We start from the raw sequence: 496,987 nt of genomic DNA, 5'->3' as shown, positions 1-496,987 counted from the left end.
ATATTAAGTTAGTAGTATGTAAGTTATAGGTGTAAGTGACACATAATGAATAATAGATATTAAGTTGAAACTGAATATTAAGCCGTAGTTAAGCTAAGTTCCGAACCCGAGTGGCAACGCCAGCAGGTATTTAGTGAGTACAGAAAATACTAGAAATTAAGAAATATACTAGAAATCCCGAAAGCGGGAAAAAGGGAGCGTGGGGAAGGTGGTCACACACCGATCGGGCAGGAGGTCTCTTGTGTCGGAATGGTAAGACGGGGCGGACGTGTCTCCCGCAGTAATTTTCCGTGTAATTCGAGTAACGCCTCGACCGCGCGCGAACGAATAAAGGGCTCTCGTGCCGGAAAAGTAGAACGGAGCGGACGCGCCTCCCTGAACTCGCTTGACGGATAATTCGAGTAACGCCTCGACCGCGCGAAGGCACGCGGTTAATGAAGAAGTGGACTAGTGAGTGTGTTTGAGGTTAGTGTATGCAAAATTCCTATCCGTCAGGCAAGGACGGTGTAGCGGACTCATAGGAAGACAGTAGATAAATGGAAAGATAATAATAATAATAATAAAAATATAATAATAAAACAAAGTAAATTCCATGATCGTGATTCTTTTTATTTATAGTAGCCTAGCTCCCTTCCTCGTAGTGCATGTGACCTGTACGTGGACATCCGTCCCGTCCGGTCTAGTATTCTAACCTCACTCCCCGTAGTATTTGGGACCTGTACGTGGACACCCGGCCCGTCTGGTCCAGTATCTTGGTTCCCCACATCGTAGCATTTGGGACCCGACGTGGACACCCATCCCGTTCGGTCTAGTATCTTAGATTCCCCCCTCCCTCGTAGTGCATGGGGCCTGTACGTGGACATCCGTCCCGTCCGGTCTAGTATCTTAACCTCACTCCCCGTAGTATTTGGGACCTGTACGTGGACACCCGGCCCGTCTGGTCCAGTATCTTGGTTCCCCATATCGTAGCATTTGAGACCCGACGTGGACACCCATCCCGTTCGGTCTAGTACCTTAGATCCCCCTCCTCGTAGTGCACGTGACCTGTACGTGGACACCCGGCCCGTCTGGTCTAGTACCCTAGTTTTCCTCCTCGTAGCGCATGCGACCGGCACGTGGACACCCGGTCCGTCTGGTCTAGTACAATAGCTTTCCTCTTCATGGTGCATGTGACCTGCGCGCGGACATCATTCCCGGCTGGTCAATCGTACCGCCATCCTTTCTCCTCCAATCCCCCCTCGTATCCGACAAATCCTATCCGGCTTGGCCTCGCCCGAAGGTCCAGCCCGGTGGATTTTTGGCATCCGATACATCGAGAACGACTTGCGCGCGACGCGACCCCACCCGGCATCCCCATACTCGCGAAACCGTTCGTCTGGCTTGGCCTCGCCCCAAGGTCCAGCCCGGTGAATTTTTGGCCACGACACGCGGAAAGCGACTTACGTGTCCCAATCGCGGAAGTGACTACCCGGCATCCCCATACTCGTGAAACCGTTCGTCTGGCTTGGCCTCGCCCCAAGGTCCAGCCCGGTAAATTTTTGGCCTGCGACACGCGGAAAGCGACTTACGTGTCCCAATCGCGGAAGTGATCAGCGGGACCATCCGGCGTCCCCATACTCGCGAAAACTGTTCGCCTGGCTTGGCCTCGCCCTAAGGTCCAGCCCGTGGAATTTTTAACCCAGGAGCAAGGTACGGCGTGACCAACTCCGGCACCAACTCTCTCTCTCCTGGCGTCTATGAGAACCTTCGGTGTGACTCCCCAAACGACTCATTCACTCGTTGAATGATACTCTCTAGTCCGGTGTTTCGGTGATTTACAAATTTCTTGTAAAGGACTCCTGGATCTGACTGAGATCTGTACCCCGGCCAGAGAGCATCCTTACAAGTGGCGCCCGAGCAGGGACACCGAGACTAGCTAGAGAATCACCCAAGTGGCTTAAAGACCCACTGAAGAAAAGGAAGGGTAGAGTCACCCGAACCGATCTCCGGAAGGATCTAGAAGACTTGAGAAGGAAGTTCACGCCAAACTAAATCGAAGAGGATAACCAATGATGAGTAACCCTAAGGAATCTGACGGTGAGTACGAAGAAGCCGATTTTGTTAAGAATCCAGGTATAGGAGTCCGCTGGATATACGCTCGTCGAAAAGACGAACTCAGCGCTCTCGCCCTGGAGTTTGGTTTTAAAGCCGACGGAACCGTCGAGGAGACCAGGAAGGCATTCGCCAACCTCGTCAACACAGGGTCGTTCCCACAAAGTGTGTGGGACCGACTGGCTCAGTTGCAGGTGCAATATAGTAGCCGGGCCCCAAGTCCGAACCCTCCAGGCAGGAACGGTGAGACGGGACAGTTCGCAGAATCCCTCACCATTCCCATGACGGCCGGAGCCACATCGATCGGGACACCAGCCCGCCATCGAGGGATCCACCCAGGATCGACGCACGGTAGCTGGATGCCACCGGTAGACGCCCGCTTACCCGCCGATCTACAAGGACAAGACACACGGAGCAGCACGGCTCCAACTCAACATCTGCTCCCCGAGAAGATGCACAAATGGAATCTACGGTTCGATGGGAGTTCGGATCCGTTGACTCTCATCGCCGCGCTCGAGGAAAAGATGACGACTTACAGGATAAATCCAGAGGAGGTACCCCGCGTTATGTCCGAGATCTTGGAGGGCCCAGCGGCACGATGGTTTCGCACGAGCCACCTACAGTCGGCCTCATGGGGAACTTTCAGGAGGGAATTCCTCGACTTCTTCCTACCACCTCGATATTTCGAGCGGTTGGAAGATGAGATACGGACCCATGTGCAGCGGAGAGGAGAGCCTTTCAAGACCTACTTGATCGAGCTCAGAACCAAGATGCAGCAAGCCGGTTATCGAGAAGAGGAAGAATTGTACCGGGCATATGAAAACATGGCTCCGGAATACCGACTGTATATTAAACGCAGTGAATTCGCGACTTTGACACAATTGACTCATATGGCCACAGAATATGAGAGTGTCAAACAACTCGAGACGACTCGACGCGAACCAAAAGTAACCACGGACCGGAACCAAGAAGAACCTCAACTTCGCCGATCGCCGAACCCATTCCGGAATCCGGTGAATTCAACGCAGACAGGACATGTGACCCATCAGATGATCGGTCAAGGAACCTCTCGACTAGATATAAGACGGGCTTGTAATCGCTGTGGAGAGAACGGACATCTCCAAAGGAACTGCCCCAACCCACGTCGGGATTTTTGTTGGGACTGTGGGCGACCAGGAGTTTTGACTATAGGGTGTTGCCGTCGAAATGCGTCGGGAAACGGAGAACGTCTCCGCCGGAACCCGGGTGCGGCGGAGACGAACGGAGCAGCAACCCGACCCCAGTAAAACCCCCGTTGAGATTACACGGCGGGCTCATCACAGCAGCGATAGAAGTCGGAGGACAACGTGTGGACGCCACCATTGATACAGGGGCATCGAGGAGTTTCGTCAGTGAAAGTTTTACTCGACTGGCCGCGCGTGCAGACGAGTTACAGGATGTTGTCACTAGAATAGCGTTGGCCGATCGGTCATGTCTGGATGTGACAAAGCTCTGGCGAACCTCGGTTACGTTAGCCGGCACTACGGTGCTCTTACCCATGTTAGTAATGCCCACCATGTTAGATCGTGTAATACTTGGAATGGACTTCCTCAAAGTAGCGGGAACTCAGGTGCGATGTGGTCGAGCTACACTCGACTTGCAAAACGAAGCCCAAGCGGCTGGAGACCCTTTCTTACAGCCAGTACTTATAAAGGCGCGGGGCAACCAGGAGAAAGCGGTACACCCTGTTGCGGTTGGTGCCCATTTGGGAACTGCCAGGCCAGAAGAAGCAGAGATACCCAGTCCTATTCCCACGCGAACTATAACCCCGAACATCAATGCCGGTGCGCCCACTAGGACGGAGACGGTAGAAGACGAAGAACAGCGACAGAGCACATTATTGAGTCCGGCGCAACAAAGCTTCATCGATCGGGAACTGGCCCTATTCGAGAAACTGCACGGGGTGTCTCACGTCGCCGAGCACACCATCGTCATGCGCGACGACAAGCCCGTAAAACAAAGATATTATCCCCGGAACCCCGCGATGCAACATGTCATCGATGCCCAAGTAGACGAACTGCTCCGTGACGGGGCCATCGAACCCTCCAGAAGCCCACACAGCGCTCCCATCGTATTGGTCAAGAAGAAAACTGGCGATTGGCGCATGTGTATAGATTACCGTCAGCTAAACGCACACTCAGTGCCCGACGCCTACCCAGTCCCGAGAATCAATCACATTCTGGAGAAATTACGCCACGCCCGATATATCTCCACGCTGGACTTGAAGCATGGCTATTGGCAAATTCCCATGGCTAGGGATAGTCGCCAATATACAGCGTTCACGGTCCCTGGGAGAGGATTGTATCAATGGAAGGTCATGCCCTTCGGGTTGCATTCTGCCAGCGCCACGTTTCAACGCGCTCTGGATAGTGTAATCGGCGTGGAAATGGAACCGGTCGCCTTCGCTTACCTAGATGATATTATTATCATAAGCGCGACAGAAGACCAGCACTTTACTCATCTCTCGGAAGTTTTCCGCAGATTGCGGGCCGCGAATTTAAGAATAAATCCGAAGAAGTGTTGCTTCTTCAAGCAGAAACTCGTCTACCTCGGCCACGTCATCAGCAGTGACGGAATTCAGACTGATCCCGAGAAGGTGTCTGCGATCAACGGGTTGAAGGCCCCCTCCAACTTAAAGGAATTCCGCCAATGGATCGGGATGGCCTCGTGGTATCGGCGATTTGTCCCTAGCTTCGCGACTATCGTGCAACCGATGACCGCGCTACTAAAGAAAGGACGGAAGTGGACCTGGGGACCAGAACAGCAAGCCGCCTTGGAAGAAATTAAAAGATGTCTGACTACTGCTCCCGTATTAGGCTGTCCGGATTTCGACCAGAAGTTCATTTTGCAAACAGACGCGAGTGACGTCGGCTTGGGCGTAGTTTTATCACAGGGCTCCGAAAGTCAAGAGAAGGTCATCGCATACGCTAGCCGCCGATTAACCCCCGCGGAACAAAATTACACTACCACGGAGAAAGAGTGTCTGGCCATAATCTGGGCAATCAGGAAGATGCGGTGCTACCTGGAAGGGTACCGATTCGAGGTCGTCACTGACCATCTAGCTCTCAAGTGGCTAAATTCTATTGAGAGCCCTTCTGGCCGAATAGCGCGTTGGGCGCTAGAATTGCAGCAATTCCAATTCGACGTACGCTATCGACGAGGTAAATTGAACGTCGTGGCCGACGCACTTTCGCGACAGCCTTGTGAGATACTGCAGGGTGCTGTCGAACTCGAGGACCACTGCGACTGGATCAAAAAGATGAAGAAGCAAATACAGGAGGAACCCGAGAAATTCGCTGACTACATGATCGAAAACGACCAGCTCTACAGGAACATGGGTTACCGAGCTGACGATGAGGACTACTTCCCGTGGAAGCTTTGCGTGCCAACTTCCCGTAGAAACCGCGTCTTACGTGAATGTCACGATTCCCCGACCGCAGGACACTTGGGAGTCCGAAAAACAATTACGCGTCTGACCCAGAGGTATTTCTGGCCCGGTATGTATCGCGACGCGAAACGCCATGTTCGCCATTGTGAATCTTGTCAAAAGTTCAAGACGGAACAAACCAAAGCGGCAGGCAAGATGCTAACCCGGGTTGTCAGCGAACCTTTCGACATTCTCTGCGCGGATTTTGTAGGCCCGCTACCCCGGTCAAAACAAGGTAACACCATGCTTCTGGTGTTTCACGACGTATTTTCGAAATGGGTAGAACTGATACCACTCCGGAAAGCCACCGCAGCTCAAGTGCAGAAAGCGTTTCGGGAACGTATACTTGCGCGAGTGGGCATTCCCCGGAAGTTCGTGTGCGACAATGGAACCCAGTTCACAAGCCGGGTCCTGAAAGACTATTTCACCAAGCTCGGCGTAGAAGTCCAGTACACGGCTCCATATTGTCCACAAGAGAATCCCACAGAAAGGACCAACCGCACTGTGAAGACGCTGATATCCCAGCTGTCGGAAGGCGACCAGAGTTCGTGGGATAGTATGCTGCCAGAGATATCCCTCGCGATCAATAGCAGTGTATCGGATTCGACGGGGTATAGTCCCGCGTTCCTAACTCAAGGACGGGAACCACGCTTGCCTGCGATGCTGTATGATGAACTGACCCCCGGATCGGCGGTCGTGCATACAGGTCCTGAAGACAAGGCGTCTCACCTCAAAGGCATCTTCGACATCGTACGAGCGAATCTTCAGCGAGCGTCTCAAGACCAGGCGAGACACTATAACCTACGAAGGCGAGAATGGAGACCCACACTCGGCGGTCAAGTTTGGCTGCGTCAGCATCCCTTATCGAAAGCAGCCGAGGGATTCGCCGCCAAACTTGCTCCCAAGTATGACGGCCCTTATACCGTTACAAAATTCACATCTCCGAACTTGGTACGCCTGCAACGTCCCGGAGATCGACGGCGACGCATCGCTAACATATCCCAGCTCAAACCGTACTACGCAGAAGCCCCTCCGGATAGGATCGACGATAGTATTGTCGGATCGAACGACCCGATGCAGTAAGCAGCATGCAGCCGCAATAAATTTAATATTTATTGTTTAACCACCGTATAACCATTGTATAAACACTGTATAAGCCGCGTATAACCATTGTAATAGATTAAGACCGAGTCCTTAGCTACGCCGTCACGTAGGGAATTCGAAGGTTAGTTTACCGACGACGGGCGCCTTTTTATCGCGCCACGGGAAGAAAGGGGGGGGTGTAACGTACACACTTAGGTGTACGATACAATTTTTGAATAATAATATGTTAGGTTATAGGTATAAGCGTCTGATCGTGAATATTAAATATTAAGTTAGTAGTATGTAAGTTATAGGTGTAAGTGACACATAATGAATAATAGATATTAAGTTGAAACTGAATATTAAGCCGTAGTTAAGCTAAGTTCCGAACCCGAGTGGCAACGCCAGCAGGTATTTAGTGAGTACAGAAAATACTAGAAATTAAGAAATATACTAGAAATCCCGAAAGCGGGAAAAAGGGAGCGTGGGGAAGGTGGTCACACACCGATCGGGCAGGAGGTCTCTTGTGTCGGAATGGTAAGACGGGGCGGACGTGTCTCCCGCAGTAATTTTCCGTGTAATTCGAGTAACGCCTCGACCGCGCGCGAACGAATAAAGGGCTCTCGTGCCGGAAAAGTAGAACGGAGCGGACGCGCCTCCCTGAACTCGCTTGACGGATAATTCGAGTAACGCCTCGACCGCGCGAAGGCACGCGGTTAATGAAGAAGTGGACTAGTGAGTGTGTTTGAGGTTAGTGTATGCAAAATTCCTATCCGTCAGGCAAGGACGGTGTAGCGGACTCATAGGAAGACAGTAGATAAATGGAAAGATAATAATAATAATAATAAAAATATAATAATAAAACAAAGTAAATTCCATGATCGTGATTCTTTTTATTTATAGTAGCCTAGCTCCCTTCCTCGTAGTGCATGTGACCTGTACGTGGACATCCGTCCCGTCCGGTCTAGTATTCTAACCTCACTCCCCGTAGTATTTGGGACCTGTACGTGGACACCCGGCCCGTCTGGTCCAGTATCTTGGTTCCCCACATCGTAGCATTTGGGACCCGACGTGGACACCCATCCCGTTCGGTCTAGTATCTTAGATTCCCCCCTCCCTCGTAGTGCATGGGGCCTGTACGTGGACATCCGTCCCGTCCGGTCTAGTATCTTAACCTCACTCCCCGTAGTATTTGGGACCTGTACGTGGACACCCGGCCCGTCTGGTCCAGTATCTTGGTTCCCCATATCGTAGCATTTGAGACCCGACGTGGACACCCATCCCGTTCGGTCTAGTACCTTAGATCCCCCTCCTCGTAGTGCACGTGACCTGTACGTGGACACCCGGCCCGTCTGGTCTAGTACCCTAGTTTTCCTCCTCGTAGCGCATGCGACCGGCACGTGGACACCCGGTCCGTCTGGTCTAGTACAATAGCTTTCCTCTTCATGGTGCATGTGACCTGCGCGCGGACATCATTCCCGGCTGGTCAATCGTACCGCCATCCTTTCTCCTCCAATCCCCCCTCGTATCCGACAAATCCTATCCGGCTTGGCCTCGCCCGAAGGTCCAGCCCGGTGGATTTTTGGCATCCGATACATCGAGAACGATTTGCGCGCGACGCAACCCCACCCGGCATCCCCATACTCGCGAAACCGTTCGTCTGGCTTGGCCTCGCCCCAAGGTCCAGCCCGGTGAATTTTTGGCCTGCGACACGCGGAAAGCGACTTACGTGTCCCAGTCGCGGAAGTGATCAGCGGGACCATCCGGCGTCCCCATACTCGCGAAAACTGTTCGCCTGGCTTGGCCTCGCCCTAAGGTCCAGCCCGTGGAATTTTTAACCCAGGAGCAAGGTACGGCGTGACCAACTCCGACACCAACTCTCTCTCTCCTGGCGTCTATGAGAACCTTCGGTGTGACTCCCCAAACGACTCATTCACTCGTTGAATGATACTCTCTAGTCCGGTGTTTCGGTGATTTACAAATTTCTTGTAAAGGACTCCTGGATCTGACTGAGATCTGTACCCCGGCCAGAGAGCATCCTTACAATGCATACGACAAATTTAATTATTGGTTTAACTAATTGGAAACGCCAAATTTTTTGATAGACTATGACAAAACTATGAACGAATAATGAAGAATGATGATTGTTTAAACTTGGTTCCTGTTGAGTAACGAGAATTGTAATATATAGTGGCATATATTTTTTTTTAAAATAATTTCAATGCCTAGCGGTGTATTTTTGACTTTCAGATTGCTAAACTTATTTACTTTCATATGCCGCTATATATAATGAAACAAATATTGTAGACTGCTTTCGATAAACTGAACAAATTAAATAAATGTTTTGCATATACTTACTATGGCATAATCATACGTACATGAATATATTTTTATATATCCCTGTGTTATGTGTGCGGCAACCAGCAACAATAAATTACAGCACTCGCTCTACCCAAAACACTCATTTTGCCAAATTGCAACCAATTAGCAAGCAACAATAATAGTTGATAGTGATCAAAACTGAATTATATATAATATTAGCTGGCATTATAGGCTTCCCCCTCCACTTCCACTTGCACGACACGAAAACACATAACGATTGTAGCTGAATTATTACAAATTACGTTTACAATATTCATAAGTCGTTGGGACAACTCAAAACTTAATCGAAATCAAAAATGAACAACAAATATGCGTGTATTGTGTGTATAAGCTTAATAAATATTTCAAGTATTTGAAATTAATATTTGTTTGATTTTTTATTTTTAAAACTTTTTTTTTTAATAATTTAGAGAACAATTTTAAAATAGTTTTAAATGGATAAGTAAACTGATTTCTAACAGAGCACTCTTGAAATTGGGCTCCAGATATTTCTATATACTTCAGAAAATATAGTATTTTGGGAACGATTATTGAAAGTTAATTAAATAAATATATACAAAATTACCAGAGCTTATATAATGGCTGATGAATAAAATATTTGAATCATCATTGCTATTGATAAACAAGGCAGAAAGCTAACTATTAGAATATTGCAGTTTTTATAAACTGACTATAAATCGATTTATATATTTCAAAACAATGAACTCATGTCGATTTTCCATTCAATTTTAAGATCGCTCGTAAAGCACATATATTACTTGATTTTTATAAATTTAAATATATATTTTTATATATATTTGAAATCAATAGACACATCTATATCTGTATTCGTTTAAAAGCAAAGAAGGTTTACCGATTTTCCTATTAGTTTTCGAATTTTTTTTTCCTAAGACAGCTATATGTCAACGCAAGCCATTGGACAACTGCGATTATACTCTTATATATAATATATCCATTTTGTATGTTTTCCAAAATAAGATTTAAGTTTTATATAATATATAGCTGTAATAGGAAAAAAGGAAATCAACTTGATGTAGATTAGTTTTTACCCGTTACTCGTTAAGTAAAAGGGTAAATTGTGTTCGTAGAAAAGAATGTAACTGATCGAGATCGCGAATCCTATAAAAGATAGAGATTTTGGATTTGACATTCAGATTCTAATAGTACAGCGCAAGTTTATTTCAAAACGCCTTATCTATCGGTAGAAAAAAATTTTTAAATCGAGCTATTTTTTTTTAGAAGTTATTGAGCTATTAAGTTGTCTGCCGCCGCTCTGCCGCTGCTCTGCCGGCAAAACACTATCCTTTGCTCGTTAGAGAAACAGAACGAAATAATTGTTAGCGGGGGGTATTGTATCGTGCGGGAATATTAAGTTTAAAGTTTGTTAGCTGAGTAAAGAGTATCAAATAGTTTGGAAACTAAAGCGTTCTTTCTTTTTAAGCAAGGGTATGTAAAATAAGCTTGCCATAGCTACCTTTTTTTTATTCAATTTCAAAATTTAATTTTAATTTAATTAATTGAAATTTAATTTTATTGAAAAAATTAATATCCGAAATTCTTCTTGGAGCAAACTTATATAAAGACAAAAAACGCAATCCGTATTAAAAGCGATGGTGATCCCGACTTGCAGCCTTGAGATCCGCTGGAGGCCGAGGCCGAGGCCCAGAGGAATCGACGAAACCAGGTGAGACCTTCGGGTTCCTCCCTGATGTAGTAGTACATGTAGTTGAAGGGCAGCTGGTTGCCATTGGCGTCCGTATTATCCAACCCAAGGACGGTGTGGCTCATAACGAATCCATAGCGCTCGCTGGAGGAGCTATTCGCCTCCAAGGTGGGCGATTCGTTCACCAAATCCACATTGAACTCGGCCAGATTTGTGGCCGTATCCCTGGCATTGCGGATGCGAATCTGCGACTTCTTGTACTGATTCCGTATCAGATACTTCATCATCTCGGGCATCTGAGGCAGATACATCCAAATGAAGGTTTCGCCCATTTCCAGGTGCAGATTATGTTTGAGGAGCGAGTTCCGATGCGATGCCATGAGGTTGAGCGGTTGGCGCAGGTGCTGCATGCGCTGTCTGCCAAGATTGCGATTGAACCGGCCATCCTTTTGGTGCTGCACCTTCTCCGCCAGCGACGACAAGGCACCCATGTGCTGGAACTGCGACTGTGCGGCTCGAATTAGCCGGAATTCGTAGTCCCTCTGGCAGTCCGGATGGGCAAGACTGTCCCAGCGACAGCTCTGCAGGGTCACAAAGCTCTGGAGCAGCCAGTCGATGGGCTGGTCATTGCTGAACAACCGGACGTAGGCCACAAACGATTGCAGAACGGCGGCGGGGAAGAGCTTTCCTATGAATCCCAAGTCGCTGAAACTCATCACCAGCCAGTCGGGCTGGTGGGCAAGCCGAAAGTGGCCATGCAGCAGGACAAACTTCTGGATGTAGTCCATGAAGCCCCTGTTGGCCATCACGTCGTCCTCCAGCTGCAGGTAGTACGCACCCTTCGTTCGGGCATAGGACATGAGGTATATGTAGTCCAGGTTCTGTTTGGTCCGCCATCGAACTCGCAGCGGATCATCGTGCAGTGTGATATGAAGTCTCGAGAAGTTCGGATAGTAATTCAGGGGCGGGGCAATCACGTCGATGAGACCGGCTCGCAAATGCAGCGAATGATTAGCCTGCAGTTCCTTAACTATATGCCTGGCAAACTGCAGCCTGGTCTCGCCCACAAAGATCACAATCAAGGCGTGTTCGCGATCATCGGGTTTCATCCGCCGGATCAAATAGTCCACCGTTTGGAGCACATAATTCCTTTTGGCTCGCAGCACAGTGGGCACTCCGATCACGAACTTGACCCCTGTTCTACCGCCGCTAAATCGATAACGTGGTTTTAGTTCCGGACTGGTGATCACTTGATCCCTGGATTTGTAGTCTGGATTGCGGATGCTTTTCACAAGGGGGCGAGTTGTACGCGCTACTTTGGTCTGGTTTCTTACAGCTCGCGGTTCCAACGGCTGTATATTGGTCATATCCTTTCCAAAATACAGCAGGGCACACAGCAAATAGGTAATCGCAATGAGACCAGAAAGGCAAGATCCCCAACGAATGTTAATCAGCTTCATGATTGGATATCAAGTTGTCTATGCCGACTTTTGGCACAAGGAGTGCTTTGATTTTTAAGATATTTATTATTATTAGGTGATATAAATGTTTGACAATATCCAGTTATGGTTCTTTGATAAATAATGTACTCGTATAGATTAGTTTGAAACGCTTGACAATATCCCATTAACACATCACGGTTCGCTTTGCAATACACTTCTTATAACAGTTGAAAAAGACAATTACGATATAGATTAGAAATACTTTTGTCTTGTCTTAAATTGTTTGCAACAATATCAGATCGTTAGAAATAGGTTTGATTACACATATAGCTTTAGTTTTGTTAGTTTTGTTGCCGCTATTGATTGTTTCGTTCAGTCGTTCATTTCAGCTTCCAGAGTGCATCCAATTCGTTGAGCGGATCCTTGGTCTCCTGCTGATCCTTCGCAGTCACCTGCGGCGCATTTTTCATTTGATATGATGTCATTATGCCACCTGCATGGTCACCAAAGTAAACATAAATTAAAAATAAATGTTTAATGTATATAAAAGTAATATTAGTTTTGAATTGCTTACGTTTGTTAAGCACATTGTGGGCATTGCAAAGTAAAATCTGCATGGACTGTTCCAGAATGGCCGAATCACGCAGAGAATTTTGACGCTGTGCGCAAATGCGCGACCAAACATCAACGATATCTATTATATAAAAGTAAATATTTCATGGTTATTACAGAAATGAATAAAGAATCTTGAAATCAGTCACATTAAATGGGATTGGATTGCATAAATCTCAAATGGCAACATAGCAGTGTAACCCATTAAAAACTGTTTTTTTTAGAAATGTATATTTTCAGATATATTTTACGGTTATTTTTTTTCGAAAATATTAAAAACAAAAATTTACCCAACTGCTGGTATGATTACGGACAATTGAGTATCCGAATTGAATCAAGAATGTTAAAGGTAACTTCTTATACAATGATGTACAAATTTTAAAAACTAAAAAAAATTAACAAATTTCTATACTTCTGAAAAGAAGTCGATTTTTTGGGTGTCCAAAATCGTTCTTTTTTTAATGCCAAATACATCAATGGTATAGTAAATATAATCAACACTTATTTTCAATTTGAGTCGATCTGTAAATTTCTTGCTAATGAATTTAAAGTTTCAAGGTAGCGATTTATTTCTGCTGATATTAGAAAGCTGCCGCTATCACAGGATTTTTTTAATAGTATAAATCGTATGACCATAAAAATAGATTTTTTTAAAGTGTCTCACTGTTACCAGCCCCTAAAATGGTAAAAACTTCTGTGTAAGCTAAGGACTTGTTTCGTATACTCACTGATTAAAATTGGCTGCTTGCTCTGAGTGGCTATAATGGCGCATACACCAATGGCCAACAGTTCGGAGCGCTCTGAGCCCGTTAAACAGTTCATGATGAGCGGCGAGTCGGGGGCGTTAGCTGCCTGGCAGCGCTGTCGATGGGTCTCCAGCGCATTTTGGGCCACTCCCAAAAGTTGAGCGGGTGCCCTATAAAATGTGTATGCCAATTAAATAGGTTAACAATCCTCAGATGATTTAATTTTAGGCACTTACCCCTTGGTCCACTGCTTCAGTTGAAGAAGGGACAAATCCAGGACGGCATCTGCACCATGCATGGATAATTTTAGTTGATACTCGGAGCAGTGACTAAGTGGCTGCACCCTCACACAGGTCACCGTGTAGTCGTCATAGTGAGTGGGCTGGTCCAAGGCCTGCGGCCAGTAGGGATCGAAAAGCTAACAAAAAATGCAGAACAACTTGATTTACAAAGTTGACACACTTCATATAACATCTTTACCTCATTTGTGGTATGCAGACAGACCACAGTACGTGACTTTTCCGACCAGATCATGGACCAGAAATCGTTTATGGTATTCGGCTGCGGTGTCTGAGCGACGATGAAGTTGGGACAGCCGGCACTTAAGTTCTGATTATAATGAAAAATAAAATTGTTAGTAAAGTTGATTAATGAAAGTGATGTGGAAGGAGAACCTCTTTTTGAACAGTATCTTTGGGATCATATACTCCTGAGCAGTGTTGGGAAAGTTACTAGTTTTTTGGATCTAGGTAAGGTACAAGGTATTTGTGAAAATAGGTACTTAGGTAAGGTAAAAGGTACACAAATTGTTATGTATCTAGGTAAGGTAAAAGGTACAAAAAAGGTAAAAAAATACATTTTTTTAATACAATACCATTTTTTTTTAATTTAATCGTTTTGTCCTTGACAAAGTTTCGAAGGAATTGTGATATTGTGTATATGTTGAAACAGTTTTTTTGATCTAGGTTAGGTACAAGATATTTGCGAAAATAAGTACTTGGGTAAGTTAAAGTTACACAATTGGTTATGTATCTAGGTAAGGTAAATGGTACAAAAAAGATAAAAAAAATACATTTTTTTTTACCATTTTTTTTTTTAATTTAATCGTTTTGTTCTTCACGAAGTTGCGGAGAAATTGTGATATTGTGATTATGTTGTAGCAGAAACATGTAACAAGAAACATCTTTTATCTTACATTAAAAATGTTGTGGAATTAATTTTTCCTTAACTTGCTGTGAAATTATTTTTTATTTACATATTGGGGAAAAGAATACGAAATTCAATTTATCAAGCTAATTTGAAAACAAAATTGAATAAAAATATTTTAGTACCTAAATACATATTATATCAAATTTTTAAGATAAATAAAAATCTTTACCTAGGTAAGGTAAAAGGTAGACTCATATTTGTGAAGCTAGGTAAGGTATACGGTATCAAAAAAGAGTACCTAGGTACATATATAGGTACAAGTATTTAGGTACACCCCAACAATGCTCCTGTGGAAATATCTTATTGAATGTTCTAGTGGGTATCAAGCTAATTTGAAAACAAAATTGAATAACATTTTTTCAGTACCTAAATACATATTATAGAAAATTTGTAATATAATTTATTTAATTAATTTAAATTCCTAGGTAAGGTAAAAGGTAGCCTCATATTTATTAACCTAGGTAAGGTATCAAAAAAGTGTACCTAGGTACAAGTATCTAGGTACACCCCAACACTGCTCCTGTGGCATTATCTTTTTAAATGATCTTTTTGGACATATCTCACCTTCATGTAGGCTGCATTGATGTAATCATCTGTCTGCTTGTCCAGCTTAACTCTAGCATGATCGTAGGGCAGACAATCGAGGGATCTGTTTTTCTCCGGGAACAGTTTCGCAATTGTGGTAAATCGCTTGCTGGCACTCGGGTCTTTGTCCAGTTTCTGCTGCAACTCCTGCCACTTGGCACCCAGTTGGGTCTTCCCGTTCAGCATTTTCACGTGCAGATTCTCCAGCAACTTCTCGTAGCTCTCGACCTCCTTTTGGAAATATTTCGTGGTCTTTTCGTCGGTGAATGTTTCGGCTTGGAATGCAAAACTGTTCGAATGCCCATTGGCTGCCGAGGCCTTGGACTGTTTCTCATTGGCGGAATGTGTTAGGGACACCGAGTCCCAGTCGAAATTCTCCAGGGAGCTTAAATCAGAGCAGTTGGAGAGATTGTCCAGACTGGTGCATCTTGGAGCTTGGATCTTGGGTTCAGTTGCAGCTGGAGCGATTTCCTCGGCGGTTGCTGGTGGAATCTCCGGAGATGTGGGAGCAGCGGTCTGAAAGGAATCAACATAACGAATATAATTTACATGTGTAGAGTGATTTTTCTTTTTAACATTTACCTCGACCACACTTTCGGGCTTAACGGGAGCCGACACCTGACTTCCTGGTGGAGTGGGTGTGGCCACCACCTGGGGCTGCAAAACGGGCTGCGGCAACATGGGCGGCGGTACAGCCACGGAGCAGTCAATGTCCAAATCACTCAGCAGATCCACATTGCTGGACACCTTGGGGGCCACGGCCACCACCTCTGCCTTGGGTTCCACTTTAACCGACGCTGTGGAGGAGGCGTACGGCGGTCCACTGGTTGTAGTTTGCGTGTGGGCCGTGCTGGTGGCACCGCTCTGCATGTAAATGGAGCTCGTGGGAGGCTTAGGAGTGGGCTGCTGCGGCTGGGGTGTCTGGCTGCCATGGTAGCCATAAGGAGTTGTATAGTAGTTGGTCGACTCCTTGTCCCCTTCCGCCGCATTGGAGTCCTTAGCTGGCAGACTAGCCTTGGTGTGGGATACGATGGGTGACTGAAAGTAGTACATTGTTATTAAATGCTTGAAAATCGTGTATAAGTGTACTGCTCACATCGAATCCGGTGGCCGTATTGCTGCGTTTGGCGTGCTCCGAGTCTGTGGTGCCCACCGACTGCTGTTTGCCGCTCTGGCTGAACTGGTAGCCCTGAGATCCCTGCGATCCCTTCAGGGAGCTGCTATCCTGCTGATAGCCACTGTTGTACTCGAATACTCCCGTCTGCGGATTGAAACTGTAGCCGGGATGGTTGGAGTAGCTGCTGTAGTTGGCTGAGTGATAGGTAGAGGCGGGAACTGTGGCCTGAGCTGGTGTGGATGCAGGCGTTTGAGCTGGAGCTGGAGCTGGACTCGGCACGGGAGACACTCCAGGAGCTGGAGCTGGAGGTGCATGGGTATCACCGAACTGCTGTGGATACTGCATGGATGGCACAGAGTTCTGTGGCAAAGGCTGGTGCCCTGGAATGGTTTGAGGCGATCCCTGGACGGCCTGCGAGGGATAGAGTGAAGGTTGTTGCGGAGCTGGCTGCTGCTGCTGCTGAGGTGTATAACCCGTCGATTGCTGCTGATATTGCAGGGGTTGTTGTGGTGCCTGGAATTGGCCATATCCTGTGGCCTGCTGCGGTGGCGTCTGTGTGTAACCTGCATTTGGCTGCTGCGGTGTCTGTGGCTGGGTAAATCCAGCAGGTGGTTGGCTTTGAGAGTAACCTGTGACCTGTTGTTGCGGTGTCTGTGACTGGGGATATCCAGTGGACTGCTGTGGCGTATGAGATTGGGAATATCCTGCTGATGGCTGCTGGGGATAAGCCGCAGTCTGAGCTTGGAGATATCCTCCTGGTTGCTGCTGCACCGACTGATTGGGAGCATATGCCATGGCCTGTCCTGTCGGATATCCAGTAGATGCCGGCGGGTAAGACACCTGTTGCGTTTGGTAGCCCTGTCCGGGATAGCCTGCCGTTCCCTGGTACTGATTGGCCATCTGATTGACCACAAACGGGGCCTGGAGGGAGGAGGGCAGCTCGCTGGCATTTGAAACCGGATGGGGATTGCCCGAAGTGGCCACATACAAGGGCTGCTGGATGTTGAATCCCTGAGCAGCTGAACTGGCCGGAGCAGTTCCAGCTGCGGGTGGAGCATAGGTCAGCGGAGGCACTGCTCCACTGGCATACCCGTACTGGCTGTAGCCCGAGTCCGCCGGGTTGTTATCCGGCGCCTGTGCCTGCAGATTCATCTGGGCCATTGCTGCGTGGAGCGTCTGGGAATTGGGCGACGCTTGGGCCTTGTAGGCCGGTGGAGCGATGTGCTGCTGCTGCTGTTGGTACATGGGATTCGTGTAGCCGGCGGCACTGGGATCAAAGTACTGCTGCTGGGTGAGACTGTACGGTGGCGGCGGCTCATTTGGCGGTGCAGTGGCATAGGAGCATGCGGCCTGGGTGGGATTCTCCGAGCCCACCGGCACCGGACGCACTGTGGGCACATAGCCCGGAGTGGCGGGATTCGAGGCATCCGCCATTGCCGCCTTGGCCTTGAGGTAATCCCTCAATTTGGGCGTGCTACTGACCGCTGGCGAAGGTACTGCTTCCGGGATTACTTTACTGACCACCGGCGTGGTGGCCGCCTTGACGCTCTGCATCCTTTGCTGTCGCTCCTCGGACTGCACATCCCTGGCGGATCGAAATCGGGTGAGTAGCTTCTGCACATTGCCGGCCAGCTTCTTGTAGAATTCCAGACCCTTGGCCGACTTGGCCAGCAGATCCTCATACACGTCATAGGAGGCAGCCAAGGAGCTGTAGAAGTGCTCCCGTTTCTGCTTCACATCCTGCAGCGTCTTCAGAACCGGTGCCGCCTTGGCATAGTTTTCAGTTAGAGCTTGCAAAATGTTGGCCTGAGCCACCATGTTTTGGTCCAGGAGTTCGGTTATCTTGTCGTGCTTGCCCAGCTCGGTGGCAAATAGAGCTTGGAGACCCTCCTGACCACCATGGGCAATCACTTTGCCCGTAATATCGTCCTCGTTGATGGCTATCCTTAGATCCGCATGGAATTGGGCTCGCTGGGCCTTCATTTCGTTGACCTTGTTGAGGATGAGCTTCACATCTCTGAAGATTTCGGTGGTATTCAATTCGGAACTTAGTTTGGGCATCAGTTGTTGGATTTCGGGCAACGGTCGGGCCAGGATTTTCAGGTTATTCACATGCAGGCTCATGGCCTTTCTTAGGGTGTTATTGGACTCGCCTGCTCGGGCATGAGCTTCACTGTACTTCTGGAACTCTCGAGTTAACTCCGTAATGTGAGCATTTGGAGTTCGCTGGACGCCGCTCACCGACTGGAATTCCCGCTCCGCCTTGGATTCCGCTTCCAGTATTTGAGAAATCTCGCCGAGATTGGTCTCCACATCGGCCGTAATCTCGGCCAGCTGAGACATGGCCTCCACCAGATCGCTAATGGCAGTCTTGTTGGCATTCAAGGCAGCACAGCGATCGACAATGCCCTGTGGCAACTTGTTGGCCTGTTCCTCGTTGATATTAAGGTTGTCCAGGGTGAGCGAGCTCATGTAGGCCTCCAGTTGGGTGTCCTTCTCCTCCAGCAGGGCTCCATACTTTCGCAGCAGTTTGGCCTTCTCCTCGCTGTACAAAGAACTCGCTTCGTGGGCCTTCATCGGCACCAATCGAGCAAAGATATCTGGTCCCGAGTGCTCCTCGTCGGTCACTTGAAACCCGATGCCGTTGACCAGATTGGCACCTTGGACCGCTGCAATGGTGGAGAGTTCCGGCACCGCTTCGTGGTAAATGAATTCGTTCTCGTTTTTGGCATTCTTGCGCTTGGCCTCCACCACATCAGCGGTGAAGCTCAGGGATTCATTGATCTCCCGCTGATCGGGCAAACCCTTGGACTCTTTGCGCGCCTCCTCCAGTTTGTCCCATGAGGCCTGCAACAGGATTATGGTCAAAATGAGCGCTCTCTTCTATGGTTTATGGATTTTGAGTACCCACCTGATAGAGCGTCACCCGCTCGCCCATCTGACGTTTCTCCTCGGAGTGCTGCCCCTGATAGAGGTACAAGATGCAGGTCAGATAGTTGATCTTGAAGCGCACGTACTTCTTCCACAGCTTGTACACCGAGCTATCGATGACCTGGGCCACCGGACCATCATCTCCTCCGGTTAGCAGGGCAGCCAGGGCGGCTCCATAGTAGACCACAATCTGGGCGGTCACCTTGGCCACGATGTGTGGCTTCCGGTTGTCGATCAGTGACTTCTCCAGTATGCATTCCTGGGCCTGGGCAAAGCACACTTGCTGCTGGAACACCAACAGCTCGTGGGTCATGAAGTCTCCGCCACTGTTCACGTTGGCATAGCGCTCCCTCAGCTCTCCGTAGGCCCAAGCCGCCGCCTGAAAGTGGGTGCAGGCCATCTTCATGCCATCGACATCACCGCGGGTCACCGAAGCTCCGGATTGCGTGTGCGATGCCGCAATGTTGAACAGCACGGCGGCCCGCTCGAATCTCAAGTCGCTGACCTCGTGCACGGCACTGTGATAGAGATCCTTCCACGTGAACGTGAAGATCCCGCGATCGGCCAGCTGGGGAAATCGGTTCTGGAGGGCGTGCAGCTGGCAGTAGTAGCGCTTCATCACCGGTGCCCCATCCTTGGTGGTGTTCATTGCCTGGTTTCGCAGGGTCTCCAGGGCATGCACCTCCTTGGAATAGGCCTCGGGGTCCTCATGATAGAATTCCGCAATGTACTAGAAGCAAATTAAAAGGGTTAAAGTTAGTCGATTTCATTAACAATAAGGTAACGTTTGTACTCCCAAGTTTTGCTCTATATTTGTTTAGAAAATATAAATTATAATTTATAAACTTAAAATTCAACAAATATTTATGCTATTGGCTTTTGCTCTTATTGATTGGCTTAAACATTTCTGTGTTGCTTGCAGTATACAATTTGGAAATACTAGAATTGTATCAATCAATAAAAATTACCTAAGATAGCTTAGTCTTGAGAATTGGATAACCATTAAGAAACGGCAACCAACTTAATAAGCTTTTATTGAAGCGGTAAAATGATAGAATATTTAATAAAAAAATATCTTCTTAAAATTTTAAATCGAATAAAATTTACTCGGCTAAAGTTCCCAATTCAAGTTGAAAATACATGGTTGCAATTGCCTACGAAAGTTTGTTTATAACTCATTGTTTGGCGAGTTGATCAGATGACGGCGATGACTCAGCGACAGACAAAGAGGGCTTAAACGGTGGGGAAAATGGGAAAATGCAGGCAAGCATTGAAAATGCACCTGCTTCGGAGGAGCATTGCAAATTTAACCGAATATTTCTAGAAACAACGCATTTTACACAGATGCCCGATAAGTACAGAAGTTCAACTAATTGGGGCTCCTCTTTGTTTTGCCGACTCTCTTAATTTTCACTCCCCATTTCCCCTCTCTCTTTTTCGTCTTTACCTTTTTCAAAGCCGCAAAGGAGGTTCCTTCGGGACTCGATTTAAGAGCGAACCAGAGCATGTGCAATCGCGGCACCGCCTCCATTTTGTTGCCTTTCTATTTAACAGACAATTTAAGCTAATTACTTGCAATTAATTAACACAAATCAAAACAAAATAACTCGGCTGCAAGAAAAATAATAGAGATGGGGAAACATCAATAGCAACATCGATATCTTGAAACTTGAAGAGTTATCGATGTTTGGCATTAATACTTTGGCATCGGTAACGTGTTGGGGAGATATCGATATATTGGAACTTTTTTTTAAAACCTTGGTAATAACAAAATTTAAAAACAGATAATCTTAAAACAAAGAAAGAAATTAATAAATAAACAAATTGAAATAATAATATTATAACACATACATATTTTACTTTGGAGTCTTGAGCTAAAAATTCAATTATAAACTAATTTTTCAATTTAAATCTCTTGAAATTATAACACTGTCATAATTTACAAAATGAATTTTAAAAATCGAATTTAAAAATTCTAGATTTAATCATTAAACCGCAAATAGCATATAATATTAAATAGAATTCACGGGATTTAATTTTGTGTTCTTAATTCATTTATGACTTCCTCTTTTAGTAGTTTGTAATTTTAATATTGTCAATAACTGAAATCTTATTATTTTTAGCCGCTTACTTTCTCTCCTTCTCAAATAAAAAATAAAAATATTGCACAGAAAAATGTCCATTGTTTCTCTGAACAATACAGGAATTCCCATAAGTCACCACAAAATTGAAGTCATCCACATTGTATTTAAATATTGTTGGCTGTTTTATTGTTTATACATTATCAACTTAGGCTAAACACAGATGGGATTTGGATGTAATACAAGTCGTGTGAGGGTGACTAATAACAAGAATGCAATTATTTGCTAATTGCCGCTTACAAACTGGCGATGATACAATGGCAGCATACGGCTAAGTTAATTTAGGTACATACGTTGTCGTAATAAGACTAATTAGGCTAATGGAAACGCTACTAGGCTTTTCGCTTTGCTACGAGCCGCTTTGGAGATGTTTCGTTACAGTTTCTAAGTTAATTCTTTCCCTCCTCAATCAATTTCTATATACATATCGGTGCTGTGCGCGGAGGTGCTATAACTCTGATCCACCTCAGTATCACTGAGGACGCTAGCATCTGATTCGGGCTCCACATCCAGGCGGGAAAATTGTGGCGCCGATGTTTTACTATCCTCCACATTCGGTGTCTGGGCATCGATGAAAAAGTCTGTAGCGGTTAAGATCGAAAATTACCCATTAGTTTGACTATTCAATATATTGTATTTGGTGAAATGAAACTTTGTAATGGGAGTTAAGGGGAATTGAAGGAAATTTCGATAATTTACCTGCCAATTAAAATATGGACTTAATGCTTGAGTGAATTAAAGATAATGGAGGTGCATTTTACAGTCGTTTAATTTTTGGATAGCTGTGTGATAGTGCTTTAAAAGGCTACGTCGTGTAGTTCAGGAGTCGTGGGCATAATTTGTACTGCAAAAAATGTTCGGTTTGATTCAATTTGCAAATGATACGTTTTCTCTGGATAATGATGTGAATTTCTGACTTGAAAGACTCGTTTTTCTTCGAATACCAACCTGATTCGACGCCATTCCACTCGCTGACCACCGCGTTGTGACTGTGCTGGTGGGGATTGGGGTGATCCTCGACTGAGCCTTCGTATATCTGCAGGTCGGTGGCCAGTTCGTCGTGCTCCGTCATATCGTCAAAGTCGAATATCTCGGTTACTTTCACCTTGTTCGTATTATTGTCGGTGTAGTAATAGGCATAGAGAGCGTCGTTGTGCGTGGTCATCTTGAGGACGTGCTCAAAGTTATCGACATCATCCTCCAGCGGCGTGGCTCCACTAGAACAATTAGTAATAGAACAATTAATTAAACCTTTTCTCTGGTAAGAAATATTTGTTTCTAGCTTACCATTCATCCACAAGAATGGATACACGAGGTCCATATAGACGATTGGAATGCAGAAGTCCAGTGGCATCAAAGTGGGGTTGGTCATAAAGCTGTAATAAAAAGGAATCCCTTAGTACTTTTGGTTTATTTAAATGTGCTTTGACTTTGTTCAACAGACAACTAAAAAAAACGTTGTCATTTGACCGTCTAGCTCTTAACTTTCAATGCACTTTAATTGCATACTTTAGCAAAAGGTAAACATTTAATTAACATACCGTGAATTTATTTAGCAGGCGCATATGCATGGCGTTATTCAACTGAAGAATAAAGTCCTCCACCATTATTCTTGCTTGTTTGGTAAGTTTGGGCGTCAATGCTGATATTCTAAAAAAAAAAGTATAAGTCAAATATTTCAAATTAGGGCTTAAAAAAGGAAATATGAAAACCTACTTTGAAATGGTAGCCAGAAGAAAGTCCATAGGCACTGTGGCGGGCAGGGAAAGTAGCTTAATACCACGATGTTTGAAGATCCAGTTGGCCAGACCCTTATTTGCTTGCTCTATATAGTCCTGGATTACATCCAGCACTGTTTGAGGCATGTTTGAGCTTAAAGCGTCCTGGAACAGCAAAAAATATGTTGTTAACTGTAGCCATAGTTATAGTTTTAGTTTTCATTCTTTACCTTTCTATGCTTTTTGCACTCCCGGCACTCGGGATCGAACTCTTCGGGCTGGGCCACCGTTTCAGAAACGACAAACGTGGACTGGACCGCCACACAACGGCGGCAATTGATTAGATTATTGCGATGCAGGAACTGCAGGGCATCGTCGAATCCCTGCTGGCAAAACTTGGACAGGAACTCGGGACGAGGCGGGAACAGGATCCGCACGAACCGATTGATGTTCTGTCTGGAGATCTCGATGCTGGTGTTGGCCCAATTCAGATGGAACAGCTGCGAGCTCTGATCCCTCGGGCAAATATCACTCTCTCCGCAAAACGGGCTCACCGTAATGGTGTTCTCGTCCAGAATGGGCAGGTTATCCGAGAAGGCTCCGTCCATATAGCGAACTCCACGGAATCGGGGTGGCAGGATGCCAGAGAATCCTGGGATAAAGCAGGCGCAGAGCAGCGCCTGAAGCACCTCTTCCCGCGACTCAAACTCCGAGATGATGACGTTCTTGCCATCGTACACCCGGGTCAGCGATATGTGAAGGCGTCCATTCACCCGCTTGTGGGCATCGTCGGGAAGGTGCTTCTGTAGACCCTCCAGCAAACAGGTCTGGATATTAAAAGAGGGACTGAAGGGACCCAGAGAATACCGACGGGCTTCGTTCACCACCCTGAAGAAATCTGAGGTCATGCTGCCTGTAAAATGTCAAAGAAATTAGGAAAGCTGTTAGTAAAAATTCTAGTTAAACATTAAGTTTAGCTAGTGCTTAACTTTTGATCCCCATTAAGTGTTTAACTTTTGACAGCGATATATTTTAAGAATGACATCAAGAATTATGAGAAGCGTAAACTTGTAGTAATCTAATAGTTGCACTCAGAGTAGATTGACTATATATGTATATATTTATTACCCTTGCTAATCGAGCTTATACAATATTGATATTTTCGGGTTCAGTGGGCTATCTCATCTCGCGTTTCCCCGAGTGCTGATCTACGTCTGATGATGTCCGCGGGTTTTGCGTCATTGTGTCATCCAAAGGGTCAAGTGGTGCTCTTGGCAGTGTTATCGTTGTTGACCATTTCCCGCCCGTTTGTGAGGGAAAATGACGTACGAACCTTGTGTGGTTTGGAATTGTTTGTTTTGTTCTATTTGCTACTCGACCCCCAACGCAGTTTATGGTGCTGATAAGGAACTACGGATCCCACCATATGGTTCAACATGAGTTTATCAATGGAGCAAAAATATGGTGTATTTCATAACAGGTTTCTATCGTACGATTCGAAAACCTTTACTAGTTGATTAGAAAATTAATTGATAAGAAACACAATTTTCACAATTTTATAAATGTAATGAGTTTGCAAAAGATAATGTACAGATGTACAGATGACCACTAAAACTATTTTTTTTTTGTACTGGAATTAAACGTAGATAAGTAAATGTAGATAATTTATGGCTTTATGTACTGATAAAGTTTTTATTGAACCTATGCTCTCATATTGCACCCATAAAAAAATAGTTTCGCATGTACCCTGAGCCATATTGATAAGAAATCAAGCTTCCCATAGTGCCACACGCAAGTACTTTCCAAATATTTTGATTAGATGGAAGCGGAAAGACCAACAGCTATGAAAATGATAAGGTTAAAATATATATACATAAATGAAAGCAAGTACATTTGTGATTTATTCCAAAAACTGACGTAAAACAAAATCAGGCCATCAGACAAGACAAAACGCGGAATAGCGAAAGCCGGGGTTAAGACCCATCTTAAGTTGTTCTATTATGTCACACGATCGATTCCCTTTAATCGTAAATAACGATAGTTGAAAAACAAGTCACATAACGTCCGCGTATCAGCTTAACTATTTAAAGCTACTACGACATTGAGCACTATTGTTATGGATGGAGTTTTGTACCATGGCACTCGAGGGGGTCCCGATTCCAGATAGTTGGAAAACAAGCCATATATATAACGTCCGTTAAAGCTGCTACGACATTATGGATGGAATTTGGAACCGCGCAGAAGAACCCACAAAACTCGTGGGGGTCCCAATTCCCGGTTCTATATCAAATTTGTTTTCGCTTTCCGCTTTCGATTGTCAACAACAATAATAAACTAGGGAGGAAAATGCAAATAAACAACGCTATCGCGTTACGTGTGCAGCTCTCTTAGTTATTTTTGTTTTTGTTTTTCATAGGTAAATAACAAAACCTTGTAAGAAAAGCTCGACAAAAGTGGGCGTTACTTTTCGGGGTTAAATCAATACGCTGAACACCCTTTAACCTTGAATTCTGTGTAATAAAAATATTTTTATATTCGTTACTTTTAGAATAAAAGTAGTAGTTAGTAGTTAAGTGAAGTTTACTATATTTCAACATCAATATATTTTTATATTCGTTACTCTTAGTATAAAGAAGACCCGATAAAGCTGTAAGTCAACTGAAACTATTATCAACGATCTGAGCAACATAAAAAATTAAATAAATAATTTCGGTAATCTGAATCCGAATTTGGCCATTAAAAAAAACCCATTAAATTCTATTAACTTTTACACTGAATGCATGTATTTCAAAATTAAAATTAGTTTGGCTTAAATTGTATGACCCCCACTGCAATTTAAACGAACAGTTGGCCGCTGACGTTACATCAAACTTAACCGCAAGTCAAGTGCAACTAACGCCCACTTTTGGAGGCCGGGAGCATAACGGCAAATGGAAAACAAAACGAAACGAAATTGTAAACAACATAAAGAGGAAAACAAACGAGTATGATACATACATACATATATACAAACAGCTGCACCAAAAATACATTTCTTTGGGGGCTCGACTTCAATGGATAAATAAACATGTTTCCGGGGCATTTCGGAGAGGGAGAGGGAGAAGGGGGAATGGCATACGTATGCAGTTGTTGCTTTCCGAGGAAAAAGAAAAGGCAACAAACTTTCAACATAAAAAAGAGAGATGAAGAGAGGGAGAGCGGCACACACACACCCCCATTTCCGTGGTCTGACCCCCAAAACTCAAGCGATACGCTCTCACTTTAGCGGTCTTGTTCGCTCTACTTAGCCCTATCTCGCTCGCACCGCCCTGGATTAGGGCACCCAAAAACAAAATAAAAGGCCTCATCACGTGATATTGTGGTTGTATTTGAAGAGCACAAAAACCAGAATATCACAATTTTCTGCTTCTTCCGCTTGCGCATAGTTTACCCACTTACACATATTCTACATGAATGTGTGTGCCTACAGTGGGCAAAGTAATTATGTTTACAACATTTCTCTGTATGTTTTATGACTTGTAAGACTTCTTTGTTTCGAGTTTTGTTTGATGGAATCTGTCAATATTTGGAAGCCTTTTCTAACAAGGTTCTTCTTAATGGTGAAAACTTATAGTTTTTATGTTTTTGTCCCATTTTATCAGTACAAGGATTTTAATTCAATCCATTGATCTCAAAATTTATTTTACTTTTTTTGTAAGCGTCAAATTAAACATTTTTAAATCAGTCAATTTTCGATGTTTTCTTGACCTTTTGACTTCGAAAATGTAGTAATTTTCAGGTGCTTTCAATGGAACAAGTTTAATGGTTTCATGCTTGGGAGCTTATTTTAAGTAACATTATCAACCTAACGAACTTTTGCTTAAGACCTCGAAATAATTTGAAAAAAATATTCATTTAAACTTTAATGTATATTTGAGCCCTTAATGTCCATTGCCACAAACTTGTTTTTTTAATATTTTTAAACATCCAAATTATTCAAATAAACGTTACCCCATTGGACATATTTACCACCTTGACTGTACAAGATTACTGTGGGCACCCGTAACACAAATACATTTATTTATATAGGTCACATTGCAATGCCATGAATTCTCTGCACTTGGCAACGGATTTCAGGAAACGTTCGGATATTTTGCTTTCATTTTTTTCAGGGTGGGTTTGGGAGGTCGAAGAGGAAAGAAGAAAGGTAAAATGAATTTTATGCATAGGTTGTGGCAGCTGCTATTTTGGATTTGATTCGAAAAGTATCGTTTAGATTAAAAATGATCTTTTGAAATAATCTTACCCTATCAGGGAATTTTAAAAATAAGTTAACAAATTGAAATTGTCATTAAAATAGTTATTTAAATAAGGTAATATTTTTTATAGTGAACACAAACTTGAAATATTTTAAGAATAAGAATGGGTTACCTACAAAATTATACCTATACCGAGCTTAAGAACTCATAGAAAGCCTTCCTATTTTATTTAAATTGATTCGAAACACGGCTCGTGACCAAGTGTTATCGTGGATTAGTTTTGTGGGCCGCGGAAAGTGTGTCAATCAACAATAATGCTTTCGATAATGATGAACAGCCCCATTTGCATTGGCGATTGATTGTGGGGAGGGGAAGATACTGCACATATAGAGGACCCCGCAGAGCTGATTGTATGATGTATAGGGTGTAAAACGCAGCTGCGAGCCACATGTAAATATGCAGATAGTGTTTGCTTTGTGCTCTAATCATCATCTGGGAATAGGAAACTAAGCCCAATGCAAAATACGTCAAGCGAATGCACCATATAGGCAGTACGGCCATAAAGATAGCGATCAACCAGAATCAAACAAAGAGCTCAATGTGCGACTTAAATCGCGAAACTGCACTTGACTCATATTTTTGTATTACCAGCTGCAACGAAATCGAACCACCACCATTCAAAAACCTATATACTACGTAAGCGAATATCTGATACACCCGCAAATTGGACTTTAAGCGGCGGAAATTGGCAACAAAACATGACTCCCCCATGATAACGTGCCCATAAAGGTAAATCAAACCGATAAGCAATAATATATATATATATATGTAAGTATATTCGTGCCCGCATGCGAACAATGAATTGCAGTTGAGATTTCTAAAATTTCCAGATAGGCGACGGAGGGAACTCAACTGAAGGTCGGCCGTTGGCTTTCCCACTAAAAATAAACGCAGACTAGGTATATACATATTCGTATTTACAGATTTGCATTTAGAAATTGAGCTTATTTGCCTTTTGAACCCGAAAAAAGGGAGAATCCGGAATCGATCAAAACACGGCAATTTTAACCAACTGATAACAACTTGTTTACAAGTGTTCTGTAACTAAGTCATTATTTCAACGTAATCAAAAACAAAATCGCGATTGTCTGAGAGGGAAAACTTTTCACAATAAGAGGGGAAAATTAGAGATATATAGGTAATATGTACATATGTAGTTTGCGGTTCTATCACCCGATACGGTGACAAGTTCGCGTGGCGATCGCCAACTCGTGTTAAAGTGTTTCGAGTGCCAACAACAAAGGGGAAGTGCGGTGAACAGCTGATAATAAATAGGGCCATAAAAGAGCGGTCATGAATGAATAGGTTTATAAAGAGCCAAATGAGGTGGTTTTCCAAACGCCTATCTGAATAACCCTTGGTTTGAAGCAGACTCGACAAAGGAAATGGATAACAATAGTAATAGAATTTATTAGTAAGTATAGCAATAACAATAGTAGTTGAAGTATTAAAATAAACTGGAGCATCCTTACCACTACTTATACAACAATGAAACATTTCGAGCTGAAATTGAACTGGAAAGGTGTTTCTCTTCCATATATCTAATTTAAGTCCATTACACCTTGTCTGGTCGTTTTCTTTTGCACTGTTGGCAAACCCGAAACCATGTAACAACTTTCACAAACCTTATCTGCCGGCGGAACAAATGGTCTTTTGTCTGTGCAACGCTTCTGTACATACATATATATGTACCTGCACTTAGGACCCGAATCCCCCCTTCAAGGCAATTAAACTGCATAAAGTCCAAATTAGACACGCTCTAGACTGAGTAATCAAATAGACTTTGATCAAAATGCAACCGACAAAATTTAATAGTGGCAATTAAAGTGGAAACTGAAATTACAGGAAAACTCTAGTTACCTGCAACAGATGGGCAGACTGAAAAACTTTCTAGCAGCTGAGGGTAAAGATCAGGTAGGTAAAATATCCTACGTGAAAAGCGGAAAATCGGAAGAAGGAATAATCCAGAGTAAGAGTTGTAGAAGTTGTACACTAAAAAGTACAGACACCTAAATAATATTATGAAATGCTTCTATAGAAGATATTAATTATTCAATGATGATGTCACCGCTAAAGTTTATTTGGACATTGGTTTTTTAACAAAGTATTGGAAGATTTGGAGGTGAAAACTAAGTATTCCTCGTGTGGCAACTTCAATGGAATCAAAATCAGGGGAAATCGAGCATATTAAGCCCCGGGGGTGATGATCATCCCATTGGCATAAAAGCAAAAAAAAATCGATTGATTATTTTAATGATCGAACGCTGCCGCCCCTGCTGACGTTATTCCAGATTATAGCTCTCGATTACCCTGGTCAAACGATAAGCCATATGATCTGTACTTTGTTACATAGTAACCATGAGTAATACAGCTGACATTTGTTTTTCCCGCTCGCTAGTTTTGTGTTCGCCCAGTGATTGACATGTTTATACCCACGATACAAACGAAGCGTTGCACAGAAAAAATCGAAAACAAGAACTCGTGTTACAGGCCCACATATATTTCACAGTTATATATAGACCCGATTCCACAATAGCACAGCTTTTGCCTCGAATTCCTAGGCGGCTTTCGATGAACGCGCCTCCAAAGCGTAAACAAAATATATGAATAAACACTCGACCTTCAAGCATCTCGATCAAAATAGGTTTATGTGTGTACAGCTGGGGTCGAAATAATAGTATCTTTTTGTTACAGATGTCAGATTTATTGTTTTTTGAGGGATCGTAAAAATAATTTAAGCAACTCAAAGGATATCTCCAAATCTATTTAATCAATACCTGTTTTTGGCATATTTTTAATAAAACAAAAATACATACAAAATTAAATGAAATAAATTTAGACAAAGACTCTATTGTTTTGCCCACCGCTGTGTTTTTGTGTAGCCCGGCCATTTGGTTACATATTCGGGTGCCGCTTTACAAAGTGCGTTGTCCCGAACTACGAAACTTGTTTTTCTGTTTTCGTGAGGTTTTTCAACTGCGCCGCAGTTTTCTTTCGACAGACGAGCCCCCTTCGAAATTGAACAAACACGCCCAAAAACACACTATCACACACAATTATGACAGACCCCCATTGACTTCCTAGCGACCTACAAACGCAAACAATCTTATCAATTCAATTCAATGCGTTTTATATTGAGCTCCGCAGCATCCCTCTCTCTCTTTCTTGTTCTCTTACTCTTTCTCTCTTCCACTAACAGAGTCACTGAACTGACCAGTGGTTGTTTTTGCATCAGCTGTTTTGCGTTTGTATGTATGTGTAAGTATTTTAAGTGAAAAGGGGAGAGAAACAGCGCAAACAGCAGAGGGGGTGCAGAAAATATTCAAGGGGGATTTTTAGCTAACATAATTGTAGAAAGGCCAAGTTCAGGTTACGCAAAATATTTTTTGCACAAACATAAAGAAATTGATATTGCCAAAGATCGTGGGCCTATCGAAATTTTCGGTTGTCAACGTTTTCTTAACTATTTTTTACAGTACAAATGAATATATATTTTTAAAGTTATTTTTGATTTAAAATTGCAGAATTTTTTCCGCAACCCCTTTGAACCCGCCCATGAAACAAGGGGGCAGAGACTCACCCAATGGCAAATCGCAGAGGAGACAGCAGGCGGCCAAGGAACCGGCCGATGCGCCTCCAATCTTCTCCAGCAACAGATGCGGGGCATACTTCTTGAAGCAGACGGCAACTCCGACGTGGTAAATGCCCAGGAATCCGCAGCCAGCGAATGATAGATTCATGCTTTGGACTCTGCGTTAGACTCTATAAATCGTCTGATGACTGTTTGTTGCTCGCGTCACAGTTTTTTTGTTTCTTTTGTTTTCTAGCACTTTCCACAGAAATTGTTCCACGGAATTGATGCAGCTCCTTCGAAATGGCAATAAATGTGGGCGCGTTTCGTATATATCTCGCTTTGGTGTTTAACACTTTTCGTTGACTTAGAAAATGTACTCCGTACTCGAAACCGAAACGTTGTTGCTCGCGAACCGTTATTCACTCGCTCTGCCGACGGCCGCCCCTTTTATATTTTCTGCTGGCAGTGTGGCCGCGTTCGATGTGGTTATAAAGCCAAAATATGCGTTCCATAACACTGAGTGCGAAATAAGGGGTACTCGATTTTTTGCTGCACTGCAGAATTCCATTAAAATTAACTGTGCAAAAAAAAAAGGGGTGATTTACAAAAACTGTCAATTGTCAAACATTTTGAAGTTATGGAAAAGCTGCAAAATATGAATGTATTACAACATATATATGTTTTTTTTTAAAATACAAAATTGTTAATAGATAAACATGTATTTATACAAAATTTGTTCTCGGATCAATTATAACTTGAAGCTCGGTCAGAAATTGCAAACATAATAAAAATAAGGCCCCAATGATAAAGACCAGAAAAACTTGTTTTTATCGAAACGAGTATGAATAATAAAGTGCTGCTGAGCATCTTCTTTTTAATTGTTTTTCTAAAGTAAGTTATCTTTTAATTAATCCCACTTAACAGGGAGCCAGAGTCCTGTAAGTGTTAACTGTCTCATGGACAAACCAATATTTTTAAACAGGAGCTTTATCTGGCCGAGAAACCGGCCATAAATAATTTAATGGCCGAACGATACTTTCAACCACCCGCAGCCGATATTTCTAATTGCCGCCTTGCGCATCACTAGCGAGTACACATCTAGTACTTTTGTCATCGCTAGTGTCCGGGCTGCAAAAAGACGTATTCATGAAAAAATGGAATTAGCCAAGAAACTACAAGAAGTCGGGTGGTAAGTAGATCATAACAATGTTGGGAGTACTGAGGACTAACGTTTAATGCAGGCACCTGACGGAGGAGGGCCTTAAAGTTCTGACAACAGCGGTTGGCAGCGAAGATACCCGGAAAATTATTGATGAAGCACTGAATGTGAGTTGCAGGCAAACCGGCTGCCTCAAATGTGTATAATTATTAATAATAACCCATTACTCATTTTTTTTAGCGGGATTTGCGTGATATAGGAGGTGGCGCTTTGCCGACAAAACGCGAAGATGCCACTTTGCCCGGAAAAATTGTGTTGCAGGTGCAGAGAGTGAGGAATATAGCCGCCCCCAAGGCGAATGAGGAATCGAAGGCGGCGCCACGCCTAATACAACTCGATCTGAGCGACGGACAGAATTCCATACAGGCCCTGGAGCTGGAGCCAGTGCCCCAGCTGAATCTCAATGTGGCACCAGGGAGTAAGATCTTTTTCAAGGCCGAGAAACTGCAACTGATGCAGGGATTCATGCTGCTGAGATCCACGGAGCTTCAGCTCCTCGGAGGACGTGTGGACGCTCTCTACGAGAAGTGGGATCTTGCCCGAACCATGTTGAGGTATGCGCGAAGTGGTCGTCCTCTAAGTGGCACCTCAGTGCCGCCACCGTGGGTGGCATTTGGACGGAAAATCGATATCACCGCCGAGAGGGAGAGGAACTTCAAGAGCCTGGGTTCCTCGGGCGATAAGGATAAGCCGGTGAAGGAGAACGATGAGTTCAATGCCATGCGCACCGAGGCCATTGCCGTGGCCACCAAGGCAGGCGGCAAAAAGGTATTCGGTGGAGGCGGTCAGAACATCGTCGATCACAACATAAAGAAGATCCTGGACAAGGGCTTCACCGAGGAGGAGGCCCGCAGTGCCTTGCATGCCACCCGAAACAACCTGGAGCGTGCTCTTTTCAACCTAAAACGACGCAAGGAAACCGGAGGCTTGGCTCCCATCGAAACAATGGGTCGTCCGGGACGCGGAGATCGGCCGCCCAGAGAGGGAAAGCGTGGCGCCAGTGCCAAGGACGAAGCTGAGGCAGCCAAGCCAGCTGCCAATGCCACCCTGTTTGATTTCCTCACTAACAAGCTGCCAGCTACGGAGACACCGGCGCCTAGCATCGTAGATTCCTTTGCCGTTGCTCCAGCCGCCCCACCCACTGCCAATCACTTCAATCCTTTCAAGCAATATGGAAACTCGAGGTTCGGCGAGGCGGACAGCCGATCTTCAGCGCTAGGCGGAGGCGGGAAGTTTGGTGATCGTTCGAGGTTTGAGAACAATGTGTCGAGCAGCTTTGCCGCGCATCGTGGTGGACATGCGGGTTCCTCCAGAGGCGGTGGACGCAACCGAGGTGGCGGCAGGGATGAGAGGCCGTCGCGAGACGAAAGACCCCCCAGGGAAGACAGACCACCGAGGGAAGAAAAACCGCCCAGGGAAGAGAGGCCACCCAGGGAGCGAGGAGGAGGACGTAACAAACCCGAGTCCGCGGCCTTAAAAACCTCTAACCGCAATGGGCCAGACAACCCGATGCCCAAAACCAACTCCGAGGTTAAAACAGAACAGGAAACAACCAATGGTAAGGAACACGCCGGCAATCGACGTGGCAGCGATCGAGGCAGCAATCGTGGAGGCTCAAACAGAGGCGAGAATGGCAACGCCAATGGCAGCCGGCGTAAGCAGCAGGCAGTCAGCTCTGGATCGAATTCAGGTAGTGCAACTGCTAAGCCGCCGAACAATTCAGGAGAAGATTTCAATGCCCGTTTGAGCAAGGTAACCGAAGAGACGGCCAATCTTAAGGTGAGCAGTGCTCCCAAGCGAGAGAATCGACGCAAACAGGGTCAAGGACAAGCCAAGGATCGTCAGGCGGGAACGGGAACGGCAACAGGAACCGAAAGCCAGCAGCAGCAATCAACACAGTTGCCTTCGCAGAAGCCAGAAAAGGCTCCAAACAGCCAGAAACATCAGAATCAACACCATCAACAACACCATCACAATCCCCGACACCATTCGCATGCAAACTACAGTCAATTGGCGAATGGCTATACGTACGATCCCAGCAAGATCATGGGTTTCCAGAGCAAGGAGGCGAACGAGTTTGCCATGAGCCTTCTAAAAAGTCAAGGAGTGACGATGCCCCATCAACAGCAGCAGCAGCAGCAGGAGCAGCAGCCACCGACGACTTTTGGTCCCGTTTCAGCCCCAATTCATGGAAATCCTTATGCTCCGCCTGCCCCTGTGTCTGCGCCACAGGCTGCACCAAGGGAGCATTTCGGGATGACGCCTGGAGACGCTTGGATGTGGCAGAAGGGCGACTTGTGCATGGCCAAGTACTGGGACGATGGCAGGGTGAGTTTAAGGTCGCTGAACTTAGATTTAAATTTAAACTGAACTTATAAAACTTAAAATGTTTCTAACCATATTCATGGCATATGGCAGCTGCTGTACCGATTTATTTAAAAAAACTCTTGCAAATAATACAAGAATATAAATAGAATAGAATAGAATAGGTACAAATATAGTATTTCATTTAAATTTATTTCCCTACAAATTAAAATTGATAATTCAAATAATGTTATATTTTAGTATTATGAGGCTGAGATCACGGGAGTGTCGGAGAAAACTTGCGTGGTCTTTTTTATGGGCTATGGCAACCACGAGGAGGTGCTCAAGGTGGACATTCTGCCCATTACAGATGCACAAAATAGGCCACTGAGCAATGCGCCCCAGCAGCAGCAACATCAACAGCAGCAACATCAACATCAACAGCAGCAACAACAGTCACGCTACCGCGGAGATCGCCAGGCGCAGCAGCAGCAAGTCTACGTACCGCCCCACAAACGAGAGCATTGAGACAGCCTGTTTACAAACGTATTTAAATTAATTGAAATGTTTCGAATAAACAACTTTACAGTGTATTCAAACTTAAAGCCATGGATTTTATTAAGGAGAAACGGATTTGACAATTGTTTCAAATTTTAACAATTTTCTAAAAGGACTTGATCTTCTTTAGCTCTAAAATAATTGCAAGCTATTTTTTTAGTTTTAAAACTACGGATTAAAGGAGTTGAAAAAATGAGAATATTCCATTATACGTTTCTAAATCTTTAAAAATAATGCACAAGCATTTATTTCAATCATTTAGATCAAAATATATCTATAAATGGACGCAAACACAAAAAATCATTGTTTTTGACTATAATTTGTAAAATTTTATTTTTATTTAAAAAACGAGTTTGACGAAAGTTTATATACCCTCTTTAAATCAACAATTTTCCGATTTATATGCCCAAATGTTTAACTACAGAGAGGCTATTTCCGCTAAATTATTCGATCGTTGCTATGGCAGCTATATGACACCGTTTTCTGATTTTAATAAAGTGAAAACCGTAATTCTGAAAAAAAAATTATTACCATTTTTCGAAGTATATTTAAATTAATTAATAAACAGCGAATCTATTTTGTTCCCATAAGAGCTATATGAAGATATATAGTCGTTCGATTTAATTGAAACTAAAACCGTAAGTCTAATATTTTTAACAATTAATATATATCAAATAATATTTTTAAAAAAATGAAAACCAGCGAAGGGATAATATTTTTTTTATTCATTAAAAAAAATGAAAACCAGCGAAGGGGTAATATTTTTTTTTATTTTTTTTTTTTACTATTTTTTTTTTGATATTTATAAATGCTTTAAATGGAGTTACTTTTTATGGTCGCCAGATTTTAACAAAGTTGGCTCGTTCCAACCTATATACTATCTGCATAAAAAAGACAATTTTGTGGAAAGTCTAAGTCTAGATAACTTTGAATCTAAGAGAGACTAATTTGCACAGAACAATGGACATGACTAGATCGATTCGCCTAGTGATGTTCATCAATAATATATATACCACCTGCAAAAGAAAGACCCAAAATTGAAAGTTGTATCTAGATAGCTCTTAAACTAAGAGAGACTAGTGATGCTCATCAAACATTTATAGAAACCTAATAGGTTCTGAAATGTCTTCTTCACTGCGTTGCAAACTTCCGACTGATTTTATAATATCCTCGGCAAGGGTATAATAGTAAACCAAAAATTTATGTTCCATCCATGTTTTTGAACTCGATTATTTGCCAGCCCCATTTGTTATCGACCGTCCCTGGTTTCTGTAAGCGCTTTTCAGCACTGGTGCATTTCGCGAAATTTTCCTCACTACATACATAACTTATTTTTAATTTCGACGTTGTGCATTTTCTCTCATGTGCTTAGCCATGTAAAATTGAATTAGTGTATAAACAATAAGAATTAGTGCAAAGGTAATTGAAAAGTGTGGATGCAAATGGAAAACCGAAATGGACAATAAATTGAACAGCAAAGTTGCAGCTGGCTGGCTGACTTGCGATAATCGCGCTGGAAAAACTAAACCGCTGCCTTTGCTGAGCATGCAAAATGATTAACGAGCTTTATAAAAAACTGACTAATCATATAAAAGTGCAATGCGGTCATTTGCATGTATTGTGTTCATATAAGTTGCCGTTTTTATATGGCAAAATCATCCTGTAGTGTATGCGACAGTGTTGTCAAATGGGCGTTTGGTGTTGCAAAGGACTGCAGCCGATACTCGTCATTTGTTTTGTGGCATTTTTGGGATATATACGGCGAAAAAAGGCCAAAATGTCTTAAATATACAATGCCAATTAAAATGTGTAATAATAATAATATCAGGAGAAAATTAAATATAATTTAAGCCACCATTAATTGCCACATGCGATATTCGGCGGAGAGTGTATGCGCCCTTAACCAACACTGGCGACTGTCTGCTGTTTTCAGCACGTAAAAAGAAAAATGGTAAAAGAAATCCTTCTCATTTCTCGGAAATTATGCTAAATAACATTAAAACACGCTTAATCGATAGCCAGTCTTATAAACTATGGAAAAACCAAAGAAAAAATTATGAAATGTGCTTTTGTTACGTCTGCAAGCAAATGAAAAGGCAACGCCAGGCCATGAAAATCCGCCCGTGTATATAAAAAAAGAAAGAAAAAACAATATTAAATAATAGTGCGAATAAATTTAATGCAATTGCATTTGCTAACAAATCAGCCGTCGCCATTTGTTGTAAATAATACCCATTTACCGCCGCATATAAATAAAAACCGCACAACAACAAAACGCACACACACACGCAACAACAAAAAAAGCAGAAAAAAAAGAGCAAGCACCTACAAATAAAAAAAAGAAAAGAAAAAGAAGCAACTCGAAAATTACTTTTAATTATGCTTGCAAATTTTCTCGTTCTCAGCAAGTGTTTTCCCCATTTCCCCCCTCTGAGTTTTCCACCCCCCTTTTGTGCCGGTGCGAGAGTGAAAATGGCTCTTATGAAATTTTGCGTAACCGAATTAGAATGAAAATTGTGTAAATCGAAAAATAAAGACGGCAAAAGGAGCACTTTGGATTGGATTGTTTATCACACACACTGGCTGTAGGCGGCTCTATAAATCCGTCTGCATATACTATACACACACACAATTGTTTGGGATCCGATAAGACCCGAGCAGAAGCTATTGCCCAGATATAAACAATTTCTGTTTTGGTCCACACAACTCGGCTTCAGCAGACAATTGGAATTGCATTTAATCAAACTGGGAAATATTATTTACTAGTAAATTTCTTGAGTCAACGATGCTAAATAAATAAAGTCCACGTGGATAAATGGAGATCCTAAATTTAATAATAACTGAACCATGTTAATCATGGCCAAGAACACCTTTAATAATAATAATAATAATAAAAATAAAAAAAAATAAAAGAATATCCATGAAAAAAATGTAAAAATATAAAACAAATTATAAGATATTAATTTCTCAAAAATATATAAACCAAAAACTGACAAGTAAATTGTGTAAAAAATACTTTAAAAATATATTTGCAACTTTATAAACTAATATGTCCCAATAAAATATATTTTTGTTATATGATAAATAAATATAAATCAAGTAAAGTAATAAAAACCTTCAACATTGGAAGGAGGACAAAATCACAGTATCACAACTATACTAATCGTTATAAAGAACCATATAAGATACAAATTTTAAAGATCGAAAAAGTCACAAACCAAATAAAAATTGTATGAAATAATTCAAATATCTTTATTTGCAGTAAACATAATGCCCACAAAGTATCTAAACCATTAATGTAAAAACGATAATCGATTTCTTAATATTAACCACCCAAAATTGTTATATTATGTAAGTAATAATTAAAAAAAAAAAAAACTAACATTTTATTAATGATTTTAACACTTACCCAACAGAATCACCCTAGAAATTAGACGAGCGATCAAGACAAGGACCTAAAACAGCGACACATGCATGAGTGACCACCCGGAGGATTACCCAAAAACCAGCCAGTAAACGATGGCCGCCGAGAAGGAGATGCAGGCCCACGACATGGTCCGCCGGCGCAGTTGGGCCCGTGCCGTGGCGCTCTACGACCAGCTGATTGCCCCCAATCCCGGCGCCTTGGGTTCGAGGGCCCAAAAGGACCAGCAGATCGCCTGCCTCCTGGGCCGCTGCGAGTGCCTCCTCGAGTTGGGCAAGTTCGAGGGCTGCCTGGCGGATGCCTACAAGGTGCTCACGCTACTATCCGAGCAGACCGAGTGCCTGGCCAGCGTGTCAAGAGCACGAAGATGGCTCGTCCACGCCCTGTTCAAAATGCACAAGTACGGGGTAAGTACGGATCGGGATTACTCCCTCATTTTGATTGATTTTATCCCCATAAATAACTTGTAACCCTTGAGTTTATCTCTAAAAACAATAACATTCTTATGAAAAAGATAATTTTGGCAACATTTTACAAAGCTAACTAAAACAAATCTAATTTGTTTTTAGTAAATTGAGTAAATATTTCTCGATTTCTAAAAAAGCATTTTCGAAACTTACATTGTATTCACTTTAAACATTCTAAAAAAAATATATTCAAATTTCAAATAATACACACTATTAAATTTTTACATTAATAAATTATACTTATCTTTCGTTTAGGATGCTGAGATCTTCCTGAGCAAGTGGATCAATGAGCTGAGCGGCCAGCAGATATACTCGGACATATCCAAGACCCTCGAACGTTACAAGTCCATCATTCAGATGATCATGAACGGGCAGCACAAGGCGCAGGCCTTGAAGATACCGCACGCCCGTCTCGAGGACGAGATGGCCATACTGGACACCAAGCTGGATCACTGGGCAACCAACAACCTGCCGCTGGACAAGTACAGCAAGCTGCTCAGCAACAAGGGTTTAAAGAAGCGGGAGCAACAGCAACAGCAGCAGCAACAACACCAGCAGCAGCAACAGCAGCAGCAAAATGGCAATGGAATCGGTAGCTACGCAAGTAGCAGCAGTAGCTCCTCCACGGGCAGCAGCAGCACCATGTCCAGCTCCAGCACAAGTCTCCACAAGACCAACGACCTGCTGGCGGCCATGAAGCTTACGGCCGGCAAACACCAAACGGGATCCGGTGACGGATCGGGCTCCGATCAGGGCGATCAGGCGGCCCCATCGACCACCTGTAGCTACTGCACCATCACCTTCCAGACGAGGATCGAGCTGCGACAGCACTGCCAGACCGAGGCCCACCAGAAGGTGATCATGAGCGATGAGGGTGAGTACCGAAGGGGATTTACAATAGTACTTCTATATGATACTATCTTCCCAAGGAGCCATGGAAAATCAATGTTCATTTACTGCATTAAATCAAATTAGCTTAATAATAGAAGTTTACTTTAAGACTAAACCAATTTTGTTGGAAAAATATGAGCAAATTGGATCTTTCTGGTTACGGTCAGATTTATGATGCATTATAAGTGCTAAAATTAGAAAGCCAAATTACAATTGTGAAGGTCTTTTTTGTTATTTTATGGGGTGCATTTTTTTTTTTTTTCAAAAGATAAATGTCATGTTTATACGCATATTTTGCCAAGTTTTTGAAGCAATATATTTATTTCGAATTGTGACGACAACTAAATGATATTACACCTTAAACTTACTTTTTTGTATATTTTCAAAAAAAACTTCACTGAAAACATGAATTTCCAATCACTCAAAATATATTATGTATTACCTTTCCGATCAGGCCGCGACTGGAAGTGGCGTCCACCGCCCCGTGGCTACACGCTGGACACCTATTCCCTGTGCGAGACGTTCAGCGAGGCGCACACCTGCCACTACGGCGCCCAATGCGTGGAGGCTCATGGCCAGGATGAGTTGAACGAGTGGAAGGAGCGTTTCGAGTATCGACGGATGCGGATGCAGAAGGCCTGCGAGAAGGAGCTCTATGGCAAGTCGTACACGGAGCAAGTGCTGGAGCGATGGATCCAGGCCACGGCACCGGAGCGAGTGATGTGCGAACGGGTGCCGGATATGGAGGCGCGTTGTGAGCAGCAGCTGGTCACCAGCATCAGTTCGAAGACATCCAAGCGGGAGTGGCTCTTCCAACTGGAGACGCAGAAGCCTCTAAAGGCGGTGGCCCTCCTCCAGGATGCCCATCGCAATCACTTTGCCCTCAAGTCCATCAAAATGTGCAAGCCAACGGAGTCCAGCATGGAGCTCAAATCCGATCAAGAGTGGGTGGCAGTCGGCTCCGCTCAATCGGAATCTTCCGGCGACGACTCGTCCAGCATTGTGACCCATGAAATCACCATAGAGTTTCACACAGAGATCTATGGAACCTTTCGCCAGGCCATCTGCTTCGATGTGGGCCAGGAACCATTGCTCGTTCGGCATTTGTGCGTGGATGTGTTGCCCGTAAACGATGCGGAGAAAATCGAGGAGATCAAGCGGGACATCATCAACAGCTCGGCCACCCGATGGGATGTGGCCAATACGCAACTCACACGTTTCGAGACCACAATTGGAACACATCTGAAGACCGAGGCGTATCTCAGCGATCTGGAGCATGAGCGGGAACTGCTGGAGAGGTATCCCTGTCCCAGGGCAGCTACCTTCACACTGACCCAATCGACCATTGTGGAGAAGCGGTTGACGCAGAACAACTACCGCTCCCGCATCCACGAGTTGTTGTCCGTGGAGGAGATTGCCCGCTATGAGCAGATAGCCAGGTATAATGTGAGGACCCGTCTAACCGTCGCCTCCAATTACATCCTCACGCCGGCGGGAATGGCGACCAGCACAGCGAAGTATTCGCTGGCCGGCGAATTGTTTGCTCTCATGCGTTTGGGCAAGGACATCTCCGAGGATACGTCGCCTGGCCGATTGATTCTGTCCAACTGCAGCAGCGTGTACATCTCAAAGCCGGAGGAACCGGATGCCAAAACGGATCCAAACCAGCGTGCAGTTTACGAGGCTCTGATCGAGGATAAAGGAAAGAATGTGATTTACTTGAAACTATCCGCCAAGTGTGTGGAGGCGATGGCTCTGCAGGCGGACACCGAACTGGATGTGGACATACAATTCCAACTGAACCGTATGCCCTACTGCGAGTGGCACAATGCAGTGGACAAGATCACCGATTTCCGGCTAATCTTTCCGGCCACCGAACTGGAACCGAGCATACCGTGGACCCCGAAGAAGCAGTGGGCCGATGCCTGCGAACCGAAGTTGAATGCCAAGCAACGGGAAGCGGTGAATGCCATCACCACGGCGCTGAGCATCAAGTTGCCGCCAATCCTGCTTATCGGACCCTTTGGAACGGGCAAAACATACACACTGGCCCAGGCCATCAAGCAGCTTCTGGCCCAACCGGAGGCCAAGATCCTGATCTGCACGCACTCCAATTCGGCAGCTGATTTGTACATCAAGGAGTACCTGCATCCGTGGATCGAGGAGGGTTTGGAGGAGGCCACGCCGCTGAGGGTTTACTACCACAAGAGATGGTCGGCCACCGTTAATAGTGTGGTGCAGAAGTACTGCATCACCGATGGCGTGGGCAACTTCAAGCGACCCACGGTGGAGGACATAATGCGGCACCGGATTGTCGTGGTTACGCTGAGCATTAGCATGGAGTTGGCCACGCTGGGACTGCCCAAGGGTCTCTTCACACACATCTTCCTGGACGAAGCTGCCCAGGCCATGGAATGCGAGGCCATTATGCCGCTGGCCTTGGCCAATGACTCGACGCGAATCGTTCTGGCCGGAGATCACATGCAGATGAGTCCCGAACTCTTCTCCGCCTTTGCCAAGGAACGCAAGCTGCACATTTCGCTGTTGGAGCGACTGTATGATCACTATCCCTCCAATTTCCCGTGCAAGATACTGCTGTGCGAGAACTATCGGGCGCACGAGGCCATCATCCGTTTCACCTCGGAGCTCTTCTACGAACAGAAGCTGGTGGCCTCCGGCAAGCAGCCAAGGCACGAACGCTTCTATCCTTTGACCTTCTTTACGACTCGAGGCGAGGATGTTCAGGATAAGAACTCAACGGCTTTCTATAACAACGCCGAGGTGTACGAGGTGGTGGAAAGGGTGTCCGAGCTGCGAAAGCGTTGGCCCAGTGCTTGGGGCAAGCTCAATGACACCAGCATCGGCATTATGACTCCCTACGCCGATCAGGTGTTCCGCATTCGTTCGGAGCTGCGTAAGCGACGCATGGGTGGCATATCCGTGGAACGTGTGCTCAATGTCCAGGGTAAACAGTTCCGAGCCGTCTTCCTGTCCACCGTACGCACCCGACGCACCTGCATGCCACAGGGAAGTGCGTCCGGAGCAGCGTCCACGGCCAGCATTGGCGATGCCGACACGGACTACGGTTTCCTCAGCAACTCCAAGCTCTTGAACACGGCCATCACTCGTGCCCAATCGCTGGTCGCGGTGGTCGGTGATCCCGTGGCTCTGTGCTCCATTGGACGCTGCCGCAAAGTGTGGGAACGCTTCATCGAGATCTGTGACGAGCACAAGTCACTGTTCGGTCTGACCTGGTCGAATCTGCGTTCCCAACTGGATGGCGTGGAGCTGAAACGTGGCTATGTCCTCAATCCTCTGGCGCCGGAGTTTGTCCCACGTGCCCTGCAACCGGAGGCATATCTGCGCGAGCAGGCCGCCCTCTATCTGAACGGACCGCAGCATGGACACGGTGGTGGTGGTGGCCATGGGCCACCAGGTCCGCCGGCTCATTTCGCAACGGCAGCTGGGATGCTGGGTCCCGGACCGGCGGCCACCGCCCATCAGATGAATCAAATGGCCGCGGCCATGGCCAATCAGCAGCTCTCCCACATGTACTCCACACACATGGCAGCCATGATGGCCGCCGTCGTTGGAGGAAAGTCCGGGAATGGACCTGGCCCGGGAGCCGGAGGAGGTCCAGGTCCTGGTCCAGGTCCACCACCACATTACGGCGGTGGCGGAGGAGGAGGCGGCGTCGTCGGTGGAGGAGGAGGAGGACACATGGGAATGCGTGGACCACCGCCGCAGGCACCACACTTACGTGGCATGCCACCCGGTGGACCGCCACCCACTCAGCCGCCAGGAGGCGGAGGAGGAGTAGGAGGAGGAGGAGTAGGAGTAGGAGTAGGGGGCGGACCACCACCACCATATGGACAATACCCGGCCATGCAGCACTGGCGGCCACCGCAGCAGGGACCAAATGGGCCGGGACCAGGACAGCAGCAGCAGCAGCAGCAGCCACCGCAGAATCCCAATGCCAGCCTGTGGGGTCCACCGCCGCAGACGAATCCGTGGAGTGTGCTGCCGCCCAGCAGCAAGCAGCCACAGCAGCCCCAGCCGCCGCCAGTGAGTGCACCGGGACGTGGACCGGGACCAGGACCAGGACCAGGTCCTTTGCCACCGCCACTTAATGCCAATCCATCGCTGCCCTTGCGCGGAGGCAGTGTACCACCGCCGCCGCCAAACGCTTCGGCGGCCGCCCAGCTGCTGAGGAATCCGAGTGAACTGGGCTATCTGGCCAAGAAGACGCTGTACAATCATGGCCAGGCGCCGCCACATCATCAGCTGTATGGACCCGGGCCAGGACCCGGTGGTCCGCCTCCGTCGCAACAACAACAACAGCAGCAGGCGCCGCCGATGGGCATGCAGCGGGGTAGCAGTGTGCCCAACGGACCCATGTCGCCCATGGAGAACGGACCGCCGCCACCGCCGCCCTATTTGCGGCACAACGGAAGCGGCTACAATCCAGGAGCACCGCCACCGCCGCCACAGCAGCAACAGCAACAGCAGCCGCAGCCACCACCACCCAATCCGTTTATGTATGCCGGCAAGCAGCCGTCGCCGAGCTCCATGAGATTCGGTCCGCTGACGCACGAGCTACTGCCCCCCAATGTGAGCATCTACGAAATGGCTTTAAATCCCAAGGAGGAGCAGTACAAGTGGTATCTCAAACTGCTCGAAACTGTGGGTCAGGAGGGTGCCAATAAGTTTGCGGACATGTTGCGCCAGGTGATGGCCACACTGCAGCAACAGCAGCAGCAGCATAAGCCACCGCAGCAACAGATGGTCAACAATCCGATGCTGAACAATCCACATGTGCAGCGGCCACAATATCCCATGCTGTATCCACAGGGCCAACAGCAGCAGCAACAGCAGCAGCAGCCACCTCAGCAATCCGTGGACGCTTCACCGCCGCTGGAGAATTTCAACCAGCAGATCGATCTGGTCTTCAACTCCATCATGAACGGGGCCAATGACATTGCCCAGCCCATACTGCGGGATGTTCTTGGCATGGTGGCTGGCACGGGCAATGCCCCCGGTCCTCCGCTCAGCAATGGTTTAAATGGAGCCGATCTCCAGCAGCAACAGCAGCAAAGTCGCCTGTTCGCCATGATGCAACAGCAGCAGCAACAACAGCAGCAACAGCAGCAGCAACAAGCGAAGCCTCCACCAGGACCTGGTCAACCGCTGTATCCCAATCACTTTTGTGGACCTGGGCTGCACCAGGCTCAGCTCAACGGTGGCGGCAACAATCTTGGCGGCGTCGCTACCACCAACTTTATGGCGAACGGTAAGCAGAGAATTTGGATTTGGAGGAGCGGATCACCTCTTTTGGCCTGAGATTTATCGTGTGTTAATTTTACGTTGTTAAAATGCAGTTTATATTGTTTTGGCAGCTTTTCAAGTGTTTTTCCGGTTAGAAAGTATTTTGAAATATATAATATTCTTGTTAAGAAGGGATATTGTGGGGTACTGTGCAATTGGGGGTATCAAAATTAGAAATTTTGTTGTGAGAAAGGCAAGATTAATAGATATATTTATATAGATGTTTACATTATAAAGATTACATAGATTATTAGATTATAAAGGTTAGATTATACAGATTATTACATTATATAGATTATTAGATTATATAGATTATAAGATTATTACATTATATATTATTATAAAGTCGAGGCAACTTTAATCAGATCCTATTTGTTTCCTAATGCTATTGAATGCCAGTGATCTTAATGATTATTTATATGTATATCCAATTTACTTATGAAGTCATTCTGAACCATTACTAGGGTATCCTAAATTTTATTTAATTTTAGAATTTATGTTTTATTTTTTTTATTTACTTTTTCGTGTTTTTTTTTTTTTTTTTTTTTTTGCCTTAGAAGAAATTGAAGAAGTGACAGTTTTGAGGAAAACGATTAGGAATCCATTTCCTGTTAAACGGTTTGGGAAATGTAAGAATTAAATTAAGAAATTAAAGTTCTGATTCTTTCAATGTTAATCCTTATATTTCTCTATCGTCTAGCTGGCAATGCTCTGCTGAACGACAAGCCCTACAACAACCTGAACATGCACAACAACGTGGGCGTGAACAATGCCGGAGTTGGCGGTGTCGGAATGGGAATCGCCGGCGGACACAACAATAACAACAGCAACAACAACGGAATGCTGAGCAATGGCAACAACTCGGTGCCGCTGTACCGCCGCCAGGCGCTGGCCGGAAATGGGATTGGAGGCGGAGGCGGAAACGGAAACGGGGGCTTCAACAACATGCACGGACTGGACACGGGAGCCAATCTGATCGAGGCACTCTTCCAGGCCAACAACTCGGTGGTGGATCACTCGGTGAAGTCGTCGGATCACATGCACGGCCTGCTGTACAACAACTTTAATACGCTGAAGGGGGGCGGTCACGACGTGGACCTGTTCCAGGCCATGGCGCCCAGTATGCCCCACTCGGAGGCGGCCAATCATCACCAGCAGTCCTCCGGCTCGTCGGCAACCACCTATGCGGCTGTGCTGAGCCAGGGGCCCCAGGCGGTGGTTGGTGGTGGCGGTGGCGTTGGCGGTGGGGCAGGACCATCGGCGGGACAGGGGCAGGCGCAGGCGGGCGTGGCAGGAGCCGGGGCGGGCGGCAAAGGCTCGCAGGCGGGGGGCGGAAGTGATCTCCTAGAGAAGGATCCGTTTGCGGCCATCCGGGAGTTGGGACAGGCCACGACCGGATTCTACAACTACTTTCAGTGAGAGGCGGCGACGGCAGCACATCTCCTGCTGTGGCATCAAAGGGTCTTAATCTAAAAAAAAACAAAAACGAAAAACAAAAGAAAAAACAAAACAAAAAAAAAACAGAAAATTAACAACCAAAAAAAAAAAATTGCAAAATTCTTAGCTGAACAAAACAAAAAAAAACGTAAAAAATGCCCCAGACAATGGGAAAAAAACGGAAGAGAAAACAAAAAAGAACTGCTTCTTAATTATAGTTGCCCCTATCCTTATTTTTTTGCTTTCTTTTAAATTGCAAATTATTTAATTACGGTAGCCTTAAGTTGAAAGTGTGAATTATTATAATTAATTAATAATATACATACATACCTATTTAGTTAATGTTTAGTGGTTACTAAAGCTCGCCCAAATGCCGCAGCAGGGATTTGTTGACGTTGACCTTTGGCCATCCACCATGTTACCCACTCCCCCCTGCCACGCCTCAATGCCCAAGGTCGCCGCAGGCGCCTCCATCGGTTCGCAGCATCCAACGGGTTGCTCTGAGCAGCCCACAAAAATAATAATAATAAACGTCTACACAAGAAAACCTTATCGATTAGACTCTTGAAGCAAACAAAAAAAAAATTAAAAAAAAAAAGTTACAAAAAAAAAAACAAACAAACAAAGATAAAACCACAAAAAAATGAAATAATTATGTAATAACTATAAACTGCAAGATGCATAGTTAGCTTTAGATGTAAGATTATTCAAGAGAACATTTGTATTGTACATTTTTTCTATTTTTAGAGCGTAGCATATTTGCTACGTAATCCTTCTCCGTTCGTTTTCTACCTTTAGTTTATCAGTTATAAATTTCAATTTTGTACAGAAGTTGACTATTCAAAAACAAACACAAAAAAAAAAAAACAAAAAAAAAACTATTAACAAAAAACATTAAAACTGAAAATTTGTCACGCACTCAAATATATAAATTATTATCCTTATTAACTGTAACTTCAGATTATATACCTATTATATATATTTAATGGCTATAAGGGATATGAACATTTTTGTGTACGAATTAAACATACTTACCTACATACGAACATATATATATATATAATACGCATATAAATATTTAAATTTGTGCACGAGTTATTTGTTCCTCTCCCCATCCGAAATTGTCGATGCGTGTGTAAATTATATTACGATTGTTGAACACCCCAAATTTGCAGCCATCGCCCCTGAATCCCCAACAAAAAAAAAAAAAAAAAAAAACCCACCCACTCATCGTTTAGTCCGATCTGACGACTGGTAAATGTAAAACATACGAATGATAAATGCAAATGCAGAAATATAAGAATTTTTCGATAAGAGTATTTAACCGATCTTTGAGTTTTATCGTAGTATTTTGGCTAGCGACTTGGATAGCATAAACATATTAACTTTATATAACTGTAATTATTTAACCATTGTAACGCATAACAAACTAAAAAGCGAAAAACAAAAAAGAACGAAAATCACACAATTTAATAAACAAGAAATTGTACTTTTAATAATACCACCCCCGCCCCTCCTCCTCTCATGTCATTTGTTAAACGATTCTTCTAGGAAATCCATTGCATACACGAACACATTTAGTGTTAAATTATATGTAAATTTAGACACCACACATACAGCAACTAACTAAAAACAAAATAGCAGACACCACACATCATCGAGCACGACAAGAGAACAGAACCCAGAAGCCTAACGAAATTCCTCCATTTCAACTGTATTGTATATGTAAAACAATTTATATGAAACCAGCTACGCTGAAAATACTTATAAAAAAAAATTCACAAAAAAAAAGAAAACAAAAAAGATCCCCAAGGGACAACAAAAAAAAACAAAACAAAAAAATTTGCAATTTTGGATTTTTTTGCCGGCAACTAGTTTTCTTATTTTTCAAATATTTTTCACTAGCCCATACTTGATACTTGAGTTAATCAAGAGTTTAAAACTGATTTATGTTGGAAAACTTAGTTCAGCATACTTGTTTAAAGTAGGACTGCTTACAAATAGGTTTATTAGATTCAGTTATTAAAATTATTCTGGTGCTTCTGATTTTAATAAGATGTTTGTAAATCAGTGAAGAACAAGTATACGATTTTGTAAAGCATCGTCAGGCCTATAGATATTGAAGTCTATTATTTTTTAAATTTACATATCCTCTATCTATTTTTTTTTGCTGGAAAACCAGGTTTAATAAGTTTTGTTGATCAAATTTGAAGAATCGTTTTCCATTTTTAGTAAAAATTCAATTACATTTACATTTTGCTTAAATGTCGCCAATACTGAGGACCTCGTAAAACCCTTAAGCATATAAAGCAATTACAAACAAAGACGAAACCTTTTTTGTTGGTGCCTAAAAAATGGCCACTCCTGGCGTTTATTAGTAGGATTCCTTTACACTTAACTAGGTACTTAATTAGCAGAAGAAACTAGGGCTACAGGTCTAGACAGGAATATACAGCCCGGAGAGCTCCTCCTTGACCTCGTCGTACAGATCCTTGTACTCCTCGTTCTGGCGGATCAGCAGGGCGACTGTACCGCGCTTCACGCCCATGGCAGCACCCAAATCCGCCCGACTTGGTGTGTAGGCATATGGAATGCCCTTCTCCTCGCAAACGGCGGGCAAATGGCACAGGATGTCAATGGGAGTCACATCGCCAGCGAAGATGCAAATGCTGTGGGCCACGGAGGGTCATTAGTTTGTGCACTTCTGGCGGGGATTGGCCACTACTCACCCGGTTTCTCCTTTGCGCAGGCGAGTCTGGACATCCTTTAATCCGTTTCGCAGATAGGTCTTGTGCTTCATCGCCTTTTTCACCAGTTTGTAGCACTTTTTAGCCAGTTTCTTACCTGCCATCGGTTTGGCAATGGCGTTGACGAAGAGCATCTTGTCGTCGTAGGACTCCTCCTCCTTGATGGAGACATCGCCGCTGACCACTACGGAGTCATCGGCATCCTCGGAACGCTCTACTTTAACTTTCACCATTGTGTTTTAGTTAAAACGTGGATATTTTGTTTAAACTGCAGGTCTTCTGGACAAACACGTGTTCAGAGTGACCGCAGCTTGGATTTTGGAAAATACCATCCGACTCGAGAAAAAAAATGCCGAAAAAATACCATATTTACTTAGAAGGCCCGTGGTCAGCAAAGATCATCACCATGGTTGGTGCCTATGCTAATGTCCTACACTGAAACAAAACAAAAGAAGTATATATGGTATTCGTTGAACAGTGTGTAACAACTGGTAGAAGGATGGGTCTCTGACCTTGTTATCTATATAGATTCTTGATCAGTTTTAAAATAACGAATTTCATATTTTGTTTAAGAATCATAGAACATCTTATAGATATTAAGTTCAGCAAGAGTTACAGACTTAAATAAGTATTCCGAATGGTAATTGTGAAAAGAATAAAGCCATATATTTAGGCTTTTTGTGAGCATGGCATTTCTGTTATCAATTTCAGGGAGTTTCTTTGTCCTGTCTTTTAATTAAAACACATCATTTCAAGCTGAACTTCTATTCTTACATTAAACATTTATTAAAACTGACATACAAATTGACACCCATAAGACATAAAACATTTAAAATGCGCATAAAATTACAATTAAAAGAATTGCTTGGCCAACTGGATAATGTTCAAGGCCAATCGGATCTCTCGGGCGCCGCGAACGCCCAGCGCAGCCAAATCCTCCAAGGTCATTTGAATAAGCACCTCGATGTCGATCTCCTGGCGAGTGAATAGTTCGGATAGATGTTCGTTTCCGGTGCGGTTCAGCAGGGATTTGACACGGGGACTCAAAGTGGGATGCTCCACCGGGGAGCCGGGCTTGTAGCGTGGCGGATGCCTAGTACTCGGCTTAGGGCTCTTGAAGTCCTCTTTTTTCACTCTGGATGCCTCGCTTTTTAACTTGGATGCCTCCTGCTTTAGCCGCGTCTCCTGCTGCAGCCTGACATCCAACTTCTCCCTCTTTGTCCGTAATTTCGAATCTATCGAAATGCAGGATTGGCCTGCTGGTGTGGATTCCCCAGCAAGAGTACTTTGACTCGTTGGCGAAAAAACCGATCGCGTGCGCATAAATTCTTTGGAGAAACGAGTGGGAAAACTACTATTTGATAAGCCCTTTTTTGATGGTTGTGGGTGTCGGCGTGATGGAACCGTAAGATTATTGGCCTTCGGGATCCCAAAAATTCCATATCTCGCGTTATGCTTCCTACCACCGCCAGTAGGCGTGACTTCGTCAAATGTAAAAGCTTCTTCGGTGGCAATTGGTGTTAATGGCGCCAGTGGAGACCCGGGATCTGTTAAAATTATAATACTTGCATATTTGCATTTAGTTTTGTAAACAATTTAAGCGCAATTACCTCTAAAGACACGATTGTATCGATCCATTTTGTAAATTTTATAATTAGTTTTTCACGAGCACAAAGACGACAAAAAAGTGAAGAAGTTATTGGAAAAAAGAAGTTACTGTAATTTAAAGCTTTGTTAATGTGACCGCTTTAAAATTGGTTGAAATTCCTAAATACAAATCGATCTGGTAACTTTTCTTAAGTCTAGTACTCAGATCGACGAAATCCGTTAGACAGCAATGAGGAAGCGAGATGCAAATAACTTGCAAACACTTTTGGTGGGAAAAAAATTATAGAACATTGCATAGCGTTGCCATGCGTCAGAAATTAACATTGGGCCGTTTGGTCGTTTGTCAGTTGGGAGTTAGCAGAGTATTTCTGGGATCTAAAAAATAAGGATAAAATAAAAAACTCAGAAAAAAATTTTTCCGATTTTTCAGGATATATCTATAAAGATTTTAAATTTTAATTATATTAAAAATAATGTTTAAATAACAGTTGCAGACTTAACTTAATTTTAATTGTATTCTGTTTGTCAACAAACCTAACTGGTTGACAGTACGCAATAAACTCTCAAAACTTCAGTCACTTTATAAAGAATAAAGAAAGATTAATATTAAAAAGCTCAATTCTGAATTATTAAACCATAAATAAATATGTCAAAAGAATTAAAAAATAAAAATTTAAATTAACTAATTAATAAATTTAATAAGTTAACGTATTTTAAACATTTATTTTTGTAATTTTCCGATTGTTCCTAAAAGAGACTTACGATAAGTATAAATAAAATATAGTCGTTTAAATTTTATCAAATTTAAACATCAAAAAAAAAAAAAAACAGCAAAGTTATACACTTAAAAATTTTTTTTGCTGGCATACAGCTATACTATATAATCGTCCGGCTCCTTCCGACTTATGTATTTATGTTACTTACTACCTGTACAAGAAAGACAACAAAGTTGCATGCAAAAAGCTTAAAAACTGATCATATATATGTATATATAGGAATTTACAACGTAAATAATGTATAATAAGCAGACAATGGAATATTCATAACACAGCCCAGCCCAGAAGACGATACTTAAACGGACATTTAACGGACAAAACATCTGAAGTTAAATCCTAAAACGACAAAAAAAACGAAATATCTGGCGTTCAGTTTTTGGCAGAAACTGTTTCGCTGACGATAGCTAGACAGAAATAAAATTAACAAATATTTTGCAAGACTTTATAAATATATTTTACTAGTTAAGGCTCGAAATGTTGGTTGTTGTTGTTTAAATGTTGGTTCGTTTTTAAAAGGTATTTTGTACTATAAGAATCTCACCTTTTGTGCTGCTGAGAGACCTAATCTTACACTAAATCTCTGATGTTAACCATTTGACTTGGTTGAAATAAATAAATTAAAATGAGAGTTCAAAGAACTCGCTACGCATTAATATTTAGAGTTTGACATGTCTAAGTACCAAATTTCGGTTTTGTCTTTATAATATTATTTTGCTTCTAATTAAAGCGAGTTTGGCCAGTTTTTGTTAACGTTGCTTTTGCGATGCGGTTCGATTTGATTTGATTTTTGCGACGAAGTTTTTGCGACGAACTTTTTGGTGAATTAGCAATAAACAGAAAAACCGATAAAAGGTAAACAATTGTTTCAAAATCGACACACAACGTGCAAATAAGGTTAACAAAAATAATCAATTAAATTAATTTAATGACTGCAGAAAATTCACAATTTGTGTGTGCACAATAATGATAATATCCATAAAGTCCAATAAACACACTGAAAAAAATGTGGTTTTAGATGTGAGTATTTAAACTATAAATGTGGAAACTAGGTTAAATAAATACTTAATATATGTATATTACATGCTTATTTAAATACACAGATAATTAATTCAAGGAATCGTGCGATTTATAGTTAAATATTTATAAATAATCTTAAAAAAAGTTAGAAGGGCACAAACATGAAACACGAAACATATGATGAGTATTCTTTAAGAAAATATTTTATGCCACAAAAATTATTTTTTTTGTTGCTGTAAAAACCTGTTATCGGGTTCCTATTAAATGTATAAATATATGTTACATAAAAAACCTAATAATTATATTAAAAATGGTTCTATCTTTGTAGCGAACTTATTTCTAAGAAACTAAACCTATATAATATTTTTTTTTTATTTTTCTTTAAAATTTATATATATATTTTTTATATATATATTTTTTATTTATATATATATATATTTTTTTATATATATATTTTGTGTACGTATAGGTCGACCATAATTATGTTTTCTCTGCTGCAAAATCATGACATTGCCACCTGTTAAAGCCTCACAGATATTGTTGCTCTTGCTTCTGTTTGTGTTTTATGCGCTTTACCTTGCTTTATTTGGTTTTTCGTGGGCAAGAACAACATACAATTATTGTCTTTGCGCACTCGGCATTGCCGAAGCTTTGGCCTGCTCTTTCTCCCGACCAAGTCCCCCCCCCTAATAGAGCCACATGTGAGGCTTGTTGTTGCCGGCTTTTGGCCAAAAATCAGCTGAGCTCGGCCAGCTGCTTTGTGTTTATATTTTTTCCACGAGCGTAGCGCCTGCGCTTGAAATGTTGAGCTCCCCCCTGGTCACCAAATCAATCGAGCAAAAAGCCGAAGCGGAAAGCCGAGCTTTTTCGACTGGAGAACGGACGTATAAAATAGCGATGCCTCGCCACCAAACGATTCAGTCGTCTAACGGAGTTCAAACCAAGCTGAGTTGGAAAAGTTCTGGTGCTAAGGCCGTGGAAAATCCATCGAAGAGTCTGTCGTAAAATTTATAAAAAATTCCAAAGTCATAAACAAGTGCGTTTGAATACAAAAAAAAAAAAATACAAGAAAAAAAAAATCCATTTACGAGTGCTGTGCTGTGGGCGCATAATTGTGTATGCAAGTGCATAAAATATCCAACAGAGTATCAAAATCGATTGGGGAGACCCGAATAAATCCCCCATCAATTGTTTAACCACTTGGGCAGTGTTCTTGAGACATGCAAAAGTAGCCAGTGGAGTGTTAAATATAAAATCACAGCAACTACAACTACAACTACAAATACAAATACAAATAAAACGACAACTTGCGAAACGTATTTTTTCGAGTGTTTTTTTTTTGTTTGCTTGCCGCCGACGACGACGCCGATTCAACAAAAGAACTTTGGTAGGTTTTTCGGTTTTCCACCGGAGCTTTGCTTTGTTTGCCTTGCTGGATTTCATGCAAATTAAATTAAGCAATTAAACGAAACTCACAAAAATTGTATTTGCCAAGCTCGATTCTTAGACTTTTTGTTTTGTTTTGCGATTGGATTACCTCATGTTTGGGTCTATAAGACCTCCCTAGGTGATTGCAAAAGTTTCGTTATTAATTTTTTTCTCGCCTTTTTTTTTTTTTTTTTTTTTTTGCCTTTCTGGGTATTGGCAATAATTACAAAATTTACCCAATCGGTCAGTTATTATCGCTTTGTCGGGTTATGCCTGTTTTTTTTTTTTTTTTGCTGCACTAGTTTTCGCAAGGAGTATGAATACTATACATTTGAACACAGTGTTTTATTTTTCCACTTTTACCCGGTACGGTGCTGCTTTCATGGAAATTCAAATAAAAACTCAAACTTTTTTAATAACAACAAACGGTGGCGAGGAACGTCGAGGGGTGGTGTGGTGATGCGGGCGCTGCTGCACTGGAATATATTTAATTGAACAACAAAAAGAAAGCCAAACAATCATAGGCAGCTCAGGAAAGTGGATTGTTGTTGCTCTTTTGGCGCTCAAACGATACACAATGGATTGAGAGTACAGCTGCCACCTAGAACAAGTGGCATAATAAATATTTTTTAAAATATATAATGGCAGAAAAGCGTAGAACGGAATTAAATATTCGGAAGTCTACTCAACACATATATTGGGGAAAAACATGGTCACTAAACATAAATAAAAAACCAGAAAAATATTTGGTTAGTCTATGAACTCATATTATCAAAAAATACGAAAAGTCGGTTATTATTAAAACAATAAAATCCGTAACCAAATGTGCTTAAGCAAATATGTATAAACTAATAAAATCCCAGAATAAAAATTTTATATATTTAGGTTTCAAATTTTATCAAGGAAAAGAGCTTATTATTATAATATCTGGGTGGTCGAATTTGAAATACTACCTCTTAGATATTTATAAGAAATTTATTTTTTAAGGCAACAACGGTTTTACAACGTTTTTAATGAGCAAAACGCGCATTTTTTTTTGGTAACAGATGAATGGTAAGCAAATGTTTTCTTTAGTAAATATGAGCATTTTTTGAAGCTGGCTAGTCTTTCATCAAAAATAAATAAAATGTTGTTACAAATTTATAATGAAGCCGAAAGTCTATGAACCCCATTTAAATTATATGTATATGCAAGAGGACCTTAATTCCTTTTTGAAAAAAAAATACAAAGGCATAAGAGCAAATGTACAAACAAAAATTCGCTTTGGCAAACAGATTTGAAAAAAGACCAAAACAAACCAAAAGCAATAAAAGAGCAGGGCAAAGTACGAGGCAAATTGTTGAAAAATGTAACAAGTCAAAGGAATTTTTTCTACGTCCTCCCTCCCTCGCCATCGCCTGTCAAAATTTTTGCGATAATTTAAATAGAAAAGTAAAAAAAATGAAAACCAAATTTTGTTTGCTCTTGCTGCAAACGTAAATAAAACGTGAATATTTGAAAAAAGAGTTTGGCTGTGATATAGAGGCATGCACGCTATAAAGTTTTGTGGATTTTGTGAATTTAAGCTTAATGGAGAAGAATGTTAGGGAAACAGTTAAAGCACTTAAGATTCTTCGGTTTGATTGATAAACCAAATTTGAAATAGGAGCGAAGTGTTTTGTGAAAATCATAAATTCCGTTTAAATTCAAGAAACGGAACTTTCTGCTCAAAGTTCACAGAGTCGAAAAGATTAAAACGAATGCCAAGGAACTTTCAGGTTTTTTGATTTGGCTGATTTTCAACTTATCTTTTAATGGCCCCCCCCCCCCACCAGTTCCCAAACACTTAACTTAGTCAAATATGCGAATGGAATGCGTTCAAGTATTTGTTGAAAATTAAACGGAAATAATTGAATTATGGTAAAATCAAATGAGAAGCATTCAATTCAATTCCAACAAAAGGCAACAATCGCATTGAATAAATAAATATCTGAGCGGAGAAAAAAGTAACCTATGGCGAGGAAAATAATGTAAATATTTGCGTAATCCAACATCATTTACATAAAGCACCAAGGAAAAACTGTTGAAACGAAAAACTCAACTCTCTCTAAGAATTTTTTGTTGGACTTTGGTTTTATCTGCAAGGATGTTTGACAGGCCGCCGGAAGTCTGCCAATTAGAGCAGGATTTCCAGGCCAGGATTTTGTCACATGCTGGCAAAAAAGAAAATCTTTTAAATAAATTAAAAACTATACTCTGCACAACAAGAGCAGAGCAAATAAAGTACATTTAACGTTTTAGAAACACAAAATCCATAATTAATGGCCCACATAAAACAACTAAATCGAAAGAAATGTTGCAGAAATGTGTTAAATCTTAAATTTAAGGATAAGCCCACTTGTATGTGTAAGTGAGTTTGTACTCTCGTAATTCCCAAAGGATCTGTTTCCACCCAAGAACGAGAATGAATATGAATGTGCATCGTATGTTTTTGGTAGCTTGAGTCGCCTGCATTGGGGATTTACAAAAAAATGAAACAAAATTGTCCAACCAAAATTTATTCTGTTGTCGCTTTAGAATAGAGCAGCCACCAAGGACCTACCAAAAAAAAAAAAAAACGGTGTCTAAAACACATAAAAATACAGATTCAGTTTGGCAGGAAAAAATGTTAGTTGAAGCATTGCAGTCACTATGGGCATCAACGAAAAGATTTTGTAGTCTGATACTCTATTAATTTGGATGGCACTAAATGTTGTACATTCATTATTTGTCTTTCGACTAAAAACTTCATGTTTTTATACTCAATACGACTTCTACTTATTGAAAATTATTCCCACAATTCACCTTATTTAAGAAGTTAAGCCAAATATTAACTTTACCCCTTTGAAATAGTATTAAATGAGGCATGGAAGACCTTCCTTTTGACAGTTTCCAGCTCATTGTGTGCCCATTGTATGGGCGGATGGAGACGAGCGTCGAGTGGCTGAGCCAAAGTCACATGAGTGCAATTTTAAAACAGTGAAAGATATATAAAGCGAAAGCAAACAACTGATCAAATCTCGGCACTATTGCAATGGGCGTCGTTTTCCGAAATGACGGCTTAGATGTACGCCCATAAAAAAATATAGACGAGAACCTGAAAGTTGAGAAAGAGCTGGGGCAAGCACCAAGATGGCAAACAACTGAGGTTGCAATAAATCCCCGGCAAGACAAGCAAAAGGAGCTGCAATTGAACCGCCTGCTCCTTGGTTCTTCAACCTTCGTCCTCCATCCTCCGTCCATCGTCCATCGTCCTGGGTTCGAATAGCGCAACAGAATGTCAATTACTTGAATGTGAGGTTGGGTCAAAGCCATATAGCCGAAGCTTGATTTTCATTTGAAAATTCCCTGCGCCGGCAAAAAGGGAAAAACTATTGGGACCTCTGATTGCCTTTCGGTTACTTTGACTAATTTCGGCAAATCGCCTTGCGAAAGCAATAAATTTTTGGTCAGAATCAGGAAATCTAATGGATTAAGGGATGTGAGAAATTTTCCCTTGATTTGGGGTTTGATTTTTCATATTCCAGTTGCATTTATTACCTTTTCACCGCATTGCATTTGAGCATTACACTGAACAAAATATGCACCATTTATATTTACCTGTACTGCTCAAATATAGTTATTATTAAGTGCTCAAAAAAGGAATGTTTATTTGCCCTTAGATCTTTTAATGTGGTAAACTTAATAAAATGTAAAATTTTGTTACAGCTTTTGCCAGAATATTTGTAATATTTAGAACAACTTTTTTTCTTTCTTATGCATCTCTTTAGCATGATTGAAAATGTAAATTGTACAATTCATGAACCACTTTTTTACAAGTGTGTCATCGAAAAGTGAGCAGAATTTGAGCTCGAGAGTCTTGGGCCAAGTCCAAGCGTTTTTTGTGGGTTTCCATTTATCGATGGTCGCTTGCATGTTTGTCTGTCAATTGGATTTCGTCCTGGAAGTGAGCTTTGAGTTTTGGTTTCCTTTTGCCATCCAGATCCAGAGTCTGGCACTTGGCCGCCTTTGAGCTTTGAACATGCGAGGGGCTGTCCTGGTCAAATGCCTGGCTCATTTGCAGGTTTCCTTTGTGGCTCTGGGCTTGGAATTCCGGTTAAGAGTTGGAGTTTGAAAATTGCTTGCATGCCTTCAATCGTTTTACTCCGTTGAATCGCTGAATCGCTATCATTGGAAAAAACCCCCTTAACAATAGGGCGCATAATATTTATTTGCTAGCTAGTGAGATCAGTAAAAAAAGGTACTTAATCTGTAAATTAAATCAGCAAAGGGCCACGATTATAAAAAATTACAAAAGGCGAATGTGACAGTCTCGCTAATTGGTGTTAATGGCTTTAACCGATCTCTCTTTTAATAAATATTATTTCATTAAGTTGGAATTTCCCTTAATTGGTTCGGTAAATATTTATTGCCGATTTGTAATTACGCATTGGCGCTATTTTAAATATCACAAATATTAGTATGCAAGAAAAAAACATATTTAAATTCTCATTTAATTTATTTTAAGACACACTTACTTACTTTGTGATTTTCCCTAGACAACAGTTAAAAAAGTTTTTACTCTTGTAAATCTGTGCTCAAGTTGATAAACAACATCAAAGAGACATAAACACAAAAAGAGAAAAACTGAGACACAGACTATGACTGTAACAGGATTTATATCGCGAAAGCGCTCTATATAATACACTTAAATAAAGTTTTTATTTAACACGTGATTAAAAATATTAAAAATACAGTATTTTAGAATTTATTGGCAGACTCTAAAATACTTAAATCTAAAAAAATCAGCAAGAGTTTGGATGTATGAGATATTCAACAAATTATTCTAAAATATAAAGTAAAATTCATTTAAATTCAATTTGTTTAATTTAAAAAACTAATTTTTAATTAAATAAGATAATAATTTAATTTAACTTATTGATTTGTTTTATTTTAGCATATTATAGTGATTGTTTTATAAATTCCAGATTTGTTTTATTTTGCTCTTCTTGCTAGTAGTTTTTAAACATTTTGTCTGAGTGATAAGCGAGGGGAGATAAATCGAGTGACGAACGCGTTGACGTCTTCTGACTGCGATGGAAGTACTCGTAGAAGCCGTCGCATCGAAATAAATGGATATAGTTTGAGTGTATGAAAAACATGGCCGAAACGGAAGAACTAATGGATGGATGTATGGCTGGCTGGTTGGCTAAAAGATGGGCTGTGACAGGGGGCCGAGATGTAGCCAGAACTGTCAGATCTGATGCCGTTGTTGCTGTTTTATTCTATGAACTCAGAACGCGTCGCGTCATTCGCAATTTTTCTATTGTTTGCGCAGTTTTTTTTTCCTCATTTTTCTGCCATGTTTTGTTCCTTTTTGCACGTTACGTCTGTTTGTCTGACAGCTGAGCACTGTTTATATGCCAGACATATAGCTATCCCCGTACACATATCCGGATATATATATATATATATAACTGTGTGTGCCCAGACGACTGCCTGTCGACGGAGTTCGCTCGTATTACCCTGTCAATCTTTACTTTCATGTGCTCGTTTGTAACGTTTTCACGCAGCAAGTGAGAGGGAAATTGCGGAGGTGTTTTTTCGGCCATTCCGATATGGAGTGGCGTTTCGATGAATTGGTTTGGCATTGATTTCGTCCCAAACCGGGAAATGCGCATTGATCATTTTTTGGGGTATTGCAGTATAACAATTTATTTTGAAGTTTTGCTTTGATCAATATTTATTGTTTTTATACTGGTATAAATTAACTTAATTAATTAAAAAAAAACATTGCAAATTTTAATTAAATTATTCGAACTGTTTAGTTGGCAAATTTAGTTGGGCAAATTTTTCATTGGATTTACGAAAGTTAATTTTTTAAACATTTCTTGAGAAACATAAATAATTGCGTTAAGTCTTAGCAGATTTTCCTAAGTAAGTCCAAAAAAAGTTAATTTTTGTTTAAACTCTTAATATCCTCAACAACAAACTAATGCGAATTTTCCAAAGAAGACTGCAGGATTTGCAACACAGTGATGCAGTGAGAAATGGAATAAAACCCCTTAATAGTTTTCATCCATATGGACGTATTAAAATCTTAAAAAAAAAGAGCAGCCCACCAGAAAAAAAGAGAAAAACAAGGGCGGTAGGGGGAAAATGGTATGAAGGCTTTGTCCATGTTTGCTGCTGGAGAAATGAGCAAAAATTCCACCAAAATGGGAAAAGCAGCGGGAAAGCGGAGGGGGGAAAGTAAAAGGGGAGTGGAAGTGTCTGCCTTGTGTGACACAAGTGACACTATTTTCTGGCGCTGCCAGTGCCACAAGTAGAAATTCGCTAATGCCCGCTGTTGCAGGCGGCAACTACAACAACAGGCGCACTGGGGATGCAGCGCCATGTTGCAATTATTATTTCCGGCTGGAAGCGAAAAATAAAGTTGGATATGCAATGAGCAGGAAGCAGCACACGCCAAAAGCACAGGCGTGGCGTGCGAAAAAATGAGGCCTCCATCCTGCAGAATAACACTCAGCCGCACCGTGGCCCAACCTCAGATCCTGTTTGAGATGAGAGCGTGAAAAGGTGTTTGAAGTAGTTAATTTTGTTTAAATAGAAATTATCGCATTAATATTTAAAATATAAAATCTCTAGTATGTTATATATGCAGTTCATCATTTTTCTACATTAAAATTTTATTCATTTTTATGCTGTAAAAAATATGATTTTAATAAACATATCAGAGGCTTAATAATATGGCCCTCGCCCAACTATTAATACTTTTTTTGCATTGTGTAATTTATACATTTTCAAACTTTTTATTGAACTTATGTTATTACTCTCCACTTTTGAGTTTTAGTTTGCTCTTTGCTTCCTATGAATCATATTATTAAGCCTTAACAGCTTATTTCAGCGAATCAGTTTATGAGCACACTTTGGAAATAAAAAATCTTTTATTTATTGGCTATAAACTGCACGTTTTCCTTGTGGTGGTGTTTCTGCCTACTGATCATGCAGATACCCCTTAATACCGAGCCTGCACTGTCTTTTTTCTCGGCCCGCTAAATTCCAGCCCATCATTAGCGGCAGTGAAAAAAATAGCCGTGGAAAGCAGAGCCTGCGACGCCGACGTTTCCTCTTTTGTTTGTGTGCAGCGCATAATTTGCGAGACAAACATGCAAAAATGGCCCAGAAGTGAAAAAAATATTCCAACCTACATCCAGATCCATGCATATACATATATGCAACCGTACATACGGGGCCGAAAAGGGAGAACAATTCCCCAGCAAGTTGAAGTGCAAAATGGCGGGAGCAAAGGACCCCAAACGGGATGTACAGGGGGGGCGGGGGGCTCTAAAAGGGGGTTTTGAGGGGGTCCAAAGGGGATCTGAGAGGGGGCTGTGCGGTTGCGGGTTGGAGATTTTGAAGTTTTTGCGGTGGCCGCTGTTCGTTTCGTTTCGCTTCAAGACGCAAAGTTTATCTTGCGCTTAGGCGCAACGGCCGCGAGTTGCAACCAATGGCTTCATCTCAAAGGCTCTCTACATCTTTATATTTGTGAGTGTACCACACTGCAAAAAAAAAGCCTTGTTCGTTTTCCTAAAACGGAATAATATTTATTTAATAGCACCTGTCTAGGTGACAGCTTATATGTTACGTTATTTTTATTTTTGACAAGAAAACATGAAGCAAGAATTTTATTATCATGTCTAACCAACCAACTTTTTATATAAACTTAAACACAAATATTTCATGGACTTAAAAAGGTTTATTTTTTTCAATTTTTTTTTTTATTTTTTATTTTAAATTAGTACGTAGTAATTACAAATTTTGGCTTCAATTTTCGATTCATTGATTTTTGTTGTAGTTTACTTCATTTTTTTTAAGTGTGCTTTGGTGTGGCAGCTTTTGTGGGCTTTTTGACTTGTTTATGGCCATAAGTTGATTTCCGAAATGGAATTCTCGAAAAGGGATTTGGCTGCCGGGTCGGCCCTAAACCTCATTATTGGACTTCAAAGCGAATGGTAAATCCCGCGGCCAAAAACACGGTCAAAAATGGCCTCCGTTTATTAAAAGGAAATGTACCGCCAGCAGCACCACTATCCACCCACCACCCACCATTATCTGCACACACAACCAGAGCAAAAAAAAAAAAAAATTAATCAATTTTTTTATGTGCGCCCCACTTCATTGTCTCGGATCCAAAATGGAGGAAGGATATTATTGACTAATGGCTGCAGTCGAGGGAAATTTATGGTGCTCAAAAAGGATGTGTGTGTGTGTATAAGTTAATGAACATTTTTGATGGTAATTGAATGAGACGCCTGGGTTTGCCACTGTAGTTATGACTGATGTGTTGCCCGCCCCCGGGGGAAAAATATATAATTTATACACACGATTGATAAGCGAAATGAATTTGTCATTTCTCAGATTCTGATTCTGATTCTCAGATGCTGATTGCCGGTTAAACAAAATAAAAGTTAGTGGGCTAATAAATAGTTATGGTTTTTTGCCGAGGAGCGTTTCGTGCCTGTCACCGCAAATTTGTAAAACTTTCAATTTGACTAGCAAACAATAAATGCGTGCTGCACTGTGTTTCTGGAAAATACAAACGAAATGGAATCGTAAAAATGGAAACAAGTTGCAAATAAACAAAAAGCCAAATCCCTTGTAGCCACAAACAACAACAAAAAAAAAAGGGGAAAAGGGTTTAAGCAGAAACTGAAGGAAAACAAAAAAAAAACATTTGTTTAGCACTTGAAAAATGTGCTCCACTGCACATGCCAACATCGAAAATTCTGCGGCCCCTGATCATGTGGCTCCCCGCTTTTCCGCTTTTCCGAAACCCCCTTTCTCTTTATACTTGTCAACCTTTATATGGAAATGTTTGAGCTCTTTTTTCCTAGTTAGACTTTGTGAACCCAAAAGGCTTGCGTGTGCCTGCGTTTGTCGCTTTTCTATGTGGGTTGAACAGTGGTTGTGATATATATAGGTACCACATAAATAGGATCGTTATCGTTGCTTTATATACATATGGTATTTTTTATATGATTAAGTTATTTGCAGAAAACTTTTCCAAAAGTTGTCTTTCTATTGCATGTAGTATTGTATAAGTCGGAACGAGCCAGATCGAACGTCTATATCATATAGAGCCTATATGAACAGATAAAAAAATAATGACAAAAGGATTATAACTTCACTGTTCTTCAGTTTATTCCGTTATTCTGAAATATTTATCCATTATTTAATATTTTAATTCAGTTAAAATCAATAGAATAGTCATAAAAATAAAAACCAAATGAGAAAATTATAATTTTTATGTTTTTCCATTATATTTAAATATTCCTTGAGATCTTTAAGTTATATTTCAGAATTCAGGTTTTGATTTTCATTTAAATCAAACGATTATCATATAGCTACCATGCATGGCAATTTTTGTATAAATATATGAAAAAAGTTGTTTTGAATGCCTACACTTTAGTATAGTAAGTAATGGTTTAATATTTCTGAACTGCGGCTTTTTTTTTATAAATTCGGGCAACAATGTCAATGTGTTATGCTGCCATCGAAACAGCATAAATACCAAACTATTGTTGCTTTAATGAATATTTATTTTTTGGAATAGCTGCAAGCGTATATGCTTCCTTTCTGGTTTTTATTTATTAAATGAAATGGAGTAGAAACCGATTACTTTTTAAATAGATTTAAAAAAAAAACAATAAAATAAGCAAGTAAATAAAAGTGTGTAAGAATAACTGGAAAAACTGTGAGTGTTAAGATTTCTTGTACACTGTCTCCGAGAAGCCACTGTGGCAGTATTTTTTTGTTTTGTTTTTGTAACTGTGGTCACGCCGCTGTCATCAAGCCAGATGCTCCCCCGTCTGAAAACTGCCCCCCGCTCTCCGTTCATCGGGTAAATACTGAGGCAAAAAAGGGGAGGAAAAGTAGGAAACTGGGAAAAACTTTGGGGAAAACCGAGGAATACAACATAATTGCAATTTGCGTAATTGTGCCCCTAAAGCTGAATGAGAAATGAGCGGCAACGAGTCGTGCTTTGAGTTACTGAGTTTTGCTTAGCGGGCGCGGATGACAACACGGACGGGCACTACGGACAACGGACAACCGACAACGGACTACGGACTGCGGACTATGGACAGACTGAAGCACGGCTAAAATATGAATATCCGAATGTACTTAATAAACAAAAACACAAAGGAAAAGCAGCCAGAGTAAACAGCATGTAGTATGCATGGAAAGCGATCACAATGGCACAGTCCCTCCTTCCCGGAAAAATTACCCGCCCACAATTTTTTAGAGTCCCCCCCTCCCCCCAACGATTTTCACCCAGGGGTTTTCCGGAAGTTGGAGTTTGGGCAAGTTTGGTGGCTTCGGTGTCACACCCATGGAAAAGTGCACTGAAGTTTGCTTTGTTTTTCGGGGGTTTTGTCGGTTGGGAATATTTTTAATTTCAATATGCATGCTGGACGCTGCCGAAGGGCGGATTCTGTGCAGGGGGCGTGGTTTCGACTTGGGGTGCATCAGCTGGAATTTTCATGGCTCTTGTATCTACCGATAGTATGCGTTTATTTTCAGTTTTTATTGTTTCACATACAAATATAAACTTTGCTAGAGGATTTGTATTTGGATTGAACTTCTAATTGAAAAATATTCCATCAGGTTGCAATAGGTAAAAGTGAATTAAAAAATCATGAGTTATTTAATTGTTAAATTCGTTTTTTATACCGGGTAACAGAGCTTCTATGGACTGGTTGCCATGATGATTTAAACGGAGTGGAAGCTGTTGGATTTTAGTCAGATTCAAAATATAAAAATATTTCGTTTTGCAAGACAGGCATGTTTAATTTTATTTATCTTGCATATGGTTTTGTGCTGTCATTTCTCAATCATTTTAGGATTGAGTAATCTATGAGACCTTCCGCATTTTAACTTCTTTAATGATTGATGTTCAATTTTGCATATTACTTAAATAGTTTGACACATTTTTCAACTGGGTAATTATTGGGTAGGGCAACAAGAAACGCGTCATGGGGTAAACAAAAACATAACTCGCCTCTTAATAATTGAATATGAGTTTTCCCACATTTTTCACATTTAATGTGACAGTTCATAACTTGTCCGCAAACAATGTTTGGAGCCATTACACCTGCCGCATGAACCAGCCTTGATTTGGGGCCCTCTTAGCCGTCAATTTGCCGCTTCGCCAAAGTGGTTGCCTTCCCCTTTTTTGTTGCAGTCATGTGTTTATTTGTCGGCCAGCACTTTGTAAGCCACTTCTTGGCAAAAGCCAACTTGAGACTAGCGGGAAAAAGTCAGCAAAAAAGTGGGGGGAAAAATAAAATTACTCAACGCCCCCACAGCAGCTGGCCAAAAACTCGTTGGCAAGCTTATTGTCAACTATTTAAATGCTGCAATTTCGGTCTTTTGTGCAGCCGGAATGTGTGAGGCCCGAGCAGCCATTACACTTGTGGCCATTGTTTGCCTTTATAGCCTTTTGTTGCATAAATCGTTTACTACAATAAAAAAGTTACTGCCGCTATCGCTGCCCGTACTTCTTGTTCTTGTTCTTGTTCTGCTGGTTGCCGTGTGTAATTTGTCATTCACACCACGTGCTCAACTGAGAATTCAGCGGCGGCAGGAAGAGCCACTGCAGACTGCAGTTCTTCACCCACTCTCGCCCACCATTTCCTCCGCTTTTCCGAACCCATTTTTCCAACCCACTTTTCCGCAATCCGGCCCCACCATCCAGCATTTTTAATGGCAGCGAATACACGCGTAAGACGCGACCATTTCCATAATGCAGCGCAAGAGCCACCAGCATCTTCAGCTCGGATTGGTTGCACGTTGCGACGCACAGTGGTTTTACATTGGTCATAAATTCTAAATTAAACCAAATCCGAAAAATAAATTGGGTTTTTAAAAACAGATGAATTTAATATAGAAATAAATAATTAAATCAAGACGCTATTTATCGAGTGAATAATTTATTTTGTTACCAATTAAAATTTTTTTTTTTAATATTTGCAAATTTTTAATTTGAAGGTTTATTTAAAAATGCTATCACATTTGTTTATGTATTAAATTGTTCTGAATTTTATTGTTATACATTTTAAGGTAAATTCCATTTCTTGTGATCTACTGTGCTCTGCACAAAAAGCGCAAAACTGTATGCACTCGAGCTGTATTTAAATGGTGTGTGAGCATTCGGAACCCTTCTCCTCTTGTCGCAGCATCTTAGTGCTCATTTTTTTTCCTTCTGTTTGGCGCACTTTTGTTCTTAAAATTCTGCGTACGTGATCGAAATGTTTGGCAATGTAATACATTCAGTACTTTCAGTGCTTATATCCCCTGCATTGCTTGAATATAAATTTAGCTTAATTTTTTGCTTTATTTTTTTTTGTTTGAACATGTTTGGAAATTTATGTGAACTCTTGTAAATTATTCAGAGCATTTGGTAAATTTGATGGTGTGGAAATGGCCGCTCGGGGATACTATGCGAATACGGAATTTATTTTCACTATGCTAATTTAAATATAAGTCCATTTATTTTCATTCACAATCGGAAATGGCTTAAAGGTACAATTAAAAGCCAATTTAAAATTTTTAAAAATATTAATTTAAACACGTTTTTTGTTTGTCTAACCGAATTACTTCCGAGAGTTTGTGCCTGATAATATTTATGTTTTTGTTTAATTAAAGTTTCAATTGATTGTGACAAACAATGATAACAACAACTCCTTCTTGACATTACGTGTACGACACCGCGGTGTACCAACATTTATTTATTTAAATGTTTATGTTGAGCCCGTGTTAAAGATGATTAATATGCTTAATGGGTATTGTTTGGGCATAGGTCTCCAAACGGGCACCAAGTGGAAGGCCCCCGATCCCCATCGAAAAACGTTGGGCTCTCTCGGTGACCTTTTGTCTTAATTACACACACATAGACCCATAGCCCAGACGACCCATTTCAAGGTGAAACGCCACCGAAAGCGTCTCCCATGCAAAGAAATATTAATGAGCTGCTGCCGACTTGGAGTGTTGTCTAAACAAAACAACAACGGCAACGGCAAACAACATTTTGTCTGCTCATAGATTTTTGATTCAAATTTAATTACTTAAAGGAAATTATACTTAAATTGGCTTTCAGCTTTGGCGCACGCAACTGGAAAATATTTTCATCTTCATCAAGATATTTTTGTGTGTGCTTGAGTGGGGATAAAGTAAAGTGGAGTTGGGACGATTGTTTGGGGTGCCCTTTTTGTGTGTTTAATGCTATTAAAAAGGCTTTCAGCATACTATTTTTGGGTTGTTTTAGAATCAATTAATCTATTAAATTGTATATATTTAATAGCACAAAATGGTTGTGGCTCCCCTGCTGACCGTTTTGAGTGTCTTTTCAGCAATTTGGGGTTATCCGGGGCAAATTAAAATTGATTCTTTTTAAAGATCATAATTTGGCAGAAACTTTGATGTCATTTTATACTTACTTTAATGAGAATGATAAATGGATTTAGTTTTTTCCTTGATTCATTTTTATACCCTTGCAGAGGGTATTATAATTTCAGTCAGAAGTTTGCAACGCAGTGAAGGAGACATCTCCGACCCTATAAAGTATATATATTCTTGATCAGCATCACTAGTAGAGTCGATCTAGCCATGTCCGTCTGTCCGTCCGTCTGTCCGTCTGTCCGTCTGTCAGTCTGTCCGTCTGTCCGTCTGTCCGTCCGTTTATATGCAAACTAGTCTCTCAGTTTTAAAGCTAGCTGCATGAAACTTTCCCAAAAGTTGTCTTTCTATTGCAGGTAGTATATAAGTCGGAACGAGCCGGATCGGACGACTATAGAATATAGCTCCCATAGGAACAATCGGAAAATAAATGAAAAAAAATTATAACTTTGCTGTTTTTTAATTTTTTGTTTTGTTCTTCGACGTATTGTAATGGTTAAATATTTCCGATTTACGGTTTAAATTTCATCAAAATCGGACGACTATAGCATATAGCTCCCATAGGAACAATCGGAAAAATAAATGAAAAAAATTATAACTTTGCTGTTTTTTAATTTTTTGTTTAGTCCTTCGACACTTAGTAATGGTTAAATATTTTCGATTAACGGTTTAAATTATATCAAAATCGGACGACTATAGCATATAGCTCCCATAGGAACAATCGGAAAAATAAATGAAAAAAATTATAACTTTTCTGTTTTTTAATTTTTTGTTCAGTTCTTCGACATATAGCAATGGTTAAATTTTTCAAAATTATGGTTTAGATTTTATCAAAATCGGACGTCTATATCATATAGCTCCCATAGAAATAATAAAAATATATAAATAATCTTCATTTAAACTAGTTCGGCCAAGCTCTGTACGCAAAACGCATCTCCTCCTACTTTTTCCTTTACGTAAACATCTATTCAGATGCATCGCCCGCTTAAAGATCTCGTATTTTGGCTTGGTTTGGGTTTTATTTTCTCTTTGGTATGCCCCGATCGCACGCAGCAATAATTGAAACCACTTTAATAATAATATTTGAAACCACTTGAAACCAAAAACTTGTATAATATTGCGCTCCCGTTTGGAGTACCCAATATCAAGTGCACATTGATCGTATTGAGTCGGTACAAAAAAAATTTCTTCTTTTTGCCCGTTGTGGTTTGAATTGGGATCAGCAAGAGTAAGGTTGTATTCTTACTCAAGTAGATTACTATTGCACAATCATGTGGAAGGTGATATTGACTCCATAGAATTGGTAAGCCGCTTAACTTTTAATGTGCCTTTTGGACCAACCCGCAACTACCATATTCTTAACTTGCCAACATGTACCTTAAATTTTGGCCTGCATGAGCCTTTTCGTGTTCTTTGTAACAATTATAAAAATCTATATAATCAAATTTGCATTTCAACCACTATCCCTGCACCGTACTTAGTTTTAGTTTTAATACCCTTGCAGAGGGTATAATAAATTCAGTCAGAAGTTTGCAACGCAGTGAAGGAGACATCTCCGACCCTATAAAGTATATATACTCTTGATCAGCATCACTAGGCGAGTCGATCTAGCCATGTCCCTCTGTCCGTCCGTTTCTACGCAAACTAGTCTCTCAGTTTTAAAGTTATCTGCATGAAACTTTCCCAAAAGTTGTCTTTCTATTGCAGGTAGTATATAAGTCGGAACGAGCCGGATCGGTAAAGTTATAATTTTTATACCGTTGCAGAGGGCATTATAATTTCAGTCAGAAGTTTGCAACGCAGTGAAGGAGACATCTCCGACCCTATAAAGTATATATATTCTTGATCAGCATCACTAGCAGAGTCGATCTAGCCATGTCCGTCTGTCCGTCCGTCTGTCCGTCTGTCCGTCAGTCTGTCCGTCCGTTTCTACGCAAACTAGTCTCTCAGTTTTAAAGCTATCTGCATGAAACTTTCCCAAAAGTTGTCTTTCTTTTTTATTGCAGGTAGTATATAAGTCGGAACGAGCCTGATCGGACGACTATAGCATATAGCTCCCATAGGAACAATCGGAAAAATAAATGAAAAAATTATAACTTTGCTTTCTTTTAAGTTTTTGTTTAGTTCTTCGACATTTAGTAATGGTTAAATATTTCAGAATTACGGTTTAAATTTCATCAAAATCGGACGACTATAGCATTCCTATGGGAGCAATCGGAAAAATAAATGAAAACAAGAAAGAAAGCAAACTTCGGCAAGCCGAAGTTCATATACCCTTGCAGCTATTGCAAGAATTTAACATTTTTGAAAACATTGAAATTATGATTTACTGCGTATATGTTTAAAAACATTGAAGCTATGATGATTAGCAGCTCAATTATTTGATAGTTATTTTATATATTTTTATTATTTCTTTGGGAGCTATATGATATAGACGTCCGATTTTGATAAAATCTAAACCATAATTTTGAAAAATTTAACCATTGCTATATGTCGAAGAACTGAACAAAAAATTAAAAAACAGAAAAGTTATAATTTTTTTCATTTATTTTTCCGATTGTTCCTATGGGAGCTATATGCTAAAGTCGTCCGATTTTGATATAATTTAAACCGTTAATCGAAAATATTTAACCATTACTAAGTGTCGATGGGAGCTATATGCTATAGTCGTCCGATTTTGATGAAATTTAAACCGTAAATCGGAAATATTTAACCATTACAATACGTCGAAGAACAAAACAAAAAATTAAAAAACAGCAAAGTTATAATTTTTTATACCCTTGCAGAGGGTATTATAATTTCAGTCAGAAGTTTGCAACGCAGTGAAGGAGACATCTCCGACCCTATAAAGTATATATATTCTTGATCAGCATCACTAGTAGAGTCGATCTAGCCATGTCCGTCTGTCCGTCCGTCTGTCCGTCCGTCTGTCCGTCTGTCAGTCTGTCCGTCTGTCCGTCTGTCCGTCCGTTTATATGCAAACTAGTCTCTCAGTTTTAAAGCTAGCTGCATTAAACTTTCCCAAAAGTTGTCTTTCTATTGCAGGTAGTATATAAGTCGGAACGAGCCGGATCGGACGACTATAGCATACAGCTCCCATAGGAACAATCGGAAAATAAATGAAAAAAAATTATAACTTTGCTGTTTTTTAATTTTTTGTTTTGTTCTTCGACGTATTGTAATGGTTAAATATTTCCGATTTACGGTTTAAATTTCATCAAAATCGGACGACTATAGCATATAGCTCCCATAGGAACAATCGGAAAAATAAATGAAAACAAGAAAGAAAGCAAACTTCGGCAAGCCGAAGTTCATATACCCTTGCAGCTATTGCAAGAATTTAACATTTTTGAAAACATTGAAATTATGATTTACTGCGTATATGTTTAAAAACATTGAAGCTATGATGATTAGCAGCTCAATTATTTGATAGTTATTTTATATATTTTTATTATTTCTTTGGGAGCTATATGATATAGACGTCCGATTTTGATAAAATCTAAACCATAATTTTGAAAAATTTAACCATTGCTATATGTCGAAGAACTGAACAAAAAATTAAAAAACAGAAAAGTTATAATTTTTATACCCTTGCAGAGGGTATTATAATTTCAGTCAGAAGTTTGCAACGCAGTGAAGGAGACATCTCCGACCCTATAAAGTATATATATTCTTGATCAGCATCACTAGTAGAGTCGATCTAGCCATGTCCGTCTGTCCGTCCGTCTGTCCGTCTGTCAGTCTGTCAGTCTGTCCGTCTGTCCGTCCGTTTATATGCAAACTAGTCTCTCAGTTTTAAAGCTAGCTGCATTAAACTTTCCCAAAAGTTGTCTTTCTATTGCAGGTAGTATATAAGTCGGAACGAGCCGGATCGGACGACTATAGCATACAGCTCCCATAGGAACAATCGGAAAATAAATGAAAAAAAATTATAACTTTGCTGTTTTTTAATTTTTTGTTTTGTTCTTCGACGTATTGTAATGGTTAAATATTTCCGATTTACGGTTTAAATTTCATCAAAATCGGACGACTATAGCATATAGCTCCCATCGACACTTAGTAATGGTTAAATATTTTCGATTAACGGTTTAAATTATATCAAAATCGGACGACTTTAGCATATAGCTCCCATAGGAACAATCGGAAAAATAAATGAAAAAAATTATAACTTTTCTGTTTTTTAATTTTTTGTTCAGTTCTTCGACATATAGCAATGGTTAATTTTTCAAAATTATGGTTTAGATTTTATCAAAATCGGACGTCTATATCATATAGCTCCCAAAGAAATAATAAAAATATATAAAATAACTATCAAATAATTGAGCTGCTAATCATCATAGCTTCAATGTTTTTAAACATATACGCAGTAAATCATAATTTCAATGTTTTCAAAAATGTTAAATTCTTGCAATAGCTGCAAGGGTATATGAACTTCGGCTTGCCGAAGTTTGCTTTCTTTCTTGTTTGTTATAAATGCTATATGCAGTATATATGGTATATGGATTTACCTACTTATAACCCAAAAAAATGAGAATAATAATATATAAAATTTCTTACAATTTCCAGTTTGGAAGTATTTTCAGTTTATTTAATTTTATTTTGTATTGTATATCGTTTTATCTTCAGCATTTTGCTATGATGGCCAGTTGCATTTGAATATACATATGTATTTTATACTTTTTCGATGTTATCAATATAAACTATTGAAGTATTGACAGGATTATTGTAGCAAGCCAAGGTAACCGAAAAGCCAATTTAGCAAACCGAAATTAAATAAAAGATTTCAATCAGAAAAAAAGTGTCAACTGTAGAGAGAATTTGCCAAATTATAATAGTGCCAAGAAATATCAAATAAAAAGAAACCATACTCGATGTATTTTCCATATGTTTGTGTGTAAAGTAAACCATAGTTCAAGGCTGGATTTAATGCATTTGCAGCCTGAGATGGCTTAGCACAAGGGCGAAAACCACTTGCGCCTGCCAGAACTGGAATAAAAATGCAATTTTGTATATATATATATATATATGTATAAGTGCACATAAGTGCATCCACAAACAAAGGTATATAAAATGCGCATATATAACACATAGAGGACCGCAGCCCGCATTTAATACAAATATAAATAAAACAGAACTGGGCTGCCACCAGCTTAGTGAGAGAAAAGGCGGGGAGGGTTGGTGCCAAGTGTTACATCAGTAAAAAAGTGCTTTGCCTGACCTTGACTTATAAACACTTTTATAACAATTATTTTTTTTTTTGCATTTTCTCGCCGCTGCTTATTATTCCAACTCGCAGGCATAGAACAGAAATCATTAGAAATAAGAAAAAACGTAATAATAAAGAGTCGAAACCCACTAGACTTGATGCAAATAAGCCAAGCAGCAGCAGCTGAAGCTTTTTGAGTGATGCTTATGAAGCTGAGCTAGTTGAGTGGGTCAGTTGAGCTAGGCACATGCAATCACAGTATTCACTGCCTATATGATCTAAGTGCAGAAATATAGGGGCGGAAAAAATATTAATTAATTTATTTTATTTTATTCGAAAACAAAATTGTTTGTCAATACGTAATTCTGTTCAATTTGCAATTTTTTTTTTAAATTTGAGTGCATACTGATTTTCTCAGTTTTAGTGTTTATAATCGTTAACAATGGTTGGTGAATATCAACAAAAAACTATTCTCAATTCCTAATATTTAATGCGTATTTTTGACATAAAAATATTTTGTAGAAACTTCTGTTCAATTTTTAATTTCCTAAATTTGTATAAAAACTATAATAATTATATACAATTACAATAATTATATATTGTAAGTGACAATATCTAATTTTGCTACAAAAAAAAAAAATGGTTTCGTCTATATGAATATAATACAAATTTTCTAAAGCCCATGATTATTTGCATACTTTCTATAGCCCCTGATTGAATAGATTAAAATGCTAAGATTGTTTGCTAACAGCTGTAATATTAACAAATGGTTTTACAACTTATATTTAGTTAGGAAACACATTTTCCGAAAACAGTTAGTACCCCCCGTACTAGACCCCTTATAATTACATACAATCAGGTGATTCTCTGCCAGTCAAAGATTTGCCCATGTGGGTAGGGCCCCCGTCTTCTAGCACCTCCCCTCTGACCCACAACCCCACCCCTCAAGTCGGAATCCACAATAACAATAACTATGCATGAGCTGTACGAAAGTCAAATAATAATGATTGGAACGAACCACAAAAACCGACTGCGCCACAAAATCAATAATTAAAATCGCTGCAAGGTGCTTCTCTTGATTACACGAAAAGATACAAAAATCATTTTTAACTTGAATCGAGCAAAGGTAAATGTTAAATCAAAAGCAAAAAGGCAGCAACAAAAGTCAGCAATTTAAGTAAGAAATAGAAAACGAAGACAGATAGGCAGAGGCAACAGCAGTAAAGCGATGAGTAGTAAGCAATAGAAAAAAAATAAGAGAATAACGATATAGCACCATAGTTAGAACAGCAACAAAAAAAAAACTCAAACCGCAAAAAAAAAAATAGCATCGTTAGATGCGCCTCAAGGTCAGGCAAGCATTTTAATCGTATCGAATTCACGGCGTTGAAAATGAGATAAAAAATATAAAGACTAATCAAAATAATAACTCGAAGCAATTAAAGTCGGTTAGGAACGAAAGAGGTAAGGCCCCGACATTGTGGTACCCTACAAAACCAACTTTACATTTTATTATTCTAATTAATATGCTTTGAACTACCATCATAGTAACACAATGTTTTATTCAAACTACTCGCAACGTCTTAATATTCACAAATAAATTAAACAACTTTTGCAACGTTTTCCCAACGGAATTTTATAGTTTTTTTTTATTTAAATAAATTGTCTCAACATTTTGAGAAATGCAGTTTAATGCGATGCATGAATAATGCAGTGTGACAATTAAAAATCAAATTATAATCTAACATATAAAAAATATTGTAAAGGATTTTTTAAAATCTGGTAGAATTAAGATGCAATTGCTTTAACTCGGATTAATTGGTTTAATTTAAACCTATATGCAGTTCTCTTCATTGCATGTTGAAGTGCCTTAAAGTGACTTTAATCTGACCTAGTAATAAAATGAAATGATAAGTGAATGACTGTCATGTAACAGAAATGTCTCTGGGCGGTGTAGACAGAGATTAAATGCCGAATTACTTGGGTATTTGAAAGAAGAACTTTAGCCGTTTTGTAATAAAGCGACCTTGGTATTACAATTATTGAAAATAAAAATCTAACTTGGCTTACGCCTATTAATAATAAATGGTTGTTTTAGGTCTTAGAAACACCTGTAGGCGATACAAATACAGCTTTTGACTTTAATACACTTAAACAAGAGGGATAATTGCATCGTTTTATGGCTCCGACATGTGTAAGCCAAAGGGCTTACAAACTTGTCGGTTGGTTTCGACCCAGGCTTTATGTTCACACTTCTTGCTCTAGAAGTTATAACTCCTTAATCTGTTGTGGTTCTGTTCTCGGTCGGTTTTTGTTTATCTGCCAACTTTGACAAACATCAAATATGGATGCCAGGCAAAGGGTGACAAAAAATGTGTGACAGCATCAGCATCCTCAAAACTATTTGGCTGGGCAAAACCCCAGGGGCGTTCTCGACTCTGTCAGAGTGCCAAGTGAAGATATTGCAAAATTTTTCGCACTCCGAGCGAAAGAAGCACAAACGCTATTGACACAAACTGGATAAGCTGACAAAGGTGCTAAAAAATGTGAGAAGATTGAACGCTTCACTGACTCACCTGCCTAACTGGCTGACTGGCTGACTGGGTGACTGACAGACAGTTTATCAAATGATGGACGGGTGTGTATCCCTCGACACTTCTCTCGATTTCCAGTCACTTGTGAAGCTAAGCTGCTAAGTAACTGAGACTGGAATTAACTGAAGCCATATTTAGTGACAATTAGTGAGACAACAGCAGCAGCCGAGCCAAACAATTTTGAATCTGAAAATGTGTAATGCGACACAGTTTGCGAAATGCGAAACTCGGCGAAAAGTTGACAACTTTAGCTAGGGGGAATGTGCCATGACACTTGGCACTCAGTAATGCAAATTTTATTGCGAACTCCCCTGAAATGATGGGATAAATGTCAAGCTAAAACAAACAGTTTGACCCATGCTAATATGGTTTTAAGGGACTCCTCTTAACCCTATTTTTTGGCGAAATATTAAATAACAATTTTTGAAATAATTGAGGGGTGGAAAAAAGCCATAATATTAGCATGACTGGTTTTTGGTAAAGCTAAAACCATAAAACCGTAGCCATAAAATTAGAGAAACATAAAATACGCTTGTGATTTAAGGTTTACTTGATTGATTGTAGGAACAAAAATCTTTGGCAATTTAAAAGCAGCATATGATGAACTTGCGCTAAATTTAAATGCATGCATCAATTCTGAACAGCACGAACATAAAATGTTTAAATTTTCTTGAAACAATTATATTTTAGGCTAAGATACCTATACACCGGTTTCAATACTTTTTCATAGCAACCTTAACCTTATTAAGCTTTTATCGAGTACCGACAAATTTTGTTTCTTTTTAAAATTGTTAAATAAATTTATTTTTAGGTGACATTTCATACACAATGGTAGATTTACGCGGTTGAGGTTAGGGACCGATTTTCGGATCGGCCACGACCTGATTTCATATTGGTGTCTCTCAACTTCGGTTTTGGATGGGTTCTAGGCAAAAAAATTCAGAAGTTAATATTGCAAGCAATTATTAAGCTACAGCTAAAATAACACGGTTTATCAACACCATTCTGTGAGGACGTGGTACGCACTATGATCAAAAATTCAGTACAGTTTTTAAACTACAAATCAGTTCTCTGCGGACATGATTATAGGATAGGATTATGTATTCTCGAGCAATATCTTTTAACTCTTAATGCAGCCTAGGCGTTGGTATTGATTAAACCTGGTTATCGATCTTTTTGCAGAATCACAGAGTACTTACGCCTGTCTTATAAGTTTTAGCGTGCTGCGTTTTAAAATAAAAACAATGAACACGATGGTACCCTGGGACCAATTAAAGTAGTCAGTCACTCGAAAAACCTTGGCCCAAACATCTTTGTCTTGCACCAAGTATGAGATTATCTCAAAGCTCCACGAGAGACCCATGATGATAAAGAGCCGCAGAAAGAAGGTGTAACTACAAGAGATATAGTAAGGAATCATATCAAAATATATATGCAATTTGAATTACGATTGTTTATCCGAGTTGAGCTTTTTGTTCTTGTCTTGCTTGTGAGTAAAGTTGTTTATGCTCCTTTTAACTGAAATTATAATTCTGGCCGTCAGGACAAACGTGGTTATGTTGAACGCAATTAGCAACAGTATCGGCCCGTATAAGTAGATCATGGCAGACCAATCTCGAGCTGTGGATAAAAAGGGAAACTATGTATGTATACCGAATAAATTTGGAAATCGGAACCCACTATAAATCCAACATTCGTTTTCGTTGCCCATTCGAGGGGCCCAATTTTCGTGATCTGCAACCTTATCAACCAGATAGGTAATTCCGGTCAGGAAAAATGACAAGCCCCAGGCGCATATGCTATAGGCCAAAAATTGATCATCTCCCAAGAAGCCACTGATGACTACAGAGCCCTTGAACGTCATCCAGAGGTGCAGGCTGATGACGGAAAGCCACAAGAACGCGGCCATAACGAAAAAATAGCCTATGAAGCCTGAGAAAAATATACAAAATTATGATGATATACGAAATTATAATATTATTTTGATAAGCAAGAGACATGGCCGCCCAATTAACGTCCTGGGGGTTATTGTCTAAAAAAAACTAACCTGCTGTTATGCAGAAATCGTTGGTCAAATCCCACAAATTTAGCAGAAAAAAGAGGTAGGCCATGAACAGGCTTACCATGTAACAGATGAAGCATTGGCCATGCAAGTTTCTTAGCTTCTTGAAGAAGAGGTACACGCTGATCGTAAGAAGCATACATATCAGCGATATCACCATTACTTAGGTATGAGAGAATTGGGAAAGTTAGGGATTCCTTAAGCTCTTTGACCGTTTTTGCTTACCAACGGTATGCCACGTTTTAGAAATATCCTGCGCCTGTGTCTGTGGGTGGCAGTTGTATGGTGCAATTTGGATGAATTCTGTATCAGTAGTTTCGTCGAACACTAAATGCTGAAGGCAGTATTTCTGTTTGTTCAGGGTGACTTTGCCATGGTGCCGTAGAAAGGTTCCATTCTAGGGTGGAGCGAAACCGATTAGACTGGGCACAATTTGGTAGCTTAATAAGAAAATTAACCTCGAACAGAGTATACTCATCGATTTTATCCCGGTTGTCTAGGTAGAACATTGAGTCACAAGGCCTGGGCAAGTCCCTTTGTACGAACATTTCGTTTTTGAAGTGCCTTTTGACCACCGAACCGTCTTTAAGGGTAATGTTCAGAAAGGGATCCATTGCGTCCAGCTCCTCCTTCGACGTGTCATTAAAACAGTTGCCTTCAGACATAATGTCATAGAGATCGCAGCAAAACCTAACACAGGTCTTCAATTGACAGACACATCCCCTCAAGTGGCTCGCAACATGCTCCTTCGAGTTGTTGGACTGAAGCTTGAAGTCATATTCGCCAGTCAAATGGGCGGGAATAACTAGGTCCTCGAATAGATATGAACCATTCGAGAGCCATTGGCCTGCTGAAACATCCACAGTGTCAAAGAAATCGCAATCTGGAATCTCTCCATTAGTTTTTTGTATGAACACACAAAGAACGGTGCCAAACAATCCCAGAAGTATCCGCATTTTTCCGCAGAGGATCTGAAAATAAAAAATGTATTGTAATTATCAAAAGGTTTGCCGATAGTCTAGTTTAGTTAAGTTTAAATAACTGTGGGGGTAAAGAACTGGGATCTTGAGCTCTATGAGTAGCACTAAAAGAATTTATTTTTTGTCACATTACTCACATAAAACACTGATAAGAAAACATAGTGTTAGACCTAAGCGAAGAAAAAAAATGTAATCCGCATCCAAAACCCCAATTCATTACTCATGGAATACCACAGTCAGACTTCTCTTATTTAAGGGGTTTAGCGTATTATTTAATTTAAACTCTGATTTCTTTTTATAAATTTGGTACAAGAAGTTTGCAACGCGGTGAAGAAGATATTTCCGACCCTGTTAAAATAGTATATTTATTCTCACTAGAGAGTCGATATAGCCATGTCCGTCCGTCCGTCCGACTTTATATTTATATACTAAAGCTCCCATTAAAGAAAAAAAAATCGAAAAAAAAAAATTAATTGAATATTTAATTTTTGCAATAGCTGGAAGGGTATATAAACTTTGGTTTGCCGGAGCTCGTTTCCATTCTTTTGTATTTGCAAAATTGCAAAACAATATTAATGCTTACCGATTCAAATGTTGTAGTAATAAAGGCTTTTCACGAAATTTTATAATGATTTTTCAGAATTCTTTCTTTCGGACTGTGTTTTAAGTCAACTCAAAACAAACAAAACCTTTTTAATAAAAGCTGAATCGTGCTATTCAACTCGAGACTTCAAACTGAGCTGGCAGAGAACATGCTCGACAGCGAATTTTTATTCTGCAAATATAATTTTAAATATTTTTGATAAGAAAGAAGTGAACATGTTTGATGTTAGATGACTAAATATACATTTTTTTAATAATTATTTAAAAATATTTTGCCAGCACTTGCTATCAGTCTTCCGAAAGAGCAACTTGTGACTCACTACTATCTAAGAAAATCGTAAAACAACCATAACTGAACGTTTATAGCAAAACCGCCCAGCTGGCTTTATGATTTATTAGCCAAGCAATTAGTATTCCGTTGTTGGCAGGCCGCAAACCAGAAAAAAATCTGTTCCACGTCCATCTCTAATGACAACTGACAACTCTAAGCGAGTGGCATTGAAACATTTAACGCGTTTATATTTAAAATGTATGACTACGCATATGGTGTCTGGCTAAGTACATAAATGTACGACTATGGCTAAATGTGTGTGCATATGTGGGTCTTGAATCGACGAGGCTTTGCTTCTGCTTTTGGCCAACAGTACACACACAGTGCATACATAATTAATTTATAAATTGTTAAGACAACGAACGATACAACACTCGGTCGTACATTTCTTTTGATGCTTTATCAACTGACTGGAATTTGGGCAGGGTGTGCGGGATGGTGGGTGGTGGGAGGGGTGGTTTTGGGGTGGGTCTGGGTGGCAGGCTGGCAGTCAGCGTAACGCTTCGTTTGGGTTTGCCTTGACAGCTGCCTATTGGGGCGGGATTCTGGGGTGGGGATCCGTTGGGCTGGGCTGTACAGTCAGCCTGTCTCAATTAAGCGCAAATTGAATTAAATACTTTCACATGCGAAAACAAAGCTGGCCAAACACGCACTCCAGAGGCAGGAGACTGAAGACGTGTTTTTTCTATTAAAAAGAAAAATGTGAATGGAGCAGAGGACTTGAAAGGCAACCGACCATGAATCTGTGCGAGATGAAACAATAGGCTGGGAAAGCCTGGCATACAATGATAACAAATTGAACGTGTGCTGGAAAAATACACAAGGCTTATGATCTATCACTTCCAACGGACTGCAAGGAATTCGTTTATCAAATTGACATTCCGTTGGTCGAACTAATATCGTTTATATTTAAGCCTTGTTTAAAATAATTCAATCACTTCACTTTGACCATTCAAAAAACGTAAAATGTATAGGAAAAAAATGTTCTTGTATCAATTCAATTTTTTTGTGTTTTAAAAAATATATACAAAATATTTGTATATATAATAATGATATTAATAATATATAGATATAATAATGAATTTAATAAAAATACATACTAGCTTAGCTTTATTTTAAGACTTTGAATTAAAAGTTTAAATAAAAATAGGACGGTTTTTTCCTATTTCCATAAGGCAAAAAACAAGTAAATTGTTCACCATAAATAATTTGTTATTAATATTACGAGTATACAAAATTCCTAAAGACTTTAAGACTTTCAGAGGCTTAACAGCTGAATTATAAAACTCTCGTTAGCAGCTTGAAAAGCTATTATTGTGTGCTCTTACTTAAATTGCCTTGCTTTTAACTAATTGATGTTTTCAAGAAAGTTATCTATTCTAAATTTGTAAAATACTTCTAGAAAATTGGCAGTTAGAAACTGGATTTAAGAGGCTTATAATCTCAGCTGAGACACTCGTTAGGAGCCTGGTCATACCTTTATTCCCCACTCGAGCTCAAATTGGTTTAATTATAGGGATACGTAAGACCCTCGGGTTCGCTCTGGGCCCACTGTGCTAAGCCCTCTGACTGCTGCCGTAAATCCGCAGAGCCGCCGAGACTATTACGTGGTTAAACGCACCATGTCCACATAGGTCTCAGATGGCAGATCTGCTCGGCCAGTTATTCGCCCAGGCACACACAATCAGTCGACTTACTCGTGGGAATGGCGGTTGGAGGGGAAGGGGCAATGGCTGGTGGCCAGATACATGGACATAGATACAAATTCAATCTTTTACTGCCTGTGTTTTTTTTTTTTTCAATGGCATCGCTTCACTTTTGTTCCTACAATTTTGCACTTGCTTTTCCCAGCACCATGATGTCCTTTTGCCGGGTTTGTTTCTCTTGTTTTCCTTTCCCTGGCTTTGCTTTGCTTTGGCTTTGTGTTTTTGGTGTGACACACGTTTTGCTACAATCTTCTGGCTCCCAGTTCCCACAAAGAAAAAATACACCATTTTCTTATGCTTTGGGAATAATTTGAAAAGTTGAACTGGTGTCCTCGAACTAGTCTTAGGAAATATTGAAAAAAAAAGAAAAAAAAGAGTCTCGTATAACAAAAACCAGTTAAATATCACGATGTTTCTCTGAAATCTAATTTAGTACATCGCAAAGCGTTCAAGAAATTTAACTTAGTTAGGAAATGTAGGAGTTTTGGTTCCTTAAACTAATATAGTCTACAGCTAAACAGTCAAAATCTCAAATCATGCAGAAAAACAATAAAATACCATTTATTTTATTAAAACATAAACGTAATTTCTTTTTTATGAAAAAAGCAAGTTCATCTAAAAAGTTTACTTCACATTATTTAGCTTTTCGAGTTTTAAATCTAAATCCTATTTTTATATCTATGTTATATAAACATTTTTCGAACAGTGCAAGAAACGCAAACACCGTTCCCCATCAGATTTTTTTGCGTTGATTTGTCTTGGATTTCTCCGTTCGTGTGTGTTGGTTCAGCCTTTAATTCATTAGACCACAATCGTATTAAGTCTGTAGTTGGGGCTCTGGGCCTGCAATTTCATTTCATTTCGGTTTGGGGCTCAGTCCAGTCCAGGTTTTTTCTCTCCTTTCGCTCGTGACTCTTTTTTCCCAGGGCATCGCTTACAATATCCACATACACTCTCTCAAACACACACACACACTCGGATTGCTGTGGGACATGACAGCTTTTGGCTGTCATGTTTAGTCCGCGCGTTGTGTTGTGATTTCCGTTTCCGCTGGCAATCCGGCAAATGCATGCGGTTGTCTCTTTCACGCTTTTTACGCACCGCACGTTACGTGTCGCCGCCAATAAAAAGTACAAGCAAAAAACAGACAGCCGGAAAAAAATAAACGGAATTACAAGTTATCCCCCACTCACAACACACATACTGTTCGCACGCACTGAAGCCATAGCGAAGCTATAAAAGTCAATAATGTCGTTAGCAAAAAATACAAAAATCAAATTGAAAATATAGTAAGGCAGCTGAGAGGAATGTGAAAATAAAATAAAAACTTCAGGCATCGCCTCGCTAATAAATTCGTCAGCGGAATAATTTGGGGGGAAAAACAAAAAAGAAGATTTAGGGATGCTGAACAGAGTTTCGACATCGGTGTACTTAGCAGGAATTTCACAATGCCAATTATTTTGTAAGTTGTGATTATACACAAATAAAAAAATTCATTGTTGCATATTTACTTCATTTTAGTATGTTATTTGGAATTGATCAGGTTTTTATTAACTGGCTTATAAATTTGTTTGATTATTTTTGGGAAATAAAACACTGCCTTAACCAGAGAATTAAATATTACTTTGTTCTTTTGTTTATAGATTTGAATTTTGTTTAATGAAGCTATAAATAACTTCTTGGCTCCATTACATTTAGTTGTTGAGAACCCGTCAGACATCTTATCTAACGATGTCGTGCATTAGCTCGTACTAGTATCATAACTTTAATTAATTACTTGAATATGCTGTTTGTATCCGAAAATGCAATTCCCTATATTTTTATTAAGTGTTGCATTTATATGGCTTCAAAATAATGATCTTAATAATTTAGTTTGTATGAGAAAAAATTATTAATAGGACTAGAAATCTTAAAAATAAACAAAAAGCACAAAAATTTGTTAATATTTTAGAAGCTATAATACTTTTAGTGCTTTAAATGAGCTTAAGAGAAGGTTGTAAGACTCAATACCCATTTGTTTGTCTTATACGGCTCCATTAATTGTTATCTTGTGCTTAGCAATTTATTTACAAGGTCTGAAATTGGTCCCGCGAGTATAATCGCAACTCCCAGCTACATTTGCCGACCAAAAGCTGTGCATACCCCATCGGATAAACTCTTGGTTATTGGGTATTAAAAATGTAGAGTCTCTAAGCGGATTTCAACATGCTTCATCCGCCCACGTTCTTTGAGATTGCTATTGGAACTGCTATTGCTATTGGGCCTTGCATGAGGCGCCGTGTGTGTGAGTATGTGTGAGTCGATTTCCGTGCGGGTGTGTGCGTGCGTATCTGTGTGAGAGAGGCGACGACTTTGTCGACGCCATAGCTGCCTGTTACAGGAAATCAAAGCTTATCAGCGACTACAAGGACGACTGTCGTTGCGCTGATTTCGTTTGCGACGAGTCCTCAGCCAACAGAACCCCCAATCCACAGTCAAACACCCCCGAAAAGCCCCTCTTTAGGCCTTGTAGAGCTATTTCAATGCTACTCGAACTGCCACCCAGATTTGGTGGATTCCCTCCCATTAAATTACATGACGATGGCATTTCGAGCATTTGCCTTTCTTTTTTTTTGGAGGAGATGCACACACACTCACTTGTGTGGTAATCGCAATGTGTGTGGAAATTGATGTCACCAGGTTAATAAGATCTATATTTATGGCGCATTTATATATGTGTTTTCCTCTTCGTCTCTTCCGACCTCCTGACGCCGTCTCTTTCGCTGCGTGTGTACCAAGCAGATAAAAGATTATAGAGCTCCGCTCGTAGAGGCTTGAATGTATAATATAATGCCGCACATGAGGTAAGTGGGCGGTTAATTAAGGAATGTTTTTAAATACGTGAGCTGGAATTCTTTTGAAATGTATATTCGGGTGTATTTCGGTTCGCATGATGATCTGTTGAGGGTGTCGCTTTCCTTAAAGCAGTGGGTGGGACATATTTTGTGGCTTATGGCATGCGTTAAATGGATTAAAGGGAATTACACGAATTATTTCAAAAATGCACATGGTATCATATTACAATGTTTTATTTCTGTCGTCCTTTGTTATTTGATTAAATTGTAAAATTAATTATACCTTTTATTCAAATAACATAAAAAATAAAAATACCTCTTCATATCTTAATAAATGTCAACATTTTCTTACATTCTTTCAGTCAAGAGCCTTAATCTAAAATATTTTAATTAAGCACATTCAATCATTGTAATACCTTAAAGGATTATTTTGTCCAAATAAATATTTCATACCGGTGTGGTAAATGGGATGTTAAATTAAATGTAATTTGATTTCCTGCACACTGCGAATTCGTGTTAAATTACTTTATACCTTGTCAGAATGAGATTTTAAGCAGCATTTATGGTCATTTTTACAATAATCCCTCTTAGTATATGCACACAACGAACGCATGATTTAATCATGTTTATGTCGTTCAACAAATATAAAATCAACTATTTAAAGTCGTTTAATGGATTACAGTATTTTACAAAGTAATCCTTAAAAAAGACTTTGATACGCATTACAGCAAGCCACATCATAAAAAACATTTTTAATTACATCCCCCCAATCGAATTTTCTCGCTTCCTTTGGCTGGCTTTTATTACTAGTGCTCATCGGAAAACTTTAATATTAATACTTTGTTGAAAAGAAGCTGACAGAATATAAGGGAGAGAGCGGATAATATTGAGCAAGAATTTTTCACAGTCCATTTAATTTAATTAATTTTCATTCGTAATAAATTTTGTTTTTCTGCTGTGGCGGGCATTCTTTCAGAAAACCCCTGGCAAAGATGTCGACAAAGAAGATTGTTAAATTTAAATATATATATAGAGCCACGATGACTTCGATATGACTGCTTACACACGCAGCTATGATTGACTTTTCCACTTAGTGGGAGGTGGTGGGGCGTTTCTGGTAGCCGGGCATAGAAACCGGGCTATCTATAATCAATTTACACAATTTCCTCGTCATTTCCGCGATGCCGGCTCACTGCCTGGGCAAAGCGGGCTTTTAGAGAAGTAACTTGAATTAGTCTCTACTGATTGCTTTCAGCTTTTAGTCCTTCCCGTTTCCCCGATCTATCTCTGTCATTTGGTGCCTTTGAGCCAGCTAAACAATGTTCCCTGTCAGCAGAACCCGTAGTAGTGGGGCTTCTTCCATACAGCAGCTCCTACGACAGGCAGAAGTTTTTGTTAGCCGCCGCTCAAAATAGATTAACATCTTCACGCAGCAGCAATTAAACATGTAGCAGACACATAGATTTTCCTTAGCACAAATGCTCAGCTCCACTCAACTAAAAAAGTTCCTTGACAGCGGGCCAAACCGAACAAAGGATTCGCTTTTTATGTTTTACGAAAGGAAGGAAGAAAAATTGTAGCTAATTGGATTTTAAATTGAGAATTGAGAAATTGAGAAAAGGTTTCGATTTCCAATCGATCTTTTAAGAAAATTTTCAACTTTGGATCGAATATAAACGAAATTGAAAACTAGTTTTAACTAATAAGCAATTTTCTCTCATAAAATATTAATATCTTTAAGACGCGGTTCTAGTTTCTGTCAGAATAATTTTGTAACATTAAAAAAGTTTTTAAGCCTACTTTTTAATTGACATTCTGACTTTGAAAAAGTTTAATATGGTTAAAATTTTGTGACGATCGCACCTTCAACATATAAATGAGCTGATAACAAATTTTGAGACGAAAAATGAAAAAGCATTCAACTAAAAAAATACACTTTTGCCTACACATGCATTTTTATCTCAACGTGGCGAATGGGAACATTTAAAGAGTGTATTTATTTAGTATATTTTGTATTTGAGCTATTTTTAGTTCAAGTTTTTCAAAAAGTCGTTGAAAAAACATTTTTTGTAACGAACTGTTCAACACAAAAATAAATGTTTCCAGAATTCTAAAACAAGTCCTTAAAATTTTAGAAACGGACAAATGACGAGGAAAACTTTTGTATTTTTTAAATATAACAAAAACGAAGTATTTTTTAAACAATTTTTGAATAAAATTTACACAGAGCTAAAAAAAGTATTATTTTACTTAAAAAAACTAGTAGTATGCCACTTGCAAACGCCCTTTCTCCTGAACCAATTAAGTGGTAAATATTATTTTCAAGAGTAGTATTTTAGTTTTTTGGTCTATTTATTCGGGTTTCAGTTATGATTTACAGAAAACCTTAACCAAAAATACCCCGAAATAATTGTTCTGGAAAAAGGAGTTCGTCATTTTGAGTGCTTCCTTCGAAAAGGCCATTTCCGGTACTGCTGCTACCCCAAGTGAGGGTATTTAAATACTGACCCCGCATATTGATACACAGACGACTACGACGTAAAGTCGACTTAAAGGACAAGAACTCCGCCCCGTCCGGAAGTTGCAGAAATCGAAGAAAAAAAAGGCATAAGAAGGCAGCTTTTTGCCAGTTCTTGTAGTGGTTGGCCCTCCTTTATTTCCGCTTTTTCCCTGCTGTTCGGTACGGTTTAGTTGTGTTTTGTGGGCTGCGCACATGACTGGAAATTATTTAAGCAGCTGTCAGCTTTGCACCGTCGCGCTTTGGCAGGACCGAAATGAGGAATCGGAGGATATGTGCTGCGATGAGTATGGGGCCGAGGGTTAGCAAAAGACAGTCACAAATTGGCAGGCTGCCTTGGTAGTTTGCTCCGTTGACTTTTAAGCGCCAAGTGCGCACCCTGAACGCATGAAGATAAAAAGTACGGAAATAATCTCACCCTCCAGCGTGTGCGAGTGTTTGTGGGCAATTCAACCTAACTACCCGTATATGTCTGCATAAAAGTGGAATTTAGGGATGCGAAATGGGAGGCCAAGACGACTTTCTGCCAAGTTCAAGTTGCACAGCTAACCCGAAAGCCAAAAAAGCATGGCTTGGAATTCAATCAGCCAAGAGTTCGAAGGGTTAATTGAAACTTGATTGCCTCGCCAGTGCTTACATACTTTAATTGAAATTCTGAGTACTTAAGAAACTCGGGAAACTTTAGATCTATCGACTTGAGATTTTTGGAGTATATTGAGTTGTGAACAAGCCTGTTTTTAAAGAGGGAGCTAACTTAAAATTGTAAAATTATATTATTTATCAATTCTTAAATGTTTAATAAAGTTGAGAACTGGTAAGCCTTTTCCCATTTTACCTTTCCTACATATAACGCAAAAAAAGAAACTGTTTGCCGTAGGTAAAACTCCATTACAGTAATAAAGATAGATTGTTCATTGATACAGCTTCATCACCTGTTCAATTCCATTACCGTACGTTGGTAATTGAAACCTTGTATCTCGCCAAGATAAACGCCAAAAAACTATTTGGCCCTCTTTTAAGGTAAAGAACATTTAATCAAATAAAAGCTCCCCACCACCAGCCCCCCCGAAAAGTTGGTCTTAAGGACTTACCATATGCATATTGCTAACACGCCACATCGTAGATGGGGAAAAGGGCGAAAAAATGTCAACCCAAAGGAGCCAGAAAAAATAGATGGGATAACTTGGTGCAGTGTGGTTAAAGTCAAAGTTGGCATCCAGTTTCCACTGTTGCTGCTGCGCTGCTCCTGTTTGTTTTGGGGTGTTTGCGAATTTATTTATTGGCGCAGACTGGCGTCGTTTTTACCCGGCTGGCAGCTTCGGGTGGCTTTGGCGGCAGCCGTTGGGCAACATTTTAGTGCCGGCTTTATTTACCTGCAGCCAGAGTAATGGGTTAAATAAAAAGCTAACTGCTACCGGCTAACTGCACGGCACTGTGCAGGTGGCACGAGACACTCGCCGATACAATGTTTTAGCCATGGCCTTAAATGCTTAATTGTAAAATAGTTTGGCCGCTAAGCGAGTCTGGGCTCCACGAGCCCTCTGTTGTTTATTCCTGTCCCGGGGTCTCTTTTCTGTAGTCCAACTAATAGGGTTTTAATGTAATTTGTGGACTTTGCAGGACGAACTCTGAGTCAGGAGGTGTTGCATTTTATCGATTTATTCTCCGATTAACTAAGTTTTAATCTCGGTATTCTATGATTTTTAGGCAACGAGAAAAATTATCATCCCCAGTTTTCCCCAGACTTACTTATATGTTGTATGTTATTAATTTGTTTTCCATTATTTAAACATAAATAAAATAAAAAAACGTAGTTTATTTTTAGAAAACAAATTTAGATTTTAACCGATAAGAAAATGCATGTGAACTTCTCGAATTGAATTCTCCATGAGTCGATCTAGTTTTACTATTTATTTAGTATTACAAGTAAAATTAATTCTGTAACTATAAGCACGGAGGCTCGATTTATTTATAATTTTAATCTTCTCTTAAAAGCTTAAATATAGATATTATTATATTTTTGTTTTGTATTTTTTTTTTCACTTCAATGGTGTTAGCCTTGTGTTGTCGAAAAATTAAATTATCTCCGTTTAAGCCACAATAATAATCAAAAATTAGCTTAAATTATTTAAATGTTAAGTGTCTTAAACCACATAGGAAATTCGTAAGCCACATAGGTAGACTCTGCCCAGATATCCGCCACCTTATTTGGCGGGGATTTTTTTTGTCGTTCCCACCAGCAACAAACTGAGATCTTGGTAATTAAAGCGAAATAAAGTGTGGATGGGTGGCGGCATCCTGCTGGCAATCCTTTAAATGTTTGTCTAGCTGTTTGGAAGTCATCCTTATCCTTGGTATCCCGCTCTGCCCCACTCCGTTGAAAATACCGCCCCTCTAGCTAAAGGCCCATTCTCATGTAGATGTTGGAGTTATGGGCGTGCCCTGCATAGTTCTTGTTGTTGTTTGCTATTCATCGTCCTCGCTGTGAGGTTCTGTTAAGCACTGAAAACAAAAGATTTTTGAATAAATACTTTCCATTTTGTATGAACCAATTGATCAGTAAATAAAAACAAAAAAAAAATTGTATATTCTAGCAAATTTTTTAAATAATTTTTTTGATTAGAATGCACATATATGCAATATAATTTTTGTTGGTTTTTAGGTCTTATTTTAATTTAGTGTATATTAAGTAGATTGTTAGGACTGAGTTTAACTGCATTGAAACATTTTTGTTTAATTGTTCATGGATTTTAATAAAAGCTTTTCCTTCAGTGTTGTCACAAACGCAGTTACTTTTGTTGTTTCTGTTACTGTTTCCATAGTTGTTGCTGTTCGTACAACGTAAAATTAATTTGCACAGCCGTTTTTCATTTCGTTTGTCGCTTCAATGTTTAATGTCTGAGTGTGTGTGTGTGTGTGTGTGTGTGAGTGGGTGTGTCTGTGTGTGAGCGTTCCTTGCATATTTTAGCAAGATTGCATTCATTCCAAATTCATCGCTCTTATACCCATCCATCCACCGTCCCACCCCTTTTTTCCGCCCTGCCGACACACCTTTCGCTTCACCACCTCTATTTTGCTGGAAAAGGAGCTACAATCACTTACTACCTTACCTGGCCCGAAGGAACAGGACGAGTTGGTTCCGTTTCGATAGGGTCTAAGGGTAGATTTATATGTGCTTAGTTGCCTTTGGAACGTTTACCAGCGAATTTATAACATTTTTAATGCAAATTGGGACATGAAAAGAGTTAATTTCCTTTATGAACAAAGGCAGTCAACATTTCGAGCACTAGGAGTCTTCTGCTTTTCAGCCATGTTGGATGAGTAGATCCTTGGTTTTCTGTTGTTGGATTTGATAGCATTCCGTAACGGGAAGTGGCCTATTAAGGTAAAGGGTTAAAATTTGTAGTTTCGAATGAAAGAGGGGGTACAATGAAAAACAATAATAATGCAATAAGATTATATTTTTATAATAAAAAGGTTGGAATAATACAATACATCATTTATAAAGAAAAATATTTATTTAGTAATAAAATGTTTGAGAATAATTTTCTTCAATATTAATTTTGAGACATAAAAAAATCAACTATTTAAGTAAGACATATATATTTTAATTTCCTTTTACATTTTTTTTAACCAAAGATGTACTATTCAAATAGAAGTCAACTTTACAACAACTTTAGCAATTTTGTTGACTCGAATTTTATGGCGCGGGCTAATAGAAACTAAATAAAAATATTTATAATTAAAATGGTGACTTTCGTCTGTTTCAATTAAAAACTAATAAACATTTCAAATCTATATTTTGCAGATTCTACACGATTGTAACGAATGATTTGTATGAATTTGAAGGCAACCTTGGAGCTGAAAGGATTAAGCAGTCGCATTCTTTACGAGCCCAGTAAGTGCTGCAAACTCATTAACATCGAATCCCCATCGAGATATAGAGCAGTCGATATATCATTTTACGGGGCTGCCATCAAAATAAACAACTTGACCAAAATTATGCCCTTAAGCGGGCTGCAATAGCTGGCAATTTACCTCCTTTTTTTTGGGGGCGGGAACCGTAAATTCCGGCCAGACTGGTGGGAAGCGCAAAAAATTTATAGACAAACTTGTGCTATTGCAGTGGGTCGGGTTTTTGGATGGCAGAACTTTTGCTTGAATATAATATTCATAAATTTAATCCGAGCAAACACTTTTCGCGTATTTCGTGCGCTTTATTTTTGGTTTTTCTCTTCGGGCCCGTTTTTGTTTTTATTTGGCCTCCCACGTTTATCACTGAGACGACGTCAAGTATTCCACTTTTGCAACATTTTCCGGGTTCGGCTTGCTTTTGCCCCCGCTCCCCACCCCTCTGTCTAACTCTCTGTATCTGTGTTTTCGTGGCAAAGAAGAAATAAACAAAATAAATAATTCATAATGCAAATAGGCCAAAACACACAGAGACAAGCCGAATGCCAAGGCAACAGGAAAATAAGAGCCCGAGGCCCGATTGCAACCCAGCTAGGAATCAGATGCCGACTCGGACTCGGACATCGACTTGGACTTCTCCACTTTGGTCCCCTTCACTCCGATCCTTGGACGATTCACAGGCAATCTAGTCTGTGTGCATAAGCACTTCCCAGGCAAAAGGATTATCAAACGAATCAGGTATTCCGTCCATTGTTGGCATTGCCCAAATGAGGGATCTGCTTGGCACATAAAACGCTGAAACAAACACCAAAAAAATGTCAAGTTAGGGGCAAACTGAGTACTGAAAAAAATGAATTAATACATTTTTTATAGTGACTTGATAAATCAAGATTTATTTCTTAGATAAAAATTTGTAAATATTTTCCCCAAGGATCAATATTACACTTTTTAATTGATGCCTCAAACAAAAAATTAAATAATGGTGATTTTGGTGATAGCATCTTAATTTGTATATTCTTGCCGAAAATTCCGTGAACTGTTTATAAAAAAAAAAATTATTCTAAGAACAAAATTATTAAATTTAGCACATACCATTTTTAAAACTTTTAATCACGTTGAAATGTTAAGGCCAAAATAGGCCAACTTACTAAATCATAAGGCTTGAAACTAAAGTAAATATATAGTTTGTCCCAAAGAATTTTCTTTGAACTTACCACCTTTGTTATCAGAGGCTAGTAGGTCTACCCCTATTTACTCATTCACCCCCTCTGAAAACAATGTCAAGTTCGATGAACTGTTTCTCTCTGTGCACTCTCATTCCGGGTAAACTTATGGCCCGTGTAGCTTAGCCACGGTTAAGGGTTTTACGGCTTTAAATAGTCAACCAAGGCTAAGCAGGGGCCGCAACATCAACATCGGAGAGGTGAAACCGGGGGGAAAAGGGCAACACCGCATATATTAAATAAAAAATGCAAAATCGTTAGGGCCGTCTAAGGGTGACGAGGGTGACTTTTGGCCAGGGCGTGTGCAACTAAAATAATCAAAAAAAAAAAAACAAAAAAAAAGGGAAAAGTAGGTGGAAAAGCACAGAATAAGAAGAAGCGGCAAGCGTAATCGCCAGCAACACACTCAGACACACACACACTTAACATGGTAAAAAATGCAACAAAATCGGATTAAAAAGTGCTCACGGGTTGAGCAACCGACCAAAAGACCAAAGCCAAAGGCAAAAGCGGCTGCCAGAACCCCAGAAACAGAACTAAAAATACAAAAAAACACAAGAAGGCGCTTCTAAGCCAAATGTTCCAACTAGAAGATACCTAGTGCTTACTGTTTTGTTGCTTAAAAAAGAAGAATAACTTTATCCCATTTAGACCAGAAAGTCACAAATTTGATTTCCTAACAGCCTGAACATTCTGAGATCCTAAAGCTTGAAGTTTCTGATATTTCCTCAATTCCTATGGTGAAATAGTGCGTAATAAATATTTAGATTTATGGTAGAATCAAAAATTTTAACTTAAGTATTCTATGTCCGATTCTTTACATACATTTTCTGCAATATACTCGTGTAATCTAGCTGTGCCGGGTATTATAAACCTCCGCCAAACCCTTTTGCCAGCCACCCAGCAAAAGAGATACAAATTGCAGTAAGACGGTTTTTTATAGTTCAACGATGGATTTACGATGTTGCACGACTTTGAACTACATTTGTGGGGGTTTGGGCTGCAATGCCACCAAATCCCCGCGGACTGCTTAAGTTTGTTGTGGGGTTCATCTGCGACGGGTGCTGAATAAAACTATCTTTCTATCTATCCAGCTAGTTTGTTAACAGCTAACCAGTCGGGTGTGTTGTTCCACCGGGTGTAACTGTACTTGCCAGCCCGTTCGACCGTTGCGGCTCGTAAAAGTTGCAACTTTTTCTCCAATGCCCCCCCCATTTTTTTCACCCACTCCTTCCGAACACTCGATGAACTACAAGTAGATGCAAAAAGGCTGAGGCCAGGCAGTAAGGAGCACATAATACGGCCGTAAACTGGATTGCTACGTCCGCTGCAAGTTGCAACAAAATTGCAGCCATGTTCTAAGCCGGTTTACGGTCGCACCCACTGGGTAAATATTGTGAAAAGTGGGTGGTGGAGGAGGATCCAGGGTTCGGGGTACGGGGTTCGAGGTTCAGGGGGCGTGGTACACGCCTGCCAAGGAAATTACGGATTCAAATTAGCGGCACTCAATCTCAATCTGGGGAGAGTTCAGGCCGCCCACTCAACCACCGGCTAATGCGTTTTATGATCCCCACTTTATAGAGCCAACTCGCCCAGTGCCTGCACTTAAGAAAATCATTTACATCATTTTACATAGGAGTATATCCTTGAAATATTCTACACCAAGTTCGGCATATTTTATCATTTATCTTTTTCTAACCTAGATATTGATATTTTTAATAAAAATGATTTTCAATGCAGTTTCACAAATATTACCCATGTTTTTCAAGTAACTCGTATCAATATCCTGCATACCCAATATAACAAACAACATATTATTGAAGCAGTTAACATCAATCAATCTTAACATGATACAAATTGACGGTATTTTGAACGGTATAATCCGATGTCTAATAATAGTGTCTTTGCTTTCAGTTCCACATTTTTTTTAACAGTGTAGCCTCCCTATATCCCACACACACTTCGATCCGTGCGGCCCACTTTTATGCAATTTAATCAACTTATCGCGTAAAATGCACAAAACGTTTTTCTTTTAGTTCGCCAAGTGCAGCGCCCTACTCCCCGCCAAAAAACCCCGGTCAAAGTAATCAATGATTTTTCAGTTTGTGCATTAAAATGCAAAGCCCTGAGAACCCATAGCCACCCAGCGAAACCCTACCCATTTCGGCCACATTTTACTCATTGGCTCTGTTGCTTATTTAGGGCTAATTAAGTTTCATTTAATGGTTGCCATTGGGAGTCGCCGGATGGAGGTCCAGAGGTCAGTGGGTGGCTGGTGGTACTCTACAGTTTAGCAGTTAGTTGTTGTTGATGGCTTGATGATGTAAAAAAAAAAAAACTGAAAACAAAAAGAAAATGGAAAATTTCCGCGTGCCGCTTTTTAACTTTTCCCGGAGTTGGCAATTGAAAGTTTCTTGCGGCTGTGGAAAGAGGATTGTGGATGGAGGGGATAAAGTGGGGAACGGGGTGGCATCGGAATATATCCCCCTTATGCAATTTAGGGATTTTAACCGAACTATGGCTAACTTTTGTATGAATGATCCGACTCTTATTTAGACAGAGTTTTGTTTTCCATTTCTAACTGACTTTTTTATCTTTTAAGCTGGCTATCGCTTTGAGCTTTCATTTGGTGATTAAAGATATTTTTCATTTGAACTGAATCTATATATTGCAATTTCTATCGATTGATTTAAACTTAATAAACAATGTCTGTATTTTAGTAGTGGTTTAAACCTTTAAATTAAATAACCAAGCTTTAAATTTATTAATTTAATTAATTAACTTTTTGGCATCACATGCTTAATGGTTTTTTAAATCTACAGACTTGCGAAACGGAAAGTATATTTCTAGCCTCATAAGTTTATACTCCATTAGCTCTTAGATTATTTCTGACATTCCCACACCATATATTTAATTCTAACAAATCCACAGAGAATACAAATCAAACCAAATCAAAGAACAAAGTAAAACATTTGCTAATTAAATGAATTAGCTAACCACAAGCCAACCTTGTTGTTTCCTCTTTGGGTGTCATTAGTTTGTGGCTGTAATTCCATAGAACGAGATTGACAGAAATAGGTGGTAATTTTCGATGGGCATTTAATGTCTGCCTTCAGTACGAGATACTAATGACGACCTTCTAGGGTCAGATCGTACCTGTCCGTTTCAGCAATTATGGTCGTCTAATGATGGATATCAGCTAGAGTGAAGTGAAAACTGCTACAGAGAGGATTCTTGGTCTCAGGTCTCGAGCGTTTTCCCTTCGTGATTTGAATCATTCATGGCTGCATACAATCAGCGATGATCTGCCGTATAACTGGGCGAGTTTAATGATTTATAATTGACAGAAAACACTTTGTTCTGTTCGTCTCTGGTTGAAATTGAACTGAGACCGAGTCGAGCCACTTGTAACGCCAACAAGCTGCCTCTATCCAGCCAGTCGGGTGGTCATTATTCATAGCCAGTCGGCTAATATATAGATTTGTGTGTGGGGCAGGTAAACCGGTTGGTTCGTGCAAGGCATTTCTTTCAAGTGCACATACTGTAGGTTCTCACTCACCCTTTACTGCGCGAAACCAAATCAAAGCCACACTCGTACGAAACAAGTTTTCAAACAAACTGGCTCACCCGGCCATTTGAATATTTATGAATTCTAGTGCAAAAAGATAAACAAAAAAATATTAAATTAGCCAAAACGAAGATTTTAATACCCTTGCTGTTCAAATATACATAGCATATGAAATTGTACATTTTAATGGACTGTTCGATTTATCCTTTTATGGTTTTCCTGTTTGCAAAGGCTGTAAATAAATTTCACAACAAAGAAACTATTTTATTTAGTTTTTTTAAACTATCTTTATAAAGTTAATTTTTAATTTTATACTAATTTTAAATCAAAAAAACCTATCCAACCATCACAATGCCCCTAGTAGAAATAAGGGCACAGAACTTTAAGCTCTTGCATTTTCCATCTAGCAAACAAAGGTTCGTTTCTATATCAGCTCTGTTGTTGACCTGTTCAATAAAGTATATGTTCTTTATAGTTACTGCGAATATTTTAAGTACCCACTGCCAGTGTATAAGAAACACATATTGTAGGCTGACCCAACCAAAATCGACAATTGTAAGTCGTGTACATCTTTATTGGTTTTTAGTGGTTTTTGTTTGACTTCTTCATTCACACCTCCGATGGAGACCGAAACCATAAGTAATGGAGGTACTTAAAAATGCTCACAATAAATGCCTGGTAAATACCGCGAAACAATTAACCGAGACAAAGTACTTTGAAAACAGTTACAAGGTCAAGGCGACCGCAAAGCCAGTCACCCACCGAACCACTTGGCAAATTCAACAACAATTCGAGTACAACAATTCAAACATTAAAAGCTGAAACAGCTGTTCCATCCAATTGACGCGGTACGCCTGCGTACAAAATATGCAAATTTCTGAATCAAAACTGTGCGAAATTACAGAAACTTGAACAAAAGACAAACTGCAACAGCTGACTAACGAAGAATTTATATTTGAGGCAAACTTCTATAATTTTAATGCAAATTTTCTGTGATTATGATTAATTTGAGTCCTTTTAAGGTTAGGCAGATAAAGTGAAAATAAAATTAAAGAAATATTGAATTTGTTTGCAAATTTAATAATTATTAGAATGTCAGCAGCTCCTTGCAAGCAATCTTGGAAACACCGACAATTTCCATGACATTCTTGCTCCAAACTAATTATAAAATTCCAAGACAAAATGATTGAGTTTCTCGATAAATATAATTCAATTAGTAAATGTCTACAATCTGTGCTGAATCAAACTCTGACAGACATATCAAAATGTATCCGATGACAAACTAATTGAATCTTTGTGTCCCAGACAAAGTAAAACATTTTGGCAACATTGTGGGCAAGGTGAAAACGTTGTTATTTTACACTTGAATTACATATGCTAGCCGATACAAGTGTATCTGTCCAACTGCAGGCATGGACAACGGTGCGTATTAGTAATTTATGTGCTTTACTTCACCCAAAGACTGGGCTTGTTCACTTGTACAAAGATATGTGTATATGTGGTGCCGAATTATCTAGCACATGGTGAACATCTGGATGGCAAGAGGCACGACTATGGGTTCTGGCAAAATATTTGAACTCATGCGGGAATTATTTAAATTGTTCATCTTTAATGCTGTTAATTGTCTGCAATCAAGCGGTTATTTGTTGTTCTTCTTGTTGATGTCCTGGCATGATTCTGCTCCCTCTCACCGCCCTTGCATATTAATGCAATTTATGAGGAGGAACTGGCAAAGCGTTGCTTCATTTCCCTAAGCTGAGGACTTCTTGGACTCCGACGTCTCTGTTGTCCTGGGAACTGATGTTCTTTGGTCGTGTCCTCGGTGTACCTAGATAATTCTGCATTTATAATGCTGTCAAATGCATTCAGCGTTGTTTTTGGCTTTCACACAATTTAGTTAGCAGACGTGAAAGCGCTCAGGTGAATGGCCGATAAGTGACAAGATTTGTGAGCCAAAGACAGCTGTGGGAATTGGTTTTGAATGTTGGCTTTGCATTTGAAAAGTGCTGGATTTGATAGTGTGGCTTCCTTTAAATATAGTCATATTTTAAAGAAAATACACTTGCAATAACCAAAAGCTTATTTGCTTTACAAAATAATAAAAATATTTTCAAATTTTTAACGGTCTGTAAAACCAGTTGCTACAATATATTTTAGTTCACTATTTCTGAATGGAATCTTTTACTTCGTTGTATATTGTCTCCCACAAGTTAGTGCACAAATTGCAATTTGCTATCGAACTTTAATTCAGCTATTTAAGCTGTAATTTTGTGCAGAATCATTTGACACTTGTGCAAATTTAATTGCATTTTCGTTACTTGAGATCTGTAATTGCCTTCTTTTGTATTCAGGCAATTGTTGACGGCTATTGGAGAGAATAAATAAGATAAACAAAACCGGTTTTAAATACGTTTCGGACCAAAACAGTATACACATATCCAGCTGTCTATCTGGACAGATGTACACACATATAAATAACTTAATTTGTACTCATTTATTTGTCAGCTAATTAGGAAAAAATTAGTCCCGCAGTTGCCATCGCATTATGCATAGCCATAACACATCTAAAAGCTTATTATTATTACTCATCAATTATGGTGACTATGTCCAATTCGATTTGATGCTATTGAATTTAACGTCTTATTCAGAACCCTTTTGGCAGTACCATAAATTCCTGAAGATATCTGCAGTAACCATGTCTCAGGCTCAAAAGGGGTTAACAAAATGTCTGTGTGTAATAAACATTTATGGCTGCTAATATTGAGTACATTGAACCGGCGGAACGAGATGGTGGCTCCTAAAGGGGCAAGTTCAAGACACATAAATTACATTTGATTATCAAAAACAGTTACCAAAACTACTTACAGCCATTCTCATACTTACTGGCATAACTTTGGGCCCAGCCCACAACGCAGGGCAAAAAAAAGTTGAATAGATGAGAATACAAAAGACGCCCACAAAACTATGTCAGTCAGTATCTTGGCTTTATCCCCTTCATTTTCCACCCCCCGCCGGTTTGATGTCAAGTTGCCTTGTCAACGGCAAAGTTTTCCCCACATATCGGGGGTGGCTGGCGATTTTCTTGGGCTTTTCCGTCGGGTTAGTGAAGTGTGGCGTCGGCATAATACGTATTTAGGTTTCAGGCGGACGGGTATAAATTTCACTTTGTATTTCGCTGGCCCCATATTTATTTCGCCCCCCCCTGCCCACTGCTTTTGCGGATTTGTGTGCGAGTATTTTCAATTATACATATACATACATCGGTACACATATCCACGCATGCATAAACAAAGTAACAACAAAGTCGACAGGTTGAAACAGAGCGCAAAAAGCCAAATCGGAAGGAGAAAGAGAAAGGCAGCCTGGCAGACAAAAGTTAACAAAACACAAAACCAATTTAACTTCTTGATTTTTGGTTCATTTTCATAAATAAGTGAAAAAGCGGCAACAGCAGCAGACGGAACACAAGTCCCCGGCATACGGATATATCCCTTGAACAGGACCCATTCCAGCTAACCTTAATGCTTTTGCACGCTCTTACGCCTTGACACAGGAAAATCCCCGTTACCCCCTCCCAAATCCCTACCCGAAATCCCCCAACCTATTCGTCCTTGTTGTGCACAGAAAAACAGAATACCTTACCTTACCTTACTTTAAAAATGAATGCATTTTCATAATTTGTATATTATATGGATAGTTTGACTTCACATACAACAAATTTAAAAATAATTGTTGTAAGAAAAATATTTCTGTGCTTTAACATTTTATATTTAAATCATATATATAGTTTCTTAAAGTATTATGTAGCTTATTTAAAATTAAACCCAATTAGGCTTGTGATTTTAGTAAAATTAGATGGAAAGTAGAAATGGTTCAATTAGGTTTTCTTTAAAATAATAAATAATTATATTAATTTATTGATTTAAAAAAACTTTGTTTAATTTGATATTAAAGTTGGACATTATAATAAGATGTATATTCTTTTCAGTGTAACTTTTCCAAGCATCATCAGCTGCTTTTTGTGTGCTCATTACGGCAACTTGACATTAATAGGCAGCAAACAGCAACACAAACACCCAACCATACAGATAGGAATATATATATTACATGTGTGTTTTTGCACACACCCACAAATAAAGTGAACAAATAAGCCCTACTGGGCTTTCCTTTCCATTGAAAATAATTAAATTTTCAATTATAATCAGGAGTAAATGCGGGAATTTCTTTATTTTGTGTGGACTTTTTCTGGCTTTGTTCTCTGTTTTGGTTCGTGTTGGGATTGGAATGTAGAGTGATACATATACATAGCTCGTGAATATGGTATATTAACGATGTCGATATGTTGGGACACCATTAAGTTTAATTGTCATTTTAACATAAATGAACATTCAGTTTCATTGGAACGCAGTTTTAATGGTTATAGTTTGTCCAAATAGCGCAAAGTCATAATTTATTTATTTTATAAAGTTCTGATACTAATACCTATCATTAAAAAAATGTATATAGCTAATAATTGTAAAACAGATATTTTTAATAATAATTAAATGTTTTTTAATTGTTTAACTGTAGCCTTATACTTATAAAAGGTAAAATGAAAACATGTCCAAACTAAGGCATATTATAAAATTGTCTACTAATTATCTTTAAAATATTCAAAATCACTTTTTTATTTCCAATTGGGCAAAGCTAATCAATTACCAAATATAAAATACAAATATTGTGAAGAATGTAAATTAGATTTTGAAACTAAGTAAACTGAACATTTTAGCTGAAAAAAATTACCATAATTTTTTGACACATTTGCTCTGTATATTTGAACTATCATTTCTATTTGGTTACTTTTTGTATTTACATGTGTAGTAGACACATGTGGATAGGAAAAAATATAATTTCCATTTGTGTTTCGTTTGAGCTGGCATAATGTTGAAACTTTTTGCTAAACCGATTTCCATTTGCAAACAAAAACCTAGGTTTCCGTCTGTTCTCTGAAATATTATTTGCATTTTGTGCGTTCGGTGCGGGCCAAAGTTTCTACCGATTCAGCATATTTCCCACATAGAGTGGAAAATCTAATTTTCTATTAATTATTATTCGCACTTTTATGTGTGTGTGGGCAGGCTGGCTTGTGTTTGTGTTCTTTGCTCCCGTCTGCTGAAGTGGTCAAAGTTTTATTGGCTTCTCTTCGGTTTTTGTTTAATTGCTAAATACCAGGATGCTGTGGACCAACTTTAACTGCAGACCAGTGACCAACGTCATCTGCTTGGTTTGGCCTGGCTGCTGGTTCAAGACAAGGAGAGTTGTTTATGGCGCAGGTTGAGTGAGGCAAAAACTTTTCTTATTTACCTGTTGGAGCAGACAATACTTTATGGCCTGATGATGATTATAAAGCTGCTCCCCGACCTCGGATTTATGAGTCCTCTTTGAGAGTTGGTGAGTTGGAGTTGATCCGGATTGGTCCAGCTGGTCTTTGCTAAATATCCTTTTTTATGGAGATGGGGGAAATTGGCTAAGTTCCCTGTTAGTTTGCTGTGGTCTTAATAAAGTGATTGTGGTTTAGGGAGGAACTTTATAAGTATATGTTTATAGTTAAGTGAAGTCAATAGCGGAACACTCAATTTTCTTTGAAATCAGATATTTTATTTGTAAAGTTTTCATTAATTCAATCTTAAATTAAATAATAATATTTTTTTGTTATTAAATTGCTATCTTGCCAGGGCTTACATTATAGTATATAGCTGTTTACTCAAAATCGTTTATTGTTATGCTCCACATGAACTTTCTCTGATTGGACACTGTAAATTATTATTTTCCCTCTCGTAGCCATTAATCGTGGGACGAAAAGCTTAGTACGCCCCGAGTAAATACTGTCTATCTGCACAAGAATGATTTCCCATCGATTATGGCTAAGCCCCAAGATGTCCGAATGGCTTATCAGTAAATATTCCGCACAAACAACAGAACGAAAAGATGAACAAGGACACAAAACAATCGAAAACCATTTCGTCAACGTTCATTTGCGATAAGTACTTGTTGTACGGATAAGTTTTGGGCTATGTCCAAAACTATCAATATCGCAATATCATTTAGCGCTAATCCCCGATACAATTTGGCCATGTTAATGCCCCGACAGCTGACCCGAAAGACCATTTCAACACTTTCAATCAAGCAGGGCCAAAAAGGTTTCCCATTCATTTTCATTTTAAGACGCCAGACATCAGCTGCTCCCTTCGGAACTTTTCTTCTGGCTTCATCTCTTGCCAAATTGTTCGTTGTTCGTTGGTTTTGTAGGCTTAAAGCTGCTTTTCAAGTGGCTTTTAGGGGGTTGCCGTTTCCCACTTCGCTTCTCGCCATCGGTTTTCCTGGCCGTTTTGAAGATATTCGCTTATAAGTTGGAAAATTACAAAAATTTTTGCGTATTTGCCTCGGTTGTTGCTGTCGGTTGCTGGCTGCTTTGACTCGGTGTCTGTGGTACACATGCTCTTGTCTCTGGCGCTGTGTTGGTGCAACAAAAGCCAGCGGGAAAATCAAATAAGCAACAGCCAAAACATCTTTTCAGCAGACTCCGAAAGAATAAAACTTGGAGCAGAGGAAGGCTAGAGAAGCATGCAGCCCAGCCATCAAAAGCCGGAAACTAAAATTTTGTGGCAGAAGTTAAGGCAACGCGCACAACTTGTCGATTCTGCGTTGCGTTGGTTGCCCACCGCCTTTTCTGCACAGTGAATAAATATTTGGAAAGCAGTTTATTTATTTGATTACCCCAAATAAAAGATTGGCAAACGCAATAATTTTGAACTATTTAACTCTTAACATATGTTATTATCGTATTTGGACTCTTGTAGATTAGTTTGATTAGGAAATATATAAAGTTATCACATAAATTTTAATAAATATGCAATATGCAATAAATATACGCTCAACCTTGTCGCACTAGAAATACAAATAAAAATAATACAAATTAGCTACTTAAAAAAACACAGCGTTGAGAGCATATTTCTTATTCATAAATGTACCGGTATTGTTTGAAACACAACTACAAACTTTCAATGGATTTATAAAGAAAAAACGTTAATTGTTATGATAAATTTCTCTGTGTGATTTATACTCTTCTTGGTGGTGGCGGCATAAAAACTTTGTTTTTGCTTTTTCATAGAGTTTTTCTTTTGGTTTTTTTTCGATTTATTTTTGCTTCCGAAAATCGTGCCAACAACTGATTTGACTGAGGACTTCTACCGCACTCGCTGAGGCGGTGAGTGGAAATTGGGGATCGGAGAGTGGGTGGCTGTCTGTTCTGATTTGGTGGGTGTTGTGGACGGCAATGTGTGTGTGGAGATGGGTGGCGGGAGGTGGGCAAGGCTGGTTCTTATTTAGTTCTTTGCAGCTACTTTGGCAGTGGGCGAAATAACTGTATCGCATTTTTAGTGAAGGAAGTGTGATGGGTCAGTGCCAACTCAGCAATTTAAGTACTCAAAGTTTTGACACTTTTGCAATTCTTGACGTAGTTTAACTAAATTTGACGTGAACTATTTCGTGAGGTTAGTTTAAATAAAGCAACTTTGTTTACACCTTATTAAAATGCAATTACCATTTTTGGGAGTTTTACTTTAAATAATCAAAGGCTAAAAAACGAAAAATTTTTGTAACAATTTAAAACTTCCAAAGTCAAAGGCAACAGAATAATAAAATGTTCATGGTATTTTTACAAATACTTAATATCTATAACTTTTAAACTAATGATTTCATTTTTAAGTTTGGAACCTGCAATTAAATATCTGAATATTTTTATACCCTTGTTATAATTTCAGTCAGAAGTTTGCAACGCAGTGAAGGAGACATCTCCGACCCTATAAAGTATATATATTCTTGATCAGCATCACTAGGCGAGTCGATCTAGCCATGTCCGTCTGTCCGTCCGTCTGTCCGTCTGTCCGTCCGTTTATATGCAAACTAGTCTCTCAGTTTTAAAGCTATCTGCATGAAACTTTCCCAAAAGTTGTCTTTCTATTGCAGGTAGTATATAAGTCGGAACGAGCCGGATCGGACGACTATAGCATATAGCTCCCATAGGAACAATCGGAAAAATAATTGAAGAAAAATTATAACTTTGCTGTTTTTTAATTTTTTGTTTAGTTCTTCGACATATAGCAATGGTTAAATATTTCAGAATTATGGTTTAAATTTCATCAAAATCGGACGACTATAGCATATAGCTCCCATAGGAACAATCGGAAAAATAAATGAAAAAAAATTATAACTTTGCTGTTTTTTAATTTTTTGTTTAGTTCTTCGACATTTAGTAATGGTTACATATTTCCGATTTACGGTTTAAATTTCATCAAAGTCGGACGACTATATCATATAGCTCCTATAGGAACAATCGGAAAAATAAATGAAAAAAAATTATAACTTTTCTGTTTTTTAATTTTTTGTTTAGTTCTTCGACATATAGCAATGGTTAAATATTTCAGAATTATGGTTTAAATTTTATCAAAATCGGACGTCTATATCATATAGCTCCCTTAGAAATAATAAAAATATATAAAATAACTATCAAATAATTGAGCTGCAAATCATCATAGCTTCAATGTTTTTAAACATATACGAAAGTAAATCATAATTTTAATGTTTTCAAAAATGTTTAATTCTTGCAATAGCTGCAAGGGTATATGAACTTCGGCTTGCCGAAGTTTGCTTTCTTTCTTGTTTTATCTAAGTTTAGTTCAACGACAAATTATGGTATTTTGAGCAAACTTACACCACAACATCATTTTAATTTCTCCAAAAACCCACTAACTTCTTACAGTGATCACCCTACTCTATTTTCTGTGCATACTGGAGTCATTTATCCAGACACCAACTCCATGACGACGGGAATGGATGAGGGGTGCTTGGCACTCAACTCAACTACTTTATTTGTGCTTTTGTATCTGGTCGCGTTATTATTTAACTTCTGAATGCTCTCAATGATGTGTTTTTCTCTGCGTACTTTATGCTGATTTCGTCTCAACTCTTGGGGCCATCTATTGTGTATTTGGATTTGCACATTTTCAGTTGGCGCAACATACAAGAACACCCCGATATTGAGGGTAGCACGCGCCACAGACGGCATCTGGTCGAATGGTTTTGGTTTGGAGTACTTTTAACTTTCGTCGGCCATTTGCTGAGCATGTTTTTCTTTTCCATTTGTTGACGGTCCGAACACAACTTTGTGCCGCAAAAGTTTGTTTATAAATCAACTTTTTTGTTGCTTCACAGTGGGAAGTTTCCTTTGACTCTAGCTGCTTGGTTCCCTACTTCCATCCATCCATCTCCCAGTTGGATAGTTTGCATACAACGCTGCGTATGCGCAACGTCAGCGAGTCCAGCAGAATGCACTCGGCGTTTGGGGAATTTCTGTACGAAATTTACATTCATTTTGGTGCAAATTATTGAGTAAACAGATTGCACCTCAGACCCTAAGTGGGTGAGAGCTCGTTTTGGAAATATTCGCGCATTTGCAGGAGCTAAGCAGCAACATCCTTAGTCCTTAGTCCTTAGTCCTTTTCCTATTTCACCGCTCCCTCTATAAGCAACAGTTTTCAGTAGTGCGCTGCATTGTTTTCCGTTTTTAGTTTGCAGTTTTCAGTTTTCAGCTTTGTGCAAAAGTTCTTGTTCAAGGCGATTATGATCTTTGCTTAATGTAGTGGAGTCCCCAAAGTGGTTTATCCTCTTAAAATGTCCTTGCGCCATGAATGAATGGCCCGACCGCATTCAGCATTTCGCAACATTTTCTTTTGGAATTAAAATCTAATTTAATCCCTCAATCCTGTCTGTATAAATAAACCATTAGTTTGCCACTTTGACTGATGGCCTGTCCCTCCGGTTTCGTGATTAAACCTCACCAAAAAAAAATGTGAAACGAAATAAAACCCTTTTCTCATTAAAAATCGACGAGCAACGAAATGTTTTGGCAAACAGAAACAGTAAAACGTGTTAAAACCAAATGCTATTGGCTTTGCCCGTCCGACAAGTCTGACAACGCTGACAACTGACTGAAGATGGCCCGAAGCGGAATGGGTTTTCAGTTCAGTTGGGTTCAGTTCAGTTCAGAAACGGAATGGAGTATCTACTTCCTGCATTTCAAACTGGCCAACTGACGTATCATGATTAATTATTTGCAGGGTTGAAGTGTTTTTGAATCAACAATTTCGATAGGCTGACATTTGAATATACTTCTCGGGGGCTTTAGATTGGGTATTAATGTTTTGCGATACGGTTGTCAATACTAAAGAAATTTATTTATTGGCAGGCTTAAAAGAGCACTGAAAGTTAAATGTAAAATGGTCTATAAAGTTACTCATTAATGTCGGACTGGGCGTATCAAAATGATTCCTAAATGTACTACTTACTAAGTGTCCCTTTTATTTATTAATTGATAGTCTTTCAATAGTTACCATTTTTTATTAGTTCCAAAAACTTTTTTTTGCTGACTTCAGAAAGTCTGTAAACTTTGTTCTGTGCTAGCTCTTATTTTTGCCTTAATTAAAAACATTTTTTATAGTCCAAACAAACTTAATGCTCAACAACTTGTATTTACATTTTTCATTCTGTTGTCCACCGTTTGGTGCTGCTGTTGTTGTTTCACTCACTCATGTCTTTATTTGTTAATTTTCTGAAATGGCTTTTTGCAACTGATTTCAGGCAAGATGCCTCATTTTGTTTAATGTCCATTTTTTGCCCTCGCTGAATATATAGAAGGCACAATTGTTGCTGACAGAGAATTAATTGCATTTAATCAGTACAAGCCAAGTTCAGGGTGAGCCAGCGACAGAGCCAGTAACTCGAATATCGTTAATGGGTTTTTGATTAATTGTGCAGACGGTTGGACAATGGACTTTGATTTGCATTATACAAATTTAATTAATAACCCAAGAATAGGCCTATGGAGTCAGGGCTAAATGTAACAAATATATTTATTATTCAATTCATTCAAATATATTTATGATACCAGCAGGAAAAAACTATAATTGAAAAACAGTTGTACTATTGCAAAAATTAAATATTCCTTTGTTTGTACAAGAGCATTGCACCGTCGACTTTACGGTGCAATTTTTTTGCGTCTGAATTTTACCATAAACCATTAAAATGATTTTAATTAATTTGATTAAGGACTGCAATGAGTTTGTTTCTTTATTTTTATTTCGCGTCTGTAAAGAATTTTAAAATAATTTTTCATCACTCTGAGGTTTGTTTATTTAACAATTGTTTCGTGTCAACAATTGGGACAGAATAAACAGCTGCAGGGATTACATTATTAAAGCGCATACATCGAATGTTTATAATTATAAAATAAAGACCTGAGCAAACACCGTGCGACGGCAAAGTGAACAAAGTAATGGCCGCCATTGAATTGACAATAAATTAAATGTTTCTTCGGGCCTTTTAATTGCTTGCGCAGATGAAACATATCAAATATGAATAAGGTTTGCTCACATATAAACTATGCATGAACATTATTGAATTGAAATGTTTACAGAGCATACTAAAATCTGTAGCGATGCCCTGTGATATATAATGGCTCTCAATGTTGGATAAAGCGATAATCCGCACTGTCTGAGACATCAGCAGCGTCAAAACGCATAAAAGCCGATCAACGAATTTCCCGCTGTTTTCAGGGAAATCATCGTCAAAACGTGTAAAACTTTTCCATTTTCCGTTTTTTAATTGACGCGCATCATGTCAGCGGAACAAAAACCTGAGGACACAACACGGAATCGAGTGGGTGCTGGATATGAAAGTGGGTCTGCCAGTGGGAGTCGAGGGTGCTGATCCGATGACAGGGTGCCTGCCATAGTTTCGCAGTTAGCGAAATCATCGATAGATGACGCGTCGGCTGATGCTTGGACTTGATAGATTGGCAACAGGAAAAACTAAAAAAAAGTCCAACAAAATCCGATGGCAAGGGGCGAGTAGATCGAGCAAAGCCCGTTATTTCACAGTTGCCAGCACAAAATGCAGTTGACAGCCACCCATCCGACGGGAAAACGACGACAGCACATTGAAAAAATAATAAAATCCATGCAAAAGATCCGACTATATCACACCCACTACTATTATTCGTGTTTTGAGACCATCTTCTGAAATTAATTGCAGCGTGAACGTGGTTACAGCCCACCTACTGATTTTAATTAGAAGTCTACCCAATTAAAACAATGGTGCAATAGGTGTTTATTCAATTTAATGCTGCAACCGCGGAAGTTACAGTTTGCTTTTCCGTGAGAAATTAAAACTAACAAACAAAAGCAATAATATATTTATTTATGAGATATATAAGCAGGTTTAATTTAGTTAACTATTTTATGGTCTTGCTTTTAAAGGAAATAAAAATAAGACATTATTTGCCTTTCGTAGAAATCATGAGAATTTAAATAATATTTTTAGTTAGATATTTGGTTGCGAAAATTTTGTTTTGAAGTATTATTTTTTGTAATTGTATTTATTTAACAATCGGGCAATACAATTTTTTAAAATTTTTAACAGAGATAAATCATATATAGCAAATAAATTTTATCAAGAAAACAGCAGCTCATATTTTCGCCATTGTTAATTTTGTAAATTATGATTCTTTCAACATTTTTGCACAGATCAACCATATTCAGATTTTCCTTCTGCCCAATGGCAATATACCTTTAAAATTCATGAGTGTGGGGTGAAATAAGAAGGAAAACATTGAGCGGATGCTCGTTGGCTGAGGAAATGAGAAACTCATTCATTTGGCAGCGGCGGCGGTGGCAATCCACCTACGCACACAATCACCTTCGAAAAATCGTTGACATGTGAAATTTTAATTAAAACAAAAATGAAAATAATGCAGGGAAAAGAAACAAAGAGTCTTGTATAAAGTGCAGTCACAATAACAAAAATGCCAAACGAAAATGTCAAAAATATCAACAGCATAAACACACGTCACCTAACAGGAGACGGGTAAATATGGGGGTAAATGAGAATACACGAAGAAAAATCAACTATTTTTTGGATAATACGCAGCAGTTGTCATACATTTTATATTAAAACATTTGAAATAGATAAGTCATAATTTAAGAATAATTAAATACTCACTTTGGCATTGTTTTAAACTTTTTTTTTCTTCTTTTTCTGAATCAAAAATATGTTGAGAGTTTTCTGTACAAATTTCGAGTTAATCCCAAACGTATGAAAAACTTTCAATCGATTTTTCCGAAAACGTATTTTTTTAAGTTCGTGAGCATCAGAACTCAAAATCTACTGAACCGATCCTTTCGAAAAATTAAACATTACTTTATCACATAATTTAGAAGGTAATGACGAAGTGTTTTTTTTTGTTTTTTAATATTTTTTAATATCAAATTAACCGCGATTTTCACTTTAAAGTGCTCAAAAAATAGGGAGAATCAAACTTTTTCGTGATTACTTCGAAGAATTCATAAGCTTTAAAATGCATATACATTTTGTAGGTACCTATTAGGTACCTATTTCAAAATTATTTTACAAAAACTACGCACGTTAATTTTTTTTGTCTGACTCCAAAAGGACTATCTAATTTATTTTGCTGTAACTATAAACTTATGTAACTTATTATTTATTTAATGCCTTACCAACTCTGGCTTTAAGCCGCCAATACTTTTAGTTGAATTTTTAAAATAAAGGAGCCACTCTTTTCGAGTGTATGTGTGTGGCACAAAGCTTTTAAGTGCTGTCAGCACGGGAAAGAGCCAAAGTTGGTAACAGCAAAATGGCTGCCTGCTAACATCTTCAGTCACTGCAAACTGCAGCTCATTAGCACCTCGTGGCGCTTACACAGATACACACGAGCACTGAGACACGAACTTGGCACTTTTGGTCGCGGTTGACTTTCCTCGATGGCTGCACTGCCTCCAGGCCTCACTTCAAGCTTTATCCTCATCCCCAGTCTCGGTTTCGGATGCACCTTCTCCACTTTGGCATTACTGCCGCAGAACTCTTTGCACATTGGTGCGGAAATTTTGTTGCAATGAAGTTTAGCGTTGAGTGCATGTTGCTCTTGAGTAAAATTAATGTAATTGCTCTTTGAAATCAGGTACGTACTTTTTTCTTTGCCTCCTCAGGCACGTGCTAAAATTTCCACGGTGGCTCATAATTAGATTTTCCGCCAGCATTTCAGAATATTACTCGTATATTATCTATATTTAGATGGGTTTTGTGTTTTTATTTATATATCATTTTGGATATAGCTTCTAGGTGTTCAGCTTTTAAAAGATGGATATACAAAAACAAAGTCTCAGTTTTCTTCATATTTATTATTTTATATTTAAACAATTAATGATGATTAAAGTCCGAGGCAACTTACAAATACAATAAAAACCATAAAAAATATTAAATTATTATACTTGAATTAAAGTATAAAAAATGTACCAACACAAAACTACTGACTAAACTTTTTCTTCATCTAGGTCGTTTCTCTGTTTTTAATTTTATTTTAAATGACGTTTGGATCAATTTTATAATCCGTATAATCTTTTGCCACATGCTCAAGAAAATAGTTTATCTATTTTGGTGTTTAAATTCTTAATATCTCAGTTGATTTTCAATGGCGAAATTAAGCCATAAAAGTTTTGAGAAAACTAACACCGCATTGCGACCCGAGCTGACCAGTCCAATTGAACCACTTAGAAGTTGCTGTTCTGTCACAAATGTCCGTAATAAAAGTTTTCGTTTCGTTCAACTTTTTTCCTTAACTCCCTCTTGCTGACGTCCATAAACTTGTAACACTTTAGTAAGAGCCACAGCCACCCATATAGTCAGCTGGTCTCTGATATTTCCAAGTGATTAAGTCGTTCACAAACATAGATATGATGGGAAAAAGAGCAATATTTTTTATTGATATCCACAGTTGCTGGGTTTGTGCAACCAATTTACTGCGCAGAACAACAAAAGTGTTGAAAACTGCCCTGAAAAGCCAAAAAGTCAACATTCCCATGGGTAAATTTAATAGTACAACGGGGTATACGAGCTCTAAAGTGCCGCAAGCATTTGTTTTACTTCGTATCTTTTTTATGATTTTTTGTTTTTATTTTTGGGCTAAAAGTTGCCTTGGCTTAGATGAAGTTTTTGGTACTTTTCAGACGGGGTAGCAGAGTGCAGACTTTTGGGGTTTGTCGGGAAACTAGTAAATCTAATTTCCAACCACACACACACACATACACACAGGCAGGCAGGCAGCCATGTAACTGCAACCGAGGTCCTTCGAGGATGTCTGAGCAAGTTCGTCAGCGTTCGTCAACTGCAGGAGTTCCTTGGTGCGCCGCTTGTTGGCATTTTTCGAGCTTACCGACTTAGCCAACTTGTAGCTGTTGGCCTGGTAAGCACTTCAGTTAACCCAAGCACCCGTCGCCCACATATGTTTGTGGCTCGTTTGGGGTGGAGTTATACCATGTTTTATTTGTTGCCAACTACTAGAAACAACTGCCAAAGCCAAAGCCAAAGCTAAAGGCAAGTGCAACTGCAACTGCCACTGCCACTGCAGTTTGCTCTACCATGCTCTTTACAACTTGTTTCAAGTTGTTTCGCCGCTTTTTAGCTGTGTGCCAGCAACATGTTGGAAGTCTGAAGTGGCCACATCTCTGCTATCAGCAATGAATGCACATACGCATATGGAAATTGATATGTTTTACCTGCTCGCGGTAACAGCAAATGGCCTGAAAATAACTGAAAAAGTGCAAGCTCCCTTTGGCATTACTAATGGTGTGATTTTGATCGTCAGTTGAGTGAACCCTTTTGGCAATCACTTTATTAATCGCTGTTTGTCTGACGGAATACTCAAAGCAAAGTTACAGAGTTCTGAGCGCAAATAAAAATTGAATAATGTATTTTAAAAGAAGGCTCGCAGACATACTTAACGGCAACAAAACGAAGTTGTTGAGATTTAGTTTATTGCTTAAAATTTAAAATTATTTAAAATTGCTTAAAACATTATATTAATTAGTAAACTAAATAGCTTACTATGATTAATAGTTGAATATTGTAGTAGCTTTATATAATTTCAGTTTGCTTGGGTCGCGAAAATCTCCTGGTGCACAAATTCTTCGGAATATTTATTTATTCTGCATATGCTGGCATTTTAAACAAGTTCAAAATTGGCTTGGCATGCTTAGGTTCACAACGCAGTGCACATACATTTACAATATATACAAATAGCACGAGTTGACTTAATTTAATATTTGATTTTTTGTATATTTTTATAAATATTAAAATCTAGAAAAGATTATTGAAATGTTAGCATTCTTCTGAACTTATTTACCCTGATGATTAAATATGTCTTAAAAAGTATAATAATGCATTTATTCTTAAGGAAAACCCTTTTATATGCGACCGGCTTGCATAAATTCGCAGTTTGCTTGGCTACGAGGACTTCTTTAGTTGCACATTGCTGGCTGCCATTGAAGTGCATCTGTCGCACATTTGTTCTGCTGTCTGCAATCACAGCCCGAAAAGACCCACACCAGCGCAGCTTTGTTGTGCGTCCTTTGCGTGTGTGTGACCATTCGTGAGCGTGTGTGGAGGCAAAACAAAAATTCTGTGATGCCAAGTTCAGTGTGTGTAGTGGTAGTGCTGGTGGAAATGGCGGCGGCGGAAGTTAGCAGGCAAAGCGGCGGAAATGTAAAATCAATGTTGTTGCTGTCGCCGTAGAACTGCTGCTAGCAGTTCTTCGGTTGCACTATGGGCTGAACGACTACTTTTTGTGGCATTAATTTATAACTTAAGAACAAAATTATATATTTCGGTTTTATTTTTTGACTTGATATTATATTAATAAAATTAAGAAAAATTTGCGAAAAATGGCCGTGGTCCAGCACTTTTTCAAAGGATATAATTTTCTATTTTTTAAAACAAATATATGTTGTTGTTTTTATACCCTTGCAGAGGGTATTATAATTTCAGTCAGAAGTTTGCAACGCAGTGAAGGAGACGTTTCCGACCCTATAAAGTATATATATTCTTGATCAGCATCACTAGTAGAGTCGATCTAGCCATGTCCGTCTGTCCGTCCGTCTGTCCGTCCGTCTGTCCGTCTGTCCGTCTGTTCGTCTGTCCGTCTGTCCGTCTGTCCGTCCGTTTATATGCAAACTAGTCTCTCAGTTTTAAAGCTATCTGCATGAAACTTTCCCAAAAGTTGCAGGTAGTATATAAGTCGGAACGAGCCGGATCGGACGACTATAGCATATAGCTCCCATAGGAACAATCGGAAAAATAATTGAAAAAAAATTATAATTTTGCTGTTTTTTAATTTTTTGTTTTGTTCTTCGACATAAAGCAATGGTTAAATATTTCAGAATTATGGTTAAAATTTCATCAAAATCGGAAGACTATAGCATATAGCTCCCATAGGAACAATCGGAAAAATAATTGAAAAAAAATTATAACTTTGCTGTTTTTTAATTTTTTGTTTAGTTCTTCGACATATAGCAATGGTTAAATAATTCAGAATTATGGTTTAAATTTCATCAAAACCGGACGACTATAGCATATAGCTCCCATAGGAACAATCGGAAAAATAATTGAAAAAAAATTATAACTTTGCTGTTTTTTAATTTTTTGTTTAGTTCTTCGACATATAGCAATGGTTAAATATTTCAGAATTATGGTTTAAATACGCAAGTAAATAATAATTTTAATGTTTTCAAAAATATTTAATTCTTGCGATAGCTGCAAGGGTATATGAACTTCGGCTTGCCGAAGTTTGCTTTCTTTCTTGTTTTTTCTTAAAATTAATGTGCGAAGGCGAAATAATATAGCGTTGACCAAAAGTATCGTGGTCGTATCCTTCTAAGCGCAGTTATTCTTTCGAAAAGAGGACTTGACATAATATTTATATAATTGTATTGTTCTTACAAGGATTATTGCATAACATTTTTTATGCGTTCTATCGAGACTGGCTTACACAAGACAAAAATAGTCTGAATTTTACAACTTCAAGATGTGATCTAAAAATGTAATTTTCGAAAGAAAGTGCTTAAAAGTACACTTTAAAATTACATTCATTTGAACAAGAATTGAATTATCTACAACACAAAACAAATTTTAAGTTGAAACTAGCTAAAATTTGTGTTATTTCTTTATTCAAAGATGAATTTTTGTTACACATTTTTTTATGTTAGACGACTACTTAAAACATACAACTACAAGAACACCACGAGTATTTTAAGCAGTTGGCAATCACAAGCACATAGCACAAAAAATGTTCCTTTAAATGTTCTTAATTTCTTATTGTTCTTATTGTTTTGTTATAAAGCTGCTAATTGCGCATGTCACTTACAACAGCCATAAGATCTTAGTATTAACGGTTTTTAAAAAATGGGTTTTGGCCAGAAAAACTGGTTGCATGGCCCATAGTGGGTTGGATCTGGGTGAATATAGTTGGGTTTTGGGGCTCTGTTCTCCGGCATTGTTGAGGCATTGTTGTCACTGCTCAGATCCCAATGCTGCTGTGCATTTTCGTTGTGATTGTTATGGCTGTTTGTGCTGTTTTGTTGCTGCTGGTATTATTATTATTATTATTGTGCATTTGCTTATGTGTATGAAAAATGCATAAACAGTTTTTGCTCCTTTGCCCAACGAAATGTGCAAACAAAATAAACAATCCGAAAAACAAACTCATGCACACACACATGGGCATGCAATTATGTCAGATTTACAAATACTCTCATGCTTGCTTAGACACAACCCACTCCTCTGATCCCAAGTCTTCCCTTTGGCATTTGCATATGTAAATATATTTTAAAGTAAATCTTGCGTCTACCCCTACTCCTCAACTTCTGCAGAATTATTTTTTATTATCTTTTTGGTTTTTGTTTTGCCGCGGAATATTTGTTTAATGTGCCGCTTCTTTTATTGTTATGCTCGAGCACTTATTTCTGCTCTTTTTTTACCAATCTTATCCAGGGGTATTTAAAAAGACGTTGGGTATATTTAAAGTAATGTAACTGAATAATAATAATAAGGGATAAATATGTTTTTTATTACGCTTTTTAATTTTTAAACATGTTTAAATCTTAATAATGAGTAAATAAAACTAAAGCATGTCATGTTAGCTTTGCCTTATTAAATTGTAACTATATTTAATTGGTAGGAATGTCAGCATTGTTTTGCTCACTAAGTGAGCTACAATCGTAAATGGTTGCTAACCAACGAATGCACGAATAGTTTCGTAATAAACAGTGAAGCACTGGGAATCTCTGTGTCGAGCAACTAATATAAACAGCCTTTGGAATTATGCGGCTCTCATTGTTATTGTTCATTATGTTTTGGTCCTTTGTTGTAACATGTTTTGCTTATTCGCCGCTCCCAACTGGGTTCTTTCAGGCATCTGTGCAACACGGGGCTGATGTCCCATCTTTTTTATGCCTCTTTGGGGAGATTTTTACATTGAGGTGTGTTGATTTTGTTTTAATGCTAAAATAAATTTGTTTTTTTGTTGCCGCCAACTCTTCCTTTTTTCCGGCTTAATGCCAAAAGCCGATTTCCGTGGTTGTTTCTGGTATTTGTGGTTTTTTCTTTCTGTATTGCGCATTAATTTTAATTACAAACTTCGACTGAGGGTTGCTGAATAATTTGACACTTTCTTTCGCATTTTTGTAGACCCTAGAAATCACTGAATTAACTCTTTAATCAAGGTGTGTTGTCGCTATAAACCAACATTTCCATTTCCCCTCTAGCTGGACCCCTAACAAAAACAAACAAAACTTTTGCCTTGTTGTTTTTAGTTGGGCTTTTGTCGCCTTATCGCATTGCCTAAAAGTTTTGCAAAACTTCTGCCCAACCGGCGTATGAGTAATTTTTTCTGTTTGATTATCATATTTCTCACTCAGTCCGCCCGCCGCAAAGAGAGAAGCAGGAAAAGCCAAACAAAAGGCCTAAACACACTTTTACCTTCCCTTGGCCAGCAAATGAATGGAAAAAGGTTGACAATGTTCTTTCTCTGTTTATTTTTTGCACTCAAGTTCAAGTTTTCTGGGCAAGCCCAAGAACAGAAATATGCACAGCTATGAACATTAGTTTCAATTTGGAAGGAAAAAAGTGTGTGTTTTGTAGGTCTCTCTGGCTTACCTTGCAGCCCAACATTCACCTTGCCCCATGTCCGCCCCCTTTTTTGTGTGTGAGTGTGTTTGTAAGAGCTTGTCGCCTCTGGTAAGTATGCAACACCTTTACTTTTTCCCCGTACTCCAGGGCGTGTGAAAACAAGAATCGAAGAAAAGCTGCTTAAAAACACCAAACCATAACAATGTAAAGTGTTGTAGGAGCTGTCGAAAATATTGTATACCTTTTCCGCTGCGGCTCACAATCTATGGGATGTTTTGAGGGATGCGGACCTTATCTGGGGCTACCCGAAAAGTATACACCAAAGCCAGGGCACAAGCAACAAGGTAAACATTTTGCGGTAATTAAGAAAAATTACCTTGCCCCAGCAAGGTAAAAAAAAAATCGAAAAAAAAAAACCAAAAACCAAAAAGAAAAACAAGAAAAGCACAACAATAAAGCCCATAAAGTAGTCCTGGCCAAAAACCGAACACACTTACACACAGAGACAGAGACAGAGACAGACAAAGTTGGCCAGAACGAAAAGACAGTTGGAGCGTCAGCTGTGGGAAACCCTCGTTCAGTTTTTACAGCCCCCACCGTCCTCCGCATTTTCACCCCTGTTCTTGGGTCTTTTACCATTTTCTAGTGGCTGCGACTTTTTGGTGTTAACTTTAAATTAGCAGCAAAGTGGAAAGTGTTGTCGGTTGGCTTTTAAAATGTTTTGCGGTGTATTTTATTTATCATGAAGTAGATCTGGTGTGGCAATTGCCAGCCCCGCCTCCTTTTCGCTGCCCACCTTGTCTCAACTGTCATTTGTCTGTCTTGGCCATGTTATAAAATAATGTGTAAATGTCCCTTGCCTTTTTTTCATTTATTCCGCCACTCTTCTTTTTTGTTGCCCGTTTGTTTTTTTGGTTTAATTTACTTAATGTCCTGCCCGGGTCCTTTTATGACGCCTTCTTGGGGACTATTTTTCCGTTTTTTTTTTGTCTTTTGTTGTTCATCTTATTTTGTTGTTGTTGTTCGGGGCTCATTTACCTTGAGAGTTGGCCTCAGTTTTATCATTAATGTGTGTGCTCAGTTCCTTAATTAGTGACGGGGACCATCCGAAAAATATTGAGTATTAAAATACAAAAGTTTTGAAAAAACAAAAGGTGGAGATATGCTAATTTATGCACTTGATAAATAGTTTATGGAATTTCAAGAGGAATTGTCTTACGGGGGAAATTGGTAGAATACGAAAATTAGTACGAAGATTTTAAAGTTTTCATAGCCAATTTAATGGTAGGCAAGTCAATTAATGATGAACTTGGTCCACAAATTTAATAAAATGTTTGCAATAAATGTATTGATGCTTTAAATTATTTTTCCCTATTGAAAATACAATTATTCCCAGAGATCATATAAAATAATCTAAATGCGAATAATAGTTTAAGATTGTCTTCTATCCTTTACCTATAAATAGCAATTATCCTAAAATGCTGGCAAATTAAATTAATTAGGGTCTTACACATTTCGCTTAAGAGTTAAATTTGTATTTTGAATTTGAATCCGGCTTTCGGTTTTGCACTCCGCACCATTGTCTCCCAGCAAAATTTAATTAAGGCAAGCCCAACTAAGCGCACCACTTTACCGCTCCAGTCAAAAACGTAAACGTAATTTCATTAACAATTATGACCCAAGCGTTAGGGTTGCGCATCTTACATCATAACCCATGTGTGGAGAGGGGGGTTGGGGAAAGATTGGATTGATGTGTGCCACTTGACATGCCAAGAAGTTGAAGGAGCAACACATATAAGTTGGATGGAAAGACATCGTAAAAAAAGATTCAAGGCGCTTACCGCTCATTTTTGGGGTGGCACACAGCTAACTGTCTGTGGCAGCTCCTTCGCTGTTGTGCTAATAAAATCAAAACTGATTACCACATCATCTTCAACGAGCTGAGCGGAACGGAGCATCCCAGCACGGAGGAGAACACAGTGTAACGCTCGGAATCGAAGCATGCATATCATATTACTCATACGCCACGTTATACAATTTACTTATAACGTCAACGAGCAGAACGTTGACAGCGAACCAAGACGAGACGAGATGAGATGAAATGGGAAGCGAGCAGCTTTGGTAGTTGTGGCCCAGATGAAGACAAATAGATGGCAACATCGGGGAGAACACGCAAACATTCTCATACACTAAAGGAAAATATTGCAAAAATTGAATACATCTGGAATTAGTAAATTTATTGAAGCCATATATCATTAAAATATAGGTTTAAATAAGAACCTGACTTACTTGTATTTGTTAAGTTAGCAATTTTTAATGAACTTGATAGTACAATTATGCTTCTGGTATATATTTATTTTTTTTTTTTATATATTTTATATCTTAAGGAACTTTTTTTAAACTGAATTGAATTATTGGGCTAGGAAACCTACTGTGTGCCAAAATAAGTCAAATTATTTTGTATTGAACAACTAAAATATATAAAAATGGTTAGTAAACACAATTTCCGGAATTATTAAAAGCTTTTCCACTCTCTTTTATTAAAAGCTTATTCATTTCTAAAATATTGCACAAAATCTTAATGACAGCTGCATTTTTTTTTGAACGTTTGACTGCTTTCTCTTCAAAATATAATAAAATTGTAGTACTTTCAATGTAGCATATGATGGGAAATGCAAAGTCATTTTATCCGTGTACCCCACATTTGCGTACGTGTGTGTGGGTGCAGAATGTGCGTGCCTGGATGAGTGCGCAAAAATGGCAACGGCAAAGAGCAAAAGCCAAGAGCCAAGAGCAAAAACAATTAATTGAGTGGGTGGCAAGCGACACCAGAGTGCAGCGAAAGATAAATCGGTTTGCAATAGCACTATAATTTAATCAAATTTGTCACTTTTGCAATTGAGCAACTCGCAAGCGAAGAGACTCCAGTTGCCGCCCTTTCGGAATTTATGAATGGCATTTCAGGCGCATCTAGACAAAAGGTGAGCTTTGGCGCTTGCCCCCATAACTCCACTACCACCTTTCACCAGAGGTAACTCAATCTTCGCTCCATGGGTGGCAAGTGCGTGCTCGGGCATCGCGTTCGCACTTTGTAAATTCAATTTGAAATGCGCTTGATGCGCACAAAGGCAGGAACAAACCCACCTTGTGCTCACATAGAAACGACCCCCCCCCTAGATACCCTACAAGTGCCGCCCGCTGGAAAATGGGAGGGGGGAGGGGTTGGAAAAGGTATGGGTGCTTTTCCCTGTCGCTGATGGCCAAACAAATGCCAGCTAGCTAAGCGGTTTGTCAGCGCAATGGGGGTCAGAAAATGGGGAGGCGAACGAAAAACGTCATTGATGACGACCCAGCCAGCAGGTGACCCCTAACCCTTACCGCTAGCACCTCTCTCCCTCCACGCCCACCTTCGGCGATTAGGTGAATCGATTAACCGTTCTCGTAATTGAATACAAGCGCCCCAGCCACACGCACTTCTTTTGCTGCAGTGTACGCAATTTGTTGTTGCCATTACCCATGGAATGGTCGCTAAAACTGCCAACAAATTCTCAGTTACGCGTTCACGTTCGCATACAGCCACAAATGCAAACACGGGTAGAAGTACACTCTCCTCACACACACCCACGCACACAGTACAATCAGCCCGAGCACCTTTCACAGAATGCACAAACCAATTTCAACAAATCCGAACCCTCTCTACACTGAGCAAAACGCCGCCTAGGCTAAGTTAATCTTTAAAGGGCTAATAAAAACATACAATTATTTAAATAAAGTTTTTCTCTTTGTCTTTATTTGCACAAATAAAACCTTTAAATATTAATAGTTTTAAGCAATTAAATTATATACCAAAAGAATTAACTTGCAGTCTTAAAATAATACCACATTGGTTAAAAATATTTGATTAAGAGTTTGAACATCAAGCTCAAATGCAAAAAGTAATTCGTTTTAATTTCATTAACATTTGATTTGATTTGCCTTTAAGGACAATAAGTATAAAAAATGATTGAATAAAAAGGACACTTCCATATCATGCACCTTTCGTCAAAAATTAAAAAAATTTACAAAAGTATATTTTGCTTTGTTCTTATTAAAAAACTGCGCATTTGATGGAAAAAAAACATATTAGATTAACAAATGCGTCACAAAGGTAAATCATTGTTTAAACCATCAAGAATACCACTTTTTTCTGCGTGAAACCAACCAATGCAATGTTAAACATTTTATCAACGCAAAAAAAGAAGGGAAGAGCAAAAACTCGTTCGAATTTTTAAACAAAAATCCAAAATCGTTGGCCATAAACGAACAGGTATAGGTAACCAAACCAGGCATCCAGCCTGCGGGATTGCGAGGCGGGGAAAGTCGAGTGAAAGGTGAAAAGTGGGGAAGGCGAAAGTAGTTCGAGGGGTTGTGAATGTTATTTTTCAAACATCAAATGTTCTGGCAACGTTGACGTCAACACGGGGTCCAAAGCAAAAGTGACGCTACTTTCAGCTGTTTGTGCCAGCTTCCTTCCTCTCGTCCAATGGTTCCCAATTGGCTGCATTTCCCAGGTCAGCCATCTGCCACTCCCCCTCTTTCCGCCCCCTCACTTTGCCCGACTCGATAGTTGCCACTGGCGTTTCGCCTGACCCGGCCATTTATTGCAATATCAAAATGTTTCCTTTCCGCCGTTGAAAATGATGAAAAAATATTCACTGCTCCGTGGTTCCGCTCTTTAAAGTTTTGTTTGCTTTCAACGTTACAGGTGATCCGATAAATTTTAATAATCACTCTTCTTTTATTTTCTGTTTTGCAGGTTATCCTACAAGGAATAATGCTCAGGCTTTTGCTGGTTCATATAATAACGATATGTGTGCTAATAACTTATGTTAAGTCTGGTGTGCCAATTGGTAAGTAGAGCTTTTGTATTTCATATTTGATTTAACTTACTCTGTAAAATTTAATGTTTATTTTAATTTAATGTTTAACTGAATTAATATTTTCCGTACAACTTTTAGGAACCGGCGGACCTTCAATTATATTGGAGAGCAAAGATGCTTTATTGACCTGCGTAGTCTCAGATAATTCCGCGAACAACACAGTAATATGGAAAAAGAGTGACGAGATCCTGACCGCCGGCACAGTCCGGGTGACCAAGGATCATCGGGTGCGAATCCTGCACGATGAGAGTAAGTTCTATAAATCCTTTCGTGTGTTAAAATTATTTGACCAAATGTTTGATTTGTTATTAGATCCCAAGGGAAAGAACCTGGAAACAGGTGGGGAGGTTTGGGTGCTTTTGATTAAGAGTCTTAAGCCTAGCGATTCGGGGGCATATATATGCGAACTCAACTCCGATCCTGTGCTTCGCAGCATTCACATACTGACGGGTGAGTGGCAAGCCAAAGTCAATACACAAAATTATCATTTATTTAATGCAAAGAATTGAGAACTTAAAATAATAGTTAAACAAAAAAAACCAAGCAAATATTTCGATTTTAATTAACAAACAAATTAAGGTAACATTTTCTTTTTAAATAGACATCACATATAATTTGTTCAACTTTAAGTAACTTGTTTTTTTTTTATGTGACCATATTATGTGCAAGAAATTTAAGAAATTTTTTAGCCAAGATCTTGTTTCCTGGTCTGCTTAATTTTATATTTAAAGAAATAGCCCTCAGATTGTTAACAACAATACATATTTGAGATATATATGAGATTCTAGAAAATTGTGATAAATAATTTATTTCTTTCATAAATTCCAAATTTATTAATATTATTCATATCACAGTGTTAATGAATAATCAGATTCTAAAGTACCTTTTTCTTGGGAAATCATTAAAAAGAATAATATATTTTTTTGTTAGTTATTTTTAATTTTGTCTTGGTTTTTAAAACTGTTACTTTTCTTTCCGTGCATGGCAAATTAATTTCACGCTTAAACCCCTGACAGTCAAGGAGCTGCATTCGTCGACTGGTGGCCCCGGAAATTCCACGGACACGGCGACCGCGGAGTCGAGTGATGTGTTCCTGCTGCCGCCGCCGCTGGACGCGCAGGATAATCGCAGCTTCTGGCGGCCCAGCCAAGTGCCACCGCTGGTGACGCACGACTTCACCGAGTGCTGCGAGCGGGCCAATGTCTCCACCCAGTGCATGGGGTTCTGCAATGTGCACAACATCCTTGACGGCACCACGGGCATCGACCCGGAGGCCTGCGAACGGGACTTTCCCGGCATTGTGCGGTGCATGGCCGATGGGCGCAACCATGTGCCCTGCTGCGTGGACAAGCAGATTCCGGACTTGTGCCAGGACATGTGCCGCGGCGAGTACACTCCCTTCACGGACAAGCTGAAGACCCGGGTTTCCTGCGTCCAGCACACACTCAGTGGCCTGCAGTGTATCTTGAAGGGAGTGCAGCTGATACCGAGTTCGCCCACCTTTGTGACCATCGAAAATGTTAGTGAGACGAGTGTGAGCGTGGGCTGGACAGCGCCGGATAAGCTGGCGGAGCGGGTTTCCGGGTACACTGTGAACCTGACCACTCTGCACAGCTTCGATGAGGATGAGTTGAGTGGCGAAATTGTTCACCGGACGGCCGCCGACTCTCCGGAATCCATAAGCCTTTATACCGTGCCCGCGAATCAGACGCAGATGATGCTGAATAATCTCAGCCCGCTGACCATGTACGCCGTGATGATCACGGCCACTAATGAATTCGGTTCGAGTTTGCCCAGCGAGCGGCTGAGGTTCTTCACTCACACCAGCGCCTCGGCGGCGGAATCGAGAGCGGGAACCACGGACAAACAGGCGATGCCCCAACTGCCGGACACGAGGCAGTGCTGCGAGGACAACGGCATGACCCATCGCATGTGTCTGGACAAGATGTGCGATCCGCAGAAGACCGACCAGGCCACCTTGCCCGATTTCATGGTGTGTGCCCCGTGGTCGAACATCACCTTCACCTGTCTGGCCAACAACATTGATCATACGCCCTGTTGTCGGGCCAGGGGAATACCCTCTGCGTGCTTTCCCCTATGCGCTGGAAAGCTGACGTCACTGGACTTCAGTCTGTTCAAGTAAGTTGGGATTGGATTTAAATATATTGAAAATATAAAAACCATTTTTGGTGTTGAAAAATATTGGACAATAAGAGTCAAACTTTATTTTAAATTCAAGGTTTTTTGTTTCAACATTTTGTTTTAGCAATTATTAATGGTTAATGACAAATAATTAAATCTCTTCACGCATGAAAAAGCTTAACATTTAGATTAAAGCTAGTTTAATTTTTTACGGAAATAATTTAGCATTTAAAAAAATACTATGTATAATTTTGTAAAGTCAATCATCATTGTGCATCTTTTTCTTAAATTTTTGTAACATAAAAAGACTATCTTCTGGTACTATTGTATAAAATTGATAGTTCAAAATAATGTTTGTGTCTTGTCGTCCCAGACTTACTACAGAAAAACATTGTGATTATTTCTTTAGGAACATAAGCGTTACCAGTCATAACTTAATTTTATTTTATTTAACCTCTCGTGCTCTGTAATTCCTTGTCCTTATTCGCCTTTGTTTCATACATTTCCCTTTTCGTTGCTTCTACTCATAAAGACGCTCGAAATTGAATCGATAATCATCAATGAGCTGCTCCTTCCGCTACTAATCGCTTACCCAGCCCATCCCTACCCATCATCCTTGTCTGCGGAACCCATAGGCCGTTAAGCCCTAATATCAATCCCTTACTCATTCCCATTTTCCATTGCCATACCCACAATTCCGCACTCCTATCCCGCGCCAAACACAATGCTACTTGCTAATGACTCCGCAGGATGAGTTTTTATGCTGACTGCCAATTACGGAGCTCTGCTCCTTTCCGCTCTTCGCCTATTTGCAGATGCCTGCGCTTCATGTCCGAGTACAACAGCTGTCTGTTCCAGGGCTACGGCGTACTGGCCGATCCACCGTCAAAGCTCCGGACGGTGGCCAAGACGGACAGCTTCGTGATTTTGGACTGGAACAAGCCGAAGCGCCTGGCCGACACCGTCAGCACATATCACGTCAAGTTCCGACGGCTGGGAGTGGGTGATGACTATCTGACCGTCCAAAAGGTATTACACAGGGAAAAATTATGCAAATCACGTTTCAAGAATATGAAATAATGAAAATAATGATGGGATGAAATGATCATGAAATTGGCGAACTTTGATTTTTTCAAGTTTTATAATGGTTCTATAGTGATGGTCCTTGAACAGAAATTATATTTTGAACAAATATGTAAAAGCATTTATACATTGATTCTTACAGAGGATTTAATATAATAAATCTGCGAAAAATTTTGAGTTTTAAAAAGAGTTTTTCATGTTTTATATTTTCTTACTGTTTTCAAAATCTAAAAATTATATAAGATTTTCTTAAAAGTTTAAGTCAAATATAAACTCTGACGTTACTCTCAGCAGTACCTTTATGCATGTCTTACACAACAGATGGCGCTTTGGCAGTATGGTTTGCCGAACAAAAAGACTGGCTGGCGCTATCTGTCGGAGGCATAACTATTTAACTACTGGTTATTAGAGTAAAGGATACTCTTCACTAGTTATTTTTTTTTTAAATTATGCTTAACAAAAATGTCATTAGAGGAAATAGCTTACTTATAATTTTAATAATTTAAAATATCCATTTGATTTCTTTCGAATGAAAAGAATCCCTTTCATATTTATCTTAAGTTGTAAATTGAAGAACTAAGTTATTATTCTTGGAACGTGATTTTCCTTCGAGTGGAAATAGCTGCTGCCCCCCAGTAGCCATTCCCCAAATTGTTTGGCTAATTCATTAAGCTTTGCAGCGCCAGCCGCCGCTGATTCTCGAGGGTCTCGAGTCGGACATCTACTACGAGTTCTATGTGGTCTCGATAAACGCATACGGTAAGAGCGAGGCCTCCCCGCGCCTGATCACCCGGACTCTGGCGGCGGAGCCGGTCCAGCCAACAGTCACCAGATACAACATGACGACCTGCTGCCTGGCTTCAGGACTATTGCCCCAGTGCGCCCCCCCTGTGCTCCTACAACATCCGACTGTCCGATATCGAGCGACTGGGCCCTGCGTGCCGAGCCCAAATGCGTAAGTAACAGCTGGATTTTCGGGGTTTCCCATCCGGCCAAATACGCTCCCAGCCTGCGAGAATACTAATTAGCGGCAGGATAGACCAGCCATTGTCCTGTGGACTTTTGTTAATTTAATGAGCTCATTTTGCATTTTTAGTTCCGTCTGCCGCTGCAATTTCGAATATTAAGTGACGCCCTGCCCACTTAAGCATAACGAATTCTCATACTTATGCAAATCAATTTTAAGTTAATTAGACGAGCTCGATTCCCGCAAACAGCGGACAGGGATGTTTGATGTTGCTAAATGCATGGGAAATTTGTGAAATTGTTATGCCATCCAAGTCAGTTGGCAGAAGAACGATTTTTGTTTCACTGGGCTTATGTAATTTTAGAGGAGCTACTGCGTAACGTAGCTGAGCACCCCTTCAGTCAGAGTAAACAAAGCTTTTCATAACTGATCCAAGAGCTTTGTTTGTTTCCCATTACATGTAATGGTTAATTCCAATGGCTCAACTTACTTGGGTACTAAAATGTCTGAAAGATTCTTAGTTAATTAGTAAATGAAAATTTTAAACTGGGCAATTAAATTTTTATAGCTTGTTAGTTACATGGGCCAGTTAGAAGCTTAATTTATTTTTTTGTAAAATATGTTATAGTTGAAAATACTCTTAAAATCTTAAATTGTCTTGAAATCACGACCTTTAAGACACTTCGACATATCGGATTAAAAGTAAAATTTTAAATGTAATTTGTCAATTCTTAAGAACTTAAATCAGAAGTCAATTCTTAAGAACTTAATTCAGAAAGAAGAATGATTTATTAGGAAACTATTTATTTTTTCTCCTTTTGTTTCATAATATTATTTTGAGATTCGCAATTAAAATTATTTTTTTTTTGGATTAATCTGTTCATTGATGGCCAATCTGGCATTAGAATCTCAAATTTTCAAATTTTTCATTAAACATTTTATTAAAACATAAAGGAAAGTTTATCGTCTTAATTGGCTCAAGCTATTTTCTTGAAATACTTGTTTAAAAAGTTCTTAACCAAAATTCTTGATACTTAAAAAAATAGATTTAACAAAAAAAATAAATTATAAATAATAATCATCTTTAAGGGCCTTTAATCAAAAGGCATAGACACTGTTTTACCCAAAAACATTACTGAACGCATTAACCATTAGAGCGCATTCAATAGCAAATAATTATTGATTTTCTAGCAATCAAAGCTCGTCCTAAAATTGTGATTTCTCAGAATTTCTACATAGTCTTCCTTTTATGTTTCTTCAAAAAACACTCGGTGCCAAAAATATCCCAGTCACCCCCAATAAAAACAAAATTGAATCTGCTTCAGTGCCAGCGATGACTGGGCAGAGTTTCGACCCAATTTAGCCGTCACCTAGTCAATGATAGGAAATCTTTCGGTTAATTTCCTGTAAATTGCTGCCAAGTTGCCGACTCACGCCAGATCCTTTAAATTATCATCTCAACTGGAGTGGCAAGCGGGGCAGAATTGATGAGTTCATGTCACAAATTGTTCCATAACAGAGCACAATGAGCCGTATCTGGCCGGGCAGTTTATGCAAATTTCGCCACAATATTACCCGAGCAGCCATCTCATTTGTGCCCATCTGGTCGTTCTAATCCGCAGCTATCCTGGCGCGCTGTGCAGCCGGTGGACGTGATCACAGTCCGTGCTGCAGTCGCCGCGGCGTCATTAACGCCTGCATGCCCCTTTGCCGTGGCGTCATGCCGCTCGCTCTGACCACCAAATCGGCGGCTGTAGCGGCAACATCATCGTCCTCCTCATCGTCGGCAGCAGCAGCAACATCTGCAGCTGCCACCAGCAACAGCAATGCGGCGGGAGCAACATCATCATCTTCTTCGTCATCGTCAGCGTCGGGAGCGTCAAGCAATGTGCCGGATTGTTTATCATATGCCGGCAACATTCTGCAGTGTTTCGAGGAAGGTGAGTACTTACCACGGCCGTCTGTCCACATCCTGGTATTTGTCTCCTTGAGTGCCTAGTGTTGAGATTGCATACCGAGTTGTGACTGCCTGTGAATGAAATGAGCTCATTTGATTCTATCCCATGCAATTCGCTTTTAATTGGGAAAGTTGCATTCGACTACCCAGTGATTTAAAGCCAAGTATAGGTCAAATTAATAGTTGGAGTATCTTGGAGTAATTATTATGAGAACAAAATGTTAGTAATCTCTGATAAAATCAATTAAATAACATAACCATTTAAAAAATGAATCTAAAATTAAATTGGAAACAAAAAAAAATTTAAAATTAAAATAAGTTAAACATACATTTTAATTTCGTTCTAAAGTTGGTTATTTTGTGACAAATATGTCATTTGTCATGGCCATTTGTTATGTTCAGTTCTTTGACAATTTATCTGACATGCTAATATACGCATAACGTATTTGAACTACAATGTGTGTAAAGTTAAATTTGACATAAGATGATTGTTATAAAAAGCGATCAAGTGTGTTGCACTTAAAGTAAATCAGTGATTTCATACCTTGTCGCATTTATTTTAAATATTTTTAGCTCTTAAGGGGAGAGTCTCACGATTTCAATGAGTTCCCTCAGTCACTGGAAGTCACAGATATCCGCCAGGCAGATGTCTACACCACTGGTCACACCCTGTGGTGCATCCATCTGTGTGGCCTTGTCGATGGGCTGCCGTTGGGCTTGTGTTTGCAGCTAATTCTGTTTGTTTAATGGCGTGTCTGTGCACGTCGAGTATACGCACTGTTGCACGGCATTGTGCGCTAAATTATTTGGTCAATGCTTTGGGGCAACGGCATCGGCATAGGCAACAGAAACGGCAACCAACCACAGCCAGGCAGACAAAACCAATATTGGCCAATTAAAGTTGCATTATAAAACAAAACAAAGCCGCTTGCTCACTCTGCTCTCGAATATTCCTCCATCAAACAGGCACACAGAATATCCCTGGACCGCCGGAAGATGTGCATGCGACATTTGTGAACCAGAGCAGCGTTAGTTTGGCCTGGGCCCAACCTGATGTGGATAATGCGAACAACAGGAGCGGTGGCAACATAAACGCATCGCCAGGTGACATGATAACCGGCGATGAACTGGCAGCCGGTGCCGTGGATTCTGCCAACGGGAATCCGGCTGCTGCTGATGCTGCTGCTGGAAAGGATGCGCCGGCTGCCGGCGATGCCACAAGTGGGACAACTGGAACGGAGGATATTGAATTCGTCGTGCAGTATGGCAAAGTCAATAACATGACCATGTACGAGACAGTTGCCAAATTGGAAAATGTGAGTATATATCGGGTTGGACAATAGAGCGTCTCTATCTGCACAAACTTTTCCGGCGCAGAACTATTCCCCACTTTCCTCCTTTTTTCCGCACCTGTAAGTTGGCTCGGAAAAGTTTTTGAATTTTTTTTTTTTTGGCCGGGCAGGCTCAGAGTCTGAGTCAGATTCACACACACAATGGAGCACTTCATTTGCATTGGGGCCTGCGGGCGGTCGCCTTATTACGATTTGCCTTTTGGGCCAAAATGCTGACATTATATATATTCGAGTGCCAATGGAATTGAAAAGAGCTTACAAATTGCCTTGTCTGAGCGCCAGAGGCCGGGGAGTCAGGACAATAACCGTTTCAACAACTTTCCGACGAGGGAGAACTTAAATTGGTTGCAGAGTTAATGAAGAAGTTCGGGGACAGGAAATTGCTTCCATAACAAGCAGTCATATCAGCAGATATAGTGGTCCCTGACACATACATGGCGTATGAGCAACGTGAGAGGTTATACTAATTGTTCAATTATGAAATGTGGCAGCTCTGCTGGATAGCAATCATCATTGGCACATTGAAATTTTGAATTTTGGTTAGGTTAAGTTAAGTTTGCGTATCATTCAACTCAAATAATTGTTAGGAAATGTGACAGAATTGAAATATAAAACTTAATTAAAAGCATTTGTATAATTTAAAAAAAAGGTACTAGTTATTACGACTAGTTTTTGATGAGAATGTACACATAAAAGATAAAAAAACGAAGTTTAAATTGGCCATGATGCTTAAAATTTATTTAAAATTTATTTTGTGTTGGTTTCTATGACATAAATATACTATGTTTATGATATGAATTTTAAGAATTCTTGAATATTCCCTCCTTATGCGACACAGACGAATGCATACAATAATATATCCAGCAATACCAGACGTTTACCTTCAGACCTTTAAAATTAAATTATTATATTAGCTAATTGTTAGTACTTTTACAAACGCCAAAGCAAAAAGAAAAACTAATTAACAATAAAGCCGAGCGAAGACCACAATAACAAATGACCTTCAAGGGGAGAGAAGAATTTACTTTCAATTGCTTACTTTTACGACCGGCGTTGCCACCTTTTTTATAGCGAGTTAAGTTGGTTGCGGTTTAACTTTCACTCATGAAACACTATTTTCTCATTTCATGAAATTGCATGAAATGGCCATCGTATAAGCACAATTAAAGTCCCCCGATGAATCCAAATTTAATGCCTGTTACACAAATCACAAATCAAAAAAAAATATGCTCTTCAACTGGGTAATTGAAAACTTAAAATTTATACCCGTTTTAATTTCTGCCCAGCCTAGCAGACTAAGTTAAATATGACCAAACACACGGCGTATGGGTAATGTTTGCAGTTAAGCCAATTATTCAATTATTTATTTAATTCCTAGGCCATCGGGTAAATCTCACTAAATTTACATATCGATGGCCATTGTTTATCCAGCGAATAAAATCAAATGGATTTTGACCGAACCCCAAATGAATTTCAAGTGCAATCCTCTCAAACCAGAATATTCAGCTTAAATATATTTTAAAATAAATATGCAAACTCTGCCAGATAGTTTTGGTTGGCCAACGCTAATCCAATTCAGTGTAATAATCTTTGAACCCTGTCCAAAACATCGATTGAAGGGGGGTTGCCAGGTCTGGATGGTTGTAGAGCCACGGGAAAAGTTTTTGACGCCTTTTCAACTGCGATACGGAGTTGGGGGACTTATGGTCGCCATATGTATTGGCAACGTGCAAAACGTGACTATAAACTGGTAAAAATTGCAGCCGATCCGCAAAAAAAAAAATGGATGGAGAAAAAACGAAAAGAGTAGCCAAAACCAAACAACGGGCCAAAGTTGGCTCTGCCATTGGTATTGTTGTAATTGTTGGTGCTGCAATTTTATTATTGTTGTTGCCATTTTGTTGTTGTAGTTATTGGCCGTTGTTGTCACACATCAACGCGCTTTGCTAGCAGCTGGGCCTGGTTGATGTTGCTGTTGCTGCAGTTGCTGTTGCTGCTTTGGCTACTGCAGCATCAGCCATGGCCATCAACAGAGTTATTGGCCTCGAAAAACTAGCAAATGCTAAAAAATACAGCAATACGGCAACAACAAAAGCCTGGCAAGAGTTTGTCGCGTGTTGATGCGCACAGAAATGTATTTAAAGTGGGTTCGGTGTTGGCGATGTTGCTGTTGGCATTGCTGTTGCTGTTGCAGCCATTGCAACCTGTCGACGACGACCTACCAATGATGCTCCAGAATCAGTGAATCGATGGGAGCTGAAACCGTGTGATTTGCTAAGGAACCTTAATAAAAACTTTAAATTTAAACATGTAATAATCAAGTTCAACATACATTTTAAGATATTTGTAAACTTTAAATCTTTACTTATATCTACTCTTAATTATTGATACCACGAAAAACTAATTTTATTTTTTTATGCTAACAGTAGTTTGAAATTATTAATTACATTTTTCTAATTTATTTATATTATTAATAATATAGGGTATTTCATTAACTACTTCTCTGTAAAAAGTATTTTGCTATCTTTCGATAATTTTGAAATACTCCAACATTAATCTAATTTGTTTAAAAAAATTCTATATTTTTTGCTCTAAATTTATATGTAACCTTTCTCAAATTTTCTAAACTTTGCGAACACCGTGCATTCGTTTCTTTTTTTCTTGCTTAGACTTTGTTTTGATAAATTGCGGTAAGCTCCAACACTGCTTGCTTATACTTCTCTTCAAGATTCATTGGCATTCGTCCGATTAAATATAAATGATTGATCATGAGAGGTGGGAATCACAGATTCTATTGACAGCTCAAAAACAAAAACCCCGCCTCACAATCGTGACAGAATCTTTCGTCACGTGAGCAACTCTACACCCGAAAACCAATCGATATGGAAGATACTGTGCGGTGTCAGCTTTAGCTCGAATTTTTTTCTTTTACTCTGAGCTGTTTTTTGTTGATTGTGTTGTGGAAAATTCATTCGCCCTGTTGGTTGCTTATTTTTTGTTTCCAGCTTTTGCTTCTGCTTACTTTGGTCAGCAGTGCACGCAGCTGTTGCGGTTCATGTTGTTGCTGTTGGCTTAACTCGGGGCTGGCTTCGGCTTGGCTTAAATGCTTTTCAGTTTGCCGTTTTTGCGGTGCCACCACCAGCGCTGCTCGTTGGTGTCAAATGGTTTAAACGCGCCTCGCGACCCCTACTGAATGGGTTATTGTATCGCATACTATACATCTATAAGTTCATGGCTATCGGCACAGTTTCGCAGCAGCCTGCAATGCGTTGACTCAGTGTGACACTTTTATGGACAAACTTAATTGCTTTTGGACGTGTCAGAAATGCAGAGGCTGGGGCAACGAACCGCCGGGCCAAGACTAATGGCTGGCGAAAAGTTGTGCTTAAACTACCAATCCCAGCCAATATTAAAGGTAATTTCGCCGGCAGCTCGCTGTGTTTTTGCAACCCTTCCTGATTGAATCAGTGCCAATAATTTGGCAATTTCTATTCGTCGCCAATGCACGGCCGGCATTGTGTCACCAGCAGCATCAGCAACAAACAGCCGCACAAAAACATTATTCGAATCTACAGGATATTACATACCATCAGGGGGGGTGTGGGGGATGGGAATGGCCAAAGGGGCGGCGGTCCGGGGGGCGGGAAAACGGAAATAAAAGGTTTTTCCTCCACAGTCGCAGCTTTCGAATGATTCTCTGTTGACTCTGGTCGAAAACGAACGTAACTTTTGTGATGATTTTTAGTGCCGCCGCTCTGCGTTAGTTGGAGTTGAACTTTTATTCCTATTTGTGTTTGTGTTTGCCAAACACACGGCCATAAAAAACTTTTTAATATAGCCGGCAATGCTGGAATGTAGCAAAAAAAAAAGCAGGGAAGGGACTGACCACGATGCCAGAAATTAGACACATTAAATATTCTGATACAGCTGTGAAGGAGCCAAAGGGGTTCAGGCCACGGCGATTATGTGCTTTGTCACTGCAGTCGACTTCGGACCAAGACAACTGCTAAATGAGCGACCAGGGACCTAGTTTTATGGCCGAAGAGTGACTCCCGTTTGGGGGGAAGGACTTCAGATATAGCAGATATACACTCGAAAACAAATCCCTTCACGGACTATGTTTTCTATTCCCTTATATAAAATGATAGTGCAATCTTAAATTTATTTTCTTTTTAAGCAAATACACTAAGCTGAGTTTTTTATGTGTTCTTATCTTAAAGGTTTTCTTTTTTTATTACAAAATGTAATAAAATAAAATTGTTGAAAAATGGTTTCTAATTTAAGAATACATTTTTTTAAGTGAAGGAGCTAAGTAGCGAAGGACATCGCGCTATGCATTTTGAGCAGCTATTGGCTCAAGTAGTTGCTGGGGACTTACCTCGATTTTTGGGAGGTAACCCTATTAATTATTCAGTTAGGACCAGCCCGTCATGCCAATTGTGGCACATTTAAGTTGCGGTTAATGTAATTACGAAAGGGGACTGAAAAAGCAAAGCAAAAGCGACACACAGGACGACCAACTAAAAGTCCTCTGGCTGCTATTAGTGTTGCCCTTTTTTTTTATTTCTGTAGGGGCTGTCGAGAGCATAATAAATCGTTTTCCCTTTTTGCCTTGACAATCTTTTTCGGCTTTGAATTTAATGCGTTTTAGATAAGTTTCTAATGGAAGGAAATTAGTATTGAGCCGGGCAATTTATTCTCTTGGGCAGTGGCCACTAAATTCTAGTTAGTTTATCGGAGAGTACCTGTGTCAAGTGGAAGCCTCTATCTCTGTCCTTAACCCCTACTCACCGGCTCCGTTTCGGACGGATTCTGAGGTTAAAATGGGTCCATTGCTCGGCATCATATTTGACACAAGTTGTCACAAGCAGGGCCAAGCGAACGCCTCGCAAATTGAGATTTACGACTCGACCCGGGCATGCCAAAAAACAAAACAAAAGTCAACTTCTAACCAAAAGCGAGATGAACCTCTATACATATTTAGAGATGTTGGCCAAACTGGCTCCATGAACAGATGTCCAACATAGCTCTGACATTGGCTTACATACTCAAAATGACTCGTTACGCCGGATAAGCTCGTCGTGTGCCGCCGGGGGAGGGCGGCGTTCGGGGGCGTGGCACTCAAATCAAATAATTTTAGCGCATTGCCAACACTAAGTAGCTAAAATAACAAATGCCGGTCCCCGCTTTTGATGATGCTGCCACTGACTACTATGCTGCTGCCACTGCCACTCTGCTGATAAAAACAAGTTAATGTTGGCTGCCCCCAGAACTGACTTTGCTTTAAAAAACAAACAACGCTTGGCCATAAAACGAAATAAATTACTTAACGCGCCGCATTTTTTCGCACTGGCCACGCAGCCAAAAATGCAATTAAAGGCCAAAAACCGCACCGCGACTGCGACATCTGCAAGAGATTAAAAAACGAAAGAGAACGAAACAACACAGCACAGCAGCAACATCAGCACAGCAGCAACATCAGCACAGCAGCAACATCATCACAGCAGCAACATCAGGCAGTCAAGCGATTCAATGTGTAAATGATTGAGATGGGTTTTGAGATTGTAGGGTGTATGAGGCTCGGGCTTTAAAGATTGCCTACAAAATTACAAAATTAGCAACAAAATTTTGCAAAAAGTTCACGGAAAATGCAATAATTCTTGTTACAATAAAGTTTTGTAAAACAATTTAGCATTACCATAATAATTGGGTTCCAATTACACACCCTTAAAAAAATATTTGAGTAAACCGTTGTTCTGTGTTTTACTCTTTCCAAAATAGATTCCATCATGCCAAAGAATGGTCTTTAAATTTAAAAATATATATATATATTTACGTTTTAGCTTATTATCTATTGTTAGACATGCTTTTATAATTAAAAGTTATAGAGTATTCCAAAAGACAAAATTAAAACAGCAATTCATTAGACCTCTGCAAAATACTGCAAGACAGTCATATTTATATGCCATTGTTTGTTTTTTCTATGTAGAGTTTTTGTGTTTTTGTTACTAACCCATAAGCCGCACAATTCCCACAGGGCAGCGGATCTATCTGCCCCCGAAGCTGTAACACCAACAGATTACGCTAACGATTTTTAATGTGGACTCGCAGCAAGTGGGGCGTGGAGTGGGATCACATGGGGTGTTTGGGTTGTCCGTCCGCTGTCCGCGGCAAAACTCCATGCATAGACCAGCGGCCGAGATATAGCTGTCAATTTCGAGGATGGCTTTTGAAACAAAATAACGCCACTGGGGACATGGGGCTGGATCTGAATCAGAGACAGAGACAGTGAAAACGACAGGGACCAACAGCAAAACCCCGATGAGTTGAATGACTGCGACAATGGCACACTGCGAATGACTCTGATGACGATGCAGATGGTTGGATGATGTAGAAGACAGGGTGTGGTGTCATTCGGCGGACTAAATACCACAAATTGCACTGCGTGTCAGCAATTACAAAAAGTACTAATCATGGCGACATGTCTTTCAGCGAAATCAAGCCAAACCACAGCAGCGAGCAGACGGCAGCAAAACAGAATGGACCATAGAACGGAATGGCAATGTTGACCATTTTTTATTCGGTTAAAGGGAACTTAAACTCTCTCAGTAGGGGTGTAACAAATTGGTGTTAATCGGAAAATTAAAGGATATACAAAATTTAAGTTTAAATTGCAAAACATTGAAATATTAGCTCTAAGAGTTTACAGACTTATATAATATATAAAAGTTATTGTTTGATTTTCAATACAATTTAATAACACATTTAATATCCGACTTAAAACATACACATGTAAATTGTTACTTCTTATTTATCTGCTTTACAAAGTTAATCGACTTAAATACTGTTACATCGGCATCCAAATAAGGGTATCTACAATGCCGACCCCTTCATGTTTAATCTGTTTTGATTCCCCTTTATTCATAGCAATTTTCCCACATTTTTTCTCGTTCTCGTTAACGTTGCGTCTGGCATTCGCATGCAATTATACACTTAGGAATTGACCACCAATGAGACGAGTATCGATTTGACGAATTTGGAGGCGAATGCCTTGTACCGCATTACGGTTGTGACGCGCGGAAAATTTGGAACATCGCTGCCGGCATCCATGCTACTGCTGAATACGACGGACCAACAACGGGTCAGCGAAGGTGAGTTGGCCAACTCCACTCCAAAATTATTTGATTTAATTGTTGTGCGCTATGTGTGTGTGTGTGTGTGTGTGCGTGTTGTTGCAGCTCGGGGAGAAGGCGTGGCCTGGGGCGCCCCCTCACCGCCCCACTCGCTGACAGTCGTGGCCCACAGTGCCACCTGGATGCAGCTCACCTGGCAGCCGCCCGAGTACGCCCATCCGCACGAGAGGATTACCTACAGGTGAGTCAGGGCAATATTTCAAAACAAAGGTATTTTTTTGTGCTATACAGAATTAAAACACTATCGATTAAATTATTAACAAAATAACTTTGCTTAAAATAAATATTGAAACAGGTATTTAAATTATATTTTTTATGTCATAACTTTATTTAAACAGGTATTTCAATTATTTAGCGTACACTTAAAAAAAACAATTTGTTGTTTTAAAAAGTTATAAAAGGAAATGTTTCTTATTAGAAAAGATGTTTTTGAGAAAAGGTGTTTCTATGTGTGTGTTCCTACTGTTCGATTAACAAGGCTATAGTGACAAATAATAAACATAAATTGTATTTTCAATACCAAGAAAAATATATTGTTTTAAGCCATGTTTTTATTAATTTATATATTAATTTTTAAAAAAGGGCGTTTTAAAGATAAACAGATAAGATCCCTTAAGCTTACTTGTATGTTAATGTTACAATTTTTAGACACATATTTTTGTGTTTCGGTGTCTGTGAGTAAACCCCCTTTCCCAATATTTCTCACCTGCAGAGTCTACCACAAGGCCATGAGGGCCGAGCAATTCATAAAGATTGAAACGAAGCTGGCCTGGCTGCGGATGAACAACCTGAAGCCGAGCTCGCAGCATGTGCTCTACGTGGAGGCGGTGGGCGAGCGGGGAGATTCGCTGCCCTCCGAGACTCTGGTGGCCTGGACCGATCCCGCCCTGCCCGCCTTTGTGGATGTGAGTGCTCCCAGAGCCGGCAGCGTACTTGTTTTCGGGGTAACTGAGGTGTACTCTACTTGCAGCCCCCCACTGTGCATCCGGCGGACAACATTCCGGAGGGCGGGTCCATGACCATTCTCTGCCTGGCCTTGGGCAACCCGGCACCCACCATCTCGCTCTACGTGGGAGGACATCTGGTGCGGCAGGACACCTCACGGCACATGGTCACGGTCATTCACAACGTGTCGGCCGACATGGAGCACGTCTCCTGCTACGCGGACAACGGCTACGGAGTGCCCATGCAGGCCACAAGGAGGGTTAACATATGCTGTGAGTAATGCAATTCAGGCTAATTCGCTTAGCTGCCTTATGGTGTCAAGGGTTTACCCTTACTTTCCTAAAGAGAAGTGCTGAATACTAGGAAAAACATTTAGGTTCTGAAAATGTATAATTTTAATACTTAATTAAAATCTAAAATAAGCTCTAAATACTAAATGAAATTTAAGGAAGCATTATTTTTTAAAATTAAACTGTACAACAGAGTAACCTCTACAGCAACAACGCAACAACGCGATTGAAAAAAGCTAAAAAATCTTTTAAAAATAACATTGGTGATCGTTGACTAAAAAGAGTGGTCGATATAACCTTTGAGCATTTTTATTAAAGATGCATATTATTTTAATATCCCAAAGCCAAGACTGCGTTTTAGTATATCAACTTCTTGAAACAAATTTATATTATTGTTTTTATACTAAAGCTAATGTAATGGCTAGGTAAAATACAATTTTTTTTTTCAAATTAATTGCATAAAATTTTATAACAAAAACTTTTGAAAGATACTTTACCGAGTAAGTAAGTGTTTAAGATTTTTAAGACTTGTTAATGAGCAGCTGAACGAATTTGTACTGTTTATATAAGTTGCCTTACTATATCTTTTATCAATTTTTTCCACAGATCCTCCCAAGATCCAGGCAGCCGGAATCACCGTGGCCAACATTGGCGATGAGATCGAGCTGCGATGCACTGTGGACTCCAAGCCAGCACCCAAGACAATTTTCTGGAGAGAAAAGGATGGAAGGGTGCCCGTCATAAATGGCGGCAACTACTTTATATCCGTGAAGGCCAATGAATCACGGCCCTCGATATACACGATGTCGCTAAGGATCAGCAAGCTGCAGGCCAACGATGTGGGTGACTATTTCTGCCATGCGGATAATCCCTTTGGGGCCACCACCACGCCGGTTTCGGTGCGTATACGCAATACGCCGGCGCTCAATCACAACGTTTCCCAGTGCTGTGCCGACCAAAATGTAACGATGGGCTGTCGCAGTGCCTGCAGTTATTATGTTGACTTTGATGCCATTGCGGATCGACCTGAGTGCATTGTGGACTTTGACAAGCTGATGAGGTGTGCCGCCGATGGATCGGATCATCGATCCTGTTGTGCGGATGAGCATGTTCCCCGAAAGTGTCTGAATTGGTGTCGCGGAGAATCAGTCCGCTCCAAAGAGATTTGCAGTCTGCAGTACGCTCGAACCATTGTGGGTTGCTTCGAGAAGAATCGCGATCGATTGCCCGGACCGCCGGAGAATATTGTGGTCAGCGTGGTTTCCGATAGCGAAGTCAGCATAAGGTAAGTCGACTATTTGCTAATTTTTTATTAGAAAATCATATAATAACTTGTCAAAAAGTAATAAACAATATTTTAGAAATATATTTCTGGAAGAATATTTCAAAACAAATATTTTGTAAAAATTTTTTTATTAAAGGTTTTTTTGTTGTTATTTAAACTTTAAACGTTTTTGCAGCAGATAATTTTAACTAGTAGAAATAATAAAATGTGTTTTTATTTCTTATATATGTACACATTTTTTCACGTAAAATTTTTGTCCTAGTGACTCAGATTTCATAAAAATCTATTTTTGTCGAGTGTCCTACCTAAACAAAGTTTAACCGAGCAGAAGCCATTTGGCTTTAAGCCCCCAAACTATGTGGGACACGTAACAACCCCCGGCTAAGCTCTTAAACACTTTTGTCCGAAGCGGAAGTAGACTCATCCATTTAGCGCACCAAACCCAATACATTCATTATCCTTCTCTGCGTCACACACACACATCCTCTCATGTGGGTTAGTATATGTGTGTGAGTGTGTACGGGCTGCGCCACTAATAGACCGCAAATCCATTAAAGCTGAGATTTTTTATCTCACTTTAATACACTCGGTCAACGTCAAAGGTTGATGAGGGGACTCCAGACTCCTGACCCCTGCACCCCTGCACCCTGAACCCGGTGCCGCATTAGATTTTATTAAAATTCCAGACTAGTTGTGCGCCTGCAACAATATTACCGAGCACTCATAATGCGGCGCCATCGCTCTACGAAAACTATTTCATTACAGATGGGATGCGCCGACAAAGAATCCAAGTGCCGTTGACGGCTACAGAATATTTTACCACGAGGCCGCCGTACTGCCGCCAACGTCGAGTTCGAACCCGCGTTCCCCGGGCTCCTCGGATGCCAGTTCCTCGATGGAGAACCCAGGAATGGATACCCTGGCCGCCATGAATAATGCAACAAGTATGGGCGGTGGCAACAACGCGATGGCTGCTCTCGAGATACGACGCATCGACGTAAAGGACACAACAATAAGCATTAATGGCCTCAAGAAGGATGTGCTCTACGAGCTGGTGGTGAAGGCTGGCAATAGCTACGGTGAGTTAACTTCGAGGGATACTGCGGAGTGGGAGAGGCCGGGCTTTAATTTGCCGACTTGTCTTGCAGGTGCCAGTGTGCTCACAGATCCGATTAGGTTTACGCTCGGCGAGCACCATGTGACCTCGGCCACGAGCAGCTACTCGAGTGCCGTGGGCACCATCAGCGGCATTGTGGCCAGCATTTTGGCCATTCTCCTGGCGGCGGCGGCCATTGTGTTCTATCGCCGGCAGCGCTCCAGCTACGGAAAGTCGGCCAACGGCAACGTGGCCTTCGAGAATCCCACCTACACCAGGGGCCTCGAACAGGTGCAGGTGTGTACAACGATCGATTGCCATTTTTTATATCATCCTGTATTATTAAAGGGGTATCTAGACAGAATAAGGGTTTATAAGATACACGGTAAGGGTAGAAAAAGGATATTTTTCTTATCTGCGCAAGTTTGCTTAACGGAGAAGGAGATAAAAAGTTTACATGCACTCTCTACAAAAGGGCAATCAAACTGGGTCACTTGAAAAACTATATTTATATTATATTTACCTTCGACTCGGATTTTTTCACAGTCAGCTCTCTATAGATTTGTCCTTTATATCAAAATAACGATGATTTAGTAAATCATTTGTAAATATAATTAAAAAAAAAAACTGTAATAATAACCAAACTCAAAATTAAAATGTGAATAAATAAAATATAGGTACATTTTGTACAAGGTTTCGGATAAATACAGTTTTTTGTAGCCATTATCTTTAAAATTTTGCACCATTTATTAACTTAGAGCTCTGATTAAAACAACAACAGACTCCACAGAATATTCTAAGCCCCTAAAGGTTAAAACCTTAAATCAGTACTGGATATCATATTGTCGGCTCCGTATTGTTTTGCTTGTATTCCTAACTCCGTGTGTTGGCCAAAGTTTGTTTAGTGATATGATAGCTGTATGTTTTTGTGTATTTTTCGTAGGCGTGTATTTACTTATTTTTTATGTTATAACTGTCAATGTGTTTCTCTACCCCCCTCTAACCGACACGTCAACACCCCCACCCCGGACATAAACGTGTATGAACGGCCATAGCTACCCACTGTCACATCGGCCATCACGACGCAAAATGGCAGTCACCATGGGATGAGCAGCAGCAACAACAACGGCGGCAACAGTCACAGTCATGGTCGTAATGGCATTGCCGCCACAATGACGACATCCACAACGACAACGGCGCCGACGGCAGCGGCTTCGGCCACCTCGCCAGGTGTCACACTCGCGGGGAACAGGCAGCACCACCAGCAGCAGCAACAGCATCAGCAGCAGCAGCAACAACAGCAGCAGCAGCAGCAACATCAGCAACACAAAAGTGCGGCAGATGCGGCGCATCACTTCCACAACCCGCTCAGCAATACGCAGTGCAATGAAGTAAATCCCACAATTTATGAAGAGCTCAAACTTGGCCAAGAAGGTGCTGGATTTAAGAAACTTGTGCCATAAACGTAGCACAATAACAATAACAACAACAACAACAACAACCACAGAGACAGACAACAAAACCATGAACGAAAACAAACCAAGTATAGCTAGCGAACTTATATATATATATATATACTATATATATATAGAAATATATACGCTAAATGTAGACATAGGCCGTGTAAACAGCGCGAAGCGCAACCTCAAACAACTACACTTACACACACAAATGAAAACAAAAACAAAAACAAAAACACAGACACTGACAAATACAAGCACACACACTCACGCACACGTAGACAGTGTGCACTGTGACATCTTTACAGAATGCATTGCGAGAAAAAACGTTGGGTAACAGTAAATTTTTGCTTGCAAAAATCTTTTGGGTAGCCTGTAATAAGTAATAAATTTTTAGTATGTAACTGTGATTCAACCAGAAAAAAACAAACATAACAAAACAAAAACGATGTAAAATAATTAACTAATTGGTAATGAATTAAGCAAAACTGATTGAGAAAAAAATACCAATGATTAGTAAAAACTATATATGCTAAATGTGTTTTCATCTTGGCTTTAGTTGGGGCTAATTTGCTTGAAATGCTCTGAAGTTGTGCTAAAATAAACGCTATCTATTATCTTTTTATTACTGCTGTCTTGCTTAATGGCTTTTAGTTCTGTTTACTGTTAATTTTGAAGTAGAGCTTCTTTGTTTTTTTTTTGTTAATATTGACATTTTATAAACAAGTTTGCAAAAGATTTTCACATAAATATATTAAACAAACAATTTTTTTTGTGAGTTTAGCTCAGAAACATTCATAAAAGTTCTAGTCATTGAACAATTCTTAAATAGTAGGGCTGACAAAACATCAATAGTGTGCACTATCGATAGTTGTTGATTATCGGTTGTGGAAAATATCGAGACTATCGATAGTATCGAATTTTTCTCCCTCCAAAAAAATAAAACGAAATATCAATAAAAACCAATCCAAATTCTTAATTTATTCTATTTGATGCTGATTAACACAGCAATTATTCTGTCCCACTACGTTTTTTTTTAACTTCTTAGCCTACCCTAATAATTCTCGAACTTTTTGGAAATGCTGTATGACACAAGGCGGTCACTCCAAGTATTCTTTTAATATACCATAAATAAAAATTATTTTTCTACAGCGATAGTATCAATGGTGAGCCCAAACCATCGATGTTTTCTAAATTGTTTGGCCATCGACAGTAGCACTATTGTTTTATCAACCCTATTAAATATATAATTACGTAAATGAACTCCACAAATTTCTTAAGTGCCTTCAATAATGAATGCGACAGTATTAATTGTTTTTTTTTATTAACTAAACACTACCAGAATCCAAATTGTTATTTAAATACCATATTGTTTAGATGTGATTTTTGTTAAAGGTTTTTTTTTGCTATTTGAGAATTTGCATTTGTTACGAGTGTTTGATTTCCTTAAGTGTATGTAAACAACGGTAGAGGACAATATTAAAAGATGCCTGTGTGCGTCGCCTGCTTCTGCCTGAACCTCAACGTCCTGCGTCCTGCGTCCTGCGCCGCATCGTCCTCATGTTTACGCATTCCTCGGTGCTTCTCATTTTGATGAGGACGAAGATGGAAGCTCCACTCGCCTCATGCCGTCAGATGTTTGCTCGTGTAATGTTGCATACGTTATGGCGACTAGTACACACACACACACACACTCAGCCGTACCTCTTCAAACACACGCTCACACTGGCATTATTAGCAAAAGGACGCATCCGATGGAGGAGAAAACAGCCAGCGATATGCGCACAAAGTTTAACTTTCATATGTAAATTCCTTTTTATTACGAGTACAATATCCGAAAGAGATAGAGAGGCGCCCGATGGAGGAGTTTTGCTGCCGCTCGACATGATACACTCATAATCCGTTATGATCTGATACTGATACGGATGATGCCATCATAGTGACAGCCTGCGCCACCAGAGATTATTATAATTTAGTTACCAGCGCAGTCCCAGCGACGACACTTGTGCTCCATTCTTTATGCAAAATAAGCAAAAGCGAGCGGAAAGTGAAATCTGGCAGATTTTTCGAATGATTGAAGCAAGGCGTGTAAACAGCGATAGAGTAAGCTTCATAAATGTCAAACAACGGAAGGCTTAAAATCCTTAAGCATTATGGCATATAAGCGACCTTCCATCCATTCCCATTCCACACAGAGAAAAAGTTTTTTCACATTGAAATCACTTTACTGGTTTGCAACACTCAAGATAATCAGAATGTCAGAATGTCAATCAAAAATGTATCCACATAAGAATAATATATAGAATTTATTTACATAATTCGCTGTCATATACACTTTTTAATCCCAATTAAGATGTAATTTTTATTTATTTCATTTACTTGCAAATTTTCAGTTGAAATTTCATTATGAAAATTTTCGTGGTGTTTTTTCTCTGTGTGGGCATCCTTTGCCTTACAAATTCCACTTTAATAAGTAAGCAGGAGCTGAGAGTTCAGTCGAGCTCATCAAAATGTTGCTGCAGCTCTTGAGCAACTTCCGTTTTTTGATCTGCTGATGGTTTGCTGAAAACGCTGGCAGAGTGCAATGGCTCTGAATAAACGGCGTCTGAATTATGCAACACGTTTAAGTGCCTGTATTCTTTGTGCCCAAACACACACGTGCACCGAAACCCCGGAATCTTTTGTGCATTTTGTTTACTCTACTGCAGCAGGGTCGGGTGCCTGGCTGCTGCAGTAGATGCTGATAAAACTGTTGACAGTCGCCAGATAAAACCGAAAATTTACAAGTAAATGATATTGTCTGGCAGCCAGCTGCCCACTTTGTGGCTGATTGGAGTCGGAGAGTGTCCCTGTCTAAAGGGAACACCTGCTTACCTTCGTCCTGCGATGGTTATAATGAGTTTTTCGCTGTTCTGGAACTTTGCTGTAATGCATAAATTATATAAATATATTGATGAACATAGTTGTCGAGAAAGTTGCATGATGTCGTCAAAAGGAAGTGAAGTAGAGGATACAAAAGGTTAAGGAACAAATATGGAAAGGATGTAAATGTAATGAACTTAATATGAATTTGCTTATCAACGAATTAAAAAATAGTTATGGTAGAGGAATACATATTTTCCATCTTGGTAAATTTCAAAAAAAATCCTTAACAAACCTCTGGATTCGATAAAAGTTACCAAGTATATCTATCTTGATCAATCAAGCATGAATCAAACATTATAAAATATTAAATCACATTCCATTTGTTAGCTCCTAGTTATTTCACATGGCTCTCAATATTGGTTGTCAGGCAATAACTTCAAACAGATATGACATAATAGATTTAGATAGAAAAGCTATTTTAAAATTTAGATCCATTCGAGAATCACAAATGAAATGAAAGCAATGCCAATGGATGGGGACATAAAAGCCAATTTCACAGTATGCCAAGTGATTTATTGAGACAGAGAGCTCACCTCCTCGCTGGTCCTCGGCCCCTCTGAATCCCTCATCCGCCGCTATGCTATGTAGAGCGGCAGCTTTTATTTATCGCTAAACTAATAAATCTTGGCATAAAAATGGAAAATATTGTATACGCCATGTTGTGCCGAGACCTGAATCGACAGCTAGGAAAAAATAGAGGCCATAGTCAGAGCAAAAACTCATAAGTGGCAGTGGTTTAAGCAATGGCCACAAAAAACTTATACACATATAAATTTCATATTAAATAATGGTTTAATGATTTTATTTGTTTATTTGTTTCCGGTTTCCCAACAATTAACTCTAACGAACTGCAAACTTCACAAAATACAAAAAAAAACGCAAACGAAAACAACAATAATCATAAAAAATATTCACAGACACGCTGCGTGTCAAAGTACAATGGGTGAGTGCCGGCGATATTAATTTTTTAATGTCCTTGTCCTACAAAATTTTATTAGGGATTGCTTCCCATTTCGGCTTTATTCTTTGCTCGTTTTCTTTACGATTATTACTTGAATGGTTGCCGAGGCCGAATTATATTTTATTAATTTTTACAGCTTCCGAGGCAATCACAAATCAGTTTTCTTACACTTATATATTTTTGCATATTCTACTGCCTACTTTGTCGGGGTCGTGCGTTGCGAAGGCCTTCGAGTTTTAATTGCCTCAGCGTGGATAGGCAGGTTGCCGCCTTCGTCCTGCCACAGGAGCTGTGCGGAAACCAGCGACAGGAGGAGCAGCACAAAATTTGGGTTTAGTGGCGTTGCGTGAGTTTAGCGCATTAGGGAAGAAATGCAGAACAAAAAAGAGCAGATCGCACACGTAAGTACTGCTCTAAAATAATACTTATATTTATGTCTGCCTGTTTGTTCGGCATTTTTTACACAACATAAACACTATTGTACTTGTAATAACAATTAACAATTAACTTTTTATGGGGTCATGCATGTTGTTGGACATATAATAAATGTTTGTTAATGCCACCTATCGATTATGTTATTTTTTATCCCACTCCTTGCGTGCTAATTAAATAATTTACAGACGCATATGGCTCCCGTTTATATTGTTGTAAATATGAGGCATTAATGTTAATAAATGTTGCTGTCGGTGGGTGGTCACAGACTTAAACAGCTCGTAAGGCATAATCGTACATCTGGAATAACGTATGAATCGATGGTTCTGTGAGTGCGGTAAGTATGCATCAACATACAATACATTCTTGTTGATTTTATTGCCCTGGCTCCAGTAATTCCCCGCCCATATGTGAGAGTGTGTGAGCTCGAGAGATGCTTCACTCTGTCCGCGTTATGTTAATTGAGCCTGATTGACCCGTAAGAGCATCTGATGGAATCGTTAATCCAAAATGTTGTGTAATGAAAGAGAAATATTGCCGTGTGTTTGCACATACGTTTTTTGGATAACAATCACTTTTAGATTGCTATTGAAATTTGTTCTACAGCTTTAGACGTCTCGAAGATATTTAATTTTTAGTGCATCGAAATTTTTGTGAAATTGAAATCTCGCTTATCATAAGACATTTTATAATAACAAGGTATATACTTAATACTTTAAGCGGTTTTAAACTGCAATTTTGACTCCAGATTTTAAGATTACTCAACGAAAATACACTCAAAATATGTTATTTCTTAAAAATGTGGAGTTATCTTAACTTAAAGGCGTTTTTCATTATTTAAGAAGAGGCAAGGGCGATTTTACCTATAAATATAGAAAATTAGGAAGAGGCAGCTTAGCAAAAAACACCTTAATATTAAAAAAATTTGTTTTAGTGTATTTTGTGTTTTTCTATCTTACGACTGCATTTTAAAAATAGAAATATATATACATTAATACAAAATGTTATTAACTTAAGTGATGTAGGTGTTATATAAAAAATTTAGCTTCAAGTCTTGAAATCGTTGTAATAACCAACTGGAAGCTAGGACAAAAATCATACCTAGGGTCCTCAATAAGTAATTTTTGAGTTCGAAGTCAAAGCTCTTATTTCTGCTTGTATAAAATTGAATGTCCATTACCGCAATATTGCAGAACACATAATACTATGGTTATTTGTTAAAGCATTTCATAATTAAAACAAACAACTGAATATTTCAAGAAAATTCAGTTTGCAATTAAGAGCTGCCAAAGAAATTCCTTAATTTAATGAAGACATTTTGGCACACCATCAGAACATAAACAGATGGCCAGACCAGAAGCATTTAAGCTCAACCACCTAATGAAAGACATCTGGCTGGTGACCACAAATGGCCAGGCCCCAAGATGCATTAACCAAGGATGTACCGAGCCATTTCCAAATGAACGCCACGCGGCGTATGCTTAATGTTACACTCAACACTCGGCCGAGAACATCTGCCTTTTACCCTTTTGGCAGTGCGATGTGTCAAAAGACAGAACAAGAACCGCAGGTGCGGTATTCCCTGCTCTCTGGCTTTTGTGTTCATGTTTTTCAGGAGGTGGAGGGGGGCCACTCAAGCGCTTTTGCATACTGTAACTGTACGAGTAACAACATGCACACGGGGCAAACATTTTTGTAAACACAGTTTACAGTGCGGTTAACAAATATTCATGGCGCACATGGCGTATGAGTGTTGCCCTCGTGGCACTTGATAAAACGCGAACACTTTGGTCCACGGGGAGGCGGTTCGTGGTGGAAAACAGCAAAAAGCCAACAGAGGGCTGGTGGTTGATGAGACAAACAAAATATAAAGGAAATCCTGAAACACTTCATTATACTAATACTAATTTCCCCTTTAACGTTGCTGGCTTGCATCTTTCGGTCACATATATTGACATTGTTGGAAATAAAGGTAACAAGTTCTTACCAGAATCTTCCGTTATTAATAGAACAAAAAACATTTTAAAAGCCCTAAAATGTGTACAGCACATTTTAAGCGGAATACTGCCGCCATCGCCCAAAGTGTGGTTTTGTTTATGGCTTATACTATTTGTTTTTTTTTTTAATTAGGTAAAATAAACTCCATTAAAAAAACGCTGGGTAATTTTAAAAACCAAATTCGAACAATTAATAAAATCATTAACACAGCAAAAGCAAGCTCTTTTTGTTTTTTTTCTCGACTTCCGAGCAGAATAAACATCTATAAACTCAGCAACTATAGTATGTCATCCACATTAATGGAAAAATTTAAACCATGAATAAGGATACTTTGCCAACTGTTGGGTTGGAAAAAAAAAATTAGGAATAAACAACTTTAAAGATAAGGAACATCTTAATTTGTTTAAAAAGAATATTTGTGATTATTACAATTAGAAATAATGTAATAATATAACAGTAACGTGCAAACCAATTAAATGCTATAATGCATTGGTTGTCAGAAAATCCAACCTCTATCCCAAAAGCCAGGTCCACACAGTGCCAACCAAAATTAATTGCACAAGTGTGAATGTTGTGAAGTTACGGAGCGATGCTGAACTCGCTTAAGCCGGGTAATGAGATATCATTCCGATGTCATGAGCAGGTCTCTTTCTGGCCGGATATATGCGCCATACAGAAAGCACAGGGTTGAAATGCTTAAGCACGAGTGGAGCTTAACGCATTTTTACAACGCACACACATACCAACCAAACAGTCGCATTCATACACACAGCGAAGGCCAGGACATTCGGGCAGACAGTGAAAAATATGACACCCTATTTCCGTTTCCCGTACGCTGACAATAATGGCAGACAATATGGCGCAGCTTACGCTCAAAAGTGATTGCCGCACCAGCCGACAGCTAACCAAAGTTTCGTTGAATGCAAAAACAAAAAAGCCGCTCTCGCACACACACACACACACACACATATACAGCGGCAGGAAAGCTGGCAAAAGATTATATGTCTGGGATTTTTGGGGTAATTTAAGCGGCTTTTTGCCAGAAACAAAAAAGAAAATCCCGAAAAAATTATGTATGTATATGTAAGGGCGCTGCCTAACCCTGTGCAAGTTTTAAATTAATTTTCATTAAATGTGGCGCACACGAAATTGTTTTAAAGTGATTATGGCCGTGGAAAATTATGCTCCTAATAGAGGAGCAAAGGGGATGAAAATGGGGATTTTCAAGAGGATGGAGGCCCCTAAAAGCAGGCCACGGCTGTTGACAATGATGGCGCATTTAACGGTATTAGACAGGATGTCGTTGTGTGCCTGTGTGTGTGTGTGTGGAAAACTGGGGAAAATAGAGTGAGAGAGGGAGACAGAGAGAGAGGGGATAGAAAACGAAAAGATAGACTCCCTCTGGTTTCCCCAATCAATATGCGTTGCATTATTGTCATCCCTTTTTTAATAAATATCTTTTTAATTATGCATAAATTATAATTAACTACTCGGTGCTGCTGCTGGCGGCCACAAGTGCCAGATCGGCAGCAGTCGAATCGCAGTCACTGCATAATAAATGCCCGGCGCACATAACTAGTGTTAATTATTGAATTAATGCACTCGCCATTGTAATTTCACATCCATGAGATGCACTCGGCCTTCCCTTTTTCTCTGTTTTGTCGGCATATTTCAGTTTACTTTTTTAATTGCCTGTTATAAACTATAACACATTTTACATGGGAATATTTTTTAATTATGCCTTTAAGTGATTTACATTGATATTTTCCGATAAAAGTGGCTTTCGCGAATGAAAAAAAAAAAACGCAAAGACTAATGAGCTGCACTTCAGGCTGAATGGGATTGCGCCAAATGAATTGATTATTCGCGTAAGTACTTCAGATGCGTTAATTATTGTGCTTGCATATGTAGAGACATAAATTTGAACATTTTACCGTGCAAATTAATAAGGATTGAAATTTATGTTTTTTTGTTTATTTGAGTTAAAGCTAAGTATATGTTTGTGTTTGCTCCATATGGATAAGTATGCATTAAAATTTATCAAGCATTTGATAAATGTAGAGGCTCAAAACCAAATTAATTTGATTGAAAAATAAACTCAGGTTTCTTTCCTTTTCCAATATTGAGTTGTACAACAAATGAATATAATTTGAATTATCTTTGCATAATTTGATTCACCCATGTTCAAATATCTTAAGACAGCACATGTCAGCTCTAATTTTCACAAATGCAAAGATTAGAGTGCTGTTTGAAGACTTAGAATAAAAAAATATGTCTAATTAATTTTAAATGAAATTTTGTTTTAAATATTTAGCTTTCTTATTTTACCGAAATTTGCCATATTGTTTAGTCAAGGACTAACTAGAATATGCCTGTTATTATAATTTAATTTTAACTTACGTCCAAACCGATTAAACTGAATAGAATAAAATTACTGCTAACCCAAATGTCTGTTGACAATTACTGATTGTCGATAATGATGATTTATAAAAGTTGATCCCTTACATGTACATATAAATAGCTGTCCAATTAAACTGATGGACTATTGATCTAAAATTCAACAACACCCTTATTGAGCTTTACAATTTACCCGATTATCCAGCCAGAATGTCAATTCCAATTTTATTTCTTTCAAAATTACCTGCAGTAGAAATATAATAACCCTAACCATTAGAAGACAAACAAGTTCCCAAGCACCGCAATTGTCGTGAGATATCTGTCTCTGTCTGGGCGTGTTTGTGTTGGCTGCTGTCGCCCTCACACACCCAAGCAACCTTTCAACTTTATTTATTAAAAGTGCTTATTACTTTAACACTTGAGCGCGATTTAACACGATTTGCTCAAGTATTTTCGTACGACAACGAGGACACATTCCGGGGTTCTCGTTCGCCAAAGAGCAAGCGAGTGTCAAGGTATGTCTCTGTCTGGGCCAATTGTCTGTCCGTCTGTCTGTCTGTCTGTCTCTGCTCGAGTGTCCTGTGCCGGGTCCCCGTCCGCCCCCCAGGATCCTTGAGTATTTAGCTTACCTACCGAACACCGAAAGCAGTTTCATCTTTTTCATGTGCAGCGAGCAGCTCTCCCAAGGAAGCAGCTTCATCATTTTTACTCTTTTTCCACACTCACACTGAGAAAAACAAATTTAGTTCGGATAAAATACAAAAACCAATAAATAACCATATTTCATATGCGGTGAAATAACACAGCAGTATACACTTGCTTGTTTACTGACATTATCAAGGATAATTCATAACTTACTAAAATTGGTTTCGTAATTAAAAACATTAAACTATCTTATTTTAAAGAAATTTTCCAAATTGTTTTGTCAAGGCCTAACTAAAATATGTCTGTAAATAATTTAATTAAAAACATAAATAAGCTAAATCTTAAACAAATATTTAAATGTGCTTTACTGCTTTTATTAATAATTCTCGTAAATATATTAATGCAGGTGTAAAAATTATTTATGACTTCATTAAATTATAAATTTATTGAGTACACCTACTTCTAAACAATAGTTTGAAATCGTTACAAATTTAAACAGTTAAATAATCAAAGTGTGGTTTTGTGAAATTTATAAAAAAGATTTGAGACCTAAAGCCATTTTAAATTTACCAAGTAATACTGACTAATAAAAAATGATTTAAAGTAGTTGAATGTCGAGCCACAAAAAAGACCACCGAATTAAATGATACTTCTCTCTGTGCACCGACAGTTGTCCTTGGCTCCTGGCTCGGTGTGTGTGTGAGGTAGGTCCTTGCTTGCTCTTCAACGCCTGACTGTTGGCTGTAGATCGACTTGACTGCCTTTATCTTCAGCTCCAGCCCCTTGCCGCTGCCACGCCCCATTCCGAGTTGCTATCATTGCCAGCACTTTGCTGGGGTTTGCCAGTGGTTTTTTCTGGGGTTCTGGGGCCTGCCCCTAATATTGCCCTTGACTGTTGTCAACATGTTCAGCGTATTTGTTGTTCGAGTTGTTCCTGCCGCTCCAGTTGTCGTTGCTGCTGTTGTTGTTGACTTTAAGTGTGTTGATTTCATACAATTAACTTTTTGTCTGTTTGTTTTGTGCGACTTCTGCTGGCGTTCGCTCTAATTTCCTGCTTCGTTTTCTGGGGGTACGTCGAGAAAGTCACTGACATCGTTTGACAGCCACGTGAGCTTTAACAAGCTGGGGCAAAAACGGCAGAAATGAATCCGACCGCAACGTGGCGGATACGCAACGTGGATTGTTTTTTTTTTCTGGCCGCGCTGCAGCCAAAGCAATCCGGAAAATTTAATATTTATTTTTATGTTTTTGATTTAATTTTCCTCTTTTTCAACTTTACGGTCATGTGAGAGTGTGTGCGGTGGCCGCGGTCATGAGGTTTTGCGCTGTTGCTGCTTTGGGGATTTATGAAAAATTTAGTTTTTCTTGTTATTTTTACTGCTCTGAGGTGATTTTTATTTTTATTCTCATCGCGGGGCGCGCGTTAAGTTGCCTTTTTATACCTTTATTATTTCTCTTTCACTTTTTACGATTGTGTGTGTGCGAGTGACTGTGTGAAATGTCGTTTATTTTAATTTGCCCGACGTTCGTGGAGCGGAGTATTTTAATTTATTTTAAACCCATACACGTACTTAACTTTCATCCATTCTTCGAACGCATTAAAGTTCTGACGTTTTCCATAAATGCCTAAAAACTCTCCGCGTCAAGGCTATATTAAAATTAGCATTTTGACCAGGCCCACAAATCTCTGCTAATTTATAGCATTTCCTTTATATATTTTGGGCCATAAAAAGCAGATATATAAACTTGCTCCTCGGTGATTAATGCGTCATAATTAGAATTGCGGGCTGGGTACATGCATAATTCCACGTGGCAACCCTATAAATCATGCCCCGGTGAGTGTGTGCCGGAATCTAGCCACCAAATTCGGGGCTGTCTGTCAGAGACACTTAACTTTCGTGTTGGCAGGTTCATCGCCAAAGTGTCAGCACGCAGATAGCCACCCACAGGCACACCCAACCTGCACCCTCTCAGCCAAAATAAATGCGTTATGCGTGCGCTTAAGTGCTCATTAATTTGGAATGTCAAACTATGTTGACTAAGGCAAACGTTCCACGTTTAATCGCTTTGAAGGGGGCCTGGCCTGCTCTATGCCGCATCCCAGTCAAATTGATTTAGAAGAGCCTCATAAAAGCAGCCCGGTCAACATTTAGTCCTACAGGCATACACCCTCTCCCAAAAATACAGGACGACATCAGGTGGAGGACTTCACGTAGCAAGGCCTCTTCAATTGAGATATTTGCAAATGTTGCTGCTGCTTTAAAGCAGAGAAAAAAACCTTTTTTTTGCCAATAAAATTAAATTGGTTTTTAGTGTAGCCAAAGTACTATTATTATATTATATACGTCTCGTTATTTGGTCAACATGTAAAAATTGAAAGAAACACAAAAAAGACAACAGTTTATTATAAGTACGATTTTATCTTAATCTTAAAATCCTAATCTTATCTTAAATTAAAATATTTATAACTATACTGATTCAAGCGCATTAAGATAGGTATTTTATTATATCTTTATATTATTTTTATTATTATTTATTGTTAAATTTATATTGAATTCTAATGTAATATTTACTCATTTAACATTTTATGATATTTTCTCCAAGTGCTTTGAATTCCAGCCATTTTGCCCAGTGATCTCCTGACTAAAGTCTGAAAAAATCCGGGCAGTCCAAAAGCGATGCGGGCCGACTGGCCAACATGCAACTGAAGGCTGTCGACGTGCCTTCTTTGCGGTCAGTTGTTGCACGTTGCAGGGTCCGAAGTCATTCAGCCTCTATTAGGCTGCTAATTGAAATACCAGTACGAGGATTGGAGCATCCAGTCCAAAGGTTAAATGTTGCCGGAGATCTCGATTTTCCGGCAAAGCGAAGTGAAAGATACGGGAAGTATAAACTAATTAAGAGTTGCAAGCGCTGCAAAGGCAATTGAACGATAATTAATTAAATAGTGTTCGATTTGGGACACAGATTTCTACTCCTCGGAGTTTTTTTAAATGGAGTTCATTTTTGTAGTCTGTCATTTGCCTTTATATAGAAAAAGCTGATTGGTATCTCTAGCCAATATTAAAAAGGTAAAGCATTAACATGGTTATTTTCCTTTTTATTTGAATTATTTTAAAGTATTCTTCAATTCGTGCTATAACGTGCTATTTATATAAAAAACGTATTTTCAGTTATGTGAAGCAGTTTTTAACATCAACAAGCGTTGCGCGTGGTGGTAAAAAAAAGATTTTTTTTAGTAATGTGTTCGTGACTTGGTTATTTGTTAATAAAAAAACATGCTTTTATACAGAATTATTTGATAAATTTTCATTTTCAAATATGTTGTGCGTAAAAATATAATATAATATGAGTGTTTTTCCAGCCCAACAAGTTGTATCTAATTAAAAAGGATCTATTAAAACGAGAAAAAAAGAGGCATTACATAGGAAGTCGGGCTGGCATGCTTAAATAATAAAATAAAAAATGTATAACGTTTTCCCCAAACCCAATTTGGATCTCATCGTGCCAGCAGCATAATTATCTCACGTTTATGACACAAGCCTTTGGCAGCGATGTTTTATTTTTTTCACTTCTGTTTACGTGCTATGCAGTTGGGATTCCATCATTAGGAATTAAGCAAAAGTCAGTGGCGGAAGCTAAGTACTTGTCAAGTGATGATGATGCCGGAGTTCTTTACAAGGCCAAAAGTTTTTAGAGTATGCGGGTTATTTTGCAACTTCCCGACCCCGTCGACTCCATTCAACTTCGGTTCGCTTCGTTTCGCTCTTTTTTTATTTATTCTTCCTGTCGGTACTGCTGTTGCTACTGCTACTGCTACTGCTGCTGCATCCTTAAATATTTTCTCTTTAATTAAAATTTCAACAAGCCAGACTCCCGGCGAAAGAGACAGAAATTGTGGGGCGGAAAGAGAGGGGTGATGCAGACATGCCCGCATAAATTAACTTTTGCGTAGGTGACTGTGCGCACGGTTTGTATGGAGTTACCCGGGTCTTTGGAATACGGAATACGGAGCGTGGTAAGCTGGGCGTAAGTGCCTTATCTTAATGCCCCGCCATATCTGGGGCCTAATGCATATAATAGGCCAGGCCTGCTATTTAAAGTCTAACAACCCTTTTTATATGCAAATTGTTGCGCCACACGTACACGCCCCAACGCCTACCGCCACCCCCTTTTTTTTTTTTTTTTTTGCGCCCCTCCCGGTTGACTTTCCCATCCATGCCCGGCAACTTGACATTTTTTTAGATACTCCACGGTGAGCCCTCCACCCCCTTTTAATTTCCCTCATTTAAACATTTTGTGAAAAGTCATATATACACTCGTACGGGTGAGCATGAGCTTTTCTTTTGGTGGGCGGTATGCGTGAATTACGTTTGAACTTTTTACAGAGCTCCAGCTCACCCGGTGTGTGGGTGTGTGAAAAACGTTAAAATAATTTGCAATTTAAATAGTTTTAATTAACTTTCACTAATTTGCTGTCGCTCAACTTCCACAAGTTGGCAAACTAATTTTAAAGTGATTTATTATTTAAACAGCTTGATGATTGGCAAGAGCCAAAAAGAGCCAAACTGCCAACGGCCTAATTAGGTAGAGATATAAGGGTTTACTCTTTTTTGGCTGTGTGGTCGTCTCTTTGACAATGGAAAATTGGTGCAAATAGGCTTTGGCAGTTGGCCCAAAATAGGAGGTTCAGGTATTGGAGGGCACTTTATTCGCCACAATCAAATAAACAGCGTAAAAAAATGAAATGATTTGTCCTAGGTCACTATAATACATTCTTCGTATGTCCAAAAAATCGTCGATAGGCACCCGCCTGATCCGTAGGCAAAGGTATGATTATACCTTCTGACCAGGTAAAGTCCCAGCAACAACATAAGCAGGATCATCAGCAAAAGAAAGCCAGTTGCAATCTCTTCGCAGCCAATGCTTTTACGTAATCTAAAAAAAATTTATCAGATTTACTTTTACAACAGTTTATGACAAAAAGTATAACTTGAATTTTAGATGCTAAATAGTTAATCTGGCTGAGCTAGCGTTTCGTCATTAAAGTATCCTTAGCCGTTTCAAATTTTAGGATCAAGTCCTTAACATTATTACAATTATTATTACAACATTATTATAACATTTAGTATTTTCCCACGACATGTTCACGTTTTCAATAATGCTAAGGACAATAGAGTTAAATTAACTTTAAAGATGAAACAATTTTTTTTTTAATCTTTACATTGCTGTAATAATTAATCGCGAGCTAAGCCATAAAAACACAAATGGATTTTGCCTGCTTTCGATGAGAACATTCAGTATCCGCGGCACAGTTTGCGATTTAAATTCGAAACCAACAGAGTAAATAAAAGAGCATAACTAAAAATTATATCTGACTCACATACCGGTATTCTTCGATCATACATTGCGACCTGGGTTGCATGATTAGGTTATCGCGGTGTCGACTTCTGGCCCTTTCCACCGCTTGACGGGCCCCATCGCCCAGCTTCCGGCGGTACTTAGTGAAGATATCAGTCACACTATCCCGGGTTCGTCCCACAATCACCCGAACTGGCGTACGTTTTTCGGAGCAAATGCTGTTACATGTTGAAATACCCATTTCTTTTGATTTTAGGCTGTTGTTGGAGGTAACAATTAATATTATTTCAATTAAAGACAATTTATAGTTCCAAATTGTAAACAAAAAATAATGAAAGGCTTGTGACAAGATATTCACATATATTGGTTTTTGAGTAACCTGACATTATAGAAACTCATACCTTGATAAGTAATAACTGTATACGAGGTTGTAGAAAGTATATGCATTTTATTTATCACACAATTTATGTTATATTTTTAATAAAAAAGCTATAATTCCCATTGCACCTGCGAAGAAGTGCAGCCGTAAGTAAATTATGATTGTCCACTTAGATCGCGGGCAGGACATCTTAAGCCATTCGTTGTCTGACCCAAATTAATAACATTATGCAAATTTAAATGCGAACCCATAAATCAACGCATCGAATTGCCACGAAATAAATGCGCGCCCCAGAAAGCAAATAATGGCAGAGTCATTAGATAAATTTATTTCGAATTCCACACAAACAGTGGCAAATTGAAAAAAGACAGCGGCAAATGGCAACAACATCGGCTAAAAAGATAAGGGGGAAATCGATAGCAACGGGCAAATTGAAACCGAAAATTTACAGTAATCAGCATAATATAGAAAACCGCCATTAAAATCATTATGTACCAAGTTTAATGCCTATTTATGGCTGATTTCAATTTAAGTAGGGCCAACCCCCACCCCCACCCCCTTTGCAAATCAAACAAATAGGAATATACACAGAGAAATACGGAAAACCTGCTGGCGTTAATTTCCAATAAAAAGCCGCTCTGCAAAAAGTAATTAACAACAAATTACGAAACCGTAGCAAACAACAACCGGCTGAACAACCGCCGCAACCAACACACTTAAAGCTAATTAAATTTTACGCTATTCCCCCAACAAAAGTTCCCCCTCTCGCCACATTCCATAACTGATTGTTGGCAATAACGACAACCACAAAGAACCGAGGACCACAACATCTGGCATGAGTAGAGCCAAAAATAATATGTATAGTATAAAAATGATCAAAACTTTTGGCATTCATTTAAAAGAACGCTCGCCAGTCGTTCAATGAAATCAAATAAATTAAGCGCTGACCACCAGCCAAACACAATTTGAAGCCACCTAATTGATTTGCCAATAAAGTTCACAAAGCTCCAGCGACCACCGCAAAAAGGACTCTCCGCATGAAAGGCGAGGCCCCACAGCCTGTAATTTGTAACCGGCCAACTGCAGGAGCCAAAGTAATTGACGCCCCGCTCGTGCACACACGTTCAGGCGAACCCATACATATGTACATTAATTACCGCAAAGTAAAGGAAGCCGAAAGGTGGAAGGACTCTGGTCCAATGCCAGCAGCTCTATGACGACTCTGACGGCTGGCCAAAAGCCATTTGGGCCCAGCCGAGCGAAACTAATGTGCAGCGGCCAGTTGAAATGTCATTCCTGTGCAATTGTTTCTGTCGCCGTAATTTCCTTTTGCAATTCTTCTCGATTAAAGACACAGCATCGCATCTAAGCGAAATGTCAGGTATCTGCCAACTAAAATATAAAGACCAATATTGGTTTTTATGATTATTTTTTGGAGGTAATGGCATAAAGAAATTTAAGAAAATGTATACAGAAATTAATAATTTCCACTGAGAATTAGACCAGAAAAGGCAGATTGTTAGTAGCAATGTTATAAAACTAAATTGAACTGACCTTGCAAAATGTTTACACAAGTTGTTAAAATTGTTTATGCTGCAAGCGCACTTCTACGAAAACAATCCAGTCGGAAATACGTTCTCTATTGAGTACTCCTTTTAATAAGACATCAAAATGGCTGCAAAAATGAACAACCATTGGTGAATTGCCGCAGTGGCGGCAAAAGTTGACCATCCCGCCGTTAGAAATCGAGTGCTTCGTTGGCGCCCCGCAGCTCGAATTGCAATCATATTAAAGGCCGAGCCCCAGTGCAAAACATTTGATGCCAAAACAGCGCGAACATGTGGCCTGTTGTATGCGGCATGTGGCGCGAACAGGCGGATTGGCTGCGATCCTCCGAGCTAAACTAATCATGGCTACCCATCAACTGCGCGGTGGCCAAAGCGAGAAAAAATCCAGAGAAACCGTAACACTTTGCCCGGGATTTGCATTTCCCCAGGAAAATGAGGGAGCATTGTGGCCAGAAAGAAGGCAGTCTGGCTGAAAGCGAATGCTGCCAAATGCTAATTTCCTGGCTGAAAACTTTTTGGTCATTTGCTTTATTAACGACAAAAGATGCAGAGAAAGGCAAACCAAGTCTTAACCCATTTAAAGCGGGTCGTCTTAATACATTTAATTTTTTAATAAATTTGTGAGGCTTTATAAGTTACTGATTTTAATTAAATTTTGACATTTCCCCAGTATTGGCTTTGTTTTTAGTTTGTAGTATATCTGTTTCAGCTTATTGTATACCATATCTCTTAAGTTATAAAATATTTATTTGTTTCACATTCGCCTTTCCGAACATTGAAACAAATATTGTCTGAGAGGGTTAATCGAAATACCAAGGTTTGAATTAAATTTCTAAGATGCTGGATGTGGCTCGAAGTGCACACCCGCCTCCATTCGGGCTTTGCATAACTCATTAATGGCAAAAGTTTCTGGTGCTGACACTATCTGTGATGGAGATATGCCCCCCAATGGCCACAAAAGACGGGGCTCGAAATCCAAATCCGAACGGATAGAGAAACGAGTTGGAAATGGCTTAACTAAGGCAAGGGTCAAGTGGGGCATTTATCAGGCCAGGGATTGCACAATATGGCCGCATAAGGCATGACCATCATCATCAGCATGAGCATCAGCATCAGCATCTGCATCAGCATTATGCTTACGATCATGTGCTGCATGTACGCAACAAGAATTAATTGTGCCCACATGCAACAGGAAACGAGACCGAAACGGATCCAAGCCCTTGCCGCAAATGAGAAACTTGGACAATCGCATTCACACATTCTCGGCCATAGACAATTGAAACTTTTTGCTTTTTGTTCGAGGACGAGTCCGAGAACGAAAATGAGAACGGCAACGACTACAATTCTGGTCGCATTCACATTCGAGCACATGAGCTTTTCTTCTTGGCCGACCAGCTTGACATGCGTTCGCAGGACCCCTCATCTTCACTTTTCCACTTTTCCACTTCTCCATTCCTATGTGCCAAAGCATGCGTTTGAGCACTGAAAAGAATTGAATAACTTTGGCACTACGATTGCTTTTCTGGCAACAGCTGAATCAAAGAAATAAAAAAATCCAAAGAGAATAGTAATGTATACTTAAGTCACATTGAACAGTTCCCTAAAGCTAAGAATAGAGAATATTTAAAACAAAATTTTAAAAATTGGAATTCCTTAAGAAAATTTATTTATATGTAATGAAGACAATTTTTAATTGCTTTAGTTTATTAATAATGATCTATAGTAAAGCCCATGATTATTTTGTTAATTACGCAAATGCTTATAACATTCTAAAGCCAAAGAACCATTTTTTCCGACTGCATATACGTACATATAAGTTAGCCAAGCTGTTGGCCTGCTTGTGGTTGGTTTGCCTTCCAGCCATATATCCATCCATTCATTCAGCTTGACATGGCAGCTGCCTGGTCAGCCACCCGCACCCCCTAGATTGCACCTCTCCCTCAACTCGATTCCTTTCCGTTCAAAGAACTCTTGTTATGCTCGCCCTGCTTGCGGTTTTGTCCATGGCCAAATGCAACAGCGTCTCTGGGAGGTTGTGGGTGGTGGTTGCTACTACAGCTGAGTGGCAAGACAAAGCTCGCGTTGCAGTCGTAGACGTACACTGTAGAAATAATAAACAAAACTGGTTTTCAATTAGTTACTATTTCTTAAGGCATCAGGGAATCGGTAGTTTTAGACTTCTTTGGATAGTTAAGTCGTGTTCTAACTTTTGTCAAATTAAGGATAAGATTTTATGTTATGCAACCTAGGTGTTAATATGGGTTTCAAGAAACAATTAATCTTAAAAATACAAAATTTTCAATACATTTATCAAGTAATTAAGCTTATTTTGTATGTATAAACGTGTTTTGACAGTTTTTAAAATTTTTAATATAATTCAGGTAAAAACAAAAACATTTATATTTATACAAGTTAAAATGTTTGTTAATTATTCTTATGTTTTTTTTTTGTATGTACAGTCTTTGACGAAGTCTCGTAGTCACAATCGGAGTCAGTTGAGTGCCTTTGTTGCGGTTCATTCAGTTGTATATATGGCTCGGCCAAATGTCCTTACCGTGGCTCGTGGCTTGCTGCTCGGCTTATGGCTCTTGGCCTGGTGCTGGTCCGGGTCCTGGGCCCTCTGCTCCTCTGTTCTGTCGCCTCATCGGGGCTGTCGCATTCTTCAATGTCTCCTTTTAGTAGCGTCATGGGCATCATACTTTGTATTGAAAAGTTTTCGCGCGCTACTGACAGCAGCTGAATGCAGCTGAATGCGAAGTCTGCCTTTTCTTTCCGCACATATACATATATTTAACGTCTTGGGAAACTTCGGCTTGTTTCGGATACCCCAATGAGCCAGTTAAGTGTGTTTCCGGGATCCTAGGTTGCCAATTAAAACGGTATTTGGCAATTTAAATTTTAAATATAATTTTTTGACTAAACTAAAAGGTTTTAAGCTGGTCATACTTTGACATTTTAAATAATTCTAGCTATATAGGTACATAAGATATATTTATATATTTATTAAATATAATTTTATATATATCCATGAACTTATATTAAATGTTATCAAGCCTTTACAGTTGTCAATGGGTTTACTAACGAAAATTAATTTGGTTTTAAATATTTTATTTTTATTTTTGACCCAAAAACTCATTTTAGTTCAAAGAACTTAGCTTGTTGGGTAAACTTTTTGTTGCCGCCGTCCACTGCAGTCAATGTGTTTCCTTACCTCTCTTTTTCTTGAATGTGTGTGTGTGCATTGTCCTCGTTGCCATTGTTTAATGGTCACATTAAAAATGCCTCATTGTTGGTTGTTCTGTTGTCGTTGTCAACTTCTGACCGCGCCCTTTGCACAATATTTTCCACTGCATTTTTCCCAGCCCCCTCCCATTTTCAGCCCTCCCCTTTTCCATTTCCATTTCCCTGCCATTTTCCTTTTCTTTCGGCCATGGCGCAGAAAAGTATGCAATACAAAATGCATGCCGGCAGCATTGGACTTTTTAGTGGCTTGCATTGCACTTTCTGTTTGCTCGTACCCTGTATGTGAGTGGATGTGTGGGTGTGTGGATGTGTGGGTGCTTGCACGTGAGTACATTAGCTGGAAATTTAAGGTGAGCACGTGTGTGTGCATGCTGCCGCACAGTGGGCATTTACAGCAAACAAAACATCCTTTGTGGCCATCGACTTTTCGTGGATTCTGGCGCAGCTGCCGCAGCAGCAGAGTCCTTCATGTGGACACAATGCCATATGGCAACAAGGTGCTGCAGCCTGCACTTTGCCACCACCCTCTTCTCGACCCGCTCTTTGGGGCATTGAAGGAGCTTATTATGGCATATGCCTTTCCACCCAGTGATGCTAAAAGCTAATCCAAAAACAGGACAAGACGTCTGCGAAAAAATGAACAAAAAGGTGAAATTCCTCATAAAATATTCTGCAAGCCAAACAGTAATTATTAATGTGTAACAAGAACAAAATCAAAATATAGAATGCGGAAGAAAAATAAAAAGTTTAAGTTATAGATTTGTAGCTCGTATTGTTACCCTAATAACAACATACTTTATGCTTTAAGTACATCTATAGGGGTTTTTTTATAGATCATTTATTAGCCCGTATTTTAATTCGTTTTAAACGGGTTTGTTTAAGATCAAGACTTTGATCCGTTTTTATTTGAAAGTAGTCTGTGTCAACATTGTCTACTATTTATTTCTAGAAACTGCAAGGCTTTCCCGAAATTGTCCAAGCTGCCATCACAGTTTGCTAAGTACACTCATGTTGGTATGTACTTTGATTGGTGGCTAAAAGGGGGAGGGAAAGGGGAGTCGTATTGGCAGAAGAAAGGAAGCTTATTTGAGTTGTTAACTGATGTGGGTGTGGCTCTGTTGGCTCCAGTAATAGTTTGTTGTTTGCCAGCCTCAGTGTGTGTGAGTTTGGGTCTGCAGGGAGAAATTAGATAATTGAAAATGAAACTGGAAATAATGAAGTTGCTGATCGAAGCTAAGTAAGCTTAAAAGTTTACCCCTGTCAGGCAAGAGAAAATTACTTCGAAATTGCCAATACGAAAGAATTACGAATTTTCGGACCATAGATAATCCTCAGCGACTTGGCACTGATGATTCAATTGTGAAAGCATTTCGGTAAGTTGCTGAAATAATTAAACAGAAATATGGATAAAAATCCACAAATCACGCAGCCAGCCGGATATGGCATTAAAATAATACATTAACTTCACCAAACGTTGCGTCGCCCACACAAAAATGTGATTAATTTAAAGGAAGGCATTTCGGTGGTGTAGGAAACTCACAAAGTTATTAACGGAGAGTCCCCGCCTAATACAATTCACGAGTAATAGCATTGTAATAAAAACAAATTTCCACAAACGTTTGGCCTAATTGTACGATGGAAAAAAAATGAAAGAATTACCCCCGAACGACCCCCGAACGGCAGCCGCCAAAAGAATTTTCCTGCGGCTTGGTGGGTGCTGACTTTTTGCGGGTACTGTTGCTCGTGCGACCAGCGTGACACAGAAAATTTCACAGCACTGCCAAAAGCAGCGAAAATCCCACACAAATTGTTTTGGCCAAGTAGTTGCATGTGAGTGGCGCATAAGGAGCCCCCTTGCCACCCTTTCCCCCCACTTCGCTAGCACCTTCTCCATAAGGTGCTGCTGGATCGTGAGGTTGACGTTGACGTTGCTGACTAAGGCGACGACAAAACACACGAACACAAGCCCCAGGCACACACAACTGCGACAATATAAACACGATAAGCAAAAAACTGCGATTTCCCCTTAGGGAAACGGGCCCCGTTTCACTATTTCAAAGCGGAGTGGGGGAGCTAATGGCGGTGAAAGCGGCGGAAAGCCAAGCACTGTGGTGCAGTGTTTGGAAATTTAGAAAATATAGCTATAAAGTTTAAATTACTTACAATAAATCCAGCTGCCATATGCAGTCACTCGATTATAAAAGTTGCTCTTAGAAAGGGACTGCAGCAAGCTAAACGAATAACAATAAAACACAATTACGTATTGAAAGGCCAACAGAGTTTTGATAGCAAGTAAGCTTAAAATTAAGAATTCGTATATTAACAATATTTAAATAAAACATTTAAATAATAGTAGTTGCTAATGCATATTACTTTCAAACATAAAAAATTAAACTTTAAAATATCAATTACGTATTGAAAGGCCAACAAAGTTTAATAACTAGTAAGCTTTCAAATAAAATTTCTTGTTATAACCATTTTAGGACATAATTTATATTATATTATACTTCGTGATAGAAAAAAGAAAGCAGAAGAAGTTTTTCAATAAAAAGAAAGTTTCAAATAAGTCCAAATAACACAAAATACTTTCTTTGAAACTTCTCTTAAATAAGTTATTATACAATAACTTTAACTCTTTTAGGTGTAATGGCGAAAATGTAGTATTTTTATGATAAGCATTTTATTAAGGTGATATTAAAAGCCAAAGACCTTAAAGATCTTTGGCAGAGCAAGGATAAGTTAATTAAAATAATATTTAACTTAAATCAACTTTATAAAACCCCATTAAGTCATTGAAAATATAGAAATTTGACAAACAATTATTTTGTGAGATTTTTCCTACAGTTGTGTTTTATAAAAAAAGGTTGTAAAGGTACTCAAATTCACCTAAGCCAAGTCCTTAGTGGCTTATTAAAGCCACGAGGGCCTGACCACAGTGCCATGAAGCCACTCCGCAGCAGGGGGCAAAAGGACTTCCTGTAGCTCGGGCTGCGATGTCTTAGTAACCATTTCCCCGGCCTGCAGCTCCCGCTTGAAAATGAGTTTAAGGGCCGAGACTCCAACGCGGGCCAAGACAAAATCCCACAATCAATCGGTCAGAGCCAGGAATCTCCTGGATCCTGGTTCCTGGATACCGTATCCCATGCGAACGTAATAATTAGAGAGGATAAGGAATCCCCTGGCGACGCCACTGGTCGACAGGCAATAGTGCAATGAGAAAGGTGAAAAAGCCAAACGGCTAAGAGAACCCAGCAAGTGGCCCCGTTGGTGTGCTTGTGTATGTGTGTGTGTGTGTGTGTGTGTGTGTGTGCTTGCGGTTTTCCTAAGCAGGGCACAATTAGTGGTGAAGCAGGGGGCAGGGAGTTGGGCAGTTAGCCCCATAAGTCAGTCACTCACACAGGCGAACCTGTAATTCGATTCGCGGCGAATGCGGGAGAAAGAGAAAGGCACTCTCTAAGAAAATTGGCTGCGTCGCCGAGGAAATTTAGAGTGGACAAAAGGTAGCAGTAGCAGCACCAACAGCAGCAGCAGAAGGAATGGCAGCGGGAAAGCCAGCTGAAAAGCCAGCAGGCAGCGCAGCTCGAAACACAATTCAAAAACACTTTGACCGGCAAAGTTGCCACACGGAATTTCTTCTTGTGCATCGGTAGACGCCGGAAAGTAAGCAAAAGTTTCGCACTTTTGTTTGGGCCAACTTTCTTGCCAGCGAGATGTTTTAATAAACTCGCCATCGAGTTCATTAAATTTGATTCAAGTAAATGTGTTTGTGCCACCGATAAGTGAGTGTTTTTCCCCGTTTTGCCGGAACACAAGTGGAGACAATTGCGGCTGATTGATAGACAATTAGCGAAAGTGGATGCTGCTGATGCTGCAAGCGGAGAGCAACAACTGTTTGTGCATAAATAACCCAAAGCAACAACCGCCGGCCCAAGTGTCATTAACCTAATTGCCGCGAAAGAAGCCACCACACCACATTGGCCCAACCGAAAAAACCCACGGCCATAAATACGAGGAGCAAAGGAAGCAACGTGCAACGTGTTGCAATAAAAACAAATTTGCATAAAACAGGTAAAACCCAAGCCGCCACCCCAAAAAGGTGAAAAAACCATTAAAAAAATCAAGAAAAAGGGCTCACGAGTGAAAATTCTCCCCTGGCCAAGAAATATTTATTTTTTGTTGCAATTGTAAAATACACGAAATTCCAATGCAGTGGAAAGGACTTGGATCCCGGGCTGTGTGTGTGTGTGCGAATGAATGGTTGTAACCTAGCTGTGTGTGCCTGTGTGAGTGCCGGGTGGTCAAAGACACAAAACACCGATGCCACTTAAGCCAGGAGTCGTCGGCTTGTTTCCTGCCGTCTGCAATTTTTCGGTGCTTACCACTCGTTGCACTGCTGAAAATGCTAGAAAACTAGGCACAAAAATGTTTTTTTTTAATAAAAACTTAAGCATAAATTCATAAACTTAGACTTTTTAATTTGGCGGTTACATAAGCTGTTAAAAAAAATCCAATATTCTTAGTGAAACATACAACATTTTTTACCTTATAGGGAATATTCAAGTAAGGAATAGATGTTAAATACCTTTATCCTACACGGTTATTTAAATCACAAATCACAGTTGCCTTATGTGTCAACGATTTTAAGCCAGAAAAGCCTGCCTAAATTGCTTAAATGCTTAATACATATATTCATACAAGATATATAATATTTGAATCAATGCAATAGTTGACATATACTTTTTAAATCTTACTTGATTAAAGGGAAAAATACATTGATTTTATGATTTTAAGCTTTAGACCATGTTTACCGCTCACTTTCAAGTGTATTTTTTTCCAAATTGCGAGGCAAGGCAGGGCAAATAATACGCGATATTTTGGGCCTCTCCAGCGGACGAGGAGCAGCCTGAACTGTGAGCTCGGGACTCTGTCCATATCCCCTGTCCCCCGACCCGCAGAAGTGTGAATGTTTGTAGTGCCCACGCCGAATGGTTGAGTGGGGCTCTTTGGCCTGTTTACTGGGACAAAGGCAGTGGCAAGTGCTCGCCGGACATCCCATTGAATCGTCCTGTGGAGTGCCGGAGTTGTGAGGGAATGAGGGGGAGTCCTGCACGAGGAGGGACTCTCAAGTGCCCTGGGCAATGGGAGCATTGGACACATTGCATCGAGAGCTCGTTTCATATCGATTGAACAGAGGGCGAGGACATGGTTAACAGTTGATATTTCTAAGTGCAGTGCTTGAGAAGAACAAGGAGCGGAACATATGTATGCAATGTTACTTGATTATGGTGACATAAGATAGAGAATTTGCACCCAAAATTTGTTCACTAATTTGACATATTTATCAATTAAATATTTTGGTATTTTGTTTTAACATAATAAAATAAAAACAATAAGAAAAGAAAAATAAAATGTTAACGTTTTTAATTTTACAAAGCTCAGACTCAGTCCCTCTGTTTTTTTTTTTAATCTTGAATACATAAAAATTTGTAAGCAACTTAAATTTTTTTTAAATTTATTTTAAAAGATTAATTGAATTAATATTGTCCTAAATTACCGTAGTAAAATCACATTAATACTCAGTTCAAAATACACTTCAAAATACAATGCAAGATTACAGCTTTTGAGTGGCTCTTAACTCCCCTTATATTTGTGTTGCGATTTCTTAAGCATTGTTCATATTACTAAAGACTTGAAAATTTTCAAATAAATTATTTTGCATTTCAGCTAGCAACTTAGCACCTCGCTGGACAACCAGCGACTGCGGAGTCTAACAAAAACTTAAAGAAGTGGCCAACCTCCTGGAGCTCTAAGTTTTGCATTGCGTCGACGCGACGCTGCCCTTAACGATTCCTTTTGACCACAACAAACCGAGCACGCAAGGTGCCAGTGAAAGCGCCTTAAGAGAACGCTGACGTGACTGGCTGCGCAGCAGGACACACACCAACACCAGGACAATGTCCCACGAAGAGAACGACGACTACTTGGCCAGCTTGAGTCAGGCCCAGACCGCCGAGGAGGAGGTCGATGGTGGAGGCGCTTTAGCGGCTGGCAGTAACGAGTCCGTTCTGAACGGCCAAACAATGCCACAAATTAGTCCGAACGCACCGCTCGAGGGAAACGTTTCGCCGCCACCGACGCAGCCCCATTTGGACGATAATCTGCACAACGGCAACACCAGCGCCAGCAGCAACATCAACAAGCACGCCAGCAACAGCAACATCAACAGCAACAGCAACATCAACGGCAACGGTCACGACAGCAACCGCAGCAGTCCAGCCAAGAGTCCCAAGCGGCCTGTGTCCTCCAGCTTCCGGATTCAGAACGCCCAGTACGATGACGAGACGGAGGATTTAGCAGCCGGCGAGCAGGTGGCAGGCGGAGATCGGTGCCAGTTGCCGGACTACTGGCAGCAGCGGAACGGAGGCGCAGGAGCAACCAGTGGGCGGCAGAGTCGCGCCCTCAGCCCCCCCGGCTATCTGGACAACATGAGCGAGAACTCGGAGCAGCCGCCGGTGGTGCCGCTGGTGCGGTCCAAGTCCCGACCGGAAATCTCCAGTGCTGCGGCCGCGCGATACAACAACCTTTCGTACTGGAAGGCCCGCCGGGTGGTGTTCTACCGCAACGGCGATCCCTTCTTTCCCGGCGTGGAGCTGCGCTACCGCCCGGGGCGGGATGTCACCTCGCTGGACAACCTGCTCGACAAGATCTCGCCCAAGATGGACCTGCCACGCGGCGCCCGCTACGTGTTCTCCATGGACGGGGACCGAAAGTACCACCTGGACGAGCTGGAAGACGGAGCCTTCTATGTCGTATCCTCGTTCAAGGCCTTCAAGGTGAGTTCCCAGATTGGCATGCATTTCTGCATTTCGCGTTTTCCATAATTTTGAAGTTTAAGTGAAAGTTTTCACGTCAGGCGCAAAATCAATATAAATTTGAATATTTTGGTATAATTTTACTGAGTGTGGTGTGTGTGTATAACATACATAAAACTATATACGAGGTTTTGGCGTTTTTTTTTTGCGGTCAGCGTCCCACTCCAAAATGGGTGAGAAAACTTGGTCACTTGGCCTAAAAATCAAAGGCGGCGCTCGCCTTTTGGCTTCTTTGTTTTGCTCCCTCTTCCTTGGCAGCGGGCGTCCTTGGGGGTGGACTGCTGGGTTGGTTGGGCGGTGGTACCGCATATTTGCATGTAATCACTCTCGTTTTCTCTCGCTCTCATTCACCCACTCTCGAAGTTGTGGGAGTCTAGGCCTGCAAAACAATACCAACAATTAGCACGCCATTTTCGCCTGGGGCGAGGGCAAGTCGGGAATTAGGTCTTAGCTTTTATGGTCGACTGCGAGTGGGCTTGGGCTTACTTGAAAGTCGAGAGGGCTAAGAGAACAGATGGTCTTAAGAGCAACTTGGCTAGAACGAAGGAATTTCAACTCTTTAAGGAAAAAGGCTCAGCTGGCAGCCTATCGATATGCAAAACGAGCTATCGAAAGCTGTCAAGGGGATCAAAATTGTACTGTTAGCAAGGATATTCTGAACATAAAGTAAATTAAAGTACAATATGCCAAAGTTTGTTTTTGTATCAACAATTATTTTGTCATCTTTAATCTTCGCTTATGAAAATACACATTAGGATTTTGTGTATTTAAGTCGAATATAATGTTGATAACGCTTTAAAGAATTGAAATAAAGCAAAAGCTGACTTTGAAACTGAGTTAATTATTCGATCGTCCACATGGCAGCTATATGATATCGTTTTTCGATATGAATTAAATTAAAATCGTAAATATGGACTATCAAATTGTTACTATTTCCAAAAGAATTTTTTAAAGAAATACAAAAATAGAGAAGTTATTTTTTTTTTTTTTGCTAATTTTTTTGTTTTTAGTTTTTGGATTTTTCACATGGGAGCTATATGATATAGTCGTTCGATTTTCATAAAATTTAAGCCGTAGTGCTAAAATACTTAACCATTACTACATCTCGAAGAATTAACAAAAAAATAAGAAACCGCAAAAATATAATTTTTTGTCATTTGATTTTTCAATTGTTCCAATGGGAGCTATATTCTATAGTATAATTTCAGACTGAAATTATAATACCCTCTGCGATGGGTATTTATTTTTATTTTTATCTTTGTATGTTAACAAAATGAAAACTTATCCTTTTAAGATAAGATTATTAGATACATGCAATTATACAGAATAGTTAATTGTTCTAATCAGTTGAGTATTGATTATTCTCTTTGCAAGTCTTGAGTCATAAACAATAGAAAATGTTCGAAACTGTTGTGGGTCTTCATTCTTTTTTTAGTAAAACAAAACTGGAAAGAAAACTCAATCTTTTTAGATGATGCCATAAAATCTACAGAATACAAAAATAACTGACCTAACCATGTATTTGTTGAAGGTCTTCTTTCTTTTCGAGAAGTCCGTTTGTGTGTTGACTTTTGCATAAATTTCAATCAAATGCTATCCAAATAGTTGACTTTAAAGCACATTTTTCGACATCTGGCCCAGGCAGTTGGCCAAAAAGAAATCCACAAAAATCCACATCATGCGGGCACAGCAATCAAGCGTCCGCACATCCTACATGTCCCGGAACAACTATTGAAAAAGTTTCCACCTTCCGTTTGACAAACGTTGTGGGCGGTTGATGATGTGGCGGCGTGGGAGTGGCTGAAGAGGCTGCTGGAAGCCTTAATCGATAACAACCAAGTCAAAAGCCAGCTCAGGCAATGCGTCTATTGCAGTCGGAGAGTGAACCAAAGTCGGGGTTTGTCAGTGCTCAAGACAAAGAGTGGGGGCACCTAAAAAAAAAACCATCATTCCATGCGGCAATGATGCCCCCGAGTACTCTTCGTCTCCCAAGTTGCGGCTTCTCCGCCGGGCTCCACTGCGGGATACCCAGCTCCGACTCCGACTCCGGCCTCAACTTCAACTGCAACTCGCTACGGCAAAGGCAATTGCGCCCATAGCCCGGGGCTAGCAAACAAAAGCACAGCATGGAGCATACAGAGTGCACTTGCGAAAATGCTGCTCAAAATAAAATATATTTCGCAGTCTGGGGTGACATTCCCATTAAAAATACTGGATATTTGAAGGTTTTTGTTTGTTTGGGGTTTTAGCATATTCAATTAGTAAATAACTTCTTTGGCCAGTTTCTATGGAAGGTAAACGAAATATTTTAGAGATTTTAGAGAAGTAAATATGTGTGTATACACTAGCAAGTGTTGGCCTGGCCACAGACAATAATTGTAAAATTTAATCAAATGCTTGAATAACAGAAAAGGAGACCCTATTAATTGTTTATATTGAATAATAACAAGGCAACCATAAATTTCCTTGTACTAGACAATGTTTGCTTATTTCTTGTTAGATTGGTGCTTAATATTTTGAGCACAGTCATTGAATTTTATCAACATTTCTCATTGCTGCCAAAATCAGGCAAAAAATGTTTATTAACGGAGAATAATAACAATATCAACACAACAATAAATCAAGACGTTAGATCTGTAAACCTGTACTTAAAACCATTAATTTTATACACACAAAAAGAAAAAATCCTTAGCAGATCTGCATATGATTTTCATAAATGGTATCTAACTACTTAAAATAAAAAAATGCCACTATAATCATGCAGATGTGAATAGAAGATCAGTATAAGTCGGAAATGTATTTTAATTAAAAACTTTTTAAACAAAGTTGATAGGTACTAGGTGGTTTATTTTTCTTCAAGTGATATGCATCGCTCGATTCGCTGCCCGCCTGAAATCAAAACTTACGATGGCACTCTCTTCGGCAACCAAAGGGGATCCGCCTTGTGTGTTCGCGGGCTGCTCTACGCCGTGGTACAAAAGGCTACAAGGAACAATGGAGCGGCGGGCACATATATACTCATCAAATGGGAAAATGCATAGAAAATCAGCCGGCACTTCGGGCGCTCTCACGCGAAAAAGGCCAACTTGAAAACTTGTGGCGTTTCACTTAGGGAAATTAAAAATGCATGCAAAGTATGCAGAGCGGGAGGGCCGAGAAATCGGAGCAGACCAGGCGCAAAGTGCAGTCGGGCTGGCTAATAATATAAATTCATTTTGCGGCCGAGCAGAGCGGGCGCAAACTGTTTACAAAATCATTTATGATAATTTATTCAACCAGGCATGCGTGACGACAGTCTCGACGAGCCGCGAAATTTGAATGATTTTGGGTGCAGCAAATTGCATTAACCTTGTCAAGCTCGCCAAATAATTGCTCCGCTGGCCGCTAGGAACACGGAGTGGGTGGCTCGCGCTCACAGCTTGTAATCAAAATTTAAATTTCTAACCAGGCTGCGAAGGTCGGGAAAACAGTGGGATGGGATAGAAGAATTTTTAGACAATGGAGCGGACGTCTTCTGTTGTTCCACGAAGCCGAGGGAAAATAATGGGGATGGGATTAACGAGCATTAATGGAATTTGTTAGCTTTCTCTGAAAGGAATTCAAGTTTGCTGTCGCCTTAACAATTTTTCATTTCCATATTCTTATAATTTTCTCGGGGTCTACATCTTCTCTGCCAAATTGAAATATAATAATGTCTAAGTAAATTTAATAAGATTCTAAAGAATGCACAACAAATTTCTAAGAACCCTTTTTTTCTTATTTTATATTTACCATTTCATTTAAGCCGATGGCTATACAAATATATTTTATTTAAAACTGTATAAAAGACCCGTACAGCAGAAATTTAAATGAATATAAAATGTTACATATTTTATCCTTAACCGCATCCATAAAACAGAAATCCATGCAATTAAGAAATATCTGTCTTGACCCAAATAACAAATTTTATTCAACTTCGAGAGCTGACCAATTTTCTGTGAAAGTTAAAATGTATCGTGCCATTTACTTATTAAGGAAAGGGAAAACCAATGCTCAAAAACGAATAACAAAATTGTTGGCTTTCTAGAAAATGAACAAGGGCTTTGAAAATCTCTGCACCTTGTGTTCTTATTTAATTTGTTTTGTTCATCTAAAGCACCACACCCTCGAAAATAGTTGCAATGCCATTTATAAATTTCTCTCTTGACCCCAATATGAAATTCCATTTAAATTGCACTTGCTGACCAATTTGGGTGTTAAATTAGATATACATCGTGCAATTTAGCAGCAAGCCCCAGAATTCTGCTGACCGATAATGCCACTGTGCCATAAATACGCCTTAAAGGTGCAGCACGCCAATTATGAATGATGGCCAGGACTTTCGCTTTGTTTTCCGCTGCACCCCGAAAAACTGTTGGCCAAGAAAATGGACACGCAGAGCCGCAAAGAAATTAAGATTTTTGGCACAAACGTGAGCGGCATGGCAAGAGAACAAAAGCCAAATGCGGGGCATGCAGCACGCAAGGTCAGCGCTGTTGTAATTAACTGCATATAAAGTGGGCAGTGGGTGGCAATCGGCGGACAAAGCGGGTGAAAGGCGAAAGGCGAAAGGCGAAAGGCAAAAGGCGGGCGACCAGATTTCACGTCAATTATTTCTTCTTGCTTTTTTTCTACGAGCAGCAGGAGAGGCGGCCAACTTATGACCAAACAAGCTGCAGTGACATGTGAACAAGATTAAGCCCAACAGCCACGAATACCGCACCTCTGTCTCCGGTTTTTCCGTATTCCCCAGTTTTTGCGCCCTCGCCTCCTCCTCACTTTTCCACACCGCAGCAATCCAAAAACTTCGGAACTTGCCTTTGGGCTATAAAGCGTTTGATAAATTTCGCTGCCATTTACGTGTTGCACGCGCCGGGGATGTGAAATGTGGATGAACCAGCTGGAGGAGCAGTGGAGTGGGCTCAGATAGTTGACTATGGCTAACAGGGGAGGCAAATAAGCGGCGAAAGGGGGTTAAATGGCGAAGGCGGGCAGAGGGACAGCTGTGTCCGTTGACTGCACCTGACGACATAAATTGCGCATTTGCGTGGTCGTGATCCTTTTCACTTACAATGAAACGACAAAATCTCAGTTGCCTCCAGAGCTGCCTTTTGCCCGCCCGAACCCTTCCCCTTTTTCCGCCCCTTTGATTTCCCCTATCCAATCCCTCCCCGCTACACGACAGTTTTAACAAAAGGTGCAGGCCACCAGGGCGTATGAGTAATGCGCGTTTGTGTGTGTATGATGCGACTGCTTCACAATTACAAGAGCATTTCATACTCAATACCCATTGAACGAGTGGAGCATGGGGGAATATTTATTTGGAAAATAATTTATATCCCATTAAAGCCCATACTTCAAAAACAAACCATAAATTACTGATTTATTAAGCTTTTAAATTAAAGCTCGGTACTAGCTTATGGTCTGACCATATACTATGCAACATTAGTTGGCCAGCACAATTTAAAATATATATTTGTTTAGTACAAACTAATTGTAAATATTTTAACTCATTAAATAAAATAATTGATCCTAGAGACCACAATTATTTTTGAGTGTTTGCGAGGTATTTTCAGTTAGTTTGTGAAAGGCCTTTCATTAACACAATATACGAAACAAAACTTTAAAGTTTATTTTAATGATTTTTCAATTTTAAAAAAATGTAAATATTTTTTTTGAAAATATTTTAATATTAAAGAGAATTAGCTTCTCTTAAACATCACTCCCTAGTCCATTACTCCCCGAACTCCTCAACTTATCCCGCTTGTTTGCTGCTGCTGCAATGATTTTTTAATTGCTCGACACAAATATAAACACAGACTTTTCTTTTTTTTTTTTGCTATCTGCTGTCCCGTGTTGTTGACCGCTGCTGACTCTTCTCGGGCGGATCTACTGGTGCCGTTGTGGGCTCATTTTAATGATTTTCTGACTACGTCATCAGAGCGATGCTTGATTTACATTTTTGAGTTGTCCGCCCGGTGCAGCATTACGGCTACTGATTGCATTGACAGTTGGCACACGTACCTGCTGCAGCACCGGGATATTCAGGGGTTTCTGAAGCAGCAGGCAACTGGATTTTTACCGTTTAATTGCCGCCTTTCATCGGATTCTTAATTTGTTGTTGGGTGTCATTTTTTTCGCTGTGCGTTGCTGCTGCACTTTTTCATTTAAATTGTTTGCCAATCAGGTCGACTGAAAAGGCCCCGAAATAATTGCTTCGGTCTGTGGATAGATTCGATTATTGAAAAATTACATTACTATTATTAAATGGCTTTCAGGCCATGAACAATAACAAACAATTTGTGTCACGCCTTCGAAACTAATTGGAGTCAAGTTCAAATTGAGTCGCCAAACTGTTGAACAATTTGCGTGCATGTATGTACGTATACGTGTTTATTTTGGTGCGCACATAATGAAGGTGCATTAGGCGGAAATGTTGTCTCTAAGAAAGGGAGGGAAGTTATTGTACTTATCTGAAGGTATAAGAAATAACTTTTCTCTAAAATTTTTAAAACTTTCTGAAAATTAGTCGAACAATTAATATTAATACATAAGCTTTTGCCAGCAATTTATTCAAGAACTTAAAAACACAATTCCTAACAATTCCTTGAAAGAGTAATTTGACATAAAAGGCTTATAACATTTAATTGACCCGTAATTAAACTATTTACAAATGCAATTTAATTACTTCAAACTTGTGTACACACAATTTTAATATTTATATTTGCATAGCTTGAATAACATATCTAGCAGTTAAATTTAAATTTTAATTGTCTAAGCCTTTTTTATTAAAACGTAACAATCTTTTATAAATAAAAAAAAGTATTTCAAACAGTTAATTTATCATTATTGAATGTCAATAGCTGACAATCTTCAGACAATGACTTTGAAGAATTAGTGCCTTTTTATTAAGGATCATTAGGTCCGTAAGAGTATTCAGTCAACCCTCTGAGGTCATAATTATGTGTTTACATATGTATGGACATATGTACTGGCTCGAACGCGTCTATAGCCTTAAGGCGTTTTGCAATTATGGCAAAAGCTACAGCAACACCAGCGGCAACAACAACCATGGAAACTTGGAGCGGGAGCCATGAGATTTTGCTTACGTAGACGCCTATTAATATTACGCATTCGCCGAGTTGCAGGCGCATTGGCTTGGAAAATGTGACCCAGACCGCCATTGTTGTTGGCCTGCCGTTGTTTTCCTTCGGGCAGGACCCACAATTAGGAACATCCAGATGCCTCGACGCAATTGGGGCTGGGATTTCGTAAGGGCATTAATAAAGCACTTTAATAAATTAGTCCATCCAAAGCACTTAAGCGTCTTATCAAATCAGAACAGTTGCATGCCGTGGCTTAACGCACACATATGCACAGATGTGGTGCATTAATATGTGAATATTCATATATATTCATATATGTTCACTCGATCCTCATTGTGGTTGACATTTAAATGGCTAGTTGCTGTAGTTTGCGGCCATTGGAATTGCATTAGCGATTCGGGTGGCGGGTGGCTGCGACCGCATGTGCGAATTCCTATGAAAATATGTAGGTGTTGAAATCGAAAAACAGCCCCGGACAATAATAACAATTATTAAAAACAATGAAACACAAATGAAAAACAATATTACCGCCAGCCTTCCTCCGGTCCATAAACATCCTCCTGCGAATAAATGGCCTACAATGGGATGATTTGGATAGTATGTTATTAAATGTGGCTATAAATTGGCACTGGACTGCAATTGTCATAAATTTGCAGATGGCTAAATAAATAGTTGATTCAATTTTGTTTAAAAATATTGCATTAATTGGGACTAAAAAGAGAAACACATATTTATAATAAAAATAAAGTTAAAACCAAATTAAGTTTCCATTAACAAAATAAGTCACAAACATATATGAGTTTCTCTTACTTTTTTGGTAATTTAAAAATTTATTTTCTCTGTTGAATAATGCGAAATCCATGTTAAAATGTTTATAAAACGGAATGTATTTTTATTGAAATTTTTTTTAGTAATCAAAAACACGGAAAATATAATGATGTTGCTTTATTACTCGTATTTTCTGCCATTGTTCCACAATCAGGCATTAAGCCACCCACACACTGGCAATAAAAGTACAACTTGTCCCTCCACTCGCCCACAAACAGAAAGGACATGCTGGACCAATACAGAGGGCCTCGCAGTATTTTTCTGTATAAACATGACAATTTAAAACGCATTACAGTGCGGCAATTAATTAAACTGTCATTGGTTTGCAAGATTCTGAATCGTTTCGCCGCGCCACAGAGTCAAAATAAAATACAAAAAGCGCGCACAGGCGAACACAAATATTGCATTAAAAGCCAGGAGGAGGTTCGCCGGGTTGACTGGCAACTGTAAAGCATTGCGTAAATTTATTGAATTGTAAAAAGAACATATATCAGCGTTTTTAATTGCAACGGCAGCAACAACAAGGACCTGGGTTGAATAAATAGCCGAGGACAGTTTAAACTGCGGAAGGCTTCAGAGTGCCATCGGCGGCAGTAACAGAAACTATAAAAGTTTATCGAGTGAGCTACATAAAAAGGGTTGAACTTATTTGGCTTCTCATCCCGTAAAAGCGGAATTAGAATCGGCAATTTAAATCATCGGAGATACATTCTCATTTTCCCATTTTCCCTCATTGAAATGTCTGCTAAAATGGTCCACTTTAACTGGTCCATAAATGGCAAACGACTTTTGTTTTTGTTTGAGATGAGCTGCAATAATTCCACTCGTTTTTACTACTTCCCCTTGCCATAAAACAAAATTAAAATATATTAACTTAATCAAAAATAAGACAGAGAGAGAGAGAGAGTTCAGCAGTTTTTGGCTGCTCTGAAGCCAATTTATGCTGGGCCAGAGCACTTATTGCCAAGACCCAAACCGCAGCCTCCGAGAAAAACTTAGACCAGAGCCAAATGACAGTAATTAGAATTTGTTGGGGGTTTTTTTTTTTTGGGTTATTTGGCTATTTGTTTATTCGTTCTACGTTTGGCAACACGGACTTGGGTGTTGCCAAAAAAGCAAGTGGCCAACTGGCAGCAACTGTAATAAATGACAACGAATTCCCCGCAGCCAGGGGAAGTCGTCTAAACGGCTTTGGCCGAGAGGCGGCAGAATAAATAAATTATTTACAGACGCACACCCCCGAATTTTCCGGGGTTGGGTTGGGGGTGCTGCCCACATGCCCCCTAAAACAGTTTTCATAATTCTGCGACTGACGTCACTCACTTTAAACTATGCAAAGCAACTCAATCTGCCGGACCGTGGTGCTGTAAAGCACTCGGCAAACATTCTTGTCGCCCTCAAAGCGCACAGAGCAATAAAACACAGGCCTCCAGAAAGTTGGTTGGGTTTTGAGGGTGAGGGGGACTGGAAAAGCTGGAAAAGCGGCTGGGTAATGTCTTCAACTCGAATTGATGGCGCTGACTACAAATTCGACTTGTGTGCCATATTGTGAGTGAGTGTGTTGGTGCTTGTCCGTTGTTCCGCTAATGGTGAAAGTTGTCAAGCGGCCCAAGTGGTAAAGTGGAAGTACCAGGATAGTGGCGGGGTTACGAGCTGCGGGTCGAGGAGAAAACTTCCGTTGTTTTTCCCTTAGACAACAACTTTCACTCGAGAGAGCTGGACGGCTGCACTAGGGAACTAAATTGTAGTAAGTCCGATAAAAACACTGTAGCATTGCTTTGAAACTTTTTATAGCGCACTTTTTGGGTAGTAAAACATTGGTTAAAAAAAGGTGCTTAAAATGTGTATATCTTATGTTTAAAGTTACGTTTTTGTACTTAGTTTGGACTTCTATTTAGTCAGTAAAGCTTTTGGAAAAATGGATAAGAACATTAAAACTGGCGCCTTGAAATATTGTTAAATATCGAGTTAAATAATTTACTTTTATTTGTGGTGAAACTTAAACTTTTTTTCTTAGAAACCAAAAATTTCATATTTATATTCTGATTTGAATACGAGTCATATCTTTTTTATTCTAATATTCAAATTTAATTAAATTTAGTATTTTAAGCTTTAACTTATTTGTTTTGTTTATGTCCATGAATTCATGAAAATTCATGTATTTTTTAATACATTTTTAATTAACAAAATGTTCTTCATTTCCTAAATGGTTTTATTATAAGCCAAAAGTGAGATAAAACTAAACTTCTAAAAAGTACTTAACATTTTATTGCAGAATACTGTTTAAACTATGATACTTCCTTATAAATACATGCATAGTGCGTGCTTTTGCATAATCGTTGTCCTTATCCATCCATTATTTCCGAAAGAAAACTTTCTCGTTCACCTGCAGATAATCCTGCACCATTTTCCACCTTCGCTTAAATAAGCAAAAAGTGTTTTCCACCCATTGTGTGTGGCACACGTCGTCAAACATATTGAAAAGTTTTTAGAATTTGCAAACAGTTGTCCCGCGCTGCCAACCACAGCGTCTCCCCTTGGATACACTGTAAATAATTTTTATATAAAGAATTAAATTTGCACACTTGAGTGCCATTAAATGAGTAATTAGATAGCCAACGATAATTAACTGTACATGTTATTCAATATTACAAAATATATGCTTCACTTAAAAATATATATTTATTCGACGTATATGTTATTGATACCTTGTTAAATAAATTTTGTTCACACCATAAATATATTTTAAAATTGAAAAATTTGACCGTCAAAATAAAAAAAAAATATATATGTTCATTAAATTTCTTCCTGTGTAAGAAGAAGAAGTGCTAGCTAGAAGAAGAGGAGTCCGCTGGTCACGTCGTCGTCGTTGATGTCGTCTGAAACTTATGAGTTTTGAAATGAAAACTGGTACAAACGGAAATGCAATTGAAACGTCGCCATTGTTGTTGGCCTTGTTGTTGTAACTGTTATATTTGTTGTTGTTGTTGTTGTTGTTGTCGTTGTTGATGGCCTGACAAGTTGAGAGAGTGTTAGTGAGTCTTTGAGAGTGTGCTTTGTGTGAGTGTGCCTGTCGTATGAAGTTTTTCGCCAAGCTATTTGGAAATGCCATTAGACCATGTCACACATACAGGCTCAATGTGACAAGACGGTCCTTCTTCTTCGTCAGCAACCTTCTTGCCTCTTTCCCACCATTTCCCCGCCCCCATTTCCCCCCCGAATTCCACCCCGATGTGCCCCCTCGGTTTATGTTTATGTATGCGGTGCAATATTTTGCGTCATATTGTGTGCTGGCCTGCGGTTTGGAAAACGCGCCTGACCAAACTTTTCAGCACGACTGTAGGCACAGTTTGGTGTCTAGCAGCGGCTAATGCGGTTACATGGAAAACTCTCCGACCAAAGGACATTCGAAAGGACTCTTCCCACGCACCAGAAATCGGCGAGGCAGCAATTTAATTTCCGAAAATATTTCCTTGAGTCTGCTGACGCATTCGTACGAATTCATATTAAACATTTGTTGTGCAAGTGACATTAATTATATCAACTGTGATAAATGCTTTTTTATACGGACGTATTATTCAAATTACGTCCGAAAATAAACATAGCATAAATAAGCGACGAGAAAACCTTGGCGCATAAATCAAGGCGCAAATTGTCACGTGCTCTAAATTCATTTATTTCCAAATCCGAGTCAAGGCGTGTGGTGGCAGCAAAACCGCCGAAACAAAGACCAAAACTAGGCTAAGTAGTCTGAGAAAAAGTGTGGGTCCGGTGTGCCTGTGCGTGTGCGCGAATCGGTGTAATTGGCATTATAATAACAACCGCAATCGATGTACGCCGAATCGACCACAACGGAGATGACCGCTTATCCGCACAGAGAGCCGCCGGAGAAGGCGACTCTGCGCGATTTTTGGGCCAAGGAGTCGGCTGTGAATGCATTTCTGCAGACCTCACATGTAAATATACATTTCGAATCAATTTCCTCGCAAATCGATTGTTGATCGAGGGGAAAACTGCGAGTGTGGGGTTGCGGGTGGAGAAACTATTATACTGCGTAATCAAAAGTGTCAACATTTTCTCTCGGTTCCCCAAAAGCAATCTAAAATCAAATGGCGTACACGCAATCCAGGCAATACACTGGGCAACAAATTAGAGAAAGCCATTCCATTTATGAAATAAAAACTATGTTAGTCCACTATAAATTAGAACATTTAAATGTGAACTAAAATTTAAGATTTACATTTGTATTGATTACAAAATGTAAAATTTATGAATTCAAAAACAAATCAATACAAATAAAATAAGGACATTAAGAAAATATTAAGTAAATTCAAATATTAAAATGTTATTCAAACTGATTTGATAGATTTGTTTAAGTTTCTTTGATATGGTTGCCCAGCATCCCGTTTATAACTCGGAAAACTCTTATACTTCACATTGCTCAAAAAGTGATTGCTAAAAAAAAAGTATTTTCTAAACCATATAAATTTAACCTCTTGAAGCGGGCTTAAGTAAATTTCTGGTAATTTTTGTAGATTGCTGCTTAAAGCTGTTTAAAATTTGCGTTTTTGACAAGTTTGTGTAAGTTCTTTAAACAAATTTTGCCGTTTAAATTCCAGGTCCGTCACCATAATATTGTTAACAAGTGCCTGCGAAATGATTGTGAATTTCTTGCCATGGCTACTGTCAGAGTGTCTCTGCAGTGGCACATCTCTTGCATTTTAAGTGCACTGATTAAGTGCATAAGTGATTTAAATGCTGGGGGAATTTTCATCTAGAGTCATAAATTGAATATGTTTCAACTTTTGGCTTTGCCTGGGATTCAGTTACAGTTTCAGTTGGAACGAGACGATTGCCTTTCCTGCCCTGCTGGGCGTGGCTGGAATTGCGTAAAATTTTGCTGGCGCACTCAAAAAACTTTTCAGTTATAATTTATCAGATTTTCGAGCTCAGACATTTTACAACAATTATGCATAGTTATGCGCATTGCTACAGATAGTTTCCTTTTCCCATTCCGATTGTGTGAGTGTGTGTGTGCGTATACGTAATATTTGAAGTGAAGGCCATCACAGTTCACAGTTTCACAGAGTCATGTGTGCATTTTCCATCGACTGACAACGTTTTAGTTTAAATATTGCTCAAACTATTCTTTGTCATAAATGATTCCAAGAAATCCGGATTTTTCTGCTCTGTGAGTTGACAAGTTCCGTTTACATCACGGCCCAGGTGATCCGGGTGAATCCTGTGAGCAACAGGAGTCCTTTGTACGGTTCGGTTAACAAATTTGCATTTACAACTTTTGCCAGCTAATAAAAATTTCATATTCATCTTGTGCCCAAGCCGAAAATGAAACTGAAGCCGAAAAGAGGCAAAACGGAAAACGAAAAACGAAAAACGGAAGTCAAATAATTCCGACACGTATGTCCACGCCACTTTCAAAGAGTGGAGCGCATACAAAGCGAAAGAAAGAAATATGACTCCGTACGGAATATTTATGCGAGAACTCCCCCACACACACACACATAATACACACCTACACCCACTTGGAGCCCTCATAGATACGCACTCACACTGTGACACATTCACAAGGCAAAATATTCGAAACTTTGCATATGCATGAGGGCGTAAAGGAGGCGGGGTGCCGAGCGGTGCCGAGCGGTGCGGTGCGGTGCGGTGCCATAGTGTGGCGCATTACATTTGTAAAATCTGGCACACGAATGCAATAAATCACAACACAGCACAAAATACCCCACCAATACCATCGCACACACACGTTCACACAGATACGCATGCATACAATGGCATTATTATTAGTAATGCAGGCTGCTCTCGGAACCTAAGAACTCGGGAAATTATTAGGGTCACATGTGTAAAAGGATATTTCCTTATTAACTCACACACACGCTGGCATCAAATGGAATATGCTGGCATTCTGCCCGGCCCAGAATTATTATTATGGCGTCAAATAATGAGGCAAAAAGTGTCAAATTTGCATGCAAAATGTGTCTAGATGGCATTTACAATATTCCATCTCTGTATATTATTTTCGATGGCATGCAGTTGCGCTAAATTAATTGCATGGCAAGTGGTAGAGAAAAAACGCCATGCCAAGCCCAACGAAACTCCCAAAATGCACAAGGACAAATGGCCCTCGAACAGTGAAAATTGCCAATAGGTGAAAGAGTTTAATAAGAAAACGAAATACATATAAAGAACTGTTTGTTATTTTGTACAGACCAACTAAGAGGAAGTTGATAAATTATATTAAACTATTAAATATATTATTAAATATAAGTTTTCTTTAAAATGTATAAAAGCTATTTTTCTTTTTACCTTTAAGGTTTCTAATACAAATGTTACAAATTATGATTTAAACAAAAGAGATCGATCTCTGGTCAAATTACCATTTAATTTGGTTGCATTGATCGGATACCATGAAATATTTTTCTTTTCGCAAAAAGACATTTACCCTTTCATGTACTTGTACTTCACTGTCTCCCGTTCACTCTCAGTCAAGTTTTCCATTCCGAAATCGGACAGTCAGGGCAACCTTCATGGGCACACACATAAAACTCAACGTAAGTAGGGTATAAATATTTGCAATGCAAAATGCTGACTCGACCTAAGCGAATGAGATGGGCTGCAATCGTAAGAAGGAGTCAAAAGTACGAAGAGGGTGTGCATAGGTACTAGTAAGGGTATCTGGCACCCCACACACATGCAAAGCACATGCAACAGGGAACTGCCACTTACGCTCACACAGATACACACTTACCGCAGACAGACACCCGCGCACGCACACCATGACAATGGCATAATATATTGGTGTCCAAAGCAGACACGACGAAATGGCCGACTTGAGCAGAAGGAGAAAGGGTGCGGGAAGACAACTTGGCAGCACTTTGCAGATGCAGTGCACTTAGAAAAACTATGGGTCATGATTTGGTTTTATTTTTAAAGATTCTAAGGTTGAAAAACAAAAAGGGATAGTCTATAAGCCCATATTGCATATTAAACTGCACATTTTTCGGGCCACAACTTCTCAATTTTATGGCAAATGGTTTTGTTATATTTTATAACAAACTGTGAGAATTGAAATAATTTCTGTTATTTTGCCATAAACGTGAAGGCTTTCTTACTTATTTATTAGATTTATATAAAAAACAAGAAAGACAGTAAACTTATTTGCGCTTATTGTTAAAAACATTGAAACTATGATGATTTTAAGCTAAACTTTGTAATTGTTCCTATGGCAGATACATAATTTCGTTTGCCGATTTGAATAAAATTAAAAGCGTACTTCTGAATTATTAATCCATTACTATAACCAAAAAAACAAAATAGTGCAAAACAGAAAAGTTTAAATTTTTTTAAAATTTTTTTATGTAATACTCCGATTGTTCCCATACCAGCTATATGATATAGTCGTCCGATTTAAGCCAAATAAAAAGCCATGACTAAATTTTGAAGGACTCAGAAAAAAATAATTAAAAAACAACAAAGTTAAAATTTTTGTTTTTTTTCCCGATTGTTTGTGTGTTTTCCCGACTATTTTTCGTAGAAACGGATGGACGGAAAGACGGACATCGTCTCTCGTATTGATGCTGATTAAGAATGTATCTACTTTATAGTATCGGAAATGTCTTCTTCACTGAGGTGAAAATTTCTGACTGAAATTATAAAACCCTCTCCAAGGGTATTAAAATATAAGTTAATTAAATTGCATCCAAGCAGTTCAGTACTTTAAATTATAAGTAGCAAAAAATAATGAACAAATTTGTTTATCCCCATTCCTTTACGTTTACAGTTCACGTGATAACTTATACCAAAATTGAATTTTTTTTCTGGGTGTGCAGTTTGCAGTTCGAGTTACACTTGCCATACGTGTTACTGTTGGTTTAGGCTAGGGGAATATGGGAAATGGGAAATGCGAGATGGAAAGGCGGGCAGTGTTAGCTGCCCCCGTTAGTTGCTAGTTGCATGTTGAAATGTCGTCTGTCAGACATGATGAAAATAATGGAGCAGAAAATGTCACTGGCTATGCTAAGGACACATGTGATATGCATGTGAGTGTGAGGACCACGCCCTGCCCAGCCCACGCGTACAGCCTCGCCATATCTGGTACCGTGTCCGATCCACACACCAACAGCCACCAACCACCCACCACCCACCACCCAACACCCAACACCCCATCAACCATCACCTTCCTCAGCAAAACGTCAAGGCTGGCCGTTGCTTTTGGCATGATGATTTAGTAAGGCTGACATTCCAGCGCGTTTCGGTAGCGCTCATTAACGTCTCCCGCTCCTCGGCACGCAAATGCAATTACGGATTCCACACACCTCCCACGCCGCCCACACTGCCCACACCTCCAGTTGGCACCACAAGAAAAGAAAATATATATTCAACGTTCATCAACAATTTGTCAGCGAGTGGCAACAGAAAAGAAACATTTTCTTGTATTGTAAGTCGAAGCAATTTGCATAACGTTTAACGGTCTACGGAAAAATAACAAAATATGCCAAGCAAGTAATTAAATTCAAATCAGTTTTGTGCTCCTGTAACGGTAATTCCACCGGGATCCATCCCCCCCCCCCACACCATATTAGGTGGGCGTGGCTAGGGCGGAAAAACTGCTGTGTTGCCGAAATGATTGAAAAATTTATGGGATGCAGTCTGGCAAGTGACATTTATATTAATTTATTGACACTGCGTGACTTCGATGGCCAAGGACACACATGTCTCAGGATATTGAATATTAAGCTGATAAAATAAGACAACCCCCCATCTTCTTCAATGCACAAAAAAAAATAACAGTTAAATGAGTCATGTACTTTGTACTAATGGCTTTCTTCTAACAAATAATAAAATTGAAAATTAAATAAAGTTGACCGTTAACTTGTGATACTGCCTGCTATTTAATCAAAAATCGTACTATTGTTTCACTTCTCACAATTGAAATTAAAATTGTTTTATGATTTTAGTTTTACTTCCAGCCTTAAAAAGAATATTTATAAAATCTGATTTATATTAACATATCAAACATGTTTAAACACTGCAAAAAGTATGATATAGCTTACAAAAGGATTTTTAAATGTTAAAAACTTCCTGCAAGCCTTAAATACAATACTATATATTTTTTTAAGCCGAAATAAAAATGTGCTTACATCAAGTTTGCCCTATCGACGATATTATCACAACATAAAAATAATACCAAGTATTATACAATACTTTAACTTAAAAACATATGATATAGCAGCAACCCCTTTTTCTCGGTGCAAGCACACAAACTAGATCCTTGAAAGGTTATAGCCTCCCTTGAAGGGGATAGTAAATTTAAGTAGAAAAAGGGGTCGCCAAACCTTGGCAAAAACAGCGACCATAGCACGTGCCATAATCATTAACAAAAACTTGTCAAATGCAATAAATCTTTATGCAATTTTTTGTCCAACTAACGTTGACCTCCATTAAAAAGCGAGAGGAGACGGTAAGCCAAGCCAGGGAAGTGTTAGCCGGGCTGAGCTGACGTGGCCATTAATAAACCACGCACATGTAGGAAATAATTAAAATTATACCCAGCCCTCTCTTCCCGGCAGGCGCACAAACAAACATTTTATAAATCATAAAAAATTATGTATTGTATGCGTGTGCCGGGGAGAAATAAAAAGACCCATGACCGTACAAAAGGGGTTACCGAACAATGCCTGGAAGACGGAAAATAAGAAGAAGGAAGGAAGCGGATTCAAAGGAGGCTCGTTTCATGCATGGGAATAATTAAGCTATAAACCTCGACCTCTTTTCTACAGCCCGCTTCACTTGTGAGCTTGAAATATTTACACCTAAAACAAATAATAAATGCCCAACAAATTATTTATGCACGAAGACTCGTCGCTGAAAATGGCGACGATAAGTCAGCCCCAGTCCCGGCCGCCCAACTTCCGCTGGGGGGAGCGAAGGAATGGGGCGGCGACCCCATATATATCATGACCTTACCTTGTCCATAATGTTTACTAATAATAATCCGCCCATGGCAGCCAAGGAATCCGAACGGGAAAACACAATAAAAATAATAAGGACTTGTAGCAGTCGATGGCAGCTAAAAAATGCCAGCCAAGCAGTAAAATGCCAGGCGAAACTATTTAAATCAACAACTTCTCAACGTCCAGCATCGGGAAAAGAGCTATGGAATTTCCATACAGCCACGGAAAAGCCGGGCCAGCGAAAGAATATATATATAAAATAAAAAAATTTATGCAAAAGGCAAAGGAAACAAAGGCGAAGGAAAATGTGCGATGGCGGGGCGGCGCTAAAAGGAAATTGCGAGTATTATTACGACTTTTATTAATTTTACCGCGGACCACCCCGCCGCAACCGTCGTGGCACACTTTGTACCATTTTGCGTTTCGGCCAAGTTTAGTTTCGGCCGTGTCCAGTTGAAGTTTCTCACTAAACAACTTTGCACGCATCGAAGCGGGCAACTTTTGCGGACAATATTTTTTGTCGTGCGGTTCTTTCGGAGCTCTCGAGGAGGATTTTCCTTTCGCTGATTTATGTATGAGCGGGAAAAACTTTAAATTGTGTGCAGTGTGGCAGTAATCATTCTTGCGACGTCCAAAAATCGGTAAACTTTTATTAACAAGTTGAGCTTCGAAGAGGAGTTGCAGCACAGTGCAGTGCAGACATGACAGCCACAATAGAAATTGAAAATATGGCCCCCAGTCGTGAACCAACAATTCCCAATAACCAGACAACAAGCATAGAAATACACACTTATGGAAAATTCGGGTTGGGAGAAGTGCAAGCATTGTTATCGCTGGCCGAAATGTGAATTATTCGGGCCGATTTCGTGGCTTTTATGAAAATATTTCGAATTCCCATAAACTGAACGGCAATGAAAAAGGCAGCGCCGCAGGTGCTTATTATTTTTACCTCCTTTTTGAATACAGTGAAGCAAATAGATCAACGAGTTTGACAGGTTTACAGAGCTCACTGAAAAGAAGTGGAGTGCAATGAACAATAATTTAAATATACAATAATTTAATAATTGAACGTCAAATATAAATTAGTTTTATGTAGTTTTAAAAGTATTATTAAACACGCACATCAATCAATAAAAATTTTCATCCAAAATTCGCAGAAAATTACAAAAGTAACATTCAATTTAACACACACTTTGAAACAATTGGGGTCAAACTTAGAACCTTTCAAATTTTTTTAAAATTTGTTTTTTTTTCTTGTACTACTGTGAACATTGTACAGTGATCCGAGTATCGAGCACCGAGCATTGTCCGCAAATATGGCAATCGTTAAACTTGAACAAACTTTTCCCACCGTGACCGCAAGACAAATAAAGTGAGCAGTCGAGTTTCCACTTAAAAATTGTGTGGGCAGTCAATCACATTTGTGCCACCGTCCAAACAATCACTGACCGACCGTCGCACAATGGCTGTAAATTGCAGTTTCATATGTTATGGATCCTACTATCCCACTATCCGACCATCCAAACTTGTATCTATGTATCTATCAATTTTGGCGAGTTTTCATTTTCATTTTCGGTTCATTGTCCACGCTGAACACGCTTTTGTTATTGTTTTATGTCAGAGAATGGCCATCAAATGTATCTCTATCTGAGCTTTTGTGTGCGTGTGCCAGTGTTTATCCGTTCGAGCACAACAGTAACAGAATGTCCTGGGCGTAAGTGGGTGTGTGGGTGTGTGTGTGTGTGGGGGTGTATTTATTTTCATAGCCATGTTTGTGACACAATTGATTGGAAAAACATAAACATTGGGTTCCAGTGCGGGTGTGTGCGTCTAATACGTGTCCAAGTTGAGTTGATTGTCATGTCAAATTTGCGGTGCGAGGGGCCAGATTAGAAAATTCTATTTATAAACATCAAGTGCGACGGCAACAGGAGCTGCTCATTCTCACCTGGAGCCGCAATTGATGACTGCCGGCTGGCAAGTGGAGCAAAATCAATTTAATTCAATTAAAGTCAAAGCAAGCCAACAGAACTAAGACGATTTATTTCGACACGCTCTGAGAAACGAGAGGCAACAAGCACAAATGGCCAGAAAGGTCGGGCTAACAAAATTAATCTTGACTCTAACCTTCAAGATAAATGTGAGGTAAACTGGGCTGGCATTAAGTCCTGAGTTTATGCTAGGAATATCATTGAAACCTTAAATTTGCAAATTGAAGTATCCTTAAAGAATAAAAAATATATCAGATAATTTTTAAAATAATGTACTTGACTATCAAACAATCTATTACAAAAACTAAAAAAAATCCATGGTAACTTTATATTTCAGTATGCACTACAAGTCTATAGGAATGGTTTTAAAATATTTTTTTTAGCTGAACTAGAACAAAACTTAATTATTTTTTTATAAACAAGACAATTATATAAATAAAATGAAATTAAATTGAACAGATTTCCACAGATTTTAAAAACTAAGCTTGATTCCTTTTTCAATTTTTCGCTTAAATTAATTTAAGAAATTATATATTCCCGCTTTGGACAATATTTCGTTAATGAATTTCACAAAAACTGCTTCACATAAACACAGTATTGAAGCAACAGCATGACACGCATACGCCCTGTGGGCCATCGCCATAAGTAGGCAACACATAATTGCGGTGTCGCATATTCATCATTTTCCGTGCTGGGCCGATTCGACTTTTCCGCCCAAGCTTGTTTGAACAACCGCATTAAATGCCTGACCAAGTGACAATGCCAGACAAACACCAACAAAGCAAACAAAAGAGCCTGAAACATTTAATAAGCAGTTCCAAATCAGCATCACCAGGCTCGTTTTTGGGCGATTCATTTGTGCAGCTGTGCAAATATGGAAACGAACTTGACCGCAGGCAGCAATCGGAATATGCAAGCTAATAACAAGGACATTTTTCTCCCGGTGCCTGCTAATTATTTCCATAATTTCCCAACTGAAAACCGAACAAGTGGGCCAAACAATGGGCAATAACTGGTCTGAAAGAAAGCCACGTATTTCATGCAGTTTCATTCACAAACCAAACAGAGAGGAGAAGGCTAGGCAAAATTGAAAAAGGCAGAGTAGACGTTGAAGTAAAGCCCGTAGGCCACCATATCAAAGGCAAATACTATTGCAAAAAGGCACCATAAGAAACTGGGATAAAAATGTAAGGCTCAGAGCACTGGCGGGTGCTTCGTGCTGTGTGCTTGGTAAATTCAAATACAACCGGCATGGTAATAAATATCCATATAAGCCACTTCAAAGTGAAATGCAATAAGCTAAACTACCACATCAACTTGCCCAAGAACGGACCTGATTTCCCCTTTCCCCCTCAAACCGCCCCCTAGCCGCACCTGCCGCAAAACTATACATCAACACAAAGCCAAAAGCGGGCCAACACCAATACCAACACCAGTACCAATGCAAACACAAAACACCAATGTCCTGGCCAACGGGAGTGCGAGTGCGAGTGTGAGTGTGAGAGCCGAAGGCGGAGAGCGAAAGTGGCCGTCTCAGAGGGAAAGGCAACACAAAACAAAGCAACTACAAAAGCAATGCCAGGAAAAGCGGGGAAAACCCAAGCGCTCTCCACTTCCTCCTATTCCAGCGCTTTCCTTTGAGACTCTTTCGCAAGTGAAAGTTATACGGCTCTTTTGGCACGCACACAAACACTCCGCTAGGACTATATACATGTGGGCATGCATACTTCATTTTGTGATTTGCCCATCAGAGTTGACCGATTCGTTGAGCTAAAGGTCCAATGGGATTGGATTTGTCTACTCTTAGGCACTCCGTGTATATTATCTTCTGATTTAACAGCACGTTCCGGGCATTTTGTACCCAAACGAACCTTAATTATTTTAAGATCTTCATATTTAGACGTCGGATTATATATAAAAATATATTCTGAACTTAAAAAAAAACAGAATTTGTGCCATAAGATCGTAACTAAAATTATTCTTTAAATTTGTTATTATAAATTATCTGAAAATAAATGTTTGGAATTAGTGTTAAACCTAAATAAGATATTATACAAATGGGTGTTCAATCCAAGACCGAAAATTCACATGTTCAACAAATGGTTTTTCATATAATCCGAAGTATATTGATAGCCAACTTGCAAAACCAAGGCAATTTTTAATAGTTAGCACTCTTTTTAAGTCGTAAAAAACCCTAATGGCCGCAGAAATGAAAATTTGATGTGATGGTCTGATTATAACGAGTATTACACCAATCGAAACTCCAGGAGAAAGGGCGGTGAAAGTGAAAACGAAAATTGTAGAAAAGTTGAGCTTTTTTAGTCTAGTTGCATTCTTGTTGAAATACGCGTTAAAAGAAGTACGTTTTTTTTTTAATGAAAAATGGCTTTACTTTTTTAACAGTTAAAAAAAATGGTAAAATGGTCGGCAAGTCTATTAGCCACCAAGCTATTTCTGAACTAGTTCCCAAGCGCGGTAATAGGCCTCATCTCTGCTCGGCAAGGTGTGGATTCCTTCGACGATGCATAACCAATATGGGCTGGGCTGTTACTCGAATATTGGCCCACATGCTAAGCGTTGGCCAATAGCTCATGCAGCAAATGTTTCTCTTAAGGCAAACAAATCAGCAGTACACGGGGAACAGGACTCGCAAACAAACTCAAATACCCGGGCAGATGCATATGTGTGCCTCCGAGAGGATTTTTGGCGCGCAATTTTAGCGACGCCTTGTTGATTCACACACAGCAGCGCCCCCAGGCGGCGAGTGGCGAAAGCAGCGGCACACATACACTGCAAAAAGGGAAGGGGGTCAGAGAAAAAGCGATGGTGGCAGCTAATGGCCGCGAAGTTTTCGAGATTGACGGCCCTGATTTAGCCAAACAATAAATAAATACAAGTATACGAGAAATATGAGCACAGGTGGGCCCGAGAGTGTGTGAGTGTGACGAGTACATGGAGTACACTTCATGCCTGACTGAATGCGCCAAAAGTGGAAGCTCAGGTGCTGAGTTGCCAATTTGAATATTCTTTATGTACACGCTACATAGGAGTTTTATGGCTGTGTGCGTGGTCATTCCGCCGACTGAGGACAGCGTAACGTAACGTATACGAAGCGTTGCCGCCGCCTTTTTTCATTCTTTGATTCAGTTGCTCAGCGAACGCCAACGAAACCAAAACGCAATGTGAACCCGGTGCCGCCAATAATTATAGCAATAGAACCTCCAGGACGCCCGCCCCGCATAAATCAACCTTAGCGAATTAACTAATTTAAAGTGCAATTAAATGTAAATGATTTCAATTAACTCATTTGCGCGCAGAAAATTACATTTATTTTGCACTCTCCACGCGGCGCTTCATCCACGTTCATACGGACTTAATGCTGTGCGGCGGATAAAACTGCAACTGAATTAAAAGTGCCTCGAACACTCTGTACTCGCACACACGGCAAACGGGAAAGAAACTTTCGCTTAAATGTACATCGACGAGGATAGCGAGGAAAGTTCGCCCTTTGTGATGCTCACATCGCCAACGAAGTCTTGGGTCAGTCCGCACAATGTAAACAAAGAGTCCGCAGACCGGACTCCGGACTCCGGTCTCCGGGCAGCGGAGTCCAGAGTCCGTCCGGCACATCACATCACATCACACATCCCCCGGTTCCGATCCCAGTCCCAGTCCACTGTCCTTTGATCCCCTTTCCCTTCGCACACATCTCTTAATTTCACATTTCATTTTTTTTGCCTCCGAGAGAAATTCAGGAGCCGCAGTGTGCGGGCGGGAAAAAGTTGGCAAAAAGTTTAAATGACTTTTGTTGTTTTTCTAAGTGTTTTTTAATGGTCTACGTGTGCTGGCCGCCGAGTCCTGTCCGGCTGCCCTTCGTTGATGTATGCTCAATTTTAAATATTTCTCTTCGACTTCGAAATTCTGGTTGAGGGCAGACACTGAGATACGAATTCAGGAATTTTAGGCTTCTGAAGCATACCTCGTGAATCATGTTCAAATAAACTCTTAATACACTTTCAAGTCTAAATAAACTTTTATAATCAAATTAATAGATTGATAATAGACAATAGTCGTGTTTCATTTTTGAAATTCAATAAGAGAGTAAAAATAAAATTGCTTTAATATTAATTTATTTATTTAAAATTTCTTTAAATTATACTTTATTATGTTCTTATAAATTAGTCATCATTCATTATCAAGTAATTATATATGATTATGTTATATTTAATATAATTAATATATATATATATAGAAATAAAAGCAATGGTCTTTTTAAAGTCACTAAATATTTTGAAGTTCTAAAGAATTTAAATTTTTTTTCAGTCGCACTTTCTTGATGAATTCTATATCCTATTACATAAAATGCTAGATTTCATTGATTTTTCTCCGTGTCCGTATGTGTGCACGTCATGTGCCATGTCAGCGCAAATTTATGCTATGCCCAAAAAGTTCACACAACGTTGAGTAGATGATATTTACATTAGCCACTAACTTGCTCTAAACTGCTGATTAAGTGAAATGCGTGTGCGCCAGAGTATTCACTATAAAATTGGCAAGCGAGACCAAAATAAATGGAAATCAAAACAAATAAGAGGAGGGCAGGGGGGGCATTTGTTGTTTGATAGGAAAAATGAGACATGTAAATACGCAATTTTGGTTGAGTTTCATAATACTAATGACATTAATATAAATTTATTTGCATCCATCTCATAAATTCAAAAAAGTTATCCCTTTTAAGCCACATTCATCATTTTCGCTGGGATTTTTCAAATAATTTTTCATTATTTCCAAAGCCCAGTCTAATCCAAACAAAGCCACCAAAGGTGTGAAACAGTAAATATTACGTGTACGCCTGGCATAACACATAAAATTGACCGTAAATTCTAAAGCCCATTTAGCATTAGCCGGTTTCGAGAATCTCTGGGGTTCCAGGCAGGCATAAATGTCAATATGTATTTATATGTTTACCAGTTTATTGAGCAAACTATTTTATTTGTTTACACCAAAACAAAAACCAATCTTACCCCGCTTTCCTCCGCCGACAGCCGATAATAATCATAAAGATTATGGAGAGTGGGACCGTGGATTAAATATGCGTAAAATGCGGCATCTTAAGCTGCCACTTAGAAGCTGGCACGCCCCTCGAAAGTGGGCTGCGTCCTTCGCCCCCTTTGGGTCCTGGCTTTGGCTTCACCGAATTTTCTGCGAGGCTGCACGTCAAACGTAGAAAGGTCTTTGAAGTTGCGCTTAGATTTTGCTGGTCCCTTTGTATCGAATTGGTGGCCCTTCAAACTTGCTTAAAGTTTAATTGAGCGGGTAATTTAAGCTTTTGCCGAGCAGCCCCCCACTTAGTTGCTAAGTGGCAGGACCAACTCCGTAGCATCCACTCCCCAAGTCCAAAGGGAATCAGCTTTTCCCACTGGTCTAGGGCAATTTAAATGCTTGATCTGCCCGCAACTAAAAATGTAAAACATGCTGAAATAAATAAAACATTATTGTTATGGTCAATCCGGTTTTTTTATTTAACGATTTTTTTGATGTGTGCCAAGACTAACAAATTGATGAGCTCACAAATTTATGCCGCAGCAAAAAACAATTTTTAATTAAAAGCGAGATAAGTAATTCACATTTGCCAAGCCGACTCTTTTAGTACCCTAACGTATTGTTCAACTAATTAATTTTAATATTTAAAAAATCCAATCTTATCTATATTTGTCCTCAAATACAGTGTAGTTATAGTTAAGAAAAACATTTGTTATGCCGACAAAATAAATTCAAACTATATGTTGAATTCATTTTCAACAAACGCTACGAAATCGAGCGAAAAATAAAATGCTGATCAAAAAGACTCCAACCAAAACTTATTCAATTGGAAAGCTTTAAATAATTTAAATTTAGTGGCCAAATTCTGAAAGCGATAATCGCATTACCATGAATAATTATAAAATTTTATTAAATAAATAGCATTAGCAACAAAGCCATTGCCGAATATTGTGGATAAATGTGGGGATAGGCAGTACTTGTTATTTATTCGCTCTTATTTTACTTAAACCACTACAGGAGACTTTTTGCACGCAATAAATATGTATTCATTCGCGATTTTAATGGGCGGCAAAAACGGATTTTATTTATTATTATGTTTTGGCGGAATTTTAATTGATTTTGACCAAGAGAGGAAGTGTCTGCCCCGCCAGCAACAACAATCATTGACACGTGCACTCAGTTTTCCGGCTTTCCATTTGCACGATAGCCAAATCTCGACAAACACACAGATACGCACCAACACATGTCGTGTGGGCATATTTGAATTTCTGCATTTTTGTTGAATTTCAATTAAAAGCCTTGATTTTGATGGCAACCTTGTGCACACGCTGGGTCCGTGCCCACAGTACTACATGTTCCAAGTGTGTAGACCCCGAAAACAATTTTGGGGTCAGTCGGGGGTTCGGTCTGATCCTCCCACAAAGCAAATGTGAAATTGCTAGCTGAGGAATTGTGTTAAAATCGAATTTACATTAATTTCATTCGCCACTTTTTGTTTCGTCCTTTGGCCCCTCATTCGGTCCACAATAATTGTATATCCCATCCACCTTTGCACAGCAAAGAAAAGGAACCAATCGAACCGGGCCCAAAAGGAAGAGCAGTGCGGAGAAAAGGAAAATTAAATTGAAAATCCATCGAAGCCGAATGTGGAATTAAAATTGAATTTTCACCTACGGATCAAACGAAACGAACCGAGACGCTGCAGGAAGACGAAAAACAATTAAAATTAAACAATTTATTTATTTTGAATTATGGCCCCGGCTTCTGTTTGTGGCAGAAAGCTGAAATATACGGCAGACCGAAAAATAGGAAAAATGCATTTGTCAAATTGAATGTGAGTGAGAGAACTCTCAATTTAAAGGCTCCTAAAATGGCACAAATATTTGTCAAAGCACTGCAAGCCTTGAATGGAAGTAGTGTTTTCGCCCGGGGCGACTGTGATGATTAGGCAAATGGAGAGCTTAGGGAAACTATATATACCCGAAATTCCTCCTCGAGCATTAACCTCGTTGAACTCTGCAAGCCACGAGACTTGGCAAGAGATTAGGCCGATAATTTATTCAGGCTGTGGGCCAACTAATCTCGCACTGTCAGTGACTCTAATCATTCAATGAGATAAAAGCAAATGCCAATACATACGCAGGCTGCGGCGGACTTCTTTCCAATTTGCGGCTTGGCTCACAGAGCCAGTGAAATAGAGATGAGATCGTGTCCATAAGCTGAACTGACAAACAGGAATAGGGCAAGAAATTGGAGGCCAAGAATCGGATTGGATAGCGAATCGAAAGAAACTTCTTTGCTTAGGCAGATATAAAATGCATTTCTAAATGTATTGCAATTGACAAACATTGCAAAGGTTTCTTTTTAGTATAAAAAATATATATTTTGTTTTATAGGTCAATAAATTTTTATTTATTTGCTTAAACGTTGTGGAGTTGTTGTTCATAATGCCCCTAGCTAAATTAAATCCCTCAGCCTGTCGTCTGCCTTTTTACACGTCTTATCCCAGCTCATCTCATCCATCATCCGTTCTAATATCATCTTCAAAGTTCCTCACGCTGCCATCCAAAAGTCAAGCGCTTTTGATGCCCTTAAGCGATGCAAGGATGGGGGTCTTACTTCACAAACAGAAAGATGAAACCAAATTCCCACCGCACAGACAAGTTTCGGATGGGATGGCTGACTGTGGCAGTGCGTGTGTTCTGGTGGGTGGATTGAGATTTGCTTGATTTGGGCAGTCGGCTGTGACGTGTGTGGATGCGTGTCCATGTCCATGTCCATGTCCACAACCACGTCCTTATCCACATTCACATCCACCCCCACATCTACATCCATTTCCATGGTCAAGCCAGGTCGGTGCGTGCTGCAAAACAATTTAATTAATTCCAGATTTGCGCGGAATTTTTCACGAAAGCCGCGATGCCAGCAATCTGTAAATGGCATATACATATATTGAGGGCAGTGTTGTTAACTATCTTGGTAGTTTTACCTTTGGACTTTACTTACTTGATTTCCATTTAACAGGGACCCAAAAATATATATTTATTCGCTTAGGGCTACATAATTACACTACCTTACATTGATTGCAGGTCTTGATGTTTCTTAAGATTATTTAAGATATTCTTTAAAAATATACAAGACATTCTCTAAGATATGTTTTATATAACTCTTAAAATGTAATTATTAAACACCACAATTTGTTGGTCCTACTTTTACCATTTGCAAACACTGAGATTAAGGATATTTTTGTACTTTTTTTATAGGGGAGTTACCTTCCCATCTCCGATGATGGGTTACTAGTCGATGCCGAAAATTCATCCATTCGCACGTACTTTTACTATTTATATGTTTCTCACTTCCACCTTCCCACTCTTTGTGTATTTTCCGGACAGCCTGCCAGCTACGGCAAGAAGAACGGGATGTGGTATGCGTCGCCTGGAAACCAGGGATGGGGCTCCAAGCCCGCCAGTCGGAAGCCCTCAATAATGGAAGCGGATTTGGGCACATTATCGACCACATCAGGCTCGATAAAGCGCAGCGCCGGCCGTGTGATACGCATCATCAATAATTTGGATCATTCGGTGCAGGTGAGTCCCGAAGTTGGGGGCATTTGGCGCCGACTCCCGGCCGTATTTATTGTTTCGTCCAGCCCACGTCATCAACAATGCACAAAAATATTTCTGGTCGAGGTGGTGGTGGTGGTGGTGTTGGTGAAGGGGTTTGCGGGAAAATTGCTCCTCATGCCTTGCATTTTCCCAGCGATTGCGGGCATTTTCGCTATTTTCGCAATTTCGTTTGTATTTGTGCCTGGGCAGCGATGCGTTGTGCAAATGTTTTAATTGCCGCGATTAAAGCGCGCATCGGCCTGCAATATTTATGTAAATTTATGTTTGACTATTGCATTAGAGCGCCGCACGAGCGGCCTATAAAGTATATTGAAATTTATGCAAAGTGCTCGACAGAATACGCCAAAGCCGGGCAAATATTTTGAGTAGGTAAATATAAAAAAATGGGCTTAAATATTTAAGGCAGAAATGCGGAGTAAATATACGTTTCCATGTGGATGCAGCACCTGTCCTCGCGAATGGCGAAATGCATTTTGTGAAACGTTGGCATTTGCACTTCTCTTGTGGGCGCAAAAAATGCAGGCCAACTCGGAGTCGGGACCCAAAGAGGTTCGCTTTTATTTGTATAAATATTTGCCATCAATATTTTATGGTCAGCGGAGTGTATTTATATTTTATTTTTTCAGCAGCCCATGACCCAACTGACTTAACTGTCATTAAAGGATTCTGCTCATAAATAATATGACATTTTATTTTACCCAATCCACGGCGGAGGAAACCACTTTGACGTGTTTTTCAGCGCTCGAATTCTTGGATTGCCCTCGGGGGCCGTCATTAGTTGCGGTTGCCATTTTTCAAATGCGATTCCTCATTTTTTCATTCGGCTTTTGACTGCGCTATTATAATTTACATTTTATTTATGCATTTCCTATTAAAGTGTCCCGAGTGCAAATGATTAAATTTTTATGGCTACTCTAAAAAATACGCCCGTTTCGACATTCTGAATTCGGGGCTGTGGCTTTTGTCCGCCAGAAGCCTGCAATTAACCTTTGCCTACTTTCGGGGACTCCACTCCATGCGGCAATCATATGGAAAATCAATTGTCTGTAATTTGTATTTTATTGTAGGCAGCCAGAGAGTCGGGCCATCAGCCAACAAAAACAAAATTGAAGCCACGGTCAATTTGGTAATTTCCGCTGACATACAAAAAACAAGAAGCAGAAAAAAATTCGCGAAAGGAAAAATTCGAAAGAAAAAATAAATTTGGAAGTCTACATACTCTGGCTGGCATACACAACGTTTTAAAGTAAACTTTCTAACTGTCACTCGACCCAAAACAAATCAATTATCACGTTAAAAATTATTAAACAATTTTTAGTTCAAAAAGATTTTTTAAGGGAACTTTATGTAACAGAATTTGCCATTATGTTTAAACCATTTGATGATTAAACTTTTGATATTATGTTTGGGCCATGGAAATCGTTCAATTGCAAATGACGAATAAAATATCTTGAAATTTATCTACCAATATAATAATGTTAATGTATCAACTTATGGCTCTGAACCATAGTACCCGTTGAGAGGGAATAACGAGGAAAAGCCAGGCAAAAACTTTGCAGTCAGGTGTTCGGCCCCATAACTCTTTCACTCTCGCTCCGCCACTCCCGTGCTCGTAATTTATGTTATTATTACGAAAATGCCTTTAAAATATGAATTGGCTTTGGCACTACAGAGGTGGCCGTAGCTTGGCCCATCTCCCCTGACCGTTGTCGTAGTAACGTTTTATGGTAATTTTCCTAAGTGCAAGTAACATTTCTGTAGCTCCTTGTTTTTCTGCCGGTCGAGGTGGGGCCATTCGTGCAGTTTTATGAATCAAAGTACATTTTACGCCGTGGGCGTTTCGGCACCTTTCAGCACGTGGCCTGCAACCTTGGCGAAGGCCGCACCTGATCGGGCCAATTAAGTGGGGGGGAGGATGAGGGGGAGGGGGATTCCGTGACAGGTACTTTGGGGCTTCGCCTGTCTGCTGGAGATGTTGGCCAGACCCAAATCGAATCTCATTAATGGCCGAGACAACGGGAAAGAGGGCGAGAGGAATCGCCGCAAAACAAAGGCAGTCGCTTTTCGATATTCCCCGCCACTTACGAGACACCCCTAATGGAGTTTGCAATGCAAATTTGACCAAAGTACAACCGACCACAAAAGCGAAAGAGGAAATTGTACTAGTCATAGTGGTTGTTGCTGCTGTTGAACCCAACTCTGCACGCGCCCATTGACCAAGGCCAAGGACATGTCGCTCGTCGTTTGCCAAGACCAACGACGAAGTCCTGACTAAAATATACACAAATATACGCTTGGCTGTTCTGTACTCCACGGCAAAACACCAAAAGCACGGAGTGCTGGCGCCGATTGCATTACACGTACATTACCCGCAGCTCCGGTTCCAAGTCACTAAGCCCAATGAACCGTAGAGTGAAATACGTTGAGAATGTGAATATCTCATTACATTCTACTACTTTTCATCACCATCAGCAAATGCAATAGTTTTTTCTTTATATCAAAATCGGTTTTCGTTTTGTCAAATGAGCTTCCATTTTCATTGTAATATTTCGCTATAAGCCATAATCTCTTAGTATTCGTATTTAAATAAACCGATCTAGGCTCTGTTTCTTAATAACACGGTAAGTATTGACTCAGTTAGTTTGCTGTTTTGAAAACATTCACTTTCTCAGCATAATTCTGTAGTATATCTGACTAAATTCTCTTATTCTCCATGTTCTAGTAATATTTCTATTAATCTTTAACTTAAGAGCTTTCTTAATGTCAGGTTAGGTTTTCACAATGACTTACTAGAGGTAATTCAAATTGTTTGTTTGGGCATAACGAAAATGACTAGGAACTTTGCCTACTTTTCTTTTTCAGGTCTGGCAGTACAATTTTCATATCGATTCGTGACCCTATAAAGTGGGCTTTGAAAAAAACAGATTTTGTGTTTCCAAGCCAACTTAACTTCTCCTCATTTTACTAATAAAACCCTTAACACAACTTTTATATATCGTCCTTAAGAAAATTAAACTTTTAAAAATAATTATCAAATTCAATGAGAAACAGTGTAAATCAGCTATATTCACCTTATTACACTATTAGACCTTTAATCTCAAAAATGCCATATCAAAATATATAATATACTGTGTATATTTTTTCGGTTAAGTTATTGTTGTTCTCAAAGTTTCCATATATTTTTCCCCAACCTTTTGTCACTGTTCAGAGTTCCCAACGCCCACATTTTGTTTAAGACTATGTCTGTATTTTGTGTCCCAGTCTGCAAGTTCTCCCATGATTGTGTTTATTTGTTTTGTTTGTGTCTGGGTTACACAGCTACATCAGCATCGACATCTATATGTGTAGCTACATCAAGTGTTCGTCGGGGTAATGCAATCGAAAGCCGCAATAAATGGCTATGCATAATGGCAGGCTACTCAATATTGGCGGTCCCTCGGCTGCACAATATATACATATATCACCCGATAGTATAGTGAAGTGCTCGGGTATTTGGCAAGCTAAAGTGCAACGTGTCGCAATGCACTTTGTTGTTTGACTTTTTCAACTTGCAGCTTACGTGTTTGAACGAATAGAAAAACTTGTGAAATTTGGTATTATGTGTTTATAAAGTCATATGAATTCAATGTCCTGTACGCGAAAAAAGGGACTTTAATCTTAACATTTCAAACAAAAAACAAGAATTAAATGCAGCGAAAGATTTAAAGAAGAATAAAAGTTTAATGTATAATTATTTTAAGATCAGTGAATGTAGTATTACAGTTCGAGGTGTGATTTTAAGATCTATGAGCTCCCTGTCAAGCAGCTTTTATCCCTCTGTACGGATATTGAACATGCATAGGCGCTCAACTTTTTATAAAGTATACGCCATGAGGGAATTGAACAGCGAAGAGGAGAACAAAGACAACAGACTCTTACGACGTTTCCCCTTTCATGTGTGCTTTTGTTGAAGGCAAACAGAAAAAGGCAGGGAATATGTAAGTAAGCCCGAAGCGCAAAAACAGCACACAGAATGATTTCAGTTCTCACATCCCAGGAATACGCTCTACGAACCAAATTCTTGGAGTCGAATTGCCAGGCCTGCACTGGAATTTTCAATAAAGAGGCAAAAGCCACTTGGCGATATCTTAAAACTGACTAAGAAGCCACAATGCGATGGCTCTTTCTTAATTTTATTAACAGGGCTTCATTGTCATTAAAAATAACTATTTTTAAAGACGTTTATGTATAATTTCAATGTTTCCCCCACATTGAAGTTTTCTTCTTTATTAACATTTTTTGTAATGTGCTAGTTACATTTTGTTTTTCATTTAAATTACTTGTATTCGTGTATGCAACTATACGAACGTTGACAACAATAAGGACGACAGCAGCACTGCAGTTTAACGTCTTTTGTTTTATGCATGTTTGTATTTTATTGGAATTCCTTTGTGTGTATGCGGACGGAAATAAAAGGAAGGAGAAGTTGCCGCAAACGAAAATATTTGGAAAATTTGCATGGTTTTGACGTCACCAAGATTAAATCAACCGTGCAACGGCCGAGCGATTGAATGCCTGAAAAACCAGCACAATTTTCCAGACGACGAGAAATGCTGACAATTTAAATCACACACACTCGGTCACACACAGGATGAAGGGAAAATGGAGGTCCTGGCCATTTCCTTCCGGCAGCTGTTTGCCAGCTTCTCCTCAACCGATTTCCACCAGGTTCCACCTGCTCCCGCATACGAAAAGTGCACGTAATTGGCTTAACAAACGCCATTTGTTTGGGGTCACGTGATTGCAGCTGGCAACGTTGCCGATAATGTAATTATTTGCTCACATAATTATATTTGTTTATAGTCCATGTCGGAGCCCATGTGCCTCATCAAGGCGTCTTCAGAATGGCTCCCCAGTGCACATGTGTGGGCGTTGGCAAAAAGGGAGCTCGGAGACACAATCATGCATAATTTATGGCATAGATATCGACAGCTTGCTGCCGTTCGGGCCCGAAACGCATTGCACTAAATTATTTAAGGCATCTTTTCAGCTTCTGCCCTGTCAATTAATTTTCCAGTAAATTAAGTGACACTCGATTCGGCTGACGAATAGAAAAGTTTAGCAAAACTTTGCCCATATGCAGCAGACATTTAATGCAAATGGGCTAATAATTTGCCTAATGGACATCGGCTTTATCGCACTCAATATCGAGCAAATTTAAGATGACAACTTAAACATTCTTTGGGTCGTTGCCTGCTAAACTACTACTAACCAAAAATAAGCTTTGAAAGCTCTGGTAGTCTTGAATATTCCTCATTTATTTGATGAAAAGCGTAGCTCTTCCATCTCCATTTGAATTTCAAAAACATTTTTGCCGGACAATTGTGTCGCAGGTGCTACGCTTTGATAAACCATAAATAAATTGTGATAAATAGAGGCACAATCCATGGGGTCCGGTGCGGTCCGTCTCGAATTGGTCGGCACCTGAACCAGTCCATCTAACGACCCATAAAGGACATGCGTTTCGGTAGTCGAAATGGTCGTCATTGTAAATCAAATGGCTAACCATAAAAAAGGGCTAGAAGGGCGCAAAAAAATAAAAACACTTTCGATTAAGGTGAAAGCGTAAAGGTTTCGAAAAATTGATGCTTGCTCATGCTTAAGTTGTTTAGAGATGTTGGCTTGGAAAGTTGCTCTTATTTTAATACAAATAAAAGCATGAAACAATTACCAACACACTGCGTCTATTCATTCAAAGAAACAACCGGGCGTTTTGAAAATTAAATAACAAGAACTAAAATTATTTTAATATTTATTTTAATTAATTATATGTTCTAAATACATTGAAGCTATGAAGATTTTCATGTGAATTCTTCCTATGGCAACTATATGATATCGTTGTGATATCGTTATAGTAATTGAAAAATTCAGAATTCCTTTATCCCAAAGAATTTAAGAAATAGATGTTATATGTTTTTTCAATTATTTTTTTTTTATGTTCCAATTTTTCCCATATAAATGGAGATATATGATAAAGTCGTCCGATTTTAATCATAAGATTTACTCTGATAAGATGTTGATAATATGTTACTCCACCTCGAAGAACCAATAACATTTAAATTTTAAAAACAGTAGATATTTATGTTACAGTAGATGCTGACCAAGAATATATATATATATATATCCCCTTCACTGCGTTGCAACCCACTGACTAAAATTATAACACCCTCTGCAAAGGTATAAAAATATTGTAGAAAGATAAACGAACTGAGTATAACCGCAAAAATAAACCAAAAACAAAATACGAAGCTGTCATCAAAACTTTTTCTGTAACTGATAGTTCTCGGCCTACTTCGATGATAATTATAATTGATTCACAAATTTAGCGAAAAAGTTGTAATATTCGGTCATGCCGAGCAAAAAGTCAAATTTCAAACTTTTTCGCCCAAAACTTCAAAATGAGCTGGATAAATGCGTGACTTTCGGGGAGGAGAAAAAAGTTGGAAGCTGGGTTTTATTTTTTTTTTTTTTGTTTTTTCTGGCGGCCGGCAATCAGTGCGACCTGGGTTGGAAATTAAGTGGCAGCGATGTGCGGGGAAAACCACTCAACGCGGACATAAAACCATTAAACGGACGCCTTTTTCGAAGCCAAACTAAATACATAAATTAAACCAAGCTTGGCCAGACAACGGCCAAAGTTTATCGTTGTGTCTGGCCAAGGTCTTCCTTTTCTGTGCCCGAATAGAACTTCCCTGGCAGCTGCTTTAATTCTGCGAGTCATATAATAGGGAAATGATGATGGAGATGCTGGCAGAAGTGGAGAGACAAATTCTTCTTCAGCACGCGTGAATAACTGTTATCAAGGCCCTGAAGGTGATTAAAACTCAAGTATTCCACTTGAAAAATAAGCAGCGAGAGCAAAAAATCCAAAGTCAAGCGCCAGCCAACAAATGCAACAAAGCGTGGCCTCCATTGTGGGTGTTCTGGGTGGTTATTGCGGGTGCCTCGGTGGGTGGCTTAGTTTGTGCGTGGGGTGTACCCAATTATGAGCGCTAAAGCTCAAGTGCAGCAACAATAACCGAATACACAATGGGGGAAGTCAAACAATGCTGCTGCACTGAGGAAAAATCATTCAATTCGGTAAATTACTTATTTAGTAGTAGTAGCTTTTATATATAAATATTATTTATAATAATAACACATGCATTTAAGCCACACTTACATTATTTAGAACTAGTGATAGCTTTAGTACAAAAAATATTTTTCTTTTAAATGTAAAAACATTTTTTAAATATATATTAAATGTCATGGTTGAGAACAGCCTTTACCAGAGTTTAAAATCCATTCTAGCCACCTTTATTTCTGTAAGTGCACAAATAAAATAAATTAAGCATTAAAAGAAAACGCAAACTGGGTCACAGACTCGATTTGTGGGACGCGAGTCGAAGAAAAGTGGCCGTGGATGTGGGTGAGGATGCGACGAGGACGCGAGTCGACGACAACATATAATTATAAGCATTACTAAAACCGAGGGCTACTTTGGGAAGTCGGGGCTATAAGCTGCCAAACGGAAGTTGCGTGCCATGACTAAATTTTTGACCGCAGGTCAAGTAAAGTGTGTTGAAAGGCCCCTGCTATATACATACATATGTAGTTACTTGCCAGACTAATTACCCGTCCAGATTTAACACGTGATTTTGCACATATACAAATCTATATACTCATGCCAAATCCCCGTTCTTTTCCCCATTGCAGTGCCGCGTTTTGCTGAACCTACGCACCTCGCAGCCGTTTGAGGAAGTGCTCGAGGATTTGGGTCAAGTGCTGAAAATTAACGGAGCAAAGAAAATGTACACAGGCACTGGCCAGGAGGTATGTGAATTTCCGGGGGTTGCTTGCTAGCCACACGACCTTGACACGGCCTAATAACTTAATGAAGACCCTAACCTAGCCGACTTGCAAAATGATTTGACAAATTGCTCTCTACGTCCTCAAGCTTAGCAAAAAACCCAAATTTTATCGCCAGAATAGCACCTGTGTCGAATCAAGGTGCAACTTTGAAAGAAATAAACTCCTATACATAAATATATTAAATAATTATTTGTTGTATTCAATTGACGCCGCTATAATACTTTAATCTGTTTATTGTATAAAGTAGAAAAAATTGATATGTATATTATTATGGCTTCGTAATTTTCAAGAACCAGAGCCATTTTATATTTTATTACAAGTTTTTTTTGAAACAATTAGTTGTTCATTTTAATTATACTGAAATCAATAGAAAGATGCCAGCATTTAATGGTTCATTATATAGTTAAAATTTAAGTCGATAGCCACCCACTGATTTTTGTTTATTTTATTTACATTATTTATTTTTTTTTTTTAATTTATTTATTTTTTAATTCACAATCATTCCTTTGTAGGTTCGCAGCTTCTCCCAACTGCGGAACGAGTTCGCTGACGTGGACACCTTCTACCTGGCCACGGGCACAGCCTTGATAGCCGGCTCTCCCATCCGGCGCTCCCGATCCCGCCCCTCGGTGGTGGCCGCCGCCCCCATTCTGCCCACGGACGAGCTGCCCAAGGTGCCGCTGCGAGGAGCCCGTCCACGGAGCAAGAGCCGGCCGCGAATCCTTTACGCTCCGGAGAGCGAGATCCTGCGGCCGAATGGCGAGTACACGATGCTGGACATTATGAAGGAGGAGCCCACCAAAGTCACAATTCGGGGGCTGCGACGCACCTTCTATCCACCCGTCCACCATGCGCCGGCGGACAACTCCCCGCCGGACAAAAAGCTACAGCTCCAATGGGTGTAAGTTAAAAAAAAATTATTGAAAATAAGCCACTACCAAAATGTAACACTTTCCAGCCATGGCTATCGCGGCATTGATGCGCGGCGAAACCTCTGGGTCCTGCCCTCCGGAGAACTACTCTACTACGTGGCCGCCGTGGCCGTGCTCTTCGATCGCGACGAGGATGCCCAGAGACACTACACTGGACACACCGAGGATATCATGTGGTAATTATTAAAACTATTGCTATTTCCATAAAATATGGAAAACATTTAGTATTCATCAAAACATCTAATTTATTAGCTAGTGATAAATTTAAGTATATATTGTTTAAATCTACTCAGGCTTCTTTAAATATACCATTCTTATTAAAAAAAATGTAGCACTCAGGTTATTATTATCCAAATATCAAGAATTTCAAATAATTGGATGCCTTGTGTTTTTATAAACTTTTTAAAACTGATTTAAATTATGATTGAGAAATTATTTATAAAAGGAAATATTTAATATAATAATAATTTAGGGATCTGAAAATGTAAACTTAGTAAGAATTTTATATATAATATTTTTTGTGATTAGAGCTAAATTTTAAAAATAAGAACGATATGGTTTAACATGGAAATTTTGAGTTCCTAAAAATGCGTTACTCCTTTTTCCAGCATGGATGTTCATCCCTCCAGAGAGCTGGTGGCGTCCGGTCAGAAGGCTGGACGAGATCGAAAGTCGCAGGCGCACGTTCGCATCTGGAGCACTGAGTCCCTGCAGACGCTCTACGTCTTTGGCATGGGTGAACTGGACAGCGGGGTAACCGCCGTGGCTTTCTCACAGCTGGTAATTCCTGTCCCTCCATGAAATAAACCAAATTAGGTGCTTATTCAAGTCAATCCTTCGCAGAATGGTGGAAGCTACATACTGGCGGTGGACAGCGGACGTGAGAGCATCCTGTCCGTGTGGCAGTGGCAGTGGGGTCACCTGCTGGGCAAAGTGGCCGTAAGTCCGCCTAAGCCTGCCCACTTAAGACGCCCCCTAATCGACACTCTCCACTCAATTACAGACCCTGCAGGAGGGACTGTCGGGGGCGGCCTTCCACCCACTGGACGATAATCTCATCATCACCCACGGACGGGGTCACCTGGCCTTCTGGCACCGGCGCAAGGATGGCTTTTTCGAGCGCACGGACATCGTGAAGCAGCCATCGCGCTCCCATGTCACCAGTGTGCAATTCGAGCCGGATGGCGATGTGATCACGGCGGACTCGGACGGCTTCATCACCATCTATTCGGTGGACTCGGATGGCGCATACTTTGTCCGCACGGAGTTTGAGGCCCACAACAAGGGCATCGGCTGCCTGATCATGTTGGGCGAGGGCACTCTTCTCTCCGGCGGCGAGAAGGATCGAAAGATCGCCGCCTGGGACTCCCTGCAGAACTACAAGAAGATCGCCGATACCAAGGTGAAATTTATCAGCTATTTGTAACCTTTGAAATTATTTGCAATACTTTGTTTTAGTACCAGCTTAGTTCCTGCCCTGAAATATCTAGAATCTAAATAAGCCCTATGCAAAAACTTATGAATCAACTCTTAAACTCTTATTGTTACCAATATTTACTAATGGAAGTATTACTTTAAACTTCATTTAAAGAAATCAAATTAAAACTAATTTATTTGTATTATTGGTAATGTTTAAAAACAGTTCACTACTTTCAATTTGCTAAAAAGATATACAAAAAACAGTTTCAGGCTTTAAATTCATATAAATATTTTGTACCCAATTTAAATATAATCCCTTTGATTTTCATCGATTGCGGCTTTGAGTTATTTTAAATACGAAAATATAAAAAAGTTGTTTAATATTTTCATTTGACTATTATCGTATTTAAATGATTTAAATATCTGAAAATGTAATATATATTTAAAACTTAATTAAAACGCATTTAAATCAAGTAGAATCTATTATAAATCTAATTTTTTCCACATTATTTTAAATTCTTAATATTAAATCATGTAGTTTATAATGCATTGTATTTGATATTATAATTTCATTTCATTTTAAATTCATTAGTCAGATATTTTTTTTAATATTCCAATTTTTTTATCAGTAAAGCATGATATATACTACTTTTTCTTTTAAAAATTTTATTCAACATTATAATGAAAAGGAGAATTCTTTTTCTTTATCCATTTAACCGTACATATTATCCAAGTACAAAAAAATGTATTTTACAAACAGCAGTTTTTAAGACCATGCTTTCCCAAAAGGCACATTTATTTATTTGACCTTATTGGATTCGCAGCTTCCCGAGGCCGCCGGAGGCGTGCGCACCATCTATCCGCAGCGCCCCGGGCGAAACGACGGGAACATCTACGTGGGCACCACCCGGAACAACATCCTGGAGGGCTCGCTGCAGCGCCGCTTCACCCAGGTGGTGTTCGGCCACGGGCGGCAGCTGTGGGGCCTGGCCGCCCACCCGGACGACGAGCTGTACGCCACCGCCGGCCACGACAAACACGTGGCCCTCTGGCGCAAAAACAAGCTCATCTGGACCATCCAGACGGGCTACGAGTGCGTAGCGCTGGCCTTCCACCCCTTCGGTACCCTGGCCGCAGGCAGCACCGAAGGTCACCTGCTGGTCATCAACTGCGAGAACGGGGCGGTCATGCTGACGCTTAGGGTCTGCGGGTCTCCACTCAACTGCGTGGCTTACAACCAGGGTAAGTAACAGGAAACAATTACTAAAATGACCATTTTTTAATATTAAAAATAAACTATGTTTAAAAACTTTTAAAATAATTAATTAGTTAAGTAGTTTAGACCATAGATGGTACTGAAAATATATACAACATTTTACTGACCTAGTATTTCTTTTAAAATTTAAATTATGTTTTAAAGCTGAATTAACAAAATACCAACTGCTTAAAATCGGATATGGTATTAATAATATTCTAACGACTTTTTATAAAAAATAAATTTACATTTAAAAGCTCTAGTATTTTATAATCTTAAAAATTCCTTTTAAGTACAACTAAAGGAATTTTAAGATTTTTTAAGTTTGATCACCTCTTCTAATAATGGTTTTCCACATTTCAAGTGCACATTTAAACTAAAATTGTTTGGTAATATCAACAACTCTCCCTATTAGTTGGTGACATGATAGCCATGGGCTCGCAAAATGGCAGCATTTACCTCTTCCGGGTGTCGCGCGACGGCTTCTCCTACAAGAAGGTGAACAAGATCCGGGGATCGCAGCCGCTGACCCACCTGGACTGGAGCATGGACGGCAACTTCGTGCAGACGGTGACCATCGACTTCGACCTGCTCTTCTGGGACGCCAAGTCGCTGTCCCCGGAGCGCAGTCCCATCGCCATGAAGGACGTCAAGTGGCTGACCAACAACTGCACCGTGGGCTTCCTTGTGGCGGGTCAGTGGAGCAACCGCTACTACAGCACCACCAACACCATCGTGGCCACCTGCAGTCGATCCGCCGCCCACGACATGCTCGCTTCCGGCGACGCCGAGGGCTATCTGCGATTGTTCAGGTGAGAAGAGGACTAATTGCGATCCAAATAATATTTATTACTCATTATTCATACCTATTTTATATGTATGTGCGTATTCTTCTCAAATCAACTTGCTCATTAATACAAATTAATGCAATTAAACCTAATAGTGATTCACTTCGAATCAGGATTAGTTTATAGTTTCTAATTTCGTTATTAATGCAAGCAAATGCATTTAAATTACATTTAAAAAGCTACCTCGAGTTGAAACAATGTGTGTTTGCATTTTTACCATTTTCCTCTTTATTTTAATTAGAGAGAACTAAAAAAATTAACATTTTTAATACCAGTTTAACATTATTGGCTGTCAATAAAAAAAATTTGCAAATATTTATTTTAAATATTTTTTTTGTACAACAAAAGTTCCTTTTTAATATATTTTATTTTTAATCACATGGTAGGGTTCATTTAAATAGTATTAAATTTTACAAATATAACATGTTTATACGATTGATACAGAAAATTTTTTTTTCTGTGTAAGAAAAGTATTTGTTAAATATATTTTATTTTGATCTCGAGGTAGCGTTCATTCTTATTGTTTTAAGTCTTATATTAGTTTGGCTTTCTACGATTATGGGTGTATTTACGCACAACTTATGCCTTAAACTTAATTGGAAACTATTTAAAATGATCTAACCAGTCCTTGACCACTTTAATAGGTACCCCTGCATAACGCCGCGCGCCGAGTTCCACGAGTCCAAGGTGTACTCCGGCATGCTGGCCTGCGTCCGCTTCCTGTGCGGCGACCACACGCTCATCACCGTGGGCGGCACAGACGCGTCGCTGATGGTGTGGGACATCGTCGAGGAATAGCTGAAATGGCCACCGTGGCACCGCACCGCCGCCCAGTACGAGGCCAGCTACACGGACTACTGGCACCGCCGCGCCTCGAGGGTCTCCTCCACGGTCCTCGACAGCGACTCGGTGGAGTACCAGTAGTCCGGGCCGAAGGAACTCGGGATGGACGGCGAACTGCTTGCTAGACCCTGACGAACTACAATTGGCCAGCGTTCCGTTTTTGGTTTTAGACGAAAGAATATCGACATTAGATAAATGCACGTAATACGAGAGAAATTCGACATTTTCGAGACGTTTTTGAAAAGTGAAATGCGCACCAGCAACGAGCACCAGCAGTCCAGCAATCCAACAATCCAGCATCCAAAAGTCGGCTTCCACTCAGAAATTGAATCTTCCGTTCCGGTCTTGCCATCTGCATTTTTCCCCTGCGCTCCACATTTGTTTGAGCCCCTCGAACTACTCTCCATGCCACTGGTGGATCTAAACTATAACCCTAAGCGACAAAACCGCATATAAATACTTCATCTTCCAGAAAGTTGTCAGAACTCTTCCGAACAAATGCAGCAAACCAGACAGCAAGTGACAAACAGACATACATATCACCCGAATCACCTACACGGATAACGAAACCCAAGTGCACTTCCAACATATATACTTATATATACAGATATCGATTGTGTATTGTTATAGCATCTTTTATTATAAGCGTTGAAATAAATAAACAGTTTGAAACGGAGCCAAAAAGTGCGGGCAACTGTCCGTTTATCGATAGTTTTCCAAGGTGGCGGGTCGCAGGTCAAGGTTCTGGCTGCAAACACGATACATTTTAAATAGCGGCGCCACTGAGCGGCTGCAAAATAACTACTTTTTAAAAATAGTGGGAAGTACAGCAGTTCACTTATATTAAGGCGTGTTGGCCTTCATTTTTCCCTTTAATTTAAATTTATTTTCGTTTTATCCCAGTGCTACCAGTAAATTTGGGTACAATCAATGTTAATCATTTTACCTTACATAGTAACATTATAAAATCTTAAACATAAAACGGTCTATCAATTAAAAATTATAAAGAGAAAACATTTGAAAACAAAAAAGTACAAAATATTATATTTTGACCGAAATTATCACATTAATATTTAATTTAAATTTAAAGTTAAAGAGTGCATTGTTTTAAAATGAATTTCATTTTTAATTTGAATTTGAGAAATAAAAATCGTTTCAAGCTATAAGATATGTAAATAAACACCCCAGTTTGAATGGGAATATTAAATCAATTTTAAGAACAGTTACTAAAATTTAAATTGTTTTTTTAATTATAGTGGAGCTGAAAGATTCAGCAAATCGTGAAATACGGAGATTTTAACCTCGAGGTATAATTTTTAAGCAATGGTTGATGCTGGGGAATTTTTTATATGCGATGGTGTACTAAAATTGGGTAATTAATATATAATATAATTATAACTATTATAACTGAAAATGTTGTCAAACATCAAATTTTCGTGTTCTCAGCTATACTTTAGCTGATGGACCCTAAAATATCATGGAAAAGAACAAATGGAAATTTTGGGGAAAGTTTTGAAAAAGTTTGATTATGTTTTTTTTCAACAATTTTTTTATTTATGTATGACATATGTTAAATAGCCAGACAAGTTTTTGCTATTAATTTAGGTGCAAATTTCGACAATGTCATTTCCTACGAATATCCTATTAATGAGGTTTTTTCAGATAAGGTAATATAAATAACACAACAGTATTCTTTTTTTTTTCTTTGAGGGAATTTTATTCTTATTCTAATTTTGACCCTAAACAAACAAACATGGAAGACAATGATTCGCTTAAGACTAATGGAAGACAATGATTACAGCTAAGTTAAAGCATTATTGAAGACGTTTTAGCAGCTAGTTGATATGTACAGTTGGCGGAAGCGACGAAGTTTGGCGCTTCCGAGGCACACAAGTCAGTCAGTCTCGTGTTCTCATCATCACAGTTGGAGTTTAAAGCCGACGTGCCGATTTATAGACCCTTAAGCTGGGTCACATCACAGATACTCGATGGAGGAGATTGTCCCAGAAGAACTCAGTGAAGGAGGTGGATTGCCTTGGCCTCCAGTTGTTCGTTGAGCCAGTTCTGGTGCTCCTCCTCGGTGTGGCAGGAGTGAAAAACGTTGAAGATCGGGGTCTCCTTTCCAGGCTTTGAGCTCCTGAAGATCTTCTTGATGGTCTTTAGCAGCTTCTTCATGTTGGTGGAGGCACCGGTGAGAGACTGCTTCTCGGGCACTCCGTTGAAGTTGGAAATAAGAACGGTTTCGGCAAACATTTTTAAGGATGGTTGTTAATGATCTGCTCGGACAGAGAACTGTAGTTCGAATGATACTGTTGCTCTGGCTGCTCGGTCTTTTATACCCGCAAATTTTGCAACCACTCACTGGGTTCCCCCTACCTGCTCTGTAAGATTCCAACCGACTAGGGGATGAAATTCATTGTGCAGGTAAGTTACGCAGCATTTTAAAAATTGTTAACAAATAAAATGGCTAAAATGAAAACAATTGAAGAAGAAAGAGAGTTATTGAAAGGGTCTTGACTGCTCAACACAGAAGGTTTTACCGAAACCAACCAAATCGAAAAAAGTTGCAAGTAATTTAGTAATCTAGTTCGATAATGTACAAAGGAATTTATGGCGGGGTCAAACTTAAAAACCAACTTCTACTAGTCATCAAAAACGACAATTTTTGAACCGTTATAGTTGCCGATATCTCAACACATAAAACGAATGTAGGAATTAGAAACCTTAGAACATGTATTTTCTAAAAGATCGCAAAAAGTCTTATTATTCTGCGGGTTTTTAAATAGTATACCTTTCTTAATTAATTGACAAGCAAGTTGTGAGCGTTCGAGTGATATTTTAACAAACATCTTTTTGAATTTATTATAAGGTTTCGGTTTAGAAACTTGGGTTTTAAAAGTTTCAGGTCTAGGGTTCGTTCCTTATCGGCTTTTATTTTAAAAAATTATTTTGTTTGTATTAGTAATAATCTAAATTTTGAAAACAAAACTATTTTTTTCTTATACTTTTTGTAGAATAAAACGTTCACAGGTTTTTTCTTGTATTATTTCTATACTGTCTCATTTCCATGCAACAAAAGACATTAACTTTCTAGCTATGTTAAAGAAGTAGTAAACATTTATCCTGAAATCGAGTTTCCAAAAAAAAGTTGACTAGAGTTCGTTGGATTTTTTCACTTCCAATTAATAAAATTAATATTAATATACCAGGTGAATTATGTTTCCTTTTAAACGTATGATCTATACGATATACCACGCCCCTATGTGTCACTATATTTTGATGCAACAAGTTTTAAAACATTGTCCATAATAAAAATACAAAATCACAAAAGTATCTTTTTGTTTTGGCGTTTACCCTTTCCCCCATAATGCATTGTGATAAGCGGTAAACATAATTAGCTAAACAGCACTTTTTTGCCTTACACAAAATAAACAAATTTAAGAACATACTCCCGGAATAACAGGAATTTAGACTGCAGTTGGCCAATTATTTATATTAAAATTATAAGACGCCCATGAACCTGCATCAAAAATATTTTTGTGCGGAGTAATTACTACAAAGCTAAAAGGTGATAGCTTACCTCTCATTGTGTTGTGTTTTCAATTTTAAACCACATTTCAATTTAAAACACCAAAAAGCCTAATCGTGATATTGCACTATAAAAACTAATACAATAATGCAATAATATTTTGTTTTTTTTCCTCGAGGGATTTTTATTCTTATTCTAATTTTGACCCTAAACAAACAAACATGGAAGACAATGATTCGCTTAAGACTAATGGAAGACAATGATTACAGCTAAGTTAAAGCATTATTGAAGACGTTTTAGCAGCTAGTTGATATGTACAGTTGGCGGAAGCGACGAAGTTTGGCGCTTCCGAGGCACACAAGTCAGTCAGTCTCGTGTTCTCATCATCACAGTTGGAGTTTAAAGCCGACGTGCCGATTTATAGACCCTTAAGCTGGGTCACATCACAGATACTCGATGGAGGAGATTGTCCCAGAAGAACTCAGTGAAGGAGGTGGATTGCCTTGGCCTCCAGTTGTTCGTTGAGCCAGTTCTGGTGCTCCTCCTCGGTGTGGCAGGAGTGAAAAACGTTGAAGATCGGGGTCTCCTTTCCAGGCTTTGAGCTCCTGAAGATCTTCTTGATGGTCTTTAGCAGCTTCTTCATGTTGGTGGAGGCACCGGTGAGAGACTGCTTCTCGGGCACTCCGTTGAAGTTGGAAATAAGAACGGTTTCGGCAAACATTTTTAAGGATGGTTGTTAATGATCTGCTCGGACAGAGAACTGTAGTTCGAATGATACTGTTGCTCTGGCTACTCGGTCTTTTATACCCGTAAATTTTGCAACTCCTCCCTACCTGCTCTGTAAGATTCCAATCGTCGAGGGGTTGAAGTTCGTTGTGCAGGTAGGTTTTGCAGCAGTTTAGACATTGTTAATCATTGAAATTGCAATTGAACAATAAAGTGAGCTATTAAAAAGCGCATTGACTGTTCAACTTAAAAAGCTTACAAGAACAAAACCAAACCAAAGAAGTTTTGCAAATAATAAAGAAGAATAGAAAGATATTTTACAACGGAATTTATAGCGTGGTCAAACTTAACAATTTCGAACCCTTGTAGTTGCCGATATCTCAACACTAAAAAGCATTTCGGAATCGGTTATCTTGGAAGATGTATTTTCTAAAAGTCGCAATTAGATTCCCTCTGCTTCCGATTTTTAAAAAAATTAACATTCATATTTTACGTGCTATGGACAATCAAATTGACATGCAGTCGCTTGTGATTGGGTGATAATTTAACAAACACCTTTTCAAATTTATTGTAATGTGGGTCTAAAATAAACTGCTTTCATTATCAACACAGGGCAACAAAAAGAGACTTTGTGAAGGCGCAGGCTTCACTTTCAAACCTATACATTTTTTAAAGGGGCGCCAAAGACTGGCTGCCACTTTCTATGTGTTTGTTTGATGCTATTTTTTAAGATCTTAAGTTACAAAACATTGTTCATATTCGCAAATCACAAAAGTATCCTTTTTGGCCTTTACCCTTCCCAACACACTGTCTTGGGATCACTTCTTTTTGTTTGTCGCTCTCGAGGGACGATTTAATTGTGTTATATTTTTTTAAAGCGGGATAACGGGAATTTAGAATGCAGTTGGGCCTAAAATTATTTATATTACCATAATAAGACGACCATAAGCCTGCATCAAAAACACTTTTTTCCAGAGTAATAAATATAACGAAAAGGGTATAGTCTACCTTTCATTATGTTGTGTATTCAATTTCAAATCACATTTATAATTTCATGCACCAACCTATGCGTGATATTGCGCTCTAAAAAGTGGAAGAAATAACACAATAATATTTTGTTTTTTTTCCTCGAGGGATTTTTATTCTTATTCTAATTTTGACCCTAAACAAACAAACATGGAAGACAATGATTCGCTTAAGACTAATGGAAGACAATGTTATAGCTAAGTTAAAGCATTATTGAAGACGTTTTAGCAGCTAGTTGATATGTACAGTTGGCGGAAGCGACGAAGTTTGGCGCTTCCGAGGCACACAAGTCAGTCAGTCTCGTGTTCTCATCATCACAGTTGGAGTTTAAAGCCGACGTGCCGATTTATAGACCCCTAAGTTGGGTCACATCACAGATACTCGATGGAGGAGATTGTCCCAGAAGAACTCAGTGGAGGAGGTGGATTGCCTTGGCCTCCAGTTGTTCGTTGAGCCAGTTCTGGTGCTCCTCCTCGGTGTGGCAGGAGTGAAGAACGTTCGAGATCGAAGGCTCCTTTGCAGGCTTTGAGCTCCTGAAGATCTTCTTGATGGTCTTTAGCAGCTTCTTCATGTTGGTGGAGGCACCGGTGAGAGACTGCTTCTCGGGCACTCCGTTGAAGTTGGAAATAAGAGCGGTTTCGGCGAACATTTTGAAGGATGGTTGTTGATGATCTGCTCGGATAGAGAACTGTAGTTCGAATGATGTGGTTGGTCTAGCTGCTTGGTCTTTTATACCCGATGGTGGTGCAGCACTTGGAGGGTCCTTCCCTACCTGCTCTCTGAAATCACAAGAGATGAGGGGATGAAATGCGTCATCGGTTTTGCCGGCAGGTAGGGACACTTTACCTACTGGGTTAGAGATCGCAACGGATTTTCTCACATGAACTGTTTTTTGACTGGCGCATTTATCAGGGAGTACTCTAAATTAATTGCAATTACTGCGGATATATCTTCGGTTGGTTAGGACTGATTATTTTGAAACCAAACAAGATCTGTAATGAAAATAAGAAGACGACATGAGACGGCCCAGATCAATAAGGGATTAGTATCCCCTATTACAAATTAAGATTACACATGTTAGCGTTCAGTAGTTCTTTATAAGTGTGGCGAGTTTAAGTCATTGTTGGGCTTGAACGGTAAATTTTTACTCAAATGATAATTCTTAGAACATTTTTGTTAGTATTTTGCAATAAAAATAGACAAAAATTAACCTAAGCCATTGACCAAAGTTAAATGCTTTTGCTTAAAAATATATTTATTTGAACAATAAGTACAACAAAACATTAAATTCACAATATAAGTAATTTTATGAATATTAACCAACATTTAAAAGGAAAAACTGGATACAAAAAATCGTTTCATCTAAAAAATGTACAGCACTAGCAGAAAATTCTTCAGTTAGGAATAACCAAGTATCATTTATACAAGCTGGTGTACCGATTTCGCTGAAATCATAGCTAGTGAAAGTCTAAATTTTAAATGAAATACAATTTATTTTGTTATTTTATTTTATCTTACAATTAATTAAAAATTAAAATTAAAATTAAAAATTTGACAATAACAAAGGCTAAATACAAAATAAAAATAAAATGATCAGCGTGTACCAAGAACATTAATACCTTTTAATTTAAAACAGAGTTCGTAAAACAAAACACACTTGTATTTAACATGCTAAGTTAAAACAGAAAAAGTAAAATATAATTATTGTCATGTGTGTCTTTTTTGCTACACACAACTTATTTGTGTTATCAACTTTCGAGTGTCAGAAATGAAATAATATTTTATACATAAGCAACATAAATGGTGACGAGTAAGAGATATTCCCATTTTCCGCGATTAAGAATCAATTTAATTCAATTTGTGAAATTAGTACATTTTTCAGAGCAAGAGGAAATAACACTAACAATTTACACAGTTTTAATTATTTACTGCATTTAAACCGTTCTTGAAAAAGAAATAAGACCGCGAATTGTTATTGTACCTGAATAAAGATCTAAGGTAATACCACCCGGGAATGATTTAGAACAAGAAATTTAATGTAATTGATATATTATAATCAGTAACTCAATTGTTTTAAACACTCAATTGTCAAGAACAATTTTGTTAATATGTCACACACACAGAAAATTAATCAGACAAGAGAGCTGTGTGTGTCAAATTCGTTACGAATTAATGTATTTATTTATTAAAGGCACACATGTCAATAATTATAATTGACACTGTTCCATGCTTTTTGAGTTATTTATTACAAAATTAAAAAAAAAAAAACGTTTTGCGGAACCAATTATATATATTATAATATATAATTTGCTGCTGACAAAACAGAATCTTGCTATTTTATAAAGTCTATACAAAGAAGTACAAATCAATCTTTAACAAAATAATATAACAGAAAAATTAGAAATGACAGACTTAAATAAAATAGTTTTAAAATAATTAAAATTAATAAAAGCATATCATTGTTAAATACATTAAATGGCTTTTCAATAAAATTGCAATATTTTTATAATTGATAAAATCAATTTACTTAAGTTTCTCAAAATTTCTTCTGAGCCGTCCGCTGATAGGTCCCTTTATTATGCCATACTCACAGAAAAGGTCAATTTCTTATCGACCTCTTATCTAGCGCATGGAGCAATCAAACCTTCTAAAAATAATTAAATACAAAAGCCGATCATGAATATAACCCACCACATATCTAATCCTGTTTTCATTAAGATACCCACCCAGAAGAACCGATAACGAAATTGAATTCGTTCTAGCAATCCATAATATACACCTTCAGTTCTGCCTTAGCGACATACCACACTCGAATAGTCTTCTAATTAAGCAATTAAGTTCAAAGGATAATTAGGATTAACGTGAAAATTGCGATTTCCACCGTATTATTTTGTAGGAGTATTTCGATTTACTTCGATTTACGCATAACCAAAACTCTCCACATTCCGAGGTTAAAACTTTGTTCAGGACGAAATGAGCGTAAAACACCAAATAGATCGTGTCGAACAGCTGAAACGAAATGGTAACAGGATGCTAAAAAGCCAAAAGGCAACTCGCAATTGAATTGCAACGATTTGGAACCAATCGATTCGGAGCGATGCGTCCGAGGTTTATTTCTAAGAAATAAAACGAAAAATGAATAATTGTCAAATGTCAAATGGGTTCCGTCGGTAAAAACCGTGACGTGACCCGAACAACAAGTACGGATCGCTGGAGAACAGAAGAAGTGTGCAGGATATTTTTTGTGCCCCGAAAAGGGCTCAGCATGGGTATTGTCTACAAGGAGTTTTGAGGGATGTAGAGCCACACTAAACGTTGCATGTCCACAAATACACCCCCGATCCTTTTGCATCCTATAGTACATATTCCAATTTGCAACGCCTGAACATTCCTGTTCACAATTACTTCACTGCCGAATGTTCTTTATTTTTCTTTCTCTATTATTTTTGGGTGAAAAGTCAGTTACGTGCCCGATGAATAATTGTATTTTGGCGACATTGTCGCCAACTTCTAAGGCGAATCAATTCGTTCCAAACGTTTGCCGAAATCTAACCGAAGCAAAAGTTCTATACAAAATAAAACAAAATAAGAGTTCTTAGAACCAAGCACGTTCTCTGTGCAAATTGAAATTATTACGCCAATCTAAATTTGTCCTCAAACACTTCGGAATTACTTAACGAATTAATAACAAGGATTCGACTCTTTCTGACTGAATGACAACATTTTAGAAATAAAAAATGGACATGTCTAGATCGACTCTCCTAGTGATGCTGATCAAGAACATATATACTGTATAGGGTCAGAGCTGTCTCTCTCACTCCGTTGCAAACTTCTGACTAAAATAAAATAAGGAACACCAAAACCAACTTTATAAATAAATAAATACAATAAACTAAATAATATATAAATAGAATAAAAGTATAACATGTTTGTTGATTTAAACTGACAGCTTTTAAAATAAAATTATATCAATATTATAATTTTAATGCTTAAAATGTAATGATTGGAGGTTCTTAGTCCTAGCAAATAAATTTCAAGCATTAAATATAATACATTGAGGTAGAACCTACAAGCTACAAAACCTACATTTTCAATGGACTTACGAATGAATTTCACATTTTGTCATTTAAGGATTTTCAATTTTAATTATTTTTGGTGCTTTTGTGTTTTTCAACAGTACAATGAGCAGTCCCGTGAAAAGGTTTTCCCTTAGGCTAAGTAGGGAACAATACTTTAGTAATTATTCCAAATAAGCAAACGGTAGGGATTATGCTCTTTTCAGTCCGGGCACCCAAGTCAAATGCAGATTTTTGGTAAAAGAGACATTATTGTTAAAATTATTGTTATAATGAGAGATCATAAATATCAAGTCATATAGTAAAGTGATTTACATATGTATGAACATATGAGAAAACCAGTCATTTTTGTATTTTGTTCTCCGACTTAGGATAAATATCTTTTAGGATCATATTTAAATCTTACAAATGTTAATACCATATAGAAATGGTAGTAAGACTTTTTAGCTGATAAATTTGAACATTAAATTAAATTAAATTTTGTTATACCAATACACGATGAGTTATTTAATTGTTTTTAGCAACACTACACTGAGGATAAAACTTGATACAACCTGATGATGAAACAAAACCAAATTGTGTGTCTTGAAGAAATTCTACTTGAAAAAGGAACTTTGTATTTGATTTTAGAATTTAAAAGCAGTGGCATATCTGGAAGAGACACAAGTCGGAACGAGCCGGATCTGAAGACTAAAAAATATAGCGCCCATATTAACAATTGGAAAAATAAATGAAACAAATAAAAACTTTTCTCTTTTATTTTTAATTTTTTGTTTAGTTCTTCGGGAAAAGTAACGGTTAAAACTTTCAGAAATATGGAAACAATCAAAATATTAAAAACATTTATAAAGAAATACAAACTTCTCTATTTATTCATTTTTTTTAAACATATTTTTTAACATAGTAATAATTTGAAAGCTTAGAATTACGCTTTTAATTTTATTAAAATCGGAAAAAGATATCATATATGTTAGTTGCCATAGAAAGAGTCGAATAATTGATCAGAAAATCATTATAGCTTCAATTTTTTTAAACATATATTTTATTTTAATATTTCATTTTTTAAAAAGCTGCAAGGCTTGTTGAATTTTGCTTCCGTTCTTGTTTTAAATTAAAACATATTTTTTACTAGAACCAGTTTTTGGTCCATTGGTTTAATTAAATGAAGTCTCAAAAACTAATCAAATAAGCAGAATAATATTTTAGTACAATATGTACAATTTCATAAGACGTGCATAGATTAAAACACCTAGTTTTTAACTATTTAACTGCAAACCATTTCCAAATATTGGTACTGCTTTCCTTTGAAACTCGCAGCTTAGTCCAAAAATCGCTATCATGAGGAAGGCCAATTACCAATTAATGTCCTAAATAAACATGGAAGCGAAAAAAATACCAGCGAAGAAATTGAAATTTCCTGGCTGGATTACCTGGAACATTGGCAAATGAAAACAAACGTTTTCGATCGCAGAGATGAGCTCATTATTGAATTTCAACCGACTGCAACGAATCAATTCGAAACAAGAAAGATGCAGGCAGGACATAAGTCCTATTTGAAACCCAATCAACCATTTCAAATGGGATACATGTTCCTATCCTCGTTTCATATTCTTTCAATTTCGGGTCAAAGAATGCGAGAAGCGTTGCAAATTGGCTTTGGTACCCATATGCTCAGGGGATTCGAGTGTGGTGGATAGTTTTACTTACTAAAACTAGAACGAACTCTAGTGAGATCTTTTAAATAGGCGAAAATCACAGCCTGAAATCGATGTTGGTGGCCCACGCTAAACCCAATTTGTCGGCAATTTAAAAGCAAATTGAAAGTGTCTATGTAACAATTTTCGTAGCCCATCGAGAGAAAGGATCCCGGCCAACACGTAGGACTACCCACATAGTTAACAAAAGGCGGTCCAAAGCGAGAAGCGGAGAAGTGGAAACTGCTACTTTTCGCACAATGCCCGGGCGCATGAAAAGAGACACCTCCGAACTATTCCCTTGTCACTGCTATGTAGCCCTGATCCTGGGTGCCCGACAAGCCGACGCATCCGTCACCTGGTGCGATTAGCAGCTACAATGGCGAGCGGCTACGGCAGGATCAAAGCGGAAAATTCATTTGGCTTGGTGGTCTTCGTCTCGGTTTCGCTTTTGATCTCCACACAAGCGATCTTTTATATCGCTCAACACGAATTTACTAAAACACCCTCAATCGCCCAGTTTATTAGACACATAATTGTATTGGATGGCAGTGCGAAGGTTGGCTAGGACTCTTCACCAGATCCTTTAATTGGGTTAACAAGAGCTTGTTTGCGCGAGCTATGCCGAGAGCGACCTTTCAAGTTCCAATAAGCTTTGAGTAGAAAAATGCTAATCAAACTTCTTGTGTTTCTTGCATACATTCTTTCTTTTAAAACTCTTTAGTCTTTGTTTTTGGCCAATTTAGTCATATTACCGTTACTACTATATTAAGTATGTATTCTAATTCAGGATCAGCAGCTGAGTCGAATAATTAAACTGAAACTTTCCCAAAAGTTATTTGTCTTTTCTGGAACTTTAAAAAAAGGTGAACGAAATTCAAAAACAACATTCTTAAAATTATAATCTTTTTTTTAACTAATACAAAAGCGTTGCCAAGCACGTAAGGGTTTTAGTTAGAGCCAATTTTTCCATGATTCAAAAGAAATCAGTCTAGTCTCACGTTGTCTTGAATTAAAACCACATTTTTGATTTCAAACCATTTTTTCTTAGTGAGTTGTATATAAAGGTCGAAAGTTTTATAGAAAATCATTTATAAAACCTATGTAATAGGTTTAAAATACTCGCCTAAGAACTTATACTAAATTTATTTTTAATCTTATAAAGTTGTTTCCTAGCCCCTTTTTTAAATTTTATCGAGGAAATATATTCGTAAACCAATCAGGACAGTCGATCCCCACACCGCATCCCGCTCTGATTCCAAAATTTACGAGCTTCACCCCGCACTTTATTACTTTTTTTTTGGAAAAGTTAGGATAAAAATGAGAACATCATAATTTTTTGATTATTTGGTGCTCCTTAAATCCGAACACCAAAAATTTTATGCTCCACGGTAATAACATATTTTTATACCCTTGCAGAGAGTGTTATAATTTCAGTCAGAAGTTTGCAACGCAATGAAGGAGACATCTCCGACCCTATAAAGTATATATATTCTTGATCAGCATCACTAGGCGAGTCGATCTAGCCATGTCCGTCTGTCCGTCCGTTTCTACGCAAACTAGTCTCTCAGTTTTAAAGCTATCTGCATGAAACTTTCCCAAAAGTTGTCTTTCTATTGCAGGTAGTATATAAGTCGGAACGAGCCGGATCGGACGACTATAGCATATTGCTCCCATAGGAACAATCGGAAAAATAAATTTAAAAAAATTATAACTTTGGTGCTTTTTAATTTTTTTGTTAGTACTTCGATATATAGTAATGGTTAAATATTTCAGAATTACGGTTAAATTTCATCAAAATCGGAATTTGAAATATTTAACCATTACTATATGTCGAAAAACAAAAAAAATAAATTAGATTACAGCAAAGTTATAATTTTTTCATTTATTTTTCCGATTGTTCCTATGGGAGCTATATGCTACAGTCGTCTGATCCGGCGCACTCCGACTTATATACTACCTGAAATAGAAAGACAACTTTTGGGAAAGTTTCATGCAGAAAGCTTTAAAAGTGAGGGACTAGTCTGCGTAGAAACGGACCGACAGACGGACGTACAGACGGACAGACGGACATGGCTAGATCGACTCGCCTAGTGATGCTGATCAAGAATATATATACTTTACAGGGTCGGAAATGTCTCCTTCACTGCGTTGCAAACTTCTGACTGAAATTATAATAACCTCTGCAAGGGTATAAATATTGCAAAAATATTTAAAAATCTGATTTGCCAAGAGCACGAAATTTTATTTAAGCCACAGATTACAATATTATTAATAGACAGTTAGTGTACATTTTTATATTACACGACAATCGAGTTGCGTTAAAAAAAGGCACTGACAAAGGTATGACCGAAATAAAATATCTATTATGTATTGAATTACTTTCCCATTCTGTTGTTATTAGAATCGTTTATAAGTATTCTTCGAAAACAAAGTGCTTCAATTGATACCAAATTGTCATACACTTTTTTTTCAAATAGTGCATCTGGATTGATCCTACTGATGGCTTTAAGGTACAGTTTATGCCACAATAGATGATTTTTGGAGGGATATGGTTATATACAAAGTCCTTTTGAAATTTACTCGAAACTTATGGCTGTCCATTATACGATTATTAACAATAATTTGCCTTTTACCAGGTATCCGCAGCTAATTCAAAAGATCAGCTCTTGAAAAAGAGTGTGTTATACGATTGATAATTGCCAAACTATTGTTTGCTACTTAGCGACCGAAATTGCTTTCAAAGGACGGCTCTTTGTCACTTTAATGGCAGCAGCACCTATGAGTAATTGAAGGTGGAAAGCAGCAAAGTGAACAACAAAAAGCAAACTAAACAATTAATTGCCTGGAAAATTCCGAGGATATTGCACCAAAATGGTGGACACTCTTTTTAGGAGGCAATGACGAAGGCGAAACTTCGGAAAGCCTGTGGAGCCATTGTCCAATTGAAAGCAGAAAGAATATTTTCAAACCAGGAACGAAACGTTTCAACATTTGAAAAGAATAGCTGATTATACACAGAAAAAAATAATGAGTTTCAACGACAAATTTAAATTTCAACTGATACAAACGAATATGTTTTAATAATCTTATTTGAGATTTGGGATATAATAAATATTTTTTCATTTTGTCGTTCCAAGAAGTATTCAAATCTAGTCAAGAAGAAAAAAAGCTGAAATTGCCTTAACAAAATATTCTAAATTATATTGTAACATAAATACATTTTGTTAATTAATGCAAATGTGACTTGAAAATTAACAAAATAACATAAAAACAAATTCTTCTTGTTAATTAATGTAAATGCAATTTGGAAATCTTAAAACTGTTTTCTCTAAGTGTAGATTTATGAACGCTAGATCTTGGTGAGCGATCGTTGGGACTTATGGCAAACAGCAAGCAGAGACATGTTCGAGGCATGTTAGCCAGATCCAGAGACCCCTAGGAAAAACAATATAAGTAGACAATAAATGTATGTATAATTGGGAATGGATTTCGTTCAATGGACCAGCGGAGCATTCGTTGCGCATGTGCAGATAAATGTTGCATTGTCTGCGGGGAAACGAGTGCTGAATGAGTGCTGGCCTCTCAAAGGACAATACTTTCTCACTCGACCGTCGAGTGTGAATGCCGGCGAGAGGTCCTGCCGGCGAAGATTGTCCGCATTGTCCTCTCCATTGAGAGGCACTCGTGCGTAGCTCCGCAGGACATCACTGGCCCATTCAGACCATTAGAATTTGGAACCACACTACAAAATCGTCGCACTAAAATTGGTCACAATTGCACGCAAACACGGCGAGTGCATTTTACATGCCAATTCAATTCAGAAGAATGCAATTCAATGAATCCTCTCAAAGGACAGCCAGGATGTTCAAGGCATGGCCTTGAGCAATTTCTGAGTCCTTTATAGCCTTTTAGCATTGAAATTGCCGGACAAGGCTAATAAAATGAGGACGCGTTGCTAATACAATTTACATGCAATTGTTATGTATCGGGGCAACCGGAAGCCGATATTTAGTCACAACTTGCGATTGAAAACAAAAACACCATTTCTCAAGGGAGTGCTAATGTCGCACAAAAGAAGCGGAGCGAAACTTACTTCGATATGCTATACTTGCTATATCATGGTGGTCCTTTATATTTTACTCTTGAAATGACTGTACGTTACCCAATGCTCTTATTCAAAATGTGATCATATACATATATTAAGTTTTAATATTTTATAGGTGAAGTAAAAAATTATAAGTATAATTTATCAAACAAAAACCCCTCTATACGAGGTAAAAAGAAGTCTTGACGATTGCACTTTTGACATACCAATTTTCTGATATCAAGTTTGATGGAGAACAAGAAAGGAAGCAAACGCACGACAATCGAAAAATAACTTACAAAATATAAATCCCCTTGCTCGCAGATTATTTTGAGCTATATTAGACCAATACTTTGAATGCGGAAACCCAATTTCATGTTATAAAAAAAATAAGCATCATAAAAGCCGATTTTTATTATAATTTAATCAATTAGGCTTTCAACTTTATTGTACATATATTGCCAGTAGAAAATCAAAATGAACGACAGTACATGTATTGTATAGACTACTATATACAGCCGTAGAATTGAAAATCTGATGTGATGGCCTGATCGTAACGAGTAATACACCAATCGAAAGCTAAATAAGGATTGCTTATGAAAATGAAAATAAACTTCTAAACTAGTAAAGCTACCGAAAAGTGATATATGTCATTAAAAAGCTAAAATAATTAAATATTTAATATTTTTACAAATTTTTAAAAATTGATATAGCCGATTTTTGTTTAACTTTTTACGTTTATAGCTCTTAAGGTTACTCAACTTTTGATATATAACAAGTTTTCCTGCATGAGTGTTTTTTAAAAGTCATTAAGCAACAAAAACGGAAACTTTTTTCAGATCAGTTAACGCTGCCTTGGCAAGAAGTTCCTCCTAAAAGTTTTAAAAAAATGGTTTCAGGTTAAAGGAAGAAACATTTTCACTAAATATTTAAAGAATATTAATTATTTAAAAAAATAAATTTAAAACGTGTCCTAATTAAATCAAACTTATATAAAATCAGGTACTTTGCAAAAAAGTGAGCAAGGTGTAAGCAAATGTCTGTAAAAAATTGAATGTTCTATTGGGAGCCGGTAAACTTTCTCGATAATTTTTATATCCTTACAAATGGTATTATAATTTCAGTCAGAAGAAAACATTCCCGACCCTACCAGCATCACTACGGAAGTCGATCTAGCCATATCCGTCTGTTTGTCCAATCGTTTCTTTGCAAACTAGCCTATCAGTTATAAAGCTATTAGCAGTAGCTTAAAAAAGCCCGATCGGTCGACTTAAATATATACTAGCATGAGAACATTCGGGAAAATATAAACTAAAACTTTGCTGTTTTTAAATATACTCCGATACAAATGAATGCTTTTTAAACCCTTGCAGAGGGTATTATAATTTCAGTCAGAAGTTTGCAACGCAGTGAAGGAGACATCTCCGACCCTATAAAGTATATATATTCTTGATCAGCATCACTAGGCGAGTCGATCTAGCCATGTCCGTCTGTCCGTCCGTCTGTCCGTCTGTCCGTCCGTTTATATGCAAACTAGTCTCTCAGTTTTAAAGCTATCTGCATGAAACTTTCCCAAAAGCTGTCTTTCTATTGCAGGTAGTATATAAGTCGGAACGAGCCGGATCGGACGACTATAGCATATAGCTCCCATAGGAACAATCGGAAAAATAAATGAAAAAAAATTATAACTTTGCTGTTTTTTAATTTTTTGTTTAGTTCTTCGACATTTAGTAATGGTTAAATATTTCCGATTTACGGTTTAAATTTCATCAAAATCGGACGACTATAGCATATAGCTCCCATAGGAACAATCGGAAAAATAAATGAAAAAAAATTATAACTTTGCTGTTTTTTAATTTTTCGTTTAGTTCTTCGACATTTAGTAATGGTTAAATATTTCCGATTTACGTTTTAAATTTCATCAAAATCGGACGACTATAGCATATAGCTCCCATAGGAACAATCGGAAAAATAAATGAAAAAAAATTATTACTTTTCTGTTTTTTAATTTTTTGTTTAGTTCTTCGACATTTAGTAATGGTTAAATATTTTCGATTTACGGTTTAAATTTCATCAAAGTCGGACGACTATATCATATAGGTCCCATAGGAACAATCGGAGAAATAAATGAAAAAAAATTATAACTTTTCTGTTTTTTAATTTTTTGTTTAGTTCTTCGACATATGGCAATGTTTAATTATTTCAGAATTATGGTTTAAATTTTATCAAAATCGGACGTCTATATCATATAGCTCCCATAGAACTAATATAAATATATAAAATAACTATCTAATAATTGAGCTGCAAATCATCATAGCTTCAATGTTTTTCAGTATATACTCAAGTAAATCATAATTTAAATGTTTTCAAAAGTATTTAATTCATGCAATAGCTGCAAGGGTATATGAACTTCGGCTTGCCGAAGTTTGCTTTCTTTCTTGTTTGTTTTTGATTTACTGTTTATACCCTTGCAGAGGGTATTATAATTTCAGTCAGAAGTTTGCAACGCAGTGAAGGAGACGCTTCCGACCCTATAAAGTATATATATTCTTGATCAGCATCACTAGTAGAGTCGATCTAGCCATGTCCGTCTGTCCGTCCGTCTGTCCGTCTGTCCGTCCGTTTATATGCAAACTAGTCTCTCAGTTTTAAAGCTATCTGCATGAAACTTTCCCAAAAGTTGTCTTTCTATTGCAGGTAGTATATAAGTCGGAACGAGCCGGATCGGACGACTATAGCATATAGCTCCCATAGGAACAATCGGAAAAATGATTGAAAAAAAATTATAACTTTGCTGTTTTTTAATTTGTTGTTTAGTTCTTCGACATATAGCAATGGTTCAATAATTCAGAATTATGGTTTAAATTTCATCAAAATCGGACGACTATAGCATATAGCTCCCATAGGAACTATCGGAAAAATAATTGAAAAAAATTATAACTTTGCTGTTTTTTAATTTTTTGTTTTGTTCTTCGACATAAAGCAATGGTTAAATATTTCAGAATTATGGTTAAAATTTCATCAAAATCGGAAGACTATAGCATATAGCTCCCATAGGAACAATCGGAAAAATAATTGGAAAAAATTTTAACTTTGCTGTTTTTTAATTTTTTGTTTAGTTCTTCGACATATAGCAATGGTTAAATATTTCAGAATTATGGTTAAAATTTCATCAAAATCGGACGACTATAGCATATAGCTCCCATGGGAACAATCGGAAAAATAATTGAAAAAAATTATAACTTTGCTGTTTTTTAATTTTTTTTTTAGTTCTTCGACATATAGCAATGGTTAAATATTTCAGAATTATGGTTTAAATTTCGTCAAAATCGGACGACTATATCATATAGCTCCCATACAAATAATAAAAATATATAAAAGAACAATCCAATAATTAAGCTGCAAATCGTCATAGCTTCAATGTTTTTAAACATATACGCAAGTAAATCATAATTTTAATGTTTTGCGATAGCTGCAAGGGTATATGAACTTCGGCTTGCCGAAGTTTGCTTTATTTCTAGTTTTTTATTAAAGTCGGACAACAATACTATATAGATGCTTGTAAAACACGAAAGCATAAAAATCGGAATATGCTAATTCGTTTTTCGTCACGACTATTTTACCTCGTTAAGAAGTAATTTTGTTTGATAAATATTCAGGTACGAAAAATGAAAAAATCTATTAAGTTTGCTGGGCAATTACATCTTAAAAGAATTTTTTAAGTACTTTTAAATTTGGTAGCAGTTTAGAATATAAATTTAGCTTTGATCTAAAATATGTCAAAATTAAAAAACCCAATTATTAGATATATGACTAAAAGATTCTCGTACTCAAGATTCCTAAACATCAAAATAAGCTCAGGATAACGTTTTTAATCTACTGCATCCAACAAAGAAATCGCTGAGACAGATAGATGTGATTATTGCTTTTGCCGTTGATTCAAAGATCGAGACGGGAAAATTGTAGGTCCCCTTCCATTAGACACGTCGTGACTTTGAAAAATAGCCTCAGACTCAGGGTCATCAAGTGTTCAAAAAGGTATCTAATGAGCTCTCTGTCAATATAGCTGCCATCGTCGATTAACACAAAAGTTTCTCGCTGGGCAAATAGACGTTTTCTTTGCACTTGTACGGCAAATATTGACAAAGGACTAAGCAAACCCACTTGGTCGTAGAAGAAGACAAACAGAAAGCATTATTTTCGGGACGATAGCAAGTGTCTGCAGGTCCGCCAAGTTGTTTGGAATAATATTTGACGTTCCTACTTAGTTGTATATATATTTTCTTAATTTTTGGCGGCACTGTCCCGAGACATTCTAAATCATTGGCAGCGACGCGTCGGCAGACAAGGAAATATTTATTGAAAAAATACCTATGCATGAAATTTGAGGCTCCGACAGGAGGTTCCTATTGTTGATCTTATCGCTGGCAATGGATCTTGAAGTGCAGTGAAAACAGAAGAAAATATTTTGTAAACCAAGTACCCAAACAAAATAAAACCTAGCTAGTTGGGTGCCTTATCTACATCTCGGCTGGAGTTGGGATCGCTGCTCAGCATAATCTCGGATTGAAGTGCAGTACTTCTAGATTGCACATCACAGATAAACATTAATCCCCAGCATGCATGTACTTACGGAACAATGAATAGAGCATAACGAATGTGTGTGATTGAGATACTTTTGGGTGCCCTCACACTTCACTCTGGGATATCTGGGCTAGATATAGCCACTCCGATTAGTATCTCCTGTCAAGTAGATGTGGCTATCTCTGCCAGATCCCAGCCAGCCTGCTAATTGAACCTCTAAGATAGAAATTGTAACCAGGAATTGGTTAACCAGATTCCACTATCCTGGATCATGTGTGAACTTTGGTCTTAGGAGATGCCAGCCAAGATTGGCCTAATCATTTGGGAGCGATTGGTTTCTTGAGCAATAATAATATCTTAGGCTATCCCATTTCCTCATGTGATAAATGATCTCAGTTTAAAACAGAGATCTTTTCGAAGTAATTGTACCTCAAAGATAAGTGTTCATTCATATGTGACTACAGTGTTGAACCTTTTTTGGGCATGAGCTGTTCGTGTGCTATGCAAATCTTTTAATGTATTCATATTTTATTTCATGAACAGATTATAGGATAATCCAATCATCAATTATTAATTACGTCCAATCTGCAAAGAGTTAACTTCAATTTACTACGACATTATATTAGAATAAGAAAAATTTACTTCGATAAAGATAAAGGATAGTTGGAAATGTTTGAATAGTTATAGTACCTATATTGGAATGGTATCCGGAGTAATGTAATTAGAAAGCCTGTTGATTTGGCTAATTTTCGAGAAAATTTCGACAAATTTGCAAACAAAAAACAGAAGGCAGATTAGAGTAAGAAATCTTTAAAATCACTTATCAAACCTGTAAATTAGCTTGCAAATATTTCCTAAATAAATTATTTATTTAGTCTGAAATAGTTTTTACTTTTTATGTTGTTTAAATCGTATTTTCATGAAGTATATTAAATTGGTTTTGCAATATTAAAGAGGTTTTGTTGATTTTTAAATTCTACTCTTAGGCTAGATACTCCAAACTATTCAATTATAATAGTTAAAAACAAGAAAGAAAGCAAACTTCGGCAAGCCGAAGTTCATATACCCTTGCAGCTATTGCATGAATTAAATACTTTTGAAAACATTTAAATTATGATTTACTTCAGTATATACTGAAAAACAGTGAAACTATGATGATTTGCAGCTCAATTATTAGATAGTTATTTTATATATTTTTATTAGTTCTATGGGAGCTATATGATATAGACGTCCGATTTTGATAAAATTTAAACCATAATTCTGAAATAATTAAACATTGCCATATGTCGAAGAACTAAACAAAAAATTAAAAAACAGAAAAGTTATAATTTTTTTCATTTATTTCTCCGATTGTTCCTATGGGAGCTATATGATATAGTCGTCCGACTTTGATGAAATTTAAACCGTAAATCGAAAATATTTAACCATTACTAAATGTCGAAGAACTAAACAAAACATTAAAAAACAGAAAAGTTATAATTTTTTTCATTTATTTTTCCGATTGTTCCTATGGGAGCTATATGCTATAGTCGTCCGATCCGGCTCGTTCCGACTTATATACTACCTGCAATAGAAAGACAACTTTTGGGAAAGTTTCATGCAGATAGCTTTAAAACTGAGAGACTAGTTTGCATATAAACGGACGGACAGACGGACAGACGGACAGACGGACAGACGGACGGACAGACGGACATGGCTAGATCGACTCGCCTAGTGATGCTGATCAAGAATATATATACTTTATAGGGTCGGAGATGTCTCCTTCACTGCGTTGCAAACTTCTGACTGAAATTATAATACCCTCTGCAAGGGTATAAAAAGTTCAACAAAGAGACATTCCCAGACAAAAAAGAAATAACAATAATAAAAATTAAAAGGGAATTATTAATTTTTACAATTTAAAAATCTCTTATAAGATTTCAGATTTGTCCATTAACACTATTAGTTATAATTTGAAATTATTAGCTGTATAAGATAAGAAAAAAGATTTTCATGTAATATTTGATATATTTCCAAGAAAATAGAGAAATGTCTTTAGCATTTGTTTAAGTAAGACACAAACTTCCTCTTCACTTCAGCGGCATTAAATATTTACAACTGTTACAAATATCCGTAAAGGTAGAGCATAGGGGACAATTCAGCAAGAATATTGAAAGATATACGTTCTTGTTTGAATTCAATTGCTACTAGAGAAGGCAAGTATCTCGAAGGAACACTGTGTTCTTTTGTACCTCCATATAGACATCAACAAAGCGGCGGAGGCAGAAGAGGTAGTATCGAAGGCGAGGTGGAAGAAAATCCCAACAAAAGAGCTAATCACCGATGCCAAGAAGCCTTCGAGAAGATATCATCCCTGCATACATATATGTCCTTGTTTACCTACATGTCGCCTACCGAACGCCAAGAGGCCAGAAAGGGAACAAAATGAAAGGAATAAGTCGCTCCCTCGCACACCCTCGTATAGAATCCGAACCGATCCTTATAGATCCCATACATTGCGATCCGACTACCGTGGCAAGCCAGCATAGCGGTTGACCATCGAAACCCAAGACCCACACAATATTTGTGGTCCAATGCATTGCCTCGCATGCACTTCCATTTCCATTCCTTTTCCTATTGATCCGTCCCATTGTCATTTATAGGTTTTTGTGCCGAATGATTTTTCAAAGAAACAGGAAACATAATCCTACAATAACATTTTTACGCACTGAGCTCCTTTTAAGTAATCTTTACGTATGAAATTTGTTATCAATGGCACTCCATCTACATGTGCATGTTTTTTTAGGCAAAATTGAAATAACAGAGACGACATGCGAGTATTCAACAAATTCCCGATATTATCCTTAGATAAGGTACATGGAAAGAGTAATTTGCCAAGGATCAAGATGAAATATATTATTCTATGCATATATGGATATGTAGATACTTATATGCATTTTAAAATGAATATTCTATTTTTCCAAGAAAATAATGGTAAGGGGCAACGAAATTATGCGGGGGAATGTTTCCAAAAGTATAATGGCCGACATAGATCTTGATTTAATTATTTTGCAGGATACCTTTAAAGTTGCATGTAATGGTTTGTTTTATTATTTATATTTAAGTTTTTGGCTAAATGTAATTCATTTAAAATTTAAAAAATAAAAGCGTTGCCAATTAAATTTAATAATCAACAAGAAAGTAGTAAAGCTTTGGCAAGCAAAAGTTTATATACCATTGCAGCTATTGCAAAAATTAAATATTTCTTAAGACGTCTTACTTTTTATTAATATGGCTATGTATTTAAAAACTTTGCGATTATAATAATTTTCAGCTCAATTATTCGATTGTTTTGCGATTTGTATTTTTTTTTTTGCGTTGAAAGAGACATTTCAGACCTTACAATGTGTATATTCCTGATCAGCATCACTAGAAGAGTCGATCTAGCCATGTCCGTCTGTCTTTCCGATTCTACTCAAACTAGTGTCTCAGGTTTATAGCTAAATGCATGAAACTTTCCAAAAGTTGTGTTCCTATTGCAGGTAGTATATTGGCGAAACGAGGCAGATCGGACGACTATATAATAAGCTCCCATAGGAAAAATTGGAAAAAACATTCAAAAAAGTATAAATTTGCTGCATTTTATACATTTTTCTTCGATACATAGTAGTATTTTAAATTACAACTTAAATTTGATTTGATTGATCGAATAATTAAGGCGAAAGTCATCATCCATTTTTTTTGCATATACTCATATAATTGGAAATGCAAGGATATATAAACTTTGGCTTGCCGAAGTGTGCTTCGCTTCGGGAGCTATATCCTATAGTCACCCGATCCGGCTCGTTTCGACTTATATCCTACCTGCAACAGGAAGACAAATTTTGGAAAAGTTTCATGCAGTTAGATTAAAAACTGAGAGACAAGTTTGAGTAGAAACGAACATGGCTAAATCGACTATCTTAGTGATGCTGATCAAGAGTATATATATTTTTTAAGCTCAGGAATGCCACCTTCACTGCAGTGCAATTTTCTGACTAATACGATAACACCCAGTGCAAGGGTATAAAAATGCTAATAAGCTAAATTACCAAATGTTTTAATCGCTCTAAGAAGTAGTAGTCTAAATTGTAATAGGAGGATTGTGTCGAAAATGGTTTTGATTTTTGTGTCAAAAGATAATAAATTATTTTATTAACTTATACTATTTTGAAATTATACGAAATTACGTATACGAATCAATCCTGTAATACACAGCTCCTTAATTTTGAATACAATTTTAGTTCTGCACACAGTTTAAAGCATGGATTTAGTATTAAGTATTAGTTACTATTAAAAATATTTAAAATATTAATTTACAGTTATATACATAGTTTTTTGTTTTACATAGTTTTTGTTTTACTATTGTTTTTATAATCTGTTAAATTGATAAATTTATTTTTTCTTGTGATATATTTATTTTCATGTCAATATTTACGTGATACTTTTGCGAACAATAAGCATTATTTTCAACCAAACAAATCAATTCTGGGTTTATTCAACAACCGACATTTGTGTTGCCCTCCAAGAACCTACATGCGAGACCATCAATAGAGAAATCTATAAGAACATACCAATTTATAGATATTGCAACTGCTCAATCATGAAGAAGAATAATGAGCGGAAAAAAAGTGAAGCGAGAAAACCAAGGCAGCATATAGACGCTTTGATGAGGATATATGGTACAGCAACAGATATCTGAAAAGAAGCAACAATTTAAAAAAGAACAACAGCCAGCGAGGAGGGAATAGATAGATATTCATGGGATGGTTAAAGCAAAAGTCATGCAAAATGCACACAATAGGGCCACAGAGTCCCCCCGAGGCTGTCGCATTGTTTGGGCCGCTTTTGAAAATATTTGTAAACACGTTTTTGGGAAATTTGCCGTGTTTGCCAAGGCTAACCATTGTCCCTGCGGAGGAGGGTTGGAGGTAGGTTGGCCCAACATCACAGTGAGACGTCATGGAGTTTCACGTGTTGTCACCAGCCACCAACCGCCAGGCTTATTAATAGCCCCGACAACGGACCCGGGATGTTCAGCCCCTGCAGTAGAATCTGTTGAAACGTGATCTCTGCCCGACTCGCACTCAGGCGGGGGTAATCCCCTGTCTCGACTCCGGGCTTGAATCCGTCTCCTCTGATCCCGGGCCATACAAAAGTGTGCCTTTTAACGAGCTCTAATTTGGTGCTGGACCATTTCAAATAGAAGACAGCGGAGATTGGAGGAAGCGAGCAGCAAAAAAAGGTTCCCATTCTTCCCAACTTATTTCCAGAGAATAGCACAAATAATGATCGGTTGTCTACTCGACCGAATCCGAATCCCGATTCAGATGCGAATCCAGGACTAAACATGTAGCCAATCACACTGAAAATAAATGTGCGTAAAATGTGTAAGGCGTTTTGGAATAATACACATTTTTGTTAAAACTTATTTGAATAAATAAAAATTTAGAAAATGTATTACTCCTCAAACTATTATTGCAAAATTATTTAATAGTTCCTAAAAAGAAGTAAACGTCATAACTCTATTTCAAAAAAAAAAATGTAATATAAAATTTAAACCTCTTTTAGCCAAAAACAACTATATTCATTTTTACAATAAGAGTGTTCAAATGTGTAATTCATTTTGGAACAATATACATTTTTATTAATGGGCATTACTAGTAACTTAAAACTTATTTGCCTAAAATATAAATGTAGAAAATGTATTACTTCTTAAATTATTTTTGTATTGTTAATTAAATAATAATAATTTTCACAAGAAGCTAAAAAACCAAAATAAAAATATACAGATTAATTATAAATATTTTTAAGATTAACTAGAAATATAGATATTAAAAATACGGTAAGGCTTTAATGATATCATGTAAGGTAAATGAGGGGAAAAAAATATTTCAGTGTATGTTTACTCAGTGCCAGTCAAACAAAGTTCTGTTTTTGTTCCATTTTCGGGACAGATCCCTAACGTGATAATCTTTTAAATTGCTCAAATTTTCCCTATGACTCGACCTTTTGCTCTCTCTTCTTGTTGCTCACAGCCCTATTAGTTCGCTTCCCTTTTGGGAAATTGGAAAATGAGATCTTGTCGCTTATGTTATTTGGTATTTTGACAAAACAATGAGCAAATTTGAAGCGTTTTCTGTTTGATGTGTGTTTTGTGTCTTACCTCTAGTTGTTGGCCAGTAATGCGCGGCTTGCCAGCCAAACTCTCTTCTTTTGTTCTCATATGTGTACAGTTTTTTGTTCAAACACGATTTTCCTTACTAGCATCTTAAGTGAAAGATGCTCTGCTGTAATTTTGAGCTGATTTGATGTTCATATGATGTTTACAGGGGCTTTTGTCTGGGAATTTAGGTGTGTTCTCCACAGGTATTGATTCTTTGGTGGGATCTTAACAAGCTGCAGCTTGGAATAAAGTCCTAAGTATGTGGATCAATAAATATAAAAATATTTATTTAACAATGTATTATTGCCGAATTAGCAATTATTATTAATAAATCTTTTCTTCAATTTCAGTCCAACTAATATAAAATCATGCATAGCTTAATTTCCATTGAATTTCCATTAAAAATAATTTGTTCGCTAAAAATGAAAGCCAAAATAAATATATTATCTTTAATTAAATTTTTGATTTCAGTCATTTACAAAAGGCGGAAGAATTGCCATGTTTCACGCGAAGCAACGGCTTTATTTTTTTTTTATTTATTTCATTTTTTTAATAATAAACAAATACAATGATCAATTTCATTGCCTTACAAAAAATACAAACTTCAAACTATCTCTTGCCCAAATCCAGAGGTGCGTCCCCTTTACCATTTTTCAATTCTTCTAAAAATTTATTAAAAACATTCTGGAGAACTATAAGAACCATATTTTAAACCCAAAATTGGCCATATTCTAAGCCGAAAAAATAATACAATGGATATATATTTACGGCATAACAAAAAAAAATGTTCTACAAAAGAAGTGTATTTCGAATTTTACGCATATACGTTAAATAACATTAAATCTTTGTCGACATTCATAAGAAAAACAAAAAACTTTTATCCATATTGCTTAAGAGAGGTTGAAGGATATAAAGAATTTATGGGGTCGGAAATGTCTCGTACACTGATTTACAAGTTTTTGATTGAAATTATAAAATCCCTTGCAAAAAAAAAGTAACTAATGTGTGTTACATATTTCAGTAAGTAATTCAAACTTATGTGGGAGGATAAAGAATGTTTCATCCTTTGAGCTAGTAGGCGGGCTGTTTTTATTTTAAACACATCTGAGAATCTAATTAAATTAAAATTTAGTTCTTAATTTATACAAAACTATTTTCTTGATATATTTAAAGAGTTTTTTTTATAAAATTTACCAGCCATTTTGATCTGGGTTTCTTCAAGCAAAGTTGAACACATTAATAAATAGTTCAAAAAATATTGACTCCTTAATATAATCCCAATAAAAAAAGGTAATTTATAACCCGATATCATATCTTATGGGTAGGTCCTTTAATCAGCTCCAACTACGGACACTCCTATTCATCTCAAAAGTCCCGACTCACTTCCTATCTGCCATCTCCAGGTTCATTAGTAAATTGCAGGGTTAAAAAGGCTGCTTAGGCATGATCATCTTAAGTATACATACTCAGACCATAAAGTGATGTTTTAGGACTCACTAGCAAACACTTTTTCAGTGGAACACAGAGAGGGGCGGAAAGGGGCGATAACCACGCCCAGACCGCCCTAGGCTGCCATGCAAAGACCTCCAAAGTCAAAGGGAAAACAGTGTTAACAATTTACACTAGAAAGTCTCCCATCAATCTTCTAACAATATCGTTTGTAGCTGATTGTTGGGCTGCACTCCCAAAACGCCCCCCCAAAAAAATTGTTAAAAAATTTCTAATCTTCATATATGGACTTCCTATGTACAGCTTCTACATGGACAATACCCAAAAAACGCCCCTAAAAAGCAAAAGACAAGAGAAGAAGAGATTGGAAACCCAAAATCAATAAAATGCAACGCCGCAGGGGACACAGGCAAGTCATGGCGAGGGGCAGGGGCAGGGCCAAGGGCACTAAAGTAAAAAAGAAAATAAAATTTAACAAAAGAGACCCTTGCACACGTGTTCACAAAGGAAAACTGACCGCCACAACGACCGATCAACATTAGCCCGAAAATGTTCCACTAAAATTCGGTTTAAATTTGTATCTTTTTCTATCCCCTTTTTTAACGATGCTAGACCGCTTTTTGGCCTTAGATTGGCTACCCATTTTAACAAATAGGTGTGTAAAATATTTCTAATCGTAGAATTTGTCTCAAGGGATAAGTCGAACGAAAGCAAATACTGTGAAATTGGTAATCGTAGGAGACCATTATGATTTTCAAAATGAATACATAAATTAAATTAAAATAACCCAAAAGAAAAGTTAAACAAAAAACGAAGAATCCTCTTAATAAAAAAGTAGGGTATAATGTTAATTTAAAGCGGTAATACATGATTTTATTGAATTTATTGTTTTTTGTCTGAAATGCTCTCAGATGAACGTTTGGAATGGATGCGGTTTGATGAGTTCTTAAACTGGGAAAGATCTGCAAAAACTAGTTTTCCGATTGAAAACTCTAAGTTGATTTTCTCTCAATCTAAATGAAAATGTTGTTTTTTATTTATATATTGTTTTGACCATCTTTATGACTTTACAACTTTTTCAATTTTCGATTCAACATAATCATTCTTAAAAATATTTTTAAAATCTTTCAACATGAAAATTCATTTAAAAGGTTAAAATCAAAAACTTTAATAATCCTCTATAAAAATAAAAAATAAAAGTGGAAATAAAAATTAATTAATTTTAACATAGATATAAACAAAGAGCCCTTTGAAGACGCCATATGGCTTTAGATTGGTATTCGATTTTAACAAATAGGTGTCTAAAATATTTCACAAATTGTCGGCTGCATATGGAAATCCATTAGTCCCAATGGAGCATGAATCGTAAATAATGATCCTCAACCCCGAAACACTCGAGACTCCACAGAGCGACTTTCGGGCGACGAGGGATTGAATTTCAACGAGGGTCCTGGCACCAAATCCCTGTCCTGATCCCTGTTATATTTGACGACACGGATTTCATCTGTTTTTTCTGTGAGTTTAATTGTCAAGTGCAGTTTCTGACACGAACCCGGTTGAGCTCCTGAAATTTAATGCCTCGATGTGCAAGCCGATCTCGTGTTCGAAAACGCATTTTGGACGTCACAACCACTATCGATATGGAAACCCGCCCAAATCAGGTCCTTTAAGATTCTGTGAGTCGTTTCAAGTGCCGCTTTCTGGGCGAGGAGGCGCAAGTGTTTACCATGCCACAATAATCTTTACTAATCAGCTATGAAAACTACCCCAATGGAATGTTTTCTGCTGTAAATTGATATTTGTGTCTGGCAGTGAATCAAACTCAACCATGACCAAACCAACCAAACAAATGTGTTCGAGTGCGGAAAATTTTAATTTAATTTTTTGTGGGGGTGGACCAAAGCCACTTGAGTGGTTCGTCCATAAAAGTAAACGATAACTAACGATCCCTAAACTGCTGATTGAGGCAAGCCGAATTGTCGACAAGATAATGCACTTTCCTTTCTGAATTTGAATTTGAATATTTTTTGGTCCACTAATGACTTTGGCCTTGTCTCTGAAGTAATTGAAGCGGTGACGCCATTTAAAATTATCAAAAAAATAAATGGTTTTCTTTAGCGACAGTTCTGTCGATAAGGTTTTAGGGGTACAGGTAACACTTTGGTTTTGGCTAAGGTACAGGTAAGAATCCGCAAGGCGTCTCGACTCGTTAGGAGGACAATGAACGACAGGACGCCGGCGCCAGGAAAATTATCCACTGTCTGGCATTTTTGTCATTCGACTTGACATTCCTGGAATTGGCAGAACCTTTCGAGAATTTATATGGATTTTTCTTTGTCTCAAAGAGCGCGATTTTTCACACTTGACAGGACGCAGAACAACTAAGGCAAACAACAGGTTGATGTCAACCATCTTAAAGATTGTGAAAGTTGCTAAAACCTATAAACTCTGACAGTTTCTCAGCAGCAGTTCGTCTTTAAAAATGATTCTTTTATCCTAAAAACTAAACAATAATATATGTAACTAAGACTTTGTATTAAATTTTGTAAAAACAGGTCAAGACTTTGCAACTTAATGTTTAGTAAAGTAAGTCACAAATCAAACTTAAGGGAGAGTAAAACAAATAAGATATTAAATTTGGATAGTCAAAGCAATCACGTTTAATATAATTTTAATAATAAATATGGTGCCATTATAAGGAATATTTATTTGCCTATAACTTTGACAAGTAATATGTTGTTGTACATGTATACGAAAACATCTAATGTTTAAAAAAAAAGGCCGTTGAGGATTACCCTTAAAATTTTACTAAATGCATCTCGTGTTAAGAAAGAGTTTAAAATAATTATCTTCCTGCCCAGCTTCCCCTTCAAATTAAAAACGTTTTAAAATATACTAGTCAATTTCAAGTACCTATATAGGTAACGAATTTAATTTCTTTTCTACAAAAAAAATATCTAAAACCACGGCCAGACACATTTAAATTTATAATTTTGAATAGAAACCCCACACCTCATAAATGAAACCAATGAAGGACAAACTCAATTGCTCATCCCCAAAAACAATCTTTTTAGGGATCGTCTCATTTGATTTTATAATTCGAACCCAAACCATCAATCAATCAACGGAGTTCACAAAAACATAACCCTCAAGTTCAAATTCTATTCAAAAGATTATTTGGGGAAACTTCTTTTCGCTCCGAATGATTTTCTTACAATTTTAAAATATTTACATTTTGGGTAAATTTTTTGTAGGATTGAAGTGAAACCAAAGAACTCTTTGCATTTGATAGGACCCTTTTACTATTATGTGGAAAGAAGCGTTTCTGATTTCAGGGCAAAAAACCAATGTTGGACAATGGCGGCATTTAATCCCTTTTTCCGGAAGGTCACAATTACGCTGGATTGGATGGGCATTCGCCGGTCATATATGGTACCCTTCCACCCCCACCTCCGTGGATTGTATATTGTTGCACTTTGGAAAAGGGTCCATCATTGCACACGTGCAAGGGTCAGAACGCACAGCATCGGCAGGTAGGAATTGGAAACACAAAGAGAAACCCCAAACACATCAGAAATGCAAGATAAAAGAGGATTAAACGAGACGAAAACGAAACGAGCCGAACCCTAAAATGACCCAAAACTAATGCACCTCGACTCACGAAGGTTGTGTTAACGGTCTACTTGCCGGCCATCAACAGCCATGAAAAAGCAATCATCGTCGCGAAGATCGCTGAGATCGGCTGATGATGTTTGCAGATAAGATTCTACAAACCTTTACTCCAAAAACCCTAAAACACTGAGCTCTTTGGCAAATAAGAGACCTAATTTTTATAGAATGGTGGATAAGTTGTACAAAGTGATCATGTCTAGACTTGTTCGATTTTTTCAGGACTGAACTGTTGCACGTGTGTAAACACTGGAACTGTGGGATCGCTTGTCTTTCGATACTCTTTTGTTTTCACTTTTTTCTTTGCTTCTCTAACAATAAAACATTTTTGTAAATGTTCCTATTTGTTAACGACAAAAAAGCAAGTACAGTATAAAGAAAGGGAAGCAACCAAAACAATCGATTCTTGAAAGTCTAACAATAATGTTTAATTTTTTAATTCTATCAACGAATGCTGAATTCTATACCTTAAATAATATTGACCTTAAAGTTATAAATTAGGCCTTTATTTCTCACAAAAAATGTTTTCAATAAAAATTAAATATGTTCTTAAGTAACACTTGCTGAAATAATAAATTAATAATAATTAATAAATAAATTTGATTACACATTTTGAAAGTTTAGTAAAGTTTATTAAGATTGAGTTCACCAAAAATGGTTAAAGTCGGTCAGTAACAAACCTGATTTTAAGATCATATTTATTAACCCCCTTGACAATTTGGAATAAATTTTAAATTTGTTTTATAATTTAGCGCGATTCTTAAATATAAAAAAAATTAATTATTAACAATTTCGAATTTTTTGTAAAAATAATACGTTGCTAATAATATAATTTATAGTATTTAAAAAACACTTAGCACTGAGTATATTTAAAATATTACAACATTTCTATATCTCAAAATTGTTTTTTATTTTTACTTCCGATTGTTCGAATGGGAACTATAGTCGTCCGATCTGTCTTATATTAAACTTTTATATTATACCTGCAATAGAGATGCAAATTTTGGGAAAGTTTCATGCAGATAGCTTTAAAACTGAGCGACTGAGGACAGGCGGCTAGATCGAATCGTCTATTGTTAAGAATATATAATTTTTATGGGGTCAAAAATTATTAACTAAAATAATAATACCTTCTGCAAGTGTATAAAAATTGGCGTTTGCTGATAGTGCGCAATATAACCTCATAAATAACATTAGTTTGTCCACTTAAATCGAAGCAGATTTAAGAATGTTGCAAAGGGATAATATGATATATTTTTTAATATAGACGCTTAGGCCAGACCAAATTTGAAAAATATAATTTTAAATAATACACAAATAATCTATATAAACTATGGCTAATAATAGATACTAACTACTAACATTAAAAGCATTTTAAATTAAATAAATTTGAAAGTTTTGTAATCAGATTAATTGTAATTTTGTTATGTTGTATACTGTTATGATATTTAGGAATAAATAATCAGCCATAATAATATAATAATATTTTTTAATATAGACGCTTAGACCAGACCAAATTTGAAAAATATAATTTTAAATAATACACAAATATTCTATATAAACTATGGCTAGTAATAGATACTAACTACTAACTTTAAAAGCATTTTAAATTAAATAAATTTGAAAGTTTTGTAATCAGATTAATTGTAATTTTGTTATGTTGTATACTGTTATGATTTTTAGGAATAAATAATCAGCCATAATAATATAAAAATAATTTTTTAATATAGACGCTTAGACCAGACCAAATTTGAAAAATATAATTTTAAATAATACACAAATATTCTATATAAACTATGGCTAGTAATAGATACTAACTACTAACTTTAAAAGCATTTTAAATTAAATAAATTTGAAAGTTTTGTAATCAGATTAATTGTAATTTTGTTATGTTGTATACTGTTATGATTTTTAGGAATAAATAATCAGCCATAATAAAATAGCCTGAAAACACACACTCCCGATTTCCATATTTCCCCCATTATTAATTAATGCACCTGAGCAATGTCATCTTTCTGTTGAAGAACAGAAACATTTACATAAATTTAACCTGATGGGTTTTTCATTAATAAAGAAAGTAGGGGAATAAAGGGTAAATTATATGTGAAACGTGTGGAGAGGGTCAAATCAGGTCACGACTTCACGATTGACAGCCATAAAAGTATCGACTTCAGAATAACCCCTTTGCTACACAGCGAATGAAATTAATATAAAGGGACCCCACCAAATTGCAGAATAAGTAAACTGGTTTCTCGTAAAAAAAAGGGGGAACCTTACACCAAAGAAGCTCTGCGTAATCAGGAGCAGAAATATCAGACAGGGGGCCAATTAGGGACCCTCTTAATGATCGTCAGGATATCCAAGGGCCGAAACGACCGTTACAAGAAACTCGAGTCCTCGGAGCCGTTACAAAATTATGAAAGTAACCTTCGGGGCAAGGAAAAAGGGCAAATAACAATTAGGAAGGCGACTCATAAACGAAGTGCCGACGAAATTCCAGTAAAATGCGTAAACCGAGCCAAAAACCAAAACTCAAAAGATTGTATCTGTACGTGCTTCTCCCGCGTCGTAAATTTTTCACGCATCAACAGAGCAGGTCCCTCGGACCGGGAAAGAACAACAATGACAAACAAATGCGATCGGAAGGAGCTGAAAAGGACCTGCCAAGATTTCCCAAAATGCGGCATTAATGCATATTGACTAACCTTGAGAGTCCGATCCCATCCCATTCCATCGCAATGCAAGTACCCGAAAAATACGTTACTTTGCTTAACTACCTACAGGTTGGGAAATGGGAAAAGGACGATCGAACGGAAGGACGGACAGAAAGGCACTTTCTGGGCTGTCTCAATGAAATAACGGACAAGTCCCTTGCTCGCTCGGGTATTTCCAGCGGCGAGATTGTATCTTCCAGATATGCCAAATCTATTCTTTGTCCATATCCTCCGTCTTTTTTCGGGACAGTGTGTCGAATTTTAAAATCTCTCTCCCCTCACACTCGGGGTTGGAATTTTTTCAACAAGTTGCGACTTGTCCGCTCGGTTCTCTCCAGGAATTTTAGTCCTGGGATTTAGGGATTTTTGTTTTTTTTTGCGCCAGAGTCGAGCAGGTAGAGAGAGACTGTGAGAATGGTAGGGTCTCAGGGGGGAGAAGGGTCGAGAGCAGAGCGAGATCCGTGAGACCAGCCGAAAAGTCCGTTAAAAACCTGCAGGAATTGAGCAACTCGAGTGGGTAATACCCAGCATCCAAAACATGTGGGATAAATATGCTATATTCTGCGAGTTTCTTTTCAATTGTTAAAAAAAACAAAAATTTTAAAATGAAGATTAATATATATGTATCTATTGCTAAAATATAAAAAAAATATTAAAAATAAACAAAACAAATTTAGATACAAATAAACTCTCAACCAACACCATTTATAATATATAAAAACAAAATGTCCAAACTTTGTGATATATTACTAACATATTTAAAAGTACCTTAAATTACTTCCAATATAAATTTAAATACATGAAATGTTTTTTATGCAATATATTTTTTTATAATTTTTCACTGCTATCCCTTTTTTTAATCCCTTCTTTTCTTGTTTTAATTGGGAACCTGTCGTTTCTTACACTATATTAATGACCAAAATTAATTCGAGCTGTTTCATTAGTTAGCTTTTGATATTAATATTAAAAATATTTTTAATTTTAAACTTTATTATGCCCAGTTATTCATGTAATACAATGATTTTTTTAATACCTCGTTTTTAGTAGAAGAAACATTTTTCCCTTCAACTCAAATCAAAACCCATCATACCCAGCATTGTCAAGGGTAAGGATATTCTCCTGATCACAATGCGACTTTCTCCTTCCTCTCTTTTGTTCGTTGCTCTCTGGGTTTGTGCAACCACCTGCCTGAAGTCTGCTTTCCCATTGGCTGAGCTCACCGATCGAGAGAGTCGCCGCTCTTTGGCAGAATTCTCCTCCACTGAAGGAAATTCGGAGAGCGGATCGTATAAAAGGAGAGGCTCGCGAGCAGGGAAACCAGAACACTACCAACTCTCAGCCGAGTGCAACCAACTCAAGATCCCAAGTTTTACTACAAATTCCAAATCCCAGCACAATGTCGTTTATCACACGGGAATACAAGTTTGAGAGCAGCAAGGTGATGCAGCAGAAATCAGATCAACACACGATGGCCATGCGGAGTCTGAGGAAACTGGTCAAACCCCTTCTGCGGCTGGTCAAGAAGAAGCAGCTACTCCGGAAGACGCTGGCCGAAATCCAGAACCAAAATGCAGTCAACGCCTCGCTGGAGGACATGCGCAAAGATCCGGCGGCCAGTTGCGATAACATGGCCAACGAGGAGCTGGAGCAGCGACTGTACAGCGATCTCCGCCAGTGCCCCACCAACGTAGCCATGATCGTGCAGCAGGGTCAGCAGCGCAGCATCGTGCCGGTCCACCCGGAGCAGACCTTCATCCCGGTGCACTTTGCCCGCACCAGCAGCGGCACCTTCTTCTGGACCTCGGCCGAGGGTGCTCGCCAGCACCAGGAGCAGCAGTTGCGCCAGCAGTTCGACCGATGGGTCCAGGCCTAGAAATCCCCACCATCCTCGATCCAGCAGAAAAATCTCCAACTGGCAGCTTTAAGTGCAAGTGTCTCCGTCCATTGGTCGTCGGATGGATGCGGGTACAGCTTCGCATGTTCGTAATCTCAGGGTGATATTAGGCATAGATTGGATTCTTTGGGCGCTCGACCCAAGGGAAACACAACTCTAATTGATATTCAATTGTCACAATCAAGCGTTACTATCGTAAACTCATTGTGATTCCTCGTGTCTTATTAGCCTTAAGTTAGTCTTAGCCGAATCATTGTCTTCCATGTTTGTTTGTTAGGGTCTTCTGATAAGTTCTAGGCTAAGAATCATTGTCTTCCATGTAAAATTTTAGCTATAAAACCTACACTCTTATAAGAAATAAAAAATGAAAAAAACAAAATTTTATGTGTCTTTATATTTTAAAACTTCTTCCTTTAGATTCTTCCCAATTTTATTTTCAAATGGATAGTAAAGAAAAAAAACTCTAGTGTTGATTGCTTGTTGGAAGTCAACTTAAATCTCTGAATTAGATCTATTCTGGTTTGAAAAATGGATATTAAATTGGACTCGCTATGCTGGTAACCGCATTCCAATCAGCGACTGCATTTATTCTTATTTGGGTACCAATTTAGGTTTTTCGATGCTGCTGGTATGCAATTTAAATTGGCCATAAAAAAATGATCTTTTCTTTTTTTAGATTATTCAGTAAAGTTAATGTTGATATTTGTTAGGCAAATATTGAGCATTTTGTAACACTTTACATAATACACCCAAAAAAATGGTCATAAAAACTTAACAATTTTTACTTGAATTTTAAACTATTTAGTATGAAAATTTTCTCAATAAGATTAGCATTAAATTAAAACCACGACAATATCAAAATAAAAATGTTGTGGTTCAAAAATAAGACTACAGTTTTAGACTTTTCGGTATACAAATGAAACAAAAAAATATAGGCCTTTTATTATATACATACTTTAATACTGACTGCAGTTTTTTCTTGTTGTTAAGCTTTCAGTGTTTTTTTTTGGGTGTAGATATATGAAACCTAGAACTTAGAATGTAAAGTTTTAAGTTTTATTTTAAAAGATAAAAATAAAGTAAGTATGTAATAATTATTTACAAAATTACAGCTCTCTTTAAATGTGATAATAGTCCAAAGGCACCAAAAATGTAAAAACATTTTCAATTGTGAAATTGAATTTTTATTTCTTAATTTCACTATACATTTTTAAGCGAAATAATATGTTAAAACCTCTTCAGAATATATAATTTTTTCATATTTAAAATACAAAATAAATCAGTATTTTCAAAATCAGACAAAGTGTTTTATTTCATTTTTACCACAAACTAATTATGCAGGCTTCATTCAGGCGCTTGAATTTCGGGAAACCTGACACTGACAACTAAACTTGAAACGCCACGAAAATAAAATTTGTAAGTGTTTATAAGGAATTATGCCTGTGGAATAGTTAAGCGAGCCACAAACATGCAAGGCCCCCGGCTCTTCACCCCCCAAGTGGATGGGACAAGATCCTATCCCACTCCACCTAAAACGTTTCGATCCTACCCGAGTGGAATAAGAATCATTACCAAAATTACAAGTGCCAAGTATTTCAACAGGAGACGAAATCTGAATTTCGACACAAAACGAAATTATACGTTTTTGTTGTAAGGAAGGGGAGTAAAAGATGGAACCAGCCACAGAAGTTGTTCCAGCAACCGAGCAATCCAGAAAAATCTGTGTAGTCTTGTTTTGGCATAAGGGTAGGAAATCTTTTCTGAATAAACAGTAAACTCTGAATTTCAATACGAACTGAAATACCACCACCGACAATCTAAATGAACAAGTGTGAAGACAGTGAAGCCTGCCACAGGAAAACCTTTAAGTCCTTCTCAACTTCTTCGTAACCATCGAAAGATCTAGAAAAATCCTCGGCTGCTCAAACTGATTTTTCACTGTATTGAAAACGACCACAGTCTACCTGTACTGATCAAAAATGAAATGTTGACGTGTAAATATTTTTCGTTTGCCGACAACATGTGTTTAACGAGGGTCTGTCACTTTTATCCTCCACTGTCAGCCTATTAACAATTAATAGCCAAAAACTAATCAAGGCATAAATTCGAGCCGAATCCTCCGCAAACAAACCGCTCAAATTACTAACCCGAACGCATGAAAAAGGGATGGTTTTGGTTTTTTTTTTTTATGTTTTTGTGCATGCTTGCCGCATCGTCCCATAAGTATTCGACTGAAATTATACTCTCCCACGACGAAACCGAGGGAGAGATTTATTTAGGCCTTTAAAATTCTGGTCTTACTTTGCACACGTGCAAGGGTCGCTCGAAAAAGGGACCCAATTCGATCCGAACCGAGGCTACCTGCAGAGAGTTGAGGAATGCGTGACTCTCATATCGGGAGAAACCGAAAAACACCTGCGCCAGGACTCTTCCTGATTGGCCGACGCTTAGGGGTTGATTTCGCAAGGATCGGGTATAAAAACGGAGCGACATTCCGAGTAGGACATCAATTTCAATCTCAGCGTTGAACAGTCAAGATCACAAGACCACAAATCGCAAGACCTAAGTGCAAAAATGGCCTACGAAACTCTGCTGAACACCACCTACAGCCCGACAGTCTGCCCCAAGAAGACCTACACCCCCGCCAAGGCCATGAAGAAGATCTTCAAAGTGGCCCGCAAAATCTTCAAGGCTTCGGGTCACCAGCCGCTCAAGAACCACACCATCCCGAAGGAACTCCCACTGCCAATCTCGGATGAGGAGTTCCAGAACTCCCAGAACGAGAAACTGGAAGCCGAGCTCGCCTAACTGTGATCGAGGAAAATGGGAAATCCTGAAAAGCCAACTTCCCAAACAGCTTTAAGACTGCATCGGAATCGGTCTCTAAACATCCGCACCAGCTTTAACTCCCCACTCTGCAAGTGGACACTTAAAAATGCATAACTATCCAGCTTTAATCATTGTCTTCCATCTATGTTTAAGCGTATGAATAAATACATAATATTAATATTCAAACTTGTTTACGTTTCTGATTTCTTATTCGAACTTTCCCTTTGTCATTGTAATTTCCTTGAAGGTTTTCCAAGAATTTGTAAACCAAAAACCGTTCTTACCCCTTCCCCATTCACGGAACAACAAGACCCTAAGAACCTTAACACGAAAAAAAAATCTTTACCTGTTCCCTTTCGACCAAAACCTGTTGTGGATTCGAAAAACTTGAAAAATCAAGCGGTGTGAGCTTAACTGAAACCTGTTACCTCGAGGCGATTTCTGATTTTCGTTTTCTGCGCTCCTTCTTAGGGTTGGGCCCTCGACAAAATAAATCTCGAATTGCATCGGAACAGGTAGTGAGGGACCCGACCCAGGTCCCTAAGATAATAAACAAAAACAAGGGCCCTACGAGCGGCAACAAAGCCAATCCTATCTCAATAATAAATGCAAAAAGGCGGCACGGATCAGTTCGATCTTTCCAGCGTTTCCAAAAGGGGGAATATTCGTACATAAGGCAGTGTGTGCCTTATGTAAATAGTGTTTACATGAAGTTGATGCAGATTCAATATTGAAAGCATACATCTAGGTACAGTTTGGCATAATAACATATAATGGACAATCAGTATTCAAAATGTATGCTAATTAAAGATACGAATTTTAAATAAATAATAAACAGACAAAACTTTTACCGGTTCGACATTTATACTCGTTAAATTTAACAAATAAATAAAAATGATAAATTAATAAAATAATAATAATTAAAATCTAGCAATAATAAGAGCAGCAAAAACTTGATAACATTTTAATTACTTTTACTTACTTTTTTTCAAAATTTAATAAATAAAATAGAAAACCAAAAATGTGCGTAAAGTATTAAGTTTAAAATTCTTGAATGTCAAGGATTAGTTATATAACTATTTGTTATATTTTTACCAGTACGTTATTTTAATAAACTAGTATGAAAATACTTTTAGACACCTGGAATATACCATGATTATAAATTTAAAATTAAACAAGGTGCTCATAGGTAGCACATAAAAAATTACTTTAGTGCCCTTAGATATTTATATCTAAAAACGTGTTCGATTAAAAAAAAAAAACTATGGACTACCATGGCCAAACTCCATTCACACAAAAAATCTGAAAATATGAACCAATAGAGTATAAAATCAAGTGATAACAAGTGGTGTAATCAGAAACAGTCTGTTAAAAAGGTGGCTTGGTAGAACTACTGTTTAAAGAGGGGGCATACTTTTTGTATTATTTACTCACATAAGTTATTTTATGTATTAAAAAATACAACAGTCCTGATATTCATTTATAAGTGCACCCCAATATCAAAACAAGCCTCCCCTGCAGTCTGAAATTTTTCAATGGTCGGGTGCTACGAAAACACGAGTTACAGATTCCCAAAAGCTGAAATATAAATGTGTGACGAACAATCATCTGGTCTCACAATAAATGAGTTATAATACGATACTTTCATAAAGAAGAAACCCCCATTCAATTAATTGGAGGGCAGAGCCAAAAAAAATGAGGACTAGAGATGTTAAAAAAATGGAACCCCTGTCGTGACACGAAATTCGTTTGGAAACCCATAGCTCAAATAAACCAAAAACCAAGAGCTCCCCAACCGAACGTGAGAATTTCCAAGATCGTGTTTTAAAGGATTTTTGGCGATGCCATCCCTAATCGGGCAAACAATAAGCATAAGAATGAAAGTGCACTATTTGTGTAAATTTGGCTAAGAATGTAGCTGGTTTTCGGTTACAGGATCGACATATTTCTGACGAACTGGAACAACAAACCCTGCCGAAATCCAAAACAATAAATGAGTCTACGTGAGAGAGGGCCAGAAATGTGCTGTTCCCACGCCAAGGATTCCTCCGGGGGATAATTGTCTTGGAAGGAGAGATGGGCCCACGAGATTCCCACGCTTCGCACAAGATTTCGGGTCTCAGGTCCTGCAGGACCTACCTGCAGCCACCGGCTAACGTGTGAAATTTCGGATCCTTGCACCTGCCTGCCTTTCGAGCGATTTGATTGGCCGAGATGCTGTAGGATCAGCTCCTGAGACCGAGAAGGTATAAATAGCGCCTCTGGTCTTAGAGACAGCATCACACAGCATCCGAACGTCGCAGCGAGAACATCTCAGCACGCATTCTTCTATTCAACGCACACACACAAAACTATCTACGAAAAACCATCTCAAATGTCGGCCATCAGCAAGCAGAAGAACTTCACCACCATGTACAAGTCGAAAGTGTCGCCCTCCAGGCGCCTGAAGAACCTGCTCAAGCCGCTGCTCGGCCACGTCTTTAACCTGAAGAAGGAGCAGCCCAAGAGGAGCTCCTACATTGCCTCCGAGGAGAAGGAGGCCGAGTTCGAGTGGCTCAGCAACGACATGGACAACATGGCCAACGAGCATCTGGAGAACCGCCTGATCGAAGAGATCCGCCAGTGCGCCAAGGAAGACGCGGTCATCGTTTACAATGAGAACGGCTCCGGCGAACTGCAGACCATTGACCAGGAGGACTACTACGTGCCCGTCCACTTCGCCCGCACCAATGCCGGCACCTTCTTCTGGACCTCGGTGCAACCCAAGGCCTGCGAGCCCTACGCCATCGAGTGGAACTTCCTGGATCGCTGGGCTCAGGCTTGAAGCAATCTCCTGGAGCTGAAACATTCAACCTTGATCAGCAATGGGGGTTTTCAACTTTCAATTGGGACAACTTCAACTGGACTGAAGCTCGGCTCTCCAGCGGGATGGGTACTCCAGAGTTTGGGCACTTCGACTCGGGGTTCATCTTTGGTCTTTGGCAGCGCTTTTGGGATTTTTCGACTCACTGAAAATTCCAAAAAAGCGATTGGGTAACCACATTTATTGGTGGCGGGAGGTATTCCAACAATTATCATATTTTTTGCTGTGCAAAAATGGGTTTCAATTGTTCGGGGTTTTTAAAAACAAATGTTAACAAAAACAAAAAATAAACAATGAAAACATATTTGAATTTCTTTTTATTTACGACTCATAAAAACGGTTATTTACATTATTTATTTAGCATGTTCAAAATGTGGTCCTGCCTTGGGTAAACAGGCGAGAAATTCTGTCTGCAGATCCTTTCAAGATGTGGGACATTCCCATGGCACCAAACATGTGTTGGGTTTTTGTTTACTGTTACCCAAAGATCTAGCTGAGATTTCGGAAAATGTGTGGAAATGGTGAGGAAAACTACCATCAGCATAGCATATGAGAGTTTAGATAACAGCTCAATGGTCTCGTGTTATGGTTTTTAAACAAACTTCTTATACACATTTGAAGATATTGTCAATTACGATAAGAAGCGGCAGTTCAAAATAAGCATGTTATATTATTACTTTGTTTTATTTGTATTTACGAAATAAAAGACAAACATGACCATTTATTTAAATGACGGAATTACCTAATTAATATCATGGTACCAAAAGAATATTATAATAAAGAAAAAATAAATTCTAAGCAATATGTTTTTCTTTTTCAAGGTCAACGAAAAAATGAAAACAAAGTTTATCTTAGTTTTTCGAAAAAACCCTTTTCAGAATTAATGCATTTAAAAAGAAAATGATAAAGATTCATTTAATTTTCATGATATATTTAGATTTAATTTTATTATTAAACTCCGGTTTTTGTACGTGTAATTTTCATTAAAAAAAACTGTCTGTTTGATAAGATAGATTTGATGGTCAACAATCAATCCCTTCATTGACTTTTAAGCTAGGTATTTAAACAAATTGAATCCTTTGAAGACCATGCCCAACAAAATTTGTTTATTTCGACCACCTTCCGTTTAAAACTGTTGCTGAAAATCAGAATTATAATTTTGTTTTTCTACAGCCTTGATGACCGAGATACAAGTCTTTGGCCAGTTTTAAAAGGAAATGCAAATAAGAAACACAAATAAATTTTTTGTTAGCTTTCCCATGAAGAGCTGTTTTATTTCATCAAAGGAAAAACTAATTTTCTTATAAACTAAATTGCACTTAACGGTAATGGAAGACGTGAGCGACACTGTTGTTTTCTTAAACGTAATGCAGTCTACAGTTTTTACGATAACAAAATCTGGATTTTCAAACATAACAAAGGCATAACAATTAACAATTATTAACAATCACAGCTAACGTTCCAGGAACGTGAAACCAACAACAAATCAGTTAATAACAAATCAGTTAATAACAAACCAGCTAATAACAAATCAGCTAATATTGCACATGATATTGTGGGGGTGTTGACCTTGGGGGAAACGTCGTCAAACGGAATCATCAGCTCGAGTTTGTGTCCCGCCAAGTCACCATTGCACTTTCCTCCAGCCCGGTCCTGTTTGGTCCTCCGTCTCCTCGATCACCATGTCCTTTTCCAATATCCACGTTCCCTTGTCCAGTGGGTGGGGTGGGTGGTGGATTGCTGGCTGGGTGATGGGAGTTGTGGGGGGAGCCAAGCGGTCTTTAAAGCTTCTGTACCAACCAAGGTTACGTAGGATTACGTAGGGGGTTGCGCTTGGAGCGCGTTTAAAGCTGCGACAATCCTCTCTCGCCGCCCTCTCCCTTTCCCGCTGGGAGAAAGAGAGAGTATGGGTGGAATCCCCGAGATGAGGAGATGTGATCGTTAACGGTTTTGCTTGAGCACTGACTCTCCGATCGGCGGATCGCCGGATTTTATACAACTCGCGGTACGACGACGTTGACGTTGACGCCGCTGCCGCGTAAATAGAGATAAACAAAGCGCACTCACACTCACACTTAGGCACCGTCCCTTACACACACACACAAACACGGCTCTCGTTTTCTGTGTCTGTGTTTGCCTTTCGTTATCAACCATTTATTGTGGGCCCTTTTCGGTTATCTGCAGTCGACGGGCTACTACCCGTTTTTATGTTTTATCACTTTTTACCCTCCCCTCGCACGATCTTCTGTTTACTTCAGGTCATTCGTTTCATCTGCACTCGAACAAAATGTGTACGTCTTCAGTTTCTTACTTGAGGTAAAACCAATTCTGGTAACAGAAAATCTTAAGAAATTAGCGTTAGGCCTCTTCTTCTTGTATAAATTTAAATTATGTTGCCTTCTTTCAGGCAGTTGCTGGCGTTAATCACAGTACTTCATTAAATGATTTTGGGGTTCAAGTTCGAACACTCGGTAGACAGTTTAGAAAACAATTTATTTTCATAAGAATATGTTTGAAAAATATATATGTATACATATATTTATATTTAAAATTCAACGAAATTCAATTACTGAAACTAGCGAAATGACATTGTAATTCCCAAATAGATCCGATTTAGTTAACAATGCTTAAGGGCTAACAATAACTTATAACATATATTGTATATGCCTACAAAATTTAAGATCTCTACAAAGAAACAATAACACTTTTAAAAGAGAATTCTCCATATATCTTGCTTCGGGTAGTCGCCATAAAGTAGGCAATACAATTTGACCGAAGCAATCTACTTATCGTTTCTAATTTTGTGCACTCCAAAATAAATTAGTAAAATAAGTCGGTTCCAGAAAATAATATTTATAATAGGTTATTTACATTCCGACATTTTAATCAAAATAAATAAAGTTTTTTCCAACTTTATTATATTTATAATTGGTTGTAAGTCTTTATAAATCCATTAATTTAAAAATCACATTCAATAAATATTAAATTATAGTTTTTAGTATAAATAATATTTATAAATATGCATAAAATAAATTTGTTACTTTTGAAATGTTTAAAAAAACATATATTCTAAGGAAAGTTTTGCCGATTCATATTGTGTCCGATACATTTGCTTATTAAAACTGCGAATACTCGGTATTTTTTTTGACTGTACTGCACGTTGAAAAGTCTTTTAACTTTGCTGTTTCCTTTCTGTTGTTGGTGTGATTTGTTTTCGTTTAATCTTCTTCCACACGCACGTTCGGCAGCATCGGCATCTCTAGGGTCCGTCGCAGTCGCAGTCGCTGTCTCACTCCATTCCACTCCATCCAATTCAAAATCGCCCTTCCCTTTCCTTTGCGTTGACTCGTTTTTAACGATCTCGCGGACCCCAAAACGAGAATCGTCCCTCGCCAGTGGGGCTTATGTGCATTCCTCACATAAAGCACGGGTACTCACATGTGGATGCAGATACAGATACAGATACATATGGTGCATACATATACATATCTACATATACACGAACACTTTACGCCCCTCTGGAAATGCAGTTTAATGACCGTTCATGACCAAGTCAATCAGATGCGGGACTATTTACGCATAGCAAAATCAGAGAGAACGATTCAACTACGAAATTTGTAGACACCCTGGAGTGGGGGACCCTTCCAAGCAAATTTGATAAGCCTTATAGGGATCGGAACAGGGGTATTTAAATAACTATTAACAAAACAACAAATACTAGCCTTACAAAATTATGCTGGTTAATTTGATATTTTTTCAAACACAAATCTTTCTTTTCATTAAGCATCTTAATGTATATTTCAAGAAAACTAATGTATATGCCTGTATATCTAAAATCCAGATTTTTAGTTTTAAAATTTTAAGTTTTATAGTGTTAGAAAAAATAAATAATACATTTTTTTATTTCCGTTAAGAGATAGTTATCAAAATTAATTATTATTATCTTCAAACACAACAAAAAGGACTGAAGAAAATAAAAATAGGTAACATCTAGACAAAGAGTATCATATCTACCCCATTTGGCATAAATCTTTTTTCCTGTTAATGTTTACCCTACGTCTTATCAATAAAAACCTCTACAATTACCAAGGGCAGCAGGTAGGAGGATTGCTAGAATTGCTTCCCCTAATCATTTCCTTTTCCAGTGACTCCTTTCGAGAACCCTCCATACAAGATCATGGGAACGTACGTTATGCGTGCGCTCCTCACGCGCAGGACACGTACGGAAGAAACCGTGGGAATCGAAACGAAATGCACCTAAACCAAAATAAATGCACCAGACCCTAGAAGAGGGTAACAATAGACAGGTCCCTCCGCAAGCGGGCCATTTCGAATTGAATTAGAAAAGGTTGCCCAGGTGGAGTTGGGGGTAGACCTTAATGGGTCCCAAAGAATGAAAGCAATCAGATGTAAATCAAGCAGCCAAGTTAGCAGTCGAGTCATGGTAAATAGCCAACCCCTCAACGTAGTGAAAAGAAATCATCCCCGGGACACACAAAAAATATAACCAATCATTTTAGACAATTATAAATTTGGGTTTTCTTCAAATCAAAATCTTGAATGCTATAGAAATCTTTTCCGTTCGAAAATCAAAGCAAGTTGCCACAGAAACATCATCAACGAAATTTTTACTCAATTTTGAGTGATTGTATTAATCTTCTGGTAATATTAGATTTTAGAACAATCATTTTAACTGTTTGTCGATTTATTGCCAAGGAAGACAAAACATTAAAGCGTACAAAATATTTTAATTTCCCTACTCGTATATAGGGTATATTGGATTCGTAGAAAAGTATGTAATAGGTAGAAGGACTCGTATATATTCTTGATCAGGATCAATAGCCGAGTCGATATAGCCATGTTCGTCTGTACGCCCGTATAAACGTCAAGTTTTGGAAAACTATAAACTACAGAGTTTCTTCTTGTTAATATTTACTTCAGTTAAAATAAAAATATAAATGATCTCATGTCTCTTAATGAAAATTCATAAATAGTTATATACATTTTTTTTTATCCCTTGCCCGTTTCTCTTAATAATTTATTAGCAATCAAAATAATACATTTCTGTGTGTCCAGTTTGACCATCAAACTAAGAGATTACAAAAATATTAATGTTGTAAAACATAAATCTTGTTCGTCATTGCCATTTTCCAGTAAGCGCCAGCCGTCTATTATTTTGGTAAATCTAGTTATGTTTCCTAAAATTTCTAATGCAGATTCGGCTTGGACTTCTACTAGCATTTCTGCTTGTGGTGGCATCCCTAGAAAGCCCAGGTATTTCCAAGCCTGAAACTAAATCCACGAAAAAGGATGATGCAGCCTTTCAAATATTTCACGGCAATATCGAAAAGTACGAGCTTTGTGTAAAACTTTTAAGGGTTTGCCGCAAACTGAGGGACAAGGCGCCCGATTACTCCGATCTTGACGAAGAAGAGCCGGTTGGCGATAACGAGGTGAATGCTGAGGACAAAGACGAGTACCGAAAGTCGGATTGCTTGCCCTATGGCCTCTCGGCAGCCGGCGAAAAGCACTTCTGGCAGATTGCAGCCAAATGGCAAAAGGAAATCGACGACAGGTTCTTAATTCAAAACCTATTCGTGGTGATAAAGACGACCGACAATGGGCGGAACACGAATTTGGCTTTTGGCAAATGGCAAGGCTGGTGCAACAGAACCGATCTTCCCGACGAAACGACAGAATCAAGTGAAGAGGACGATCGCAGTGTATCGGGTTCTACCAGTACACCAATTTTACCAACAAGTACCTTACCTCCTTCGAAAAACTGTGATAGGAACAGCCAACAAGGCAAATGGATATTTAACACGATCAACGACACCCGAAAGTTGGATAAAGTTATCAGGGGATTTTCCAACTTTCTGATAACCCTCGGAAAGTACGCCAGAATAAAATGTTGTCCCTATGAGTCAGTCAGAGACCGTTTGGAAATCATTCACGATGGCATTGATTTCTTACAAGAACTAAAGGGCACGGAATCCTCCCCGAAACCAGAATACACTGATATAAACTCCGATCTTTCTTATCTCAGAAACAGATTAGTGCATTTCAATGACGAAACAAAAAAATATGGTAGTGCCAATTACTCGTCGGGTAAATGTTGTCCCAATATTTTAAGTGAGCTGATTAAATTCGAAAATGATTTTGTAAGTAAACTTCAATCTTTAGGCCCACAGAAAAAAATCATTGACTACACGCCATTTATAAAAAAGGGAACGAGCTTGCAAGATATGTATTTGAGTCTACTAAATGTCATCCGCTCACTAGAAACTTCTTCCGAGAGTAACAGTAATACAACCATTTGTTGTGCCGAGGAAAAATCAAATATTAACGATGTAGATCAACTCTTGAAAGATCTAAAGCACATCAGCTCCCTTGACGAATTATCCAAATTAATAGACCCACTAAAAGAAAGGCTAGCCTATGCCAATGAATCACTTTCGGATGCGGAAAATCAGCTGATCTTTGAAGAAGGAAATCTCCAGAAACTGACTTTATTATGCGGAAAAGAGTGTCGACAAGAAAAAACAAAGGGTGCACTTTTTCAAGGTCTCATTTCGAAGTTGGGCAACTTAAAAAACAAAGTCAACAACATGAGTAGTTTAGGGTCCGTGAATTGGACTGTTCTCACCCAATCTGTAAACAATGTGAACAACATGATCGAAAAAAATTCATCGTTATTCATTAATATCACAATTATAAAAAAGCAATTAATAAAAATTCAATTTAGAAACATGCCAAAAAAGTACAATTCTTGTTGCTCAGAAGATTTAGTTGAAATAAGTAATCTTTTTGAAAAAATCGACAGGGCAAAAACCGATCTTAGCATTTATCACGAAGTACAAGAAAATATTTTCAAACAGCAATTTCAAGAAATTGAGGATAAGCAAAAGGATTTGGAAGGATTAGACCCTAGGCCACCAAATGATATACAACTAATGCTCAATCAATTAGAAACTGATTTGGAAAACCTAACAGAGAATGGCATTAACAAATTGGACAGGGAAATGCAGCACACCCAACTAAAATTTGAAATGGAAAAGGAAAAGTTCGATAGGGAAGTTGAGGAACAGCTAAAATATATTAACCTGTTCAGAGAAGAGATGAAAAACGAACAAGATCTAATTGACATTCGCATTGCCAAAATAAAATCGTTGCAAACGCCAAAAGATTATGACGACAAGCTAATTAAACTTGAGGCCACAGCCCTTGGGTTTTCCAAGCAGATTTTGAGTTACGAAAAGGAACTTTTGAGCCGCATCGATATAATGCAACAGCAACTGAAGGACCTGGACAAGGAGATCGAAAATACGGAGCACCGGGCAAACATTTGCGACGGTGAGTGTGACTTAGGTGATCTTGATTCAGTGGACAAACTGATTGGCAGGGTACAGGCTGTCAAGGATAAGCTAAGTTCAAAGTCAACGCTTGTCAAGAGTAAACGCAAATCACAGATTATGGTTGTCAAAACCAGGAGAAAAGGTTAAAGATATTTGACAAGAACGTAATTTATTGAGAAATTTACGAATCATTACTAAATATAAATGATTGTATATTGCGATAAGCCTTGGCTTTACCTGAATTAAGAAGTTGAAAAATTGCAAATTTGAATAATAGAAACATAAAGCACACATTTACAATATCTGTTTCAATTGTTATTATTTCTTTTTTAAATAAATTAGTTAAATAACCAATTCGATAAGTATTGTTTTTATTATTGCTTAGAATAAATTATAACAAATATAAAAGGTTGAGCAATCCGTTTTTAATGAATTTAAAAAACCCGCTCTATTTCGTGCACTGTTTAACACTAAAAAGTAGTTACGTTACGGCCACTTAACGTTTTGTTACGTTTGAATAGGTGGTACGTTACGAGTTACAGCGTTGCCAGAAGATTACATTTTTTTTAATTTGAACTTGAACGATGGTTGTGGGAAATCATTTAATATTTCAACTTGTACTTATAACTATTATTTTTAAAATACATATTGTGAAACAAAGCTGACATAATTAAAGAAAAAAACAGAAAATAAAGAAGGAAATTTGTAATAATTTTTGTGGTTCCGCTATTTTATTATATATTTATCCTTTAATATCTATAATGTAAATATAAAAAGCTTCAAATCTCGCTGTCTTAAAAAATAACGGATTTCACGGGAAAAGGCGAAACTTTGACTACCAGGGCTGGCACCAATGCATATTTACCGGTAATTAATAGTTACACAGTGGTTTTCCTTACGTTTTATTCTTATTAACAGTTAAAAAAAAACCTAAATTTCTATGACAATGTTCAAAGTATAAAAACCTATAATATAAATTTAGCATTCTTTATTTTTTTCATTTGCAATTACGTTTAGATGTAGTTCACATAATTAGGTAGATCCCAATTTGAACTAGTTCCCCTTGCTGATGTTGCCCATCCCTGGCTCTATCCCTACGCACGTGTGAAGCTGTTCGTTGTTATTTTTATTTTACCCGATTTTTGAGAAATAAAAAGGGAAGGAATGCGGGACAACACGCCGCCGCACCGTCCGGACTTCGAGGACGGAGAGGACGAGCTGCTGGAGATGATCGATCTGGAGGGGCAGCCGCTGGACGAGGATGACGACGACTTGGAGGAGGTGACACTGGAGCAACTGGAGGCCCGACTGGCCGGTGCCGGTGGCGGTGGCGACGACGACGACGACGAGGAGGAGGATGAGGAGGAGCTGCGCGACCGCGAGAGGATAGCCAACATCCGGGACGATGCTGAGATCACCTTCCGGCGGCACAAGGCGCCGGTATTCGCCTGCAGCCTGCATCCTTCGCACGACTGGGCGGTAACCGGCAGCGAGGACGACAGCGCCCTCGTGTGGGACACCGCCACGGGCGAGGTCCTCTTCGAGATCACCGAGCACAAGGACACCGTCACGGAAACGCACTTCAGCCACGATGGCCTTTACTTGGCCACCGGCGACCTGTCCGGCGAACTGTTCGCCTTCAAGGTCAGCGAACAGCGCGAGGAGCGACCGATCCTGGCCAAGGTGTGGGAGTACTCGATGAGTGACATGTCCTGGCTCTTCTGGCACCGGGCCGCCAATGTCCTGCTGGCGGGCAGCGACAGCGGCGAGGTCTTCGTGTGGCGCATCCCCAGCGGCGACTGCAAGATCCTGCCGGGACAGTCGTCGCGCTGCGAGTCCGGAGAGCTCAGTGGCGACGGCAAGAAGTTGTTCACCGCCTACATGAACGGATCCGTGAAGCTGTGGGACCTCAAGAGCTGTCAGGTGCTCATGGAGGTCAACGACCAGCATCCCATGGGATTCGGCGAGATCACGCACGCGGTGGTGGCCTGCGAGAGGGAATCTCCATTCTACATCTGCGCGGAGGCGTCAGGTAAGCCCCGATTCAACAAACATAAAAGCATTTTAATAGCCTATGAAGAAAACGCCATCCATTCACAGTTGCAATAATTTATAATGCGTAATTTAAGTTCCAATAACTTTAGATTTAGTTTACACTTTTGTATTTTGGTAATCGAATTCGATCTGGATATGGTCAATACTTAATTATCCAGAAATCTTGTTCTACCAAACTTCAATAGCAGATAACACGGTTCAATATGTTGATGAGGGTTAAATACTATTGTTTTCTGAGATCATATAAATGTTGTCATATTAAAACTCAGTTTGATCATTGCATTCATTAGATTTGTATTACCATTAATTGAGCCATTATTTACCCTTTAAAACGTAAAAACCGATTAATAAAACTCTTTCCTTTTAGGCAAAATGTTGTTTTGCACCAACAACGGACCTGTGAGCACGATTCAGTCGGAACACGGCATTGAGTGCCTGGCCTTCGCTCCTCCGGCGTCGGATCTCAAGCTCTTCGCCTGTGGCTCACTGGACGGCAGAATATCCATCTGGGACTACGGCAAGTCATCGCTCCGTACGATATGCGAGAACCCAGTGCCAAACGATGGTGTCATAAGGTATGCATGAACTAGCACTTAAACTTCAACTAAAATATTTTTTTTATATCAATCCATTAATACTTTTAAATTACCAGTACAAATAACATAATTCAAAAAGTGGTTCACAGCTTTGTTGAACCAAATTGCAAAAAACTTTTCAAAATAATAATGTTATAATGTAATTATTTTGTATTAATTCAAAGATTGTTTTGTTTCGGTGTAAACCTTTATTTATAACCGAAAAAAAAAAACCAAAAATGGAACAGCTTTTTTGAACCAAGTAAAAAAATTTAAAAAAAAAGTACTAAATTTAAAGTAAAGTATTACCATCTTTCAATTTAACATGAATTTTGATTACTTTTTAAATTCCACCAATTCTTTTGTTGTTTCTGGGCTTAGACCACCCAACTCCTATCTCAGTGCTATTTTTCGGTTATTTTGATTGTACATTTACATGTTTAAAACTTGAAGTTATAAATACGAAAAAACGTTATTATATAACATTCTCAATAGAAATAACCGATTAATGGCTTTAAAAAAGGAGTGGGGTGCCGACCAACCAATTGGTGGTATCTAAACCAAATCTTATCAAAATTCTGGTGGAATAGAAGGATGACTGAACTATATAATTCGATTTTTTTAATGAACATAAACCTTATCTAGGAGCTGAATATTACATAATTTTTAAGATTACAAATTTATAAAGTATTTCAAATATTTTGAAAAGTTTTTTAATTCCGTTTTTATAGACTGTTAAAGCTTTGGGTGGTGTTTGAATGAAATAAGCTATGAGCCACTGTATTATATTTTTAAACAACGATAACAGTATTTTTTAGTTTTAAATTATTTTGTGTAAACGCCCAACTTAAGCTTTTTGCACTGATGGAATACCTGGAATTATTTTATTTTATTTACTAATTTATTATTGGATTTCGTATCGGATAGTTTAACAATTTTGTACAATTTTTTCAGGATCAAGTGGCTGAGCGACCACACCATCCTGGCGGCCACTTCGCAGGGCAATCTGAATGCTTTTGACGCCCGTACGGGATCGTTGAAATTTACTCTGACGGGTCACTTCTATCACATCTACGAGTTCGTCTACAAGGCGCATGAAAATCTGCTTTTGACGGTGTCCGAGGACAACACGGCCAAGATATTCAAGGTGCCACCGCTGGGCGATTAGTTAGGATATAGAAATTTTGTACCGTGCTGTATATGTAAATAGTAAATACATATAAAAAAAAGTGTAATTTTTTGTTCATCTTGGCAGTCAGGTGCAATGAACCCACAAGTCGGTCCTTTTTCACTTGTTCTATATATACATACCAAATAATAGGGGGAGGCAAAAGCTGACTAAAGATAGAACAAACAAAGCGGATACAGTACGGGCTAAAAAAGTAGCACCGCCCAATTAACATTTTCTTTGTGTATCTTGTCAGTAATTTTTACGAACTGAAAGGAATAGGTAAATATGAAATGTAAACATGACAAAAATATAGGTGTAGAATTCGATTCAGAACAAAACTTATATTTCAGATATTATGGAACATTAAATTAACAAAAAAATTTAAAATTAAGTTTTCCTTGTAACTGAGCCAGCTTATTGCATATTATATAGATCAACTTACAAATTTGAATGATGTTTTGTGGCATGTCCAGGCAGTGCTATCATTTTGACCGCAGTTGCAAGTGAGAACTGAACTAAATGCATGCTAAAATGCAACTGCAACGAACTCTCTTTAATCCCTAGCTCTCTTAGAAAGTATGAACCATGCGTATTGGAGACCATTTCAAAAGAGACAAACACTTGTTTATGTTTTTGTTTGTCCGTTGCCGTTCACACACACAATCGCAAACAATTGTCTCTGAAAACGAAAACAATTCTTCGGATTTACATATTTATCTTGTTGCTGCATTATTATATTAAAGCTTTTTCGGAAGAGCGTGCCCGCGGATGGAAATCTCGGTTTCAGTCTGTTTCGGGTTATCGGTGCGAATGGGTTACGGTTTTTCCTCAAACGGGTAAAAACTTGACACGGATTAAATCGTAATTTCAAAGGCAAATCAAATGCCCAAAAATAAGTAGAATAAATATAATGTAAGCCCAGTGAATTTGAGACATTCTAACAAATAATAACCGAAGTCCGAATTAATGTTTTTCAACTTAAAAGTACCTACATTTATGTTACTCTTTGAATGGTGATCATAAAAACTCATGACTCGTGGCATGATATGATGGAAGCGACACCGAAATATTAACGAAAATTGCATATGGAAGTGATCCATCATATTTCTCCTTCCAAACGAATATATAATGTGTGGCGCGCCAAACTTAAAAATAAAAAACCAAAAGGGAAGGGTTAGACCTGAGTTCGAAGAATAAAATACCCTAAAGTATTAAGTGAAATCATATTTGATAATATTTGAAAGATTTCACGATACACTACTTATTTTATAAACTTTGTAAGAAAAAAATAAAGTGGTCTGGTTAAAAATATGATGTAGTCGATAAAGGCAAAAAAAATAGTTAAACAAAGAAAAAGGCGAATTAATGAAAAAAAACTTCAATACAAGTTTAACCGGACATGTTGAGCTAACTAACTTAAAAATCTGCCAGTATTTATTTAGTAAAACGAGTGTTAAAAAAAAGCATTTTTGCTAACCTCAGCCGATATCTACTATACCCTCCAGAGAGGCATAAAAACTGATATCCCGCAGCTACGAGGCGACAATAAAAGTCACACGAAATCACAGTTAATCAACCGCAAACGGGGGCTATGGACACTACGACACTATGACACTACGACACCACCACACCGGCAAACCACCAGCGCCCTGTGTGTGTCTTTTACAATTAGATTACCAGAGGAGCTCCACGGACCCAAAATGAACAGATCGCGCGAGGCGAGCTACTAAAATGTGTGGAGGCGCTACACTTGTTTTGTTTATTATTTGTAGTATTTTTTTATGGTGGGCGCGAGTGAGATGGGTAGCTAATCCATATAGTCAGTCGGGTACTAAAGGTTCACGATTCACAATTGAATTATCACAGTTTGAAATGTCAAATGCACGCGCCTGGGCGATGTCCCCCTTCCTTCCCATCAAACTATGTATGTACATTTCATGATAATTCACTCAAGTGTGTAACAAAAGTTCTATTAATATTTTCTCGCATTAATGAGTATAAAAGCATACAAAAGACCGCCAAATCTATTGGAGTAATCGGTGTCAAATGAACAACAAAAGGTGATGGAACAGAGAAGCCTTACTGGGAACTCTACGGATTACCATCACCTAAGAGATCATTACACTTCAATCATAAGTCCGTAAACTACTTTAGTTGCGGCTGGCTCATAAATCCGATCGTATTGGGTTTTATGAGCCGGCTGTAAAGTTAATTGACATTTGATTCACTGATATGTCGTAGCAGTTTTATAAACCGTATTAGATTAGCTCTAGCATGACTGTGGCTTCTTATCACACATTTCCTCTCACTCAAAATTTAAATTTTACCGGAAGTCAGCCACGTATTCAGTAGTAATTTTTACTTGGAATGACCTTTTTAAATTTATTAATTAAAAAAATTGTTTTGCAAGCTTTCAAATCTGGGAAAATCAAAAAAAGTGTTTTGAAGATTTTAAAAAATGTTATATAAAAATACAGCATAGATACAAATTAACTTCGAAAGTTCATCACTTTAAAAAATATTTTTTATTTACAAAACATTTTCTAAATTCACTTTGTTGCTTAATTATATAATATATGTACAACTGTCTATACCTAATAAAAACAATACAAGTTTTTTGCTTAATTTTTTTCCAAATCAATAATTATTAAAATTTAGTATTTGTCTTTAAATATTTGAATTTTTGAAATTTAGAAAACAATACCATATAATATATTCTGCCATTAGCCAGCCATTTACATTGTGACTTTTGTAGATCACTCGTTTGCATTAATAGTTTGCGGCAAGTTTCCCTTGCAATATTTGCCCCCAATGCCTATAAATCAGGTACAATTATAGATCCCTACAAATCATTTAGCTAATATCTTTTGGCACCTGGCATACCCACTGCCTGAACAACAACTGACAACAAAGTGGCTAGAAGATTATGGCCAAAAATCATCATTCCGTTTATGACCAACGTAAAGGTCAATGACTAAGACGGAAGAGAATGCAGCTTAAGAGACATTGTGGGGAGTTTCTCTTAGGCGAATACACGTGCTTTATTTTTGGCACTCAAACTTCGTCTAGCGAAATGTTTGCGGTTCTTGCATCATGCGTTTGATAAACGCAGCCGGTAGGCGGATGAATGCCTCCGTGGAAAGTGCTGGCTCCTTTTACAGGTAACAGGTAAGACGTTTATGGCCCAATGGCCGAAAAGAGCGCGAGAGAGCAGCTGCTGCTCGTTAAAGTTAAAGACCACCTAAAACAAAAAACGGAAAGCAGAAGCAGAAGCAGAAAAAAAAAGGCAATGCAAAGCCCAAGTTGAAGCGGCAGCGCAGCCGGCGCAGAGCGGCAGAAATCGCTCATAAAGGGGGGTAACATTTATATTCCAAACTTAGTTTGAACTCAGAGCGTGCGGCGAGCGGTCTAACCGGCATTTGTAGTTTTTTTCGGTTCGGTTCGGTTTGCTTCAATTCGATTCGTTTCTAAGGCAGACGACACAGACACCTTTTTCGGTTTCCTCGAATTGACGAAAGATGCAAGGGAACATAATGGAACCACGTGTGTGTTAATATAGCCTATCTGTTTTACAATATACTACAGCCCCATGCGACAAATGTGTCTGTGTTTGTGTGTACTGAAGAGCACTGTAAAAGTTGAAGAGCCGAACAAAACAGAACTGAAAACGGAAAACAACAGAGAAAACCATGTGGACTGAAACGAACTGAACTGTTTTCGAAGCTCCACATCACCACAAAGAGTGCGCTGATAAAAAACAAAAAAAAAAAAAAAAAAAAAAAAAAAACGCGAGAAAATTACAAGAAAACCCCGATAAAAGCAATGGACTTATGTACATAGAAACCAACCACAGTAAATCGGAAAAGTTACCTTAAACAAAAATTATAAATCATAAAGGGTTTTTTTTGCTTGCCCATACAACTCATCACATATATCCTGAAAAAATGGCGCGCGTTCAGGCCAGCGACACATTGATTCCCCGCCAGGTGTTCGAGGTTCCTCCGGCGGAACCGAACAACTCCACGGCGGACAGCGGCAGCCAGGGCTCCGGGGTGAGGATGAAGAAACAGATCGGCCTGCTCGACGGAGTGGCTATCATCGTGGGCGTGATCGTGGGCTCCGGCATCTTCGTCAGCCCCAAAGGAGTGCTCATGTACTCCGGCTCCATCGGACAGTCCCTCATCGTCTGGGTCCTCTGCGGCGTGCTCAGCATGGTGGGAGCCCTATGCTACGCGGAACTGGGTGAGTAACCGCCTGTGGAGAGGCTTGTCGCCACCTATTCGATAACAAGCACCCACGCCCAGTCAACAATGTTGTGCGGTGCTGGCAGTTATTGCTTCTGGCTGATGACAGCACTCCATGGGTCAGCATATGGCACATGGCAGTGGAAGGGCGGGAGTGGGGGAGTGGGGGGAGGTTGTTTACATAGGTGTAAGACAAGCACCTGTTGTGGCAAGCACAGCACAATCGACAAACTGGAGCAAGAGCTCTTCTCGCTGATAATGCAAAAGAAAATGCTTCAGTCAGGGAAATCTGCTTATGAGGTTAAGGCCACAGATTATACGCAAATCTAGTAATGCACAAAAAAATATTTACTGGTTGTACGTTTACAGATCTTTTTGCTTAGCAAATATATTTACGATTTTAAACTATAAATAACTACTTTCCTATAACCATTTGCAATGTCCTAACTTACATAATTACACATTTAACAACTAAAGATTTGTAGCCACTCTAAGTGAATTCTAAGTTCTTATAAAATAAAGTACTTACATAATATAATATTTACAAACCTTGTATTAAAATTTAAAAAAAAATACATTTTTTTTTTGCAATAACAGCCTTAATTAATTAGTTTATGAACTGTTAATATAAGCAATTTAAATGTCTCTCTTTAAAAAAATGATTTAAGAGATCGTTCTTTTTGAGTTTGAACTGTTAGAAGAAAAGTTGAAGCGACATGTGGTACTTAAAAATTCTATAAATAAACAGCAAGCATTTCGTTGGCATCTTGAATTAAACATTTAGAGGGGAGACAGGAATGTTCAGATTAGTTCCAATTTAAACGAATAAGGTCCAAAGAAACAAAAACGGAAATTCACTATGACCTTTGACGTAGCTCTCCCGCTGAGAGAATCTGTTGAGATAATCTACTCCAACCAATTAACATGGAGACACATTGGCATGGAAACTAGATCGGACCCATCAAGATGCCCTCTTCAAGGGGCAAATCAGTTCCATTTACCCCAACAAAATGATTAATAAAATTAAAAAGAAAAATGTGAACACAAAATGAGCCAGCAAAAAAACTTTCAATTATCAAAAAATTAATTTTTAAAAATATTTCGACGGCACTAGAAATGAATCGGAAATTATCTAATATTTCATAAGGAAATTATCATACAAGTTAAACCTTTTTTTCAACCCCTATTTTTCCAAGAAATCATAAATTTACCTTTCCAAGATCAGCGAATATATTGAGTAATTGAATTTTTCTCTTTAAAACCCTAAATTAACCCTTAACAGATTTAACAAATTTAAGAGAGCCAATACGTCTGACTGTTTTTTCTCTTTTTTTACGTCATCTTCACTTATGTATTCTTTATCATTGAGAACACGTTTTCTATAAACCTGGCAGATACAAACTTCCATTAATTTTTTTCGGCAGACGCAAATTAGCTTTTATTTTGAGTTTACCTTGAGTGCTTGGGTCCAAAAAAAAGAGTTGAAATGATAAAAAGAAGGTAAATAACCAAATACTTGCGCCTTATCACAAATAATTAATTTTCAAACAAATTTATTAGATCCTATGTACATAGTTGTCTTGTTCGCCAAAGCAGCGGCTTTAAACGACTTAAATTACCTGATTCTGAAAAGTTAGCACCTTAGATGATAAATGGCTTGAAAAGATTTATTGACATATTAAATAGTTAACATATTCTACTTTAAATGTACATCATGATCACTAATTTTTTGAACAGCCCTCGTAAGGTAGACAAATATTTCTAAGCATTAGCGGAACTATGTCGCGCTTATCAGTTTGTCAATGTTTGCACCTTATGAAGGAAAACTCTCTTAAAATATGGTTCTCTTCTAAAGCTCTTCATATGCATTATGATAAAGTTAATAAGCAAATATTATTCTTAACAAAAAGTAGATACATACTTGTGCCAGGATTAATAATATTTACAAAAGGTATTAAAAAAAATTTAATATTAATAAATATTAATTATTATATAAAAAAATACATTTTAAATCAATCAGATTAACACCTTTTAAATAGTTTACTAAACTAATCTATAATTTTTTGCAGGCACGATGATACCCAAGTCGGGCGGAGATTACGCCTATATAGGCACTGCATTTGGCCCCCTGCCTGCGTTTCTTTATCTATGGGTGGCCCTGCTGATTCTGGTGCCCACGGGTAACGCCATCACGGCACTGACCTTCGCCCAGTATCTGCTGAAACCTTTCTGGCCCTCCTGCGAGGCGCCCATCGAAGCGGTGCAGCTGCTGGCGGCTGCCATGATATGTAAGATCCGCTGATAGGCGCGATTAATCAGTTGTGTTACTACGGCTCCGACTAATTGCTTGCCCTCTGACCTTAGGTGTGCTGACGCTTATCAACTGCTACAACGTTAAGTGGGTGACACGTGTGACGGACATCTTCACGGGCACCAAGGTGGTGGCTCTGCTGGTGATTGTCGGCGCCGGAGTCTGGTGGCTGTTGAATGGCAACACGGAGCACTGGGAGCAGCCGTTCGCTGGAGGCGTTAAGGACGCCGGCTTCATAGCTCTGGCCTTCTATAGCGGCCTCTTTTCGTACTCCGGATGGAACTATCTGAACTTCGTTACCGAGGAGCTCAAGGATCCGTACCGCAATCTTCCAAAGGCCATTTGCATCTCCATGCCGGTGGTCACCATCATCTATATGATCACGAACATTGCATACTTTTCGGTGCTCTCTCCGGACGAGATTCTATCGTCGGATGCAGTGGCCGTCACCTTTGGCGACAAGATGCTGGGCTTTCTGTCCTGGATAATGCCATTCGCGGTGGCCTGCTCCACTTTCGGATCCCTTAATGGAGCCATCTTCGCCTCCTCGCGACTCTTCTTCGTGGGTGCCAGAAATGGTCACCTGCCAGCAGCCATTTCGCTGATCAACGTCAATTGCCTGACGCCTGTGCCGTCGCTGATATTCCTGGTGAGCTATAAGTAAATCCTACAATCAGGAACAGTCCAAAGCCTGGAGCTATAAGTAAATCCTACAATCAGGAACAATCCGAAGCTGGAAAAAATAGGCTACGTGATCAGGAAACTAAAAGGCTTTCACTATGATTTATCAAATTCGGTTTCTTCCGTTTTGTTCCCCTCTCATTTGAGTGAAGCTTAATTTAATATAAAAACATTTTTACGATATCTTAAAAGTATAAATATTCCCTGTAATGTAATTTCTTTGAACATAAAGTGCAACTCGGCATAACACTCAAGGGTAAACTGAATTAAATCGATTAATTAATCTATCAAAATTGTATTTACACATTCAATAAAAAATACCACAAATTTATATATACATATACAACTACTAGAATTAAAAACATTTTATAAAATTGCTTATTTTTTGCTCTTGCAAGTGGTAAAAATTAACGGATTTAATTTAGAATATCAGGTTTTATTTTTATAAGATAAATTAATTTAAAATGTTCAGCCAGCGAACACTTAAGAACTATACTTTATGTTCTTTTAATAATCGTTACTTTTCTCTTTCTCAGGGCGTACTTACCCTGCTGCTGCTGTTTATCAAGGACACCTATGTCCTGATCAACTACGTCAGCTACGTGGAGGCGCTGTTTACACTGATCTCGGTATCCGGACTACTGTGGCTGCGCTACAAGCAGCCCAAGACGGAGCGACCCATCAGAGTCAGTTTGGCACTGCCCATAATTTATCTGATCGTCTGCTTGTTCCTGGTGATCTCCTCGTGCTCGCAGTCGCCTTACGAAGTGGGAATTGGCACGATCATCATACTGTCTGGTATTCCTGTCTACTATCTGACCATTCACAATCCAGTTAAATGGCTGGCGGACACTTCGCAGACCATCAACCTGTGGTGCTCCAAGTTCTTCATCTGTATGCCAAACCAGGAGAAGTTCGACTAGGATTGGAGGACTCTGCGATTTAGTTGGGGGAGTGCCTTTTGTAGATGTATGGATTAACACAGCTATCGAAGGAAATATCTTGTAGTTAGCCTAAGTCTCAGTTTACGAATAAGATAGTTAGCTACGCGAAATTTGGAAACCTACGCACAACATTACAAAAGTGTTATTGTAAATAACTCAAATGCATTCTGGTGGGGAAGTCCCCTGCTCAATTTATTATTATGATTATTTGCTAATATTATTACTATTGTATATTTCACCCAAAAAAATAGTTCCTCGTCAAAAGCAGAAATTGAGACACACGAAGCATGTCTATCATACAAAATGCGAACCAATTTTTATATATTATACAAGTAATTAAGAGCTTATTTAGTAATTAATAATTATTATTGAGCATATATTGCGACATGTATAAAATCGAATTTGTTTTGTATAAGAAAGTTAATAATAAAACAATATTATCTTAAAATCAAAAATTGGTCTTAAATGGTCTTTGGCTTTTAAAGAGAAAGTTAATTACACCAGTGTCATCATTAATTGAAGGGAAAAATTAATTACAACCTGATACCGATTTTCAACTAGTTAAACTTACAATAGTACAATCAAGTTTTAAACGAATTTTTGGTAGAAGTAAAAAATTTAAAATTTAAAATACCTATTCCTCAATTCCTTAAAGTACATATTCCTATACCTATTGTACCTATATTTAGATTTTATCGGGAACTTGTGTTCATTTGAGCCGATGTGGTTTCTGTGTCACAACATATATTATCTTCTATTAGAGTTGTTTCGAAAACTGTTTAATGTTAATTCTAAAATCCTCTCTCATTCGATTGATCAGCAGGGACCCCAAGAAAACTCCAAACAGGAAACGCTTTTGTTTGAAGGATGAGATGAGATATTTGTGGTCGAGTATTTCGCACGAGGTGTTTGCCGACCATCAGCAATGAATGAACAACATTCGGCTAGTCTGGTACAAACTACAAAGTTATAAACGAAGTTAAATTTTAACACATTTAAGCGTCAAGAATACACAAAATTCCGAGAAATACAAAGAAAACATTTACTAAAGCTTACTTAACTAGCAATTAAAAACAAGCAAATATGATAAGGCACTGCCCGTGGTACAATTCAAATAAAGGCCCGAAAATGTCGCCTCTACGTGGAATATAGTCTACGACAGTAAAAAAAAATTAACTTACATTTAAATGATAAAATATAATAAATAAAATTTGTATGCAGTTAATTATATGCCAGATTTTAAGCGATAGCACGTTTTAGACGTAGTAACGGCCAGACGATTGAAACCGTTTTAGTTGTCAAATTTAGTGGCCCAGCGAAAGCTTTTCCAAAGCTTAGCCCGAATGGCAGTTAAGTTTGCAGCGAGTGCGCAGAGTGATGAGAAGCCCCGAGAGAGAGAGAGGGAGAAAGGAGAACCCGCCACTCGCCGAAAGTCGTATAAAAACGTTGCGTGGGCGAAACTGTCATTTCAAAAGACCGTTGAACGGATCGGTAGCTGGCCGCAGCGGTACGGATCGCACGCGTCTGTGAAAACTCGAGAAAATCCCGCCGAAGCGCCGTGAAATGCCGAGCGTCCAGTAGAGCGCGAGTTCGTTAAAAAAAAAAAATAATACAATAACAACAATTTACCACTCGAGTGTTCAGTTCATTAAGATGGCCGAAAAGCAGGTGCTGGTCTTAACCCTCCTGTGCCTGGGTTCGCTTTTTTTCGGAACCGTACGGACTTCCACAGAATATAATCGCTACCTGGCCCAGATATTCCAAAAATACGGCAACGGCGGGACAATCAACTTTGAGGTAATAACCAATAAACCATCGAACTAGCCTTGTAAACACACACAAGAGTAATTTGAGCACAGGTAAACAGGGGTAAACAAAGTCGGACACGGACAAAGCTTTTGCGGTTAATGTTATGGCAAAAAATTAGTGAGTTTGTGTCTTTTTTTATTTTTTTTATTTTGGGACAGCAACAAAAACAAAGGGAGTTGGGGGGAAAGGGGTTTATATAAATTAGAGTTCATCAAATATTTGGTCATTGTGAAAGCCAAGCAGTTATATTCTGGCCAAGTTGGCAAACAGGCAAACAAAACACTCTCGACAGTTATAAACTCGCGTCACTCTTAAAAGGTTGTAATCTTTATAATACGCGGAGCCATTTTATAAAACGGTGGGGGCGCTGAGGAGCAGTCGTCGTCTCGTTGGCAATGTATGATACAAAACGTAGACTTTATTGCGGGCATTATCATAAATTTAATCAAAATCCAGACAAACGAACAACACACAGTGTGATATATAGTGCGAGACTTGAGCATCCACACGAGTGTCGTAGTAGCGTCCAACATCCTCCGTTATCCAAATCAGAGATTAGGAAATTACCCCGATAAGACTGTTTTGTTTCCTCTAATGAGGATGAGGGATAGCTGACGAAATAGAAGACCAGCCATCTACAATGACTTTCGCAAACCGATCGTTATGCTTATGGACTCCAAAGTTATGGACAGACCGCCCGAGTCCATACAATCCGAGCCAATTGACATTACTCATGCGTATAGTCTACGCAATACGCTCTGTCCATTTAAATGGCACGTTACTAAAGTGTTTCTACTTTTTACGCACTCTGCATGCTAACATTAAAGGTCCCCACCCCCCTGGCCACCCACTACATTTTCTATTATCATTCTAATATTCCAATTTCGATTACATAGTATACTTGGCACACAAACAAATATTCGCTGAATGAAAGTAAAACTGCCATTTGGTGGCTTCATGAGCTCCATAATAAATACGTTTTTATTTTTCGGTTTTTTATGCCAGCGCGTGTTTGGCTTAATGTTTGTTGATATGCAAATTCTGAAGTCCTGATCTTGGTTAAGAAATTCTTTGGAGCCACTCATCGTTCACCTGACACACGCCCCAATCCCCGGCGACAGGTAGCTGTCAAGGCAATTAGATGAATTTCCCCCCACCCACAAGCCTCCTCCCACTTTTCCGACAGCAAAAATGCGGCAGACAACAGATATAACAATAGACAAATGAATTCAGATGTAAATATAATTGCCTGGCACGTTGACAAGTAAATCAAGTAATTAACTGTGATAGATCGGAGCCAATGCAAATACACACTTTGACAAATTAGCGTAAAGTTTGCAAGTGCGATTTGTGGGCGGGAAAATTTATGAAGTACAAATTTATTCTACAAACAAATTGGCTTGTTTTTAACGGAGATTTTAGGGCGGTCACTTAATCGAAACAGCTGACAGTTGTTTTGTTCTCATATATCTAGTAATTCTAAAAATAATGTTTTAAATAGGCTTTAAAAGTTCAAGGTTGATCTTAATATTAAATATGAATAGTTGAGGGAAATAACACATTCCAAGTCCTCTCTGAGTCATAAACATTTTCCGAACTTTGGAAAAAAATCGATAATTTCAGGAACATTTTATTTTAATTTAATTTAGAATTAGTTAAAGTCTAATCATTTGTTCGCTTAAATCTTGTAAAACCTATTAAATATTGTATTATCTGTAGAACAAAATCGTAGGCCTCTAATAAATTACAGAAATTAACAGTTTATCTTATCTTTTAAAAATTCGCTGGTGTTTATGTTTAGCAAGTGCCACCTGTTTGTACTCAAGCACTATATTTATAAGAATGCAATCTTAATATTTTAATGCTTAACATTTTTAGTTTGTGCTTCGCTATTACCATTTATTATATTTAATTTAATTTACAAATGTTGTAAATCAATTTCCAGGGTCTTGAGCATTTGATGTTCAGCTTGAACTTGGGTCAAATCCAATTTGACCCCTCACACACGATCGATCAGCATCGACCCAAAGGATACTCCGACGGGACAGCTCACAGGATCAATGTCAGTAGTTACTTTGAGCCAGTGCGAGGCTTGAACACCAACGATGAGGAAGCTCTGGAGGTGCAAATCTCAACGCCTTCTGGTAATCTCTCAAGGTCAGAGACTGCCCCAGAGGTGCCGGAATTCCTGGAAATGCATGACCCCAAGCACAGACATCCAAGGGAGAGCTCTGGTGAGTAGTGTAGCCGTGTTGTGTTTGTTTCACAACTGCCCCAGGGCTATCTTTATGGTGGGGATTTCGCACTTCACTTCTAGCAGGCTGTTTGCCGACCATCAGCAATGACTGATAATACTTCAGATAGGATAGTGCAGACAACAAAGTCGTAAACAGTAGGCTAGATTTTCTCACATTTAGCTCGCGTCCCATGAATCCACAAAAGCCGAGAGATTGAAAGAATACTCGAATTGAAGCTTACTTGACTAGCAATTATAAACAAGCAAATAGGATAAAGAACCACCTGTGACACAATACAAATTGAGGCCGGGTAAATGTCGCATCAGAATGAAAGTACGTGTATATATAGATGAAGCCGGGGCCTCGACTCTTTCCATCAATTGGCCGATTTCCAAGTGCAAGGCGACCGGCGACCGGCGACTGCGGTCTATCATCAATTCAATTATGCCATCCCATCCTCCCATCTCATTTGGTTGATAGGAAGTTCCGTCTGTGATCGTGGCCTTGTCGCATAAATTATCAGATATACATATACATACGTATTCAAATTATCAGATGCGTATATCTCTCTCCTTTTGGGCAGTAAATGTAGCCGTAAATCAGCAGGTAGGAAAGATCATTGTCAGCAGGCGGCGAAAACAGGGCAATAACAAGATTAACGAACGCATTATGGATGCGGAAATCCAAAACAAAACAACAATTGAAACAGCTACAGATGCAGATACAGAACGAGAAACAAACAGGCCTCAATCGCTTCGTTTGTTATTTTTGTTGGTTAGGCTTTACAGTTAATTGAAGTGCACACAGTCATTACAACGTTGTCCCATATAAATTTAACACTAAACCGGCGACTAAATGAATGGCAAGTTCGCACATGCGAATTGGATAACAATCAACCGATGAGAAAGCAACGCGTCGGGATCGGAGAAATGTAATTGTTGGGATTTCCACAGAAAAACAGTGACAAAGCTTGAGAAGTAAACATGATTTCTTAGGGAAAGTGAAAATTCTCCATGCCTAGCTCTATAAATAAAACACTTAATAGTCTTGAAATAGAACTAAAAGGTTACATACCATACACTTAAAGAAGCTCTAAATTTTACATCTTTGGTCATGATTTAAATTCAAATTACAAGTGATATTTGTTAAGATTTAACATTATATTATTACAGTGCATACTGGGGTTTCACTAGGAAATGATTATAAACACAAACATATAAATCGTAATCAGATCCGAAATTGTATTATTTTTTTTTCGGTCTAAATTCGATTGAAAAAAAAGCTTAACAAATGATGTTTCCCCATTTCAGAACCTGTGGCCGCTTGTTTATCCCCAAAATCTCTGCTTTCTCTGCTCGTGGACCACAATGATCTCCACAAAAACATTGCCTACACAAAATTGATCAGGAAGGATGGTTCTACTGATTCCATGCACAACTCGGAGGAGGAGTACAATGAGTTCATCAACTCGGTGAGGATAACACCGAGAGCCTTTATGAAACTATGTCCAGCCTTACTGGCTCAAATCGACAATGGAGTTTGCAAGCAACCAGCTCCACAATTGGAAAATCTCCACGATAAGAACCAAAAGATTTGGTACGGTAAGTGTCACAAATTATATTCGTGGTTACAAAATAACTTACAGATCTTTTTCAGCATGGATTTATGCCAGCATCTCCATGCTGATTCTCTCTGCGTGCGGTTTGCTGGGCATTCTGCTGGTTCCTCTGATGAAGACAGCCGCCTACCAGGAAGTCCTCAAGTTTCTGGTGTCCATTGCCGTGGGCACTTTAGCCGGCGATGCCCTGATGCACTTGCTCCCCCATGCTCTCTTCAAGGAGGAGAAACACGAGGTGGAGGTGACTGGCGTTAATCCCCTGGAATCGGATCACAAACATAGCAACGAGGCTGCCCTGCTCTGTGGTTGCTCCTTCTTGGCGGCCCTCTTCATGTATATGCTGGAGAATCTGATACCTTTGCTGAAGGGAGGCAAACCAGGTCACGGACATAGCCACGGACATGGTCATAGCCATGGTCACGGTCACGGTCACGGTCACGGTCACGGTCACGGTCACGGCCATAGTCACAGTCAAGCGGAGAAGCCAGCTTCACAGGATGGTCCTGATTTTCCAGCTCCTCGAGAACTTAATGTAATGCTGCAGGAGGCCAAGTTGGATGAGAAGACCCCCGATCGTCCACTCACCCCAGTTGCCTTTATGGTTATCATCGGCGATGGGTTGCACAATCTCACGGATGGCCTGGCCATTGGTGCAGCTTTTGCCAGCGATCCGGTCACTGGATTTGCCACCGCCTTTGCAGTCCTCTGCCACGAACTGCCGCATGAGCTAGGTGATTTCGCTCTGCTCCTCCAAACTGGTGTGTCCATGCGGAGAGCCGTTTACATGAACATTGTGAGCTCCGTTCTCAGCTTTGTGGGCATGTCCGTGGGTCTTTTCATTGCCGGAATCGGCGATGATATGACCCAATGGATTTATGCAGCTACGGCTGGTTCCTTCCTTTACATCGCCTTTGCCGATCTGGTGCCCACAATGAGTGTGGCCCACAATCCGGAGATGGCCAAAGATCCCAAAGGTATTATTATACAAATCATTGGTATCCTCCTGGGTGGACTGATAATGTTGGTAATTGCCCTGAAAGAGCACGATTTGGAGGGTCTGTTCAAGAGCTTTTAAAAACTGTTGGGAATCTCAAGCAGATACAAGTGTTGTTTCCGTTTTCTTATTGTAGATATTAGCATATAAGCCTGTTTCCTCGAAATCTCCGATTCTATGCCTTCTCTCAAGCATGCCTTAAATGTTAAAGATGAAATCGTTACCAAATGTTAAAGTCTGTGGCCACAAAGTGTAAACTTGATTTAAACAGCACTTTCCCTAGTGTTATAGAAATCTCTAGATTTTAAAATATGTTGTTAGGGTGTTTTAAAGACCAAATTAAAATAGAGAACTGCTTTTGCCCAAGTAAGATAAAACTTTAAAGGAAAAAAATCAATTTTTAAAATGACCACAAGTGTTCCATAGAATAAATTCATTTTACTTTTGAACGCTGAATTCATTACTTTAAAAGTAAAATTTTCCTGAAATGTATTCCCCAAAATAATTTAAGAAGTGAAAATTGTAAAAAATCCAATATTTGTTATAAAATACTTTTTAAAAAGGTTTATGTTTTTGTAACAAACAATGACGCTCTTTATTGATTTACCTTTAAACACTTATTGTATAGTTCTAAATATTAAAGAACGTTTTAAGATAATTGCAGTTGTTGTTGTTGTTCCTCAAAAGGTTCGTTGGGCAGACGTGCGGGGCTCTTAAATAAAATACAAAATATTGCTTAAAAACTGTCACAGAAATGCTTAATTTGAAACTTAAAACTTTTGAGTCAAAAGGAATACTCACAGGTTTCTTCGATCGCTCCTCCAGTATGCCAAAAGCCACGTGGTTCAGCTGGAAGCCAGCGGGCAGAGCTACACCCTGAATGCGATAGAAGGCACTTGCTGGGCCTTCCTCTGCAACTTTGAGGGCCGCCGAGATGGTGCATTTGCCGAGGAAGCCAGTGGAGCCAACCATCGGACCACGTGAGATGTCAATGTGATCACCCATTCGATATAAGGTCACTCTTCCTTGGGTCTGCTGTGCAATGCTGGGTAACTGCTCGCTCTTGTACTTGGAATCCTTGAACATCTCCTGAGCGAGATCCTGCTGCACGTCCAAGCGCTCTATGCGCAGATCCTGTGCGGCCAGTTTAACCATCTCCGCCGAAATGGCGCGCATCTCCTCCTTCGAGGGCTGCCATGTCTGGGTCTGCAGCACAATATCATGGACAAAGCTGCCCGATTTAACTATGATAGGAACAAGAAAAAAGATTAATTTAAGTACTACAGCTTATTCGTACATAAATTTTTTATATGAATGTGTTAAGTACATTTTAGCAAAGAGTATTATAATTTCAGTAAAAAGTTTTGCAACGCAGTGAAGCACTATATATACATATATTCTTGAGCAGCATCACTAGGACAATTGATCTTTTCGTTTATACTCAATCCTAATATTTAAAGGTATCTGAATGAAACTTGCCAAGAAATCTCTTCTCTATTGCAGTTAATATGTGACTCGGGCGACTTTTACGAATTCAGAACTTCGATTTTAATATGACAAAATTTAAATTATTCTTTAAACTTTTGTTCATTAAAGCTTTAATACAAAAACACTCGCCTTGTTGTTAAAATGTATTTTACTTAGATAGAGTTCAAAATATGGTGTGTAAAGGTATTATGAAAATTAAAAATATATCAATAATCTTTGAAAGCAGACTAAAAACACAAATCCAAAAGTAACACAGTAAAAGCTTTTCAACTAATATTTAAGTTAAAGTATCACTTGAACTAAATTCCAGCTCTGAGTGTTTAGTTGTAATTAGGAATTTAAATTTATTATTTGATTACTTAACCACTTTTCTCTTAAAAACTGGGAAGTGATGGAAAGTTTACAATTCTGAATTAAAAAAATATGCAGAAAAATCCTTTCAGAATCAATGACGATTAGTCTTGTCTTTTTTTTTTTGTGTACCAGTGTTTTCAAATCTCTCCAAAAATATTCTGAGGTGCTTCATCAGTGCTTCTCCTGAACTACTCATAAAGCTTATAAATCTTTATATTTTTACTTACTGTTGGGTCCAGGGAAGCTATGCAGCTGCAGATTGGCTTCCGGTTTAAAAGCCCGGTTTAGGGCGGCTCCCAACATGAAACTGCAAGTGCGCCAAAACGCTCTGCAAGAAAGGTATTGGAGTTAGAATAATATACACTTATGACAAAGTAAGGCAGCACACCCACTTGTTGACCACGTGCGGCTCGGAAACATGGAAGTTGAGCAGCTGCAGGGTGCAGGATTCCTGCAAGGGTCTGTGCATATCCCAGGGCACACTGCCGTCAATCAGGGCCAGCGCCGAGCGCTTGCAGTGTCCCTCACTCAGGTGCTGGGCACAATTGAAGGGCGTGGAGATGTTGCTGTTCATCACCAGAGTGACATCTTCGGGAAGTCCGAGATACCGAACCTCGATCTTATCAATACGGCCCACTGCATCTCTTTGACGGCGCTGCTCCTGGTTGAACAAGTCGTTCCGCTTGGCTATCGAAGCGCTGAAGTTGGCTGTAAATAAATTGGAAATTTTTCTAAATTTGTTCGTGGTTTGATAAAAGTAAAAATAATTCGGTAAATGTTGGACACAGAAAATAAAAAGATAATTATTATTAGCAACTATAAATAATAAGCCATTACTACATATCGATTGGTTTTTAAATTATTTTTTCTATGGTTCCTATGGGAGCAATATTATAGTCTTCCGATGTACCGAACATTAAAGAAATTGTAATGTTTCGTTTTCTTTTTTTTTTGTTTAGGTATGTTTTTACTCTTAATTTAAAACAAGTCCTAAATAAATTTACCACTGTGAATATAAATCTTAAATATCTCTTTAAGTTTTTTAAATTTTAATTGCTTTTGAAGTTAAAAAATGAACTAATAAAATAATTTAATCCACTCTGTATATGGGCTTTGATTTATATGTTCCTGATTTCAAAAGATATTTAAATAATAAAATTTATATTGAAATCTAGCTATCTAGCAACAAGACACCGCCAAGCATGCCATCACTGGCTTAGCGCTCCACTAAACGTGAGGAACCACCGGCATTATGTAAACCACTTCATCGGCCTTTGATCAATAAAAGGACTTCTAAATAGCGTTACTTACTCTTGGTTCTGTATTGTTGGAGCTGCCGAAGGGCGCACCAGCTCGTTTTATGTAATTTTGTGGCCGCAGACATGGTAATTTACCAAAATACTTTCCAGGGATGCGATGGCAAAACGATAGAGATGGCACAACGGCAGTGGCCCTATACGAGGGCTACCAATAAAGTAATATATATCGATACTTGTGTAAATACAAAATTTTTTTGCATTTGTTTTATTTATCTTATATATATATTTTATAAGAGTGTTTTTTTTTTAACTATGTAAAAAAGAACAATTACCTTAAAAATTAATCTTACATATGTTAACTTATAATTTATTAAAAAAACAACCGCGATAGTTAGGAAATAATCGACAGTGACTGTAAAACTTTACTATCGATGTTGTATCGATGTCACTTCCAGCTCTATCACGCCTTCAACAATTTTGTTTGTCATCCCGCTCGGCAAAAAACAAGGCAATTTAACTTCTTCGTGTGAATATAATTGAAATAAAAAGCACAAACTATGGATTTGGATATGGCACGCGATCTGCCACGCGCTGGCTTCAATTTCGACAACTGCAAGCGGTGAGAATCATCTGAGTTGTCTAGAAATCTCTCAGCGGCTTTTATTAAATACTCCATGTTTGCTTTCAGCAATGCGACTCTTTTAACCAAGGGCTTCAAGCCACCGACCACCACCAAAACGGGAACCACCATCGTGGGCATTATCTTCAAGGATGGTGTTATCCTGGGCGCCGATACCCGTGCCACCGAGGGACCCATCGTCTCGGACAAGAACTGCGCCAAGATCCACTACTTGGCCAAGAATATATAGTAAGTCTATAGATCGTCCAAAGTGTGTCCACAAGGGTTATTGCTCTGACTTCACTTCAAAGTTTCGGTAGATAAAATGCCACATTTAAATGCCTTAATAATGGCCACAGGCTTAAAACCTGAGCCAGGTGCATTTTTTTTATACAAGGGAGCTTAGCTTATTTTATTGACAATAGAGGGTACTCTTTGTTCTATAATTGGTATACAAAATTTGCAATTTTGACTGCAGTTTATTTGGCTTCTAAATTACAGATTCCAATTTGAGGAATCGGTAGTTTCTTTAAAGCCAACTTATTTCCTCCGATCAAGATCTACACACATAACAAAAAAACTTATTAATGCAGCTGCTGTGGAGCTGGAACCGCTGCGGACACCGAGATGACCACAGATCTGATCTCCTCCCAGCTGGAACTGCACCGCCTGCAAACAGAGCGCGAGGTGCGCGTGGTGGCCGCCAATGTGATGCTGAAGCAGATCCTCTTCCGCTACCAGGGTCACATCAGTGCCGCCCTGGTGCTCGGCGGAGTGGATAAGACCGGACCCCACATTTACTCCATCCATCCACATGGAAGCTCGGATAAACTGCCCTATGCCACCATGGGATCGGGCTCCCTGGCCGCCATGACCGTGTTCGAAAGCCGCTGGAGACCCGATATGACCGAAGAGGAGGGCAAGAGACTGGTGCGCGATGCCATCGCCTCTGGAGTGTTCAACGATCTGGGATCCGGATCCAACATCGATCTGTGTGTGATCCGCAAGGGCAGCGTGGAATATCTGCGCAACTATGAGCTGGCCAACAAGAAGGGCGAGCGCCAGTTGGACTACCGCTTCAAGCACGGAACCACTCCCATTCTGCACACCACCGTCAAGGATCTGCTGGTCACCGAACGCGTCCAGGTGGTGCCCATGGAAACGGCTTAGATGGATTCCCTCTTCTACCTTTTCGTACATTTATTATAAAAGAGCTTTGGCTCGGTGGATCTGCTTGGAGTGGTTCAATAAAAGAAGCCATGCTTCACCTTAAGTCAGTTTTTTATTCAGGCATTTTATTAGACTAGCGATACTCCTACAAGGTCGATGCTTTGGTCATAAACGAACACTAGCCAGGGACCGATTAAGTTTTTGAATTACACCCTGTTAAAACTATAATTAATAACTAAATTTGTCTTGAATAGTATAATAGTATATAGAATAACGTAGTCGACTTTAACTAAAACCTCAAAGTATTATTGGCTGACGGTCCCTGGCATAAACTTATTAATAACTATCAAAAGATATTTCCCATTTGGGATCTGTCACTAAAAGCTTAACGAGTAATTTAGCTAATATCACATGGTAAAGAGGGTCAATTCCTAACAGTTGAAGGCACTTTCCATCTCCTTAGACTAACAGATTAATTGGCACCAAGAATTCACTTGATTGAGTCAGATGATACACACTCCTCCTAGGACTAACTTAAACTATGATTAACCTAAAAGCTAACAGAAGTAGGGGGAGTATCCAAATGGTGTGGGAACCATAAGATTTTGCTCCATTTGGTGTGGGTTCTAGTAGATGTGACACCGTCAAACAGGAAAGCGCCAGATTGGTGGTGATCCTCGGCGATTGGGCGTTGATCAGGGAGGATATCTTCTCTGCCTCGCGGGTGCAGGCCTCCAATTGAAGGCGAGTGGGTCTCTTGATCCTACTAGAGGGCACTACGGCCACAAAGATGCCCACTTCCATGGTGAGGAATCCTGTCAGCTGGCATTCGCTGACCTGCACCAGTCCATCGAGTTGTTGGAGCACCCCATGCAGGGTCAAAAGGTTGCTGCCCTGAGCCCTCAGTCCGTACATGGCCCGATCGAACTGCTTCCTGGAGTAAATGATCCTGAAGGCGCCACCAGCGCACAAGGGGCAACATGCTCCTGGCGGGACAATCAAGCGACAGTGCTTGGATGCGGGAGCTGGACACTGGACAGTTCGACAGCGTCGACCCATATCGCTGGCTAGCAGTCCCACCTCCCGACATCGACCTATATAATCGACCATCACGTATTCAGCTCTGGCCGCATGACTACTCTTGTAGGTCACTCCATTGATTCCACAGACTGGTGAGGGTGAGGCAGCATAGCGATTCGATTGACACGCGGACCAATAGGCCACTTGGCCCTGAGGATTGGCCTTCAGCAGGGCACAGGCATTGGGATGAGTGCGCCCTTGGATATCACATACCTCACCCTGATGAAACGAGGAACAGTTCGAAGCGGTGGCGTTCACTGCAAAAATGAAACCATTAATAAGATGCCAATGCAGGACAATCATTTTTATTTATGCCTCTATTTTGCTGTGGAGCTCCCATTTACCCTACATTAATACATTAAAATTTAAAAAATGTAATATTAATGAACAAAATTAAAATATGATCAAAAAATCCTCTACTATTTAATACCCGTTACTCAGCTTATAAATTTTAGAAAATAATCGGGTTTTAGGTGACGCCATCTGCCGAACTGCAGGGTCACTACAACAAGCTATGAGCAAGCAATCGGTATTTTGGTGGCGCCATCTGCCAAACATGAATTCTAACTAAAATAATGATTCGCTTTGGAAAATTCTATGAATATCGACTCATTTACGTTATTGTCTATTGCTTCTCAGTGTTACATGGTAAACTTTCTCGATTTGTGGCGTTAGAATTTATAAATTTAAAATTTCTGGCTTTCATTGTTTCTGAGACGGACAAGCAGACGGGAATGGCTAGATCGGCTCAGTTCCTGATCCTGATCAAAAATATATTTACTTTATAAAATGTTATATACTTTTTTTTTTGATCAAATTATTTTTGTAATTTTTGGGTGAAGATTAAAGAATCTTCTAATACTTTCGCACAAATGATTTTCTATTATTTTATATAAAACATTTCCTCAGCTTTTATATTCATAGATATTGGATGAGTCTGGAATGGTGTCCTGACCAAGCTAGACAAGACCTTAGCAGGCAAGTAAACTTTAGTGTTTGTTTTAATACAAAATAGAAAGAAGTCCCCTGCAACGTACCACAAACATACTGCAGACATGGCCGCTGCATGCTAGCCAGGCACACCTTCCTGTTGTCCAGACACTGCGTTCCAAGGGGGCAACTATTCGGGGGAGCTGCCTGGCAGGCGTTCCGGGCATTGCAGGCTCCGTAGACGTAGTCGCCCTCCGGCAAATGGCACTTGGCCACGCAGGCCGAGGGATAGGTGTTCCCGTTGGAGCCGCAAACGGGAACATAGTGTGCTGGACAGTTGCAGGGGAGACTAGTGTAGCCCGAGTCTGCGAATCCCGGCAGGCGACACTGCTGCTTGGTGCAAGTGATCTCCCCGGCGAAGCAACTGCAAAGGTTACATTCCAGGTAGAAAGAGGAGCCATGCGGGTAACTTCTGGCTCCGGGAAGGATGCAGTTGGCATGCATGTAGCTCGGCAGGGGCTGACACTGCTCCAGGCGACCCTGCAGTCCACACGAGCAGACTATGTGCTCGGCCAGAGGAAGCTGACCCACTTCCACCTTCCTGTGGAGATTGCTCTTTCCCAGTCGCACATACGACCCAAAGGGCACAAACAGCTTGGAGTCCTGTCCCAAATTGCAGCCTGGAATGCAGGAGTAGCCTTGATTGCCTCCCCGCTGCAGGATGCAAACCTCGCTGCCATTGCAGGGTTTCTTGGAGCAGGGCGAGGTGATGCCTTGGGATTCCTCTGGATTGGCAGCCCCGGGATTCAGATAGCTTCCTAGGGAAATGCATGGCAGAGGAGCATCCTCATCCTTTTCCTTTAGCCCAGAGCATATGTCCTTCGGTCGCTGATGCTGCCGCGTCCAGTCCAGACACTCGTCCAGGATCTGGTGGCAATCCTCACTGCAAATGCCATTGAAGAGACCCACTCGCGTACAGGGCTTCAATTGCAGGGCGCACACCAATGCCTGCCACTTTTCCGGAGCACACCGACTGGTGTTCTTGATGAAGAGCTCCTGGCCCAGCACCCTTACGGTTCCCCTCTGCTGCAGCAGCTGCAAATCCTCTCGAGCAGCTGCATCATGCTCTGGCGTACAGCTGCGGAACAGTTCCGTGGGTCGATTATTAAAGTTGGTGCAGAAACTTAGACCCTGACAGCCCAGTTCACAGGGTGCATCCACACTTTCGATGCACCGTCGCAGCTCCCTTTCTCCTGGCTGATCCATGCACTCGTTTTCGAAACTCGTTCGTGCATCCCACCAGTTGCTGGCGAAGATCTGGTTGCAAAGTCTTCGGCACTTGTGGCTGCCAGCTTGTTCGCAGCACTGTCTTTTGGCCGCATCCATTCCCAGATGATTGGGTTCCCCCAGCGATCCTCCTTTGCCAGACAAGTGGCCTTGGGACAGCGATCCTCCCGGTCCTCCCGTTCCACCCGGAACATATAGTTTTCCCGTCACCGTAAGGAAGCACTGCCAAAAGGGAAGTTGGGGCAGAGGAGAGCCACATCCTGCTGCCTCTAGGCGCGAGAAGATCACCTCACTCCGTTCCATTAAAGTGGCATTCTGGTGAAGGATGTTGCGACAGGTATGACGACAATGCTCCTTGTTGCTGTACTCGCAGCAGGGGATATCTACGGAAACATATTTTAAAAGCACTTAACTATGGAAAATGTTTGACTTTCTTACATTGCTCCGCATTCGCCAGTGGAGTCATGTCCGTGTTGTTGTTTATGCACTGAATCACATCCGAATTGCGATCTCCACAGGCTCCGTTGATGTCCACATGGTCATGGTTATCATTCGCAGGCTCAAAAACGGCTCGACACGCCTAAATAAATTATTTAATAGTTAACACTTATTTATCAAAATATTTTAATAATTTAAGAAAAATTATCCCTAACTAAATTAATTGGTCAGAAAAGTATTTACCAATTAGTTTCTCCTTTTTTTAATGCCTTTAAGAAAACCTTACAAACTTGATATTTTGAGTTTGCACACAATACCGATTCCGATTCATTTGCCTTTCAAAAATAATCATATGTCAAATAAGTCTATCATGAAAAATAGTGCAATATGTCACGAACAATAACCAATTAGCATACATATCTGCCAATATTAGCAACAAGTTTGCTTTTCTATTTAACGTTTTGTAGGTGCCAAAAGTACCATAGTCATTTTCAAAAACTTGAACACTTAATGTGTGAAGTAAAAATAAAATTATGAATTCACTGGGTTTTTTTTAAATACTTTTAACAATCTATAGATGTCTAAAATTGAGTTACGGCAAACGAAACTATCGTTGTAGGGAGTGCAATGTGTGATGAAAAATTAAAAACGTTGTGGTTGCGCTAAAAATGAGTCTGACCAAAACTTCAATTAAGCCACTAAATAATACAATAAATATATATAATAATAATTTTTGAGTTTTGGTGAACATTAGTTAACTACTATTATTTTATTACAAAGTGGAGTTTTAGACGAAGGCTTTGGTTTTTGAATTTAGATGGTACAAATACCTTGTTGCATGATAGTGAAGGTTTATGACATTGTGACTTGATTTTTTTTTCTTATTAAAATTTTTAAAATGTCTATATAGATTCCGATTACAACGGGCGATGGCTCTACTTACCTCCAGACACTCGGAGGTGCGAGCTTGGCCGCAGCACTGGTCCGCTGCCTCTTGGCGCTCCAGGCAGTCGTAGAGCGTCTGTTCGTCGCTGCGGCGACAGTTTTGCACAGGCGAGCGATTCGATGTGGCGCAGACGTTGCGGCAATGTGGCAGGACTCCAAATTGGCAGCAACGCCTGCCCGACCAGTCCGCTCCGCGGGTGACCGCTGCGAATGAGAATGGATGTTGTTGAAGGGATTTGACGACTTCGATGCCCAATTCCCCGTTCCCCATTCCCAACTCACCATCGAAAGTCTGGTTGACGCAGGTCCAGAATTCCACCTGGTGCAGTTGACAATATTTGCGCAGTTCCTCGCGATTATCGCCGCCAGCGCCAGTGGCAAACTCTACCAGCGATAACTGGAAAAAATATGCATAAATTGCAATATACAACAAGTTATTAATCGCAATCAAACTTAATCATCGAGCAAGCGCTTAACCCGCTCCTGACCCGCAACCTGTTGGGTTTCCAGTTCTCTACGCGCAGTCTAACAGCTTTAACACTCGAGAAAAACGATAGTATCTGGGCTAACAAAAATAATAAATAAATATATTTTTTAAAAAATAAAATAATTAAAACGAAATAGACATTGAAAAGGAGCAAAATAAAACACCTTCAAAAGAAGACGAATTTTTACTGAGAACTAAGTTATAGGTAATTTTTATCATACGTTTACTTGAGTGAATGGTTTTAGTAACTATCACCTGTCGTATTCTATTATCTTTAATTTGGAACCAAATTTTATAAGAATAATATTATTCTAAGCAATTTCTTCACTTCGTCAATAAAAAAATACTTCTCTTAATTTCTTGAAAACTAGGACTTAGCGAAGATAAACTTATCATTTGTTGAGTGCATGGGGTTATAATCAGACAGGGTTCAAGACATGCAGGTTGCAGTTTGGTCCTGCTCTTGATGTTGTATTTTTTTTGGCGTATTATGTTACATTTGGGAATGCTGTTCTCTTCCTGACACCATCATAAATAACATTTGCTGCTCCTTCTCTTTCTATTGATAAAGAACTGGCCCAGGGAACTTCAATAACCAATTTTCTGGCTCATTCCAGTCTGAGACTCACGTATCTGCCACAGTAATCTGAGTAAAGCGATGTCTATTCAAGATACTTCGTGTGCTTGTCCTCGGAACTTGTCTGGATCTTGAGCCTGGTGGCATTCCCATAAATACAAATTAACATAAACAGGGGTGTAGATGCTGTGGGATAAAGGGGGGTCTGATTTTGTGAGGTGGTTTGGTTGTAAGAATAAATCAATGTAAACATATTTATGGTAAATATGTATAAACATAGCTTTATTATTATAAATAAATGTATCTTTATGTTGGTGAAAGTCGACTGGTTATTTTTCCTTTCAACAATTTTTAATGACACACCCATTTAATTTTTAAAAAACATCCCCCTTTTGGATGGGTGTCTTAAATTGAAAATGGGTAAATTTAAGTGGAACAATTATCAACGCTCATCGTAGTAATTACAAGTTTGTGTTACAAATTGTATGGTACCTTTTGTCAACTACGCCCCTGAATGGTACGCACTTCTTCCATGTGAGTTCCTGTGTTGTTTCCCCTCTTTGAGGCAAGAGCCACGAGCATGTCTGTTGCAGTTTTGTTAATGAAGTGTCCGTGGCCATGTCTCGCACTCCCACACACTCGGATAGCGACATGGCATCCCATCGAGGACAACCTGCCCACCTGGGCATGAAATCCCATCTGATAGAGCCCACAGAGTAGTCCGTTGCAATTATCAGACCTCAGCCACAAAAGAGCATTTTGTCAATAATAAAATGCGTGTAGATTCTCGTCTCGGGTTCGACTTTTCACACATTCAGGGCACCGAACAGAACTATTTGTGAGTGGCGAGTCGGATATCAAGGGGTCTACGTCTCCTATTTCCCGAACACCCACTTGTAAGATCTTGCTCTCTAATCTTTCGCACGAGAGAGAAAAGCAATTGAAAAGTGGATTTGGGGAACGCCTATGGGTACCGAACCGGTCCCATTATCCTGTTTGTCAGTTTCAATTTGGCCAAAAGATTTAATGCCTTCATTTGCATTTCTAAATGAAAAGATTGGCAAAGCCACAGCCCACTTTCGGCTGGGAAAACTAATTGGTTTTGGGGTGGAAAATGGTTATGATTACAAAGTTAAATGATGTCAGTGATTTGATTGCCGGCATTGCCTCCAACTAAATCGATGCTGGGAGCAGACTACCGACAACTGCACACACGACACTCACTCTCAAAGACAACAAATTGATTTTCAGCCGGCTCGGCTTTTATGAATGACTTTGAGTGGCAAACTGGTTGGTCTGGCTCTCAGTCTGCAGACAGAAAAAATGTGATCACCAATAAAATATCACTTCAATGTCTCGTAAAAGTTAAACACTAACTTGATATGTCGTAAAATGAAATTAATACAATTTAATATATATTTTTAGCACATTATACAAGTATTATGAAGTAAATATTAAATATGCATTTAATATAAGTAGAGATATTGTAGGAGAACATTTAAATAACATGGATAAAAAATACATTTAAAAAAGATTTTTACTTTTAAAATGGCATTTTAAAAATTTTATCCCTATATAAAAGGTAAATATAAGCTCGATCTTAGGTGACACTTATGTTTTATTTATCACTGTACCAGTTTTTGCTCTGTACGAGTCTGAGTGTTTAGTCTGGGTTCGGTCTTTGAGTTGCAATTACCTGTTTCGCAGTTTATGCTAATTAACAATGCAATTTGTGCGGATTTTTCTATCCTTTTTGGCACAAGGCTCTACAATCGGCAGCCAGCGGATGTGAGCATGGGTATACAAAGTTCAACCGAAATCGAACGATCATTAAAACCTGTCATAATAATTTTCAATGGACTTTCTGCGTGTGACAGTCTGACGGATCAACGTTTATTGAATTCTAAATTTATATCGCTTAGTATGCACGAGATGTGCACACTATTCATAAAGAGGGAAAGAGGATTCATGGGCACATAAAAATACCAGGAAATGCATTGTGGTGCGATCAGTAGTTTTTCCATCTTATCGGCTTGTTCAATCTGTATCTGATCTGCTGTCCGAGGTGTTCATACTTATGGCAGCTGGCCTGTGGCTGGCGTTTAATATTTATGACAGACACATCATTTCCCTTCGAGTTTTGACTCCATCTTAGGCGCCCGCCTCACACACCGCATTTGGGTAAAATAGTTATAATAGTTATGATGAAAATATTTGGACATCAAATTTATGCGAAGGCCGTACGCAAACTAACAAAAAGGAAACATTTTTAAATGTCTATTAAATTCTTGGTTAAGCCACGATATTTTTTTGATATTTGTAGATTTTTATGTATGTTCTTTTTTAATATATTTTAATATATTCTAGAAGTTGGACATATAAAACATTGGTATGAATTGATGCTTATATCGTTTTTAGATCCATGTATTTAAGACTTTATTTATTTATCTATTAATATAGCTTTATATTATAAATATCCTTTAGAGATGGATAGTTGTAGATTTGTATTTATGTTCTTTTTAATATATTTTAATATATACTAGAAGTCGTATATATAAAACTTTTGTATGAATTGATGTTCATATCCTATTTTGACCCGTGTATTTAAGACTTAATTTATTCATTAATATAGCTTCATAATAAAAATATACCTTAGAGAAGCTTAATAAATAAGTAAATGTTTTTTTTTTAACTTTATTTGCATGCCACGTTTAAACCGAACTTTAGTGCTATTAAATGTTTGCCCCTGGCTGTGCTGTTCATACGTATTTTTGATATATGATCAATCCAACCCACAATGACCCCTTTTCCCCGATCTGGATACTTACGTTTTCGCATGCTGTGCGACAAGAGCCGAAGACCTGATTGCAACATGTGAAGATATCTGCAAGAGAAGCAAACAAACAAAAAATAAGCATGTTGCGAGGGGAAAACAAGAAGTTAAGTAAGCAAAGTGCAGCATATCAGGGTTTAATGGCTTGGCTCACGCATTTTGACACCACTCAGTAAATTAAATTCAAAATAAATGCCACGGCAAACAGCAAGCGATCTGCCAGAGGATCGTTAAAGGAGCAAGCTGCGTAGGATTTACTTGATGCCCGATTCCCGATCGTGGTCATGATCGTGATCATGATCGCCACATGTTGCTCTGCATCTGAATCAGTTCCAAGATACACTTCCTCCTCTGACACAAATCACACTGCGACTTAATGGGGGCGGCATTTCACTTTTCGCACTAATTAGGTGGCTGGTATGTTATCCTGCTTATCTACGCGAACTTCTGGTGACTGATTACTTATTAAGCACTTACCGCTTGTTTTTCTTTTTCCCCCCCTTTTTTTCTGGCTGCGGTTCATTTGGAACATTGCTCATTGGGTGTTGAACTTTTCTTGCGAAAAGAAATGGGGGAGCATTTTGAGATGTTCGGGTTGGGGATCAGAGATGAGAACGTGATATGATGGGTAATATTTTAAAAGTTAGAAGCCAAATGCCCTCATGGCATGATAAGTAAACGATTAAAAACATAAGTCAAACCTCTTATGATTAATCTTCACACAACCCTAAATATGTAAACTTGTCAATTAATTTGTGGCTGGAATTATTGGCTCTTTACAGTTTGGACAACTTTTAAAATTTTCATTGGAAATATGTTAATGACAAATGTACGTTCAATATTTTTGAAAAATTATTTTCCAATATAGGTTCGATAATAAATTAAAGAGCATCAGGCTAGTTTAAATTTAAAGACTTTTAAATGAATGGTTATGTGTACTTATAAAAATTCAATTATGGAGCTTTATATCTAAATGTACAAGTTTAGATTGGTCATTTTAAATAATATTAGGTTAGACTACCCTCATGGAAAATATTTGTTTTTTTTTTATATATTAACTAAAATAAAACTCAACCATATTGATTTCTCAAGATACATAAGATTTTTAAGATCTATTACCTGTCAATTACAACTTGTACGACCTACCTATTGTTGATATCATTCTGATGGCCTTACAGATTGAACAACAAGATAGGCTGCTGTTTATCACAACCAGATGAATATGAATGAGTTTGTTCGAAGAGATCTGGCAATCGTGATGCGAATACTTGAGTATATCATTGAAGCACCCTTAAGACTTGATCACTTTCCTGTGATCACGTCACACCACGCATCACTGGTTGAAAGCGCTTCCCATGTCAGACATCTGCGACACATGTCCCCGATCTCCGGACTCGAAACTCCGGATCCGGGGACGTGGACGTGGATGCGAACGCGGACGTGTGACAGTTGGCTGGGCGTAAAGGGCGGGTTCAAAGAGTTTCGCTGAGTGCGTGAAAAATTTCAGTTTTTCAGTTTTTGTCACCAGCGGCAGGAATTGGGGGGCTACTGAACTTCACAGAAGATCAAAAGCAGTGCCCATTAATTAAGTGTGCAATTGCCAAAAGGAGGGCAAGAACTATGGTCCGCAGGAGGAGTGAAAGATTTCCCCCATTTCTTGTTCGAAAACTCACGTATTTTTGGCTCAGCCATTTCATTTCGGCCAAGCGAGTCCGGACAGTCGGGTTGAGTGACTAATTTTAGCAGAAATTTACTTTGAAGTCCACCGAAATAAATTTGGCCGCGGCCTATGAACATTGATTTTGGGGAGGGAATCAAATGTGCAAATGCGAAACTGTGACAAATCGCTTAGAAAATGCCTTTTTGATTTGCCAGGCGTTGTCATTTATTTACCCCATTTGATTCTCCCCTGATTCTGAATCTGATTCAGTTTTTATATGACATTTATTTTTAAAACTGTTAATGTTTTCATTTGTGTTTGCTACTCTGCGTATTGTGTGTCGTTGAGTGCTATTTTTGTTATGTATCTTAGTTTCAGTTTTAGTTGCAAAGTTGCGCAGCCTTCTAATGCTGCTGGTTCTTTTTTACTCTGGCCAATGATCTAAGTTGCCTGTCAACGCACCACACAGAAAAAAATCCGTTTAAATAATTTATCCAAATATCGCAAAAGTTATACATATTTTTGGAATAAGATAATTTTAAAATATGTATTTATGATAATTAAATTCTATTTTTTCAAAAATGCAGTTTTTTTTTATATAAACATGTTTTATATTTTCCTGTGATTATTCATTTTAAGAAAAGGAAAAATTCTGGAGGTTGTTTTAGTGATACGTTGAGAAATACTTCATTTAAAATAATGTTAAGAGAACCTCAGATTTTGGTGAGTTCAAATGATTCTACAGTGCAAAAATATACTCCATCGGATATGTTAACCCAGGTTAATTTTGAAAATTTTGTCTGTGTGCAATACTTTTCCTGTGCACATAAAATCTGTGGAATGGGGTGTCTTCTATAAATAAAGAAATCCACTCAATGGCAGTCACCGATTCGCTGCCGCATGTCAAGTGTCACAGCTGATTTGTCGCCAAGTTCTCCGGCATTCGCAGAGATAACTCGGATCAAAAGAAGTGGACACATCCGACCACCCGTTTGATTAACGTGTGTGCAACAGAAATGATTGTTTAATAGCTTTTTTACGACCGCAGCGCATCGAAGGAAAATCAACGCCACTTGCGGTGGCTATTTGTATGCAAAACACTTCAAATGCCGCACAATCAAATCATTTCGGATGCACAACGTCACGCAGCCAACTTGAGGAATTTCCTTTTGCAAAAAGAGCCACAATCAGTTAAGCTCAAGGCGGCGACATATACGAGCAGGCCATAAAATTTCATTGGAAATCTAACACATTTATCATACACTGACACCCCCATCTCCAACCATAATTCACTCGAGCTGCGAGTTAATAAAACAGGCGGTGCAGGCGGTGGAAAAACAAGCAAACTGAAGAGTATCTTGAGCTCGTACATATGTATATGCTGGCGCCATCAGGCAACCCAGCTTTGCAGCAATTTAAACTAATTTTTAACACAGTTTCAATTGAGATTCGAGCACAAACACGCATTCGCGCGGATACAGATAGACCCTACATATCTGAAAACAGTGGCATCGTCATCGTCATCCTCATCATCATCATCAGCACTTTCAATTAAAACATTTCGTTCGCGCTCAAAAGAAAATTATTGCTTTTGATTAAGTGGCTGGATGCGGAGTGTGGTTCCATTTGCATGCAAATCAAAGTGGGAGGGGCCGTAAAAAGTTTATATTTGTCGATTGCTCTATCTCCACCGAACTGACCAGCCCTAAAAATGCGGGCCGGCGAAAGAGGAGCGAATGAAAGTGACAACGCTAAAATAAATGAATGAACCAGTTTGCGAAAATAGCAATAAAATCGAAAAACATGGAATTTCAAGTGGATGTGGCTTAGATATGCACATTTGTTTTGTGCATGGTCCTCAACCCAAAACATTATCAAGTTTTTGTTATTATTTTTGTATGCATATTTTTTTCATCTCTAAATATTTAATGTTAGAAAGTACTTTTTACCTGTAATAAAATGGATATCTAGGATTTTTATGGCCTTTACGGCCAATTCCGACAAAATTATTTAGTTCATTTTTACGTTAAAGACTTATTTTCCTAACTTCAGGTATATATTGATACTAAAATTTAGCTTGACGAGATTGAGACTATTTTAAGTTCTTTAAATTTATTTACATTTAGTATCATCTTATTTAATTTTTTAAAAAATACAATGCCAAAAAGAAGTACCTTAATTTTTTATATAAACATAAAAAACGGGTTTTAATAGTTTTTTAACCGCGCCAACGATTCGAAATTTTCCTGCAACTGCGATTTTTTTTTGCCGGGTTAACACTACAACATAACAACATGTGCAACTTCTTAGATTTTAAATATTTGAATGGATTCAAATTTAGCACACTGAATTCTATAAAAAAAAAGTAGTCCTTTATCAAAGTACTATTACTTCATCTATTATTTTAATACATCCTGAAAAAGTTATTTTGAATATTACAAAATATTTTGATAACCCCAGAGCCTCTTAGCCATTTGTCACTCATAAGATTACTGCTTTCGAACTGATAGCGGCTGCTTTTGATGTTCTAGTTAAATGTCACTGGGCTTAGGTCCCTTATCAACTCACCATGTGATTCTCCGGACGATTTCACAGATTCCGGAGCAGTGGTTTCGGAGCTATCGATCGCCTCACTGGTATCCGCATCCAGCCAGTCGTAGTCATCAGACTCCAAACTCACGGAAGATGGCCTTCGACTGTTTTTCTTGGGTCCCCCGGTCAAATGACGATGATGATCTGCGGAGGCATTGCTCTTGTTGTTACGTCGTCGCACCTGTCGCTCCCCGGAATGCAGGTGAGCGTTCTTGGTGCTCTGGTTTTCCTCCAACTGGCGGACGGCACTCACCACACCAAGAGGCAGAAGGAGCAGCAGAATTCCATAGCCACTCGGGCGCATTTTTATAGTTGTTTTGACTGGGTTTTTGCTCACTGATTTATGCACTTTTCTGCTTGTATTTTATTCTGATTATGTCGAGTGCATTTTGTGCACACTGATAAGACGTTGCGGCCAAAGGAAATGAGTGTGTCACAAGTCAAAAGTTTCACTGGGTCTGGGTTCATCTACATGGCCAATGGGCATCCGTTCGATAAGCATTCGCGTACGCACCACTTTACACTATATATAAACTGATTTTTCCTGCACAGAAAAAAAAATATTGATGTTCTAGGGTTAATTCAAAAGCACGAGAATCCAATGTCTTACGGCTAAATTTATTTAATTAATTAAAGTGTTTAATAACCTAATAAGTTGCTTTTTTCGAAAAATGGAACATAACATATTAATAAACAAACTTATATTAGGAAGTAAATGATTCAAAATATTAAAGTAAGAGTTCCAATTAAGTAAAGTTCCAATTAAATTCTTAATATTATTTTCACATTATATGAATAAGAAAGTTTTTAAGCTAATTTCTTAGAAATATCATACTAATAAAAACACTTTTTCAACAGTAAATATTAATGAAAAAATAGCATATATTTATTTTGCTTAGTGTAAATGTTTTTAGACAGTGTTGCTGCGATGCTCGTTACTAGATAGTGATTGAAAAAACACAGACAAAAAATGAAAAACGATTAAATTTAATGGTCTCCCGCACAAGGGACTCTATTGATAGGGAGTTGAGCTATCTGTTGAAATATACATAAATAAATGTAAGACTGTTTACGCAGTGGCGAGTGTGGAAGCATTCGGAAAACGCCTCCGCCCTTGCCACTTGTCCACGCGATGTCACACAGTAATTAAGCCAATTGACCTCGCTTGGCCGCCAGTTTGGCAAAGCGTTCCAAACTCTGCACCGCGTGCTCCTCCTTTGCCACAAAGGCAAAGTAGCGAAGGCAATGGCAGGCGGCAACGGCGACGGCATTTTATTAAAAGTGAAAAATATAAATAAATAATATCAAAAAGCGCCAGTCGTAGCGGCCGACAAAGTGACACAAACGATGAGGGACGCACTAATGATGAGACTCGTTTCGGGTTGGGTACTCAAGAGCCTTCTTTTCCACCCTTTCTCAATTTTATCGCCAAGTGTCCTTGCACTTTGCACTCGAAAAAGGGAAACCTAATTTAAAATTTATTCAATACTTGATTTCTTAATAGGAAAATGAGTGGACTGTATTTAAATAAAATTATTAAATTAGACAAATTTGTAGAGTACCTACAATAAATAATTGCAAAAATTAGTTTCAAAGCGTTTTTCAAGGATTTGTTAAGAAAAAAAAAACACAACAAGATTAAGTGAAAGAAATTTATAATTTTAAAATATAAACTCCATTTTTGTTTATTTTTTATTATGAATTAATTCAACTTTCTAATATCGGAGATAAAATCTGGACCAAATGCTTTTATTTAGTTAACGATTTAAATACGAAGAGCCTGTTGGATTCTGAGCTCCCCAATTTTTCCTTCCGATGATAAAATATTTAATATTTAAATATTATTTAATATTTAAATAAATATTTGAAAGTCCCAAAAAGCCAGACAATTGTTTTGAGTGTGCGTCTGTGCTTGTGTCAAAGCGCATAGCAAAGCAAGCTGGCGACAGAGAAAGGGGGAGTGGCACTGGGAGGGGGCGGGAAAGTAAGTGGCGGGCAGAGGGCGGCGGGTGGTGCCAGGCTATCAGCGTTGAGTTGAGCGGTGACTGTGCTTTGATGTCTTTCTAATTGCATATTTTACAGCGCCAGGGAGTCGTCCTCGCACACCCGCGCATCCACAGCCAGTGCAGCAGCTGTAGCCATCCTGCAAAAGGATAGCACTTTCAGCGAGAGTGGAAAGTAGAGCTATTTGCTCTGATGTGGATGCCCCTATGGCCCGCGCCTCCCCTCGGCCTCACCCTCAAAGACGCCGTCACCCAAAGTGGACCAGGACCTGGTTGGTTTGTCAACTTCAGCGTCAACGTCAGACGAACACGAGTAGGAGGAACACAAAGGCTGAGACAAAAGGCGGCATGTTCAAAAACTAGACAAATATTAACTCATATGCAGCTTGAGGTTGAGCGGAGAAGAAAAAGCCTTTGTCTCTAGCATTACAGTCTTACCTCCACAGGTCAATTTGCATAGAATCTCTTCTAAGGTTTACTTAAAAAGAACTCTCCTTAAAATGAGCTGATAAATGTTTTCAAGTCAAAATATTCGATAACTTGAAATTGAGTTCACTTTAAACTTAATATTAGATTCATAGATCATACCATTTTAATCAATTTGTTTATTAAATTAAAAACCAATTAGAAATTATTCAGTTTTACAAACTATTCTTCAAAATAACAATGTCTTTTGAAGAGTGAATTTAAGTGATAGTACACTTTTGAAAATCTTTTAATTTTCCATTTGTTTCTTAATATGAGAATCTCCACTGTACATGCATGATTGTGGCTTCAACTCCGTTTTGATTGCAATGGGAGAACAATATGCATCACACAGAAAATAGCGCCACTTTGTAAAAGGGATGCAAAAGGAGCCGCAGAAGGACCTACACAAACACATTCATCCCAATATCAACACACACACACTCACACACACACACACACTGCGCCCAAATGCATCCCATAATCACATGCCGTTTGATTTGTTTACCGGGTTCACTGAGCTTTGACGTAAAGTTTAACACTTTGGTTTGGATTTTCTTTATATATGTAATTCACTTTATTTAAGCAGATTGTCATTTATATTTGAATAAACACTTTCGGTTTCATTTAGTCTATTTTGTTTGGTTCGCGATCAAACGACTTGACGCGCGACATCTTTTACGTCCGCACGATCCGACAGTTGGAAACAGTGTGAGCGCCGATGAGAACGTACATTGTGTTATAAGCGACTCTGTCACGTATACTGAGAGAATTTATATAAAACTTAACAATCTATTTTGAATTAAGGAAACGGGAATTAATTTACTTCTTAAATAAACTTAAGGCAAAATTAAAATTATTTTGTATATATTTTGGAATTTAAAAGGTTATGGGTATAAAGAATGTCGGACGTGACAAAATGGGTACAAAAGAGAGCACTGAGTCTTCAAACTGCAATGATAGTACCGTTTAAAAAACAAACCTTTTTTAAACAATTTAATATATAAGTGGTGTCATTTAAAAAAAATTATATTAATTATTTTTATTATAAGAGATAATATTTAAAAATTCACGGTACTAAACACTTTCACAAAATATTTGTAAGGGAATGTTAAAATGAATTTAAAAGGTAATGTAGATTGCTTACATTAGCAAAACTTAAACGATCTCAGAAATAGCAGTAAGCTACGGTCAACATTAGATTTAGTTAAATTACATTTTTTTTGTCCCCGTTTGGATAAAATATGTGTGACTAACAAAATAATATGTAAATTTATTTATTTAATAATTAAATTTAATTAATTTAATTTAAAAATGTAAGTGTAGGTAATAGAAATGTTTTCAAAAAAAATATACTACAAATATAATATATACAAAACAACAAAAATATATTTTTTAGCTAAAAAATACCATGAAATTTGTCTTTGCTAATGTTAAGCGGAGACTCAAACCTGACCATTCCACTCTCGCATTGCCAAATAGTATTGACTGCTTTACAAACCGATTTGCAAGCAGTTTATTGACTGCTTGATTATCAATGGCTCAAAATTTTAAAACTAAAAATGAGGAATAATAATTTTGTATGTTTATTTAAAATCTATTGCTTTATTAACATAAAAATAGAAAACGAATCAAATCATTAGTTTAAATGAAGAACAAGAAAATGTTTCCACCATTTTTGTTTAGTTATTTATTTACTGAATAATTTAAGTTCACATACATTTAAGTTTACATATACATTTTCATTCATATGAATATAGGTTGTTATGTAGTTTGTATGTGTTTTAGGTTTAGTTTTTAACAGTGTTCCCTTTAGGCTACAATAAATAAACACTATTTGTAGGAAATATATTTGTATATGCAGTTTTGTACATTTCACTTGCTTTTCTGTTTTTTCTTTCTTTTATTTGCATTCCGAGTGCTTATTTCAAGATCTTCGTTTAGTTGTAAAGTAAGAATGTTTTGATTTAATCGGAGGTATTTCAGCATTTAACCTGTTGTTCTGTTGTTTTGGTATATTTGCGTAATGTCAGCAATGTTGTTCTTGAATTTCGTCTGGCATAGGACAAATCGAAACAGTTGTGTAGAAGGATTCATTTAGAAAAACTTGTATAAGTATAAGTATAGTGTATAATATATATATATTTATATGCTGGCTCCTTAGAGTATGTATTTTGTTTGTCTAGTTAACACGTGCAGTGCTATGTATTTCTCAAGTCTTTATTTAAGTTTAAATTACACACATTCAGTTTTAGTATTCTGCAATATTTTTATTGGGATTAAGTAGCATATTTTACACACATTTGAAGGTCCGACTTCCCGAATTTCATGCGACAACACCAAAATTACGCTCATAGAGTTATGTGAAAGAAATCGGCAAGCCCTCTTCGATTTGCCCCTCTCCCGTTTCAAATATTCTTATTATTCAGATGCCCCGCAATACTCGTTGTAAGTACATATAAAATAGGTTAAATAGGTGCTCGAGAAATGCTCTTTGGTGTTTTCTTGATAGACGTACTCGGCTGGAAGGAATTTATGTATTTAACTTAACAATTAGCATAAGTTCTCGCCACTTCTCGCTCTTTTTCTGCGGGCGAAACTGTCAAACAGTTGACGACAAACGCACACAGGATCGAATGGCAAAAGGACAACAGGACGATGGCAATTTGTCAACTGTCGGTGGCACAAAAGGGGAAGTTTGGGTTTGGGTTTGGGTTTGGGTTTGGGTTCGGGTTAGAGCTCCCTGCATGATTGACGACCATTCACCTATACGAATTATTATTCCCGGTGCGGTGTATTCATAATTATTTAAGAAACGCACACTTGAATGCCCTCCTTGGGGAGCAAAAGGAGGCGGCAGGCTCCTCAAGTGTCTGCTGAAGTCGATGGAAATGTCAACAAGTCTGGCTGACAGTTTGGTGGATGTGCGATTACCGATTTCCTATTGTACTTGTACCCTTCCCGGTTTTTCCCGACTGTGTGTGTGTGTGTGTGTGTGGTTGATATTTTTCTCGAGAGGTTGCACAAAATGCACAACAAAAACTACAAAAAAGCGAACCGTTAAACCAATTACCCACAGAAAGGCGAACCATTTTCGTGGGCATTTTTTCGAAGTTTCTGTCGTTGCGTAGGAACTTTTGATTGAGCTTCTTGGAGGGCTAGTTAGCTGCAGCGTGTACATTCATTCGTATATATTATATATAGATGAGATTTTGATTTCGTAGAACATTATAAGCTTCGGACGGTTGGCCGCCAAAAATGCAATTGGAAAATTCACACAGACACGGTTACAGTAGTAGTAGTAGTACACCTATATAGACGCAATGTGGGAGCAATTGGATGTTTTTTTTTTTTTTTTTTGTTGGAAATCATAGCTAACGTATCCGGCCTAGCGGATGTAGTGCCACATGGCCGTGGGCTTGCGGGCATTGTTAATCATGTCGTGCCAGTGCTGGCACCCGGTTCCACTCTCCTGGGGACCCAATCCGCAGCACCCGATTTCCGTGGCCTCGCTACCGGCACCCACCACATAGATCTGCGGAAATATTACATACAAAAAATGTAGGTTGGGTCGGCAGGGAATTTCAATTAAAACACGGACGGGCATTAAACCAGGTCTATTGCGCGGAATTAGCAGTCGAGCTGTTAAAAACGGCGGAGGCCAACGGTTTATGGCCCAGTCCGGCCAAAAGCTAAAGGCTAAAGGTTACCTCGATGGCTGCATTGTGGAGATAATTTGATTGCAAATTAAACGTGAACGCCTCGTTCCAAATGGGATTGGTGGGATCGTCGGACTTCGTTATGCTAGTCTTCTTTTTCTTAATACGTTTACCGTTTTGAATCAGGTAAATCTAGAAAAAAACCAAAGGATATTTAGATATTTAGCAAAAATATCTTTATGGAAAGCAAAGAGTTGTGTTTTCAAAAATTCCTTTTAAATTGTGAAAATATTTCTGTAGCAACAATTAAACAATAAATTTCAATTTCAGTAAAGTTAATAAGTTTATGATGTTTAAGAAAATGTGTGTAATGTATTACTCATACCAAACGTTTTAAAATTTTCAAATTTAATGTTTTAATAATTTCTTTTTTGCGTCTTCAAATTTAAAATATATTTTTTTTCATAACGCATAACAATATTGTTAGGTTCCGAGCACGCTTCCCAATAATTATTTCTTTCTCAATAGTATGTTAAACGGATGAATTACAAACAAGAAACTAGACATGGCAAACTCAACAGTGCCTCACAAAGTTGAAGCAAAAAACAAACAAAAAACAAGTAAAATAAGTAAAAATAAAATTATCACTAATTTTATGATTTACTGATAAGTTATTATTTAATAATAATTTTAAGTCAATTTTGATTAATACTATTTTCAAGTTATGCATTTCTAGAGGACGTGACATTTCGGTACCCACCTTGACGTATGGTTCTTGAAGAGTGTCCAAATTTCTAGCCTTCATTATGACAACCGTCAATCGCTCAGCCTGTGGTAAATAGTTGAGGGAGCAAAGGAGCTCCGGTCGATCTTCCTTTGGTTTCTTGGTACGCAGTAAGTCTCCCCAGATCTGTAAAGGCATTATTTTCAAGTCTGTCCAATAGCTTCTTATAAACAACTACTAACCTCCACTGACTTGGAAAGATCCAGACCATCCACTGAGATGCGAACCTCTCCGATTATATCGTTGTGCGAATAGCGATCGTAGTCGAGCACCTGGAGGATCAGCTCTTTTCCTTGGAGCTGGTCGCGGGAAACCGGGAACTTAAAGTGTTGGTCAAAGTAGGGGTTCGATTCACCCCGGTGGATGTGCGTCTGTCGCTTCCGGCTGTCGACTTCCGGCTGTAGCATTAACCGGACGTAAGGATCTCGAAAGCCACCCTCCTCAATGGGACTGAGATTGTGAGCTTAGATGGAGTGATTAAAATGGGGTCAGTGGCAGTTCTCGACTTTAGTGTAATCTTTAAACAACGAGTTAATAAACAAAACAATGCAGCAACCCTCTATACCTAAAGTTATAATTAATTGTTAATTGCCACGTAGCAATCGAATCCAAGAACATTGTACGTTAAATCTTCGTCTTCGCGATGGCGATGTTATACACCCAAAGAAAAATCATGGTAAGTCCGAACATTTTTTACTTTGAATTAAATGTTTTCGGTACTGATTTAGCCCCGAGAGTGTTTGTGTTTAAATCATAGTGTGTTACATTTCATATTTATTTTTAGGTATGGAAAACATTAGTTTTAAATTTTAAAAAAAATGTTAGCCTTTAATTTAATTGTTGGATAAACCAATTTAATTTGTTAATAATTACATTGTTTTTAGTTCACTTTAAGTAATGTTCAATGTTTAATTTTACCATGCGGTTTAGAACCAACTTTCAAATTAATAATAACAGCACCAAAACAAAACCAAACAAATATCTGACAAAATTATTCAGGTTTATAACTATAAACTATAAATTATACTACATTTTTTCGATTACATATAGTTTTATTGAAAAAAAAATCTGCAAGCAATCAAGAAATGTAAAGTACAATACCTTCAATCAGATGCACCGTCAGATCGAACAGGTGATAGTCGTACTTCACGCGCAGGTGTAGTCGACCCACGGCGTGGCTGGATTCCGGAGCTGTTAGATAAACGGGTCCGTCCGGCAAACGGTATAAATCCGGTTGGAGGGCGCCCAATGGGGAGGCGGGACCCATAGCGGGATCTACGCCGGGCTGCGATCGTGGCGGTATCAGCAGCGGCGACAGGCAACGCCCGCCGGCCACGCTTTTGCCCGAGCTACCGCCCCCCATTCCAGATCCCCCGGCCAAGGATGCCAGGCTGCTCTGCGAAGGACTGGGTGTCCTGAGGTCACCCGGATCCACCGAATGGGCAGGGCTGCCGCAACGGGCGTCCAAGGAAATGGTGCGCATGGGACTGGGCGATCTGGCCAAGTGGTGCGGAAAGGCCGGCTCACTCGGAAGAGAGCTGCGTCCGTCCGGTCCAAAGGTCCGTATCTGTGGTGAGGAGCCGCGATGACCCTGTGACAATAGCAAATAGAGTTAAAAAGGCTCTTTCAAATAGAATAACTAATCAAAAAAGGGCATACATTTATCTTCAAGATAAACAAACAATCAAACTTATTAACCTTAAGATTTAGTTTTATTAAATCAGGGTATTTTCTTTCTAAGAACAAATAAAGCAAACATATTTTCCTTAACAATATATTTCAAAACATTAGAACATATTTAGTTTCTTAATTTAAACAAATCTGGTATTTCATTTTCATTTTCAAGAATAATGGGGGAAATATATTTTGAATTTTTACCACCAACCAGATTAACTTTCCTTTTAACTTCGAATTTGAGTTTAAAAAATAAGTTAATTCCAATACAGAAACATAAAAAACAAATACAGATATAAAACATGAGAGAACGCTGTACGCATATAAAATAATATTTACTCTTAACCAATTCTAAAATAAATGTTCCGCCGGCAGATGGCGCCAGCAATTCTATTACCGCGCCAATCCACCAAGTCGAAAGCGTCATCTGATGTGGAAAACATTCATGATCGTATATAAGAAAATATAAAACAATTGTTCGATCTGGAAAATTTAACGACTAGTCTTTATTATATGTCTCTACAGAGTTCCGAGAATTGTGGGCGTGGCCAAAATGTAAAATAAAGAATTTTTATATATGTACGGTTTACCTATCACATAACTTCTAACAAATACAATGTAGTCTTTCAATGGGTATGAAAAGTAAATTTTATAGTGAGTTTATAGTTTAAGAGAAACTTATAGATAAACAATAAATTTTTTCTTGATTAAACGGTGATCTATATTTGAGAACAATATTTTAATTGAATTATTTTATGAAAAAGTTTTAAAATATATAGAAGAGTTTTCAGGAGTGTGATTTTAGAAATATATACAAGAGTTTTAATTTGACTCACCGAATGTCTGGATGGGGCGCTGTCCACGCTGCTCTGACTGGAGATGGACGGCGTGCGCTGGAGGCGCGGCGGGAAGGAGCGGCTCTGGTGGTGCAAGTGCAGCGGACTGTGGAACACTTCGGCGGGTCCGCGCAGGATGTCCGTTCCGGTGGCCGAAACCGTGCCCATGTGGTGATGGTTGAGGCCCATGCCGCCGTGCATGCCGTGCAACTGGCTGGCCGGCTGGATGGGCTGGCACTCCTTGGCAATGGCCACCTCCTGGGGGTTTTCCATTAGAATTGAAACATTAATAAGTGAACATATGTAAGTAACCCCCAATAACAATATAAACCTCCGAGTCCGTGGGCAAATCACAGCTGTCGCTGACACTACCGGCCGAAACGCTGCCAATTCCGCTGGTGGTCGAGGTGACCGACGAAGCCGATGGCGGCGGGGTCATGGGCTGCGGTGGTGGGGTCGTGGAGCCCTCCCCAGTGGGCAGGATGTGCACCAGCGACGCCCCGTTTCCCCCAGCAGCGTTGGAGCCACCACTCCCACTCGGCGATCCCTCGTCCGCCGAATTCCGATCGAGGGTAACGCGACGCACCGCTCCCACTCGCTCCTTGGCCATTCGCGACCAGGACTCGATGCGCTTGTGGGCCAGCCAACAGGCTGCCGGACCCAGACCGCTCATCTTCCCAATTACCAAGAGACTGCGGCTAAGGGAGCTGCCCTGCGAAAAATAATGGGTTTTGTTGCTTGGCTGCCTTGAATATTTGCGGGAAAAGGAACCGCTGTTTCACTGCTTTCGCCCTCTGCCACTTTACACTCACAAAAAAAAAATAAAAAGGTTTCAAGCTTTTTTTAATAAACATGTTTGCTGTAAAGGCAACTCTCCACAGATTTGCAAAGTACCTAACACTAAACTTATTAAATTGTTAAAACAAAAGTAGTTTTCCTTTAAGTTACAAGTTCATAAACTAAAAAATTAGCACAAAAAATATGGGTCCCTAAAAAATTCATTAGGTGTATTTATTAGTTGAATAGGTAAATTCTCTATTTAAAAAAAAATATATATGTTTGTCAAGTAAATCAAAAAGTTAAAAAAAAAATTTTTGCTTCCATTGCATACTAATTAAAATTTAGCAAACCCATAGCAAATTATTGCGAGTGCAGTCACACATTTGCCCGCTGTTAATCCGCTTAGACAAATACACTCACATGCCATTAGAGTGGACCAACCACCAAAGAGGAAATGAAACAGGATGAGATGCCGGGCACAAGTGCGGTTTAGGTTGGAAGCCATGAGTTGGCATTAAATATGCCCATGTAGGTCATGGTGCAACATTTTAGCATTCCCACCCATCGATGTTAACAATCCGCTTATCAGAAACCTTGAGTATGACCTTTATAGATGACTTGGAGTAGATTTAACAGAGAAGCGATCGATGAATATTTTTAACTATATTCAACTTGAAACGAGAAACCCGAGTGCAGCCGCAGATGACGCCTTACCTTCCAATTTCTGACAACCAAACACTTGCAACCTCCGCGCAAAATCATTTTTGTAAAACGCTTTGCGGGTGAATAGCAGTCAGGATAGTCAAAAGTTCTCCAATCTCTGCGCACCCATCTCTTCTATTGGTAAGTTGAATGGCAGGTGGCAAATGGAGATTCTTAGGGGAAAACCATGGAAACTGCACTAACGAACAATGTGCGTCAGAGTGGTGGCAGCTCCGCTAACCAGCCAGTTAACTAGTTCTGCCCTGCATCACAATGTGTCCAAAGCAGATAATGCCCAATTATCCGAAAGAAAAGATGGCATAAAACGAATAAAGGAAGAACGCATGGGTACAGTCAAAGCTGACTAATAAGCTTCTAAAACAATCCTTCAGCACTTTATTTTTTACTATTTAGAATGGTGGTACTAAAGTGATATAAAAAGGCCAAATTGGCGTCAAAGAAACAAAGAAATTGTACCGTTTTACTACCTTTTTATTCGTTTTTGTTTTAAAAATTGTGAATTATTCAGAACAACAAGAACCAGTATGAATCACAATGATATTTGTTTAGTTTTAACTATTTAAAGCCCTACATAAATTATTCAACAAAGCATTCAAAAAGTAATTATACATGAAATCAACGACAAAGTAGGACCACGAATTTTTCAATACAACGCTAATCAATATTTACTTTACCCATTACTTATTGACTAAAAGGCTATTGTAATTGTATTAAAAAGTGTCTAACGGGTAAAAGTATATATATTCTTGATTAGGATCAACAACAGACACGAGCCATGTCCGCTGTTTGTCCGTCTGTCTTTTCGTCTTTCTGTCCGTCTGTTTGTCCGTTTAATATTTAGGGTCATATTTGTTTTGAAATTGCTAAGCTTAGTTACATGTATCTAATATTCGGGGCTCTTGTTTAGTTTCAATCGCTTTATGTTCCAAGAGAATTCTTAAGAACGTGCCAATTCTTTAGAATAAGAAGATTGAAAAAGGAATAATTTATAGCGTTTTGATCCACCTCATAGCTAAGTTTAATAGTTTAAATAAGAAACAAAATGTGTCACCACTCTTCAAAATAAAATTATTGAATAGAGTGACACTTTCGTTGTCCTCAAAAAAAACCACAACTTATTTTACTCGCTTAATCTTTATAAGCCCAATTAATGACAATGAAATGTGAACCGTTTAAATAGTAAATTTCCTGAAAAAAAATGCCAGGAGACATAAGACTAGACATAAAGACCAGTCCATAATATCGGCATCTGCTGATGCTAATGAAAGTTGTATTTTAACTGCTTAATGCTGTTTCTGCAAATTTCTGGTTAATATTAGACAGCCTTCTACAAGCACATAAATATGCAGAGGACGCTCGATATCATGAATATGCAGACGAGGCATTCTCCGGCAAACCTCACAATTCCCCAGCGGTCGATTTATCTTGCAGTCCGCATTTCGATTTCGCCTTTTGCATTCCATTCCACTCCCAGAATTTTCACGTTTTTCGTTACGCAGCGTGACGAATGGCGAAATGCGAATTCATTGGCATTTGTACACGCCCAAGTGCCGTTAAATAGTTGGGAAAAACAGGGAGAGAGTACCCAAAGTCGGGGAACTCGGACCGGGAAGATCCGTCGACGAGGGGTTGCTCAATACAAAAGTAAACAAAAAACTTATTTTTCAAGTATTAAATAAATTAAATGAAATTAAGCACGTGTAGCGAATGACATCAAAACATGGCAACGACCCTAGAGAAAGGGAGAGGGCTGCAGAGTGCGACAGAGAAGGGACGAAATCAAGGACCAACCCTCAAATTAGTTTGGGATAATAAAAATGTGCTGCTCGGTCAAAGAAAAATGTTGTCCAAGTCTTTAACGCACACTGACAGCCCGAGCCCTAATGTGCTTGTGTGCGGTGTGTCCTAGATCTTCTAAAAGGATTTTTATTGATTTCGTAACATTACTCTGAGTTATTCATCACTTTCATTGCTCTGGCTGTCGCCAATTTGGCTGCTGATTTTTCAGGGAAAGTAGCACACATATTGTACAGCTGTTGGAAAAAACACGACCTTAGTTTCAATTGTAAGAAGGTTTTGGTTTGGACAAAATATTATCTTTTAAGTAAAATAACAGTAAATAATTGAATAAACCAATAGCTTCTAGACAAAGATATAGCTAATTTGGCAAACAAACTATAAAATTTAAATTATGCTCCGAACAAAAAGGTTTATATAATTAATACTAAATTACTTGCGTCTCTTCTCCTTCGTTTCCAAAAAAATGTTTTCCTAAAAAGACTTTCGAAAAACTGATTGAAGAAGAGTAATTATAATTATGAATTATGAAGTACAATTTTATACACATTTTTGTTTCTGTTAAACTTCAATTAAAATAAGTTCTGTTGAAAGCTCCATCCTACAAATTAATACTAATTATCGGTTAGAGCTCAGACCAAAAAGAAAAATATTAAGAAAACTTATATTTTGGGGTATCATATAAGTCGTAGGGGTTGGGGTTGCTTACCGAGAACTGAGCTATTATTAAAACCTCCCTTTAAGGTATGTTGGTTACAAATATATACAATTTTCCTTTAACGTATCCTATTATTAGAGAACTGAGTAGGGTTCTTGTGAAATTAATATTTTTGATTAAAACTTGTCACACGGACTCCCATTGATGTACTTCCTCTACTAATAAGAGAGGATTTCGAATAATAAAATAAACAACTATTTTCACCCAAAAGCGACAACATAAGCTAGTAATTTGGGCGTCAAATTCGGAGCTCTAAAGTGTGCTCACTAATCCCCCATTGATACCCTTGAGTGTCAACCAAGTGTATTGCACAACGTCGGGAATTTAAGGGCGAGAACTGCAAAAACATCAACGATAATTCCATTGAAATGCAGCCAACCGCACCGTTGCTAATTGACACCTATGTAAACTGCAATCAAAGCGACAAACAGCCAAGCCCACACTTTTCAAATTTCTCACCCCATACCAATTGAAAATGAGCGAAAAATCCCAGCGAAAATACCCCAAAAAAAAAGGGAAAATTTAAACGGGGGGTGGCTGGAATCTCAAACTCAAAGGCAGCCGCATTCAGGACCAAAAAAAGGTGCTGCATGTGGCAAATGCAACACATCATCAGCGCATCAATGAGCTGGGTTCCAACCCTCAGGACACTCGAGTAGATAAATATGAAATTGAAATTTTCCGGTTTGTTTGATATTGCTGAAGGATTGATTAATGGGATTTACTCGCCCACTTCTTTGTAATATACTGCCCTTAGCTTTCAACTTTTCTCTTTCGCATTTCCTCTTCTGGTTGATATTTTTCCTAGAAGCTCTTGCTGGATTTCTCTGCTCTTCACTGTCAGTTATGAGCTAAAACCTTTGGCTTCAAACGTTAAAGAAACGTATGTACATATGGGAACATGGGCACTTGAGTATATATAAACACGATAATGCTTTCATCCAGCTCAGCTCAGACCATTCTGACACACTTCAAAGATGTTTCTTTTAACTAAAGATTGCACATAACGTCCTTGAAATACTTATGGATTTATAACGATGAGCTCATATAAGGCAGAAGCAAAAATGAATTGAATGTTGGACGTGTTAAGTAAAACCAGATTCAAGGGAGCCGCAATTGATTTCTTGAGTTTAGAAAAAAACTACTTAATTAACGGACTGAAACTGTATCATAAAGCTGCCTTGATTTCTTGAGTTTAGAAAAAAACTACTTAATTAACGGACTGAAACTGTATCATAAAGCTGCCTTAGAAAAATATCTAAGAATACTACACTAAGAAAAGTAGAAAATTTCGGCAAGCCGACGTTTTTATACCCTTGCAGAGGGTATTATAATTTCAGTCAGAAGTTTGCAACGCAGTGAAGGAGACGTCTCCGACCCTATAAAGTATATATATTCTTGATCAGCATCACTAGGCGAGTCGATCTAGCCATGTCCGTCTGTCCGTCCGTCTGTCCGTCTGTCCGTCCGTTTATATGCAAACTAGTCTCTCAGTTTTAAAGCTATCTGCATGAAACTTTCCCAAAAGCTGTCTTTCTATTGCAGGTAGTATATAACGAACGGAACGAGCCAGATCGGACGACTATAGCATATAGCTCCCATAGGAACAATCGGAAAAATAAATGAAAAAAAATTATAACTTTGCTGTTTTTTAATTTTTTGTTTAGTTCTTCGACATTTAGTAATGGTTAAATATTTCCGATTTACGGTTTAAATTTCATCAAAATCGGACGACTATAGCATATAGCTCCCATAGGAACAATCGGAAAAATAAATGAAAAAAAATTATAACTTTGCTGTTTTTTAATTTTTCGTTTAGTTCTTCGACATTTAGTAATGGTTAAATATTTCCGATTTACGGTTTAAATTTCATCAAAGTCGGACGACTATATCATATAGGTCCTATAGGAACAATCGGAGAAATAAATGAAAAAAAATTATAACTTTTCTGTTTTTTAATTTTTTGTTTAGTTCTTCGACATATGGCAATGTTTAATTATTTCAGAATTATGGTTTAAATTTTATCAAAATCGGACGTCTATATCATATAGCTCCCATAGAACTAATAAAAATATATAAAATAACTATCTAATAATTGAGCTGCAAATCATCATAGCTTCACTGTTTTTCAGTATATACTCAAGTAAATCATAATTTAAATGTTTTCAAAAGTATTTAATTCATGCAATAGCTGCAAGGGTATATGAACTTCGGCTTGCCGAAGTTTGCTTTCTTTCTTGTTTATAAAAAATTTGGATCGGACGACACTTTATCAAGCTGTTAAAGGAAATAGTTATTTAATTTGCAAAATCATAATTAAATCCAATTAAGCATAAAATTGTATTGCAAGTCGACACGACTACATTCGGTGGAAAGCCATTTAATAGAATATTCGTTTTTTGTTATAGCTACAGGGGTAACTAAGCTTTGGCCTTCAAATTTTTGCTTTTCTTAGAATTGCTTATTTTCGCAGGAACATTTTCTGCACAAAGTATTTTTTTACAAGGTCTTCCGTCAAATTGGATAATGACTTGCCTTTTGCTTCCAAGAAATGTCATTAAATACTTTCATATAGGGTTTTGTCTTTAATTTTCTCTTGTTTTACAAAGATTTTTGTATAGAAATATGAGGAAAAAATTATTTTGAATCCGGTGGAAGTTTTTCGATTAAAAGTGTTTGTATTTTGGTGAGCGCGTGCATCGTAGTTCTGCTGCATTCTAATTAGTTGCTCAAAGTCATTAGAAACTTGTTGCCGCATGAAGGCAAAGGGGGAAAGTTTAATGGAAAACTTTCGATAAGTAGGCTGCGATAGTTTTGCACAATCTTTTAATGTCTGATTCTATCAGTTTCTTTCCCGTTCGTCAGCATTTTTCGTTCGCAATCAGTTACAAAATTGTGTTGTTTCCAAATTGTTGGTTAATTCCTTCAGAAATATAGTGTAATGGCTGCTCGTCTACTCAGTATCCTCCAATTGGGCGGGCACATCCTGCCCAAACGAAAGTTTGCCCATCAATCACTGTTTTTTGCAAGGGGAATGTCTAGGAGGAAGCACCAAAGTCAGAACACTGAGAAAGGCAAAAAAACTTGTCCGAAAAATCAGTTTTTCGGTGGATGCTTTAAGAGTGGGTCAAAACTTTTAAAAGCACTTTTAGTTGTTACAGCTTAGCGATCTTTTTCTTAGACTCTGAACCTTTTAGGAGGGAAAACAAGAAGGAAAAAGCCAAACGCTGTCGGGATCCTTGCAAAGACGGACCATGCCGCCCAGAGAAGTAGATGACTGACCTCTAAAAAAGCTGGAAATAACCAAAGTTCTTAGCCTTATAGCTTTCATTTCCAAATGATTACTACAGTTACTTTTGAACAGAATAAAACAGGTCGCCCAAAAATCGTCTTAGCCATGAAATAACCAATACATGTATTTTACTTGGAAAGATTGGCTTGTATTGGCGATATTTCTATAAGTGAAGAACGATTTGTTTAATTTGAAATATAATCTGTTAGTTTAAAGCAAAGAAAAAGACGTTCCAATCCGAAATGGATCGTAATTACATTCTTAATATTATTTTGTGTTCGTCAGCATATATTTTTTTAAGTTTTCAAAAAAAACAAGCTTAAATTTTAAGGTTTTTGTAAATTTATAAGATTAAATTTAGCGCAATTAAACCCCATTTTAATCCCATTATACCAACATGCTTGTTAAGCACTAACTGTTAAAGCTTAAAGTTAAATTTACACATAATCTTTTTGCCCGCACTCCGAGCACACAAATAACACTTTACATATGTGCGGTTTCCCATCTGCATTTGAAATGTATGTAAGGAGACGTGTGTGTCATAGTCGCAAACAAAGGATACGTGAGGTTGTCCGGTGAAAAATGCTCAGCATCTGTTGACACCTGAATAGGAGGAGGTGTCTCTGGCCCCAGCCCGCCCCCTATGATTTCATGAACCCCCCCCTTTTTGGCTGTCAACGGCAGACAGCGCTCGTGACCGTGCCCCCTTCCCCCACCCCCCCAGAGCTCCTGTTGTGGTGCATACATTTTAATCCTATTAGCACAATAGTTACTGTTATTCCATATTGCAGTAATTTTTCTAGATTGCTCTCCCTGCCACGGACACGCCAGCAACAACGCATGCCACTCCACCCTGACGACGTCCTTGAGCTTGACCACCAGCACCACCGCCCCCTAAAAACCAAGGCTAAGCCCAGCCCACATCTCTGGGGGAAATGGAAAACGGGGAATGGGGAAATGGGGAAATGGAGAAATGGGGAAATGGAAATTGTCATCGCCGTTTTTGTTGTTTCAGTTTCTGTTTAAGCTGGTGCTGCTCCTGCTTTTTTATTGTATGCACAAATATCCTGCGGTGTTGTCTGCTTGGGATTCCTGGCCAGGACACTAAGGTGTGGTCCTGCAGTCTTCGAATTGCTGAGCGCTGAAAGCTATTTTGCGTGGTTCGTGCAGGTGCCAAAGGCTTCAGCTGCTTAAATGTGGCCCAAGTCGGGGCAAAAGTGGCTACACTTGGTCAGTGAAAGGCGGTGACGAGATGGCAAAGGCTTTGGCTCGCAATGGAAAAGGTTTTCGCATTCCTGAGTAGAGATTTACTGAGGCTCATTTGAATTCCAAAGAGAGTGAAGAAGGAGCAGGTTAAGTGCTTCCACAAAGTTGAAATAAACCAAGGAGGATATGAGTTTTGTTTAGAAGTAGAATTTCTACAATACCCATAAAAATTATCTCTGGCTTTAAGCGCTTTTAAATCAGAGACTTTTATAGTGACTAAATTATTCCTATGCAATCCAAACTATAAAAACGGAAGTAAAATATTTTGATAGGATAATTAAGCCGCACAAAATGTTAATCATTAAAAAACAAAATTGTATTAATAATGCCACACCCAAACAAATTGTCATAGAAAATACACTGTTATCACATGAGTCTTAAACTATTGGGTATGAAAAATTTCTCAAAAAATGTGTATTAAATTATTACCACAAAAATATCTTAAAAAAATTTATGCGGTTTAAAAACAAGGCCTTAGAGTACAGTTTAAGACTATTTGGTATCGAAATTAAACCAACAAATAAAGAGGTTATTTTATTTAGTGTTCAACTAATAGATATAATTTGTTTTTTGGGTGCAATTAAATTTAATTTTAAGTTTTCCGAACTAAATGAAATACTAATTAAAACTAATTCTTTTTTTTTAAGCAAAACAAACTTTTTTTAACATGAAATTTATTTTAGAGATCTAAGCTTCAGGAACTAGTTAGCTGGCAAACTCTTTCAATTTAATATTAGCCTTTTACAAGCCATCACTCCATTTAAATGCTAATTTATTTAGTTTCAACTTTCCCAACTGTGATATGTGTTTAGAGAAAACTTTATAAACTGACATGTGTCCGTTTGTGGAAACCACTGACAAACTCATTAGGACCTTAGAGCCAGCCCAACGGCAGGCTAGTCTTTGGGCCAAAAAAAAGGACAATTAACAATCAAATTAGGTATGCACATCGCCGTTATTGTAGTTTGGACAAAAGCCAAACAATTGGCCGGGATAACTTTTGACACACGTCGTCTAAGCCGTAATCTGAGCCGGGCCAAAAGGAGGAGTCGGGAATCCGGAATCGGGTATCAGGAACAAGGATTCCGGAACACGGAACAAGGAACCAGCGGCAGACAAATGAACGGCAAACAAACACACAATAAGATTTCCGCTGCATAAGTCTTTTGTAATCCCATTTAAATAATTGCGACCAACAACAGTGGAAAAGCGGACGAAATGGCACAAAAACCAAATCCGCAAATCTCTGCCTCTAGCCGGACGGACAGACATTTGAGCGTGGCCGGAAATTAAAATGTAAAACAGCAGCTCATTATACGCTCACCTACACATACACACACAGACACACAAAATGGACATAGTGGGCGGTAGGAATGGAAAGATGGAAATGGGAAGGAAGGACTCTCTGCCAGGACTCACTTACACTGCAAAACGGTAATTCATCTTGCACTTTTTGTGGCTTAAAAGAAATTGGGTTGCTCGGTTTTACTCCTTCCGTGCGTGCACTTTATGATCCTGCCACACAATTTTTGCTGCCTGTTATTGCCCGACATTTATGGGGGTTATATTGCGGAAAGAACCTAGCGTGCCAACTTTGTACTCCGACCTTGATGCACTTTACTGGCCACCCAGCCCTCAGTATAAAACTATATTTTATTGCAACCGCTAAAAAGCGGATGGCACGATATTGATAGGGACTTTGATTTAAATCCGGGTGACGCAGTTTTCCAAAATGTTCAAATATTATAAAAATAATCTTTCCTCAAATTTATTGGCTTTGCTGACTATTCTTGATTCACACTTTTTAGCAACATTTTTCAATTTTTTGACATTGTATATTATTGTGTGATACGAAAAATTGTAGTGTTAAAGTTTGAAAACAACCCATAAAGTATTTGTTACAATAATCATAAAATTATTATTTTTGACAACAATGATTTTTATAATAATAATATTCTAAATATTTTTAATCAAGTTGAAATTAATTGTATATTTAATGGCTTGTGTATAAATTACAAAAGACAAATAGAATTTTTTATTCAAATAATCCGGAATTCTACAAATTGTAGTAACTGACATAGTACTTTATCCAATCCTTATTTTTTACTGCCACTTAAAAACTTTTTCGACGCTAACACAAATCGCCGTTAAAAACTTAAAGTTATGCATTACCAGCAGGCACACAAACCGATATAGTAAGCCATAAAAGCTAAACGGAGAATAAAATAGTTTAGCAATAGCCGCCGGTTGCAACAAGTTCTGCAAGCATTAAAGAACAAATGTGCTGGGGGATTTTCAACAGTTTTGAGCACATATTGTTCAGGAAAGGCGGTGGGAAATGGCGCAGTTATTGTGTGGCGAGAAAAACCCCGATGCAACACTTGTCCTGGCCGGGGAAACTGCCGATGATAATCCGCTCATCAAACGTCAATACAGCTCTCATCGCTTCTGGAGGAAGGGAGTGCTCAGAGCCCGGATGCCTGTCTGTCAACTTGTTTACAAAGGCGAGATGCGAACGAGTCCTGCCGCAGTCCTTGTGGGGATACCCGGGCGTAGAGACAGGACCTCATCATCCGTAGCCACCCGGAGGCAAGAAATTAATCACCAATACAATGGAAATTGTGCGGCTGCAGTGCATCGATTGCATTTAGCGGTGGCAGCTTTTCCTGGTCTCTTTTCCTTAAACCATTCTACTCGAATCTCTGGTAAATAACCCTGCGGCCACACACAGTGGCTTATTGGGTGACTGGGTTTGCCGGAATGTGTTTAATGCTATTTGCCCTATTCTCAACAAAGTTTTTGTGTAAAGCTATAATCTGGTTGGAATCGTAATTATGGGATATTTCCCACAAACATGTTTTTGTATGAACGATAAGTTCATTGAGATTTGGATTATATATTTTGGGAATTGTGCCACTTAATGGGTTACCAGTAAAAAGGGGTTTCTAAGACAGGATTTGTGATTAAATTTTACTAATTTTCATCGTCCATACACAACTTTATAGCAAAAAGCACGAAAATGCAATAAGGGACTTTTTACTTGAAAAATAATATGTACACTTAAATATGAACTAAATCATATAATAAGTATAAATCTATTAAATGTGTTTTATGAATGAAATATAATAATATATTTTCATAAAAACGGATGGGATAAAGGCTTAACATGTGGAAGTTGATAACCTGGTTACTTTTTTTCAGAATATTTTTTTAAAGCTTGAACTGGAATAGTTTTAAATCTATAATAATTTCAAATAACATATTCGAAATTTGATGCCTTAAAAATTGAATATTTAATTCACACATTTGCACTTTTCAATAATAACTGGGTGCTCCTGAGTATGTTTTTCCCACTTTAATGTTATTAAAAAGATTTCTTTTAAACCAATTATGGTAAATGGAATTAATTTTACCCATCCACACTCATGAATGGCACATTTTTTAACCCAGTTACTTGTCAAAATCTGTTAGCAAACTTCCTTTATTGACGACTCACATGTGCTATCTCGACTAGTCGACAATGGCAGCCTTCTCTGCGGTTTAAATCAAAACAATATCAGATTCAATATTGCCATAAATAAATACAATGCAAGCCGGGATATGGGGAAATGTATCTGGCGAATGTCTTGCAAATCGCTGTGCGAAAGGAGCCAGGAAGGGATCAAAGCGAACCAGCCGCCTTTCGACAATTTGGCCATTTAACCCTTCGCAAATCAAAGGACTATTGTTTGGGGGCCCGGCAGTAGAAATACAGAAATTGCACGGCGATGCATTGACATGATCCGATTTGCCATCTTTACCCATTCAGGGAGATGGATGCTGATGGCGACGGAAAATGTGTGTTGCATGCAGCTAGTTATTTGCCACCAATCTTGTTAGGGACTAAGAAAAGATTTGCCCGAAGAGCATTCGTCTGTGACTCAAATCAAGGACATTCAGCGCCTTGAATCCAATCTCTTTCTCTAAGGACCTCCACTCACACTACGAAAATTCCCTCGTGGCACAAACTTTTCCAAGCCCCTTAAATGCTGTGACGTCAATGGCCTCGGTGTCTCGGTTCAGCTGTTTATATGTTGACTTTGCCCAAAAGAGTTTCAATTAGGCGCACATTTTCTGTTCCAAAGTTTTAAATATAAACAAAGCCCATCTAAAATTCGGATGTGTTTTTTCTCCCATCGCAGGGATAATTTCATTTGGCTGAGCCAACTTCAATTTTGTTGGACAGTTGATTTTTGACAAGGGAATGACGAAAATTAGTTAGACGATAATAAAGCAGAGTGTAAATTCATTCTTGCAAAATTGTAATTTACGAAAAACTTTGATGTATTTCGATAGGACATGTTTGGGTATTTTATGAAACCGCTAACGCTGCCAATAATGAGTTTATTAAGGCCGAAATAAAATCTCCTCATAAGCCGAAATTTTCATAAGAAAGGAGAGTTTATGGTATTCATACTATTTACTATAAAGAGATTTAAAACTCAATTAAAATGAAAAACCGTTTTTATTAGGCGGTAAAACCACTTGATATAAATAAGATAAACTATTCAGAGAACACACATTAATTTGGAAATAACCACAATGCAAATTGTTTTGGGATAATTTTGTCCAAAATTGGCGCAAATATATTCTTTTTAATTAAAATAGTTGCTCTATAATATGCAGGTAGTTTAATGTGCCAGTAATAATAATTTTAATGCAAAGTTTGGCAATCAGTTTTTGATGTTTCCCTGAACCTGATGGACATTTCAATTGTCATCTTCTGAAGGACAAATTAATTATTTGCTGAAATTTGGTTGCCATTTGCTGGGGCAACAGAGCAAAAACTTTTAGCCCCACCATGACAAAACCACCTCCAATTCGAGTTCTCATCCTCCCCATTAATTCTCCTGCTCAAAAAGAACCTGACAAATCGATGAGTTGGGTTGTGTGAGTGCTCGGCGTGTTCGTGTGAGCCCAGAATCGTTATGAGGGCATCATTTTTGGCTTTCATCTCTCTGTCGCTGGGTTTTCGCCTTCCCCTCATTTCCACTCACCGCCATTTCCCTGGGTTTTCCTCGCCGTCAACTGGATATAAAAAATATTTTGAAAACTTTTTGCTTGCATAAGGCTGAGTGCTTGATGTGTGCGGTTATATGGATTGCGGCCGTCGGCCATGGCTCAAGTCAGGAATCAGGTTTCAATATCTCGAAAGGCGCTGCAAATTGCCTGCGAAAATCTATTGCGAATTTTACGTGATTTCTCCTTCCCAGATCTCACGGACGTTTTATGGAAATCCGTTTGTGGAAATATACAGAAAATGCCTGGCTCTTTTATTGCATTCGAACTTTTTTGTTATTCTTTAATTTGATTTCGTTTCTTCTTTGTTAATGAAAACGATGGTGTGTTTCCATTTATTTCACCAGGAAAATGGAAATATTTTAACATTTGTTGGAAAAGTTGTTTAAAAGAAATTTTAAATATTAAATATAGAAAGCAGAGGAAAAGTTTTATATGTATATTTCTTTCTTTGATTGACAACCACTATTGATTTTGGTCGACTGCAATTCCCGCCTGAAGCCCAATAGCCAGCTGTACGTGACTTTATTTTCGATTTAGTGGGCGGCTGGTGGCTTTCACTACGCGCCGTCATGCATCTTAATTGCATTTGCATATTGCACCGACCATAAGTGCATTAAGCCCGGCCAGAACTCCCATCTGATGCTGCCTCATATCCGCACTCACACACATCCGCTGGCTCGTCACGGCCATTGTTTATTGTTTATTTATTGCGCTTTTAATTAACTGCACTCTGTATCTGTGTCAGTTTTTTGCCCATTCGAAGGCCACCCACTTCAATTTTCCCCTGCCTGTGTGTTTGACCTTTTTTATGGATGACTTGAGGTTTGGTTAACAACAAAAGCATATTGACAGAGTGAGTGAAGAAAGTTCCTGTCCAGATGTTAACTAGTCAATTGAAAAATGAATCTTTTCATGGGCAAATTGCATTGAAAAACATTTTTAAAATATGTTTAATCTTAAGTATTTCCAATAACTGTTAAATATATAATTATTTATTGTTAATAAAACCAAAATTAAATATAATTATCAATATATCCCTTTTAAATGTAATTCACAGGCTTAAAACGATCAAAAATTATAGTTTAAAAAAATCAACTACCTTATTAATATTTATTTAAGCCTGAACAAACTGATTTTGCATCAGTGAAAGCCCTGAATAAGCTGGTTGTGACACAGTTCACTTTAAAAGTTTTTTTTTTGAAACGTTTTTATACCCAGTTACTGTTCACATTTGTATCTCCATTTATTTCATATTTTTTACGGGTGAAGGCAATCAAATAAAAACCAGCAGACCAATGTCCAACGGAAATCAAGTAAACTAATTTAACTGCCGGACACATCACACTTTCGAGATTGAATACATGCAAACTGTTCATTTGTACGTGCAATCATTTGAATACATCATATTACAAGTCCACTTCTTCACCTGAAAGCCGTTTGTGCACTCTGAAAACTATACCTCTATCGACTAAGATCCAAAAATGTTATTTATTTCGATTTATTTGTTCATATGAGAGCTATAAAACTTTATTTTTAAGCACATTACAGATCAGGTTATTCCGGTGAGAAATATACAAAAATTATGTAATATTAATGATACTTATCAAAGTGTTTTTTAAAAAATTTTACATTTTTAAATGATTTACATAAGTATTGTATTGAATTGAAAAAAGAACTATATTTAAAAGAGCAAGCATTGATCTATTTTTATTTGGGTATTGCGGCTATAGGGAAAATATGATTTACCCAAATGAAAGTAAAACAACGCTTGATTAGCTTTTTTAAATATCGTAAGTAAATAAAAGAAAATGTGGCAATAGTATTGCGACATTTTCTTTTCATTTACTATGATAAACCTTCAGTTTTTCCTGGTGTAACTATGACCAGTTACAGCTTGTTGAGCTTTTCGACGGAAATGCATTGGCTAACCAAGAGGGAAATGGGGACGAATGGCATGGGATGAATATACTGGGGGCGGGGATAACGCAATCAGCTCATACATATGCAATTTGCATGCATGAGTACTCCCTTCAATGGGGGCGTATGTGTGTGTGTGTGTGTGTGTGTGTGTGTGTATCTGGGCAACTGCCAGGGCTGAAAGATATTTGGCTTAGATGCAGCCAGAATGCAGCTCGCTTGCCAAATTAAGATTTACGACTTGCATGCGAGCAGTCAACTGGAAAGATAGAGAAGAAGTAAAGTCGGAAAAATAGGGAAAAGAGGGAAATCCAAATGCAACTGTCTCCTACACGCGCAGCTGAATATCCCACTTGAATCTACTCATCCCCAGTTTTTTTTTTGTTTGGCCATATCCTCTTGTTTTCTTGGCCCGTGACTCGTTGCAGCCATTTTCGTCCTTCTAATTGTGACAAATTGTGTGGCATATGCAACATGTTCTACGTGCGTGTGTGTGTGTGTGCCAACGCGTGTCACAAGGTCTCTCACTCACACACACTCCCTATCTCTGTCCCCCGAGCTGCCATTTATTGTTATCCACAAAATGCTGACATATTTTTCTATTATACGCCGCTTCATTGATATAATTTATGGAGTCCCTTCTAGGCAACCGTATATACAGAGACTGCGAAGTATAGCTCCCAGAAGCCTTTCGTGTGCGTTTTTAATAGGCGATGAAGGGGGATAAGGTTGCTGCTCAAGCACGTGAGCAACAGCAGGGGCAACAATAACATTTATTAGGCGCCCGGGAGCAGAGATGACTGCCTAAACATGTCCTGATTTCAATTCACATTTTACACGAAAAAAAGAATTTACAAAAAAAAATCTATAACAAGAACATGACTAGTATAAAAACTATTCAAATCCACAAGGGATAAATAAAAAAATCAAACTCAAACTTAAAACAATAAAGTTTATATGAAAAAGGATTTTAATAATATATAACCTTCGTTCAAAACTTAAAAGACTGATAATGGAAACGAAATGGTGTTTTCTCTCTCCTCTCTTTAAAAGACTTTCTGATAAAAAAACACCAATTTAACTTTCATGATTTTTTATGGTGTAGGAGCTTGCCATCATCTCTGGTTAACAGCGAAATTCCCCTGCCACAAAACCAGGCAGATGCTCCATTAACGCTCCCTGGCAGGGAAGGGACTGCCACCCAACGAATTTGTGCACTCGCCTCATTCGTTATCTATAAATAATTATATTAACTTTGCTTTTTGCTCTTGACTAGGCCTAAGCACAAGAGGGCGGATGGAAGGACGGCCTACAAGGACTCATCAGTCAACGCGCTGCAGTTTGGGGCTGGGTTTGGGATTGGGATCGGGATTGGAACTGAGTTCTTGAGACCGCGCCTAGAATTCAACGCGTGGCACAGGGCGCATACGAAATTTTTGCGGCAATCCCTCGAAGAACAGAAAAACAGCGAAGACACACACAAAAAGAGACCAAGGGGAAAGGGCCAAAAAGCATTTGGTAATATTCAACAAGAGCACACTGACCGAATAATATAAGGAAACAAAGCTACTTATGTATTATCATCAAACAAAGGATTTGTTTCAATTTGATTTAAATTTATTGATGGTAGAGTGTTAAACATGAAAAACAATTAAATAATTGTATTGCAAAAAAATAAGTATCATTTAGCAGTTGAAGTGTAATAAACTGAAAAGTACAATAGTCTTTACAATTTATGGAATAAAGCAATGCTTACTATTGATTATAAATGATTTAATGATTAACGGCATTTTAATTTTGAATAAAACAAGAAGTAGAGATCATCGTAAAAAGTACTTTAAAAAAGTACACCGTAAAGTCTAATTTATTAAACAACTTGAATGGAAAAAAGGTTGCAAAATATATTATTTCTAAGCGACTACAGCCCTTCATTTTAAAGTTCCAATACCGTTTGGTTTTTGCAAGGTGTCTTGTAAAATAAATTGCTCTATTCATGAAATACTTTTTTCTTTGTGCACGGACTTGCCACTTACTTTCTCGTTGGAACACAATTTTCAAGTTTGGTTTTTTCTTAGCTTTGACGTGGGGAATTTAATCGAAATTCCAAAGATATTCCAATTGCAATTTTGCCATTAGATAAGACCCCTACCTTGGGCGATGATAACAGTTTCCCTCCCATTAAAAACCGAACTAATTAATGTAAAATTAACTTTCCATCGCTGTTGGTTCAATTAACTTTCCAATTAGCTTAAAGCAAACAAGAAACACGAACCTCATGAATATGTAGAAATATATCTAGGATAAAGCCTTGCCCAGCTGCTGACACATTTGATTTGCTATGAAAATGAACTGGTAAATAAAAGATGAGACGGGATAAGTTTTCGCTTAGCGAAAGTTGGTGAAATTGGGGGCCAGAGAGCGCAAGCAGCGAAGCAACAGTTCCAAAGGTTCCTTTACCTACTTGATATTTCTCTTTTTTATTTTTTTGGGGCAAAGCAACAAGCCCAACAGAAGGGATTAGAGAGCTCTCGACCTAAACGTGGTTAACATTTTTCAGCACAAAACACTTGGCCATATTGCAGAGTCACACAAGCACACAAACACCGCCGCAAAAATATCAGGAGCAATAGCAAGAACAACGACTGTGACACGAAACTCAATTGAAAGTTGGCTCTTGCCGTCCATTAATTGGTGTTCAGCGATTTCAGTTGTTGCCTTTAGCTTCGACCCGAGTGGCATCCGGTCCGCAAAATGTTCTTCACTTGGGAGATGTACGCGTGCTACTGATTTTCCATTTTCACCCAGAGCCAACAAGTTGCAAAAAAAGGGAACTTCATTCGAAAGCGCTTCGTCTTCGGCCTTGCCACTGCCGACACTAAAGGCAACAGCGAGTGTTCTACTGCCCGAAATTAATGAAAAAACACTTGAAAAAATTTTGGAAATTTCATATCAAATTTTAAAGGAAGTATAAATTTGAAGCAGTCAAAATACCATAAACTTTGTTGACAATGTGAAAATTCAAACACAGTTTATAAAAGGGTTATGAGAAAAGATTTTGAAAATCAAAACAACTGTAACTTAATATTATTCTTCCATTTATTCTGTGCTACTTTAATCAACTTTTGACAATTTTATAATTCAATAGTTAAAAGATTAATCACCAATCTTCTTAATTAAAAGCAACTGTGAAAATATACATATATATATATACATATATATACATATATATACATATATATACATATATATATACATATATATATAAATATATTTTAAACTGAAAATTTGTCGATAGATTTTAATCCCCTTTAAAAAGTAGGTTTTCTTGTGCACTGTAGTTGTTATTATTTTAATTAAATGGGTGAGAAACTTAAAAAAAAGTTGTATACAATTTGTAAAACCCTTTTTTTTGCAGTGCTGCTCCAACAACAAAGCACGCACACAGAGGCAAAAACACAGAGAGAAAGTATCAATCGTGTAAAGCTCTTCTGGCATTGAATTCCTTTATTGCGAACTTCGAAAGCTTTTTCGCAACTTGTTGCCTTGTGCGTTGCTAAATCAGCTGTTGCTCTCTCTCTTTCCCTTTCTCTTCTAGATTCCAAGGATTTTGTTATCTACGGAGTGGTAATTACAACCGATTAAGTAGACTATAGTTTTGGAGACAGAACTTGGGAGTAGCAAATATCGTATTCCTGACATTTTCTAGAACATTGAACACTAGGGACAAAGGCAACTCCTGGACCAAAGTGATATGTTCGAAAAAGCTCTGGCCAGCTTTTAATGGTGTACGTGTGTATGCGACTTCACCTTGAAAGCTTAGAGAAGTGAATTTAGAGAGCCAGAGATAAGAAATGTATATATCTTTATATCGGTGTGAGTGTTTGTGTGTGTCAGTGATTCAATTTGTTGAATACTTTTCGGCGTTTTTTCGTCTTAATGACCGACCATAACTGCGGCTCAAGTTACCCATAAGCGACCTTAATTGACGCACACAAGTGCGCCAGCAACTGTTCTTTGCTTTCTGCCATTGCACAGTACACTCTCCCCTCCCCACCCATCATCACCACTCCCCCTTCCCCCTTTACCAGCCCTATTTACCTGTTGTCATCTTTGCCCCTGAAAAAAAGGACACACAAACACGAAGCTATGGCGAACGCAAGTCCAACAACGACGCGGCTGACATTGAGCAAGCTGCAAAGCAAGTTTACCCATGGCAATGGCATCGTGCTGCTTCTTCCTCTCAGTTCTTTCCTCCCAAAAGGTATATTCGAATTTGAAATACCAAATATTCTGGTCATAATAGCACGGTACAGATCAGTTTAGTGTATGGGTAAAAATGACAGCAAGAAGCTATTTATTTTATAAGCAGAACATTAACAATTTACCTAAGGTCCGTTCCTCGTCGTCATTATATAAAAATTCTCTTTAAATTACAAAACTCCTTCCATTTTTGTTTTTATTTTAAAACTGCAATACCGTAAAATGAGAAAACGGTCCTTGGAAGTACCGACAATTTTCTTCGATTCTTACAGTCTTAATTTTTCAGAGATAAAAAAATGTTTGAAATTGTGCATGTTTAAAAAACGTGTTTAGACTTTGATGGCGAAGCCTTTTTAATTTTGAAGCATATTCACACATTTCTGTTATACTCCTATTGTAATTACAAGATGTACAAACACGTTTAATAGCAATTGAAGTTCCTTGCCATTAAATAATGAGTGATTTGAGTATGGAAACGTATTTTGCTTGCATATCAATGAAACTAATTTTCTAATTACGTTCTTTAAAGTATTTGTAATCTGAACATAGATTTATTTAAAAGAACCTATGCATCTTAGTGTTTCAACTAGGAGGGTATTAATATATCCGGTCTGCACATCCACCACTGTAGTTTTGCATTGTGTTTGCAGCAGACAAACAGACCGCATGGAATAGTGCAGGGGCACCCCCGAATGGCGTAGCTATGTGTCTGTCCATAACCTAAATGTGTGCATATATTTATGTTTGTAAGTCGATGTGCCTGTGGATACTTTATGTGGACAGGAAACTTTTGAGGCAGACAACTTCAAGTTAAGCAGGGCGGGAGTGACAAAGGGAAGGACACCGGACTCAGACGTGTGCAGACGACTCATCGTAGGCTTCTCTTGAACGCAGGATATTCACATAGACAGACAAACAGGGGCGTGGCGAAAAGAGGATTGCTTTGAAGAGCGATGAGGCGAATATATGGAAGCGATTACCAAACTTTTAAAGATATTTATAAGTGGCTCCTATTGCTCGCAGCTTGGAAGTTAAAGTTACTTCATTTAAGTTAATTTCCAATATTTGTTTTGTCAGGAAATTTATCAAAAGAAAAATTATAACAAGTTTTCAAGTTTTCAAGTTTAACTTTAAATTTACTTCTTACTTAATTACTTATTTCATAATTAGTAAATATACCTTCAAAATTGACATAGTTCAAAATGCTAGCCGCAGCTTGTAAATAAAAGTTTTCTATTTACAGATCATTATAAATATTTGTTTAGCCAGGAAATTTGTCAAAAGAAAAATTATGAAAAGTTTTCTTTCATGGTTTAACTTTAAATTACCTTCTTACTTAATTTCTTACCTTATCATTATTAAATATACCTTCAAAACTGACCTACTTCAAAATACTAACCGCAGCTTGAAAATAAAAGTTTTCTATTTAAATATCATTATGAGTATTTGTTTAGTCAGGAAATTTATTAAAAGATATATTACAAAAAGTTTTCAATCAAGATTTAACTTAAAATTAACTTCTTAACTAATGCCAATTAAATGTTACAAACCTAATTATTTTCTATTTGGCACTTTGAGCTTTAGAAAAAATTAACATTAGTTCAGAACTGTGAGAGTATCAAGTATAATAAATATACTAAAAATGTTACCCTAATATTTGGTAAATTTCAAATCACGCTTAATTTTAAAAAGCAATCAGAAGATTATTTACAAAGCGTTTAAGAAAGTTAGCTTGATTTACTTTTTATGCTATAATATGATAATTTTTTGATGGTAATTTGTATTTAATATTAGTCCGGTATTAGAAATAATTTTAAGCTTTGGCTCATTGACACCAAACTCGACACATGCCGTGTTTTGCGATCAAATTATTACCAGAGCCCACAGATTTTTAAAGAATTTTATTCAAGGCCTAAACTGATACTTCTACCGTTCCCTTATGTAGCATTTATGTGGTTCTTTGATAAGAAACTTCAATTCGATACACACTTTAGTTTATTATTTGTAGAAGATGTTGAAATATGTCTTTGGATCCAACTGATGAAAATATCAACAGCGGAGATATATAAAATGTACGTTCTTACGCTGTTTTAGGTTTATTAAATTCATCGATTGAGTATACCAAATAAAATGAAACTGCATTCATGCGTAAATAGGCCAATCACAAGCAAAAACAATAAAAAAGTTTATTGGCCATTTCGCATGACGAGCTCATTTCGTAGTTGTTTGTTGTTTTGGTTCAGGTATTAAATTGCTGTTGACTTTAAGGGGAAAAACTGTTAATTTATGAAAAACATTTAATATTAATTTAAATGACACGTCACACTTGTCACTTCACATAAATGCAGTAAAATCTTGATATCTGGCCATAACTTTTTCAGAGTGTAGCGTAAGTATACCTTTTAGAAATTATTCTAAACCCCTTTTCCAGCCCCCATGCACAGTGAAAGTTTTGGCACAGGCCATCGTAAGGGATCTTAGCTTGTTGCACATTGGCCTCTATCTGCTTTTTCCTCTCTTTTTCTCACTTTCTCCGATTTTCCCACTTTCCCGAGGCTTTGGTTTCGTTTGCTCCTCATTTTTTTTTGCCGTATCTGTAATTCTGTTTCAGCAACAAGTTGCTTACATTTCGTAAGCCCGCCAGGCCACCTGTGCCAACGAGTATAACCCATTTGGAGTGGAAGTGGGTGGCAAAGTGGGTTGTATAGTGGGTGGTATAGTGGGGCACTAGGCATTGGCGAAAATTGTCAACGTAGTCGTCGTCTTTGCCCTGCAGATATGCTGGCATATTTATTTATGTGCTCTGCCAGTTCGCTGTTCTCGACTTGATTTCATTTCATCTCTGGCAGCTTTCTTCTTTTCTTTTTTTTGTATTTTGGCTCTTTTAATAACAAAGCCATGGCTGTTGTTTTCTCATCTTCGTTATTTTTGTCGTATTTTTTGACTGAATTTAGGCTTTTCGGTGTACATCGGCAGATGTTTTTCTCCAAGGGTTTCGCATTCATTCCCCATAAATGCTACCTCTCCTTCTGCAAATATCCACTTATCCTGACTTTAATCTTAAAGATTAGCTAGCAAAGAAAGGTGTTTTAGCTTTAGCACCTCGTTTTTAGCGCGCTAGGCTTAGACAGCCCATTTTCCACTTTCATCCAGAAGTTCATTCACTTTTAGGCTATTTTCATTGCGGGTGTGTGAACTTTCGTCTTTGTTTTGATTTTGATGGGGCAAAAGTTTTGTCTAGATGGCTCTTCCATTTAAATTTCAAACGCTTTAATGTTCATTCCCAGTCTTTTTCTTCCCATATAAATATATTTACATCTGCGTGCTGTGTGTGTTTTAAGCTCTTTATATAATTGAAATCCGGACACGTGCCACTCAATGTGTATGTTGGCAATAAATTCAGTTTCACTTGTAATCTATACGCACATAAACAGATCCACATATATTTCTGTTGATTCCACGCCATATGTAAATTCACTTGGCCATCGGATTCCTTTGGGACAGGCCGAGAGACAGGACAATGTCCTCACAGTGTGTAGGCGCCTCCTGGCATATGCTCCAATCATAATTACATCGTCTTGAGCAGATAGTCCTCTGCGTATGTTTATCTTATTCTTCGTTCTTGGCTGTCATCGTCACTGAGAAAACGGCTTTTATATTCCTAAACATACTTATTAGATATTTAACAAATTAAATGATATCTCGCTTTATAAAATATTTTCTTTGCAAATTTTTTTGTTGTTTCAAATTATTTTTCAAAGGGGAATTTAAAAAACTTTTTATTTGAGATCCTATTTAACCATCAAGTAGAATGTGAAGGTCTTCGATATTTCATACAAGCACATTCAAAACATAATATTATTGTATGTAAAACTCCTATTCTGTCAAGTTAAATTATAGACTAAGCTCCTTTTTTGTTTTTATTTGAAATACTTAAAACATTAATGCAGAATTAATAACCCGTTGCTCAGAAAAATGGCTTAAAATTTGGTTTTTAAAGAGAAATTCAAAAATTATAATATAATTGAATTTTCAGCCTAATTTACAAAGTATTTCCGCTCTGTGTATTCTCCGTTAATGCCTAGAATGTCGTCAGTTGCATAACGAAGCGACAAAACTAATTTTAAACAGGCGCCACTCGACGACTGTGGGGCGCCACAGAAATTGCTCCATCGTGCCGCTCTAGAACCCCGGATCCCAGGTCGTATTCTCGGCCAAGTCAACGTGCTGATGATGAGCCCAGTACCGTTACCAGCAAGTTCATTAAATACAATGCACAATGTGACCAAGGACGATGACGTCCTGGCTCCAGATTTCCTTCTAGGGCAACCGATTACGGGGAGGTGAAAAACTGCCCTGATAGGAAACTGGTGGGCGAAGGAAGCTGCGGGATGCTTAGCAAATTAAAATCTATTATGAAGGTTTAATTATTCGAACCTGACGTTTATAGGAGTTATTGAAAGCAAACCCACACGTTTCACAAACAATTGAAAAACTTTAGTAAAATTCGAGAAAGAAAGCTGTAGCATTGTTTTCCATGAGAAGTATTTTTTTGTTTATTCCATTTCTCAAGGGCACATGAATTGTCCTTAAAAACAGTTGTGGTCAAACGAATTAATTTTCTTGGGCCATACAGACTTCATTAGTCTAAAAGAACCAGTGTTTTCGCCGTTTACTTGAAGAAATCCAAAAAACTGCTAAGAAAACCCCCAAAAATTAATTGCTTTAAGTGCGGACAACTTTATGGTTTCACACATCCTGCGACCTAAAAAGCACTCCAAGGAGCAACAATGTTTGGAGGCCGCTTTAATGGGTCAATTAGCTGGTTACACATATCGCGCATAGGGGCGAAATCCCCGATTGCGTGACCCAGGAACATCGACAATTTCCACTAGGATTTTAAGGGTAAATTTGACATAAATATGTGCTTAATCTAGGTCAAAGCAGGGATACCGGAAGTAGTTTCGCTGGAACTAATTATTAAAAACAAGTAAATAAAAAACTGAAGTTTTGTGGAAAAGTGAAAACTCATTTTGACCATGTTTACCTTTGCTTGACCAGCACAAAAACCCCCAGACTACGTACAAACACGTAAGCATATACAGTTAATTTATTTATTTTGTGTGCACGCTTTTATTTGCATAAGCTTAAAGGATTTGGAATTGCGAGCTTAGATTTACCTCAGTCTGCAGTTGTTTTATTGCTCAGCGCATGATAGCCCATTGGCCCCCAAATACTTAAAGTTTAACCCTGAAATCGAGCAGAAAGGAGTCCCCCAAAAAGCTCCCAAAGCTTTGAAGCTCTTAAAGAAAATAGAGGAAACACAAAAATGTATGTCCTGAAAGCTTAGTAGAGAAAGTGCTAAAAGTTACACCGGGGAAGTCTAAAAAGCTTTTTAGGATTTTCCCTGGTTTGGAATTTGGAAATTCTCAACTCAGAATTCCCTCACGGTTAAAATTGGAAAATATTTAAATTAAACACTTGAGACCACAACCGTTGCACCACAGGGAATTTAAGGACCTTCTATGCCTTGGCGACAGACTGTCTAGGCAAGAATCCAGAACTGAACACCTGACAAATTCCTTTTGCTTTCAGGTAAACGGGCAATTTTCAACGGAATTTCATTTGTTCTAGCCAGAAGCGTTGGCCTAATGATCTTTTAACAGGCCCGAAGTGCCTGGGGGAATTTCCCAGCCTTGACACAGGCAGTGCAGCCCATTCATTCATGAGAGCGATTCAAAAAGAAAGATTCCACTTTAAACTGAAGAGGTTCTGCACTTGAGGCTGTATTCATTCATGAAGTGTCTGCGAGGCGGGAGATCGACACAGCTAGGAATTTTAGAATCAGCGGGGCATTCGAAAGTTGGCAGAACATCTGGCTAAGGAATTTTTAAATGTGGAAACTACAGAGAAGAGGAGTATGCAAATTTGTTTACGGAAACAATTTTAGAATACCTTTAAAATAAGGCATAGTTTGTGACAGAGGTTAAAACACAGCTTGTGAGTAACTTCAACAGAACTAAACAACAATTTTAATATATAAACAACAAGCCATAGCAATATATAAAATATTTTAATGTGCTACTCCAGTTAATAAGCTAAATTTGTTATCCCTAATAAACCATATCAATATCTAATATATATATTTAAATCTTGCTCAAATGGTGAGCAACACAGTTATCACAATTAATTTTTTTATGAGCTATAACAGTTGAAATTCTTAGATGTTAGTATAGGTATGAAAAATATAATTTTAGAAGGACAAAACACCTTTAAAAAGAAACCATTTTAAGTATGTCCAACTCTTTTAAATTTGTCTTAAAATATAATCTATAACTGTAACTTCCTTTGATATTGAAGATATGTATTAATTTACCTTTCACATAAAATTACTACCAATAAATTTAGATCCCATGCAATTTTCCCAAATGTAGTCCTAAAATTCACTTGACTAATTTTAAATGTTATCTGTGATTTTCTAAAAATCAATTTAAATCCCTTTGATAAGAATCGCCGTCTACGCAACACATTTTGGCACAACAATTTTCGCTACGCTCCTTGAATGAATTGGCGAAAAATAGAAGATATTGAAGATACTGAAAGGAGTCAAGGAGTCCTACCTGCTGATGCAGCACTTGAATTTCAAGAGCCGAGCTCTTCAGCTCAAGTGGAAGAGGCGCACACTTGAGCAAAGACACACCGAGAACTCGAGTAGATCACTATCGAGGACTTCGATCAGGTAAAAAGAAGTCGAAATTTAAGGGAATAGCGAAGAGAATGGAATACCGAAATTCCGTTTAAAACCGCCGACTGGGCTATTTTGCCCATTGGCATTCCGATTTCCATTTTCGGACCGAAGGCCCAGAGGGGCGTAGGTGCAATTGCGTTTATTAGCACCGCACCCCTTGGGATCGGACAAAAGGACGAGTTAGTCCTCGTTTCGGTTCCAAGTTAGAGGACCCATTGAGGAATTGTCCGCCGTTCAATGAATGCTGAATGAGTCGGCTCGGGCAGGTTTTGTTGCGCTTGATTCGTTTTGGGTTTGTCACTCATCTCGATTTTGGACAAATCGCTGCCATATCTATGATGATAAGCATCTCCCTAGTTGGCATCATCAATTTGTGCAATCTGTGCAATTTGAAGTGTCGTGGGAAATGCTCCTCCTCTGCAAATTGTGTCCTTGATTAATTAAAATTTTCAATGATTCGACAAAAATAATTCGGTGTCACCATTTGCGGTTGAATCTAGGTGGCAGACCACACATTTCGCCTAGGGACTTTTTCTTTGGCTATGCGGAACAAATTTACAAACGGATCTTTAAAATATCAATTCAAAAATAAGTTCAAACAGTCATGAGCATAAAATGTCTTGCTGCATGCAACCAAAAATATTTAATCAAAATAACAAGAAAAGGAATCAAAGTTTACAAGCCGAAGTTTATTTACCCTTGCAGCTATTCGAAAAACTAAGTATTCGATTGGTTTGGGGATCCAGGAAGGATGTGCTAAGGCAATTGCTTAGGGAATATTTTTTAAAAACTATTTAGTCTTAAAGTTAAGTTAGCTGATAGCCAGATAAGGACTTATCCATAAAATTAAAATTAAAAAAAATATATATTCTTCATAACAACTACATTCCGATTTTTATGCTCATATGATTAGCAATAGTGAAGCTATGATGGTTTTATATTAAAACTGTAATTCTAAAATAAAAAAACCCTAACGATGCATCGAAATATGTTGAAATCAATTAAAATACAGCGAAGTTATAATTTTTTTTTCATTTATTTTTCCGATTGTTTCCATGGTAGCCATATGAAAAAAAAAACTGTTATTCTAAATAATTAAACTATTACTATATCTTTAGTATAGTTTGCGTGACCTGAATAGATCTACTCTACTTATGATGCTGATCAAGTATATATAAACATTATAGGGTTGGAAATGTATCATTCACTGCGTTTCAAACTTCTGACTGCAGGGGAATAAAATTATCGCCTCAATGAGATAGTAGACTCCTAAAACATTTTTTTTTAATTCTGACAATTTTCTATATAATCCCCAATAATTTCCGTAACAAATAAGATTCAAATCCAAATTAAACCAAAAACTAATTCATGTTGCCCTGGAAATAATTTTCCAAAAATCGTGGCAACTCTTTTTCAACAGAAAACAAGGAACTCCATAAAGACCTATCTCTTTCAAGACTAACAACGTTCCTATGGAATTCATATCCCATTCCTAACAACCATCATATAGAACAGCCTCTCACTAAGCCCTCTAACAATCATCCTATGACAGATTTGCAAACGAGATTTGCGCAGAAAACATTTCCTATCCGACAATTTGTCAAGCCTGTCGGCTTATCGGCCCTCTGAGCAACTTAATTTTTGCACATTTTATGCCAAAAAAAAACGAAAGACCGCTGAGATGTGTGAAAAATTAAATCTGACAAATTTCCGGATCGGTATTTACTGATTTCTAGATGAATGTGTAAATTCTAGACATTATTTTATGGTTGAAGGGATTAGAAAGAGATAAGAATGAAAAATATCAAACAATTTTCTCCAGCTCCTGTGCGTAGGTGAGATTATGGGTGGCAATGTCCTTGGCAGGCACCTTCTCCAGTGGTCTGGTATGAAGTGCGGCGAAGTCGTAGTTCCCCTCCTCGTCCAGATCCCAACGACGTCTAGTGGCCAGATCCAATAGCTCCTTGGAGCCGGGACGAAGTCCCAAGCGCTGAGCAGCCTGTTTGGGTGCCATCTTGAGGTATGACTTCTCCATACAGGATGCAATCTCCTCGCGAGCCGTGTTCACCAGCATGTCCATGAAATTCGAATAGATCTCCGATGGCATGGACTTTTTGGCCTGCAATATCTTGTTGTACCTGCCCTCCATGTAGTAGTTCTCCAAAGCCAAAACGGGGTTGATAAAGTTGTCGTGGAGCAGCAAAGCCGACGGCAAACGCTCCAGCTCGATGTGAAAGTCAGCAATGCGATTGGTGGCCAGCATATAGAGCAGATTCAGGCCCATAAACTTGTGCATATGCTTGGATGATTCCAGATACTTGTCGTAGTCGTAATAGTAGGTATTCAGTTGAGCCATGTATCTCTCAAATGCACCATAATCCCTAATGGTGATGCTGTGCTCCACGGCAATCTCAAGCATCTCTCGGGATTTGATCAGTTGGTCCTTTTGCTTCGAACTGGATGCCACTTGGATTGTGCCAAAGTTGGACCTAACCAGCTCCAGTTTGAAACCGTCCAGGAGATGGGAGCAGTGGGCCAGATTTGGGGCATGCTTGCTCCACTCGTTCTTTAGTTCAGTGTACAAGTTCGACATGATCTCATCAAAGGCTCAGCGACGACTAAATTTTCAGCCCGAAAAAATTTAGCAAGTTGTAAATTGTCAGAACAATTTTTGAAGAAAATATCAAGGCTTGCTTTGCTAAAGGCAAAAATCTTAGTGTTGATAGAATTCTAAGGTTGCTATGTGATTCTGTATTTAGTTCGTATTTTGGGATTTTTGGTTTAACGGCCTAGGTTTTATAGCTTTCACATTTAAATTGCAGTATTAAGAGTCCTAAAACAATTTTTATATGAAATTCTAGTGGGGAAATCGTTTTTACTACTCAAAATTTGTACCTTAAATTTAAAAATATTTTTTAATTTAGCGAATTCAATAAATTTCAAATAAATCCAAAATATTGATATTTTTATATTATATGAAATACCATCGTATTGTATTCTTTCAATTAAAGTTTGATACAATGCCAATGCAATATTTGTTTTTTTTCTATATAAAGAAATAAGATTTTAATTTTGCTGTCCTTTTGATTTACCCACTTCGCTGAGAAATTTAGTATTGTAAGCAACAGTATTTTTCATTTTGATTTGATTTTATTTACTTTAACATACTTAGGGCTAAAAACAGACTAAAATCTACTGTACAATCGGTGAATTCTTTACGAAGATTTTTCTACGCTTCCACTTTCAGTTCGTGAACGTTGATTTTGGGAGAAACTGGAGAGGCCTGAGGACTGCCGTTAGAGTTGGTGGACAGATTGAATGTGGGACTCTCGGAACCGCCCTTCTTCTGCTTGACTCGACGGTTCTGGAACCAGATCTTGACCTGCTTCTCGGAGAGGCGCAGGCGGTTGGCGATCTCGATGCGACGAAGTCGCGATAGGTAGGCGTTGTGCGAGAATTCCCGCTCGAGTTCCAGCAACTGAGTGCTGGTGAAGGCGGTGCGAATCCTTTTGCTGGAGTCGGCATAGTCGCTGATCAGAGGTGTGATTTCCGTGGGCACTACCGCGGACTGAACCTTGAGCGGTGAGCTGCTGGGCGAGCAGGAGGACTCGTGCTTGAACCGCTTGTTTTGAGGCTCATCAAAGTGGCTGGTGTAATCCAGGGAGGCCGACGAGGAGGCCGAAGGTGAAGTGCAGAAGCTGCCGGGTTCAGGTAGAGGTAGACCACCACCCACACCCACTGGAGATCCGTAGAGATTGTGCAGCGGCAACTGCTGGGCGTTGCTGTTAGGATTGGCCGACAGCGGGGGCGAAGGATAGCAGCCTTCGTAGCTGCTGAAGCCGCTGGATTTCCTTTTGGTGGCGAACAACTGGGCGTATGGGTGATACAGGGAACCGGGACTCGAGCTGACATGCGGATGTTGCTGCAAGGCAGCTGCTGCTGCTGCTGCTGCTGCGGCTGCTGCTGCAGCTGCATGTTGCTGCTGCTGCTGTTGCTGTTGCTGCTGCTGCTGCTGGATGCCCAGGGAGAAGAGATAGCTGCCCACATAGCTGGCCGGATAGGGCAGCATGGGTATTGATGGCAACATTGCTGCTGCGGCCACTGCAGCGGCTGCCGAGGAACTGGCTCCTGGTGATCCCAGCTTCTCCTTCGTCTGGCTCAAATTGGGCCTATCGCTGAGCAGGGAATCCATCAAGAAAGAGCGTGACATTTTCGTAAATTTCGTTTTCCAACTGACTTCGGAATGGGCTACTGAACACGATCGCTGGCTGTTCGAGACTGTCTGGCTGCTGGGCCCGCACCCGGCTCTTATATACCTCGAGACCCTGTTCTGGGGGTTGGTTTTCCATTTAGCCACCCCTGAGGACCAATTCGAGGGTTGTTTGGCCCGAGTCTGTTCGGCCATTTAGTCACCATTTAGCGGCAACTGTTGCCATTTACGCTCCGCCCTTGTTCGATCACTCACAATGGCTCACAAATGGCAGGTAAGCGATGCGTCACTGTATCTGTGTGAGGGAACAATGGCGAATCCCCTGGCACGCTGCATGTGTGAGTGGGCTTGGATGTGAGCGTGGTAGTGTCCTTGCGGAACGAATCTTCCTTTTCCATTTCGTATTATCACTCGAGTTTAATTGAAAGTTGAAGAGAGTGCGTAAAAGCTTTTTAAACGAAACCAAATTAGTTCAGCATAAGAAATATCTAATTACTCAAGTCAGATTGGAATTAAACCAATTTTAAATGTGAAGAATTTACATAACGGGGAGAAGAAACTTGCTGATAAAAGCAATAAAAAGTATTTTAAATATCAATATAATAAATATGAAAGCGCTTACATTAAGGATAATAAATACATTCAATTTACATTATTCTGTTGAAAGTTTTGAAACATTTTTTTAATGCTAGAGGATTTACTTTTAATTTAATTATTATTAGCTTTAGTTTTTACAGAAGTTTTAAATGTACTTCGCCCACAAAAATATGAAATGCTTTCTTCTAAGCATTTTTTTTTACAACATATTTTCCAATAATGGGTTTCTTAATTTTTAATAACGTTGACTGTTCTTTATATTTATTAAATACCGACAGGGAACCTTTTTTTACATTTTGCAATTAAAGCTGTTGACTGCCATCTGTTCATATTTATTTGATTATAAATTGACAATGAGAGTTATAAAAATTAACCTATAAGTTTAAATAAACACGTCATATCTTTTAGTTTATAATAATTATTTGAGATTTTAATTATTATTAAAAATTTCCCTTCGACAGGGAACCTTTTTTACATTTTACAATTAAAGTTGTTGACTGCCATCTGTTCATATTTATTTAATTATAAATTGATAATTAAAAGATATGAAGTGTTTATTTAAACTTATAGGTTAAAAAGCTAAAAGTTATTTGAGATTTTAATTTTTAGATCGTCGCAATAATGCATTTGCGAGATCATCTCAAGAATCCATATTATACCACCACAATTATATTCTTTTGATCATGGAATGCATTTTAACATTCTTTAATTGCAATTTGCTAATATTTATTTTTAAATTCTTTTACAATTCATAACATTAAGGTTAAGATAATTATTGAAGACTTTTCTATTAAGATTATCAATATGATTTTTATTCGTGAAAATCATTTGAGAGATCATCTTAAAAGACGTTTTGCACCAATTCTTGCTTGTAATTTATGGCTTACAAAGAGAACCTCTTCAGTGACCCTCCACAATCGAATCGATTAATTTTACAACCATTGAAAAATGCAAGCCCTCCAACCGTTTAATGCCAATTTCATGGCAACTTATGGCCCAAGTGGTCGCTGCCGAAATCCCGCTTCTTACCTCTACTTCTACTTCTACTTCTCCAACTGCCGATTCCTTGTCCCTCCGGCACATTCATAATATCTCTCCTTTTAGTCCCTGTCTTGGCGTAATTTTATTGATGCTTTCTTCGGGTTGTGCAACTACGAGGAACAATGCGGCAAGGATCATCCATTCAGGACGACCCGACCCATTCATGGATGCAGTCCTTTGACAAATCCCAGACACGACGCACGTTGCGCCTTTGTTTGTGTGTGTGTGTTTTGGGCCAGGTCAGGCCATCTGAGCCAGACAGTCCGTCGCCGAGTGTTGTTTTTGGGCTACATTACACAGAATTATGGCGGCAGTTTTATCATTTGTTAACTGACTTTAAGGATTTACCTATAATTGTCCTTTTCATGGCTTTGTGCCGAGGTGCGGCTTTGTCAATGTCCTGCCAGTTGATCGTATGTTAAGTGGCTATAAAACGGATCACAATTGCTGACGTTAATTGTTGATTGTCCACAGACTTCTTCGTAGGCGATCCGAATGTTCGCCTCCTACTTTTTAAGGTTTTGGCTTCTGCTTAATTGGCGGGCCGTGCAAAAAAAAAAAAAAACTAGGAAAAAGGAGCAGGACCCTGGTCAATAAATCGCAATCGAGAGCAGCTGCTGTTGTGTTAATATTTTTGCTAGAATTTCTTCTCTTTGGGCGTTGCGTTGGTCTCGTGCGAGAGGTCCTTTTGACCGCCTTTTACCAATTGTTTGGGCCACTTGAGATTTTCTCCATTGACCACTTCCGTTTTTTGTCTGCGATTATTTTACGCTCGATTGAGTCGGCTTCCTCTTCACAATTGGATCGTGCTATTGACTTAGACTTTGTCTTTGGCTTATAGAGCAAAACAAATGTTACTCATCTCGAAATATGGAAATTTTTTTTGTACAGAATTAGGTATCTCCAAGATAGCATCGGTTTCATTCAAGCGAACAATTTCAATTTAATTGTGAACAAAACTCGCCTAAACGCTGAACAAATGAAAGCATATCGAAATGTTTACTTCCCCTTGTTTTTTGATATGGATACAACGCAAAACTAACTGAGCCGGGGAAAACTTCAAACCGGATTTGTCCATTAAAGGGGTGTTTCGAAAAGAATACGAACAGTGAACCACCACCAAAGAGGGTATTTGAAACCCTTATGACTGGGCATTGGGTTAATCATTTATTGACATTAATTGGTTGTGACATTTGCATTTTGACTGATTGTTGTAGTTGCCATTGTTGCTACTTAGCCAAGGGTTTGTTTATCCACTCTCTCGTTTTGTATGTTTGTTGATTTAACAAATATGACTTCATTATTTCCCAAGCACTTTCATATAGGCAAATGCATGTGCTCGTCCAAATTATTATTTACCCCTGCATAATTTACGAATAAGCTTTGAGGTTGAGTCTGGCTTCTCTGCGTGTTACTGAGTCAATAGGCCTCGGGGATTGCTTTGGGATACCTGATATAGGATGGGTTTTTGAGCTGTTTAATGGCGGAGAATTCGATATTTCAATGGTTATTATTTCCGTACTGTGAGAAATTAAATTCTATATTATGTTCATGTAAACTTGTTTTTGAAACAGAACTACAACAAACTTTTTATATTTAAAAATCAATAATATTATTATTGAAAACTTAAATTTGCAGTAAACTTTGAAATGTTTAAGGTCGCTTAATAATAATATAACACCGTAACTCATGACACCCGGAAAGAACGAATTTTCTGGTTAAAAAACTTTCAAACTCATTTCATAAACTATTAAAGGTTAAAGCTCAAATCCGACTTCTATTTGAAAGTGTTCTAAAATTAAAAAGGAATTCATTTTAACTTCAAATATTAATTCACAAAACAATGAACATCTAAAACTAAGTGATTCAGATTGATGTTTAATTCTTATAAATAAACAACAAAAATATATGTGACAACTGAAAATCAGAAAAAAAGTTGGTTTTTCTTATTCGTTCTTCAACTACAATAAACAAAAATATCAAAGTATCGCACCGCCAAATGTAAAAAATACAAACCAAAACAAAGGGAACTTTTTCATTCTATTTTTCGAGTATTATTTTCATGAATGAAAAGTCAATGGCTGGACAAAGGACACTAGACAAAGGACCCACACACGATACGCACTTGCAGTGATCTGCAGTTTAGTTTCGACCTTTGTCCCAGAAGAGCGATCCTCGCAAGGTAAAAATGCAGGTAAGGCGAAATACATTTCAGTTCACTCTAAAAAAGAAGGACAAGGACCGCCATTTAGATGGAGGTTTATAGGTTTCTTTTTTAGCCGTGGTCAAGGCTGCCGGACAATGCTATTAATCAGGACTCCGTCGAGAGTCCTTTTTTTTGTGGTCAATGTTGTGGCTAGTTTGAAGGGCCTGTTTTGGGTGTGGAGTGTAAACCGTTAAGTGGAGAATGGTGACAGAGCCACCCCAATAAACCAAAAAAACAAGAAATCACTTAAACACTTAACGTCTAATCAAATTATATAATAAATAGCAAACAAAACGAAACCAGAAACGCTTAGCACCCTTAAGTCCACCACTTACCCCGCTGTCGACGACCGAAGCCAGTTAGTTAATAAAAACAGCATTTGCAATCATAAAACGCTTCACTGATCCTCCCCTTCCGCCAGCACGCGTTGGAATAGGTCGCCATCCATGGAAACAAGCTAAGACTTCGAATCGGAACAACCCTCCAGATCCGGCGGATGGTCGGGGTATATCAAATGCATAATGAAACGGATTTTGATACGGCCTCAGAGACATCGCTTCGTTATTCATTCGATTGCAGCCGCTCGCACAAACACCAGATACATTTGTATCTTTGTGGTTGTCGGCGATCCTTTTGATTTCACACGGGTTCAAGATGGCTACGTTGTGATGAATAGATATCACAAGCTAGCTACCCATTCAAGATGACCACCATAATTACTAATATAGTATTTAACAAGATTTATTTATTAAAAAAAATTAATTGCATCTTTAGAAAATAAAATTTCTTGACCATTAAAAAAAAAAAGGACCTGAATCTTATATGTACTAAAGATACATTTTTGTAGATATCGACAAATCAATGGATTTAAGATAATAATTCTTTTCAGATAGAAATATGATAAATGACGAATTAGGGATTAGAAATTTTATAATTTTATAGTATGTATATTTTCTTAATTTAATCATTTTTTTCACTTATCATGAAAACCCAAAACCTTTTAAAATTGTAAAACCATTTAATTAACCAATGCATTAGCAAACTGATATTTTTAATCAGTCAACTAGTTTATAGAAGTATTTACATAAATGTAAAATAAGGGTAGAGCACGGTAGTTCTAAAAATGACCGTAGTATAGTGGCGCCTATGTAATGTAAATGTAGAATACGTTCTACTTCCGTATTTCTGTCTTCTTGAATTGTTTAGATGTTACATTCAAAATTGATTTATATATAATCCGAAAAGAACATTGGGATTTGTTTTTGCAACATAGTAAGTAAAATGTGTTCAAAATACATTTGACCTATGTTATTTTCTTCGCTTGGTCCCCCCACGTCAGCCTTTGCTTAGGCCTGGTAGTGTCAGCTTTGAATTTGCATCCCCACGGGGTGTCCTTCGCCGTCCTAGCCGCAGTCACATCAACGTCAACGTACTGCGTCACCCACCAGCCACCTACCTTCATCTGCAGCTTTCGCATTATGCGGGTCTCCTCCCAGCGGTCTAGTTCGTCCCATTCCTTGCCGCGCTTACGCAGAAGGTAGTAGCGGTACATGACGATTGTCACGGCCAGGATCAGGGCCAGACCAGTACCGGCGGCGGCTCCCAGGACCGCAGAACTAACCATAACCATGTTGGCGGTGGCCTGATTTCACTGAAAATAAATATTTACAAATATTAATCGAAGTGAGAAGGAAACTTAAGCTCATAAATAAATTTGCTGAAATTCTAATACAAATTTTTTTGAAAAAATTTAAAAAATGGTTTTTTTATAAATATAAAAATCTTGTTTTTATTTTGTCAAGATTTTCACAAATATTTTTAAGCATTAAATTTTAAGCTATTTCCAAATATGTTAACGTTTTAAAAAAAATGCTTAAAGATCAGAGAAGTGATTGTGCCTTAATTGTTTCGTAGACAATTGTTCACCCTCAGAAATAATATGCTTAAGTTCAACTGGAAAATCAGTTTGAAAAGTGTATAATAATTTCTTTATTATAATTAAAACGTAAGACAAACTTTTTTATGTAAACAAGCAATTAGTTTAATTTTTTGTTATATAGAAATTTATTAAAATAAATTTTATAAAAATAGTTTATTAATTCTAAATTGCGAATCGAAAAGTTTTCCGCTTGTGATGTTTGGTTTCACTATGTCTGCAGCTATTCTCTTCCGCACTCTCTGCTCTTTCACATGAGGCAATGATCTCGTCACTCTGTTTACTTTCAACGCTCTCGTTCTCCAGATCAAAACGATCTTCTCGGTTTCGGGATTTTCCAGATGATTCGGCACTAGTGATTAACGCAAGCATTAAAACAAGCGACAAAAAAAATCTCATTGTTAGACGCATATCTAAAAGTTTATAAAACTACTCAAATGCGTGGTTCGAAGCAAACTGCTTAGAGGTATAAGTACAGAATAACAAACTCGTACAGAGGTAGCCCGTTTCTAACTTTTGTCTAGAGTGACAGCTGTGTAAACCTAACTGCCGCCGGAATTTCCCCATCTAGCAAAATAAGCTACAATTGTGCTTGAGAACACGTCATTATCATTTATTTTGGGATTCAATGCGTACACTAAAAATCCAAATTCATGTGATGAACATAGCCATTTCGGAGGATGGCAAAACGTGGATAAGCCTTGAAGTCGGGCTCATGTTTGGGATATCGGAGAAAATTCAAATTTTGTGATTCAGTGGGTCTGTCCACAGTGGCTTCATCTTCCTCTTCATCGTCCTCCACCATAAAGAACTCTCCATCTTCTCCAGTCTCAACATTTGCCTTTTTTGTTTCCTCTCCAGTTGGATCTATAGTTTCATCTGCTTCTGGATCTTTGCTTAAATATGTCTCCTTAGTAGTGGGATCTGATGAATAATATGTTTCATTGGCTAATTTTTCCAGTAACTGTAGTTCTTCAATCATTTTAGCTATTTCAGTTTTATTGAGCGGTTTAACTTCTTCCCGATCAGCTGATTCGTTAATTGGCTTTGTGGAGATTAGGGCTATACTCCAACATGCGATCAAACTTAGAACACACAAGTCACGCATTTCCTCAACGTTTCGAACAACACTGTTCAGCGCGATATTAGAAACAACTGTTTTAAACACAATTATGTTTTGAAAGTGAAATTTATTTATTTAGAGAAGATTGAGAAATATGGAAAACAGGTTTATATAGAAGCTTTTTAGGGCTTAGACCTTGACGAGGCCGTGATGACGCCTGATCACAACTGGTCCATGACCTCCGAACCTGGGCCAGAAGGGACGAACGTGCTTCTTCACTGGCTTGGCAGTGGTCGTAGCTTCGTCATCTTCGTTATCATCATTATTACTGGATTCTCCAGTGGAATCTACAGCGGATTCTCCAGTGGAATCTACAGCGGTTTCTCCAGTGGAATCTACAGCGGATTCTCCATCGGATTCTCCAGCGGAATCTTCGTCAGCGGATGACTCGCTTTCATCTTCATTGGTTCCACTGTTCTCCACATCATTGCTGCTTGAATCCCCATCGGTATTCTCCGACACAGAGGACGAGGATTCGTCATCCTCAGCAGGACGGGCAGCCACAAAGCCAACAGCCAGGAAGGCCAAAAGGGCAACGACAATCAGGGAACGCATTTTGATCTTGAGTCTAAGAGGTTATTACGAAAACTGCTTTCCAATCTCAAAGAGCCTCCAGCTTTTTATAGGAAAAGTCTGGCAAATTTTGGCCGATTCATAGATATTACCAGAAATTTTTATTTACGCTCTTGGTATTTGAACAATTGCTCAGTGGAAAGTTTTACAAGCCGAGTAATTCTGGTGACTTTTTTATTAGACAATAAAAAAGGTTTTTGGAAAGTTTTGGAACGGGCTTATGTCACAGCCTTGGTAGGGGCTGTGCTTAAAACAACAGGGCGGAAGCCAAACCGATTAGGCCACGGCCAACAGGGAAATGGACGAATAACCGGTTGATCAATAGAGCTTCCTTGATCACTTCCACTGTCTGTAGATGGAAATGCCCTCACAGCGGAAATGGCAAGAAAAGCCAACAGGGCGAAAACTACTACGAAGCGCATCTTTAACCTCTGGAAATTCTTTGGTCACTACGTTTATCAGCTATAAAGTTATCTTCTTATACACAAAAAAAAAATGAAACAATGTTTATATTTGTTTAGACAAGTTTTACCTGCCAAGCTGCGCAATCTTTAATTTGCGATATTGGCAAATAAGTATTGCAGTTTTCATTTATAAGCATATGTTTACATCGTCACCTGACTTCACTAATGGGCTATTACTCAAGAGCGATATAAGCTACATTTAACTTAAATATTATGCATAACTTAAAAGTTTAATCAGTTTTTAAAAATACTAGCTCAGGGTAGAAAGTATTATGATCACTGGGAGGATAATTTTAATTCTAAGTTTTCGATTATTACCAAACATTACAATCCAGAACTACGTGCCTAAGCAAACAAATATATGTTTCCTGGAAAGAAACAGAGTCAGTTTGCTTTAATTAATTGTACTATTAATTTCCAATTATGCCTCAATTAATGTATAAGGGGTGAAAGGAAAATGCAGCAGGTAGCAATGGTAGTACAATAGGTATCTATGAAAAACAAATAGACTCCAATTTGAAATTTGAATTGAATTTCAGAGACTCCAACTAAAACTTAATGGCTTAAGTTGTGATAAAAAATGTTCATTTCTTGTACTATTTATATGAGGAACCAGAGAAATTGGTTCCTTAAAGTCAAAAATTTACTAATGTCTGTTTTTTCAGAGACAAACAATATAAATTTAAAAACACAAGACAAACACAATAAAATAACTAAAAATGAGAAAAAAGCAACAAAAAAAACAGCTCTACTTAAACTGGTTATTAAAAATAACGTATACTTTAAGGCGTTTTTATTATACATTATCAAAAACAATCAGTATTAAAATATTATTTTGAATTTTGTAATATGTACATATATCACAAGATTAGTTGATATAGCCATGTCCTTCTGACTGACTCAGTTTGTTTTTTATTGAAAAAAGCGCGGATCGGGCGACATTTTTCTGGCAGTAAGGCCAAGGACCTAAAATAAAATTTGTTTTTTGGCTTTTTTCGAAAACTCATCTCTTGAGTTCATTATTTCCTATAGCCCTATGTAAATATGTGCTGTGCACCCTTTCATCAATTTTCGGTATGACTGTAAGGGTATTACAATTTCGGCTACTCTTGTTGTTTCTTGTATTTTTGTTACTTTCTGAATCTTTGGGCTATCATTAAAGTTCATAGAGTTTACATTTTAAAATTTTGTATTTATAATATTTGCATTTTTATAAAACTTATTTCATAAGGCTTAGTCAAGGAAAAGGGGTTTGGCATAGATATGAACTGGTCCCTTAACTCCGAATCGAGGAATAAATGGACGAGTCTGCTTTTTGGGTGGCTTATTCTCCTCCTGACCGCCTTCCGATCCATTGTTATCTTCCGACTGATTGTCATCATCGGATTGATTGTTATCTTCCGACTGATTGTTATCTTCCTCCTGTTCATTATCTTCCTCCTGATCATCATCTTCCGACTCGATGTTATCTTCATTGATCTCCTCATTATCCTCACCATTGGGCTCTTGCTCTTGCTCTTGCTCTTGGTCTTCCTCATTTGCAGAATCCTGACTTTGTTCAACATTTGTTTCTTCGGCGGCGTTGTTGGACGAATCCTCATCGGTGCTTTCCTGGACGGAGTTCTCCTCGTCCTCAGCTGGACGGGCAGCCACAAGACCAACAGCCAGGAAGGCCAGAAGAGCAACGACAATTAGAGAACGCATTTTTAATGTTTAGGCTTTAAGATGTTCAAAACAACTCTTCAGTTTCACGCAATCAGTCGCTATTTATACGGAAAGTCTGTAGAATTTTGGCAGAATCATTTGTTATTCGATTCGTCATTTACGTATTTATATTTGAACAATTGCTTATGATATTATTATTTTATGACGCATTTTATTCTAAGAATCAGCTTGATGATGATACATATGTTTTGCAATAACCAATGCTTTGTTGCCCATTAACAAATAAATAAAACTTCGAAAAGTTATGCTTATATTATTTTATGACGCATTTTATTCCTTTGATAGTATTCCAAAAATCAGCTTGATGATGATAAATATGTTTTGCAATAAACAATGTTTTGTTGCCCATTAACAAATAAATAAAACTTCAAAAATATATGCTTTTAAACTTGAAATGCTTTCGTCAGAGACCATTAACCTTTTTTAGTTTTAGTTTTAGATTTTTACGTACTCTGCATTGATATCACCAATATCATCCTTTGGTATTCGGGTTGTCACCGAAGACATTTAGGGAATAGCAATCAAGCAGAAAACCCATATAAAGCATATCCTTAATAAGGTAAATTCACGAGCTATTTTTTTATTGGAAAACCTTGTGCCTAATTGCAAGCTATACAATTATTAAGTTACAATGTAAGTAATTACATATCCGGGTTGTAAATTGCATTGCATATATGTTAATCAGGCTTAAGAAGGTATATTTGCAAATTAACAACTACAAAGAAAATACGTTTTCCATATAAAACACTAGTTCCTTGGAAAAAAATAATGCTAAAAACAATTTAAGTACATAAACATATTTAAAATTGTTCCTTCTCACAGATCATTTAGTCATGGCCTTTATAAAAGCGAGCTCAAGTGTATCGTCATTTTCATACCACAAAATCGCACAAATTAGTTGTATTATTTTCGAGTTAACCCAATCATAATCATGCGTAAACAAATGCGTTGTATTTTACAAATATGAAATGCGCAATAAAAATTTACATAATCACAACGATTCTGAAGAAATTCGATAGAATTTTCGTATATAAAGCAAATGATTGGGTAAAATTTAAAGCAGTTATCGTCTTAACTTCTTGAAATGTAAACCTGAAAATGCGTTTCACAATTGCCACCGTTCTTTTGGCTTTTCTGGCCGTTGATCTCGTGATTTGCCGTCCAGCTGGTGAAATCCTTGATGATAATTCGTCTAACAACGATGGAGAAGAAAACACTGCTCAAGAAGGATCTGCCAATGAACAACAACAGGAATTTGTAAATGAAGATAGCCAGGAATCTGCTAGTAGTGAAAATAATGAGGAAAGCAGTGGAGAAGATTCCGATACGCTAAAAAGAGGGGATAACAACAATGAAGAAAGAAACAACGAATCGCAAAGAGTGGAGAATTTACCAGTTCAACTCTTTTAGGCCATAACTACAATTTTTAAAACCAAATGACCTGCTACAATCAAATTAAGCAATCGTCAAAATGTTTGTTACCATGGAAATGTTAAGCTTTTCCACTTAATTAAAAATAAAATACAAAAAAACTTTGTATAATTAAGATAGTAAAGAAGTTTTTCTAACCATGTTATATGATTGTTTTGATTTGCTAAGGATATGATATAATAAATAAATTAATTTGTAACGGAGCGGCATTTTGTTTGTGAGCCAGCCGTTTTACATGTAAGTACAAGAAAAACTTAAGGTACAAAAGACTTTATAAAATCAAATGACTTTTGAAACGTACCGGGTGTAGCTAATTAGCATATATATGCATGTGTCGTTAACCTCATAAACAAAACCGAAATAAGTCATGACATCTAAACTGTAGCTATACAACCATTCCTATCATCATCAAAAGCGAAGTCACAATAGCTTTTTTGGGCAGAATCGCTTGTTGTTAGTCAAATCGTTAAGCATGCTTTTTATATTTGAACAATTGCCTCAGTGGGAGGGGTTTTTACAATAATGACGCACTTTTGTTGTCAAACGGGAAAGTCCAGGAGTTGGGTGGGAAGCTTATGTGGTACCAAGTTACCACACAGCTGTTGTACTGTAACAGTCCTCTGGCCTTGGAATTCGTGGGTTGACGATTACGATCACTTCTCCATTCGGCGCTGGAAATGGGTTTGCAGCCACAAAAGCCATGACCACAAGGGCAATCAGGACGAGTACCATGTAAAAGTGCATGTTTATCAACTTTAGTTATACAAATTTGTTTAAAAGTTTCCAAAGGCGCTAGCCTTTTATATGCAAAATTTGTTTGCTTTAAAATTTTCTATTTGCCAACTGTGCAATGATTGCACTTTACTTTTTAAGCCAATATTTAAATTATATCTAGCAAATGTTTGATCTATACTGTGCAATGACTGCACTTTACTTAGTTAGCCAATATTTAAATTAGAACTAGTAAATGTTTGATCTATGCAACACGAAATAGTCTATACTATTTTGTACTTCCTATTTAAAAATTAAAATTTATTTTTAAACTTCAAATCTAATAATAATTAGTTTCTACGGATAATAAAAAATGTTTTTAACTTCCAAGCAACGGGAGTAAACAAAAAAGTGGTCAATTAAATATATATATACACACCAATTAATATAATTATTAATTTTCAGGATTAAATATATTTGGTAGGAAAATATAGAATCGTAGGTTATCGGTCGGTGATAAATTGTGTTTCTATGTGTGAACAGTTGTATAAACTTCTAACAAAAGGTAAAAACGGGTAAATTAAATCAACTAATGGGTGGATAATCGTCGGTATATATTCCCATTACGTTTACTCTTCATCTTGCTTTTTTGGGCTGCTCTCGTTGCTTTCTTCTTCAGTGTCGTTTTGTGATTTGTCTTCCGATTCATCATCCTGTGATCCAGAGTCATCTAAATCATCCTGGAACTCGGAATTATCTTCTTCCTCATCATCTTGCTCGTGCTCCTCAAATTTTTCTTTCTCATCTGCAATTTCTTTGTCCTCCCCGGAGTCATCCAATTCTTCAATATCGACGAAATTGGCGGAAACTGTGGCCAAAAGCACACATCCAAACAGCGCAAGCAACAGACAGGCACGCATTGTTTTATTTAGTTTTTAACTAAGTTTCAATTTCCTTCCAAAAATTCGCTTTTATAGCAATTCCCTGGTTGCCAAAAAATTATAACCTGGCATGGGTAACAATTGATATCGCCCATTTCATGTTTACTCAGTAACAGCTGTTGCCTTGGTTTGTTGCCCAAAAACGAGGCGAACTCGTGCGTAAACATTGGACTAACGATACAATGGGACCTTCTAAGAATACAGTGAAACTTGATTTTTCAGCATGCTTTTTAAACATATTTATATATTCCATATTTATTATTATTATATTTTTTCTTTTTTTAATCACTTTTTGGATTTTAAAATTAGTTGTTAGTTTTTTCATAGCTTTTATGGAAACATTGGAGAGATTAAAAAGTAATGCAAAAAACAAAGAATTGTTGGATGTGTTAATTCAATTTCAAATTCTCTTTTCGAATTAACAGTTTTTAACACTCTATAAACAAAGCCACTAAATCATTTTAAAAATTATTTATCGTTTTATGATTTATCAAAACACAAGCTCAAGTGTTTCAAGTTAAGGCCATTTTAAACCTTATAAAAAAAAGTAAGCAAAATTGTTTTTCTTCATATGCCTACTACAATCTTAGTGTATGACTCATAACAAATTTTAAGTGCACTTAGTTCCTATTCCTCCAATTATGTTTAATATTTGCACATGTGTTCGGCTTCATTTTTGGGGTAAACGAAAAACAAAACAAAAATTTCAACCAGTAAACTTGAAAATTATCATAGATTTGAAGAACCTTGATGGTTGTTAGCATAGTGTAATCATGTCACAATAAATTGATCGCTTGGAACCAGTTTTCAAAGATATAAAAACAAAGGGAGGCGAATTGAAAATCATAATCACAGTTGCACTCAGCCAGTCTAGATTTAAAAATCATGCGCTCCATAGCTTTTGCCGTTCTGATATTTACCGGAATCCTGGCCCACAGCAATGCAGCTCCTCAGCTGAATTTGGCTTGGCTGCAGGCGATATTGGAGGAGGCTGCTCAAAGTAACTCGACGGTTCGACTTGGAAACAACACGGTTATCATTTCGGGAGTGTCCAATGCCGTTGCCAACAGCAACGATGGAACCATCCGTCCATCTCCCCCATCAAACCAATTGAACAATCAAGGATATAACCCATGGACTAACCAAGGATACCCTTACTACTATAACGGATACTATCGCATTGAACCCACGGTCAACGGAGAGATCGTCGAGGAGTCACAGAGTCATGAGGAATCCCAAGAGATTTCTAATGAGACTTCCCATGATCTCAGTGACGAGGAGTCTGGCGAAGACCAATTCCACCAGGATGATCAAACCGAGGAAGAAGCTGAGGACGAGGCCGATCTTTCAGAGAATCAGCTCGATGAGGATGATGAAGACCAGGGGGAAGATGAACCCCATGACCAATACGAGGAGGCTGCCGACGAGGATATCGAGATTGAGGATGAACAGCTCGATCCCGAGGAAGACGCTGCTGACCAAGAATTGGAAGAACTCGAAAATGAGCTACTCGCCGAAGAATCCAAATAAGCCATATGAATCGAACTCAACCAAAACAGCAAAATAATTTCCATAGAAAAATAGCAAAATTGAAAAACAATTCATACGGAAAAAACTTGTTACTTGCATTTCATTACATATTTTTGGGGTCAATCATAAATAAAAAAACGTTTATAGAAAAAAAAAACTATTTTTGTTTACAGAATATCTTTAGATGACAAGATTAAGTCATAGAAATAAAAGTTCAGAAAAATCAATTTTTCTACAATTCTTTTTATAATAATTTTTTCAAAAGTTAAAAAGATTTAGGAAAATGATAAAATGTTTTCTGATTATTATTCTTTTCTATTTTTTTATCTGGTTTAAATAATATTTTCCATTATTAATATTTTTTTAGATGACAAGATGAAATAAAAATAAATAAGGTAATCAAAATTTAGTTAAATCAATTTTTATTAATTCAACAACTAATAATTTCTTTAAAAGTTCAACAAACGTAGGAAAAATGCTGAATGCTTTCGGAAACATATTGAATTAATCTTTTCTAACAAGTCACTAATATAAACAATTTTTAACCAATTAAAAATGCACTGCATTTTTCCAGACTACTTTTTCTTTAAAGCTTCGTTAAGATTAGGAAACTGGAAACGTCAACGTAAGTTACTTGTTTGCGTGCGATACAAAGAAAATGTAATGATGTTTATTTGAATGCACAATCTGTGGAAAATCAGAGAAAAGTGAAAGCAGTAACTGCTGTGTCCCTCAGATTCCATTTGGGAAACCCAAGGACGGGGACAGACATTGACAACTTGTGCGCAATTGTAAACAGTTCGTGCAGGTGGCTAAAAAGAAAGAACTGTTGCCATCGAAGGAGTCAACAGGATGGCGGTGGTAGCAACGGCAGTCAGGTGCTCGTCGAACAAAAGCGAATTGCATTATAATGCGGCGCGTGTTTGTAATTTTTAATGCCGACAATGAGATTAGTTGGTTGGCGGTTGGACATGGCGTTGGCTTAAACGGCATTCACACGCGCTTAACTCGATTGCCGTCGATGGTCGAGAGTGTTTCGGTCATGTTTCCCCGTCGCCCATTTGCCTATGCCCCCCATCACCCACCACCCACCACCCAAAACTCAATGCCAATCAATGTCACGCCCATAGATACTCACTCACACTCACACCCGCAATCCCCACCCACTCACCAACTCGAAAGGACATTCACGCACGCATTCCCCTGACAGGCGTCCGTAAGGACTTAATCATAATTTGATTCAAGTTCGACTTGGCCTCGTGCCACTGAAAGGAAATTGTAGCATACATTTCAGCGCTCTATAAATAGGTTGTCAAAGAATTTGGCCCCCTGAGGTAGCTTAGGAATTTAGGGCTAACCTCACATAATTGGCATTCTTTTTCAATTATGTGGCATCATACTTGCTTAATTGAAGAATTTTTATTGGCCTAATGAGATTAAGGGTCCACCTTTAAATTTAAAATGCATAAAAGCAGTTCATATGTACCAAATTAATTTGGCGGTCAGGGCACTTCAAGTTGTTTGGAAATGGTTTCATTTTGTTCTTTAAATTTGTTGTTGATTATATAACTTAATCAAAAATCTTGTTCTTGTTTATATGAGTTGTCTTTAATAAAAATTAATTTAAATACTTGCTATATATTGACAGAGAAACTAGTTAATTGATAAAAAAAAAGTTTATAACTAAGCACATTTTGAATCTTAGAGTTGGTATTAATATAAAATGAATTAATTATTAATCATTATTGTTAAAACCAAAATTTTGTATCCCTTTAACTTTTAAATATTTTAAGCAAACTTTATAAGGCCTTTTTTTCAAAGATATTTATAATTATTTCATTTCATGCACTAAATTTCAAAGAAATATATTCAGTCATGAATTTTTAGTTAGCATTTTGTACAAAAGATTTATCTGAATTAACAAAAAGCTTATAACACATTTATTTAAATATTTGTAACATCTCTTGTAATATATACCACTATTACTGACTACCTTTGTGTGATTTCCATTACAATTGTCTTTGGTAATGATAAATCTGACTCAATTCAAAAGACACGTCTTATGAAATGTCACCCTTAATTGAATTTCAATTGAATACAGCAAAACACCATCGAAAGGAATTCAATATAGTGGCGGTAATTTCGCCCGGACGATATTTAATTAAAATGGAAACCTTTTAGTGATCAACGGCAGAGCTTAAGCCACAATATGAATCGGAGACAAAGGGAAACAAGCCACGGGAAGCGCTCATTTCCTTTCCTTTGCTGACTCAGTGACCCAACCTAGGAGACAATTGCTCCATTTCTATATGGCTTGGTCAACAGTCCGTGCATCACATGTTCACGTCCATTACACTTGACCCCATGGCAGTCCCTTTAACCCGCCCATAACCCCAGTTACCCCTGTTACCCCTGTTACCCTGTTAACCCCCAAGTGAACCGATGGCATTCTTGCAGCCTGTACGTTTCGGGTTCAAAGTAATTCGCTTTATGACTGTGATTGCAATCGATTCCTTAGCCCAGTTAATGTTAGCATGGGCCATATCGACTGACCCCGTTCGATTGTCGGCGACCTTGCCCCGGCTGCTGCCAATTAAAGTAATTCTCTTGGCGGTCCCACAATTTCATCCAATTATCCGAAATCGAGCAAACGTTCTGTTTTATTTTTCATTCACAATAAAAGAGTTGGTGAACTGGTTGTGCCCAGAATTTAATTATCTATTGATTAAAACTGAATTAGAAAATGAAAAATCAAAATATGTTTTTGAAACTGCAAAGGAAACTTAAATTTATGAATTTGCAAACTTTCTTGCCTCCAAAAATGTATAAATATAAAATTTCTTTAAATTGGTAATGACGTTCATTTTCCAAACAAATGAAAACATGATTTTATTTACAAAATAAAACAACCAATTATTCACAACTTTGGAGAATTTTCTTTTTATTTTACAAGTTGTATTATTTTATAGGTTCTAGAAATAAATATTTAGTTACAAAGAAATAATTTCGCAAAAAATAAACTACTTTTTAGATGACTATGCTGTTTTCCGCATAGTTCCAGGAATATTTTGTTGTGACCTTTGCCAGGTCATATTATTGAAATCGTCGCACAATTGCTATAATTCTTGTTGACACGCTTGACATGTTTTGGTCAATTTGCCACGCCGAGGACCCCCATGCGCGGTAATTTGCATACAAAAAATTACGAAACTTTGTCTAGTCCCATGGGGAGTCGGGACCCCTCTGTGTCGCAGTATCTGGCATGTGTTGGCTTTAAATTATTGTTTGTTGATTTTGCGGGCTCACAAAATATGACAAGTTGAATACGAAGAGGGACTGTCATTGCGGTTAGTTCGGGATTATAGCTTAGTATATTAATTTAAAAATAACTGACCTTAATCAACATCTTTCAGCTTTAAATAAAATAAAACCATCATTCCTAAATTCTATATTTAAGGCCACAACTAAAAATGTTTCTGACCAGCAAAGAATACAAGCTTAACAAATTCCATAGTGTTTACCTACGAAGTACCTCCTATAACTCTTACTTAGCCTTCGTTTCAACAAACAGACATCCCATAACTGCGTTCATCTCCTGGGCAATCATTTCCTTCGACGTTGGGCGCTAATTTCTGTTTGCTTATAGGCCACATTTTTCCACTGATCCCACTGGACTTCCAGCCACCTCCCACAAATAAATACAGCCCGTGGCTGCCCATGTGGAAACGGAAGTGTTTCCAATTGTTATGTCAGCGATGGTGATGGCTGAGCTCTCATCAAGTCAGCTGAATGTCAGGACATCATTTGATAGCAGGATGCGGATAGAGATAGAGAGCAATAAACCATTTCGACCAGTGTACACATATGCAGTCATGTGTAGGGGATTATTAGGGGCCAGCTCTCATATCTGATGTTTATTCATTACATTCAGCTTATTAAGCCCGCCATTGTGATTAGAATATAGAAATAACACTTAACCGGGTTCAGTGCTCCTTCATTTATCCATATTGTTGGCTAAAACATATATATTTCTTAATTTAACAATGTGTTATTATTTAAGAAAAAAAGATTATATAATTTATTTGACTATTTAATAAAAAAAACTTTTTTTTTAAATTCTAAAAATTCATGTTTAAATATTTACTGATTAATAGTCTTTAAAAAATATAAATTTTAAATCTAGCCTAAATGAATATAAAATATTATTTAAAATAATATTGAAAATAATGTTTAAGCTATAAGTAAAACCTAAAAGAAATCGTGAAACTCTTAGTATGTTTCTAAGTTGACAATTCACATGATACTTATATTTCTTATGATTTGAACCCTTTAAAGTTGTAAGTGATAAAAAATATTTGATTTTTAAATAAACATTTGGCTAAGAAGAAAATACAAACGTGTGTCGACAATACTGACCATGGCTTTAGTTTAATTTAAAATATAGAGATCTTTAGTTGCTTGGTAGTATAGCTATTGACATTTACATGGCTAATTGATGCAATTAGGGAAACTGCACAAGAAAGTACTCATTTCATTCGGCGCAAACTTTCATGGGCATTCATTCATTTGCATAGCCCAAAGCTCCTGGTGTGAAAGCGCTCATGAAAATAGGGGCTGGGATTTAGGGGAGGTTTTCTGGGGGCCGGAGAGGGAGTGGTCCGCTGGCGCCATACCCTAAGTCCCGGCCAAAACCCTAAAAATAAACATGGAGAAGAAAGCACGTCACCGCCATCCCAACTCCCACTTTTCCGGCGAGCATAGAAAGTACCTCAATATGCTCCGATTACATAGGCGAAAACAAAATACATTTTTGTATACAAACAAACTGAGAGCAAAAATAACAATAAACCCCTCTTTTTATGTATTTGCCCAGAGGTTCCGCCGTTTAATGATCCAACAAGTGTGAAAAGGGTTTTTTTTTTCTAAAATCCATCTCTGGCTGAACGTAAATGTACATAAAAACCCATCAAATTTCGATGAAAATTCCACCTGAAGTGAGACGATCCTTGGCCAGGATCCGTTCAAAAATACAATGCCTGTCCGTAAACGAAAACTGGTCCTTTGATTTTCACTTTTCCTCTCTTCTTCTATCCTCGAATTAACATTTTGATTGGATATTTCAATATTGCGCCATATGGAAGGCTGTTTGCCGGCTGCTTTTGTCCGTGTTTGGGGCTGGTCAGAACTGGTTGCCAGCCATGTCCATGCCAGTGGATTTTGCACCTTTAATGCCCCACTGAGCTCTGTGTTTGCACTCTACTCAAAGCCTCAAAAAGCGTTTGCGATATACAAAGCGTTTGTGATAAGATAGCGGACTGCCCCGTTCTGGTTTGGCCACTAAATTGGCCATAAATGGACATTAAACTTTGGCACGAGTGCTGGATCACAAAGGTTATATTCAAACTCTAAAGTCAAAAACAAATATGCAATTTGTTTACTTGTCTCAAAACTGGCATCTATTTAACTTCAGTTTTTAAATAAACTTTAAGTGCTGAATTTTTAAACAAACTAAAGTAACTTTATGACTTGTTAAATAATAATTAAACTAATAAAGACAATTTGCTGTCTAAAAATGCAACCATTATCTTATTAAAATGTTTAATGCAACCACTAAAAATAAAATTCTATGTAAAAAAGGAGTAAACTTGTTGTTTATGTTAATAAATTTAATAATTATACACTTTATTTATATTTACAATTCTCTCTTCCTTCCAGCTGTGCCAATTGTTTAAATAATAATATTGCCAATGTACAAAAACCACGAAATTTGAACAAATTTATAATATTCTTGTTAGATCCATCAATAGGATTAATTAAGACTGAAATGTAACTTTTGAATATTACTATATTTCTATATTTTGTATATTTAACGATATATCCAAATTGCGGTGGTTTATTAAGATCTGAAAAAAAAAATGATGTAGCTCCCATTATATCGGGGAGCAATTAAAAAAGTTGAGAAACATCGGATTTTCGTATTCTTAACTGTACCGCGAAACCCTAAGCTGTTGAAACATACGTTTGTTTGCGACTTTTACTCAAGATTACCCAATTATTATGGAAAAGTACAATTGGTTCGTAAAAATTTCAAAAAATTTGATTTTTGCTCCTGTGTTACCCCTAGATCTCTGCTAAAACTTATAAATGGTTCAAATATTGAAAAATTGTCAATACAGTCAAAAAGCAAAGAAAGTTTAGGAAGATTTCAAAACTTTCGTTAAGAGCTAAGTTAAGGTTGAGTTAACTAAATACCCCTTTTCCCCAATCCTTTTAAAAGATATAGTATTTGCTCAATATGTACATAACTTTATTTTAACTTGATCCCATTTGCTCCTTAGATCACCTGGGTGGTGAACACGGGCTCGACGGGATCGGCAACCACTTCGGGGTCAACGGCGGCATCCACAGTGGATGAAGAGTCCTCAGAATTGTCACCGGAGACAGTGGTGGTGGTTGTGGTGGTGGAGGAGGAGGAGGAGGAGGACGAGGCTGCGGGATCTTCAACGGGTGTCACAACGGGTGTCACAACGGGTGTCACAACAGGTGTAACAACGGGCTTGACGAAACGACGTCTGGGCAGAAAGGGTGCTCCGTAGCCGTAGAAGTTGTTGTTGTTCCAGTAGCGGGGACTGTTCCAGCCTCGGGGATACCAGCCGCCAGTGGATGCTCCATAGTCGGGCCAGTAGCGGGGATAATAGGGCAAAGTGGACACTTGCGGCAGGATGCTGGGCGATTCTACATCAGCGGCCACATCGACAGCGGGAACAATTCCGGCATTCTTCACCAGCACGGATGGCACGATTCCGGCATTCTTCACCAGCAGAGTTGGTGGCTCCACCGCCAGTTTTATCTGAGCGGAGCGACCCAATCTTCCGCGCCGGGACAACTGGCCGGAGGACACTGCCACCAAACTGACACAAAGCAGAGCAACGAACAGACGCATTTTGCCAAACGAACAACCTCAACTTCAACTGGCCTTTGCTGTCCCATGATCCCACTCTTATAGAGCTCCTCTTTTCGTGGAATTATTTACTTTTCATTCTATTATAATCAGTCCAAATATTGATTCAACTAAATTTCGTTTTAGAGAATCCGTGCAAATTATTTAACCACGTTTGCGTAGTTTCATATTTACTTAGTTGGGTTTTCGCTGCGGTCGGGGAATTGAAAACACATTTTGTTGAATAGTTGTCATTAGCGGTTTGCCAGCATTTTGGTTGTTTGACGTCCCCATCTGTTCTATTGTTTCACACAATTCGGCAATTAAAATGTCTCTCATGTGAGCTTCGATTCCGGGTTTAAATTTCGATAGGAGTGGCGATGAACATTTGAATAACAAAAAGCTTTTGCGAAAGATGTTGTCAAAACTCCAATTTTGCTGTTCACATTAGAAGATCAAAATGTCTGCATACTTTTAATACTTTTTAATTGTAATATATCTTATAGTCCTTTACAGAGGTTTATATATAAAATTCATTTTGTTTTAGTAAACAGCTTCAATTATAACTAACACAACAAATCAACTATTTATTTAGTGTTACAATTTTATCCTAATTTGTTGAAGCTTAAAAGTGTGCTACACAACAGAGTAGGTGACATTTTAAAAGTTAAATTTCCAACTAAACTCACTTTTACTGAGCGTGCAAAATATCCAAAATTTTAACAAAATTTAATTAATTTTATTTAAATAAATTTTTACATAAATCTTGTTGCAATTAACTTTTAAATATTTTATAAAGCTTTTTAGTTGGCATTTTTAATACATTTTTTCACTTCGTAACTAGTTTAAATCTAAAACAGATGGATCCTCATAACTACCGAATTGCAGTGTGTTCTCGATCTGAAGCAAAAAGTCCTTTTCAGGAATATTATTTGCTTTAATCGATGCAAATAGAGCCGCCCAGAAAAACACAACCAAAATTAAGAAATGCATCTTGTTGAAAGTCAATACTAAACTGAACTGAAGTTGCAAAGTCACTTATATATGAAAAGCCCTCGATAAATAATGCCAACTTAAAGCCAACTAATTGGCTATTTTAAAAAGCCAGACCAGCTGGCCATAAGATGGTTGGCCATAAACTGGCTAATTATAAATAAATGAGAACTGTGGGCAAAGCGGATTACGAATGGTTGAGTATAGAGCATTTCCATATGCTCAATTTCCAAGCAGAGATGCAATCAGGCTAATTGCATGTGCCCCACAAAACAGTCAAAAGGTAAAATTACATACAAAGAATCGTGGAACACTGAGTGCCTACAGTCTGCGGCAAAGGAAAAAAACAGCCACATACAAAAATAGGATCATTATTAACTTCAATTTACATAAGAATGTTGGAAAATGTTGTTTTGAACGACTTCGGGAAGCGTTGTTCACTATCAAATAATAAAACTTCGCAGAAAACGTATGTATGTATACTTAAGTAATAAAGGTTAAATAATTAAAGCTATTTCGATAAGGGTTACGGTTTCGGTACAAATATATGTTATTTTGGTTGCGATAACGGTACCAAAACCGAAGCCAAATCCGGTTTCCAGTATTGTACCGGCTTAGATAAAATAATATTAAATTTTTCTTTTTTCTAACATTACAACTTTCTAAGCATTCAAAAAAAAATGATTAAAGCGAATAAAATTTTTGCACTTTTGCATGTGTAAAATTTCTAGAGGCTTCGAGTTTATTTACTTGTACAAAATATTATTATTTACCCATCGACACTTCTTTTTCACACAAAGTAAATTTACTTAAATTTTTGACTTAGTCGAACGTGTAAACATAAATAAACGTTAATATTTCTTCATATTTCTTTTGTTTGCATTGATTTTTGTTGTGAAAAAGAAACATTAAAAGGAAAGCACTTGCATGATCTGTCATATTCAATTGTTAAGAAGTTTTACGAGTTATGTATTTTTAAGAAATACATTTTTGGAGAACCGGTACAAATGTTTCGGTATCGGTTACGATTCCAGTTAGTAATAAAAAAATTATTTTGTTTCGGTTACGGTTTTAATTCGGGTTTACCGGAAAACAGTTGGATACCCCGTTATGTATCTTTAATTTTGATATCAATCTTAATCATTACATAAAAATAAATGTTTTCTTAAACTAAATTATTTCACTTCATTCATTGAAATACAATGTAAGATCCTTAAATATTTTAATGGGCAGGCGCGAAATAACTCAAACACTATTAAGCATACGCAACGTGGGCTTACCTTTCAAAGGAGCTGAGATTTTGTTAGTCTTTTGCAATCAAAGCAGTTTTGATAAGAACAATATCGATTTAAAACATGCTATTGCCGTCTCTTTACCAGACAGCAAATAAATCTCAACTTTCCTCATCGCGCATACGCCATGCATGCCCGTCTTTAAAACGGATTAACCCGAGGATTTAACCAGGCAGCATAATTAAAAAACTTAAAGCGAGTGCACCAGCACCAAGGGAGTGGGAAATAACAATAATGAACTTGTGCGCTGGCGGGGAAGCATGAAGGCTGAAATTTAAGCCCTGGACATGTCAGTGACAAGCTGTCTCGCCATCGACTGGCTGTCTTCGCTCCTGCTTCTGCTCCTGCTCCTGTTCCTGCTCCTTCTGTTCACAGCTCCTTGCCATCGCTTTTCATCGCTGCTCCGCCTGGTGACAGTGAAGCCATCCAAGCATGCCACCCCAACCCGAAACAGGCATCGGCAAAAGTTTATTGCCTTGGTCAAGTTTTGGGCCCCTAAGTTGGACAGAAATGAACAACTTATAAATTCCAAAATTGACACAACGCAACTTTGACCAGTTTGCAGATAACCCTTACCTGTTGGTCATATACAAAACTCATTCACACACACACACACACACACACACCCAAACAGGGTATGCCAATGTTTGACGTCATTAGATAGACAGAAAAATAAAAGGAGCAGACCAACAATTAGGTCTACAATCCCATGTAACGCCTACTAACTGGCCATGAACGAAAAAAAAAAAAAAAACTGCAGAGGCGTAACGAATATGGTTCGAAATTGTACATTGAATACTCGTATATTGTTGGCAGATAAGGGACCACAATCTTATCAACAAATAGATACACATGTGCGATAGGGAAGCGAAGCGAAAGGCAAACTTTCGCTCTCAGGAAATGCAAAAAAAATAAAAATGCGGAGGACCCAAATCAAAGAGCTCTTAAACTACTTTGGCCTTTGACCTGGCCAACTTTGCGGTGCTTGCGACCCACCACTGCGAACAATCACAGATTTAATAAGCCAAGTCCCAGACCGATGCCAAAAAAAAAGAGAGAAATATCAACTTGAATGGTAGGTATTCAACAGGCAGACGAGGGCCTTTTGCAAGCCATAAAAAAATTCTGTCTTCGGCTGCTTTAGTGTTTAAATGGCTGGGATTAGGGGGCCCAAAGACGCTTTAAGTGCGAAATTCAAGGCTTTTGCCTGATGCGATTACTTATCAAATTGGATTTCTTCATCGCCTTCCCGCACCTTTCTTTTGATTTGTTCCGAGTTTGTCGATGGCTTAAAGTGACGAAAACATCTCCCACTTGAAACATTTTCAATTGGAGAGCTAAAGCTTAGATATGAATCGACGAATTTGTTTTTGAACTTTTTATTTGGTAAAAACAAATCTTTTAAATTAAAACTTTGAAATTGTAATTATCTGCAATTCACTATATGCGAAAGTCTAAAAATCAAGTGCGCAAAATTTTAAACATTATATTGTACTCCGTTAATTTGTTGCTTTCAAGTGCTAAAACCAATTTTCAACGTTTTAATTTGAGCTAAGTAATTCATCAACAGATTTTAATGTTAGGCTTTGCCCAACTCTTTAAATCCAGTTTCTTGTACTATGCAATAATTTCAATTACAACCCCCGCTTTATAATTTTACGTCTGAAGATTGAAATTTAATTACCATCTTGTTTAAAAAATTATGCACTCGCACTTTAACATTTTGTTATATCAAACATACGATTGGACCCAATATATAATTTTAATTTACGAATTGTTTCTTACCTTTTTATCCGTGATTCTTTTAAATCCTGCCCTTTTTTTTTTGCAAAAACTAATTGTTTTGAAATGATTTTAGTTGTTTGTTTTACCCAAAATCGGGATAATTAATCATCTCCTTTGACGCAGCTCATTTATATTCAAAAGAAACTTTGAAAAACACTCTTGGCATATGCAAATTAAGCGAAAATTTAACACCGCAGCCGCAATAATCGAATTCACTGAGTTTCTTTCTGAATATTTTTGATATTTATGCAAAAAGCAATCCATTCAAGTGACGGACGACTGAGTCTCAATTTTCTACTGGCACACGCACCGTTCGACGGGAAAACCAAAATAAAACCCGGATCCGAACCCGAATCGAAACCGCTCGCAACACAGGTTAGAGGCAACAGGCAACAGGATGTTGGAAGGACAAGGACCGCTTGCCACAACGACAGGATAGCCAATGCTAGACGATGCGCCATTCAACGCTACCATATGCTAGCGATTTCTGCCTGTCCACCGCCGACTCTACGGTTGCTGCAGGGAAAGCTCTGCTTTTCCGGCCGTAAGTCCTCGGCCAACTTCGGCTCCGGCCGACAGAAAGCTCCGCGACTTCTTATCAGTGGGCGTTGTGCTGATAACGAGCTGGCCAGCAATTATAAAGGGTATGCCGAAGGATGCGTTCGCTAGTTCAGCGGTTTGAAGAGTATTCTACCGAATTAAATCGAAGGCATTTCCACATGTGTAACAACATTAATGTAGCTTTGTACATTGAAATGAATTTACCTATTTATATTTGGCTTAAAACTTATAGCTCTTGGCCATATCGCATACCTAACGCTTTTTGAGCTGTTAAAAAGAAAATAAAACAAATTTGTTTTTGCAATAATTGAAAACCATTTTTTATTACCGTTTTTTTTTTTGGGATTAAAATGTTGTATTTTTGAACTGGAAAAGGAAAATATATTTTATTTTTTCTTTTACCTTTTTTGTAGTTTAATCCAAAATATATAGTAATTTTTTAACTTTTCTAAAACACAAGAGTGGAAAATATTTACATTTATTTTTATTTTATATCTGAAAGACAAGAGTTTTTAAGTGGACTTAAAACAAAATATTTGTTATAATTTTATCTACTATTCAATTATATATTCTTTAAATTTCTTTCTTTAAAATCATTTTCTTTAAAATTTAAATCCAGACCTAATTACAATTACCATAAATTAAAAGACACTTGCACAAGATGAAAACGAACTTGCTCAACGTTTTTCTTAATAAAATTAAAGAGTATTTTTCATTTTGCAGCTTACACTGGCCGTGGCCTAAAGAGGGTTAAGGGCGGGTGGTTTTTGGTAGGAATCCCTGCTGGACGTGCAAAAACATTGCAGCTTTTGCGTTCATTTGACGAAGAGCCGCCCTGAGGCAAGGTACTTTACTTTATGTCCGGCTTAGTTGGCCTTGCAGCACTTGACATTTGACCGTTCAACCCCGCAACCTGTTGAGCTAAGCCGGCATTGCGAAATTGAAACAGCTGCATCCATTTTGCCCCTTGGCATATTGCTGAAAAACAAATACGTTTGGGTTCTTATGCTGTTGTAAGTGCTTATTTACCTTATTCATAATTTGGGCATATCAAGTATACGCAGTGGCTTTTCACTTCATTATTGTGATTATTTTATGACTTAATTACTTGAATTCTATTTTGGGCATTGTTTCTATAAATAAAGGTTTCCTTATTATGTGAATTTTCATTGGTCCTTCATTCTGCTTAATTAAGGAAAAGTGCCATTGAAATTTAAATCAAACGATTTTTACCTTCTTAAATTTAATATAAATCCCACATAAGAAACTTTAATACTCACTTTCTCATTTTAATTTCCACATTAATATTTTGTTTCTTCATTAACATGTTTACTTTTATTTGAATGACTTGATGAATTGAATTCTTAATTGTCCAGTGAATCCTCACCCGTAAGGCACATTCCATAAATATGTACAGAAAAACTTCCAATTTAGTTCAGTAAAATAGTAACAAACAGAAAAGTTTTCAATATGAAATCAATTTTGTTTTAATCAACTTATCAGGGAACTTATGCAGTCAAAACACAAATAAAAATAAACTAAATATCGAACCAATCAAAATACTGGGACACGGATTTGGTTTATGCTTATGACTACACTTGGGCGGTAAATACAAATAACACTTACAGATGACTGTTACATGCCTAAGTTTGGTTGTGTTTGCGCGCACGCTTAAATTAGGTTACAACAGCTTAAGACTTAGTTTTGGGGGGGGGAAATGGTACAGGTAATTAACACTAAAATGGATCGTCTGTCCTACATCCACGATGCTTGCATGCTACAAAGTGTCTTCGTTATGGCTTCACTTAAAGTTAGGGCCTTCAGTTGATTTGTGCAATTTGCTTAATGATGCCGCGCATGCGCTCTCTTCGGTTTCTGCATTGTTGGCCAGTCCAATCTCGCCAGCGATGGCAGGTTGTTGTCACTGTTGTTGTTACTGTTGTTGTTGTTGTTGTTGTTGTTATTGGCGATGGTGCTCTGCAACGAAGATGTTGGCGCTTGGAGGGTAAAATCCGATGGCAGCATTATCGGCTGCACGGTGCTGTAATTAACCATCGGCGGTGAGAGGGGCGCATAGCTAAGGCGTCCCATGAGGTTGTTGTTACTGGTGGGTGGATTCGAGTTGGGTCCAGGCAGTGGGGATTGGGGAGGCGCCACATTCAGGTTTAGTCCAGGACTTCTAAAAAGATAACTCAGTTTAGTTTCTGTACATATTGTAATTGTTTCAAAGTTATTGGGTGAAATTTATCCAGATTTTATGTGAATTTAAAAGCAGTATTGTAAAGAGTTTGAAAAAGAATAATTATAATTATATATTTGGTGTTTGTAAAACCGCAGAATAATTTGAAACCATTATAAGGATTGGTAAGGATAACAATACATTTAACATCTACAAAAAGGTTTGGAAATGTTTAGAGATTTAGGTGCAGTGTAAACATTATTTTCCTTTAAAAGCCTTCAATAAATTAATTATATTAAACCAAGTTCCCTGTGATCAAAAGTGGCTTGCATGCCTGAATTAAAAATTTAAATTAAATCTAGCTATTCTAGTAACTTGGTTAAAATACTATATATTAATTTTTCTATAATTTAAATTAAGAGAACCAAAACGGAGTGTTGTTACTTAGAAACCCAGACCTTGTGGCCGCTATTTCTTGGCTGAATCGCCCTGTTTTAGCTTAACTTTCATATTGACAGTCACAAGGGGCATCTTAGAGCTTAGAGGGACGAGAGAATGAGGGTTATGACAAGGCATTTTTGTACAGCAAATAACAGGCGAACCCAGATCAAGCTCACCTCTGCTGGGTGATTGTGAAGACCGACTTGCTCACAATCCGCTTGCCCGTGTGCCAGATGCGTCCAATGTATTTGATGCGCTGGATGGCAATGATGGCCAGGGCCACAGTCCTGCAAAAAGTAAGAATTTTGTAAATTTAGATTAATATTAATCAGAGGCTGTTACGGTAGCAACCAGTATAACTGTTTCGTTTACGGTTTCGGTTTTGGTAATCATTTTTTATTTCGACGGTACGGTAACGCAACCAAAACAACCAAATTTAAACCGGTACAATACCGCTTTGGTACCGGTTTAAATTTTAAATAATATATCTAACATTATTAATTTCTAATATTTTGGAAAAAATTAATGATAAGAGCGAATAAGATTTTTGCATGTATAATGTGAAAAGTTTATAGTTTTTTTACTTGTACTTATATAAATATGACTGCTCAGAAATTTCGTTTTAACAAATGAATATTATTTACTCATCGAAATTTTTTTTGTTTGTCTTCTTTTTTTTTTCAATGATGTATGATGTATTGTGAAAAAATTCTCTAAAAGAAAAGCATTTGAGGGATCTAACATATTAAATGGTTAATACGTTTTACGACTTATGTAGATTATTTAAAGAACAGATTTTTTCAGAACCGGAACTAATGTAATCGGTATCGGTAACGGTTCCTGTTAGGCAAAAACTTAATATATCGGTTCCGGTTTCGGTTTCAGTTACGGATTTGATTCGTTTTTACCGGTTAAGGATAACGGCTACGAAACCGGTTGGATACCGTGATATTATTTTAATTACGAAGCGAAATACAAACTTACTTGAACTTCTTTTTGATATTCCGCTGGGTGGGCTGGGCAGTGCCACCTCGCAGATTCTGCAGAGCCAGCTGCTCACTGGCCTGGTAGCCTTCCAAGGTGAGCTTTAGATACCTCTTCTGGTAGACCAGCGCCTTGCGATGCGACTCCACGCGCAAATAGCGACCGATCAACTGGCGGCAGCGCTCCTCCAACTCCGTGACATTGGTGTTACTGGAGCCACCCAGCTCCTCGCACTTCTTCTGCAGGGCAATGCGTTCGCCCACCAGAAACTGCACTGTTTCGGCCATCTGCCGATTCTCCTGCGTGTTCTCCGCCAGCAGTGTGTTGATCTCCTTCATCTTCTGCAGGAACTGGGCCGGCACATTGTCATCGGTGCTGTGGGCCAGTCGGTCGTTGGCCTGAGCCAGGGCCTCGGCCAGTTTGGCTTCCCTTTGACCGGATCGACTGACATCGAAGCGCAGCTGGTTAATCTTTTGCTCCTGGCAATCTCGTGCTGCCTCGGCTGCCAGAAGCTTGGACTTGAGCTCATGGATCTCGGCCTGCAGTCTCACATTCTCCTGGTGCTGGCGCGTGCGAGTGTTGGCTCTTCGCGTTTCCGCCTCCTGGAGCGTGACCAGCCTCGCCTCCAGGCTCTGGATCTCGCTGGCCTGCAGGGTCAAGCGCTCGTTGAAGTGCTCCAACTCTGACTCGGCAGAGTCCTTGTCCCGGGACAGCTTCTCCATCTCCTGCTTGAGACGCTCACAGTAGGCAACTCGCTCTTGGAGCTCCTTTTCGTACCGCTGACGTTCTCGTTCGCTGCTTCGCTGGGCATCCGCCGATCGCTCCCGTTCCCTCTCATTCTGGGCGGCCAGTAGTTTGATCTCACTGCGCAGACGATCTCCGAGCTCGGATTCGAAATCGGCTCGCGGGGATTTCCTGGGTGAGTCGCCCGGCGATTTGAGGAGCAGCGAACTGTTCCGGCGACTTTCCGCTCGCTGCAGCGAAGTCAACTGCGTCTGAAGACGCTCGCAACGTTCCCGTTCCTGATCCAACTGCTTGTGTAGTTCGTCCTCCGCGTCCAGAGCGGTTTCCAGGCGTTTACGCATGGCCTCGATGATGACCACGTCCTGCTCTTGAATGTCCTGCGAGTGTTGTTTCTCACCCAGCAGCTCCTTGCTCATTGCCTCGCATTGTTCGCGCTCCACGGCGAGCTGAGCTCGAAGGGCTTCCAGTTGATTGAGGAGCTCACGTTCGCCAAGGAAATTCTCATCATCCGTTCCATTGCCAGTGCCCGGCATGACCTCCTCCTCCTCCGTTTGCACTCCCTTCTGCCGCTTCTTGTCCAGATTGTTCTCCTCCTCGCTTTCGATGGCTTTGAGTATATTGGAGTCCAGCTGGGCGGAGTAGTTTAGTTCCTTCTCCACCTGCTGGGCAATCTCGTCCACCGAGTACTGCTTCGAGCTGTTCTCACTGTTCTTCAGACGCTCCAATTCTCGTTCCAGCGTGAGGACCTGCAGTTCCAGGTCGCCGCATCGCCGCAAGGCAGCTTGCAACTGATCAGCCTTGATCTTGACTTCGCTATTGAGGATTTCCAGCTCTCGTTTGCGAGCAGCTGCTGCATCTTCGCACTGCTCATGGGCAGCACTAACGCAATTGAGTTCCCTGCGGAGATTTTCCCGATCGGCGGCCTCCTGGGCGGCCGTCTCCAGGATCTTCGACTCTAGGGACTCAATGCGTAGTCTGTATTTTATCTCACTCTCCTCGTGACTTTGCAAAGTTTGCTTTTGGCGACTTAGCTTCTCCTTCTCCTGCTCCAGTTGCTTCTGCAGTTCCTGCACCTTGTTATCCAATTCACTTTGCTCCCGCTGCTTTTCCATCTGCAAGTTGGTTAGCTTTTGTCGCAATTGCTGGACTTCCGTTGGCGACAAAGGCCTGGGCATTTCTGGTGTGCGCATCAACAGACTGGGTGTTTTCAGTTTGGAGTCCTCTGTGAGATTGGAGAAGTTGATCTGCCGCGGCACCAGGCCAGGTGTCAGGCCATCGCTGCTCTGGGCAGTCACACCCAGGGCCTGGAAATAGTGCGGATGCTCGAAAGTATTAACCGGATAGGGGGCTATAAAACCGCTTAGGTCATCGGTACGCTTGAGGGTTAAATTGGCCACCGCCTCTTTGGAGGTTTCCTATAACGAAAGGATTATAAGAAGGGTTTCTTAAATACTTAATCACACTTATAAGGACTCAAACCCTTGTAAGTACTTACCATTGTCTGGTGCAGGAAGACGCCCGCACCGTCGCTCATCTGGAGGGGAGCGTTGAGACTCCGCATGGCCGCTCGTCGCTCCACATCCGGCTCGGGGAACTCGGTAATCGATCCGATGTCGCTGAGAGTGCGGCCACTCAGCTTGCCGCCACTCGCTTCCTGCTTTCCACCGACTGCACCAGCTGCCGGCGATGAAATCTGGCTGCCGTCCTGCTGAGCCACCTGCAGTTCCTTCTCCTTGGCCTCCAGTTGGTCGCGCAGGTGATCGATCTCATCGTTCTTGTCCGCCAGCATTGTCTCCATCAGATCCGGCAGTGCCAGTCGATTAATCATCTCCGTGCGTATCTTCTCCTTGAGCTTGCCAATCTCTGCTGCCTTCTGCTGCACTTCAGCCTCCAGTTTGTACACCAGACTGCGATCTGGTTGGGTGCGCACTGTGACCTCCGCCTCCAGTCGCATGATCTCCTCCTGGCTGCGCTGCAGTTGCAGTCGCATGGTGGCCATCTGTTTATCCCGCGCAGCCAATTGCTCGCCGAGATTCTGCACTTCACCCTGCAGTTCATGCACCCGGGTATTCAAGTCCGAGGTGCCAGCTCGATGCAGTTGCTCCGCCCGCTGGCGCTGCTCCTCCAGTCGGTTTTGAAGTGTGGATATCCGCTGGGTCTGCTCATCCATTCGACCCTGCAGCGAATCCCGCTCATGTTGCAACTCCTGCACAATAAAATAGTTTGAAATATTTAATTAAAAATGTATTTAAATATTTACGTAATTTTTTTAAGCTATTTAAATAGTTATATTATTTAAAGAATTGATTTTTCCTTTAATTTTATATATGTTTATTATAATCTAATTATTATAACCTAATCTGCATCACTAAAAGAGTCGATCTAGCCATATCCGTATTATTATTTATTTTATTTTTGTAATAGCTGCATCATGCATCTTTTCACAAATTTTCTATTTAATAAAAAAATCATTTTTGATTTCCAGCCGTTCGAGGTTTTTGTTTTTAATAAAAGTGAACTGTAAAACATTGCTTCAATGGGACTTTCTTTCTTTTTAGGTGTTTTAATTTTTTTCGAAATATGTTTTTTTATTATTGTTTAAAGTTGTATCGCTTAAGACCTCAATCTAAAATAACCAAAATGGTTGTAGGATTCAACTTGATCAAGTGGTTATTTCTGGTTGTCAGTTTATTTTCTCCGGTTTGAGTGGGTGAGTCAATGGCCGACCGTTTGACCGTTGACTTCATCTGCATTTAACCCTTTCCAACTTCAATTACAGTGGATATTTGTATCGTATCTCTGCACAGTGGTTGTGGGTGGGAAAAACTTCTGCTATAATGAATCACAATAAAACACTCAGTTTGTATTTAAACCACTTTGATATAATACACCATTCAAGTTCAAGAAATCGTTTTTTAAACTATCAATATAATTTTAATTTGAAAATGGAATTTAAATACTATTTTAAACACAACCCATGGCATTAAAAACCCATTTTAAATTGCATCTGGCTGTTCACAAATTCCCCCACTGTTCTCTGTATCTTTGCATCTCTTTGCTGTTGTTTACTCGGTTTTGATCCATTTATATTCATGCGGGTATGAATGCAGCTTCGCCAACAAACTGCTGCCCCTTTTTCAAGCATTCAGTCTCCCCTTTCTCCAAACAACTCAGCGGGATGCGTGCCATAGCATAAAGAAATTTATAGAGGCATTACCGCATATTAGTGTTTCAATTGGGCTTCAGTGCGAGAATGCATTTTGTAAACAAGCTGGGTTACTCTCTTTTTTTGGATTCGTGTCCCGAGTGACAAAAGGTGCTTCAATCAGTTAGTGATGGAAATGTGGCAGGTGCTAAGGCGCCAAGTGATTTGTTTTTTTCATTCAATTTTCAAGTGGAACGAAATTAGGGGCATGAAGGATAGGCGGGGCATCCATATGCATCTATTTTTGAAGTGGAACAAACCGGGCATATGAAAAGGGAACAGGGAGCGATTTATTTATATGACAGCGTGTGCCAAATTCCCAAAGACTTTCTGCCATAAATCACATATCTCAACCAGAGAAACAGCGCAATGTCCACAGCGAATGCATAAACAGCACAATATGGCAGTTGGCGGCACATTAAATTAAATTTTATATTTATTTATATTATGATTGCCTTCAGCGGAATTCATCAAAATAAATAAACATTCTCTGCCGCACAACAAGTGTCGCAGAGAAAAACCTTGATCGGATATTAAAAGCTCAATTTGAAAACTCACTCGCAGCGGAATTTTTGGACCGTGAAACATTTCGGCAACTTCCGCAACTTGCAACCGAATTATGAGATTATTTTTCACAAAATTATATGTCAAATATATCTGGGGTATATTCGAAAACGTTTAGTTAGCGATCCAAAATGATGTGTATAATGGCGAACATTTCTCCCGATTCAACCGTTCACAGTGCCATTCTGAAGGCAACTAAGAGATGCTCGATCGAGAAAACCAAGATGGTTTATCACAAAATTATTCTGTTGGATGCTCAGTTGCGTTAGAATGGAAAATAAAGAGAGAAAGCAGAGCGCAGCATCATCATCATCAACCAACCTTTGAATTTGATTGAACAATTTAGCAAAGACACAAACATACCCGTTTCGAGTTCGAATATGTAGAGGTTTGTGAAAAGGAATTATCGTTATTTAGCGGGCACACAAACCATTTCGGTTCAATTTGATGCTTTTAATTTTTAAGTCAAGATAATAATTAAATTACGTATTGCAACTATTTTCCATATAACAAAAGATAAGTTTATATACATTATTAATAACTTATTTATAGAAAAACATAAATTAATACAGTTATTTTTTTCGAAAAAACTAAGCAGAAGAAAAAAATTAGAAAGCAAGCTTCATTTTAAAACTTATGTAGACAAACTATATTCAATATTAATTTCATTCTTATATATTTATAGCTAAGATTCGGTGAAATTGTTTGATGACCTTGCCAAACATAATAATTTGTGGAATTCTACAGTGACGGACACCAAGATCATAGGCGCTAGGAACATTTTGGAAAAAAAAATAAAAGTCTGAACTTCGAAAAGATCAATCGAATCATAACTTTTGTGGATTCCCAGCCAAACGAATTTGGTGCTGTGCCAACAAAAACGTGCCCAGAAACGGTGAAACACATTTTCAAGTAAAAGGGCGGATAATATATAAAATTGTTTTTCATACAACACTTTTTATACAAATGGAAAAGCCCCTTGAATTGTTATTTAAATTAAATAAGGCAATTATAGAAAAAAATTAAAGGAATATAGAATAACATTTAATATGATACAAGATTTTACCCAAATTTAATTTGAAGGTAAGTGTTTTAATTTTTTCATTGGTTTAATTATTCGATCCCAGAATAAAAACAAGAGAAAACGCTTTAGTCTGGTTTCCCGGTACTCAGTCAACAAACTTCAAGTATTCCCTACAAAACAATCGAAGTTAAGCCAACACCAGAAGTTAAGAGCGTCGACGTTCATACGACGGACACTCGGACGGACATGGCTAGATCGACTCGGCTATTGATCCTGATCAAGCATATATATACTTTATATGGTCGGAATCTTTTTCGAACAAAAAACTACATTTGATGTACTTTTATTTAAAATAAGGCAAAAAAAATTGTTTGTGGCACACTGGATTTTGTTTTAATTAGCAACCTTGAAAACCTAAAATGCTTAAAAATCTGTAACAGTATAACCGCAGTAGTTTCTTTTATGATACCCATAAATCTTTTTTTAATTGTGAGTAAAAAAGAGGTGCTGATATCTAAAAGGCTAAGTCAAACTATGTTTTTAAAAACTTAAAAAAAAAATGAATTAAATTAAAAAAATTAATAGGTTTTTTTAGTTTTATTTTGTATTTACTCACCATGCAAGCGGCGCGCATTTGATGGACCTGCATCTCCAGGTCGCGAATCCGCTTGATGGCCGCCTCCTCGACGCGGGTGTGCCGGTCCAGCTTCTCGGTGACCCGCTGCACACCCTCCACGGTGAGCGAGGGATGCGAGGGTGAACCCACTGCCGTGGGATCCTTGCTGCCATGGATGGAGACGTCTTCGGTGACGCTTAGGCTGGCCGAATTGGAGGCGTTGTTCGAGTTGTGCAGGGATTCCAGGACCTTGGTCTTCTGATCCAGTGTGGTTTCAATGTCTCTCAGCTTTTCCGCCACTTGACTCAACACCGAGCCTTGTTCGGCAGTGGGTCTGCCCTGCTGCAGCTTCTCCTCCAGCGATCTTATTCGGGATTGATAGCTCTCTCCGATGTCCGTCTTCAAACTGTGCACCTCTTGCTGCAGTGCATCGTTATCCCTCATCTGCAAACTCACATATTCCTCCAGTTGTTTGGCCTTCTCGCCCAGAACTTGTTCGTTGAGTGCCTTGGTTTGGACTTGAGTTTCCAGTTCCGAGATGATCTCCCGCAGCACAAAGATCTTGTCGATGGAAGCCTTCAGTTCCACCTCGAATTTATCCCGTTTGGCATTTGCCTCGTTGAGCTGGTAATTAACCTCTCGAAACTGCGCCTCCAATTGGGCATACTGTGTAAAAGTAATATATTAATAATGTATTTCAAAACAGGTTGAATTATGGAGGAATGTGATGAAAAGTGTGCGGGTGCGGACTTCCAGATTAGTGACAAACTTACATGCTTTCTTTGCGATACCTTCAACTATTATTTTTAAAGGTTGCACGCAGTGGGAAATGGGATACAGGTGCATTAAATTTTAGTTTAAGTTGCAGTTTTGTTTATTGAGTGCATGCAAAGAGTTACAAGTACATTAATTAGTTTGATTAACACAAATAACATGTAAGGTGATTGGGAGACCTTAAGAAAAATAAATAAAATATTAGACTTTGTGAAGTTTAATAAACGCGGGATTGCAGCAGAAAATAATAAAATATATTGATAATAACAAATGTGGAAATACCTCTTAAAAAATGTGACAAGCCCAAAAAAAAATGTAATGCCACTTTCAGTACTTTTACATAATTGTAGACTATTAATTTTCATGCCATTAAATCATACTAAACATTTGGAAATAATCCAAACCAGAACAAAGACATCAATCTTTATCAATGATTTTTACAACAACGCATAGATCATTTCGAAACAAAGTGCATATATCAGGGCGACATTGAAATTATTCCCAACCCGCCAGAGATTTTCAACTTGAGGTAGCTTGGATAAACGGAAACTGATTGAAAGGCTCCGACTCGCACACTCTTAAGTGGCTATATCTTCGGGTCTATAAATATGTCGGCACATGCTTACAAAAGCCCTGGCATATACACACATGTATCGATGCTGCCCTTGACTCCGTTGAGTATAGCCCCCAAGGGGGATTTCCAATTGAATTATGCCCAACAGGTGCCGATTTGGTAAACTCTTCGTGGAAATGACTTTCAGAATTCATATATTTTCAAGCTGATCGGTGTTAATATTTCGAAAATGTGCGCAATTGTGTCAGTTAATAAAAAAGGAAGGCCACATGCTGGGGTAACTTAAAATAGTAATATGCCTATAACCAAACTTATAACCAAAACTAAAGCTATGGAATAGGAATATTCAAAAGATGGAAAGTATACAAGTAAAGAAATATGAAAAGACAGAGGAAAAGACTTTGTGAACCCAGGCAAAAACGCAAAACGAAAGTCAAACCAAGCCCAAAATCAAGACCAGGATCCGTGGACAGGACTCACCTCCTCGGAGGCATTGGCATAGGAGCTGTGCTCCTTCTCCTTGTCGCGCAACTGAGACTTCAGCTGCTCTATTTCGCGCTGGAACTCATCGCGCTCTTGTTCGCGCTCGGCGGCCTGATCCTCCAGGAATCGCCGTGTGTCCTTCAGCTGCTTGTCAGCGGTATCGATCTGTGTTTTTATGTGTGGTTATTGGTCGAAAGGAGAGGGTATCGAAGGGTGATAATTGAATTGAACTTTAAAAACCTGCCTTACAGTCTATTCGATTTAATTGGGATCATGCGTTTAGCACTCGAAAGAGAGAGGTGTGGATAAACTCAAAAGGGGGCAACTGAGATCCTGATCCTGAGATCGATCCCAAACTCACCTGAGATTGCAGATCCTCGCGATCCTTCTTGCCGCACTCCACCACTTTGTCGCCCTCGCGGCAAAAGTCTTCGATCATTTGCAGCAAGGTGACGGTGGAGTTGGCCATATCCCTTGATGGTTGCTCCTTGACAGGAGAGGATGAGAGCAGATGGCGAGCCCGCTCCTGGAGGGCCACAAAACTGGCCGACGATTGATCCAATCCCTGATCCTGCAGGCTCTTCATTGGCCCCAGGCCATAGCCCTCATTGTAGTCGGTGTGGTTCAGTGAATTCAACTGCGAGAACTGATCCCGCAGAGCCTGCAACTGCTGACCCAGCTCGGCATTGCGATCGATGGTGTGGCTCAGCTGCTGTTGCAAGTTCTGGCGATCTGCCTCCGATTTAATCAGACGATTCTTCAGCTGAACCAGTTGGAAGGACAGCTCCGAGGCATTGCCCACATGCTGCTGAAGATCGGGAGGCAACGAGGTGTGTGTTTTCGCCGCCTCCGGATTGCTGTTCTTCCGCTGATTGGCCACGCCCATTTGCTGGTCATTCAGTGAGTTTGTGCGCAGGAATTTGGACAGCTGAACTTGTTGCTGGGTCGCCGCTGTGGTCTTCAGACCATCCTCTGCCTCGCAGCAAAGCTCGTGCTCCTGTTTCTCCGGCTCATCCAAATGCTCGGAGGACTCATCCAGTGGCCGTTGCTTGTGCAAATCCTCTGACAAATGCAATAGATAAGAAGCTTCCGACTTAAGCCGCTCCAGGCAATCATTCAAATCGAAATCCTCGCTTGGCTCTTCGTTGCTCTTGCTGTCGATGAACTGCACCAAACTGGGATCCTCGACAACTTCCAGCAGACTGTGCACATCGGGCACTCGAAGCATTTGCTTTGTGTTGTTTAGGGAGCTGCTGAGAGTGACCTCCAGGTCATCGCCCGCATCCTGACTGCGACTGTGGAATAGAAGGCGTTGCACTTCCTCGGACAGCGTGGCATTCAAGTCCTCCTCACAGTTGGCCACACACTTGGCCAGACGACACAGAACGCTCCGGAAACTCTTGGACAGCTCCCGCAATCCATCCCGTTCGCAGATCACCTGCTCCAGATCACGGGCCGCATCGAAGGTTAGGTGGCGCTTGTTCTTTCGATTCAGCTGCTTCTCATATTCCAATTTTATGCGCGACATCTGCGGGAGATTTAAGAAAGAGCTAGAGTTATTACAATTTTAATTACAAGTAATCAAATAAAATGGAAAAACTAGATTTATCAAAGAAATTATCTTAAAACAAAAAGCTTTCTTTGAAATTTTTAGATTGTTGAATAATCAGTCCACTTTTTATACGCTTTTAATAAAAACAATAAATAAAAAAAAAATCCTGATATACTCTGCGTGAGATATACAAATTTAAAGAAAAAAATTATCAAGTTGAATAGAAAAACACATTTATTAAATAAATGATCTTAACAAAATTATTTTTTTAATTTTATATTACTAGTAGCTTTTATAATTTTAAATTTGCGAAAAGTTTTTACGATTTTAATGAGAAATACAGAAAAAGCCGGATAAACTCTGCGAGAGATTTAAAAAGTCCAATATCTAAAAAATGTAATGGAAAGTTATCAAATTTATCAAAGCTAATCTAACAAAACCGGTTTTAAAATTCATGTTTTCATGCACTATTAAATTTTTAAATAAACGAAAAATGGAACCAGATCATTTACTATAGATTTTTTAAATTAACAAAAAATGGAACCAGCATACTTTTTAAAAAGTAGTATACAAAATTCCGGATATACTCCCCATTAAAACGTGTTTTCTTAGTTACTTTATAGAACCAAATTTTGTAAAAGGTAAAAAGTGTAAATTTCTTTCCAATAGTTTCCATATTTGTACTCACCTCGTCGGCATGTTTAATATTCAGCTGAGTGATCTCCAGTTGACTCTTGGCCGTAAACTTCTCGCGCAGCAAGATCAGCTCCTTGGGCCAATGCTGGTCGTCCACGGTATTTTCCGACAATAAGTTCTGAAAATGGCAATTGTTTACATGGTTTTTAAAGTTTTGTTTATGGACAATGTGTGAAAAGCTGTTGCAACATTCAGCTGCATATTGAATGGAAATTCTCGGAGACAGATCAAGCTTTCAGACAAAACTTTTCCCGCCTTTCACCAAAGCATAAATATTTATGGTTTCAACTCAAAATATTTACATGTTATAGATGGGAAATGATCTGTGTGCTTTTTTTTTGTATTTTTGATCTTCACTTTGGTTCATCCAAAGTCGGAGATACATCCGAGTGTGTCGGGTGCGTTGAGGGTGGCAAAGACGGAAACAGAACCAGATACATAAATCTTAATAAAAATCGTCCCCACCCAAACGGAGAAAAATAAGAGAAAAAGGGAGTGGGTGGAGTTGGGGTTTATTTTTGGATGGAACTACACACCCTCGCTCATGAATTAAACGTAAAGCTGTATTTAATACAATTAAATATAGCTTAAACATAACGATTTAAAAGCAATTCCATAACCTTATCATCACAAAGTTCTCTTATCTCTGTGATATTTAGCTCTCTCGCTGATTCTCTGAATTGCTCACTAAGGGGTCGTGATCCCGGCAGATTGTGAGTTTTCTTTGTTTTCAATATTTTCCAATATTTACTTAAGGCTTTTACGTAGGCAAACCGTGGGGTACACATTTATATGGTGTGAATTAAATTGGAAAAATAATATAAAAGCATTTTTGGCTAGTACTTTACTGAAAGATTTGGGGGCGAAATAATTTGTTTATATTTCTAAAAATCTAAATCAAACTTTGCGATTTTCTATGTATTAATTTAACAAATACAATTTAGTACATTGCGATTTAAAAAGATGTAACTTAACAGTGCCTTGTTTATTCTGAAACAACACGTTTTGCCATGGCTAAAGATTTTCCTTCAAATCTGTGTGTAAGTAAAATTTGAATTTTATTTCCGTCACTTGCAATTCTACATTTCATGTGCACTCAACATATAGACGTGTATTTCGCGTGCAATGCTACAATATATTTATAGATCTTTGCATAACAAGACGCGGCAATAAATCTCCAAACGAGCTGCGAAATCTTTCGGCTAATCCAAAATAGAAAGCGTTGGGTTTTTGTAGAGTACAACTCCGTTTCTACTCGTTCATGTTGAGCAGCAAGGCCAGTAGGCTGTAGGATTGATTAATGGTCTGAAATAAAAGTGTCTTATAAAAGGAATCTCCAAAAGCCAGTTCGAATTGAAACAACCTTGGTGAACAGCATTAAACCGACACGAAAAAAGCCACCGGCTTTTAAGGACATGGGACGATTTAAGTAGACCATAAACATCAAGACGAGGCGACGCATTTCAGCATTCATATCCGGCCAATCGGAATTATACATAGATTGGGTCAAAACACTCGCCGAATCAATAACACCATTGCCATAGATGCTGGGCAGCATGATTTGCATGATCATTGACAACAAATACTGAATCATTCCAGCAAACTTTCCCAGATCCTGCATGATGGGACTCTATAGGGATTAACAGAGTTATATCTATTACTTGCAGCCACAATTTCACATCACTCACCATCTGCACGCTGTAAATGGTAAAGCATATGGTCAAGGAACTGACCAGAATTTGGGTGAAAGTGCTCTTCGAAATGAAGGTCTCAATGTCCAAAGCCTGTTGCTTGAGTCTCTTGTGGATATGCACCAATTCTACAAACTTCTCCCTAAGCTTCTCATCATCATGCCGAAGGCTACTCAATCGTTTACCCAACATTCGCAGACAGAGCGATAGATGCAGCATCATATACCAATTTACAGCATCCATGGTAATGTTGCAAATACAGATCACCGGAATGGTTATAGCCTGATAGATAAATGGCAACCAAAAGAGACCCGGTTGCTGAAAATCGAATGGCATCCACATCCAGAAGGGCAATTGATTGGGAATGTCGAACAAGCATTTGATCACAACAAACGGGATTACACCTACGCTGCACATGGCATAGCAAATGAAGACGCGACTGAAGCGTCGATGCTCGAATTTCCACACATCCACTTCCTGTTTGCACCGGAGCTCAAATAGATCTGAAGTACTCCATTCGGTCAATATGGCTTGAGCCACATGGGCATACTTCCAGTTGTTGACTGTCTTGGCCCCCAAGGCAGTTGTGGTCAAGCAGATTAGCAGGACATCGGCGGTGTGTTCTATATCCCTGCTCATCAAGGCCTCCACCCACAAGAGGACCACGAAAAGCAGGGTAAAGGGAACATGCAGAAGGTATCCCTGCCAGCTATTCCAATTCGGTCTGGCAACCGATCCTGCTTTTGGCCAAAGGCTCCACCACGACAGAATTCCCGTCAAGCGTCGCACTGGTTCAATTCGGTCGTAATCCATTTCACAAGTCTAAACTCTGATTAATGAAATTCCTTTGCCGATTTACTTTTTATAGGGCTGGCCTTATTGATTAGCCTAATTGCTTAATTTTGGGGGCGGTTCTGGTTCTGCGACATTTTCAATTAAAATTCACTTAGCCAAGACAGTTGGCTGATTTTACATGAAGCTCTTGGCTCATTTGAATATCCTGCAACTTTTTTTTTTATAATTTTTTTCCGAATAAAAAAAAATGTTCCAGCGGTGAGCAAAGACTCAAATACTCTCTCCAAACAATTTCAATAGCAATTTACTTTTATGAAATAGGTTGGATTGAAGTAGAATGGTTTCGTCAGAAAAATTAGAAAATGTCCTGACTTTTTGAGTAATAACACCAGTCATTTTAAGTCTGTAGTATTTTATTGATAACCTTTGTATGTGAATTTATAATTTTTTGTTGTCACAAACCATAAATTAACAAATATTTCAAGCAAATATTTTGCCGATGCTCATTAAAAATAATGAACCAACCCACCAACCATTTGTTATCACAGCTCAAATCCCCTTAAGCTGTGCCCTTGCGATTAAAAATTATACAAAACTGAGTTTGGGCATATAACCCAAAGTGAAAATCGATATTACCACTCCTCAGCAAGCGCTTCTTAGTACTTGTCCCGGGCCCCGGGAAGTTGACTAAATATATCCCAAATAAAGATTCCAAGAGAAACCGAAAATTTGCGCCTGGAACAAAAATAAACTCCTCATGGACCGATTGCGGCTGGAAATGGGAATTCTTCGGTTTTAATTTCTTTTTTTTTTTGGTGGGAGAAAGAGCAACGACTTTTCAAGTCAATTGGGAGGAAAGACAAATCTTTGACAAAGTGCAGACTGTTTGTTTATTTAGTCTGTGTTTTTTCGAAGTTTTTTGAGTGATGAACTCTTAAGAAGTTTAGTTTGTTTAGTCATTTCCTTTTGCTTACTTTTGAAGTTCCTTTTTTTAGATCCGTAGTCTCCCTTTATTTTCATCAATGTTTTAGCACACAAAATCCGTTAGATTTGAATCCAAGCATTCGCACAATTTTTTTTAATTAATGGACACAATAATTATCTATAATTATATAGAAATATAACCATTTCGGTTTGCTTACTTTTGAAGTTCCTTTTTAAGATCCGTAATTTTCTATTATTTTGAACAATGTTTGAGCTCACAAAAACCGTTAGATTTGAATCAAAGCATTCGCACAAAATTTCCAACTAATGGATACAATAAACCATTTAATATATTTGTTTGTATACAGAATTATTTTCTGCTACTTGGCAATGATTTGCCTATTTTGCTATTCCCAGGAACCACTTGAAGATCGCGAAGATTTGTAGCATCTATAGCGCGAAATCTCTTCCACTCTCACAGAAAGTCTGTTTGTATTTTAATTTAGATGAATGAATTACTTGACACAGACGTACGCACGCATTGAAGTAACGGTAAAGACTAAACGCCACCCAAAGCAGGAAGACCCTTATAATGTAGATTGGCGGAGAGAACGCCAGAGAACGGCGGAGAGAGCGCCAGAGATCGACGGAGAGAGCGCCAGAGATCGACGGAGAGAGCGCAAGAAAGCAAGCACTGCTTGCTTTACATCTCTTTCGCTGTGCGTATTGGAATTAATTCAAATTTATGAGCGTTAATTTTGAAAAGTTATGTAGACATAACGTACTCTTTTTATCTCCTTTTGTGGGGGTGTTTCTGCTCCACTTTTCCCCTTTATTAATCCCCATTTGAGCCACACTTCCTGCTTTGACTTTATTAGCTCCGTTTCATGACTCGATTAGAGAAGTGTGAAGTCAATAATATATAGTACTGTGACAACAGGACGAGCACATGTTTGTCTTTCAGCGATTATTTGGCGCGCTCTTTTTACATATATCTTTGCATTGTCATATATTCCGCAGAATGTCTGCTAAATTTGCTGTTGGCAAACAAACCGATCGCCAGATAGCCCCCATATGATACATATAAAAAACTATTTTCTGACAGCATAAGTGGGACGGGACAAATTTTGTGAACAGAGGTAGGTTTTTGTACCAGAATGATTTGAGTTTTTCGTATTTGAAAAGTGCGTAAACATACAGTGGATATTATTTAAATAAAATCTTTGAGATTAAAAAAAAATGTTACAAATGATTTGATATGAGGATAATTTAGCATTTTGTTCAAAAATCACAAGTTTGAATGAAAGTCTTAAGGGGTTACATGGGTTTCACGGTTTCAAAAATTTGTTTATTACTTTTATAACTTCTCTAGAGTATTGTCCTAAATTTTCAAGTTGATCCGACTGATAGTTTTGCAGATACAGCTTGTACGTGACACTTAAAACGCGTTTTTCTCGAAACTGTGTTTTTAAATTCGGTTGTCAAAAATTTTTGCGAACTACTCAACCGATCTTAATGAAATTTGCACAGAGATTATAATTTACAAGGTTTGAACAAATTTCTAATATTTTTTTTTGGAAAATTTTACAAAATGTGTATCTTTAAAATAAAAAAAGGTTTAAATAAAATGTTTCATTTTTTATATGAAAATTAGGCCGTTTTTTGTACGCTAAAAATCATGTAAACCCTTAAATCATTATGATTTATGTGTAATTGACTGCAATTCTTTAGTTCTATCTTAACCACATTCTGGTTCTTTTGTAAACCCTCTAAGTATTTGAAACCCATTGTTCGACAAATTAGTGTTTTTAATCGAAGTGACCTTTAACCATAAACTACTGTAAACACAAAGGCATATCCAGCAGTCTTTGACCTTCGATGGATTTATTTTGGTGTCGCACAAAAGAACACATAATGTGTCTCTGACAAGCGCCATCCAAAGGGAGGTCTATTCTAGTTTATTTCGTATCCCGTGGCTGCTGACACGTGGTCACCATATTTGGTGAGATAGTGAGGATTGATGCGGCTGCTGGAAAGGATTGAGGCATCTGTCATGTCAACGATTCTAGGGGATCATTGACTGACGGATATAAATAGAGGCATGCCCAGGTATCAAAGTGCGCACTGATTTAATGCTACATAATTCGAAGTGAGTTGAAAGTTCTTTTGGCACACGTTTGTGGCAGCATGATTTTCATGTTGCTCTGTTTTTGGCACTCTTTACTTTTTCTCTTGCTTTCATTTGTGTTTTGGCTACTTGACAAATTTCGCACGCTTTTTTCATGTGAGCTGCGTGCAGTGCGTTTAAAAATAATTTATGCTCGCAGTGAGATTTTTGCAAAGGGAGATACTTTAAGATAAGACCAATCGGTAAAGTGAATCACACTTACTACGTTAACGTTGGGCACGGAATGAATTCCTTATTTTGTAAGAAATCTATTAAACCAGTCTGTGTAATATTAAAAAAAAAATCAGTAAATGAAAGTAATCTGTGTATTTATGGAACTGGTAAAGTCTGTCAAATATAATTATGTAACATAATTAAATTGAAATTAAATAAAGAAGTCTTTAAATAAAACCCTCACAGCTTTTATAACAGAATAAAAACAAATTAAATCACATAATTGAAGGGTTTGAAAATAATGTTTTAATAAGAAAATATAATTAGTTCAACTATTTTTGAAGTTTCATAGTTCTTTTTGAAATAAGAATCTTTTCAATGAGAATAATTAGAAATTAAAAAGTTTTCAATGAAAATGTTCAGTTAAAGTTCGGTTAATTCGTTTGAAACAAGTAAAGTCTCCAGTTAAAACGAGTAGTTTTCAAAGAAACATGTTTAAATAATTTCTCTTGATAATAAATTTAATAAATAAATAATTTTAAAAATGTTTTGCGAGTAACAGAAAACGTGCAATGAGTTAAAATATTAAGGCCATGCCACATGCCATGATGCACCTGATTGCCCGTTCCGCTCACCTGAATCTGCTGCTCCAACTCGTTGGCGATGTCCTGTCGAGCCAAGGCCAGTTGCTCCTGCAACCTCCTTTCGTACTCCTCGATGATACGCTGGATAACCTGGGATTCGTTATTAAGGTTCAGCTCGTCCTCATCGATGATGATCAGGGAGGTATTCGTGGGTCCATCTCCGGAATCCTTTTCCGCGCAGGTACGAGCGGGTGATTCGGTTGCAGGCTGGGTTAGTTTTTGCATTTGGGTGTTGATTGCAGGTAGTTACAATTGGTTTAGTTCGTTTTATTGGGTTATAAAGTTCGAGGAGAAAAACAAGAATGGACATGCATTTAGTTAAGTTAGTCAAAACAAGCTTGGATATGAAACATTAAAAGGGATTTAAAGAGTGGTATGCAAACCTTATAGTCATCGTCACCCTGGCGGCGCTCGTAGAATTTAATCCGATCGCTCAGCTTGCGCACCTGATCCTCATGGGCCCGTTTTAACTCCTTAATATGAGTTTGGTAGAAGATCTTCAGGTCGGCTACATCTATTGAAATCTGAAAAAAAAATATTTTTTTTAATTGTTTAATAGAAACTAATATATTTGCAATGAGCTAAGAGGATTTTGTAGGAATAGATTTTTCTTTATGCTAAACTTTGGTTAGTTAAGCATTTCCTATATCCTATAGCAAGATATAATTTGTTATTAAATGATTGAACGAATTTCTAACCAACTTAAAAAAAATTCTTTAACAAAATTTATTAAAAAGTCTTGAAAGTCTTTTTTCATACAATTCTCAATATGTTTAATAATATATATTTAATATTTATTAGCATATTAAAACCCAGAATAATACTCCATATTAAGTGGATTTACCTATTATTATACTATATTATAAAGTTAATTAAGGGAACTGACTTAATAATAGGAATAACAATTTATATTGAGTATTATTATACATTATAAGATTTTGTTTAATTAATTAACCAATTAAAAAAAAAAAAAACAATTAACAATATTCAAGCCATAAACCTCTGTTTTCACATACTTTTAATGTTTTAATTTGAGAATCATCTCACAATAAGCAACAAAAATCAAAGTTTTTCTCATATTTTGCGAAATCTGTTTAAATCTTAATAACTAAACCACTCACATCTTTGCCAGCTTGTCCAGTCGTCTCCCCCAGGGAGTCCAGGCCACAAGGAGTCATCTGCCTGTGACTGGGGCTGAGCAGCAGCACAGCTCGCTTCCGTTTACGCGGAGAAGGTTCCTTGGAGGACGCAGCGGTCGCCAACTCGTCGGGCAACTGATCCATTTCGGAGCACTCCGAGGAGCTGTCCCCGGCCAGGTGCTGTGACTTGTGCGAGAAGACATCGTCGGAGAACTGTTTCTCCAGATCGGCACACTTGTGCTCGAAGTACTTGCGCAGCTCCTCCATCTGCTTGGCATGTTCCGCCTGTTGGCTCAGTTCGCTACTCTGTTTCTCGCTCTCCCACTGATCGCGGGCAATCTTCAGCTCCTGGGCGCCCAGCTCGCGACACTGAGCCATCTGTTGGTTCAAATAGTCGTCGAACTTGCGCTGGACCATCAGAAAGATTCGCTGTTCCGCCGGCAGCAGGTAGGTGTGGAACTGTTCGATCTGTTTGCTAAACGCCGGTGTCCACTCTGGATTTATGACCTGCTGACCCAAATCATCGTTGGTCTGGAACTGCGGCAACTGTCTTTCCTTGGAGCTGCGCGATCCGCGCTCCTCATTGTCCGTAAGGAAATGACGATCCAAATCATCGTCGCTTTCGCTGATCAAATCCATGGAGATCTCCGAGAGTCGCTGCCCAGGATTGCATTCCTGATCCGCCCAGCCCACACTGGAACGTTTCACCGCCTCGATGGCCTCTTGGAGTTGCCGACGCAAGTTCTGCACTTCGCCGCCCAGACGTTCGGCATCCGTCTGTAGCTTGTCACGCACCTTGAGCGATTGTTCAAGGGAATCGGCTAGTTTGGCAATCGTCTCATCCCTTCGCGTCATCTCCACATAAATGTCTATGGTCTGTGGAGAAAGAATGTTATTTAGAAATCGCTACAGGTATGCATACAATATCCACTTACTGGTTCCAGTTCGTCCTGAAGAGTGCGATACTCCGTGGAGTTCGTCATTAGGGAACTGGAATCCCTGGCTGAAGCTGGACCCGCACTGGATTCCCTTCTGCCCGCCTCAAGCTGCATGTTCAACGAGGCCAGACAGTTGTCCTTAGTCTCGAGTTGGGTATGCAGTTCCTGCACTTTGGCCTCCAGTTGCTTCAGCATGTTTAGGCTCACCAAACTGGAGCTGCTTCCTTCGGCCTTTTGTGTGCCTGCCTGCAGTAGGGTTTTCGACTCATCCAGTGACAAAGAAGTTGGATCCTGCTCCTCTTCGATGGTGGTGCTCATGGAAAGCATTCTCTCGCTCTCTTCGGTGATGTCCTCCAGGACGTCCTTGGAGAACTCCGTGAGTGGCACACGTTCCATTTGCTTGAGTTCCGTACCGCTGGTACTGCTGGCTACTTGGGTTTGCTCCGCTTCCGTGGGCGAAAGTTTGGGGGCATTGTCGAAATTCATCTGTTGATTCATGGCCATCAATCGCAGCTTCATCAGTTGCAGGGAACTCTCTTCATCATCGTCGTCGTCCTCGTCCTCGTCGTCATCTTCATCCATTTCTAGAATAGTTAGTTCCAAGGGTTCCAGTGCTTCCGGTTGCAGTCGTAAAGTGGCCTTGCGTTCCATGATCTGAGGCTCCTGAAGCGGAGGTAACTTCAGGGTTTCCAATGTAGACTTGGGCCGGATAACCTCTTGAACCGGATCATCCTGCTCCTCATCCAAGTCCGTGATCAAGTCCACTTTCTGTGAAGTGTTGAGCGTTTCTTCGGCTTCGTAGGTCACTTCAATGGATTCATTCGTGGCCACAATCTCTTCCATTGAGTGATCCTGCTCTTCGGTTAATTGGCTTTCATCGACATGCGTTTCTTGAGGAGCACTGGCACTTGCTGGAGCCTCACTACCTTCAGTTTTGTCTTCCCTTTCCAGAACGGGTTCCTCAACCAATTCGGATACATCATCCGTGGTGCTTTGGTTACTCAGACTCTGATCCACGGACTCCTCATCCTCATGCAGAGAATGCACCGGTTTTCTCTGTTCCAAAGGCAAACTGATGTCAAAGTCATCGTCATTGGAGGAGAGACTAACCTCCTTTTTGGATGCAGCTGGAAGATCCGAGTCCTCTTCGCTTTCGACCAGGAAATGCTGAGCCAACTGGCCACCAGATAGCTGGGCATCGTCAATGCGAAACTCTTCCGCCTCCTCATTCTCATCCTCATCCTCATCCGGATCCGGATTACTGCTCAAGCTTTTGGCACTTAATTCCTGCCCCTTTGGTCGGGCATAGGCTGCTGCCTCCGAAAGAGATTCCAGTGCGGAGTTGAGCTGCTCCTCCACCTCACTGATCTCGATGGCTTCCTCGATCTCCTCCTCAATGCTACTGCTAGTTGTGGTTGTTGTCGTAGCGGTTGTTGCCACAACATCGGCACTGCTCGTCGTTGCGGTGGTTGTTGTTGTCTGCTGCTCGGCCATGTCAATGGTCATAGAACTGGTGGGCTGTTCAATGCTGTACGACGTCACCGATCGATCCTCCTCCTCCTCCGAGAGACTGAGATTGTTCTGTCGCCTCAGTAGTTCGTCGGTGTCCGTGGAGGTAACCGCATATGGGGTGCTACTCGATGTGACCTCCGTCCAACTGCTTCTCGAGATTATGTAAGTGTGTGTGGAATCATTGTCGGAGTCGCAATCAGCCGCAAGTTCCTTATCGAGCTCTGTTGTAGCCACATGCTTCAAACTCTCGGGAGACTGTTGCTCACTCGATGAAGTCGGTTTCTCAAATATAACATTTAGCGTGGGTATGAACTCAACTTCCACACAAGTTGCTTGGGCTCCAGTGGCACGAGATGTTGCTGCTGCTGGGCCTGATGTTGCTGCTGTGGATGTTGCTGTTGTTGCTACTGATGTTGCTGTTGTTGCTACTGATGTTGCTGTTGTTGCTACTGATGTTGCTGGCAACTCTTCCACTGCCGCCGCTTCGATCGCCTTGTAGCTGACACTGGCACTGTGCGGCCGGAGCAATGATGTGATCTGTAATGTAAATAATGGAATATTAATGGTCATCCAATGTGTGTTCCTACAAACGTATTTCTTTGATGAATTACACTTTAAAAATTTGCCATAAAATCATATCAGTTTTTAGTTTGCTTAAGGGGGGTAGGGTTTTAAAGACGAAAAAACGCATATTTTTATATTATTTATATTATATTATTTATTTTTTTTTTGCGGCGACGTCTATAATATTGTTCTTTTTAAATTTAATTGCATATTACAATACAACTTTTAAAGAATGTAAGAAAAAATTTCCAAGAAAAATAATGAAAAATAGGCCGAATAAATCAGAAAAAAAAGCTTATATGCATTTTAAAGCTGTTATATTTTTCAAGGTAATCACAAAAAGTTTTTTTTTTGTTTTTTTATATATATTTCTTTCTTTTTTGAGCACTTTGAAGTAATCAACACGATTTAAGCTTGAATATATCGCGGTTAATTTGTTGTTAAAAAATATAAACAAAAAAAACTTTTCGTGATTACCTTCTGGTCTATGTGAAAAAGTAATGATCAAATTTTATTCGAATTTTTGATGTAATAGCAATCAATCCAAGCAAATTGCATAACAATGTTATTAAAGTAAAATTGATTTTATTTACCACAGGAAACATTGGCACTATTATGATCAAATAGATTGACGGAAAATATAATTTATTGCCTAAGAAATGATACCATTTAAGTTGAACATTCGTTGGATTACATTCTTCCACCCTAAAAATCAGAGAACATTCGGATTTGTTTGAACAACAAATGAAAACAAGAGAAGAGCAAGTTTTAATTTTTCGTTGGCCCACTTGTTGTGCCACCAGGCCGTGCCACTTGAATTTGAGGCAACACGCGTCTGCCGCCATAAATTTATTTTTTAGATTTTGATTCGATTTAATGATGTCACCCAGTTGTCAACGTTTGAAACGCATTGTGAGGATTCTTTTCGGGGAGCCCAGTCTATGTGGCCCACTAAACTTGGGCGAAAGGTGTTAAGAAGCGGCTTTATTACGTAAACAAATGCGATTGAAAACTACGAAAAAGATATGGATATCTGTTTGGCAACATCCAATTTCAATTTGACCTGCATCTCAAGTGTGGATCTCTGTGGCTATCTTTTGGAGAAGGGAAGACTACTGCCCACATTCATTCCTTGATGGATTGCAGCTGTGTTGGTCGTAGGTTTCCCTTTAAATTATAATTAGAAACATTTGAGGCATCTTTATGTTTGGTAATAAAGTTCGCTCCGCGGAGGAGTTGCATATGCTTGAATTATTTATTTTTGGACTTGCCCACATTAATTAAGAAAGACGACTCTGTCCACTCGAGTGATCTATATGTTGGAAGGTGTTCGAAACGTGTGCCACACATGCATCCGTTCCCCAAATGAGTGAGGAAATATTTAGACATTTTCCAATTACATTTCTCACAGCTGGAGATCTAATTAGATTGCGTGCATTCTTTTAAACATATATAGGCATGTGCCAAGGCGATGCATTTGACGGTAGAATAAATAATAATATTTTTTGAGCTTATTGCGTGGATTATACAGTAATTTGTACCCATTTCACATGTATGGATTTTTTTGTGATATTGCTGATTTGATCATTAATCATATGTAAAATTAAAAAAAATTATTAAAACACAAAAAGATTTTAACTGAGCTATGATAATATATACATATAGAGAAAACGGCATAGTATGATAAAACATTAAAATGTTTGTTTATAATCGTACTTAAAATTTAATAAAAATATAAAACTGGTTCATGTAACAGGAAAATTGTAGATTTCAATACTTTTTCATTTTAAATCCAAATTGGTTCAAACTAAAAATTCAAAATGAATGTGTAACACACTGTGATTTAAAGAAAACACCTCTTGAGCTTAAATCAGTATTGAAATTATTTATTTCATTGTGAAAATATTTGGATTTGCCATTGTATTTCTTTGTGTGTATACTTATTATGGGCTATTTAGTCAAAATGCCTTAATATTTTGCAGATTTGACTTTTTATATAGGCCTAGTAACTACTGTAATTGAACATCTGCGAAAGACAACATTTTGCACATTACACATACGACATGTGGGTCAGGCCGTAACGCTTGACAAAGTTTTCAAATTTTAGCGGAAAATATTTGTGCCAAAGTTTTGCAATTGCAATTCTCAGCCACATGTTAATTTGAACGTCCTTGAACTTGTCAGGGCAAAGACAATCGAAGCAGGAAGTCGCAGGCCAGCGTTATCCTTAAACGCGTATCGGGATAACAAGTTTGCCATCATAACCATGACAACCGCTTTTCTTTGAGTGTGCGTGCCTCGTTGAAGGGGAAACGGGGAAAAGCGAAAACGAAAGTTTTTCCCACCTCCTTGCAATGTTTTCAATTTGTTGCTATAGTTTAGTCCTCTTTTTGGGGCCGTTGTTTGGGTGTGACACACATTTCAGCTGGATCGTCTGAGGTTTTTGCACTTCGGCGACTAATAACAACAATGCCACTCCCCCAGAAGGAAGAAGGGCACAGGACCTAACCCAACGTCTCCTTTAATGGCGCCACTGCCTTTCCTTTGATTTTTCATAAGATATTGTCGATAAACCTTCAATATTGGCACGCATATTGGCGAAAATGATTAAATTAATGACTTCGCCAGGCGAAAAGTTGACAATGAAATATGTTGGACTAAAATAAACTGAGATTAGGTAAAGGAGTAGATTTTCTTTTGCGTTTTAAAGAAAGCGTGTTATATCATTTTACAAACTTAACCAAATTATATGGTAGTTTTGGAAATATCCTGTCATAGAGTTGTTTAAAAAACTTGTTGCTATTATGTAAACTTGGTTTATTTTTGATTTGACTAAATATTATTTTTAGAAGAACTAAGCATTTCGTAAGAAAATAATAGTTATGACAGCCGAAAGATTTACCAATTGCCATAACTTTGCTCAATATTATATAACATTAATTAAATTTATAAATATTTTTTTATTTAATTAATAACAAAACAATTGATATTACTTTAGGCCATTGCTTGTAGGAACAGTTTTAAATTTATTTGAGCAATTAAGTTCAACAGTGTAAAAACTAATATTATAAAATTAAGATTCTGTAAAGCTCATTCTACTATTTTATTAAGACTTTGTGTGTTTAATGTACTATGTTCATGATTTCTATGTATATAACTAGAGCTATTTTTTATATTCACTGCTATATAATAACGCGCTCTAATGTGGCTCATTACCAAGCGTTTTCAAATGATATTAACACACTTTGGGTGTCGAGTGATGCAAATGTCACTGGGAGATGTTAAAGATCACGTTGCCGACAATAACTCACATGCAATTTCCCCATTTCGCTGCTCGCCGCCCATTCGATTCAATTCAGCGGCAAAGTTATCTCAATTAAATGCAATTTACAGTCACTTAAAAAAAGTCCATATATCGACAATGCCTATATTATGAGTTACATTGTGCCAAGTTCTGCGTATATGCAAATTTCTTAAGCAACTTTAACGGCAAAGGAAGGCACTGACTGCACTTTTATCTTTTTAGAGCTATAAATGTGCGGGAAACCGAATGACGAGCGACGCGACCGCCTGCAGTGCAAGTTCTTTTATAAATAAAACGCCAGAAGAGCCATTCAATTGAAATCAGTCACTCAATCCGAGGAAAATCAAAAGAAAAGCGTTGCAAAAGAGCAGCCACGGAGAGCTCGAGCGAACGAGTGAGAGCGCGGTGCCGTGGAAATTTGCAACGCGGTTCCAAGCGGTTCCGTGCACCGAATGTTCGCTCCCATTTTTTATTTATAAACAAAATTTATATGTGGAACATAAACGCTGCCGTGCGTCCGTCTGTGCGGGCAACATTTGTTGCCACAATGTTGATGGCGCAATGTTGATAAGACTACGAAATATTCCCAAACAGTTGATAAGGCTAGCATTTTCTAAAAGTGTTGAGATTAAACTTGGACCAAAAACAAAAAAAAAATTGTACTTAAAAGGCTTAATACAATGTGACCTTTACCTCTACGTTCGAAAAGACATTCGGAACATGAATAGATATATACTTGTGGATGTACCATGTATTGGATCAAATAATTATGTATCTCGGACAATAACTTTCTGATTTTAATTCCCAAAGTCAATTTAAGATAATAAGATTTTAACGTTTAAAAATAATCAAGAAAAAAAAGCAAACTTTGTCTGTCCTAAGCCTCTTAACTTTTTAAGCTATAACAATATTTATATTACTATATTATAATATATTATATTATACAATGAAGTCTATATACAATTACATCGTTCCTTTGACAACTATAATATATACTCGTTTGGTTTTTTTAATAATTTAAAATTTTTTTAATTTTTAAAATCCTAACAAATTTCAAAAATTTGAACTATATAATTAATTTTTCGAGTGTTCCAATTGGCCGATCAATACCTGTAATATGGCTAGCACTTTAAAACTGAAAAAGACTAATACACAGAGAAAAAATAGTTTTAAAACTAAGCATTTTGAAACGTTTTAAAAATTTTCAACCCTGTTTGTGCATCTAAAACTTCTGTAAATTTTTTCTGTGTACGGACATGGCTTGATCAATTCACCTGGTGATGTTAATCATGCATATTTGTATATATTTTATAGAATCATATTTGTCATCTTCACTCGTGTTTACGTCGTTTTTTCACTTCCAACTGAAATTATAATACCATCTCCAAGGTTACAAAAAAAACACTATTCCAATAGCGGTTTTGAAAATATCAAGAACGTTATGGATAACAGTATGGGTAGTACAAAGTAAAAAAAATTGTATTTAAATTATAGTTTAAAACGAATTAATATTAAGACTTTGATTAAAAAGAAAACAAACTTCTCAATAAATTAATATTAATTATTTAAAATTGTAAATTTTAGTGGTCTGTCCACAATTTGTTACCACTGTACTTGGTTTAAAATGTTCTGAAGGGCCTTGTGGCAATTTAATCGAAAGTTCAAAGGCGCATTCAATTTCGATTTCATTTGTAAACACACTTGAAAACCAAAACGTTCTGTTTGTGGATTGTATATTTAGAAAAAAAAATGTTCACTTGCACACTTCTAATATTTTTTGTGGATCGTATGAGGCACATTCCGTGAGTGAAAATGATGGATGTTCCGGGCTCGTAAATGGGTTAATACTTTAATGGATTCCCGAGCTTGTCTGGCTTACCCAATCGTATATGGTGTACAGATTCATGTTGACTGCACTTGAACCAAATAATTTATGGCCTATTCCCTGACTTCTTGGCCGCCTTTGTTGACACTTGCGCCTGTCAGTTGTGCATATTTCTATACGTTCTAGATGCGGGCCATATGCGATCCATTTTCTTGTTGATGTTTACGTTCGGATTTTGGATGACACGATATATCTTAATTTTCTCAGACGCACACACAACACCGAACAATTTTGTAGGTTATGTTGGAAAATTTACGTAAAATTTTAAAACTTTTCGAATTATACTAAGACGACACAATGAGGGGAAAACTATCTACTTAAAACGTGACCTTTAACCGAACATGATAAAATTATTTTTAATACTCCTCGAGGGAGAAAATTAATGTAGAATCCGGAACGAAAAAAAAGGAAACCGAAAAACAATAGTGCAACGGATCGGAAACAGTTGCACGTAATCGCGAACGCGATGCAACTGAGAACCAAATCCATTGCGAAGAGTCTTTTATTTTTGGGTCTCGGGGGATAAACCCTCTCTTTTTCTCCCCTCCCAAATATTGTAACGCTCAGTGAAGCACAACACGAGATTGTTTAAAAATAATCAATCGTAAACAAATTTTGTTGCATTGGAATCGAAATAGGGAGAGTCAAACAGAGAAAAAGAGAATTCATTATGGTAGTTCCCATATCGAGAGAAACAAAGAGAAATCTGAGAGAAGCAACAGGAGGAAGTAATTAAGTTTTATCGCCCATTCTATAAATAAGTTTTAAGAAGAGATTTTGAATTTAAAAACATTATTTGATAAGCAGTGATTTAAGGAAGTGTGAGCATATTTATGAGCATTAATGGGACATTAATTTATAAGCAATGGAAACTTGAAACATTATTTTCATGTTAACTTGTCACGGATTTATCCATTTTTAATAAAAACGACTTCATGTACATTTAAATATAAAATATTTATTTACATCTATGTTATTGCTTGTCAATAGTTAGTCTTAAAGAACTCAGTGAATATATCAAAATCCAATCTGTATATTCATACAAAAATTATTATTCTATTAGTGTAAATATAAATCTTCATACACTGTTTAACAATTGCTAGTCAGTTATTCTTTTGTAAATGCTTATATTTTATAAAATATTTTCATATTTTCTAGGCGTCCTGTCTTAAGGCGATTTCTCTTCCCCTCGGGGATAATATTGTCCTTTTTTTTTTTTTTGTTTTTGTGTATCCAAAAAAAAATGTAATACAAAATGTAAATGTCACTCGTTAAATTGCTTTTCATAAGTCTGTGTTCAATTTGGCTGATTTTCTGAGCATTTTTGTGTTCAATTAATTTTCAGTTAGTCCTTGGTCCTAATTAATTTTTCTAACGAACTTGAAATTCGATGGGTTTCTAATAATTTGAGCTGCTTTCGCTTTGTAGTTTCTCTGTGCTACAAAATTAATTTAGTTAATCACATAAAAAGGGGGTAGAAATTGATGTTAACCCCGTAGAACCTTTAAGGTCAATTGGGATTGGCGCCCTCTTTTTGTTTAAACTTGGTGGAGTATTTGTAGAAATCGGACATCTCGAAGGGTTTGGTCACTTCTTTGTACGGCTGGAATGTGGCCTGCTGCACCACGGTCATGTTCTTTGGCGACTCGATGCGAATTTCCGGCGACAGGCTGGCCGTGGCCACCGTCAATGGTGGAGAAACCAAAGCTGTTTGAATGGCGCTGCCATGGCCAAGTCCGCTTGTAATACAACTCCCACTGTGATTCAGATTCTGGTTTTGACCCTGATGTGCCGGCGGCGGTCTGGGCGGCGGTGTTGGCTGCTGCATTTGACTGGGTTTAGGTGGTAAGTTGCGTAGCGCTGGTATGTCGAGAGGTTCTAGCGGGTACGAGACGGAAATCCCCAACGTTTGCTCCATGGCATTGAGGTACGATGTCGATTGACTGAGCAAAGCTTTCGAACTAGTGTTCACGGCATAGCTGGCACTAGGATAGTTTTGTGTGGGGCGCTGATTGGACATGGAGTAGTGACGACCGGATACCGACATGGACTGGGAGGAGAGCTTGGCTCGGGGTTTACTCGAAATCATGGCAGCTGCTCCGGGATTACTACTACCATTGCTGCTGCCAGCTGGACTGTGCGGCTGTGAATCCATCTGCCTTATAACAGCCGGTCCATCGAGCGATGATTCCAGCCACTGTTTGGACTTGGGTTTCTTTTCAATGGTCGTGGAGGAGGATGACAGAGAGATCTCATCGTGCGGCGGATAGCGACTGGGTGGCATGGGAACGGCCAGCATATCGCTAGAGTGCGATTTCACCTCTATTATGCCCAATTGTGGCGGCGTTAATGGTGCTATATGCGACTGAGAACGCCAGCGATATTGCTGCTGATGCTGGGCAGCTTCCATGTCCACAGAGACATAACTGGGAGCCAGGGATATAGCATCTAGTTGCCGCTGATGCAGTAAAGGATTTCGCTGCTGCTGCTGCTGCTGCTGTTCGTAGCTGAGATTGCTAGGCGAAGCCAATGGAGAAACATACTTTTTGATGTTCTGACTTGATTTAATGAATCCGCCCTCATTGTAACTTTGATGTGTGGGCGATAAGTAATATTTATCGCACTGCACTATAATTGGCTGCTGCTGTGGAGCCGCTTGTGGTGGTTGCCGCAATGTAGCCACATTCGAGGAGTTCGCTGAGTACATGGATATGACGTCCGGCTGTGTTCGCTGGTAGTTCATGTTCATCACTAGTTGCGCCTGCTGATGATGCTGCTGGCGCATATATTGCATTTGGCTGGGCGTGGGTGTGGGTCGCTTCTTCAAGGCACTCTTCACCAGCGGCGGTTGCTGTAGCGCCTGCTGCTGGGCCACGCCTATCACCAGCATATCACCCGCCCCCGCCGATGAGGATGGCTGGTAATTGTCATATTCCGAACTGCGATTTGATAGCGTTTCCGACTGACGATTGTTATTGCTGTTGGTCATCTGGCTCTCTCGACTCTCCCGACTCGTTGTGCTTTGTTTCCGCCGCAAAATGGAGTTGTTTTCCCTGGCCAAAGCCTGGAGCTGCTGTTCATGCTTGTACTGTTGGGCCAGTTGGACGAAAAATTCATTGACTGTCATTTGTTCGTAGTTTCCATTTATAATGGCCGTCTCCTGTTTCTGGATTTGCTGCAATAGCCAACTCTTTTCGCTCAGACGCTGCTCCAAAGCCTGTTTCCTGGCCTCCAGATTTTCCTTCCTAACCTTAGGATCATCCTCGTTTTTGTTATTGTTGTTGTTGTTGCTACTGCTGCTGTGGTTATTGTTTATATTATTTGTATTGTTGTTGTTGTTGTTGTTGTTGTTGTTGAGGTTGTTCGTTGAGTTGCTTGTGGTTGCCGCTTGCTCCTCATCTTTAAGACTGGCCATATTTCTGCTCTTGGGCGCTTTCAATTGCATCGCCAGTTGCTTGGGTTCGTCGGCTTCGTTGGTGGGTTGTTGGTGCGGGTTTTGATTATTCGGAGGATCCTAGAAAAGACAAGATGTCTTTAATCAGTCGCCTCCTAAGCTGGTTTAGTTCTTATGCAATTTATGGGTTTATTTCGGGGTATTCAATAGCTCCAATAAAAGGTTAACTCTCAACTTTCAACTATTTAGAATACTAAATTGTACTCTCTCTCCAAATATTTTTAAAGGCAAATTTTAAAATGTAATATGTATTATTAATATATATGTATGTACAATAATTTTCTTAAATTTCTTCACTATGATCAAGATGATATGCTGTATTTAAGACTCTAAAAAATTTCAGATTCTGCATCCACATATTAATTGTTTTACAATTATCACTGTATCAGAGCTGTTAAATATCCGAAAATATAACTTTTAATCAGAGTTAGCTTTCTGTATTAGAGACGTGCAATAGTTTATTAGGTTTTTTATGCTTTGTTGTTGTAATGTACAGAGATAGTTTTTGTTTGTTTCCGATATGCACCCGTTTTATCACGCACCACAACCACTGTAAACCATGAAGCGAACCCTCTCCAAAAAATGGCCAGAACATTAACCCAAACATAGAGAAGCTCGATGAGGTGTTATTTGTATTTTCTGTGTGTTTTATAGTATAACCTTTTTTTTTTTTTTTTTTGTACAGTCTTGAGCTTGGCCTTCATAGCCGGCGATGACTTAATATCATACGTGCAAAAGTCGTTGAGTTAAGTGCGCCTACAGTGGATGCTCGCTGAGAGGAACCAAACTGGTTTCTCGGCATATTGAATAATTTTCACTGTGGGGGTTGGTTTCTAATTAAAGAACCTCCACTGTGCATGTTTAATGGTAAAATAGTGAACACACGCAAGAGCGTACAATACAACTACAGTTATGACTAACAAATAAATTATAATGCATTATTTAGACAGATCGATTAAAATTGTGGCCCACACATTAAAAACAACAGTAAAAACAGGTCAAGAACGGAAAACGGTTTAACAAAAACAACTTTTAACTCACCAACGAAGGCCTTTGTTGCTGTTGCTGCTTTTATGCGTGTGACGTCGTAAAAACAAACAAGAACCGTTATTGTATGGCAGCGCCTGTGAATGGGTTAATTTTTAATTGTTTGCAATTAAGATTTCAGTAAATTGGCAGACAAACAAAATAAATACTAATTACTCAGATGAGAGAAATAGGTGAGAGGAGCCCACCTTTTCGTTTTATCGCTCAAAATGCGGTCGCATAGCGTCGCTGTTGTTGTTGCAACGCCGCGTCCTCTCACAGAAAAACAACAAAACTAGTCTTATTTTCCACTTAAACTGTGTGTTTTTGCAATTTGTGTGCTACGCGTTTGAGCAGTTTGGGTGTGCAGCACTTGAGCTTGGCTTAACAAAACCAAAAATTGAGCAAATTATACGGAAAACTCGCAAGAAAACAGACTGCAATGCTGCGCCTACATAATTAAAACAAAAAGTAGCACGCACACAAGCGCAACGGGCGGTGTTGGAAAACGTGCGGGCACCGAAAGTGCTGTTAAGGGCAAGTGATCGGCATGTTAAAGAAGTAACGAATAATGTCACGGTAACGGGAATAAAAAAGTAGGTCTACACAATTTTTTGCAAGGCATATAGATTATTTTATAAATTTCAAACACAAGAAGCAACTTTTTTTAATCTCAGAATACTGTTGGCTAAAATTATTTTCTTCAAAGGAAATGTTCCTTGTCACATTTTTGAATCACTGCCATGAGCCACAACAGTGCTCATCACTAGACCGCGCTGTTAACCGCAAACAGTGTTGGGCACCTTCTGCAAATGCAGTGTTGCACGCCGGCCGCTGAACACTCATCAACCAACGAAATTGCAGCCGCAAGTGAAGGTATTTCAACAGTGGCCAATTGGACGGTTTATTACATAAATTCGCGTTGTCCGGCTAGAAAAATTAAATCGTCTTTATGTCATTGCAGTTGTTGAAAGCGCTACCCCACCTGCGCAGCGCCACATTAACCCTGAGAACTTCGATTGCGAGAACAACGTGGAGCAGCGAGCACATTGCCACGAAAGTGTTTTTTGGCACCACCACAAAGACAGCCGCCGCCGCCGCAGCACCGCCACCGCCACCCACTCAATCGCAGCCTTCACCACCCAGTTGGGGCGCCAAGAAGCAGAATAGAAAGGTCAAACTAAGATCCGCAGCTGCCGAGTTCATCATGTCGAATCCAGAGATCGAGGCCCAACTGGCTCCTTTGAGGGAGCGGGTGCAGGAGCAGGGCAACCTGGTGCGGGATCTGAAGGCCAAGGGAGCCCCCGAACTGGATGTTAAGAAAGCAGTTGCCGAGCTGAAGGCCCGCAAGAAGTTGCTGGAGGACAAGGAGCTCGCTCTGACCCCCAGTGTCGTTAGCTTCGATCGCGCCAAGATGGAGGATCTCTTGAAGCGCCGATTCTTTTACGATCAGAGTTTTGCCATTTATGGCGGCATCACCGGACAATACGATTTTGGACCCATGGGCTGTGCCCTTAAGTCCAACATCCTGGCCCTGTGGCGTCAGTATTTCGCCCTCGAAGAGCAAATGCTGGAGGTGGATTGCTCTATCCTGACCCCAGAGCCTGTGCTGAAGGCCTCGGGGCATGTGGAGCGCTTTGCCGACCTGATGGTAAAGGATGTGAAAACGGGCGAATGCTTCCGCCTGGATCATCTCATCAAGCAGGCCCTGGAGAAGCTGTCCAAGGCCAAGGAGGCCACTCCGGCCCTGCAGGCCGAGTGCGAGGACATCATCATCAAGCTTGATGGCCTGAGCAAACAGGAATTGGCCGATGTCCTGGCCAAATACAACATCAAATCTCCCCTAACCGGCAACGATTTGACGGAACCCATTGAATTCAACCTGATGTTTGCCACCCAAATCGGACCCACTGGCTTGGTCAAGGGTTTCCTGCGACCAGAAACAGCTCAGGGCATCTTTGTGAACTTCAAGAGGCTGCTGGAATTCAATCAGGGCAAGCTGCCCTTCGCCGTCGCCCAAATTGGCAACTCGTTCCGCAATGAAATCTCGCCCAGATCGGGTTTGATACGTGTGCGAGAGTTTACCATGGCGGAGATTGAGCACTTTTGCGATCCCGTGCTGAAGGATCATCCCAAATTTGGCAATATCAAATCGGAGAAGATGACCCTTTACTCGGCCTGCAATCAGATGGACGGAAAGTCTGCCGCTCAGGTGGAAATCGGCGAAGCAGTGGCCACCAAGCTGGTGGCCAACGAAACCCTTGGCTATTACATGGCCCGCATCCAGCAGTTCCTGTTGGCCATTGGCATTAAGGCAGAGTGCTTGCGATTCCGCCAGCACATGTCCAACGAGATGGCTCACTACGCCTGCGATTGCTGGGATGCCGAGATCCTCACCTCCTATGGCTGGGTGGAGTGCGTGGGATGCGCGGACCGCAGTGCCTACGATTTGGGACAGCATACGGCGGCCACGGGTGTGCGTTTGGTGGCAGAGAAGCGTCTGCCGGCTCCCAAGACCGTCGAGGTCAGCGAAATTGTGCCCAACAAGCAGGCCTTGGGCAAGACCTTCAAAAAGGAGGCCAAGAATATCACTGATGCCTTGGCCAAACTATCGCTGGAGGAGATTACGAAGGTGGAGCAACAGCTTGCTGGCGATGGTCAGTACAAACTGACAACGGCCGATGGCCAAAGCCATGAACTCGGCAAGGACACTATTAGCGTAAAGCACTCCTCGAAAACGGTCCACGTGGAGGAGTTCATCCCGAGTGTGGTGGAGCCGTCGTTCGGCATTGGACGCATCATGTACTCGTTGCTGGAGCACAGTTTCCAGTGCCGCGACGGCGACGAGCAGAGATGCTACTTCACCCTGCCTCCCCTGGTGGCGCCCATCAAGTGCTCCATCCTCCCGCTGTCCAACAACACCGACTTCCAACCTTACACTCAGAAACTTTCATCGGCCCTTACCAAGGCGGAACTTTCTCACAAGGTCGACGACTCCAGCGGCTCCATTGGCAGGCGGTATGCCCGCACGGACGAGATTGCCATCCCCTATGGCATCACCGTGGACTTTGACACTCTGAAGGAACCGCATACGGTTACTCTGAGGGATCGGAACACCATGAAGCAGGTGCGCGTCGGTCTGGAGGAGGTTGTGGGCGTGGTCAAGGACTTGTCAACGGCGAGAACCTCCTGGGAGAAGGTCACCGAGCAGTATCCTCTATTCGAGCAGCAGGAGGCCAGCAAGTAACCGGATGATCAAAGCATTTCTCACGCTTGTCACGCATTTACAGAGCTACAGAGTTTTCTATTTCTTTTATACATACGCTTAAAATTGAATAAACATGTAACATTTAATGCTTCGCAAACTGGAATTGATTAACGCAATTTATTGACTTATTGGAAATATTCCGTTTTGAAAATATATCAGCTTACGCATATTTTCTACTATTAACCGCTGATAAATGAACACCTTAAATGACTCAATTGATAAACATTAGTTAAATCGTTTACTTAATGTCTGAAATCAAAAAATTTAATTTTTTTATATTTTATTAAAAGTCTTAATCAACCAATTGAAGTTTATTTTCAAACAGAAAATTATTATAACAGCTTATAAAGAAAAAATATGTAATAAAAAAATATAGTTATATAAATTATGTTAACAAGATGTATATTGATTAAATTATTGATCACATGAAGTGAACGTAAATAGAGGGATAATTTGTCGCTATTGGTATTTTTAACTACTCTATACAATATGAATGTTTTTACAAACATAAGACTTGATGATTGTTTAAGTAATGATGTTATTTTTCTTTATTTTGTTTTTTTGTATACTCAAACGTCATTTAAAGTTAGCGGCCTGCATGGACTTTGTCTCTCGGTCGTTTACCAACACACACACACAAGTCCCGGGTATTTGGCGAATAATAAGAGGCGGTCATACCGCCGGCGCCTGGTCGCAGACACGATACGTATTAAATAAACTAATCTCGAGAATTCGAGGCACCACGTGTAGCAAAAGGCAAATAAACGGCGCAATTGTTGCTCGGAGTGGTTTAGAAAACGGTAGATTGAGTAGCACCCGCGAATCGAACCGGGTAATACGATAATCAGGGCGAATTTGTGACCTCAAAGTTGGTGATTCGAGACGAAAAGATGAAATACATCCTGGTCACTGGCGGCGTCATCAGCGGCGTGGGAAAAGGTGTGATAGCCTCCTCGTTCGGAACTCTCCTAAAATCCTGTGGTCTCGATGTCACCTCGATTAAAATTGATCCCTATATTAATATAGATGCTGGAACCTTTTCGCCTTATGAGCATGGTGAGTTTTCAAGTTCTTTTTATTATATGGTGTATATAATATACGCCTGCGACATTAGGGAAATGTCTGTCTACTTTGTTTTGGCAAATTTTCAATATTTCGCGCATCTGTTTCAGAGTGTGTGTGTGTGTGTGTTGACGAGTGTCTGCAAGTATGTGAATTTTTATTGTTGTACGGTGTAAGCTGTTGTTGTTGTCAAAGGTCACGCGGCTTGTTGCAACCACATGGCGTGAGCGAGAGAGTGGCAGTGTTACCAAGTAGGGAACAGTGCTCTCCCGCCAAAAAATAAACACAAGCAAGAACAAAGTATCGGTACAATAACAAATATTTATAATGAATATAAACAACAATATGTTTGTCTGAACACAAAATAAACAAAATTTTATTATCGATATACTTCAATTAAGATTAAATGTACGTTTGTTAAGATTAATACAAATAAATTTGAATAGTATTTATCTAGAAATATAATTTGTTTAACGTTTTTCCCACTGTGTATTTAAATGAAAGACAGTGTGGCGTGTTTACCGATTCTTGGGTGGGAGTGTGAAAGAGATAACCAGACAAACGGCCGCCTGTCAGCTGTTTTTCTTGCTCTCTCTCTCAGAGAACCAACAACAAGTAAATTGCACGTGTTTCGGAATGTCGGTCTCTAAGTAATAAGTTTTGTTTTATAAACAAATAAACACTGAAGGACCCAATAAAATATTTAAAATCGTTTAATGATGTTTTGAAAAAACGGAGAGCAACAAATAGCTTGCACAGTTTGCTTTCTTTCGTGTTAGAAAAGGCGAGTAAAAATATCTCTCTCTTTTCTTAATTTTGCTCTCTGTTTGTAGCTCTCTTCTTATAAAAAAGCCTCCCTCAACCGGCAGACATTGTTATTGTTGTTGCTTGACATTGAAACTGAAAGTTCTTTTTCCCCCATTTCACTTGTTTTGCTTTGCTCGTTACATTCTTATTTTTGTTTTGATACTTTTCTTGTTGTCTGTTGGTTTAGTGTTTTTATTTGTTTGATTGATGAAAAGGGAAACTGTTCTCGTACGTACATATGTACACACATACGTACTTAAAATAAATTTATTCAAAAGAAGCGGCGATTCAATTGAAACTGAACACCCAAAATCGGGAAATTGAATGTCAGAGCATAAGATTAGCAAAAACATTTATTATCTATCGCGAAGAAGTATTTTTGCTCTAGTAATTTTTGTCTCATTCAGTTAATAATTTGTCGGCTCGAACAGTTTACTGTACTTTTGCGCCCGATTGCTGATCCATATTTTCACTCACTTTTCACTCTCACGTACACACTCCTACTGTCTCTGCTTTAAACTCTCCCACTGCCGCCCCTCGTGTCCCCAAAAAGAACTTCCACCAAAATGGCGCCAGCAAGAACAAAAACAACAATAATACAAACTGCAGCAACGACACACAAATTTATTTATGCAACGTGCCAATGCAATTACGGTGCGTTTGTTTGCTTTGGTGTGTGTGCTTTCGGGTGGTGGGTGTCAGTTTGTGTGTGACATGTGACGTAGCGTTGACCTGCGCGATTTGCGAGGCCGCTCTACACGTGTGAATAAATACATATGTACATATATAAATTACGTTAAAAGCTAAGACGTGCGTTCGGTGAGAAAAATATAACGTTTTTATTGTTCATCGATAATTGAGTAAAAAACATTGCTTTTTCAACTTTTTATATTTAGCTAGGTAATAAAATGGCCAAGAACTTACACAATAAATAAATTATAAATCAAATATTTTCAGTAAATTACCAATCGTAGGACAAAATGTTTTATCACAAAATGCTTGATTTTTTAATGGTAATTTGATGCAGAGATTGCATATTTCCTATTTATAACCTCACTATGTTAAACTATTTATTTAAATTTGTGCATTTTATTGGTATTATTTTATTACCTGTTTCATTGTGACTCATATAAATTGGTGTAAATAGGCCCATGCAACTTCGTTGAGTTAAAAGAGTGGATAGCCTTTCGTCCATCTGCCTCCCTCAAGCTACCACCCCCGCTGACCACTCATTTCACAGGGGATTACTGTCTGCCGCCTGTCATTTGCACTTTTGCGCCCAGCTTCACTTTTTGGGGGTCGAATTGCAGAAAATGCAATTCTGCTCATTTGTTATTGTGTTGTTGTTTCCTCGTTGCTGTTGTTGTTGTTGTGAATTTGAGTGCGCAGTCGACGTCGACGAAAGCGTCGACTGCGGCACATGCGTGTGCTTCATTTGTTTTGCGTTTATTTCGGTAGTGTGAGTGTGAGTGGGAGTAAAAGTGGTGGAGAGGGGGAGATTGGAGTTGGAAATGGTAAGGGTCGCCATATTGGCCGCTGTAACGTTCCATCTTTTGAGGGTGTCTTCTTCTAGCTGTTTTGTTGTTGTTTGGGCTTTTTGCGTGCTTTGCGCTCCGTCATGGTCCCCCCTCCCCCGCCCACCACACCATCGGTCACATTAGCGTTTTTAGCCATAAAAGAGCCAAGCTCCTCTGCTCTTTGCTCTCTCTTTCGCTCTTTCTGTCTGCCCATTTGGTTGTGTGGCCGTCATCGGCGCGTCAACATCGTTAGCAGCTGTTGCTCTTTGCCTGTGCGCCATTAACTGCCGCTCCTGCCGCCCCTCCCTCGTTTCCTACTTCCTTCGGCCTGCATTTGCTTTGTTGCTGTATTTCTGCTTGCGCATTCGTTACGCTCACGTTTCGCGACGACAATAATGCTTTGGGCCTTTGCTGCTGCTGCCTTGTTGTTGCTGTAGCTGCTGCCACCTCTGCCTGGCCTCCTCTTCCTCTCTTTTTTACTCACGCTCCTGCTCCGCCTTGTGCGTGAGCCGCCATATACTGTGAGACTTCAATAACTAAAACCATCGGATATGACGCACTGAATTCAAAGGAATTCTTAATTTTTTTCTGTTTCTGTCAAAAGGCCACAAATTGACTTTGAAAAAACGATTGACTTCCATTCAATTATTCCTTGACCAATAGCTTTAAATTGTAGGATAAATTATTTATTCAGATGTGTTTAAGTTTTTTTTGTTGGTAGCCTAAAGACTGCTGTCCAAAGACTGTAATTCATTTTAATTAATTAATTTTGTTTTGGAAGCTGCTGGTAAATCCAATAATATCCTCTAAATCGAGTTTTAAAGTTGTTTACCTTTAAAAGCTTGTGGCTTAATTTTCTATTTACCTTGTTTTTTATTATTTTATTGGTTTTATTGTGGCATAAAATTGATCTCAGTAAGCAGAATTACGAAAAGTAAAATATATTTCAAAGCAAAGATTTCCAATATTTATTATTAAAATATAAAATGAAGCGTAGCTAAGAAAGCTCGAAATAAAGTGGACAACAATGGTTAGGAAAATGAAATTAAGTAGAAATCAAAATGTGTAAGCTCCACTGTACTCATATACATATGGCCCGCGTGTGCGAGCTTATGTCTGTGTGTGAGTGTGCAAAAATTAAATGGAAAATACCATTTGGTGGCGACTCTCCAACTCTCCAGCTCACCAGCTCGCCAGCAGGATGTGACCGTTGCTACGCGTTGCTGGCGTCTGAGGTTGAGTTGCTACCACCCATCTCCGCCCCCTTTGTCCCGCCCTCCACCGTACCGCCCCCTCATTTGCTGCCACACGCACACACACACACAATACAGTTTACTGATGGACCCGCACGAGTCGGTGTGTGCGTGTGTGTGTTCTATGGCTTCATAAGCTTCAATCTTGCGTCTGGTCAAAAGTTTGCCTAGTTGCCATAACTTTAAGCATAGCTTACGAATCGCGTTAAGTAATTACACCCAGCAGCAAGGAAATAGCTGAATACAGTAGCAGTTTGATAAATTAGCCTTCTCTCCACGTCCAACAATCTTGGTTGTATCTTAAATAAAAAACATATGTATGCAAAGGTACATTTTTCCTGCCATTTGTCTTTAAACAGAGCTTTTTTCTTTGTTAAATTACTAAACAAATTTCATTTGTTGGTGATAAAAAGGATAACAAATTAAAACCACTTAAATATAAAATTAGTAAAGTTTATTGTGTTTAACTAACTAAAGTCAACAATTTAATAAGAAAACACAATTTTGGTTTTTTGCCCGATAAAAAGGTGCGATCTTGGATAGTTTAAGGAAAGCCATCTGTTTAAGTAGGAAACCATCTAAGATCTTATGAAGAAGCTAACGGTAATTGTGTAACTAAGGGCCCAAGTCTTTTGCTTAATTGTAAGAAATTAAATTCGGAGCGGCTGCCCAATCGCACTTGCCCCTTATTATATAGTGTTATATTACGACCTCGCCATCCGGCACCCCCTTTTCAATCGCCCGCCGCCACCCACCTCACACTTACGGTGTCTGAGCGACAGGCGCCAAAAGAAGAGGAAGTGAGAAGCGCAGTGGAGAGCGCGGAGCGAAGAGGAGGAGCGGTAGTCGTGGAGCCACAGCCAAATTCACATCGATTTGCCTTGCCCGGCGTTTGTTGCACCGCCCCCGTTGGTTCTTCCTCTTCTGCTTCTGCCGCTTTTGCTGCCTCCTGTCGCGTGATTTTAACGAGCCTCCTCTCTCCGGCCCCTCCTTCCCCTTACCTCTCTTCATGGTTTATGCTTTTCGCTCGCTCGCTTCCGCGCGTTGATTGTTGTTGGCTGCGCATGCAGTAGGCAGGAGGAAATAAGAAGCAAGAGCGGGGGAAGAGATTGGGAGAGAACAGGAGGAAAGAAGGACGTAAAGAAGGGGGAAGAGGAGCCAGAGAAGAGCAGGCCACCGGCTCCACCTCACACAGACAGCACGGCTGGCTCTCACTCGCATGTATTTGTGTGGCCATGGGTGTGTGTGTGTGTGTGTGTGAGTGTGCGTGTGCTGGATAGCCGGCAATAATATGTCCAAAAGCAGCAACAACAACGGGGAGCAGCGAGCAGAGCGAAGCAAATGGCGGCGGCCGTTTTTAGCGTTTGTGCGCGCTTCTCCATCTCCCCCTCCTCCTTCTCCTCCTGCTGCACACATACATTTAACTTATATGTATGCATGTATGTATGTATGTATGTCTGTGTCGCGCCGGCAAAAGCAAAAGCAAAAGCTTGTGGCGTGGCTTTGGCTCTCGCCTGAAACTGAACTGAACTGCCAGCCTGCTGACTGCTCTGCTCCCTGCTCTTCTTCCCATCCCCCACCACTGGATGGCCTGCGCCTCCTCGCTGGCGTTTTTTGCGTTTCAGTGTGCGCTTCTCATGCCCTCTCTTTTCCAAGGGTATTTCGAATTGGAAAAGAGGTTGCATATTCTAACTTGGAGCTTGGAAGCCGTTTTAATTCAGGATCCCAGCGGAATATTGGCTGTTCTTTCTTTTGCACAAGGTAAAAAATGTGGAAAGACTTACCTTCTTTACCAACAACAAAGCACATTAACATATTTCCGAACAATACTTATTATAAAACACTACTTACACATGTGTACAAAAAAAAATGTTAGTAAATAAGAATTTAAGATTCTGTAGGACCAGGAGAGATACTATCTGAACAGTAGTTAAAGTTTGTTATAAATCCTAGTACTTCATCGCCATTTCTTTCTTTAATTCAAGGGATAGAGAAAAACTAAAGTTCCTTTAATAATTTCTTTAATTGAATAAAAACTGACTTGATTTTAAAACAATATTGACCCAGCTAATTCGTTTCGGTTCGGGTTTAAAAATATTGACTAAATTGTATTGAAATACATGGTACTAGTATAGTGTAAATGTTCAATATTATTAGCTTGGCCTAAAAATTAGTACGGGGTATTGTTTGTCTTGATTCACCATCATCTATTCCATATCCTGTTGTCCATGCTGCATATAATTTTAAAGCAGACAAAATCTACATACTTAACTAGAGATAAGCATCGATATATTTAAAAATCGTTGATAGTGTATAACCATATTCGTTCTCTTTTAGCAGGCCTTTAGTACTTTTTTTTATACATATTATTTTGCCTGCCTGCTGCTGCTTCTGGTGGCTGTTGGCTGTTTGGCTGGCGTCGTTTCAGCTGCCGCCGCTAGTTGGCACGTTTTGTTGGCTGGCTCGCTTGGCTTTTGGGGGCTTGTGGACCTGGCCGGGGATTCGGATTCGGAGTGGGAATGGGAATGGGAATGGGTCTACGACTGCGACTGGGCCTGGGTCTGAACACGGCCTGCTGGCTCATGGCTCATGGCTCACGGCTCTCGGCTGATGGCGGATGGCTGCAGCCTGTCGCAGTGGCAAATAGCAGCGGGTGAGAATAAGGGGGAGTTGGGAGGGGGGAGGGGCAGAGCGGTCTGTGTGCGGCAGCGGTGGCGGCGCGTCAACGGCAGCAACAACAGCTACAACAGCTACAACGCCGCGACAGCAGCAGCAGCGGCGCTTCGCACTTTGCTCTGCTGAATTTTCAATTTCAGTTGTAAGCTGACTGCAATCAGCAGTGGTTCGCATTTTGGTTCGGGAATTCGCAATACCGCAATTTCGGTTTCGGTTTCGGCATTTCTCGCTCGTGAAAACGCTCTCGGGACATAACGGAAAATATATACGGGCCGGCGCTGTCCGAGCGCACAAAAACTTTTCGATTATTATAAAGTTTGGCGGTAACACACAAGCGACCACCCACTGAACCACTCAGCCATTGTACCACCCACCGAAACCTCCCAGAAATCCCGTTAGTTGCGACTCCTGGCGCGCTAATTTTGCATATGTGTGTGAGCGAGTGCGTGCGTGTGTTTTATTGATTTTATGGAGCAACTATATAGTTTATTCCCTCACCCCTCCGATCAGCCTATTTGGACTCTTTCTTTGCTCTTCATTCCTGAGCTAATTTCAATGACACTTGAAGCGGGATGAGGGCAGTGATAAAAAGTTAAAATTATTTGGTGGGAATGGGGGGAAACATTAGTTTGGAGCTAAGTTGAGTGGGAGTAAATTTATTTGGGAATGGGATGAGCAATAGGATTAACAGTTGAGCGGTGATAGAGTTTAAAGCTATGAAAGATGGAGCTGATACATATGTATGTAAATCCAAAGGAGAGGGTAAATGGAAATAGTTTAAGCTGAGTGGAGTGCGAAGAAGACAAAGAGCTAAAGGTGCGTGAGAGGATATACATAGGTAGAACTGTTAACCCATTAGGGATCCTTTGTCGACACAGATTCTTGTGTCTCTACTTAAACAACAGTTACATATTTAACACCTATAAAATATATGTAAAATGATTAGACATAATAATGACAGAAAGTAAGTCATGATGTTTAAAAACTAACGACTTCAAATCACATTTAATTTGTATTTCTTTAAATATTAAAAGTTGATTATTAATCATTTAATTATTAAAGTAATGAAATTACTTATATGAATTTAGGTTCTGAACCTTCATGGGTTAAGTGCCAAAGAGAGATAGAGATGGAGTATCCAGAAGATTTGCAGACTTCTCTATTCGCACACGATCAATACATCGCCTTTATGCAAGATCTGACCTATAAATAGTTGTAAAGCTAGCTGAAGCCATGCTTCTTATCTCGATTGCCCCTCACGCTGATAAGCAGCGGGAAATCAAAGTTGAGGAAATGATTGCCAAATCCCCAGTGTTAGTCCACTTTAGTTGCCAATTTCCTAGCCACACAGCTTCCAGTCTGAATGAGAGTGTGTGTGTGTGTGTGTATGTGTGTGTAAGTGTGTGAGGCCTCATAACTTTCCACGGCGGGTCGAAACTTGTGAAATTCTTGGCTACCAGCAGAGGAGCTAGCAAAGCACCTCGACAGCAGCTGGGCCAGCTTTTCAGTCCGCTTTTCACCCCCTCTTATGGCCCTACCCTCACCTAACACAACAACACACTGTCGCCGGCAGTTTTTGCCCATAAAAACGGCAACGGCAACGGCAACGACGAAAACGAAAATTTAACGACTGCGCAACGTGACGCATTATTTGTCTGGCCTGGCTTGGCTTGGCTTGGTTGGTCCCTGGTCTTCTGGTCTTCTGGTCTCTTGTCTGCCTGCCGACTGCTGCCTGCAGCAAAGCTATAGCTGCCGCCAGAAATTGCTTTTGCTCGCTGGAATATATATATACATACATATGTATGTATGTGTATGTGTTTTTGCGGCCTGTGCCTCTGCATCCGCTCCCCGCACTACGTCCCTCCCCCTGCGCCTCCCCCAATCTGAAGTCTCCACACTCCACGCTGCCGTTTTTAGTATTTCGCACTCTGTGCACGGCAAACATTTTTGCATGACTGACTGAATGCCGCCGCCTGCGCCTGCGACTCACTCACACACTCGCAAACTCGCAAGCCACACCGATGCACTGGGGCCAGACGATGCACTCGCCGAATACGGGTGTACTAGTTGGGTGTACTAGTCAGGTGGACTTACTAGAAATTGGAATAGATTTAGGATCAATTTTCATACAGATTTTTTTTTTAATTGGAATACGAACCTTGGAATACACTGTTCCTTCAGTTCAGCGAGATCTTTTCTTTAAATAGGTTTAAAGGCAAATAAACTTTAAAATCAGTCAATTAAATGTATTTAACTCGAAATATTGCATTGCTCTATCAGCATACTTTTGGGAAATCTGTTTCTGTAGTGCAATAAATTTTAAAAGTACCAAGGTAATCTAACCCACGTTTTTTCCAAGTGTATCCAGCGCAGTGCGATAGGAAGGGGGACGAGAAAAGTCAGAGGCAGCGGAACCGGGAGCGTGAGTGGAAAAGAGGGAGCGGGAGCAGCAGGCTCGTGGAGTAACTGTTGGCTGGTCTCTCGGTCGTCGCTCGTCCGTCTCTGTCTCGCTGTCTTTCTGTCTCTGCGTCGCTGGCCTGGCGTGTTTATAATTTGATTTCGCTGCTTCTTTCCTGCCCCGACTTCTTTTTGCTTAGTGGGCAAAGGGGGAGTGAGAAGGAGATGGGCAATTGGGGAGCAGAGCAGAGCAGAGCGAGCAGCGCATTTCCTGTCGCTCGCAGCTCGTTTTTGGGCCTAGGCCTAAGGATGGAATCTTAATGAAGTTATTGCGTTAACAGTTTGGAGAGCACTGGCTGCTCATTGATGGTCATGGATCGCAACTAACTCGTGGGAAAGAGAGAAGGGAGATATCTCCCGCCCTGACGAATTCCAGCGTACGCCATTGGGCTGACCAAAGCCTAATAATTGCTCTTTTTCTCTCAGTCATTTAGTGGTGGTGTGTGTGTGTGTGTGTGTTTCCCATTTGAGCATGCATTTGGCATTCACCGTTAGCCGGCGGACAAGTGAAACAGCAGGAGCTGCCCATTGAAAAAAGTGCCCGCGCGAAACAAGGACAAAAAAAGAACGTGGTGACCCAACTTTGAGCGCTTAAGATGGCGCCAAAAAAGTCCACCATTGTGCTCAATGTGGAGCAGTTTATTCACGACATCGAGGAGCGTCCGGCCATCTGGAACCGAAATTTCCACTGCAACAAGGCCTTCCTTGAGCAGATGTGGGACGAGCTGAGCGGAGCGCACAAGCTGCCGAGTAAGTTTAGCATATGGCCAACAGGAGTTCATCAGTGTTGCCAATCCTTGTCCAAAAGTTGAGCCTCGAAAATGTAAAGCCTTGAAAATGTGAAATCTTAATATTAATTAAAAAAAAAATATACAAATTTACAAAGTTTGCTTAAAAGTTCAATAGACTATGGTAGCTTATCTCTAAGCATACAGCAAATATAATTTAAAGTAACTAATCTGACTAGTTTTGCTTGCTTCATAATAAAATAATTTATATGTATAATTAATTTAAATCATTAAAAAAATGTTTGAGCGTAATCAAAACATTTTTAATATTTTTTTGGAAATCATATATTTTAGTATTTAAAAAGTTTAATACGATTTAAAAGCTTACAGTTCAAGTTAGACTGATTTGAAAAATTACTAGTTTAAAAAATAAATAGCAGCTTAAACTAAAAAAAAAAAGAAATTAAATAGTTTCCTGCTCTAATAAGATTTGTCGAATAAAAAGCCAAGTTGGCAACACTGACAATGACTCCAAGCATGAGCAAATAGGTTTCTATCGTTATCCCACTCTCTCTCGCAGAGATCGTGCTCAAGGCCAAGTGGAAGGGACTTCGAGACAATTTTCGAGTGGAGTACAAAAGGATACCTCGGGCGGATAACGGTGATTTTATGGTAGATCCTGCCACTTTCGAGTCCAAGTGGCTGCACTACTACGCATTGTTGTTTCTAAGTGAGTTTTATGGGGTTTTTCATAAAACAATTACCTTTATTTATTTTCATTACGTTTCAAAGCTGATCACATGCGACATCGTTTGCCCAAAAACGAGCAGGATCAGTCCTTCTATTTCAACCAGCAGAGTGAGGATTGCGAAAAGACGGTTGTGGAACCGGATTTGACCAATGGGTTAATACGTCGCCTGCAGGACAGCGACGAGGATTACGACGAGGAGGACATGGAAGCGGATGCGGACGGGGAAGCTAGCGAAGCCACCATGGAGGAAGCAATGCCAACGCCGCCGGCTGCCCATCAGATGAACCAAGTGAGCACCACACCACTGGCCACAGGAGCTTTGCGCGCCCAAGAGGAGGCCCATCAGCACGCCTTAATCAAGGCAGGATTACTGCGTGCCCAATTGCTGGAGCTGGAAAAGGAGGCCGAGGACCTGAGCAAAAAACCACCACCGCCACCACAACAGCAGATGTCTCCAGCGGCTCCTTTATTGCAAATGCTGGTCGAACCACCAGCCGCACACTGTTCACCACCGCCAATGGTGACCACCACATCCGCACAAGTACAACAACCCGGATCAGCGGCTGTTTTGGCGCCGGCAACGACTACATCTGCATCATCGGTGTCCTCCAATGGAGCGTCAATGGGTAGCAAGAGATCGGTGTCGCCACCGCCACTTTACAACAAGGCTCATCATCCGCTGGCCACTCTGGCAGCTGCTCATCATGCGGCCAAAGAACGAAATGAAGATTTCGGAGCGTCCTCCGCTGTGGGAGGAAACGGAGATCATCTCAGCTTCACCCAACACTCCTATGCCAATGGACTGATACCTGCCCTCAAGCTGAAGCGACCACGTCTCTCCGAGGATAGCAATTTCAATGGATCCTCCACGATGGATGCTTCACTCGTGCCGGAGGACGATGACTACCACTACTTGCTGAGCCTGCATCCGTACATGAAGCAGCTGACGGCTGCTCAGAAGCTACGCATACGCACCAAGATACAAAAGCTCATCTTCAAGGAGCTCTACAAGGAGGATCTCGAGGAGTCCAAGTAGTGGAACCCCCCCGAAGATCTAGATTAAGCCGAAGACTGTACATACGCCCTGTAGTCTAGACCATAAGCATTATATTTAGTTTGTGTCCATGCCATGCTACTTGATTGATTTCTAGTTGAGCGCCACTCCAAGGAAAGCTGGGAGTGCGCCATTTACGCCTAAGCACAAATACCTTGGAAATAAAAAATGTAACATTTAAAGGTTTCCGGTTTCTTTTATTTTTACCAGGAAGGGATCCCTGAAATTGTTGAAACGCATTTTAATTGCTTAACTTTTTGTTCACAGGTGAGGTGTACGTTTTGGATGATGGCGCCGAGGTGGATCTCGATCTGGGTAACTATGAACGATTTCTGGATATCACCTTGCATCGGGACAATAACATAACCACGGGCAAGATTTACCAGTTGGTCATTGAGAAGGAGCGCACTGGCGAGTACTTGGGCAAAACCGTACAAGGTAAGTGATTGACTTTGAATTCCACTTTCTTATAAGTGACTAAGCCGTCTTTATATCTTGCATACATTTTATATCTTTATTATATTCTTATCTTACTCTTTTTTAATTTTATTCCCTCAGTTGTCCCACACATCACGGATGCCATCCAGGAATGGGTTGAGCGCGTGGCCCAGACTCCTGTCCAGGGCTCCTCGAAGCCACAGGTGTGCATTGTGGAACTGGGAGGCACCATTGGCGATATCGAGGGTATGCCTTTCGTGGAGGCCTTCCGTCAGTTTCAGTTCCGTGTGAAGCGGGAGAATTTCTGTTTGGCCCATGTGTCATTGGTTCCGCTGCCCAAGGCCACCGGAGAGCCAAAGACGAAGCCCACCCAGAGTTCGGTGCGTGAACTTAGGGGTTGTGGCCTGAGTCCCGATTTGATTGTCTGCCGTTCGGAGAAACCCATCGGACTGGAGGTCAAGGAGAAAATCAGCAACTTTTGTCACGTGGGTCCGGATCAGGTTATATGCATCCATGATTTGAGCTCCATTTATCATGTTCCGCTGCTAATGGAGCAGAATGGAGTCATTGAGTACCTTAACGAGCGACTGCAGCTCAATATTGACATGAGCAAGAGGACCAAGTAAGTTGAAATGGATCTCCATAACTATATAGTTGTAGTTCCTAAGTTCCTTTGCTGATTTCAGATGTCTGCAGCAGTGGCGTGATTTGGCCCGTCGCACGGAGACGGTTCGCCGCGAAGTAACCATCGCCATCGTGGGCAAGTATACCAAATTCACGGACTCGTATGCCTCCGTGGTGAAGGCCCTGCAACATGCCGCCCTGGCTGCGAATCGCAAACTGGAACTGGTCTTCATCGAATCGTGCCTGCTGGAGGAGGAAACCCAGTTGTCGGAGCCGAGCAAGTACCACAAGGAGTGGCAGAAGCTATGCGAAAGCGATGGCATCCTTGTGCCCGGTGGCTTCGGCTCTCGCGGCATGGAAGGCAAAATCCGAGCTTGCCAGTGGGCACGAGAGAATCGAAAGCCCTTCTTGGGCATCTGTTTGGGTCTGCAAGCGGCAGTTATTGAATTTGCCCGCAGTAAATTGGGTCTAAAGGATGCGAACACCACGGAAATCGATCCGAAAACGGCCAATGCGTTGGTCATTGATATGCCAGAACATCACACGGGTCAATTGGGTGGCACTATGCGTTTGGGCAAACGAACTACGGTGTTCGCCGAAGGTCCCAGCATCCTCCGTCAGTTGTATGGCAATCCCAAGACCGTGGAGGAGCGTCATCGACATCGTTACGAGGTTAATCCCAAGTATGTACCCCGGCTCGAGGAGCATGGCATGCGATTTGTGGGCACCGACGTGGACAAAACCCGGATGGAGATCATAGAGCTTAGTGCTCATCCGTACTTTGTGGCCACGCAATACCATCCTGAGTACCTGTCGCGGCCCCTGAATCCCTCGCCTCCGTTCCTCGGCCTGATCCTGGCCTCCGTGGATCGGTTGTTCCACTATATTCAGCGCGGTTGCCGTCTGTCGCCCCGCCAGTTATCGGATGCCTCTTCCGATGAGGAGGACAGTGTTGTGGGCTTGGCCGGCGCAACAAAGTCGCTGAGGGTTTTGAAGATCCCAAACACACCGAAGACCACCAAGAATGGAATTTCGAATGGCTGCAATGGTAGCTCCAGCACTTCCGAAGGAGAAGGAGCCTGCGGAGGCGTTGACATCACCAATGGTCACCAGTGAACCAAGGAACGGATCCCCAAGCCTGGTAGTGTTTGACATCCGCTTTTCAGCTATGCTCCACTTATCTCTGTATGCAAAAGTTTGCGATATCGGGAGCATGTCTTGGTGTGTATAATAGGGTGGTGTCGATTTAAACATTTTTTTAATGTTTTATTGAAGTGGCATAAAGTAAACCCACTTTTAAATCTTTACAAATTTTCTTTAGTTTGTACAAGTTAAATATTTAATAAATCTCGTACAAGGGTACACGTTTTTCGTATATTTTACAATATTATATTTTTCTTCAAAAATTGAAAAGATTGTATATTATTCGAGTGATTTGTTATTTAAACAATGTTTAAATATGTTAATATATGGGCATAGTCGTGGACTTATATATATATAGAACATCAAAATATATAGATTGTCCTTAAGATCCTTAAAAATCGACACACCCTAATTTGTCTTCTTGATCGAAAACAAAAATAGTTTATAATCTCCTTGAATTACGACTAAAGTTACATGCTATAATAAGTTAAAAATGTCTTTAATTTCATCAATATTTAAAGCAAAAAAAAAAAAAACGAATTGTAAGCAATTACTTTATTCAAATATATTTTTAGATAAACAATGAAATAATTCAATATTCTTTGTGTATTATTTTGAATTTTGTGCGCAGCTGAAACAGTGTTGGTAATGGATGGTGGGAAATCTAAATAGTATTATAACTATCCCTTTTCCTCTCACGGGGAAAGAGTTTACTATGGCGCGCAGTTTTTAAATTTGAACTCAAGGGTATTTTGAAAAGGTTCTGATTAAAAAAAAAACTTCCTAAATAAAAGACATGTTTTTAATGTTTATAACCAGCTTTTACAAATAGTTTAATGGTTTGAATATGTTTTTTTTAGTTTCCGTCAGTGATTGATGGCCCCAACTTTTGTGTGTTTTAAAATTGTTTTTGCATTGACGAATTTCTTCAAACTAAAATTTGTGCTCTTGTGGTCGCTAGACAATTGTTTTAAAAATAACTAAAGCTTTTTGTCACCACAGGAAGTGTCAACTGAATTTTGGAAAATTTAAGTCATCTAAACAAGTGTTTTCTATTTTTAATGACAGGAGGTAATGCTTTTAAGTTCTGAGATCGTAAACTGGTAACCGATTATAAAGGGTTAAAGTTTTCAAGCACGTGACTTTATTAATAATAAAATAATAAAATATTATTTATATTTTTAATTTTAACAAAAATGTTTGAGAAATAGGTTTGACTTAAATTACAGCAATTCCTCAAATTGGTATGATTTTTTTAAGGTCAAAAATTAACATTAGTAATGTATGAATGTATTTTAAAACAATTTTAAAAAATCAAACTTCTCCTTTTTATAAAAAACAAGAAAGAAAGCAAACTTCGGCAAGCCGAAGTTCATATACCCTTGCAGCTATTGCAAGAATTAAACATTTTTGAAAACATTAAAATTATAATTTACTTGCGTATATGTTTAAAAACATTGAAGCTATGATGATTTCCAGCTCAATTATTTGATAGGTCTTTTATATATTTTTATTGTTCCTATGGGAGCTATATGATATAGTCGTCCGACTTTGATGAAACTTAAACCGTAAATTGGAAATATTTAACCATTACTAAATGTCGAAGAACTAAACAAAAAATTAAAAAACAGAAAAATTATAATTTTTTTTCATTTATTTCTCCGATTGTTCCTATTGAAGCTATATGATATAGTCGTCCGACTTTGATGAAATTTAAACCGTTAATCGAAAATATTTAACTATTACTAAATGTCGAAGAACTAAACAAAAAACTAAAAAACAGAAAAGTTATAATTTTTTTCATTTATTTTTCCGATTGTTCCTATGGGAGCTATATGCTATAGTCGTCCGATTTTGATGAAATTTAAACCGTAAATCGGAAATATTTAACCATTACTAAATGTCGAAGAACTAAACAAAAAATTAAAAAACAGCGAAGTTATAATTTATTTTCATTTATTTTTCCGATTGTTCCTATGGGAGCTATATGCTATAGTCGTCCGATTTTGATGAAATTTAAACCATAATTCTGAAATATTTAACCATTGCTATATGTCGAAGAACTAAACAAAAAATTAAAAAACAGCAAAGTTATAATTTTTTTCAATTATTTTTCCGATTGTTCCTATGGGAGCTATATGCTATAGTCGTCCGATCCGGCTCGTTCCGACTTATATACTACCTGCAATAGAAAGACAACTTTTGGGAAAGTTTCATGCAGATAGCTTTAAAACTGAGAGACTAGTTTGCATATAAGCGGACGGACAGACGGACAGACGGACGGACAGACGGACATGGCTAGATCGACTCGCCTAGTGATGCTGATCAAGAATATATATACTTTATAGGGTCGGAGATGTCTCCTTCACTGCGTTGCAAACTTCTGACTGAAATTATAATACCCTCTGCAAGGGTATAAAAATTTGAACAATTATTTATTTGAATCTAAACAGGAGATACATAAATAAATAAGTTTCATATTGAAAACTAAATTTCGAAAGAGCACCAGAGAATGAGCTTTTTGTGTAATTTTCTGCTTGTTGACGCAATTAGTAAGGCAGAGAATTAATCAAAGGCTGGTACTCGAGAATAATAATGGACGCTAACCCGTACGGAATCAGACGCGGATTCAGATACCGCCTGGCGTTGTCAGACATCGGCCCGTGCTCAACAAAAATAGATGGGCATACATTTGGGCTTGTGTCCGCTGCGGTGAGCAGCGATGGCTGGTGGCCAATTGAATCGAGGCAGATCGCGAATCGCAGACCAAGAACAATGCGCATTCTTCATTGTTCGTTCGTTCAATTGAGTAACATGCTCTAGCTAATTTTGCACTAGAAATATCGTCCACCAAGAAAAAAACATGAACCAGTCGGGGGTCCACAAAAAGAAGCCAAGGATTCGGAATCGCCAGAGGAACAAAATCAACCAGTTGCAACAAGACCAAGAAGAAAATTCTACCAAAAGTGATGTAGTTCAGGTGGAAATCGCTCCCAAAAGCGGTGTTGCTGAAGTAATCCTTCAATCCGGTTTATCGGAGTCTAATAGTCCTCCAAAAAGTGAAAATTCCCTGGGAGAAAATCCTCAAGAAAACGAGACCATTAGGCTAATACAGCTACTGTTGCGTAGGAAATTATTGGCCAAAAATAATGCATCCCCAACGGGTGAAGCAGCCCTGGTTAATAATCAAGCCAAAATAGTAAACCAACCGAAGGAAATAAAACCCGAAGAAAGGAAACCAAAGGTTCTCAGTGCTCCGGAAATACAAAAAATCCCATCAGAATCCAAGACACCTGGAAAACAATTAAAGGATGTGAAAACCGATGAAATGGATGAGCTGCTCAAATGTTTGGGTAGCAAACTGCAAAAGGGTTAGTGGAGTTTATTCTACCAAAAGTGTGTTGGCTAAATTAAATAGATTAAAATCAAAATAGGAGGTGGAGAATCCCCAGCAGCGGCACTGTTCAGCAATCTCGGAAAGCTTTTCAGCCAAGCACCGCCCAGCGATGTTGAATCCTCGGATGACGAGGCGGAGGAGTATGTGGAGTACATCTACAAGCCAAGGCAATATTTTATGGCCTCATTGTGCAACGTATGTAGTATTATTAAAAACTTAAAACAAAAATAACTAAGGTTTTGTAGGTAGCTTTTTTTTTACCCAAACACTAGTTTACAAAAGAGTGAAAAACTGCCAATTGACCCGGTTTTGAGAATTTTGAAGTTTTACGGAAACATACATACTCTTTATTAAATAATTTGTAATTGGTACGAGCTAGCTTGATGATTTATTTAGCATTTACTGCTTAAATATATTTCCTTGATATAAAAAACTAATAAAAAATTCAAATTTATTTTGGCGCTTTTTTATAAAATCACCAAGATAGCTCCTTCCAATTATAAATTATTAAACAAAGAGTAAGTGCTATTTTTTAAAAAAAGTGACCAATGTTGTCTATTTGAAACCCTGTTACAAGACTTTAAACCTTTAAACTTAAAAAAAAATTCTTAATCAGGGAGTTTTATGCTCCGAAAACCAAACTTTCATCTCAGGAGAAAATTGTCGACTTTGATTTTCAAACTTGCATTATTCATAAAAGTTTCTAAGTAAAATCATTCATTAATTAATCATAAATGTAAAAATATTTATATATTTTATTCATTGAGTAATACTTAAATACATCAGCTAGTATATTGTATAGTTTTAATAAAGTGTTTTAAAGATGTCAAAAGTTATAAAATTAGTGTTTTTTTAATTAAAGAAACGATCTTTATTTGTAAATTTGTAATTGTATTCATATTTCGATAACTTGGTAGCATAAACACTCAAAAGATCATGCACAAAAACTGAACCCTTCTTTCAAAATTTGTTTCTCAGATTCTTGAAACTATTTCATGTACCTAATTTTAAAGTTAATTGATAGGTAATATTTTGTCTTATTAAATTTTTAAATCGCTCTACTAAACAGTTCTGCAAAGCTGACTTGTGCGGCCAGAATCGGATACCCTGTTCCCGATGCGGACTGAGCTACTACTGCAGTGGCGGCCACATGAAAGACGACCAGGAGCACCGCCAGCTGTGCTACGCCCTGCGCCAAACGGTGGACCGCAACGGTGAGGCCATTCTGTCAACGAACCATAAATCACACTAATTGCAAATTATCGGGTGGCGGATGCAGGTCACGAGATGTTCTACAAGTGCGGCGACTTCAGCGGTGAGCAGTTCCGCTCCTACCGGATCGTGTGCATCCGCCAGGTGGAGAAGGAGATGAACCGTCCGCTCTCGGCAACGGAACGGGAGCTCCTCCTGTTCCCAATGATCTGCAGTGAGTCCAAGTGCCGGGAGCACCAATTCAAGCGACTGGCCATCTGCGGCGGTTGCGGCGAATATGCCTTCTGCAAGGACAAACCGGGTCATCGCAGCAAGGAACATGCCAAGTGGTGTGGCGCCTTTCAGCTGTTCAAGGCCTTCATCATGTTTCAGGCCAACTTCGGACGGATGGAGCCATCGCTGCCCAACAAGGTTCTCCGGGAACTGCCCATGGCTTGCTCCAGCACCAAACACATAATGAAGAAGCTTAATTTTAGTAAGTATTTGCCCTAACGACAATAAATAGATTTATCACGCGAGAATCTGGAAAGAGTGGAATTTTATAAATCACAACATCCAATCAATATTTGAAGTTCATTATTCAAATTTTAAATAAAACATTTTTATCATTTTTCAAATTTTAATTTTGTTGATAAAATTAAAAACAAAAAAAATTAGTCAAAGTTTGTTGTCAGCTTTTTTTGATTTAAACAAATCCAACGGGCTTGCAAATGTTATTAACGCATTTTCATTAATTAGTTTATAACAGATTAAAAAACAACCGTGTTCTGAAACTTGCATTAATTTGGAAAAATCTAAAAAATTCTTCTGTTCATTCCGAAAAAAATAAAAAATAATTACAAAAATCTTTGATTGTCCATATCATACAAAAAAAATTTGTATTTTAAAATACCTTTAATGCACATGTTTTAAATCTAAAATACTATTAAAAAAGGATGTTTTTAATCGAGCGACAAATTGTGAACGTTTTTGGGTGGTGTGCTTGAGAAATTCTCACTTAATATTTAGATAAGAGAGTGTAATTAAATTAAATGTTACTACTGTATTGCTTAGTTTAGTTTACTGAACCAGTAAACAGAAGCTCCACGTTTTATATTTAAAAAATATTTTAAAAAAAATGGTGCCATAAAATAAATTTGGAGTGTTTTTTTAATCAGGGAGTCGAACTGTACAGGAAAACAAAAGATTGATCTCTGTAGGATTTTGTCGATTTAAATTTATATACCAGTGTAAAAAGTCTGGTTTTTGTTGCTTGTTGGTTACAGCGAAAAATTAACCAATTTATTTTTGTATATTTATTTAAATTTAAAACAAAAAATTTATTTTAAATTTAAGCATACGTAACATGTGTCTGAAAATTTAGCTAACACACGACTTACATGATGAGCTTTTTACCATGCTGTGTTTTATATATGTAAATGTTTACTGTAAAGATTTAATTTTTTGTTTGTTTCCCATAGATGTTACTAATGAGTGCGAATATGCAGCGCTAACTCAGGTCTCTACAGGACCTCTTACTGCCTGGTTCGCCTTGAAGCTCTGCGAGCGACTAAGAAACTGTGAGGAGCTGACTCTTCATTTAATTGGAGCCGAGATCGAATTCGAGGTGGATATGTTACAGAAGTGGGAACTCTTCCTTCTCCACATAATGCCTACGGTGAAAACTCTGAATGTGGTTTTCATTGGGCCCGAACTCAATCCCAATAATATATCCTTTGAGCAGCTAAAGAAAATCAAGTGAGCCAGAGAAATGTTACTATTTTTGAGATATATTATTAAAAGTTAATCATCCATTTTAGATGCTGTCGTTTGTGCCGGAAAGCGCAGAGGACTGTAAACTATCACTTTGAGAATGGCTTGTACCACGATTACTGCAAGGAATCGCATTTTCTTCAACCGAATTTGGGTAGGTTTTTCCTTTTTTTACATTAATTAAAGTTTAAATCAACAATTCCTCTCAACAGTTTGCTTTTTCAACTCTGGTCTATACCGATCGACTGGATTCGCCCTTGAGGATACTTGGCCTGACACCATACAAGCAGCACTTAATATCAAATGCCCTATTGTAGTAACCTCATACACAAAGTATGAGGCTCCTTTGGACATGGTGCACTTTATCAATCAATCAAATCGTCATTTAAATGTCGTATTACCACCGACAACAAATCCGTTTTCTTCGGAGAAGCCTGAACGTAATTTTATATCAGACGATGAAACGCCTTTTATGTTTAAGAACTTTTATTGTTTTGTTGTTGAGTGAATGGTTGAAAAGAAATATACATTTGTTATACACATCTTTGGCGTATACAAAAATTTGGAAAACTTTTTCGGCTTAAGATTATAAAAGTGTGTGGATGGGTTAGCTTTTAATCGATTATCGATCCTTGGCCAAAATCTACACTTCAAAAAGAATAATTGGTTAATACTTAAAAAATATGTTTCTTGAAAAAAGAGTAAAACATATTTCAGCAAAATAAAAGTTTGCGAAAAATATAGCACAAATTTGAAAATTCTATTCCAAGAAAACTTTGGATATTAAGATTCTTATTAAATCAAAATTATTGTAAACTAGACATGCTCCATGAAAAATATTTTGTTAAGTTGGAATTAGCTTGCAATATAATATTTAGAATCTGTTTTTGCTTAGAATCCTATTATTTTTTGATCATATAATCTACGTTATAATTCATTTGAATTTCCGTTACGAATAATTTAAAATTAATTCTAATTTAAATTATTCAACAACCCAACGTACAACGTTAGCCAAGACTTGAACCAAATGACATGCATTTTTTTTAGAACATTATTCTTGGCAAAATATATTATTTCCCAGATAGAAGACGGTCACACTGATTAGATTTGTTTGACTCTTGGCGCATTACATTTTCTTTATTTATTGCGTTTTAGAAAGTTTATTGTCTACTACTATTGTTTACCCATGAATATAAACGATGGCGACTTCAAGGATCTGCGCTGCAAGCTGGACATCATGGGTTTCACCCAGACATTGCCCGTTTTGGCCATTCCATTGGTTCAGGTGACATTGGCATACCCTGTTTTATTTTCTATTGTTTGGCATAACGCGTTCTTCGTTCATTTTGCAGGCGGTTTTTGGTGACTTAATTAAGACGACAGAATGTCTGAGGGACACGAAAAAGAAGGTCGCCGAGTTGCTGGAGGTGGTTAAGTAAAGTCTACATAGTTTATACCCTACCAAATGAAGGGTACTATAATTTCGACACCAACTTGGCGTCGCGGTCGCTCCAACCTTAAAGCATATATTTTCATGATCTTTGAAAACTATAACATTAATTTAAATTAATTTAATTTAATTTATTTGACACAAAGAGGATCGGACCGTGTACCAAAGTGATTTAAAAGAAAAATGATCTGGCCAATTTAAATTAAATTTAGATAAGATCCAAGTAATATATCATAAATCCTAAAGGTAAAATTTAGCTAAATTTGCATAAGTAAGCTGTCAATCAATATGAAGGCATAATTTAATTTTATATAATATAATATAATTTTTTTTTTTAATGGTTCGTTTGAAAGAAATGTCTTATGAAACTTATGATCGTTTAAATTGGGCAAAATCGAAAGACTTATGTTGCAACTTAACTGCAAGGATATAAAAACTTTGGCTTACTGAAGCCAACTACCTTTCCCATTTGTTGTGCTTTAATTGGTTGCTAAGCAAACCCTCTGTTGTGGCTTTCGTTTCGGCAGGAGAAGACCTGTTGGGAGCTGGGCGTCGAACCGTACAAGTGCGACAACTCTCGCCTGCTGGCCGAGTGTAATGAACTTCATTTGCAGTTCTTGAGGGACAGGGAGGACTACGAGCTGCGCCTGTGCGGTAAGTGCCAATCGATTCAATCAGCTTTCATTTTTAAACTAACTTTATAATATCTATTTGCAGAATCCGAACGCAAGATTCGAAATCTGGAGACGGACAAGCAGCACTTGCAGAGCCACAACGATGGACTTCAAAGCCAACTGGATGCTCTGCTCACCAAGCAAATGGTTTCATCCACCGCGGTGAAAAAGGTGCCATCTGGCATTGGTCGGCAAAGTAGGTTAAAGTCATAGCCATCATTAAAATTCTTTTGTATGAAAAGTCTTAGCTGTAATAGCTACTTTTCTAGACAACCTCTAATACGAATCATCTACTTTTTGTAGCCAAGAAGCCCTTTATAAGCACAGTGCGCTCTGGCAATGTGCTGCCCACTGTGCTGGGCACCGGCATCTCGAACCTTAAGTGCACAAAATGCAATGCTGGGGTATTCCAAAGGACCACCACAACCACCAAGGATGGTGTGACGGTCACACAGACGAGTGGCCAGGAGGAGCTGGACAAGATGCAGAACGATCTGACGGCGGCGGGAGAACAACTGGAGTTCTACAAGCGCAAAGTGGAGGCCAGGAATCGGGAGATAAGTCGACTTAATGATATGCTAGCAGGGGGACGACCGCCGGCAGCTTTGGCCAAAGACTGCTGCTACAAGGAGGTGGGCGCCCTGTCCCAGGACATTGATCTGTTGCAGCGCGAAAAGAGCGATCTGATGTTGCAGGTGCGCGACTTTCAGGACAAGATGCACGATGCCATGCAGCGGGCTCTGGGCTCCGAGGAGGATAAGCGGAAGCTGCAATCGCAGCTGGAGGAACTCAAGGAGGCGGCACTGCAGGTGGAACAGCAGGCCAATGCGGAGATTGATGCCAAGGAGCTGGAACTACGACATCTGCACTTGGAACTTAAAAAAAAGGGCAGGGATCACCGACTGGCCGGTGGATTTGTAACCACTCAAAGTGACAAGCAAAATCTTAACGAACGCCTAAAGCATCTAACACGCCGCGAAGAGGAACTGGAGGCCAGCAATGAGAAGCACAAGAGGAAACTGCTCAAAATGCAGGCCAAGATCTTGGAGCTGCAAAAGGAGCTCAAGGATCAGAATAAACACACCACTGTCACTCTGGACGAGGACAAGATACGCCTGACATCGGAGCGCGACTTCTTCCAGAAGGAGTATCTGCGTCTGATGAGCAAGTCCGGCTCGGAATCGGAGATAGCCTTTCTGCATGCCCAAATCAAATCCAAGGATGATGAGCTACGAGCTCTTCGAAACGAATTGTTTCCCGGTGCAAAGCTGCAATTCTCGCCACAGAAAAGCGTACAGTATGAGACACTTCCGCCACCGACCACCGCTTCCTCCTGTACGTCCACCGCGAACAGCAATCGGAGTGACTGCGTCCAGGCGGCCATCGGAAGGGTGGAGCGCGAACGGGACTGTGCTCGGTCCGAACTGGAGCGCGTTCGCTGCGAGCGGGACACGCTGAGGGAGAAACAGCTGTGCAGCGTGCAACTTCACGCCGAGGAGCTGCAAGCTCTACGCATGCGCAACGATGAGCTCAACGATCGACTGCGTCAGCTTGAAAGGGACAATAGGGATCTGAACTCGGCTCGCCTGCCGGCGGAAACCAATCTAGTGCTGCTCAAGGAGGATTTGGTTCAGATGCGAAACCGCATGGCCACTATGCAAACCGAAATTGATCAGTTGAAAACGGAAAACAGTCAAATAACGTAAGTTTGTTGTCTCTGTAAAATTGTTATTTATTAACTCGTGTTAAATTTATTTTATAGCATGCTCAACGATCAAAATGAGCGCATTATAGCGGACTATAAGAGTAAACTTCTGGTGGCCGAGCGTCACCGACAGACGGCTGATGTTCGAGCTAGCACCTTGGATTCCAGTCGAGAGTCCAATCGCAACGAAGTCACCCAGCTCCGCACGGACATTGGAGCTCTGCGGCAGACATACATTGCATTGGAACACGAGAAGGACACGCTACTGGTACTTAAAGTTGATTGTATTTTTCTTTAGATTTTAATACTGATTAATCTCTTTAAACAGCATCAACTGGATAGCAAAACGGAACGCGCTTATAAACTGGAGTATGAACTAAAGGATTGCAAGGAGAAACGGAATGCTCTGGAGCAAAGCGTTAAGGAATTGGAGGAACAAGTGCGGTGAGTTGGAAAAGATCATACTTTAGCTGTATAAAATCGGCAATTATTAAAAGTAGTTTTATTTTGTATACAAATTTCAAATTACCTTTTATCAAAACATCCTTCTTGTTGCCCCTCAAATCCAAGCCCCTCTTAAAACGTTGAAATATGTTTTTTTTTGTTAAATATCTAATGGTCTTTCACATTGTTTTATTTGCCTTATCGGGAGTTCCCTTAAATACAACTCGTACACAAGTCGATGTAATACATTCATGGCACAATCTCATCTTATCGAACACGTTAACCGAATATTTCTAAAAACCACCTAAAAGAGAACAAAATGGTTAATTGAATAACAAGTGATCGTAGCGATCAAATAACACTCAGCATGCAAACAGAAAACACAAAACAGAGAAGAGGGGATAGAATAGATTGGAGTAGGGAGTCATGCCAAGTGGGTGTGTGGGAGTATAGGAGTCATCACAACCAGATAGAGGATAGCTTGAAGATTTGGGGGGTGTTTAGATGGCCCCACCAAGGTGCAGATCATTGAGGAACTTTGAGTTGAGTCGCTCGTTGGTTAAATACCTCGCCAAACTGACACTCGGCGCGCTGCAGTTGCTCATGCCGCGCTGATCCGCCTCCGTGGGCGTGTAGCCCGGCCGGCAGACGCACTTGGCCCGGCTGGCATGGGCCACAATCGAAGTGGTGCCATCCGATGATTGCGTTTTCAGCGGCTCCAGCCACTGACCCGCACCGCAGGGTCCTCGACTGTACAGTTTGTGGCACCGCCCATTGATCTCCACCATTCCGGGCGTGGACTCGCATATATTCTGCTCCCTATTCGCTCCCTCACCCGAGCACTGCTGGTCCAGATTGGTGAGCACCCCCGAACAGCCACACATCCCGTTGTAGGAGATGCCATCGATGGACGGCCGGGCGGTGAAGTCAAAGATCACCACTTGGTGCAACGCACAGGGGCCTTGAGATCCAATCCTGTAGCAAGAGTCCTCTGCCGGAAAGTACAGACGATTCTTGCCGCAAATGTTGCGCACACAACTGGTCCCGTTGACCAGGAACTCGTTGGAGCCACAGGGACCCCGTGTGTACAGGCGATAGCAGATGCCATCGCTCCAGGGCACATAGCCCTCCTTGCACTGGCACTGCGCACGGGGCAACAGCTGCAACAGGGGAGTGCCGGTCGTCTCCTGGACATCGTCTGGTATGCGGAAGATGTGGCCAGGTGGACAGGGTCCAGGGGTATCTGGAAAGGGGAACAGGGAACAATATTACAAATGACAAGAAAATAAATTGAGCGGGAAATGTAATACAACACTTCAGAGGCAGTCATTACTTTATGAATTTGGTTTATCCCTGCATGGAAAAGAATTAGGGAATTTATAAAGGCTGCAACGACTAAGTTGGTCTGTGCATTTAATAAGTATAAGTAAGAGTATTGGATTTTTAGCTACCTATAAATTAACACAATTAATCAAAGTGTTTTTATCACACTTTCACTTCCTGGGGAGTGAAATCGACTATAATAGGACAACTTAGTTTCTTCTGAACTTCAAATCAGATTCACCAACTATCCAACTGATCTTAATATAGAGGAGTTCCAACGCACTGCTTCAATATGTTGAAAGCTGACTTGTCTTAATAAATCCATTATTTTAACTAATGAAATCTAATTACACTCAGCAAACGAAATTCTTTGAATTTAGAAAAAAAATTCCCTCAATTTAAAGAATAACTGCCTTAAATTTGAGACTTTAATACAAAATTTATAAAAAAAACATGACCTAAAACGATTCTTAAGAAAATTATTGCCTTGTTTGTTTTTTGTTTTTTGAGTGAATAATATCAATGTTCAGGGTCAACTCTCCATAAAAGCTCCGCTTTTGTATTTCGTGTTCTACAATGTGTATGTAGTTTTTAAGTAATCATTGCCTTAACTAACTGCCTTTGAAGTGTGGTATCACACTAAGAATTGCCGCAACCCAAACCCAATCCTACCCAGCTCGTAGCACATTTGCTGCGGAGGATGATAGTGCGGCAAGTGCCGCTGGCAATCGCATCGGCCGCCGGGCAAGAAGATGTGACCCGGCGTCGAGCAGGGTCCTTTGGTGTAGTGCTCGTAGCAGGACTCCTCCGCCGGATAGTAGAACGAGGACAGCTCGCCCTCATTCTCGCAGCGGCACTCAGCTAGTCCGTCCTCGTTCCGAACCAGCAGTTTTCCACGACTGCATGGACCTTTGGTGTGCCTCGCATAGCACTTGTTGTCCTTCGGCCAGAAGATCATGTCCTCCGGGCAGTGCAGTGGTCGCTTGCAGGTGCCCCAACGATTGCCTGATCTGGAAAGGATTGGGCAGAATTTTTGCATACACAATTAGTTAATTTGTTCAAAATTCATGGGTCTTTGGTGGAGTACAAGACTCAAGGATCAAGGATTTTTTCGGGTTCAATGGATTTATATATGTTTTATTGGTCCAATATCAAGACGTTGACTAAACTTAATGCTTATACGATTTAACGTAAGTGCGAGCAAGACAAACGTATAACGATTCCAATGAGCAATGAATGAAGAAAATTGATATAACCCGATACCAGATGGTAAAATACTAGACGCAAATGGGTAAAAAAAAATAAAAAATACGATAAAATACCACCAGGGCCGATACAGCATAGAGCAAAATTGTATTTTTTAAATATAATTTTACTCATTCATTTGGGTTGACGACAAAACGAAATAAAAAAGCTAGGCTTAAATGTATACGAAATATTTTTTAACATTTAAAGATAACAACTGAAAACATTTAAACGTTAAAATTAGCGGGATAAACACAATATAAGAAAAAAAACCAATAAAGTTTAAATTTAAAGTTAAAAAGGCAGAAATCTCAAAAAGTATCCACTATAGTTGTCTCTGTCTCTGAGCTTCAATGAATCCCTCAATGAATGAGGCGAACAACGTAATGTTATACCCGTATAATCGAGTGATAAATAAAATTAAAAATACAAAAGAGTAACACTTTTGTTACCCCAACCCAATCAAAACATCATACACTTTTTTGAGCCATATAGGCCATGACAAAATTGCCTGGATTAGACACACAACAAAAACAATGGAGGAGGAGTCTTTATCAAAAGAATTATGTGAGCAGGGACCTTTGATGTCAGAAACTAATGGGCCAAAGACCAATGACGAGGACAGAGAACAGGGGGATGCATCGTCCTTCGATTGCAACATATGCCTGAGCGCGGTACAGGATCCCGTGGTGACCATGTGTGGTCATCTATTCTGCTGGCCGTGTCTGCATCAGTGGCTTCTGACTCAACCCAATCGGAAACTCTGCCCCATTTGCAAATCAGCCGTCGATAGGGACAGAGTGGTACCGCTGTACGGTCGAAATAATCCACGTCAAGCGGATCCTCGCGATAAAATACCACCTCGTCCCACTGGACACCGTTCCGAACCAGAAGTGGCACCAGCCCACGCCTACAGATTTGGTGGGCGTTTTCAGATGTCTATTGGTCTTGGATTTCCTTTTGGGTTCATAACTTCTTCTCTGAATTTTGGCGAACCTCGTCCTGCAGCTCGTAATCGTGGCACCCAGCAATTCCAGGATGAACAAAACCTCTCCAAATTATTTCTCTTTGTGGCCTTTGTGTTTATCTGCTGGCTGCTTTTTGTGTAGCAAGATGTGACCACTTCGAAATCATTCCCCAGGTGAAACATTCAAATTGGTGGTTTTTCAAAATACGTTGAGTGAAGTTTCTTTTAAAGTATATTCGGGGAATAAACGTTAAACGATATACGTTAAATTAAACAACCAAAAATGGCTTATTGATTTGATTATTATTAAATTATATAAAATAGGAAATTTGTAACTGGAAAAGTAAACACTGAAAACGTAATTTATAAAAATTATCTTTTGAGGAAGATTCACCACTAGTTGTTTGTTGTTTAATTTTTTTTTCTTTAATTTTTTTGTATATGATATAAATCAAAATTTAAAACTGGAAAAATTGAGTATAAAACACTGAAAACGTAATTTATAAATAAATTTTTTTGAGGTAGGTTCACCACTAGTTGACATATAAACTGCATTTAAAAATGACCGTGGCTCAGTTCTATAAACAAAATAAAAGTCAAGAACTTTAGTGAAAGTAACCTGGATCTGGCAATATTTAATTGCTTCAATTATTGTTTAAGTGCATTATAACTTTCTCCAGAACTATGGAAAGCGTTTGGAAGTGTAATTCACAGATGAAATCAAAAGTTGAGAACTTAAACCTTTGGCAAGTGAAAATGAGAGCAAGGCAGTCCACGTTTTAGTTTATTTTCCGGAGGGGGTGGAGAACTCACCTCTTGGCCTGATCCGGCATGGGCTGGAAGTACTCCTCGGGTTGGCAGGGTCCCCGTTCGTAGAGATTGTAGCAGACATTGTTGGTCAGCGGACTGAGTGCTGTGCCCGGTGGACATCGGCACTCGGCCGCCGGAAGATCCTTCCGCTTGGCACTCACCGCCGTTGGGCTCAGCTCCATGGTTTCCGGACACGGATAGCCCAGTGTGAAGATCTTGAAGCACTTCTTCAGTGGCGCCCAGTACAGAAGCTGCCAGCCACCTGACATGCTGGCGCATGGATTCTTGGTGGGATCACTCCACGGCGGTGGCACAATGCCGGCCGCCACCTGAGGCGCCCGCTGCCCGGTGGTCAGCAGGAGGAGCAGGCAGGTGAGGATGGAGCTGCCCGCCTGCAGAGCAGCCCAGCAGATGAGCACTTTGCGACGTCTCATGCTGGCACTGAAGTCGAAAGTGATTGATTATTGATTATCTGTCTGATACTGTTGTTTATCTAACTACAGTGAAGCTTCTGCAGCTTTTCCTTCGAGAAAAATATTAGTTTATATTTGTTTTAAGTAATTTACTACATGTCTGTCATTAAACATAATAGCGTAGACATAAATATAAATCTATTTATTTTTAATATCTATACTTACAAAATTAATGAGTTTAGTAAAAAAAAAATCTAATAATAATAATAAACCCATTTTCTCATCTTCATTGGTGAACATTTTTAAGATTCTATAGGCTACATTAACCTTACTATAAAGTCATGATGGTCAAGGTCGAAAGTTCTAAAGCGGTATCTATAGCATTTTTGTATTGACTAATCGAAATAGATAAAAGCAAAGGTGAAAAAACATCATAAAGCTGCTTATATTGTGTTTTACGATTATTAACCGTTTGTATAATCAATAAGTTATGCCATTTTTGAGGGTCATTTATTTTGCATTTTCTAACCAAAAACTAAGCATTGACGTTTCGTGTTAAACAAATAAAATAACGATATTAAATTTAATTAAGTTTAAGTTGGAGAAGTTGGACTGTAATTATTTTCCCTCTGCTTTACAAACACATCGGGGGTGGAAGCTCTCATTAAACCGGATGATGGATGACTTTTCCATTGTCGCCCGGTGCTGTTTAAAAATCAATTCACCGCTGCAGCGGAGGGCTTTAAAGCGGGTCCAATTGGAATTAGCCAACCCTTTGGGGCAACTGATTATCATGTTGGCCGGACACCACCGCAAAAACGGCCAAACGGCCAAAAAAAGGCAAAACCAAAACACTGAAAACCAGTAAACGGTTCGCGCGCGGTTAACCATGACCCAAATACCCATTTATCTTGACTTCTTTTCGCCTCAGCCGCCGCTGTCGGCTGGTCAGAAATCTTCTGCTCTTTTCCACCTGGTGGTCATAATCGAGGGGCCTGCTTATGTAACCGCCAGCGGATGATGAAACATGTGGCAGCAGCAGCAACTGCAGCCAGCGAAGCGATCACGCCGCCGGACACGAAAGGTGCCACACTCTTGGGCGGTACGAGTTGCGTGATTTAAGGCCCGTTTGGACCGCTGCCACTAGACGCTGCATTGGCAACTGGTTTTTTTTTTTTTTTTTCTGCGGCTTACTGATGTAAGCCGGTCTGCTCCAGCGTTTGATTCTGGCTTTCCCGGGATTCTTCGCTTTCGGCCCATTTACTTCACTCGATTTGCGCACCTTTCGTAAGCGCTTTGTTAACATACAAACTGGATTTAATTTGATTGCATTTATATAAATCAATTAGGCCGTTCAGTGGGATCAGCTTTTTGTGGCTTTGCTATTTTTCTGGCACTTTTTTGGTTATTTTTTTTAGATCTTATCCTTTTTTGGCATTCAAACACATACTTTAAGTAATTGTTTTTGGCTAATCATTTCATGTATAGTGTAAGCCAAGTAAGGGTTTTAAATTGTTTAAGGTATTTTATTTAGTTTTGATTACATCATTTAATTTTCTAATTTATGGGTAGACTTGTTTTATATTTTGTTCAGATTTTATTATATTTTTTGCGACCATTTACTTTTTGTTAGCACAAACTGGATGTAATTCAGATACCTTTTTTAGTAGAAAATAAATATTGGTTTGATACACGTCATAAAAATAATTTATATATTTAGTCATGGCTTTTTTCTAAATATATTCTGCATAATGGAAACTTCCTTAGTTTTAATTCTGGTTTTACCGCTCCATTTACTTTATTTAGTAATTGCCACACCTTTGTTAGCACATAAACTTGATTTATTTAGTCGGCCTTATAAACCTAATTAAGCAAATTAATGAGGGCATGATTGGATGTGAAACCCCTTATCAATTATGACCCAAAATTTCAGTTTAAATTTTGACATTTCCTTTTTTCATGTTTTATTCACTCTTTCACTTTTATATTTTTCTACTTTAGGTTTATTTTACTTCATTTTTATGCCGGTTTTTCTTCTATTGTAGGGCCTTTTTGTTTAGCTCAAATGAATGAAATTAATTTTAAATTTTACAGCTCCACATTTTATTGGTGTCCCCACCTTTTATATGATGTTCATTAATTAATTTACGAACTTCATTCAGCTTATTGAGCTATATAGTCTTAACAGCATGAGCAATAAATGCTGTTTGACAAAAATATTTTAAGTCTGTTTACTATGTTTATTGCAACAAATAGTGAAATATTAAGCAGTCTGATTAATCTTAAATAATGTTTGAGCTATTCTTCAAATTATATAATTGTAGGTGTCGTAACCCTCAATTAAATATTTTTGACTACCTATTAATGTTCAACTTTATAAAAAATATGCTTTATGCTTAAGTAATACAATTTGTTATGTTTTACATTGTTTGAATTAGGATTATATTTTTAGATTTTTAGTTAAATGAAAAACACATTTTGTAAAATCTAAAAGTCTTCTAAAATCGCTTTTACTTATGATCATTTGAATTATTTTACTTATTTAAATTACTTACAATCCTCTAAGTGAACTTTATCTCAGCAAGACTTGTGTTCTTTTAAATTACTTGTATTTATTTTCCTCTCAGTGGATTTTTATTCAACAGTCAAAAAAAAAAATAAACTAGAATAGATGGGCTAACAATGGATTACTCAGAATTATCTCGAGTAAATTTGCTTGGCTTCCTCTTTCACGTTGTGTTTATTCTGGCTTTCTTGGGATTATCCCGCCCCTCATTTGTGATCGCACCTTTTGCAACTCGGTTGTTATAATATCCAAACTGGTTGGCGAGGGCTCAATTTGTTTTGATTTGGTTTCGGCAATCACGCACAATAACAAAATCACCGAGATATTCGCTTCACTTTGCTTCGAATTGAGACGGTTCCCTATAGGGCAGAACCGACCGACAACTGACCAGCGGACCGACTACTGAGCCAAGCGATCGCGTCGTCCGTTCGCTTGGGCAGGTAACAAACGTCTGGGTCGCGGGTTTGAGCCATGGTTTCGAGCCAACTCCAACTCTTGCCGCTCTTGGCTGGCATATCCGCTCTTACACACAGAGCCGTCACAAAGGTGAGGCGCTGACTGAGCCCAGTTTTGTGTGTAAATGTGTTAACCACTTTGGCCAAAAAGGTAACAACGAAATGTCAGTGCTTGTCTCGGCACCACTCTCTTAGCCATCTGAGCTCTGCGTCAGCGCCACTGACGGGTATTTGAACTTTGCTTAGCCTTAATGACTGACGGACGGACGATGGATATAGCTGTGGCTGTGACTGTGGCTATGCCGACGGCGACTTTGACTGCCTCTGTTGACTGCCGTGTGTTCTTGAGCTTCTGGCCAAGTGCGGATGTGTGTGACTACGTGCCTGGCATCTGTAGTTAATACTAGATACCCCTAGCCACTTCTGCACTGCGATTCGTGATCTTGATTTATAATGGTTTTAATCTTGAAATATGAAATATGTCTATGAAAATGGACAAACGACCATAATTTTATATAAAACCATTTACTATTCCCCAACTTAAATTAGATATTCATTAATAGGAATACATATTTCCTATAATTATTTTTCATAATTAATTCTAAATTATAAAATTCTAACAAATATTAGTTTAAAAAAAAAAGACTCAAATATTATTGTGAAAAGGTTTTTTAATTTTAAATCAAGGGACAAAAATATGTCTTCTAAATATTTATTAATTAATTATTTCTAATTTTAGAATTTCTTTTTAAATAAATCGCTTACAAAATGGCTTTGAAAAATGTTAAATTTTATAATTTTAATAAATATTTTTATAAGATTAAGAGGCCGACAGTCAATAATTGAAATAATTAAATATTATTATTTACCACCTTTTATAAGCATTAAATTGTTTGATTAACGTTAAATTGAATATATTTATTGATTTAAAAAAAAAAGTTTTAGTTTTTGAAACTTATTTATAAGGCGATTTAAAATCTTTACAGCTTAAATGGTTGATTATTTTAAATTTGAAAATTAATCGTTTCAATTTGAGGTATTTAAAGACAATGTATACAATATTTAGTTCACTTTCGAGTCTCCAAAAACCTTATTGATTATTTTTTAACTATGCTTGCTATAGAGAATTCGTATTTGATGATCACTTTTCTTTCCGTGTTTCTGTTTACTGACCCCCCTCGATATGGTCATCGGAAGAGGGTCAGGTTCTGGCAGGCAGTGGCATTGATTGCGCTACGCCCCAGCATTGATTGCGATTGATTTTCCGCTTTCCCCCCGCTCTTCAATTGCAGCAAACTGACCAACAGGAACCGGCAACGCGATTCAGAACTGACGGAGACCTCGACGGAAAGTAAAACGCTGCGGCAGCAGATTGTGGCACTCAAAGCCAGCCGCGATGAGGCAATAGCAGAGAATCGGTGAGCAAAAAAGTCATTAGCGAGGTGAAGATATCGTAGAACTGCTTCCGCGCTGCCGCAAGTCATTTTTCCTCGATCATTAGGGGGTTTTTTTTTGTAAGTGTGTCCACATCGTTTTGTTGCCCCACAGCCGACTGGTGGACAAATTAAGCGATGCCCAAGTGGAGGCTAGGACGTTGCAGAACAAGCTGGCGGACTCCGAGAAGCAGGTGGCCAACATGAAGCAGCAGCTGCACAAGTACGTCCAGGAGGTGAAGAAGGCCGAGGATCTGCTCACCCAGAAGGTTAGTTTGTGCCCAAATTTAGTGCCTAAGTCCTAGTACCCGAGTCGGCATACAGGTGTGCTCTAAATTAAAGGAAAAGGAGCGCGATGAGATGCTGGACCAGTACCACTGCCTAACACAAGACCAGGCGACGCTCGAGGGAAACAACCAAAGTCTGGAGTGTGAGGTTACCGAGTTTAGGTGAGTCAAACTCGAAATAAATCCATTTCTTTGAAGTTGAATTCATAATAAAAAGGTGTTCTTAAAAAGCGGTCTGTTGCTATCTGTCTACCAAAAGCTTAAAGGCTTGTTGATAAGTTTACCTTTTGCCGAAACCGTCAAAATTAAGGCTTTAATCATTAAAAAGTTTTGATATTTTGTTAAACATTAAATTGCGAAAAATTACAAGACAAATTATTATTATTTATTATATTTATCTTTACTTTGTCATAGATTAAACGTGGTTAATTATTTTAATTCGATTAAATACATTATTTTTAAACAACTGAAATTACTTTTTTTGTGCTTATACTATTATTAAAATAAATATATATAAAATAAAATTTTTTAAAAATTAAAATTGTGTAAAAGTAATGGCATTTGTTAAAAGAACAAACAAATATATATTTAACAAAAACTTTTAATGGTTTTACCAATGAAGTTTATTTATATATCTTATTTTAATTTAATAACTAGGCAAAAATAAAAATTTTTTTACTCAGTTTTTTTAAATGGTTAAATAAAGTTATGTGGAACTTTTTTAAATATATAATATATTTATAAATCATTTTTAACAGTTAAACAAAAGTTATCTTCATTTTACTTAGTTTTTCAAATTTAAGGCTCTTAAAAGTAAAAATAAACTTTTTTAAAAATAAATATAAGAAACAACATTTTGAACAGTTTTAAAATCGAAATATTGCATTTAAATTGATAGTCTTATGGTAAACACTTTAAGCATCGAAGTTAAACTTCTTCTTACATTTGTTCCTTGTTAATACTACATATATTTTAATGCAGGCGGCAGATCTGTGAGCTGGAGTGCGAGGTGCGCAGCCTGAAGGATCAGTTGCAGTGCAGGCAGTGCGCACTGGACGGTATGGAGGTGGAGCTAACCGCCGCCCGGGCCGCGACGAGATGTCTGGAGCGGGAACTGGAGAATGCTCGCGATGATCTGCGAGTCCAGAAGGTGGATCTCGAGGCTCGCAAGGAGCTATGTGACAAACTCGATGTGGAAAAGGGCAAGCTCAACGCGGAGCTTAACGAGGTCAACGAAATCCGTAAAAAGGTGAGCTTCAGCTCCGGTCCTGCTCGGTATCAGTATCTCTATCCTAGCTAGAATTCTCCGCTGTAGTCCACTTTTGGCCTTTCTAACCCTCCTTTAACTAATTAGCTGTATAACTCAAAAGTGCTTGTAAGTAGCTTGGGTATATTTTTGCCAACTTATTTGTATTAAATGATTACAATTTCAGCTTGAAAGGCAATGTGAAAAACTGCGCGAGGAGCTTCAGCAGAGCTCGGCTCTCAATCAGATCACCACCGAAACCACTGATCAGATGCTGGGGCGCTTGCACAACGATCAGCAGCGTCAGGAGGACGATGATATCAGGGCCAAATACGAAATGGACCGACTGCAACGTCAGCTACAACAGACTTTGGTGAGTTATGCCCATGAAGGTTAACCCCATTATGGTTGCTTCATTGGAGAAACCCAATTGCAATCGAGTAACCATTACACAAAAAAGGTCACAAATTAATAAAGCGATTTAAAGGCTTTCGTATTTTTCCTAAATATAATAGTTTGTCTAACGTCTGCTATCCAAATCTATATGAAATACAACTGATTAAAGAGGATGCACTCAAAATAATGTCTTTAAATTATCTTTATGAATATAAAAACCTGAATAATTTAAAATTTTAATAATTTAATTGCGTTAAAGAAAGGTTTTGTTTAATGAAATATTTAAATAAATTAAATATTTTTTCAAATGTCAAAACTCCAAATCTTTATGAAATATAACAATAAAAATTATTTTTAATTTATCTTTATTAAACAAAAATTCGGAACCATTTGAAATTGAATACCCTTGTAACTTAATTACTTAAAAGAAATAAACATAAGGTTTTCTTTAATCCATCAGCAGAGCCAATCCAGTCTAATGTAATGATTAACTTTTTCTGCCAAAACAGAGCCAATTGCAGGAGGAACGAATCCGCTGTAGACACCAGGAGGAGTTGGCCAACGAATTCGAGCAACAGGTTTGCAATCTGCGTCGAAGTCTCGCCGAGGATCGTTTCAACCATGCGAGGTCGCGCGAAGTTAGTCCTCGAGTGCCATCGAAGACCCTGTAACTTTGTATCTGACTCAACTATGGCTGCTTGTTTTATGTTAACTCAAATTTAATGTTTGGCCGGAATATCGAAATTGTAAAAATATATAAAAGATGGGCAACGCACAATAAAAAGGTGTTTCGGTCGAAGGATTCTCATTGAACGAAGCGACCCTCTTTCCGGCACATGGCGGCCAGGTTGACATAGGTCTGGTACATGCAGGGACAGGCATCGAAGGGCGGTACCCGCTTGAAGTCGTCCTGGGGATCCTGCTCATTGCAGCTGGCGAAGTCATCATCGCAGGTGGATTCGATGCATGTGTGCTCCGCCGAACTGCTGGATCCTGGGAAAATTTGGTAGGTATATCAAATATGGCATAAAACCCTTGAAAATCTATGACAACTATGAAAAAACAACAGATAAACCCAAAGAAAATCTTGTGAATATGACCAAAATAATCAAGAATGAACGCTAAAGTCGAGTGTCGCGAAAATTTGATACCCATTGCTCAGCTAAACTTGCGCTGCGTAGGTCTAACTATACCCTGCATGTTAAATCTCAACGGACAGATGGAAGGAAAGGAGAAACACGACTTTTAACTTTGTAAGATCGAAAACGAAAACGCTTTTATCCATCTGTTACATATTTTATAACAAATACAAAATACTCTTTTACTCTACAAGTAATGGGTATTACTATGAAAATTAACAAAAGCAGTATATATAAAGCAAATACAGTGACTATGCCTAATTTCAATTAATATATTATTGTTAATCTTTCAAAACAACTCAAGTGTATAACTTAATCTAAATTATCACTCTGACACATGGAAGTGTTAAGTTGTTGTGTGTTTTGTTCATAACTATCGCCAGACACAACACATTTCCAAATCGAGCTATTATTTTAGGAGTTATTGGCTATTATGTTATGTTATGACGTCACTGCTTATTTGAAAAACGGATCTCTGCCGCTGCTCTGCATAAGATAGGAGCACTGTTAGTGGGGGGATGGTGGGATAACTGCTCGTTTCTAGCTTGTATTGTTGACAACATAGTTTGGTAATTTGTAAGCTGAGTAATGGGTATCTAATTGTCGGGAAACTCGACAATAGCGTTCCCTCTTCCTTTTATTATGTACATATGTAAGTAACTTACTGCAAGTGTGGTTGTCATCCGTACTGTCCGTCTCATTGCCCTGATCCACCGTGTGATACTTGAGGGCCCGTTCCCAATCGATCAGACTGTGACAGGTTTCCTGCACGTGCTCCTCCTTGGTCAGATCCCCACTTTCGTCTTCGAAGGTAACTGTTCGTGTGCGCTTTTCGCAGATTGTCTCCAAAACGGGTACTTCTCTCTCTTCAATGCATGAATGTTGTCTTGGCGAGGATGACAAGCACGACCTTGGGGAAACCCTACGAGGACGGTCAAACTCAGACGATGTCCTAACACATCTCGACTGGATTTGATCGGGAAAACTTGTGTACTCGGTGATGGGATCCCTAAAAGAAAGATCGTGTTGATGCATGTTTAGACTTTTCTGCTGGATTTCGTAGTCTTCCTGCCATTCGGAGCATGGATTATGATCGGATTCGTCGGGTTCTTGACTAGAACTTGAATTCAAAGACTTATAGTTAGGAGGATAGCCTCTATTGGGACTAATACTTCGGGAATCTTTCTGATTATAGGAGTTTGTGAGACTTTGCTGCCTTAGTCCGTGGTTTTGAAGCTGTCTTGGAATAGACCGCTTATATATGGGACGTGGTGAACCATCATAATCATTTTGTTTCCCCCTTGTTGATCTATAAGAAGTTTTACTTAGATCATCTTGCCTGCAAGCCAACGCCTCGTGGTCACTCTTTTCATAGACATTGCCGTAACCTGTTCTATAACTAGCATCCCTTTTCGATTTCTCTTGACTCCTGGGAGTACATTGCTTTTCATCGTGATAGTTTCTTAGAGATTCAGCTTTGGAATTACCCGATCTTTCATACAAATTGTCGTTAGGCTGATAACTATGCTTATATTGATTTTGAACCATACTCTCGTCACATTCACTTTTCGAAGAATCTTCATAGAGTGTGGGCGGACTTTTGACTCGCGATGGAGTTGGTAGTGATGGATGCGGATGGAAATCAACCTGTCTGGGGTAATGTAGCTGTTCCAGGCACACTTGCAATGCCTTCTCGCACCTGGCCTGCCCCTCCGTCTGTGTGGGTCTCTCCTCCCGGCAAAGAATCTCTGTCTGGGTGTTCCTCGCTTCTCTTTGGACCTGTCTCACTGGAGGATTCATCTGATTTTGTGGAGCAAACAATGCATAACTGGTGCTTGGAATGCTCTGGCATGATTCTGATCGCTGAATAGGGCGAGATCTCAATTGTCCAACACCCATCGGAATCTTATGCACAAAGATTCGCTCTTTGGAGACCATCCGTCTCACCTGTTTTACCACCTTACAGTCTTTATCCTGTGACCTCAAGGTCTTCGATGGCTTGGGATACAAACTGCGACTGGCCTTTGTGGCACTTTTAGTTTTATGCAATTGTCTGTCATGGTCATGAGACTTTTCTGGATAAGTACAGTTCCAGGGAGCAACAGATCTGGTATCGTTTATGTACCTTTTATCAGCTCCATGATGACGATTATTTAAATCGTGATCGGTTCTAAGACCTTTCGGGGATTGGTAGGCCTTTTTCTCATGGCAACCATCGTTTAAAGGGGCACCTGGACTTCTCTCTTCATAATAATGACAATCTTCTGTTTTTGGATAAGATCTAGGTGACCGCTGATCATCAGTCATTTGGTGGTGGCTAAAAGATTCCAGTTCATTTCGACCAGTGTTTCCTTCCTTGAATACATTGCAGCAGCAGAGATTTGCAATAGATATTAGCTGTTCATCAGTACTACTGTGACTTTCAACTTTGTTTTGATCACCATCGCACAGTATCGAATCTTGTGAAGATCCTTGATCTTTTTGATCTTCCTGTGAGTTGTCCTTTGACCTAACTCTCTCCGTATCCTCCGGCTCTGGAGTTTCCGTCTTGACGGCTTCTTTAACTGGTGGGATTCTTGTGTGGGTGGGATTCGTAGCCACAGCTGTGCGTCCACCGAGCTCACTCTTGGATTTCTCCTGTTGATAAAGGCTTAAATAATCATGGTACATGCGGGCCTTGGTTTCATCCGTGTGCTCATCTTTGCAGATCTTAGATGGTGCAGCTTTTACACTGGCCTCCTTCGAGGTCACAAAATCACTGACTGCCATGTTTTCGACTTTCACTTTGGGCTTTCTTTGCTCGGGTTCCTTCTTAATGGTATCCTTTTTTTGTTGGCTTAATGGGGCACAGTCAGTGGTGGTATTAGCCGCCTTAATCTTCACATCCAATTTTTTATTAGCATCGGATTTTCTAACCCTATCTGGACACTTCTTCTCCCGTGACTTAGATCGTGAAGAAGACTCCTTTTGCTGGCATTGATTTTTGGGTGATAGAGCACGATCCGTTATAATGTTGGAACACAAATTCCGGCAAATTTCCTGGGTGTTCAGATCGGTGACCGTTCTTTTGCAAGTCTGACGTGGACTGATGCTATAAGGTATACCAAACTGCATACCTTGATTGGGTGACATGTGACCATAGAAACCGCTGCAACCGCAGAAATGTTGCTGTTGTCCCATGTTGCTGTTGCAGCAGCAATTGCAATTGTAGGTGTTATTTCCATAGCTCCTTTGATAGGTATTACGATGGTTCAGTTCGCAGTTTCCACAACAATTACAGCATCCACCACTGGCTCTACTGCTGAGTTCCGTAGGATCAACTGCTGGCGAACATTTTACTGCAATTGTGCGGCATTTGGACCGCTTGCTATCCGATTTGGAGGACATTTGGCATTTGGACCCCTTACTTTCTAATTTGGAGGACATTAGAACCGCGTCTTGAGTACCAGAAACAGGACTCCCATTGGCACCCAAAGGTCTGACCTTCGCTTGATTGGCCTCCAAACTCTGGCCCCAGGTCATGTTCTTCACACTCGCCATCTCCTGACTGCCAGATTTGCATCTGGTCTCCTTGCTTTCGAGGAAATATTTGCGCAAGCGCTTTAGATTTTCTATCTCATGTTCGATCTTCCGGTTCAAGCTATTCACTTTCTGGCGGGTTCGCTGGATTTTCTCTAGGTCCAACGAGACGGATGAGTGCGGTTTGGGGCCGGAACCGGGAACTTTGACCGATTGATGACGGTAGAGTTCCCTCACCTGCGTCTGGATCGAGACGCGTTCCTGTCGTTCCAGTACAATGTTGCGACCTGTGAAATGTTTCTTTTGTAGATTTTTCGAAATCGTTCCATAGGTTTGCCTACCTTGGTCGTGGCTGCCTTGACTTTCCATAGACTCTTCTTTAGTATCCTCGTAATCAATTAAATCGTAGAAAATATATTCGTATTCGTTGTGCTCTCATCGACAGCTTCATTTGATGTTTAAGGCTGTGCTTTCGTATTTTAGACAATAGAAATAATAAATAATACAAAAAAAAAAATCTATTCCAGGCAATACCAGGGAACACTACCCACCCAAAAGACAATGAAACACTTGCCGCTTAGATTATTATTTTACGCACAATATACACTAATAATTTCATTTTATTTGTTAAAATTGACATGGATGATGCCGGGGATTTGGTACGCGTTGAGTTCAATGGGAATCGTGTATTGCAAATAAAAGTGTGTAAACATAGAAATTATAACGTTCAACAATTCCTAATTAACTACATTAAACCTAAGTATTACAGTGCAACAACAGTTTTACAGGCGTCTCTTCAAAAGTGAAATCATAAATACTATTGCAGGCCGTGATCATTGGGATGGGATGGGATCATTGGCAACTGGAAAAAAAACAAAAACTCGGTTTTGGTGGGGGGCTTCCTAAACTAATCCTTCGATGTGGCACATGGCTCCGAACCGCTGGCACTAAACGGACTGCTGGACAGGGGCGTGCTGACATCGCGACTCTCGCCGTTGAGCAAGTACACGGGCACATGGCTAGTCACCAGTTCGAGGTTGTGCGACGGCGACAGCATCGCACTGCTGTCTTCGTCTTCGTCCTCGGCGGCAAGAACAGGAGCAGCGATCTCCAGTTCGTTGCCCACCTCGGGCACCATATCCTGGTCGAACTCATAGGCAGGCTCTGATCTTGGCTCGGCAGCTGGAACCGCGGACGGCTCCTCATCTGGAGCTGGCTCGGGTGGTGCGGGGGGTGAGGTTTCAAGACCAGGATATGCCTCAAACTCCAGTGGGTAAGCCAATAGCACCTGCTTTTTCTTTTTGTTTTTTATGTGCGTCCAAGGAAAACGCTTCACACGCCGCCTTCGCCTGCGCGTTTTGCGTTGCAGTGGTGCTTCGATCTCCCCCTCGAATTGCTGGATAACCACTAGCTGCTGTTTGTCTTCCCCATTCTGTTGCTGCTCCTCCAACAGCTGCTTTTGCTCCTCTATCTGAAGTAGTTTCTCCTTTGCTCGATCTTGATCCTCGACCTGGTGTTGCCCACTCTCGACTTGATCTACTGCCTGTTCTTGATCCTCATCCTGGTTTGGATCTTCCTCGTCTGGATCCTCTAGCTGAGGTGACTCTATTTCTGGTTGGTGTTCATTCTCCACCGGAAGCTGATCATCCTCTGCCTCTTGTTGATCCTCTACCAGATTTGGTTCTTCCCCTGCCTGCTGTAGTTCCTCCTGCTGCTCGTGGTGCATCTCCAGTTGATGTTGCTCCTGCAGCAGCTGCTCCTCCAGAAACTGTTGATGCTCCTGATCGTGCTCATGCTCATGCTCATGGCGTCCCACCACTTTCCTCTTCTCTTCCGTTTGTTCTGGAGTCTGTTTGTTCTCTTGTTCCACCAGCTCATTCACCTCCTGGCTGCGTTTCCGCTCATCTCGTGGCAGGTTCATCTCCTCCAGCGAAATTCGTTCCTGTAACTGGCCACCTGTATCCACCTTATCTATGTGCTCATGGCCATTTAACGCTTCGTCCGCTATGTGTGACCTTTTCAGGCCCTTGAGACTCAAACGTTTCAGTCTTATTTGTGGCAATCTATGCGGCGCTGATTGCCGAATGATGGCCAAGTCCTGCTCCAGCTGTTGGACTTCCTTTCGCCGCTTGGCGTTTAGAACGCGTAGCTTCCGACATCGTTTCGTGGCCTGCTTGAGCAGACTTTGTTGATCAACCGGCTTCTCCACCTTATGGTTGGCTTTTCCGGGCTTTTTCCTTTGGTTGTTTAGCCTACGTCGGCGAATATTCTCCCGCTGCAGGGTAAGCAGGTGGTTGTAGTAGCTCACATCATCGCCATCGGCCTTGGAAAAACAGCGACGACTGAAGCCCCAATCGCTGGAGCTCTGGTTGTCAGTGGATACGCTTTGTATCTGGCAGGGACTGCTCGAACTGTGCGTTGAAGCTGGCGGCGTGGGCAAGGCAACTCTCTGCCCTCTATTCGTTGTCCGGATGCGGGTGGGCGTGGCCGAGATCTTGGTGGGTGTACCACTAGAGGCGTTGCTGGTTGTGGGTGTCAGCTGACTGGCGGCGACATTAATGACTTCATTCCGGGCCTTGATTTTGGCATCTAGCTTGGCGAACATTTTCGCACTGGCCTTGTGGTGCTCTGAAACGGAGATTACAGTAGATTTATGTGTAAATAAATGTACGTGAAACAGCAATAAAATGATTGTGCATACCTGCTTTCCAGCGAAGAGATCCGGCCCCATTCACCGGGGACTTGGTCATGTACTGTTTGATGGATGGCTTCTTAGATACTCCTGCCTTGGCAGTCGGCGCAGTGGCAACCAGGTGCCGGGGACTAAAGGTAACCTGTTTCTTGAGCAGCGACGACTCGCTGCAGTTGCTATTCTGACTAGAAGATTGACGGCAGTGGTACAGGGGGGTTCGTTGACCACTGGCATCGCTGGCACTGCTGCTCCGCGGGAAGAAACTTTGGCCGAGGGCACTGGTGTACTGATGCTCCTCAACCAGATCATCCGACTCTTCCTCCTCCCCCACCTCCTCCTCCAAGGTCTGCACGCACTGATCGACGAGATGCGGCGCTGTGGTCGACACCAAATGGAGGCTATCCCGTCGGCAGCTGTAACTGTTCACGATGCGCGGCACTGTGTAGGTGGTGGGTGGAATCACTGCCCTTTCGTACGTGCGCAGGTTACTGGGATAGATGCGCGTGACCGGCACGGAGTCGTCCTCGCCGAGGATCGTGGTCGCCGTCGTCTGATGCGCCGAATCGTTTGAGTTGGAGTTCGAGATGATGCCATCCACATTGGCAGGCACATTGAAGTTCACCGAAAACATCTCCACGTCGTCGTCGGAGTCGCGCAACTCGACGATCTCGATGGAGTTGTCGATGCCGCTGAAGAGAGCATTGGCCCGCTTGCACGGCTCCAACTGGCGGGCATTCTGGCAGAGATTCTGAAGGAAAACGGGCGGATGGCAGTTCAGTGATGATGTCGGCGTACCCGAAATGTCCCACATTGGACAACTGTCGTCATCATCGGAGCTGACTACCTGTTGGTCGAAAGTTAACCAAGTAATGTCAGTAAAAAGTGCAAAATCAAAGCTTATATATCTCTAGGGGTGTTGTGAGGCACTCAGCTGAGGTTGTAGTCATTTTGGGACAGCGTAATGGAGCCGGTCACTGCCCGTCACGCGACTAACTGCGCCGACAGTGGCTTCTGCTTCACTCGCTTGTCCGAATCAGACCTTTTACTAAGACATCATAGTTAAGCCAATAAGAGAGCAACACGTTGAAGGAAGCGTTCTTTGGAATATTGAGATATCACAAGACCAAACAACTAAGCCCTCAGTGTTGCTAGCTTGGAGGGATATTTAAAAGACTATTTGCTTATACATCAATGAAACTAGCAAACTAACCACTTCGTTGGACTGCGGCGGTCGATTGTCCACCTTGCTGACCACATGCAGGCTGGTGCAGCTGCTCTTACGCAGATGGTTCAATATGGTGCTCGTGGCCGTGCTCCGGTCTGTAAATTTGGGCAAGTACGGCGCATAGACACTTCTCAAGGCCAGGGATTTCGAGGGCCTCATGAACTTCTCGGCAAACTCTACGATTCGCTCCTTGACCGACTCATCCGACTCCAGACGCTGCCAGTAGTAGAAAATGAGTATGTATTCGATGTAGAGTTTATCTGGCAGTTCCGCTTGAATCATAACGCTGGGCATCGACCAGTGCGGAAAAAGGCAGCTGTGGAAGAAAGAAATCGTTTTAAATTCCAAACAGTTTAAATATATATTTCATTTAAGTAAAGGAAACCTTTTAATAAAACGTATGCACTATTTTGTTTTTAAATAAAGTACTATAAATAGAGGGCAAATTTTTAGCCAAGCCATTATGTATTATGGTTTAGTTGGATTAATGGTTTGGCAGTTTTGGGATCGGCTCTCATAAATAAACAAAAACGAGATCTTGTCGAAAACAAGTTAAAAGCTTTACTGTTGTATACATTTTGTGTGTCATTTGATGCGGAGATGACATACAAGCTTGAATTAACATGGTAAATAATGACCATATGTTGCCCATTTTTATTTTTTTTTGGATCAACCTAGTTAAGTTTAACAATTCGTACCTGTACAGCATGGACAAAATGCTGGCTCTGTTGAAGAGTTTGGGGGCTGCGAGGAGAGTGCGCAGCACATGCTCCCGGTGGACGCCGGCGCCACCTTCTCCGTACTCCACGTAGAGCTTGAGGCAACTGTTGATGCGATTGATGATGCACTCCTCGCTCTCCACCGGCTCCTGGGCGGAGCAGAGCTCGCAGGATATGTAGTAGCCGACGATGTGGCACATGCGTTGCCTGTACCCCTCGTCCTGCTGCAGGGCCCGACCCTGGACCATGGTGTGGATGACGTCGGTGAGACCGGTTAGAATGCGCGCCAGTTTGCGACACTTCTGGGGCAAGTACTGGGCCCGCTCGAACTCCTCCCGTATGGCACTGAAAGATTAACGAGGGTTGGTATTCATTACCTGGATTACCTGGCTGTATGTGTGTGTGTGTGTGTGTGTGTGAGCGTACTTACCTTTCGTACTGCATGAGCAAGCGGGCCATGCGCTTATCGAAGCTATCATCGTTCAGGGCCGCAATGGCATCGTGAATCTTGCGCCGCGTCTCATTCAGATGGCCGAACTCCGGCTCCGCCTGCGAGTCCGGCTCCTGGTCCCGTTCCGTAACTGGCGACACGCACTCCGGATGGCCATCCGCATTGGCCAGAGTGCTGACCTTGTCGAAGTCGTCCGGCGTGCTGCCGCTGTTCCGCTTCCGGTTCCTGTTCCTGACCACCAAACAGCTCATGGTGCTGCAAAAATGCATGCAAATTAACTACATAATTCGAGCCGATCCAAAATAACTCGTTATTGCAGTGAAAGTCGGAGCGCCCCCGCCTCGACCCCCGAAGAAAAGGCCAAAAATGAAAGACATACCAACAAAAAAAAAAAATGTGTATTTCTGCCAGGGAGATCGCACTACGCGGGGAATTTCGATGGTCCGTGATAAAGCACTAACGCACTGCACACCTGACCGGGTCCAAACATATTATATTTGTAGTATGTGTACTGTTTATATATATTTTTTTGGATTTCGAGCAGGAGCAGTACCGATTAAGAGCTTCGTCGGATGAATTTTGCGTTTATGCGGCGCGCATCTCCAGTTAATCGCACATCGTGATATTCTCCTACTCATGTTGAGTTCAAGGAGCGTGTTCCCTTATTTATTCCTCTTTGGAATAAAACACTATCTGATTTGTTAAATTTCTGCTTTATTTTTAAATGTCTTTCAAGTTTAGAATTCACGTAATTACCTCCATAATCAGTTAAACCTTTAAGCCAAATAATCTAAATGCATGATTCAGGACAACGTGGGAACGAAACGCGTAGATGCCGTCGTTTTTGGCAGTGTTGGAAAAGGTTGTCCTGTGGCCGACACACCGTTTATACACCACCTCTTCACAATTTCATGAATTTCTGAATTATAATTTTTTTGAACTATTCATGATAATTTAAATATGTTTGGCCGAAATATTTTGGCAGCCTAAGCTTGTAACTTTTGCCTTCCCTCTACAGCAAATAAATAATTTTATTATAAAACGATTTTTGTATTAAATAATTGATGAATTCTATGTGTTTATTTAATAACATTATTTTTTAAAAGAAAACAAACTAATTTTATTTTTGTGATATTTCATAAGTTTAAAAATAAAATATTTAAAATTCTGTTAATGTTAGTTAACTTAAGAATTCCAGACCATTTATTATAAAAATTCTTGAAGTCAGTGCAAACGTCAGTATAAACAGGAAAATCTCAAATTTACGAACATTGAGACACTTAGAAGTTTCACAGCACTACACGAACTGTCGCACGAATCCTCGATACCAATATCGATATATTGCCCACACTATCGAAAGCAATATAAAACCAATTTATGTACGTTGTTTTTAATTTAGTTTTCATATAACAAAATGAATTCTGGAGCAAACGCGTTGAGAGCTCGTTAAATATGGAGACCGGCAAAGACAAAATTCGCTATATTTTTTACAATTTTTTCTTTGATAAAGAAGAAAACGCAAGCCAGGCAGCTGAAAATGTAAGTGGAGTATATGGCCCTAATACTGTAACGGCCAACCATGCCCAATTCTGGTTTCGTCGATTTCGTTCTGGAAATTTTGATGTTAAAGATGAGGCTAGAGGTGGAGAACTATCGATAGTCGGCGCCATCGATAGTGAGCGATTGTTTTTTTCAAACCATCGATAGTGTCGATAGTACCATCGATAGTCACCGATAATATCGTCCGAAATTAAAAATTTTTTTTTTAAGTTTTTAAGAAAAATGGTTTATTTTAACCAAAAGTTTTGATTCAAAAATAACAGGATGTTAATGTTTTTCTCTTTGAGCCGGGTGCGTCTCTCGGAAACAATTTGCCCTGCCTTGCTAAAAGCTCTTTCCGATTCTACGGATGTTGCGGGAATGCAAAGGTATTTGCAAAAGAGGCCCTTTATGCAGGGAAGATCAGTTTGATTAACCTGGAATAAAAGTAAAATACGTATGTAAATATTGATAACTTATAATTTGTTTTCGAATCATACCTTAATCCATAACAGTGGGTCCACATCGTGACTGACAATTGCCCTCTCCAGATATTGCCTTTTAATAAGTATAGCATCCACTCGTGCGTTTCCGATTTTGCTATCTGATCGTTCACCCAAAAAATCAAAAAATGTGTCCTGGGTACTTGTGTCCGCTGCGATGGTCAGATCCTTTCTGGACTCTTCGATTGACGAATGGGCCAGTTCGTTTTCAAAAAAGGTTGATGCTTGTTCAGCGTTTGAAGCGTCTTGAAAACCATTTTTTTTAAAACGTGGGTCCAATAATGTTGCCATCATACATACATTTCTTTGTTCATAAATTGAGAGTCGTTTCTTTATTGATTCCATTAATATATTTTGGATTGTTTTTCCTTGCATAGTTTCTGGCAAGAATTTTTCGATTTTCCGCAGAAGCCCATATGCCATGGGTATAATCAGAGATATGGTTACATATTTTCCACCAGAAACTTTTTCACTTGCTTGCTGGAAGAAAGACAATATTTTTTCCATATCTTTTAACACAAGTATTTCGTCAGCCGTAAATGGCTGAGGTGCATTTGTGGTTCCTAATAGGACTTTGGCAATGGCATCATTTGTTTTTAAAATTCTCTCAATCATGAAAAAGAAACTGTTCCATCTTGTTGGTACTTCTTGCAGCAAAGTATAAATCGTACCTTCTTGTGCTAATTTAAATTTTTCATTAGCAATCGGGCTTTGTTTGAAAAATCGAACTATTGATTTGCACTTGGTAAATAAATTTTTTATGACTGCGTCATCAACTCTTAATGCATCTTGCACAACTAAGTTGATTGTGTGCGCAAAGCATGGCAGATTTTGAATTTGCAATATTGCACATGCTTTAAGCATGGAGCTGGCATTATCAGTTACAATGCACACGGTCTTATTAAAAATGTTCCAATCAATTAGAATATTTCGCAAAGTATCTGCAATGTTTTGCGAACAGTGATTTGTTACATTTAACAGTTTTTTTGTAGCCAAGGATGCTGTTTTTAGTTCATAGTTATGAACAAAATGACTCGTCACCGTCAAAAAACTGTCATTGGCACTCGATGTCCACAAATCACAAGTTATTGATACATCCGTCACTTCTTGAAATATCAATGACAATTTGGCAGAGGTTTCCTTGTACAGATTGGACATAAGCACATCACGCAAGTATGTCTTGCTTGGCAATTTATAACGAGGATCCAATACCTGACTGTATTTGATAAAACCTTCGTTTTCCACAATGTTGTATGGCTGTACATCTTTAGCGACCATTTCTGTCAATGCATTGTCGATGTCGGTCTTTCGCTTAGAATTCGACTCGTACAGGACAGCTCTTTTGAACAAGGAAGCCACAGAGTTCACACTCGATCTGCAACTGCTGCTTGTAGACGCAGTGTCGTTCCTTTTTACAGCTGTTGTGTTAGAGTCCGGTTCCAAGCTGGGATGAAACCTTTTTATATGGTCGCGCAAGTTTGATGTATTGCCGCTTGTTTTATATTCCTTGCCACAGTCAAGGCATTTGGCAAGTTTTTTGTCGTCGGACCTCTTAAAATACTTCCAAACAGTTGATATTTTACTCCTTTTAGAGTTCTTTTGGCTTTCGGGGAGAACATCTTTTTCAGAGTCCGCACTCGATCTGCAACTGCTGCTTGTAGACGCAGTGTCGTTCCTTTTTACAGCTGTTGTGTTAGAGTCCGGTTCCAAGCTGGGATGAAACCTTTTTATATGGTCGCGCAAGTTTGATGTATTGCCGCTTGTTTTATATTCCTTGCCACAGTCAAGGCATTTGGCAAGTTTTTTGTCGTCGGACCTCTTAAAATACTTCCAAACAGTTGATATTTTACTCCTTTTAGAGTTCTTTTGGCTTTCGGGGAGAACATCTTTTTCAGAGTCCGTGCTGGTGCAATCACAGTCCTGTTTGTTTGGACTTGGCGCAGTAGGTGTTGCGGACCTCCGACGTGTACCTTAAATGCAACACATTATCCATCAAAATACTTATGCAAAATACATTAAACATACCTTTTTTTAAAAAGCGTTCCATTTTTAATAGTTTTTTTTATAATTCCCGTCAATTTTAACAATTTTTCAGTTGTTTGTGTGAAGTTGTGTGTGAAATGCGCGTTAAAGTATTTTAGCGATGTGAGACGCCCGCTATCGATGGCACTATCGATAGTGGACGGGCCGCTATCGAAGGTGTCTGCTGCTATCGATAGTGGCTCGATAGCGCCCAACCATCGATAGTGTCGATAGTGCCATCGATAGTTCTCCACCTCTAGATGAGGCACGCTGAGGAAGGTCAATCGTCAAAAATGCTGACAAAATAATGGAAATCGTTAAGTCTGACCGTCGTTTAAGCATTACTGCACCTCCATTGCCCAGTTTGAACAGTTTGAAATTATTTAAAAAAGGCTGGTTACACAAACAAGCTCGATGAATGGGTGCCACATGAGCTATCAAAAAAAATTCTTTCGCACCGAATTTCGATCTGCGAATAGCTGCCTAATCGCAACAAAACTGACCCGTTTTTGAAGCGGATGGTGAGCCGGCCCAGGTGGTGGCTAAGCCAGGATTGACGGCCAAAAAGATTAATCTACTATAAGCAGCTCCCCTATGGCCAAACACTTAATTCGGGCTTGTACTGTCAACAATTGGACCGTCTGAAGGAAATTGTCCAGAAGCGCACCGCGTTGGCCAACAGGAAAGGAATTGTTTTCCCTCAGGACAACGCTAGACCACGCACATCAATAGCAACTCGCCAGGTGGGAGGTTCTTATGCATCCACCTGATGGCCCGGACATCGCACCAAGTAACTACCACCTTTTCCTATCAATATCGAACGATTTGGATAGTGTAAAATTAGCCACAAGAGAGGATCAGTTTTTGCAAATAAGGACGAAGTTATTTATGAGACGGGTATCATGAAATTATCATCAAAGTGGCAATCCATTTCTGAAAAAAATGATGCTTATTTGAAATAAATCGGTTAATTCTAACTATAAAAAAACTTTGAATTTCATTTACAAGTAATTTGTTACATCTTACTTGACTCAAATAACTAGAGGTATCAAATTTCGATAGCGATAGAAAATCGGGAAAAATTAATTTAAAAAAAAAAACGCTATTTACATGTTTTAGTCCGATTTTAAGCCAACTTCCCTAGTTATAAAAACCGCTTGTGACCTTGTTTGTTTGTAAATCACTATTATAATTTTTCCATTCAGAAGTTTGATCAGCAACACTATATACTTCAATCCATTTCTGTCCATTTCTACGCTTCTTCTACTTAAAACAATTTTTTTTTTATTAGTGAAAAATCATGAAGTAGTTAGTAGTTTTAAAAATATAGTATATATATACATCTGCTTGCCGAAAGTTTGCTTCCTTTCATGTTTTTTTTATATTCCCCCAAATTCTTATAAACCAAAATTACAAGCCATTTTTGTAATGTTGTTACCAACTTTATTTGTTACGTTCTTAATCAGTTCTTTCAATGATTCTAAAAATTCCAAAATAGAAAACTTAAAGAATTAGATATTTAAATTTATCGCTTTCGTTCATTCTTCATTAAAACTGAATTTTAAGTTTACGCAGACGGCGGACGTAACATCGCGCTGAGAGCGTTTAAAATCTACGTTGCAGTACAACGAAAGTAAGTATGCGAATAAAAAACCGAGGGCGGGCAAAATGCTTCGATGGCGAAGTGCGCGACCAGCTAACCCAATCCGAGCGCCTGACAAAAACTCAGCCGCCGGATGGGGAAACTCTGGACGCCCACATGCGCCGAAACGTTAGAAATAAACTACAGAATGTACGTTGCTAGTTGTGGCTTTTTGTTGTTTGTTACACGGATGTTGCTGTTCGTAGTTGTTGGATTTTCGTGTGTGTTTCTGTGTAGATGTGTGTGGGGCTGTGGTAATTGTTGGATTTACAACTCGTCCTTCTTGGGCGCCTCCTCCTCCTCCTCGGTCTCCTCGACGGGCTCGGAATCGGCCACCTCACCGTTGGCATCGAGGAACTTAACGAAATCCTCCAGAGTCCTGTCCAGATTGAAGTCGATGACCTTGTTGTCCTCCTTGCGGAAGTACTTGATTGTGGGGAAGGAAGAGATCTTTATGCTCTCCAGCTCGTTGGCAGTCGAGTCCATCTTAGCGATGACGATGTCCTCGTTGTCCTTGTACTTCTCGGCCAGCTGGTCGTAGATGGGAGCCAGCTGCTTGCAGTGTCCGCACCACGGGGCGTAGAACTCGACCAGCACGCTCTTGCTCTTGTCCAGGGCAACGCTCTCAAAGTTGCTGGAGACCAGCACCTTGACGGGGTTCTTGTCCCAGTCCTCGGGCAGATCCTGGGACAGGAGGTGCTGCTTCAGCTTGCCGTCCAGGAACTTCTTGAGGAAGGCCTCGATGGTCTCGGCAGACAGATCGTTCGACTCGGGCTTGTACTTGGCCATGTCCTCCTCCAGCTTGATCAGACGAATGGTGGGCACCTCCTCCTTGTTCATGCCGAAGAATTCGAAGATGCGGGTGTGATCCTCCTCGTCAGACGAGATGGTCACGAACAGGATGTCGTCGCGGTACTGCTTGGCGATCTCCCTCAGGGGGTCCACGTACTTCTCAATGTGGCCGGCCTCCTTGGACACGAAGAACAGCAAGTGCGACTTGATCGAGCCGCCAAAGATCTTGGAAGCAGACTCGTGGTTGAAGTCAACGATCAGGGGCAGGGACTGCACCTGGGCGAACTTCTTAATGTTCTCCTCGCTCAGCTCACCCTCGAACACGGACTTCTTGTCGTCGAAAGGTTTGAACAGGATCACTCCATTGTCCTGGGCTTCGTACTTGGCAATCACGTCGGCATTGCTGCTCACACCGAAGACAAACGAGTCCAGAGCGTTGGCGGCCTTGGTGAAGGTCTTGGCCTCCTCCGACTCGGCATCCTTGAAGAATCCAATGATGGCGATCTCGTTGTCCTTCAAGAACTGCTCGGCGTCAGCCACGCTGGTCAGGTCCTTGGCCGGTGGGCCGGTCTTCTTGGTCACCCAGGCGATGATGTCGGCCGCCTGGCGGCCACCGCTGTACTCCACGGGAGCACCGCTGCGGAAGAACTTCAGAGTGGGGTAGCCGCGCACGGCATACTGCTCGGCCAGTTCACCCTCGACGGTGGCATCGACCTTGGCCAGCTTGATGGGCGACTCCTTCTCGGCCAGCTGCTGGGCAGCCTTGGCGTACTCGGGAGCCAGAGCCTTGCAATGTCCGCACCATGGGGCGTCTGTAACGATCGAGAAGGAAACAAAGGTCAGCGAGTGGAAAGCAGTGTTTTTCAATCTTATAAACTGGTTTACTATAATTTTTTTTTTCTACGCTTGAGTCCGAGTGTTTCAAGCTTTAATTGCTCCCACGATTGAAGGCATTTTGCCGAGTTCATCATGGCACTAAGTATTTATAGACGCTATCTATAATTTGTGTTTAATCGTTCCTATTTAGTTATAGAGAATCTCACAACTATTTTCATCAAATTTTGGTTAATATTTATAACACTTTAGCTAGTATATAAATGTTCATGGTTGACTGTTTTAGTTTGTTAAAAATATGCATAGTTGTAGTTCAGAAAGGATAATTTTCTCAATCAGACAGGTTCTATAAAAATTGAACTCCAATTTTATTTTACTTATGGCTAAAAATTAATATCATTTAATTCAAACTATTTATCTTGTTTACATTGGAAAATACTTTCAATTAGTTTCGCATTTTCATGAAGTAAAATATTACAGTTTTTTAATTAATTAAATTATTTGAGCTATTTTGGAAGACAAAAGCAAAAAAAAAGTAAAATTAAATTATCTGGACAAACTAAATTAACTTTCAACCATAAAAAAATATTATATTGCCAACGTTTTTTTTTATTATTAATTGTGGCTAATGGCCCATTTGGATAACATTTATTAGATTTGAAATGGTTATTATGGCTATTCCGGAACATATTGCTTATCTACAGTTATGTTTACATTAATTTATTTCATTCCTCAATCAATGATTGAGAAAAGTTTATCTAAATTTCAATTAAAATGTAAGATCAAAAAATCTTGGAAAGCCCTTTTTATATATATTTTCTTTAACCCTTTTGTTTACACGAACTACTTTGAATCGTAATTAAATGGCGCGCACTAACGGCCCCCGTCAGTCAAGTGTAAAATTCTAAATTTGGAGCGACAATTATATGCGCTAAATTTGCCACGGATCTGGAGCAGGGCCCCTAGAGCCCACAATTATAACTTCCAGCAGATGTTGGCATTATGCAAATTCCACGTGTTGGATTCTCATTGGGGGAATGTGCCTTGGAGCCACGGATGCAATTTGGTGCGCATCCACGCACACAAAACAAAAACTGGGGGTCTCTCAGATGACATAATGCCCGGCTTGACGACGTCCACGACTTCGATTAAATCTTATATATACATTTGTCTTATCGCCCGGCTTCTAGCACTCGATTTAGCTATAGCTGCGGCTGACGTGGCCCCGGCATTGGTTCCGCTTCCAAAAACATCATTGTAGTCCCGAGATAAGAGCTTGGATGAGCAGACAAATATCGACTTGGCTGACGTTGTCACCTTAACAAAACCACACTTAGACACCGACAAAAACTGCGAAACTTAATTAAACAAATAAGGAGAAACGCTGGCATAAACAAAACACACAATCCGCCATATTGCTGGCCTGTCTGAGATGACAAACTAGCATATCTGTCGGTTTAAGACCAAATCGGGGGGACTTTTTTGTATCTATAAATAAGGTTTATCTTTCAAGTGATTTTCACACTTGCTAGATAAGGATAAGTTTTTAATTTGTTTATTAGAATAACATTATTCTTTAATGAAGATTTTGGCAAACAGTGAAACAACCCTAGAGCGATTTTTCTATTTTTAATTTAACAAATGATTTTTCATTAATCGAATTTTTATGCTTTAACAAAAACTAAAAAAAATTGCCAAGACTAAGAAAAAAAAACATATATAAGTAAAATGGTTATAAATGATTGAGAAAAAACGAATTTTGTGTGAAAATGCAAGCACATAACTACATACGATCAAAAAATACATTTTTAGTTTGCCCCTCTTGCTGAATATTTAAGCAATAAGTGATTTTTCACCATGTTTTTCGATTAATAAAACCTTTTTAATTATAATTTCAACATTAAGAAGTATTTTTAAGGTTTTACTATAAATGTTTCTACCTTAGTATTGAGCTCAAATTTGTAGCTATTTTCCAGCTAAATAGTAATCTGTTGGACGAGCTAAGCATCACTGGCTGATAAACACCGTTAGGCACGCGCAGTGAAAGAGTTGAATGAACTTAACATTGCGTAGAAGCCGCGCCGCCGTGGAAAAGGGACCGAAACCAGATTTTGTCAGAACTAGAACCAAATCCGAGATGGAATAAAAATCGGAATAGAAAGCAAATAGCGAAAAAAAATGGGTTCGTTTTGGTTTGGCTAACCTAGATTCGTGGGTGAAAGAAAGAAGAGTTGCCAGACGACTTTTTGTTGCCTTTTGTTTCCATCAGAAGAGATGTTCTCATTTAAGATTGTTAAAGCGGATGTGTGGCCACGCCCAGGGTTAGAACAATATTTAGAAACGCCGATAAAAGTGAAGCATACGGAGAAACTAATGCTTGTTGCGCACAAGTTTGTGTTTCCTTTGGCATTTAGCATTTTGGATTTAAGAATTATAGCAGGTTTTTATGGCAGCAACAATAACACAAAGTGCCGCAGTGTACTCCCCTCTCGCTTGTTCGCACAGGTGAGGAAAAGAGACAACACTTTTCTATGAGAGAGCGCTCTCTTCCCCTCTCACATACTCTCTTTCCCACAATGTAGTGAGAGATAAAAACGGTTAAACAAACGATAAATTGCAGAAAAATCAACTAAACCAATTTACCAGCCCCTAGCCTGGAAATATTATTACAATTGGATGGCAAAATACTAGGTATTTGCATTGCATTTCGATTTTCAGATTCCCAGTTAACAACAACTGCCACGCAGACAGATTTTCTCCGACGCCTGGAAAGACCACGTAGCCGCTAAGCCGCATGAATCAGCAAGTGCGAGCGAGAGGGCGCTAGCGGCCGGTGCTCCCACTGGCATTTCGCATTTCGCTTTTCGATTTTCGCCACATTTGTTAGGATTTTGCAGTTTCTTTTTTGTACTTACAGAACTCGACCAGCACGAACTCGTTGTCGGCAATCAGTTGCTTGAAATTGTCCACAGTCGCCACCAAAACGCCCTCCTCAACTTTGACCTCCGCCTCGGCGGAAGCGGCCACGTAGGACGCCGCCAGGAAAAGTGCACAGATCAGGAATTTCATCGCGTCGTTTAACGAACTTTATTATTTGCCCTGAGTGGGTGCAGCACACTCGCCAACCAAAAACTGGGATTCGAACTGCGCTGAACTTGCCCGGTTGCAAGTAAAAATTCAAATGAATTTCGTCTGGTTTAAATCGGTGATATATATATTATATATACTAGAGCTGGGTCTCACTTCGATTCTGCTATCGATACATCGATAATTGTAAAATATCGGTCTTATGTTGTTTGGCACGGATAATTGGTGTAACATTGAAAATGGTCACTCCGACAAATATTACCCAGTTCATTTATATTTCTATTTCATGTTCACCCTCTGTTAAAATTTTTAATTTCTGCTTAAAATCAAGAAAATTGTACATATGTAGATGTATATAATGGTCGAACGCGAACAGTAAAGTATTTATTTTTTAATAATTTGATCATTTTGTGTTGAACAATTTTTATTTTATTTCAAACATTTTGATGTTTTCCTTAAAAAAAAAACATTTGCAATTCTGTCTTTGCTGAAAGAATGATTAGAAAAATACTTTTGGGATTAAGTATTCGCTAAATGCGGAGTAAGTATTCGCTATTTGCGGATTTAGTTTGTTATTTTTTCAAATATTTGCTGCAGAACAATCTATTTTTTTATTTAAACCTTACGAGCGGGGCAAATTAAGATTACCAAAATGATTTCGCATACATTATTAATTTACTGTGGAGGATTACATGGATTACTTTGCTCGGGCTTCGGGCCGGATTACAATTCAACATATACTTAAGAAGAAAGACTGCCCAATGAGCACTTTGAACTATACCTAAAATTATTATTGGTATTTTTTGAGTTCCCAGCCCAAATGCTCCAAGAAGGCGACCGCGAAACCCAAGTATTATTTACAACTTTGTTGACCAATACAGTTAATTTTAATCTAAATTTTTTCACCTTCTTTTTTTTGTAAACATCATTTATATACAATATTTTTAAAATTTAAGTTTCAACAAGCCGCTTGTTCAACCAAAGCACCTTTGGCACCTATAATGACAATAAAATTACTTAGACAAAACGATTGGTGTTAATATCCATAAAACATTTAGTTATGCCCTTAGATATGCTACTTATATGTAAGTCAGTAGTTTGGAACAGTTTATATTGACATGGGTCCTCTTATCTTATCTTAGTTGTTCTTAAAAAACAAATGCTTATACCATTATTAGTAAGTCATAATTAACAAAAACTTCATAGACTTGACCAATTTGGAAGATATAATTTTGTTGAAACCACAATATTTTTAATGTCTTCATTTACAACACCCAGTTTATGCCATTCACCTTTGATCAGAGAATAATATGGCGAGCTGTTTAAACAAAACATTATTGTTTATGCAGTTGCATTTTCCTGCTTCCTTTAATAAAACAGGAGATATATAGATGAACGTATGTAAAATATTAATAAAAATCCATTTATTAAACAACATTTAATTTAAGTTTTAACAGTAAATAAAGACAGTGGAAGAATACAATAAAATGCATACTTAAATGCGGAATTCAAGAGTCGCAGGCGGCCACCTGTTGAACGCATTGTTCGACTATGGCAAATACTATCTCAGCGGTTTTCTCACTGCTAAATGGTGTGTTTATGGGCGGCACATGAACGAATAGACTTCGCCTTTTGTCCATATCGAGGGATTTCAGATAGATATAGCCGCAGAGAAAGTTGCCAACGTTTTTGGATGCCTTCGTAGCGCCCAGGGGCTTGAGATTATCTTTATGGGGTGCCTTAATGGGGGCTACACACTGGTCGCATCTCTCATTTACAGCCGCCACAATCTTATCGACATCGAGTTCGGTTCGCAAGACATTTGCATGCCCATTGTTCGGCAGTTCGCTACTTCCGTTGGGCAGTTTTTGTCCGGAATTATCCCCTCTGATGAACTTGTGATTATATGCCAGCTTCTCTACGTAGACACACTGTGCAATGGCCGAAACGCCGACATGTATGACCAGCTGGGGGTGAAATGATATCATCATTGGATCGTCTATTTACGGTTCCATTAAGAGAGCACAGTTCTTACATCTGGCTGGCGTTTCCATATCTCCTCCACGGCCTCGTCCACAGCAGCGTATTCCACTGAAACCAAGCGCTTCTCAAGATCGTATTCTACGCCATTGTGGGTGAGGATTTCCGGGAGAAGTTTCACAGCCTCCCAGCTTGCGTTTACGGTTTCGTGGCCAACGAATGGTCCGAATCCGGAGACCACAATTAGCTTTCGATCCGACGACGCCATAACAAACACTTCAACTAAATGTACACCCCCACAAACTATCTTAGATACAACATATGTTTAGCTTCTTCTTTTTCTGCTATTTAAATGAGTGTTTCCACTAGTCTACATTTTTGGTATTTTAAAAATTTGAAGCTGTGATAACAGTAGTTATTATTGCAGTTTACTCATTTATTATTTAAATTGATAACAGTTTCATATTCTAGCCAATATGTAATTTTTCTTTTAAATATTTTGATTTATTTGAAAAAAGATTTAACGAATTTTAATTAAAGGCATTCCCCTTGTGTAAGGTTGTTCATGTTGTAGCTAAAATGTTAATTTTTTTCAGTATTTGTTAAGAATGTTTTTTTTTTTATGATTTGATATTGTAGATAGAACTATCATAAAAAGAATATATAAATAGTTTTTACTTTTTTAAATGTTTTTCTTTTAAATAAGTCCTCTGTAAGACATAGAACTAAAATACTTTTACTCCAAAACATTTTTAACGTTTTGATGTTTATTTTAGAGTTGATAATATCAACTTTAAGTTTGAATTAGTTATAGTTTTATTTATTGGTTAGAAGCTATACGTGTTTTTTAAAAGTACTTGTTACTTGACACTACTGACTTGAACACGAACCAGGACTATAATGTAGAACAAACTGGATAAAATACAGCTAATATTTACATTTTAAAATGAAATCTACGAAAAAATCAAATTAAAAAACATCAGCTCATATAAATTTAATAGATCTGCAATATTGGTTTAATTAAAAAACAATAAATATTTGAATACCTCAGTAGTTAGTTTTGCTTAGTTTCCCGAAGAACATACATAGGTATTTAGTACTAAAAACCTGCATTTCGGTAAAAGTATCTAGGCAGCGAGTAAAAACTGGGACACTCAAGGGTTAATGATAAGCGTGCAAGTAAGCAGCTACAAGATGGTGTGTATTTTTTGGTATTCGGTATTTTTCCACCCACAACTTTTGGGATTTTTGCCGAATTAGGTGAAACGACGCAGTATGCGGCTCCAAACAGAGCAATAACACTGTGAGCGACAACAAAGATACAAATCCATTCCGTACATTCCAGAGATCCGTGCAAATGCCACAGCAGACGAACGAGCCGCAGCAAGCGAATCGATAAAGCAGCGAACCAGATCCGAGCACAGGGAATCTCTAGGTGAGCATTGCGCCTGGTGGTAATCTAATCGCAGCGGATAAGTTGAGGGCGCTCCACTGCGGGCAGCGACGCCGGCAGAGCGCCACCCTACGCACACTGGTGAACTTTGCACATTAACAATTCATTAACCTCGAACAGGTCGCCGGTGGAGCGGGAAAAGTGGTGAAAAGCGGTAACAGTTGGCCCATTTCACACAGGAGACCATCCCCATCCCGTGGAAGATATAGTCTTTTCCAATCGTTAACATGCTGTCGCGACTGCAGGACTTCTTGTCACGCCACCGGCGGAAATTCATAGTGACCGGCGTTTTGGTGGGCGGCACCATCTTTGCGGCGCGGTACGCCCAGCGGCGCTTTGTGGAGTTCCAGGAAAAGCAGGCCAGGGAGTTCTTCGAACGGACACGCCGCATGACCCACTTTGAGTCGACGGAGAAGACCTGCAACCAGGTGATCCTCGGCATGGGCGAGGAAATGTGCCAGGCCGTGTTGCGTGAATGCAGCACGGATGAGCTGCTCGAGCAACTGCGCAAGAATCCCAAGAACAAGCTGGAACTGTGGGAGGAAATGAAGATTGTGGCCTTTACCAGGCTGGCCACCTATGTCTACGCCTCATCCATGCTGGTCATTGCTCTGCGAGTGCAGCTAAACCTCCTCGGTGGCTATATCTACAGGGACATCATGACGGAGCAGAAACAAGTCACTGACGAACTGAAGCAGCAGTATCTCTCACTCATCCGGCACTTCATCACGGAGTCCGGTATACGGGATTTGGCTCGCTATATACGCAGCCAGGTGATTGCCGTCATCAAGACCATGCCGTTGTCCCAGCAGCTTTCGCTCAACGACTTGGAGCAGCTCTTCTGGTCCCTGCAAATGGCCATCAATGCGGACACTCGCCGGGATCCCAACTCCCGGATGAGCAAGTACCTGCTGCCCAGTCAGAATCCCAGTCACTCGCCGCTGCTGCAGAAAATGTTCAACGAGACGCTGGATCTGCTGGAGAGCGAGGATGCCATTGGAGTGTGCTCGCACAATGTGAGCCGGGGTTTTGTCCTGGCCTGCGATGCCATTGCCGAATCAATGGGCGAAACACTTCAGCATATGCCTCAAGCTGAAGTGCAAACCCAACAGGATAACCTGAAGTTCAACCAGGCCGGAGGCTCCAGAAGCAGCAGTTCAAAGAGCCAAAATGTGGAGAACAACAACTTGCTGAACATCAACCGAGTGCTGATGGCGCTGGCCAAGCTCATTCCAATCATCAGTGGCCTCACCTCAAGGGGTTTCGACAGCACGGCGAGACCCCATAATCTGCCCACCCAGCTGCTCACCTTTTACGTGGTCGCCGAGAAGACGAAGACGCTGGGAGCCAACGTTTACGAAAGCTTCAGCTCCGCTTAGGAAATCGACAAAACTTGGATTATGCATCACTGCATAGGCTAGGATAAGATAATTGGAACAACATAGTTTATATGCCTGTATATTTTTAATACGATCATAATTCTCAGAAGCGTTGTTTCTATGTCTGCTTGAGTCCAACCCGTATTAAGTCTAGCACCTAAGAATATTTAATCGAAAGCGAGTGTAAGGTATGCTTAAGTCGATGCCCCACTTGAGTCCAAGGGGAATCCTTCAAGACAGGGACACACAAATCGAGCAACGTGAAGGCCTTTTAAAATAAATAACTGGAGAGTGTAATATGTGCTTAGGGAATACAAAGAATGAGAAATGGTTTTTATGGAACAGACCTGAGGGTTATCTGGTATTGAAAATAAATGGAAACGTAAATTCTATGTGTAATTGTAACAACTTTTCGGAATATAGGGAGAAACTTTCAGAAATGTATTAAGTAAACAATCCATTCGATTACAGAATTTACGGATCTAAGGAATAAATTATCTTTTTTAATGGATTTTAAAGAAAAAGAAATTTCAATAAATTAACCATTCCTTTTTTAAGGCGATCATGACTTTTTACGAAAGAGCAAGAATGAAAGATTTCTTTTATGAATTCAAATTCATAGGTAAATAGGCAATGCTTTAATACATTATGTAAAAGAACCATTTGTATTGAACGTATAAGGAAACACATTATTTAATTTGTATTTTTATTTTAATAATTTTTCTTAAAAATTTTTATCTCTCAGATTAAAATAATTATAGTGGTCAAGTATATTGACTCCTAATTGTCGATGGACTTAACAAAAAATGTTTTAGAAGTTGATGTCTAGTTTAACCATTTTCGTTTTATTTTAACGGACTTAATATTTCGATAAATTTAAATAAAACAATAAAATATGCGATTTTGGGAAGGTGAGAGACTAATTTGTGTGCAAACGGACTTGGCAAGATCGACTTTGTCTAGTCGAAAATGTCTACTTAGCTTACTGTAATTATAACGTACAAATTCAAACTTTCTGACATAAAAATACATATAGTTATATTCAGGCTATAAAAATATAAATCTTAATTTAAAGAATTTAAATAGGAATTACTTAAGGCATATAGTTTTTATAGCACACTTAGTGGAGACATAAACCACAACAAACGGCTGTCTTCGCTATCAGTGAAAAGGGGGTGGCAAAAAACCGCCCTGTGATAAGACAGCTGTGACTTTTGTTTGTTTGCCATTTCTCTTGTTCTTACCGCTCTCTTCCTCTCTTACACTTGCGCAGAAATGCCGCCAAAGAGGGTCCATATTAATTTTCAAAATATGCCTATTACAATGCTTAATTACATTTAAAGAAACAATTTATTTTGTTTAAATATGTAATTTAATGGAGTTTTATATTAAATACATTACAAAATATCTCCCCTTCTCCTTCTCCGGCTTGGGTTCTCTCCCAGGCTCTCTCTGTCTTTCTCTCTCACTCCTTTGGGTGCCCAGCTGTCTGGTAAAAAGAACACATTTACATTTCCATTTCTCATTTGGGCGCAGTTGCAAAAGTTACGTGAATAGGCTAAGGACATCAGTTACTTTTATACCTCTCTTCGACTTTGTATGTGTGTGTTTGTGGAAAAATAATTTAAATTACTTCGAAAAAATACAAATAATAAACAGAAACTAAGCCAAGTTTCAAACTTAGTGTTTAAATATGACAAAGACTGCGAAAAGTGCACACACTAGCATATCAAGCAAAAAAAGAAGAAAAGTCTAAGGATCTAAGGATAACAAACAAACAAAAAAAAACAACAACAACAACGGCGGCTCAATTGTGTAAGTGCGCTTGTAAATGCTTATTGACCAGTCGAGTAGAGGTCTAAAAGCCCACTTAAACTTTTGACTAACGGGACACAACATGTATTGATTAAGACAAAAAAGAAAATCATAAACATGTACATATGAACACGTGAGTGAAAAAGACAGACATAACGGTATATTGGTAACGGGACAGACAGTGCGTGCGTAAAAGGGGATGGGAACGTGAAAGGGAAAAGGGGGAGGTTGGGGGTGTACTAGAAATGAGAAACTCACTCATATATGGGGTAAAAATATAAACACTTTATTATTAGACGGGCCACAAAATGAACAACTAACTAACAAGTTGCAAAGACACAACCAACAGTTCTATTCAGGCAAGTCCTTCAAATGGGAACCGAACCCTTAAGTATAACAAACAGAATAGTTTCGGAAATCGAAATATGGGATACCCTTTGAAACTTACCAAACCCGATGGGATTGTCATTAATGGCATTAATTTATGCAGAGATTGACTAGACTTTCGTTAAAAATAGGCAATATTATTTGCTGAACTCTTTTAAAAGACTTAATTGACATTGAATTTATAAAAGTTTGATGTTTTTTAAAAGAAAAACATTTAACAATTAACTCTTAAAAGCGTTTTGCAGACCACATCAAAAAAAAGTGTTAAACAAGATTTTTCGCTATATAAATTTATTTAGAACACATATCAACAGTAAAAAGGCATTTCAGCTATGTAGTAAATGTTTGAATACCATCCTAGAAAGAGTATAAACTTGTAGCTCAAAAAGTCAAGTGCGGCAGCGTGAGGACAACAAAGAAATGACATTTTCCTTAGCAAAAGTCGGTGTGGGATATTCAAGAAAAACAATGCATGCAAGTGAGACAACCTCTACACCCAACACCCCCACAAGTTTTTCCTCTGAGCGTTTGAGCCCCTATAGTGTACATATATAGGCATATTGACATACTAAAGGCGTAGATCAAGTGCCTTGACAAGAGGCCACAGGCACCTAACTAAATATAAACACATAAATTAAGGAAGCGAAAGCAAAAGACACGATTCTCGAGGAAAAAGCGGTGCGTCATGGAAAATGCAGGGAAAGCATTTACCGTGGATACAATAGAAAATTTCGTAGCTTTTCGAGGGATTGGCTTATTTGAGGATATAAACATCGGGAACTTTATTAGTAAGGCGTTAAGTTTGGGACAGCTTAAACGCATATATTTAATTCATTTATCAATTTATTTATGAAAAATGAAATAGCACCAACAATACTTGAAAGAATTTAATTTATTTATTTATTTTAATTATTATTTATTTTTCTAAATTGAGGGAGAAAACACAAGTTAAATTAAATTTTGAAGAACTGTCTTAAAGTTATAATAATTCTTCTTAAAATACAGCTTGCCCTGCGGATAATGGGCCCCCTTGTTGTTAGAAAAGCTTTCAAAATGTAGTCAGTTGCGTAAATAATAAAAAAAAATTTAAAACAAATTTTTTAATACCCTTCTGTCAAAAAAAATGTATGTCTTAATTTACATTTGTCTTGATTTTAGTTTTTAAAGTGTTATTAATTTTACCCTCGGCTCACTTTTGATAATAATTAATTTAAGGTTTTTTTTTTGCTCTGTGTATTGTTTTCGTATAAAGTTTTTAGAAAAACGAAACCTTAACAAATAAACGGAAATTAAAACATATAACATATATTGAGTTCTCGAGAATTGAAATTCCTATCAGCACGGGCTATGGACAGTGCAATTCTGAATCATGTCCAATATATTTGTAAATATTTAAGTATATTTACAGGGAATCCAACTGATAAGCAAACTTGACATACTATATGCTTGATTCTACTAATTAGCATGGTATATGTATTAAATATGGGGATAACCAGGAAAAATGGTTAGTTTTGCGGTACAATTTATTGGAGGAACACGCGGTACGGAAAGTGAATTCAATTCAATGTTGCAGCTCTGTCATAGAACTTAGAACCGTGTTGTAATCAACAGAGTGAATTGAATAGTGAATTAATAAGCTCGTAACATGTTCTACTTGGACTTCTGTAAAGGAAAATAGGGAGTGCTTTAGCAAGGAATTTTCCAACCCCATCGGACCATTGATGCCTTTGCATGTGGTTTTGTTTGCTCACGCTACTCACCCGTCCCGTTGCCATTCCCATTCCCATCCCCATTTTCTTTCCGTCGAAGTCCTACTTTTGCAACATGAATGAATGGCTCTAACTACATTTTTCATGCAAGTCGAGGGATCCGCTCTGGTTATCCCCACTCCTTAATGCATTCTCCACTCTTCTGCTGTTTTTCTTGTCAAAAACGTCAAAAATACGATAGTGAAGACCCCAATGAATAACAACGTGGCCTGCAGGCTACACTGAGGTAAAAAACTTAATGATTTAATTTATAATAAAATATAATTTACTTAAGAACAAGTTTATTCAAAAACATTTTTCCTTTTAATTTGAAATTATTTTTATCCTTTTTTTAATTTATTGAAATTATAACTTTAATTTATTGTTTACACAAAAACAAAACCTTAAATTGGTTTTGTAAAGATATACTCGTGCCATATTTTAATTTGAATTATTATTGAAAAACTCTATAGAATTATAATCAAAAGTATTCATAAAAGTAATTCCAATGTTTATTTTCAATAATTTGTTAAAAAAATGTAAGTTTTTAGAAGTAGGTGAACACTTCTGAAACGAGTATTGATGTTTTTGCAAGTGTAGAACAGTTGCGAATTGGAGCGGGCAACTTGAGTGCGGTGCATGCCCCAACCACACACCACCTTATTTGCATGGCTACCAAAGTAGTGCGGAACCGCAGACCTCAGACCCTAAGTGATGGTGCAACCGCCGGCGGAATGATTCACACAGTTGCATTCCCACACAGAGAGTCGCATGGAATAGTGGCATAAATGACATGTGATAGATGGATGGACACTTGGTGAGGGCTTTGGGGGATTAGCCAGGAATGTGCCCCAAATGAAGCTGCACACGCTTTCGCCGTCTCCTGTAATTAGGCTGCCTACGGGGCAGGTCCATAAAAGCCGTTGATAGTAGTCAGTTTTTGCCTAGAGAAGAAAGAATGGCCCAACAGCCGCTTCCCCAAAACCACTTCACTTGGTTCTCTGGTCCCCTTGTTCGTTTTATTACGTATACGCCCCGCTGGTCGATGTGGAACAGCTCTTGAGGCGAGACAAACATCTGCCCCAATATTTGGTCTGGGCAAATATGAATTGTCCGAGTTCCAATATTTTCATTGACTGAACGTAAGAGACTCTTGCCTCTCCCACATGTTGGAAATATATTATATATTTTGCCAGACTTGAACCAATCATTTCATGCCCTGCCGCTCGAATCGGAACTAATGCCATCCGATTCTTTCGTTCAAGCATGACTAATGGGAGAAACCTACAAAATTATGTCGATCATCATTATATTGGTCATAGCTAAGTGCAAAGCGAAGCCAATTCACTAGAAATTGGTTTGTATTATCTCCTGTGATTTTTTTTTTCAAACAAAAATTGCTTGACGTTTAGGAAATGGAAGAAAGTGAAAGAAAGACTTGTGTTCTTGTTTAAAAACCAAATTTATTTAACGCAATTAAAAGAAAAAAATATTTTAAATATAAGTGAGTAATTGCTAAAATAAGTTTAAAGAATAATTATTTATTAAAAAAATTGTGATTTTCTTATCAGTCATTCGAAAAATTTGTGTCATTCCCGAGTAACAGAAAAACATGTTAATGGAACGGAAGTGATTCAGAAACTTTGTGTTAATCACTAAATATATATTTGGGTCTGGAAACATAAATAAAATCATTTTGTAAATTTTTATAAAATAGTTAAACTATTCAAATTTTACCATTTTACTATTATATGAACGTTTCACATCATATAAATATTAGATTAGGCCAGCAGTCAGTAACGTACCGCCCCCAAATAGCTGAAATGAAACATTTTCAAATTCGATCGCAGTTCTCGCAGAGAGTCGAAGCGATCAACACGAAGTCGTAGAGTAGAACTCGGGGAACTGAAATTCAGATTCAAATTCAGCCCGAAAGAGTTAACACGGGTAATTAGTGCTGGAATTTTGGGGCCTTGGCAGTGATGGAGTACGAAAGAGAGTCGATTATTTGGATTTATAATTTACTATCACATCTGTTTATATATCTCGCACAGCACAACAATGACAAACGCCAGCTGAAGAAGACGTAGTCGGTTCTTTGGCCCCCCAAAACCCGTAGTCTAGAGCCCCATCGCTGAGGAGTGGAGTGGAGTGGAGTGGAGTGGAGTGGAGTGGAGTGGAGTGGAGTGGTCACCATGCGGCATCCGAAAATATCCCTCAAGAAGTACTTCTACTTCACACTGATCTGCGCCCTCCTCCTCATATTCGGTTTCAGTATCAAGTGAGTAAGATAACGTGTCGGTATAAATAAATAGTTCCGAACAAATATTGATCTTTGGGTTCTGAAGAGGTGCAAAAGAGAGAACACTATTCCGGTTTTGGAAAATATATTCATACGTTACCGATGTAGTATTTAATTTAAGCAAGTTAATTAGAGTTCCAATGGATGATAAATTTGTTGTATAAAAAAGTTGAGCATTTGCTTACATAAATAAGGTTAAAATAATAAGCTCAGGTTGTAAAAAATCTGCAGAGATTTGATATTAAAGTTTACTATTTGTGTACCAAGCAACGCTGAAACTCAAATTAAGCTAAATCAAAATTAGTGCATAAAAAGTGAATAAGTATTTTAGATTGTAAAACATATTAGGGCTTGCTTGAAATTATAGAAAATATAAGATTAGTCTTAAGTTAGATTTCAACCATTTTAAGCGACAGAAAGGCAGCAGCTTATAACTAGAGATTTGTCATTATCATTTTATTTGTATTGTATATTATTTAATAAAAGATAAGATTGTGACACATTGTCTTTAAAAATCCCGCAGAGAGCACGAGATATGGAAGACGCGGGCTCCCCGTTCGGCACAAATAACCACTCAGCAGCAGCACACTCAGCATCTGCATCAACTGCAGTCCATGGACGAAGAGCATCCACTGGCCACCAGTTCGACACCGGCGCCAGTGGCAGCCACTTTGCTTCCTGATGTGGCTGGCAATTTCGTCGAGGAGCCGGAAAAGGCGCTTCTGGAGGAGGAGGAGGAGACCGAGGCGGATCGGCTGCAAGAGCCGCCGGCGGAAAAAGCCTGGTTCTTCAAGAACGGCGAGTACTATCCCAAGCCGGCCAAAACATACAGCAATCGCAAGGCCAGGAAGCGACATGCCCCACGGTTGCTGCCCCATCAGGATCCCTTCTCCGATCGGATCGTCAACCAGCTGATGTATGTGCCGCACAACTACGAGGAGATCAAGGCCAGCGGCAAACTGAAGACCATCCTCCTCTACAACGGCCTCGGTCCGTGGAACGTGAAGAAGGGCCGCGAAGTCTTCCTAAAAGCAAAGTGTCCCGTGGACACCTGCGAACTGACTGCCAATCGCGATCTGGCCAGCTCGGCCGACATGATCCTCTACAAGGATCACTACATCCCCACGGGCATTCGGCGGCCCAGCAACTCCAAGCAGGTCACCATGCTCTACTATCTGGAGTGCCCGTACCACACGCAGAATGTCAAGGTGCCCGATGCCATCAACTGGACAGCCACCTACAGGTGGGTCACCATTTTAATGCACTCCAACTTTGCTGGTCTGACATAAGCTCTTAACAATTTTACTAATCAAATATTGGTGACAACCATCAGTATGTTTGCAAATTGAAAGAGGTGGATTTAATTGTCATTATGTTATATGTTGTAGATCAAAAAAAAATCATGCTAATCAAGATTATTATGAAAAATAATAATTACTTAGGACTTTGGTTCCAAAAACTTTAAATCACAAGTGTAAAGGTTATCGGAGCTTCATGATTAAAGCTTAGTTTTAATACCCTTGCAGACGGTATTATAATTTCAGTCAACATTTTGCAACGCAGTGATGTAGACATCGGGAGACATAAAGTATATATATTCTTGATAAGCATCACTAGGAGAGACGATTTGTCCGTCCGTCTGTCCGTCCGTTTCTATGCAAATTAGTTTCTTAGTTTAAAATCTATCTGCATGCAACTTTCATAAAAGTTGTGTTTGTTAGGTAGTGTATAAGTCGGAACGAGCCTGATCGGACGATGATATCATATAGCTCGCGTAGGTACAGTAGGAGAAACAATAAAAATAAAATAATAACATTTCGTATTTTAATTTTTTTTTAATGATAGTTTATTTTCTTGGAATTACGGTTTAAATATAGGCAAAGTCGAACGTAAAACAGCTCTCATTGGAACAATCGAAATATAATAATATAAAAATGTTTTAATGGGTACTCATATAATTTGAAATTTATATGTTTTAAAGATGTTTAATTTTTGCAAAAGTTGCAAGGGTTTATAAACTTTGGCTTCCTAAGTTTCCTTCCTTTCTAGTTTTATATATTGTATACATCTTTGATAGAGATGTTTAAAGGCAATCTTTTTTCCAGGAGGGACAGTACTATTGTTGCGCCCTATGAAAAATGGCAGTACTTCGACACAAAAGTGCAGCAGCAGGAGCAGGACATAAACTACTCCGTCAACAAAACCAAGAAGGTGGCTTGGTTTGTGTCCAACTGTGGGGCAAGGAATGGCCGGCTGCAGTACGCCCATGAACTGCAAAAGCACATCGAGGTAAGGATTATCCGTCATTTGATTCTAGTCTAATTAATGATATTTTTTTAATTTATGAGAAATTAAATATTTTAAACAATCCAAATTGTTAAATTAGTGGATGGAACTTTCAACTAAATTAATTTAATTTTTACTTGACAAAACCATGTAAAAAAGGAAATTGAGTCTATACAGAAAATGATCAATCGTATTTAATTAAAGTGATACATACAAAATTAATTTACTACTAAATTTAGTTAAAATCCATTTAACGCTGAAGTAAAACATTCTTTGCATAGATTGGCATTCAGTTCATAAACTTTTAAATTTGCTAAAGAAACTTTAATACGCTTAAAAACAACACTGATAAAAAAAAGGGAAAGGCAAAAAAAAGAAACCTGACTATTGAGTTTAAAATTGTATTTTTAATAATAAAATGACATATAAAATCATAGTATTAAATCGATGCATATTTAGTAACATAATTTAATATTAAAAATTTATATTAATGTAGAAAATATTACATTTAAAATAGCTCATACTTGATTTAAATGAATTTTATTTAATTTAAATAGGGTTTAAATGTAAACTAAATTTTTAGATATTTAAATTAAATCTGAAAATAGTCAAATGCAAACTTACACAATTTTGTAATATTTTCATATTTAAAATAACTAAAAACTGCAATGGATGAATATCGAAGGGAAAATATTCAAATTTAATACAAAAGTGGGAAATTTTTACAAATTTTTATTTTAATTGATATAATTAATATAGTGGTAATTTGTATAAACTCAAATAAATAATCTGCAACAACTGTTCCCATCAGGTTGACATCTACGGGGCATGCGGCAACTTCAAGTGTTCACGGAGCACGGCGGACAAGTGTTTCGAGATCCTCGACAACGACTACAAGTTCTACCTGGCGTTCGAGAACTCCAACTGCAAGGACTACATCACGGAGAAGTTCTTTGTGAACGCACTGAACCGCAGGGTGCTGCCCATTGTGATGGGTGCCCGTCCGGAGGACTACGAGGTGAGTGCCCCGCGACGATCCTACATCCACGTGGACGAGTTCGCCTCGCCCAAGGAGTTGGCTGAGTATCTGCGCATCCTGGACCGCGACGACGAGCTCTACAACTCGTACTTCAAGTGGAAGGGCACCGGGGAGTTCATCAACACGTACTATTGGTGTCGCGTGTGTGCCACCCTCCACAACGAGGAGCAGCTAAGGAAGCCCCGCTGGTACACGGACCTCAACGACTGGTGGCGAGGACCCGGAGTCTGCACCACCAGATCCTGGCGAAACTTTAAGGCGCGCAAGGACATCATCAGCGACTCCAGCGACGACTGAGTCCAGGTGCTCGAGGCGATCCAAATCGTTGCATTGAGCAGAAGTCAGCATCCAGCATTTTAGTGAGTCATTCGCTTCAGAAACGTTGTTTTCTAGGTATCACCATCACCATAACCATCTCTACTTTCACTTTCACTATCCACAGGATGGGTTTGTTTTGCTTGGAGAAGAAAAAAAATAGGTGCAATAAGCAGTCTGTAAAAACTATCCTTTTCCAAAGACTAGGTTTTAAAACTTGAAAAACGTAGAGGGAAGAGCATTGAATAATGGCCAAATATTTATTATCAAAACCTGTAATATTAGTTTTAGTTCTTCCTCTATTATCTGTAATAATAATTTTTATTTCATTATTAAAAATTATTAATTTTATTTCAAGATTGCTGTTCGCAACCAGAATGTTCTCAAAACAAACGACCCATCCTTCGCTATCCATGTGTAAAGATTCGCTTCGTTTTTGCCCGAGTTTTACGTTCTACAAATGTTTTTTGTAGTTAGTTAGTAAGTAAACGAAAAGCTCGGAACTGACAACGTCCGGGTGAATCAAATCAAACCGAGAAGGCACGAGGTGAGGAGCATTCAGACACTAGCCCATAGACTAAAGATCCCCGTGCTGATCGTTGTAACATATACAATACCAGATGCATAAGAGAACCTAGAACCCTAGAAACCTAGCCTAGTTATTTATGGATATACAAATGATATATGTATACATAGTTCGGTAATTTATATAGTTGTTTAAACAAAAAGCAAGTCCAAAATAGACCATAACACGATAGAGAGAGGCAAGCAAGTTACAGTAGTTCGGCATTCTATGGCTTAAATGCAATGAGAAGAGGCGTCAGCTAAATATTGTAGCTTAGTTCTTTTGTAAGTGTTTTTTGTAAGCAATCAGCAGCTGGATGGATCGTCCTGAAATATGTTGCCTGTTATTAGAGCACATCTTTATTTGACAATTCGATTTTCAGTTTTATATCTTAAATAGCCTGGATTTTGGTTGAAATGTTAGCTGTGTAGAGCTACTTGAAAAGGTTTCCCAGCCTGTTGACTAACTAACTTACTCTATAACCGATTCGCACAAGCTAATATATATATATATATATATCTGATCTAATACAAATACAATCTGCATTCCTATTTTTCATAAAATTATCATATGGCGTAAAATAATTTCAATTCGAACAGCGCATATGTGTGTTTTTACAATTTTTAGCAATATTTGTATTTATTGTGTAACATTTAATTTATAAGTATTGAATAATATCATCTGTGTGTGTATTTTGATTGTGAACTTGTTTCAATTTTCATTTTTACTGTGATACAAAAAATAATAATTATAATAAACAAGAATTAAACAGTGGCAACTTATGGCAAACAATTGAAAATCTTTTTTAAGCTTCACTTGCAGTTGTGTTTATTGGGAATGGCACGTTTAACAATTCAAAGAACTAAGGATAAATACAAAAAAAAATCAAAACATATTCAAATACTGAAACATGCGTACAAAGCAACGTATACTTCAAGGGACAGAAGAGCTGCCCTATGACGAACTAAAACTACATTCAATTATCTGAAAAGCCTCAAAAACCAAAATCAGAACCTTAAACATTACACATTTTTAGCTGCCTGAATAAATCTTTTAGTGCATTTAATTTCTCCTTTTTGGAATCTTCTTTTTCTGCGGTGGCAGCTACGATCTTCGCCGTAATCTTGCGCTGCAGAGCAATGGCCTCGACTTTCTTCGAAAGCTGCAAATAAAACCCAATTCTTTGAACTACTTTTCAGCATGAAAGACATTAAACACCCACCTCGTAGGCTCGCTTGATAATTGCTTGCGGCATTCCAGCCAGTTTGGCAGCATTGAAACCATACGATTTTGGACAAGCACCCGCTGTGTATTTGTAAAGGAACGTAACCGTTTCCTGCGTGGGATCCTCGTTGTCCTCGTTCTCCACCATGCAAGCCATGTGACCCAGCGTAATCCTCTTGTCGTTGTGGAAGAAGTCAATCAGATTGTGGTAGTGCGTGGAGAACAACGTGCGACACTTGAGATTGGCCAGGAAGTTGACCACAGAGGCAGCAATCGCTGTGCCATCGTAGGTGGCCGTTCCCCTGCCCAGTTCGTCGAGCAACACCAGCGAATGGCATGTGGCGTGCTTGAGAATGAGCGAGGTTTCGTTCAGCTCCACGAGGAAGGTACTGTGCCCGGCCAGAATATCATCTTGGGCACCCAGACGCGTGAAGATTCTGTCCACCAATGAGAGTCGGCAGCTAGCAGCGGGAATGTGAGCACCCTACAAAGGGATTTAAATATTATATTATATTATATATTATTATATTATATACTTACAATTTGCGCCATGATCACCAGCAGTCCCAGTTCCCTCATCAGTGTGCTCTTGCCGCCCATATTCGGACCTGTGAGCAGGGACAGTGGAGCCTCTGACTTGGTGCCCAGTTCCAGGCCGTTGGGAATGTAAGTGGAGGCATTGACACACGGATGGTAGCCCTCTTCCAGCTCGATGAACGGCTGATCCACTCCAGAGACCAGCTCTGGCACACAGATGACCATCTGGTGAGTCGCATACTCCGCCAGGGAGCCCAGGACATCCAGGTTGGCCACACAGTCGATGCATTGCTTCCACTGGTCATAGTGATTGGAGAACTTCTCGAAGAGGCGACGCGCCAAATCCTTGAGCACCATGTTCCTTGTCTCTTCTGCCTGCTGCATATCCTTGAGAAGAGCTCGGGTCTCAGCCGTGGTGTAGCGACGTGAGGGCTTCTTGCCCTTGGTTTGTCCCTCCAGGGAATAGGATTTATTGGCCTTGCCAGCATGACTTTCAGGGACGTCCAACTGGTAGCGCTTCTTGTCGCTCCCAAAGTAGGTAATGCGGCAGCCAAAGTGTCGCTCCTGCTCCACCAGATAGGTCTTGAGGCGTTTCTCGATCTCGTTGATGGAATCCATTGCCGCATCATACTCTGCATCCATTCCTGGCTGAGGAGCAATGACACCCGTTTTGGCGGCTGCATCATGATCGAAAGCAGTGTCAAAGTATTTCAGCACCTTGCTAAGATCAGGAAATGATCCTCCAGATTCTGGCAATTGGGTAATCCTCTTCAGCAAAACTGATTCACACTGATGCAACATCAGAGGCAGTTTGGTAAGGGCATTAAATCCCTTAAGAACGGCCATGAATCCGAGTAGCTTCTGCTTGTTGTATATCTTCTCCTCGAAGAGAATGGCCCGCGAATCTGGATGATCCATTAGCTTAATCTGCTTGTTGCCAAACAAATGAATCTGCGCCAAATTTCGCTCGAAATCAGGCATGGGTGCTAGCAAAGCACGCATTTCCTGCAGTTCGCTGGGCATTCGGATCAGTTCACCAATGGCTTCCTGTCGCTCCCTGATGACGGCCACATCGCAGCTCGGAGCACATAGCCAGTGGTGCAGCAGTCGCTTGCCAAACTTGGTGCAACAGTGATCCAACGAGGAGAGCAAAGTGTGATCCTCGCCAATAATCCTCAGATTCGACAGGGTAGTGGCATCCAGTACCATGTGGGAACGTCTCAAAGTGGAGACCGCCGATGGTTTGGCTTCCGCCAGCTGATCGGGTGGCACATACAGTTGATAACGTGCCATGGGCAGCACCTTGGGCTCCAGCTTGCATTTCTGGATGAAGAAGATGCACTGGCCAAGTGCTTTTAGCGCCAGCTTGTAATCATCGCTGGGTGTGAGTCCCAAATGATCCGAGTCCGACTGCATGGTGCGCAAAACCAATGGCCAATTGTCATCGGCACCATTTCCTGCATAGTAGCGTTCCGCCAGCAGTTTCAGCGTCTTTTCCGCATTGCAAGCCTGCGATCCATTACTGGGCGTCTGCTCCTTAAGGATTCCACCCAGTACAGTGCGTACAATTTGCTGGGAACGCTGGCTCAAAGCGGATTTCTCGTTTATGAGCTAGGTAATGGAAAGAGATTAGTGGTTTAGCAAGTGATGCAAACACATTACAAGCAAATTACCAGCACGGGCATATGATGTGAAAGCAGGGTGAGCAATCGGGAGCAGCTCTTGTCGTCCTCGAACTCGCCCACATGGAAATCACCAATGGAGGTGTCTATGAAGCACACGCCAACCCGACTCCAAGTGCCCTCGTCCTGCTCGACCAACGCCAGCATATAGTTGGGCTGGTGATTCGGTCCGATCTTGCACTGTGAGCCGAAGACCTGGGTGCCACGATTCGTGATCTGGCAGATCTCACGGGCCACCACTTTATCGAACTTGGTGGCCTTAATTTGCTTGCAACGCTCGGTCATCATGTCGGGTGTTTCCGTTTGCTCCACTCGAGCCACCTGGATGATAAGAGGACATGAGATTTACGGCGCAAAAGGAGACTCCCTCCATAAAACTCACCTTGTAGCCTCTGTCCACGAGAATGGTGGACATTTTGTCGAAGGATATCTCCGGGAAACCCGAATGCGCAAACTCGCCGCGCATGTAGGTGAAGCCCAGCTCATTGACGCCCACGTCCGCATCCATGTGATACAGTTCGTAGAACTTGCCCACCTTGAAGAACAAAACGCAATCGTAGCTGGTCGATTTGAGGACCCACCACTGGCGAACTCCTGGCGACAGGCCATTGAGAAACTTATCCGGCACGTGCAAGGTGCTCTTGTCGTATTCCGGATGATCTGGTCGCCGTCCCGCCTTGTCCTTGATCTTGTCGGGCTGCAGGAAGTCCAACTTCTGGTGCGGCCACACCACTGGCTCGTCCAGAGTGGAAGTGGTGGTCACTATATCATCATAGGATGCATCCTTTTTGGCATTGCTCTGCAGATGCTTTAGTTTCTCCTGGAATGTGGAACCCTCGGCCAGCTGGCTGGAGGTCTCCAACTTGACCTTCTTGCTTGAGGGCTCATTGTTGTTGTTGTTGTTGTTACTAATGACCTTTGACTTCTTGCGGGATTTCTTGGGCGTAGGACTATCTGCGGACATGTCGTTCTCGCTGGACTCCACCTCGTCCTCTCCACTGCTGACGCTGTCGTCGCTGGCTTCATGGGCATCTGGTTCGTATTCCGACGCACAGTCGGAGAAGTCGTCCTCCGACTTGGTCTCCTCCATTTCCGGTTCGCTGTCCGTTTCCGGCTGAACGATGCGCTTCCGCTTGCGTTGGCCGTTTCCGGCCGCTTCATCGTCGGAGCCGCCGGAAATGGGCAACTTCCTCTTGGCCGCCGGCTTGGAATCCTTTGGTTTTGGTTGCTCCACATTTGGCTGCTGATTCTTGAGATTCTCCTTTTCTGTGGTGTCCGTTTCTGTTTTTACGCTAGGTGTCAATTTTTTCTTGTCGACAGCCGGCGATTTGGCGAAATAGTTGAACAACGTGTTCGTCGGCGTTCCGCCCACACTTGTGTTCAACTTTTTGGACATCGTTCTGCTTCCGAAATGATTGCCAAAATGTGCAAAAACTAGGATAAAGACGCTAAGATCAAGCGCCAAAAAGTGGGAGTGCTGCCAGATCCTGGAGCACCAGACAGATGAGCGAAGCTGTGTTGCCAGACTGCCCATGGAGAACAGGTAATTTTCCAAGGCACAGCGGTGTTCATCAGAAGAGTACCACTAGTGTTGAAGAACTAAAAAAATGATAAAAGCCAGTGCATGCAGGCAACAGCGCCTTTTACTTTCATACTGAGAATATGTGCTGGATTGAGACGAAAACAAGTCGTTATAATTGTAAGGATGATTAGCTGTGGAAAATCTTTCCGTTTACCAATGCCAAAATTGAATATAGTTTGGCGTTGCTGTCCATTTAATTGGCGGCAAAATTGCCTTACAAGTTCTCTTTTTCTTCTTTTAAGGTTTCTTCAGCTGTTTTTAGCAACTACGGTTTTAAGCGGCAGGCCGGTTAGGTACAATCGTTATAAAGCTACACAAAACAATGTTTAATTATATTTATTTAACATAGTTTAACATTCATTAATATTATTTTTACTTAGATTTGAGTTTATTTTTAATCCTGAGCCTCTACTATTATTGTGAGCATAGCTGTGTTTTTCCTACGTTTTTAGTATTTTTTGTGTACAGCTTCTGGTATATTTAAGCGGTCAAGTTACGGTCATACTAATCACAGCACGCATAAAAATAAAAAAAAGTTTCACCATTTGTAGTAAATAAACTTGAAAATAACTAATAATGTCGCTGGCAGACGAACTTTTAGCCGACCTCGAGGAGGACAACGACAATGAGCTGGAGGAGGAGGATGCGGAGATGGCCAGTGCCGAGGATGAAAGCGTAGGTCACCATAATTAGGTGATATTTCGCCATCTAAAGATTTCCCTTTCACAGTTGCTGGCGGAGAAGTTGGCCAAGCCGGCTCCCAATCTGATGGACGTGGATGTTACCGTGCAATCGGTGCGGGAATTGTGCAAGCTGCGCGATTCGGAGCGCTTGAGGAATACCCTACAGCAGATTGAGCACTACGCCAGTCGTCAGAGGACCGCAGCCGAGATGCTGGGATCCGTGGAATCCGATCCAGAGTACTGCCTCATTGTGGATGCAAATGCCATTGCCGTGGACATCGACAATGAGATCTCCATTGTGCACAAGTTCACCAAGGAGAAGTACCAGAAAAGATTCCCAGAGCTCGACTCCCTGATCGTGGGCGAAATAGAGTACTTGCTGGCGGTCAAAGAGCTGGGCAATGACTTGGAACAGGTGAAAAACAACGAGAAGCTGCAGTCTATCCTTACACAGGCCACCATTATGATTGTATCCGTCACGGCATCAACCACGCAAGGGTGAGTTGGTATTCCCTAAAACCGTACAAACCATAAAATCTTGAAATAAATCCCTATTCCTTTGTAGCACCATGTTAACGCCTGCAGAAAAGGCCAAGATCGACGAGGCCTGCGAGATGGCCATCGAGCTGAACAACTTCAAGTCCAAAATATACGAATATGTAGAAAGCCGCATGACTTTCATAGCACCCAACCTTTCCATGATTGTCGGAGCTTCTACAGCTGCAAAACTCTTGGGCATCGCAGGCGGTCTCTCAAAGCTCTCCAAAATGCCCGCCTGTAATGTTCAGGTCTTGGGTTCACAGAAGAAAACCCTTTCGGGTTTCTCGCAGACGCAGATGTTGCCACACACTGGCTACGTTTACTATTCACAGATTGTCCAGGATACAGCACCAGATTTGCGTCGCAAGGCGGCCCGTTTGGTGGCCGCCAAATCAGTGTTAGCTGCTCGCGTGGATGCCTGCCATGAGAGTGTCCACGGGGAGATTGGCCTGCGATTCAAGGAGGATGTGGAGAAGAAGCTGGACAAGTTGCAGGAGCCGCCGCCAGTGAAATTTATCAAGCCATTGCCAAAACCCATTGAGGGTAGCAAGAAAAAGCGAGGCGGCAAACGTGTGCGCAAGATGAAGGAGCGATATGCGCTCACAGAGTTCCGCAAGCAGGCGAACCGCATGAATTTCGGAGATGTAAGTGGGAATTTACACATAGAATTGTTTACCATCTTATTTGTAAATATTCCGCTTCGCTTCTAGATCGAAGAAGATGCTTACCAAGGAGATTTGGGTTACTCCCGTGGAACAATCGGCAAAACAGGCACCGGGCGCATCCGTTTGCCGCAGGTGGATGAGAAGACCAAGGTGCGCATCAGTAAGACGCTGCACAAGAACCTGCAAAAGCAGCAAGTGTACGGCGGAAACACCACAGTCAAGCGGCAAATCTCCGGAACAGCATCCAGTGTGGCCTTTACGCCACTGCAGGGCCTGGAGATTGTGAATCCCCAGGCGGCGGAACGTTCGCAGACAGAAGCCAATGCCAAATACTTTTCAAATACCTCGGGATTTCTATCCGTGGGTCAGCGAACTACTTAAATTAGGAGTAAACTATACATTTTCTATAAAATTAAGCACTTTTATTTGGAGATTTGTCGAATGTATAATGAGATAGGCGTAGTTAAGCTGCAATGAAGCTGCACAAGAGACTCAATTTGTTGTTAGCTGAGCTTGCCCACCTCCAGTTTGCGCTGAATGGCCTCCCACGAGTTGTTCAGCAGCACGGCCAGAATGCCGGCCACCGTGAAGACGCCTCCGATGATGGAACAGCAATTCGTGGCGAAGTGGCCAAACGAGCTGGGGGTACAATACATATCCAATAAAAATCGTAATTAAATATAAGCCCACCGTTTTACTGACTTGTGCTTCTCCGCATATTTCACCATCAGCGGTGAGAGTTCGTAGCTGAAGAATATGCCCGGCATTCCACGCTCGCGATCCGAAAGATCCTTGCGGTATCGCGTCACCGAGAACTGATTCGTGTATATGGGCTCGCTGCCTCGCATATATAACGTAGGTACAATTTTTAGATAATAGTTAAACATTTCACTTTTGGTCTCTGCAAAAAATAAAGATCGAAAATTTGGTCTAAAGGATGTTTTTTTAAAAAATGATTTTAAAATTGTTTAGCATTTATATTTTTGCCATTTAACAAGGATTTAGTATAAAAAGCTCTTAAATTGTACCTATGAAGTAAAAATAAAACATTTTTTTGTTTCTCATTTGTAAATAAGAGCTTACTTATATAGATAAGTTTATATAGATAATTTTACATATTGAAACATTTTAAAATGCAATTTAGGGTGATTTTTCTTCAAGAAAAATTAGAACAAAAACTAAATTAAATTTTTAAAAAATATTAAATCGATTGAAAATCCATTAAAAAAAGGTTTTAAAATTTGAGTTCCTCCACATCAGAAAATTTGCAATTTTTTTAATTTTTAAAGTAACCGCTCTTGGCTAGCGCCCTCTATGCAGTATGCGTAGGTACCACCGACAGAAAAACAACATGGCAACCCTTTGCCGCATTTGACAGCTCACGCACACTACATCATTCTCACGTTCACGAACTGCCTGACGAATTGGGCCGAAATAAATCTATTTCCTGAAATAAACGGACCTTTGAGCACTAAGAGGCACATTCAGAAGTGAATCGGAGCAGCGAAGCGTGCTACCTGGCAGGACCCACTTGTAAAACAGGAGAACCGGGAGGAATCAAGCACTTTGCGGCATGCCACTGCCCACGAGCTCATTTTCCCAACAGGGACCCACATGCTTTGATAAGATGAAGACGGGCTTCATCATCGGATTCTGTGTGGGAATGGCCAGCGGAGCGGTCTTCGGCGGTTTCTCGGCACTCAGGTGGGTTGGACTTTGCACCGGGACGGTCTATTTACCACTCCGCCAGCGGAGTGACGCAAGTTGAGACCGGGAATTATGTAATTACACCGGCTATTGACAAACTAATGAAGCATATCGAATCTCCCCCCCCAGATACGGACTACGTGGTCGGGAGCTGATCAACAATGTGGGCAAGACCATGGTCCAGGGCGGCGGAACCTTCGGGACTTTCATGGCCATCGGTACCGGTATTCGCTGCTGATCCTGCTGGCATTTGCCTAGAGTTACTAAAAAACCAAACCTTAAGTCCCACTCCAATCTTGTTTAAATTACGTTAAGTTATTGCAATAGAGATGTTAAAGAGATACGAGTTGGGCTTTGTTCACTACTCACCCGTCACGTCCACACGCAGTCCATCCAGAGGATGCGTCTTGGCAAACTCGATCTTCTCGCCAAAGGACAGGTGATTGATTGTGTGCGACAGCTTCACATTGCTGAACTGGAAGTCGTGGATGTGAAACTGGCGGATGGAGAAGCTCTTGCCGGGCGCAAAGTGAAAGCTGCCGGCCATGCGGTTCACCTCCAGGTGGCCCTGGATGCGACAGCCCTCCTTGAAGGCGTCCTCGTCGGTGCGCTTGTACTTGCCCTTGCACTGCTCTATTTTGTCCACTTGGACGTTCCACTTGCGCAGTCGGTAGGCATCGAGCACCTCCTCGCATGTGTTGCAGCAGCTGCAAGGAAAGGATATTGGTGTAATTTAAATTAATTTAAAGGTTTTTCTGATCTAGAGTCTAATGTGCTGCCACGCATCATATTAATTTACTTTCATAAAAAGAGTTTTCTTGGTATCTAACTATGCTAGCCTGAGGTTCGAAAAATTACAAACAAAACGTTTTTTAAACAACTGCCAGGTTTAGTTCGAAATTAAATCAAACATAAGTATTCATGTTCATACAGAGAATTACAAAAACTATTATTTGTTTTTTGAGGTGAGCTGAAATTTACTTCTAGTCACTTGATCTTTGAATAAGTGATTAAGCTAGTTCAAATAGTTTATAATGCAAGTTATAAAAATTTCTAGTGAACATTGAATAAAGAAAGTGGATAGTTTGAATCTTAAGTCTTAGTAGGCATTAATTACAATCAAAATTCAAAAATAGCTTATAAATATCAACTTAATAGAATCTTTGATTATCTATAAAGAAATTTGAGTTGTAAGTTGGCTTAAGGTTGAAAAATTAATTTAAAATTTACCAATAATCAAACTAGTTCTCCCTGTATGTATGAATACTAAGTATGCATGCTAAATATATTAGTGTATATTGCTGGATTCTAATGGATCTGATAGACTGCGTAATAGATAAAGTTTAAAGTTTAACTAGTGAAAGCCCTACTGCAAAAGTTTTAGTTATTTTGAATGTTTAAAAGTAATGGGATAAAGACCAAATCCTTCGCTTACTGGGTGCCATTGTGCTCCGCTCCGTAGCAACTGCCGCAGGTGACGTTCTTGTTGGGCGGCGAGACGGCCACAATCTCCTTGATGGGCGTCTCCTTGAGGGGCTCCCCCTTGAGATCCAACCGATGCTTGAAGACGTCGTGGTCGACCCTTAAGTGGGTGTCGCCCGACGAGTCCATTGCATCCAGAGAGATGTAGTTGCAGGCCAAATTGTGCATGGTCACATCCAGATTGATTCGCAATTTTTGACCCCGTGTCGTGTCCACAAAAAGTTCCTCATTCAGGTTGGGCCGCATGTAGTTTAGGAATTCCAGGAAGATCAGCAGACTAATAATGCTGGTGCTGATGATTGTAACTGAAAATCGGGGAAAAGCCGGTTGTTTGGTTTCTTATCGCGATAATTTTGATTTACACCTGCACTCACCTGCAGCGCCGCCCACTGTGCGCACGCTGAAATCGTCCAAAGTGCGCGGATAGGCGTCTAAGCGACGCAGCACGTCGGCGAACTTCATCTTGTTCACAAATAACACACGAAACACACGGAATTTAAACGTAAACAAAAAAATTACATTTTTCGCGGAGCAGGTGACGTGTTGCAATTCGCGTTGCCAGACAGTCGCAACGGCCTGGCCAATCATATGTTTATTGTAATTCGGTACTTTCGATTAATGACAATCGTCATCGAAGTAATAATCTACTTCGCAGATAATTTACTTTACTTCTTAGTTTTTACTTTTTAAACAGTTACATTTTTTCGTTTCTTTTAAAGTAGCTTTCTTAAAATTTAAGATAACTTTAATGAACTCATATTAAGTAATTCGCTTGCAACGCTATCATATTAATATTAAAACACATAATCGCCAATGAAAAATACAATTGAAATGTTGTTTACAAAATATGTAGATATTACTTGTGAAACCAAAATGAATCCGTGTATATATACCTAAGTATGTATGTCTTTATTTAAAAGGTTTACATTTTCAAGCAATCCTGTAGGATGTAGAATGTATTATTAACATTTCAGTGAATACAGGGTCCATTAGTTTCCTTTTGCATAGAATTCGTTCTAAAATGCTCCATTATGGCAACTGTAATTATACAAAATATGCTTAGATTTTGTTATTTTTTTTTAGTTGTTTATATTTGTATACATGCAGTTACGATCGCGAAAAAAACAATAAATTGGAATGCTCATCCAAACACCCCTAAATGAAATCGATAATTTTTGCCGCTTTTTAAATGATTACAAGAACGGATTCGGTAACGTTAGCGGATTTTGCATTAGTTTGGTGAAACTACACCAGCTGACTAAGGAACAATGGTGCCTACTTTAGCACAAGTGTGCCTCAATCATCAGGTATAATTACTCCAGACCATTGAAAAAGTTTCCGCGTATGTTTCCAAAACCGTTCTTGAAATCATTTAAGGTTCGGTTAAAACTTTCGATTCCATTTCGTGACTGAGTCAGCATCTCATGTGTATTCATCGCCAGGATCGGTTTATCATGATTTCTTTCTTAGAAATTTTATTTGAAAAAATTTGGAACATCTTAGTCCTTAGTTTTGAAAGTTTATTTATAATGGTGTTTTTTCAATTTTTTATATCGAATCGGTTTTTTCCTTGATTTTATTTAACATCCGACTTCTGGCCTTGAACGCGTGCTGTGTTTCGACGTCAAATGTGAACTAAAGTAATTTCAATTATTGGGAACATATTATCAACTCAGACCTAAAACTCTGGACATGTTTTGGAAGATAGTGTTTTTTTTACACACACACACACCCTATAAAGTGTATATATTCTTGATGATGATTAACAGCCGTGTCGTTCTGGCATGACTAGTTTTATTTAACAACATTTCTGAGATATGGTAGAGCTTACACAAAAAAAAAACTGAAAGTTTATTTTTACTAAATGTGTCTTAAATATAAATATATAAGTATTAAAGTATTAGTATTAATTCAAGTCTAAATAACCCCAATACTTTGTTGTTTAATTTTTTTTTACCGAAGAGTCTTAAAATATAGTCTTAAGCCTTTATTTTAAACCGCATAAATTTTATTTTAATAGTTTCGTTGAAATAATTAATTACTCTTGTTTTTAAAAAATTTGTCATACCCAATAGTTTTAAGTTCATGTAAGAATAGTTTGGTTTTAATAATACATTTATTTTGGGATTAGCGTTCTTTCTTGCTTAAATATGTGAACAATTTTTTAGTCATCTCATCTTCTAATGCTATTCGTATTTTCGTCCTAAACTAAGCATACTGTAAAAGTGAATCATTCGGCTCAATAAGCTTTACATATTTTTAGTTCTGATAAGGGTAGTACATTCCATATAAACTAATTTTTGTTCTTCATAGCAACGGAAATTACAGAAAAATAAAAACTAATAAAAGACCTATCTGCAAAATGATCTGAAAATATTAATTTACAGACAACGTTGTTTGTGCATCAAAAAATAAATATTTTCAGTACAGTTTTTGTAGTAAAAACTAAATTTGCAGACCTTCAATAACTGGACCTTGTAGTATAATAATTTCGAATTCTTTGAAAATGTTGTAAAGTATTAACTATGAACTTTCTTGAACACAATTTTTTTAAACTATATATTTTGTATATTTGCCCACGAGTTTAAAACAAACCTTTCATTCAAGAAAATTTTTGGTTTTCCCCTTCATTAGCTTTAGCTTTTCCCCATTGATTACGTATACGTCGCGTTGGCCCGGCGATAATTAAGGCCTCCGTCTGGCCACCCTTGCCAATGGCCACGAATAATGTTTAATAGTGTTGTCATGTCTTGGGGCTGTGGTTGCGCATACATTAGGCAAAGCCAACCCACCAGCGGCACCGCCACCCTTAACCCGCCACCTTAACCCACTGCCTCTGATGCTGCTGCTGCTGATGCTGCTGCTGCTGTGGACCACAGGCGACCGCGTCTAATTTTATAATACATGTTAAACAGATGAAAGGTTAATTGAAAGGAACCACAAGTTTCGACAGCCCACGCAGCCAATGCTTAGCTTTCAGGGGTAGTAACACCCTCCACGCCACTCAACCCATGCAAAAGCAAGAATAATAGGAGACCGTGGGTTATCCCAGGGGATTTTGGTTAGAGTTAAAAGTTTTCGCTTAAATATAAATCAGCAAATGGCTTGCCGCTTGACTGATTGAAGTCGAGGAAACCCGAGGATAGGGTCCATGAACCCAAAACCAATGCACGGTCACAAATAATTGTATGTAGGTGTAGAACATACCGCGACTTTGTGTAATTACCAATTAAGCTCAAGTCCCCAAAGCTGTCTCATTTTCTTTAGCACTCTCTACTTTCCTTTGTTTCCCTTCTGCCGGCTTGACCTTTTCTTTGTAATTACCTGAACAAGAAATCTGTAAAATCAGGCAAGGCAGCAGATGACAGAGATTAGCTAGCGGTAATTTTACACTTTTTTTACTTTCTAAATTGGAGTAAATGGATTGGAAAGGGTATGAGATGGAGTACCTAGGGATATAGGATAAGAAAATACAAGGCTAAGGGTAAAATTTTAGCTATTTGTATATAAATTAAACAGTTTCGTTTAAATTAATTGATATTGTTGAAAACTTAAATCAATGTGTTAAAACTTGGAAAAGTTTAAGTTTTAAGTTATTGAAATGGTTGTTATTAGGTTTCAAATATTATTGATTATACATTTATTTAACTTGAACTTTATTTGCCCATTTTGAGATCTTTTTCTTAAATGTGTCAAACATATTTTCCTTTGGCTTCACAGTATAATAAGTTCATAGCCCTTTTTGAAGCCCACGCCCCCTTATATCAGCCTAACTTATAGCCATAGGGCATTCGGGGTTTTGCCATGGCCATTTCCCTCGACCACGCCCCTCGACCGCCCCCTCTTATCTTTCGCTAATTTGCATTTCTAACCATTTCGCTCTAGCCAATTCGCGTCATTTCTTATTTGAAACAATGAGCCCAACAGCAGCCCGAACAAATAGCGTAGAAGGAGTCATTGTGCTCCGGCTTTGCAGGCAATAAAAGACTCCGGAGACAAAAGAGAACGTGTCAAGAAACTTGGGCCCGGACGGAGAAAGGAGAAAGAAGGCAAGCCAGAAAAGAAGTTGGCGTAAAGCAGCTTAAACAATCAGGACTGCCTAATGGATATTGACACTTTAATGCCCTGGCCACCGACTCAGGCTTTGATTCTGATTTCGAATCCGCACTGACAAAAAAAAACCGATGATTTATAAAACAACAAAGCAGTCCAATTAAAGACACGAAAAAAATACTATATGTGTATAAATAATTCCACAGACACATTGACCCGAATTCATATTCCTAAGGTCAAAGCATTACCATTATTCATTTTTATCTGTTTAACAATAATTCGAAAATATTAGTGAAATTCAGCAATAAGTCAACAATTATCTTTATGCATACACACATATTTAATGCTTTTAATTTAAAGGTTCATTAAGCTTTATAAATAGTCAGATTCTAGTGAGACATTGATGTTCGTAATAAAATAAAGGAACAACCTTGTTATTTATTGCAAAATAACACCAAATTCGATAAGGAAACATTAAACATGTATTTTTGTTTGTGGCTTTTATAATTAAAGCAAAGTAAAAAAAATATATATTATATGCCAACAAAAATAAATCAGTTAAATGAGTACTTCCCCACTTGAAAAACTGCGATTTTGTAAACTTTACTTTACTTAAATAATTTTTTACATATTTACATTTTGGCAAAATAATAATATAATACGACTTTAGGAAAATGATAAAAAAATAGTATTAATATCAATAAGAAAACAATGCATTAATATTAAATAAAATGTTCTAAATAAGTTAAGCGATGTTTGTATGCAAAATGTAGGACTCAATTGTATCAAACATTTTTGGTTTGTGTAGGGTGCGAATTGGTAAAGGCAGGATCCATCCGTGCAGATGTCCTGGTCTAATTCGGTTCGGTTTTCAGCTTTCCATGGCACATACATTTTTTTTAGCTGGGCCGCATTCTTTGCTTTAAACAAAATTGCAGTGCCGAAATTAATTATAGAGCCGCCGCACCCGGGCCATATTTAATTAAACGTGGACATTTTAAACTCGGAACAACCGAACCACCGAACCACTGAACCACCGAACCATCCAAGAACGTGGAACCAAAAGGCGTAATTAATTAGTAGAGACGTGCCAAATAATTGCGGCAAAAGTAACTTTTTCCTTTTTTGGGGCGACTCCTTTATTATTTCGCTGGTCAAGGAATGTTTCAATTACGTGTATTGCTGATGGGCGATGGGGTTTTCGGGGTGCTTTTTGCAGCAGGACTAAACTTTTCGCCATCGGGCCAGGTGGAAATTAATTAAATTAGCAGGCGTCATTATGGAAAAGTGTCGCGCAAGGACTTGAAATTTATTCGTGCCTTTGCCGGTTTCCTGTCACTCAACACAAACTCAAACCGAAACCCAAACCCTCACCTACACCCACACTCACAAACCCCCCAGAAAATTGCCAAAATGTGCTACGAAAATTCGCATACATAACCTCGACATCCGCTGACTAAAACCGAAAACGTCATTTCCGACAAATTAGTCCAGTCAACTGTGCCACGATATATTGTGCTGTGAAATGTGTGGGCAAATTCCTGCCTTTATATCGTATGTGTGTGTTCAGTGAACGATTTCAAATCGCTGGCCACGTTTTAAGCATATTTTCTGGTTAGAATGTCAAATCCTTTTTGGTCTGGGCCATTTGCGGACCAAATTTTCGAAAGCAATTCGAAACTAACCACTTCCCATTACCCCTTTGCAATAATTCGATTGCATTATCATTTATGAACATCCATAATGATTTCTTCTGCTCGTTACTTCTAATTGTCGCGCCAATTAATTGCATTTGCAATGTGTTATAATTAGGGACGCATTATGGAACAGGGCTGACCATTAATCGATAGTCTTAAATCGCAATAAAGGGTGTGAGCAAATTTAAAATGTAAATGCCAAATGAATGCAACAAATTTGTATACTATTTTGAAAGCTTACCTATCTTTCTTGGGTTGAAAAAATAAATGGGTAGAAAAAATAAATGGGTATTATACACAACTTGAACGGTAAATAGAATTAAGACCCTGACAAGAGCGTATTAATGAATATTTTAAAGTGTTTTTCGTACAACACCAACTTTAATTATATTCGTCAGATTATAAGTATACTTTTGTTTTAAAAAAGTTTTTATTAAAAACAATTTAAAAGTCGAATTTACTTTAGTGGTAAATATCATGTTTTTTAACATTGAAAACACATGTCATAGGCAATATTAATACTGAAACATATTTTATATGTTTGAAAAAGTGTGCCATGTGATATTATTTTTTTATCACTTTGTTTTAATTAATTTATTCGGAATGAAGCGATTTTTATGAAATAATTGAAACTCATTTGTGATGCGAAAAAATGCGTAACTTTTGCATATTGGAAATACTTTTTAAGCCCATCTGGAAATCGGTTTTGTTCAATCCTTTCATAGCACACAATACTTTTTGCACTTTAGCCATTTTGTGGACTGGACCGCGACAATGGGCTCTTTATGCAGACGCTGCCGGGGTGAGAAATAGATGAATGGGCGCCAACCTTTAACCCCTTTTGTGTGGGCGTCCATTTGCCTTTTCGCCTATTATACCCTTGCAGAGGGTATTATAATTTCAGTCAGAAGTTTGCAACGCAGTGAAGGAGACATCTCCGACCCTATAAAGTATATATATTCTTGATCAGCATCACTAGGCGAGTCGATCTAGCCATGTCCGTCTGTCCGTCTGTCCGTCTGTCCGTCCGTTTATATGCAAACTAGTCTCTCAGTTTTAAAGCTATCTGCATGAAACTTTCCCAAAAGTTGTCTTTCTATTGCAGGTAGTATATAAGTCGGAACGAGCCGGATCGGACGACTATAGCATATAGCTCCCATAGGAACAATCGGAAAAATAAAGGAAAAAAAATTATAACTTTGCTGTTTTTTAATTTTTTGTTTAGTTCTTCGACATTTAGTAATGGTTAAATATTTCCGATTTACGGTTTAAATTTCATCAAAATCGGACGACTATAGCATATAGCTCCCATAGGAACAATCGGAAAAATAAATGAAAAAAAATTATAACTTTTCTGTTTTTTAATGTTTTGTTTAGTTCTTCGACATTTAGTAATGGTTAAATATTTTCGATTTACGGTTTAAATTTCATCAAAGTCGGACGACTATATCATATAGCTCCCATAGGAACAATCGGAGAAATAAATGAAAAAAAATTATAACTTTTCTGTTTTTTAATTTTTTGTTTAGTTCTTCGACATATGGCAATGTTTAATTATTTCAGAATTATGGTTTAAATTTTATCAAAATCGGACGTCTATATCATATAGCTCCCATAGAACTAATAAAAATATATAAAATAACTATCTAATAATTGAGCTGCAAATCATCATAGCTTCACTGTTTTTCAGTATATACTGAAGTAAATCATAATTTAAATGTTTTCAAAAGTATTTAATTCATGCAATAGCTGCAAGGGTATATGAACTTCGGCTTGCCGAAGTTTGCTTTCTTTCTTGTTTTTGTTTATTTTCTGGGTGAAAATTTGTATTCCTTTTTTTCGCGTACTCGCGGGTCACGTCAACAAAAGTGCATACTTTTGTTGTCGCTGGCTGCTGCCGACCAGCAACATGAAAAATTATTTACATAAATATCCGCGCTGTCAATTGTGTGTTGTGGCATGTAAAGTGACAGTAGCAGCGCAAAATGGCGTCTCTGCCGCTGCCGCTGCCTCTGCCACTGCCTCTGCAGACGTCGTACGTGACTGCACATTTTTTTCGCCACTGGCCGCCCAAAAATGTGGGCGTGGCTATCAAATGCAAATGCATTGTGCATGTCGTTGCACGGAAAAAAATTTCACTTTGCATTTTGCTTATATTTTTCGGATTGGCAAATTAAACAAAAATTTTTTCGAAATCTACCAAAATAATTTTAGATTATTATTAATGTTTATTAACTATTAAAGCTTATAGTATGGTCTAGAAGTTTTATCATATCAGACTGCATTTTGAAACAATTCACTCGAAGTCGCATTGATTTCCGGTTCCGGTTTTTAAAATTCGAGTAACTTTCTTGATCTGATTTCATTTTAATTAAAAGTTTATGCCCTTGGTTGGTCCTTTATTATTCAATTTCTTTGAATAAATGATTGAGAACTCTAATTAGTCAGAAATGTCTGTAGATTTGAAATTGATTACTAACTTTCACTTAAGTAAAATGTTACACTTTAATCTAGTTTTCCATTAAAAAGTAAATAAAGAAATAAATAAGGTATGTAGACAGGCTTCCAGTTATTATGCAAAACAACCAGGATTAACATATCCCAGCTAGCTCGTAACTTAATATTCTTATTAGTCATGTTATATAAATACGAATCAGTTAATGAAGTTGACATTTTTTCCCAATGTGTATTTAAGTAACGGGCGGGCAGAATGCAGTGCGGTTGGAAAGGGGTATGCGGTGTGTCAGTGGCGGTCAGACGTCAACGTTATGGCTGCCAAAGTTTTCAATTTTCCACTTAATTGCTTTCAATTAAGCAAAGAGTCCTCTTTAGTCCCCCACACGAACTCAACTCAACTCAACTCGACTCCTCGACTCAAGCGCGACCCCACTGCCTATATGTTCGCAAATGTCCGTGTGCGTCTCGTTATGTCCGTTCAATTAAATTACACACTAAAGCGCTGCGCTGCATCCAAGTCCTGAAAGTCCTGTAAGTCCTGCCCGTCCGTCAGCCCAGTCAGTCCATCCAGTTCGTGTCACAACTCTGGAAGGACCCTCGCCGCATTGTTATCATTGTCAAGAAGCTGCAACTTCGGCCTCTGCTGCGTTTGCTGCAAAACCTTTTTCGTGCGGAATACAGTGGGTCTAAAATGTATGTTTCCAAACGCTTGCCAGAAGTACTATTATTTATTATAAAGTATATTTATTCTTGATCAGCATCACTAGGAGAGTCGGTCTGACCGTATCTTTCTAAGCAAACTAGTGTCACTTGTATAAATTTATTGCATACATCTATCACAAAAGTTGTTTTCCTATTTAAGGTTAAATAGATGTCGAAACGATCCCGACCATATAATTGAATTTTATAGCACCCACAAGAAAAATCAGAAAAAAAAAATATTGGAACTTTGCAGTTTTTTAATTTTTTTTTAAAGGTTGCTTATTTGAGAAATAAGATTTAAATTTTATTAAAATTCGATGATTATATCATAAAGCATCCATGGAAACAATCGGAATATTAAACACAATATATGACAAAAAATTTTAACTTCTATATTATTCATTTATTTGTTTTCTTCTTTGGGACATAGTAAAAGTTTAAAATTTTTTAAAACTACATTATTATTTGAATAAAATTTTAAAACGGTGCGGTATAGTTGCCCTAGGAACGATCGTATAATTAAGCTGAAAATCATAATAGCTACAATGTTTTTTAACATACACCCAATAGCTGCAAGGGTATACAAAGTTCGGCTCAGATACTAATATAATATAGTTCAGTTTTTTTTTTACTTTGAAACGCTAATTTTAATTTTATTTGATCTTAGCACATCAGTAGTGCGTGACCGAATTGGGAGGTCTATTTATCTGTAAAAACTCTCGCAATTAGTTGTCTTTTGATCGAGATACAAATTATAGAGTAAACATTTAAATGAAGCAAAGCAACGACGGTTAATTTTCCCTCAACCAAATCGTTTGTTGACCTGCCCAATCCACTGTGCACCCGCACAGTTCGGCTGATGCGAGTTTGTTGTTTGCCGTTTGTTTGTTTGTTTGTTTGTTTGTTTGTTACCGGCTGCTGGCCGGGGATGCGTTGCTGCGTGTTTTTGACAGTGAGCGGGACTTGTGGGCGCCTTGGTTGTTGCACTTGCACCGGCAGAGCGCGGGGCCAAAGGTCACCGGAGAGCAAGCGAGATGCGAGGCAAACAAATGAACAAATAAACAAACAGGGCCACGTTAACCCGCTCCAAAAGCGGACGACTACCAAGTCCCAGTTCCTTTGTGCCGACCTTCTCCCATTGCACAATATTCAAAGGAGCATGTAATGCGACTGTCTGCATTCCCCAGTGCCCCCCCTCTTTTTTCCAAGTGTACAGGGGCGGTCAACGTAATTGTTTTGCAAAGGGTTATCTTCAGAACCATATATTGATTGTTAGCAGTAAAACATCCCTTCGAATCTTAGATCTTTCAAAAGCCCTAATCCATTTTTCAAATCATTGTTTGTTACTCACAGAAGCTATTTCTTTTTAAAAACAAGAAAGAAAGCAAACTTCGGCAAGCCGAAGTTCATATACCCTTGCAGCTATTGCAAGAATTAAACATTTTTGAAAACATTAAAATTATGATTTACTTTCGTATATGTTTAAAAACATTGAAGCTATGATGATTTGCAGCTCAATTATTTGATAGTTATTTTATATATTTTTATTATTTCTAAGGGAGCTATATGATATAGACGTCCGATTTTGATAAAATTTAAACCATAATTCTGAAATATTTAACCATTGCTATATGTCGAAGAACTAAACAAAAAATTAAAAAACAGAAAAGTTATAATTTTTTTCATTTATTTTTCCGATTGTTCCTATGAGAGCTATATGATATAGTCGTCCGACTTTGATGAAATTTAAACCGTAAATCGGAAATATTTAACCATTGCTATATGTCGAAGAACTAAACAAAAAATTAAAAAACAGAAAAGTTATAATTTTTTTCATTTATTTTTCCGATTGTTCCTATGAGAGCTATATGATATAGTCGTCCGACTTTGATGAAATTTAAACCGTAAATCGGAAATATTTAACCATTACTAAATGTCGAAGAACAAAACAAAAAAATAAAAAACAGAAAAGTTATAATTTTTTTCATTTATTTTTCCGATTGTTCCTATGGGAGCTATATGCTATAGTCGTCCGATTTTGATGAAATTTAAACCGTAAATCGGAAATATTTAACCATTACTAAATGTCGAAGAACTAAACAAAAAATTGAAAAACAGCAAAGTTATAATTTTTTTCATTTATTTTTCCGATTGTTCCTATGGGAGCTATATGCTATAGTCGACCGATTTTGATGAAATTTAAACCGTAAATCGGAAATATTTAACCATTACTAAATGTCGAAGAACTAAACAAAAAATTAAAAAACAGCAAAGTTATAATTTTTTTTCATTTATTTTTCCGATTGTTCCTATGGGAGCTATATGCTATAGTCGTCCGATCCGGCTCGTTCCGACTTATATACTACCTGCAATAGAAAGACAACTTTTGGGAAAGTTTCATGCAGATAGCTTTAAAACTGAGAGACTAGTTTGCATATAAACGGACGGACAGACGGACAGACGGACAGACGGACAGACGGACATGGCTAGATCGACTCGCCTAGTGATGCTGATCAAGAATATATATACTTTATAGGGTCGGAGATGTCTCCTTCACTGCGTTGCAAACTTCTGACTGAAATTATAATACCCTCTGCAAGGGTATAATAATATGTTTCCTAATTTTATAAATATCCTTTTAAGCCAAACTAAATTACAAATCTTAAATTACATATTAAATTTTAACGAAATATATCAAATATTTGAAATATCCTACTCCAAAAACCCGTTGACTATAAACTACAGAAATAATTTTTGGTTTTGACCAAATAAAAAATGTTGTCTAAAGGTCAATCTACGTCTGCATTTTAAAGAAGACTATTTTGTTTTTTTTTTATTTTTTCAAAAGCCCACTTATATTGTGAGCGCAACTGTCTGTGAGATGTACTTAACAACAAGTGCTGCATGCGGTTGGCTAGTGCCAGAGAAAGTCTCACACTTTGCACCCCACAACTGACCGGAGTGCAGTCAAAAAGTGCCCAAAAACAACCCAAGCCACCCCGAAACCACCCAACCCCCACAGTCGCCCACAGTCAGTCACACACACACACACACACAGACACACGCAGGTGGAGATTTCGGCGCCTTTGCAAAGGGGCAAAGGGATATTTTAATTACATTTACGCAAAATTGCAAAATTGAATAAAGCCATGGTCAGGTGGGTTGAAATGTTTGTGTGTGGATTTCGATGGCGATTGCGGTGGAGAGTGAATGGAGGCCGAATCCTTTAAGCTGCAATGTAAACAAGTGAAAAGCATTACTAAGACAGCAGGAAATCTGTTTAAGGTTATTAAACAACCATGACGGTCCCCTGGATGCATTACATTTCGCCCCCGCTCCTCATTGTAATTAAGTCCGCCCGGTGAAGCCCAGTAAATTGCTCATTTGCTGCCGAGTGGATCAGAGTTTGTAGGATGGATGACCGGAATCTGGTCAAGTGTGGATAAGTCCCGAACAATGAGACGGTCTCGCCAGAGATTGATTTGAGGGGAATTCAAAAGTAACACTCAGGACTTAAGCCTTGGACAAACTCAAGCATTCCCTTTGAAAACAGAGTTTCTGAGATAGTTGAGAACGAGAGTTTCATGCAACTGATTATGTGTTATTATGTATAAATGGATACTGCGTTGGTTTGCCATGCCAACTGCATGTGTTTTTGTATCAATTTAAATTTCCATTTTGGCAGTTTCATAAGTACTTGAGCGTTTGTCAAATCACATAACGAAGAAAATAAATTTGCAACGCACAAATAATTGAAATTACATTAAATTAAAAAAAAAATGTTTGCAGTTTACCATTTGTTCTGACTTAAAATAAAATTATGCATAGAAAATAGTAAAGATTTCACTGTTTACTTATTATTAGTGCAAAGTCTTAACACCCTTATTCCTAATTATTATTTAAAAGCCAATATTTAATTAATAATTTTGTGTAAGACAATATGTTTGTAATAAGTAAAAGCTTTAAGTTTTTATAAGTTTTCATTCAACGTGACTAGCGCTACAAATATATGTGTAAACTTGCTGCTAATTATAATAAATTTAATTAAATGCAAATATAAAATGGACTCTTTAAGTGAATACTTATGGCTAACAAAGTCTGAAATCAAAAGAGCAACCTAAACTTGCAATCTTCTGCTGCAAACTAGTGAAACTATAAATCCTTTAACAAATTTGATTTCAGCCCAATCCGTTCGTTCGCGTAGGTAGGACACATTTCAGCACTTACCGGTGGTCAGAGGGGGTCTTTTGGCCAAAACCCACTTCCCACTTCCCGGGCCACCTACATGCGGCACAGCAGTTGGCCAGGTCCGCAGAAACCAACTTAAAGCGAAATGGAAACCCAACCCAACCTAGTGCAAACAGTAAAAAAAAAAAGTTATCTTAACAAATCAAAAATAAAGGATAAACCTTTTAATAAGCACATTTTTAAGCTAGCAGCTTTGTAATTCTTAAAGAAATGTCATAAAAACATATTCTTAAAAGCGTTTTTAAAAAATGAATAGTATATTTTATTTAAATTACTTATGGACTTTTACTTTTATCAAACTTATTTATTTGTACAGTCTTCTGAGGTCAAGATTTATGTACCTTGATCCATTGACATTGTTTTTTTTTAATTTTCTGATAACATAATGCTTTAGTTGATAAGACGAAGATTCTTATTTGTGTTCAGTAATTAATTTTGTTGTTGACTGCTTCTTAGATACTACATTTTATTGCATACTTTTTTTGGATCAGTGTAGAATAAGAAAACCTCACTGAGGCCGTAAGCCTAATCGAACACGTTTCATATGACTGCGGCGCTAAAGATTACAATTTAATCTCTCTGCATCCCCGTCTCGCTTCCGCCGGCGTCGCCCCACTCTTTCTGGCCCTCCCCCCCCTTCGGCATGGCAACTAATCAATGCCCCGTACTTGAATTTAACTTGCTTGTAATTGGGCAGCGATAGAGAGATTCGACCGGCGACGACAGCCAGGCGATAAATGTCCGAAAAATTCTAGCCGCGTACAATGAGCCCCTCTTCTTGGCCCCCTCCCTTTTTTCTTCATCCGCCGTCCTTTTCTCGGTGTGTATGTGTGTGTGTGTGTGTGTTGTCCGGCGGTGTGAAATTACCGTTTAATGAAAAAAGCTCCAACAGCTTCCCCCCAACGAAAAGGAAAAATAAAACACACGCAAAAAGATACAGCCACTACTATTTGTGGCCAGGTGCGTAGTCGGAAAACTTCAACGGGTACAAGATAGTGCACATGAAAAAATATGATTCATTTTGAATATCATTTGAAAAAGTCCAAAATTTACTAATTTGTATTTGTATTTGTTATAAAATTTCATCCTAACGCTACAAGTTTGGAACTTATAAGTTAATGCGCTAGTCAATTTAAGACGCAAATGCATTTGATTGATCTAAAGAACAATTATTTTTAAATATTTTATGATTTATTGGCGGTGCTAGTGTTTTGAAACTAGCTAAACAGGTGTGTAAAAGAATGTGACATTAAATTTTAAATCTTTTTGAGCCAATCTAAAACTATGGTGATATCTCTGGCACCCTATTATATTTTCATCTTTTTAATATTTTTCGATAACGTGTTCCACTGATAAATTTCAATTCGTGAAATATGATTAAAATTAATTTAATGCTGTGATATTGATGACGATTTTAAAGCAATTTTATTCCTTATTTCAAATTAGAAGATAACACAGTGAAGAATTCATGACTAAAGTTTTCGTAAATTAAGTACACAAATTCTAAAATTTTGACTTTATTTTTTAATTTTTTCTTACTAATGCTTATTTTATATGTTAAATATTAAGCTAAAACATTTTGTATAAGACGATTTTTGCAATCTAAGAATAAGAATGATATATAATTGTAAACAGTAAACATTAATTATAAAAAAAAATAAAAACAAAATATTAGAGAGCTTAATAGCTATAAGTAGCTTATATGCTGTGAGTTGCCAAGAGTCGCTTGTAATTAAAGTGTTTGGCTTTTTTTCTCTGCGTGATGCTCACATTCTTCTATAGCTGGATCTGCCGCCTGGGCCGATAAAGTTATGCAACATTCTTGAGGGGGCCGATTTCCCGACGCCCCTGGTCATGATTTTAGCCATAGTCGCAGTCACAGTCACAGTCAGAATCAGAATCGGAATCGGAATCGAAATCACAATCAGAATCGGAGAGCGCGTAGGTAGTTAGATATTTTCTGCTGAAATGCGGGAAATTGCCACCGCTGCAAACTCACATACAAACACAGCACGTGACAAGGTGAAATAAAATGAAAATGAGAAACCATCAGCGGATGGCCGCAGATGCCCGAGGTTCAGTTCCTCGGTTCGGTTTGCAGTTACAGATACAGATACGGATAGCACTGCGGAAGATACATGACGATACAACATCTTATTAGTTTTTAGTGCGCCGATGTCGGCTGCTAGATGGTTTTAACATCCAACTGAGGTAGCGATGCTGGCGAAATTTGCATACCAGTCGACTGTAGTCGGGCCAATATTCTGCCGGCTACTGTTGACATCCTATTGCATTCCTTGGTGTCACTGGCTTTATTGCTTTTGGCCGGAACTTCGGTTGGGCTCAGTCATTACAGATTTTCAACAGTTTAAGGCTTCTGACAAATTACTAAGATTACTTTCGTTATATTGATAAAAACAAAAACTAAAATAATTGCTTTATTATTTAATCATTATTACAAGTTGTATTGGTAGTTATCGTAAATGCCCCGAATTTTAGATACCCGTCACTAAACTAAACAATATCAAAATAATAAGTATGCTTTTAAAAATAGTTGCGTTTTAGGCGGTATTATCTGCCAGACAATTTACATTAATGCTCATAAATCGAGTTGGAAGATTTGTATATAAGTCGAATGATATTGACGTTGTTATAGTTTCCGATATCTCGACGTTCATATGGACGGACAAAAAGACCGATGAATGGACATGACTAGATCGACTCGGCTTCTTCTACCTTTTTTATTCCGGTGAACACAATATTTATTTAAATGTGGGTATACAACTTTACATATTTTTTCAGCCAATTAATATACAACACAAAAGAGAACAAATACCATGATTAAGGACAGACACTTATTCTACATTAATAAAAATCACAGACTTAAAGTTTAAGCCTCTACGTATAATATATTTTGTAAAAAACTCTTTAAAAACATGCTTTTTTAAATTTTGAACAGCCAGTGCTCAGGCGGATAGATCGGATTTGACCAGACTTTATCCGCAACTCTCCTGATCGTTCAACAACCTTGATTATTCAGACCTCTTAACCGGCTACTGCCACGCTCAATGACAATTAACCCATTGCAATTGCATTACCGACACCGCCGGCCAGAAAGAAAACCCTATTAACCTTTGCAACACCCGAGATGTTAACTAGAAACGGCGGGGGGTACTGAAATACTAATATACTGGGTACTGGAATCGGGCACTTCCTCATATCATCCTGCTGCCGCTGCTGCTGCTGCTGCTGCTGCTGCTGCTGTTGCTGTTGCGATTGGTGTTGCTTTTATTGCAGCTGCCTTCGACTGAAACTCCGGTCGCACTTTGCACAATTTACGTGCACATAAATTACCATTAATTAAATATTTCTGCGCTAATGCCGTCCGAGCGGCGAACGGCCTCCCTTTCACGGTAATCACGGCGACTTTTGGTCATTCCAGGGGACTGGGAAGTGGACTTCTTTAAACCGACAAGTGACACAGACACTGTGATTTGAGGATGCAGTGAGAAGAAATAATTTAGAATGCTGCGATTGAAAATAGAATTTCCACATGAAAATGAAATAAATATATAAATACTTAAGATTAGATCTTAATCACATATATTTGAACTTGTAATTATTTCAAAAGTTAGCTACGGAATATTAACAACTAATCGAAAAGCAATATTCTTAAATTAAAAGACCATAGGAAATCAAAAATATTGTTAAAGTATCTTAAAATATATGCTTTTTAAGTTCATTTGGTATGCGGCACACATAAACTCATCTGAAAAAAATAACAAAAAAAAAACCCATGGCAAACCTAAAGATTATTTTTTCTCTGTAGAACCTTCCACCAATACAGCTAAGGACGTTCATTAGGCTTAATGTAGCGGAGCAGTCGTATGAAGAGGGTTCCCCCATCCCTCCCTTTTTGCATATGACAAACGCGCAGGCGCGTGGCCCCAACGAGATTTCAGGGTACCAGCTCCTTGGGGCCTTTAAATTTATGGAATTATGAATAATATCTTAAGAGGGCCCCGAGGGCGGCCACCGGCCACTGAAACTTGAACCGCGGAGTCGGACTGTCCGACTCAAGTCGGCTCCAAACTGAAGTTGAAGTGGATGTTGGGCTAGTTCTGCTGGCTGATTGCCCGCGACGGTGACGAATCGATTGATGTCTCGCTTTGAGTTATCACGTCGCTTGTCTTCGGCAACCTTTAACAAGGCCTTATCCCTATCCCTTGGGTACACTGAGGGAAATATGTCGTATGATGGTGTCATTGAAAAAACCGGATTAAATTGTTCTTTAAAAAATATTTGGTATTTTGATTTGGTCTATTGTTATTGAGATTATTGTCAGTAACACATTTACACATTTACTTACACATTTTTAACATATTTACTTTTTTGGAATTTTTTTAATTATTAATTTTATATATGATCTAAACAAACTTTCGTGTTAATATCTATGGAATCTATTATTATAAAGGCTTATTGTAGTATAGATTTTGCAAATGGTGTCTTGGATTTTAAAAGTATGCATTGAAACTTTTTGAAACACATTTGTGTTTCTTTAATCAAAGATTAAACTTTAAGATCAATAAAAAATTGTTGAACTATGTTATAAATAAAATTATTTTTAATCCCTAAAAAAATGCTCACTATAGATTTTACAATTCCTTTTATATTAAATATTTGACATTTTATAAAGTAGTTTCTGACTTGGCATAATATTTTCGCAGTGCAGCCAGATATTCCTACATAGATGCCATATCTGTTCTTGTCGTGCGCTGCATTTTTGATGAAAATCACTTATAATCCCATCAACATTCCCCATCTCGCTCTCCAATTGAAAGTTAATGTCTTTCCCTCAATGGGAAGTGGGAGTTGTGGGTCCCGAGAAGGGGGAGTTATGAGGCGGGAGGCCCAAAACTTCGACTTGTGTTTGTGTTCGCTCGTCGTCCGATGCTTTTTATTGATGATGTCTTTGTTTGTTTGTTGTTCTCATGTTGTCGCATTGTTTGTTGTCGTTGTCGTTGCTGCCGCTGTTGTTCT

At 39.0% G+C, this 496,987-nt stretch overlaps 56 protein-coding genes and 1 long non-coding RNA gene across 88 annotated transcripts; 24 read left to right on the top strand and 33 right to left on the bottom strand.

The window, feature by feature from the left end:
• Positions 1-10,576: 10,576 nt before the first annotated feature.
• LOC108136108 (alpha-1,3-mannosyl-glycoprotein 4-beta-N-acetylglucosaminyltransferase A) lies at positions 10,577-12,145 on the bottom strand. The gene has a single exon (XM_017257086.2). It carries the CDS (start codon positions 12,143-12,145, stop codon positions 10,595-10,597), a length of 1,551 nt encoding a protein of 516 aa, XP_017112575.1. The 3' UTR covers positions 10,577-10,594.
• A 46-nt stretch (positions 12,146-12,191) lies between these two features.
• On the bottom strand, positions 12,192-20,956 carry LOC108136107 (tyrosine-protein phosphatase non-receptor type 23). The gene is made up of 10 exons (XM_017257085.2): positions 20,775-20,956; positions 19,308-20,057; positions 16,376-19,243; positions 15,862-16,317; positions 15,259-15,795; positions 13,966-14,094; positions 13,722-13,903; positions 13,468-13,655; positions 12,702-12,821; positions 12,192-12,620 (listed from the first exon to the last, which is right to left on the bottom strand). Exons 1-10 carry the CDS (start codon positions 20,856-20,858, stop codon positions 12,508-12,510), a joined length of 5,427 nt encoding a protein of 1,808 aa, XP_017112574.1. The 5' UTR covers positions 20,859-20,956; the 3' UTR covers positions 12,192-12,507.
• A 618-nt stretch (positions 20,957-21,574) lies between these two features.
• Positions 21,575-31,492, bottom strand: LOC108136131 (1-acylglycerol-3-phosphate O-acyltransferase Pnpla3). Of its 2 annotated transcripts, XR_001773945.2 has the most exons (8): positions 31,065-31,492; positions 23,417-24,099; positions 23,185-23,351; positions 23,010-23,118; positions 22,756-22,844; positions 22,417-22,685; positions 22,168-22,312; positions 21,957-22,049 (listed from the first exon to the last, which is right to left on the bottom strand). XR_001773945.2 is itself a non-coding variant. In XM_017257122.2 (7 exons), exons 1-7 carry the CDS (start codon positions 31,222-31,224, stop codon positions 21,874-21,876), a joined length of 1,653 nt encoding a protein of 550 aa, XP_017112611.1. In that variant the 5' UTR covers positions 31,225-31,491; the 3' UTR covers positions 21,575-21,873. The 2 variants fall into 2 exon arrangements, 1 of the variants encoding a protein (XP_017112611.1); XM_017257122.2 differs by lacking the exon at positions 22,168-22,312 and having other exon boundaries at positions 21,575-22,049; positions 31,065-31,491.
• A 659-nt stretch (positions 31,493-32,151) lies between these two features.
• LOC108136140 (tudor domain-containing protein 3) lies at positions 32,152-35,186 on the top strand. Its single transcript, XM_017257135.1, has 4 exons — positions 32,152-32,247; positions 32,300-32,384; positions 32,458-34,605; positions 34,843-35,186. The coding sequence occupies exons 1-4, from the start codon at positions 32,213-32,215 to the stop codon at positions 35,107-35,109; spliced, it is 2,535 nt and encodes an 844-aa protein (XP_017112624.1). The 5' UTR covers positions 32,152-32,212; the 3' UTR covers positions 35,110-35,186.
• Positions 35,187-36,438: 1,252 nt separating this feature from the next.
• LOC108136065 (probable helicase with zinc finger domain) lies at positions 36,439-48,002 on the top strand. Of its 2 annotated transcripts, none has more exons than XM_017257009.2 (6): positions 36,439-36,558; positions 38,402-38,490; positions 38,556-38,970; positions 39,286-39,904; positions 40,376-45,211; positions 45,947-48,002. In XM_017257009.2, exons 3-6 carry the CDS (start codon positions 38,659-38,661, stop codon positions 46,663-46,665), a joined length of 6,486 nt encoding a protein of 2,161 aa, XP_017112498.1. In that variant the 5' UTR covers positions 36,439-36,558; positions 38,402-38,490; positions 38,556-38,658; the 3' UTR covers positions 46,666-48,002. The 2 variants fall into 2 exon arrangements, with proteins under 2 accessions (XP_017112498.1, XP_017112499.1); XM_017257010.2 differs by lacking the exon at positions 36,439-36,558 and adding an exon at positions 36,659-37,090.
• Positions 48,003-49,016: 1,014 nt separating this feature from the next.
• Positions 49,017-49,749, bottom strand: LOC108136029 (H/ACA ribonucleoprotein complex subunit 2-like protein). Its single transcript, XM_017256961.2, has 2 exons — positions 49,413-49,749; positions 49,017-49,352 (listed from the first exon to the last, which is right to left on the bottom strand). Exons 1-2 carry the CDS (start codon positions 49,661-49,663, stop codon positions 49,121-49,123), a joined length of 483 nt encoding a protein of 160 aa, XP_017112450.1. The 5' UTR covers positions 49,664-49,749; the 3' UTR covers positions 49,017-49,120.
• A 430-nt stretch (positions 49,750-50,179) lies between these two features.
• On the bottom strand, positions 50,180-51,216 carry LOC108136039. Its single transcript, XM_017256970.2, has 2 exons — positions 51,041-51,216; positions 50,180-50,977 (listed from the first exon to the last, which is right to left on the bottom strand). The coding sequence occupies exons 1-2, from the start codon at positions 51,066-51,068 to the stop codon at positions 50,283-50,285; spliced, it is 723 nt and encodes a 240-aa protein (XP_017112459.1). The 5' UTR covers positions 51,069-51,216; the 3' UTR covers positions 50,180-50,282.
• Positions 51,217-53,754: 2,538 nt separating this feature from the next.
• On the top strand, positions 53,755-140,536 carry LOC108136058 (Ig-like and fibronectin type-III domain-containing protein 2). Its single transcript, XM_017256993.2, is given in 19 exon segments — positions 53,755-54,218; positions 90,357-90,446; positions 120,117-120,210; positions 120,319-120,489; positions 120,553-120,690; positions 121,257-122,379; positions 123,198-123,411; positions 124,146-124,349; positions 124,351-124,420; positions 126,055-126,372; positions 127,356-127,705; positions 134,739-134,892; positions 134,980-135,115; positions 135,647-135,839; positions 135,905-136,151; positions 136,776-137,454; positions 138,220-138,533; positions 138,603-138,847; positions 139,606-140,536. Coding segments are annotated over 17 exon segments (5,040 nt in total). The 5' UTR covers positions 53,755-54,218; positions 90,357-90,446; positions 120,117-120,134; the 3' UTR covers positions 140,014-140,536.
• On the bottom strand, positions 75,916-79,247 carry LOC108136002 (G-protein coupled receptor Mth-like). 2 transcript variants are annotated; one of them, XM_017256929.2, is made up of 8 exons: positions 79,140-79,247; positions 78,035-78,547; positions 77,802-77,973; positions 77,562-77,738; positions 77,195-77,446; positions 76,963-77,134; positions 76,714-76,908; positions 75,919-76,439 (listed from the first exon to the last, which is right to left on the bottom strand). In XM_017256929.2, exons 2-8 carry the CDS (start codon positions 78,530-78,532, stop codon positions 76,352-76,354), a joined length of 1,554 nt encoding a protein of 517 aa, XP_017112418.1. In that variant the 5' UTR covers positions 78,533-78,547; positions 79,140-79,247; the 3' UTR covers positions 75,919-76,351. The 2 variants fall into 2 exon arrangements, with proteins under 2 accessions (XP_041564123.1, XP_017112418.1); XM_041708189.1 differs by lacking the exon at positions 77,562-77,738 and having other exon boundaries at positions 75,916-76,439.
• Positions 140,537-154,049: 13,513 nt separating the features above from the next.
• LOC108136049 lies at positions 154,050-155,079 on the bottom strand. Its single transcript, XM_017256980.2, has 2 exons — positions 154,756-155,079; positions 154,050-154,306 (listed from the first exon to the last, which is right to left on the bottom strand). Exons 1-2 carry the CDS (start codon positions 154,968-154,970, stop codon positions 154,126-154,128), a joined length of 396 nt encoding a protein of 131 aa, XP_017112469.1. The 5' UTR covers positions 154,971-155,079; the 3' UTR covers positions 154,050-154,125.
• Positions 155,080-161,183: 6,104 nt separating this feature from the next.
• On the top strand, positions 161,184-161,535 carry LOC108136052. Its single transcript, XR_001773940.1, has 2 exons — positions 161,184-161,292; positions 161,349-161,535. It is a non-coding gene; the product is annotated as an uncharacterized LOC108136052 (long non-coding RNA).
• A 1,998-nt stretch (positions 161,536-163,533) lies between these two features.
• On the top strand, positions 163,534-209,246 carry LOC108136150 (echinoderm microtubule-associated protein-like CG42247). Of its 2 annotated transcripts, XM_017257145.2 has the most exons (12): positions 163,534-163,987; positions 165,644-166,752; positions 195,150-195,344; positions 203,118-203,234; positions 203,786-204,174; positions 204,232-204,381; positions 204,814-204,985; positions 205,049-205,144; positions 205,209-205,607; positions 206,449-206,866; positions 207,295-207,691; positions 208,372-209,246. In XM_017257145.2, the coding sequence occupies exons 2-12, from the start codon at positions 165,874-165,876 to the stop codon at positions 208,523-208,525; spliced, it is 3,366 nt and encodes a 1,121-aa protein (XP_017112634.1). In that variant the 5' UTR covers positions 163,534-163,987; positions 165,644-165,873; the 3' UTR covers positions 208,526-209,246. The 2 variants fall into 2 exon arrangements, with proteins under 2 accessions (XP_017112634.1, XP_017112635.1); XM_017257146.2 differs by lacking the exons at positions 163,534-163,987; positions 165,644-166,752 and adding an exon at positions 189,886-190,254.
• A 1,014-nt stretch (positions 209,247-210,260) lies between these two features.
• On the bottom strand, positions 210,261-210,857 carry LOC108136046. Its single transcript, XM_017256976.2, has one exon. The coding sequence runs from the start codon at positions 210,821-210,823 to the stop codon at positions 210,584-210,586; it is 240 nt and encodes a 79-aa protein (XP_017112465.1). The 5' UTR covers positions 210,824-210,857; the 3' UTR covers positions 210,261-210,583.
• Positions 210,858-212,286: 1,429 nt separating this feature from the next.
• On the bottom strand, positions 212,287-212,854 carry LOC108136047. Its single transcript, XM_017256977.1, has one exon. The coding sequence runs from the start codon at positions 212,818-212,820 to the stop codon at positions 212,581-212,583; it is 240 nt and encodes a 79-aa protein (XP_017112466.1). The 5' UTR covers positions 212,821-212,854; the 3' UTR covers positions 212,287-212,580.
• Positions 212,855-213,958: 1,104 nt separating this feature from the next.
• Positions 213,959-214,539, bottom strand: LOC108136043. The gene has a single exon (XM_017256974.1). It carries the CDS (start codon positions 214,498-214,500, stop codon positions 214,261-214,263), a length of 240 nt encoding a protein of 79 aa, XP_017112463.1. The 5' UTR covers positions 214,501-214,539; the 3' UTR covers positions 213,959-214,260.
• Positions 214,540-243,624: 29,085 nt separating this feature from the next.
• LOC108136040 (enhancer of split malpha protein) lies at positions 243,625-244,581 on the top strand. The gene has a single exon (XM_017256971.2). It carries the CDS (start codon positions 243,705-243,707, stop codon positions 244,179-244,181), a length of 477 nt encoding a protein of 158 aa, XP_017112460.1. The 5' UTR covers positions 243,625-243,704; the 3' UTR covers positions 244,182-244,581.
• A 2,145-nt stretch (positions 244,582-246,726) lies between these two features.
• On the top strand, positions 246,727-247,217 carry LOC108136050. The gene has a single exon (XM_017256981.2). The coding sequence runs from the start codon at positions 246,777-246,779 to the stop codon at positions 247,008-247,010; it is 234 nt and encodes a 77-aa protein (XP_017112470.1). The 5' UTR covers positions 246,727-246,776; the 3' UTR covers positions 247,011-247,217.
• Positions 247,218-249,302: 2,085 nt separating this feature from the next.
• LOC108136041 (enhancer of split malpha protein) lies at positions 249,303-250,196 on the top strand. Its single transcript, XM_017256972.2, has one exon. The coding sequence runs from the start codon at positions 249,406-249,408 to the stop codon at positions 249,853-249,855; it is 450 nt and encodes a 149-aa protein (XP_017112461.1). The 5' UTR covers positions 249,303-249,405; the 3' UTR covers positions 249,856-250,196.
• A 4,091-nt stretch (positions 250,197-254,287) lies between these two features.
• LOC108136003 lies at positions 254,288-257,396 on the top strand. Its single transcript, XM_017256930.1, has 3 exons — positions 254,288-254,338; positions 255,111-256,585; positions 256,718-257,396. The coding sequence occupies exons 1-3, from the start codon at positions 254,288-254,290 to the stop codon at positions 257,394-257,396; spliced, it is 2,205 nt and encodes a 734-aa protein (XP_017112419.1).
• A 913-nt stretch (positions 257,397-258,309) lies between these two features.
• Positions 258,310-261,114, top strand: LOC108136154 (angio-associated migratory cell protein). Its single transcript, XM_017257149.2, has 3 exons — positions 258,310-259,281; positions 259,672-259,879; positions 260,834-261,114. The coding sequence occupies exons 1-3, from the start codon at positions 258,414-258,416 to the stop codon at positions 261,045-261,047; spliced, it is 1,290 nt and encodes a 429-aa protein (XP_017112638.1). The 5' UTR covers positions 258,310-258,413; the 3' UTR covers positions 261,048-261,114.
• Positions 261,115-261,818: 704 nt separating this feature from the next.
• On the top strand, positions 261,819-269,678 carry LOC108136127 (Y+L amino acid transporter 2). 3 transcript variants are annotated; one of them, XM_017257117.2, is made up of 5 exons: positions 261,819-261,886; positions 264,636-265,292; positions 267,364-267,582; positions 267,659-268,254; positions 268,823-269,678. In XM_017257117.2, the coding sequence occupies exons 2-5, from the start codon at positions 264,995-264,997 to the stop codon at positions 269,207-269,209; spliced, it is 1,500 nt and encodes a 499-aa protein (XP_017112606.1). In that variant the 5' UTR covers positions 261,819-261,886; positions 264,636-264,994; the 3' UTR covers positions 269,210-269,678. The 3 variants fall into 3 exon arrangements, with proteins under 3 accessions (XP_017112606.1, XP_017112607.1, XP_017112604.1); XM_017257118.2 differs by lacking the exon at positions 261,819-261,886 and adding an exon at positions 261,944-261,962; XM_017257115.2 differs by lacking the exon at positions 261,819-261,886 and having other exon boundaries at positions 264,340-265,292.
• Positions 269,679-270,692: 1,014 nt separating this feature from the next.
• LOC108136117 (zinc transporter foi) lies at positions 270,693-276,546 on the top strand. The gene is made up of 4 exons (XM_017257100.2): positions 270,693-271,027; positions 272,985-273,273; positions 274,587-274,877; positions 274,933-276,546. Exons 1-4 carry the CDS (start codon positions 270,884-270,886, stop codon positions 275,967-275,969), a joined length of 1,761 nt encoding a protein of 586 aa, XP_017112589.1. The 5' UTR covers positions 270,693-270,883; the 3' UTR covers positions 275,970-276,546.
• LOC108136118 (39S ribosomal protein L39, mitochondrial) lies at positions 276,453-279,173 on the bottom strand. Its single transcript, XM_017257101.2, has 5 exons — positions 279,042-279,173; positions 278,123-278,438; positions 277,958-278,058; positions 276,690-277,132; positions 276,453-276,600 (listed from the first exon to the last, which is right to left on the bottom strand). Exons 1-5 carry the CDS (start codon positions 279,112-279,114, stop codon positions 276,538-276,540), a joined length of 996 nt encoding a protein of 331 aa, XP_017112590.1. The 5' UTR covers positions 279,115-279,173; the 3' UTR covers positions 276,453-276,537.
• A 265-nt stretch (positions 279,174-279,438) lies between these two features.
• Positions 279,439-280,881, top strand: LOC108136093 (proteasome subunit beta type-7). Its single transcript, XM_017257064.2, has 3 exons — positions 279,439-279,608; positions 279,678-279,857; positions 280,202-280,881. Exons 1-3 carry the CDS (start codon positions 279,547-279,549, stop codon positions 280,776-280,778), a joined length of 819 nt encoding a protein of 272 aa, XP_017112553.1. The 5' UTR covers positions 279,439-279,546; the 3' UTR covers positions 280,779-280,881.
• A 1-nt stretch (position 280,882) lies between these two features.
• Positions 280,883-296,804, bottom strand: LOC108136092 (reversion-inducing cysteine-rich protein with Kazal motifs). Its single transcript, XM_017257063.2, has 8 exons — positions 296,584-296,804; positions 293,584-294,151; positions 289,351-289,406; positions 285,741-285,855; positions 285,457-285,662; positions 284,514-284,655; positions 282,896-284,458; positions 280,883-282,115 (listed from the first exon to the last, which is right to left on the bottom strand). Exons 2-8 carry the CDS (start codon positions 293,909-293,911, stop codon positions 281,313-281,315), a joined length of 3,213 nt encoding a protein of 1,070 aa, XP_017112552.1. The 5' UTR covers positions 293,912-294,151; positions 296,584-296,804; the 3' UTR covers positions 280,883-281,312.
• A 967-nt stretch (positions 296,805-297,771) lies between these two features.
• Positions 297,772-359,551, bottom strand: LOC108136071 (synaptotagmin-5). 3 transcript variants are annotated; one of them, XM_017257035.2, is made up of 8 exons: positions 359,089-359,551; positions 339,101-339,295; positions 303,029-303,286; positions 301,620-302,109; positions 300,701-300,981; positions 300,495-300,644; positions 299,786-299,926; positions 297,772-299,610 (listed from the first exon to the last, which is right to left on the bottom strand). In XM_017257035.2, exons 2-8 carry the CDS (start codon positions 339,272-339,274, stop codon positions 299,464-299,466), a joined length of 1,641 nt encoding a protein of 546 aa, XP_017112524.1. In that variant the 5' UTR covers positions 339,275-339,295; positions 359,089-359,551; the 3' UTR covers positions 297,772-299,463. The 3 variants fall into 3 exon arrangements, with proteins under 3 accessions (XP_017112524.1, XP_017112523.1, XP_017112522.1); XM_017257034.2 differs by lacking the exons at positions 339,101-339,295; positions 359,089-359,551 and adding exons at positions 303,360-303,740; positions 321,040-321,378; XM_017257033.2 differs by lacking the exons at positions 339,101-339,295; positions 359,089-359,551 and adding exons at positions 303,360-303,740; positions 321,044-321,378.
• On the top strand, positions 309,876-310,456 carry LOC108136080. The gene is made up of 2 exons (XM_017257044.2): positions 309,876-310,168; positions 310,228-310,456. The coding sequence occupies exons 1-2, from the start codon at positions 309,988-309,990 to the stop codon at positions 310,317-310,319; spliced, it is 273 nt and encodes a 90-aa protein (XP_017112533.1). The 5' UTR covers positions 309,876-309,987; the 3' UTR covers positions 310,320-310,456.
• LOC108136073 (26S proteasome non-ATPase regulatory subunit 8) lies at positions 331,298-332,269 on the bottom strand. Its single transcript, XM_017257038.2, has one exon. The coding sequence runs from the start codon at positions 332,181-332,183 to the stop codon at positions 331,395-331,397; it is 789 nt and encodes a 262-aa protein (XP_017112527.1). The 5' UTR covers positions 332,184-332,269; the 3' UTR covers positions 331,298-331,394.
• Positions 332,772-333,858, bottom strand: LOC108136072 (homeobox protein Hox-B4). The gene has a single exon (XM_017257037.2). It carries the CDS (start codon positions 333,798-333,800, stop codon positions 332,820-332,822), a length of 981 nt encoding a protein of 326 aa, XP_017112526.1. The 5' UTR covers positions 333,801-333,858; the 3' UTR covers positions 332,772-332,819.
• On the bottom strand, positions 339,697-339,991 carry LOC108136081. The gene has a single exon (XM_017257045.2). The coding sequence runs from the start codon at positions 339,989-339,991 to the stop codon at positions 339,746-339,748; it is 246 nt and encodes an 81-aa protein (XP_017112534.1). The 3' UTR covers positions 339,697-339,745.
• LOC108136077 lies at positions 340,205-340,694 on the bottom strand. The gene has a single exon (XM_017257042.2). It carries the CDS (start codon positions 340,686-340,688, stop codon positions 340,218-340,220), a length of 471 nt encoding a protein of 156 aa, XP_017112531.1. The 5' UTR covers positions 340,689-340,694; the 3' UTR covers positions 340,205-340,217.
• LOC108136078 (suppressor protein SRP40) lies at positions 340,751-341,313 on the bottom strand. The gene has a single exon (XM_017257043.2). It carries the CDS (start codon positions 341,256-341,258, stop codon positions 340,833-340,835), a length of 426 nt encoding a protein of 141 aa, XP_017112532.1. The 5' UTR covers positions 341,259-341,313; the 3' UTR covers positions 340,751-340,832.
• Positions 341,355-341,704, bottom strand: LOC108136082. Its single transcript, XM_017257046.1, has one exon. The coding sequence runs from the start codon at positions 341,696-341,698 to the stop codon at positions 341,495-341,497; it is 204 nt and encodes a 67-aa protein (XP_017112535.1). The 5' UTR covers positions 341,699-341,704; the 3' UTR covers positions 341,355-341,494.
• LOC108136076 (glutamic acid-rich protein) lies at positions 342,912-343,480 on the bottom strand. Its single transcript, XM_017257041.2, has one exon. It carries the CDS (start codon positions 343,442-343,444, stop codon positions 342,974-342,976), a length of 471 nt encoding a protein of 156 aa, XP_017112530.1. The 5' UTR covers positions 343,445-343,480; the 3' UTR covers positions 342,912-342,973.
• On the bottom strand, positions 345,360-345,681 carry LOC108136083. The gene has a single exon (XM_017257048.2). The coding sequence runs from the start codon at positions 345,638-345,640 to the stop codon at positions 345,485-345,487; it is 156 nt and encodes a 51-aa protein (XP_017112537.1). The 5' UTR covers positions 345,641-345,681; the 3' UTR covers positions 345,360-345,484.
• On the top strand, positions 347,382-348,305 carry LOC108136074 (nucleoplasmin-like protein ANO39). The gene has a single exon (XM_017257039.2). The coding sequence runs from the start codon at positions 347,434-347,436 to the stop codon at positions 348,076-348,078; it is 645 nt and encodes a 214-aa protein (XP_017112528.1). The 5' UTR covers positions 347,382-347,433; the 3' UTR covers positions 348,079-348,305.
• Positions 354,370-355,067, bottom strand: LOC108136075. Its single transcript, XM_017257040.2, has one exon. It carries the CDS (start codon positions 355,019-355,021, stop codon positions 354,413-354,415), a length of 609 nt encoding a protein of 202 aa, XP_017112529.1. The 5' UTR covers positions 355,022-355,067; the 3' UTR covers positions 354,370-354,412.
• A 1,560-nt stretch (positions 359,552-361,111) lies between the features above and the next one.
• LOC108136059 (pericentrin) lies at positions 361,112-389,685 on the bottom strand. 9 transcript variants are annotated; one of them, XM_041708346.1, is made up of 14 exons: positions 389,217-389,685; positions 381,955-384,006; positions 381,002-381,895; positions 380,264-380,404; positions 379,872-380,087; positions 373,478-373,603; positions 371,599-372,765; positions 371,235-371,402; positions 369,407-370,072; positions 365,493-366,203; positions 363,254-365,412; positions 362,446-362,556; positions 362,287-362,366; positions 361,742-361,828 (listed from the first exon to the last, which is right to left on the bottom strand). In XM_041708346.1, the coding sequence occupies exons 1-13, from the start codon at positions 389,241-389,243 to the stop codon at positions 362,297-362,299; spliced, it is 8,508 nt and encodes a 2,835-aa protein (XP_041564280.1). In that variant the 5' UTR covers positions 389,244-389,685; the 3' UTR covers positions 361,742-361,828; positions 362,287-362,296. The 9 variants fall into 9 exon arrangements, with proteins under 9 accessions (XP_017112483.1, XP_017112486.1, XP_017112485.1 ...); XM_017256994.2 differs by lacking the exon at positions 362,287-362,366 and having other exon boundaries at positions 361,112-361,828; positions 389,217-389,683; XM_017256997.2 differs by lacking the exons at positions 362,287-362,366; positions 371,235-371,402 and adding an exon at positions 370,180-370,203 and having other exon boundaries at positions 361,112-361,828; positions 389,217-389,683.
• On the bottom strand, positions 374,169-376,075 carry LOC108136063 (putative odorant receptor 71a). The gene is made up of 3 exons (XM_017257007.2): positions 375,174-376,075; positions 374,849-375,115; positions 374,169-374,790 (listed from the first exon to the last, which is right to left on the bottom strand). Exons 1-3 carry the CDS (start codon positions 375,987-375,989, stop codon positions 374,737-374,739), a joined length of 1,137 nt encoding a protein of 378 aa, XP_017112496.1. The 5' UTR covers positions 375,990-376,075; the 3' UTR covers positions 374,169-374,736.
• A 475-nt stretch (positions 389,686-390,160) lies between the features above and the next one.
• Positions 390,161-394,109, bottom strand: LOC108136062 (putative uncharacterized protein DDB_G0289263). Of its 2 annotated transcripts, none has more exons than XM_017257006.2 (3): positions 393,880-394,109; positions 393,718-393,800; positions 390,161-392,736 (listed from the first exon to the last, which is right to left on the bottom strand). In XM_017257006.2, exon 3 carries the CDS (start codon positions 392,665-392,667, stop codon positions 390,733-390,735), a length of 1,935 nt encoding a protein of 644 aa, XP_017112495.1. In that variant the 5' UTR covers positions 392,668-392,736; positions 393,718-393,800; positions 393,880-394,109; the 3' UTR covers positions 390,161-390,732. The 2 variants fall into 2 exon arrangements, with proteins under 2 accessions (XP_017112495.1, XP_017112494.1); XM_017257005.2 differs by having other exon boundaries at positions 393,912-394,109.
• Positions 394,110-394,486: 377 nt separating this feature from the next.
• On the top strand, positions 394,487-397,073 carry LOC108136061 (glycine--tRNA ligase). Its single transcript, XM_017257004.1, has 2 exons — positions 394,487-394,578; positions 394,667-397,073. Exon 2 carries the CDS (start codon positions 394,910-394,912, stop codon positions 396,947-396,949), a length of 2,040 nt encoding a protein of 679 aa, XP_017112493.1. The 5' UTR covers positions 394,487-394,578; positions 394,667-394,909; the 3' UTR covers positions 396,950-397,073.
• Positions 397,074-397,635: 562 nt separating this feature from the next.
• LOC108136084 (CTP synthase) lies at positions 397,636-411,966 on the top strand. 3 transcript variants are annotated; one of them, XM_017257049.2, is made up of 4 exons: positions 397,636-398,026; positions 409,543-409,713; positions 409,834-410,335; positions 410,400-411,966. In XM_017257049.2, the coding sequence occupies exons 1-4, from the start codon at positions 397,861-397,863 to the stop codon at positions 411,451-411,453; spliced, it is 1,893 nt and encodes a 630-aa protein (XP_017112538.1). In that variant the 5' UTR covers positions 397,636-397,860; the 3' UTR covers positions 411,454-411,966. The 3 variants fall into 3 exon arrangements, with proteins under 3 accessions (XP_017112538.1, XP_017112539.1, XP_017112540.1); XM_017257050.2 differs by lacking the exons at positions 397,636-398,026; positions 409,543-409,713; positions 409,834-410,335; positions 410,400-411,966 and adding exons at positions 404,304-404,608; positions 407,169-407,492; positions 408,051-408,200; positions 408,263-409,457; XM_017257051.2 differs by lacking the exon at positions 397,636-398,026 and adding an exon at positions 405,314-407,492.
• A 2,078-nt stretch (positions 411,967-414,044) lies between these two features.
• Positions 414,045-418,411, top strand: LOC108136027. The gene is made up of 7 exons (XM_017256959.2): positions 414,045-414,851; positions 414,915-415,072; positions 415,947-416,091; positions 416,157-416,564; positions 417,550-417,826; positions 417,889-417,995; positions 418,054-418,411. The coding sequence occupies exons 1-7, from the start codon at positions 414,344-414,346 to the stop codon at positions 418,347-418,349; spliced, it is 1,899 nt and encodes a 632-aa protein (XP_017112448.1). The 5' UTR covers positions 414,045-414,343; the 3' UTR covers positions 418,350-418,411.
• Positions 418,412-418,941: 530 nt separating this feature from the next.
• LOC108136094 (centrosomal protein of 135 kDa) lies at positions 418,942-434,049 on the top strand. Of its 2 annotated transcripts, XM_017257065.2 has the most exons (13): positions 418,942-419,126; positions 419,194-419,268; positions 419,819-419,945; positions 420,009-420,161; positions 420,269-421,667; positions 421,728-421,938; positions 421,999-422,114; positions 431,186-431,311; positions 431,442-431,595; positions 431,669-431,775; positions 432,595-432,862; positions 433,047-433,232; positions 433,765-434,049. In XM_017257065.2, the coding sequence occupies exons 1-13, from the start codon at positions 419,028-419,030 to the stop codon at positions 433,924-433,926; spliced, it is 3,183 nt and encodes a 1,060-aa protein (XP_017112554.1). In that variant the 5' UTR covers positions 418,942-419,027; the 3' UTR covers positions 433,927-434,049. The 2 variants fall into 2 exon arrangements, 1 of the variants encoding a protein (XP_017112554.1); XR_001773943.2 differs by lacking the exon at positions 433,765-434,049 and having other exon boundaries at positions 432,595-432,988; positions 433,047-433,137.
• Positions 422,289-430,140, bottom strand: LOC108136095. 3 transcript variants are annotated; one of them, XM_017257068.2, is made up of 5 exons: positions 429,661-430,139; positions 426,463-426,900; positions 424,110-424,447; positions 422,682-423,357; positions 422,289-422,418 (listed from the first exon to the last, which is right to left on the bottom strand). In XM_017257068.2, exons 2-5 carry the CDS (start codon positions 426,891-426,893, stop codon positions 422,394-422,396), a joined length of 1,470 nt encoding a protein of 489 aa, XP_017112557.1. In that variant the 5' UTR covers positions 426,894-426,900; positions 429,661-430,139; the 3' UTR covers positions 422,289-422,393. The 3 variants fall into 3 exon arrangements, with proteins under 3 accessions (XP_017112557.1, XP_017112556.1, XP_017112555.1); XM_017257067.2 differs by having other exon boundaries at positions 422,289-423,357; positions 429,428-430,140; XM_017257066.2 differs by having other exon boundaries at positions 422,289-423,357.
• On the top strand, positions 425,016-425,926 carry LOC108136097 (E3 ubiquitin-protein ligase RNF185). Its single transcript, XM_017257069.2, has one exon. It carries the CDS (start codon positions 425,219-425,221, stop codon positions 425,789-425,791), a length of 573 nt encoding a protein of 190 aa, XP_017112558.1. The 5' UTR covers positions 425,016-425,218; the 3' UTR covers positions 425,792-425,926.
• Positions 433,968-438,380, bottom strand: LOC108136005. Its single transcript, XM_041707990.1, has 3 exons — positions 438,255-438,380; positions 435,060-438,200; positions 433,968-434,248 (listed from the first exon to the last, which is right to left on the bottom strand). Exons 1-3 carry the CDS (start codon positions 438,280-438,282, stop codon positions 434,061-434,063), a joined length of 3,357 nt encoding a protein of 1,118 aa, XP_041563924.1. The 5' UTR covers positions 438,283-438,380; the 3' UTR covers positions 433,968-434,060.
• Positions 438,381-438,515: 135 nt separating this feature from the next.
• LOC108136139 lies at positions 438,516-443,775 on the bottom strand. Of its 2 annotated transcripts, none has more exons than XM_017257134.2 (6): positions 443,757-443,775; positions 442,980-443,255; positions 442,529-442,894; positions 441,816-442,146; positions 440,615-441,449; positions 438,516-440,541 (listed from the first exon to the last, which is right to left on the bottom strand). In XM_017257134.2, exons 2-6 carry the CDS (start codon positions 443,249-443,251, stop codon positions 438,821-438,823), a joined length of 3,525 nt encoding a protein of 1,174 aa, XP_017112623.1. In that variant the 5' UTR covers positions 443,252-443,255; positions 443,757-443,775; the 3' UTR covers positions 438,516-438,820. The 2 variants fall into 2 exon arrangements, with proteins under 2 accessions (XP_017112623.1, XP_041564115.1); XM_041708181.1 differs by lacking the exon at positions 443,757-443,775 and adding an exon at positions 443,380-443,591.
• A 982-nt stretch (positions 443,776-444,757) lies between these two features.
• LOC108136149 (zinc finger BED domain-containing protein 4-like) lies at positions 444,758-447,280 on the bottom strand. Of its 5 annotated transcripts, none has more exons than XR_005977232.1 (4): positions 447,068-447,280; positions 445,343-447,012; positions 445,040-445,287; positions 444,758-444,976 (listed from the first exon to the last, which is right to left on the bottom strand). XR_005977232.1 is itself a non-coding variant. In XM_041708265.1 (4 exons), the coding sequence occupies exons 1-4, from the start codon at positions 447,087-447,089 to the stop codon at positions 444,788-444,790; spliced, it is 1,917 nt and encodes a 638-aa protein (XP_041564199.1). In that variant the 5' UTR covers positions 447,090-447,257; the 3' UTR covers positions 444,758-444,787. The 5 variants fall into 5 exon arrangements, 3 of the variants coding, with proteins under 3 accessions (XP_041564199.1, XP_041564200.1, XP_041564198.1); XM_041708265.1 differs by having other exon boundaries at positions 445,040-446,417; positions 446,685-447,012; positions 447,068-447,257; XM_041708266.1 differs by having other exon boundaries at positions 445,040-446,661; positions 446,929-447,012; positions 447,068-447,257.
• Positions 447,281-448,490: 1,210 nt separating this feature from the next.
• LOC108136119 (protein disulfide-isomerase) lies at positions 448,491-453,525 on the bottom strand. The gene is made up of 2 exons (XM_017257102.2): positions 453,248-453,525; positions 448,491-450,310 (listed from the first exon to the last, which is right to left on the bottom strand). Exons 1-2 carry the CDS (start codon positions 453,399-453,401, stop codon positions 448,974-448,976), a joined length of 1,491 nt encoding a protein of 496 aa, XP_017112591.1. The 5' UTR covers positions 453,402-453,525; the 3' UTR covers positions 448,491-448,973.
• Positions 453,526-454,821: 1,296 nt separating this feature from the next.
• LOC108136030 (pyroglutamyl-peptidase 1) lies at positions 454,822-455,714 on the bottom strand. Its single transcript, XM_017256962.2, has 2 exons — positions 455,455-455,714; positions 454,822-455,386 (listed from the first exon to the last, which is right to left on the bottom strand). The coding sequence occupies exons 1-2, from the start codon at positions 455,665-455,667 to the stop codon at positions 454,928-454,930; spliced, it is 672 nt and encodes a 223-aa protein (XP_017112451.1). The 5' UTR covers positions 455,668-455,714; the 3' UTR covers positions 454,822-454,927.
• A 942-nt stretch (positions 455,715-456,656) lies between these two features.
• On the top strand, positions 456,657-458,623 carry LOC108136144 (peroxisomal biogenesis factor 3). Its single transcript, XM_017257138.2, has 2 exons — positions 456,657-456,834; positions 456,973-458,623. The coding sequence occupies exon 2, from the start codon at positions 457,080-457,082 to the stop codon at positions 458,229-458,231; it is 1,152 nt and encodes a 383-aa protein (XP_017112627.1). The 5' UTR covers positions 456,657-456,834; positions 456,973-457,079; the 3' UTR covers positions 458,232-458,623.
• A 1,145-nt stretch (positions 458,624-459,768) lies between these two features.
• Positions 459,769-469,251, top strand: LOC108136115 (glycoprotein 3-alpha-L-fucosyltransferase A). 5 transcript variants are annotated; one of them, XM_017257095.2, is made up of 5 exons: positions 459,769-460,046; positions 464,236-464,462; positions 465,007-465,726; positions 466,589-466,772; positions 467,581-469,251. In XM_017257095.2, exons 2-5 carry the CDS (start codon positions 464,377-464,379, stop codon positions 468,103-468,105), a joined length of 1,515 nt encoding a protein of 504 aa, XP_017112584.1. In that variant the 5' UTR covers positions 459,769-460,046; positions 464,236-464,376; the 3' UTR covers positions 468,106-469,251. The 5 variants fall into 5 exon arrangements, with proteins under 5 accessions (XP_017112584.1, XP_017112585.1, XP_017112586.1 ...); XM_017257096.2 differs by lacking the exon at positions 459,769-460,046 and adding an exon at positions 461,955-461,974; XM_017257097.2 differs by lacking the exon at positions 459,769-460,046 and adding an exon at positions 462,046-462,428.
• A 248-nt stretch (positions 469,252-469,499) lies between these two features.
• On the bottom strand, positions 469,500-473,624 carry LOC108136130 (probable DNA mismatch repair protein Msh6). Its single transcript, XM_017257121.2, has 5 exons — positions 472,514-473,624; positions 472,123-472,452; positions 470,453-472,060; positions 469,911-470,396; positions 469,500-469,850 (listed from the first exon to the last, which is right to left on the bottom strand). The coding sequence occupies exons 1-5, from the start codon at positions 473,525-473,527 to the stop codon at positions 469,704-469,706; spliced, it is 3,585 nt and encodes a 1,194-aa protein (XP_017112610.1). The 5' UTR covers positions 473,528-473,624; the 3' UTR covers positions 469,500-469,703.
• Positions 473,625-474,198: 574 nt separating this feature from the next.
• LOC108136123 (U4/U6 small nuclear ribonucleoprotein Prp31) lies at positions 474,199-476,092 on the top strand. The gene is made up of 4 exons (XM_017257112.2): positions 474,199-474,388; positions 474,443-474,894; positions 474,962-475,580; positions 475,647-476,092. Exons 1-4 carry the CDS (start codon positions 474,290-474,292, stop codon positions 475,980-475,982), a joined length of 1,506 nt encoding a protein of 501 aa, XP_017112601.1. The 5' UTR covers positions 474,199-474,289; the 3' UTR covers positions 475,983-476,092.
• LOC108136125 (endoplasmic reticulum-Golgi intermediate compartment protein 3) lies at positions 476,002-479,373 on the bottom strand. The gene is made up of 5 exons (XM_017257113.2): positions 479,165-479,373; positions 478,744-479,095; positions 477,678-478,015; positions 476,304-476,502; positions 476,002-476,240 (listed from the first exon to the last, which is right to left on the bottom strand). The coding sequence occupies exons 1-5, from the start codon at positions 479,250-479,252 to the stop codon at positions 476,105-476,107; spliced, it is 1,113 nt and encodes a 370-aa protein (XP_017112602.1). The 5' UTR covers positions 479,253-479,373; the 3' UTR covers positions 476,002-476,104.
• LOC108136126 (reactive oxygen species modulator 1) lies at positions 477,016-477,649 on the top strand. Its single transcript, XM_017257114.2, has 2 exons — positions 477,016-477,305; positions 477,438-477,649. The coding sequence occupies exons 1-2, from the start codon at positions 477,175-477,177 to the stop codon at positions 477,544-477,546; spliced, it is 240 nt and encodes a 79-aa protein (XP_017112603.1). The 5' UTR covers positions 477,016-477,174; the 3' UTR covers positions 477,547-477,649.
• Positions 479,374-496,987: the final 17,614 nt, after the last annotated feature.

Source organism: Drosophila elegans, unplaced genomic scaffold (assembly GCF_018152505.1).
Source record: "Drosophila elegans isolate 14027-0461.03 unplaced genomic scaffold, ASM1815250v1 contig_208, whole genome shotgun sequence".
Taxonomy (NCBI): Eukaryota; Metazoa; Arthropoda; class Insecta; order Diptera; family Drosophilidae; genus Drosophila; species Drosophila elegans.
This window is presented reverse-complemented; position numbering and strand designations above follow the sequence as displayed.

Coding starts and splice junctions, on each gene's coding strand:
- LOC108136115 (XM_017257095.2), top strand. CDS start 464,377: ATGCGGCATCCGAAAATATCCCTCAAGAAGTACTTCTACTTCACACTG. Junction 465,727..466,588: donor AACTGGACAGCCACCTACAG/GTGGGTCACCAT, acceptor TCTTTTTTCCAG/GAGGGACAGTACTATTGTTG. Junction 466,773..467,580: donor AACTGCAAAAGCACATCGAG/GTAAGGATTATC, acceptor TGTTCCCATCAG/GTTGACATCTACGGGGCATG.
- LOC108136059 (XM_017256994.2), bottom strand. CDS start 389,243: ATGAATCTGTACACCATATACGATTGG. Junction 380,405..381,001: donor CTGGACAAGCTGGCAAAGAT/GTGAGTGGTTTA, acceptor TTTTTTTTTCAG/ATTTCAATAGATGTAGCCGA. Junction 370,073..371,234: donor ATGCCAATGCCTCCGAGGAG/GTGAGTCCTGTC, acceptor ACTTTTACACAG/TATGCCCAATTGGAGGCGCA.
- LOC108136005 (XM_041707990.1), bottom strand. CDS start 438,282: ATGGAAAGTCAAGGCAGCCACGACCAAG. Junction 438,201..438,254: donor TCAAGGCAGCCACGACCAAG/GTAGGCAAACCT, acceptor AACATTTCACAG/GTCGCAACATTGTACTGGAA. Junction 434,249..435,059: donor GGATGACAACCACACTTGCA/GTAAGTTACTTA, acceptor AAATTTTCCCAG/GATCCAGCAGTTCGGCGGAG.
- LOC108136077 (XM_017257042.2), bottom strand. CDS start 340,688: ATGCGTGACTTGTGTGTTCTAAGTTTGATCGCATGTTGGAGTATAGCC.
- LOC108136043 (XM_017256974.1), bottom strand. CDS start 214,500: ATGTTCGCCGAAACCGCTCTTATTTCCAACTTCAACGGAGTGCCCGAG.
- LOC108136050 (XM_017256981.2), top strand. CDS start 246,777: ATGGCCTACGAAACTCTGCTGAACACCACCTACAGCCCGACAGTCTGC.
- LOC108136062 (XM_017257006.2), bottom strand. CDS start 392,667: ATGCAATTGAAAGCGCCCAAGAGCAGAAATATGGCCAGTCTTAAAGAT.
- LOC108136084 (XM_017257049.2), top strand. CDS start 397,861: ATGAAATACATCCTGGTCACTGGCGGCGTCATCAGCGGCGTGGGAAAA. Junction 398,027..409,542: donor CTTTTCGCCTTATGAGCATG/GTGAGTTTTCAA, acceptor TTTTGTTCACAG/GTGAGGTGTACGTTTTGGAT. Junction 410,336..410,399: donor GACATGAGCAAGAGGACCAA/GTAAGTTGAAAT, acceptor TGCTGATTTCAG/ATGTCTGCAGCAGTGGCGTG.
- LOC108136139 (XM_017257134.2), bottom strand. CDS start 443,251: ATGAGCTGTTTGGTGGTCAGGAACAGGAACCGGAAGCGGAACAGCGGC. Junction 442,895..442,979: donor TTGCTCATGCAGTACGAAAG/GTAAGTACGCTC, acceptor TTAATCTTTCAG/TGCCATACGGGAGGAGTTCG. Junction 441,450..441,815: donor CGCCGCAGTCCAACGAAGTG/GTTAGTTTGCTA, acceptor TTCGACCAACAG/GTAGTCAGCTCCGATGATGA.
- LOC108136049 (XM_017256980.2), bottom strand. CDS start 154,970: ATGGGTATTTCAACATGTAACAGCATTTGCTCCGAAAAACGTACGCCA. Junction 154,307..154,755: donor TGTATGATCGAAGAATACCG/GTATGTGAGTCA, acceptor AATTTTTTTTAG/ATTACGTAAAAGCATTGGCT.
- LOC108136117 (XM_017257100.2), top strand. CDS start 270,884: ATGGCCGAAAAGCAGGTGCTGGTCTTAACCCTCCTGTGCCTGGGTTCG. Junction 273,274..274,586: donor ACATCCAAGGGAGAGCTCTG/GTGAGTAGTGTA, acceptor TCCCCATTTCAG/AACCTGTGGCCGCTTGTTTA. Junction 274,878..274,932: donor GAACCAAAAGATTTGGTACG/GTAAGTGTCACA, acceptor GATCTTTTTCAG/CATGGATTTATGCCAGCATC.
- LOC108136082 (XM_017257046.1), bottom strand. CDS start 341,698: ATGCGCTTCGTAGTAGTTTTCGCCCTGTTGGCTTTTCTTGCCATTTCC.
- LOC108136108 (XM_017257086.2), bottom strand. CDS start 12,145: ATGAAGCTGATTAACATTCGTTGGGGATCTTGCCTTTCTGGTCTCATT.
- LOC108136065 (XM_017257009.2), top strand. CDS start 38,659: ATGGCCGCCGAGAAGGAGATGCAGGCCCACGACATGGTCCGCCGGCGC. Junction 39,905..40,375: donor GGTGATCATGAGCGATGAGG/GTGAGTACCGAA, acceptor CTTTCCGATCAG/GCCGCGACTGGAAGTGGCGT. Junction 45,212..45,946: donor CACCAACTTTATGGCGAACG/GTAAGCAGAGAA, acceptor TCTATCGTCTAG/CTGGCAATGCTCTGCTGAAC.
- LOC108136061 (XM_017257004.1), top strand. CDS start 394,910: ATGTCGAATCCAGAGATCGAGGCCCAACTGGCTCCTTTGAGGGAGCGG.
- LOC108136154 (XM_017257149.2), top strand. CDS start 258,414: ATGCGGGACAACACGCCGCCGCACCGTCCGGACTTCGAGGACGGAGAG. Junction 259,282..259,671: donor CATCTGCGCGGAGGCGTCAG/GTAAGCCCCGAT, acceptor CTTTCCTTTTAG/GCAAAATGTTGTTTTGCACC. Junction 259,880..260,833: donor CCAAACGATGGTGTCATAAG/GTATGCATGAAC, acceptor CAATTTTTTCAG/GATCAAGTGGCTGAGCGACC.
- LOC108136063 (XM_017257007.2), bottom strand. CDS start 375,989: ATGGATTACGACCGAATTGAACCAGTGCGACGCTTGACGGGAATTCTG. Junction 375,116..375,173: donor CCATTTACAGCGTGCAGATG/GTGAGTGATGTG, acceptor TAATCCCTATAG/AGTCCCATCATGCAGGATCT. Junction 374,791..374,848: donor GTTTAATGCTGTTCACCAAG/GTTGTTTCAATT, acceptor CTTTTATTTCAG/ACCATTAATCAATCCTACAG.
- LOC108136076 (XM_017257041.2), bottom strand. CDS start 343,444: ATGCGTTCTCTAATTGTCGTTGCTCTTCTGGCCTTCCTGGCTGTTGGT.
- LOC108136093 (XM_017257064.2), top strand. CDS start 279,547: ATGGATTTGGATATGGCACGCGATCTGCCACGCGCTGGCTTCAATTTC. Junction 279,609..279,677: donor AATTTCGACAACTGCAAGCG/GTGAGAATCATC, acceptor GTTTGCTTTCAG/CAATGCGACTCTTTTAACCA. Junction 279,858..280,201: donor TACTTGGCCAAGAATATATA/GTAAGTCTATAG, acceptor TTATTAATGCAG/CTGCTGTGGAGCTGGAACCG.
- LOC108136029 (XM_017256961.2), bottom strand. CDS start 49,663: ATGGTGAAAGTTAAAGTAGAGCGTTCCGAGGATGCCGATGACTCCGTA. Junction 49,353..49,412: donor CTGCGCAAAGGAGAAACCGG/GTGAGTAGTGGC, acceptor CGTGGCCCACAG/CATTTGCATCTTCGCTGGCG.
- LOC108136095 (XM_017257067.2), bottom strand. CDS start 426,893: ATGAGACGTCGCAAAGTGCTCATCTGCTGGGCTGCTCTGCAGGCGGGC. Junction 424,448..426,462: donor ATGCCGGATCAGGCCAAGAG/GTGAGTTCTCCA, acceptor AATCCTTTCCAG/ATCAGGCAATCGTTGGGGCA. Junction 423,358..424,109: donor GCAAATGTGCTACGAGCTGG/GTAGGATTGGGT, acceptor TCCCCTTTCCAG/ATACCCCTGGACCCTGTCCA.
- LOC108136040 (XM_017256971.2), top strand. CDS start 243,705: ATGTCGTTTATCACACGGGAATACAAGTTTGAGAGCAGCAAGGTGATG.
- LOC108136123 (XM_017257112.2), top strand. CDS start 474,290: ATGTCGCTGGCAGACGAACTTTTAGCCGACCTCGAGGAGGACAACGAC. Junction 474,389..474,442: donor CCAGTGCCGAGGATGAAAGC/GTAGGTCACCAT, acceptor TCCCTTTCACAG/TTGCTGGCGGAGAAGTTGGC. Junction 474,895..474,961: donor ACGGCATCAACCACGCAAGG/GTGAGTTGGTAT, acceptor ATTCCTTTGTAG/CACCATGTTAACGCCTGCAG.
- LOC108136126 (XM_017257114.2), top strand. CDS start 477,175: ATGCCACTGCCCACGAGCTCATTTTCCCAACAGGGACCCACATGCTTT. Junction 477,306..477,437: donor GGCGGTTTCTCGGCACTCAG/GTGGGTTGGACT, acceptor CTCCCCCCCCAG/ATACGGACTACGTGGTCGGG.
- LOC108136002 (XM_017256929.2), bottom strand. CDS start 78,532: ATGCGGATACTTCTGGGATTGTTTGGCACCGTTCTTTGTGTGTTCATA. Junction 77,974..78,034: donor ATGAGTATACTCTGTTCGAG/GTTAATTTTCTT, acceptor GCTCCACCCTAG/AATGGAACCTTTCTACGGCA. Junction 77,739..77,801: donor TAAAACGTGGCATACCGTTG/GTAAGCAAAAAC, acceptor CTCATACCTAAG/TAATGGTGATATCGCTGATA.
- LOC108136027 (XM_017256959.2), top strand. CDS start 414,344: ATGAACCAGTCGGGGGTCCACAAAAAGAAGCCAAGGATTCGGAATCGC. Junction 414,852..414,914: donor GGGTAGCAAACTGCAAAAGG/GTTAGTGGAGTT, acceptor AAATCAAAATAG/GAGGTGGAGAATCCCCAGCA. Junction 417,996..418,053: donor TTTTCTTCAACCGAATTTGG/GTAGGTTTTTCC, acceptor TCCTCTCAACAG/TTTGCTTTTTCAACTCTGGT.
- LOC108136071 (XM_017257034.2), bottom strand. CDS start 303,701: ATGAGCGGTCTGGGTCCGGCAGCCTGTTGGCTGGCCCACAAGCGCATC. Junction 302,110..303,028: donor GCGCCCCATCCAGACATTCG/GTGAGTCAAATT, acceptor CTATTGTCACAG/GGTCATCGCGGCTCCTCACC. Junction 299,611..299,785: donor TCCACAATGCAGCCATCGAG/GTAACCTTTAGC, acceptor ATATTTCCGCAG/ATCTATGTGGTGGGTGCCGG.
- LOC108136140 (XM_017257135.1), top strand. CDS start 32,213: ATGGAATTAGCCAAGAAACTACAAGAAGTCGGGTG. Junction 32,248..32,299: donor AAACTACAAGAAGTCGGGTG/GTAAGTAGATCA, acceptor CGTTTAATGCAG/GCACCTGACGGAGGAGGGCC. Junction 32,385..32,457: donor TTATTGATGAAGCACTGAAT/GTGAGTTGCAGG, acceptor CATTTTTTTTAG/CGGGATTTGCGTGATATAGG.
- LOC108136081 (XM_017257045.2), bottom strand. CDS start 339,991: ATGCGTCTAACAATGAGATTTTTTTTGTCGCTTGTTTTAATGCTTGCG.
- LOC108136150 (XM_017257145.2), top strand. CDS start 165,874: ATGTCCCACGAAGAGAACGACGACTACTTGGCCAGCTTGAGTCAGGCC. Junction 195,345..203,117: donor ATTTGGATCATTCGGTGCAG/GTGAGTCCCGAA, acceptor TCCCCATTGCAG/TGCCGCGTTTTGCTGAACCT. Junction 205,145..205,208: donor ACCTGCTGGGCAAAGTGGCC/GTAAGTCCGCCT, acceptor ACTCAATTACAG/ACCCTGCAGGAGGGACTGTC.
- LOC108136003 (XM_017256930.1), top strand. CDS start 254,288: ATGAAAGCAATCAGATGTAAATCAAGCAGCCAAGTTAGCAGTCGAGTC. Junction 254,339..255,110: donor AAGTTAGCAGTCGAGTCATG/GTAAATAGCCAA, acceptor TTTCTAATGCAG/ATTCGGCTTGGACTTCTACT. Junction 256,586..256,717: donor ATGATCGAAAAAAATTCATC/GTTATTCATTAA, acceptor AAAAATCGACAG/GGCAAAAACCGATCTTAGCA.
- LOC108136094 (XM_017257065.2), top strand. CDS start 419,028: ATGAATATAAACGATGGCGACTTCAAGGATCTGCGCTGCAAGCTGGAC. Junction 419,946..420,008: donor CTACGAGCTGCGCCTGTGCG/GTAAGTGCCAAT, acceptor ATCTATTTGCAG/AATCCGAACGCAAGATTCGA. Junction 431,596..431,668: donor AGGATCTGCTCACCCAGAAG/GTTAGTTTGTGC, acceptor TCTAAATTAAAG/GAAAAGGAGCGCGATGAGAT.
- LOC108136097 (XM_017257069.2), top strand. CDS start 425,219: ATGGAGGAGGAGTCTTTATCAAAAGAATTATGTGAGCAGGGACCTTTG.
- LOC108136047 (XM_017256977.1), bottom strand. CDS start 212,820: ATGTTTGCCGAAACCGTTCTTATTTCCAACTTCAACGGAGTGCCCGAG.
- LOC108136118 (XM_017257101.2), bottom strand. CDS start 279,114: ATGTCTGCGGCCACAAAATTACATAAAACGAGCTGGTGCGCCCTTCGG. Junction 278,439..279,041: donor CCAACAATACAGAACCAAGA/GTAAGTAACGCT, acceptor ATTTATTTACAG/CCAACTTCAGCGCTTCGATA. Junction 276,601..276,689: donor AGGAGCGATCGAAGAAACCT/GTGAGTATTCCT, acceptor ATTTTATTTAAG/AGCCCCGCACGTCTGCCCAA.
- LOC108136078 (XM_017257043.2), bottom strand. CDS start 341,258: ATGCGTTCCCTGATTGTCGTTGCCCTTTTGGCCTTCCTGGCTGTTGGC.
- LOC108136144 (XM_017257138.2), top strand. CDS start 457,080: ATGCTGTCGCGACTGCAGGACTTCTTGTCACGCCACCGGCGGAAATTC.
- LOC108136030 (XM_017256962.2), bottom strand. CDS start 455,667: ATGGCGTCGTCGGATCGAAAGCTAATTGTGGTCTCCGGATTCGGACCA. Junction 455,387..455,454: donor TATGGAAACGCCAGCCAGAT/GTAAGAACTGTG, acceptor TTTCACCCCCAG/CTGGTCATACATGTCGGCGT.
- LOC108136127 (XM_017257117.2), top strand. CDS start 264,995: ATGGCGCGCGTTCAGGCCAGCGACACATTGATTCCCCGCCAGGTGTTC. Junction 267,583..267,658: donor GCTGGCGGCTGCCATGATAT/GTAAGATCCGCT, acceptor CTCTGACCTTAG/GTGTGCTGACGCTTATCAAC. Junction 268,255..268,822: donor TGCCGTCGCTGATATTCCTG/GTGAGCTATAAG, acceptor TCTCTTTCTCAG/GGCGTACTTACCCTGCTGCT.
- LOC108136075 (XM_017257040.2), bottom strand. CDS start 355,021: ATGCGTCTGTTCGTTGCTCTGCTTTGTGTCAGTTTGGTGGCAGTGTCC.
- LOC108136073 (XM_017257038.2), bottom strand. CDS start 332,183: ATGTCGAACTTGTACACTGAACTAAAGAACGAGTGGAGCAAGCATGCC.
- LOC108136107 (XM_017257085.2), bottom strand. CDS start 20,858: ATGGAGGCGGTGCCGCGATTGCACATGCTCTGGTTCGCTCTTAAATCG. Junction 15,796..15,861: donor AGCCCGAAAGTGTGGTCGAG/GTAAATGTTAAA, acceptor GATTCCTTTCAG/ACCGCTGCTCCCACATCTCC. Junction 12,621..12,701: donor CCACAATGTGCTTAACAAAC/GTAAGCAATTCA, acceptor GTGACCATGCAG/GTGGCATAATGACATCATAT.
- LOC108136046 (XM_017256976.2), bottom strand. CDS start 210,823: ATGTTTGCCGAAACCGTTCTTATTTCCAACTTCAACGGAGTGCCCGAG.
- LOC108136119 (XM_017257102.2), bottom strand. CDS start 453,401: ATGAAATTCCTGATCTGTGCACTTTTCCTGGCGGCGTCCTACGTGGCC. Junction 450,311..453,247: donor GTTCGTGCTGGTCGAGTTCT/GTAAGTACAAAA, acceptor CGATCGTTACAG/ACGCCCCATGGTGCGGACAT.
- LOC108136072 (XM_017257037.2), bottom strand. CDS start 333,800: ATGTCACGCTCTTTCTTGATGGATTCCCTGCTCAGCGATAGGCCCAAT.
- LOC108136130 (XM_017257121.2), bottom strand. CDS start 473,527: ATGTCCAAAAAGTTGAACACAAGTGTGGGCGGAACGCCGACGAACACG. Junction 472,453..472,513: donor TCGTGGACAGAGGCTACAAG/GTGAGTTTTATG, acceptor CTTATCATCCAG/GTGGCTCGAGTGGAGCAAAC. Junction 469,851..469,910: donor TTATCAAGCGAGCCTACGAG/GTGGGTGTTTAA, acceptor TTTTATTTGCAG/CTTTCGAAGAAAGTCGAGGC.
- LOC108136039 (XM_017256970.2), bottom strand. CDS start 51,068: ATGGATCGATACAATCGTGTCTTTAGAG. Junction 50,978..51,040: donor ATACAATCGTGTCTTTAGAG/GTAATTGCGCTT, acceptor TAATTTTAACAG/ATCCCGGGTCTCCACTGGCG.
- LOC108136041 (XM_017256972.2), top strand. CDS start 249,406: ATGTCGGCCATCAGCAAGCAGAAGAACTTCACCACCATGTACAAGTCG.
- LOC108136092 (XM_017257063.2), bottom strand. CDS start 293,911: ATGCGCCCGAGTGGCTATGGAATTCTGCTGCTCCTTCTGCCTCTTGGT. Junction 285,663..285,740: donor CGTCAACCAGACTTTCGATG/GTGAGTTGGGAA, acceptor TCTCATTCGCAG/CGGTCACCCGCGGAGCGGAC. Junction 284,656..285,456: donor GCACCTCCGAGTGTCTGGAG/GTAAGTAGAGCC, acceptor TAATTTATTTAG/GCGTGTCGAGCCGTTTTTGA.
- LOC108136131 (XM_017257122.2), bottom strand. CDS start 31,224: ATGAATCTATCATTCGCTGGCTGCGGATTCCTGGGCATTTACCACGTC. Junction 23,119..23,184: donor CTTCTGGCTACCATTTCAAA/GTAGGTTTTCAT, acceptor TTTTTTTTTTAG/AATATCAGCATTGACGCCCA. Junction 22,845..23,009: donor GCCTGCTAAATAAATTCACG/GTATGTTAATTA, acceptor TTTTTATTACAG/CTTTATGACCAACCCCACTT.
- LOC108136083 (XM_017257048.2), bottom strand. CDS start 345,640: ATGCACTTTTACATGGTACTCGTCCTGATTGCCCTTGTGGTCATGGCT.
- LOC108136149 (XM_041708264.1), bottom strand. CDS start 447,089: ATGGAACGCTTTTTAAAAAAAG. Junction 447,013..447,067: donor GGAACGCTTTTTAAAAAAAG/GTATGTTTAATG, acceptor GTTGCATTTAAG/GTACACGTCGGAGGTCCGCA. Junction 444,977..445,039: donor ACCCACTGTTATGGATTAAG/GTATGATTCGAA, acceptor CTTTTATTCCAG/GTTAATCAAACTGATCTTCC.
- LOC108136125 (XM_017257113.2), bottom strand. CDS start 479,252: ATGAAGTTCGCCGACGTGCTGCGTCGCTTAGACGCCTATCCGCGCACT. Junction 478,016..478,743: donor GCGGAGCACAATGGCACCCA/GTAAGCGAAGGA, acceptor CTTTCCTTGCAG/CTGCTGCAACACATGCGAGG. Junction 476,241..476,303: donor AAATATGCGGAGAAGCACAA/GTCAGTAAAACG, acceptor TTGTACCCCCAG/CTCGTTTGGCCACTTCGCCA.
- LOC108136074 (XM_017257039.2), top strand. CDS start 347,434: ATGCGCTCCATAGCTTTTGCCGTTCTGATATTTACCGGAATCCTGGCC.
- LOC108136080 (XM_017257044.2), top strand. CDS start 309,988: ATGGCTGCTCGTCTACTCAGTATCCTCCAATTGGGCGGGCACATCCTG. Junction 310,169..310,227: donor TTTCGGTGGATGCTTTAAGA/GTGGGTCAAAAC, acceptor TCTTTTTCTTAG/ACTCTGAACCTTTTAGGAGG.